Source organism: Brassica napus, chromosome C3 (assembly GCF_020379485.1).
Source record: "Brassica napus cultivar Da-Ae chromosome C3, Da-Ae, whole genome shotgun sequence".
NCBI lineage: Eukaryota > Viridiplantae > Streptophyta > Magnoliopsida > Brassicales > Brassicaceae > Brassica > Brassica napus.
In genome coordinates this window covers 9,236,113-9,781,496 of record NC_063446.1, presented here as the reverse complement: position 1 = coordinate 9,781,496, position 545,384 = coordinate 9,236,113, and the positions used below count along the sequence as shown (strand labels likewise).

Sequence of the window (545,384 nt, the reverse complement as noted above, 5' to 3'; positions counted from 1 at the left end):
TTGTGTATCTCAAGTTTGGGGGCGGTACCAAGATCTTTGATCATGTTTGCTTGATTGTGTTTCATTTGAGTCATGCATTGAACACCTATTTGCCATAAAAAAAAAAAAAAAAAAAAAAAAAAAAAAAAAGATTTTCATTTAGTTTGCATCATTTGACACCATTAGGAGAGTCTAGAGCATATAGGTTGCATTCACTTGCATTGGGAGCAATGATTTAAATGCCTTGTAAAGAACACTACGTTGCACCTGAGTAGCCATGCACCTCTCGAAAAGACTTGTATGTTTCGAGCCTTGAAAACTCTTCTTGAGACTTGTTGATTGTAGAAACTCAGTCTTTGAAGCCAGCTACAACCTTATTTGAACTGATGAACTTAATGCTTCTTGCTTAGGGGTCTCTTGTGTACTGAGTCATGGCTATACACACTTGAGTTGTCACATCTTTTATGCCATTCTTTTTGACAAACTCTAGTGGTAGACCACTCCCAAAACCTTTCCTTCCTTTTAAGCTTTCATTGTTTGATGAGTGAGGCCTTCTTCGGAAAGTTTTACATGTGCATAATGTTGAGAGTATCGGGAACAACAATGCTTGATCTTCATTTTTGCTGGATTGGACACTCTATTGTCTAGCTATAGGTGGGAGGGTGAGCGTTGTAATCATGATTTGGGAGAAATAAAAAGGATAGATTCTTGTGCTTAAGTGAATTGATTTATTGGGATAAGTAGAGAACCTCCAGCTCTAGTTTTGAAAAGTCTTGGCTCCCAACCTAAAAAAAAATAAAATAAAATAAATAAATAAATAAATAAATAAATAAAAAAAAAAAAAAAAAAAAAGGGGGCTAGCAAAGTTGTAGGAGCTGAGAGACATTTTGAGGTTGTGAAAAATCCTTATAGATTTCAAGGAAAAAGAGCTGATGTTTTTAGAATCTTTTGGTGAGAGGTGTGAGTTGGGTTTGACATTTGAGAGTGAATGTGTAACTTATATGTTTGGGAAAATGGTAGAACAATGGAGATTGAGCATTGTATGCATGAGTTGGTCCCTTTCTTAGATATATTATGTGCAATGTCAAGGCTACTTGTTTTGAGAGTAAACCACCTTAAAGATCATATGTTTTGAACCTCTTGAATCACTTGAATAAAAACCTTCCCTTACCCAACCAAATGACTTGGACCACCAACTGACCATTTGCAAGAATTCACTTGATATCTTATGCTTAATGAATGTGAGAGTTGGCAGATTCGAATGTGTGGATGCTTGATGATGAGTGTAGGGACAAAAGGAGTTGAGATAGGCCTAGAGAAGCTAGAGTGTAATAAGAGAGTGGGCTAATTGTGTTTGCTAGTGGTGTTTCTTTTGGCTATGAGCTCCCACCTTCAACCTCTCTCCCTATGAGTTCTAGAAAGTTCACTTGTGGACAAGTAAAGAACAAGTTTGGGGAGTTGATATCTTGCATATTTCTATTGTTTTATCCATTATCCATGTGCATTTTGATCATATAGATTAGGATTTAGCCATGTTTAGGTTGCATTTTGCATACATGAGTCCTTATCAGGTATTGGAGTACCACATGGAGTTCTTGGAGACACTTGGAGGCATTTGGAGCTCAAAATGAGTGTTTAGAGTGGTCATTGGGCGAGCAAGGCATGGGAGCGACCAGTCTGGAGCGACACCACCAAGTCGCTCTGATCACCCTACTGGAGCGACCTAACCAGAGCGACAGGGAGAAGTCGCTCGCGGTTTCATCACTCGGAGACGCGAGAACGAGCCCGGAGCGACCTCTCGGAGCGACACAGCGAGGTCGCTCCAGCTGAGAGCGACGTTATGGGAGCGACAGGGAGAAGTCGCGCGCGGTTTCATCACCCAGAGACGCGAGAACGAACCCGGAGCGACCTCTCGCAGCGACACAGTGAGGTCGCTCCCGAAGCCTAGAGCGACTTGTCGGAGCGACGGGCTGAGGTCGCTGCGCGTTTTATTTCTACTCGAACTTGTGATTTCTCAAGGGCCTTTTGGTCATTTCATTATGCACGTTTTTATTTTCTAAACCTATTTTTAATACTCTAGGAGCCACCAAGAGGGGGATCATCTTTGTTCTTAGAAAAACCACCAAAAACCTTGGAAAGTCATCTCTTTGAATCAATTGATCAGTTTATTATTGAGAATTCTGTGTTCTTATCTATTTCCTGTGTTTCTCTACATGATTAATCTGAAATCCAACATGGGTTTAAGAGGAATCATGGAGATTAGTGAGTAATCACCTTTTGAATTCATGGGTTAGGGAGATTAAGGGTGATTAGGTTAGTTCTAGGATGTTTTAGTGTAGATCATTCTTGTTCCTTGCTAGTAGAGTATTCCTAATGCATCTTCTGAGTTGGCCACTCAAAAGTTGATCAATAGGCATTTCCCACCCGAAAAGTGTTTGATGAAATGCCTGAGACAACTCTCCTAGGCTTTTAGTATACTTTGCCAAAGACATTTGTTGTTAAAGGTGCTAAGATAGCTAATAGACTTGTTAGTAATGATTGCTTTCATATTATTCAACCAAAGACATTTGATGTTTGAGATATGTTAGCAAATGAGCATTTATCTAGACATAGAGCTTGCTTAGAATTGTGTCTAGGCTTAAGGTTGATAGTTTGATTGATCATTTGCCATCCTTAGTTCGATACTTGATCACCCAAGGTCTAATCCCTATGCCCATGAGTTCTCTTTTCCCTTAGTCAAGAAGTATCATTCTGTTATTGCTTTAAAGTTTTAGTCATAGCTTAAAACCCATCTAAATCATTGGTTGCACTTAGATTAAGTGAGTACTTGCATTCTCAGTGCTTTGATATCCCTCAGAACTGGTTCGACAATCATTTATACTACAGCATTTGTCTTAGGAGCCTTGAAAACTCCTAACATCAAATACTAAAACACATTCGATTTTATAAACCCTAATTCGAAATCAAATTGATTGATTGAATGAATTAAAATTGAAACCCTAATCTAATGCTTTGAATCGAAATTGATTGTTTGAATGATTGTATGTTTGGATATAGTATGCTAGCCTTGATTAATTAAAACTGTATTGAATTTGATCACATCGAAATCAATTGCTAGGATTGATAATCTCATTCTTGAATTTGGTTGTTTGAATTGATAAAACAGATTGAATGATTTTCAAATTGAAGTCGTATTGATTGTTTGATCGAAACCCTAATGTCTTGAAATTAAAATTGAATACTATCTTGTTTGATTGATTAAAACCGAATGCTTGAATTGAAATAGAAATCGCTTGCTAGGTTAAATGATTTATGCATTCTCGTCTTGATAATGGTCCGGCTAGTATTGATAGTTTTCATACATTCTCGAATGAACACTAATTGTTGCATTGCTCGACTGTTTGATTGCAATTACACATTGAACTCTTAGAAAATCGTTTGCTAAGATTGAAAACGAATAACCATTGTATTGATTGCATTGAAACCGTTTGCTAAGATTGTAGCCGTGCGGCTTGTTTGCATCATGCATGCTTAATAGTATGAACTGATTGCATATAGAATCTGAATGCTAAGATTGAACATGTATGCATCATATACGAATGACCTATTTGCATCATACCTAGAATCCGGATTGCTTTAGCATATTGATTGCATTCGCTTGAACACTTTTAAATCTAAATTATGAAATGTCGAAAATCAACAGCTTGGATTTTGCTGCCCTAAGTCTCTCTGGAGATAATTACTTGCAATGGGCACTTGATGCTAAGATCATCTTAAAATCCAAGGGACTCGGTGAATGTATCACCGAGGGCAATAATGCAAGTGAGAAAGATAGATACAATGCGATATTAATTATACGCCATCATCTTATTGAGAGTCTCAAAGATCAGTATTTGACTATTGAGAATCCTCTAGACCTTTGGACAGAGTTGAAAACTAGATATGATCACCAGAGAACGGTGTTATTACCAAAGGCTATGTATGATTGGAGGAATCTCAGAATCCAGGACTTCAAGTCCGTGGACGAGTATAACTCGGCCCTGTTTAAAATAGTTTCAAAATTGAAACTATGTGGTGATGATATAACGGATAAGGATATGCTTGAGAAAACATTTTCCACCTTCCACACAAGCAATGTGTTGTTACAACAACAGTACCGTGAGAAGGGCTTCACAATTTATGCTAATCTGATCTCTTGTCTCTTGCTCGCTGAGCAGAACAATGAACTGTTGATGAGAAACAGTGAATTGAGACCTCCTGGAACAAACTCATTACCTGAGGCACATGTGGATCTTTCGGATCCACACAATGCTCGATCACAGACAGGCTATGTTTTCACACATGGTGGAACATCCATATCATGGCGTTCCATGAAGCAGACGATCGCGGCCACATCTTCAAACCATTCGGAGATCTTGGCTGTTCATGAGGCCAGCCGCGAGTTGTTCAGAACAGGGGGAGTAATACGTGTTGTACTCTTTTTCCTTCACCATGGTTTTGTCCCACTGGGTTTTCCTGGTAAGGTTTTAATGAGACAACATCTAAAGCGTATTAAAATCCATGTATGGTTATGACATCCAAGAGGGAGTGTTATAAATCATATTGTGGATGTCCATAACCGGCCCGGTTCATAACCGGCCCAATGCTAGAGAGAGAGATAGTCGACCGTGAGGAGAGAGAGGGAATCAGCATCTTGCCTTTTCTTTATTAAATTATGATTTATACTCTTTTCATATTTGTATTTACTTTCTTTAGTCTTTCCATTATTCTATGACGGTGTAATTCTCTATATATAAAGGGCTCCTTATGTTTATGAATAATACAGAAACATAGATTATATTCTCTAGTTTCACAACACGTTATCAGCAAGATAGAATCTAAATCCCTAAGCTAAAAAAAACCACCTAAAACCCTAACCCTAATCGGCGAACATCCTTACCGGCGAACCATTCTAATCCCGATCGTGAAACCTTACATCCCGATCCTTGTTTGCAATCTGTTCCCGATCATCTTCTGTTTTTGTTTTTTTTTTCACCTAAAGACTGGTGTCTTTCTTGTTGGTACTTAAAACATTTCCACGTTTGTGACTAAAGATACATTTTCTGATGTTAAAAAGGATAAACTCAATCCATTTTAATTGATTAAAAAAATGGGTATAAATAAGTTGATGTATAATGAGTTTTCTTCATCCAAATTATAACAAAATTATATACAAAATTTAAACAAGTTAAATATCTGAATCCAAACCATGGGTTTTAATTGATAAAAGAATTGGGTATAAATAAATTGATGGATAACGAGTTATCTAGAACCAAATCAACAAAAAAATTCTAATAAAAATATAAACCAAAGTTAACCAAGTTAAATATCTGAATCAATTATGTAGTAAACCAAGTCATCACTCTAAACTATATATAGAAAGTGACTTCAATTTCATAACTCACAAAGGACATCACAACTTTGAAATTGGAAGCCAAAGGGAAAACTCTTTAACTAATGGAGAAAAAAAACTAATTTTAATCAGAATGCACAAATTATGAATGAAACAAATATTTGGAGATTCATTGGCTGTATCAGAAACTAAAACAATGTTCTTGTTAATAGCTATCATCATGCTTTATTACTACACAGCAAATTCAACAGCTCTGCTTTCTTCATCTTTGAAATCCCTTTAAGACCCCTTGATTTTGCTATAGCTCTGAGTTCTATCAACTTCAGTGCACTCAAGTCTTCATTTTTCTCAGTTTCTTCCTCGGCATTGACAGACTCATCATCATCATTTGATAATTCACCTACAAGGACATCATGATCTTCATCCTCCTCATCGTAAAATGACTCTGGTTTTAGCTCTGGCTCTGATTCCAGAAGGGCAAGTCCTGGTTCATATTCAGGCTCAGGTTCTACTACTTGATCCTTTTTCTGAGTCCAAGTCACACTGTAACTTGACGTCTCATCAAAAATAGCCTCACTCGAGTAACTAGACTGAGGTTTATGTCTAGGTACAGGCGAATTGCGTCTGAAGCTTGAGGCAGGCCTGGTAAAACGTGTTGCATTATGATCCCTGTTTCGCAAATCAAAATTATTGGAACTGTGAACCTGTCTTTCAGCATCATCATCATCATCTCCTTGTAGCTGCTTTTCAGAATCAAAGTTGCTAACGTTCTTCTTGCTCTGTTCTCCTGAGTGCTTCCTCAGTAACTTAAGAAGAGAGTCCACAGTCTCAGTCTCTTTTCCTCCTTGCCCTTTAGAAGCTTCTTCAGTCTTCTTATCTTCTTTCTTAGCAGCAGCTCGAGCTCGGAGCTGAGCTTGGACTTTCCTGAAAAGATCCACTATCTCTTTCTCTCTTGGTCCAGGTGATGAAGTAGCCTGGAACTTCGGGGAACTGGACAGAGAGAACACAGGAACGTTCTTGGAAGACAGCATTTCCGAGTCTTCAAGACCACCACCACCGTCTAAACCGTCTCTATCTTCGTTCCGCCTGTTCCTATTACCTCTGAAACCATTCCTGTTATTTCTTGAGAAATCAGGATTGTTTCTCCTATGGCCAGAAGAACTTGCTCGGCACACAAATGAAATCATCTTAGGGGCATATCGTCCATTCTGGATGTGAACCAGACAGGAAGAGAAAGGTGATACAGCAAGTGTTCTTCTAGACACAACAGAGTTAGAGAAGCTCCTGCTGTCTGAAACTCCATAACCTGTGTTTACCAAAAGCCAACAATATACAAAGTAAGGAGAGTATAATCCATTATTTTTACAACAATAAACAAAGCAAACAAATGTAATGAACTAAAAGCAAAGCATTATTTGCAAAGGATCCCAACTTCTAGCATATATCATCAACACATTGATTCATCAGAGAACCATATAAAGAAACGCAATACTTCTTTACTTCTGAACTGAACTTGATAACAAATGCAATACCACACAGTCATTTCATCGAACAAGTGGTCGACATAAAAGAAAAAGCTTATCCAGAAACAAATTTTCAAATTTTAATTCCAAGAACAGAACTTTTCTCCAGAAAGATTCTAGGTCCAGTGAAATAAACATAAACCCACTTAGGAAACAAAACCATCGGAGAAAGACGAAGAAGAACAAATATATACTTACAACGCAACTTCCACAAAGAGAGAAGTATCTGAACATACCAGGAATGTAATTAGAAGTAAGCTGCAAAGTTCCTGATAAAAGCGCCATGAACAGAGAAAGAGAGAGGTTTAGCTTCTTCTTCTTCTTCTTCCTCTTGCATTTGCTTTTCTGAAATCTCTTCCTAATGTTTACAGCTCTTTTTAGTCTCATGGGCCTCTATTAGATATTATTTTCTAAATATGGGCCTTAAAATGAGGATTTAGCCCACATAAAAAAGTAGTTCATAGCTCTAGTATCCATTTGAAAATGTTCTTACTTTATTAATTAAACTCACTTTTTTTCTTGTCTTTTTCAATTGCATTTATGAAATATCCTAAAATGAATAAAACTGTCTAATTTATTACTTGTCTTTTCAGTTACATTAATGAAATATACTTAAATGAATTTAAACTTCTTATTTTATTGTTTGTCTTTTTCAGTTACCTTAATGAAATATCCTTAAATAAATTTGGACATAATGTCATTTAATCAACCAGAAAAACTCATGAGTTATCCTTACGTGAATAATTTTAATAATGGAGATTTTTAAAAACATTCATCATTAAAATGTTACCTAAAACATGAAGCACTAATATATAACATGCATCAATAAAACTAGAATTTGACTCACACAATTGTACGTATATTATTTTCAGTTGATTAAATTTTAAAAATAATTATTTATTCAAAAAATATTTAAGAATGGCTATGTTTTAAAAAAATTATATGGTATTATTTGCTCATAACTCATTTGTTTTTTGATAAATTGTTAGAAAGAAAATTTTAGCATAATATAATTCAGTTGTCATTTGCTAAATTTATGGTTTTTATTTATATTTTTTATTATTTAATTATAATATTTTCATTTTATATTTGAAAGATAAATGAATTTTCTTTCAAACAATATTTTTGTAAATGTATTTTTTTAAAAATAATCAATTAAAATTGTTATTATCATTGAATATCATTATTTTTTACATAATTTGAGTTTTCGTTTACATCAAAACTTATCATATTTTAGGATAATTTTAATTTAAAATGTAATTTTCATATTTTTCAAACAAATTCTAAAAATATTTTTAAAATATTTTGTTATAATTGTTAAAAAAATATTGAGTTGCATTTCAAATAAAAAGGTAAAGATATTTAAAATATTCTAATTAAAATATGTAAAATTTAATATAGTTTTAAGGAAATGGTCAAAATAAAAAAAAATTACACATAAAATAATCATGATTTTTGTTAAATGGGCGGATCATTATTTATATGATATCGCACACGAAAGAAAATATTTTGTTTTTAAAATTATCTAATTAACTCTATACTCTTTTTTTTATATTTTTTATATGATATCACACATTAGTAAAAAAATAGATAGTTTAAGATGCAAAAAAAAATTATTTACTTAATGAATATAATATGAACGAATATTATAAATACATCAGTTAATAAAATAAATAATTAAAAATTGAAAATTCATATCCGCGCTGGCACGCGGGCTAGGGTCTAGTAAACTTTATTTCCTCCTACATTGGTGGTTCTTCGGTTGTTGGCTTTGTTTATATAGAGCACAGAAACGTACTTTGGGTGTCGAGCTTCGTAGCAAGAGCTTGTGACCCAAGCGGGGACATTAAGATTTGGCTCGCAACATAGACTCTGATTTCTGGTCTACCGGTTGTATATTCAGCTAGGAATGATTCTGAGCTGACTATAGAAACCAATTATATGACTCTCTTAAGTCACTCTCTTTTTGGTTATCTTCAAGATTTTCTATTTGAGAAGTTTTTATTAATATAATATCAAATCTATTGATTTTTTTTGTGATTTTCAATTTTTTTGTGGCATTATGAACACCATTTCTCTTTGTTATATCAAAATGGTTTCATTACAATTTAGATATATACTAGTATTGAGCCCATGCTATGCATGGGAATATTTTTGATTATAAAAAAAATATTACCTTTTATGAATGTATTAAAACTATATTTTTTTTAGATTTAGAATGTACGAAGAATGATGATTAAATGATTAGATTAGATGATGAAGAATGTTAACTTATATTTGCATAGTCATTAAACTGAGGATATAATATATATATAGCAAAATTATAACAATTTACAACTATAGTAGGCAAAATACCTCTGTTGACAACATATTACTTCAATTTCTTCCACCTAGCACTGCCGATATGACATCTTCATGTTTCTTAGTAGCAAGTGGTAGCCTTTATTTTTCCATATATCCATGACGAACCAATTAATAAGAAGAAAAAACTCAGCAACATGGAAACTTTCCATTGATATTTGAAAGGAAAGTGATGAGATATTTACTTTAGTATTCACATGATCTGATTTTAAAATCTTTTTGTGGAGCCTCGTTGTCCTTTCATCTTCCTATGACTAATATAGTAAAATAACTTCAACCTGAATCATACAAAAAGAATAAGGTAATATTACTTTGAGAAGAAGATAAAATTCTGAAAATGTGATGAAGATATGAAAAGATTGAGAATAGGAGAAGAAAGGCCGATTGGGAAACAAAATATAGCCAACATAGTAGAAAATTAGTCAAATAAAATATAGAAGATGAATCGTTTGTTCCATGTACTTAGTGATCAGGAAAATTTAAAGATTTAAATTGTTACAGTTTTTTTAAATAGACATCGTGGAGTTCATTCAGTAACTATCTTTTTTATTTATGATTGTTTAGTTTTTTTTTAAAAAGTTTGGTCACATGTCGTATTTTGATTTGTCAAGTGACTTGTGGTTTAGTATATAAAGGATATATATTTATTTATATTTAAGTACATAATCAATATACTGATTTAACCGTTAAAAAGTTGAAAGAAAAAACAATTTTCAATAATTATATGGATTTCATCGTCCAATATAACCAATATATTAATTTAACCGTAAAAAATTGGAAAACCAATTTTCAATAATTATATGGATATGACTAAATCTACAATGAAAAAAAAAACTAAATCTTCTATTTTGACTTGCCGCCTGTTTTTCTTTTTTGACCTGACTTGCCGGCTGTTCTATGATGTAATTCATGGTTTCAGAAATGTATTTTGATATCAAATATACTGTATCAAAATGCAAATACTGAATGTATCAAAATGCAAATACTGAAAAGTTCATCTGGCAACATCAATCTTCTTTCCTTCAGATCATCTTGAATCTATAGTGGTTTCTTGAGAGGACGTTGTTTCATAACAAATATGATAATTTGTTCAAGCATTGGTTACGACAATAAAGCTATTTTTCCAATCTGTCGTAAAGAAATATGTAGTCCATAAAAGAAAAGAAAAATAGTTACAGAAAATATCAAAAGAGATCACAACTTGATTAGAATTATTGTTTGGGCGATTGGGTGAAGAATCGCCTTCTCCATAACAATTCAACTTAGATTTCAATGCCTTGAACTTTTACGTTGTGTGTAAAAGCAAAAATCTTTTTAATTCCCAATAATTAAACAACAGATGATTAATATTATTTTCCATAGAACGATACCAAGAAGCTGCACAGCTTGTCTTCGATAACAAGCAAGTCGCAACATATCACATATGTGCCACAAGTAACATATTGTTCTGGAACGTGAAATTTTCTGATTCATCATCATCATTGTATGGTTTATTCGTTAACTCATATCTCAAACAAATAACGCAATGTAAGCTTTGACACAACAAAAAAAAACAAGAAAGTGTCACTCTCTCTCTTTATTGTGCCTTGTGGTTTTTAGCCATCTCGTCCACGTCCAATTCTACTGCCAGGATTGGAGAATCTTGTCCCATCGCAGTGTGACTGTTTTCAAAGCATTTTAAGGGGTAAGTAAACAAACCAGAAAAGCTCTTTGTTAAGAGACAAGAAAGACTTAAGTCTCGTTGTCACCTGTTTCGAACGGGACCATGATCCACGGCTGTTCTCAGACAATATATAGCTCTTCCAACAATGTCTGCTGTTGAAACTGGACCAAATGTTCGACTATCATATGCTTCCTGTTCAAAGGCCACACACAGTGTGATCAAGTCAATATAGACTGTACTTTGGTGCTAGCTTTGGAGAAGAGGAAAGTGATGTAAGTACCTTAGGTTTGATATCCTTGTTTTCAGCAACTACCCAACACTGATCCTTATCGAGAACAAAAGGTTCCTCCTTTGCATCACCTGATACCATTTCGAATCCTTCTACAGCTGCTAATCTTCTAACCAGATACTTATCTGAATCGTTTGGGTCCTTTAAGACCACAGCATCTCCAACGAACAGATACCTAAAATGTAAAGAGTGCAATGATCCATAGTTCAGTGTCAAATTATGTAAACAGACAAATAAGAAACCTTTTGTACAAGTGACACTATAGGTTCTGTTGATATGAGATGAAGAGCCACTACGATTAAGGTGTAACAGATATAGAACACAAAAGAAAAGGTTTAAGGCTCTCGTATATGAACATATACCTGGTGTTAGCAATTGGTATCTTACGGACAAGAAGCGTGTTCTCGTGTGCTGCCATGGTTGGGGACATTTCTGGTCCTTTGCCCGAGTGTAAGTAGGTTATCTTCCCATGGAATAGATTCTTGAAGATGATTTGAATGAGTTCGCGGTCACTCAGTTTTTCTCTCCTATGACTCTGCAAATGTAACTTGACGAGTTAAAAACACTAATCAACTACATATGAAGCATATACTGTCTTGAGATTGTAAAGTTGTCGGCTTCAGACAAAAGAGGTAAACTTTGGTAACTGTGAGTTGGATCCAAATCAATATAGTTACATAAAAGGCATCCAAGAACCAAAAGTCTCTACCTTTTTCATTAAAAAAATCATGTGATTATGTCTTTGATTAATGAACATATTGATTCAATTAATCCGAATGCAGAGCTAAAGAAATGTTAATTCGTTTCTAAAACCAATTTCCCAGATTACAAAAATTGGAAGTGAAACGCAGAGAATGAGAGAGAGAGAGAGAGAGAGAGAGAGAGGAACCTTGAGACTGAGGGTGAGGGAGTATTCGAGCTTGTGTGCCATGTATCTGAACCATGTCGAGATTGAGGCCATCACCGACACTTGGTAAAATCAAAAGTGAAATGTAAAGGTTTTGAAAGATGGCTTCTCCGCCGTGTCGGTTTTCTCGGCCTCGTCGCCGCCGCAGTCGATAGGAGGAGGAAGAACAGCAATAACCCTACGAGGCTGTGACTGCCGTTTTCATAAAAAAAAAATAAAGTTTTTAGGATGCGTTGAAACGAAATCTGAACCCAAAATATTTTAAAGTATAATTGCAAAATGATCCCCCGGTTTTTTATTCTCTATTCCAGGTATTCTCACTATGTTTTACTAAATTGTTAATTAGTCCCTAGGAAGTACGATCTGTGTAAGACGGCCCATTAATAAAACCGGTTATAATCCCTCTAACGAATTTGTGTATCATCATTTAGTGCCATCATCTATGATATTTGATACTTGTCGCCTGTCAGGAAAAAAAAAAGAACAGAATTTCACTTAAACCGAAACCGATTTTGTTTCTAAACCAGTTTTCACCCCTAAATCAGAGATATCTTTTCTAGTTTTCTGAAACTAAAAACTCCCTCAACCGGGTTGATCAGAAAAGAAAACTCCCCTAAACCGGAATAAACAGAGTCGATTAAACAAATGACAACCTTTGTTTCATAATATGAAAAAAAAAAGTAAGCAACCGGGTCTTGACACTACTAGGTCTCCTACTAAGTCAGGAGGATTCAAACACTTTTAAGTTTTAATTACGGCCAATTAAAAATAAATTTATCTGAGTCCAGTTAAAATATAAACAAATTCTTTATGAAAAAGTTAGTTGGATTGAATGTGGTCGAATGGTAAGGCGATTTCGAAAAAAAAAGTGCTAAATATCTCAGATTCGAAACTTACTATTTAAATATTTAACTCTAGCGTATACTAACCAGAGTTACCTTGTCACCGGTGGACGGACGGACTTCCAAAAATTTAGTTTTACTTTTTGGTGTAAGTTAAAAAAAGTTGGTTGGATTCCAAATGTGAAAACATTAATTCAAACAACTAAAAGTCCTCTTAACGTCCAAAACCTAAATCATTTTTTGCATAATCTTATAGTTATCCCTCACATATAATTATTACAATCCAAGAAAAAAAACTAATAAAACTCAACAAGTCACTATGAAAGGTTTTTATGATTTGCATATTGGAATCCAATCGTGGAATGGAATCCCAACCTGCGTGCCACGTGCTGAGATAGAAAAAAAAAACAGATGTTTCACTATTTCCCTTATAATTTTTGTAAAAATAATTAATTGTCAACGCAGTCTCTGGGCCCAAAAAAAAAAACCAAACCGTGAGTTCCTGTGATAAAAGTTTTCGAGTTTTGGACATTGCTTGCTTTATTATAATATGACAAAATCTCTCAATCGAGTGAGAAAACAGAATTGGATTTGATCCCTTGTAGTTACGTAGCTTTGAGGTTAATGATCCGTCTCTCGCTCTCTTAAGATCCTATCCTAAACATTATTCTTCTCTGTGTTTAGTTTTCAGTTTCTGATTGATTCCAGGTTTTAGTGTTCTTCTCCTTCTTCACGTGGTTTCTTCTTTGTCGCGAATATCTCTTTTTAACACGTTTTAGGTTGCCAAGTTCACGAAGGTATGCTTCTCTCTCTCTCTCTCTATTTTTGCTCCAACCTTAACTCTTCCGTACATATACATGTTCAGTTCTTTTGCTAATTAATGGAAGACCTAGTTGATGATCGTTATGAAGCAATGAGCTGTGTTAGTTTTATGATCTAGATAACCTTGAGTTTACGTTTCCTGAATAAAAAAAAAGTAGTCCCTCTTGAGATTTTGTCACATGGTAACTTTGGTGTTGAACTTTCTATTTCTGGCTTTTACAATTTTCCGGTGATTAAATACATGTTTTCTGTTACTTCTTAGAGAGAGCAATAAAGGAAACATGTGGATACAGAGCGATAGCTTGTTTCTACAGTCACAAAGATTTTTCTGTTTTACAAGAAAGCTCCTGATAAAAAATAAAAATAAAGTAGTAGTCTCTCTTGAGCCTATGTCCACATGATCATTGACAAGTTTGAACTTTCTATTTCTGGTGATTAAAGACATGGTTTTGTTTACTTATTAGTGAAATATAGAAACATGTGGATACAGAAAGATAGCTTGTTTCTGTAGCCACAAAGATCTTTTGTTTAACAAGGAACAAAGCTTCTAAAATGCTCCTAGGATTTGGGGGTAATCGTTCCTTTACTGGAAACACCTATGCAGAGAAGGCTTTGCTTAGAAGTTGCATTCATTAGCCTTGTTCTCTTCTTCTGAGAATCTGAGATAATGGACAAAAGGAATCTTTTATAATTCTTACATATACATGCTTCTGTTGTCTTTCAAACCTGTTTCTCTAACTAAAGATTTGATGTGGTAAGATATTTTTTTCTTGTTATCTCTCTGAATTTTCTTTTCGTTGGAACTCTTTCCTGGAACAGAACGCAAACAAGAACGTTCTCGAATTGAGAGAACAATGAATTTTAAAGGTATACCATGGGTTGAAAACGTCTACCAAAGGTTTGAAGCAATGTGCATAGAGCTTGAAGATCTTATTGTCCAGGTAAAGTGCTCTATAATCGTATAAGCAATTGTATATCTTTTCTTTAACTCTTTGCTTTGCTTCTTGATGTGTTTTTTTTAGGACACAGCTAAATACGTTGAGAGCCAAGTTCAAACTGTTGGAAACTCTATGAAGCAATTCTATTCCGATGTGGTTCAAGATCTGCTTCCAGATGACTCCGTAGTTTCGGAAAAGCCATTACCTGTTTCTATGTTACATGAATACGCTCCTGTCTGTTCCTTCAAGAAGAAAAGAGAAAGCTTCAGCGGGAAAAACAGAGATGTGAAGCAAGAACAAGAGGTAACTGATGGGGAAAAGAGTGGATGTGAAATGAAATTGCGTGGTCTTGATGCAGACTCGACTAGTCCATCAACGGTTCATAATACTCGTCTCAGAAATGATGTTGGAACTGTAAAGTCAAGTGATTCTAATCGAGGTGAAGTAGCAAGACTCAACTCTAAAGAGGAGGATTCGATGCAAACTAGTTCGAGTTCTGTCCCAGGACAGCTTAGTGGAAGATCAGTTGAAGAAAGCTGTATCATTGTGGATAGGGACGAATGCGTTTTTTCTGACAGGAGGGAGAATGACAAACACAAACCTTACAAGGTTCTTCGTCTCTTTCACTCTCTTTTCTTTGTTTCTTATTTGCATTTATCACTATGCTGAAATTAAAACCCTTATGACAAACTGGTCCTACAGAAGATCCGAGACGCTATATTTTCAAGAATGAAGCAAAACAGAGAAAAAGAATACAAGCGACTTGCGCAACAATGCTACGCTGAAGATGTTGTAAATGGTAGAGAATGTGGTGACAATCCGGAACGGATTGAGGAAAACCAATCAGCAGAAGAATCTGAATGGGAGCTTCTATAAAATGTTAATGTTTACACATATAATATAAGTAATTAAGCACCATCTCTTTGTAAATAAAGAATGTACATACGCAAAACATAAGAAGCAACTTAAAAGCTTCCTCTGGTTACATAATGAATAAGGCTCTTATCTTTATAAGATTTTTATTTTCTGTGTATGATTTCAAGTACAAATGTTTGTAGGAGGGACTCTCTTTATAAATAAAGAATGTGTAAGCAAACATAAGAAGCATGAGCCTAAAAGCTTCCCCTGGTTACATAATCAGTAGGGCTCTCATCTATGTAAGGTGCTTTTAACTTTGTATGATTTCAAGTACACATGTTTTTGGGAGAAATTCTTTCCTATGGTGGTTGTGTAATAATTGTTTGCTTGTTTGGTCTATTTTACGTTTCCAATTTGTTCCATAAGAAGGACCACTCCACTTCATTCCCTAAAATTTCATTTTGATAATATTTTAATTGTAATCTAAAATGTTTGGGACAATCTCAGCCGTATATCTCCTCAAACAGGAAACTATAGTCACTTTCTCAAATTATTTTGTAAGAGTTCAGAATCCGGCAATCTCCTAAAAGTATCGTCAGCCTAGACTTGTTGTGCTAATTTATTATTTATTTACATTTTGGGTTTCTTGTTTTTTATAGGTTGGCAAGAAACAGAAGCAATATTTTTTAATATTTATGTAAACTAATAACTTGGCGGTTGAAGTAATTATTGAACTTGTTGATGAATGAATAATTGCTTTTTTGGGAGTTTCTTGTGTTAATCACAGCTTGCTAATGAAGGTATAATCATTAACACTTTGAATTAGTTTAGGTGAGTCATTATGGAATTGATGCTTACAAAAATAGGCATGTTTGTTCCTTTATTTCTACTTTAATTTGTATAACTAGTCAAAAATTGAAACAGTTTTTTTTTTGAATAAAGGCTTAAAATTGAAACAGTTAGTTCCAATGAATTACGTAAATCACCAGATAAACAAAGCTTAGTTATAAAGAAATAAATATGAAAAGTTGATTAAGTTTTGGAGTAAGTGGTGGTCGAGTTGGCAAAGCAGGGCACCCTAAAACCCATCATAACATGTGCAAATTGCAACTACATGTATACATCATCCTTGTCTTTTCATTTTCAACAACATGCATGTTCACCAATGGCTGCGCAGGGTAAATATATACCGTTAAATAGATTTAAAACGTTTAAGAAAATGCGGAACATGATTGATGTGAAATAACGAATCCCTCAATAATCAATATTAAACTAATCTTGTTTTTTGTTTTAGAAAAACTAAACTTTTTTCAACAACCGATACGGGTCTCTGTTAGTTAACCTTTCTCAATAAAGTTCTCATTAAAATTAAGATTATTAAAATTAAAATTATAAGAGCATCTCTCTAAAGTTTTAAATTATTTGAGTAATTTGTTATGCATTAGTGTTTTTATATTGTTGGTGTTCTTATTTTTATTACAATTATTACGTGTTTCTTATCAATTATGGTGTTCTTATTTTTATTATTTTAATTTTTTTCTTATTTTTGACTATTTTATACTTGTTTAATTTTGCTAAAAACTATTTTATACTTGCTAAATATATATTACTTTTCAGGCGTTAGTGTTTACTATTATTCTATTTAGATTTATTATTTTAACTATAATTTAATTTTTGTTAAACTATCGTCTGAGAAAACGCGATTTGGTTTAATTCTGTTTGTCATATGTTGACTACCGGCTTTACAAAAAGTCTGGTTCAGCTTCTATTGGTTGGATTTAATTTCAAGCGACCTTTATTATATCTTAAGCCTAATGATTGTCTACGACTGAAATATATATTTTTATGTACACAAAATTAAACAAGAAATGTAAATAAGAAAATAATTGTAGAGATAAATACTTTTATTTTATCTATATAAAGCTTGAATGTTGTTCAAAAAAAAAAAAAATCTATATAAAGCTTGAGGCTTGAAGAATAAGTTGCTCATTCTTTCTTGGCGACAGCAAAAGAGAATGGGACTCTGCTTCCAACCCATCTTAGCTTCTCTGTTTCTCATACTCCTCTCTTCACTCCCTGAGCTATTAGCACAATCTCAACAACATTTTTTGGGACAAAACAACACAAGCTTATTGGGAGAAGAGAGATCATGCAATTGGTTTAGAGGCAAATGGGTCTATGATTCTTCATATCCTCTCTATAGTCCTTTTTCTTGTCCCTTCATCAACCCTGAATTCAATTGCCAGAAAACGGGTCGACCAGACACTAACTATCAACACTTCCGATGGCAACCTTTCTCATGTTCTCTTCCCAGGTACAGCAGTTTCACATGTGTTAAAAGGCTAGCTTTTGTGTTTGCTTTTAAAATATAAAACTTCTTTTTGTTTTGTTTTATAAAATACTTTTGCAATATGTAACAACAAACGTTTACTGGTGTTTCACAATTGACAAATTAACAAGTTTTGTTTAAGAGGCAAAGAGTATGTATTCATTTGAAAAGCATAAAAAAAACTCATGTTGCATAAGATAAGTCTATCATGTCCCAAAAAGTTTCTTATGTGAAATTAGTAGTAGCTACAAAATATGTGTATAGTGAAAATTTTGTATTGTTTTGACCAAGTATAGTGAAAATTGATATTACTGAAAACTATAATATCTTGTATTTGCCTAAGCAAAATGTATTTTCAAAGTTTATACGACACTAGTTTATCTTCGTGTGAGAAATTAACAAATACATTAGTAATCGAATGAATTTACAGATTCGATGGGGTGAACTTTATGAGGAGAATGAGAGGGAAGAAGATAATGATGGTTGGTGACTCACTGAGTCTCAACATGTTTGAATCGTTGGCATGTTTGATTCATGCATCTCTTCCTAATGCTAAGTACTCTCTTAGTCGAAGCCAGCCTCTCACTTCACTCACTTTCCAGGTTTTGATTTATTTATTCGTTTTCTTATTCTCTTATTTTGTTGCCTGTTTTTTTCTCTTATGTTTCCTATTCACATCTCAATAACTTCACTTTAAAGTAAACGTTTTATTGAGCTACTGAAGATTCTTTGATATTTTTGGTCATTCTTTCTTTGATTTACAGAAGATCCCCTTAGCTTTATCATGTACACCTAACCTAACACCACTAGAAAGTAGAACCCTACTTATATTATTAATTTGTAGGAAAATAGTTGTTGATATACCCTACAAGAAAACATGGGGACTCTGATGGCCGAAATCGCCGGAAATTCGTCGGAATAGACCGGTTCCGACGAATTTCCGACGAACCTGTCCGTCGGTATTGTTTTGTCGGAAAAAAAAAATTCGTCGGAATTTCGTCAGAACTTCCGACGACTTTCTGACGAATACCGAGAAACGTCATTCTGACGAACTTCCGACGATATTACGATGCGGACACACGAGACCAGAGTTAATCGGAAAAACTATGTACCGACGGAGAACGTTCCTCGGACAATTCCGACGTAGTGGATTCCTCGGTGTATTCCGACGAACTTTGGGCGTCGGAATATACCGACGGACAATGGTCGTCGGAATATACCGACGGATATTTGTTCGTCGGTATATTCCGACGAAAATTGGTTCGTCGGTACATTCCAACGGATATTTGTCCGTCGGTATATTCCGACGACCATTGTCCGTCGGTATATACCAATTTTAAAAACGAATTAATTTTGCATTTTTATATATTTTTTATATTAATAAATTAAAAAAAATCAGAAATTTAAAACTAATAATATTATATAATTTAAATTCATACAAACCGAAATAGAAAAAAAACATTCAGAAAGTTTAAAATTTATACAAACCGAAATAGAAAAAAAAACATTCCGAAAGTTTTAAAAAGCCGAAAAAAACTAAGATGTACTCGAAGACATCAAACGATCTAGCTTCTGCATTATCTCGGTGTTGAACTTCTTCTGGGATGCTAACTCAACAAGGATAGTGGCATTCTCCGAACGGATAGTGGCATTCTCCGAAAGGATAGTGGTGTTCTGCTCCTCCAATGCCCCAATCCGTTCATCTTTGTCATGTAGCTCCTCGAGAATCATGGGATCGGCATACGGAGCTTGCGAAGAAGATGCCGGATACGAAGAAGCACGGCGGGCCAACCCAACTAAACGGCCTCCTTTCCTTTTAGGAACCGCCTACAAAAATATTTAAAGTAAGTAAATAAGGACAAATTAGTAATCGACATTATAAAAAAAAATATTAATAAAAAAAATTACCTTTTCAACCATCTCATTTATTTGCAATAGAGACAAATTGGTTGAAGCTCCCGTAGAGTCGCCGTCATCAGAGAGAAGCTGAGATTGAGATACTATTTCAGCTTCCACCAAATCAACGACACCTTTGATCATGGGGTCCTGAATTTGACCAGTCGTCTTGTTAGTGTGAGCCACCTTAATGAGTTTGAGACGATCAACAGGATTACCGTCATTTGCTTCGATCTAAAAAACCGCCATTATTAGCCAAGGAATATATAAAATATTTATTTAAAAAATATAAAGATAAATAATAATAAAAAACTTACAAGTTCATCCTCCTTAGTAGACATAGAGCAAGCGCCGAGGTTGTGCACATACATACCTTTCCCGCCACGATCGCTCTTCCGGTTCTTGGAGTTCCTAGAAGACGTCTATGCAGTTTCTTCCTTCTCTCAATGAGCTATCAACTGCTCCCACACCGTCCCGTTGATGAACCGTGGCCTCTTGTTCTTCTGCCAAACTGTCTTCCACGCGTTTATCTGCTTTGTATAAGAGTCCATGGCTTTTTCGTTGAATTTCTTACGGACTGTTTCCTTAAGATCGGAGTGCCAGTTGAACTCTTGCTACAAAACAAACACAATTTAATAAGTAAATATATTAAAAAAAATGTAAAAACTTTTAAAATAATGAAGAGTTACTATACCGCAAACTGACGAAACCACAACTCTCGTTCGTCGGAAGGGATCACACTCCACTTTGGATATCCAAAACGGAGCATGGAGTACATCATCTGTTTGATGCTCCGGCTAATACCATTTTTCGACTTGGTGAACCTTTAAAAAAAATACAAGTTAGCAAGTTAATTAAAGGAAAAAAATATAACGGTACAAATAAAAAAAATACTAACCAAGTGCTATGACCTTGTCGTGGGTTGGGTTGGAGAACCGGGAGATGCTCTCGACCTGGTTGTTGAACCAATAGATGAACCGGCATGACCCCCGGATCCTGTTGAGCAGCAGCGTGAGGGGCAGCGGGAGCTGGAGCGGGAATATATGCGGGACCAAGTCATGAGACGATCCCGATGCACGGGAACTGCTCACCGAACTACGTCGAAGACGGGCTGCGGGGCGGGGTTCATCCTCGGCCCTAAAAAAAAAATTAATACATCAAACATATTTTCAAATCATTTCTATTTTTAATGTTTTCATTTATATATCTACAAAAGGTTTTATAAACGTTTTAAAAAAAACTATTAAACTTTTTATTATACATAGTTTATTACTAGAAACTTATAAAAAATAATAAAAAAATTTAAATTTTTTTATTATACATGATTTATATATATATATATATATGTATACACAATTATAAAAAATTTATAAATGAAGAAAAATGTTGTTAAATATTTATAATTTTTTTAAAACCGTTTTATTATACATAGTTTATTAGTGGAAACTTATAAAAAATTATAAAAAATTTTAAAATTTTTATTCTACATGATTTATATATATATATATATATATGTGTGTATACAAAATTATAAAAAAATTATAAATATAGAAAAGTGTTGTTAAATATTTTAAAAAAAATTTAAAAACGTTTTATTATATATATTTCATTACTGGAAACTTGAAAAACGTTTTTAAAAATCAAAAAAACGTTTTAAAAAATCAAAAAACGTTTTTAAAAATCAAAAAACGTTTTTAAAAATAAAAAAATGTTCCAAAAAAAACTAAAACAACAATCCAAACAACAATCCTAACTTATATATCCTAAACTATCAATCAAACAACCTAAAATCCAAGATCTAACTTCCAAAACCCTAAACAATTGAGATTAAAGAAGGTTTGGGATGATTCTTACATGATTTAGGGTTTGGGGGAGGAATCGCCGGTGTAGAGGGAGGAATCGCCGGTGTAGAGAGAGGAATTTAGAGAGGGAGAGAGGCGGAGATAACGAAGAAGGAAGAAGGAGGGTTATTATATCTGAAGATTCCGACGGACACGGGTTCGTCGGTATTCCGTCGGTATAATTAAAATATACCAAATGCCGATTCGCGAAAATTTTCAAGCGGTTTGGTTCTCCCGGGCAAATTTAATTTCCGACGGAATGTGCCCGTCAGTATATTCCGACGGAATGTGTCCGTCAGTATATTCCGACGGAATTCCGACGACATAGTGTTTAGGATGTTGATTTCAAGTTTCTAAATACAAAATCCAAATCTTTGATAATATATATAGTATTTGCATAAAGATTTAACAATAAAAATGTTTTATAAAACGATTTTACACAAACTTTTTTTGTAGTGTAAGCTTATATGAATATGATTATATAAGTATATAATGTTAAGATGAGATGTTATGAAAACAATGATATGCATACATAAATATTTTAATGAGTTGTTATATTTGAACGGTTGCGATCTAATACTATACTAAACACTTATTATGTGTTATTTTCATAGTTTTGGCATCTAAATTTATAGATTTTTATGATTGAAATTTTTTAGAAACACACGTCGTAGGTAATTCGTCGGAAAATACCGATGACATTCCGACGAACTTGTCCAGTTCGTCGGAATGTCGTCGGTATATTCCGACGAATTACCGACGACCTTTCCAAATTTCAATGAAACCCAATGTCGTCGCTATGTCGTCGGTATATTGCGAGGGATTTCCGACGGATCAATAAAAAAAAAAAAAAAAAAACTAATCAGAATCTTCTGAATCTTCATCAAACTCCCCAACCTCGGCTTCTGGCTCTGAATGCATGACAGCATCATGTCCAAACACAGTCAAATTCTCAACAAGTTGAACATTTTCCAAATCTTCAACTGCCTGGGCGTTGCTGGTAGACTCTGGTTGCAATGGTTCATCATCATCAGAAGTTCCATCCACTCATCCTCTTGGGTTGATTTGCGTTACAGTAACCCATGGATCGTCTCTGTACGTCACCCGAGGGTAACTGATGTAGCACACCTATACATATCAATTATACAAGTATTAGTAAAATATATAACATTAATTAATTATATTGGTAAAAAATTATGAATAGATTGGCATACCTGATCAGCTTGCGAACCAAGAATGAGGGGATCATAATATTGAAGTTTCCGCCGCGAATGAACTGATGTAACACCAAACGCATCAATCTTCACTCCTCTATCAGGGGTGGTGTCATACCAATCACAATAGAATACTACACAATGCAATCCAACCATTCCAGGAAATTGGATTTCCAATATTTCTTTTATGTTGCCGTAGTAGACATCGTCACCAGAGGAAGATGAAACACCAGCATCATATGTTGTCTTAGAATGACCTTTCCTTGTGAATGCATATCCTCGCGTACAAAATTTAGGATATGATTTGACCACATAGTTTGGTCCCTGCACAAATTCGCGTATCTAATCATCGAACACAAGACCTCTGACCAAACCATCATTCACCTATAAATTAAAAACATATATGATTGAAAAGTTAATTAGTTTATATATATTAAATTTAAACTAATCATTGGCATAGGGTAATATGATATATGACTCACATAACTACGAAGCCACGCAGCAAATCCGTTATCTCTAAGTTGTCGAAGCTCATCTTCTGTTGCATGCCTGTGAGTCATACGCAACTCCGCCATATATACACTATATACAAAAATATTATCAATATGAAATAAATTTATTGAATATTAATCTAACAATAAATGAATAAATATTTTTACCTCTCATATTGTAGAACATCTTCACAGTTGGTGAGCAAATATGTTTGCAAATGAGCGTGCTCAGTGTCCGTAAGTCTCCGCTTCGTGAATTTTCCACTAAGTCGTCCTATTTCCTTGAACATGCTTGGGACAGTAACATGATATGTTGCTCTCTCCCCTCTATCATCATGCCGAGCAGGTCTTCGGTGTTTTGTATGCACTTCTGGTGGAAAATAATTTTCAGCAAAGATTGCAGTTTCTTCATTGATCACCTGTGCCACTATAGATCCTTCCACCCTGCTTTGATTTTTGACCATCTTCTTCAGATGATGCATATAACGCTCAAAAATATACATCCATCTGTACTGCACAGGACCACCAAGTTCCAATTCTCTTGCGAGATGAATAGCAAGATGTTCCATTACATCAAAGAATGATGGAGGAAATATCTTCTCAAGGTTGCACATGCTGACTGGTGCGTTTGTCTTCAAATTATTAATACCCTCTTCAGTCACTACTCTGCTGCATAAGTCGCGGAAGAAAACACTAATCCCTACATAGATAAAAGACATAATTTTCGTAAGTATTAAGTTTTTATAAGCATAATTGTTAAATATAAAAATAAATTAAATTGTAAAAATATAATATACCTGCAATTGCTTCATGAACATTACGTGGCAATAATGCTGAAAAAGCAAACGGAAGGAGGCGCTGCATAATTACATGACAATCATGACTCTTCAACCAGTAAACTTTCCTTCGCTTCTATCAACGCAGTTCCCCAAATTTGATGCATATCCGTCAGGAAATTTCACTTTATCTGTAATCCAATCAAAGAACTCTTCTTTTCTAGCACCATCCAGCCGATAAATGGGAAAAGGGGCCGTACCGTTCTCATCAACGTGAAGTTCAGAACGATCACAAATATCGACTAAATCCAACCTTGACTTCAAATTATCCTTCGTTTTACCTTGGATGTTAAGGACTGTGTTCATCAGATTATCGAAGAAGTTCCTCTCAATATGCATGACATCTAAATTATGCCGCAATAGATGACTCTCCCAATATGGCAGATCCCAGAAAATACTCTTTTTGTGCCAGTTATGTAGCTCTCCAACCGCATTGACTCGAATGTTTTCATGTCCACCTACATCTGGCGTCCTTTCTGCATCAAAATACCTAAACTGCTTCAACAAATCTTTCCCACTAACTTCCTCAGGTGGACCATCAAACACCTGCTTGTTCTTCGTAAACGAAGTCTTACTCCTGCGGTATGGATGATCAGGTGGTAGAAATCGTCTGTGACAGTCAAACCAACACGTTTTCCTTCCGTTCTTTAGTTGGAAAGCATCTGTGTCATCTTGACAATATGGACATGATAGCTTCCCATGTGTTGTCCATCCAGATAACATACCATATGCTGGAAAGTCACTTATTGTCCACATAAGTACTGCCCGCATCTGAAAGTTTTCTTTGCACGAAACATCGTATGTCTCAAAACCATGCGCCCATAGTTGTTGCAACTCATATATCAGTGGTTGAAGAAACACATCTAGTGATCTTTTAGGATGATTTGGCCCGGGGACGAGAATTGAGAGAAACAAAAACTCTCGTCACATGCACAAGCTCGGCCGTAAGTTGTACGGTGTCACAATAACTGGCCATAGAGAATACTGTCTTCCATGCTTTCCAAATGGGCTGAAACCATCAATAGATAATCCAAGATAAACATTTCTTCTCTCTTCCGCAAATTCTGGATATGTTGACTGGAAATGTTTCCAAGCCTTCGCATCTGAAGGATGTCTAATCTCACCATTTGTGGAATGCTCTGCATGCCATCTCATTGCTTTTGATGTGCGCTCACACTGATACAACCTCTTCAATCTTTCCGTCAAAGGCAAATACCACATTCTTTTGAATGGGATCGGAACTCTTCCCCTCGTCTCCTGATAACGAGGTTTCCCACAAAATTTGCATACATTCTGTGTCTCATCCGCTCTCCAGTAGATCATGCAGTTGTCAATACATACATCTATCACTTCATACGGTAGTTGAAGACCTGCAACAAGTTTCTGAACCTCGTAGTATGAACCCGGTGCAAGGTTATCCTCAGGTAGAATACCTTTGACAAAATCAGTAATCGCATCCATACATTCTTCAGCCAAATTATAGTTTGTCTTAATACCCATTAATCTAGTTGCAGATGATAAGACTGAATGACCATCTCTACAATTTTGATACAAAGGTTGTTTTCCTGCATCCAACATGTCAAAAAATCTCCTAGATTCGGGATTTGGTTCTTCCCCTCTATAATGATCATGTACCATCTGCTCAGTACCTACACCATAATCTATATCCGTTCTAGATTCTTCTAACCTAATATCAGGCTGAAGTTCACTAACAGGCTGAGGTTCGCTAGTGCTACCATATTCATAACCAGTTTCTCCATGAAGGTACCAAACTTTATAATTACGTGAAAACCCTTTCATATACAAATGAGTCCAAACATCAAATTCTTTTATAACCTTATTATTATTGCAAGAAGAGCAGGGACATCTTAACATACCACTTTTTGCATCCGGTTGCTGTTGAACAAGCCTCATGAATTCTCCAATCCCTTGAACGTATTCTTCCGTAAGCAAATTGGTGTTCAGATCCAAATGAGGTTTATCCATCCACGAACGATAATAAACTTCTGAAGACATGATTTTCACGAAATTGTTATGACTAAAGAGAATGAAGAGAGAATGAAGTGTGAATGAGTTGAATGAGGAGGGGTTGTATTTATAGGAAATTGCTTACGGCTCTCCGACGACTTTCCGACGAAATTCCGACGGATGTAAAGCAGTCCGTCGGAATTCCGTCGGTATTGTCCAATCTCAAACGGCTATACAACGGTCATATATATTTGTCGGCAACGGTCACATGGTTCGTCGGAAATTCGTCGGAAAATTCCGACAGAATTCCGACGAATTTACTGTTAATCGGAATGTCGTCGGAAATTCGTCGGAATATACCGACGAACTTCCGACGACTACAACGGTTACATTTTTTATCGGAATGTCGTCGGAAAATTCCGACGACCCTTGTTTCGTCGGAATTCCGTCGGAAATGGCCGACGAAATTCCGATGACTTCAATTTTTTGGATTTGGTCGGAAATTGGTCGGTAATTCGTCACAAATGTCCGACGACGTTGACCTCCGTCGGAACCTCCGTCGAACATAAACATTTGTTACATTTCTAAGTGAATTAATTGATGACAACAATGCATAGTTAATTTTTTAATAAAATTCTTGACTAAAGTCAATTATAGAATGGGTTATTTTGAATTCTCTCATCTGATATTTTAGGGAGGAGGTGTTTTTTAATACTGTGCAGAATATCTTATAATTGATTATATTAATCTAAATTATTCATTAATTTTTAGGTTAAAAACTTAAAACTGTACTTTTATGGAAATGTTCATCGATTGATCTTAAAACATCAATTCAGTACCAACGAAACACATGTAAGTAGTAAACCATATACCAACTTGACTAAACTTTTCTACAATTGATATATATTCCCAAAAAATATTAACTATCAGACGTTGATAGTTTGTTTTGTAAGACCAAATTATTGGGATAATTATTAAAATTGTCCACAAATGATTCTAGTGATTAAACTCCAATATGAAACCTGTAAATATTAATTTTCTTGACATTCAGTTATTTCCAGTCGTGCATGATATATGAGATGTCAAATGAGATCAGTTACATAACATATTAGTTTCCTTTAAGTTTGGGATTCGACAGACACTTGTCATGTAATACTAAAAAAATGGAAATAAAGAGATTAATTAATGACTTTATTCTATATATGTATGAGTCATAACTGAGACATATTTTACATTGATGTTGAAAAAGAGTTCCTGCAATGTCACCATCTGTAATATATCTTCTCAAATTCTTATCTTTTATTTTTAAGCTATTGGTTGCTTAAGATAATCCTGTATAGTATCATTATTAATTATTGCAAATTGTAAGGATAATATATTTGTGGCCAAGACAAGTATAGGTTACGAGAATTGAAATATGGACCATTCTGACATAAGTCGTACGTAGTTATTAACCAATCTTTAAAGAAACATCTAATGGATGTAGAAACCAAACACAAACGACAGATTGTTTCATTAAGACACCATGCACAATATGATTTTGATAACCACTTTAGGTCAACGTCTTCTTTCTTCATTGTCGTTTTCTAATCACAGTGTATAATAAATTAGTAAGTGGGCCTTCACGAATTTAATTAATTACTTTTACGCAATTGTTTTTTGGGATCTCTCCATATACATATCTACACGACTACACAGTAGCTAACAGTGACAAGTCTGTCTCCGTTGGGTCTGACTTCGATCTTTAGCTTCTTCATTAGGTTTACGTGTCTCTCTCTCTCTCTTTTACTTCAAGAAAATATAAGAATATACATGTTTTTTTTTTTTTGGTCAACAGAATATACATGTTTAAAAGTAATATTTCAGTTTTACATAATTTGATTGGTATTTCTTCACTTTTCAGTATCAATGTTAGGATACAAATATGAAGTTACGTTCTGTTTTTTTTTCTACGAATGCCTCGCTCAAATATTTGAATATATACGTATTTGACATGCTCTTGCAAGGTAGAAAACCCATGATAGCAGTGATTGTTTGGCTACCTAATTTAAATAAACCTATATTTAATTTAAATGATGGTACAGAAAGAGTTAAGATAACATACGTCTACATATTGGTCTTTACAAAGAAAATATGTATACATGTGGTCAATTTGTTTAAACTAATAACGGTTACATAAATTTGATCTTTGACATAGTGACATCTTTTAACAAGTAGATAAAATTAAGTGTCCAAGAATTCCGTATCTTTTTAACATAAACCAAATAGCTTCATTTGATGTTACAATACTAACAGTCTTGTTTTATCGCTAACTGATTAAATGAAAAATGGGCAGGATTATGGAGTGACAATTCTTCTGTACAGAACACAGTTTCTAGTAGATGTGGTTCAAGAAAAGGCAGGACGAGTGCTTGTACTTGACTCCATCAAACAAGCCAATGCTTGGCTTGGCATGGACGTTCTGATTTTCAACTCATGGCACTGGTGGACTCACACTGACGGAATCCAGCCGTACGTTCACATTACTTAAGCCTTTAAAACCTCTCTCTTTCTTTCTCTTTTGACAATATTCTTCAAGTGTTTTATAAAATGCTTGTTATAATTAGTTAAATGTACAATAATGGTTGGTAGGTGGGATTATATGAGGGAAGGAAACACCTTGTACAAAGACATGAACAGGCTTGTGGCTTTTTACAAAGGACTAAACACATGGGCTCGATGGATTAACGGTAACATTAACCCTTCACGCACTCAAGTCTTCTTTCAAGGTGTTTCTCCTGTTCACTACGAGTAAGTTTTCTTTTCTCTCTCCCTCCGTCTAAAACTAACGGTACCTTACAGAGATGAGATTCAAAATAATATAAGTGTTTTGCAATGATAGCTGATGACTTTTAAAGCATAAATTCAAAATACTAACTGTGTTTCAAAACAGTGGAAGGCAGTGGAACGAACCATTGAAGTCGTGCAAGGGCCAAACTCAGCCGTTCATGGGACAAAGATATCCAGGAGGATTGCCCTTAGGTTGGGTTGTGGTGAATAAAGTGTTGAGCCGAATCAAGAAACCTGTCCGTCTTCTTGATCTCACAACTCTCTCGGAGTATCGCAAAGACGCACACCCAAGTCTCTACAATGGTATCGCAAAGGGTCTAGACTGTAGCCATTGGTGTCTCCCTGGTCTCCCTGACACTTGGAACTTACTTCTCTACGCATCTCTTACTTCATAGTTCTCGGTCTACATATTGATTTTTATACAATTGAATAAATAATTTGTGGAGTTCTTGTGATTGTGATTCAGATTTTTATCTTTAAATGTAATTAATATTTATACTAATTACATTTTGGGCTTAATTTCTGCACATATTTGTTATATTTATTAATTTCATATCGAACCTATTATAACGTGTGTAATATACACTTAAAAAACTTTAACATAAGGCAAAACTTATGTGAAGAGCATGTATTAAGGACCAAAACTTCACGCATTAACTATCCAAACATTTTGAAAATCCAACAAATTTTACAAGGCCACAAAGAGGAAGAGGAGGACGTTTGGATCAGAAGAAAAGTGAAAATGGTGGGAGATATTGCTAAGAGATGGAAGCAACTGAGCGGCGATAGCAAATGGAAAGACTTACTTGATCCTCTTGACTTGGATCTACGCCGTTACATCCTCCACTACGGCGACATGGCTGAGGTCGGATACGTTACCTTTAATAGTGACCGTCGGTCCAAATATGTAGGAGATAGCTGCTACACCAAGGAGGAGCTTTTTGCTCGTACCGGCTACCTCAAAGCCAACCCTTTCAGGTAACCGATATATATCTACTTATAATATGCAGGGTGGGCTCAATGGTTCCAGTTCCCTTGGGAAAAAATATTTCAGAGCCCTATAGTTAGTTTTTAATTTATATGTTTTGAGCTTTTTGACTCAAGCATCTGTAAAAAAATACATTTCTATTTGATATTTCAACTTAAAATTAATAATGTCATGTTTTAATATTGTCCAAATATATACCAAACATGCTAATGTAAAGAATCAAGACCCCTAATATTACTAGATTTGGAGTGGATCCCAGGACGGTCGCACTATACGCCCTTCCTGCTAAGTCGGCCCTGATTATATGATATGGTTTCGGTTTGAGAAATTTTGGTTTAGTTTTTATCCGCCCCCCCCATATAAAACATGTGAGGAAATGCTATCGTCCAGGTACGAGGTGACTAAGTACATATATGGAACATCGTCGATAAGGTTACCGGAATGTTTCTTAATCAACTCATTGTCAAGGGAAGCATGGAACAAAGATTCTAACTGGTTAGGTTACACTGCGGTGGCTACAGACGAAGGCAAGGAGTTGTTAGGGAGAAGAGACATTGTTGTAGCATGGCGAGGGACAATGCAGTTGTACGAATGGGCTAACGATTTTGATTTCCCACTTGAATTAGCTACCTCGGTTTTCCCTAGTACTGACCCGAATGATCCAAATGACCCTCCTCGCATTGCCAATGGTTGGCTGTCTCTTTACACAACCTCTAATACACACTCACGTTTTGACAAGACCAGTGCACAAGAACAGGTGTCTCTCGAAAACATTTTCCCTTACTAACTTCACATTCAGACTTTGGGATTGCTGTGACTGGTTGGTGTCTGAAAATATTACTTCTCGTCCCACTGGCTTGTTTTTTTTTTGATTTTTAGGTTCAAGGAGAGCTCAAAAGGTTACTAGAATTGTACAAACATGAAGAAGTTAGTATCACCTTTACAGGCCATAGCTTGGGCGCAGTTCTATCTATTTTATCAGCCACAGACTTTCTCCATAACGAATGGCCTAAGACCACAACAAGTCTTGGAGACAGGCTTTCTTGTGTCACGGTTTTTGCTTTCGGCAGTCCCCGCATCGGTGACCTTAACTTCAGAAGACTGGTCGAGTCTCTAAAAAAACTCAACATCTTGAGAATAACAAATGTCCCGGATCTCATTCCGCATTACCCGGTGTTCAGGTTCAGAGATGTAGGGGAGGAGCTTGAGATCAACACGTTGAAATCAGAGTATCTGAAACGGTCTCTAAACTTGGCGCATTTCCATAACCTAGAGGCTTACTTGCACGGCGTGGCGGGGACACAACACAACCAAGCGGAGTTCAAGCTTGAGATTAACCGTGATATCGCGCTGGTCAACAAGGAATTAGATGCTCTTCAAGATAAGTACTTAGTGCCTAGTCATTGGTGGGTTGTTGAGAACAGAGGTATGGTTCAAGCGGATGATGGGACATGGATTCTTAATGGAGATATGGCAAAGAATGATCAAGAAGAAAAAAAGGACGAATGCGAATTACTATGAATATATCTATAATACATGTTTAATTAACATTCACGAAATCCTTTTGAAGCAGTAAAAGAACAAGAAAATGTTACGTATTCTCAAACAAATAACATCTGAAGCACCAAATCGAGAGAAGTTGATTATTTATGTACATGGAAAAAGAGGAAGAAGAAGATCAACAAGGTATCGTGGATGTGAATCACTCCATAACATGAATTGGAGCTTTGATCAACCCTAATACGATCTCTACTAGTATAGTTACGCACAAGCAACAAGGACATGCATTGTGTGGGTGAATAAATTACAACCCCATAGAGTCGTATTTATAACCTTCAAAGTTTTGGTGGGTGTTTATGAGTTTATTGAGGAGATTCAAAAATCCATGTCTCCACAAACACAATGTTGTGCAGCACAGCCTGAGTTAGAACAGTAGGTTCTAACAATAAACAAGCTTGTGCTAGTGAGTATCGTTGTTGTAGACTTGTGGGTTATTGTACGTTTACTAATTGGATAAACAATCATGTTGCCCTGGAAGCAACGTAAGCAAGGCCTATTTTATATTTTCAGATGCATTCAATTTAAAGAATGGCAAGTATCAGGCAGGCCCATTTTCTGAAAGAACGATAATTTCCAATATGCTTTCCCAAGAGTGAAACATACCTTCAACAATTATGTCATAAAACCTTAAGATTTCTAACAAGCGTTTCATTGTCCGGTTTTAAAATGCTGGCATAACAAAACAAATACATAATATTATGGTTTTTGGTTTGAAACTAGAGAATAGACATTAGTGCTGTTTTTGGCTTCAAAATTTTCACAAACTAGATCTTAGTTGCATTAGTTTGTACAAAAGCCATTTTGATTTGAATAAAATTAACATTCTTTCAAAAAAAAAAATCTATAATATTATGTAAGTAAATTTTGTATGTGTCGTTTGTTAATTTTTCAGGAATTTATTAGACAAATATCTTCAACAAAATAAAATTATTAGGATTAACTGTTATTATTAATATTCATATTCTAAATTTTCTTGTTTAATAATCTTTAAAACAAGATTTTGACCCGCGCTTTAGCGCGGGGTAATATTTTGGTAAAAACTTTATATAATCGTATTTTTCTTTATTGAAAATAGGTCTAAGCATAATATCCGTAACCCAAAATCCGTACCGAACTTAAACCAAAAAAACCCGATCCACACCAAATACGAAATGTAAGAAATCCCAGAATTGGTCTTGTGGGATGGTACATCATATATCTGAACCCGAAGTGTTATTAGCCGAATCCGAACGGGCAACCCGAAAAAACAAAACAAAAACATAAAAAATCCAAAAAACGATATGAAAGTCCAAATTAATCACAAATATAAATACTTAAAACATAAATATATACTTCAAATATTCAGTTCTATATTTATTATGAAATTATATCATAAATTAGTATTTAAATTTTCAATAAGTACCTTAAATATCTAATTCTATATAAATAAGTTTATTTCTTATGTTTTGCTTTAAAATTTTGGAATTAACTTCGGATATATCCGAACTGAACTAATATAACCTGAATTGAAACAATATCTGGTTACTTTATGGATTTTATGATGTGATACAAATTAGAAGCAAAACCAGTGTCTTATATCCAAACTCGATCTGTACTTATAAATTTACCAGAATGAGACATAGGATGTGATATAAGTTTGAACCAAAATTTCAAATACCCAACCTGTACCCAAGGCCCGAGCCTAACATAAAGTATGTTTTATGTTATTTGACAAATATTGTTTATGTTTGTTGGAACAACCCGTAAAACTACGCTCATAAAAAAATATCAATAATAACATGTTCCACCATATCATTAAATATTAATAACTATTATTATTCATTTTATCATATATATATATATATATATCTAATTTTAATACTCTATCTATAAGAATTATATTATTATGTATTTGGTCTGAGTTTTAAATAATTTGTTTCTTGCATTTGAATTAAAGTAAAATTGTATATATGAGTTAGTAGGCATATATAATTCTTTTTATATTAATAAATAAAATATAATTGATTATCTACTTAAAAGTAGTGTTAATATAAATTGAATTCGTTGTTTAAAAAACAATAGATTAATTATTTCGTTCCTTAATTTTAGGTTAGGGTATACATATATTTAATGATAATTAAATTAGATATAAGTAAAAATAATAGTAAAGCTAGTTAAATGTAATTGTCCAACCTAGATTATTTGTAAGTAGATAAAAAAATAGAACCCTAAATTAGTAGATTAGATTCTAAAATAAATAGAACTTATAGTATTGTTTTGATTATGTGAATATTTTTTAAAAAAACTTTCATTATCGACACTTTTATATCTTGAAAAAGGTGAAAGTATCTTACTAACAAAGTATAGATAAATAATTTGTAAAGATGTTTCGTGATGTTATATTCCTTTATGATATAAGTACAATTTAGTGTATATAAATATTTTTAAACATATTAATCATTCTCCGTAAACATAAGATCATTAGTATATATAGTATATCAATAAAGTTTAGAAAATAGCTCCCGATCTTGCATATTCCTAGATAAACAAGTGCAGTTTTGTGAATAGAAATATCTTTTCTACATATATCAATTGTAGTTACTATATTTAATTAGTATACTAATAAACTTCAGCAGATATAGAGTAGTTACTAACAAAAATATTGGAAATAAAAATAAGTCCAAAAATTAAGGGATGTTACATTCATCTTTAGTGAGATGTGAATAGGTCCAAAAGTTAATGACAACATTTTTAAGTAGATAAAAATTAGGACTATGTTTTAATAGATTAGATATAGAAAAAAATCAAATTACTCCAGAACACTGCATCCATACCCACCGAACTTCATCACTTAGAACCATCCCAAACTAATCCTTTTTCGATTTCTCCACCTTGACAATCTTGGTGCACAGTTTCTTTGACGATGAGGACATGTCAGGTAGATCACCATCTTTGCGTTTGGAGAACGGGGTTGAACAACTTTCAAAAGTTGTTTGACTGTTTGGATCCGACTTAGAAACCTAAAATAATGAAAGTGCACACAAATTCCATGTTAAGAAATAAAATATATACAAATAAATATTATAAAATTGATATATAAGCCATTAACCTCGCCACCAGAGATCATGGAGGATTCTCTGCTGACAACAGAATGTGATTCTGCTTTGAGAAGTTTATCTCCAGACCAGATTTCAGAGACCACAAATATATCAGAACCGTTGGTCACGTTATCATTTTCCAAAGCAACTCCAAAACAGAAAGATTGGCCAACTAATTCTTTGATTGGTCCTGGCAAAACTTCTGGATCTTCAATCTGGGTTAAGTAAATAATAAGAACATAGTTAGTCAAAGAAACAAAGTTTAGCAGAAACAATAAGTATGATATGTAAATCATATAATAATGTTAAGCATGGTTCGGCAGTACCTCATCATATGACCCATCCCATAGCTCAACAGATTTGCAGCCGATTATGGCCTGAGCTTCAGTATCCAGCAACATTAACTTGCATGTACCTGAGTCGTCTTGCACAACAATATGCAGTTTGTATCTGTACAACATAAAAACTCACATATTAGATTTAGTTGATTTTCCCGTAAAATATTATTCACAAATACATTCACAGAAATGAAACTCAATCCATGGGTAAACTTACTTTGGAGACACATTTGTGACATTACAACGGCAACGTTTACAATACCATAAAGGTTTATCTGCAACTGTCAAATTTGTTGAATCATCCCTAACAATTTGCTTGGCACGTTTGTTACACCTGTCATGACCAAAATAGAACCAGCCCCAATCTGTATCTATTGTTTCAATAGAAACAATGATTTTGCAGCTTTCAATCTGTACAAACATAATTAGTTCAAGATTAAAATAGGTAACGTAAATGGTTTAAAAATATATAAATGTAGAAATAGTTATACCTTCATGGCCACCAATATTTCTGAGATTGATTTGACATCAACTTCTTTCCAGTCCACGCCTTGATTGCCTTACTGTTTGAATTTTGATTGAAAAGAGTAATTGCAGTATCATTTTGTGGCAACCTAAGTCAAAACAATATAATTATTGGTCACGACTCAATGTTTTTCATATAAATATAGAAACATAGACTTACTTACATGCTTTTGAAAGTCAATGACTTCAGGCAAATCCGGATTGATCAGAACCAAGGATGCATCAAATGCGTTGGTAATTTGAACTTCTCCTATAAAGAAGAAAACAAATAGTATTATTAAGAGTATTTGAGAAGATAAATTCAATCCTTGAGAGTTTCATTTTCATTTTAAATTATTTGTATTACCTTGATAAAATCCGATCTTTGCAAATCTTATAACCAAAATCATATTTGGGTCATTTGCTTCTTGAACATGAGATTCAATTTGTTCTGCATATTTTCCCCACAGACAACATGCAATAGGCTCACCCCTAATACAGTTAAGGTGTTGAAAAAACATAAATATAACATAAATTAAAGATAAGCTACAGTGTACAAAAAACAAATTACTTGGTGTCACGTAGACGAAATTCAACTTTTTTCCTGTCTTTTTGCTTAACTTGAACAGTTTGAACGTCTTTAAGGCTCTCAACTTGACCGATTACTTCTGCAATTAGTCACGAAAGGAAAAAAATGTTGGTACCTTATACTTAAAACATCATTGCAATGTAAAATATAGATTGTAAGATAAACTTAACCGATCAAAAAGTGTGATTTAATACTCCCATTACCAACATCTTCAAAACTTGCAAAAGAGAAGAACATATCATCGCAATGGAAATCTGAATCCTTAATCTTACTGTCGCCTATAATAGACATCTTGTAAGCCTGGTTGGTTGGTCGGTATTGACCAGTTGCATTTGAGAGCGAAAAGTTTGTAATTAAACGCCATACTCCCAAAGGCAAATCACGTTCAACACGAAACATGTGATCATTCTTGCATGAGCAATGAATCTTAGTACCCTAAAAATAAGAAAAAAACTGATGTCGTTAATCTTATATATTAAATAAAACGATATAGTACATTAGAAATAGAAAATTTTAGTCACCGTTTCATCTCCTAAGATCAGTTAGAGAACGACCACCATAACTGGTATGTTGTTTCCAAGAATGAAGCAACTTAACCTGGATACACCAACCAGTTTTGTATGGTTTGACATTCTTGACCAAGGTTACGCTCTTGTTTGAAGACATTTCGAAGTGGTTTAGTTGTGAAAAACAGTCGATACTTGTTCAGTATATATAGTGGTTATTAGATTTTTTGGGTACCTAGATATTAGGTAACTAAATGATAAATATCTTTGTGAGTTAGATAATGAGATTTGTATGACGTGATTTGTATAACAAATATCAGATCTAATCATTTCAAAATGTATTACGTGATTTTATGATAGTTAGGGAAGAGAGATCTTAGGATGATTAACTAATGTTGTTTTACCTTATATAATCTAAAAAAAAATTTAAATATAATCATCTTAAAGGTTAGGATCTCAGAACATTTAATTATGCTTTAGTATATTCTGTAAAATGCGGTATTAGAAATTCAAATATATACAAAATGTTTTCACAAATAAAATAAATATTTTTATGAAATTTTTTTAACTTATATATACGAAAATATGTGTATATGTGTTTATAGGTTATGTATACGATTAATTGCACTGGGTTTTGGTCTAAGATAATGAGTTCAATCAATTGTGTTCTTCACAGATTTTTATTATGTTGTTGTGATGAACATGGTGGCTGGGTAGAGGATAAATATCTAAAATGATAATTTTTTGAACTTTCTTATGTTTTGCAATCTATCTTTTTGATGTTATGAGAAAAATTCTGTATGTCAATATGAATTTTCTTATGTTTTGTACTCTATCTCTTTGATGGTATGAAAAAAAATACTGTATGTCAATATGAATTTTCTTATGTTTTGTAATCTATCTATATGTTTTGTAATATGAATTTTTTTTTTTTTTTTTGTTAACCGTGGGGATCCGGCGACCGAGGTCAACCGACTAATCCCACGAAGCCCGCAACAGCCATGTAATTTCCTCCCCAGGAATTAGCAGGGAGGGCCCGGATGGCCAACGCGAGTCGAACCTGCAGGGAGCGTATTGGATTTTCTTCTTCAACTATCACTAGGCCAACCGCGTTGGTTTACATGTTGTACTTAATAATATAAAGATAAAAGAGATTCCACTACTTAGCCAAGAGTTTAAAACATCCGTGAATAAGATAAATGTAAATGTTTTTTTAAATGTTATGTTACCAAATGGTTATTAAATGAAAGGTTTAAAAAGTTTAATTTGATGGTCCTACTATGACTTTTGCCTAGTAGATAAAAATGGTACTTTTCTTTTAACAGAGAAGAGAAAGATTTTATTTTCTAAAATACAAAATATATTATTTTGATATATATGTTTAACATTCATTATATTTTTTATGTAAGCTGAAAGTTTGTTTATGTGTAAATATATATTAAGATTAGCTGGAAGTTTTGACAAATCTTTTTTTGTTTTGAGAAAAAAATGTGGCCGGTATTAAGAGAATTCGAACCCAGATTGTCTGCATCAAATTCTTTTCCTCCTAAATGAACCACTAGACTACGAAGACATTTTTGAAGTTTAGTAGTTCAAAAATCAACTTTTTAAATATATTCGATACATTCACCTTAAATTTTTGAACTTATAAACCCAGATTGTTACTTACCATTCTTGTCGTCATATATAGGTCATGAAGCATTAATATTCCAAGGTTTCAACGGGTGAGAAAGTAAGTTCCTCGACTGATATGAGAATGTCAAGTCGAGGATGTCTAGTCGAGAATATATATCATCAATTGATAAATAAGTACGTTTAAATGAAGTCAACATAATACATATATGCGCGCGTCGAGAATAATATTTTTGTTAGAGCATATGTCAATTTATTAAGTTCATAGTGTTTTACAATTTGAACCTCTCAAAATTTCCAACACTGTAGTTGATGTCGGCGAAACTCTATTTTTTAAGAGTGCACCAAACTGTTTCCGTAATGTAATAGTCTTGTTTATTATCGGTTACTTTATACAAATAGAAATACGTAGTTGATGACAGCATTTCTTATACGCAAACATTCATTCGTGAAACCTTAAAATATGTATTCACAAAATAAATTTCACATTAGCTAAAGGAATGTATCCAGTGTATCCAGTATGTAAAACTCAAATCTCGACATTATATAGTAGGATTAAAATAATGTAATACAAATAGTTGGCTACAAATAGTTGGCTACATGCTCTTATAAAGCCTTTTAAAGCATTTTCAGTCTCACTTTATATTTGTTTTTTTAAATAGAATTTGGGATAAAAAAAACCTCTACTGCACTTTATTTTCTACTACATAATGAAATAAAAGATATGTTTACTACATAAATAGAACATGCATTTTTTTGTTTGTTCGTTACTTTATTTTCTATTCCAAAATAGAGTAGAGTTTTGGAGCAAAGTCGTTCCCTATATAATTCTATTTTAGAAAAAAAAATATTTTACATTAGATATGCTATTAAATCAATGAATACATAATTTTCCGGCGTTTCTCTTGAATCATTAATATCACATATATCATTTGAGTAAGCTTACAAAATTTTCCTTACACTGGTTATAGCAGTTTTGTTAATATATTAATTTTTTTAAAATGAATAGTTTGACCATCAAATCATTAAAAGTATTATTTTGATCATACGCATTTCGAAGTGCTAATTAAAATCATTATTATTCTAAAACTTATCTACCTTTCGTTTTTCCCTATAAATGAAAAAGTAAAACTCAAACGAGAAAAGATCGGGGAACATTCTTTATAAGCCAATTGTAGTTACATAAAATGTAACTCATTGTAGACACAAGAAAACATACAGGGAAAAAAGTTTGATGTATTGTAAGGAGCTAGGTACAAGAATACTATTACCTTGATACAACAAAACTGAACGTAAGATTTATGAAGTTAAGAAGAGAAAAAAACATATAAGTAGTGATATCCAATGACTTGCATAGACCAGTCACAATTATTTGTGCTTGGATCTCCGTTAAAGTATCATTTCCGTAACGACCATTCAATGATGTTGCGGGTCCGGTCCTCCCGGTGAAACCCTGTCCGAATCCACTAAAAACCTCCTCTCGTTATAACCTTTGAACTTGGAGAGATCAAACCCGAGCTCACGTAGGAGAACCTGACTATCTATATTTCCCATGTTTGCGACGCGATCTGTCCGAAGGATTCGAGCCTGAGAGATTGGTGATGAAAATATGATTAGGAGCATGATAAGAGTTCGCTTAAGGATTAAATTCGCCATAACAGGTGATTAAGGAGAAGGAAGGTAGCTTGTGGGGTTTGTAAGAGATTGTGAAAGAGAAAGAGAAAGAGAAAGAGAAAGAGAAAGAGAAGAGAAAGAGAGAAATTGCAATGAGTTGAAGTTGAGACTTGAGAGAGAGTATGATGACTTGTTGCAATGAGATATTACTATTTATAGATAATGAGAGACACAAAATATGAGAACATGTTAAGGACTGAGTAGGTTGGGTCAGTGGAGAGAACACGATGGGATCCACAATAAAATGAAAGCCAAATCCGACTCAAAATTTTTGGATTATAAAACTCATGCACGCACACACAAAAGACACTAATTACGATAATTTTTTGGGTTATTGAGCTGATGTAACAATAAATGGAATGAGAATCTATATTTCAAGGGCCATTAGGAATTTACTTTACATGTACCGATATACGTATGGTTAACATAGAACTAATAAATGTACGACATACGGTTCACCAGGATAATATAAAAATGTCAACTAATCCAGATATTACAAGAAACTGCCGGTTTTGGACGGAGAACATTTCAGGATTAGAGCGTCGGAAAAAAAAATTAGTTGGGAATTCTTCAAAATATACAATTGCTAACTGGTAAACTTAGCAATTTTAAAATATACAATTGCTAACTGGTAAACTTAGCAATAAAAGCTTTTAAAATATAAAAATATACTTAAAAAATAAAAAAGTTTCTAATATATTATTACTAACTTGTAGAAAATTATAAAAAATAGTTTAATCATTTTTATACATAATAAGTTCTTTTTATAAAGTAAACATTTATATATAGTAAAACGTTTGGAAAAATAATTTTAAAATACTATAATTAATAGAAAATATACAAAATCATTATATTGAAAAACGTTTTTAAAATTTGATAAATAAAAAAATCGAAAATTAATAAATATTTACACTAACAATAAATATTCCTCGTAGAACTAACAAAATCAAACACAAGCAACAAAAATCTTAAACTACAATTCAATCTTAAATCTAAATTTGAAATCTCTAAAACTAACTTCCAAGTCACTTAAACCAACAACCTAACAAAGTTTCAGTCTACAAATCTCTATTAAAATGAAAATTTACATAATTTGGAATGATTTAAGGGGGAAAATAATTAGTCGGAAATTCTTCAAAAACACTTAAAATATTTTTTTTAAAAATATTGACGAATTCCGTTAATCGTCTGTGTAAGCATAAATAATATTACCTTAAAGTTTATAATTCAATCAAGTTACCCTTAGGTAATGCTATTTGGAAAACAAAAAAATTGAGTGTTTATTACGTTACATTTATCATATGACCCATTCTTCCAGAGTTAGAGCAGAGCATACAACGCCTAAGAATCATGTTCTCCGTTCTATGTTGCGTTTCAGAGACAGTTTGTTGTAAATGACGAGTACCCTCAACATACACTGTTTGGTTATCACGGCAAACAAGAAACCTAACTGCTTCTTGTTGATCACGACCTCGAGCAGAAGCAAGATGGTCTTCTTCTCTTACTATCGTGTTGTAGATTTCCTCACATATGCGTGGATATGAATATCTGAAATTGCTGATAAGTTCTCATAATAGAGACTATACGTTGAACAGCAAAAAGCCATGTAAAAGAGTTAAGAAACATTTATTCTGCCGGATCACGTCGTAAAAGAATACAAGTGACAAAATGTGGGAGGTGTTATTTTTCTTTTAGTTAACATGGCCGACAAATTATCTAAAACCCATTTGATATCTGCAGGACCGGCTTAATGCTATTATGGGCCCTGAGGCAAAAAAAAAAAATTTAATTTTTAAACTATTATTTTTCTTTAGAAAATCTAATAAATATATTTTTTTAAAAATACCAAAAGTATTTTCAAAAATAAATCTATGAAAATAAAAAAAATACTTTCATATAAAAACATTTGAACCCCTTTTCTTATTTTTAATATTAAAATACATATATATTTTTAAAAAAATCAGACTCTTATCTATTAAAAAATAGGGGGACAACGGATTGAGCCCGGTGCGGTTGCACCGCTCACCCCCTATATTAGCCGGCCCTGGATCTCTGTTCGTGTCCAACACATTATATGGTTGTTAAAAAAACATGTATATGGTGTTGTAACCTTTTATTTTCATGTTTCATCAATGTAATATAAGCTATGGACCTAAGGGGCAATTTGCTAAATAAAATATTTATTGAGTCCGACTCAGTTGGTGTACTGAATGAATTTCTAATAATGAAACTTTTCTGCCAACTAATTTTGGTGTTTCTATGCATTCTTGTAGTTTACTTATGGAAATATAAAAATGTTTTAGCTTCCTTTTACTAAAACGAAAAAATAAAAGTTAATTTGGAAGTAAAACAAATGATATACTATAATAATTGAAGGTCAAAAGGTCGACAAATATACGTATTGTCCGCATGGAATATTATGTCGAACCGACTTAGACCAGCTCCATCGGAAGGTTTAGGAAGAAGCTCTTAAGGAAAAAGGGGAAAAAATTAAATCAAAAATGCTATAATAACAGGGAACCGCTACTTAATTACGAGGAATTAGGATTGGTAAAAAAGCCATACGTGGCGGCTGCGTTTTGGTTTGTTCCTTTCATACGAAAGGGAAAAAAATTGTCTCTTCTTTTGCGGACGGGTCTCTCTCTTCTTCGATATAGTGGAAGTCCCTTCGGCGGTTTTCTCTCAATGACTTCGTTGATTCTGTCAGATCTCCAACGGAGATGAAGTTTGATCCGATCGGGTTACGATTATTGGTTTATTGAGAGATGGATGAAGAGGACGAACTTGGGGGTTGGGACAAGGATTTTCTCGACGTAGCCTTCAAAGCCGAAGAGATTCTTCTCTCTACTCAGGTACCTCCGCCTGCTCCACCGATTGTACCGCCTCCGGCTCCGGCGTCGGACAGTGTGGAGCTACATTCCACGGGACAACAACGGCATAAAACTCCAGTTCGTGATCCTTTCGCAAACTTCTCTTCTTAGAGAGTGCTCTCTCAAACAGCAGGCGGTTTCAGGGCAGACCAAGAAGCGAGGACTTACGAGATGCCCAAATTCTGAGGAGTAGGTATCAATTTATGTGCCCATGCGCTGGAGGTGCGGTAACGGATTACTCGGTGGCTTCTGTTAGACCAATCTCTCCGAGCTTTTCGACTTGTCGATATGATAGCGAGAAAGATCTCGAAATCGAGCGATTAAAGGTTACGAAGATATTGCTGCTTGTATTTATGTATATCTGGTTTTTCAGTTTTTGGTTTTCATTCTCATCATTTCGACAGTGGCTAAGTAGTGAACTGGGTTAGATCATAAAAGAAATATGTGAATGTAGATGTGCTTGCAGTAGCAAGTTTGAAGATTTCGAAGTCCTCTTGTACTGATTAAATATTTTTGCTGTTTTTTCTATATATTCATAATTTATGCATTGGCATAAGTCAGGCTTCAAGACCACTGGTGTTCAAGCAGATCTGGCAAGCCATTTTGATCTTACAAAGAAGCTGCTAGATATCTGGCGCACCTCAAGTTATCAATACCCAAGGAGAAATCAGATGTTGTTTTGTGTATCTCGTGTTCTCTTGGTCTGTGGTGGTCTGATGTTTCTTTTGCTCTCTTTGTTTTTATTGCAGGTGGAAGACAGTAAGTTGTTGTATTGTGTATCTCTTGTGAGTAGACAACTTGTGTGATATGTTTCATGTTTTCTTTATAAGTTGTACTGAACTTTCATGTTTTCTTTATAAGTTGTACCGAGCAATAAAAACAACAACAACACGAGAGAGAGTAATAGCAAATGCAAAGCTTCATGTTTTCTCAATAATTTGTTCTACTATCTAACATTGTTGCTTCTTTTTATTTTTCTCCAAAGCTTTAAGATTTTGTTTCTTCACATCTTTTTTCACATTTCTTTCCTAACATTTTCTAAATGGCATCTTCTTCTTCTAATAATTTCGAAGAAATGGATGAAAAATTTGACCAAATTTTCGATCAACAATATGATGAACATTCGAAATAGAGCTCGTGATAAAACAATACATCAACAATTGAAAGCTGATTTGGTTAAGAATATATGGTAAAAATTTGGAACAAATCAAGATTTCAACTAATCGGTTTTTTTTCGTTTACGATTTACATTTGTATTTTTAATATGCTTTTATGTCATTTTTATTTGAATTTTTATGTATGGTTTTTTTTCATGTTATGAAATCCAATAATTCAACTTACAAAAAAAAAATTAAGAATCTCAATGAAGTTCTCCCATTGGACGATGAAAAAATTAATTAGACTAGCAAAGATTCTAAATTCTTTCGAATCACAAAATTAACTAATAATTTATTCATTATAACCAATGGACTTGTTCTTATATTCACATGCTCAGTAGGTCGCAACAAAGTTTATCCACTTTCACTTTTATTCGGTTATAAACATTAATTATGTAACTGATAAAGATAAAGTAACGGCGACAAAAGTATGTGTGGATTATTTTAATGTAACACAACAGAATTATCCGAGAAGAATTATGTCAACAATCATAAAATAGTTTAAGATGGTGCTGGAGAAAAGCCAATATAGCTGCGTGACTAGATTACAAGTCAGTAAATTTGATACCCTTACATTCTATTTGACTATTCTCTTACAGCATTTACAAAGAGCTTTTTGAATTATTATTATTTTTTCAACTATTGAATGCTTCCAGTGAAGCTGTTGAAAAAGGAAAAAAAATACTACATGAATTGTTGATAGTTGAATTCTTTCAACTAGCGGAAAGATAAAAAATGAACTCCACAACACATATGTTTTACTTGATTATTGGCTATTGAAATAGCTGAATTTTTGTTTTACCCTTATTTTTTCATAGCCATTATTTTATACTAAATTAATTTATTTCTGCATGAAATATATAATCTTATATAGGATTTATCATATTGGATTTATAATATCCATTAGAAAATTACTGACTAAAATATATATTCACTATTCTCTAATTTTTTAATTTGCAGTAAATTCATGGTAATATACCACGTTTACAGAAATATGCAAATACTATTTTAATTGAGAACTGCAGGAGAACTTACATTTTTATGAGAGTGGGAATTATAGATATTTTTTTGGTGAATACAAAATTATTGTTTGGTGGGAAATGCTTTATAATGAAAAATGCAGAACTGATGCGGCGTGGGACAAAGGACAGCGAAAGGCGGAACTCGCATGGATCTTCACAAGGCTACAGAATCCAGCACAAGATCGAGGTCACACAACACAAGATTTCGTCAATTCCCCACTAATCGCGGAGGCACTAGCAGTCAGATCAAACCTCTGTATGGCGGCAACAATGAAGCTCTCAAAGCTCAGGGTTTGCTCCGACAGCTTAACGCTCATAGCAGCAATCAACAACAAACAACAGATGAAGGAAATTGTGGGTATCGTCAGAGATATTCAAGAAATCTCCTCTGAGTTTGATTTTATCGTTTTTTCTTATATTCCATGCAAGAACAATGAAAGAGTAGACTCTTTGGCTAAACATGCCTTTAGAGCTGTTTCTGTGTAATCCTCCACCTAGTGGGCCGACTTTGCCTTTTGGGCTTTAGTTTTAAGTATGTTTAGTGACAAAAAAAAGAAAAATGTTGAACATATTTTAATGGGAATATGTTAAGGACATTTTTGAATGTGATAAGAATAACTTTTAGTGTTTAAGAAAAGTAAAGCATATGCATGAAAGTGACAATGCCCCTTCAAAACTTTATTTGTCCTTCCAAAACCTAAGAAGGCACCTTAGAGCATCAGCAACGCTGATTCTTAACCAAAAATCCTTAAAATTAAATTATTATAATAATTTGTGGGGTTCAAATAATTTAAGAATCTGTGCCAATTTTGTCTCTTGCAATCTCTAGTTAAGGATCGTTTTACTGACAGACACATTACTGTGCGCGGATCCCCCACGATTGACTACTTTTTTTAAAAAAAAACTGAAAAAAAGATAATAAAATAATTAAAAAAACTTACTTGGGTTATCGAGCCATCAGTATTAGCGTTGCTGATGCTCTTAGTACTAGATTCCATTATTTAGTTTTAGTCAGCTTTTAACTTCTGATAAAAATAACTTAATTTTGTATATATGTTGTAATTTAAAATAGAATGCATGTATACTCTAAACAAAAAGTTTAGTGAGGTAATACAGTTTTTGATCCGTTTTTTTCTAGTTCGCAAAACTAGACCATATATATTATGAATTCAGGTGAAATTCAGATGAGTTATAAAGGTAGAAGAGAGAAAAAACGATGCAAATTTTCTTTGGTTTAGGTTTTTAGTTAACTATATGAATGAATAAGTGAAAATTTTACTTATAAAAGGCAGTTACAAATGTTATAGATATAAGATCCGATGTCAAATACCAGTAGAAATAGGAAAACATCAGCAAATCTATTTTAGAATTTTCAATTAAAACTCTGATGGAAAACACTTTAACTATACAGTGTTAACAAAAACTTCTCAAATATTTAAAATTTCTGAACTATATTTGTAATATAAACATCTCAATTTAAAATCTGCAACAAATTAATCTTCTATCAATATTCTTAATTTAATATTTACAAAATCTCCTATTTTAAGAATATTATATTTTGATTTGAAAAATACAGACCACAATTCACTTGGTAAATTATAAAACGATACACTCGCTTTTTCCAAACTTCGATGATTCAAACACGACATCATTCTTCCAATGAATTATAGTTTACGATTTTGATGATATAATATAAGAACTATATAGTTAATTTTAGTGTTAAATATTTAGTTGTGTACTAAAATGAATGTGAGATATTTTTATCACTGAGTGTTGGTCGATAGTTTTTTCTTACAATTTTAGGTTGAAGGTCTTTCTTGACATCAAAAGGTCATTCAATTTTAGGTTGAAGGTTTAAAGATGAATATATTAAGAACATTATATGTTAATCATCTATCAATATTCTTAATTTAATGTTTACAAACATCTCCTATTTTAAGAACATTATACTTTTATTTGAAAAATACAGACCACAATTCACTTGGTAAATGAACGCGCTTTTTCCAAACTTCGATGATTCAAACACGACATCATTTATCCAACGAGTTATAGTTTACAATTTTGATGATTAATATACTAGTAAGAAATATGTAGTTAATTTTGTTAACAAATCTTTTGTTGATAACTTTTAATGTTAAATAATTTGCTGGGTACTAAAATGAATGTGACGATATTTTTATTACTGTGTGTTGGCTGATATAGTTTTTTCTTACAATTTTAGTTTGAAGGTTTCTTTTTGACATCAAAAGGTCATGTCCTCACTCGAGAAAAGCCTTGGTACATATAAAATTTTAATCACAAGAACATAACTCTTATGTGACCCGGTTATTAAGATCGTAAACAACATAGTTAGATATACATAACTAAAAAGATACTTTACCGGCTAACCTACAACTGGTCTGTTTCTCAAAAAAAAAAAACCTACAACTGGTCTAATGTGGCGATCACAGCTGATCTCCGAAAACTTAAAATAGCTAGCCGTCTGTTAATGGGGACAAACCGCGGTTATCACCACATATATTATATAAATGTCAAGAGAATGGATGCATAATAAATTAAGAAGATACGTTACATCGTGCAATGACGGCGCCAAATATAGATACTTTACATAACATCTATCTCTATGCTCCAACCAATACAGGGATACTTTATGAATAGAGCCATAACTTTATTGATAGAGCGTTACACCAAAAAAAAAAACTTTATTGATAGAGCGAAATCAGATGGCGTTAAAACAAACGGTTAAACTCTCTTAAAGTGATGTTCATGTGACTCGAAGAATCATGATTCAGGGAGCAAAATCTAGTGGCCACGTGCGCCTTTCATGTTTTCTTTTCTTTTATTTTAACTTGTTGTCTTTTCGGCAGTGACGATCAAACCGGGACCCACACCGGCGATGTGTCTCCGCTTAATACATTAAGGTCTAGGAATAATTCAAATATTTACATTGTTATTTGATAAAACCATTGAGTTGTAATAGATAAGGCTGCACGAGTGATTAGACCGTTTAGCGATTTATTTAGAAAAGGAAAAAGAGAGTATGATGAATTTTAACTAACAGCTGTGTCAAGAACCTTAGAAGTTGTAAAAGGGTTTCTTATTTTGATTCCTCGTCAAGGCAATGCCTTATATACAAAGATATATGTTACACAAATATGGTAACCTAATGACGTTAACAATATACATCGACAAGGCCCATAGGACCCCCAATACCCCCTCTCAAGATGGAGTGTGTAGATTAAGCACACCCAACTTGGACTGAAAAACTTCAAACTCCTTGCGTCCAAGAGCTTTCGTTAATATATCAGCTAATTGTGTCTTTGTCGAAACATGTTTAGTAGCAATAATCCCACGAAGTATCTCATCACGGATAAAATGACAATCCATACCAACATGCTTTGTTCGTTTGTGACCAACCGGGTTCTTGGCAAGATTTATGGCTGAAAGACTGTCAGAGTGCAGAGTGATTGGTCCGTTGATCTTAATGCCCAAGCTCGGAAGAAGTTCGCGAAGCCAAAGTAACTCGCTCACTGTGTCAGCCATTGCGCGGTATTCAGCCTCCGCAGAAGACCTCGAAACAACGTCCTGCTTCTGCGTTTTCCATGAGATTGGAGAGTCACCTAGTTGAATAAACCATCCTGTCAATGAACGGCGTGAGAGAGGACATCCTCCCCAATCTGAATCACACCAAGCAGAGACTGTGAGCTCTGTACTTGCTTTGAGAAGAATCCCTTGCCCTGGACTGTTCTTGAGATACCGAACTACTCTGAGAGCTGCATCCCAATGAGGAGCTTTCGGATTGTTCATGAACTGAGATAACACATGGATAGCGTAGCTTAGTTCTGGTCTTGTTGTGGCAAGATAGATTAATCTACCCACTAAGCGACGATAGCGGAACGGATCAGTCATTGGTTCACCCTCATCACGTAGAAGTTTGTGATTTTGCTCGAGAGGAAACGAAACCGGCTTGGCTCCCATAAGGCCTGTTTCAGCAATGATATCCAAAGAATATTTTCTCTGACAGAGATACATACCAGCTGGGCTACGCGCAACTTCAATACCCAAGAAATATCGAAGAATACCTAAGTCTTTCATCCGAAAACATGAACACAGGTACTCCTTAAACTGATCAATCACTGGTTTTGAATTTCCAGTAATGATTAGGTCATCAACATAGACCAGGACATGTATACGATCAGTACCATGTTCATATATAAATAGCGAATAATCCTTGACATTCTTCTTAAACCCGTAGTCGACCAAGGCAGTTTCAAGTTTCGCAAACCAGCACCGAGGTGCTTGTTTTAAACCATATAACGATTTGCGAAGACGACATACTTTTGTCTTATCATCAGTACGGAAACCAGGAGGAAATTGCATATAGACTTCTTCATCAAGATCACCATGGAGAAAAGCGTTGTGTACATCCATTTGAAAAACCTCCCAATCAAGTGAGACAGCTTGTTGAAGAAAAGTTCTAACCGTGACCATTTTGGCAACCGGTGCAAACGTTTCAGTATAGTCAATACCTTCTGTTTGATGATTTCCGCATACTACAAGTCGCGCTTTATGTCTCTCTAGTGTGCCATCTGCGTTATACTTCAATCTAAACACCCAGCGACAGCTAAGAGCTTTCTTTCCTGGTGGTAAGGTCTCAACTGTCCATGTGTCTCTGTCTTCAAGAGCCACGATTTCATCTGTAACAGCATCTCGCCAATGCTCATCTTCAATTGCATCCTTATAATGAATAGGCTCAGCAGTAGAAGTGATTGCCAGAAGATAGTACTGATACTTATCAGAGAATTGAGCACTAGAGATGTAGTTATCAATCGGATATGGTGTTGATGAAGGAGGTGGCTGGTGGAGCAGTGTAGTAATGTAGTCCGCCAATTTTGTAGGTGGCTTTTTGTGTCTAAGTCCACGACCTAGAGCCGTTGGTTCAGCCGGTGCGTCCAAAGTTACAGATGTCTCAGAAGAAGTTACTGAATCTGCAGGAGTAGTGGACTCGTGCTCCACATTGTCATGATCAGTATTGTGGAGAACATTGTTGTCGTGATTACTCGTATCATCAGATATTTGTGTTGTGTCAGCAGAATCTGAGCTTGCAAGTAAAGGGACTGTAGGAATCATTTCTGTTACTGGAACTGAAGTTTCCTGATCATCGAGAATATCAAACTGAAACTGCTCAACTGGAACCACTGAAACCGGGAGAGAATCAGTCGAGGTTGAAGCAAGAGGGAATTCATTTTCACAGAAAATAACATCACGTGAGACAGAGATGATGCCAGTTTCAATATTATAAACACGCCAGCCCTTTTTACCAAAAGGATATCCAAGAAACACTGACTTGTTTGTCCTACTTACAAACTTATCTCCTCCAGTCTTTTGATTACGAACATAACAGAGGCACCCAAATACTTTGAGGTGTTGCATCGGAGGTGGCTTGTTATACAAAATCTCATAAGGCGTTTTGCCTTTTAGAACTGCAGTTGGTGTACGATTGATCAAGTAGCCAGCTGCTAAGGCACAATAGCTCCAAAACTCAACTGGAAGAGAGGCCTGAAACATCAAAGCACGGGCGACGTTAAGGAGATGCCGATGTTTCCGTTCAACTTTACCATTCTGCTGCGGAGTTCCCACGCATGAAGTCTCATGAATGATACCTTTTTCACTGAAGAATTCTCTTAAGCAAATGAACTCAGACCCATTGTCACTCCGCAATGTTTTAACCTGAGTCGCAAATTGTCTTTCAACCAAAGCAACAAAATCTTTGAGATGTTTTGGTGCATTCTGTTTCGATGGCAGTAAGTAAACCCAAACAGCTCGAGTAAAATCGTCTAGAATGGTGAGAAAATACTTTGATCCACAGATAGAAGTAGTTCTGTAAGGACCCCATAAATCACAATGGATTAATTCAAAAGGCATAGTTGTTTTATTACTGCTCAAAGGAAATGATTCTCTTGTCTGTTTTGCACGAATACAAACTTCACATGTCTTAGAATCAAAAACACCATTGCTTAAATCAGAAAACCGCAACATATCTAAAGCTTGAGAAGAAGGATGTCCCAGCCGACTGTGCCACAACTGCTGCGTAGGTGAAGCCGTTTTTGAAACTGCCGAAGCAACATCCATTCCTCTGAAAAAATATAGCCCATTCAGCTGCTCACCCGCTCCAATCAGCGTCTGTGTGATGCGATCCTGGATAACACAAAGTCGATCAGAAATCTGAAATATACATCTCTTTTCCCAAGTCAAGTGTGAGACTGAGATCAAATGGCAATGGAGACCATCCACAAAAAACACATTGTTAAGTGTAAGAGAAGATCCCAAAGAAACTTTTCCATGTTTATTTGAAGTTGTGTATCTCCCATCCGGAAGTTTGATCATCATAGGTGCCATATCACAGATCTCAGTGAGATACTCAATTCTACCCGTCATGTGATTTGAAGCACCCGTGTCTATTATCCATGAGTCAATGAGAGACATACCTGAATGATGTCCCTGCGATTGAGGTTTGCGGTCATTGAGCATGTGGACTAAGGTTTGCCACTGTTGATCGCTGAGACCACTGAACCCAATACGATCAGATGAAGTGATGAGCGAGTTAGCTGAAGCCTGAGAAGGTTCCATGGACGCATGAGTTGCTCGACCAGATTCTGTAGTTTTACCACGAGAAGGTGTGTTTCCAGATGATGAACTTGGGTAGGCATTAGGTTTGTTTCTTGTTCTTTCACCCCACCAAGCTGGATAACCAATTTTCTTGAAGCAATTCTCAGCCAAGTGACCATTTTTACCACACAGTGTGCATTTAAGTTGTCCACTGCGTGTATCTTGTTCTGAACGAGCCTTATTTGGCGTTTGAATGGCAAAACTAACACCACTCGCTCTGTCTTCATGTAGACGAGCCAATGATTTTGATTCCTCATCTTGAACCAGCACGTTGTAAGCTTCATCAAGAGACGGCAATGGAGTTCGTGACAGTAGTGATGATTTCACGGCTCCGTAAAGTGATTCATCAATTCCCATAAGAAATTGATGCAGTTTATCTTCTTCGCGCTCTCTAGCAATCTCTTCCATGGTCTTGGCTTGTTGATAGTCAGCCAAGCTTGTCCACAACTTTGTGAGTTTGCCAAAGTAGGTTTCAATAGGTGTCCCTTGTTGTCTACAAGTAGCCAGCTCTGTTTTAAGTCTTTGAACACGTTGTCCATTCTTCATTGCGAAACGCTTTTGAATTTGCGTCCACAAGTTAGAGGCGTCATCACTGTGAGACAGCGATGAACAAAGAGACTCGTCGATGGTGACTTTTATCCATGACACCACAAGAGCGTTGTTGGCACACCAATCTTCATAGTCTTCAGAATCTTCAGATGGTTTGAGTATAGATCCATCCACAAAACCAAACTTCTTTCTGGCTTTCAGAGCCAAGCGTATGCTTGCGGACCATTCATCGTAGTTGTGTCCACGCAAAGCAGGGCGTGAGATAACTGTTCCGGGATTGTCTGATGCCGTGAGATCATACGGAGATATGGTTCTCCGAGTTACTTCATGGCGAGACTTTGTTCCCGTTGTGGCAAAGGATTCTTCTGTAGAAACCATTGTTCAGGAGAAGTAGGGCTTAGAGTAGATCGAAACCAGAAAACCTAGATTTAGGTTTATTGCTCTGATACCATGTCAAGAACCTTAGAAGTTGTAAAAGGGTTTCTTATTTTGATTCCTCGTCAAGGCAATGCCTTATATACAAAGATATATGTTACACAAATATGGTAACCTAATGACGTTAACAATATACATCGACAAGGCCCATAGGACCCCCAATAAGCTGAAAGATTTATCTTGAAATTAGAGGATCAAAGTTGGGTTTTGTCACTCTGAATAAACGTATGGGTTGTCACTGAACATATCTTTTGGTCGAACACTGAACATATCTTTATATCAAGAATTTCTGGTTCTTCATCATTCGAATTAATGTGAATTTTGATCTGGGACTTCTACGTCATATTATATATAACTCCTAATTTTGTATATTGCTAAATTTAAAAAAAAATGAATTATATATTTAGATACTTGATAAAAAATAAAGTGATGGATTTACAGAATTACTAAATTTGAATTTTTATATACACCATTTACAAAGAATAATATCTTTACCTATTTTCTTGTCATTTTCTTATATTTAAGGAATTTTAATAACAATTTAGTTTTTATCAATTTCGAAAAAACATAAGTAACAAATATTACTTTTTAATAGTTCCAGTTAGAGTCATTAGTTGTAAGATTTGAAATTTTTTAAGAGTATTTATGTAGACTGTAGGCAGTAGGCTGATCTTGTGTAGGTTTGTTTCAACTATGAATGACTCTTTCAGTATCAGCTGATGACTTTGTACGTGGGGTCAAATAATCAAACTTGATATCCAGCAGTTTGTAGTAAAATGGTATATGCTCCATTGATCTAGCTATCTATATAGATAAGTACAAATTACTAATTAGGTCGTTAAATTAGTAGTTAAGACCGACCCTGGAATCTGGAGACACCATTAATATATATCATCAACTGATGACGCTAATTCTAACAAATCTTTTATACAAAACGAATTATAGCAAAATAAATGAAGATCTTATCTGATTCAGACTTTATCTTAAAGTTTAATTATCAAAAGTTTCAAACAAAATAAGCTACATGAATTTTCTTTACTTTGTTTGGTTTATCTTCGGATTACTAAAATCCATAATCTTTCAAACTTTAGTTCCATTTCAAATATTATATTTTGTGGCCAATGAACTAGTTTGGAGTTCGGAAATATACTCATACGTACACACATGAAACTACATCCTGTTTTTTGCTGAATCATTCCCAATCAATAGCTACACGAAATATTTATATTGAAAATAATATATTAATAAAATCTTAGATAAAATACACAACAGATTTAGTTTCATAAAATTGTATAGTTATGTTAAATATAATAGTTTGACATTTTTTTTGAACTGAATTGACATTGTTACAAACAATCTGAAAGCAATGTTAAACCTTATTCAAAATCGAAGTGACAATATCTCACACGTTCTCTAGTTTTGGCCCCTACAAACTCAAGAGACCAGATCAATCCAGAATGCAAATTGTGGGATATATTATTGAACCTGAACACTTAGGGAGCCACTTTTGGTCTATTCTTATTCATTGTCACGACTTTGAGCCGACAAAAGACAGACTTTCTAAAATATAGGTAACTCGATGCATGTCTTGATTTTTTTTTTTAATGTTGATAAGACACTGCGCAACACATACCAATGAGACCATGTCGCACTTTTTTGTAACTCTTGTTAAGAGAAGTCATTTGATGACACGGGGTTTCGAAAATGGCGTAAGAACCATTCATTATAAGCGTTTAATCTCCTTTATTGACACTATTGTCTGTTGACTGTTGTAAGTCGCAAACTTTATTATTTCGTTAGCTTATACCAAAGAAAATGAAAAAAAAAAATCTTTGTTTAGAATTTTTTTGATATTTTTATATAGATAATTTAAGGTTTTTTTTTTTTTTTTGGAAAAAGGGCTTTCTTATAATTAATTTTAAAGTTTAAATCTGTATATGTCACAAATACATCACAAATCACAAAAGTGTTGTCAATATGTTTTCGCAATAAATATATAGCACCGTTTGGAGAAAACAAATTTCAGTTGAACACCAACATTATACACATCATTTAAAAATAATATTTGATTTTGGGAAGGAAAATTTGCGATAACACAACTGCACCGGCGATCTCGACCAAAAAAAAAATACATGGGCCAAGTTACCATAGCCTATGGGCTCAAACAGACAGACCTTTAAAATGATGAATAATTCATAATTTACACGTAACATGCAGTTTTACAGAATAAAACACAAACTAGTTTAGCTCCGAGAGTTGATGACACTCTTAGCACATAACTGAGTTTCAAAATATCACTTAACACATTTTTGGCTAGAGGGGCATTTTGTACAGTACTTAATTGCCCTCTTAAGTGAGTGAGTAGAAAGAAGCTTTTAGTTATAAGATTAGTTATAATGTAAAGAGAATTTGGGGATATAGTTTCTTTGCCTTGTAGGCTGAAAGTGACTTTGAAGTAGTTTTGTAGAGTCCCAAAAATTACAAGGTTTTTTGTGTTCTAATGTGAACAATCAATCCATGGTTTATGCTCACAAATAAGGTATTTGAATTTTAGGAGGATGAAAGTAAGGGAAGTTAGCGCATTTGTCTGTGGGTGAATTTGTTCTTGGTTGTGTGATGAAATCACACACTTTTGTGATTTTGTATCACATGGTTTGTGATTCAAATGGTTAGGTGGGAGGGTAGCCAATAGCCAAGTGAAAGTGTTTGAGTAGAATGTAAAGTTTTTTAAATTGTTGTGGGAGTGAATACATATTTATGAACAAGAGTGGTAGTAGAGCTAGGGGTGTCAATCGGGCTGCCCGACCCGGCCTGGTCCAAAACCCACAAAACTCACTTGCTATTTAAGCATGACCTAATTCAGCCTTTGAAAATTTTGTGTTTATATTTCAAAGTCCGGTTCGACTCTAAAAGAGCTATAAAAATTTTGGATTTCTTTTTAAAAAATAAACTAAAATTGAATACATTAATTTTAAAATCAAAAATTAACTTAATTCTAACTTAAAATAATCGTCTATATGTTTATTAAATCCAAAACTAAAATAAATATCTTACCTAATAAACCAAATAAATAGTAACATCGAATAGAAATAAAGCAAAATCTTATCAGCTCTAAGCAGAAGAAACTATAACATCCAGATTAGTGATGTTATTCACTGACTTCCACATTGTTGTCGTTATCAAGAACTACATATAACCGTCGTCAAGAACTACATATAAAATATAAAATATAAAATATATTGATTTTAATGTATATATCAACATATGATAAATTGCATGAAAAGTCATAAGCTTAATAATTGGGGGTTGATGTGTCTTTACCTTGATCCTATAAAGGGTTATATACTAAAATGTGGATATGGAAATATGAGGTGTAGACATCAAAATTGTGGACATGTTAAGTTATGGATGGACGATAATAGAAAAGAACAACGCATGTATATGTTTAAGTGGACAACATGTGTCCATGTGAAGAAGTTATATGGATGAATGCGACGGGTTAAATTGCAAATCAGACAAGAACACATCGTCGTTACATTTATTACATCTTATCACAACGACTTTGCTTCTCCATCTTTCCTCTACTTTGCAGCTTTCATTACATTACATCTGTGTCACCTTATATATAACGTGAAAATCAAATAAATTAATTATCTAGTGACTAGATAATCAATAAACTCCGAATAGAAATGTTAGAATTAGTAGAGTAAAATAAATATTGTATTTTGTTGCCTTCGAGTTAATGAAGAATCACGTGAGTTCCCCACAGACATATATGTTTTCTGGAGCAAAGGAAAATTGGCATAGTTCTATTACAGGTACGTTTACCTTTCTCTAGTTTCTGGCCCTAATAAGTCTTTTTTTTTTTTTTGTTACGTATGTGAATTTTCATTAAATCAATAATGATGCAGAGAGATACATTCAGCTTGATGAATCAAAACCTATTGTATCTAAGTCGCTACTCAAAGCAAGTGTGTCTTAGGGAGCTACAAAAAAAAGCTAAAAAGAACTCACCAAGACAAACAAAGTTTCAATCGCAGCCATATGGATGTGATTAAAGCTTGGCTAACATTATGGTTCAATTGACAACCATTAAGTTAACAGCAGACCACAGCGAATAGATTGATGTCGGGACCTGCATCAAAACCGCACGAGTCCAAAGAGGTCACAGCCAGAGAACAGTCTGAGGGACCGCATACCGTCCCGAGGGCGACTCCAACCGTGGAACAGGCGAAGCAGGGTCGGCAAGTCCTGGTCCGGCCATTCCTAACCAGTGAAGTCCACTCCAGACACTGCTAGCTCAAGAAGACGGCAAGCTGCACTCCTGAGAATCCAAACCGATGAGGAGGAACCAGCAGATGAAACACAGGTGGAATACTGGCAGATGGAAGCAGAGGTTTATGCGGCTGAACTCCGGTCCCATCCCGCGAGCAGAGCACAAAAGGTAACCGGTTACAGAACATCAAGAGAGGCAGGGGACAGTGGCTATCAACCTTCTGAAACTTGAGAAGCGGAGGAACAAGAAGCTCCCATCAGCAGGTAGAAGAGGAGAAAAGACCCATCGAATGGAGTAGGGACATAGCAGAGCAACGGCACGAAAGCTCTGAGTCAACCCAAACCCCAGACAGTTCTAAAACCTAACTAGGCGCCATGGTGATTGTCGAAGAACCAAACCAGAAAGAAGTCCGCGACGATAAGCTTTGATATCGTCTTTTTAACTCAGAACGAGAGAGGGAAGTTCTTATCATTAGCAGCCGGAAGAGGAGCAAGGGGAGACAGACGAGGCAGCGACAAGAGAGGCGAAAGCAACGACGCTCAGCCACTCCGTCGGACCCTCCAAGAGAGAAACTGACCCAGATCCGCTTGAAATCAAACCCTAGATCTACCACCTAGACGGTGCCTCCTGCTCAGATCCGACTATCCACATCCTCGCCATCACTCCAGGGAGACCGAGGACACACTCAGTCACCGCTTTGATTTGCCGGTTCCGACCGCAAACCGACGAAGAACCAGAGAAGAAGAGCAAGGAGGATATGGAGAAATCGAGGCTAGAGAGGGGATGAAGCTGGACTCAGAAGCGATTGGGGTGGCGACAGACAGGTAGATACCCTCCGTCGGCCACCAGAACGAGAATCAGCGGTGGCTTTGTCGAGTAGAAGATGAACGGTGGGGAGAGAAAGAAAAGAGAGAATCCACTCTCACCTCTCTCTAACTTTCCAACTACGTTTTTAAGCCCTAATAAGTCATACTCTTGCCATAACTCAATATCTAACCATTTGGTGGATAGCTATATCTTGTTGTGTTATGGCTGGTTGTTGAATAGAAATATCCCTTTTCACTCGAAGTCTTTGTTTCCTAAATGTCGTGCCTGCATTATTAAGTTATAATTGAAATTTATATTTCTTGATGCACAGGTTTCGATGGGATATGGAACTATTACAGCTCATTCACTGATGGGGTTGGAAGCTCGTGGGACTCTCTTTGTGTCTCCGGGACTGGAAGTGAGAACCTTTCTAAATATGATAATATATATATATATATATATATACATGTTCTGTTCCTTTATTGGTGTAGTTATTCATAGTTAGAACATTTATGTGGTCTTTGCGCGTTTGATCCTTGCTAATGCTTCATCCTGTTCTGTTTCTTTGTATTTTAACAGTCATACGATGGCATGATTATCGGTGAGCACTCACGAGACACAGATCTTGATGTAAGTTGGTTAGACTCATCCTTCTTGCGCTTAAAAATGACAATACCATGGGCTCACTTGCCTTGCAAACTACAGGTTAACCCGGTTAAGGCCAAAGAGCTTACCAACATTCGCTCTGTTAACAAAGACGAGAATGTGAAGCTATCTCCACCTCGCCTCGTATGTACCTTTTTCTCTTTAGCTACTTTTCTCACAACATCGAAAGAGACAAGAAACCCGTTTTCTTGTTGACTAAAACTTCTTATCTTTCTTTTCTATTCAGATGACACTTGAGGAGGCTATAGGATACGTTGCCTCAGATGAACTTATTGAGGTACCATTGTTAATTAATCGCCAATCCTAAGTCCAGCTAACCACGAGGAACGTTTTATTTCTGCCTTCTTGTGATGTATTGTTATTGGTTTAAATGTCTTCAGGTTACTCCAAAGACGATTAGGTTGAGGAAGAGATGTCTAGACGTTACCAAGCGTAAATCACAGAGCAAACGAGCCAAAGAGTAACCTTCCACCGGTGCAGTTTTTAGTAAAAGTTGGTTTGGTTTCTGGCTCTCTTTCTTGTCACATTCTTACACAAAGAAAATTATTGAATATACACTATATACGAGGAATATTCAGATTACATAGATCCATAACTTATACGCAAGAAGATGCATTCTTCTGTGAGTGATTTACAAATCACTCAGTGAGAGTCAGTTAATGTGATTTTATTACACAATAAGTCAATTATTGAAGTAGTTTTGCTATGGTTGTTTACTTTGCTATCCCTAACGAAGCTTAACGTTTCTTTTTCTTTTTTAGTTTAATGTTTTTAAATTTTAAATTGTTTTTTAATTGGAAAGAGATAAGAACGACACTAAAGAATTTTCAACCACACCTTTTTATATTTTTTCTCATCTTTTGCACGTTTACCTAAAAATTGTGCTGAGAAAAGTTGAAAAATCACGCCGAAAAACTTAATTGATTTGACGACGGAGGCGGTGGAGCTAGATGGCATAACAGAGAAAGTATCTAGGCAAATATAGACTCGATGACTTCAATAACCACAAAATCCTTATCTCCTTCATCCTCCAAAGCGTAGTCTCAGATCTCGATCAACTAACCACAATCTGATTCCCAAAATTTCAATAAGAGAGTTGTTCATCCATGGTCAAAGTCACAGCTTATCTTCCTTCTCATATGAATCAACTCTTCATTTTGTTTTGTCTCCGCCATCGTCACTGCTCACTCATTAATGCTCTCCAATGGTCTGAGTTTGATTACCACTTCAAATTGTATTAAACCTCTTTGTCTAATACTCTTATTATTCTGTCACTGGAAAACTCTTTTACATCAAGTCTAATTACCGCTTTGAACTATACGGCACTGCGTGTCAAAGCGTTCGTCTTGTCAACGCCGCATGAATGTGTTGGGTATGTATAATTTAGATTTTTATTACTTATTCATAACAAAATTTTCATTTAAATAAACATTATATGCTCTTAGTTGCAGTGATGTGGTTTGTATTCTTAAATACAATATTAGTCATATGAACACATGTAGATATATGTAAGAAGTACACATTGTTGATGTGTACATGTGGATATCATATAGGAGGCGTACACGTGTACATAAAGAAACTCTATGTTCTTTGATTAAGCATCCATATTTATTTGTCCACATATACATGTGGTAGCATGTATGTGTGTATTGTATATTAAATATCTTTAAAATTAATACTTGATAATATCTAAAAGAATACAACTTAAATTAACAACTCAAATGTGATGTGTAACATTTCCGTTCACAACAAGTAGAAGAAACGTGAAGGAAAAATATGCTCAGAATTTAAACACAACTTTTCAAGACAGTGTGGAGAAGAAAGTGATCAAGTATTTTAATTTGGAACACTATAAAATGTTTGTTTCATTGTTATTATGCGTAGCAGTATTGTGTATACTAAAGATGTTTTATGTATTTATTTTTGTACATATGTATATTGTTTGCAGTTGTACATTTTGATATTGAGTATCTGTACATGTTGGCAAACATACATGTGGATAATGTACAAGCGTACATGTGGACAATTATATGTGTACACTAGAGTATTAAATCCACATGTACACTACGTACAATATTTGAATTAACGTTTATAAATGTAGATTTCAACACAATTTTATCATCCATTAGTAAAATTAATATTAAAAATGTCTTTTGAGTTGCTCTGATTTCTATTGGTGGCTGTAATAAATTAAGCTTCAACACTAACAATCTTGTATCATTATCTTTCTTGACAAAGATATTTATTGGAAAGACTTCAATAAGGCTACCAACAACAACACCAATATCGAGAACTTAAAAACTATTACAAACATCAAACTATTTTTATCAGAATAAAAAGGTAGGATTTTTTGGCGGAGACGCCGGACATCGGTAGCGGAGACGCCGGACATCGGTAGCGGAGACGGCATAGAAAAGTGGTAAAGACGTTGCAGGTCAGCTATTTCTTCTCCGTCGTCTTTTATATTGCTTCATCTACATCTTCACAAAACAAGCTTCTACAACAATGGCCGAAAAGAGAGAGAAAGAAAAGAGAAAAATAAAAGAGATAATGAGAAAAAAAAGTAAAAAATTTGTGTTATTTAGTTAAATATTAATTCGGTTTCAATTGAGTAAGTTTGGTTTTCATAGTACACAGGGGTAATATTGGGTTTGTATAGGTTGGGAAAAGTGAAAAGTGCGTTGGGAAAAAGAAAAAATGGGTGAATGGTAGAAACTGTCTTAAAGTGGTATTAGAAAGTATAAAACTAACCTTGAGCGTAATATTTCTTCTTCTTCTGTTAAATAACAAAAAAAAATTTCTTACGATAGTCTTTTTGGACCAGCGGATTTATGGTCATAAAGAGTTTTGTGGGTGAACTTGGGTAAATCTTACGACCCACACGTTTTATAGTAATGTCTTATTCTTTATACACAACGCGTTTAAGATATAACTATTCGTAAACAAAATCTGTGATAATTTAGAAGTTAAAAAAAAAAAGATTTGTGATTATATGGAGAAATATCCATGAAGGTAATAGAAAACCAAACACCATTAACATTAGAGTATAAGCAATAATAATGATGACAAAAAAAAATAATAAAAAAAAATTTACTAACAAATCTCAAAATAATTTTAACCAAAAAAAAATCTCAAAATAAAACCCTAAAATAACATAGTTTTAAGACAAAAAAAAAACTCTTAAAGAAAAACTAGGGTTTGTAGAAGAACGAATGAGAGCAAGCTTAACCCACTCCACACACAAGGGTCTGAGGCTGCATTGTGAGGAAGTGATGCAATTGTTGCAGCATCTACTGGAAGAACCACAAGAGGATCCTCCCAACGCGGTGAAGGCTTTGGTTTAGGATCAGGACTAGTAGGCATAGGTTTAGGATCAGGAAATGTAGGATTAGGTTTAGGATCAGGAATTGTAGGATTAGGTTCAGGGTTAGAATTAGAAGTAGAAGAGTTGTTTTGTTGAGTTGTGGCAGGATTCTGCAGAGAGGCAGGCGCCGTGACTAGGACCTCAAGCTTTTGACCACATTCACAGTGACCAGGCACACCGCATATGAAGTAATAGTGTCCGGTTCTGTTAAGCTTAACCGGTTCATACTCAGAGTGATATGTGGCCAGAGCTGAATTAGGGTTACACAACTCGTAATCTTTGAAGCTCACCTCCATCACGTTGTGGAGATCTTTGTTGTATTGAAAGATGAGGGAATCTCCAAGGTAGAAAGTCTTTGAAGAAGACCATGTCTTGTAATACTCAAGGCCCATCTTTGTCGTCCATCCGTTGGTGTCTCCAACCTCGTAAAAAGATGCAGAACGAGCTAATCCGATTAGTGACAATGTTACAATTAACAAAGTCATGATTGTGTTCTTCATGATTGATATTGTGATTCTTTATTTGCCGGGAGGTAGAAAACAATGAGAAAGAGATGGAACTACAAATAGATTTGTGTGTGTTTATATATAGTAGAACTTGATGGAGGCTTACCATACTTTATTCGTTTTAGGATTGCAATTTTAATATGTTTGATTAGTCCACGTCGGATATATGTTAGTGAAATTGTTTGTTTTTTCCTTTCTTGTTTTTATTTTCTATTTTTTTAGTTAAACTTTCTTTTTTCCTTCCTCATTCATTAGAGATTTTGATATAATTTGGTTTCCTAGTCGATGTATGAATTTCTTTAGAAACAACTTTCCAGATTTTATATTATATAATTAAAATTCTATTTTCGTATAAAATTATATATTCTTTGATCTTTTAGGACAGATGGTTTAAAATCTTTGTAATATTCATCTATTTAACCTTCATTACTTCTGTGAATTACTTCTTTAAACCGTCAATACATATGAAACTACAAAAACAGAAACTTTAAAAATACAAACAAAGTAAGTAAAAAAGGAAGAAGTTATTAATAACTTTGGAAAAAGCTTAAAAAGAAAAGAGAATTGAGATAATAACAATACTTTTTGTTTAGTCAATAAATATATACTCAGGTTTATCTTCTTATTTTAATTTATTTCTTTTTAAAATAATAATAGATGATGATGATGATCATCAGACATCAGATAATATCAAACAAAAATTATTATCATGCGTAATATCAAACCTATTCGTTAGCTAACATCCGTTCACGGTATGGCTACTGGTTTTACGGTTTGGGCACTCATGAAAGGCATATTGGTTTTGCATCAAACTCTTTAATCTTCATGGACTCTTTGGTTTTTACTCTCTTTGACTTTTGGTTTTTATTTTTATTTTTGCAGTTGAAAAATAAGCTACAGGTTCTCACAGTTGGCATTGGTGGTGTTGGTTTAGTCTCAGCTTATATTTCATGCAACACCAGAGATAACACTAATTAGGTTTGTCTTTCTCCTACAAAGGACATCAAAACCTCTCAAAATTAATAACTGTGAAGTCATCTGATCGCATTTATTTGTATCTGTGTTGGAACTTCTGTTAACAGTTTTGGTGCTGGCTTGATGGGTTCATTAGCTTACATGAGAATGTTTGGTAACACTGTAGATGCCATGGCAGATGGAGCCAGAGGAGTTATGAAGTACGTGTTACCTGTCTTTCTATTCTCATTCATTTCGGTTATCTATATTGAGAAGACTCACTCACATTTTTCTTTTCTTTCTTAGCTTGATTGATCTGATAGAGGTGCAGCTGGACAGCGACGGTTACTAGTCCTGGTTGTGTTGGTTATGATATTCATTAGGTGGAACACGTAAGCCTTTTCTCTCTTCCATTTTCATATCTTTTCATCACAACTAACTTGGTTTCATCAATAAGATTTACTTTCTGAATATGTTTGGCAGAATACTTGTTCCTCAGTATGAATTCATTGCACTTGGAGCTGATACCAATGTTGGTTGGGTTCTTTACTTACAAAGTTGCTACATTCTTTCAAGCTATAGAAGAAGACATCTCCATTTCTAAAAGCACCTACTTCAGTTTATATAACAAGTTTGTTTTGTTCTGTGTTAAGTCCAGCGGTTAGGTCAAAGTCAGTGTTGTAAGAAAATGTAACTAATAAACTCACATATAAACTCATTCATACACTGCAAACTACCAAGAGATAACTTAGAACACAGAAATCAAAATGCAGAAAAGAAAAGTACTTAGACAAAAGTGAAGCAACGCATAGAGAGTTTAACTGTAACTCTGAAACTTTCAGACCAAACCAGGTCCAATGTTGGTCTGAGCGTAATCTTCGTGAAGTCTTCCTTCGTAAACATAATCGAGCTTCTCACAAGTCATCTTAATCTCTTCAACATCTTTCTTGGAGCAAGTATCATCGGCAACAACAACGGTCGTCGTTTCGTTTTCTCTAGGTTTGTAGTTGGTGACAGCACGATGTCTCGAAACAACAATCTTTATGACCTTGTCGTCTCCGAAAGTAGTGCAAGAAATGACTTTGGCTTCCATTTTTTCTTTGAGTCTTTGTTTTAACTCTGCTTCTGACGCAGTCGGAAAACTTTAGGATTAGCAAACACTAAAACTAGAACGAATTCAAGTTCACAAGCGATGAATTTGAAGATAAAACTCTGGAAATCCACCAGATTCGATAAAAGCTCTCATTTAGAATAATAAGTTGTGTCTTACAAAAACTTAGAACCTCTCCTTATATAGAGAAGGATCTCAACTATAAAATAGGAAAAAACCAAAAGTGAAAACTAAAAAGAAAAACTCACAAAAATAGAAAATATCAAAAAGGAAAAACTAGTGAAAACTAAAAAGGAAAACTCACAAAAATAGAAAATATCAAAAAGGAAAAACCAGTAAATCCTTCCTACATCAGTCTCCTCCACCTCTGAAGAACTTGTCCCCAAATTCTCATCTACTTGATACTCATGAATGTCAGCTACGTTGAAGGTATTAGAAATGTTCATAGATTCTAGGAGAGCCACAACATAAACATTATCATTGATCTTCCGTAACACCTTGAATGGTCCATACTTGCGTTGTTGCAGCTTATTATACGTAACAACCGGGAACCTCTCTTTACGGAGGAATACCATCACATCGTCCCCTTCTTTGAAAATTTTAATCCTTCTAAGTATCAGCAGCAACCTTGTTCTTCTGCCCAATAGCCTCTAACTTAACTTTAACCGCTTCTTTAACAGTGAAAAATTTCTTCAGCCATAGCCTTAGCTGATGCACTGACCCCAGGAGCCTTAGGCAGTTTAACCAAATCAACTACATGCTTAGGGAGCAGACGTGTATACCAAAGAAAAAGGTGATTTCTCCGTCGCGGAATGCACATCACTGTTGTAAGCAAATTCCACTTGAGGCAAAGCCGAGTCCCACTGCTTTGGCTTATTACCACAAACACTTCTAATCATATTCCCTATAGTTCTGTTGGTTACCTCTGTCTGCCTATCAGTTTGTTGTGGGTGAGCTGTAGAACTCCTGTTTAGAACTGTCCCAAGCAGCTGGACAGCCACGGTTACTAGTCCCGGTTGTGTTGGTTATGATATTCAACAGATGGAATGCGTAAGCGCGATCTCTTGTGCATTATTATATCTTTTCACTACAACTAACTTGGTTCCATCAATCAGATTTACTTTTTGAATATGTTTGGCAGATTACTTGTCCCTGAGTATTGGATTCATGCACTTGAAGTTGAAACCAATGTTGGTTGGGTTCTTTACTTACAATATTGCTACATTCTTTCAAGCTATAGGAGAAGCCATCTCCGTTTCTACTCAAAAAACCGATGTCTAAAAGCACCAGTTTCAGTTTATATTAACAAGTTAGACTGTTGTGTGTTAAGAGGCCAGAGTGATTAGGTCAAAGTCAGTGTTGGAAGAAAATGTAACTAATAAACTCATATAAATTCATTCATACACTGCAAACCACCAAGAGATAACTTAGAACATAGAAAGCAAAAATGCAGAAAAGAAAAGTACTTAGACAAAAGTGAAGCAAAGCATAGAGAGTTTAACTGTAACTCTGAAACTTTCAGACCAAACCAGGTCCAATGTTGGTCTGAGCGTAATCTTCGTGAAGTCTTCCTTCGTAAACATAATCGAGCTTCTCACAAGTCTTCTTAATCTCTTCAACATCTTTCTTGGAGCAAGTATCATCGGCAACAACAACGGTCGTTTCGTTTTCTCCAGGTTTGTAGTTGGTGACTGCACGATGGCTCGAAACAACAATCTTTATGACCTTGTCTTCTCCAAAAGTAGTGCAAGAAATCACTTTGGCTTCCATTTTTGTTTTCTTTTGAATTTTTGTTTTACTCTGGTTCTGTGTAGAGCAAAGAGAAGAAGAGTGATGGATTACTTATATAGAGAAGAATCATGTAAATGTTTGTGGTGTAATCATGAAACGTACATGCTTGTAACTGAAAATGGACCCCAGATTTCATTTTTTGTATGGACAATAAAGTTGAATCTAAGAAACTTGCTTCATTTTGCATGACTCTCAGTAGTGTCCCCACTAGATAATAATATCACAAGAAATTAAACAACCCTAAATATATCCGAATTAATCAAGAACCAGGCATATAATGTTAAGGTAACGTGTCCTATAAGGTATGTAGTTATAGTTGCTCTATGTTTTGCTTGTTTGGGATATAACTCAGATTGAGGGATGATAGCTTATTTCTTTTCAAAAACTCCATTTAGATGGTAATTAATTTGTTTTAAGTTCTGACTTGTTATTGCTCTCTTATTATTATTCTGTTTATTATGAGGTGTTTGTCAGCCGCAGCATATGCATCACACTTAATAATTTCATCTTTGTTTTGAAGATAATGGATGGATGGATGAATGAAGTAAATACATATCAAAGAGCTCTTTATTTTTCCCAAATAAGAATAGCATTACATTTGCCCCAAAAAAAAAAAAGAATAGCATTACATATATCTATATTTTCTTGAAATAGACCAAAATGCTCTTTAATAACCAAAACACTGCCTGTGAGACCATGAATCACACAATAAACACTTCTTGGTATTGTCTACATTTGGTGCCTCTATCAAAACTGATCTGAAAATTTCTCTCATTAGAGCCTTGAAGCTCGCATGATCTTAAAAGTAAGCTGGGCTGCTTTTTGAGCTAAAAGTCCTTCGGCTCATATCCCACCACAGAGAAGTGGTGCTAACACAGTGTATACTCACAATCTAGCAAGCCTCTAAGTATCTCTTCACAATTTGGACGTTCTTGAGGCTCTGCCCAACAGTCTGCAGAAAAAAATATAGTGACATTTATTCAGACTGTAACAGTTGAATAGTATGAGAGAATAAACGAAAAAGATCAATCAGATGTTCAAGAAACTATGGAGTTTACAATATCGAACCTGCAATTAGTTTGCTCAGTGGACCATCAGGAATCTCAAGACGTGACCGTTCATGCGCAACAGCAAAAATAACCTAAGAAGTAAACTTTCAACAATCAATCCAGTTCACATACACTGAAAGAATGGTCATGTGTGAGAGCATAGAAGAATCAGGGCACAGCATATTGTACCTTCTCAGGTGGAACACCTTCCCATGGTTTACGTAAAGTAGAAAGCTCCCACATTATGACACCAAGACTAAAGATATCACATTTCTCCGTAAAAGGTTCCTGGCGAATGAGTTCTGGAGCCATCCACTCTGGTGTACCAGCAGATGAAGTGTCCTTCATGTTTTCATCAGTCATTATTCTCGAGAGCCCAAAATCACAGATCTTGACTGTCCAATGTTTGTCCACGAGACAGTTGGCACTTTTTAGATCACGGTGGACTACTTTCATCCGGTGAATGCACATCAGGCCCCTTAAGCATCCAAATCAAAAATACAAACCAGCATATGAATTACGCATATGTAGTTTGATATAGTATACTATCTAGGGAAATATGTATAAGATGTTCTTGTTTCTTATGTAGAGTGAAACAAATCAAGTATGTTCACTCCATTAAGATATAATAATTAAGACGGAACTAGTAACTAAAAAGAAATATGACATAATAAGTAGGTAATGGTGCACCCTAGTGTTCAGCTTTCTGCATGCCATTCTGCTAATCCACAGAGAATCACCAACCATGATCCACACTTTGAGCATCGAAGGCAGAGCAAATAGATTGGAGATTATAAGCAAGCTATGTACCTGCAGATGTCTCTTAGCATCCTGAGCCTTCTGTGCCAGCTAAGTTTCTTCTTTTGACCACTCATGTGGATCAAATAATACAAAGATCCCAGCTCCATGTATTCCGTAATCATGGATAAGCGCGGAGGTTTTGTGCAGGCACCCAGAAATAGAACAACTGCAAAAACATGGATCACAACTTGTCTGATAAAGGTGAACGAAGAAAATAATCTTAGACATGTCTCCCCAAATTATTTAATAAACATGAAACGAGAGATTGTGAGGAAAACAAAAATCACCATTTGGGTGGCGAACTCGGCTGAAGAGAGAACCACAGATGCCCGAGCAAACATGCAAAATAGTTAGTAGATGTATACAGGGATTGATACAACAATAACCAAGCAGCAATTGATAACAAGGTACCTGAGAATCGATATCTCATTGCAGAAATCTTCCATGTTTTCGACAGTAAGATCTTGCTCCAGAAACAATTTGATAGCAACATCTGTTCCGTTCCACACTCCACGAAAAACTTCACCAAAAAATCCTAGATGCAAAACATAAAACAATGCTCAAGTAATTGAAAATGAACTAAAAACTGCATTGTCCATATCAAAGATAAATTTAAAGCAGCTTACCAATCCCCACCCGAGTTCCAACAGTCAGCTCTGAGAAGTCAATGTCCCATTCTTGATAGGGTAACAAAGGCTGATTCTGCAATGTGGAAGACTCAACCACTTTATTCCACGTATCCTTCACGGCAAAATCTGAAGGCCCTCTTCGTCCGAATCCTTGACTCCTGTAAGCATGAGGGGATGATGGCAACGACATTGTCTTCTTCGAATTTAACACATCATCAAGATGGAGGCCAGACACCTGGAAAATGACAACCAAAGAAAGCACAAGAGTTTATAGAGGTACGAGCCACTAGATTCAACTTCTTAGTGCAATGACTTTCTCGAGAAAACTCAGAACGTATATACTGGTTAAACTATGGGAAGAGAACTGACACAACACAATAGTCACTCAAAGATCCCCAACTTACATTTTTATTGATACCTGAGCTGTTTTCATCCTCTCGGCCATGCAAGAGACGGTTTTGCTTTGATTTCTCATACATTTCTCGTACAGCGCTTCAAAAATTTGTAACAACAGAATCAATACACAAGAAAATGATAAAACCGCAGCTCACTCTTTCATGAGTTCTTTCTCATAATTCTCAGTACCAAATCACAAAGTTAGAAGAAGTGCCATGAAATGGTTTAAAAGCTTTTGTGACAGTGAGAGTGAAAATATAGTTTCAACATCACATTGGTACATCACTATCCTACAGACACCTAAGCATCTACGAGTTTGAAGATAACAGTTTTGCACTTTAGATGGCTCATTCCGTAATTACATGTGATATAATGACAGCTGTTAAGATAATCGAAGAGTTCCAAAATTACCTCATAACTTAGATTGACAGAACAAGTTCGAATAAAGAGACTTTAATATGCAAGCTGATAATTACACAAATGCTTGTAAAGGATGAAAGAAAAAAACAGTGCACACGGTTGAGAATACCAACCTTGCAATGTCATCCCCAATCTCTGGTGTCATCCTGAAACTTCGTCGTCTAGTTTTACGAATTTCTAATGTGGATGAACTGTTAGAAAGATAAACATATTTAAAATTTGTTTGCACAGCAATCAAATATACATATTGCTCTGGGCATCTCGTAATAGTAAGATCAGAATTCTGACAAACAATGCAAGAATAGTAAAGTATATTATCACTAAAATGGAGTGAAATTTACAAAGACAAAAATTAATACTCGAGTTAACATATAAGAGCAAATATGCAAAATCTAGCAAATATTAATCCTTGAGATCTATTTGAGCAATATCTGAATTATCCCTGAAGCAATATATGACGGTGTGGTTGAAGACCTTAAGCTTTTCATGGGTAGTTCCTTGGAAAGGCAACACTCTCTCTTAGGTACTAAATACATCTAAGTTATTACTTTCCTTTATCTTTCATTATTTATGAGAATAAGTTTAATGGTTTTGTTGGCTCTGCAAGAAATCCCAAATCTCTGAACATAAATTTCTAGAAAAGATAGAGTGTAGCCTTTCCAAGGAACCAATGAAAAGCTTAGGGTCTGCAACCACAGCCTCATACGTTGATTTTAACATATGTGAGCAAATTTGCAAAATCTAGCAAAGATTTGAATAAGGAACTAACTAATATTGGAAGTCCTGTCAAACATGCTGACTAGATGTATGGAAAAGGCTGACAGATTTTGGTATGCACTATTGTAAAATTGAGCTACCTTGAAGGAGATGCATCACCAGAGTAATCCCTAAACGAGTGCCTACCAGTACTCAACATAGATCGTCCACGTGATCGCATGGATGGGTGTTCTGGGCTGCAAATGTAACAGATTGCCGACTTTTATCAGTTAAGCATAAAGAAAGGCACACTTCAAATAACTCATACAGAATCGCCAAGCAAATTTTCTGAGATGCATCTTATCAAGAGATTTAAATATAAAAGCAGCAACAAGGAGAGAAACGGTAACTTTTACATTTTCCAACTCATTACTATATCAATGTAATGATCTGCGTATTTTATTTTCTGTTAACTATAATCTAAGCTAGAAAGAGCAGGGAAAAACCTCGAGCTAGCTGTTCTCTGTTCAGCAATCACTTTTCTGCGGCTACGTCTCCAGAACACAGTGGCAATATTTGGTTCACTATGTGAGGTGTTACTGAAGGAAAAAAACACATTTCTATCATAAATCTACCATTAAAGATACAACTTGTCAGAATATATGTCACAGGTACCTCAATTTTCTTTCAATAGCTGTAGCAGGTCTAAGCATCAAATTATGCAATGATGCATTTGGATATCCTTTTTCATCTTTTTCTGTACTGTAACATAGGAAACGGTTCATCACTCCCGGGAAGCATATAACAAGAGATGTGTCCAGAATGATCTGCCTATAAAATGGTTTAGCAAGAAAATCACGCAACGGAAAACTGACCTCTCAGGATCTCTTCTCTCGTATAAAGGACTATTTGGCTCCAAAGGCGAGTCACAAGAGTCGTTTTCGGCAGAATCACTCTCTCCCGAAGGTGTGATGTGTGACATGAAAATTGCCTTGGCTGATCGAGGCACCAGCTGACCAGGAAAACGGATTAGATCAACTAGTAGTTCAACGGAGTTCAGCACGACTATAACAGACATGTGTTTGTTAGAGTCCATGCAATCCACAGTCCCATCATTAGGCAGACCCTGCTCATATGAATCAAACGAGAAGGTTGATTTGTTAGAGCCAAATAGCACATAATTAGAGGAAACAAGAAAACTGAAACAGCAAGAAGTTGAGGCTCACCACCACCAGCCGACTCTCAAGTCCAACAGTGTCAGCTAAGACTTTGAACAAAATTGCCCGAGCTCGACAGCACCCACGCTTAATTTGGCCAAGCAACTGAGCACCATGGTTTTCAAACAAGAAGGCATTTTCCTCCAGAGCAAGCTTTGAAGGGCTTTCCAGTGTAGGACGCTTGTAAAAGTCAGACACCTGTTTAAAGAGAATGAATAAACGCCTGAGAACATGCAATGCAAACCTTTAACAAAGAGAGAAAAGTCATTTTCCTACCGTTCCAGCTATTTTCTTGATCACCGAAGCAGGATTTGAGCCGCTAACAAGTGTAGTGATCAACTGTTTTAGCATGGCGAGCTTCTTATCCTTCTGAAAATCGACAAGAATGACTTCAATTCTGACACCTTCCTCTCCCAAAGCATGTAGCTCATTCGGAGTAGGTAGTCTATTATATAGTTCCTTTACTCTCTTGTCCTGCACCAGAAAAAAAAAAATCACATTAGAAGCAGCATCTTCCTAAATAAGAAAAATAAACTGCTCACCGGAACAACCGAGTAGAAACCATTAGGAATGGGTTCACAAAGCATTCCAGTATCCCAAAGAAGCTGTGAAGCTCTTTGACCTGGAGAGACATCCTGCTCAACACTCCTAGGAGACTCCCTACTCAAACCATCACCTTGAGATTGAACAGAAAGTAACTTAACCCTTTCCGCAAGTTCTGAAGATAACGATTCATCTCGTCTCTCTTCCATCTTTCAGATAAGTCGTATCACTATTTTAACCATCTCTTTTACGCTATAAGAGGCTTTCTAAATCGATAACAACGTTCTGATTGGTGTAGAATCTGACCCATCTGCTCTTGTTTCTGCACTAGATAAGAACAATACATGTAACCTTGTAAGACATGTAAAATTAGCAGACAGCAAAATAACATGGGCTATAAGACAAAGGGTTTGTTTGCCCACCGGATTGGTATTAAAATGAGCAAACCAAGAAGACTATATTGTAAAGCAAGCAACTTTATAACATCAATACGTTATTACTCCACCATTGGCCCCACAATAATCAATATCATTAAAAAAAGATTCGAGAATCAAAACATAAGTAGCAAAAAACAAACAAACACAACGTTGGAAATAAAACTGAAGAATCAAAGCTAAATCATCTTAATTTGTAGCTCGTAATTACGAATGTCTGAAATCTAACAAGAGCACTAATGAAACCTCTCGTAATCTCCTAACCAATCAAATTGCAGATACCAAGAATAACGCATCCATCTATAGTAAACTTATTCCCGTATGAGTAACGGATTCAACAAAATCGAACACAAACCTAACTGAAATTGAAAGACCGATCAAAAATGCAATGGGATCGAGGAGAGAAATTGTAAAGAAACAAAACCAAAGAGAATGAGGAAAGGATAGAGGAGAATCGATTATACCGACGATGGCAATGAGGATACAGAGCATATCGGAGAGAGGGCTCGTCTGAGAGATGAATGAAGGAGAGAAGACGAAGAAGAGGCGAGATAGAGAGAGAGGGAGAGAGGTCAGGTCACGTGGGGAGGAGGGAGATAGTGAAGAAAGATGGAGGGAGAGGTCACGTGAGTTTTGGGAGAACGGATCGAAGATGGGACCCACTTTTAAAGAAATCCAGCTGGCGATGGGCTGTTGGGCCTCTACACTGTATCATACGATTCCAAGTCAATGGCCTGTGTGTCCCTATTGGACCCTACCTTTGTTTTTAATTTTATTCTTCGCAACTTCAACTTTCATTTATCAACTTTTATTGGATCTTAATAAGTTTTAAGCACAGAGACGATGATGCACGATCGAGTATCCGTCTAGGAACATTCACGAGTTAGGTACATTACCTAATCGTCCAACATTGTTTTTAAACCACCACGAGAACACATTATTCTACTGAAACTTCTTTTAAACCACAAAGTTAAAAAAGATCCGACCTAAAAGTTGAGACTTATACGAGACATCAATTCTGAACCAGGGACAGGGACCATCACATGATTTGAGTGAAATCCAAGAATCGACTATCTTCGCACTGAGGTGCTTGCTACCCGATGTCTTATTCACTGGATTCAAAGACGCGACTGAAAAGTGCAGGACGGAACCCTACTTTATTTACTCGTACGTTAATATACGAATGTATTACTCTGTCTATTTTGGTGAAAATGAAAAATTATTGTAGTTACGGAATGATTCATGAATATCAGGAACAAAATATTAAATGTTGAGAAGAAGTGGATTTAGCCTTTCAGAAAAATGCATAACATTCCTTTTTTTTTTGTCAGCTCATGACATTCTAAACACTATAAGTTTGAGATTTCTAAGATAAATGTAGAACATATGGTAGGTACTTGTGTATAACCAGAGTGAGAAACTGTCGGCAAATAAATGACGCACGTGAGAAATGGACTGCCTCTCTCGCTTTTTGAACACGTAAAAGGGGAGGGGGGATGACTGGCTTAAACCCGTTGTAAACATATAATCGTATGATAGGATTCCTATCTATCCTCACAACTCCTCACGAAACCACCCAAAAATATAAAAATCGTTTCATATATAATCCTCCAATCTTTTTTTTATCAATTCCAATTCGCCCTCTCTAATTAAAATTTTAAAATCAAGTTTAAATATTTAAAATGCGTTTGAGGAACAGTGATTGTCTAACTCACAAAAACTGATTGCTTTGATCCGATCCGGCCTGACCCTATTGACTTAAACAAAATCGAATTAGGGGAATTGTAAATAAGGGTTCTCGTGTTTCTCTTCTTCACAACACAAAGAGACACAAAGAACTAAAGAACGCAAAGAAAGAGACAGAGAAAAAAACGCTGATGTCATGTTACCACATTAACTATCTTTTTTTTGAAAAGCTTCATAAGTTTTGAAAATTTACAAGCATTTTCTGAATACTCATTAAATCTCTGTTTAGTTTTGAAAACACTTTATTTTTTTCAAAAAATAAAAAACTGTAGTATTCCTATTTTTATAATATAAACATGTTGCTAATAACGTCATCACCAGTTAATGGAACCAGGTAGGTTTATTTTTGTGCAAAAACAAATTATGGAGTAGTATAAGTTAGAAGTTGAATTATTATCTGATTCGAGTTTGGTCCCAAATCTGAGTTGAATTATTTCCTTTCTGGATTTCCACAATTCCACCTCTACTATATCAGGCTCATTTTTCCATTTCTTTGGTACAATCTCTTCCTATTTTGGCCTATTTATTGTCACAGCATTCAAATACTACCAGAAAATTAATGTGTGAAATTGATGATCAATGATATGTTTTGGTCCTTAATTAGTTCATGATGATCAGAACAACATAAACATGTAAATATTTCTCAAAATAGAATCGAATCAAGACTGGGCCTAAACAAAAAGGAAAGAAAGCCCATTCTCTCAAACGAAAAAAAGAAACATAATACTAGAAAGTAACCAACGGCCAAGATTACTCCAACACAAGACCCGATCTGATTGGCTAGCGCGACAGATCGCAGCAACCTCATTGGTCCACGTAGTTGTCGATGACATAAGTCTACGTTTCGTGGTCTTCCCAAAAAAAGCGCCTCCGGAGACTACCCCTATATAAAATGCTCCCAGCGAAGTAACTAAAATTAAAATTAAATAAAAAGAAGCGCAGAAGGAAAAAAAAGAGAGAGATCTAAAGAGAGCTCAAACACACAGACACACAAAGTACTCGCTATGGCTCGCTCGTTCGGAGCAAACGGCACCGTTGTGCTCGCGATCATCTTCTTCGGTGAGTGATCTCTCAGATCTCTACTTCTCGATCTGTTCTCTTAGATTTGAATATCATTTACAGTTTTGCGATCTGCGTTATCAGATCGATACTCCAATCACGATTTGCTCGATAATGATTCGTTTACTTGATAATGTTGTTTATGGTTTCGTTAATGTTTATTTGCGAGATTTGATGGATTACATTTTTGCGATCTTCAGATGTTAGATCGATACTCTAATGATCACGATCTAAAGATAATTTGTTCATAATGATTCGTTTGCTGTATAATGTGGTGTGAAAATTAGGTTACGGTTTGGGAGATTTGTGTGTTTTGATTATTGACTGATGGAATATATAAATACGTAATGTTTCAGGATGTTTATTTGCGTTTTCAACTGCTAAAGAAGAGGCAACCAAGTTGGGAACGGTGATAGGGATAGATCTTGGTACTACCTACTCTTGTGTTGGTGTTTACAAGAATGGTCATGTTGAGATCATTGCCAATGACCAAGGAAACCGTATCACTCCTTCGTGGGTTGGTTTCACTGACAATGAGAGGCTTATTGGTGAGGCTGCTAAGAATCAGGCGGCTGTTAATCCTGAGAGGACTGTTTTTGATGTCAAGAGATTGATCGGGCGAAAGTAAGTGCATTCTCTTTCTGGAAGTTTCTGTTTGTCTTGTTTTGCGTATTTGACTGTTTCTTTAATTCTTGCTTTGTTTTTTGTCATGGCAGATTCGCGGACAAAGAGGTTCAGAAGGATAGGAAGCTTGTTCCTTACCAGATTGTGGACAAGGATGGCAAGCCATACATTCAAGTCAAGATCAAGGATGGTGAGACTAAGGTTTTCTCTCCTGAGGAGGTCAGTGCCATGATCTTGACTAAGATGAAGGAGACTGCTGAAGCTTACCTTGGCAAGAAAATCAAGGACGCTGTTGTCACTGTTCCAGGTTAGCTTATTGTCAATTCCGCTTCATCATATGCTGTTTATATATACGGTTTTATTGATTCTTTATCTGGTATTGATTGTGTGCAGCTTACTTCAACGATGCCCAGAGGCAGGCTACAAAGGACGCTGGTGTTATTGCTGGTCTCAATGTTGCCAGAATCATCAACGAACCCACTGCTGCTGCTATTGCCTACGGTCTTGACAAGAAGGGTGGTGAGAAGAACATCCTTGTCTTTGACCTTGGTGGTGGTACCTTTGATGTCAGTGTTTTGACCATTGACAACGGAGTGTTCGAGGTTCTATCCACAAATGGTGACACTCACTTGGGAGGTAACTTATACTTGCATAACAAATTCATGTTCTGTATCATTACGATGATGTTGCTAACCCTCTTTTGTGTTTGTGATCTTCTTGCGCAGGTGAGGACTTTGACCACAGGATCATGGATTACTTTATCAAGTTGATCAAGAAGAAGCACCAAAAGGACATCAGCAAGGACAACAAGGCTCTTGGAAAGCTCCGCAGGGAATGTGAGAGGGCCAAGAGAGCTCTTAGTAGCCAGCACCAAGTCCGTGTTGAGATTGAGTCTCTCTTTGATGGTCTTGATTTCTCTGAGCCACTCACCAGAGCTCGTTTTGAGGAGCTTAACAACGACTTGTTCAGGAAGACCATGGGACCAGTGAAGAAGGCCATGGATGATGCTGGTCTACAGAAGAGTCAGATCGATGAGATTGTCCTTGTTGGTGGAAGTACCAGAATCCCAAAGGTTCAGCAGTTGTTGAAGGACTTCTTCGAAGGAAAAGAGCCCAACAAGGGTGTGAACCCCGACGAAGCTGTTGCTTACGGTGCGGCTGTCCAGGGTGGTATTCTTAGCGGAGAAGGTGGTGACGAGACCAAAGATATCCTTCTTCTTGACGTTGCACCACTCACTTTGGGTATTGAGACCGTGGGAGGAGTGATGACAAAACTTATCCCGAGAAACACAGTTATTCCAACCAAGAAGTCTCAGGTTTTCACGACATACCAAGACCAACAGACCACTGTCTCAATTCAGGTCTTTGAAGGTGAGCGAAGTCTCACCAAGGACTGCAGGCTGCTCGGGAACTTCGACCTTACCGGAATTCCACCAGCCCCAAGGTTTGTCTTCATCTTTGTTTGTTCATGATATGCAAATCTTGGACTAAGAATCATTAATATGAATAATCATAACACTCTTTTGTTTTGGCAGAGGAACACCTCAAATCGAGGTCACGTTTGAAGTGGACGCCAACGGTATCCTGAACGTGAAAGCAGAGGACAAGGCAAGTGGTAAATCAGAGAAGATCACAATCACAAACGAGAAGGGACGTCTGAGCCAAGAAGAGATTGACCGGATGGTGAAGGAGGCAGAGGAGTTTGCAGAGGAAGACAAGAAGGTGAAGGAGAGAATCGACGCCAGGAACAGCCTCGAGACATACGTGTACAACATGAAGAACCAAATAAACGACAAGGACAAGCTCGCGGACAAACTTGAGGGTGACGAGAAGGAGAAGATTGAAGCAGCGACCAAAGAAGCATTGGAGTGGCTTGACGAGAACCAAAACTCAGAGAAGGAAGAGTATGATGAGAAGTTGAAGGAAGTAGAGGCAGTGTGTAACCCAATCATCACGGCCGTTTATCAGAGGTCAGGTGGTGCACCAGGTGGTGCGGGTGGAGAAGGAGCGACCGAGGAGGAGGATGAGTCTCACGATGAACTCTAAATTGTCTAATGTTGTTTTTTTATTGTTAATTTGATTAGACAGACCTCTTGGTGAAGTTTTGAGGGATAAAGAAGAAGAGAACTCTTTTGTTTCCTTTTATATGTTTTATTTTTGGTTTTAGACCAAGTAGTATCCCTTAGTCCGTTTCATCTTATCCATTTTATCTTGATCCATTTCTTCAAGTCGTTGTACTTTAACTTTCAAATATCTTGGTAAACTGGTGTCTCTAACCAGTCGCAGTTTGTTTATCTCGGAGCTTGTAAAGCCGATATAAAAACAGTGCTCGATCGATAGAAAACAACCTCAAAATATAATAGTACTTAAAATATTTTGCATTACTGAGCTTCTATTCTTGACGATTTTGGGTTGCAGAATCGATGCTTCTCTGACAATTTATATTAATCATGGCTTAGATACTTGACAAGAAACTTCTAGATTAAGAGGTTGCTGCAAACTTACATGAAGTTTCAAGTTACTGCAAGTCTTTGTAATGATTCAATCGCCTTTTTCTATCTATTAGAAGAGGCCTATACAAGCTTCTGAATCCAAGATCAAAAGAAGATCCTCTGATTCAGTAACCAACAAGATCCCTCCTCCTTCTCCACCGGTTTCCAAATCTGATATTAAGTCAGGTCCTGTTAGGAATCCAGGAACTGCCCCTTTGCAATGGGAACATAAACTAGGAAAGCCTAAAGACGAAAGGAAACAGGATGTTCAAGCTTTTGTTGAGCTATACATATTGAGCCAAAGCTTCCTCCTGGGAGAGTTTGTAGAGAAACTGAAGCTAGAGCTAATCATGTGGAGGATGCAAAGAGCTATAGTACTCGGTATGATGATGATGATAGTGATGATACTTATTGTGATGCAGCTGAGATGCTTTCAAGATCTTAGTCTTTCTTCTTCAACTGTAGTAAGGTCAGTGGTCATGGGGTACTAGTAGAGCCGTTTGGTACCTTAACAAGAGATAGACAAACTCAGGATCTGATGATAGGGAGATTCTTGCCAGCAGCTAATGCCTTGACTTCAGAAACACTTCTTGCTAGGAAACCACCTAAACCAGAGGAACTGGGGAGGCGACAAAGAAGGTAGTGGTGGTAAAGGACAAAACTGAGCAAAATCCATATCGGTTTCATCATTCGCCCGGAAGATGGTGGCTTCTGGTTTTGAGCTTCATCCTTTCGTAAAATAGCTTAAAATTTTACAAGTGAATAGGCAAAAATTTATTGATGCTCCTACCAATCTTAGATTCTACTTATTTTGTTGTCCAAACAGTTGCTTATTTTACTGTAATTTCATTTATACTGTTAAAATTGAAACCAGTTTTGAAGATGGTTGTTATGATATAATGTTACAACTGACTTTGTATGCTGCTGCCCCTTCAGTTGTCCCACCTGCGAAAAAAATAATTTTGTCGAGAGGCGCTCTTTCTTGAATCTATATAGAAATGTTTAAAAGAGGACCAGTTATATCATGTCTTTGCAGATACCACTAGCTATTTTGAATTTATTTAGTCTAAAAGAGTTTTGTGTTTTGCAAATCGATTACATGATTATATGTATCTTGTTCACGCTACGATCATAATTGCTTAGAAAGAATCCAAAGGATGATGTGTGCCATCTTTCGATCAATCCAAAGCGTTTGGAGCATCTCACCATCAAGGATTCTACATTATACTCCGAAAGTAAGATTTTTTAAAGTATTCACGCTTATTAAGAATTCAATAAATGTTTATAATTTAATTTTTATTTTATTTTATTATACATTTTCCAATAACTTTTCACCAATGAAATTTAATCAATTCAAATATTTTCATTTAATGTTTCTTAAAAATATAAAAAAGTACCTTTAACATATAGAAAATCTATTTTTGTGGAATAAGTAAAAAATCTAAAACATCTTACTTTTGTTTTAAGTCAATGTACTTTGTTATCTTCTACAAATGTTTTCCGTGTTTTCAGTCAACTTCTTAGCCAGTCTCTTTACTTTGTTTCAACAAAACTTCATGTGCCTTCATCATTCTGCGTCATCCATGTCATTCCATTGGTAAGACTCAACACCACTACTCTTACCTTTAAGCTTCTTGATATATAGCATCTCCAAACCTTATCATAATACCACATTAACCATGATATGTCGTACTATTAAGTTTGGTCGGTGGTTTTATTGGATTTTTATACGTCTTGGAGAGGTTTGTACTCGATTTTATTCTTATTGAGTTTTTTTTAGTATAGTGGAGTCAAGTGTCTAAAACGAAGCTTATTCCATTTTAGGTGAAAACGCTTAAATGTTGAAGATAAGATTCAAGTTCTTATCAAATGTATCTAATGATTGTTTAGTTCCAATTGATGAACTGTATGCCCACAAAAAATGTGAAGAAGCAGATGTGGAACACAATAATTACTAGAAGGAGATGAAATGTTGGTGATCTAAATATGCAGGGGAAAATGAACTCATGATGATGCCATATTGGAAAGAACTAGAAGCAACATAATATAAAGAATTAGCTTTGATTTAATAGCCGATAAGATGAATATTTTTCTATTTTTAACTTATTGGGTTATGTTTGTAGTTTTAATTATTGAGCCTCGTGTGTTAATGTGGTAGATCCCAATAGCCTTGGAAATGGCAAAAACTAGAAAAAATGAATTGACATAGAGATTGTATGATGACATGTACATGGCTAGTACAGTTAAAGAATGTTATACCTCTTTCAAATTTTTTTTAAACACTTTGGTTTTCCAAGAGTATATAAATCTGATTTTGGAATTCCCATTTTCATTTCGTCATCTTCTATTATCAAAGAAGAATCAAAAATAGATCAAAAAATTATACTGTACATGAATTTTATCCCACATGAAATTCTGTTTAGATCCCGTTCCAATTTATTCTAAAGTGAGACCATGAAATAGCATACGAAAAAAGTATTACTACATGAACCATAAATCAAGAATATATCTCAGTAGGACTAGATAAGATGCGACATAAATTTTGCTCGCCTCTATTTAAAACAAATAGAGAAAACTTAAAAACAAAATATCAATAAATTCAACGAAAAATAATTATATAATTGTGTATAAAACATCAATAATTATAGGATTAAATCCTAGTTAGTGTACATATCTTCAGTTGGTTTAGTTCGTGAGGATGGACTCATGACATGTGAGCACGCATAAGCAATGAGGAAATCTGAAACTAGAGCTAATCATGTGGCAGATGCAAAGAGTTCTAGTACACATGATCTAATGATGGGAAGGTTCTTGCCAGCAGCTAAAGCCTTGACTTTAGATACGCCTCTTGTTAGGAAACCGACTAAACCAGAGGAACAGGCGAGGCAGATGACGAAGAATGTAGCGGCGGTAAAGGAGAAACAGAACAAAACTGAGCAAAATCCATATCGGTTTCGTCATTCGCCTGATCAACAGGAGGAAGACTGGAGCACGAGTGACATGATGGCTTCAGGGGTTTGTGGTTCATCCTCAGATTTGGTCGAGAAGCTCTTTTGGACCATTGAATCGGGTTCCATCTGTGAGATTGAAGGCACAGAGAGCTGTTTCTGTTCGTTGTATGCATTCTAAGTATCAAGATTCTTGTAGTGAGAACCAGAACAAGGCAAGTGTTTGCCACTCCTTCTCACCACTTTGTTAATAGTCACATTGATAGCTTATGTTCTGATCAAAGTTCGTTCTTTCTTTCTTTTTCTCCTTAGCAACCCATTGAAGCTGTGAATGAAGATAAGAGGAGGTTGAAACTAAATGGATCAGTTGCACAAGGTGAGTCATTGTCAGAATCTTCTGTTCCAGAAGGAAAGGAAAAAGTCGAAACTCTTGCAGCATCAGATATTCTCTTGCGCAGAAAAGCTTGGGATGAAAGGAGGACGTTTGATGCTGTTCTTGCCTTAGAGATTTGTTAAACCACCATGATAATGGATACTAGTAGTTCCATTTAGTGCTTCCAGTTTCGATTTCACGATGTATACTATGGTCATCGAACATGTAGCCAACATCTGTTTCTTAAAGGCACACACCGGTGGTCAAGTTTTCCAACTCCTGACCAACTTACTATGATATTGCAACGCACCGACGTTGTGGACAAGTCATAATCGATTGTTCTTCAAGCTGTATATCTGCTTCTAGAAGATGCTTAGGACAGTAGTTAATTTCGCAATCAGTGAGAAAAAATCAAAGGATAATGGTTATCTGTCATCCATCAGCAGATGTAATGCCAAGTTAAACAGAAAAAGGCGTTATAAGATGCTATATAAAACTAAAAATGGATCAATCATGTAGCATTCAAGAAGATATAACAAAGATCCGGAGGCAAAGGACATAGCTCTGCAAGGCTTATTGTAGTTTACAAAGTGACACAATTACGAAACTGAAAAAGGGTTACAAAAGGCAGGGAACGAAAAAAAGAAATCTGATATACAGATTAAGAAAAACCTTGTGATCCAGATTTGTTTTATTTCTGTGTTTATTAAAACTGATGGCCAAGCTCTTCTTGCATGTTCTCTAGATCCCATATGGCTATTTTGCCATCCAATCCTATAACAAACCCAATATACAAGCAAATGATTAGGATGATTCCATGAAGGAATATGTTAATTCTGAACTAGTGACTGACCTGAAGTGCTGAATCGCATTACTTTAGGACTCCCAGCTTTGCTAAGAGGAACAACGGAACTGCAAGTTTCAGGTAATTTTACAGGTCAATATCTCTATAGAGTAAAAGAGACAGACTGTGTCTTGAAAGTGATTTTGTAAAAGCAAAATTAGCTTAAGACACATTTTTTTTCTTACTTAATGCAGTTATCATGAACGCCCCCACGTGATTTAGAGGATTCAGAACCGTCGTTGGCTGTTGTAGCCTTTGACTGACCGTAGAACTTCGTAAATGCTTCCGAAAACTGTAAACATAATAACATAACGAAAATTAAGGAATAAGCTAAAAGCTTCACTCAGATTATATACTGTAAGGCTAAAAACACAGACATATTGCAAGAAATAGAACTTTGGTATGTACCTGCGAACTATAACTGGAACCTGAGGATACCGCTTTCTTCTCTCCGATGTATCTGACAAAACTCCTACAGACCAAAACCAAAAGCTCATAACAAAGCAATCATCGGTGAGTGGATCATTTCAGAAGTAGTTATCTGGCCCGTGATCTAAGCTTATAATAAGAGGATTCTGAGAGTTACACACCATATGCCAGTATCATCTGCAGCAAACACCATTGGGTTGGTGTCATAACCAACGCCTATCACCATTTTCTCCGAAATAAAGAGGACCTGAGATAGAAAGTTCCATACAATATATATCAGTTCAGGACACAACACAAGGAGAAGACCAGGTTCTCAAAATATAAAAGAAAGGTGGATGCTGACCCACATCACGAAGAGGCAAATCTCTAAACGCAACGCTTTGAGCTAAAGGAGAAGGACCGACGTCATCAACAAAGTAAATCATTGAGCTATGACCTATACAAGATCACACATACAGACAACAATTATGTAACCAAGATAAGTTCCATTGTATGATTTCAGTAGATTGCAATGGGCTAAGTGTTAAGGATATTCTGACCTACATAAGCCAAGGTGTTTCCACTTGGAGACCATTTCACACCAAAAGCCCAAGAGTATGAAAGATCAAGCTGTAGAATTTGCTGTTTCAACAACAGACACAGCCGAAAAAAAACCTCCCCAGTGTTAGATGAGAGGGTGGAGAGAAGGCATAAGCATTATTAGTATATTACAAAAACAAGGAAGCCTGCCAAAGAAAACAAACCTCCCCAAATTTAGATTCTGCTGGTGAGCCTGCTTTTGGATCCCTGTATCATCCCAGTCAGTGAAGACAAATAAGAAACTGGCCTACATTCTCAAAAATGGTTTTCAAGTAGATGTTCAAGTCATGAGCTTACTTTACGTCTACTCCTTTGATGAATGTTGAAAATACCCGACATTTTCCATCTGTAGATGTCGTTGCCAGAAGAATCTAATGCAAAAACAGACCATGAGTTAGAAGATTAGCTAGTCTGTGGAGATTATTATTCTATTCTAGCCACCATGTATGTACTCGATACAGTCGCCAGCCTAATTAATATTTTAGCTACTGAAGTACACGAGGTTGTGTTGATTGCACGCACATTATTAGGATGCCAAGCAACACTTGTGACTGAAGATTCATGCCGTTTCCGGATAAGTTTACTGACCCACCTGAGAACAGTAAAACCAAGCAATGTCAGGTACCAAAATGCCAAAACTTAACACGAATTAAAAAAATATAAATCGATTAATAATGAGAATATTAGAGAAAATCACCAGTTATTCTCTTGCTCATAATAGCATATGCAAACAGTTTTAGCACCACTTCCAACAGCAAACTTGTTCTCTAAAGGAAATTGAATAAAAAAAAAAATGGGAAAACAGATTAGAAGCTGCAGACATTTGTAGGGAAAAGTAGATTACATATTTTACCTAGACAAAGAATCTAAATAACTAGTAACTTTTGGATCTGATACATTTACCTTTTGGACTCCACTGGACACAAAGTGCAGCACGGTTTAGTCTAAGGATAACAAGAGTCGGTACCCACTCACCTCCTTCCAGGCTCCACACGTACCTTGAGGAATATCAAACACAGTTTTAACGAATAATGAGAACAGTGAACCCAGTTTCTCATACAAAGTTTCCTCTGAGGGAGGGATATAAAAGGTTGGGCAACTCACGAGTTCCTGTCATGGGAAACAGTGACGATTTTGTTGGACTTTGAGCTCCAATCTATTCCAGAAACAATTTGGTCATGCTGCAACAGATTCAAAACAAAACAAAAAAACTGATTGTAAGGGAGATTCAAGCTGTAAAGAGGAGCGCATGCTAGCTCATTAGTTTCAGAAAGGCTTCACCTTTTCGAGGACATGTAACCTCTCCCACTGGTCTTGTACTGATTTATAGATGTGAACTTCATTATTGTTAGGACAAAACGCAACCACTACAAGAAAAATAAAAGGAAACAACTTTTTACATAAATGGTTACAAAAGACATTGTAACAAGAGAGTGAGTGAGTTCATCTATTTAGAAAATCTCATCAACTACCAATCTTCGACTGCTATCTTTGTTTAAATTAAGCTACTAATAATATATATATATATATATGAAGCGATCTAAACAAAGATTCCTCCTTTGAACAAGAGGCACCGACAAAAGAAACAAAAGACAAGAGCATGTGTCAAGAAAATTACTGGAGTGATCAGGACTCCAAGCATGACAAGTGATTGACTCTGCGAACCGGTGAACATCCACCACTGCCATGATCTTTGTAAATCTCTAACCTTTGTGGACTCTCAAATCGATATCTCCAGATCGGCGATGCGATGCGATCCGATCCGATCAGGAGGTCGATGACACTCGCAGAGACGTGAATCGAAAGAGAGAATGCTGTTTTGTCTTTTGCGCTTAGGCCAAGTTTTAATGACCAAATCAATTTCAATTTCGGTTTGGTTTGATTAAATTTAGTTTTAACCGGAGTTGGTTTTGTTTGGTTCGTTTCGTTTGATTTGGGATTGGTTCGATAGAATAACAAATTGTAAACTTCTGCCGTCCTGCATTAGTTTTTTTTTTTTTTTTTTTTGCTAAAAGTTCTGCATTAGTTTATGTATGTTTAATCCTCAAAAGTCGATTCAATATAATGTGAAACTAGATCTAAAAAGCTATTCTACCAAACCAATTAACCAAACCAAGTCTTGCAACAACTAAAGTAGATTCACCTAACTTATTGGAATGACATGTTTGTTTCAACTTATAACTAAGCTTAATTATGACAGGGTGATTGTGGTCGAATGGTAAGGAGACGGGACTGAGACACCAATACGTTTCAGGTTCGATCCACCTGCTGCGCGAAACAAAGTCACAATTATCCTGGTCACCTAACACGTATATGGGCCTATGCTTTAGGGCCCATTTGAATACCCGGAGAAAGGGTCTATCCGTGGGCTGTACTTCCCCTTGGAGATTAGTTTGGGTCTGTCCATGGGCCTGGGATACCCCCAAATTAATCAAAAAAAAACTAAGTTTAATTATGTAAATTTTTTTATTTTACGTAAATTTTTTTTTTATGTAGAGCAGGTCATGGCATGTTCTTTGTTTGTTTATTTATGTTATATACATATATATATATATATATATATTATAAAATATGATGTTATTCGTTTGTTTATTTATGTCATATAAAAGTTTTATTATATGATTATGTTTGACTTATATTAAATAGTAATTTTGTTAGATTATTGTTAAAATAAAATAATTAGTAACATTAGAAAACATAAAAAATTAAAGGTGCTATTAATAATTTATGGTAAAGTGAATGATTGAATATACTTGAAATATCATTTTTACAAGAAAGAAGTGAAACAAACTAATCGAACAATTGTTGTATCATTTTCTATTAATTATGAAAAAAAAGTTTTGAAAATAGAAATAAAGCCAACCATTAAAAATGTCCTTAGAGTTTGATCCTCACATTCGTGCAAATATTTTTGATTTTATAAATGTATAACTTTGATATTATAGTGAATATTTTAATTATATGATTTATATTTAGTATGTGTAACTCTGTAATCATATTGTTTAGGTTTCTTATTCTACATTATTAATATAATATTTACTTTATACATAAATTATTTTGTTATTAATCTTTATTACACACTAAATATTTTTTTGGTACAATAAATTCATTATCTGAAATAATTAAATATAGAATCTCCTTCAATATATAATTTTTTCAATTTCTAAAGTTTGCATACTATACATTTTAAAATTTTATTTAGCTATACTGAAAATGATGTTTATGTAGGATATTTTTTTCTTCCATGTTGAATTTAAAATAAATACAAAGTAATTTACCAATTTAGTATATTGCGAATTTTATAAATAAATATATTGTTTTATTTATATAATTTAAAATACTACAAGATTATTGTAGACGGTAATATTATCTTCTAATATATTTTGTGTCTAAAATATTTTATTTTTGGAAAAAGAAAATTGGTCAAAATAAATTTTCTACAAAATGAATATTTGCTTAAATGCTATGAAATCTCGATTATGCAAATATTATAGATTACAATCATAAAGATGCATTCTGGATATTACAGAGATAAATTAATTATGGTAACAATGAAATCTCGATTATGCAAATATTATAAATACACTGTTTATTATAAAATAAAATAATAAAATGCATTTTATATTTGTGTCTGCTTCAGGAAGATTTTGGTTTGTATAATTTGACCGGACGCTTATTTGTGGGTTGAACCGGCCTGGCGTTTGTATCCGAATACTGCAAATTATGTTGCAAACACATATTAGTAAATAATTGCAAACTCATGATGTACATATAGTTAAATAAAACTTACATCATGAACAGCCACTCGGAGCAGTTTCACTTGGTGTCTAGCCACAGTCCTTACCTAAAAAAAATGCAAATAGTATAAACTAATAGATAGGATATAAATGGAAATAATAAGAGTCATAAGAATTAAGTTAACTACATTTTTAAGTCAAGCGAAGATATATTTTTTATGTTTATTTTTATAAATATTGCATACAGTTATTTTTTATCAAGTATAAGATTATTTGAAACTTTAATATTTTAGTGTTTTGTAAAATGGTAATATGTTAATCTTTCATTTTTGTATTTTATTTTTCTAAATATGTTAAATAGTGTTTGTAAGCTGAATTTTGAATTTGTTAACAAGACTTTAAATTTAGCTAAAAAGGATAAAAAGAACAAATTATCTTGTCAATAAGTTTAGTACTATAAACATATAATGTGGACAGTTATATGTTTGATGTTCATAATTTTTTACATATTTAAAATATGTTTTATTATAATGTTTGAATTTCAAGCAATATTTTTTATATTCGATCCAGAGTCACGGTTGAATCGGTAAATCCATATATACTCTGGTTTAGATTTAACGGAAAAAATCTGTTAATTAAAAATCTGATAAAAATTGGAAAAAATTCAAAAACTCCTTATTAACCTGCGATTTCATATTGATTGATCTGGTAAAAACATTTAAAAAATTATAATATTTTTTTAAAAAGTTGATTAATTTTTTCATATACTTTTTAACATTACATATTTATCTACTTTAAATTTTAAATTTAATTTCATAATAAATTTTATTTAATTATTTATTATCTTCACTTTTAGCCCAAATGTTACGTAAAGAAAATCTACTAAGTTCTACGAAGATATATGTAATTCTACAAAAAAAAAATTTAATCTATGTTCACACAGATTTAAATAAAAATAACTTATGTTGTCGATACGCAATCAATACTGCAATAATAGTCATTTTAGTACAGTGGATTATGTGATATTGTGTGTAAAGTAATAGTCACGTTTAAAACAATGATGAGAGTATAGTCCGTTGTTGCTAGCGACTTGGGTTCTTTTGTTGTATGTAACATGTTTTTTTTGCTAATTCGCATAGAATAACATGTTTCTAATGATTTGATTTAACATTAAAGTAAAACAAACCGGTTTAAATGACTACAACATTAACCGGAGGAATATTAAGTTCAATTGTTGTACGAAATCGGATCTATTTAGATGTTATACGCCCAAAAATGACATTAAAGAAAATTTTAGATAAAACTGGAAAAAATAAGAATGATCATGTTCTAATATTAATAACTAAATCTTGACCCGCAGGACCGTGCGGATTTTCATTAATGCTAAAATATTTTAGGTTATACAATCAAATATATCAATAAATTAATATAATTCGGTGTTATATATTGTCTAATTTAATAATAATATTTATGTGGCGTATAATATTATTACTACAAAATTTATAAAGTTTCCATTTTGTAACAAAATTTATTTTGAAAAAAAATTATTATGTAACAATATTAATTTACATAATTCTTATTTTATTTATAATTTGAAATATATGTGAAAATTAAATTATGTTGAACCTACATAATAGAGAACTTATATTGATTAATTAAATCAATTTAGTATAGATGTTTAAACAATAAACCGAATTGATTTTTTAGTAGACTAAAGTCTTATATATATGACATGAATAAATATCAAATGTTTTATCTATGAAAGAAAGTGTAAATTAATTGTATTACATGGTAAAAACATTTAAAGGTATGACTTTTAAGTGGTCTAAATTAAAAAAATCACCTATGAAATACGTCATAGTTTTTGTGCTAAATAGATAAGCTATTTTTATATTTAAATTAGAAATACATATGAATATTTTTTTTTAAAAGACATCTCTTAGAATATTTCTTAAATTTAATTTTGAAAATTAAATCAATTTTAAATTGTTATTATCATTAAAATATTATTCAAAGTATTTTATATAATTTTTTTTTATCATTAAAATATTATTAAAAGTATTTTATATAATTATTAAAAAAAATTCACAATCAAAACTAAAAAAAATTAGTTTCTAATTATACTTTGTGATAATTAAACTTTTAATTAACTAATATCAAAATTTATTTTGAAAAGAGATCTAAAATATATTTGAAAGATGTTGTTAGACATTTCTTTAAGATACTTATTAGTATTTTAAATAAAAATAAAGATATTGGAAGATATGACAATTAAGTTATGCAAGATTTAATAAATTTTCTATGGATGGTCAAAATATAAAAATCACACATGAAAGAAATCATGACTTCTGTTTTAATAGTATATATACACTAAGGGCGGGTAAATTTTTTGTTTTAATTTTTTTAACAAATTTAATTTTTATATTTGTGTTTTTTTAATCATATATCAATAATGTAACTGCATAAATTAATTACATGTAAATTAATTACATGAAGTAACGTGTTATATTCATCAATTAAAAGGTTGAAATTATTAAATAGCATAAAAATAGTTTGGGCTGAATTCAGTTCAAAACAAAAAAAATTGGACTCGATATTGATAAAAGGGGAAAACGTAACCAATTGTAAATGGTCCGAGAATTTTGGATAGGAGGTTACATATTGATTAATAAAGGTGGTTACAATTATAAAATATTTGATTTATTTGTTTAAGTTGGACACAACATGTATCAATTGGTCATGATGCTGTTTTAATAGTATTGATGATATAGTATTGTACCTTTTTGATGACGGTCCAAATAACATTTTGAGTACAAGGAGGAATGGTAAGTGATCCAATATATCTATAATATTTTCTGCTCCCAAACTTGATGTCCTTTGGATCAATCATTCCTATATTTACCTCCGCCTCATTGTGGTCGGTAATCGCACACAATTTATTTTCCAACTAACCAGAAAAAAAAACAAAAAAAAAAATTGGTTGGAAATAATTTTATTAGTCAAATGTTTAACTAATCACAGTTATGGATCGATTTATACCAAGCTGAGAAAAGAGTCTGGCCTTCCGATTTTGTAAAGCACTGTGACTACAGCCAAGCTTCCGTTTGCGCTTTCGTGAACCATATGCAGTTCCAGAGCAAATCTACCATATTAACGATAAACTTTTTAAAAATTACACCAAAAAAAAATCAATTTTAGAAAGTTTTCAAATGTCTTTTGTAAATTTGTTTTAAATTTTCCCCTAAAGATCGTGTGAGAGGCCTCTAGCTGTAAAACGTCATCACACCTCTAAGTTTAGCTTAAATCAAATAGTTGAAATTAAATAATTTTTATTTAAGTTTTCAAACCTTCTCCCATTGATAGTATGCTCAGAGGGAGAATGCCAATGAAGCTGATGGAGTTGATATTCAATGTTATTGATCTTGATACTACCTGGCCCTTCTTCAAATCTCACCTGTCACAAAAAAAAAAAAATTATATTATTATATATAAAAATTATGAAATTTAAAAATGAGGAACCAAATGTGTGGCCCGGCCCAGTGTTTTTATTTTTGGAGTAGGTAGTTGACTCGTCATATGGATCCAGGATAGGGATCAAATTCCACCATCTACGAAAATTGATGGTAAACAATAGCAAAAATACACGACTTTCTGCAGATCTTTGGGATTTGTCCGAGTTTTAGACAATATTTGTTTTAATAGGTTCTACAAAAAACGAGTGACCTACAAATGTGTAATAATACCATCATGTCATGGCCTCTATTTCTGAGAGTGGCATTGGCAGGTTTGTAGTCTCTAGTAAGCCTTCCAAGATGTGAAACAATTCTAACTCTTTTGTGCAAAAGATCAATTGGAGATTGCATCTCTCCCTTTCCGCACATTTTCCATTCCGGCTTCAGTTTCCCCCATTTCTCTGGCCCGTTCTCTTGATTCCGCTCGTAGCTAAATTCACTTTCATCCTCTACATATATCAATCCACCAATCTTGGTTAACAGTTTTCCAAATAGAAAAATAAACCAAGATCAAATGTATATAGCTTACCAACTTCTCTTTGTGCATTCGAATATGAAATTATGGTAGTGGTGATGGTGAGAAGTATGAATAATAAGCACGGGATTGATGATTTTTCCATCTTTGTTTTTCAGAGAGAGAAAAGAGAGATATTTCTGAGAGAGGTGAGTTGGTTTGGTTGTTTTTAATCTAAGATGCCAACTTGGATGCATAATATATAGTGGGTGAGATGATACGTGCATTAGGATTCTAATGATTCGAGCATGTGCAACGCCACAGTAGTCAAATTTTTTCCTCTTTAGTTTTTAAATGATTTTTGTTCCAATCGAGACGACATCTTTTGACCTTGCTGAAAACGTGTGTTCGTTTCTCTTTCACATTTTTTGTCTGTCCAACTAAACATCCCCTTTTATATAGGTTTGTCTTGTGTTCGTTTCTTTTTTATCATTTATTAAACATTTTTTGTCTGTCCAACTAAACATCCCCTTTTATATAGGTTTGTCTTGTGTTCGTTTCTCTTTTTTATCATTTATTCAATTTGTCAACATAATTTTCGTACGACCGATCGACCAAGTTAATGCATTTTCCCCTAGAACATTTCTGTAGATTTACAAAAAAAAATTCGAAATGTAGATTTGCAAAATACAGCAGGACAAAACATCAAAGAGGCACTCAGTGTTTAAGAAAAAACAATATTTGGAGTATCCTAGATTTATAGAAAAATTTAGACTAATCTTTTAAAATGAGGTATAGTACGGTTATACCCTCATCTAGATATGTAAATTGAACAAAACCATCATATTTGTTTAGAGATGTCCATAAATAATATAACTTAATTTCGCGAAATAGATGAATTGAATCTAAAATATGCTAAAGTTCCAATTTTGTAGGATCCCGGACCAACGTTCGGTTTTCATATTAGTTTTTTTATGTTATGGCTTACAATTCACAGACTTGTATGCATATTAGCAGATTTAAATATAAGTCATGATATATTTAGAAAGTGTATATATATATATATATATCATGATATAAATTATATTTTAGTTATGGGTTAGTTTGATTAAATACACCAAAACTTAAATCAGGGAGGTCATATGTCAACCAATGTGTACCTTTCAGTTATCATTAGTTTATTCGTGCCAACAGTTAGATCTGTTTATATTAAACAATTGGTATAGCATAATATTCTTTTTTTTGTTATTACATAATATCACTGACAGCGCATTACGCGGTCGTAGCAAATTTATATTAGAATGCGTGTTTCACTATGTTTGATTTGGTTGTTTGTACGCCAGAGAGAATATCATGGAAATTAAAACTACAAAATTCTAAATCTCTGAAGTTTTTTTTTATAATTGGCAGTGTCTGAAACGAGGTACAAAATTTCTTTTAAAGAAACTGGTATTAACAATAACCTGAAATATGGTCTCATTATCATATGGCCAAACAATAGTAACTTTGTTCATGTAAGAATCGAACCTTTACTAATAAGTTTATATTTTGTCTGAGATCCTTAACTTACCACCCTACCATAATACCATTGCTAAATTTAACTTCATATTGCAGAAATCTTATATTTCTAAAAAGAAAAATTGTTCCAAATTAAGAACAATCTTGATTTCTGCATCAATTTCTTAACTACTCAGGTGTTAAGTGTGCATCTTCGTAACTTATAACTAACAACACTTGTAAAAGATAATGTATGTATTTGATCATATGCATCAGTTTTCTTCAGATGACTGAGTGAACGAGATGAAATGAAAAGTTTATCTCGCCTTCTATACTTTGAATTTAGTTCGTATATTTAATATATTTCATATGTTATAATATTTCAATATATATTATACATTTCAATATAATACTCTCACGAAAGAAACTGCAGTTTTTAAGAGAAATTCTTGAGGGTGAAACTCTAAATTCACCGACCAATAGTGTTTGAGTATTTGATATTTGATATTTGATATTTTTTTTTTAAATGAAACAAAATTGAATTTCCAAATAAGATTATATTTTTAAAATAAAACAATAAAATACATAAAAATAGTTACAAAAAATAAATAAATAAATATTGTTAAACCGTTAGCAAAATACTAAATCCTATACCCTAAATCCTAAACTCCAAACCCTAAATTATAAAACTTAATTAAATCTTGGATAAACCGTAAACCATTGGAAAATTTTAAACCCTAAACCATACATTAAAAACTAAATCTTAATAACACTAAACTCTAAACCCTAAACCCTTGGATAAACCCTGAACCCTTGGATAAATCATAAACTCTAAATCAAAAATATTTAAAATTAAACCCTAGAGTTTATGATTTATCCAAGGGTTCAGAGTTTACCCAAGGGTTTAGGGTTTACCCAAGGGTTTAGTGATTAGGATTTAGGGTTTAATGTTATTAAAATTTAGTTTTTAATATATGATTTAGGGTTTAATATTTTCCAACGGTTTAGAGTTTATCTAAAGTTTAAGGTTTAACGTTTAGGGTTTAGGGTTTAGGATTTAGGGTATAGGGTTTAGTATTTTGCTGAAGATTTTACAATATTAATTTATTTATTTTTTGTAACTATTTTTATGTATTTTATTTTAAAAATATAATATAATTTGGATATTCAATTTTATTTCCTTTTTTAAAAGATATCAAATATCAAATACTCAAACACTATTGGTTGGTGAATTTAGAGATTCACCCTAGGGGGTGAATTTAGGTTCACCAACCAATAGTGTTTGAGTATTTGATATTTGATATCTTTTAAAAAAGGAAATAAAATTGAATATCCAAATTATATTATATTTTTAAAATAAAATACATAAAAATAGTTACAAAAAATAAATAAATTAATATTGTTAAACCGTTAGCAAAATACTAAATCATATACCCTAAATCCTAAACTCCAAACCCTAAATTATAAGCCTTAAATCTTGGATAAACCGTAAACCATTGGAAAATTTTAAACCCTAAATCATACATTAAAAAACTAAATCTTAATAACACTAAACCCTAAACCCTAATCACTAAACCCTTGGATAAACTCTAAACCCTTGGATAAACCCTGAACCCTTGGATAAATCATAAACTCTAAATCAAAAATATTTAAAATTAAACCCTAGAGTTTATGATTTATCCAAGGGTTTAGGGTTTAGTGATTAGGATTTAGGGTTTAATGTTATTAAAATTTAGTTTTTAATGTATGATTTAGGGTTTAATATTTTCCAACGGTGTAGAGTTTATCCAAAGATTAAGGTTTAGCGTTTAGGGTTTAGGGTTTAGGGTTTAGGATTTAGGGTATAGGGTTTAGTATTTTGCTGAAGATTTAATAATATTAATTTATATTTTTTGTAACTATTTTTATGTATTTTTATTATTTTATTTTAAAAATATAATATAATTTGGATATTCAATTTTATTTACTTTTTTAAAAGATATCAAATATCAAATACTCAAACACTGTGAACCTAGAGGTTCACCCTAGGGGTGAAACCCAAGAATTTCTCGGTTTTTAAAAGATGGTACAGTACTCTGTAAGAAAATAAGTAAAGAAAATTCGAACTTGTCCTCAGTAGTAGTATTTCAGTGTGAAATCAATATCAGTAAATTAAGTTTCAGTTATACAATGATGTGAGTTAGAGGATAATTCTCTAGCGAATGAAAAAGAAAACATAAAGCAACATAGATATGTCATCAGCATGGTCCGTATTAAGCCAAGCCGGATGAAACATTCATTTTAAGCTTCCAAATTTTTTGAAAATTTATATATATAAATAGACACGTAAATTTGTAATAAAAAAAATCTAGGTCCCTAAACTATAAAAATCCTTATTAGACTGTCTACAGTCCTTAAAAGCTCAAGGCCGCTCATCAGATTAATTCCTTGTGTGTTAGAGATGGGTTTTGGTCCTTTTCAAACCTCGATATATAATGATCTCGGCCCAACGATAAAAGAAAGTCAGTCGAGATGAAAAGGAAAACTAACAGAATCCCTTGTACAATGTTTTGGTTTGGTTGTTAGTACGCTCTAAAGTATACATCACAGAAAGGTATAAAATAAAAATTATCAAATTCTAAAACTCTGAAGATTTTGATTTCTAACATCAGCTAGACAAAGCATGCCCAAAGGAAGCACCAGCCATAGAACAAGAAGGTTTTGAGAGATCAACTCAACCAAGCTTTGCATGGATGAGGAAAGCTTCTGGAAAATGAAAAGCAGGAACCCTTGGTTAAGAAGGTGACAGAAACACAAAATATTAGCATTCTATAACTACTATGCGAAGGAACCGAAATTTAATCACTGCTCTTGTAGATGACTCAGGTGAAATACATCGAGGAGATCAGAGAGTAACTATAGTAGCAGATAAGTATTTTACAGAAAAAATTCAATCTCAGTGTAACTAAAGTAGCAGAGAAGTATTTAATAGAACAATGACAATGACGTATAGCTTCTTGGGGACTTTTAGCATTTCTCTAACGCTGGTTTAGTCTCTTCGATCTCGTCTCCTTGACTAGGCTCTGCGGTTGAGATGTTGCTGTTATGATCAACTGATTGGGTTCTACTGGTTTGGCTTTGGATATAAGACCACTTGTCTTGAAACAGATAGAGCAAGACAAAAGAGGAGAGTTGTGCCGTGAAGAGTATGGTCCAAAGTTTAGCACTTTTTGATGTCTTTTGAGTGTAAGCGTTTAAGCCTGTGTATATGTTTATTATCCCAAGAATAGCCACTGACGATCCCAATAACCAATGTCCTACAAACCAATTCCTTCTAGCTTTTCCTCCCCTGCAATGTATAGTACAATTCAATTACAGATGCAATATGAACTAGATATATTCAGTAGTTATTGTATCATAACATTTTACTGAGTCTAAGTCTTAAATAATTTGCATTTAGTATTCATATACACCACAAAACAAGCTTTAGCTCCAAAAACCACCATAAATTTAAAAAAAGAGCTATAATCACCACAAATAATAGGTTTAGTAACAGTTCATAAAAGCTCATATAGGAAATGTTGCTACATCATTTAGGACCACTTCTTAAAACAATAAAAATCTTTATAAATCTAAAATTTGTGAAGAACCTTAAATAGTAAAGTGAAATCTTTTAGAATTATCCATTATTTTTCACAAGATATGATTCAGAAGTACCTTGAAGGTCGGAGAAAGCCAAAAAGAGCTTGGAGCCATACAATGGCGTAAAGTCCAACTCCTAGCCGTTGGTGATGATTGTTGAAGGAATTATTGAAGTTTTTTATTGACATTACTGCACCTATCGTTACAATTATCACTGCAACCATCTGTTTGATCAATCAATCTCATTGTTAATTGCTCGCTTAATTTTCCAAGCAAACCATGATCTACTTGTTGATTACTAACAAGACAATAGTTAGAAGTGATTATTGTTGATTAACCATAGCCAAAATATGTTATTAACAAGGAAACTTCATTTTGTACTCATTTTCTTAAAACATTTTCTGAGTGAAAGTATCCAAAAAGAGAGAACGAATTAAAGGTTAAGAAGATATTGACGCTTTTGCTTGACATTCAAGTCTCCATGATTACCAGTGTGATTAACAATCTAGAACAACCCAAAAGGCCCTACTAATAACATAAAAAAAGTCGTTAACTGGATGCTATCTTTATTCTTTAGACGAGGAAAAAGGAAATAGGAAAGAGGAAAGAGGCATCTTTACTTTTACTCTCTATCCAGTATCCACCCATATTTTCACACCGACCATTGAATTTCATTTTCGGAGCATACAATGTTTTCAACATTCTTATGATTTAGCTGTAGAATTAAAATACTGATATTGTAGAAAAGAGCAAAAAAAGAAGAAGTGAAACCTGCCTGAGAAGTAACATGAAGAAAGAACAGCCGCCGAAAACAGATTGAAGGTTGACCTTTCATAGACATTAATCTGATGGAGATAATACCAATTGGCATCAAAACACCCATCGATGCCCAAAGCATAAAGCCATGTACTTTGATTTCGTACACAAGCTTTGGATTTAGTTTCTGTTTCAAAAACAATAAAAATTCAAATTAAGTTTTTTGTAAATTAATTAACAAGCACGCAGTTCATACATGGAATAAACAAAAGAAAATGATAGTAAAGATTTCTCAATTCTTTAATCGTTTTTATGCAAAAGAACATCGTTCATCTGTAAGTGATTAAATTATTTATAGGCCACAAGGGTTCTTCATGGTTTCATTTAAATCCATCGTGTGATGATAAATGAACTCATTATGTTATAAGTTTCATCAGTAACAAAGGAAATGCTTAAGCTTCAATGTAAAGAACTATAAGCTATGTAAATGAGATTGCGAGGAGTGAAATAAATTTATTATGATGTGTGTGAGAGATAGAGAGAGAGAAGTACATATTAACCTGGGATATGGGAGAAGTATCGAGGGGACTATTGACATCAATGGCCAAGCTTCTGGTATTTTCTTGGGAGGAGCATAGGGGAAGAGGAAGAAGAACAAGAAGGAGAGAGACGAAGAGTTGATGAGTCTCCATGATCTCATGTGGTTTGAAGAGGGAACATCAAAAACAGTTTAGGACATGAAGATAGCTAAATCATGAGTTTATTTCATATATATATACACACAAATATGTGTGTAAAGAAGGATGGAGATATGATACTTCATCCACTAGTTTCCTAGCAATAGAAGAAGAGAAAAGAAAAGTGGGGTTTTATAATCTGCTTTTAGAGTGTAAAGAAATGTGATCAAATTAAAGCGCGCAACTTTGTAATATAATATGGTTTTGCATGGAGGTTGATGGTATTTGTAGGTTTGGATGTAAATGGAGGAAAATCAAGTGGAGGAATGGGCAATAAAGTTACTCAGTTTTTGTTAAATTTACTGATTTGATTTAGAATTTAAAGGGAGCTTATTTTCGAAAGAATAAGCCAAGTTCGATTATCGTGATAAGTGTAAAAATTATGCTTAGGCATTCTTAACTAGTTAGATATTGACAATGATGTTTTACCAATAAAATCCAATAATGGAAATTTATTCGTTGTTTTTTAAGAAAAAGACTCAAGTGGGTCTCACTATTTATGAAGCATTACTTTGTGCTCTCTTTGACAAAAATTTAAAATTAAACCGAAATTCCTTAAGCTTAGATTCATCCAAAAGTATAATTTTATTGGACTTCTATGTTTTGTGGAAGAATGTCAGAGTTTGTAAGGGAAAGTGAGTCATGGCAGGTTGCACTCAAAGGCCACTAAAATATGTTACTGTCAACAAACATCATGATTTCACTATGGAAGGTATAAATCAAATACCACATGCAAAACTACTTCTCTTTCCAAACGTGAATGTTAAGAGCATCACAAATATTTATACAAATGATCATAAATGTAAAAAGTTGTTCAGCTGTTTGAATCAGTTTCTGTAGCATTTAAGTTTCTTAAAAAAAGTATCAAGTTTCCTGATACCATATTTTGTCTAGCTAGCGCATTTTAAGTGCGATTTGCTTAGTTCATGGCCCAATCCGTTTCGCTTAGGGAAATGAAAACATGTATGATTGACACGAATTAGCCATAAAAGTTATCAGAAACAAATGAGACAATTGACACAAAAGGAATAAAGGACCACTTCACGTTTTGTAGCTTTCCAAATTCGATTAACTCCAAATTGTAGCTTGTCTTGGTTTACATGTCTACTGCTCTTTTGTTTTGGTGCTTCCAGAGGCGGGCCTACAAATAGGGTGTCAGCTGACACATGTTAAAAATAACTAATAGCATTTTTATTGAAGATCTGATGGTTCATTTGGTTAACAATCTCATTATTTGAACCCCCTTTTCTCAGGTTCGCAGTACTTCAAGCGCATCTTCTCTTTTATTTTTCTCAACTATTGATATTGGGCTGAGGCCCAGATTTTCTGACACCCCTAATAATTTACCCTGGGTCTGCCACTGGGTGCTTCCAATACTTTTCTCGCCCCAATAATCTGTCTCTCGACCATCCCCGAATCAAAATCACAAGTTCATCTCACTCCTATGCAAATTACCACCTGCTAGTCACATTCAACCAATTTTTTCTACCGTTAGGAAAGTTGTAGTCAATTAATATCCACGGACCAGTCAGGTGTAAATTCGTTAAAACTTTAGTTCATGACCTTACTTTTATTAGTAAAAATATTTGAGACAAAAATAAATGTTATGCTTTATCTCAACAATTCTATTTGTTAGGATATCAATCCAACCGTACATAAAAAATGTTAGACAACTATTATCTAATATACAAATAATATATCTTTTATTAACATGAAGGAATGAGTCCTAAAAAAATCTATAAACGGTTGGATTTAGATTCAAAATGGATAATATAATATTAATGTAAAAAGTTAAATATTGGCTTAGGAACTTAATAAACGGTATAAAGATAAATTTTGAAAAACTTTGTGGAAGTCTCCTATGCTCAATGGTTTAAAACCTATACATCAGGTCAGGTCTGAGGTTTAATTTCTAAAAAATGCCATTTATCGTATACTATAAGATGCAAAACTTACCGGAAATTTCAGAATGTTCCATGTTTTGTCGTTCGTTATGGTCTTGCTGTCTATCCATCAAAGATGTCGTAAATTACATGCAAAATTTTCAGTCAATCCGAATGTCATAGAGAGGGAGTTACATTATGGAATGTTCTCTGTGAAATTACTCCCAATATCGTATATGTTGCTGATTATTTATTATTATTTATGATAGAAATTAAGATTATATGATGATGTATCCAAAGTTTAGAAAAAATGTAAATTTTGAAAATATAAAGTTTGAGAAAGGGGTGTGCCGTGAGGATAAAGTCATTTAGGAGATATTGTGATTAAGGGTATATATTGGTGTCTTATGATTAGAATCTTTTTTTTTTTGATAAAGCTTATGATTAGAATCTTTTTAATAATGTTTCAAAAGTTAGGTGAAAAACTATGTTGGTGAGTACAACAAAATGGATATCAGATTTTGCTGGAAGTTAAAAGCCTAAAATTTGTGTATTCTTTACTTTGAGAGGAAGATTATTGGAATATTAGTATAAGTTTTTTTATTGAAAGTTTGATAAATAAGATTAACTCTGATTAGAAAATGTCTTTTGAAAAAAGGTTCAACAGCAAATACGTGCGAGCTTTGTTTTCTAGGTCCAGAACAACATCATATATTAATAAGATGAATTGGACAGAGTGCACCGTACTCACAGACATTACTGCCAATAGTGGCATTCTCTTTTCAATGCTGGGCTTGACAAAACCATGTTCAAACCAAGTCCATTAATGTTAATGTTCAAGTTCTCCCTAGGGTCCAAATCCTTCAATAATCGTCTTCACTCGAGCTAGCTTCTCTCTCCCAACCTCTCTGCGTGTGTTGCTCTCCTTGTGATTTCTTTTGATGACCTTCTTGTTTTATAGGGAAAATGGAGTACAAGTGAGTGTAATCATATCAGCTTATGGGGATGAGTATATTATATTTTTTTTTATTTTATCTCGTCTACTTCCATGTTCAGGACAAGAAGAAATGAACCAGCTATCAAAGGAACTATTCTGTTTGACGAAAATAGCACAATCACTATCTCTCCTGTCAACTTCCAGTATGGGACTTGCTTCTTTCTTTTCTTTTTTTTTAATGAATATATTAAACCTTGTTATAAAAAAACTAGAATTTTATTGTATCGAGGAAATTTAAATAAGGGCAAAATTTTATACCCGTATGAGAAGATAACACTGATAATAAGAGAGGATGTGTTATTAGAAGGAGAAGGAATGGTGTGTCTATAAACGATCGAAACGATCGTTTATATAGAAGAGAAATTAACTGTGCAAATAGTGCAACGGGCCCCACATCTTTTATATTATCAACATATACGGCGTTTCTTTTTCTGACTTTTCACAACACTCCCCCTTGGGGACCGGTGTCACTATCCACTCTCGCTTAACGTCTTCGTTGCCTCGTTAAAAACCTTTCTAGGAAAACCCAATGGAAAAAACCATAGTAAGGTAAAAAGAGTACAACTACGTAAGCTCCCCCTCGAATGAGCAGTCATAAATCCTTCTGATGATGCATTCCAATGTTACGAACATGTTTTCTGAATATCGAAGTCGGAAGTGATTTTGTGAAGAGGTCAGCTGCATTGTCGCATGATTGGACATATCTTACTTCAATCTCTTTCTTCTTCACGAGCTCTTGAGTGTATGAGAAGAACTTCGGATGAATATGCTTCGTTCTATCACTTTTGATATATCCGTCCTTTGTTTGAGCAACACATGCTGCATTATCTTCATATAAAATAGTTGGCTCCGTATTTTCGCCAATCCCGCTGCTTGAACAGATGTGTCGGCTCATTGATCTCAGCCATACACATTCTCTACTTGCTTCATGGAGTGCAATGATCTCAGCATGATTTGAAGAAGTAGCCACGAGCGTTTGTTTCTGGGAACGCCAAGATATAGCAGTGCCTCCGATCGTAAAAACGTATCCTGTTTGCGATCGGGCTTTGTGTGGATCTGAAAGATATCCTGCATCTGCAAAACCAACCATTTGACCTTTTGAACTTTTAGGATAAAATAAGCCTAAATCAATGGTCCCTTGGAGGTAACGAAAAACATGTTTGATCCCATTCCAATGTCTTCGGGTTGGAGATGAGCTGAATCTTGCCAAAAGATTCACAGCAAATGATATATCAGGCCGTGTACAATTTGCAAGGTACATCAGCGCTCCAATTGCACTTAGATATGGTACTTCCGGACCAAGTATCTTTTCTTTCTCCTCAGGTGGTCGAAATGGATCACTTTCAATATTAAGTGACCTAACGACCATCGGGGTGCTAAGAGGAGTTGATTTATCCATGTTAAATCGTTTCAACACTCTTTTAGTGTATGTGGATTGATGCACAAATATACCATTTTGTGAATGTTCTATTTGTAGGCCAAGACAGTACTGTGTCTGTCCTAGATCTTTCATCTCAAATTCTCCTTTGAGATAGTCTGATGCCTTTTGTATTTCCTTTTGAGTTCCGATAATGTTAAGATCATCAACATATACCGCGATTATTACAAATCCGGATATTGTTTTCTTGATGAAAACACATGGACATATAGGATCATTCACATATCCTTCTTTTGTTAAATGTTCACTGAGACGATTGTACCACATACGTCCAGATTGTTTTAACCCATATAATGATCTTTGCAATTTTATTGCACATAACTCTTTAGGTTTGGAACTTAATGCTTCTGGCATTTTAAATCCATCAGGGATTTTCATGTAGATATCAGTATCTAATGATCCGTATAGATAAGCTGTAACAACATCCATGAGACGCATCTCTAGATTTTTATCAGCTGCTAGACTCATCAGGAATCTAAATGTAATGGCATCCATAACTGGAGAATACGTTTCTTCATAATCGATTCCAGGTCTTTGAGAAAAACCTTGAGCCACTAGACGAGCTTTGTATCTCGTAATCTCATTTTTCTCATTTCGCTTTCGAACGAAAACCCATTTGTACCCAACTGGTCTCACATCTGCAGGTGTGAGCACAATAGATCCAAATACTTTTCGTTTATTAAGCGAATCAAGTTCAGCTTGTATTGCATTTTTCCATTGTTCCCAATCATGTCTCTTTTGACATTCATAGACAGATTTTGGTTCTGGATCATCGATTTCTTCATTTATTTCACTTGACACAATATATGAGAAAGCATCATCAAGGTCATTTTGTTCATTTCTATTCCATATCCTTTTATTATGGATGTAATTAATAGAAATCTCATGATTATCTTTCGATTCATGATGCTCTGATTCATGATGCTCTGATTCATCAGAATCCTTATCATTTATTTCCTCCAAAATATTTTCTGCTATTTTGGGTGCATCATATATTTCAGCTTTCTTCTGTTTCCTAGGATTCTTATCCTTAGAACCAACAGGTCTACCACGCTTCAGGCGTGTTTTTGGCTCTCGTGTGTCATCCTCCTTTTCTTGTTCATTTGGCATTTTGATACGAGCAGGAGCATTTGCAGCTGGTATATGAGATTTAGTTACCGTCTTGGTATCTACAAATGCATCAGGTAGCTGGTTAGCTATACTCTGTAAATGCATAATTCGTCGAACTTCTAGTTCTGACTCTTTAGTGGGAGGATCAAGATATAACAATGATGGTACACTCCATTTTATATCACTTCCAACATTTTTGTTTTCTCCCCCTAGAACTGGGAATACATTTTCGTCAAAATGACAATCAGCAAAACGTGCTGTAAAGACGTCACCAGTCTGTGGTTCTAGGTATCTTATAATCGATGGAGAGTCACAACCAACATATATTCCCAACCTTCTTTGTGGTCCCATCTTTGTTCGTTGTGGTGGTGCTACAGGCACATATACTGCACAACCAAAGATTCTTAAATGGGAAATATTTGGTTCTCGACCAAACGCTAATTGTAGTGGGGAATACTTGTGGTATGCACTCGGTCTGATTCGAATGAGTGCTTCTGCATGCAAAATAGCATGTCCCCATACAGAGGTTGGAAGTTTTGATTTCATGATCAATGGTCTTGCAATCAGTTGCAGACGCTTAATTAACGATTCAGCCAAACCATTTTGCGTATGAACATGAGCCACAGAATGTTCAACTTCAATTCCCGTTACCATACAATAATCATTGAATGCTTGGGATGTGAATTCACCAGCGTTGTCTAATCTAACCTTTTTAATATTATAATCAGGGAACTGTGTCCGCAGTTTGATTATCTGAGTTAGAAATCTCGCAAATGCCATGTTTCGAGATGATAATAGACAAACGTGTGACCATCTACTGGATGCGTCAATTAATACCATAAAATAGTGGAATGGTCCACATGGTGGATGTATCGGTCCACATATATCACCTTGAATTCTTTCAAGGAACTTTGGTGATTCTTTATCGATTTTGGTTGGCGATGGTCTTACGATCAATTTTCCTAGAGAACATGCAACACATGTCATTTTATTCCCTTGAGAAATCTCCTGGATTTTCAGTGAATGACCATGTGAACTTTCTATGATTTTACGCATCATTGTAGTGCCTGGATGGCCAAGGCGATTATGCCATAATGTGAACTCTTCTGGGTTCTGTTTTACTAAAAGATTTGATTCGATCTCATCGATATAAGTATGATGTAACCCCGAAGGAAGTTCTGGAAACTTTTCCAATATGTGTTTTCTGCCACATTTCTCAGAAGTTACATACATGTATTTCTTTCCATCCTCAGTTGCAGACTGAGTATCATATCCGTGAAGATATATATCTTTAAAACTCAATAAATTCCTTTTAGAACTTGGAGAATATAGAGCATTATTTATGGAAAATTTTGTTCCATTCGGTAAAGTAAAATTTGCTTTACCAGTTCCTTCAATCACGTCTGCAGGACCTGATATTGTATTGACGACAATTCTTGTCGGTTTTATATCAGAGAAATATCTCTTTTGTCTCAGAATAGTGTGCGTTGTTCCACTATCTGGTATGCATATTTCACGAATCCGTTTCTTGGATTTTGCTTCATTACCATTCTGATCCATTTCTGAAATTGTCATAAATATTAATAAAAGAAAAACATAAAATTCATTCATATAAGGAAACACATAATTATACAATAAGATGACGTTAAAAACATCATTATTATTTTTTTTTTTAAAACATGAAATATAATAATTATACATGGTAATACTGAAAACTATTCAATACTCTTATCATAGGCATTTCGATTCTCTTCAGGAGTAATCTAGTCCAGCTCATTAGCGAAGTCGGAGGATTCAAGGTATGAGGTCCCTTCAACATTTTCCGTGAGGTTCACCTCTTTAGCCTTTCCTTTTATGGACTCTTGATATAACTTGCACAAATGTGGGGGAGTACGACAGGTACGGGACCAATGTCCTTTACATCCACATCTGTAACATACAGTCTCACTTTTCTTTGTGGTATCCTCTTCGGTTTCTTTTCCTTTAGGAGGTTGTTCAGATCTAACCCATTTGTTAGATCTAATACTTTTAGGATAGTAAGGCTTTCCACGTTTGTTGTTGAAACGCCGACCACGACCTCGGTTGGTCTGGTTTCTCCTTCCCGAATATTCTACCGCCGTAGCATTCACTTCGGGAAATGCCTTGGCTCCCGTAGGTCGGGAATTATGGTTTTTGATTAGTAACTCATCGTTCTTTTCAGCCAACATGAGTGTTACCATCAATTCAGAAAATTTGGTGTACCCACATTTTCTGTAAATTCGGGATAAGACGTTGTGTTCTTTGTGGAAAGTATTGTATGTCTTGTCAAGCATTTCTGCTTCGGTGACAGGGTTACCACAATATTTTAATTGTGCAACTATCCTTAAGATAGTGGAATTGTAATCTCTAACCCTTTGGAAATCCTGAAACCTGAGGGTTTTCCACTCTTCAAGAGCGTGAGGGAGATTGATTTCCTTTTGATTATCGAATCTGTCTTTCAAGGCTTGCCATAGTACGGCTGGGTCCTCAACGTCTCCATAGTCGTGAGTTAGATTCTCATCTAAGTGCTTCTTCAGGAAGATTATCGCTTCGGCTATATGCTCGGGTGGCGATTTGTTACCGACTTTTATCGCTTCGGTTATCTTTTTTATTACAAGATAGGGTTTCACATTTGTGACCCATCTGACATAGTTTTCGCCGGTTACTTTCAGAGCCGGGAACTGGAGTTTCTCGATGTTTGCCATTTGTATTTCTAAAACACAAAATAATAATTTTATTAGAACTTCATAATTTAAAAACCGTTTACATTAATCATACATGCAATTACAAAGAGAAGCGATGTAAAGAAAAGTAAACCGATATTCATCCTAAATTCTCTTGGAGTAAATTCTCCAACGGATAAACCATAAATAGAAACACAAATAAAAATGGCACATAAAAACAAAAGTGCGCGAATCATCTTTCTTGAAATAAAAAAATCGGAGGAGAGCGATTTGAAATTTTGAGAGAAGATGAAATGTTTTGGATGATGAAATGGAGTGAAAATGAGTTGTATTTATAGATGAAAATTACTGTTCATGACCGTTGGAGAAAGGGGAAATTTTTGAAAAAAAATTCTTTGTGACCGTTGGGGTTAAATCGAGTGCACTAAAAATCAGTCTGAAAATATCGTATTAAACAGTTAATCAAATCTATAAAATTTCATAAAAGTAAAAATTATAGCAATGAAATATTTATGTTATGACAACAAATCATGCGACGGCTCAGCCGATCAATGCAGAGTAGTAAATAAATTATACGGCGGCTCGGCCGACCAATTAATAACAAACACAATATAAGGCGGCTCGGCCGACCAATAAATAATAAACAGAATATAAGGCGGCTCGGCCGACCAATAAATAAATTAAATTAATAGTAAATAATATAGGCGGTATTCCGGCCATTATAACATGATATAAATAATAGTAGAGGCGGTATACCGACCATTATAACAGGGTATAAATGATACAAATAAATTTTACCGAATCGCAGAGTGATCGTGCTGATAACGTGTTATAAAAAAACTAGAATTTTATTGTATCGAGGAAATTTAAATAAGGGCAAAATTTTATACCCGTATGAGAAGATAACACTGATAATAAGAGAGGATGTGTTATTAGAAGGAGAAGGAATGGTGTGTCTATAAACGATCGAAACGATCGTTTATATAGAAGAGAAATTAACTGTGCAAATAGTGCAACGGGCCCCACATCTTTTATATTATCAACATATACGGCGTTTCTTTTTCTGACTTTTCACAACAAACCTGTTTCTTTTTTTTTTTCCTCAGGGGGCTTCCCAAATATAATGGTTGCTGTATCTGTATCCTTGTTTCTAGTGTCTTTTTTTTTTTTTTTTTGACTAAAAGGAGATAAATTAATGTAAGAGTTTTGAGTTTTTTTTTCTTCAACATGAAGTTTAGATATTAGTACACCACAGAAGAAAGATTACTTTCTGTGTGCTGGAGACTCCCGGTGCACCCAGAGCTTGGGTTACAACCTTACAGTAAGTCATCTCGTTTTTTATCTTTTGTCTTTGCTTACCATTCTCATCTAAGCCTTGTTTGGGCCTTGGAATATTCAGTGCGACGCAGCTAGTTCTAAAAGTACACAAAGAGGCTGTTGATTCTCTAAGCGGAAGTGGTTCTTCAACACTTGGTTCTGTTGCAGCTGCTAATGAAACGGCATTGGAATGTTCCAAAGAAATCCAAGCAGCGATGCAGGTCTCTCTGAGGAATGCATTGAATATATCTGCGATGAAACCCATCGACGGACCACTTGATGATTTGACTATAATGAAGGTAGCATACAGCATATCAACCACTGCACATGTTTACTTTATTGAGAGACACTTACATGTTACAGGAGACTCTTGCGTGTTAAAGATGAAGAGCTACAGAGTTTGGCGCGAGCACTTCGTTCTTGTGAATCAACGACAAAGGAGATAGCAGATAAGCTATCCGAGACGGCTGAAGCAGCTGTGGCGGCAGCATCTGCAGCTCATACAATGGATGAACAGAGGAAAATTGTCAGTATGGAGTTTGAGCGCTTGTCTAAAGACTCAGAGAGACAGCAAGAAGCAGCTAAATTGAAGGTAATTATGTATATGTATTGTTGTGTGTTGATTTGATTGTTGTATGACCCATGTAGCTAAAGGAATTGGAAGAGAAGACATATAGTCTGAGTAAGGAGAAAGATCAGTTGGTTAAGGAAAGAGACTCTGCTCTCCAAGAGGCACACATGTGGAGGTCTGAGCTTGCAAAAGCCAGGGAGCGTGTGGTCATACTTGAAGGAGCTGTTGTAAGAGCCGAAGAGAAAGCTAGGGTTGCAGAGGCAAGTGGTGAAGCAAAAGCAAAGGAAGCTTCTCAGAGAGAGGCAACTGCATGGACAGAGAAGCAAGAGCTTTTAGCTTATGTGAACATGTTGCAAACCCAGCTCCAGAGGTTATTAGCCTATTTGAATCTATCTCCCAATGAAACTCAAGTATATAGACTCATAATTCTCTTTTGTCTTTTGAATAAACAGACAGCAACTGGAGACGAAGCAAGTGTTTGAGGAGAAGACTGAATCTACCAATGGCGAAACACCTCTTCTTCCAATGACAAAAGAAACAGAAAAGGATGTGGATAAAGCATGTTTGAGTGTTTCAAGAACAGCCTCTATGCCGGGGGAGAATGTAGTTCATATGAGTGAAGATGAGGTGGTTGGAGAAAACAAATGGAATGATATTCAGGCAACAGAGGCAAGAGTTTCTGATGTAAGAGAAATATCTGAACGGGACAGAAGTAACAGCTTGGATATCACGGTAGTATCTCCTGAATCTGATGTTCCAAGGCAATGATCTGCCTCCGGAATCTTTTCATCATCAGCATTGATGAATAATTGGTACATTATTTATATACTCTTTTGATATTTTTCAAATGTTTGGAGAGGCAATTGTTCTAACAAACCAAAAAGAGTTTTCTTGTTTCTCAAGATTTGTCTATGTCTCATTTAACCTTAAGTTTGTGTCTGACAAACCAAAAAGAGCATAAAATACATTATTTGGGAGACTAATTTAGATTTTAAAACTCATTTCATATATTAATTCGAATTTGCTGATTTTTTTTTAGTTTCTCGAATTTCTTTTATATATCTGAAATCATCTGTTTATATATGTTTACAGGTTGGATCGGATACAGATACAGATTCAGATTTTTTTTGGTTCGGGTTCGGATCTCCGATTCTGATACAAGCCCTCATGCCTAGTTGTTTCTTTCATTATTCAACAACCTTTGATATTTTATAAAATAGAGTTTTTATTAGAACCAAAGACATTGACCTGAAAACAGACACCCACACAGTACACAAAGCCTCACACAAATCCCAAATCAACATGACAACAAGAAACAAACCACATCTCATAGTTTTTTTTCTTTCTAAACCGGCAATGCGTATTTCTCAGAAACTTCCTTCCAGGCAGCACGGTTACTAATCTTATCCCACCACGCGCTCACGTGCTTCCTATCTTTGATCATATAACCCTTCCCAATAGCACCCACGAGGTACTCAGTGAAGGGAAGGTGAGCCAAATCGGCTAGACTCACGAAATCTCCAGCCAAGTATTCGTTCTTTGAAAGCTGTGCGTCGTACACGTCAAGCACTTCACCAAGCTTCTCTTCACTCTCTTTTATAACTTTCTCATCAGCAGGAAAGCCCATGAGTGGTGCAAAGACAATGTTAAGCGTTAGTGCTAGTAGTGGTGGATGGTAGCTTGTTGCTTCCACGTCAAGCCATTGCTCTACTTGTCCTCTCTCTTCAATTGTCTTTCCTAACAAGTCAGGTCCTTGTGATCTGTATTTTTCTGCTATGTACCTCATGATGGCACGTGACTCTGCAAAGTATAGTGAAATTTCTTTAAACATTCACACAACACTGCACACATTCAACATTCACGAGCTAATCTCCTAATAACCTGTCAATCTACAGCGATCTAGTCAAAGGCCGGTCATGGGCTAGGCATAGCTAAATCAAACATTTGTATTGCCTCCCAAAATTTTAAAAACCTAATATGAATAGGTTTGTGACCTTTATATTTTGATTTTTTTATAGTAAAATCTATACTAAACTGTTTATAGTTTCCAAAATTTTAAGACCGGTTGATCATCAAGCTTCTCACAACCTCTTATAAGCTTGGTCTAATTCAAACTCCAGTAATATATATTCTTACTACATATGTATATATTCATAACTCAAGACCTCATTTCATAATTCAAGAACTCATTTCATTTCACTCGTGTGTTGATCAAGAGTATGATATCAAGAATCTGGAGAGAAAGGAGAAGAAATGTACCAAAGATTTTGTAGTCACCGTCAACGAGCACAGGGATCTTACCGAAAGGCTGCAATGATCAACAGAGAAGAACATATCAAGATCAATGCATATATTATAAAAAAAATATGATTGAACAAGAGAGAGAGAGAGAGATGAGGAACCTGAATGGCCATATACTCAGGCTGCCTCTGCTCTCCTTTCATGAGATCGACATTGACAGTCTCGAACTCTACTCCCTTTTCCACCAACGTCACTACAGCTCTCTTGGAAGAAGCGAATAAAGGCGCATAGATTGTCAACACCATCTTTTCTTTCCTTTTCTTTCTTCTTCTTCCCTATCAGTTATAATATCACTCTCTCAGGACATGATCTTATAGGGAAACCGGTTAGCTGCGTTTGCGGTCGTATTGTAAACGCAGTCGCACTTGTTTAGTATTACCCTTAAAAAAACAAGTGTAACTTGTTTAGTAGTATTAGACTATTAGTGTACGACACTTGTTTAGTACTAAACTCGTCGGTGGCGGCTCTGAGTCACACGTCGTTTTTGACTTTTCACTAAGAAACTTTCAATACGTCCCATCATAATTTTGAATAAATGGTCTTTTATTTTTGTCTTTAGTGTTATTTACTTTATTTCAATGCAAAAGGACCACTTGTTTATTAGATTAAGACTGGTGGGGGAACATGAGTATAATCCCAGTTTATTCTAATAAGATGCGATATTGATTCTCATTTTTAGAACCATAATGCAATGAAATAATGATCTGAGACTAAACAAAGCCATTTCCTGGCAGGTTAAAATTAGGTTGGTGGGGGCAAGAAAGTATCAACAAAACGTGATGAAATGAGTCAAATTGTTTTGTTAATAATATTTTGGCAGACTATGTTACTTTAAACAAAATTATTAGATGGATAAAACAAAAGTTAGTGATTAAAGTGTATTCATAATAGAGTTTTTTTGTGTGCACTCATAATAAAGTTTATACTTAATAATAATGCTTTATGTTGATCAATGCACCAATAAAGCCTGATGAACCTACCAAAGTAAAGGTTCTCTGAACGTCGCTGGTTTTATTTATGTGGGGCAATGTGAGTGGCCTACTCGTCAAAACTCAAATGACTCAAACTGGTACAAAATGCTTACGCAATGTTCCAAACGGTTGCATTTACCACTACAGGTCAAATGGTCTTTTTTCTAGAACTAGAGGTAAATGTTTATGAGAGTGAGTTCTAGAAAGAAATACAATGTGGGTGCAAAGTAAGTTAAATGGAAGAGATCTTCAAGTGGTTGGCTAAATTATAATAATAATCCATCGCATTATCAAGGTGACAAAGACAACTAATCTATGATGGATAGTAAGAAAAAGCAATGGAACATTTATGTATTGTGTAATGGGAAGATTTGAGGGACATCAGACGTCAGAAGAAGTGTAATGTTCTGTACTACTATCAGCTATGAATACTGATCTCTAGGATACCGTGTTGTCGAATTTGAAGGCGATAATGCGATCATCAACAGTAATCTCAATAAGGACAACAATCTTAACCTTCAACATTACATCAACACTACTAGATATTGAAGATCTATGTTCAATACTGTTAAATTTACACTATTGAGGCAAATATCAGTTTTAGGATTTATATATTATTATGTGAATAATTAACTTTACAATCTTTAGACCCATGTAAATATAATATAAATATAGCAGCCTCAAAACCGATTTAGATTTACTTAGAATACATACTTGCAGGCATACTTACTAACTAGGAGCCTAAAAATGCTGTTATATCACTATCTCAGTGGAGTATGTTCTGCAGTTTTCCGTCCAATCTTCCTTCAACATCTACACTATCAAATGTTGGAGATCCATGTACAGTTCGGTTAAATTTATACATAGGAAGAGGTATCGTAACCAATGTGCAGATATACTAGCTAGCAGCCTAGGAATGATGTTATACTATTCCTTCAACATTTTGAAAACCTTTATAATGATCCTTGATGGAAGCGTGATAATTAAGTTCCTCTAATTAAAAGCCTCACTCAACCATACAAAGAGATCCGAAACAGAGTAGAGGTAACATAATATAAGGGAGGCATACATTTCCACACTATTATTAAACCTCACATAAACACACAAACAATAACAACAACAAAGAACATCATGTTCTTAAGCCGGGAATGAATACTTCTCAAGAGTCTCCTTCCACGCAGGACGGCTGCTAATACTGTCCCACCACGCGCTCACGTGCTTCCTATCTTTGATCATGTAAGCCTTCCCGATCGGACCGACCAAGTAATCAGTAAACGGGAGGTGAGCCAAGTCAGCCAAGCTCACGAAGTCACCGGCCAAGTACTTGCTCTTTGAGAGATGTGCCTCGTATACATCGAGCACAGCTGAGAGCTTCTCTTCGCTCTCCTTGATCAGCTTCTCATCAGATGGGAATCCCATGACTGACGCGAACATTATGTGAAGTGTCAAGTTAAGTAGCGGTGGGTGGTAAGTGGTCGCCTCCACGTCTAGCCACTGCTCAACTTGTCCTCTTTCTTCCACGGTTTTCCCCAAAAGGTCAGGTCCCTGTGACCTGTACTTCTCAGCTACATACCTCATGACGGCACGTGACTCTGTCAAAATTAAAAAAAAAAAATCTATTTACATCACAGAAACATAAAAGAATAACAAGACACGAACACTTTGTTCAAAAAAAAACACAAGACAAGAACACAGAACTATGTTTGATCTGTAAGAAAAGTGAGATGTGTTGTGGTTTTCTTGAAAGAAGGCGTACCGAAGATTTTGTAGTCGCCGTCGACAACAGCAGGGACGGTACCGAAAGGCTGCATGGGAAGAAACAAAGAAGCTGGTGAGAATCTTGAAAAAGGGAAGAAAAAAAGAAACGGAGGGAGACCGAGGAAGGAAACCTGTAAGGCGAGATAAGCAGGCTGTTTGTGTTCTCCTTTCATGAGATCGACGGGGACGGTCTCGAAGGCGACGCCCTTCTCGATGAGCGTTACCAGAGCTCGCTTCGGTGAAGCAAAGTGAGGTCCGTACACCTTTAGCACCATCTTTCTGTTTCTCTCTCTCTCTCTCTCTGTTTATCTGTCTAAACCTGCGGTCACAGTTGGCTTGTTTAAGTGATGAATTTTAAGGTGCTCACGACGCCGTTTTATAGAGAGAGGGGATGCTAGACGGGTGGGAGAGAGATATTGCGACTCGTGGCGAAACGTGGCGTTGCGTTTCCGTTGCTTTCGTGGTGGAAAAAGGAATAAAAATATATTGAAAAATCAAAAATCAAAAAATAAAAATAAAAAGTTTTTTTTTTTTTAACCTGGAGTATCCCAGACCATGGATCGGCTCAGACTAATCTCCAAGAAGAGGTGTAGTCCACGGATAGATCCTTTCTCTGGGTATTCAAATGGGCCCTAAAGCATAGGTTCATATCCGTGTTAGGTGATCAGGATAATTGTGACTTAGTTTTACGAAGCAGGTGGATCGAACCTGAAACGTGTTGGCGTCTCAGTCCCGTCTCCTTACCACTCGACCACAATCAACCGTTTAAAAAAAAAAAAAAAAAAAAAACATTATTACTTTTAATTTTCTCTATAGAAATATTCAAAGATGCCTTTTAAATCTATTTTATCACAAATATCACATAAAGCTCAAAATGATCAAAATATTATTTTTATCCAAAAGATAAAAAACATGTATACCTTTATAATTAACTAACTTAAACTTTTAAGATTTAGATTTAAAGAAGATAGAATATAAGATTTTTAAAAATAATAATAATTTAGATTTTTAAAATATTTCAAAAACATTTTTTTGGATTCATTTCTTTTAAAAAACATAGGAAAAAATTTGAATTGGAAAAATTACGAAAATAAAATAAAATTACTATTTTATTATTTTCTATTTATTTGTTTTAATTGTATGTTTTTGGTTAAAAAACATTTTTATGAAAACAAAATAAAAATAAAAATATTTATTTTATTATTTTATATTTATATATCTACATAGTAAAATGATATTTTAATTCTTTAATGAAATGGTTTTAGTTGGTTTTTTATTATATGTTTTTTGGTTAAAAAACATATTTATGGTGTTTTGAGAGATTTGGCAATTTTCTATGTATGTATTTGATTATCTATATTTCAACATATTGTTTCTATACATTTTATATAATGACTCAGATATTCTACATCAACGGATTTGATTGGCCAGAAGTCCATATCTTTCATGTCAACCTAACCCATTTGTGGGTTCGAAACCCTTATGTAAGGTGGAGTTAGACAACTAATTATTTTTTGTTATTTCTATCTCATACATTAAATTAAACATATGTTCACAAAGGTCGAACAATGTGGATCCATTGGGCAAAGTCTAACGAAACATTGGCCTTAGGCCCCCAAAAATTTTGGAAAAAATTACATAGAAAAAAGTCCCTAAATTTTTTTTTTCAGGCCCCAAAATTTACCAAAAAAAATTTATAGCTGGAACTTTTTAAAAACCGCCTACAGCCCCATAAATCTCAGGACCGGCTAGTTATATATACTATATAGTTTTGAAATAGACGAAATACTATTTGCCGTTTATTCACATTAAAGGTTAAACCTATATAACAGTTGAATAAATTTTGTTGGTAGTGATTGTGCCCCAATGAAAATGGATGCGCCCCTGAATGTAAACAAAACTTAGATAAGAAAAACAACTAGTTGTATTGTTGATTATGTTTTTTTTTAAACCACAGTATAGTTGATTATGTATGATTTGTGTTTTAAAGGCAAAAGAAAAACAAAGGACGAAAGACAGAGAGGAGGAAACAAGGATGGGTGGTTTAAACTTTTAAGTAGGTAGGTGGAGCCAAAATAAAACGTGAGAGAATGAGCTCAACGGTTTTATTGAACCAGTGAACCACATGTCTCAATTGGTTTTTCTGGTAGGTGTTGTCTGACTTGACAAAATATTTGTAAGATCTCAAGTTTATGAATAAAAAATACTAAAATTTTAATAGCCATATGATTTACTCATTGTTAGATTTTATAATTAAACTTTATGTACATTGATATTCTTATAAGTTCAAAAGAAAACATTTCTGAATCTGCTATCTCTAATTAGCAAGGCGTATATGTAGTGATAGACTTTTAGAATTGTTAAAATTATTATTTTTTCAATATCTACTTCGCATTTAAAGTACGACAACTTTAAATTAAGATATATGAGGTTTAGTAGTTAACATAAATTTTTTTTTTTTTGAAATTATTAACAGTATTCTGCTTGAGAAAAAAATGTCCTTAGTAGAATTATCACAAACTTGTATTTAAAAAGGTGTCCATCAAAAGAACTTTTTGTTAGGATTTAACCGGTTTATGAATGTAAATTAGATTGATCAACAAGACATGTAATTTAGTGATCAGTGTTTATGTTGTCTTTGTTTCGCCAGCCATATTATCCAGATAAATATGTTGTGTCTTTCCGTTTAATACCTTCAATTATTGATGTGTATTTCGGTTTAATTATAAAGATCAAATTCATATTAAAGTTATGAATTCCAATATTAAAAAGATACCATGATAAATCAGTTTTGATATAAGTCATTCGAATTCGGGTGTATCTGTAACTCTCCTTTCTTACCTAATATTATTATTAGAAATATATATGATGAAGAGTTTTATGGAATATTTATGTAAAGACATATATGTATGATGATAGTTATTAAAAGTGTCTTTTAGTTGTATATGTTAGATAATATATAAGGGTCTTTTGGTTGTATATGTTAGATAATATATAAGGAGATATCCCATATAACGTGAGATATAAGACACTTTTCAGAAAATTCTATCACATAACAAATAGACATTTGCATAAGAATTTAGTTTTTTTTTTCTGTCAAAAGAAATCATCAAAGTAAAAGATTTTGATGAAATGATTCAATTTAAACATAATAAATGCATGGATCAAAGTTAGCAAATTTATTTCTGTATAAAATATTGTTAGGATTGAATTAAACTAAATTTAGATGGTCTTAAAATAGACTCATAATTAAAATCATTGGTATATTTTACAAGGGCTATTGATATATTGTGGTTTTATCTCATTTTAACAATCATTTCATCATATTTATGTTAGTTTAGATTGCGTTTAAGAGTATATATTGCATTTGCATATGCATTTGTGTGATTTCAGGTTACTGAGACTAAGGAGTTTGGAGCGGTTATATCGATTTTGGAGTAGATTAAACCATAAAGAGTTCAGAGAGCAGCTTGGATGAATATCTTAAAAATATCTTTTTAAAGTTCATATTTGGTCAAAACATAGGAAACTGATTTATTTTCCAATAGAAGTAGCCTCAAATAGATTGAGTATTTTAAGAGTTGTGGTCAAATTGGTTAACACATGTCAATTCTATTACAAAGAATGAATGACTGCATAGAGTTTCTTGCTAATGATGATTATATAGGGTGTTTAGTGGCTATTAGTACTTGAGAGTCACACATGGTTGATAGTAAATTAACCAATAGAAATTGATGTTAAGAACTTGATTAACATAAATGTTAGGATCATGGAAACAAGTTAGCTCGAATTAGTGATCCTAAACTTAAAGATTAACAACGATTGATTCTTTAAATATCATAGATTAGTATTTGATCATCTTAATCTATAACTTTGATCCCGTAATTTGTCTTTCTTTGATTTTAGTTGGTTTGACTTTTAGTTGACATTTGTTGATTCTTTGTTAACTTTTGTATTTTGATTAGATTAGATTCCAAAACTTTTTTTATTTGATCAGATTAAGAAATTGTGTATGTTTTTGATGTTATAGGTCTCTAGCTTTTTGTGGATTTCATCATAAAATATTACAATGTCATATAGTTAGATTGTGGTATTGTTTACGCATTAGTAATTGATGTGTTAATCAACTATCAATAACGGATCATAAATGTTTCTATCTTAATCAGCTATCAATAATTGATCATAAATGTTTCGATCTTTAAAGTAAAACTGCTATTGTAAAGACTAAAAGTGTTATTGTTATTTGTTCACCCTAAGAACTTATAGTAAATTAAGCAATTACAAATTTTATTTTTATCTAAATAAAATCTTATGAATGGTAAAGAGACAACAAAGTAAATAGCTATTAAAATATATTATGATCGCACTCGATATACTGTTAATATCGTCAGTCACTATCTGACTTAAATTAGGTCTTCATTGGTGAAACATTTCATGTTTTTATTATTTAACTAACTATTATTGAAAAATATATTTAGAAGATGTAAATGCTTGCTTGATATTATTTGTTACGTGCTTTCTAATGGAGTTTTTGATAGATCATTGCATATAAAGATATAAAACTTAAAGATAATTCATATAATTAATTTTTATTTAATAAATATAAAATTGTTTATATCCAAAAAATTAACCTTTTATATAAAACTAAAATTTACAATTTAAATTTTAAAAATAGTTTAATACTCCTTCCATTTCATAAAGAGTGTCATTTAGACATTTTTCACACATATTAAGAAAATGATAGAAATGCATTAATGTTTTCATTAATTACATTTGTTTAACTGATAGTATTTAAGATAAATAAATTTATTTTTTAGATAAATGCATTTTACAATTAGTATTCAGCTAAAAATAAGTATAGAATATATTAGAATTCTAAAATGATACTTTTTATGTAACAAAAAAATAAAATAAAATGACACTTTCAGAAACAAAGGAAGCATATAGCTAAATGCATTGCATTTTTTTTATCTCTTTTTCCTACATACACCAATCATCCATATTCTGACAAATCTCTATATATGCTTGTGTGATGGTTTCTTGCAGCTTATAACAAATGATAAGTTTGCAAGTGTGGACCACAGGGTTGGCACAACATATCAAATGAGCAAAAGTATATGGACCCATTAAAGAGCTTTTTTTGTCTAAACAAAACTCTGCCAAGTAGAGATACATCACCACAACCGAAATGGCAAGAGATTACTTGACTAGAGGACTTGATGTCGGTTTCTCCTTTGCTTTATTTCAGGATCTGAATAATAAATAATTTCTTTTCAATCAAAGAACTTCCCTCTCAACAGGATCAGCCTAAAGTAAGGATCAAAAGTAGAAGACGGAATATGTAGATAATGAACAATATAAGAATCTAAAATACCAATTACTTGAGAACCAAATCACTCAAGACTTGCAGAAAAATGACACTGCATATATTATCATGTGAGATAATAGAAAGCCAATACGAAACCCTGAACCACACTGCTATATAGATTCTTCTACGTATCATATACCACACGTTGTTCAAAAGGAAACGATTGACGTTGATTGCGCTGAATGATGCAGCTGTGACATAGCTGTGTCCCTCTCAGCCTCTTCCAGTACTTCAAGTTTTCTGCATAACAACAGGTTTATGCATCAATCATTGTGTATATTAGCCACACTGGTAAGGGAATGAGAAGAGTATACCTTGAAGGGATAAAACCTTGGCCACCTTCTTCTGAAAGTGCTTTCTCCAGTCTCTCCTCGAACGGTGTTGCGTGCCAACTCACCTTCTGGTCCTGCAACAAGAAAAGTAAACGAGTTTAGAATGTGAAGAAGGGTAGAGATTAAACAGGAGACTGGTACCTCTTTGTACTTGTTTGTAGAGTTTGGTATCCCATTACCATCCCACCATTTGGGTGAGATTTGTGATTGCTCTTTCTCATTCCAGTGAGCTGCAACCATTCCGATTATAGGCCTGTCCCTAGAGGTTATAGTAGATAAAGCCGTCATGTTATTGTTACTCTTCTCTTCACTCTGCTTCACCCAAGGAGAAACACTAGCCGAGCTGTCTTCCAACTTCCCACAAGTTACTGATAAGGGAGATTCAATTTCTGTCTTCACTTTGCAAGCCTGCACTCTTGTTGATTCCTTATTTGCAGGAAAGATGGTTCCATGAGTTTGAATCTCATCAGACAGCTTCAATGAGGTTAAATTATGCGAGGTTGCTAAGAGATTACTTTCTCCAGCCTTCTCAGGTATCTTTGGAGTGGTGTTCTTGGAATAACTAGAAGAGTAACATTGATCATAATCACATTCAAATCGCACCGACTTTATTTTTCCCATGATGTTGCCAGCTGTGAGTGGCACCTTGCTGTTTCTATCCACCCCATCCTTGAAAGCAGTACCAATGCTTCCTTGGCTTTCCTCACCAACATCACTAGTTCCAGTGGAGATCTTTGCACTGTTGTGGGAATCAGTTATGCAACTGATATTGAGAAAAGAAGAAAAAGAGTAAGTTCTCCGTAAGAATCATGTTAGGATACATATGCAGTCATGCCGGTTTTACTTTTCAAAAACGCTTTCAAGTAAAGAGTTTTTGTTAAGACAAAGTGACAGAGCACTTCACCTGCTAGGAGTTTGCTCTGAAACCTCTCCACAGGGTTCAGGTGCTTTCTCATCCAAGTGAAACACTGCATCAGAGTTACTGGAGATCCAAGAATCAAACTGGGAAGATGTGAATTGTTTTCCACGTTGAGGAGTTTCCAGGTTTTCGGATGCTTTCCTAATTTTAACCGGTGTGGGTGGTGTTGTGCCGCTAGCTTTAAGAAACTGAGCCTGTAACTCGAAGAAAGTTAGGTTCTCATTTTTGAAGGAACCAGCAATCAAATTCTATTGATATATGCAAATGCAAGAAAAAATAAAGGATTCTCGCCAAGGTGTATAAAGATATTCTGACTTCAGGAGAGTAAGACACAAGAAATTGCTTATAGTGTCCCAAGTAAAGATGAAAACATACTAATGCAAGTAAGCAATTGATACATAAGCTATATTCAATCTAAAATAACTGAGCACAACAAAATAGAGATTAAAAAAAGGAAACAAAGCCAAAGACTGTGAAAAGACAAGGCATTTCCTGATAGAAACAAAGCTATACATCACCTCAATAACAAAAAAAAAAAAAAAAACAATTTTCACTCCATAAAGCTCTGACATAGCAATCAAAATAGACAGGAGGGTGCCTAAACTCTCAGGGAAACACTAGAAAAAATAAAACATGGAAGCTTAACAGTGACTGGAGATCATATAACTCGTAAGGATGATATGATATTTAACAAAACCTTTGAAAATTAATATTAAAAACAGAGAAACCATGAACAGCCTCAGCAAGTTACATCAAGTATCACATAGCAAGTAACTTACCTTATTGTTGAGATCTTTGTCCGTATGAATACAAGGCGAAGGAGGTGCTTTCTCTAGTTAAAAAGAAACCAAAGTAAGAAACTTCTTTAGAAACAACAACAACAAATAAAACATCATCAAAAGAATAGATCCACCTTCTTCAGAGAGAAACAAATCTGACAAACGATTCTTCTTTGATTCATGACCTCTCTGTAATCATGAGGACATGTAATCGTGTGGTGGTCAAGAACAGTTACCATATACCAAAAGAAAAAGAAGAAGATATCCAGCTCAATTAGCCTAACGAGAGAATTACTTGAGAGACGGAATGGCCGGGGCTGTTAGTAGATTGGGCGGGTCTGGCACGGAAGCAAGGGAAGAGACAACCCATTGCTACTCGATAGAGACTGCTGCGCGCGCGAATGAATCAATGTAGGTGTCTTTCTTTCAATTATTAAGAGTGGTATTGATATCCAATTATAAATTTGAATTTTTATTGGTGGCAATTCAAAGAGGAACAGCGATGGAGGAACCTACAGAGATTTTCCCGAGAAAGAAAGAGAGGTGGTGGGTCTGAGTCTTCTTTTCTTTGTTTTTTTTTTTTTTCAAATTTGAATTATCCCAAACAATGTGCTTACGAGGGAAAGGAATCAATCAATCAGGTGTGTGTCTTGTGTGTGTGAGCTTCGATTTGAATATGGCACTTCAGATATTTATTAGCTTCGTACGTTTTTCACACTCGCTGGCGCGTGTGATGGACACGTGGATCGATTTATATATATAATTTGAAAATAATTTTATATCTTTACAAAAGTAGTAGAAATCTTTTTTTTTTTTTTAAGAAAAGAAAAAGGATATATTGTTCGGATTGTAATGGATGCAAAGTGAGCTGAGAATCTGAGATAGGAAGGGAACAGAGCTCAAGGAGTAAAACAACAGAAGAATGTGTGAAGAATAGAGTTTTGAGTGCAAAAATTCAGTCCAAAAAAAAGGAGAGAGAGTGACAAGATAAATTTTTTAACACGCTGCAACATCCTTCACTTGGCAGAGCCTTCACCTTCTCAAGAAAGAGGAAAAACGTACTTACTTCCAATTATATCAACTGTTCAACAGGCAACCAAATCCATACAATAAAGATTCTTTTCTCCATGGCTCAGAGTGATTTTTTATCCACCAACATGTTCCAAATTTGCATACACGTAGCTTCTATTTTACCCTAACTCCATGCATTCATATAACCAGCAATCAGACAGTTGTAAGTTCTAGCATTTTGGAAAAAGCTTTTGTTTGTACATTTTTTTTCCAAAGCTGCTTACACATTCTCTTTACCGATATTAGAATGTTAAAGGTCACAATGGTCAGAGCAGAGCACAATGCGTTTGCCTCCTGAAATCTCTAAAAACTGACTAGCACTCCTCAGCAAGCCCGTGGCGTTGTACATGTACGCACTCATCAAAGCATCGTAAACTGAAGTTGTCTGACTTCGCCTCATTGAAAAGAAAGACTGCAAAGCTTATGTACATGCCTCGACCTGCGATTTTGATTCCTTTTGCATACTCCTCTGATGTCAAAGGGATACAACACTCTTAACTGTCTTTCTCCTTTACTCTAAAACTTCAAATGACTCATGAACATAACATCAAAACCTAAAGTTAACAAACTTAATTCCTGGACCATTTGAATTTAACTTGACATTCTTTCAAGAAAAAAAAAATAATTCCTGGACCAACCTAATCTAGAAACAACCTTAATGTATATCATTTTGGCTTAACGCAATGATCTTAGGTTCTTACAGACCAAAATATTAGAGATATGGCAGATTGCAATATTCAATTTTTTTATTAAAAACACAGAAGATGAAGAGCCCATGTAAGGAAGCGAGAAGAGTTGATCCATAAGCTCGACGATCCCAGCTCCATTACGATAACTTCTAAACAACCACTGCCCTGCTTTCTGATCCATAACGCTATCAAACTCTTACTTGTTGTTGCCTATTGCTAAAACTCGTTTTTTTTTAAAATGTGACAGGATAAGTCACAAAAGCTTATTCATCATTGTCCTTTCCTAATTACGGTTTTCCTTTTAGTCTTGGCTTTATCTCTTTCCTTTTCCTAGTTAGCTTTTGATGTTAAGAGTTTTCAAGGCTCCTAAGACAAATGTTGTAGTATAAATGATTGTCGAACCAGTTCTGAGAGATATGAAAGCACCGAGAATGCAAGTACTCACTTAATCTAAATGCAACCAATGATTTAGATGAGTTTTAAGCTATGACTAAAACTAAAAAACAATAACAGAATGATATTTTCTTGACTAAAGGAAAGAAAACTCATGGGCATAGGGATTAGACCTTGGGTGATCAAGTTTCGAACTAAGGATGACAAATGATCAATCAAACTATCGACCTTAAGCCTAGACACAATTTTAAGCAAGCTCTATGTCTAGATGAATGCTCATTTGCTAACATATCTCAAACATCAAATGTCTTTGGTTGAATAATATGAAAGCAATCATTACTAACAAGTCTATTAACTATTTTAGCACCTTTAACAACAAATGTCTTTGGCAAAGTATACTAAAAGCCTAGGAGAATTGTCTCAGGCATTTCATCAAACACCTTTCGGGTGGGAAATGCCTATTGATCAACTTTTGAGTGGCCAACTCAGAAGATGCATTGGGAATACTCTACTAGCAAGGAACAAGAATGATCTACACTAAAACATCCTAGAACTAACCTAATCACCCTTAATCTCCCTAACCCATGAATTCAAAAGGTGATTACTCACTAATCTCCATGATTCCTCTTAAACCCATATTGGATTTCAGATTAATCATGTAGAGAAATAGATAAGAAATCAACAATAACACAAGAACATAACAATCAAAATCCAAGAGATGAACTTCTCAAGAGAGTTTTTGTGTATTTCTCCAATGATCAAAAGATAATCTGCCCTGGTGGCTTACAAAAGATGTTTAAAACATAGGTTTTTCCAAGTGCAAAACGTCCAAAATAAATTGTAAAAAGGTCCTCGAGAAATCATGATTTTCGGCAGCAAAATAACGCGGAGCGACTTGCAGGTGTCGCTCCGGAAGGTCGTTCCAGGGCCGATTTTTGGTGTCTCCGGGCGAGAGGTCCCGAGCGACTTTGGTGTGTCGCTCCAACGGGTCGCTCTGGATCGGGAGCGACCTTGGTAGGTCGCTCTGAGAGGTCGCTCCAGGGTCATCTAAGACTGTTCGGAGTAACGAGAACGCGAGCGACTTCATGGCGTCGCTTTAGGAAGGTCGCTCTTAGAAGTGGGACACAACGACTTCGTGATGTCGCTCTGGGCAAGTCGCTTCACGGGGTGAGTATGGCGAGCGACTTCACGGGGTCACTCCAGCTAGGTCGCTCTGAGAGGTGCTTTGGAGCGACCTCATGACGTCGCTGCGGAACCTCGCTCCCCTGCTCTGCTCGTCCAATGATCACATATTTCACCTCCTTTTAGCTCCAAATGCATCCAAATAGCCCCAAGAACTCCATGTGGCACTCCAACACCTGATAGAGACTCATGTATGCAAAATGTAACCTAAACATGGCTAAATCCTAGTCTATATGATCAAAATGCACATGGATGAATGGATAAGATAATGGAAATATGCAAGATATCAACTCCCCCAAACTTATTCTTTTACTTGTCCTCAAGTGAACTTTCTAGAACTCATAGGGAGAGAGGTTTGAAGGTGGGAGCTCATAGCCAAAAGAAACACACAAAGCACTCAAATCAACATTAAAATTCAGCATTAGTACACCCTCTCTTATTATACTCTAGCTTCTCTAGGCCTATCTGAACTCTTTTCATCCCTACACTCATCATCATGCATTCACACATGCAAATCAACCAACTCTCAAGTTCATTAAGCATAGCATCAAGTGAATTCTTGCAAATGGTCAATTGGTCCAAATCATTTGGTTGAGTAAGGGAAGACTTTTATTCAAGTGATTCAAGAGGTTCAAAACATATGATCTTTAAGGTGGTTTACTCTCGAAATAAGTAGACTTGACATTGCACATAATATATCTAAGAAAGGGATCAACTCATGCATACAATGCTCAATCTCCATTGTTCTACCATTTTCCCAAACATACAATTACACAATCATTCCCAAATGACAAACCCAACTCACATCTCTCACCAAAAGATCCTAAGAACATTAACTCCTTCTCTTTGAAATCTACAAGGGATTTTTCACAACCTCAAAACATTACTTAGCTCCTAACAACTTTGCTAGCCCCCTTTTTCTTTCTTTTTCTTTTCTTTTCATTTTTTTTTTTTTTTTTTTTAAGATGGGGGCCAAGACTTTTCATAACTTGAGCTAGAGGTTTTTCTACTTATCCCAATAAGACAATTCACTTAAACACAAAGAGTCATTTCTTTTCCTTTTTCATTGCTCCCAAATCATAATCACAACTCTCACCCCCCCACCTATAGCTAGACAATAGAGTGCCCAATCTAGCAAGAATGAAGATCAAGCATTGTCGTTCCCGATACTCTCAACATTATGCACATGTAAGACTTTCCGAAGAAGGTCTCACTCATCAAACAATGAAAGCTTAAAAGAAGGGAAAGGTTTTGGGAGTGGTCTACCACTAGAGTTTGTCAAAATAAGATTGACATAAAGGATGTGACAACTCAAGTGTGTATAGCCATGACTCAGTACACAAGGGACCATGAGCAAGAAGCATTAAGTTCGTTCAGTTCAAATAAGGTTGTAGTTGGCTTCAAAGACTGAGTTTCAGCAATCAACAAGTTTCAGGAAGAGTCTTCAAGGCTCGAAGCATACAAGTGTTTTTGAGAGGTGCAAAAGGTACTCAGGTGAAACGTAGTGTTCTTTACAAGGCATTTAAAATCATTGATTCCAATGCAATCTATAAGCTCTAGACTCTCCTAGAAATGCCAATGATGCAAACTAAATGAATTTTTTTTTTTTTTTTTTTTTTTTTTTATGCAAATATATATGTATAATGCAATGCATGAGACACAAAATCATCAAAGCAAACGTGATCAAATACTTGGTACCTCCCCCAAACTTAAATGACACAGTCTCTGTGTTGTCAAGGAGAGAGAGATACCCAAAAAGAGAAAACTAATATGCAAAATGGTATATACAAGGGAAAGTAGTGGGTTACCTTCTATGGAGAATGAGTAGAGGGAGATGCTCCCTCCTCGTCGTCCTCAGGTGGTAACTCTTCAAGGTGCTCATCAGTAAGAGTGCCCATCTCTTCAATGTAGAAGGCTTGCTCGAACACAGTTGGTTTCTTCATTTTCTCCTTGATGTCAAAGTGGAGAACATGCCCTTTACCCAAATGGAGATCAATCGTGCCCTCTTTCACCTTAACAATTGCTCCTGCTGTAGCTAAGAATGGCCTTCCAAGAATCAATGGGTCCTGAGCCTCCTCACCCATCTCAAGCACCACAAAATCTGTAGGTATCTCATATTTTCCAATCTTCACAGGTAGGTCCTCTAAGATGCCCACATGGTACTTCACTGAACGATCAGCTAACACCAGAGAGAGTTTACACTTCTTGTACTGAGTGAATCCAAGCTTCTTTGCAACAGACAAAGGCATCACGCTGACACTAGCTCCCAAATCGCAGAGACATTTCTCAAATATCATAGGTCCAAGAGCACAAGGTAGTGTGAAGCATCCTGGATCCTCTAACTTCTCTGGAACATCAAGCCTTTGGATGATGGCACTGCACTCATGGGTAAGAATCATCATGCTTTCCATTTCCTTTTTCTTTGCAGCTACAACATCTTTTAGGAACTTGTTGTATTGAGGAATCAACATGAAAGCATCGATGATGGGCATTGCAACCTGAGCTTCACTCATTTGTTTGTCAAACAAAGCCTTGTACTTCTCTAGCAGGTGCCTCTTGAATCTACCAGGGAATGGTAGTTTGGGTTCATAGGGAGGAGGAACAAAAGAATTCTCACTTGCTGGAGCAAGAACTTCACCATCTTTCACTGTTTTCTTCTCTTCCCCAACCTTTCCTTTACCCTTGGCTTCCACAATCTTCTCCAAGATTTCATCATTGATTTTCTCATCAACAATCACCACTTCATCATCTAAGTTGATGACCACCTCCTCACCTACTTTCTCAGCATCCTTTGGTGAGGGTTGTAGGAGGTAACTGCTTACCACTCCTGAGGGTGATAGCTTTGGCCTCCTTGGGGTTTTGGTCAGATTTTCCAGGTAGGGGATCCTTGCTGGCGAGTCTGGTGAGTGTTCATGGAAGCAAACTGATTCTCTAAATTCTTGACTGTAGAAGAAAGATGTGAGAACTTGTTGTTGAGCTCATTGTAGCTCCCATCAATCTTGGAATGAAGGTTCTTCAACTCATAACCAACATGCTTCTCACTTCTAGTCTGAGAATCCAAGATTTGTTTCAGGAGGGTGTCAGTGCTGCTCTCTTGAGGAGCAGAGGAACCAGATGAGGGGTTTTGCTGAGGTTGATAGTTGCCTTGCTGGTTGTTTCGAGGCGGATAACCACTCTGTTGGTTGTTGGGATAGGATTTCTGTTGGTAGTTGTTGTACTGAAAGTTGGGCTCTTTTTTGTACCAGCTACCATTGTTGTTGATGAAACACAGCTCTTCCTGACCTTCCAAACCTCAACCTCATGGACAACAGGTGGTGTCTCTTGGCTTGGGCTACCAACAAAGTGCAGCTGCTCTTGTGTGGCTTTATCAGCAAGGAGGATGTCTATCTTATCCTGTAGAGCTTTCAACTCCTTTCTCGTCTGCTTATCATCTGTTCGACTGTTTCTGTCGTGGTCTCCACTGTAGACTGCATCACTCTTTACCATGTTGTCAACCAGCTTCTCTGCATCTTCCTCAGTTCTCCCCAAGAAGAACCCATTGCTAGCTGTATCCAGTCTGGCCCTGTACTTAGGAAGAGCACCACGGTAGAATGTGCTCAGTAAGCTCTCCTTAGAGAAACCATGGTGTGGGCATTGAGCTTGGTAGCCCTTGAATCTCTCCCAGACTTCACTGAAGCCTTCCAAGTTCTTCTGTTGGAAACTGGAGATCTCATTTCTCAGCTTAGCAGTTCTTGAGGATGAGAAGAATTTCTCCAAGAATGCTCTCTTGTACTCATCCCAAGTAGTGATAGAGTCGCTGGGTAGAGACTTCTCCCACTGACGTGCCTTATCCCCCAAGGAGAAAGGGAATAACTTCAGCTTTAAGGCATCCTCTGACACACCATTGGTTTTTGACAACCCACAGTAGCTGTCGAACCTGTCCAAGTGATCGAATGGGTCCTCTAAAGCCAGGCCATGATATTTGTTGTTCTCGATCACGTTGAGGAGTCCTGACTTGACCTCAAAGTTGTTGGCTGCCACAGCCGGTGCTCGGATTCCTAGTCTATGACCAAGAATGTTGGGCCGGTCATAAGTACCAATGGGTCGAGCTGCCCGCGGTTGGTGTTCTGCCCCTTGCGGTGGATCTGCCATATCAATATCCAATCTCTGCAAGTGGGCTTGTTGTTGTTCTTCTCTTCTAGCTCTAGCACACTCCCTCTCGAAAGCTCTGATGTCTGCTACTATTGGAACTAGGTTTGATGGACCCCTGCTCCTCAAGTTCATACACCTGAAAGTTAAAGGTAGGTGAAGAAGAAGAATCAGTAACAAAAGAAAAAAAAATGACTTAGTCTCAAGTAAGTGACTAAATCTCAATGTTCAATCTACTCAGAATTTGGCAACGGCGCCAATTTGATGTTAGGAGTTTTCAAGGCTCCTAAGACAAATGTTGTAGTATAGTGATTGTCGAACCAGTTCTGAGAGATATGAAAGCACCGAGAATGCAAGTACTCACTTAATCTAAGTGCAACCAATGATTTAGATGAGTTTTAAGCTATGACTAAAACTAAAAAGCAATAACAGAATGATACTTTCTTGACTAAAGGAAAGATAACTCATGGGCATAGGGATTAGACCTTGGGTGATCAAGTTTCGAACTAAGGATGACAAATGATCAATCAAACTATCGACCTTAAGCCTAGACACAATTTTAAGCAAGCCCTATGTCTAGATGAATGCTCATTTGCTAACATATCTCAAACATCAAATGTCTTTGGTTGAATAATATGAAAGCAATCATTACTAACAAGTCTATTAACTATTTTAGCACCTTTAACAACAAATGTCTTTGGCAAAGTATACTAAAAGCCTACGAGAATTGTCTCAGGCATTTCATCAAACACCTTTCGGGTGGGAAATGCCTATTGATCAACTTTTGAGTGGCCAACTCAGAAGATGCATTGGGAATACTCTACTAGCAAGGAACAAGAATGATCTACACTAAAACATCCTAGAACTAACCTAATCACCCTTAATCTCCCTAACCCATGAATTCAAAAGGTGATTACTCACTAATCTCCATGATTCCTCTTAAACCCATATTGGATTTCAGATTAATCATGTAGAGAAATAGATAAGAAATCAACAATAACACAAGAACATAACAATCAAAATCCAAGAGATGAACTTCTCAAGAGAGTTTTTGTGTATTTCTCCAATGATCAAAAGATAATCTGCCCTGGTGGCTTACAAAAGATGTTTAAAACATAGGTTTTTCCAAGTGCAAAACGTCCAAAATAAATTGCAAAAAGGTCCTCGAGAAATCATGATTTTCGGCAGCAAAATAACGCGGAGCGACTTGCAGGTGTCGCTCCGGAAGGTCGTTCCAGGGCCGATTTTTGGTGTCTCCGGGCGAGAGGTCCCGAGCGACTTTGGTGTGTCGCTCCAACGGGTCGCTCTGGATCGGGAGCGACCTTGGTAGGTCGCTCTGAGAGGTCGCTCCAGGGTCATCTAAGACTGTTCGGAGTAACGAGAACGCGAGCGACTTCATGGCGTCGCTTTAGGAAGGTCGCTCTTAGAAGTGGGACACAACGACTTCGTGATGTCGCTCTGGGCAAGTCGCTTCACGGGGTGAGTATGGCGAGCGACTTCACGGGGTCACTCCAGTTAGGTCGCTCTGAGAGGTGCTTTGGAGCGACCTCATGACGTCGCTGCGGAACCTCGCTCCCCTGCTCTGCTCGTCCAATGATCACATATTTCACCTCCTTTTAGCTCCAAATGCATCCAAATAGCCCCAAGAACTCCATGTGGCACTCCAACACCTGATAGAGACTCATGTATGCAAAATGTAACCTAAACATGGTTAAATCCTAATCTATATGATCAAAATGCACATGGATGAATGGATAAGATAATGGAAATATGCAAGATATCAGGTTTAACCTTTCTTCTCTTTAGATTTCTTATATAACGTAGCCTTACTGCAGTTTGAAAAAACAATCAATATACAATCAATAAACTATTTTCATTTAAACTTCCTTATCTCTCAAGTTATCTTGCAAAGCTCATACAAGCTTGGCTTAAGAACACATTCATCTAAGAAGATCTTTCTTCCTTAACAATCTTCTTCTGCGGTTGTGTATCCCCATTCTTCGAATCCGCAAGAAAGATTTCTAGTTCGGGACTTATCTATCATGTTTCCCGTCTTAGTGGTATCAGAGCAATCGACTACCTCATGGCCAGTCAAGGAATCGAAACCTGTCAGGCTACCGCTCTAAACGAGATGAACAGGCAAATCGAGAATCTCCGTTTATTAAAAATTCAACAGACAGAGACAATTCGTAAAGAACTAGGAGGTCAAATCGCCGAGCTTATAAAGCGGTGATGGAGAAGTTCTTTGCTTTCAACCCACCACCAGCAAAGCAAGCAGAAAGAGGCATCACAGCAGCAGGCAGCCATCAACAAACAGACCCACCAGATCTTTTCCCCGGCCAACAAAACACAACAAAAACAACTCAAATCAATCCCGACCACCCCATGGTTGAAGAAAGCTTGATCGAATCTGATGAATTTGTACTTGAACCTTCAATGAAACAAGATATGTGGGAAGGGACAGAGAAGTATCTCAGTCATGGTCACATACCGATGTTAAACTTGAAACCTCAGGAGACTTTGGTGTTGTTTGTTCAACCAGCAAAAGCAACTATAAGCCCAAAGGTACTAACTTATGATCTTGATGTAACTTATGATCTTGATGAAGCTCTTGATGCAGTAGCAGTGGCAAGATGTTCAAAGCACACTAGAACGAAGATCCATGTTCATAAGGAGTTTGCATTGAATGCAACACAAAGGAAGCAGCTGATGTACGAAGTGTTTCATTTTCGGAGACCACCGGAGCTGTTATCTAAGAATATGGATTGTTGGTGCAAGTACTCATCATTCATCCTTGAGGCCAAGGATGTTCTGAAGGAGGGAGTATTGTGACAGGATAAGTCAAAAAAACTTATTCATCATTATCCTTTTCTAATTACGGTTTTCCTTTTAGTCTTGACTTTATCTCTTTCCTTTTCCTAGTTAGGTTTAGCCATTCTTCTCTTTGGATTTCTTATATAATGTAGCCTTATGGCAGTTTGAGAAAACAATCAATAAATTATTTTCCTTTAAACTTCCTTATCTCTCAAGTTATCTTGCAAAGTTCATACAAGCTTAGCTTACGAATACATTCATCTAAGAAGATCTTTCTTCCTTAACGATCTTCTTCTACGGTTGTGTATCCCCATTCTTCGAATCCGCAAGAAGGATTTCTAGTTCGGGACTTATCTATCACGTTTCCCGTCTCATAAAACCGAAACCCTTTGGATCAAATCAGTATGATGAGCAGGGAAGGTGGTCACACTGTTGAGTTTGTCGATAAATTGACCACTTAGGTTCGGCTTTGGAGCACAAAAAAAGCTTAGGATTAGTCTATCGATCTCTATTTTTTTCTTTCTAAAATATATTTTTAAATGAATCATTCTTTTTATAAATAATAATAAAAAAGATAAAATATATTTTAATGATTTGATCAAGCTAAAATTGTATAAACATTTTATTTGATCAATTCAAATATACATACTTTTAAAATTAAAATATTTATGAATTTTTATATGGTGTATAATTTAATTCAAATGATTTTATAATTTTATGATCATTTCTATTTTGTTATAACAAAAAATTTATACCACTATAACATTTTTATTGTAAAACTTTTAACAGTTTTGGTCATTTTATAGTTATTTTTAGAAATTAAATATAAAGTACACAAAAAATCTAAATATTATATGATTAGTGTGTTGTTTAATTTATTTTACTAATATCTTTTTTTAATAATAGATGATGCATAGATTGTGATCAAATCTTTTTTATAAATATCATTAATTTCATGTATATTTTAATTCACATTATGTAATTCCGTAACTTTTTTAAGGAAATAAGGTTGAATATTTTTGTAGATTTGTAATTAATTGTATGGTTAATTTACTGAAAAATATAATATATATTTAGATGACCAAATAATGAATGACATATATTGTAACTATTCTAATAATTTTAAACTTATTTTTCTAAGAACTCTTATACGATGCATCACCATTACTTATTAAAATGCTTCTCAACTAATATAATATATTAGAGATTATAGAAATGATTTTTTTCTAATGCATATATGAATAATATCTCTTTTTATCTTATAGAAAAACATAGAGATGAATTGAAAATATTCTAAAGATAGGAGCTGAGAATCTTCAGAAACCATAGAATTAGAACATGGGGTGGAGTTCTTAGCGGAATATAAGAAACCGTTTCTTAACCTTTAACTAAAAAAGCTAAGAACCGGCTCTTAAATAAGATATTTAAAAGCCGATTCTTAGTTTTTTTCGTTAAAGATTAAGAGACAGTTTCTTATATTCTGCTAAGAACCACACCCTAAGAACCTCCATTAATCATGCTCTTAGGATTTACCGTAGGAGAAGGCCAATGCTGATTGGGTTTCTCAGGCCATAGACATTAGCTAGCTAGTGGCTGAAAAATGGTAACTCCGGTTAAGTGTTCTTGATTTAACCATGCAAATTGTATTTACATTGGTTTATTATTCACAATTCTAACTACATTTCTATATATTTTCTTGCTAACTTTTTATAAATGTAATCAGGTTAGATGTAAAACCCGGAAACATTCATGATTCTAACTAATGTATTTTTCAAAGGATTGACATTAGCGAATTCTTTGCTAACAAAGTTGAATTAATCGAATTCTATGGAATATGCAGTTCAAAACTACCGCAGACGACGTCATAGATCAGAAACCTTGATCTTAATTGAAGAAGAAATTCTCAAACTAAGAAGAGTACAAGAGTTGGTAGCAGAGGCGGATGTGTGCTTATGGAGAGGGAAAGAAGACATATTCAAGCCTGTTGACAATACGACCAACAGTTCAGCGGCATAAAGGTGTGTGGTTCTCTGAAACAACGCCTAAATACTCAGTGATCAGTTGGATTGCAGTTGACAATAGGTTGGCTACCGGAGACCTTCTTTTAAAGTGGAACAATCAGGCAGATGCAACCTGAATTCTCTGTCAAGCTTCTCGTGAAACGTGGTACCATATTTATTTCAGTTGTCCTTACTCAGAGACAATATGGAAGAACCTTATGGTGAAAATCCTTGGACGACCGAACTACTCCAACAATTGGAACCACGTACTAGAGATGTTGACAGTGAACACTCTCAGCAGCACGAGGGAGTTTTTGTTTCGTTATGTGTTCCAGGCATTGGTACCCTCAATTTGGCATGAAAGGAATGGAAGGCGCCATGGCTAAGTTCATCACAACTCAAACTACATGATTAGCTTCATCAACAAACAAGTACACAACAGAATCAGTTAACTCAAAAGGAGGGGAAGGAAACATTTGGATCAAGCTATGATGGCTTGGTTTGCATCACGAGAGTAGAGATAAAGATTTTTATTTCATGCTATTTTTAAACCACGTTGGTTGAAAACTAGATCAAAGAACACATCCTCTGTAAAAAAAAGTTTTTTTTTATTTGAATAATTTAACATTCTTTCGAAAAAGAAGTTGAATTAACTAAATTGTCCACGTTATTGTACATAAATAAAAGGTGAAGGATTAATAGGTGAAGAATTAATTGGTGAATCTTTTTTCAACCAAAAAATGTTAAATGGAAAAACAAAGTTGTGTTCTGTTTTAACAAAAAAGTTGTAATGTTCTGCTCATTAGATTTCCATGTAGGTTGAATAATATCTTTCAAAAAGTATTATACAATTAAGAATACGTGCATGTGTCCTGATAAACTACGACCGTGGTTTGTTTCAGGCTTTTAGGTTTTCTTTTTATCCTTTTTATTTTAGAGTTTATGTTCACTACCAAAAAAAATGCAACTTGTGTAAAAATTCAGAAACTTGTGATTAATTTAGACCATCGTAAAACTTTGATGTCTTTCATAAGATATGCGACATCGTGATGAATAAAATCGTGATAATGATATCACAAATGTAAACTAAAAGGAAGGTTGTATTACTTATATTAATAAAATCATGACATTGATATCACCCATTCAAAACAATTACTTATCCAAACTAGATTGAATCTGTTACTTGCCCATTTGTTTTGTTCATTTTCTCTTTTACTGAAATTTTCAAATAACAAACCAGTATATGTTTGTAAGATGACCTGAGAAGAATCATTTTCTCTTTTGCAAACCAGTATACAGCCAGAGAAGAAAAAAGAAGAATCCCAGTAAGATCATATTTAATACAAAATTATTTTTAATATTTACTTGCATCATTTTATGATTAGAGTTTGAACTCCATCTTTTTTTTCTTTCAGATTTGAATTTATCAGAGGATCAAATTAAGAGCTTAGCTTTGGCGGAGATTGAATCACTCCTGCTTATCAACAGAAGCTCACTGGAATTTTTTAAAGGGATGCCACGTCCAGATGCTTATGCATATGATACTGATGTTAACACTTTGATCAGTGACGAGCTAAACTACAACCATGATGAGCAAAGAGAAAAACACAGAGAGCTATTAGCCAAGATAACAGATGAGCAAAAAGCTGTGTACCAAGAGATACTAGATGCAGTACATGGTCAAGATAAAGGTGGTCTTTTTTTCGTTTATGGCTTTGGAGGGACTGGAAAAACTTTTCTTTGGAACATCCTAGGTGCTGCAATTCGATCTTTAGGAGAAATAATATTGAACGTAGCATCCAGTGGAATTGCTTCATTTCTTTTACCAGGTGGCCGGACAGCTCATTCAAGATTTGGAATACCAATTAATGTTCACGATTTTACAACATGTAGCATGAAAAAGGGTTCAGATCAAGCAGAGTTGGTACAGCAAGCTAAGCTCATAATTTGGGATGAAGCTCCCATGATGAGCAAATACTGTTTTGAAACTGTGGATAGAAGCTTGCGTGACATAATGGGATGCGATGAGCCTTTTGGAGGTAAAGTTGTTGTTTTTGGAGGAGACTTTAGACAGATTCTACCGGTAGTAACAGATGGTGGCAGAGTAGAGACTGTTTTGGCTTCTTTGAATTCATCACATCTCTGGAAAAGCTGCAAGGTTCTAAGACTTACAAAAAACATGAGACTTATGGCAGGAATTACCAATAGTGAAGCTAAAGAACTTAAAGCTTTTTCTAAGTGGATTCTAGATATTGGTGATGGAAATATCAATCAACCAAACGATGGAGAGGTTGAGATTGATATTCCTGAAGATTTGCTAATAACTGAGTGCGAAAATCCTATAGAAACCATAGTGAAGGAAGTTTACGGAACATCATTTGCAGAGAAACGAGATCCCAATTTTTTCCAGGAAAGAGCAATATTGAGTCCACGAAATCAAGATGTTGACAGTACCAACGAGTATATGCTATCACAGTTATCAGGTACCATCTTAATTATTTAAATTTTAATTTTCATTGCTGGAATCAAGGCAAGTAGTCTTATGTACGCTGATTTATATTGCTAACAGGTGAAGAAAAAATCTATCTCAGTTCTGATGGTATTGATATATCAGACAAAGGCCCAAAAGATCCCATGGTTTATTCTCAAGAGTTTCTAAATAGCATCAAGATCTCTGGATTGCCAAACCACTGTTTGAAGTTAAAGGTTGGTGCAATAATTATGCTACTTAGGAACATTGATCCTCAAGGTGGTTTATGTAATGGTACAAGGCTGCAAATTACTCAGTTGGCTGATCATGTTATTGAGGCTAGAATTATAACGGGTCATAGGAATGACAAAGAAGGTGGTGAAAGGGTCTTAATACCAAGGATGTTTGTATCTCCACCAGAAACGAGATTCCCTTTCAGGATGCGCCGTAGACAATTCCCCGTTGCAGTTGCTTTCGCAATGACCATAAATAAGAGTCAAGGCCAAACATTAGAAAAGGTTGGTTCGTATCTTCCAAAACCAGTTTTTACTCATGGACAATTGTATGTTGCAGTTTCAAGAGTGAAGTCAAGATCAGGACTGAAAATTCTTATCACCGACAAACATGGAACACCTCAGAGAAAAACTATGAACGTGGTATACAAGGAAATCTTTCAAAACATTGACTAAGTTTCAGTTTTTTTTTTTTTTTTTTGCAAAACATATGGTCGAAGTTGTATTTTAGACTCGGAGAGTTTGATTCCATTGATGATTTGACTTCATATTAATGTTCTGTTTTGTTTTTTAGGCTACTGTTGTGGACCATGTCCTGATTTGAAAATTATTTTGGTTTAGAAAGTAAGAATGAGCAAAAAAAATTTATTATGTCAAATAACAAGAAAATACATCTAACAAAGATTCAGAATGAAACAACTAAAAACTCCCAGTGTTAAAAGTCTGCAGCAGCAAAATCAGAGCTAAAAACTATCCAAATTTATATTAATTCTCTGACATAATTCATAAATCATAATACTCAATTTATACTGAGCTCCTTCATATTTAGCTGCTTACAAACCTACAGCTACATAGCTACAAAATAAACAATACGAAAAAGCTTTTGTTTTTTTTTTAACATAGGAAAAAGCTTTTTCTATTTTGATAAAATGTGAATATATATACCAAAAAATGGAAAAGGGTAATGTTTTACAAATATTGTTGAAGCAGAAAGCTACATTTGGCTCAAAAATAAAATAAAAAACAGTATAGAACTATGATTTGAGAGGACCTTACGTAAACCACAGCGACAGCTGACCATTGCACTAGCGGTGAGGCAAATGAGCATGGAGGATGTCCCGTGGTGATCTATCTGAACATATAAACACTATATCTGTGTCCACAATTTCTGATTCAACCCTAAATACAATTATAATTACTTAAAAATCACTATATTATTTATATAAAACATGTATTTTATTCATTATTGTATAAATCTACTAAACCCGCGCATCAGCGCGGGCGAATCACCTAGTTTTATGTACGTATATAGTTTTTGACTAATGACTTTGAATTTACCAAAGTACTAAATAGTTATAAATATACTTATAGGCTTTTATATTATTATATATGAATATTCATGCTTCGAGTTGAACATGCATACTTAAGCTTGTGCTTTGAATTTTACTTTCTCCGTTACATTGGAAATTATAATCTTGAGTTTTGTAATATTTATTATCATTTTGGAATAGTATCAAAACATTGAAACATTATTGTTTAATTTTCTTAAATAATGCAATATGCATTTGCAAATTTACAGTATTATCTGATAATATATATTTGTCCTAGGAAAATAATTTGGGGATCCACCCAGGTGAAAAATCAAACATACAAGCAGATCATTGGATATTTGAGTAGAACGGGAGAAAATACAGTGTAGGGATATGTTTCATGAGAGTTTGGAGTTTTAAAGATAGTAAATGAGTTTCAGAGAATAATTTAAACACACAATAATTCAGTGTAATATAGTCCTCTCTTTTTTTTTGAAAAAGGAGTGTAATATAGTCTTCTCTTATCAAATAGGAGAAAAGTGGAGAAGTTTGACAATTCATTAGTTATTTTTCAATTGCAAAAGAGTTTTCTTTACGTTGAAAATATTTACCCTCATATTTTATGAATGTTGATTAAAGTTACCCGCATAAGTTTTCCAAAGAATTAATAGGTTATTTTGAGCTTGACGACTAGCCCATTCAACAAGAATTTCCAGAGAATAAGTCACATGAGCTATATCAATAACTGAAATCTCAAGGAGTTGACCAAATAAAAGTTTAGTTTTTAAATGGGTTAGTCAAAATTTTAAACCAAACTCATCAACAATTTTTCGTATATTTTTATAAATACAACATATACAAATTGCTCTTTTTTGTTAACAAATATAGATCATAAAAAAAATCTAAATCAATTCATTTATCCAAGTTGGTGGTGTAAAATGTACAAAATAGATAAGACAGTTGTATAGAGCAATTCATGCAAGTTTATCCGCCTTTTTATTACATGTGTATAGTGTATGAATGATTTCGAAGATGTTGAAATTTTTTTACATCTTTAAATTTCTCTAAAGTTAACTGAAAAAGCAGGATATTTTATTGGACACCAAACACTTATAGCAGTTATAATATGTTTCTATACTAGTTTTTAATTAATATATTTACTTTAATTTATAACATTATTATAGAAACTTTTAACATTTATATAAGATTAAAACAATTTTTTAAGTAACTCACTATGAAATAAAATGATTTATTTTAATTTTTTACTATTTGGTTTCTAAGTAATTTTTCTCATAATATTTATTTTCTATTCTTATGTGAATTAAATATTAATTTTAATTTTAATAAAAAATTATAAATATTAAAATATGATCGTTTGACTGATATATCATAGTCGTGTACGTTGATCATTAAATTTAAGATATTGATTTTATGTAATAAAATGTGAAAATTTATGTTGTTAAGTAAAAATCGTAAAATATATTTTAAAGATAAATTATCAAAATAAAAATAGACAGAAATCATATATTTCTATTGAAAATCAAATTTAGTTATAAGAAAAAAGAAGCTGGAATATATATTTTACGTATAGCTTTTGATATTATAACATGTCCTTATTCATGAATCTGCTTCCAAGTCTTGGTTGTAGAGAACGATTGTTTAAACTCATTCTCTCCATGTTGTCAAAGCCAACGATCTGAGTTGCTGCCATCTATCATTGTCTGCAGGTGATAGCCACCATATCGACCAACGTTTCACCGTCCAGAGGATAATGCTTCCACAATTAATCAGCATAACATCGAATGCCAAAAATACTTATGCTTGATTCACCCGCAATATCATCAATTTATCCAAACTTAGCCAATTGTCAAACCAAAATAGAGTAGATTTTCCATTACCAATCTCTACTTTAGTTTGCTGAATAGATAAATAAGATGCGCATCGTGATATTACGTGTATACGCACACCAATTAACCTAATGTGCACACTACCACAATCGAATGGTATGTCGATGTAACACTTTAGGATCGAATCCACAGAGACCAACTATTATACTTTATCTTTATGGGATCAATATCAAGTTAAAACAATATGGGGGTTTAAAGATTTGAGGGTTTCGTGAGAAACAAGTAACAAGATTAATTAAAGTATTCAGATAACTAAAATGCTAGCCTAGGGTGGTTTGATCGGGTGTTAAGCAAGTGTGAGCCAAACAATTATTCAAGTTAATTAAGAGCAAGTCTAGAACTCGGATCACTCAAGTAGAACAGTCCACTGTCGTGGTACTGCTCCCTATGCTGATCGATCTTGATACCTAAACTCTCGTTTGGATCAAGATGCGACAGCAAGCAATAGAGGTCAAGTCCGATATGTTCACAAAACACCCTAACATATACTTTCGCTGGTTAGGGATGCAACCTATAACACTTTTGATGAATAGATTAAACCTAGAATCAGGCACTAAGTGGTTAACTTGATGCAAGCCTTAAGAATAACAGTGAATGAAGACAATCGATTTATAACTTATTTATGTCAAGATCATGGATCTAACACCCTAACACCCTAGACTAAGCAAGCTGACTACTCAGCCATAGCTACAGAGAACACAGAGATAACAGATGAAGAAAACATGTTGAATCAATAAAATAAAAGAGATAGGGTTCAGGATTCTTCTCAAGAGTGTAGAAATCCTTCTCCCTTTACAATAAGCAAATCCAACAATGGAGTTTTCGGGTCTGGTTCCTCTCTGTAAACTAGCGTAGAATGATAAAGAGAAACAGAAAATATGATATATCAAAGCCACAAGCGGCTGGGAGAGAAAATATGGATAATTAGGGCAAATTCCGTAATGATTGTAGTTTCCTTAAAAATCTCTGCCGCTGGAACACTCACTCGGAACAGTCACTCGGGTTGCTCCGCTATCCGGAACAGTCATCAAGACTGTTCTGCGTGAAAACCACCAAATTGCATTGTTTTCTGCCTCTTTTGTTCCAGCTGGTCCATCTCCCATCCAATGCAAATCCAAACCTGTAATGACTCCAAAAGGACTAGAAAGACTCGATAAAGACTTGAAAAGCAATTTAAAAGCATATATACAAGATGTATAAAACACCATATATCAATTCCCCCAGACTTAGATCCTTGTTTGTCCCCAAACAATGTCAAGTATCAAGAACAGGGAGAAATGTTTGAAAGTGTGGGAACTCTCCTATTCTCAGCAACCATACTTTAACCACGAATCTCTGAACCATACAAGCAGTAAAACTAGGACAACACACCCTTACCGGAACCCCATTGACTGCTGTTCAAAAATCGGCTCCATACTCTTCATCTCAAACCTGAAAAAACAACACTATCGAGACAGAACTCCCTACATTCATTTAAGAGTAGCGTGAGCTTCTCATCACAGGCATCATTCAGGGTAGACGGTCTAGGTGTGGAACAGGCTATTTAATGGTGGAGTTAAAAGTGTTTAGGGGCTACCATTTCATTGAAGAGGAAGCATGATATCACACAAAATGACAAGAGAGGATAGATCCATTGATGTCCACAGCCTCTACTCGTTTTTGCTCTATCTGGTGCGACTGTTCTGATGACGGAACAGGCAACTGATTGTTCTGCGTTCCACTTTCTTTTTGGTACCCACTCCTTTGCTCGATCTTTCCAGTGGCTCATATTTCTTTGATCTCATCCCCTTCTCCATCACCTTATTTTGGTTTTTTTTTTTTTTTTTTTTTTGAAGACTGATATGGTGATGTGACAAAGAAGGAGGTCATACATGATGGTTCTGAGTGCCACTGGTGGTTCTGATTTTGCAACCATCCTGGTTCTCCACCCCTGCTCTTGCGCAGTTCAATTGTTCTGGAGCGGTTGCTCCCTTAATCTGCTTGTTCTCCTTTCTGCCATAATTTCTGGAGCAGTAACGAGTAGGAGGCTGCGTTGATCATTTCCTCTCCGACCTTTTTGCACATATCTGCACATATGACACTGAAAAACAAATGCATGAAGGTGGAATAAAGGCTAAGGTGCAGAGTGGGAACTAGCTAAAGATGAGCTAGCCACTCAGAATCAGCAAGATGGATAAAAAGGATAAGAAGTCCTGAGTGTGTTCTCGTTTCCCTGATCTAATGCCCATAACAAGAATTCCAGTCAAGATTAGGTTCAGGTAAGGTGGAGTTAAGTCTACCCAGTGTAACCTGATCGGCTGAGAACTTCTGGAGAATCAAGTGAGATATGTCAGGGTTTTCCAGGTCCACATGTGTGTCTTTCGCCACTGCTAAGGTCACTGAATAAGATAACTAAAGCACGAGGTGGTTAGTGATCAACACGGAATAAGGTCCTAATTCCCACAAATTTTTGACTGACTCAATAAAAACTGACTCAAATTGACCCAAAAGAAAAACAAAAGAAGGAAACGAGTTAGTAAACGACGAAAAAACATTTTTTTTTTTGGGTCGAGATACTTACCTGAGTGGAGCAGACGCTCCATGAAAATTCTGGATGTTCTGTCGTCAGATGGTCGCCTGGAACAACCGCTCTTTTCAGGGGGTAGGTTGTTCCGTTTCTGCAACCCAGAATTTTTGAAGTATCTCGAATTTTTATGCTTTTTGACCTGAAACTCAATAAACTAAAACGAAAATAAGCAACCAAAAAACAAAAGCAAGTTATATTTACACTTACCAGTGGGTTGCCTCCCACCAAGTGTTTGGTTTAAGTCACTAGCTTGACTTGGTGACAGGGATCAGTCGGGTTGATCATGAGGACTTGTTCCAAAACAAGCTCCACAATCAGACATGTTCAACTTCAGAACTCTGCTCAGTAACCCTTTCACAGCAGCTTCTCCTTCCTCTTTCAGCTCATGTGTGAGAATAGCTCTGACTTTAGAGAACGGTTTAGAGGTACCCTTGCACTTTACCTCATACTCAATGGAGTTCTCATCACACTTGAGAAGTATCAAAGTCATTGTAGGATCTCCCTTGACCCTTTTCTTCTGGACTTTCTGTTTCACCCTTGAATTCCCTCTGATTTTAGTAGGATCAGTGCATGGATCTTCATCAGATAACAACCTGCTCTCACCCTTATCATCATGCTCCTTCTCTGGAACAACCTTCAGCTTTTCTACATCAAACACTGAGATGCGAGAGGCGTGTGATGAGGAAGATCTGGTGGGTACAGCCTTGTAGAAAACTTTCTTGTTGATGTTGGAGAAGCAGACTCTCTTGTTGGGCATATCGATGGTTTCTCCAACAGTAGCCATGAATGTCCTTCCAAATATCAAAGGCATCTCATGATCCTTGTTCATCTCAACAACTTGAAACTCAGCAGGAACAATGCATTCCCCTACTTGAACATGAAGGCTACGGATGGTTCCATATGGGAATGCTCTGGAAGAGTTTGCAAAGGTCAGGGTCAGCTGAGAACGCTCAACATCAGCAATACCCAGATCGTCTACAATAGCCTTTGAGACGAGATTCACACAAGAACCAGAGTCACAAAGAGCATCCTTGAAGGTTGTTCCTGCGATGGAACATGGGAAAACAAACTTTCCAGGATCATCAACCTTAGGCAATACCTTCAGTGCTGGTGTAGACAGAGCTTTGGTATAGAGGACCTTGATCTCTTCTTGAGTCTCTCTACAGTTTCTAAAAAACTTGAGCAATGGACGAATCTGCAGAGCATCTTCGAATGCAAGTTCTTTAGGGAGCTTTCTCACCATCTTGTTAAAACCAATCAGCTGCTCTTCAGTAATGGGATCCATCAGATGTCTAGGTGGAATTGGATAGGGAACCTTAGGAACATAGACTCGAGATGGTGGAGTCTCAGCAGATTCGTCAGGAGCAGTTACTGCAGAGCTAGCAGGCTGCTCTGTGTTCTCTTCTGCGCCTAGAACAGTCTCAGTGAACGGCTGCTCTATTGCATTACAGTGCTCAGTCCTAGGATTTTTATTAGTTCTTCCAGGGAGCATCTCTTGTTGCCTCTTGACACTCTCAACCGTTTGAGCAAGCTGAACATCGATCTTTCTTATATGGATCGCAAGATTGTCATACTTGTTATTCAGCTCAGTGAACATGTTGCCCATCCTGGTGTCAATTTCTGTGGTTACCTGATTCAAACCTTGGCATGAACCTGCTGACCCTGCAACAGTTGTTGCATCATCATACCCAGACCCTTCAACTCATCTGGTTGACTGTTCTCAGTAGCTGGAACAACTTGTTGATTGCTCTGCGGTTGTCACTGGTTTTGGTTCTGAATCTGCCCGGACGTAGCTTGCTCCATGTTGAAGACGTGCCCAAGGTTGTTTTTCAGTAGCTGATCAACCTTGGCAGTCAGCTCATCTATCTTCTGGGTGTCAGAACTGTTTCCTTTCTTGGAGCAATCACTCTCCTCTTTCTTATTAGCTGAGCTAGCAGCCATGTTCTCAACCAGCTTAAACGCTCCATCAGTGGTTTGAGTCATGAAGTCTCCATTGCTCGCAGAGTTTAGAGCACCTGGGTATTTCCAGTCCACTGCATCATAGAAAATGTCTAGGAGGTAATCATCATCAAATCCATGGTGAGGAAATTCTCTGCGATAGTCATTGAAGCGCTCCCATGTGTCGCAGAAAGGCTCATCAGTGAGCTGTCTGAAGGCGGTGATCTTGTTCCTCAATGCAGCTATTCTCGCCTTAGAGTAGAAATGGCTGAGGAACGCTGATCGGACCTGTTCCCATGAAGTGAGAGAGCCGGTAGGGAGAGAGTTCAACCACTGTGCATCTTTTCCATCAAGAGAGAATGAGAATAACATGCACGTAATGTAGTCTGGTGGAACACCATTCACGCGAGTGAAACAACAGACTTTTTCGAAGCTCTCAATATGCTCCATTGGAATTTCTATAGAGAGACCAGAGAACACCTTTCTCTGTACTAGACCAATCAAAGCAGGCTTGATCTCGAAGTTCTGCCTGGTACAGAGTGGAGGAACAATGGCAGAGCGCGTAGTAGGGATGTTACACGGAAGGTTTCTCTGCCCGATTGGAACAGTCTGCGCCTGTTGTTCCTGCTGCGAGAGATCAGCCTGTTCAGCAGCATCCTGCTGAGCTTGGATGGTCTGCTGCATTTGTTGCATCTGCTGCTGCATGAGTGCCATAGCCGCAGTGAGATCATCCTGATTGGCGTGATCACCCATAGTGGTGTCAGTTTGCCTTGGCTGTTGATGATTTGTTCTTTCTAACCTTGCTAGCTCCTGGTTGGTAAATGTAACTAACTCTCCTTGTGCGTTTCTCCGAGTATGTCTACTGGTCATGCACCTGGAACATTAGCTGCAACAAAAAGGATAAGGCAAGTTAGAGGTCTTAGACTAAATAAATAACCGAAAAATAAAGGTAAAAAGATGGTCCCCGGCAACGGCGCCAAATTGATATTACGTGTATACGCACACCAATTAACCTAATGTGCACACTACAACAATCGAATGATATGTCGATGTAACACTTTAGGATCGAATCCACAGAGACCAACTATTACACTTTATCTTTATGGGATCAATATCAAGCTAAAACAATATGGGGGTTTAAAGATTTGAGGGTTTCGTGAGAAACAAGTAACAAGATTAATTAAAGTATTCAGATAACTAAAATGCTAGCCTAGGGTTGTTTGATCAGGTGTTAAGCAAGTGTGAGCCAAACAATTATTCAAGTTAATTAAGAGCAAGTCTAGAACTCGGATCACTCAAGTAGAACAGTCCACTGTCGTGGTACTGCTCCCTATGCTGATCGATCTTGATACCTAAACTCTCTTTTGGATCAAGATGCGACAGCAAGCAATAGATGTCAAGTCCGATATGTACCCTAACATCTACTTTCGCTGGTTAGGGATGCAATGCTCATTCAAGTTATGTCTAGCAACCTATAACACTTTTGATGAATAGATTAAACCTAGAATCAGGCACTAAGTGGTTAACTTGATGCAAGCCTTAAGAACAACAGTGAATGAAGACAATCGATTTATAACTTATTTATGTCAAGCTCACGGATCTAACACCCTAGACTAAGCAAGCTGACTACTCAGCCATAGCTACAGAGAACACAGAGATAACAGATGAAGAAAACATGCTGAATCAATAAAATAAAAGAGATAGGGTTCAGGATTCTTCTCAAGAGTGTAGAGATCCTTCTCCCTTTACAATAAGCAAATCCAACAATGGAGTTTTCGGGTCTGGTTTTTTCTCTGTAAACTAGCGTAGAATGATAAAGAGAAACAGAAAATATGATATATCAAAGCCACAGGCGGCTGAGAGAGAAAATAGGGATAATTAGGGCAAATTCCGTAATGATTGTAGTTTCCTTAAAAATCTCTGCCGCTGAAACACTCACTCGGAACAGTCACTCAGGTTGCTCCGCTATCCGGAACAGTCATCAAGATTGTTCTGCGTGAAAACCACCAAATTGCATTGTTTTCTGCCTCTTTTGTTCCAGCTGATCCATCTCCCATCCAATGCAAATCCAGACCTGTAATGACTCCAAAAGGACTAGAAAGACTCGATAAAGACTTGAAAACCAATTTAAAAGCATATATACAAGATGTATAAAACACCATATATCACATCGCCTTTTTAAATGTTGTTTTTGGTCAATGATTTGTGAAGAGTAGAGCGGCACATCAGCAGTTTTTGAGAAATACATATTCATGAATTGTAGTTATATAAGTTACAAAAAAAAAAAAAATGAATTGTAGTCATATGATTTTTTTCAGCTTTTTAGACCTTTTCAATGCATAATTCTACCCGATATCAATATGCTTGCATAAGGTGTTGAAATGACTTAAATAAGTATCTGCAAATGTGTGACAAGATTGGTTGCATCAGCTATATATGATACAAAAAAAAATCATTGAAGTAAAATCAATGCACGACGAGAATCATGAACGAAAACTCAATGATGACATCTTATATATTAAAATAGAAGTCACAACCTTGATTCATGTGTAATTTTTTAAAAATTGGATCTAATGGACCTATTCCTAGAAAATCATGTTACATTTAATATCTAATCTTATCATTTTAATTTTGGGCCTACAATAAATGTTTATTGGGCTATTAATAATTGGATTTAAACAATAGATGATCCATTGGACTTATAGATAATATAAATTAAATATATATAATTTAATGTTGTAATACTATACCTCTATATGCTAAATATTTAAATATTTGTCGATGTTAACTTTTAAAATTATAGAAAAAAAAATTTAAATAACAAAAATCATTTTATCTAACAATGATTAATCTTTATTACCTTAAACCAATGACAACAAATTTTAAACTATATAGTTTATTTTAAAAATTAAACAAAAACTAAATATTTAATTATTTACTCGATAATATAAATCTATGAAGCGAAAAGTTTAATTTTTTTAAAACTTTCTAAATTTGTGAAATGTTACAATATCTTTGAATATGACAATAAAACAATATTTTATTAATCTTTATATATATAGTTATGATTGTAATAATGAAATAATAACCGAAAATATATATATAGAAGAAGATACAAATACATGTGAAAGTTTGAAACAATATGAAAAAATATACAGTAAACTTATTATGTTTTAAAAATTTATAGACACATATATATTATAATAAATACCAATTTAGAATTGAAAACAAAATATTTATATAAAAATAAATGAAAACAAAAATCCGCGCGGTTGCGCGGATCGAAATCTAGTGTATGCTTAAAACAAAAGATGACATGTATTCCAGATTACTGGTTACATTAGATGCATATATGGAAACAAAAATAAGGAAGAAAAATCAGTGTAATAATAAAAATTACTTGAGACCAGGAAAATGTAGATGAATTGTTTTCGATAAGGTCTCATATTATTACCTGCTTCCTGATCAACAGGGTAGCAACATATGTCTTCACAAGTTGAAACCCATGTTCGAAATTGCGCTAGGCATAACGCGTGCGGTGAGGTACTGCCTAGCGCCGAATCGGTTAACCGGGGATTACGCGGAGATTAATCGGGGATTAATTATAAGGCTTTTATACGATTTCAAAGGATATATATTAAATTTGGGAACATATCACCGTGTTGAATTCTGGTCTAGTGGTTTACTTAGTCATTCATTGACTTGGGGTTCGCCAGTTCAAACTCACGTTAGTACGGTTTGGCCATTTTTTTCACTTTTAGGGTTAATAAGTAGAATGACCGAACAGCCCTCGTCTTCAACCTTTGTTATCTAAATCTGCAGCCGTTTTACGTTTTATTTTTTTGACGATTTCAAGGTTTTCTCTCCTTAATCTTTTAAGCTTTACTCAAAATACACCAGATCTCTAACATAGTATGCTATTTTGAAATTGAAATCTTCTAAATCGTGAACTTTTGACAAATCCCGAGTAATAGACCGAACATGGTCAACTCGCCACGGTTGATGGCCGTAACATGGGTTGAAACTAATTAAGGATCATACGGTGCTGTATTAAGGGGTCGACACTTGCCCCATGAAATTATCAAAACTTCATTTAATTTATTTATCATTTAATTTATTTGACCCACTAGCAAATATTTATCGGCCCCCTCTACTTCCAAATCATAATCACAGCGTTAAACTCGAGCTCAAAAACTATATCTACGTATCTTAACATGTTTACCAGAAAAAAAATATTTCTACGTATACAAAAATGCAATCAAAATTATAACTAATATTGTATGTCAGCTAAAATAATGGGCATGATAGTAGTGAACGTTCTAAAACATAAATCTCAAAAGTAGTTGTCTATTCTTTTATTTTACTAAGTATTTTTATAACTGAAAAATAGCATTTATATAATACTTGACCAAATTGAAAATACTAATTATATTAAAAAAATACAAGATATAATAACAAACTGATCATAGATTTTACGTTGAGTTTACGTTAATATAGTGATTCCAAATTGGCTGTGATTGTCTTCTTTGTTTACGTTAAACAATTATTATCTCAACGTAAACGAACATGCAACCAAATTATAATACTACATTATTATAAGTAAGCTAAAATGATGACGAGAAACGATGAGTTCCTACAACCCTATAAATTCTGAGGTGAAGAGAAGTTAAAAATCACCAACTAAACACTTAGTTACATGAGAGACCAAAATCCAACAAAAATGGAAATAATTTTAATGCTCTCTTTGTGCTTAACGACCCTCTTAGCCCTTCTCTTGCTCAAATCAATCCTTAAACGAACCGCCACCAAAGTGAACGTACCACCATCTCCATGGCGACTTCCCGTGATAGGAAACCTCCATCAGGTCGGACTCCACCCTCACCGTTCCCTCCAATCCCTCAGCTTCCGGTATGGACCACTCATGCTCCTTCATTTTGGCCGTGTCCCAGTACTCGTCGTCTCTTCTGGTGAAGTAGCTTATGAGGTTATGAAAACACACGATCTTAAATTTGCCAACCGCCCGAGATCAAAAGCTGTTCACAGGATTATGAATGGTGGGCGTGATGTAGTATTTGCTCCCTATGGAGAGTATTGGAGACAGATGAAGGTATTTTATCAACCCTTTCTAATTCTTCTTTAATTGTTTGTGTTTATTTATTATATTCATCAATTTATACCTTTTTCGTCTATAACTTACACCCCCGCACACACTACTAAGTTGAACCCGGATTATGAAATGGTTGTAAAATCATTGGCTAGGTTAAGCTCTGATCAACTAAATTTATTATCTAAAGTTATAGAATGATTAAAAAATATCATAAGTATTAGTGCATATATAAACCTATTATAAGAAAGAGACATGATGTATTTTTATGCCACGATATGTTTGAATTATTTACACAGTGTACTACCATATATTATCATCATTAACAGAGAATTATCATATCGATATATAAACATTTTGAACCATCAATACATATATGTCCAATTAATTATGTACAAAAAAACTGAAAAGACTGAAAAATTATGTATACTCTTCACAATTATATTATGATAATTCTAAATCTGCTTTTGGATGAAGAGTGTATGCATTCTGAATTTACTCACCAACAAAATGGTTGGGTCCTTTGAGAAAGTAAGAGAAGAAGAGGTAAATGCAATGATTGAGAAGCTGGAGAAAGCAAGTCGGTCTTCTTCATCAGAAAATCTGAGCGAGCTCTTTATTACTGTACCAAGTGATGTTACGAGTAGAGTTGCCCTTGGAAGAAAACATAGTGATGACGAAACTGCGAGGGATCTCAAGAATCGAGTGAGGCAGATCATGGAGCTGCTAGGCGAGTTTCCGATAGGGGAATATGTCCCATCCTTGGCATGGATAGATAGAATCCGTGGATTCAATGATAAAGTGGAGGAAGTGAGTCGCGGGTTTAGCGATCTTATGGACAAAGTGGTGCAAGAACATCTAGAAGCTGGTAAAAAGAAAGTGGATTTCGTCGATATATTGTTAGCAATCGAAGGAGAGATGAGTAATGGATTCCAGGTTCAAAGAAACGACATAAAATTTATAATTTTGGTAAGATCATTATAAACTAATATTTCATTAAAACATTAGTTTGAGCAGTGACATGTAACTTTCAAATCACTTCAATATCAGGATATGTTTATAGGAGGAACGTCAACAACTTCGACTCTACTAGAATGGACCATGACGGAACTGATTAGGCATCCCGAATGTATGAAGAAACTCCAAGACGAGATCCGGTCAAGTTCTATACCGAATAGTTCATACATAAAAGAAGAAAAAGTTGAGAAGATGAAATACTTAAAAGCCGTGATTAAAGAGGTGCTCAGGTTGCATCCTTCTCTTCCACTAATACTTCCTAGAGTTTTGAGTGAAGATGTTAAGTTAATGGAATATAACATAGCCGCAGGGACAGAGGTAAACCATCTTTACCAAATCAAATTATTATACGTAACTAATTAATCATTTATAATCTGAAAAGAAAATCTTTGGTAAACTAGCATTTGTTAACACATAACTTAACACATACATCTTAAGTCATTGTTCCAATAATGATATATATAGATAGTTTGGTCATATTTGATCAACAAGTCATGGTGATTTATAATGTAATTTCTTAGCATCCTAAACCTACATATATAGAGAACATGATTTTTGATAAAACTGTAATGGAGACATGTCCAGGTGATAATAAATGCTTGGGCAATCCAAAGAGATACTGCGATATGGGGACTAGAAGCAGAAGAATTTAAACCAGAAAGACACTTAGATTCACCTACTGATTATCGTGGAAAAGATTTAAACTACATTCCATTCGGATCAGGGAGAAGGATTTGTCCCGGGATAGGATTCGCTTTGGGTTTGGCAGAAGTGGCAGTGGCCAATCTTGTAGGCCGATTTGACTGGAGGGTAGGGTTTCGACCAAAGGGAGATCAATCTGATATAGCTGAAGCCGTTGGTATCGATGTTTGCCGCAAGTTCCCTCTGATTGCATTTCCATCTTCGGTTGTGTGAGATGCTCTTGATCAGCTAGTTATGTAATATTAATAAGAAGAGTTGTAATAGGAAAACAACTCTGTACTCACAAAAGCTATCCACAGTTATTATAAGTTGTTACTTTCTTCTGTTTTATAAACGTTATATTATAAGCTTTTTTTTTGTAAACTACATTTTGTATACATATTAATAAAGTTTATACAACTCTTAATATACCTTTTTAAGATTAAATTATTAGTCGAAACATTATACGAATTTTGCATTTAAATAGTATTAAGAAACATATCTATAACCGCGCTATTAGTAAAACAGAACATAAAGATACATTGAATGGTCTTGTTTGCGGTAAAAGCCTTTTTCCATGACATAATTTATTGAAATCAGGAGATACTCGTAAGGTAGTAACTATTAGAAAAAAAAAGAAAAAGAAATAATAAAAAAGAATGACAAAAATCTCCCAAATGAGATGTTTTTAGATATTCTTAAGAAATTTAGTTTGCCAGTAGTTTGTTTCTAAGTGGTTTAATGTTTAAAAATTAAAACATAATTCAACAATTCAATCATGTTACAAAATGAATATTTTGAGTTGAGCAGAACTCTTTTTGGGAACCTCTACCGATAAGGGTGCTCTTATGTTATATATAAAAATAGTTTGTGTTTATCCTTTTCATTTTTGACAAACTTTTTACCTAATATAAAAACTGTTTGACCAAAAATATTTAACCAGAATAAGGATTAAACAGAAATATGATGTGTTATATATATGATTGACTAAAACTAAAACGGTACTAATTAGTAAATCTGAATACATAACTTAGAAATAAAAGAATTTGTTACATAATTTTGTTGCAGTTTGTTACAAAAAAGTCTGTTTTGAATTTGTAGCAGTATGAACAACAAAAAAATCGTAATAGTTAAAAACTACTGACTCACGTTCAGTCACCATAAACAAAAACTATTCAATTTATCCAAGTTCGTAAAATTTTTGTGACAATACATTAGGTCACAATATTGTAACAGTTTGTAACAACTATCAATTTGGTCACAATATTGTCATTAATTATGACAAAAGTTGGCTACAATTTAAATAGTCACAATGTTTGTCACGAAACAACTACTTATCTGTGACATAAAAATGTCGTTACTATATCGTATCAATAATGTAACAGATCTGTGACCAAAATGATTAGTATCAAAATTTAATCACAATATCTTTATTTTCTCGTAGTGCTATTGACGAAGCGGAAACTTTATATAATAGAATTAGAGATCCGTTGATTCTGAGAATATTCAGAAAATTAGAATAATTACAAGGTTATTCGTTTAGTCTTAAAGTCCGCGAATAAACCAAGTTTTCTTAAATTCGTTGAGATCACCGATCTATCGAAAACAAGTAATAAAGAGAAAACTTTTAATTTTTATTAATTAATCAAAAACTGAATAAAGCATATATATATATATGAAAACATAAAAACTATGAAAACCCTAATCTTAATTAAAATAAAAAAAAACTAAAATAAAGATAATAAAAATAAATGGTAATTATCCTAATTCTACGCTGCATCAGCTATGCACCCAATAAACTCATTTCTTATATATACCTCACATTTGAATCATATATATTAATTTACTAAAATTTGCTGTAAGTGGTCCTACGAGTTAGAGAGGCGACAAAAAGGATGAGCAGAAGGAAGATAAGATTGTATTACACACACATATATATTTATATGTGTATATATATAATGACAGAAATCTTGTGTACACAATGTAATATTATTATTTCATGATTCATAAGTAATAGTCACCGATACATAATATTATTACTTAAATCTAGCTAAGTCTCTCAACACTCCAAAGTCAAAAATGTTGTTTATCTAATAAATACTAAACCTTGCTTGCGACATGGATAAATACAGGCACGATCTAGTGCTTCAGCAGCTCAGCTAAGCTTATATATATTTGTGTTGTGTGTGTTTCTAAGATAAGAAGCACAATTACTACTTATTTAACTGTCAGTGCGGAAGATCAAGCCGCCGGAGCCACGTCACTGTCGTCATCGTCATCGTCTCCGCCGTTCTCTTGGCCAACAATTTTTGAGTTATAAGGAATTGGCCGTGTGTGAGCTGACTCGTATAGCCTGCCTTTTGCTTTGTCGTGACTCATCACTGCCATTTTTAAGTAAGGATTTTGTGTGTTTCTTTTTTTTTTTGTAGCTCTTTAGTAATGGTTGCAGATAGAGAGCTTCCCTCAATTTATAGCACTTCTAGGTTTACCATGTGTTTCATCTTTCATATATTCTCAACTCTCAAGAATAATAAATCAACAGCGACACCGGGGCATTTTGTGGGGTTATATTTGAACGATTTAAAAACAAATATATTCACACGTGATTACGAGATTCTGGTAATGTCCAATCTAATTATTATTTGGAATTTTATATCAAGAAGGTAAGATCTACTAAACTATAAAAGTAATAATTTGTTAGATTGTTGTATCTATTCATTGACAGTTTTGCATTGACATGAAAACGTTTCACGGTTTACGGAAATATGATCTGACGGATCTAGAGAAAACTAGTGTAAAGTGATAAACAAATATATCAAAAAGATACAATATTATTGCATCATAGATTACCAATTATCTTACACATCTTTAATTACTTAGGATCCTGATGAAAATATGCACAACAGCTGTAAACATTTTTTGTTATTATTAACTGCAATGTGGTGAAATGCGGTTGGTGAACATTCAGAACCTTAGACGGACATAAATGTGTGTCTGTAGTCATAAACATATTTTGTGGACAAAATAAACCTAATGAAAATGCATAATCAAGGCACCAGCCGCACCACATTAAATTGATTATAAACATGTTTAGACACATAATCGAGAAGTGAAATATAAAAAATAAATATTATAGTGGAACTTTATGTTCTTTCCATCTCTCTGACATTTTTTTTTTGTTAATTTCTTAATTTGCCCTTTGTGAAAAGCTAAGAGAGGGCAAAGTGTGACATGGCCACGCTTATCACCACAGCTTTGTACAACGTGGCGCATGATGGCCCACACATGAGCCAACCTCATGGAAGTTGGTCGCAGCTCGCGTTTTTCACGTGGAGGGAACAGTTCATGCACACTCTTACGTTGCCTCGCCATGCGCCTTCTCGTACCTTTGTCTATGTATACAATATCTACATACATATGTGTGTCAAAACATATTATGACCTCATATCTACTCTCTGCATTATAGCTTTTGGGATAAAAGCATAAAACCCTAAAGCTCGTGTCATAGTCTTTCCACTCTATATGTTGGCTACTTTCATTGGAATAATTCATATGGAATATTGAGTCATAGTTATTCAATTAGAAATGGGTTCTTTTGTTTTATGTTTTCTTTATAACCAAAAACTTAGGATCTTTGATACGCAATCAATTTGTTCCAACCAAAGAAAGCATTGATAATATTTGCGGCGGGCCTACAAACATAAATCATATCTTTCTGTAGCACACCCTCTAGCCCGTTAAGCTAACCTCATTTGAGTATATTGACATTGAGCAAGTTAAAGTAAATCAACTAACATTAAAATTAGTAACTAAATGTTTTTCCATATATTCAAACTTCCCTTGTGAATCTAAAAGATAAAACACAATATTTTTTTTGTTTGAAAAGGTTGTAAACGCAAAATCAAAATATTTGGGGATAGAAAAATTCAGTTTGCCAACAGCATCCAAATGGTATTGGGTGAAATAGTGGTCTGTTTAAAAATTATAAACATATTTTTACCGACTGAAACATAACCTAGGGGGATTATTTTAAAGATGAGGAAGCTGAAAACGGGAAAAAAATATTTTATCATGTAACTTTGATACTAGTTAATCAACTCTTATCTTACTTGAACCAATTTATGGAAATCTGTATTGAGAATCTTTCAAGTAGAGTCTCTTACAAAATTTAATAGTAAAATCTCTCAAAATTTTGATTAGAATTTCTGTTTAAGAAATTTAATAGTTAATCCATGGCCGTGCTTGATACCAAATTGATCATGGTTTGGGGCCAACAAAAAATATTAATTTTGGGGGCAAAAAAAATTGAAGTTCTTCTCTAGTTTTAGTGATAAATGTTATCTATATTACTGATCAGGGGCTCTGGATTCGAATAACATGAAAACATTTTTTTTGATATTTTCATGTTTTATTCAAATTATGGGCCAATTTTTTATTTTTTTGCTTTTGAGCAAAAAATTATCAGGTCCGGCCCTGCATGAGTCTCTCAATATTTTGAAAAGACTCACTAATTAAATAGTAATAGTTTTGTGAGAATTTCTGGTGAAAGATTATTGAAGCATAAGGCCTAAGAAAAAGAAATAGCACCGCACTCACAGTTTTAAAGTATGTTACTAGATCTCGACTCGCGCAACCGCGCGAATTTTTGTTTTCATTTATTTTTATATAAACATTTTGTTTTCAATTCTAAATTGATATATATTATAATATATATGTGTCTATATATGTGTCTATCAATTTTTTAAATATAATAAATTTACGGTATATTTTTTTCATTGAATAGATTGTTTCAAATATTACAGATTAGTTTGAATTTATGTATAAATATTTATGAAAGATACGATTGCATGAGTCAAAAATAATTAGTGAGCCTATTTGTGAAATATATAACTGTCACGACTAAATTGATGAGAACACTAGAGAGTTTGTTCAAATTTGAGGTGTGTATCTTTTAATTTGGCTTAGAACTTAAATTGATGAAAACTCTAGAGAATTTGTTACAGTTCAAGTAGAATATTGATATTGTGGTTGCCTTTTTTTGTTAAATATGTGAACTTCATTAAAATATGAAGCTGGTTTATAACAAGTACAAAATTGTGGTATCTTTGTTCTTAGGTCACAACTCCCCCTAGAAAAGGAGAGACCAGAGTGGTGAACTAAGAAAACTGACATTGTGCCTCATATCGTGTTCTCCAATGCTTAAACTAGGTTTGGGTGTACGATTTTTGGTTCGATTCCGCTTCGATTTTCCGATTTTTTGGTTTCGGTCTTTCTGTTCCAAAGATATAAGAACCGCCACGCTTATTTGTAAAGATGGTTCGTTTTTTTTTTAAAATTCAGTTCCGATGCCTATGATATTTGTATTACTTGTTTTAATGAGCTTTATAACTTTTAGTGGGGTTGATAATTTTTAGATTCCAACTCCTTGGACGTGATCAGTCTTGGAGGTTTCTTCCACGCTATAGATGTTTTTATTATTATGGAGTAATCACCTCTTTTGAGAAGATGTATATGGTTTTTTTTTTAGCTCTTAAAGAAGAACAACACATGGGCACATCAAAGATAAAATGTTACTTTCTTTCGTTCTCTTTTATCCACCTCCTTGTGTATATATATGTTCATCGAGGATGTGATTTATTTCATGTAGTCTAGACATCAATAGGTAGGGTGAGATGACATGGACTGGCACACTACTGTCCTCACGATTTTACTAGTGATAGTTTGACGGTCTCCACTATGCGTAAATCCTGATGCAATGAAACAATACAGACTTAAGTTTTGGTCTCTTAAACCTTGTCCTTACCAAACATGAGTCCATGACATGGTACAAAACTTCATATATCTCCCTTTAACTCTCTCTTGTATTCGAAAGAAAATTTTTTTTCAAAGCCACTATTATTATTGCTTTTTTGATGACAGCGATGGCCAGGAACAAACTGGTACTATTACAGCATTCTTTATTACTTCTGTCTGTCTGCTTTAATCAGTGTGTCGTCGACATATATTAAACCATGTGTTACATCTGTTTCATTAGACCACTTACTCATCCTTACAAATCCAAACTGATTTTTTTTAATCTCTCTCCAGCTAGCACAATAGTGTCGTAATGTTCAATTGTTATACAGTTCAAATAACATATTATTATAGAAATAGACTCTATCGTGGAACATGCACTTTAGAAGGTAGAATCAGAATCAGAACATGCACTGAACACAACTTGTTAGCCACTGTGTTTGACTCTGTAAATGCCACAAGAGAATCAGATTAACCTTGAAAAGAGGTGTCAATGTATAGTCAAGAGACCAAATGAGACCAAATATTCAAATAAATCCCTAAGGAAATGTCAAAAGAACAGCAAACGCAATACATCTTTTGTTGCTCCAATCCAGACATAAAACAAGTGCAAAATATCAAAGTATCCCTCCCTTTCACACCAACCAAAATACAAACTAAACTTTGTATGAACAAAGAAAGAATCCAACAACGCAAAAACTCAAGACTCAGGTACAGGGGCCGGCGCTGGAGGTTTGAGAAGTGGCTGCAAAGCTTTCACAACGATACTCATATTCGGTCTAAACTCTGATTCATATTGCACACACAATGCCGCCACCGCTGCTAGCTGCATTGCCCACATTACAGATGGAAACTGAGTTTATTATCATCCAATTATTCAGATATATTTGAGATCCTTCGATAGTACCTTAGCTACTGATTTAGGAGGATACTCTCCTTTTAGCTTTGGATCAACACACTGCTTCACTTTGTCTTCACTTAGTCTCGGTGTAGCCTGAATAAATAAACGGCAAACTATTAACTTACAAGACAGGAGATTAAAACAGAGCAGGAAACAGGTTTGGGGAGAGGGCACAGATGATACACGTACCCAGGTTACAAGACTCTGTTGGCCACGTGGCATTGTGTGATCCACAGGTTTCCTCCCTGTCAAAAGCTCAAGAAGCACAACCCCAAAGCTATACACATCACTCTTCTGTGTCAACTGTCCAGTCATAGCATATCTGCAAACAGAAACACGCACGTCTTTAGCTGCTTCGTTCATATAGAACTTGTAAGGTTTTAAAAGAACGTTAATTACTCTGGAGCGTGATAGCCAAAGGTGCCCAAGACTCTTGTAGAGTGAAGACGAGCAGCATTATCAGGAGCTTGATTCGAGAGATTAAAATCAGCAACTTTCGCTTGATAGTCTTCAAAGAGAAGCACGTTGCTAGATCTCACGTCTCTGTGTATTACAGGAGGCTGAACCTTCTCGTGAAGGTATTCTAAACCCCTAGCCGCCTCAACGGCTATCTTCACCCTCGTTATCCAGTCGAGCGTTGGACCTGGCTGCGCGCCTTGAACTCCCTTCCTACCGTGTAGGACGTCGTGGAGTGATCCCATCGTTGCAAACTCGTAAGCAAGAACACGGAGGTTCTCATCGACGCAATAACCCACCAGCTGAATGAAGTTGTCATGCTTCAGTCTTGAAACCATTGAAACCTAAGGGAGAAGCAACCAAGATGATATAAAGACAAATCTTCCCTAAAGACAAAGGAGGAAGAGAGATTGAAACTAACCTGACTCAAGAACTCGGTGTTTGTTTCAGCTTCAGGGGCAACATCGAGTTTCTTCAAAGCAACAGCTTTACCATCACTAAGAGTAGCATAATACACCCTTCCATAAGATCCCTCACCAATGAGCGACTTTGATCCGAAATTGTCAGTCTTTTCTTCAACCTCTTCCACAGACAAGGGAGGAACTTCAATGGGGAGTGCTTCCTTGGGCGCCTCAGGCTTTGCAACAGCTTGTGGTCTTGTCTTATTTGCTGCATGTAATGTATTACAGTTAGAAACATACAAATATATTCATCAAATGTTTCAAGTTACCTCCAAAACAGTCAACTCCAAAGCCTAAAGCACTCTATATAGTGTGCAAAGCATAGCACAAGAATAATAACCATAAGGGGAAGTCACTAGTCTACAAAACATTACATACCATCAGGTTGCTGCCATTGAGTTTTCAGATGTTTCTCATCATTTGATATATCAGAATCTCCTGATCTATGCCCACCACAACAGATCCACCTGGGCATATTTGTTCTCTCTTCTTTCAAGTAAAGATCCTCACAGCTTTGAGTTCCTGAAACAGTTCAAACCCAACTAAATATTGTATGCATAAAACTATCTTCTTCTACTAAGCTCGCGATCACAATAAAGCTCAAGGCTTTCATCTCACAAGAAACTGGAATCAGGGTTCGCATAAAGATTGCAACTTTACTAAGCACAGAGTCTAAAACGAAGATCGAATCAGAAAATTGAAATCTAAGCGAGGAAAGCAAAGATGGGTTTGCTTGAAACGATCCAAGAAGTGGAAAATCGAGAGAAATGATTCCAGAAACAAAGGAAGATTCTTTCTTTACCGGTGAAAATCTCCAAAACGTGCTTAAGCTGAGACTTATGTTGATCTCTCTCTCTCTCTCTAGGGGGTGCTTCGTCTGCGTATGATTGGCTTCTGTGTAGGAGATGACAGAGAGGGTGAGTGGAGAAGGAGAAGACAGAGAGAGACAGATAGGCAATCTCTGGGGGCGGATATAAACCGGCCAAACCAAAAGGAAAGCCGACTTTTTTCTCCCTTTGCCTTTTTCTTCTTTAATTTATAAAAACAATATTTTTTCTATTCATTTCCACTATTATATATAATTGACCCCGATCACTCACTTTTTGTTGTGTGTTTAATTATTCAAGAAGTCATAACCTTTGAAGGAAAACATCCCTTAATTTTCAATTTATCTAAATAAGTATTTAACTTTGAATTCACAGGTATGCAACCTAACGTAATATATATAGAATCAGTTCAGAAAAAATTCTCTGTACCTAGTCATTCCTGATTATATTTTTTTTTTATCATGCATGATTAGTACTATAAGGTTTCACATCGTTTGTAGACTAGAATATATAAACCAGATTTTATTCTTAAATGTAAAGAATTATTTTATACTATTTTCAGAAGCTTTATTAGTGAAACTGATGATGTGTATACACGCTCACAATCACATTAGACTTCAGTCATGATGATATCTTTACAAATTGACATATACACTCAATCTTAAAAAAATATTTTTTTTTAACTTGTAAAATCACATTCAACATGGAAAGAAATCAATTCAGTATTTGGTTTATTCAGAAAACAGATTACGTTTTGAAAACTGTTGATGTATTTTTTTTTTTGTTTTCTATCAAGTAAACTCTCTTCCGAGAAATCTAATGAGAAGATGTTTTTTCGAATAGAAGAGTTTTTTTTTTTTTTGATGATTTTCTAATGCTTAATTAAATTAAAAAAATCACAAAACTGAAAGAATTGGGAAAAAAAAAACAGAGAAAAGACAAAATACTAAATTGGGTAATCCGAATGAAAGAAGGATCCTCAAACTATGGCACAGGGTGCATGGACGGAGAGAGACCATCTCATTGCCTTGATAATATTTTCAGTAAACTATGAAATTGATTAATTGAGAAGATGTATATTGAAACTCAGCTATGTCAGGTAAACCTGGCACACAAATCCATCCCCCTTCTTTATGGCCTTGTTATTAATGAGATATTCGAGTAAGAAACTAGAATAAAATTGACTGAGAAACATAATAATATGTTGGAAACTAAATTGATAAATGTTTGCTCACCTAGACTTTTTTTTTTAATATGTTATTTCCAGACTTTATTTAACGAACATAATTAATAACCATGATCAAATAATGTCTGCCTTGAAAGTACTGTACTATAGTTAGTTACTACCACAGAGACCAATAAAAATATAAAAAACTCTACCTTTTCTCCGTGAGCAATCGATGGAAAGCAATCTGCCTTCTTCACTCCTCCTGTGTTGGTGTTGTTGTTGCTGCTGAACGTCGAAAGAATGGAGGGAAGAGAAGAGGAGCAGGAAAAGCGCGACGATTCCAGATTCAATCAAACACTCGAGAACAACGTCCAAGGGTACTCCCATCATTCATTTCTTTACATCTGTTTTGAATTTTGGATTTTGTCTTATTTTGTTTCTGTTTCAGGTTTCTTAAAGGAAGGAGTGTTCCTGGCAAAGCATTGCTCACCAGGAGTCCCGATCCTCCAACATCATACCACCGGAGCTTCTCCGAGAACGACGCCGGGAGAAATGATCACTTGGAGAATCCCCTCGAGGTACATAAGAGCTCTGACTGACCTCTTTCTCTTATAAGAGGTAAATAGAAATTTCAATATTATGCCAGGAGGAGGTGGAAGATCACAGCTCGAGCCAGAAACATGATAATACGTATGCAGGGAAGCTGCGATCAAGCTCCAGTGGTAAAATGATGGTGCAACAAGTCCAGAACGTGAATATAGGTGTTAGGTCAAGCGATTACGGTAGAGTTATGAAGTTCAACAAAGTCCTCTCCGATACTACTGTCATTTTAGGTTCTCTTTCTCTCTCTCAACTTTGATAGTGAGAAGCCTATGTCAATGATACTCTTGTAAAGGACTAAGCTTTTCAAGCTTTTATCACTATGTGAATAATACACTTGCGAGACATGGCCTTTGTGTTTAAACTTTTCCATACATCTCTATGAAAGGCTCCATTTTTTTGGGTGCTCCTACCTGCAGAGAAACTGCTAGAGCTAGCGTGGAATGGTGTGCCTCACTATATGCGCCCTGATGTCTGGCGTCTTCTCTTGGTACATACTACGCCCTCTACCACTTCATCTTTAAGCTTACTACTACATACTATAACTTCTCATCATTATGACTTTTTATTCATTTATCCTTTTTATGTGCATTCTTCTTCTTTTATTTATGATGCAAATATCCTGTTACTTGTGTTCTTTTAACAATGTTAGTTACTAATACTGGTCATCATAAGATCTTCTGTAGATATCTGTTTAGCTTATTTCAGTCACTAGTCAGATAATTTATGTTATTACCTCTTCCTTTCAACATTATATTGCAACAATTTTGTTTGTTTTTTTGGTTAATTTTTTACTGTTTTAAGTTTAAATATAAACTGACAATAGGGATATGCACCACCTAATTCAGATAGGAGGGAGGCTGTCTTGAGAAGAAAACGTCTTGAATATCTTGAGTCTGTTGGCCAATTTTATGACCTTCCAGATTCCGAACGTTCTGATGATGAGATCAACATGCTCCGCCAGGTTTTTCTCTAACAGAACTTTCAAAAGTTGATTAAAAAAATATCTTAGTAAATGTATTCTTTGTCAGATTGCTGTTGACTGTCCAAGAAGTGTACCAGACGTCAGTTTCTTTCAGCAAGCACAGGTGCAGAAGTCATTGGAGCGTATTCTTTACACGTGGTGATTTGGAGAATTCAAGCTTTGATAATAGTTGTTCTTCACTCAACTTAACAATCAGATATGTTGAAAGCTAAACCTAAAACTTTAATTTGCTGAGTTTGTAGGGCCATTAGGCATCCAGCGAGTGGATATGTTCAGGGAATAAATGATCTTGTCACTCCTTTTCTTGTTATATTCTTGTCAGAATATCTAGAAGGTGGTGTAGAGAGTTGGTCAATGTCCGATCTATCTTTTGAAAGAATATCAGATGTGGAAGCGGATTGTTACTGGTGCTTGACAAAGCTACTTGACGGTATGCAAGATCATTACACGTTTGCTCAACCTGGAATCCAGAGACTTGTGTTCAAGCTCAAGGAATTAGTCAGGCGTATTGATGGTAAGGTTCCTGCTTGGCTTTATCTTATAGTTGTATGTCTTTGGTGATTTGATTATTTAAGGAGAGCAACTCTCTACAAATTCATGTTAACTCTAATGGGTCAATTCTCTCATCTTGTTTACCATGAAGTCTTGAATTAACGTTTTCTGCATTTCATGGAAATATGAAGTTCGTGTCTTATCAACGGTTGTGTTGAGTTTGGCTTAGAATAATCACGCTTCCTCTTATCTGCATTGATGTCATAGAGTGGTAATATGTAGTTTCTATAGTACAGCATTTGCTAGTGCATTGATTCATAATACCCACATTGCATGCAGTTAGGCCTGTTATATATTGTTTTAGGATGCAGTATTAACATTGTCTCAATTCACATTACGTTGTTTATGTACTAGAACCTGTTGCCAGACACATGGAAGAGCAAGGACTAGAGTTTCTTCAGTTTGCTTTCCGTTGGTATAACTGTCTTCTGATACGTGAGGTTAGACACCATTTTACCTCCTACTGATAATACGCCACCGCTTCTCGGACCCCGCATAGTCTTTTTTTTTTTTTTTGTTTGGTAATCAATTCTGACTAAATTTTTTGAGATTTCCAGATCCCGTACAGTATCATCAACCGTCTATGGGACACTTATCTTGCTGAAGGAGATGCATTACCGGACTTCCTAGTGTACATATATGCTAGCTTTCTCTTAACGGTAAGAAAAATTGAAAGGAAGAGTCTTCATGGTCAAGTTTGAAACTGTTTTTATTACCATGGGAAGAATTGAATTAAGATACAAGTTGGGTTTGTGAACAATGTCAGTGGTCAGATGAGCTGAAGAAGCTGGACTTTCAAGAGATGGTGATGTTCCTGCAACACCTTCCGACACATACATGGACAGACCAAGAGCTGGAGATGGTTTTGTCAAGAGCATTCATGTGGCACAGTATGTTTAACAGTTCCCCTAACCACTTGGCTAGCTGAGTGACTTTTTCCTCGATTATGATATGACTGTTCGTTCGTTCTTTGGTTATATTTTACTCCCAAAATGAGCTTTGGTATAAATGGTAAATGCTAACATTCTTTGTCGTGTTAATTGTGCCATTAGTTTATGTATGGTTTCTCACACGACACTTGTTTATTCTGTCACCAGGTTTTGTGTTTGTAATATCTGTAGCTTTTTTACTCAATCAGTCATTTGCATGGCTGTCTCTCTCACTCTATACATGCTAATCATGCCCTCTTTTGTAATAATACAAAGATAAGATAAGATAATAGAAATGAGATTAGATATGAGTTAAAATATTAGAAGTAATAATCAACCTGAAAATTCAAACAGAGAATGTGGACATAAGCAACGTTGTCAACAAAAATCTAACTAAAAAGATGATGATGGACTCTTATCTCTTGTCTTGGATTCCTAACTAAGGCATAAATAATTAATACAATGTTAAAGTCAACATCAATGAAATTTTGGTCGGTTATTTATTTATTTTTGAAAAGGAAAGAAGAATACTAATTTCGCTCGATTATTTGCATGTTTCATTATTAACTCTGTGGGATAATTGTTTATATTTACATTGGCAAGGAGGATGCCTAAAAACATCCTTGGGGAGGAACTTCTCTCTCTATTCTCTCTAACTTCTAACTTCTCGCCGCCGGTCACCACCTCCCTTTTGTTTTTTGTTTGTTCTTGTATAATAAATTCGATCTTGAAGATCGATCTAAATTTCCGGTAGCGGATATCATCTTCGCTTGGCGATCTTTTTGTGGTGTTTTAGTTTAGTTTCATCTTCCCTTCTCTTTTGATTTTCACCCTCTTTAAATCCCGTTTGATATTGAGGAGATGATGGTTTTACTCCGGTCATTCTCATGGCTAATATTTGAAAAGAATCCATCTTTGCTTTCTAAAATATTGGCATGTGCCTCTAAGGAAAGTATCTGATCAAATTTAGTCAGTGAATTTATTGATTTTGCTTGGGAATTTTCAGAAGACTCAGTAGAGTTGAAGTTTCTCATATAGAGAAGTGTTTCAACAAAGTCTCTTTCCGGGATTCTTATGAAGCTTTTCACTGCTGTTTACATCCGGAGGAAGTCTTGAAATCTTCTTAGTCTCGACGGTAGATAGGGGAAAGGGGAAGCAAGTGGATCAAACCGGAGGAATCTCACCATGGTTGGAGAGTAGTTTTTGCTTCTAGCCGGAGAAGAAGATCGGTGGGATCTCAAGCAAACCAAGCGACGGCTCATCCTTCAACCGATGCGTAGAGCGACACGTGGAAGAGCTTCCAGAGAGCTCGATTTGAACATGTGTTATTGATCTTATCTAATTTTGTTGGGCTTGGGTGGGTTTGTTGTGTGATTGGACTGTGTTCATAAAAGATCCACTTGTACTCGTGTTAGCCTAATGGCAAGGAACAGTGTTTGAACATTGGCAAGGAACAGTGTTTGAAGCAAATTATTAAGTACTTTTTAGGATATAATTTTTTTTTTTGTCACTTATTTTTCAGAGAGAAAATTAGGAAAAAGTTCAAAAGAGAAAAGATTAATGATGGATGTAATGATGATGAGTCATCACTTTATAAGACCAAAGCCTCATTACGGTAAAATGAAATAAATAAATAAAACACAATGAAGAAGGCAAAGTAAAGAAGTTGTTTTTGCTTTTCTTTTGGTTTGTGTGGTTCATTAATTCATTCATCTCTGAATCTTCTTCTTTTTTCTGCAAAGGAACGAACACTCTTCATCACCGCCATAATCTATTTTATCTCTCAGAAGAAGAATCCGACCGACGTGGTTCAATATCAAGCTCTCACCTTTTTTTGAAGTCGGAAAACAATGGTTTGAGTTTCCGGGGATGGTGAAATTCGCAGGTATCTTCACTTGTTTCTTCTCGTATTAGATATAATGAAGTGTTGAAATCACTTGTAATTTGAGCCTAGTAATTTCTTGTTTTGGGTATTGACTCTGCTTTTCATATGTCCGGACAGAACATAAATTTTTTAACCTTTTCGTCTTTTATGGTGGATCCGAATGCCTGTTAAGATGATCTATGTATGCTCTTGGATACAAAAAAACATAAGTATATGGTTGTTAGATGCCAAATATATTTGGTGGAAGATTTATAGAATCTCTTTTATGTTTTGGGGGCTTTGATTCTTCATGTTAAAGTAAGAATTTAGTTGGAATAGTATTCTGAATTAAAAAAAAACTTTTCATGATTAAGAGGCGCTTAGAGTGATGCGGTTGTCAAGATAATATATGAGCTTATTCAACTAAGGTACAAGATTCACCAAACACTCTAACTTCCTTTTTTCCGCTTCACTCAGAGTTACTAACTAATCTCTCCATTTCAAAAAGATCTTTGTTTAGAAAAAAAATTGTTTCAAAAAAATAATACTCCCTCCGTTCCTTAATAATAGACTTTCTAGAAAAAACGTTTGTTTCAGAAAGATGTATTTTTTGTGTTTTCTATGAAAAAATTGTAAACTTCAAGAAAATTAATTGTCTTTATTGAATTACTATTGGTTAAAAGTTATTGAAAATTGAAAATTACAGAAAACGATACATTTATTATGGTAGTTTAATGTGTTTTCTTAATATGTGTGAAAATACTAAAAAGTCTATCTTTTAGGAACGGAGGGAGTATGTTTTACATTGTCAATGCATAAATTAATTGCAAATTGTAAACTTCAAAAAACATAATGGTGTTTATAAAGATTTCATTGGTTAAAAGTTGTGGAGAACGGAAAATAATGTATTAGTAACTAAAATTTGATATGTTTTTGTAATAAGTGTGAAAAGACTAAAACATACATCTTTCTGAGAGAGTATTTTTTTGTTGGCGCTTCTTCTCAAGGTGTTTTTTTTGTTGTCAGTCTAGGTACCCTATTGTGCCATTGATGAAACTAAATAAATAACTTCTCTGGTAAAAGTTGTTTGTTAATCTTTTAACTTGCTTCTGTTATCAGGTTATTTGGTTCATGGCTTCTTGTTATTTATTATCTGGTTATCAAGCTTCCAAGATGTAGCTTCTCAGTATAAAGTTAATGACCACAGTAGCAAAACCACTACCTTTGAGTTAGCAAATCCACCTGGTACTGGAGTATCCGGCCCCATTCAAATATCACCTTCCGTCATCCCCAAATACGAATCCCCTCCTCTCCCTTGGACACCACCAATGTACCCTACTTTCCCTGATACATACCAACCAAAGCTAACCGGTAAATGCCCTGCAGACTTCCAAGCAATCTCAAGCGTTATAGATACAGCAGCCTCTGATTGCTCCCAGCCGTTCGCCGCACTCGTGGGAAACGTTATATGCTGTCCACAGTTCGTTAGCCTGCTTCATATTTTCCAAGGACAGCACAAGTCAGATAAGTTGGTTCTGCCTGATGCGGTTGCTGCAGATTGTTTTTCAGATATCGTTAGCATCCTCGTCAGCAAAAGAGCCAACATGACAATACCTGAGCTTTGTTCTGTAACGTATTCGAATCTTACTAGGGGTTCTTGTCCTGTGCAAGATGCGGCAGTGTTCGAGAAAGCTGTTAACGGTAGCAAATTACTTGACGCGTGTCGCACTGTTGACCCTCTTAAAGAGTGTTGCAAGCCGGTTTGCCAAGGTGCGATTATGGAAGCTGCGCTTGCTATCTCTTCAGGAGGATCAAACAACAACGTCAACGCGCTTAACGACTGCAAGAATGTGGTGTTTTCGTATATCTCCAGGAAGCTTCCTGCTGACAAAGCAAACACAGCGTTTAGAATATTATCGTCTTGCAAAGTCAACAAAGGTACTGAACTGTGTAGTCATCTATTACCTTGCTCATCTAGGAAATGGTTTTGACCATGGTTTAAAAAATCGGTCTAGGCGGCTCTAACTAGGTCTTGACCCAAATGATTTTCTTAAAATCCAACTTGTACAACTCAAATCGGTTTAAACAGTAATAAATTGGTTAAAATCGATTTAAATCTACTTAAATTAGTCTAAATATGTTAAATTAATCAATAATGTTAGTAAAAAACTACAAATCTACTAATTTGTCTAATAATTTGTTTTGTATATCTAATTTTGATAATTCATCAAAATAAATTTATAATTTAACTCAAAAATTATAATATCTTATTAAACGTAATTTATATATAAAATAAATTGATAATTCGTTAATGTTTCGGCCTGGCCTAGGCCTCGAATAATCTGCTTAGTTGCTAGTTCTCTACAAAAGGCCTAGTTACAGCCTACGGATTTCTTGAACATTGGTTCTGACTTTACATTGTGGAGTTTACAGTTTGCCCCTTGGAGTTTAAGGAGCCAACGGAAGTGGTCAAGGCTTGCCGTAATGCGGCTGCTCCAAGCCCTTCTTGCTGTACCTCCTTGAATTCATACATTTCTGGGATACGTAACCAAATGCTGATAACAAACAAGCAGGCCATAGTCTGCGCAACGGTCTTCGGTTCTATGTTAAGGAAAGGTGGTGTCATGACAAATGTCTACGAGCTTTGTAATGTCGATCTCAAAGATTTCAGTGTCCAAGGTAGTATACTCCAAAAGAAGTGTTATAGTCAGCTTCCTTTTATTCAAATCCTCCTGACATTGATCTCTCTTTTGGGCGATAAGCAGCATATGGAATGCAACAAGGTTGTCTTCTCAGAAGCTATCCTGCAGACTTGATATTTGACAACACAACAGGGTACAGTTTCACATGTGACCTGACGGATAATATTGCTGCGCCGTGGCCATCTTCATCGTCAGTGTCGTCTTTGTCTCTCTGTGCTCCTGGTAAACATTTCTATTTACCTGTTCTCTTCTGTGTAGATTGCAAAAAAAAAAAAAGGAGTTTTGTTTCGTCTGATTCAGTTTAGTTACAAATTTGCAGAGATGTCATTACCTGCCTTGCCAACATCGCAGCAGACCCATAAAAATCACGGTACGCATATCTCCTTGCTGTGTAATCTTTAGTCTTACAACATATTAAACGTATTAAACGTTAAATGCAATAGAACTCAAAAGACTGTAATTGCAGGGTTTCACGATGAGGCGTTTGGAGCGTTGCGTCTCATAATTATTTTGGTCTCTGTGGTGTATGGTGCTGCGAGACATCAAAATGAGATTTAGGAGGTTTTGGTTTTTTTTTGTAGTTAGTGAGGACTTTGGATAAAAACAGTGGCAAGCTCATTTTTTATTTTCTTCTGTATATGTTTTGTTGTTAACAGGGTAAGGGGTGATCAGTAATATATCTTCTTAGTCTCTCTCTCTCATGTATATCATTCTTCTTCTTCCCTTGTTTGTTCTTTCTACTTTTGCGTTTGATTTAAGGTTAATCATGTTTAGTGATCAAGGTAAATCAATAAACACAAGAGAAAAAGATGAAAAGAAGCTAAAAATTAAATCTTTGGCCAAAATGTGTTTGTGCTTGGAGAGAAAAACAACAAAATATGTTTGTGTTTAGAGAGAAAAACAAGATAAGATATAACTAGGGTTTACATTTATATACTCTTTTAAAATTAGGGTACAATCGCTAAACGCTAAAATCCCAGAAGCTGAACGCTATTTTTCTGCGTCCGCGTTTTGACCCAAAACGCGTTTGGCGTTTGGCCTTCTTCTTCATCTCTCCGTCTGCGTCTCGAGCTCGGGTTTCGTCTCCGCTTCACCGCAGCTGCTCGCCGTCATCTCTTCTCTGGCCGTGAAGGCATCTTGCGTCTCTTTCCGTCGTCTTCACCGTGCTCTGCTCCGTTCAAGTTGCGTCGTCATGCTTAATGGACCAAGGCAAGGCGTCGAGCAGTCCATATCGTCTCCATTGTTCGATTGAGGAGGTTCAGCATTGGCCTTCGGTCGATTTGTGCCCGTCGAACCAAGGACTAGGCCGAGAGTGACGAATCGAGTGGGTTAATGTTCTTGAGGTGGTCGTTGTGAGCTTTACGGACTGAAAGCTTCAAGCTTGGGTCGAGGAAGACGAAGCGAGCGAGCCACAGCTTCACACATAGCTCGATCGGTGCTCTCGATTGTTCAGTTATAAGCTTGGATCGAGCCAGAAGGATCGAGCAATCTGGGTTCTTCACATTTAAAGCTCTGCAACTCACGACAGAACAATGGCTAACTTCTGATATTTTGCATCTTTGGTCCCTAGGCTCTTCACATTTTACGTTTTGACCCCAAAACTTCTGTTTGTACAGATTAGTCCTTGAAATTGCCTCAGAACTCTAGTTTGTGCATTCCAGCCCCTGTTTATGCAATATGAACAAATGCAACACCTAATAACCACCTAAATGCAGTTCCTAAACACTAAAATGACCAAAATAAAGAGCTAAAAACATGTAAAAACACTATACATCAGCAACTTAGTTGATAGCGCTAGGCTTTTACTGTCCCAATGCTCTTGAAGGTTCTCCAAAGGTTTTCTCTCTGCATCTAACCTGAAATTTTGAAGTCATGAAAGTGAGAACCCATGATGAAGAATGTGGTTTTATGCAGATGATAGGAGATAGACTTTTTGAAAGAATGTAGGGAGGTTAAATGAGAATGCAGATTCTATTGTACGAGCTATACAGTAGACCAAAACCCTGCTTGTGAAGCTGGATCAATATGGAAACACATTGTTCTTTCTCCTTCCAGGTTCAACATTCAACAATACTCAATTCAGAATTCAAACAATGTCACCAAAAAACACCAAGGTGAGGAAGATAGGAGATGTTCTATGCATCATATGATTCACACATTAGTATATGAACCTCACCTCTTCTTAAGATAGACCAGTTCCTTGAAAGCATAATATGTTATTTGTACTTTCTCTAATGCGCAATGAAACAAGAACAGTTAGTGAAGCAAAACAAGAAATTGAATCTACTAAACACATTGATACAATGCTTTAGATTCACTCAAGAACACATATTCAGGCAGACATAGATGAAGACTAAACCGAACAAAACCACATCTCTGCAAGACATATCCTAGGAGTTTGGAACGAAGACACCATTCACATTTAGCGATTGTGTAAGAGATGTTTTAAGGTAATCAAATGCATCATATGATTCAGAGAAAGGTATGGAACCTCACCTTAACTTTGCCAAAGTTTCTTTTCTTAAGATAGACCAGCTCCTTCAAAGCATTATATATATATATATATATATGTTATCTGCACTTCTTTCATGAGCAATGAAACAAGAACAGACAAGAAACTGAATCTACTTAGCACACCAATACAATGTTTGAGATTCATTCGAAAACATGTTCAGGCAGACATAAATGAACACTAAACCTAACAAAACCGCATCTTTGCAAACATATCTTAGAAGTTTGGAATGAAGATTTAGCTATTGATTAAAAAGCATCATTTCAGACAAACCAAAGAATTACAAGAACAAGGTTTCAAGAAGAAACCAAAAAAAAAAAAAAAACTAAGGAAAGCAAGCCCCTTCAAGGATGATTCAATTATACAAGACTACCCTAAAGAAGCTAACCACCACCATATCCTAGAGAAGCTACTTCTTCACCTTCCTCGTTGAAGCCCTTTTCGCCGGAGACTTCACAGTCTTCGGCTTCACGCTCTTAACCGGAGCCACCTTCTTAGTCGCAGCCGCCGTTTTCTTAGCAGGAGCAGCTTTCTTCCCTGGAGACGTTCTACTCGAAGTCCTCGCCGCTTTCGTAGGTCTCTCCTTAGCCTTAGGCTTAACCGCAACAGCTTTGGTCTTTGACACAGCAGCAACAGTCTTTGTCTTTGTCTTTGCTTTAGGCTTAGCAGCCTTTGGCTTTGCAGCTGCAGCAGCAGGCTTCTTAGCTACTTTAGCTGCCGGTTTGGCTTTAACCGGTGCCTTCGCCGCAACTTTAGCCTTCGGTTTAGCTACAGCTGCTGGTTTCTTCTTAACCGCCGCCGGTTTAGGTGCGGATTTAGCAGAGGGTAGCTTGAAAGATCCTTTGACCTTAACCAACTTCTCAGCAGCGACGAGCCTCTTGAGGTTAACGAGCAGAAGCTTCCTGAAGGTAGGAGGAAGAGACTTCTCCTTCTCCTCGATGAACTTCTGAATCGCGTATTGACTAGATCCAGTCCTCTCCTTCAACGTCGTGATCGCATCTTTAATCATCTGCATCGATTCAAACAACAAAACGTCAAAAAAAGATTACGAATCTGAAATTGATTAAAGCTTAGATCGGATAAACGAATCTCTCGTACCTCTTCGTATTTAGGGTGAGATGGAGGAGAAGAAGAAGCTTTCTTCTTCGTAGCCTTCTTCTCTGCAGGCTTCTTCTTAGGTTTAACTTCCTTCGTCTTCTTCGCTTTAGCGCCCTTTGCCGTCACCGCCGCCTCTGCATCTCCTGAGGCTACGTTAGTGGGGATGTTCTCTGCCTCTGCCGACATTTTTTTCTCTAGGGAATTGAATGAAATGTGATGAGTCAGAGAAGATTCTGGTGAGGACGATGATAGTTTCGGACATGTTTTTATAGTCAGATGTGTAAAGAGACAGAGGTTTTTATTCTTTGCTCTGATTGGTTGAGACAATGAGTACGCGGATCGGTGTAGCATCTCAGGTTTAAATTTTAGCCGTTGGATCTAACCTTATCGACGGTGTAAAGGTAACGGTTGATAATAAAAGGATGAGGAAGTTAATGGATGTGGAAAGGTGTTTTGTTTTATGTTTGGTGTGCTTTTAGCCTCGATTGTTTTGATCATAACTTGAGTTATACTTGACGGAATTCAGTTTTTTTTTAATCAGTGCGTAGATAATTCTGTATTTTTTCTTTTGAGTATCTAAGCGTTTAAAATGGTTTATTATTGAGTGAGAAAATCTGTTCCGAAGCAAGGTTGGTCGAGACAATGGTTTGTTTTGATAGTATTGATGTGTATTTGTTTTTCTGGAGAATGCTTGGGGGAAGATTATCAGTGTTTGTATCCATTGGAAACTACACTAATCGAGGAGTGTAACGAATCGATATTTATTTAAATCCGATCATTTTTTGGTGGGAAGTCATGCTGTAGAATCCGACCATAGATGACCATCTTCTAGTGTATGTGCTGCCACACAACTTGTTTCATGTTTGATGTGTCTATCTTCAAAAGAGTCATAAGGCAAGTAACCAAATCTATGCATTGCTTCATTTTACATAAAACATCGTGTAATGATTCTAGATAAAATTTGTTATAAATGCTGATGATGTATGCAACTATGCTACTATGCATCCTTCTTCTAATAGCATACAACTTTTATTACCAATGGAATTATATGACATTCATTGGCAAACATAAATCTTTATCGTGAATACGAAATTCAAATCTTACATTGCTATATATTTTTTATCTAACGAATAGTAATATTATACATTTGGCATATTGATATCGATTTGAAACTTCCTGCGGTTACTTTTTAACGAGTTTTGTATTGCGAATGATTGTGTAACGTCCTAGATGGTATGAATGACGTTCTCATTAAATTTTTGGCGTAAATAAAGGTTTACAGATTTATAATCAGAATGATATTAGTAATTGTCATTTTTCATATCGATAATAGATATACATCCAGTATAAAACCCGTTTTTACATTCTACAAAGTTAATTTCCCTCATCATATAAAACTGGAGTCACCGTGATCAAATAAACTGGATCCAACTCACATATAGATCAAACTTTTTCTGGCTTTAAACCAATATTCAAATCAAAAACGAATAAATTGACCTAAAACTAAATTTCATCTACAAAAACAAAGAAGAAGAACGGGTCTATAAAGTTACGATCAATCTGATCATAGTTGAATTAATAATTTCCGATTTATTCCCGATTTACATATATTTTTTTATAAACGGATACTCCTAAGAAATAAATTCAATCAATATATACAATAGTAAGCCGCTAAGTAAGGCAAGAAACTTTAATCTCCCTTTGACATTCCACTAATCCATCATCATATTTATTAATTGCGTTCTAATGGCCTGCCCTCGGAAGGCAGTTACATTTTACGTTTACCAATGGAAAATAATGTTGGATTCAAGATACTCTTAAGCTTCTAAATTTATATTTTTAGAGTCTAAACTCCTATAACACCATTAACAAACATACAAATTGATAACAATGGACTTTTTCGTTGCGGATTTAGTAATGAGCTAGTGAATGGTCGACTCAAATGTTAATACTATATTTTCAATATATCGATCTACCGAAATGCTGAGGGAAGATCTCTCCCCAACCTTTCGATAACTATAAATCTTTAGTATATGATAACTTATTTTTTGGTATTATCTACATATGTTGAGAATCTTTTAATAAAGTTATAAACTATAACTTTTTGATTGTTTAGGATGCTTATCAGTTGTCACCACCCATTATAGATATTCACACATGCCATCCATTCAAAGTGCACACGCCAAAAACTTTAAAAGATCATTCATTATAAATTAATTACACAAATATATTAAAAGAAAAACATTCGTAATAAATATGTTCACACGTTGACACGTGACAGCTTCACAATTATTTAAAAATTAGAATGATAATGTAGTAGATTCACAATTATTTAAAAATTAATATATTCACACACTATTTTTTTTTTAACTTCAGCGTAGACAATTTAATATGTTCACACACTGGCTAAAATTCATGCATTTTTAACCTTTGTATTAGTGAATTTAAGTTATATCCGTGCAAAGTTAGATTTTTAGTTTAGCCAAATATTATTTTTTACAGAGTTTTCATATCAAACCAAAAATTAAAAACATAATTCATGTGCCGAGTGAAGATATCATATTATTTTCGATGCAACCTAACCCACTTTCACTCGATTGTATCGTGTTTTTATTATATTTACCAAGAATTTTCTTATAAGAAAGTGCATGTTCTTGGTTATAAACTACGTCAATTTTGCAATATGCCCAACAATATTGACGCAACACGACCCAACCATTTTTATTAATATTCTTAAAGTATGGTTCAATAATTATGTATGTAAAATAAGCCCAAAATATTTATTTTACATTTATTTTATTTTCCTTTGTATTAGCAGAAGAAAACAAGTTTGGATAAAATATCTGGATCCGAAGAACCGAACCGAACTTGATTTGAAAATAATATCAAACACAAACTAAAATTAATTAAGTGTTCAGATGGATCTAAAATTTTAATATCTGGATAATCAGACCTGAATCCTATCCAAACTGAAAAATACCGAAAATATCTAAATCACAATTATATACTTAAATATATTAATTATTTTTAATGTTATATCTATTAGATATTCAAAATATAAAAATATTTAAAAATTATCGAAGTAGTCACAAATAAATATCTAAAAATAACAAAAAAATCAAAATACTAAAAATTTATATTTGTTCTCCATCCAAATATTTAAGTATTTAGTCTTACATTATTCAAATTTTTATGTTCTATATTATTTTATTTTTGGATTTTGAGGACTTAAGTATATTTTCATTTTAAAAAAATACATAATTAAAATGGATACCTGAACTCGAATCCGAATTGAACCCGCAGTGATTTGAACCAAATTCAAACCAAATTCAACTGGAATTTGAAAATATCCGAATCAAAATTAAATTTCCAACATAAAAAATTCGAAATATGAGTAGATCAACTGAATCCGAAAAGATATCTGAATGTTCATCTCTAGAAAGAGTTATACGACAAATCCTTATTATAACAAAATAAATAATCTAATCATCTTTTTATGGGCGGTTCAATTCAGAAGGTATTATGTAATCAAATTAATATGGCGCTAAAATGCTAGTTTATCACCAAACTATATCTACTGTTGGGGTCTTAGGATCAAATGGAAGATAGCATGCGAGTCTTGACGCAACGCCGATTGTAGTTGTCCTTCAACAACTCTCTGCGCCAACATGAACCAAGGAAAATGATGATCTATAACAACAACTATCTAGGTTAAACAAGAGCCTATGACAATGATGGCCTACGCCAACGATTCTCCAAAGAAAGAGAAACTCGACTCAATAAATATGTATCGAGTGGCCAAAAAAAAATGAGAGAGAGCAATAGGTGCAAATTAACCATAACTTAGACGAGCATTAACGCTGATCCTTAGTAGAGTTTTAAGGTAAAAAAATGATTTAAATAAAAGGAAAATAAAATAAAACAGGAGTTATCGATCCTTAATTAGAGAGTTTGGTTACCGATTATAACTGGAGTTTTATACACACGTGTCCCCATTCTGTGTTATTTTTTATTTTTTAATTTTTCTTTCTTTCGTTCTTTCTTCCCTCCTCTCACTTCTTGTCTTCTCGTGTTCTCCGTCCAAAGAAAGTCGAAACCGACGATTGATCCAAACCCACCACCGATCTTCCACACAGATCCTCAACACCGATCCTCCATACTGATCCTCCGTCTCGCGTTCGTTTTCATCTTCTCCTCTTCTCCGTGACGGAGGAGGGATCGAAACCCATCACGAAGACGACGATTCTCCCGCTCTTCATGGCGTCTCCTCCGTCTTCTCCGTCTTCTCCGTCTTCTCCACCGATCGAAACCCATCACCAAGGATAACGCTTCTTTTGTTCCGTCACAAGAAGGTTCCAATCCCACCACAGACGACGTCTCTCTCTCTGTCCTGAAGGCGCCTCCTCCGTCGCTTCTCGTGTTCTCCGGCAGAAGAACGATGCAAACCCACCACGGACGACGACTGTCTCGGTCCTCACGGCGTCTCCTCCGACTCTCGGTCCTCACGGCTTCTCCTCCGACGAGTGTCTCGGTCCTCACTGAGATCACTACCCAAGTAATTAACTTTCTCACTTCATTCATCTTAATTAGTGTTATAAAGATTATTTAGCTAGCTTAAGGATCAAGTCTTGGCTATGTTTTTTAGCTTAGGCTCTGTATTTAAGTTTGTCTCATATCAGTGGTTAGCAATAACATAAGTGAGTGTGTTGAAGTTGGATCATGGTCTAAGTTCATTGTGTTTGCTCATTTTGACAGGGTTGAGGCGATGTGAACAGGTTTACACATCCAGTTCTTGCATTAACCAAACACAACTTGAGATTGTCGTTGAGGTTAGTGTGCAAAACTTGTCATTTTCTTCCTATTTGCTTATTTGCTTTCGCTGGGTAGTAGTTAGTTTAATCAATGGTTGTGATGAATGCTGGTTAGTGAAACTTCAAGTTGTGATGAATGTTTCTGATAGTTGTTAGCTTAATGAATGCTATTTTTTTAAATGCTTCTGATAGTTGTTAGCTTAATGAATGCTATTTTTTTAAATGCTTCTGATAGTTGTTAGCTTAATGAATGCTTGTTAGAGATAGGTAATAAATAAGTTAGATATGTGTCTGCTCAGCTTTACTCTTCTCAAAGAGTAAAGACAATGAAAAGAACCGTAACCCCATCCAACATCCTTCTCTTTATTTCTTCTTTCTCGCTTAACTCTTTTCATCTATAAAAGCAGGAATTATTTTTCTCTTCCTTTTCACCATCCGACATCCTTCTCTTTACTTCTTCTTTCTCATTTTTCTCTTTTCATCTATAAAACCGGGAATATTTTTTCTCTTCGTTCTCACTTGTTTGACATATTAATATGGATTCTACTAATCCATATAGTCATACCTCCAATTTCGTGGACCTTTTGAACTGTCAACAAGATTGTAACCTTCCTGAACCCTTTCCTTATGAATACGATTCACAAATCCCTGTGTTCAGTACTCAAGCAACTGAAACTTCAAGCTTTTGTGAAGAGTCTCGTTCAGAGCGCAAAGAAAGAAGAAAATGGACTCCCTCTGATGATCTAGTGCTCATTAGCGCCTGGTTAAACACCAGCAAGGATTCTGTCATCAGCAATGAGCAAAAATCAAGTACTTTCTGGGGTCGCATTGCCGCTTACTATGCAGCTAGTCCAAAGGTGGCAGGAGGTGATAAGCCAGAACCTCTTCAGTGTAAGAAAAGGTGGCAGAAGCTGAATGATCTTGTTTGTAAGTTCTGTGGATCATATGCGACAGCAACAAGACAGAAAACTAGTGGTCAGAGTGAGAGTGATGTTGTGAAACTGGCACACTCTATCTTTTTCAATGATCACAAGATTAAGTTTAACCTCCACCATGATTGGGAGGAGCTCCGCTATGACCAGAAATGGTGTGAGCATGCTACTAGTAAGGTTGGTGGAAGCACAAAGAAGAGAAAGTGCGACGATGGAGCAGAAACATCAAGCTCTCAAGCAACTATCAATCTAGATGAGGAACCGACCAAACGTCCAGCTGGGGTGAAGGCTTCGAAAGCAGCTTCTGCAAAGAAACCAGTAGTAGATAATGAGGTTGCGTTAAAGTTTCAGGCCATGTGCTCTATTAAAGAGAAAAAATTGGTCCTGAAAGAGAGAGTTTCGAAAATGACTCTGCTTAACAGCCTCATTTCAAAAACAGACCCACTTTCTGAAATAGAAGAAGCAGTAAAGACTAAGCTTCTTACAGAGATGCTGGGTAACTAGGTGTATGTGTCATGTTCTGTTCCTGTTCTTGTGTGATATGTTTAAATCGAGTGTGTGTGTCATGTTCTGTTCCTTTGTTCTGTGATATGTTTAAATCGAATGTATGTTCTGTTCCTGTTATATGTAATGTTTTCGAGTTTAAGTGTCATCTTTTGTGCCTTTCTTGTGTGAAGTTTTTGTTGTATGTTTATGTGATATGTATCTTATTGCCCTTCTTCCCGTGTGCAGAGAGAAAGAAGTCACGAGCTTTGTATGTGAGAGGACAAGACAAAAGAAGTCAGGAGACAGAGTTTTGTATGTTTGTATGCAAGTTGAAGTCACGAGCTTTGTATGTTTTGTATGTCCGTGTCACGCGTTTTGGTTGTTTCTGTCACGAGTTTTGTGCGTTTTGTGTCACGAGTGTATGGTTAACAAGTGTATGTGTCACGAGTGTTGGTTGTGTAACTCTTCTCTGCTGCTCTATATAAAGCATTGCAATGCATTTCATTATTTTCACTCTACTCTCATCATCACATTCCTTCCGTTCTTATCATAATCACGAACTCTCATCATCACATTTCTTCCGTTCTTATCATAATCACAAAAACGTTACACTCTACTCTCATCATCACATTTCATTGTTTTTTTATCTTGTCTTACATTGATCACCAAAAAAAATAAAGTTTTTCCTCATCCTTCAAGTTATAAAGTCTTCTCTTCGACCACAAATTTTTCACGTTCACAAAAAAAAGAAAAAAAAAATCTATGGCTTCTTCTTCACATAACACTTCTGAGGGAGTAGATGATTTTGATCAATATTTTGATCAATATTGCGATCAATATTGCGATCAATATTTTGATCAATATTTTGATCAAACGTTCGAGGATATGTGCATAAATCATGGTGATCAAGAAGATACAAGGAAAAAAAAGAAAAAAACGAGTCTACATCGAAAGAAATCGTGAAGAAGGCAATGTGCGTTTATGGAATGATTATTTCAGTGAAACTCCAACATATCCTCAAAATCTATTCCGACGACGATTTAGAATGAACAAGCCATTGTTCACGCGTATTGTTGATCGACTCTCCAATGAAGTTGAATTCTTTCGACAAAAGAATGATGCTCTCAGAAGGTCTAGTCTCTCTCCACTTCAAAAGTGTACAGCAGCCATTCGTGTCTTAGGATATGGTATTGTGGCTGATGCTGTTGACGAATACCTCCGACTCGGTGAAACTACTACTCGGTCATGTGTCGAACATTTTGTGGAAGGAATAATTTATTTATTCGGCGATGAGTACCTACGAAGACCAACATCGGCTGATCTTCAACGTCTACTTCAAGTTGGTGAGTTCCGTGGATTTCCTGGGATGATAGGAAGCATCGATTGTATGCATTGGGAGTGGAAGAATTGTCCCACCGCTTGGAAAGGGCAATATACACGTGGTTCGGGAAAACCCACAATTGTTTTAGAGGCGGTTGCTTCGTATGATCTATGGATATGGCATGCGTTTTTCGGACCTCCAGGTACATTAAATGATATCAATGTTCTTGAACGCTCACCTGTTTTTGATGACATAATAAAAGGTCAAGCTCCGCAATTCACTTTCTCTGGTAATGGAAGCGAGTATAATTTGGCTTACTATCTCACCGACGGTATTTATCCGAAATGGGCAACTTTTATCCAATCTATTCCAATGTCACAAGGGCCGAAAGCGGTTTTATTTGCTCAACATCAAGAAGCTGTCCGAAAAGATGTCGAGCGTGCTTTTGGAGTCTTGCAAGCTCGTTTTGCCATTGTTAAAAATCCCGCGCTTTTTTGGGATAAAGCCAAAATTGGGAAGATCATGAGAGCATGTATCATACTCCATAATATGATCGTCGAAGACGAGCGAGATGGATATACCCTAGTTAATGTTTCAGAGTTCCAAGCAGGAGAAGACACCGGAAGTTTACATGTCGATCTCGATTATTCTACATATATGCCTACAAATATCGCTAATATGTTAGGTGTTCGAACCAGAATTCGTGATAGACAAATGCATCAACAACTCAAAGCTGATTTGGTTGAACATTTATGGAGTAAATTTGGACATGACGAAGACAACAACTGAGTTCAGAATGTTTCTTTCAAATTATTCTCGTTTATTTTAGTAATCCTGTTTTTTTTAAAAAAAAAATTAAAATGTATGTTTAAAATGTTCTATTTTATTAAGTTTTATTTAATAAAAAAAAATTATCTTTCAAAAAAAAAATTAAGAATCCCTAACTAAGAAACTACCATTGGAACACAGATTTCTAATAGTTTCTTAGCTAAAGTTTTTAAGTAAAAAAAGTACAATCAATTAATTAAAAAAGCATTAAGAAACTCTCTTGCGGTTGTAGGGTTAAAATTGCTCTTACATCCACTACATCTACATGTTCATGAATCATAACCAATCAACGACCCACTCCACTTTTATTTTTTTTCTTGTTCAGTCCCGTTGCTATTGTCCTAAGACTCGTAACGCTTCAAGTAATCGAAATATGTGACCATTTTTTTTATCATTTTGTTAAGAAATAACTTATAATTTATAGTATCGAAAAATTTAAATAAGAGTAGAATTTGATACCCGTAGGAAGCATAACACTAGTATAAGGGAGAGAGTTTATTATAAGGAAGAAGAAGAAGATGTAATGGTTATTTGATTATAAACTCTTGTTCTTGTTTATGGTGTACAAAAGAGTGAGATGAGTGATGGTATTTATAGTGAACAACAATACATAAAATAACAAAGATGGTGCTTAATTTGGTAAATGAGTGGGTGATCATAGTGTTTGATGAGTAGATGATCATAGTGCTTGAGTTGGTAAAGGAGTGGATGATCATAGTGCTTGAGTTTGGTAAAGAAGTGGATGATCATTTCAATGCTTAATTTATAACACTCCCCCTTGATCATCCATCTTGTATTACGTGGTGCCTCATTAAAAACCTAGTCATGGAAAACCCAATGGGAAAAACCGTAGTAAAAGTAAAAAGAGTACAACTACGTAAGCTCCCCCTCAAATGAGTAGTCATAGAACCTTTAGAACAATGATAGATTTTCATCTCTCAAATTGTAACATTCTCTTTGGTTGTCTATCTTTTGTATGTTCTTTGTTGCCTCGTTAAAACCTTGTCATGGAAAAACCCAATGGGATAAAAAAAAAAACATGATAAGGAAAAAGAGTACAACCACACTTACTATCATATTTCTTTCCCTGGAAACAATATCTTCAGGATATGCATTCCAATCAACTCTCTTCAGAGAATTGAGCTTAAGAGAATAAACTCTTATTCATTTCTATTATGATATCTAGGGCCTTTAGACTTCTTGTCCATAATTCTCTTTTGACTTAGACAATAGTTTATTGGTCTATTTGGATTTCAAACCAAATTTCTTACATACAATCGTTTAGAGATTCGCCTCGTACATACGAATTATTCATTTGTAACTATAGAAGTTACTATTATGATTTTCTTTCTTTTCATATGAAATTACATCTTTCAGTAATGAAAAAGATTAATAATTTTCTCAAATAACACTCTTACGTATGGTATTTCAGGACCAAACATATACGAGCGTCTTAAATAAAATACTTTAAGGATCTTTATGATAACATCTCAGTTTTAGATCTCCAGTTTAGAATACATAAAAACAATATGGTATTGTCAAAAGTTTTCTTCCAAAACATAATTTTTCTATAACTCTTCAGGAGTTTTGATTATATTCAAATCATGATTCTATTGATTTATAATCTCTTGATAAATACAAATGGATACATTTGTTAACCTTATAATATTTCATATATCCCATAAAATAGTTTGTTTCAATTCGATCGAATATACAGAGTTCCCGGGAACATGATTTTGATATCATCAATCCTTCATGGATTATACTTTCAGGGATTAACATTTTTCAAGTGGATTGTTTTATTCAAGTTTTTCCTTTATTACCAGACTATAAGGAACTTGAAACTAGTTGCATCTACCATACGAAATTATGTCTCTTCACAATCAATTTCATATTGATCCTTCTTTGTGTGCAACGGTTCATTTACATCTCACTTGTTTCACACTTTTTAGTGTATGGACTACTGGTCCAAATACTTCTCTATTTCACAAGAAGTTTATATCTTTGTCTATTGCATCTTTCTGATTTGGCCAATCATTTCTTTGTGTACACTTTTCAATAGACTTTCTTTCATGATCCTCTTTCTCATTTATTATATCAACTGCTACTTTGCATGTATAATATCATCGACGTCAATTTTCTTATCGGTTCCATTTTGTTTCATACATGACATAACTTATTGAGATCTCTTCATTTGTCTCAGGTACCTGAATTTTCGTCAGTCATGTTTAATTTCTCTTCTGGAGATCATACAAAACTATATTGCCTCGTTTTGACCATTATCAATATATGCTCCTTTTCATTTACGAGGATTTATCTTGGGAACCAATCTGTCTACCACGCTGCAGGCGTGACTAGCAGTTTGATATTGTTCTTGTAGAACATTTATTTTTATTGGAGCATTTACAGCTGGTATATGTGACTTGATCACTATATTTATATGGGTCGTGTCTGGCAACTGCTTTAGTAAGTTTTGAAATGAATTATCTTTTGGACTTCTATTTCACATTGTGTTTAGCCCGAGGATCAATGATAATTCATTTCAACTTATTTTCTTTTCCAGCTGTTTATTTTCTCCCCCTTATGTTGGAAGTACTAACTCACTTTTAGAATTCATGTATAGCCTTACTTATATTTTTCGGGGATGGCTCTGGATTCTTAAGTGTCAATAGAGATTTATATCCAACATATATTTCCAACCTCATTTGAAAACACATCTTCATTTGAAGCTCTGTGGCGGAGCAACATCCAACATTCTTAGATGAAAATGATTGGTTTCTGATTCTATACCAATGATGGGGAGAACTAGTGAATATTTATTGGCTTGATGCGATCCAGTGTTGCTCAAAATGTTTAGCACTTATCTCAGTGAATGTGCTATAGTCGTTAAAGACTTTAAGAAGTGAATTCACCAATATTATAAAAATGCATAGTGGGTGATCAGTCCACTAACATCTTCGTTATTTATGCCAATATCTTATTTTGGCTGGTGAAAACCATATTACCCTTTTATCTTATGGGTAAGCAACATATGTCAAATCATTCGGAAGAATCTTCTGGTTCTTATATGACTATGCATATGACCTTTAAGTATATATTCGCATTATTAATGAACCAAAATGGTCTAACTGATTCATGCCAAATGTAAACTTCTAGTTTACTATACATTTATCTTCATTATACTAATCTTTGTGTAGTACAATATATAAGAGGCTGTAGATATTTTCTCTAAAATACTTATACTGCTTTGAGAATTATTTCTGATTGAAATGTATATATCATTTCGTTTGCTTATTGTCTCAACATAAGTGTCTCAAAATCTTACGGATTTACTTTGAGAAAAATTCATCAATCTTAGTTTTAGTGTAAACATAATCTTCTGGATGTTTGACTTATCATAAAAAGTGAGATTCTTTAACTCTTCCCCTCGAGAGTATAATACTACAGGTTTATCAATCTCGAATGTATCTCATTTTCTTAATCAACAACATATCCTACATGGGTTATGTATTTTTCGTAGATCCTTTTAACTTTTGATACTTATAAAAATACAATACCTTAAGAACTTTAAATTGCATTCTTAAGAACTTTAAATTAAATTTTTATGTGCAGTAATACTATGTATACTTCTGGAGCATCATATATATCCTCTTTTTAAGCATTCTATAAGTTTTTACTACCTTGTATTGTACACACAATAAATTTTCTTTCATCTTCAGATGAATTCATAATTTCTTTTCTTTATTACCATGTTTATTTTCTCAACTTTAAGTGAGAGTATGAGTTCTATAAAGAAACTCTTTGGACCTTGACCTCATTTATGCTCACGTCTAAAACCACTATTTATGAGTTTTTTAAATGTCATATTCTCTTCAGGAGAATGAATCATAATCAACTAGACGTGATTTATCAATAGATATTTTTCAATATATATGCATCATAAAACAATTTCTTGAAGAAATTTTACTTTTAAACTTAACATCCAACATAGTTGGTTTTATTTACCGACTTCAGGTCTTGTAATCTTTAAATGCAAAATACAAAATGAGCTTTAAGTAATCACTTCAGGTGATAATACCTTTTTTATATATATTATCTTCCAAAACTTATGGATCTTTTAGAGTCAAGCTTTAAACTTAAAATCCTCAATATAAATGGTAATAAAATCAAAATATTTCAAAAATATATAAATATGTATTAACAAAGGTGTCTTATTATATCAGAAAATAAATAAAACTTTCATAGTAATTATTATATAGACTATATTATTACTCTCATGCTTTTTAACAAAGTTTAACCTATCAATCAATTTAATGAACAAATTTATATCACTGCCAACTTCATGCAAATTGATTTATCTAATCAAGTTTGTTAAACTTGTATATAAAGCATAAAAATACTTATCTTATAAACAGAAGTATATCGGTGATGAAAGTTTCAGCTGTTCACGTTTCTGAATTGGCTGATAACTTGTACATATCTTTCCGAGAGAATACACAATCCTGAAAACTTTAAATTTTGCTCATATAAACATGGCCATTACATTAGTAAATATCAACATATAATCCAAATTCTTTTATGATATAAGACCAAAGACTAATCGACCACAAAACTAACCGATTACAAATAATTTCTTTTATGATGTTAGACCATGAATCATAAAGTATGTTTCCTTAATACCATTAAATCATGAAGCATATTAAAGTATAATAAGCAAAATTTAATTCATAAAATAACTATTATTCTTACATATAGACAAGCGTTGATATATATATATATATATATATATATCATCGTCTAAAATGACTATATATATATATATATATATATATATTTTTTTTTTTAGAATTTCGCAATTTTAAAATGAATCATTTATTATGAACTTCATAATTTAAAAACCGTTTACATTAATCATACAAGAAATTACAAGGAGAAGCGATGTAAAGAAAATTAAACCGATAATCATCTTAAATTCACTCGGAGTAAATTCTCCATCGAATAAACCATAAATAGAAACACAAATAAAAATGGCACATAAAAACAAAAGTGCGCGAATCATCTTTCTTGAAAAATCGGAGGAGAGCGATTTTGAAATTCTTGAGAGAAGATGAAATGTTTTGGATGATGAAATGAAGTGAAAATGAGTTGTATTTATAGATGAAAATTACTGTTCATGACCGTTGGAGAAAGGGGAAATTTTTGAAAAAAATTCTTTGTGACCGTTGGGGTTAAATCGAGTGCACCAAAAATTAGTCCGAAAATATCGTATTAAACGGTCAATCAAATCTATAAAATTTCATAAAAGTGAAAAATTATGACAATGAAATATTTATGTTATATGACAATAAATCATGCGACGGCTCAGCCGATCAATGTATAATATCAAATAAATTATACGGCGGCTCGGCCGACCAATTAATAATAAACAGAATATAAGGCGGCTCAGCCGACCAATAAATAATAAACAGGATATAAGGCGGCTCGGCCGACCAATAAATAAATTAAATTACTAGTAAATAATATAGGCGGTATTCCGGCCATTATAACATGATATAAATAATAGTAGAGGCGGTATACCGACCATTATAACAGGGTATAAATGATACAAATAAATTTTACCGAATCGCAGAGTGATCGTGCTGATAACGTGTTAAGAAATAACTTATAATTTATAGTATCGAGAAATTTAAATAAGAGTAGAATTTGATACCCGTAGGAAGCAAATAACACTAGTATAAGGGAGAGAGTTTATTATAAGGAAGAAGAAGAAGATGTAATGGTTATTTGATTATAAACTCTTGTTCTTGTTTATGGTGTACAAAAGAGTGAGATGAGTGATGGTATTTATAGTGAACAACAATACATAAAATAACAAAGATGGTGCTTAATTTGGTAAATGAGTGGGTGATCATAGTGTTTGATGAGTAGATGATCATAGTGCTTGAGTTGGTAAAGGAGTGGATGATCATAGTGCTTGAGTTTGGTAAAGAAGTGGATGATCATTTCAATGCTTAATTTATAACACATTTATCTTTGTTCCAAGACTGGTTCCTCCTAATTTAACACTATGGGTGGTTAATGAAGATCTGTTATTTGGCAGCTGATCAGCTGATGGATTCTCCAGATGATCTGGTGAATGTAGACACTGGGGATCAAGATTACTTTGGTCGTAAATAGTTTTAGATTACACGACAGGGTGCTTTCCTAAGTTGAAAATTGTGATCCCGATCATAAGTTCGGTGGTATTGGCATGATCCGGGATGATGTGGATTGGGTTTTCATAGTATTAAAGATGTCGAAAATTTCGAATGGAATCTAGGAATGTGGGTTCGGGTAGTTCAAAATTTTGGCCAGTTCCGTTCGACCAAAATTTTGCCAAATTGAACTGGTTTTTTTTTTGTTTGGTTCGGTATTCGGGTAATTTAATTAAAAATTTTGGTTAATTCGGTCATCTCGGTTCAAAATTCGGTTAGCAAACTTTTCTTCTTCTTTTTTGAAAAACTGAACTAACCAATTACTGAACTGAACTGAACCGAACAATTTTTTTATAAACCGGTCGAATTAAACCAAACTAATCGAAAATTATGGTTTGGTTTGGTTCAGCGAGTTCAGTTTAGTTCAAAACCGAATGCCTAGTAAAATCAATTGAAGAAAAAAGAATGGCTTTCCAGATGGGGTAATTCTTTTCCAACACATTTCATGTTTAATCTCTGGTCTCTTTTTTTTTATTCCTCATGATAATGTGTATGCAAATCTTCTCGCCAAAGGAGTTGATCATGAAATTTCATCTTTTCTCATGCGAGATCTATAATTCCTCATTGATTAGCTTCTAAGACCAACTTCTTGAAACCAGTCCAATAAAATATGGAGATTTACGGTAAAACAAATCTTCAGAACCTCTATGTCATCAAGAGGGTTAGAAATACACTCTTTTGCCTCGAAATTCTATTTGAGGTATCGAGTGGGTTTTGACCAAAAAAACAAAAAAAGGGTATCGAGTGGGTTTGGATAAGTTTGGGTCGAGTCTTCATTGTTTTCATTGTGTATTTGAGAGACCCAACAATGTGATATGATATGCATCTATCATGATTCATGAGATGTGTAATCTTGAAAGAACATTCCATTTTGTAACTTTAATCACCAGTAGTATATATATATTTCATCGAGGAAATCTTGAAGCAACAGCATTCCCATTTGTGGTGAGGAATGGGATTAGTTGACTTTGTAATACTATATTCCTCAAATGGAAGCTCGATAATGGAAACAAAACACTCAGATTTGTCTTGACTTGAGTTCTTTGTCAATGAACTGAGTTTTTTTCTTCTAAATTCATTTCATGCTTCATTCATAGATTTAACAACTTCATTCATTTATTTCTCAACTCACAGATTCTCAAAGAACCCAAGATTATTTATCCTCAATCATAATATCTAATATTTAAGTTTTCCTCCGAAGCTGTCTTAAAACTATTTTACTTAGTACTTCAAACTATTTTACACCAGCCATGTTATACCAAGAAAGCTAAACTGAGATAAAGAACAGAACTTCAAATCATTAAAGAGCAATACACTTGAGAAATAAAAGAGTTTGACAAGTCCCCTACATTTAAGTAACCCAAAACCAACAAATACAGTAACCTACTATCACAAAGCAAATCCATCCCAACAGAAGCACTGCTCCCATCATATATATCACACAGTATTGGAGCAAAACACACATGATAAAATGAAAGTTAAGTTGTCACGGTTTGAGATGGCAATTTGGGGTGGTTATGCTCAGCTTCATAAGTAACAATAAGCATTGCTGGATCTTCCAAACATCTCTCAACGTGCTTCCTCGCTGGACAACCTCTTATGCTACTGCATTTGTAGTATCCCCTGCACACACACACACACACATAAATTCTCAAAAATGACTCCTACTTTATACATAATACTGCCTCTAAGAGAGTGATCAAGCAAGAAGAGTTATATACCTGGGATAAGGAGAGCCCTTGATGGGTTTCTGACCATACTTTCGCCACGAATAATCATCAGGAGGGATATCTGCAACCTTGTTGCTTATAGCAGGCACTCTAATCGATCTCCTAATCCGATGTTTCCTGCCAGTTTCCAACTAGGCTTTAACGCACGAAGAAAGGGTAGTGCGAAATAAAATACCAAAAGAAAAAAAAAAACATGCAGCTGACCTCTTCTTAGAGCAGTGGCATCTGCTAGAGCTACCGCATTTAGCACTACCATGTTCATCAGCACCTCTCATGAGGCATTTTCTCTTAGAATACTGTGAACTCTGATCAGTTGAACTCGGAGCTCCCAACAAATGGAAGGAGGAGGAGTTGTTTACGCTACCGTCTATGCTAAGCGACGAAATAAAGGACCTAGTGGACGACATTGTTGGAGTACAGCTCGAGTTATCAAAGCTCAAACTCATCCCGCTGTTGCACTTTCTAAGCATCATCTCAGCTTGATGTCTCTGCTGCTGCTGCTGATGAGCCTGTAACCGTTCATGTAACTGCTGTTGTTGCTGCGGGTTAAGCTGGAGGAGAGGGGCTTTTGCATTGGAGTTCAAACCGAAAGACCGGGTCCCTAAAGTGAGAGAATCAGCAGGTCCCAAGCTCAAATCAGACCGGAGCACCACCGGTGCTTTCTGAGAGGATGGAGGTTCTGTTCTTTGGAGACAAGAATCAAGGAAGATGGTTTGAGACAAATGAATCAGAGGCCTCTTAGCTCTTCTAAACCTGGCATGACCCACACTGCTACTACTGCTGCTGTTGCTTAATAGATTCCCCACTCTCTTGAACCTAAACACAGCTTCTCTAGCTTCGGACAATAAACTCATGTCGTACAGATGATCTTGTTGATGGGGTCTGCTAGATATGAGGTTAAGAACTCTATGACAACTCTCCACAGCTGCTCTGTTGGTTCCTTCTATCTCCTCCATGTCTTAAAGTTACACAAGACCAAATAAAACCCTAATTTTTTTTTTTCCTCCGTTACAAGAGTCTCTAATCAAACCCTAGAAACCAAAAATGGGAAAGACCCAGATAGTAAAGTTTCCGTTTTTACACGATCCAATCTCAACAAGACCCCAAAAGAAGTTGCCTTTCTTAAGCTTGAAGACGAAAGCTTCTCAATTGAGAGAAGAAAACAGAGGACGAATTGAGAGGGAGGGAGAGAGAATGATGAGGGAGCAAAAAGCAAAACGGACCTTCCTTTAAGAAGAGAGGGCTGTGGATTAGTTGTCAAAGGCAAAAGATTCTTCCACCATCATATTAAAGAGAAGAGGGAGGTGTGAAGGAGAAGACTTTCTTGACTCTCTTCTCTCTCTCTCTCTAGGCAGAGCTTCTGCAATCACTCAACCAAAAAAATAAAAGTGAAATGCATTTCTCCGATTTTTTCTATATTGTGGTGGATAAATCATTTTTAAAGGAAAGGAAAATATAAAAAAGACAACTTTATTTTGGAAAAAAAAGCAAAGAAGGAAAAAGACAAGGAATCAGGTGGGTCCCATTCGAAGACCTTAAAGATTCGTTTTTAATTAATTAAGCTAGGGAGTCATTAAACTATCGCAAAGAAGCAATTATGCTTGTCTATAATCAAATTCGTGGCAGGAACTATATACTAAGCTTCTTTCATGATAATGATATCAAGGAAAACTTATGTAAGATCGTTTAATTCCAAGTTCTTGAGTTTACTTTTTTAACCAAATTAGTAAAAGTGGAACCAAAACTCGTTTTTTTTTTTCTCAGTTTCTAACGGTTACATTTTTACTACATATAAACGTGTCTTTCTAAAGGTGGTACATCGTTTAATTCCAAGTTTTGTTAAATAAATAAAAAAAAAATGGAACCAGAACTTTTTTTACAGTTTCTAACGCTTACTTTTCTTTTCTGTTCGACGGATTTTTAGTAGAAAATCAATCACTTTCTATGTGCATAGCGAGAAGTTAAATTCTAGATTAAAAGGCAAAAATATCTACTACATTTCAACACAACGAGTCCATTGCTAAAGGGTAACATTTTAGAATCCAAAGCATAGTTTTGGAATGACTGAATGCGTGGAATATACCCAATTAACGTCCAAATTAGCTGAATGTCCATAATTATGGATAATCCAAAAATGTGTAATTTTTTGACACTGTACGGACGAAAATACATTCATGCTTTATCGAAAACAAGTAACTCTAGATTTATTGCTAAATATTTACATAACAGGTAACAATCTACATATCAACTAACATATCAACTAATAATTTCAGTATCATCTAACAATCTATGTATCAAACAAATGTATCGACTAACAAATAATATATCAATTAATGAAACTATTAACAATTAATTAGTTATCTATCAAATAGCTCCAAAACTATTTGTAACAGCTAACACTTCATGTATCGATTAAGAATCCATTAAAATCTAAATAATAGCAGGTAAGTAATAAAATACCTACTAACGTATATATTATCTAAAAGTTGATTGTGAGTCGAAATTAGAAACATTGGAATTGGGGTGAGATAACAAGATTAGCATTATGGATGTCAAAAGAATCAGAATAAAAAAATAAAGATCTGTGTTGAATTAAAAGATGATTTGAAGAATCTATACGAGAGATAAAAAGATTAGAACACATAAAAAGGAAAAATGAAAGAGATAGAGATAAAGGTATTATAGTCATAAAAAATATTAAAAAGAAACAAAAATATATGACAAATTATATGAGCTTTTAGGTGCATTCTTACCAATTACTCTTTTGGAATTCCATTTTTATATGTTTATAATAAATAAATAAAAACTGAATTTGCAAATTCTTCAATAATTTTTTTTCTGGTTGACTTCTCAAAAAGTTCGCAAGTCATTCGGTTCACAATAGTTCCGTGTACATCTCATTGATAGTCCAAACAAGAAAACAACTATTCATAGAAATGTCAACATTATCCTATCTATCATACATTGAAATGTCCAAAAATAATTTTTTGAATATTCTTAGACAATTTTTTGAATATTTTTAGACAACAAAGTGTCTGTTTAAGTTCAACCACTCCTTAATTTTAAGATTACAAGATAAATTTATTGCTAAACTACACAACACATTGGACTGCCACTACAAGAAAACACAAATTTAACGACGGCCAAAATCGTCGTTATTTCCTCGGAAAAGAAGGCTTACGAGGAAATGGCGATGAAAGTCGTTTCGTCGTTATATGATTGCCGTAAGAGAAGATTCGTCGCCATTTCCTCGTTAATTAGCGAGGTTATATTTTCCTCGTAAAGAAGAATTAAGTTTTCGTCGTAAAGACCACGTGGGGTTTCCACGTAACGCGGTCGTTGTGCTTCCTCGTAAGAAACTCGTAAATGATTCGTCGTAAAAGACCCGCAAAAACCTCTAAATAAATTCGTCGTAATAAAAACGTAAGGAACACGAAAACAATTCGTCGTAATAGAATCGTAACTAAATCCACGTAAAATCCTCGTTAATTGTTCTTCGATATTTCGTCGTTAATTTTCCTCGTTAATACATCGGGAATTAGCGACGCAATTACTTTGTTTTCTATTTACTGAATTTATAAATAAAAATTATATTTATTTAATTTATTAATAAAATTTTAATTGAAATTAAATCGAATAGAAAATTTTTTTTTGGCCGAATTAAAATGAAATTATATAATATATAAATAAGTTTTGAATTTTAAAATACAATAAACAAAAAAAAAACTAATGCTGCATTGCCGCGTCGTAGAATTCCTCGCTCCTTCTCGAGAGATCTTCCTCGTTGACTTGCACGGATGTCTCGCCTGGAATGGGGTTTGTTGTCTCATGGTCCTGAACATGGCCTCCCATTCCGGATTTGTGGCCGCTATGACGTCCAAGAAGTTCTCGAGACCAGTCATACGAGCTGTGAACGACGATTTTGTCGAGGCCAACTCGTTTTGTGTCGACGACAGCTGATGTTGTGTCGTCTCCAACACGTCGCGCAGCTGAGAGACTTCATCATCCCGTCTCTGGCCATAAGAGGAAGTCGCTCTCGGAACATCGTTGACGGAACCAATCCCCAACACACGTCCCTTTATCTTGGGAGCGACCTTAAAAAACAATAAAATATATATTAAAATTTAAATTTTAAAGTAAAATGGAATTAATAAAAAATTTATATAAAATTTACCTCCTCGTAAATTCTATCCACTTCTATTGTGGATAAGACGACGGGTGATCCGTCGGCGGACTCCTGCGCCAGCTGGGTCTCACGCTCGTCAATACGAGCTGCCACATCATTGTAGATCTTCTCAGACTTCTCATCTACAAATGCGCCCGCCTTGTTCTTGTGGGTCCGATCGAAAAGTTCCATAAGAGTCGGTAAACGTCCCAACTCCTTGGCCTAAAAATAGTTAAGAAAGTTTTTATTATATATATATATATATATATTAAAAATCAAAAAGTTAAATATTTAAATTACGTACCATTTCCAAACGGACGCGGGCGTGTGGCTTTTGGCCCGTACTATGTTGCATCGCCCTGTGGCCGTGCTCATCTACCGAGTTACGGGAGGCGGAGCAAGACTGGGCGACTCTCATGGCATCAGGATCCCTCCAGTAACGGATGAGGCCATCCCACACGTCCGTGGTGATGGTTGTGGGTTTGCCCCGCTCATAGCCCTTCACGATCCAGTCACCCTTCCAGTTGGAGACCGTGTCCAACAAACGTTTCTTCGCCTTGTCGATAAACTCTTTCCGCACCTTCTCAGTGACCCCCATGGACCAATTAAATTTTTGCTGCAAAAAAAAAAATTAATAATTAGTTTAGAAAAATAAAATTTAAAAAAATATAAATCAGGAATAAATTGTAAAAACTTACAGCGTAAATCTTGAACCACGTCCTTCTGATGTAGATCGGAGTGGATTTCCAGTTGGGATGTGCCATGGAGAAGTAACCTTTAATCGTCTCGGTTACTTCTGTTGCAAGGCAGTTATCAACCCCAAACCTGGAAAAAAAAAACAAATTCAAAGTTTTAAATATTTATTAAAGTCACAAATGAATTTTAAAAAATAAATGTAACATACATACCAAAGTGTTCCTTCAGGTCGGTCGGGGTCTATGATCGGTAAGCCTTCTCTGCCTGGCAAACCGAGAATGTCCTCAACAGTGTACTGAGAGTAAGGACAACTCGCTGGCACCATCAAATCAGCATGAACCTGATGGGCGGGCATCTGAGGAGGCACATGAGGAGCTGGCATCGGAGGAGGAGCTACCGGAGGAGGCACATGAGGAACTGATGGCGATGCCGTAGAAGAAGGCGAGACTCTCTGAGAAGATTGAGTCTCGGGGACGGTCTCCTGCTGACCCGAAGAACCGGGAGCTGAAGAAGAACCGGGAAGTGAAGGCGGGTCTAACCGACTACCCGGTGGACCGAACATCTGCGAGTAGTGAGCACTACGCTGGTGTCTACGAATAGTCTGCAAAATTTAAATTTCTAAATTAAAGTCAAGAGTAAATAAAAAATTATGAACAGTATTAACTACGTAATTAATAAAATGAGGAAACCTAAATTTTGTAAACTAATTTCGTAAACTAAATTCCCTAAACTAACCACCTAATCTAAATTCCCTAAACTACTTAGAGAGGAAAGAGAGTTACCATGTTGAGAGGAAATGGAGAGGCTGTAGAGAGGAATTAGAGAGGAAATGAAGAGGGCTGCGGTTTCGCCTATATATAGGATTAGTGTTCGTCGACAATTCGTCGCAAAATAACGAGGAAAGACAGAGGCCCGTCTTTCGTTTTGTCGCAAGGCCCAAGCAAATTAACGAGGATATACAGAGGCCCGTCTTTTATTTAACGTCGTTCTTGCGATGATTTTTGTTTTATCATCGATTTTACGTGGGCCCGTCTTTCGTTTCGTCGCAAGGCCCAAGCAAATTAACGAGGATATACAGAGGCCCGTGTTTTATTTAACGTCGTTCTTGCGACGATTTTTGTTTTTATCATCGATTTTACGTGCAAATAGCGAGGCTTTTTTTGCTAACCCCTAAAATCTTAAACCCCAAACCTCAAACCCTATCTTTCTTATCTCCAAACCTCAAACCCTATCTTTCTTATATTTCTTATCTAATACTTCATATATTTCTAACCCTTTAACTTCAATATATATATTTTTTTGAATTTGAAAGGTTTAATACGTTGGAAAACAATTTTACAAATTTTGAATTTGACGTATCACACAACAAATCAAACACACGCTACAAATCATATATGAAAGGTTTAAAAACAAAAAAAAAAAGAGAAGAAGATATTTGAATACAAATGATGTAGATTTATGTGGGCTACACTTACGTATCTCGTCATATGTGTTTCCAATATCTTTCTTCTCTTTTTTTTTTAAGTTTATATAAAATTGAAAATTATTTTTTTTTAGTTTATATGAAGTAGGATGGGGAGTTTTAGGGTTTGCACATTTGGGGTTTAGGGATTTGGGTTTCATTTTAGTTTAGGGTTTATATTTACCGACGAATTAACGACGAAAAGTAAAATAAAAAAGCTAACCTCGCTCATTCCACGTAAGTTAACGAGGCTCTTACGACGTTTTGGTCTTACGTGGAATAAGCGAGGTCCGCTTTTTTAATTATAAATCGTCGCTTAGTCCACGTAAGTTACGAGGCTCTTACGACGTTTACTGTTACCGTGGAATATGCGAGGTAATGTATTATTAATCGTCGTAAAATTCCCGTGAGATAACGTGGAAAGTACGACGACTGTCTCTAAACCCCTAAAACGAAACCCCAAATCCCAAACCACATCTTCTTTATCTTCTACTTCATATATCAAACACTTCTATCCTTTAACCTCAAGCAATTCATTCTAATCCAAACCGAAAATTATAAAAACACAATTCCTTTACTTATAATTAATGTCGATATCTTATTTATAAATAAACTCCCATTATCTTTAATTATATATAATAAATCAAACTCATACAAATATGAAATACATTAATCGGATTCATCGACATTCTCGTCATCACTTGAAACATCATCATTTACATGAAACTCGTCTTCAACAGCTTCCTCCGTGGGATCTTCGGTAAGATCTTCATACTCGTGATTATGCGGATCAATGAGAAGGATGTCATCAATTTCTTGTTCAGGTTCATGAACTTCATTTATTTGTTCTTCTTGCAATGGTGGTTCTTCTCCTACGATGATTCGTCCTCGAGGTGTAACTTTGATCACGGCTAACCAATTTATACCCGACTCTCTCATCCGTGGGTATGGAAGGAAGCTAACTTGGTCTGCTTGTGAAGCTAAGATGAAGGGCTCGAATTTGTTGTACCTCCGGCCACCGTTGACATCTACTACACCGAATTTGTTCAACCGAACACCTCTATTGACGACGGGGTCGAACCATTCACACTTGAAGAGGACGCATTTTAGCTTCAATATCCCTGGGAATTCGACTTCAATAATCTCCGTCAAGATTCCGTAGAAATCTGTTTCTCCTTTCACACAAATTCCATAGTTACTGGTTGCCCGCTGTTTACCATACTCATATGTGTGAAAAGTATAGCCTCGTGTGAAATACATCTGTGATGTGGTGACCTTTACAAGTGGAGATTGAATTACTTCGTGTAACCACTTAGGATAATCTGCATCGTCGTCATAATCAACCTATTTAAAAATAAAAAGAACGTTGAAATACAAATCATTCATGTATGAAAATTTTAAAAGTATTTGATTAATACCTGATTCTTCAACCACTTAACAAAGTGTTGATCTTTTCTTTTGTCTACGTCACTTGTGGATATACCAGGAAATGTTTCTTTGACTTGTGAAACAAACATGCTGTAAATTCACATTTTACATGAATTAATCTCTCTCAATTATATAATGTATACTCAATTTAAGTTACCTTTCAAAATAACGCATCAATGGATCCTCGCAATTGAGTAGAATATAGGTGTGTGCACTATGAGCGTCTTCTTCACTCGACCACCAAACCTGTTTTGATTTCCCACCAAGTCGTCCAATCTGGCTAAAGATTTCTGGAACACCAACAACTGCATATGTGGGCGCAACGCCACCATCATCATATCTTCTTGGAGCTCTTCTTCGGGTACGTACTTTTGACGCAAAGTAGTACGATGTGAAGTGAGAAACTTCTTCTGTCAAACTTCCAGCAATTATAGAACCTTCAACTTTGGCGAGGTTCTTTGCTTTTCCCTTCAAATATTTCATGGCTCGCTCGTACTGATACATCCATCCGTAATGTACCGGTCCACGAAGCAATGCCTCATATGGGAGGTGGATAGCTAGATGCTCCATCACGTCAAAAAAGCCTGGAGGAAATATCTTCTCCAAGTTGCACAATAAGATAGGAATGTTCTCCTGAAGCTGTTCTACGACTTCTTCTTTAAGAGTGCGTGTGCTCAAATCCCTGAAAAATGCTCCAATGCCTATTCCAAAAACAATTAAACACATTGTTAGTCAAATACTATTATTGTAAACTAAACCAATTTAATATTATTGTCCTATTGTAAACTACCTGCAAGTGCTTCATGTACGTTTGTTGCAAGTAGCTCCGCAAATGCAAATGGCAGAAGTCGTTGCATAAAGACATGACAATCATGACTCTTCATCCCGGAGAACTTTTGACCCTTTTCAACACATCTTGAAAGATTTGAAACATACCCATCAGGGAACTTCACTTCTGATGCCACCCAATTGAACAAAACCGACTTTTTTTCTGAAGACAATCTAAAAATTGGAACGGGAACTTGGCCATTGCTTTTTATATGTAACTCACTTCTTGAGCAAATATCCGGCAAGTCCAACCTCGATTTTATGTTGTCTTTTGTCTTCCCTGGGACATTCAATATTGTATTCATGATGTTCTCAAAGAAATTCTTCTCTATATGCATCACATCAAGGTTGTGGCGCAGAAGAAGATCCTTCCAATATGGTAACTCCCAAAATATACTCTTCTTGTGCCAGTTGTGATGAACACCGTAAGAATCAGGCATATTACGAGGGACATGCCAATTACCACCCCAGCGAACTGTTTCGTTAGCTCCGTAGTAGTCGATTTGCGCTTCAATTTGTTCTCCAGTTAGATATGGAGGAGGAGTGTCTCTCACAACCTTTTTGTGCCTAAACAAATTCTTGTTTCTTCGGTACGGATGGCCAACTGGAAGAAATCGACGGTGACAATCGAACCAACTTGTCTTTCTACCATTCTTCAGTTGAAATGCATCTGTCGTTCCATTACAATATGGACAAGCTAATCTCCCATGTGTAGTCCATCCAGACAACATCCCATAGGCAGGAAAGTCACTTATGGTCCACAAAAGCATAGCTCGCATCGTAAAATTCTTCTTCGTTGAGCAGTCATACGTCCTCACCCCTGTTGACCACAAATCCTTCAACTCTTTTATCAGTGGTTGTAGGAAAACATCAAGTGACCTTTTTGGATGCTTCGGACCGGGTATTAATATGGTCAAGAATAAAAACTCCTGTTGCATGCACATCTCCGGTGGCAGGTTGTATGGCGTAAGAAAGACAGGCCACAATGAATATTGTCTCCCTGACATTCCAAATGGACTAAATCCATCTGTGCATAATCCGAGGTACACATTCCGGCTATTGCTAGCGAAATTCGGATGTACTTTGTTAAAATGTTTCCAGGCTCTTGCATCTGATGGATGAGTCATCTCACCATCCGTCTGAGTATGCTCGGCATGCCACCTCATCTTTCCAGCAGTCTGCTCCGATTGGTACAATCTTTTCAATCTATCTGTAATTGGTAGGTACCACATCCTTTGGTACGGTACCCTATTACGTCCCCTTCCTTGCGGCTTGAATCGTGGTTTCTTGCAGAATCGACATTCTTCCAACTTCTCATCATCTCCCCAGTAGATCATGCAGTTGTCGATGCAAACATCTATCATCTCCGAAGGCAACCCAAGACTATAAACCAGTTTCTGAATCTCATAATAAGAATCAGCAGACTCATTGTCTTCCGGCAAATACTCTTTAAATAAATCTGCCCATTCGTTCATGCAACTTTCAGGTAGATTGTGATCAGTTTTAATATTCATCATTCTAGCAGCCAATGACAATTTAGAGAGACCTTCTCTACAACCACTGTAAAGTGGTTGATTTGCCGCATCTAACATTTCATAAAACTTTTTTGAATCTATGTTAGGTTCTTCATCTTCATCATCATGAGCTACGAATGCATCAGTTACCATATCATGAACCCTATCATAATCTACCATCGGCTGATCCTCCTGATGGTAACTATGTGCATTATGCAATTGATGATCAACCGGTTCTTCTTGAAAGTTGCTATTACTACTACTAGCTTCATTCTGATCATAACTATAACCTTCTCCATGTTGAAACCAGATATAATAATTTGGCGTGAAACCTCTATTTACTAAATGCTTCCAAACATTTTCACGATTTGCCAACTTTGAATTGTTACATTTCCTACAAGGACAGAATATTTTACCGCTTTCTTGGGCGAGCGGTGTAGAATCTGCTTGATGCATAAAACGCTCCAACCCAGCAAGATATTCTTTCGTCACTCTCCCGTTAGCATCTCTATGCATATACATCCACCTCCGCAACTCGAAAATATTTCCCAAGCCCGACATTTTTTTCACGTTTTTTTTCTTGTTGGTGTGCTTAAAATTATGTTCAAACCTCCATATATATAGAAAATTTTTGAATCTGGTAGTTGAATTTTGCTAGGAATTTACGACGAAAAATTAGGTTGGTGGCAAAAAAAACGTGTTAAGTTGGTGGATTTCTCGTTCTTTCCTCGTAAGTTATTTCCTCGTAAAAATCATGCTAAAATTACGACGAATTTGCGACGAAACACATTTTTCTCGGAAAAACCACGTCAACTTACGACGATTCTACGAGGAAAAGCTTTACTCGGTATTTTACAAGGCCATTACGAGGAAACTTTATTTCCTCGCAATTTCATCGTTAAGTCATCGTAATTTCACGAGGAATAGTTTTCCTCGTTAAATTTCCTTGCTAAAACTGTGTTTTCTTGTAGTGTGCTCCTGCACTTCACTTCCTCCTCTCTCGGTCTACAAATGATTCAATGAAGAAGAACATTACATTTTAGTTTCTTCTGCAGAAGAGTCTTGAACTGTTCTTTTAGTTGTTGCATTCAGGGAGTTTCCGGGCATAAACTAGCACCATTACAAATTCCTTTGCAGAGGAACCTATAGTTGCAGCTACTCTTTCATGCTTAGATGTTGTTTCCAACCATAGCTCCACTAAGCTGCGAAGCTCCAACGTTGGGATTACGGCTTCTCCCATACATCTTATCTCTACCTGTTAAATAAAATAAACATAAACGAATGAACACAAGGGAGAGCTGATTTTAGATCAAATATTCAAGGATTTTAGCTCATCTAAACCGGTGTGACCCATTAGCCATGACCTCAAAAACGATTTGTTCACTGGCTCGTGATTCATACAAGTTTCAAATAATACACTAACAATTATAGACCTTACAATCAACATAGGAACTGACTCATATATGGAAGCAGGGCTTATCTTATTCCATGTCAGACCGAGTGTATACAAGCTAGAAACAGTAAGAGTAGCAACTGCATAAGAAAGGTTGAGTACCTCAGTTTCACTTTTGAGATCAAGCTTCCTCATGAGGTACTTTTGGATAAAAGAAACTGGAATATTGCCCTCCCTATCATCATATAATGAGACAGAAGATCAACACTGCTACAATATAATTCTTCTTCCAAACAGAAAATTAAACAATGCGAATCCAGAACTAGGTGTGAGATGTGTGGCCCAGAAAAATTATAAACGGCTCTACCGAGAAATGTACACCGATACAAAAGATGACATGAAACTCTCTGTAATACAAATGTGAAATTTAATCTGAAACCTTAGAAGCAAAAAGTAATATTTTGACTTATAAAAAACTAGAAAATACAACCTTCAAAAGAAAACTTACCTTATTCTCAAGTAGTTTGCTGGAATCTGAGGCAGTGATGTTTCTCCTTCCCTGAGACCAGCAGCTCTTGTCAACATACCAAGACACATAAAATGAAGAAAAAACTTGAACACCAGTAAAAAAAAACACTCGGATACAGAGCAAGAATCTTACTGATTATTTGAAGCCACAAGTGAGAACCAAACCGGACCATTTCTCCTCTCCTGTTTCGGGCTTGCTGCATCTTGTAGTGATGGAATTCTTGAATCACCAAAAGTGGATGACCTTTTACGGCGAGTCCTACGCGTTCTTTTAAGCTTAGCAGGTTCTGATGTTGTAGGATCACCATTCTTGCTGATCTCTTCCTCGAGTTTACATTTTCTTTTATGATCCTTTGTTTTGGTTTTGCTCCCATGAACATCATTGTGAGATGCATTACCATTCTCAGATTTTGGATCCAACCCTTGAGAGGTAGAAGACTTTGTTCCGTTTGCCACATCCACCAGAAAATTCAAAGGTTTCCAAAGATGTAATTTGGAATCCCAAGGTTCATCAACATCCTTGTTTCTTCGGTTAGAGAGGGACTGGTTAGCCTCTGCATAAGAAGACTGAAAAAAGTATATATAAATAAATGCATAGGGAAACTATCTGAAGATCATAAAGACACAAAGGGTACAGAGTACAATCACCTTCTTTACCTGCTTTTTATTCTGAGTATATTTTTGAAGTGTTTCAGGGGAGCTTGCGCTCTCTGTATGACCATCTCCAGATTCCTCTTCCTTCTTCACGGCTCTCTTAGTGAATGAGCCATTACCCCGAACATCTTTTCTCACGAGAGACTTTGATCGTTTCCCCGTTGTACCAGTTTGTGCTGAAAGCCTAGGTGTGTTTACCACCAGAGACGAGATAGACCTCTCTTTCCTCCTTGCAGGTAAGGTGATTGAGGACTCTCTTTTTCGTTTCAGTGGGAATATTTTAGCTCTGAGGTCTTGCAAAATGTGGTCGGGCCTAAACATTATATATGAACATAAGAGTGGCTCCTTAACGAATGCATGAGTTCACCACCAACTAAATGGTAGTCTAGTAAGAGGGAGAAAGTACTGTGGTTCTCAGCAAAAGCTAATCAATATATATTCAGGTTGTAACTGCTTCAAAATCAAAAGCTAATCAATATATATTCAGATAGTACTGTTAAAGTTATTTGTTTCATTAAAAAAAAAAAAAAGAGCAAAGAAGGCTTCCAACAGTTATATAATACAGAAAGAAGGGATCAGTGCTAAACCAAGAAGCATCATGAGAAAATTGGAAAATAAAGAGGAGGAGGAACCTTAGTTTGTCGAGAGGGGCACCCCCGAGGTCAATATCGCAAACGGGACAGCACTCTATCTCATCCTCTGTGATTTTCTCATAATATATGCATTTTCTACAAACTGCATTAAAAAAAAAAAAGATCTAATAACTATAGTAACTATCAAGTAAGAACAAAATGTTGTATATGAAATGCGACTAGTGGTTATAGACCAGAAGACCTAAGAAAAAGAGGCATCATACTAACCAAAACACACAATTAAATGGCGACACTGCTTGTTTGTGTCCCCCATAAACCAAAAACCTCAAATCAAACTTACAACATGCACCTACAATGAGCCCAGAACCAAACCATTGTTGACGAATAAAACAACACTCGCAGCAACCAAAATAAAAGGAAGATTCTTGGAGGCCAAAAGTAAACAGAGAGAGAGAGAGAATCAATCAAACAAGGAAGTAACTGAGAATAGGAAATAAAGCGAATTGAAGGAACGTAAACGGGGAAGTAAAAAGAACGAACGAACAGGTGTGAAGGCACTCGGAGATTGTCGCAGAGGGGACAAGTCATGCATGCATGCCACCACCACCCTCTCCCTCTTCACTCTACCCATCTTTTCGCCTTCCATTATTCGACGAATCGCACGTAACCGACCACCCAGGAATCGAATGCCCTCCCCAGATTTACGTTCAACTCAGTCTCTCTTCCGACATACAGTCAGTCAGACACATTCAAGTCTCAATCAAAAAAAGACCTGAAGAGAAACTACTATCCCCTATAGACGGAGGTTTCCTCCTTTTGTTTTTTTTTTTTTTTTTTTTTAATGGGCTTTCTCACATAACCTTTTTACTCTCTGTTTTGGCAACTCTGTGCGATTTTGCTTTTGTTTTTTACAGTTTATACACTAAAATGGTTTTAAAAATCGATGATCAGAGTAAAAATAAAATCAACTGACTGAAAAAAAATCAGAAATTAAATATAGAATTTAGTCTACACTTCATCTCTCGAGGAGGATGAAGAGTCTGGTCTTTCACTCTGAGCATGGAAATATATATCTTTTAGCCTTCATCAGTGTTCATATCTAACTCCTTATCCATTTTTTCATGTGAGGACGTTAATCAACAAAAACAAAACTTCTTTTGTTTCCTTGTAATTGTAAGCGTGTTTTCATGTGTACATGTTGTTTCAATATGTTTCATTTAGAAATCAGACCATGTCAGACTGAGTCAAAGACCAGATGGTTACATAACTTACGAGCATAATATACAAGAGCCTCATCGATAGAAGTCATGGACACTAGGAATAACAAATTACTTTTCTTGGACTAAGTTACATGAAATTTCAATAAAAATCAATTGACAATTGCGACTTGAGAATCCATTGGTCCATGTCTTTTATATCACTTTCGGTCTCATCTCCTTTGATGTGAGACTCCTAAAAAATTCTTTAATCCACGTTTAATTAAAGAACTCAAGACTCAAGAGGGATAGAATCTTTGGCAAATTGATGAAAAAGAAATGGCACGCAAGAGAAACCCATAGGAATTTATATTCCTTCAGGATCACTATTGAAGTAAGATTGAGAGAATCTCCCAAATAAAATCATATCTTGTTGTATAGTGACATGGTTCAAGAATTGGGTTTTTATTTCTGACACGATCCGATCCGGTCCATCATCACGAGTCTCCTGGTTCCCTTTTAGTGGCTGCGAAAAATACCGTCAATCCAAAGAAGAATATAAAGTATATATCTTTGCTTATTCGCTGCCACTTTGGGCTATTCAACACCCTTCCTCTGAGCATGATTCTTGAAACAAAATAATTACTATACTAAAAGGGAGATATAAGCTCTTCTTAAAATGTCCATATAGACACAAAAAATCGTCCAATCAGAGAGTCCGAAATTGCCACGTCATTTTATTTATTTTTTCGTAAAAAATGAAAAAACAATGCAAAGGAAATGATCGAACCCGGGTTAGTATGTCCGAAATTGCCACGTCATCTCATTTATTTTTTCGTAAAAAATGAAAAAACAATGCAAAAGAAATGATCAAACCCGGGTTAGTATGATATAAATATATAACACATACCACTAAGCCATTGAAACTTTCTTGGACACATATACAAGAATCACTAAATATGTAATCACAAATTCTTATGTACATTTACAATAATATAGATTCAACTTTCAAGACTCTGATACTTTGTTTTGTAAAAAAATATAAGTAAGTGACTAAGCTAATATATTCTTTGAAAGTGTGAGAACATTAACAAATATGAAAAATCATAGATTTTTTTTCGTGACAAAGTTAATAATACTATACTAAAAGGGAGATATAAACTATGCTATATGTCGATTTTTTACCTCCGGTTTGACTATCTGAACCGGTGGCCCCATAGGCTTCTAGTATTCTTACAAAGAAAAAGTCGAAGCTTGGTCCACAATATAAAATTCTAATTCTCTGGCAAAAAAAAGAAGACCTTGTAAATAAATATAAACATGTGCCATATTTTTTAGTCACTCTAAATGCTCATCTTGGTATCTAGGTGGAAAAAAGGGTACTGAACAAAAAAAAGGTGGAAAAAAGGGTAGGTGAATTTTGATTATGTGCAACTTTTGTGGGGCCCTCCTTACTTATACAGTTATACCAAATTAAAAAGAATAAACAAAAATATTGTTTTGGTTCACAGTAATTAAAGTCACTTTGATAAAAACTTGGGGAACCTTTTGGACGATCTTCTGTGATCTTTTATCTCTTTTTTTGGTCTCCACATTCTTTTCTTCCTCCTTTGTTTTGTTATAAATAGCATATGATTCAAGAAACTCGTCTCATGCAACACTGAGCACAAGACTGTAGTATTACAACAAAAACAAAAAACTCTTTTCTTCACCCAAAAGTGAGATTTATTTCATGGGCTTTCAGTTTTAAATATCTTTTAATCTATTAGGGGGAAACAAAGGTGGAGTTTGTTTCTTCTTCTCCAAGAAACAAGCCCTAGATTGATTGAAACTTCCTTCAAGAAACCATGGACAAAGTTGTGAGAATGTCTTCAGAGAAAGGAGTGGTTATATTCAGCAAGAGCTCGTGTTGCCTGTCCTATGCGGTCCAAGTCCTCTTCCAAGACCTAGGGGTTCACCCGACCGTCCATGAGATTGACAAAGACCCTGATTGTCGTGAGATCGAGAAAGCCCTCATGAGGCTCGGGTGTTCCACGCCGGTCCCAGCCATCTTTGTGGGAGGGAAGCTGGTGGGTTCGACCAATGAAGTCATGTCGATGCACCTAAGCGGTTCGCTCGTTCCGCTGGTTAAGCCATTTCAAGCTAGTCTATGTTAAAAAGGTGTTCTAACTTTCTAAACTATAAAGAGACAGTTCAATAAAAATCAACCAAAAATAATAAAATCGTATAGCTAGCTGATTCAACCTTTGTAATGTAGATTTATAAATATTGTGGGTTGTGGATTTATAAAGTTATTAAATAACTTTATGGTAATCTTTCAGGGGAATAATAGGATATTCCTTTTATTAATTAATATATAATAATAAAGGGTTATAAATAGCATTCGTAGCTAAAATGTCTAAGACCACCCCACAGAGAAGAGAATACAGAGTACATATATTTCTACAGATACAGAGTAATTACAGACAATGTTTGTCTTGTCTTGTTGTCTGAATCACTACAAGAACAGAATAACGGAGTGTTGTCGTTGTGTCTCACTTGAACTCCAAGACTTGTGGGTTTGGATGAGTGTTGGAAATATCTGATGAAGAAGACACTGAAGTGACATTAATAGGATATACCTCGGTTACTTCTTCAGTCTTCTCATCAAAGTAGACCACATCCTGCATCGTTAGCTGGTGGTATTCGACCACTCCTCTCAGGTAGAGATTTTCGCGTGTGTAAATCGAGTTCTCGTGAGCTAACCGAGCCTTCTCAGCCAGCAATGTCTCAAGTTGAAGTCGCACCTATATAAGATGAGAGACAAAAGACACAACCAAATATCAGAATATGCTAAAAAAGATTGTTCACCTTTGTAAAAAGAAAGAGTAAAAGAGATATTCATACAAGATCATCGTTATCAGTTTGGCTGTTTTCGCCGCTATGATCCTCCCTCAGAACCTTGTTTTCTTCTTCAAGCTGAGCGCATCGCTGCTTTGCAAAGGCCAGATCAGACTTTACCATCTTCAGCTCCCGGAGAAGAAGCTTTGCCTTGGCAGCCATGGCCATAGCAACCTGTTTTGACATAAAATCTATTAACTCTTTTCTGATTTCTAAACTCAATAACCAGTAAATGAAGATATCTTCGCTGCAGGCAGCCAATAAAAAAATGATACAGAGCAGGCACCTTACGTCGCGAGAAGCCTTGAGTTGAATCTCCAAATCCGCTTGTATCTCAGGGGGCTTCTGCTGGTTGGGCTTTTTCTTAATCTTCTTACGTGTTTCTTGAATGATCCCTGCAGTACGTGTCTCCACAGCAGTAATACCCTCCTAAAGAAAATTCACAAGAAACTCTCATTTAGTACAGTGAAAGAAGATTGCATATGTCTCTTACCAGAACCAGAAACGAACCTCAACAGCAGTACCAATGTAATTAAAGGAAGAAGTGATGGCATCTAAGCTTCTCTGTAAGGAAGGATTATCTGTTTTCCTAGCAGCTTCCTGCAACATGTTCTCAACTTTAATAAGAACACTATAATAAAATAAAAGGCTTTATGAATCATCTCAAAAACCACCTTAGTTCCTGAAGGCGTGTCAATTCTGGTGGTGGGACTTTGAGGAGGATCCTCATCATCTAAAAGAGCCTTAGCTTTACTAGCGAGACTACCCCAAAAGCTTCGTTTAGGTTCGTTTAAACTCTTCATAGACGTGTACTCATACGGCTTCCTCACCACCTCCTATTCAAATTGAAATAAAAAAAAAGATCTCGCATTTCGAATTCGAAGCAAAACATCAGAAAGAGACAAAAAGACGAAACCTTGGGGGGAGTGGGAACAGGAGGGGAAGAGTAGGCGGAGGAAAGAGAGGAGTCTCTGTGCGCTGAAGATGCTCTAATTGCCTTCGCGGCGAGGGACGACGCAGCAGAAGATGAAGATGAAGCCGAAGAAGAAGGAAACGACGAAGACGACGACATCCTTGCCTTATCTCGCGAATTTTAGATCAAATCTCAAATCTGAAATCCTCAATTCCTTTTGATTTTGGATCAGCCTCTCTCCATGGAATCAAAGTTTTCGATTTTGGGGGTCGATCTAGGGTTTTCCCTGTGAGAATCAAATTTGGTGTCCGTCAAACTCTAAACGCAACGGGTACGTATCCGGTTATTGAATTGGTTTTCAAATATTTATTAAACCGGTTTCCCCCCTTAAATAGACTTCATTTATATTCATCCGGTTTAGTGGACATGATTTGGTCCACTTGATTTTGTAGTCCATGTTTTGTTCTCCTGATCCAACCAGTAATTGCAACGACTGATTCATTAATGAAACTTGCATCCAAGGTACATCTTAATATATAGACCTCGACTCCTTTTTAAACTAAGCCTGTTCAGTCAGATGAATTGTAACGACGTATAGAACCAAAAAAACAACCTGATTCTTTTTTTTTCTCAAACCAGAAAAATTTGACCTGACTATATTGAGACTGACCTGAAATTTTGTAGACACAGCACAGATCTAGTTGCTCAAAAAAAAAAAAAACAGCATCAAAAAACATTTACGAGACTGCTTATCATGTCTGTCGATATATACTATCTGCAACGAATAATCGTCACTTAAAAATAATTGAACATTTCTTATAACAAAATCGTTTCTGATGCATGCTGCTAGTAGCATACACATGACATGACATGACCGTACAGAAAGATTGACATGCAGCACACACGAGTTCTAACTCTATGTTTGTGTGCATGTATTATTAGGCTTCTTGGCATTGTATCAAATGGCCTTTGCAACAACTAGTTTGGTTTCAAGGTCAAGCACTACTCTAGCAGTCTCCTTGTTATGTTCACCCCAAGCTTTTGTGTTTGATTTGTTTCTTTCTTGGTCAAATTCATCAAGCTAGTTTTTCTCGTAAGGATATATTCATACCGTTGACTCTATATATCCGAATACATGCAACCCTTCCCTAACCATATATAAGTATAACGGATAAGAGATAACACAGATGAAAGCGAGATGTTCTAAACTCCGTTGGCGTTACTTGACAAGACGAAATTAGTGACTAAGTGTGTGAACTGGAAGAAGCGAGATTAGGGATATTGACGTAGACATTGGGCTTTCTGACAAATAACCAACTTTGGCCAAAATTGTTCATTAGTGGTTTTCATTTTGTTTTCTATAGCCTCTGTTTCATGTCTCGTCGGTTAGGTCGATCGGGACCATTGCTCATTATTACACAGCACACAAAAGAAAGAAAAAGATGGTCTCCTAAATCTGAAATTGCATATCCATAACCAGATAAGAATATTATCTTCTGCTTCAGTTTTTTTTTTAATATCTTATTGGCTCTTCCGGCCAGCTCAGGTAGAAACGCATAATATTTAGTGTTACAGTGCAAACTTTTTTTCGAAAAGCTATCACATTGTTTTACTCAAGTTTGAAATGTTTAAATTTAAATAATAGTCGGATCGCTTATTATTTTTTTTTCCTAAAAATTAAATATCATATAAATGAAAGTTTAGATTTTACAAGAAAGAAAAATTCTATTTTTTGTTACACCTTGGCAAAAAAAGCTAAAAAACAAGGTAGCAACCCGAATGAAGATGAGCCCGACTAATTTCCACGTTCAACGCATCCACTTAGCCATAAGTTTGAGGAAGTACTTCCTCTCTCTTCTAGCAGTGATGGTGTTTCACACCTCTTTGTCAATGAATCTGAAGACTGTTTCCGGTGCACGGCAAGGTTGTTGTGCAAGACATTGTTTCTTTGTTTCCGGATCGCTTATTATTAGACTATCAGATAAACTGTCGAGACTAAAACTCAATCCCAAACTTCCCACACAACTGTGATTTTGATTTAGAAGAGGCTCAAATTCCGGAGAATGTTTTATCACATTCTCATGTCTCGCCTATCACTTTACCAAAACCATGCAGGCAACTTCATGATTTTACTACCTAATGAAACTTAAAATAAAACAGCAATCGTAAGATGTAACTATTATGGTAGAAAATGTTGATTGAAACTAGACGGCATTACAAAAAAATATCAGATGACAAAGAAAAAACTAGACGGCACTACAGGTCAGGGAGTTTGTACTTTTGTTAATAGATCATAGCAGCATCCTCTATGGTCCAACCCAAATCCTAATACACACATTTTTACTTTGAGTTTCGTTAGACTAATACAATTTACTCCACTTTCTTTTTTTCATCTTTTTCACCTCCTTTTTTCTTCCATACTAGTATATTAGTATATTACTCTTGAAAATACTAAGAGCACTTCCAACCTTAAAGATGCTAACTTGAAGTTCTTATTATAAAGTATTAATATTTTTAATTTAAATTAGTTATGTATTTAAATTTAAATTTTAAAAGCACAATTGACCAAATTGATTGATATACACATGCTTATCCGGTTCTTGCATGTGTTTGTTTTAGAACCTTTTCAATTTCTCTTTTTTTTTGTGTCAGAGAACTCCATTTTAAAACCATTGATGGAGGTGCTCAATCAGAGCCATAGTGTCTAAAAACGAGTGTCACCGGCAGAACATTATAGAGCAACTAGGCGATGTGGAGACGTTAGATATCTTAAAGGGGGTTATGGATACGTGTATTAGCATTATTGGAGGACAAAAGGGAAACTGGATTCTGAAGGATTATTTGTTGACGTAGAAAAGACATGCACAACGAGATTTAAGAAGGATCACCACCACGTATTGAACTAGGCCTACCCATGATATGTTCCTACTTTTCCTAACTTCTACTGGCTCTCACATCTCTAATTGTACATCCATTTCACTATTTTTAATATAATTTCTTTCTGTCAATTATTCACATGCTTAGCTTTTTATTTCATTTTAAATGTTTTTAATCATTTAATAGATTATATTAAACATCAGAAGTACACCAACCAACAAAATGATTCTGGAGCCAAAAGTGGACAAGGATCGAAATCCCTCGGAGAACATTTAAGAACCCCCAATAAACATGCTCTTAGAAATGAGCATACTCCTACCAAAACGTAACGATTAAGAGACAAACAAACCAAACCGTAGAAAACCCTAAAAAACAGAGATTAAGTAAAAGAATACTCAAACTTTCTACGAGATTTTATATATGCATTCAACATTGTCTTCCTTTAATTCAAATATTTTAGGCTTTTTACACGTGAACTCTTTTTATTATAGTTTTTACTTTCTCATTAACCCAGCCAAAAGAACGATTTTGTTTTTCATCTTTGGCCTATTCACTCTACAAATTGCTCTCAATAAACCAAATGAATGTTATTGAGTAATATGCTAGATGCCGATTAGATCTTATTTTAGGCATATAATATTGGTTATATAATATTGAATTTATATGATATAATTTTTTGAAAAAAACACTATGAGATGAAATTACATATCTTAAATAAAAATTATTATATATTTCACTATATTAATTTAAAATTCATGCAACGTACGAACAATACTTACTGATCTAATATTATTAGTATAGAGTATAGATTGGTGGTGAAAATTAATCTACTAAGCATGTTGTAGACAAATATAAAAATTTAATGATATGCTGATAACTTTCTAACAAACAATACAATAGATGTAAAATGTTATCGAGTCAACAACCCATTCGTATTATCAAGAGAATCCAATTAGTCTATTATCAACTGGTTGGAAAACGTACTTACGTTTATGAAAGGTAGAAACTCTCAGTTGCCTAAAACAGCAGCCAGTGCAAGTATATCCAAATAGGGAAAAGTTACAAGAAGCATGGTGAAAACGACGAAGAAGACCAACACAAAGATATGATTGATTTAACTAAAAGAGATAATACCGAAACAACACAACCAAACGACAAATTAAAACATTAGAAAAAGAAGAAAAAGGGGAGACCAACGTTAAATAATTTTCAATATATAGACACTCAACTATTATTGCTCCATCGTCTCTTTCACTACACATCCAATAAAAATGGCTACTGAAGGGAAAACCCCCATCAACATTAACACAATGTCTTCAACTCTTCAGAGAACAGGTCAATGGTACGATCCGGTCCAGTTTCATCTAAATATTATCCGGCTCGGTTCATCTCCCCCTAATCATATGAATTTCTGACTTGTATATGCGTTGTTAATTCAGGGTTTTCTCACAAGATATTCCGACAGATGTTGTAGTTGAAGTCGGAGAAGCTAATTTCTCTCTTCATAAGGTAACAAAAATTCGTTTGTATATATAAAAGAAGCAAATTCGTTTGTATAGATAAAAATTTTCTTTTTGTTTTGTCGTCTATAACTCATACAAACGAATTGAAAGTACTGAGCTATGAGTTTGTTATACGATATGAGACATTAGTACAAATTATTACTTTACAGGTACATGCCTAGGTCAAAAATGGTTAATAACAACATGAGTTTCTATTTATAATTTCCTTTTAATCTCATGTAGTTCATGCTAGTGGCGAAGAGCAACTACATAAGGAAGCTAATAATGGAATCCAAAGACAGTGACGTGACGAGAATAGATCTCTCGGATATCCCCGGAGGTGCTGAGATGTTCGAGAAAGCTGCTAAATTCTGTTACGGTGTTAGCTTTGAAATCACCGTCCAGAACGTGGCGGCTCTTCAATGCGCCGCTGAGTTTCTTCAGATGACTGACAAGTACTGCGACAACAACCTCGCTGGTCGGACACAAGACTTCCTTTCTCAGGTCGCTCTCTCTAGCCTCTCCGGAGCCATCGTGGTCCTCAAGTCTTGCGAGATACTCCTTCCTATTTCTCGTGATCTTGGTATTGTCCGCCGTTGTGTGGACGTTGTCGGTACTAAGGTTTTAACTCGTAATTCATTCTCATTTGCTTTCTAAGTGTTAAACTTAGATCCTGGTTTTGGTTAGTGTTTAGTAATGTTCAATAAAATCTTTATATTTAGGCGCTTTATAGAGGATTAACATTTAGGCGGACCTAGACACGCCGCCGCATAGACCGATCGATCTAAATTTTTTTGTTTTGTTTATGGCCGATTTGCTATCTAAAGAGTTTTTAAAAACATTGATGTTTAGGTTAAGTTTTATAATTCCAAGTTTTACATAGTAGTAACCAAAATACACGCCACTCTAGAATCCATTAACCATAAGGTTCTAAACTTAAGAAAATTGATATTAATAAAATTTTGTTATTGAATTAATTTTTATCTTAAAAAAAAAAGCTTAGGTTGCCACATGACATTATAATTTCTTAAAGAGTATTTTTTTCTGTAAATAGGCTTTCAATTTTAAAAAGGTACAAGAATTTCTCAAGAGTATCTTATAAGTTCTTTTTGAGAAACTCTTGTTCTCTCTACTAAATTTTTTTTTTCTCGATTACTTAGATACTCACTAAATATCTATGGATGAAAGTGCTCTTATGATTTACATTAATTACTACGTTGTAATTTTTATTCGCTTTCAATGTCAAAAGTGAATTAATTAACCGTGCTAGAGTTTACAATCATACATTAATTACTACGTTGTAATTTTTATTCGCTTTCAATGTCAAAAGTGAATTAATTAACCGTGCTAGAGTTTACAATCATTTTCGTATAAGCTATTTAGATTTGGTTTCGGTTCGGTTTGATTCGGTTCAACATATCTTTGTTCAGTTCCTTGAGTCTCACGTATCAATTATGCAAGATAGGTTTGCCTCCATTAGTTTTTGTAGTGCTTATTACATAAACTAATTTGTGTTATATTTTCATTATTTATTTATGTTTTGAAAAGGCTTGCGACGAGGCAATGTTACCGTGCCGATCACCACCGAACTGGTGGACAGAGGAGCTCTGTATCTTAAACATCAACTTCTTGGCCGACGTCTTAGCTTCCATGAAGCAGAAGGGCCTCAAGCCATCTTCCTTAGCCTCCGCAATCATCACCTACACCGAGAGATCCTTAAGAGACCTCGTCAGAGACCATTCCGGCAGAGGAGTCAAGTTTTCCGATCCCGAGAACAACGACTCCGAGGAGAGAACTCAACAGAGACATCTCGTGGAATCAATCGTCTCTCTCTTACCTTCAGACAAAGGACTTTTCCCGATCAACTTCCTCTGTTCTCTCCTCCGTTGCGCCGTCTTCTTGAACACTTCACTCGCATCCAAGAACGAAGTCGAGAAAAGAATCTCCGCCGTTCTTGAACACGTCACCGTCGATGATCTCTTGGTACCTTCTTTCACCTACGACGGCGAGAGACTATTAGATCTAGACAGCGTCAGAAGAATCATCTCTGCTTTCGTCGAAAAGGAGAAAAGCAAAAAAGGGTTATGTTCTGTCTCGCTACAAAGAGTTGCGAAGACCGTTGACTCCTACTTAGCAGAGATCGCTACTTGCTTGGAGCTCACGGTATCCAAGTTCAACGCGATAGCAAACCTAGTTCCCAAGTCCGCTAGAAAGTCAGAAGACGATCTTTATAGAGCGGTAGACATCTTCTTGAAAGCTCATCCGAGCCTAGGCGAGATCGAAAGAGAGAAAGTTTGTAGCTTAATGGATCCTCTCAAGCTTTCTTGCGATGCACGTCTTCATGCTTCGCAGAACAAGAGGTTACCAGTGAACATCGTTCTTCACGCTCTTTACTACGATCAGTTAAAGCTAAGAAGCGAGGTTGAAGACAAAGAAGGAACACCAGTTATAGTCCCTGAGGCTTTAGGGACACGTGATAGTTCGTTGGCTAAAGAGAACGAAGATTTGAGGAGTGAGCTGATGAAGATGAAGATGTATGTTTCGGATCTACAAAATAATGTTGCAGCAGGAGCTTCTTCTTCGAATGCACCGAGTAATAAGAAGAACAGCAAACATACTTTCTTCTCGTCTGTTTCGAAGAAGCTGGGGAAGTTGAATCCATTTAGACATGGGTCTAAGGATACTTCTAATATTGATGAGGATCTTGATGGTGTTGATATTACAAAGCCAAGAAGACGAAGATTCTCAATATCTTAAGGAAACGTTTGATCAGTAACTTTTGAGTTTTGTGTGTGTGTGTGTCTGTGTGTTTGTAAGTCAATTTGAAAGAGAGCTAGTTAGTAATCACTTTTTCTTTGTAAAGAGAAACTTTCATTATTATTTTGTTATAGTATTTTGTGAAATAAACTAAACATAAATCTTATACATGTTATTCTTTATCTTGCATTTTCATAAATAACATAATTTGAGGAATCATACAGAATAATCAATATGGATCACATGTCTTGATTGATGATTATCCTTAATATCTTTCACCGTCGACTTAGCTTGTAAATTTATTGGGTGTGATTGGTTGCACGATGGAGTAAAAAGGTGGAAAAAAAGTGAAAATGAGTTGAAAAGAAAATAATATCGCTGGCGCAAAACATTTTTCACTTCATTCAAGTTGAGTAAAACTTTACTCTACTTTATTCTCTTTCCATAGTAAACCAGCGAAAATGGTTGTTAGTATTTATTATCTTGATTGGCAGAAATGAGAGTAAATCAACTGAAAATGTTTTTCATCTTTTTCCTTTTATGCTACTTGTACCATACAGTCAGACTCATTAGGTTTCCAAGAGCATCTTCAATCCTAGTACAAAACCCACTCCAAACTCAATTTTACAGTAAAATCATTTTCAACTCCACTCTAAAATCCACTCCAAGATGGAGTTCCAAATATGGAGTAAACCAACTCATTACTCCAAAATAGAGTTGAACTTTTTTATTTATAAAATAGTCCTCTATATTTAAATATTTCGTTTTTAATAAAATATTATTATAAATAAATATATAAATATTATTTCACTATATATATTATAAAAATTACTGTTGATATTTCTTAATTATATAAATATCCATCTAGTGAACTATTTTATGCAACAAAATATATATAATATAAAACATAAAAGACCATACATATAAAAAATAAAAGATAAACACCATATAAAGGATATATAATATAAAACATAAAAGATCATACATACGAAAAATAGACTATTTTGCAAATAGTATAAATGAAAGATGATATTACTAATTTTTTAATAACATAAAACATAATATATTAAAAATATTCTATTTTGGAGTAGGAAATGGAGTAATACATTGGAGCAAAACTCAACTCCATTTTGGAGTTACTCTATTTTGGACTAGAAAATGGAGTAATACATTGGAGATGCTCTAAGTTTGTGGAAGGTTTGGTTTGATGTCATAGAAAATGGTTGTTAGTATTTATTATCTTGATTGGCAGAAATGAGAGTAAATCAACTGAAAATGTTTTTCATCTTTTTCCTTTTATGCTACTTGTACCATACAGTCAGACTCATTATGTTTCTAAGTTTGTTGAAGGTTTGGTTTGATGTCAGAACACATAAGTTTCATATCTCTCTGTCTCTCTCTCCTTCTCTAACTCGAATCACAAAGACGCCACATGCAAAATCATGGACGTTGCAGATCCGCCATTAATGCTCTGCATCTCATAAAACACAATGTCTCAATCATTTTCTTTTTTTCTAAAACAAAGAAGACTTCAAGAAATTAAAATAAGAAGGTGAGTAGCTCTAACGTGTAGAGAAAGCGTATTCACAATTTCAGAGCCGCGTATACAAATTTTCAAGATTCATCCTAGAAACTCTTTTTGATTATTTTAAATATTTTCTTTGGAGAACGTGAAACAAAGATGATTAGTTTTTTATTAGATTAATCATCTTCAATGCAGAAGATGATATAAATGGCTTTATGTTAAGACCATTCTTTGAGTATTTTTAGTCATAAGCTCTTTGTTCTTGATCTGTGTAAAGTAAGCTTTTATCCTCCTACACTTTTTTGTTTCTTCTTCTTTCTGTAATATACAGTTATATTATTAGTTTCATATAAATAAAGTGCGGCTAAATGCTGAAAATCTTTGGATTTCTTGAAAATTGTGGCAAGATGGGATGTTAAAGCTTCACGTGTCTTGTTTTGTCCCAACTGTTTCGATAAACTCAAGCAAATCTTCAATACCAGACAGTCAAGTCTTTTAACATTTTATTAGTTACATCGTTGACAATCTTGAATCATCTTGTAGGGGTTTCTAAGTTTCTCTACACCCCCTCAAAGTCATGGCCTCGTCGTCTGCGGTAAGAAACATCATGTTATCTTTGTCTTTGTGTTTGGTCTCTTGGTTTTAAGATTTACTTAATTATGTCTGACGTTCTCAGGCTCTTAGCAAGAAGCAGTTTAAGAAGTCTATGACCAAGAAATCACACTCATGGTGGTGGGACAGTCACAATTGTCCCAAGAACTCAAAGTGGCTTGCTCAGAATCTGGAGAGTATGTTGCCTCACTTACCATTAAGATATCTATCTCCACTTAATGTATTGAACTTGTTCTTGTTATGGTTTCTCAGAGATGGATGACCGTGTGAAACACATGTTAAAGTTGATTGAAGAAGACGCAGATTCTTTTGCCAAGAAAGCTCAAATGTATTACCAGAAGCGTCCCGAGTTAATCCACCTTGTGGAGGAGTTTTACCGCATGTATCGCGCTTTGGCTGAGCGTTATGATCAAGCTAGTGGTGAACTTCAGAAAATTCATCTCTCTGGGATACAGCCACAGGGCTCTCTTGAGAAATCATCTCCTGCTTCCCAAGAGAAATCGAGTCACCCTCATAAGGAAGAGGAAGACTCATCATCTCTGTCTGATTCTGATTCTAACTCTAAGTCGGTTCCTGATCATTCCTCTGTTAATGATGAAGATGGTGACGAGGCATTGATCCGTAGGATGGCTGATCTAGAAATTGAGCTTCAAGAAACTAAAGAGAAACTGATCCATCTACAGCAGGAATGTGTTAATGGTGACAACAACACTCTCCTTCAGAAAATTACCGTATATGAAGGAGAGCTTAAAGAAGCTAATATAAAGATTCGAATGCACGAAGAAGAGATCGCTAATCTGAAGACTGAGCTTAAGAGCTGCATTTCCTCTGAAGCAGAAACTCAACTAATTGGTGTTGAACAAGAGAGTCTTGATTTGGTTAAAGAGGAAACTAAAGATGCAGCGGCCACTCTTTTCTGCTCAACCACGTCTGGTGGTATTGTGTCTCTTTCTATTATTATCATTTTGTATTGTTTTAAAAAATATATATGAGATAGGCGATCGTTTCTTCTTTTTTTGAAGTCAATACGGTGGGTTGTTGCCAAATTGACTTCATTGACAATGAAATTCATCATGGATGTGTATGCGCCAAATGCTTGAGCTTGAACTGTGCTTCCCGTTTATTTTAACGTCCACTGCTGCTTCTTTTTGGCCCTGTTCGTTTGCTCACCGATCATCTGGGTGAAGATGCAAATCGAGGTTCGTTTTGTGCATTATAATGCTACATCCAGATGGATCACCTATCTGAATTTTTAAAAACTCATCTCAAATTCTCACCCAAATGAAGGTGAGTCTTGATGGTGCATCTGGATGCAGATGCATCTAATTCAGTCCAAAAAGAAAAATGACAAAAATGACCTTTTAAAATCAAAATATTATTTTTAAACCCGAAATTCTATTTTTTTTTTGCATTGACATTTTTCTGCTATAACCAAAAAAATGCATTTTCTCGCAAAAACTGAAAAACACATTTTTCCGCAAAAAAACCGCAAGATGCGTTTTTCCGCAAAAAAACGTAAAACACACATTTCCATAAAAACACATTTTTCGCCCAAACCAGTAAAACCACACTTTTCGACCAAAACCGAAAAATCGCATTTTTCCGTCAAAACAAAAAAAAACGCATTTTCCCGCCAAAACCCAACAAATGCATTTTCCCGCCAAACTCTAAAAAGCATTTTTCAGCCAAAAGCGCAAAAAGCATTTTCTCGTCAAAACCGGTAAAACACAATTTTCTCGTCAAAACCGGAGAAACGCCAAAACCGGAAAACACAATTTTCCCGCCAAAACCGGAAAAACGCATTTTCCCGCCAAAACCGGAAAACAGAATTTTTCCGCCAAAACCGGAAAAACGCATCCGCCAAAACTGGAAAACAGAATTTTCCCGCCAAAACCGGAAAAACGCATTTTCCGCCAAAACTGGAAAAACAGAATTTTCCCGCCAAAACTGGAAAAACGCACTTTCCCGCCAAAACCGGAAAAATGTATTTTCCCGCCAAAACCGTAAAAATGTATTTTTCCACCAAAACCGTAAAACGGAATTTTTCCGCCAAAACCGGAAAAACGCATTTTCTCGCCAAAACCGGAAAAAAGAATTTTCCCGCCAAAACCGGAAAAACGCATTTTCTCGCCAAACCCGGAAAACGCATTTTCACGCCAAAACCGGAAAAAACACATTTTCCCGCCAAAACCGAAAAAACGTAATTTTCCCGCCAAAATCGTAAAAATGTATTTTCCCACCAAAATCGGAAAAATGTATTTTCCCACCCAAAACCGGAAAAATGTATTTTCTCTTCGAAACCGCAAAAATGCTTTCCCGCTAAAATCGCGAAAATGTTTTTCCCGCCAAAATCGCGAAAAAATGCTTTTCCCGCCAAAATCCTGAAAAAAAAACTTTTCTCGTCAAAAACATTTTTCCCACCAAAACCGCAAAACACAATTTTCCTGTCCAAACCGCAAAACGTATTTTTCCGCCAAACCCATAAATACGTATTTTTCGGCCAAAACAACAAAAATGCATTTTTTTCGCCAAAAACACATTTTCCTCAAAAACCGCAAAAATATTTTCCGCCAAAACCGTAAAAATGCTATTTTTCCGCCGAAACGTAAAAAATTATATTTTAATCATTTTATTAACAAGTCCACCTGGATGTAGATGAAAGTTAAAAAATGAAAAGCAAACGAACATAGTTACATTCAGATGATTCATCTGGAAGCATGGACGAAATGAAGAAACGAACAACACCCAGATGGGACATCTGGATAAGACATCTAGATGGACCATCTGGATGCATCTTCCAGATGTACAAACGAACAGGGCCATTGACAAAATAATGTCTACTAAGCTATGACTCGTTATATTTATCCTGAATATAAAGTTTCAACCTTATTTCCCCAAGTATACTAGTTGTGTTAAACCCAGTTCAAAATCTTCAATTGTCAATAGTAAACGGAACAAACTAAAATTTGACCAACATAAAACCAAACCATACATAAAACCCAAACCAATATTACATTTTTTAATAAACCCGACATATTAGTCAATATTTTCTCAAAAAAGAGTAGTCAATTCTGTAGTAGGAATTGAATTATCCTCTTCGTTAGTCACTACGCGTTTGCATCATCAAAGTTTATGTTTTTAGATTATGACTATTTTTTAAAATTTGGTATCTTGAACTCATAAAAAGATTCATACTAATTCCCAAGGAGAAATGTAGCCCACATACAGCGCCGGCCCGGAGCACACACAACATAAGCGACAGATTGGGGCTCATGAGCTGTATAATTTTTTTTTCCACTATGTATTTCTTTTTTTTTATAATTTTCCCTATGTAAAGATATAATTTTATTTATTTTGGCTTAGGGTAATAGAAAAAATTCTCAATTTTTGGACCGCTCTTGCCCACATATAAACTTATTTTTTAGATATTCAAATAAATTGTATATGCAATGAGTTCATATCCGCCTGGTCACACGATAAAGTGTAAAAAATGCTTTTGGATTTAGGTTGTTTTGTAATCCAAAGTTTGTTTGCCATTATACCACTATAGCATAGTTGATTATGGCTATCTTTTATGGAATACTGTGTTGTATTGCATTATATCTGTAGAGCACATACATATAAAGATGAAAATCCTTAAGCAATTACAAGATGATACTGAAAGGATAATGATAGGAATAAATAGGATAAATAACATAATCAGAGGAATCATAGAGAATAATCAATATGGATCACATGTCTCCATTGATGATTATCCTTAGTATCTTTTTTTTTGTAAACTGCATTTATCCTTAATATCTTTCACCATCAACTTAGCTAGCTTGTATATTTATTGTGTTTCTAAGTTTGTTGAAGGTTTGGTTCGATGTCAGAAGAAATAAGTTTCATATCTCTATCTCTCTCTGTCTAACTCGAATCACAAAGACGCCACATGCAAAATCCTGGACGTTGCAGATCCGCCATTAATGTTCTCCCATATCATAACACTATTTCACAATCATTGAGTCTTTCTTTTTTCTAAAACAAAGAAGACTTTAAGAAAATTAAAATAAGCAGGTGAGATGCTGTGACGTGTAGAGAAAGCGTATTCACACTTTCAGAGCCGCGTATACGAATTTTTAAAATTCATGTGACCCTTATTGATATTACTTATAACATTTTATTTAGGGAAGGTGAGACAGAGATGATTAGTTTATGATTAGACTAATCAATCTTCAAGGCAGATGATATAAAAGGGCTTTACTAGGACTAGGGATGTTATAATGGATTTTGTTAGTGGGTTTTTAATGGGTTTTAAAAATAAATAAATGTTCATTTAGATCCATTTAGTTAAATGGGTTTTAAATATGTAGTTTTGTTAAGACCCATTTATTAAATGAGTTCTACTTAAAGTTAGTGGGGACTCTCTTAACCTATTTAACTTAATATAATTAATTAATTATTGTTTGTAGGAAAATGTGATTGTATAGTTTTGGCGAAAAATTCGATTTTACGATTTATGCGGAAAAATTCTGATTTTGTAGTTTTGGCAAAAAAAAAAATTGAATTTTATAGTTTTGATGGAAAACATATTTTCTGGTTTTGGCGGAAAATTCTGATTATGCGGTTTTGGCGAGAAAACTCGATTTTGTGGTTTTAGCGGGAAAACTCAATTTTTAGGGTTTTGGCAGGAAAACTCGATATTGCTTTTGGCAGGAAAACTCGATTTTACGGTTTTGGCGGGAAAACTCGATATTGCGTTTTGGCAGGAAAACTTGATTTTACGGTTTTGGCGGAAAAAACTCGATTTTACGGTTTTGGCGGGAAAACTTGATATTGCGTATTGGCGGGAAAACTCGATTTTACGGTTTTGGCGGAAAAACTCTATTTTTACGGTTTTGGCGGGAAAACTCTATTTTAACGGTTTTGGCGGGAAAACTCGATTTTTACGGTTTTGGCGGAAAAACTCGATTTTACGGTTTTGGCGGAAAAACTCGATATTGCGGTTTGGACGGGAAAACTCAATTTTACGGTTTTGGCGGGAAACTAGATTTTACGGTTTTGACGAGAAAACTCGACTTTGCAGTCTTAGCGAGAAAACTCGATTTTACGGTTTTGGCGGAAAAATCTGATTTTGCATTTTGGCGAGAAAACTCGATTTTACGGTTTTGGCGGGAAAACTCGGTTTTACGGTTTTGGCTGAAAAAATTGATTTTGCGGTTTTAGCGGAAAAAAAATATATCAAATTTTGCGGTTTTAGAAGAAAACTCGATTTTACGGTTTTACCAGAACGATTTGATTTGCGTTTATATAATAAAAATCAGTTAAATTTTTTTATTTTTTTCATTTAATATTTGTTTTTTTTTTAACGTCTGATTAATTATGCTATTACAACGATGAGAAATATTACATAGACAATTCTACAGCCGACAATTTTACTATCATATGAGAATGCACGTCTGACTGCATCGCTCTGAGTCATCCTATGAGATCCATGTTTGATGATACGCACTTGCACCATGCTGAAGACCTCTTATAACCATTTTTCTCCACGATCTGCATAATTTGCGTTTTCTAGGGTTTGAACTCCAGACCTCCTGGTGTAGAAGCATTAATGAACCCTTAGTCAAACCACTGCACTAAGGGGACTTCCACATTTAATATTTGTTAAAAAACCATAAAGTTAAAACAATTAAAAATTAAATCAACATAGTTTATACAAATTTTGTGAATCTAAATGGATACCCCTAATAGACCTATTTTTAAATGGGTTTAAACAGATATGAGTTTTAAATGGGGTAGGTTTTAAACGGGGTGGGTTTAAATGGGGTGGGTTTAGGGCATCTGCATCGCTAGAGACACTTAGGGGGATGTATTCAACTGAGAGTTTCAGGTGATTTGTATTAAAATGACAAATCCACTGTTATTGGAACATGAATTTTAAAAACTCATTTAAAATCCACTGTTATTGAATTTGACATTTCTTAAAGTACTCTGAAATCCACTGTTATTGAAAATATTTTAAGTTGTGGAGTTTTAAATTTTTCAGATGATTTTAGGGTGTTTGGGTATGATTTCTTAGTTAAAAAAATTAAAACTCAAATCTCATAGTTATAGGTGATATTCTAGAGTAGTTTAACAAAAATCACTTAGGGGGATGTATTCAATTTAACATTTGATGTAATTTGATTTTTAATGGGGTTTTAGATGATTTCAATAAGTTGCAGAGATTTAAGTGATTTTTGTTAAACTACTCTAGAATATCACCTATAACTATGAGATTTGAGTTTTAATTTTTTTAACTAAGAAATCATACCCAAACACCCTAAAATCATCTGAAAAATTTAAAACTCCACAACTTAAAATATTTTCAATAACAGTGGATTTCAGAGTACTTTAAGAAATGTCAAATTCAATAACAGTGGATTTTAAATGAGTTTTTAAAATTCATGTTCCAATAACAGTGGATTTGTCATTTTAATACAAATCACCTGAAACTCTCAGTTGAATACACCCCCTTAAATCTCTGCAACTTATTGAAATCATCTAAAACCCCATTAAAAATCAAATTACATCAAATGTTAAATTGAATACATCCCCCTTAAAGTCTCCTATTATTATTTTTTTTCTGATTAAAAAAAAATAAAAAATAAAAAGCGCAACCAATTGCGGAACGCCACGTGTCGGTGGAGCTCGTAAACAGTGCAATAAACACACAACACAGGTTTCTTATTGTGCCCCCCTTAGAGACGCGCATGAGACGTGCGATGAAGATGGCCTTATATAGAGCATTCTCAATCATAAACTCTTTGTTCTTCTGCATTTGTGTAAAGTAAGCTTTTATCCTTTGTACAACTTTTCGTCATTTTTATTTAAAAAAAAAAAAAACTTTTTGTCTCTTCTTCTTTCTTTAATATACGGTTATTATTAGTTTCATCGATTACTCTGGTATATAAAATGCTGGTAAAAGCTGAGAATCTTTGGATTTCTTGAAAATTGCGCAAATACCAAAATGGGTTGTTAAAGCTTCACGTGTCTCCTTTGCCGCATGCACAATCCTATCTTCTTCCTCTTATCTCATCTTATTTGTTTTGTCCCACTTGTTTCGATAAGCTCAAGCAAATCTTCAAGAGACACTCAAAGTCTTTTAACATTAACTGACAATCTTGAATCATCTTGTAGGGGTTTCTAAGATTCTCTACACTCCCTCAAAGTCATGGCCTCGTCTGCGGTGAGAAACCGTCATGTTATCTTGGTCCTTGTGTTTGGTCGCTTGGTCCTAAGATTTACTCACTTTTTCTGATTTTTTTTATTTTCAGACACTTAGCAAGAAGCAGTTTAAGAGGTCTACGACCAAGAAATCACACTCATGGTGGTGGGACAGTCACAATTGTCCCAAGAACTCAAAGTGGCTTGCAGAAAATCTAGAGAGTATGTTGCCTTACTTAAACATAATTAAGATCTCCTCCCACTTAATGTAAATCTTTAACTTGGTTCTTGTTATGGCTTCTCAGAGATGGATGACCGTGTGAAACACATGTTGAAGTTGATTGAAGAAGACGCAGACTCTTTTGCCAAGAAAGGTCAGATGTATTACCAGAAGCGTCCCGAGTTAATCCACCTTGTTGAGGAGTTTTACCGCATGTACCGCGCTTTGGCTGAGCGTTATGATCAAGCTAGTGGTGAACTTCAGAAAAACCAACAGTCACAGGGCTCTCTTGACCAATCATCTCCTACCTCGAGTCGCCGTCATAAGGAAGAGGAAGAGTCATCATCTTGGACAGATCCTGGTTCTGATTCTGATTCGAAGTCGGTTGATGATCATTCCTCTGCTAGTGATGAAGATGGTGACGAGGCATTGATCCGTAGGATGGCTGATCTAGAGCTTGAGCTTCAAGAAACGAAACAGAAGCTCCTTCTCCAGCAAGAAAATGTTAATGGTGACAACAACAACAACACCGATCTCCTTCAGAAAATTACTGTATATGAAGGAGAGCTTAGAGAAGCCAATGAAAAGATTCGGATGCAAGAAGGAGAGATTGCTAATCTGAAGGTTGAGATTCAGAGCTGCATGTCCTCTGGAGCAGAGGAGAAGCTCAAGTTGGCTCAAAACGACGCTGACACTCTCAGAAACAAGCTCAACGCAGAGAAGAAAGAAGTCTCGAAGTTGGTTGAGAGACTTGCAATGGTGAAAACTAGTTTACAGGACAGAGATAACGAGGTAAGGTCGCTGAAAACAGCAGTCTCTGACGCTGAAGAGAAGATATTCCCAGAGAAAGCACAGATCAAGGGAGAAATGTCAAAGCTCGTTGAAGAACGAAGGCAACTTGGAGAGCAATTAAGAGAGCTGGAATCACATATAAGGCTGATCATGGAAGAGAAAGCTGGAATAGAGGAAAAGCTTAAGGGAGAATCCGAGAAGATAAGTGTAATGAAAGATGAGAGTAATGTGCTAAGAGATGAGATTGGGAAGAGAGAAGAGAAGATAAAGGAAATGGAAAAGCATATGAAGGAGCTTCACATGGAACACGTGAGGCTAAGAAGACGGTCGAGTGAGCTTGCAGAAGAAGTTGAGAGGACGAGAGTGGCTGCATCAGAAGCGGCTGAGCAGAAAAGGGAGGCCATAAGACAATTGTGTATGTCTCTTGAGTATTACAAAGATGGGTATGATAGGCTTAGGAATGTTGTTACAGGACATAAGAGAGGAGTGGTCTTAGCATCATGAAGTTTGTGGCTAATTAAGTGTAGTGGACTTGAATGTTTTTCTTAAGGTTGAAGATGAATAATATATGTTTGATATAAGTAAATATTTATGCTAATTTTTTTTAATGAATATTAAATTATAATCATTATTAAAAAAAAAAAACAGTTTTGTACATCAAGTGCAGCTATATGCTGAAAACTCAACCATCAAACCATCAATCCGACAATCTAGTACCAAACCAAAGGATGAATAGACCAATACTTCTTACTGCTAATATTATTATCTTGCATCTCACAAGTCATGAGATTGATCAGTATTTTCTTTAACTTCACACAAACAAACATGTTTCAAGTTGTCTATTGTTAAAAGTTGAAACAGTTGTGTGCTTGTATAATTTTTTATTTCTCTTTTGAAGTATCTATATCTCCATCAAATATCTTTTTTTTTTATTATTATTCAGTATCTGTATTCATTTCTTTTTGTTCTCTCTTCTATACTTAACATTTGTTTGTTCTATGATCTTCCAAAGCAATGGTTGATATTACATTTTCACTAAATTATACATAGAGGACGCAAGATTTATATATAACTTATAAACACCTATTATACGTCATAACTATCTAAAGTTATAAAGAAACAATTCTAGCTATGAATTTGCCCGGTCTGCAATGTGTCGGTGGGTCCAAATAAGAAGGCATATTTTAAGGTACGTGGTTTGCAAACGAGATGGTCACAGATTTGGGGATAATGGTGGATTTGGTGAGAGGTAGGGCACACAACCATTTATCCATGGCTGTCTTTCGTGGTAGGTGTGTCTCTTTGTACTATCATTATTTATCCTATTAAATATATATACATTTTTCCTTATCCTAGCCACAAATATATTTAAAACTGGTTGAAGAGAAAATAAAATATAGAAGAGTGTATGAGATAAACGAACATTTGTTTTTGAAGTCAATACGGTGGGTTGTTGCTAAATTGACATTGACATTGACACTGAAAGATTTTCTTGGATGTGAATGCGCCAAATACTTGAGCCTGTTCTGTGCTTCGCGTTTATTTTAACAACCGCTACTACTTAGTAGTTAGTAATATGTTTTCTTAACGGCGTCAACTCTGACGGCGTCTCAAGACGTTCGTATTCAGACCACGATCAGTCACTGTTTCACGCTTTTTCTTTCCTTTTCTCGCCGTGACGGATTGAAAGTCTTCCTGTATCCTATGACTTTTTGTTCTTGTGTTTTTACAAGGCTTTTTATAACCAGTACAGGTTTAACGTTTTATATTGCTCTAAACCCATCTAAAATTATGACCTCTGAAGAATTTAATCTAAAATTACAAAAAACAATATATACTCGTTTTATTCTGATTTTTATTGTGATGATTATTGCAAGTTGCTCAACGGGTTTTAGAGTAAATCTTACTGAAGTGGTATCTATATTTTAACCAAAGAAAAGATATATTGTTATTTGCAATTTTTTTTATCGTATTGGCAATGAACGTGACAGTAGTCTGTTGTGATGTGAGAAAACACTTCGAATGTTAAAAAGATTAGAATTAGATCATTCTGGTATTAATGCATAGGCATAACTCAACCGAATTTTGGTATAAACTTCATCATTGATTTCTGTCGAGGTTGATATGTCAGATGATATTTTATAATGATTTAGAAGTATTCTTCAAAAAATTGTTTTGGATCTCTTGATGTGTTGTCTTTTGATAAATTTTATTGGATAAAAAAATTTTAGTAAAAAATATATTTGCATACTTAAACAAATCAACTGATAAAAATTACATTCTTAAAAACATTAATCCTATCCAACTCTACTATTTAGCTGATAATACAATAGTAGTATATACTAATCATATTTTAAAGTTTAAGTTGAAACATTTAGAGTTTTTATCAAGTTAAAATATTATTAATAATATACAATATACTTTTATATTTTAATAAAATTCTTTAAAGAAAATAAAGTGAAGACACTATTTTATTAGGTTTTTAGAACTTAGGTTAAAATATCTGTAAGTGATAGTATTTTTATTAGATTAAATTAATTTACAAATGATATATGATAGGTTTGTGTTAATATACTTTAAATTATAGTTAGCATTTTCAAGGATAAACTTAAAATAATAAAATTGATATAATAAATTAAATTAACTAATTAATATTTGATGTTCTTATTGAAATCAAAATTAATTAGAATATCTATATATAACTAATAGAATATTACTCAGATTTTTTTTGGTCAAACTCATATTTTTATTTAATTCTAAAATTAAGATACTGAGTAGATTTTTGTTTAATTATACATGATTTAGTCGGACTCTAATACTTTTAATAAAATAAAACTAATGTTACTTTCAATAAAAATGGCACGCAAATATAAAATAAACTAGGTGTTTTCTTGCACCATATGCAGTGATAAATTTTTAAAAATTTAAGTTATATTTAAAATTGAAATTTATTAATAATATATATTTTATTATTTTTGACCAATATTTAATATAAATATAATTTAATTAAGCATAAATTTAAGAGAAAATAATTTTCTTTATTAAAATTATATTTAAGAATATGTATGTATATAATTAAAATTATAATCTTAGTAATTTTTTTTATCTATTTATTTTGTTTATATATATTAAATCAACTTATATAAAATTACTAAAATATTCATATAAAATTGTATAGTTATCAAAATCTAAAACTAAACAACATTTATAAAATTTGTAGATATCTAAAAGAAACTAATGATATTACGATTATAAATTTATAATTTTTTAAGAAATTGTAAAAAAATTTGAAAATTTTAGTAATACAAATTGTATAATTAGGAAAATAAAATTAAATAGTATTTCAAAATTCATAATTTCATATTTGAAGATATTTATTTTAGTGATGATTTATGAGTTATTACCATATTTTAAAAAGTTTACCAAAAATATAAATTGATATTAAACGTAATGTATGAGTTATTACCATATTCTATAAAGTTTTCCAAAAATATATATTAACATTAAATGCAATTGTCTATGTCATATTTAACCATAAGTCATGTCATATTTCTTAAGTGCCATGTCATCTTTTTTTTAGCGAGAATGATTGTAGTGATGACACGTGTACAAATCACTTCGCAAATAATTTCTAGGGGGAATGGAAGCCCCCTTAGTCCAGTAGTTAGACTAAAAGTTCATTAATGTTTTTACACCAGAAGGTCCTTCTAGGGTTCAAATCTCAGAAAACGCAAATTATGCAGATTATGGAGAAAAATGGTTATAATAGATCTTCAGCATGGTGCAAAACGTATCATCTAACATGGATCTCATAGGGCGGCTCGGAGTAATACAGCCAGACGTGTATTCTCATATGGTGGTAAAATTGTCGGCTGTAGAAACGTCTATGTAATATTTGTCAGCACTGTAATAACATAATTAATCAGACGTTAAAAAAAAATAATGTCTAGAGAATTATATAATATGTTTCTAAATTAGTACGATAGATATAGGTCACCACCAAAGTTATCACCTAGACTATATTTGCGAAGTGATTTTGCCACGTATTCTTTCTACAATCAATTTCACAAAACAAATATGATATAGCTACTGAAATTGATGACATGTCTTATAGCTTAATATGACATGGACAATTGCATTTAATGTTAATTTATATTTTTGGTAAACTTTTAAAAGTATGGTAATAACTCATATATTACATTTAATGTCAATTTATATTTTTGAATTTTTTTTATAATATGGGAATAACTCATAAATCATCATTAAAATAAATATATTAAAATATGACATTATAAATTTCGAAATATAATATAATTATATATTTTTAAATTATACAATTTTATTACTAAAATTTTCAAAAATGTATACAATTTTTTTTAGAAAATTATAAAAATTTAATCTTAAAATCATTATTTTCTTATATATCTACAAATTTTATAAATATTGTTTAATTTTAATTTTTGGTAATTATGCAACTTTTACAATTTATTTAATATATTTAATTAAAATAAATAGATAGAAAAATATATCTAAGATTATAATTTCAAATATATACATGCATATTCTTAAATATAATTTTTATGTTTAATTAAATCAAATTTATATTAAAATATTGATACGAAAAAAAAAAATTACAATATTAATAAAATTTTATTTATATTTATCTGTTAAAAAATATTTTAAATTTTTTTACTACAGGAAGACACCTAGTTTATATTATATATTTTATGCTTTATCAAACTGCAAGAAACCTCTTGTTATTCATAAAAAGCCTTTAATTTAGAATAGTTACTAAAAATGATTATATTAGCGATTTCTTAACATTTCATTAGGACAAAGCTATCTTCAGTTTTTTTTTTTGTTGTTGTTGTAAAGCTTGATGAAAACAAGCTGCCTCACCTCCTACCTTCACCAAACCCTCTTCACTTTACGGTCGTTACCTACCAAGCCCACCACCACTCACTCACACACAGCCATCCCGTTAAACTTAACGCCGTTTAGTAATCCATCTTTCACCAACCCCACGCACCTAACGCCGTTATCTTGTTCTTTTGGCCGTTGGTCTCAATTCTCAAACCAACCAACCTCTTTTCTTCCCTCTTATAAAACCCTCTCTCACCACCATTGCTTCCTCAGCAGCTTCTCCTGCTTTCCACTCGCCGTGAAATCAATCTCAAACGTCCACGTGTCACTAATGGATCTTCTCTTGTTGGAGAAGTCTCTAATCGCCGTTTTCGCGGCGGTGGTTCTCGCCACCGTGATCTCCAAGCTCCGCGGCAAGAAACTGAAACTACCTCCCGGTCCTATACCGATACCAATCTTCGGAAACTGGCTCCAGGTCGGAGACGATCTCAACCACCGTAACCTCGTCGACTACGCCAAAAAGTTCGGAGACCTCTTCCTCCTCAGGATGGGACAGCGAAACCTAGTGGTCGTCTCATCGCCAAACCTAACCAAAGAAGTGCTCCACACGCAAGGCGTGGAGTTCGGATCTCGGACGAGAAACGTCGTCTTCGACATCTTCACGGGCAAGGGACAGGACATGGTGTTCACCGTCTACGGCGAGCACTGGAGGAAGATGAGAAGGATCATGACGGTTCCTTTCTTCACCAACAAGGTTGTGCAGCGGAACAGAGAAGGATGGGAGTTCGAAGCCGCGAGCGTGATCGATGACGTGAAGAAGAATCCAGACTCTGCGACCAAAGGGATCGTGTTGAGGAAACGCTTGCAGTTGATGATGTACAACAACATGTTCCGTATCATGTTTGATAGAAGGTTCGAGAGTGAAGGTGATCCTCTCTTCCTCAGGCTTAAAGCCTTGAACGGAGAGAGAAGCAGGTTGGCTCAGAGCTTCGAGTACAACTATGGAGATTTCATCCCTATCCTTAGGCCTTTCCTTAGAGGCTACTTGAAGATCTGTCAGGATGTGAAGGACAGAAGACTAGCTCTCTTGAAGAAGTACTTTGTTGACGAGAGGAAGTGAGTGAGTTTTGGTTTTTTATTATTATATTTTGATTCTTGATTTAGGGTTCTTGAAACTGATATTGAGAGGAACCACGCAGGCAAATCGCGAGTTCTAAGCCTACAGGAAGCGAAGGACTGAAATGCGCCATTGATCATATCGTTGAAGCACAACAGAAGGGAGAGATCAACGAGGACAACGTTCTTTACATCGTCGAGAACATCAATGTCGCTGGTAACTTACCTTTGCCCTGTTTTTGTTCCTTATAGCATACGTAACCAATCCTCTAGATATTTCTTGCTTGCATAGGAAACTATTGAGATTGCTATGTTTTGAAACTTTTGTTAGGGATAAGTATCACACATTAGAAATTCAACGGGACCTTAAATAATATATAAAGAGTTAGGGCTAATCTTATGTGTCACATCTAAAGGAGCTGGATAAGTACTTCTAATGGCTATATTTTTTTTTTTTTTTTTCTTGTAATGGCTACTAAGTTTGTTATTTGTGGTGAAACAGCTATTGAGACAACACTGTGGTCTATCGAGTGGGGAATCGCGGAGCTAGTGAACCATCCTGAGATCCAGAGCAAGCTAAGGAACGAGATCGACACGGTTCTTGGACCAGGAGTTCAAATCACAGAGCCTGAGCTACACAAGCTTCCCTACCTCCAAGCAGTGATCAAGGAGACGCTTCGACTAAGAATGGCTATACCTCTCCTTGTGCCACACATGAACCTCAACGACGCTAAGCTCGCTGGGTACGACATCCCAGCGGAAAGCAAGATCTTGGTCAATGCTTGGTGGCTAGCGAACAACCCCGAGAGCTGGAAGAAGCCTGAAGAGTTTAGACCCGAGAGGTTCTTTGAAGAAGAGGCGCATGTGGAAGCCAATGGTAATGACTTCAGGTATGTGCCGTTTGGTGTTGGACGTAGAAGCTGTCCTGGGATTATATTGGCGTTGCCCATTTTGGGAATCACGATTGGTAGGTTGGTACAGAACTTCGAGCTTCTTCCTCCTCCAGGACAGTCTAAAGTTGATACTTCTGAGAAAGGTGGACAGTTCAGCTTGCATATCCTTAACCACTCCACAATTGTAATGAAGCCAAGGTCCTTTTAAATAATTTATACAAAAAATAAAATAAAATAAAAGTAGTTTCTGCAAAATGATTTTTTTGTTATGTTGGATGATAACGATGTTTGTGAAATCTAGTGGATGTCTTGTGTAAAATGTCTTTAAAGGGTTGCAATAACTAGTGGTTCCCACTCTTTAAATGTCTTTAATAAAATATATTGGATGTGTTGTATCTTTCAAACCCATATGATTGTTGAACAATAATTTATTTAATTTGGAGGTTTGTTTTAGATTTAACTAACACTAGATTTTGACCCGTACATCCGTGCGGATAACCTTTAATTTTACAAATATATAATTTTCAAATGATAAATTGTATATATTAATTACTGTCATTTTCAAAAAAATATATAATATATAATTCTAAATATAAAAGTTTAACAATTTTATTTTTTTTTCTATAAATTATTACATAATTTATGAATTTTAATCTTTTTACATGATGAATCATATTTTAATCCTTTTAAATGATGAATAATATTTAATACTTTTACATGGTGAATGATATTCTTTTATTTATTGAAATGAAGGTCATTTTTAAAATATATTAATTTACCAATTTAATATAATTTTCATATTTAATTCATTTATTACTTTTATTTTAATATAATATAGACTATGTTTATAAAATTTATAAAATAGCACATAATTTGTTTTTTTATAATAAAATTTTAGTTAAAATTAATTTATAATAATATTATACTACTAATTACGAAATTAGCCAATGCATTAATTAAAAATATATTTAGTTTTTAAAAAAAAAAATTGTTTAGATTTTTTTAACAGATTTTTTTATTACTAAAACTAAAATTTAAATTTATAGTTAAAATTTATTTATTATTGGTATCCTTTTAATTATTTAGATTTCTTAGAACTATAATATATTTAATAAATTAATGTAAATAATCAAATAAGTGTAATTGAATATATGGATCTAGTATGACTATTTTATAGTAGATAAAATGGTATTTCTCGTTTAATATAGAAGACTAGATTTTAACCCATGCTTTGAAAGCACAGGATAATAATTCGGTGAAAACTTTATATAATAGCATTTTTCATAATATATGTAACCCGAAGTCTGAATCGAATCCAAACAAGAAAAATTTGATTTGTACATAGTCTAAAATGTAAGATGAGTCTCGTAGGAAGATAAAAACATATCCGAACCCGAAATGTTATAAGCCAAACCCAAAGAAGTGCACCGAAGAGGTGGCCACTGAGAAGATAATTATCGAGTCTATTTAAAAAAAAAGAATAGATAGTTATATTAAAATTTACATGAATATAATTTTATGAAGATAAGATAATTCATTTACATTACCTGTTCCATATTAATTTTATTTACACTTTAAAGCTTAATTATGGTACAAATTTATTTTTATTTTTTAATTAAATATACATCATTCAACCCGTGTCATACTTGATAAATATATTGAATTATTTTTAATATTCTAAATTTAAAATGTATATTAAATATGAAATGATTTATTAGTTTATATATCTTACTTTAATATTTTATTTTAAAATATGTTATAAAATTCATGTATATATGTTATTCTTTAATTTTATAATTTATAAAATAATAGTTAATAAATTGATTTAGTTACTTTTATTTATAAATTGTTGTAGGAATAAATATTATAGGAATGTTATTTCTTATCTATAAATAAAAAATGAATTAATATTATTTTTATAATTATAGTTAATATTAATTATGAATTTTATTATATAAAGTAAATACTAAGAAGAAATGTATATTTAAATTTTAAATAAAAGGTGAAAAGTTATTATTAAAACGAAATCTTAGAAAAGATACTTAAGAGTATCTTCTTAGATATCTTATTTTGAAAATATTAAAATATTTAGTTAGATATGATATATATTTAATAAAAACTGAATTAGTTGTAGAAGAAATAAGAGTGAATTGAGTCAAAATCCTAGAAGAAGTAATTAATTAAGAGAATACCTATGACACAAAATCTGTGACTTTCAAAATGATACAGTATAGTCAAAATGACAAAATTGTCCTTCTGTAGATAAGAGAGATTTATATTATGACCGGTGATAATAGAAACTAAAAGGGTTTAAAATTATTGGGGAAATAAATAATGATTAAACAGGTTAAACAAGTAGACAGTATAAACATTGTGGCGACTGTGATCCATTTAGGTAATTGCAGAGATCGCCAATATAGAGCGTAGAAAATTTGTTTTAATACGAAAAACAGGTTAAGAGTTCGAAAAAAATATTTTTGGTCTGAGATTTAAAAAAATATTTTTGGTCTGAGATTTAATATTGGACACCAAATACTTATATTAGCAACATAATAAAACTCACAATTCTGTTTCAATGCTAGTCTGACATATTAAAGACAAATTTAGGTAAATCTTACATATTAAGAAGGAATTAAGGTGTTACTTGAATACTTATAACAGGAACTGCACTCTAAATGTTTGGTTGAATAAATATTTTTTGTCAAATATATAGTTAACATGATTGATGACAACATAGGAACCAGAATTATAAGTAACCGGTTATATGAAATATTTAGCTGGGCATCTGAAATGATTTAGTTTATAAACTTTAGTGTGCTGAATTATTCCCATCCATGAATATGTGTAGGTATTAAAGATGTATGGCCATGTTATAATAAATAGAAAAAAAATCGTAAACTTGCCACCGTGCTGAATTATTTACTAGACTGCTAAACATAGTTGTAGCAATATAAAGTACAGACGAAAGTAATGAGAGCATAAATACAAATTCTGTTTAAATGCTAAACTGACATAATAAAGACGAGTTTATGCTAATCTAACATATTAAGAACGAATTAAGGTGGAACTGGACGTGCTAAAAATAAAGTTAGCATGTTTGATGACTAAGTTGCTTCTATAATTATAAGTAGCCGGTTATAAACAATGTTGTGACCGTATAAGAAAAGATTATAAAAGGGAACAATATAAACAATGTGGCAATTGTGATCCATTTACATAGATGCAGAACTCGATAAAGAAAGCATACAAATTTGTTTTTATGCGACCAATAGGTTAAGCGTTAAAAAAAAAAATTTTCGTCTGAGATTCAACATTGGACAACGAGTACTTATATTAGCAACATAATAAAACTAACTATTATGTTTAAATGCTAGTCTGACATATATAGTTAACATATTTAATGACGAAGTAGCAACCAGAGTTATAAGTATCCGGTTATATCTAAAATTTACATGCGTCTAAAGTTTTTTAGATTATAAACTTTGCGCAGATCACATAAGAAAAAAATATATAAGGAAAGACAGGTAGACAGTCTAAACAATGTGGTGATTGCGATCCATTTACAAAGATGAAGAAATAGATAAAGAACGCGTACAAATTTATTTTGATGCGAACAACAAGTTAAGAGTTGGAAAGATAGAAATTTCGTTTAAGAAATAATATTAGACTGATACTACTTATATTTGCTAAATAATCAAAGAGCTCATATAGAGGAAGCAAAACTACATGAATGTTGTATGACATCGTTATAGCAATAGAGTTTAAACAAAAAAGTATAATGCTAAACACATTATTGGGAATGTGGTGGGCACATGTCGTAGCTTGTAGGATGTTGTGAATGCCCCGTTTAAATCATGACGATTTCTTACAAAGCTACATTAATCGTTTAAGAGAAAATTACTCTGAATGACACATTGTTAGTTTCCAATTACACAATAAAACGCTTTCTGCTTTTGACACACATTTTCTAGATGTAATGCCATAATTGACCCTGAGCTTGCCTAACTAAATAGAGGAGAATCGTTTGGATAAAACGGTTGTGTTTTGAGATGTTTTTTAATCATTATAATTCTTATCTATAAATGAATGGCCAAGAAAATTTGAATATTTCTTTTATTTTACTATCTTTATCTACAAACGATATTCATTCATCGCTTTCTTTCTACTTTAATTTTTTTTGTTCTTATTTTCTTTTGGCTCTGTTTCAATATTCATTCATCGTCGTCTTCGCAACATCACCTTCGCTGTGAAACATCACCATCCTGTCACCACCATCGATGTCTCAACATCACTATGAAAGAGACTCAGTCTCGTGGAAACGGTGGAGGTTGTGGTGGAGGTGACAGTGGATGTCGCGGCGGAGGCGGCGATGTTCATGGTAAAGGCGGTGGTGGTGGAGGTCATGATGGAGGTGATGGTGGATATTGCAGTGGAGGTGGCAATGTTTATGGAGAAAGCGGTGGTGGAAAACGTGAAGTTGAATATAGTTGTGGATGTCCACCATCACCGTCTTTACCATAAGTTGTATGTCCATTCGTTTTCTGCCATAAGTTGTATGTCCTTTATCCACAAATTGTATGTCCATTCGTTCTCTGACCATAAGTTGTATGTCCTCTATCCATAAGTTGTATGTCCATTCGTTCTCTGACCATAAGTTGTATGTCCAACGTGAAAGTTTCTTAACTTATTTTAATGTTCATTTCATCACATACACCCATCCTATGTCCAAAAGTTGTATGTCCATTCGTTCTCTGACCATAAGTTTCTTATGTGCATCACATGCACTCAGCTCATGCACAATAGAAGACTCACATGTCTAAATGTCTACTAAACTTGTGTCTAAGACTCACATGTCTATTATTTTTTTTCGTCCATATTTTTCATATAATTTTTTCGTGTCCACGTTTCTTGCGTCCACATTTTTTCTATCCATAAATCTTCTATTGATTGTGCTCGATGATTTTCAGATTTACTTAACTTTTCTACTATATTTATATACATATAACATGTAAAAAGATAATTAAACAGATTTTAGTTTGTTTGTCCATAATTCTTGTTTCTACAACTCATTTGTACTTTACGTGTTCACAACTTATGAATCCATTCTTTTTTTTCTATCCACAATATAGATGTCCATATTTCATTTGTCCACAAATGCTTAATCCAAAAATCTGACGTTGATATGTGTTACATATTCAAATTGTTAAAATATATGTTAATGGATGTTAAAATGTAGAAGATAAAAAGCTTGAATTTGTTATGTCAAATTTATTTATTTATATACTTTAATATTTGAAAAATAATCAAATAAAGGAATGAGAGGTGAACTTATCAAAATAATAAAAATATATTAAGAAAAATACAAAAAATTGCAACTCATCGGTCAAACCATAAACTAAGTTACATTCATTTAGTCACTCAAACCAAAATTTAATATAAGTCTTAGCTCACCAGGGGTAGAAGAGTCCACAAATACTCTACATACCATAAAAAGTGCTCTCCAAGTGTAACCTGTCTCTGAATGCAAAACAAAAAACAAATGTGTCTTATAAGTTAACTCACTCTTGATATAATAGCCTATCAGTAACAATTTATATGTGTGGGTATGGATAGAAAGGAGTTTAGGCAGTTAGCGGTTCAGCATACACACTCTATTCGAGGGAACTTTGTGCAATTACGAGGAGGTCTGGGTTGCCCAATCGAAAGTCTGAGGTTGATTCGTGAGGACACATATGTAATGTAGAGAGTTTTGGGGTCTATTTGAGAAGAACCAAAAAGTTGAAGGGTCAACTGTGAAAATAATCGAAAATCCACCATTGTGGAACTCCCAAGCTTTTCAATCTGAAGATGGTCGCGACGGCGAGAGGCAACGACTCCGGAGCTTCGGGACAGGCTACCACGACTCGAGCTCAGCCACGAGGACGACTTGAAGCTGAGAGAGACAAGAGGAGAAGCTGGCAGATTGTAGACTCACGACTATGGAGGTTTCGGGGAAGGAGGCCATGATCGGATTGGAAGCTACGATGGCGAGATTGAGGTGATGACAAAAGGTTTCTGTTGATCGAAGAGCTTGGACCGGTGCTCTAATGGTGGAAAGGTCGCAGATCGAGTGTGGACAAGGTGAAGAAGAAGAAGTCGGAGCTCACCTCTTAGCGGGTCTGCAGCGATCAATGACAATGGTCACTGGACGTCGCTCGGAAAGACGCGAACTCACCAGCGGCTTGGCGGAGCGGCGCAAACAGGCCGCTGTGGAGAAGGCGAGCCAGTGGTTGGAGCCACTGGGTGGTACAAACTACAAAGGCGCTAGATACTTGATTTTAATTTAATTCTGGTTTAGTCCGGTTTGATCCTGGTTTAACTTAACAGAATCTGATGGAATGAAAGGGGGTGTTATTGGTTTATATATTTTGATTGATTTAGAAATCTATATAATATTTATAAATCCAAGTAAAATATGCAAATCCGGAGGTTTTTCCTCGGATTTGAGTCTTTGTATTTTTAACTAAAAAATCCAAACAAATTCATTCAAATCCATTATAAAATCAAATATATTAGTAAATCCGTACTATTGAATAACACTTGATTTGATACAGAATTTATGAATCATTAAACCAATAACACATGATTTTAATACAGATTTGAAAATCATAGAACCAATAACACTAGATTTTGTTCGGATTTTCAAATCCATTAAAATACAACAACCAATAACCCCTACTAAGAATGAAATTGAATCTCTTTAATATGAATGAAAGCAATGTGACATAACTGATAAATATATTAATTATTTTTAATATTACAATTTAAATATGTATGTTGAAATATGAAATGATTTATTAGTTTATATATCTTACTTTAATATTTTGTTTAAAAATATGTTATAAAATTCATGAATATATGTTATTCTTCAATTTTATATTTTATAGAAGAGTTAATAAATTCATTTAATTACTTTATATTTATAAATTATTGTAGTAATTTAATTATGAATATAAATTATGTATATATAAATATTATAGGAATGTTATTTCTTATTCTATAAATAAAAAATGAATTAGTATTCATTTTATAATTATACTTAATATTAATTATGAATTTTCTTACGTAAAATAAATATTAAGAAAAAAATGTATATTTACATTTTAAATAAAAATGTATTAAAAAATATTATCAAAGCGAAATCTTAGAAAAGATACTTAAGAATATCTTTTAAAAAATCTTATTTTGAAAATATTAAAATATTTTATTAGATATGGTACATATTTAATAATAATTAAATTAGTTGTAAGAGAAAAATATGAAGTTAAATAAATGTTATGGTACTATCTGTAAGCAGATACAAAGTGTTTCTGTTTTAATAGAAGTGATTCTCAAAGTTCTTTTCAAACGTGGAAAACATGGAGAAGATATTATATTAGTCGTTTACCTTTAGGAGACAAAGCGAACTTGAGTTACTTAGATTAAATAAATAATAACTCTCTTCGACCCAACAGATCCATCTTCGTTACCATTTGTTCCTCAGCATCAGCTTCTTCTGCTTTCATTATCTACTGAGAGTGAAGTGTAATGGACCTTCTCTTGTCGGAGAAACCTCTAATTGCCGTCTTCTTGGCGGTGGTTCTCGCCACAATGATCTCGAAGCTCCGCGGCAAGAAACTGAAGCTACCTCCTGGTCCTATACCGGTTCCGGTCTTCGGAAACTGGCTCCAAGTCGGAGATGATCTAAACCACCGTAACCTCGTAGACTACGCTAAGAAGTTCGGAGACCTTTTCCACTTACGGATGGGTCAACGAGACCTAGTTGTTATCTCTTCACCGGATCTAGCCAAGGAAGTGCTCCAAACACAAGGTGTAGAGTTTGGATCCAGATACAGAAACATCGTCTACGACATCTTCACTGGGAAAGGACAAGACATGGTGTTCACTGTCTACGGTGAGCACTGGAGGAAGATGCGACGTATCATGACGGTTCCCTTCTTCACCAACAAGGTGGTCCAGCAGAACCGGGAAGGATGGGAGTTCGAAGCTGCGAGCGTTGTGGAGGAAGTGAAGAAGAACCCTGACGCGGCCACGAAAGGGATCGTGGTGAGGAAGCGTTTGCAGTTGATGATGTACAACAACATGTTCCGTGTTATGTTCGGTAAAAGGTTCGAGAGTGAAGATGATCCTCTTCTCCTCCGGCTCAAGTTCTTGAACGGGGAGAGAAGCAGGTTGACTCAGAGCTTTGAGTATAACTATGGAGATTTCATTCCTATCCTTAGGCCGTTCCTTAGAGGCTATTTGAAGATCTGCCAAGATGTGAAAGAGAGAAGACTAGCGCTCTTCAAGAAGTACTTTGTAGACGAGAGGAAGTGAGTTTGTGGTCTCTTTAGATTATGTATTTCTATTTTGGGATCTTGAAATTGACATTTGAGGAAACCAAACAGGGAGATTGCGAGTGCTAAGCCTACGGGGAGCGTGAAATACGCCATTGATCACATCCTTGAAGCTGAAGAGAAGGGAGAAATCAATGCGGACAACGTTCTTTATATCGTCGAGAACATCAACGTAGCTGGTTAACTTCCTTACCCTTTATGCACTTTCACAGGTTCAGTGTAGTCAGGAGTTCGGATACCTATTCGCATACGGTTCGGTTTGGATTTTGGATTTTTTGGGGAAGAAGTTTAGCACCAGCAGTGGTTGAATGTGAATGGGTTTCTTAGAAAATAATAAATTAGTAGTAATTAATTATAAAATTATAATTTTTGTCTTTTTAATTTACACCACTAAAACATTGCCATATGTTAGAAACTTAATCATCATTGTTTCTTGAGTATCTTGGTAAAAAATAGATTCTCACCAAATATGTGTCTCTCCTATTTTTTTTTTTAGTTTTTTTATATTAATTTTATGGGAAAATACTTTTTGAGGTATTCCTACTGCGGATGGTTGAGTTCGGATCTAGTTCGAATCTTTGCAGTCTCCTTCAGTTTGAGGACATGTTTGTGTTATCAAAAAAAATTATAAAATCCAAAATTACTTACAAACTTAAAAAATCAAAAGAATTTTTTTATCTTTTCCTTTTTATTATCCTTGTAGCCTTGTAGGGTACGCAAATTGCATTGTCACTTGTCTCCCCTGAAAAAGACTTGAATCTTAATGGACATTTATACAGTTTTATGATGCTGATTTCTTGGGTAATATGTGCCGAAACAGCTATTGAGACAACACTATGGTCTATTGAATGGGGAATTGCGGAGCTAGTGAACCATCCTGAGATTCAGAGCAAGCTAAGAAACGAAATCGACACGGTTCTTGGACCAGGCGTGCAAGTCACAGAGCCTGGCCTTCACAAGCTTCCATACCTCCAAGCCGTGCTCAAGGAGACACTTCGTCTAAGAATGGGTGTACCACTCCTCGTACCACACATGAACCTCAAGGACGCTAAGCTCGCTGGCTATGACATCCCAGCAGAAAGCAAAATCTTGGTCAATGCCTGGTGGCTAGCGAACAACCCTGAGAGCTGGAAGAAACCTGAAGAGTTTAGGCCGGAGAGGTTTCTTGAAGAAGAGGCGCATGTGGAAGCAAACGGTAACGACTTCAGGTACTTGCCGTTTGGTGTTGGACGTAGAAGCTGTCCTGGGATTGTACTAGCATTGCCCATTTTGGGAATCACCATTGGTAGATTGGTACAGAACTTCGAGTTTTTCCTCCTCCGGGACAGTCTAAAGTGGATACCACTGAGATAGGTGGACAGTTCAGCTTGAAGATCCTTAACCACTCCACAATCGTTATGAAACCAAGGGCCGTCTGAAAATTGACCTTTTTGAAATGAATGGCATTATAACGATGTTTGTAAAATGTTTTGGATAAGCCACATTGTGTAAAATCTTTAAAAGGGTTCGTTCCACAATTTCAAGAATAAATGGTGCCGTTCATTGTTTTGAATGAAATGTTATTATCATTTGACAATGTGTTTGACCCACCGGTTTGGTCATCCGTTGTACTGGAGGAAGATAAAGACAGCCTTAGTTTGCTAGGTTAGCATCTAAATATTTCTGTTTTAGTTGTGTTTTATATGCTATAAATATACTGACACCTCTCACTATTTCACTGAGAGGTCTTTCTCGCGTTGAGTGCATGTATATGTTTTTCTTAAAAATTCGTGTGTTGGGATTTTTGGAAACATCTGTTTGTCTATTATTAGGACTATATAATAATAAAGCTAACACTTGAGTGTGAGATAGAATCAGGAGGAGAAAATACATGTAGAGACTCGTTCCAACAAATGATAATAGTGCTGGAAAGACACACCCTTCAACTTGTTTGTTTAAACAAGACATTGCTCCTTGGCTCTTTAAAAACTTAGGTAAGAAAAATTCATACCCATATCTTGTGTCTTTTATTTCAAGTTATCTCTAAATCTGAAATAAAGAAAATATATTATTCTTGGGGATAAGATCTAAGTTGTTTGTCCGCACAGCGTATGCCTTTGCACCTACTTTTACATGCCACCGTTTTTGTCATTTAGTCACATTACCCACGTTCTCCTCTGTATTATTTAAGATGCTTTTGTGGTTCTCTCTGTATTAAGCCCAAATACACATGAAACATGTTTTTACCAAATTTACATAGGCGTGTGTTGTGAAAACTTTGTATTTTTATAAGGTTCCTATAAAATCTATAATAATAAAAAGATATTTATCAGCCTTCTTTCCTAAACTCAGGAGAGGCTAACATATTTATTAGCATGACATATTTATGTTTTCACAATGCATATTAGTCTTAACAAAGTTAGTACTTTTCTTTAAAAATGTCACATACTTTTTAAATTATGTCAATGTCGCATAATGAGATTCCTTGATATAAGTACTATTATAGTTATACTTTAATTATTAAGAGAAAATAATACTGATGTATATTGCAAGCTGGGAACGTGAGTCCCAATTACAGCTGTGTGCGTGTATCAGGGCATTATTATAGCTTTTAGCAATTGGTTTTATTTCTTACATGCCGTCCTAAAAAGTCCTTGGATGTTACTTGCGATACCAATATCCGAGTAAGTAATATATATTGTTAATTTCTCAGTATACAGCAGAAAAATATTGCGGCCGTTTGTGTCTCATGTGCAAACATGTTTGGTACGAGATTGATACTTGCTACGTTGGCCAAGATCGCGTGATGACAACTATGTTTAGAAGAGGTTTCACATGGCCAAAACAGAAAACGTTCGCCTAATCATATCAAACTCGACAATTAATTAGTATATCTCTATTCTGTAATTCAAGCCAATCATTGAATTTGATCTATACGTTTGGATTTAATTGTAAAACAGTATTATTCATAGATCCCTCTCCTTTTTTAATCTGATTTGAATTACATTAGATTTATTGATGTGTTTGTTAGTATTCTCAAGTTTGTTTCTTTAGATCTTAATATAAAATTTTGAACAAAACCTTTTTTCAAAAAAACAGTATTTGTTATAAATTATGGAGTGGATTGCCATTAACCAGGTCATGTCCAAGACCGGTCCAATATCTAGAAGATGGAGAGACGGCCGAAGCCCTAGAAAGAGGAGAGAGAGAGCCGACTTCAGGAGAGAGAGAGAGCCGACTTCAGGAGAGAGAGACGGCCACAAAGCTTGGAGAAAATGAAACCCGTTCTTTTTTCCTAGTAGATGTAATCTTTTCATTATTATGTATTAGTAGTTTTCCTAATCCTATTGAGTTTAGGTTTTGGATACTTTCCATTTATCTACATCTTGTAATCCTTATATAAAGGAACCCACTTGATCATTAATATGAACAGAGAAATATTCAGTCTCTAAACTCTCTAATTACAACACATTATCAGTACGATAGCTTACAAAAACCCTAAGACAAAACATAACCTAAAATCCGTCACAAATAAACCCTAAACTAGGCGCAACTTAAAATCGACCTATCTCTCAAACCCTGAGGAACCAGACGACGAGCTACATATCATCTTGAAGCTCTGGACGAGACGAATCCATGAGCGCAAACCGTTCGTCGATCCGATCTCAGACGCGCCCTCACTCGCAGAAACAATACGCGGCACCGTCTTGGTCTTTTGGAACCCTAATCTGAACCAACAAGATTTTCTAGCCAAATTCAAATCCTGTGAAAGATAAGTTTATCATAACTTTATTGTCTGATGATATCTTGTTCAGATTATGGTGTTCATGTAATCTAATACTCCTTGTTTTTATTTCATGAGCTGAGTGGAGTTGGTGCAAAGATCTAATCCCGAAGAACCCTAACTTGTTCTTGCTTCCGTCCCAGCTTGCGACCCGATAAGGAGCCAGCTCGCGTCCGTGTGCAACTAGAGGTTCTGGAAACAAGAAATCGAATCTGGTTGTTTTGTAAAGATTGAAACCCTAAAATATAATCTCTAAGATGAAAGCCTAAGGACAAATAGATCAAACCCTAAATGAGTAAATCGGAGCTCGAATAAGTCCGATCCCCTAAACCATAATTCAAGATTGATCCATTGATCAATTAAAATCAAAGTCTTAATGATTTTGAATCTCAAATCAAACTCCCTTGATCTAAGATCAAGTTCTTCCATTAAACCCTAATTTGGAAAAACGGTTTTAATTATTTGATTTGAACCTTGATTGTTTGTTTGATCACCTTGAAAGATTGCTAGGATTGTTTAAATCGAATCTGAATATGGATTGCATTCATACTGTTTAAAAGAAATCGACCAGCATGTAGTTTATAAGATCTTGAAACCGTTTGCATTAAGTAGAACTACATGGCCGTGTGGCTTGATGATTGTTTCGCACCATGGTCGATTAAATTGCTTGATTTTCATAAATGCGTAAGACATGTTTGTGGCCGAGCTTGTTGATTATCTTGCGACCACATGATCACATTGTGAGACTTAATTTTGAATGATGATATGATTCAGATGTCGAAAATCTCAAACAGAGACTATGCAGCCCTTAATCTCTCCGGAGATAACTACTTGCAGTGGGCGCTAGATACAAAGATCAGTCTAAGGTCAAAGGGACTTGGTGATACTATCATCAAGGGCAACAATGAGACCGATAAGAATCGGTACATGGCTATAAGTATTATACGCCATCACCTCATTGAAGGTATAAAAGATCAGTACATCACGATGGAAAATCCACTAGAACTTTGGGATGCTTTACAGCATAGATATGATCACCAGAAAATGGTGTTACTTCCAAAGGCTAGAATTGATTGGAAGAATCTTAGATTCTTGGATTATAAGTCGGTGGATGAGTACAATTCAATCTTATTTAAGACGGTCTCGATGCTGAGACTTTATGGTGAAGTAGTAACCGAAGAAGAGTTACTTGAGAAGACTTACTCTACATTTCATTCATCGAATGTGATACTGCAACAGCAGTACAGAATGAAAGGCTTCACCACATATACTGATCTGATCTCGTGCCTACTTCTGGCCGAGACAAACAATGAGCTCCTGATGAAGAACAGTGAAGCTAGACCTGTTGGAACAACACCATTACCGGAAGCTAATGAGGTTGAAAAGAAAGAACCCAACGAGTGCAATTACGTCCAAAACAATAAGAGATCACACGGCAATGGCCGTGGTGGTTACAAGGGGCGTGGCAGTGACAATTGCTCAAACAGCCGAGACAACTACTCGACCGGCCGGAAAGGAAACCACAATAACTGTGGTCGTGGTTCCAATTATGGCCGTTGCCGAGGTAGTTATGGCAGTGGTCGAGGCGGCATATCCAAACCGTCTTACTCGACCAAATCCGTTTGTCACAGATGTGGAATGGGAAACCATTGGGCCAAGAACTGTAGAACCCCTAAGCACTTATGTGAGCTCTACCAAGAAAGTCTAAAGAACAAGAACCCGAAGGCTCACATGGTTCATGATTCTGGATATGAGGCCGATAATGATTCCGACATTGCTAAAGATGTCCAGATGAACTTTGAGACTTCTGATTGTCTCAAGGACTAAATTTTGATACGACTTGTCTTATTGCTTTATGATTTGCTTTAATGTTTCACGATTTTATATATATATATATATAATAAGAATTGATTTTGAATTCATTATCTTGTCTGATCTTACTTGAACATATAAATGATTTTAAAGAGTTGCCTAAAGGGCATAAAACCAAACAAGAAATCATGAATGGGTATAGTAAGCATAGTAAAGAAACTATGGCTAAGGCATTGCCTTAAAAGGCATTATACACACCCAAAAGAACATGTGACCCATTGAAGTTATAATGTATGGTTTCCAAGTTGAAACAATGGGTAAGGAAGGAAACAAGTTCCTTTAAATTTTAAGAAAAATAAAACGCCTAAGACCTTATAAGTGGTCGAGACTATACCTATGATCTCTACTGATTTAAAACTATACTACAGATCAGTATGATAAAGAGGCAAGAGATGTGGTAACCATATTGAGATAACACCACGAAATTTTACACTATATGGCATGATAGGATTAGCCATCCTAAAGTCTAAACTTAATGCAAAGATTGGAAAGGCACAAAATTATCCCGTAAAAGATCTCACGTTGTGAAACATGTACACAAAGGGAAACTCATTAGGCTTAATTGTCCCAAGCACCACGACCTTATAGTATGGTCATGAGGGGGGAGAGAGGATAAACCCATGATCAATACTACAAGTTCGTGTACCACTATGGTCTAAAGACCATGTTGTAAATGGCTCGGCCATAAAAGGCCATTCCTCGGCCGTAAGAGGCCATGTTTTAAAACGGCCAAACCATAAGGCCATTACTCGGCCAAAGAGACCATGTTATGAACAGCCGGCCGCAAGGGCCATAACCGGCCAGAAGGCCATTACCTATAAAGATTCGGCCATATAAGCCATTATCTATAAAACTAAGATTCTAAAGTCTATAAGCTTGGAGACATTATGTTTTACATGTATAGAATGATAATATGCATCAAGCCATATAAGTGAGCATAGATATTCCCATCTCAAATTATATACGGGTCATAAAACCAGACATACACCATCTTAAGAGATTTTGAATAAACCACCACATACATATATGTGCCGTCCAAGATGGAACCTCAGAAGAGGATTGTGAATATATAAGAATAAGATCTTCTCCACGAAATCAAAAGGACCGAGAGCCAAAACATGGGTAATTAAATAGTGGCGAGGTACGGATTCCATGAAACAAATGAATCCGAATATTAAAGGAGAAAGATTATAAGCTGGATAAAGAATGTTAAAAGTAAGAATGGTTTTAACCATCATTGTCTTGGCAAAGATCCTCGGACTAGAGATTATGATTTAAGACGTCCAAAGAAAGATTATATAAAGCTAGCTAATTGAGAAGCTAATCGAAATGCCAGACACTGACCCCAGAAATGACTAACCAGCTTAGCACCAAATGAATATCCTAAAAGAGACATAATCAAGTTGCTATAGAGTCTATACAAGATAGACCAAGTGTTCCATATGACAAAGGAATCTCGGATAGAAAAGAATGGTGCATAGAATACAAATCCGAGATTATAAGAGAAACCATACCAGACATTGAGAAAAAGCTGCGCATCTACACATCTAAGGTACCAAACCATGTAGTCTTGGGACGCCAAGCTACTGGGTAACAAAGGTCCTGGATAATGAAATCTCAAAGTGATCAGATCATGTCTGGAACATAATGGAACCACATGAAAGTGTCGACACACACACACACACACATTTGTATAAAGATACATAAAGTTATAGCACTTGAACATAAAAAGATAAGCGAGGATCATGAACCCACGAAAGAGTACTTATACAATCATAAAAGATCATAGAGATTAGTAAAGATGAAACGTGGACGTTCAAAGTATCTAAAAGAGAGATGGGTGTATTGGTCATATACATATACAGAAACGCCATCTGATAAACCAGTGAAAAAGATGGATCTTGTGAGATAAAGAAACCGTGAGAGAAGGCACATGATCACGAGGTCTAAGAGTGTTCATGTGTTCCTACTTAACAGCATTAGAATATAGCTTGTTACACAAGGTACTCACAGAAATCAAAGGAACATATTATAAGGATATAAACTCCTATGTGGTGGATGCTGCTACAGTTTTTCGAAATTGACAATGGTTTGGTCATAATAAAGAAATTAGATACAAATGATGTAGTAAGCAGCATATGGATCACTGGATAAAAGATGAAAGAATAGCTTCGTTCCTAAGCTGATTCATGGACTGAAACGTAAAGCAACTGGATATAGTATGTAAAAGAAATTGATCACGCATGATCATTGATCTTGGAGTTGTATAAAAGACAATCCAATACAGTCCATATATTTGAAATTCCTTGTGATTATACTAAACCTAAAAGAGGTTAGTAGACTGATACAAAACGTATTTGTAGGCGTCCGGTCCTTCGACTAAAGACGTCCAGCCCTTAAGCTAAAAGGTATCCGGCTTTCAGATAAAGGCGTCCGGCCCCTTCTGCTAAAAGGTGTCCGGCTCTTATCCTTAGATCACAGACTAGTAGAAAAGATCAACCATCAGGTTGCAATCCGACAATCAGATCCCTTAAGGATCTGGCATAGCAGAACGGTCTGCTGCTGTATAAACTCCACAAAAATTTTTTTCGTAAGGATAAGAGGAGATGTTTAATCTATCCTTACCTGTCGGATATAAAGTATTGTAGTCCATAAGCTCGTGAAAGCCGAAGTCCATGACCTAATAATGTATACTTAGCATGTGATATGATCCACAGCAACTGAGGTCATGAGACGCCATCATCATCATTAAGATAGGAATGCAAAGAATAATGAATACGACATTAGCTAAGGCAAAGAAATCGATGTCCACATACATGAGAGTGTTCGGCCACAGAGCCTTAATGAGAGATTATAAAACTCACAACAATGATCATTGATCTTGAACACTCATGAGACAAGTAGTGGACATGTATAGACGAGGTCTATGACCCAGACATGGATCAGCCAGATAGAGACATAGGTTCATGATAACCATGTCTAGTACATTGTCCATAAGTACTTATTTTGTCCGACCAAAGTAAAGAGTTAACAGTAGACGATCACGTCTAGACTATGGACACATGCAAACACGATTTGCAAAGGCCCAATAGTGATCCCCGAGAACAATATGGTTCACATTGTTTAGCACACATGCTTTATCGGGACACTTAATGTCAAAAGACATGAGAGACGACCTGAGAGGTCGAAGTGGTCTAGATACAACTTAGTAATGAACTTGTCCGATTACTCCCTTCCTACATATACAGGAAAGATCACGCACCAGATGCGTAGAATGTAGAAACCTACACTGAGGTTCACATCAGGGGGAGTAGTGCGTGTTGTACTTTTTTTCCTTCATCATGGTTTTGTCCCACTGGGTTTTCCTGATAAGGTTTTAATGAGGCAACATGAAGCGTACTACAAATCCTGTATGGTTATGGCATCCAATGGGGAGTGTTATAAATCATGGAGTGGATTGCCATTAACCAGACCCGGTCCAAGACCGACCCAATACCTAGAAGATGGAGAGACGGTCGAAGTCCTAGAAAGAGGAGAGAGAGAGCCGACTTCAGGAGAGAGAGAGAGAGCCGACTTCAGGAGAGAGAGACGGTCACAAAGCTTGAAGAAAAGGAAACCCTTTCCTTTTTCCTAGTAGATGTAATCCTTCCATTATTATGTATTAGTAGTTTTCCTAATCCTAGTAAGTTTAGGTTTTGAATACTTTCCATTTATCTACATCTTGTAATCCTTATATAAATGAACTCCCTTGATCATTAATATGAACAGAAAAATATTCAGTCTCTAAACTCTCTAATTACAACAGTATTATTCATAGTCTTTGCTGGTTGCTTTTTTTTGCTTTTTCTTATGATGATGGATTATTCGAATCTTCCTGTAATTTCAATAGTTTAGTGTTAATTTTGATTTTAATATGGCAACATACAAAAAGGTTATAATGAATTTTGATTTTATAATATGGAATCGTGTAATGTCGATCTAATCTAGTGGTGGTTCGGAGTTCGGACTATCCAAGTCCGTGTTTCATGAATTAATTGCGGACTACCACAATATAATAGATTTTTTAGCAAAAAAAAATATAATAGAAGGAAAATGGGCAAGTGGTCCTGGGGCGGGGTTGATGATTGATCTCTTTTGCATGGTAAAATGTATCAAGAAAAATCCATATATAAACAGAGAAGATTCAATATATAAATAATGAAAGGTAGGAAATAAATTACTTTTCTGAGGATACAGTGACATACTGTGTTTTATTCGAACCAAAATTAGAAGTTACTTTTTTACCAAAAAAAAAAAAAATTAGAAGTTACTCGGTTACAAGAAAAAAAATTAGAAGTTACTCCTCACTCAAAATATAAATAGATTAGAAGTTACTTGTTCCAACAGTAATCGTGACTCGTTGAATAGGTGTGAATGTGTGATACGAGGTGAAATGGAGTAAAAAGAGAGAAAACTGGGTGAAAAGGTAGTTCTTAGTTTGTGGAAAGCAGAAGCGACTATTCCACCCAAAATAGCGTAATTTATAAAATACATGTCGCCAGTTTAGTCAGATTTAGATTTGGTATTTTTTTTTGTCATCAATTTAGATTTGGTATCTGAATTTAACGAATAAATATTTTCTCTAAATTTCATGATACTTTTTTTTTGGGTGCAAATATTAAAATTCATACCATTTTTTGAGTTTTTACAATGTTGCAAAGCAACTTATTACAAGGAGAAGAAATAAAAGAGAGAAATAAAGATCATACAACGAGGTTAACTAAAAGGATCAACAAACCAAAAGTACAATTCGAGCAACAAATGTGCTTGAGAAGAGTCCCGGGGAAAAGAGAGTAGCTTGTCACGCAGAGAACGATCAACCAACTTGAAAAAGGCCGGAGGAGGAAGAAACACATTTCTAAAGATACGAGCATTACGCTCCCGCCACAAACCGTAGATTATCACCTGCAAAATCAGCTTGAAAATCACTTTAACCTGAGAGGAATAAGGATCTTGAAACTGTGAGGACATAAGCACTGCTGCTTGGAGATGAGCAGGAGGTGATGAGATAAAACGCCCACAGAACTTGTTCCATATCTGAACCGCGAACGGACAGTCAAAGAACAGATGGTTGTGGGATTCAAGACCATCAGCACAAAGAACACAAGAATCCGGCACTTGTAAACCCCAAGACAATATTCGATCTCTTGTTGGTAATCTAGCCAACATAGACAGCCATGTAATAAAGGAACAACGAGGAATTTCTTCCTTGAACCACACCACTTCAAACCAAGAAACAGTTGGAGAAGTAACTCGCAACCTGTCCCAAGTAACACGAGTTGAAAACTCATAAGTAAAACCACCAGATTGACCCCTCCAGCGGTAGGTATCAGAACCATTGGAAGGAGAAGGGACACTAGTGGTTGACAAGACAACCTGTAACGTGACCGCTTCTTCTGAACGGGCTGATGGAAAGAACCAGTTACCATTTACCACGGCCTCAGATACAGAAGCAGAGATAGGAATTTGGAGTTGACGGGTGCCTGATGAGCCAAACATAATGCTTAAAGGACCCAATTCTGTCCAGTAATCATACTAGAAGGATGCATATTGACCATCACCCACAGTACATCTAAGAAACTGGGGGTATGAGATTCTTGAACTGCAACATACCACGTATTGTAGGAGAAAAACGTTGAGAGTCTCGCACAAGCCAATAATTTTGATCACGAAACCGGTTATGGGACAGCCACGCAACCCATAAAGATCCGGAGTTAGAGAAGAAGTTCCACAGTCTCTTCAGTCTAAAAACCAAGTCATAATCTTCAAGCCACCTGAGGCCAAGACCACCCTCCATTTTCGGCCTACATATATCAGCCCAAGAAACTCGGGCTCCAACAGAGGAAGAAGTAGAATTCTTCCAAAGGAACGATGCACACAGGGAATCCACCTTTGCGTAGAACCGCTTAGGGAGGATGAATACCGAACTCCAAAAGTTCACCATACCATAGATGACAGAGTATATGAGCTTCACTTTCCCCGCAAAAGAGAGACATTTAACAGTCCATGAATGAAGCTTAGAAGTGATTCTCTCTAGAAAAGGTTGGAGAGTAGCCATGTTAATTTTTTTTGGGTCTAACGGAAGCCCCAAATACCTCGTTGGAAAGGTCCCTCTCCGAAAACTCGATAAATCAGCCATGACCGATGCTTGAATATCAGGATATCCTCCAAAAAAGATCTCAGACTTAGCATTATTCATATCCAAACCAGACCAAGATTTGAAGGTAGCCATAACTGATTTAATACCATTGATAGAAAACCGAGAGCCATCAGAGAAAACCAATAAATCATCCGCAAAAAGCAAGTGAGTAAGACGGGGAGTGGAACATAATGGATGCATCCGAAAGGAGTTATGTAGCTCAGCTCTGTCCAACAACCTAGAAAGGACTTCCATAACCATTATAAACAGGTAAGGAGAGATAGAGTCACCTTGCCTTAACCCTTTCTTTCCTTGGAAAAACCCAGCCAGCTCTCCATTTATAGCGACTGAAAACCTCGGGGAGGAGATACATTCTCTAACCCAAGTAGTAAACATCTGCGAAAAACCTTGAGCTTGGAGAAGCTTGATGATGAAGTCCCAACAAACGGTATCAAAAGCCTTTCGAATATCCACTTTCAGCATGCCACTCTTTAAACAAGTATTTTTGTTATAGTCCCTGATCAATTCCGAGGCTAGCAGAACGTTTTCACCTAAGCTCCTACCCTTCAAGAAAGCTGCTTGGTTTGGGCTAACACATTTCTTAAGGATCGGTTTCAGCCTATTAGCAATTATCTTAGAGATAACCTTGTAAACCACATTGCAGCAACTGATAGGCCTATAGTCACCAAGGGAGCATGCTTCTGGTTTTTAGGAATCAAAGCGATGGATGTTGTGTTCAAGTCTTTGAGCAATTTCCCATTCCTGAAGAATTCACCCACTGCAGCAACTACATCACTCCCCACAGTGTCCCAAGAGGCTCTAATGAACTCTACAGAATAACCATCAGGTCCTGGGCTCTTGTTTAGCGGCATAGAGAAAATGGTTCCCTTGATTTCGCACTCGAGAACATTTCTGCAGAGATAAGCTTTTTCCAAATCAGAACACCGGAAGGGAAGAAGATCCTGAATATCCGAGAGAGAGGCCAAAGACTCTGGCATATCAGTGGTTCCTAATATATTCTGAAAGTAAGCAGCTGAATGCTCCTTTAGACCTTCCGTAGTCGCAATAAACCTGTCGTCCTGATCCCTCAAGAAATGAATATGATTCCTAGTGGCATGCTGAGAAACGGTATGATGGTAAAATGTTGTATTACGGTCACCAACGTCCGCCCATCTCACTCTCGATTGTCTATAAAACTTATGTTCCGCATTAAGAAGGATATTGAGCTGAGCCCGCTGAACATGCTCCTCCCTTGCAGTTTCCTGATCTGGAGCAGTGAGGAGAGAACGTTGGAGATTGTCTACCACTGCAGACTGCTCCTTCACCCGACAAGAAATACCACTATAATGACGCTTATTTAAACATCGCAAGACCCCCTTAAGCAATTTTAAAGAACGGACCAGCTTGAACTGATTAGTCCCCACAATGTGATCAAACTGCCAACCTTCATTAACCAACTCCGAGTACTCAGGATGGTCAGTGACATGGTGGAAAAAATTAAACGGTTTACACACTCGACGAGTATGAGACGGGAGCCGAAATAAACAAGGAGCGTGATCAGATTGATCTGGATCCAAGAAATCAGCATAAGAATCTGGAAAAGAAGAAGCCCACTGCTGGTTAATAAACGCATGATCAATCTTAGTAGATATGGGGTTATCATCCTGATTGTTTCGCCATGTGAAAGGGAGACCCTTGGCTTGTGCCTCAAACAATTCTGCCTCCTTAAGAGATAGATTTGTATCCTCAATACCCGAAATATCCACTCTAGCCGAGAGATGGTTGGAATGATGCTCTGATCTCAGGGTCTGGTTGAAGTCCCCGAGCACTGCCCAAGGACAACGAGAAACCGGCGTTGTGGCGTGCAAATCGACTAACTCCGTCCAAAGAAAAACCCGATCCTCCAGTAAATTAAAACCGTAGACAAAAGATACAGTAATATTCAGATTTTCTGCTGGAACATGAATACCACAAGTAACTGATTGAGCTGAAGCCTGATAAATAAAAACAGAAACCGAGGATCCCAAACAATGACAATTCTGCCTAATTCGTGCTCTGCAAAATTTCCAAAAAATTTCCACCCCCGGGGAATAGCATTAGCCCTGGGACGGATCCGGATATCCGGGAAATTTAGGGTATCCGGATCCGTCGGATCCGTGGATTTAATATCCGGATCCGGATTCGTGGTTTCCGGATATCCGGGTTTCGGATATCCGTCTCGATATTCTATTATCCACGGATATCCGGATTCGGATCCGGATCCGTCAAAATAATTAAAAATAATTTTTTTAATAAAAAATATTATTTTTTTAATATAATACATAAATTAAATATTTATAAATATATTTATATATGTTTATAATATTGTAAAAACTAAAATATAATATAATAAAATTAATTCATGTATAAATATTAATATATCAAATATAAATATTAATAAAATTTAAAAATTTAATGTATTTTAAAAATACGGATCCGGACCTAAAAATTTAGATATCCGGATCCGGATTCGGTTTGCACGGATCCAAGATTTTACTATCCGGATTCGGATCCGGGCACCCCGGATATCCTATTTTCGGAGCGGATCCGGAGCGGATCTCGGATTGAATCCGGATCTCGGATAATAAGTCTCAGGCCTAAATAGCATGTACTATACGATCTTTATTAATCTCCAAAATGTGAGTTTCCAAAAAAGCTCCGAACAAGGGTTTATGGATATTAATCCAGTCCTTAGTCATAGTGTGGCGTCTATCGTTGTTAAGCCCTCTTACATTCCACGCAAAAAACATTACATTCCACGCAAAAAACATTATTAATTTCATGATACTTGAAGTCTAAATAGGGTTAAGATATAATGAAAGGCATGCAAAATATACGAATCATGTATTATGCAATACGAAATAACGAAAAGAAAGACGTGTATTCAATAAAAAAATACAGTATTTATCATCTATTGATGGTTTAATTATTTATTATTATTATTTTTCGTTATCAACTATTTAGAAATGTGTTGTTTTCATATTCTGGAAAAACTGGTTATGAAATAAAATTTATCACATAGATAAGGTGATGATTTGGAATGGTGGCGCACGGCGGAGGTTTTTAGGGTTTGGCGACGGATGGGAGAGACTAAAGAGAGAATAAGTTTTTCTCTCCTCTTTCTATGTTTCGGCTTTCTTCCCTAGTCCGAGATAAAATATCTTTTATATAGTTAAATCGGGGAGTTGCCAAAAAAATAGTTACGTCGGGGTTGGTTGGATACTATAGTTTTTGGTTATAAAGTATCCAAGTTTTGTTTGAATGCACTCAAAATATCCGAGTCAATCAAGATACCAAACAAACTATATAATCGTTCGGAAAATACAAATCTTGATCTTATAAAAAATTATGGTATTCAACAAAACAAAAAAGACCATAAAGGGAAGTCTTCTTGTGTGTGTATTCAACTGTCATGCATGGCTCTACTACCATTCATAATTTTCCCAAAAGTAAAAAAAGAAGCATAAACAAGTTTTTAGATCCCTTTTAAGCAAAAAAGTGATTTTATAACCCAATTCGACACAAAAACATATAATAAAATTACGTCATCATACGCATTAATCGTGAGTATAATAGGGAAACAAAAAATATCTTATTTTCCCAAATATTGGATTCATACAAATCCTTCTAATTCATATCCATAAATGTAAACAAAATCTTAACGAAAAATAAAAAAAGTCGATAAGTGAATTAAAAAGAAGGAAAAAAAAAACACAAAATAGTCTTTCACTTTCTTTCACATCTAATCTCTCTGTTTATTACTTTGGAGTTTGGTCTTAAGCGGCGCGTGCTCAAGCGTCGTGCATGCATTTTTTATGCGTTTCGTTTCCTCTCAAAATCTCTTTCTCCTCTTTCTCTTGCATGCTCTCTCTCTTCATCATCTCCTCCTCTCTCTCTCTCTCTCTCCGACCCATAATTTTAATTTTACATCGAAAAAATAAACGAAAAAACAAAACAAAAACACAAACCTCGTCGCCGTTACAGTCCCCTCCTCTCTCTCTCAATTCGCCGTCTTCTTCTTCTACTCCCCACCGTGAGTTTCACTCAACCTCCTCTGATATCTAACGCTGACTTAGATTGACCCACGTGGATATGCATGTTCGTGACTCCAATTCACGTCGATTCCACCTCCGATTCGTCTCTCCGGCGCCGTTAGGGTTTTAAGATTTTTCCGATTTCAATTTGCGAAAAATCCGGTGTGGGAAAGGTTGTGACTTTTGAGGATGTTTGAAGTCAAAACGGGGTCAAAGGTGTGCATGAACGCATCTTGTGGCTCGACCTCTACTGTTGAATGGAAGAAAGGCTGGCCTCTTCGATCTGGTTCTCTCGCTGATCTCTGCTTTCGTTGCGGGTATCTCTCTCTCTCTCATCTCATTGGGGACACAAAGTCTCGATCTTTTTACCTGTTTGTGTTCTTGTCTCTTTTGACTATTTGTTAAATTCTTATTGCTTATTCGTTTTACCAATCTTGACTCTTTTTGATCTATAAATAGGATACAGTTAATACACAGACATAAGTGATGATTGATTTTGCAATGATTGTGTGTTAATTTAATAGATCGGCTTACGAGACTTCTCTGTTCTGTGAAACATTCCATTTGGAGCAATCTGGTTGGAGGGATTGCTATTTATGCAACAAGGTTGGTTTTGTTTTTAATAACTCCCTCTTTTTTAAAATTTTTTTTTTTTTTTTTGTTAATTTTCTCTGTAATATTGGTTTGATTGAGATTCTGTAATGTGACAGAGACTTCATTGTGGATGCATTGCCTCTAAGCTCATGGTCGAGTTTATGGACTATGGTGGTGTTGGTTGTACTTCCTGTACTAACTGCCATCAACTCAATCTGGTGAGTTTTGGAATATTATTACAAGCTGTTGTTCTAATGGTTCTGTCTTAAACGATTCTCTTTTTCTTTTGCAGAATAAGAGAGGTGAGAATCCAGTTGTGTTTAGCAGATTGGCAATGAACAGCCAACATACAAATGGAGAAAGTGGAATTAGTAGTATAAGAAGCGAAGCTGATCTCTTTTCTCAGCCACTAGTCCCTGGGGATGATAAAAGAGAAGAGTTCATGGCTCAGCGTGGGTTTGCTAATTTTATGAAACCAGATAATAATAATGCTGGGGAAATGCATGAACCGTCATCAACACCTTCACAGCCATCTTTGAATATGGCTTTGGCAACACTTCCTTATAGCCCATCTTTTGCAACCCCTGTTGTTGATGGGAAGACACTCATGGGTGCTGCTTCTCAATCTCAGTCCCACATTGGCCAATGCTCTGCTTCTAGTATACTTCAAAAGCCTTCAAAATCTGTCCCTGGAACTCCTCCTGGGACTAGCAAATCTGCTCAGGCCCGGATCGGTAGGCCTCCAGTAGAAGGGCGTGGGAAAGGCCATTTGCTTCCTCGGTATTGGCCAAAATACACTGATAAAGAGCTTCAGCAGATCTCTGGAAAGTATCCTTTTTATAGTCTTTGCTCAACGTTTTACTTTTGACACAAAACTCCCATCTTTTTTTCCTTAACAGTTTTCTTTTAGTTTGAATTTGAACATTGTACCTCTTTTTGAGAAAACTCTTAGTGCAAGTGATGCCGGTCGCATTGGTCGTCTTGTTCTTCCAAAAGCATGTGCAGAGGTAACTTTTCACATTGTCCATTGAGATCTCTCTCTAAAGATCTAAAGACTGAAGAGTGGGGATGGTGTTGTGTAGGCTTATTTTCCTCCCATTAGTCAATCTGAAGGCATTCCTTTGAAGATTCAAGATGTGAGGGGTAAGGAGTGGACGTTCCAGTTCAGATTCTGGCCCAATAACAACAGTAGAATGTATGTCTTAGAAGGTGTCACTCCCTGCATACAGTCCATGATGCTACAAGCTGGTGATACAGGTACGAGCAACTTTATATAGAGACTCTGAGTACATTCTTGTTTTTTTCTTCTGCGTTCTCTCATTGTGTGGGGATTCTTCTTGGTCTTGTACAGTAACTTTCAGCCGGGTTGATCCTGGTGGAAAACTAATCATGGGTGCCAGGAAGGCAGCTTATACTGTAGACATGCAGGTTTGGGTTTCTACTAGCTAGTTTTGTTAGGATTGTGAGCACGCATTTAACATAGTATCAGAGCCCGAACACACCCTGCCCAACCGAACCCGAAATTGATTAGGCCCAATAGAGATCCGATTGATCTTGAACCGGTGTGGCAAATCTGACCCAAATCCTATATTAGGATGATTGTCGAGATTAATGGTCAAAAGAACCATCATGTTTCACTGGGACATGAGTAATATATAAAGTGTTAGGACCAATCCAGTTACGGTGGTTTTAAGTTGGAAGCCCTAGATATTGATAAACCCGAATTCAACAGAATGTGCTAGTTTTTTTCTTCTGCTTAATTCCATTCTTATCCAATCTTTATAAACAGGGGTGTGGTCTCACCAACGGTACTTCGAACGAGGACACATCATCCTCTGGTGTTACAGAGAACCCGACCTCTATAAATGCTTCCTCGTGTCCATCACAAACTCCTGAAGAACTGAAAGGTTTGCCTGAGCATTTGAGCTTGAAGAAGAGTGAGATGAATGGAGGGAGGATTTGCGATGATCCTTCACGTGTTAAAGACAAGAAGAGGACTCGAACCATTGGGGCCAAAAATAAGAGACTGCTTTTGCATAGTGAAGAGCTGAGAGTCACTTGGGAAGAAGCTCAGGAGTTGCTTCGTCCCTCTCCTAATGCAAAGCCCACCGTTGTCGTCGTCGAGGATCATGAGTTTGAAGAGTTTGACGTAAGTGGTAGATCGTGTGAGTAAGTTTTTTTACTTGACTGCCCTCAGCTAAGTCATGTTTCTTGTTTTTATGTTATGCACAGGAACCTCCTGTCTTTGGAAAGAGAACTATAATTACTTCAAGACCTTCAGGGTAAGTTTCTGCACTTGGTGCTTACCGTCAGCTTTTCAAGCCATTTTTCTAACGCTTATCTTTGTGAGCCAGTGAACAAGAAAGATGGGCATCGTGCGATGACTGCACTAAATGGAGAAGGTTACCTGTAGACGCTCTTCTCCCCGCAAAGTGGACATGTTCAGACAATGTTTGGGACGTGAGCAGGTGTTCGTGTTGTGCACCTGAGGAGAGTCTTAAAGATCTTGAGAATGTTCTTAGAGCCGGAAAAGGTATGATTTCTATTATACATTGGACTCTAGCTTGTTGCAAGCACTAACTGTCTTTTGTGTATATGTTTAGAGTACAAGAAGAGAAGAATCCAGGCGGCAAAAACTGAGGAAGAACCGTCAGGTCTGGATGCACTAGCGAGTGCGGCTAGTGCAGCAGTCTTGGGAGACGCTCTAGGAGGCGACTCAGAGGTTGCGACCACGACGAGACATCCAAGACACAGGGTTGGATGCTCTTGCATAGTGTGCATTCAGCCGCCGAGTGGGAAAGGTAGGCACAAGCCCACGTGTGGGTGTACGGTGTGCAGCACGGTGAAGAGAAGGTTCAAAACGTTGATGATGAGGAGGAAGAAGAAGCAGTTAGAGCGCGATGAAATAGCAGCAGCAGCAGAAGCATATGAGGAGCACAACAACAAGGAAGCGGCGGAACAGGGTGAGACTGATGAGAATAACGGAGAGAAGGAAGGGAGGATTGATCTGAACTGTGATCCTTATAACAGAGAAGACGTTGAAGCTGTGAAAGAGGAGAGTAAAAGAAGAGAATGTTCGGGGGTGGCTGATGATGTTTTAGGATTAACGGAGCTAGGAGGAGAGGCTGCAAGCTGTGAAGAGTTAAAAGCTGCTACCTAATATGAAGAAAACAAAAAAACTAAACTCATAGCTACCTTATCTTAATATGTTCTGTAATGAAGGACACCAAGAGGAGAAGAGTACAGTTTTGTGTTTGATTTTTTCATAGTTTTAGGCAGAAACAAGCTTTTGCATTTTTGTTTTTGGTTTTTATGGTCTTTGTTGAGTTTGGTGGTGGTGGGTTTTAGGCTGTCTCCATCGATCTAGGTTTTGCATGTGTTAAAATGGAGCTTTGGTGTTTGGTGATGAAACAGTTGAATTTGTTGTTGTGTTTCAACCTTACATGGAAAGCATTAGGTTTAAACTTTATTTTTCTTCTTATCTATATGCTGGCTGTTTTATCAGAACTTTTGTGTTCCCCCCAAGTTGTATCTTATGCCGTCTTTCCCTTTCCATGTCTTTGTATTAGCCAGCGGTTAAGCTAAACGTTAGCCCTTTGATCTTTCAATTAATTTATATGGCCCTGTTTGTTCATCAAAGCACCAGTGGTCTAGTGGTAGAAAAGTACCTTGCCACGGTACAGACCTGGGTTCGATTCCCGGCTGGTGTAGATTTGTCGTAGAGGAGCTGTGATGATATTGGCTTAGCCGATGGTTGGGTCCATCGTGTTCTTCTGATAACCTCAGATGTCATTGCCTGGTGACTGAGCTCTTACAATTTTTTAATCTGTTAAATTCGAATCCATTTTGAATTGGGGTTATAAATAACTGTACTGAAAGCACTTCTCTATTTAATTATTCTTCTTTCTTCATTTTCCAGTACACAGTTGTAAAATATATATTGGATTACCAAAACTGATTTATAGAAACCACTATAACAAAGCTGATTCTTATGGTTTTAGCTTACAGAAACCACTCTAACAAAGCTGGCATCTTTTGATCCATGAGCTATGTTAAATGGAATATCCATTGGTATAGATTTTTGTTTGCAGTTCCAGGAGCTGATATCATCCCTTGGACTGTTGTCTTGGAGATTTCTTCATAAACAGATTCAGGTTTGCACATCACTGATATAGTCTAAGTAGTACATTTGTCTTTTCTGCCGTTTCTTAGGTATATATAGCCTTGGTGATCTCTTTATTATGGTTTTGTTCAAAAAATAATTACCCACGGCCTCGTCTAACTAATAAGTTTGTCTGCTAATAGTTTATTTTGGTTTTACAATGGAATGGTTTAGCTAATTGATGACTTTCTTAATAGGATGGGTTATGTCTTGTTGTTGCTGGCTGTTATCACAAGTTGTGTCCACCAAATTGTATCATATGCCCCCTTCCCCTTTCTCATTCCCTTTTCTCTATCTTTTGCTCTTATTTTAACCAATTCACTTATAAATGTGGTCTTGTTTGTTCATCAAAGCACCATTGGTCTAGTGGTAGAATAGTACCCTGCCACGGTACAGACCCGAGTTCGATTCCCGTTTGGTGCATGATTCGTTGTAGTGGAGCTGTGATGATATTGGCTTTAGCGATGGATGGGTCCTTCGCATTCTTCTGATCAATTTCAGAAGTGATTGCCATGTGACTGAGCTCTTTATTTTTGCGTGTGTGCGCTAAGTAATTTATATGAAAGTTTTGAATCAAAAATTTGATCTAACGTAAGAAGTAGCTGTTCTCAAAGTATATGTAGTGCATTTGTGTGCTTTTAGTCAATGAGTGTGAGGTAGTGAGATAATACCTCATGAATTGAACTAAGATAAGCTATCGAGACTAAGAGGTAGTGTTGATTCTTGAAAACAAAGGTTGAGAGTTGAAGATTTTGTGACAGTTGCTCGTGTAGTGTTCGAATAGTCTTTTTTTTTTTTTTTTCATCTACTCATTTACTTTCTTTTGGGTGTAATAGTATTATCTCTATCGTCTCATGGAGAAAATGAATACGTCCGTGTTTAACAATTATACAGTGGGCTAATAAATATATATGATATACGTCGTTGAATTAAATGTATGTATACAAGATCGCTTCAAGGCTATTTATGTACGTCTATAATTTGAAGATTTTGTGAAAGTCAGCTACCCCGATAGTGTACAATCTGTCCTGTCATAACGTCTGTATAACCGTGCGGCTCAAGGTGTTTTGACATTGCGTGAAAATTAAATTAAATGCTTGATCCAACTGTTAAGATATTATTGGATTTTGTCTATCTTTTTTTTTTTTGCTTAGTGATAAGTTGATAACACATGCTGTGTATATTTAAAAGGAATTCAGAACATTTTATTTTTAGTTAAAATCAAAATTTTAACGACGATAGTCCTAATACAAGTCGAACAAAGGTAAAATTGTTTTCACCGTGTGGGTTAAGAAAATATTTCTATTGGGTTAAAAGTAAAAATTGTCCAAAAGCAATTACGTAAGATAATCGATCCAATGTTTAAGAATTGGATTGTGGGAACAAAGACAGATTTTGTTATTTTCCTTTTTGGTTTGGTGACTACATTATCTTTTGTTGTGAAAAAAAAAAAAAAAGGAAACTGAGACTTGCAGAAAAAGGAAATTGGGAGTTGTCGACGCGTTATCCGTATATGTATGTGTATATATTTGGTGTGACGCTTTCTGAACGAACAAACATTATTTGCTAATTCTCTCAGACTTCACTTCACTTCACTTAGGGTTTCTTTCTTCTAAGCTTTGAGAATCCATCTTCAATTGTTTGCGATGGCAGGACCAGATTTGTTCTTTGTAAAGCTTCTCGGCAAAGGTTCCTTTGGTTCGGTCAGTCTCTATCAAGGCGTACGCTACGACGGCGCTATGGTCTCCGTAGCCGTCAAAACCTCGGACAGCCAACACGCCGAGTCTCTATTCAGAGAGGTTCAAATCCTGTCTGAATTCAAAGGGTGTCCGAGAATTGTCCAGTGCTACGAGACGAGAGTGGAAGCAAGTCTGAACCGATTTAATGGTTGTGTGGAGTACAAGATTCCCTTGGAGTACGCTCCTGGTGGAAGCCTGATGAGTTTCATCAACAAATTCAAAGACAATAAGCTGCCTGATCCTTTGATCAGAGACTTTACTCGTATGCTTCTCCAAGGCTTAGCCACGATCCACGCACACGGTTACGTTCACTGCGACCTCAAACCAGAGAACGTCCTCGTTTTCCCTAGGTACGCCTACAAGAACGGCGCGTGGAGATCTTCGTTCGAGTTGAAAATTTCTGATTTTGGTTTGTCGAGAAGGGAAGGAGACAGTAGCTGGTGGGAACCTAATCATCCGTTCGCGGGAACATCGATCTACATGTCTCCGGACTCGGTTTCTTACGGAGAGACAGGGAAAGATCTCGACTTATGGTCGTTGGGGTGCTGTGTACTGGAGATGTACACTGGGGAGGGACCTTGGTGTCATAAGAACTATGAAGTGGATGATCTCATGAATGGCCAAGAGCCGCTGATTCCAAGCGACCTTCCTTTCGAAGCAAAACTCTTTATCATGACTTGCTTTGCGCCTAGGACAAAAGACGCGACAAGATTGTTGAAGCATATATTCGTGCGTGAAGACGACGGGAACAAGATCACACAGCCTTCTCCTGTGAGTGATAATATAAAGGCAAAATCAGCTCTGCAACTGGCGAACTTTGTTAGAAGGAATGTTTCTACAACCAAAACCATTCGTGTGCTTGCTGCTGCTCAAGTCATGCCTAGTAAGACCATCATGGCCTAGCTTTGCTCCTGTTCCACTACCTCATCTTCTTTAATCAGTAGTTCATCTCGTTTATTTTAATTGATTTAGTAGAGAATTATGTATATTGGCTTTTTGTCTATAAAACAATTTGATACTTCATCTTTTCTTCTTCTTATTATGCGATATATCTTTTCTCCTTTGACTAGTTGAATTGTATATATGTGTATGTGTACAAGTTCGCTGGAGATTGTTTATTTCTATAACTTTTATAACTTCCATGATTATCTGCAATATCGCTTTAAGTTTATCATATCTTTAACTTGGAGGTAACAGAACTTCACAAGTTGCAGGAGAATACTCAAGTCATCTATTTCTTTAACGAGATGTTGGCAGTATAATACAGATTAATATTCAACTACTAAGAAAAATAACTGGCTTACAATTTTTAAGCATTGATATAACAATTACCCAGAATTGGGGTGTTTGTCTTTAAAACAACACAAGATTACAGAACACCCTGAACAGGTAAACAAATTATATCAAGATAATCATCTAGGCATTGTATATGAGCTCCATTTATGCTTAACTACCCAAACAAGGTTTACAAACCTCGGTGATTCTGCCACATATTTATTCTTGCTAGGTCACTATCAAAACAATATCATGATCAACTCTGCTTGCCTGAGGAACAATCATTCTGTAAATAAGATCTGAAAACCCAAACTCTCTCTCTCTCTCCCTCCCATTATGTTTCCGTCTTGTGGATGTATAGAGATTGAGGATAAATAAGATCTCTGTAATCAAGTTATCAATCAGCACCAGTGGTCTAGTGGTAGAATAGTACCCTGCCACGGTACAGACCCGGGTTCGATTCCCGGCTGGTGCACAAAGAGCTGTGAAGAAATTGGCAATAGCGTTGGTTGGGTCCTTCGCATTCTTCTGCTTCACGTGATGAGATTTGCCGCACCTGAGCTCTTCTTTTGTTTATTTTTCAAACTTTTTCTTAACTAACTAACATTCTCTTCTCATTGTGTTTATCTTTGTATTCTAACTATGAACATTTTCTTCTAACATATAACAATCTCCCAGAGATTTTTTTTTTTTTTTTTTTTTTTTTTTTTGGTTCTAACACTTTCTTCAGCTCTGTCCTCTAACATATAACAATGTCTCAGATAATGGGTCCTCTAATTAGATTTTTTTTTTTTTTTTAATAACTCTGGTATCTGGGCAGTCACATTCCCAACTATCCCCGAAAGGGGTCCAGCGCCCCAACGGAAGGGATGTTAAAATCCTCTAATTAGATTTTAATATAATAGTTTTTTTATACAATAAACAAGACATGTTTACAAGACTGTTTTTTTTTTTTTTTTTAACACTGTTTACAAGACTGTTAAACAAACAAAAGTACCATTCTTTATCATGAAACAGTAACATGTCCCTTCGGCACAACAGCTTGGTCGTGGTAAATGGTGTCTGATACTTTGCTCGGTGGCCAATACCATGACAGGTCTTCCAACAATGTTCACTATTGGGAGTGGACCCTCTGCATACACAATCTCCAACAATTAAAAACTGATCACAAGAATGCACATGATACGTTTCGAGATTTACCAATACCAGTTATGAGAATGAAAGCTCTTGTTGCGATTGTCTCCGAGTACAAAGACATAACCTTTGGGAACAAACTACAGATGAGGAGAAAACATTATCCTATTACTTAATGAAGGATGAACATGTGGTAATAAGTACAATTTGCTCACCATTGGTTCCATTCCATTATGATATTGGCTCCAAGACAAACTCACGAACCTGCATTACCATATCCAGAGGTTAAAACAGCATCTTGATAAAAAAAGTTTTTAAGTCCATTTTCTGAAAAAACTTGTTGTCCAAGAAAGCCTCTATAAAAGTAAAATACCGACCCGAGGTGAACAAAGACTTCAATGGATGAGATGAGAATAGGATCAATCAACAAGTGGATTGGATTAAGGGGACTTACTTCAACCCAGTCACCTTCACTTGCAACTATCCTCTTTATGAAAACATCATTCAAGCAGTAACCATGTTCCTGCAATTCAAAAGATAACATCAAATAATTAATCAAGAATATAAGATACCACACAAAGGTTGAAGCAAAATCTTTGAAACTGTCACCTACCACTAAAATTGGAGGAGCCTTGAAGATTACTATATCTGAAACCTCTGGCTTCCTGAAAAAGTAGGAGACCTGGGCACACACACAGATTTAGACATAGCAAACTTTCAAACAAAAATCCATACTAAATAACTAACAGCTCAAGTTGCAGTCTAGCAAGTGGCCTATGGAAGTAGAACAACATTCACATCAGTGTAATCAAGTTTACTATAAAAATCTGTACATATTCAAAAACACTATAAGAGTAACTAACACACAACTAATACCTACAGAACAACCTACACCAATCAAGCTTAGCTATAACAATAACGTTCTAATAAACGTAAAGAGTCCTAAAGGTAACTATTACAGTCCTAAAGATGCCATCTTTATCATAGGAGCTTGCTCGGAAACAGTACCTTCTCCGCCATTACGCGATCACCGAAGATGTATATATATATATATTTTTTATTTTTTTTTTAATTTTTTTTTTGATAATCCAGGGGTTCCATTCTCCTGGGTCCGGTCAGGCAGCGGTTCACTTCACCCGGGAGAGCTGTACCTGGGTTGGATCGAACCCAATACAGCTTTGGTATAATACAGCTTTGGTATCCAGAAGAGGCAGGGTAGTTTCCACTTGGGGAGGGAATCGAACCCGGATGGTGGTTGCCACCACAGACCCGTCCTGCCACTTGGACTACCTCGTCCGGACATGTATATATTTTTTACCCGCACAGTTAGTTGGTTTTACTTTGAACCATCATGTTACACTTTGTGTAATCCAGTTTAATTGCAACAAAAAAAGTAGCGTCGAGCCGTCGATTCGATAAAAAAAAAAGTACTCATGCAAGTACATTTAGGTGTGAATCATGTTAGTGTTAGTTTGATTCTTTGACAATTTCTGTTTTCAAGTATTAATGTTTATTTTATAATGAGTTTTCTATTGAAATGCATAAAACTAATACTAAAAAGCTATGACTTTCGGTCATAGAAATTAATTTACGTTTAGCTAGCATTTTAGTATCAACTAGGTTACAATGAGAGATTAGAGCTAACACTAAAACTCAAGTAATGATGTTCTTTAAACAATAGTAGTACATCTTTTGGTCAAAGAAATAATTTAATGTTGACACTTAACAAGGACGGGGCTAAGTAAAATCTCAGTCACATGTTGAGATTTTTCTTCTTTTTTTATATATGCTAGGTGCATGGTCTCCGCGCAAGCGCAGGATCGGCTACATTATAGGTGTATTGTATAGTTTTGTTTACGGGATTTTATTGTTTTTTGTCTATAATGTGATTGATTGGACTTTGGATATTACATAGGTTGATGAGTTTGATATAAGAATGAACGACGAAGTCATATGTTGATATTTTTATATCTTATATGTTCAAAGTTGAGGGTGATGGAACTTGTTAGTGTTTACTTAGGTAGTTGTTTGTATATAAATCAAATAGTGCATGGAAAAAGATAATAAATTTGGATTTAAAATGTTAGGGTTTCAAAATAACTGGGTCTTGAATCTGTGGTTTAGTCTAATACTGAAAAAACTGTTAGGACTTCAACTCCTTTTTTTCTCTATGTCGGGAATGTGGGCACTAATTTCCCGATTCAAGTAGGTAAAATTGTTTCTTAGTTTGTGAGATTGAAAAGCGTAGATTGATTTTAAGCATGATTGATGAGAGGTTTACTTGCATCAGCTTCGTCTGCCGTGGGTGTTGAGTTTCGTCGGCGCCAGATGTTAGACATGCAAGAGAGAATATCTGAATATGTTAATTTCGTGTTTTGTTTTTTCTTCTCTCGTATTTTTTGGGTTCCACTCTTTGCTCAGGCTGTACAAAAGATGAAGTCTGGCTAGGTCGTCTCACTTCTTTGAAGTATTCCCTTGATTAACCTCCCACCAACATCTATCTTCTGATTCTGTCTTGAAGTCGAGGAGCTTCCAGAAAAATTAGCTTCCATCTGCTGTTCCGCTTGGAATGGAGAGTTCTGAAATGCCGCATAAAAAACATATTGGCAAATAACTAATGATTGTCAACAACTATCACTATACTAAATAGAAAATAAATCAAGGTTTTTTGTTCTGCACAAACTAAAATCTTACAACAGGGTTGTCACGGTCTTTTTTCAGGAGCAAGATCTTTTTCTTCCCAGAAACCATAGTCAATGCAATTCTTGGGAGAGAGCTATCCATGACAGAGGCTAAAGTTACGTAGATGAAAAAATAGATCAGAAACACAGTAGATTTTTTCAAATAAGGAAAATATGGGATAAGTTGTTGACTAATTACCAGTTTCAGTTGTTAGTATGTCATTCCACTTGAATTTGCCTGATTGTAATCTTGCTTGGAGCTGCCAAATATTTTATGTTTACCAATTTCTAGGTTTGTGTTCGCAATCACTTGCAGCACCTAGCAACCTCAAAACGATCGACTTTCACAATGGAATCTGCTTTCAAAGATGGCATGTAATGATTAGCATGTCCGACGGGAGTAAACCCATGAATCACGGAATCTGCAAATAGTATTATCCAACAAAGAATCAGGAAATAAATTAAAACAATTATGTTAAATAAGTGTGATAGATCGAAGATTAACTTACCTTTTCATCGAGGAAAAGAACCGTGATTCCCACAAACTCTCTGTCTTTCTTGAAATTTAGGGAATCCCAGAAGCGGAGGAAGCCAGAGGCTATGCTCTGACTACTAAGACCAAGACGGAGAGACTCGAAGGTTGAGTGACGGACGCCGGGACGCCGGTTTGACGAACTGGAGAGACAAAGAGAAACATTTTCTAGAAGATGGTTAAAGCTAAGAGGAATCGATGAGTTTTGTAGAGATGCAGATTGAATTCATCAAAGATGAGAATCATATATATATGGTTTACAGAGGGGCTACAAATCAGGAACATTTATGATCAAGCGATTTAAGATGGGGACATGAAGAGTTCACCGGTGAAAAAATAGATGACAAACATACACACGGCGCAACTCTGTAACTCAGACTTGTTTGAGACAATGATGAAAATAACTCATTAAACTACAACAGTTTACAATATCGAAAAACTATAATTGTTGCAAACTTAAGTTTTTTTTCATGTAACGTGATGAATCCCATTTAAAAATGAAATCCATAACACACTTGTAGGTCCGACCCTTAGAGGAAGCCGAAGAAGCAAGGGCTTCCGACCTTCATAAATATATATTAGGTTCGGCCATCAATGTACAAAGGTATCAGTTAGCTTAGTGGTATAAATGTTGGTGTTTATATCTCAATAACTCAGGTTCGAACCATAGGCTTGACACTTTTTTACACTTTTTAAAAATGGGGCCCACAAAACAACGACGTGGCGCGCTGAAGAGTGAGCAAAAACTGATCTATTATAATATAGATTTTTTTCATGTTGAGTTTTTTCTTTTGTGTAGGTGAGCCTAGCTAAGACGAACGAACCCATTATTTTCACTCATACATCGTTTTAATGGGTTTGGTACGTGAATTTATTTGTTTTTTTTTCTTTTGTTAACCGCGGGGATCCCAGGCGGTAAGTTCAGACTAATTCCCACGAGGCCTTCTATCCGGATACGCACGGTTATAGGTGAAAAGGTGTCCAAGGCGATTCGAACCCAGAACGGACACTCCAGCTGGAGTTCCATTACCACTAGATGAAGAGCTCTTGGTTATTTATTTGTTATTACATCATTTATAATCGTTGGACCACTTAAGATATACATTGTGGACCAAGTTAATCAATCAAACATCTACCATTCAGCAAAATTTGCATTTTTTGTCCAGTTCATATTTATTGATCTGGTTTTAAAATTTGTCATGACTCGTATAGAAAGCATACGTTAGAAATAAGATGTCCTTTTGTCACATAAAAAAAAGATGTCATTTTGTCTCGTCAAACTCTAAGAATTAATGTTTGTAAAAGTGACCTATGCTTGATGTTTTTAAAAAAAAAAAAATTCCAAGCTTTAAATTCTTCTGTATTTTTTATCAATTTAATTTTATTTTTAAAAATATATCTATATTATTATTCGAGAAGTCGGTTTTTTACACATTGCGCTCACGGTAATTTCAAAAAGTCAATTACTTTGATATCTTTAATGAATTAATACTATAATGTTATTGTCATTATCACTTTCTGTTTCCATTTTTATTAATAAAGTTTATTATCTTTCTATAAAACAAAAGGTAAACTATTTATTAGTATTTGTAACAAAATTGGTGTCGTGTTCACATTTACCCTCATGAATGGTCAAATACGTTGATATTATTAATAAATTAAAGTATTATGTAATTGTCACTATCAAAAATTTTATTTTATTTTTTATTTTTCTAAAACTAGCAAAAATAAAATATCTATAAATATTTCTAAAGATATTTGGGATTTTTTAATGAACCCTTCTTACTTTATGTTTTTCAAAAGCGTGTAATATACATATACTTGATTGATAAAATTAGTTTGAAAAATAATTAACTTTGAGGTTTTTTTAAATAATTATGGGTTTTTATTTTCAAAAAACTTTTGAATTAAAAATCTTTACTATTTTCTTTTCAAAATAAATTTACTAACTATTTAATTTTAGCATGGAAAATCAATATTTTCAACATCTTTATATTTTTCTTCTTCCAATGTTAGTCTAACAAAATACCAAATTATTTAGAAATTTTTGAAGTATAAACTTCTTTTAAAAAAAAGAGCCATAGTAAATGTAAAGAAGAAAATTATTCACAATTTAGCCTAACCAGAACTAAGAAAAACAGTTAGTTCAGTTTAGTGAAATTGATGAAAATTTAATATGTTTAATATATATTTTAACGATTAAATAATAAAAAGCCAGTGATGCAATTTAAAAACCATTGATGCAATTTAAAAACCATCATATTAAAAAAAACATTAAAATGGCTTCAAACTACAAAAACCTTAAAATAGATATTTTAATGCTTGAATAATAAAACAATCACTTTAGGTTGAATATATAATTTTATTCAAATCTAACACAAAAATACTTTTATAGTGGAAGATTAAAACCATGGAATAAAAAATCTATAAAACAGAGCTTGGAGATAAAAAAATAATATAAATTTTGGTGTCTTCAGATTTGATATAAAGTTTGGTGTTCTTACATTTGTTGCAGCCATTTGAAATTAAAAAAAAATATGTAGATTTTCTTTATATACGAGAAAATTTTCAATTAAGTTAAAAAATTGGATGTAAAAGTCTTCTTGAGAAACTTGCTAGTGCTTTACAATTTAGCAGATTTATGTTAGTACATTACAGTTTAATAAACTTCTGAAAAAGTCTGCTAATGCATAACTTCTCAGAAGACTTCTTAAAATATCGTATACCCATAAACCCAAAAGTAAAATAGTTTAACTAGATAATAATAAACACTTCATGAAACATAAAATGAACTTATAAAATGTTTAATATATACATAACTGAACACTTATATGTCATAATATAATATTAAAATAATAATTTTAAATTCTAAAATCTAACTCTAAAATACTACATTACTGAACATATGTTACAAGACCCTAACCAATGGACAATCATAACTTACTATCTATATTCACTTTTCTATAAGAAAAATAATTCAATTTATCAAATTTAAATTTACATGATTTAGAATTGTTTATATTTACATGATTTCAATTTATTTTTCATCAAAATATATTTTCCAAAATTTTAATATAAAATGCATGAGTAATTTTTGAGAAGTCTTTTCGAGATGAATAATATTCTCCATAAGTCTTCTCGTAAATGTCTTCTTTGTCTCAAGAAGACTTCATATGGTTATAACCATAAATACATGTTTTTTTGTTTGGTCATAAGAGAATAACAGTAATTTTATTACTATTTTAAGTTATTTTGCATATAATTGAATTTCAGTATATATTTGTATTCAAATTCAAATTTGTGGTTATTGGTAAATTGCCCTTTTGTTTTCATTTTTTAGTTTTTGTTTTAAAATTTTGTTTTTTAATTTTTGTTTTTTAATTTAGTACTAGATTTTAGTTTTAGGTTTTTTAATTTTAATTTTTCGTATTTTTAATTATTTTGATTTTTTCTAAAATTATTTAGTAATTTATTTATTTATTATCTGTCTACTATTTTAAAAAACTTTACTTATAAGTCATTTTTAAAAAAATTTAAATTACTAAACAATGTACTACAAATTGAATAAATAATAAAAAATATAAGATCAACATAATATGTAATTACATAATATAGTTATTTTTTAACAATTAATTTCATTTATTGATAATTATTTTAAGAAAATAATATAAATTATTTATAAGTCTAGTTATATATAAACCAATTGTAGATGTTCTTCTTTCTCACTGAACAACAATAATTGGTAAATTATATGTAAATTAATTTTATTATATTTTTAATAAGTATAATATTTTTAATGTACAAGTTTGGGAGAGTGAGCATGGATAAATATGAGAGAAATTGTTATTTAATATAAAAATTTGTAAAACAAAAAAACGAAAAAACAAACATTTTGGTTTTTGATTAGAATTAGGTAGTTACTACAAAAACAAAATTTTCTAAATTTTAGAAAATTTATTTCTCCAAAATCTTGATTGGATGAAAAAAATGATTTCTGAAAATAAAAACCGAAAATTATTCTAAAAACTAGAAACAATTAACACATAAATATGAGATATTACCACAAATACTACATTCATAGTACTACCTTTCATGTTTATACTAACCACTTTTACTTTCACTTTTAATGAAGAGTAAAAGATATTTGTATCCCTAGGTTTAACTAATCTAGACTTAGGGTTTAGAGTTGAGTGGTGGAGTATGGTTTTTAGAATGTGAAATTTAAGATTCTAATAAATTTATAAATAAATACTTAAAATTTTTAAAAAATAGTTTCAAACATAATTTTCGATTTTCAAAAAGAAATTTTGAAAAAAATAATTCGAAAAATATATTTAAAAAACAATTTATAAAAAATTTTAAATTTGAAAAAAAATATTTAAATTTTTTTAAAAATTATTTTATATATTTAAATAATTATTTATTATATATATAGAGAACAAGAGTATAAAAATCTTTTGTCGAAAAATGTATTTTTAAAAATATTATTTTAGTAGTGATAAAAATGAATAATGGTAACGGTATCAAAGAACTGTACACTGGGGAGGGGTGGGGTCTGTCTCTTTCCTCTTCTTACTTTTCTAAATACTTCCATCTACCTCTCTGTTTTCCCCTTCAGGGCTTGTCTCTATAACTATTGTCTACCTCTCCAAATTCCATATTTTAGTGTTCTAAATAATCTTTGTCTTCTTCGAGTTTTCAATACTTATGGATGATACCAACCGTCTTCGCCGCCTTCGAAGTCACAAGCATACCAAGTTCATTCGACATAACTCCGAAGGTCTCACTTTGATTTAGTTAATATTTAATGGTTCTTCCTTTGGGTCTTACTCATACACTCCCTTAAATTATTTTATATATTTGATTATTGGTTGAATATAACTAACTAAAATGCAGAAGTGACTAGTATCAAATGGGAGTTTATCAATATGACCGAACAAGAAGAAGATCTCATCTCTCGAATGTACAGACTTGTCGGTAATAGGTAACATTCTCTTCTTCTGTTTACATATTTATCTCGTTCCAGATAAATTCCTAAATTTGACCTAATTATCTATCTATATATATATATATATGTAATATGTAATATGTAATATTTAATATGTGTGTGTATGAATATGTGTGTGTATGAATATGTGTAACGTGAAAGCAATGGCGTCCACCAAATTATTTTTAAAGATACATATAATGTGCCGAGTTAATATTTATACAAACTTATATTAAATTTTAAACCTAGTTTGTCAAATGATTTTTTTTTTTTTAATTTTGGGAGTATCTCAGATCCATAGAACCATAGAGACTCAGACTAATATCCAAAAGAGTGGTGCGGTCTACCGATAGATTTTTAACCGTGTAGCCATACATATTTGGTGTCTTGGGGTTGCTTCGAATCTGGTCTCTCTGTAATCCGCTTAACCACCCCTATGCGGTTAGCTTGTCAAATGATTTGTCGTAATTAAAGGATAAGTAATCCTTTCTTAGTTTTTTGTTGTTAATTGAGTGTGTTTTTTTCTAGTTCTTTGAAATGGCCGCTCTCTGGTCTCTATAATTTTATCTCAGTAAAATACTATGTTGAACCATTTATTAATAACAAAACACATTTATGATTTTCTATATTTCATCTTTTTCTTTGTATTCTATCATGTACGTTTTTCAAACCAATTATTTTGTTTAAATAGTTGATATATTGACAATATATACAAAATTTTACCGGTTTAATGACATTACACTATATGTAGCAATTTTTATCAAAAAAATCTGATAAGAGTTTCCTTGTTCATTAAAACAGAGAAAAGTTTTACCACATTATTAGTAGCTTACATCTTTCTGTTTATTCTGGAGGAAAGTCTAGCTAGGATACCTCTAGCTAGTACATTACTACTATTTATCACTTCCAAAGATGTTTGGTTAGCTCATAAATGTTAATATTAATTATAAATAAACTGAGCATGTTCCCATTTTATAATAGTGCTGATTTGAAAACTTTAAACGGAACTTCAGGTATAACACTAGCTATTAGTCCAAATTTTAATAATGAAATAGAACTGATAATATATTTGACCTAAACTGAATAAAACCAGGTGGGATCTAATAGCAGGAAGAGTGGCAGGACGAAGAGCAAGTGAGATAGAAAGATATTGGATAATGAAAAATAATGACTATTTCTCAAAACAATAAAATCAACTCCATTCTCTAAAAATCTCCATGTTTTGTTTTCTTCTGTTTCTCCTCCTTTATTTCTGTTATTATGGGAAAATAAAAACTTATAGACAATAATTTATGTTATTGTGGACAGTAAAAGCTTCAATGTGTTTATCTTATCATCATATATTTACAAATCTTCAGCGACGGTCCTGGGAACCGCAAGAACGATCAAGTGTAAACATGAATTTTGAATATTACATCGGAATAAATTATACGCTGGAGTAAAATATACCTTGAATATTGAATAGTACAGAACTGAATGGAATAATATTTTAGCCATAAAAGTGGTCAGATGAGAGGAAAATATTATTTTCTGATGAATACAAATCTGTAATAAGATCTCTGCTGAAGTTCAAGGTTCAAGAATTAATGATTTCGATTTTTCGTTTCCATAATAATAATAAAAAAATTAGCGCAGAGATTAGTATTCGATCAACCAAAAAAAACAATTCGATCAACCACACTAGAAATTCTGAATAACCTTGCTCTTACAAATGTCTAATGAGAAAAAATTCAATGTAACTTTAGAGAACACAGTACAAGTAAATTCTATCTTCCCAAAAGTGAGCACTTCTAGATTAAATATTTATCAATTACGAAAGACGGCTTTGAATATTTGAATATACTGACACTCAGAAGATCATCGTAAAAACAGTAAATAGTCAAGGTTAAAAAAGTAGTAAAGAGTGAACAGTTTACGTGCTGTTTCAGGTCGTACGTAGGGGTCAGTTCCTCTGTTCTTCATACAGCTACAAAATTTAGCAGCTACCATAACGTATCTTTTTTTTGGAATGAAATATATATGATTCTTTATGGTTTCTCCACATGCAACTTTAGCCTTGAGCCCTTCACTAGGCATGATTAATACAGATCTTTCACGGAGAGTCTCTTACCTCTTACCGAATATAAGAAACTTCTCTTATATCTCTTATATTTAAGAGATATCTTTTAGCTTTTTTTAGTTAAAAACTAAGAAACGTTTCTTGTATTCGTTAAGAAACTCTCCACAAGAGACATGCATTAATCATGGTCTTACAATGAAGCAAAGTTTCTAGACAACGATCTTTTCTTCAAGAAATTGATGCGTCAGTTTCCTACAGTAACTTAATACATCATCACTGAGACAATTAATTGACCTGAAACATAGTCAGGTACAGTTTTCTTGTAAAAGAAATAGGAAAACTTAGCTTAAGAAAATAGAAGTTTTCTGTACTTCTCACGCATATATATGTACTGTAGAATGCCAACACTGATTTTTGTTTTAAAGGGTACAAGAAAACAAAAGCTTAGTTGGTGCCTTGGTGGATCACTGCATGTGGCCACTGGCTAGGCGCTACAACTTTGATTACGACCCAACATAACTCTATGACAGCGCAAAACTATAAGGACTTTATTCAATTCACACGAAGTAGAAAATAGGGGAAAACACGGAATGATATTGGAATAGTGAATCACCATAGTAGATACTAACTGGTTTTTTATGCATGTCTTTAACCTCAAAAAATGTGTGATAAGTATTCAAAGTAACTTATTATGTAATTTTTTTTTGACTGAACTTATTTGTAATTGCTATTCGAAAAACGTGTGTACACATTTTATGAGGTTAGAGCATGCGCATCAGGAGTTCAAAGGGAGGAGGTCGCACGTTTTACGAAAAAAATATATTAAAATAAATATAAATGAAGACTTTGGCTCGTCCCGCCTCTCCTGAGTGAACCCGGGTCGTGACTGTTCAGCGGGCCCCACGCCACGTGACGGTCCGCTATTGGTCACTTTATTTAATTTTTTTTTGTTTTTTAAATCAAACGAAAAAAAAATAATAATAAAAAATTAGTTTCTTGAACTCCGATGAACCGCTGTGCTCTTAAAGACATGCATATCACTTTATTTATCAAAAACTATCTCCTCACCCCCATTTTTTATCATATCTTTATTTGTTTATTAATTTATCAAACCACTTTCGCATCTTCGATCTTCTCTCATATTTACCTCTTATATCTCAATGTTACACTTCATAACATACCTTCCATCATAGAATAAAACTCGCATCTTTGTTCTTTTCTTTAAACTAAAACCCAAAAAATCAAATCAAAGAAGAAGTCAACAAACAACAAATCATGAAGGGAGAGATTAATATTGTTCTCACAAACAAGAGTGAAAGATTTGATGGTGCGGCCGGTCTAGTGTTATCAATGATTAAAATTGGTAACTTCTTTGGATTTTTTGAAAAGAGCTCATAACTGTAAAAAACGAAAAAAAAAAGCATTTATGATGTTCAATGAAATATATGAGAAAATTTTGGTCATCCATTATGTATTATTCATCGAAATATGTCCAAAATAACTTATTCATTATAAACGTATCTACCAATACTTGTACACTGATAGCTTCTCCATCAAGATCATGTCCACCAAAAATGCATCCACATAACACATTCACCAAACACCTTTCCATCTAGACCATATCAACACAAGAACGCTTCACATCAATCCTCCTAAATTTTCAAATCCCACCTACACTACATCGGTGTGAAATGAGATGGTTTATCTATGAAGTCGTGTTTATAAAGTTCGCTAAGATACATGATTGTCTGATATTCAATGCTTGTTTGTCGATGTTCAAGTCCTTACACTAAAAGTGTTGTAGATAATTGTCAAGGGTAGTTAGAGGGTTGAAATGTTTTTGACTTCATAGAAAGTGTGTCAAAAGCACGTGTGTGTTCTGCAGGTGTAATTTTCTGTGATGAAATTGAATTTCGAGTAAAGAAAGAAAAGTCACCAAAATGTATTAAGAGCAGTAGATAGCAACGAAAGAAAAGAAGATTCTTACAATCGTCAGAATCTGCATATTACCATTCTAAGAACACACACCAAACACTCACTCACTGATGGCTGGATCAGGCATCTTCAGTGGGAAACTGCTTCTCCACTTCTGCGACAGTCTTCTTTGCATCTTCAACTTCTGGACCTTCCTTCTCTTCCAATTTCGCCTGCAAAACTCAGTTTCTGTAAGAGACAACACAGAACATGAACTCCACGGTTCCTCTTATGTGTGTATTATTCATTGTTTGTCTTCAACAAGGGGACTTTCTCATGCGTGTGATTAATGGGATCACCACAGGACAAAAGACTAGTTCTGAATCATCAGTATTATTGCACCTGCTGTTTAAGATCGTAAGGGTCATGAGCTCCCTTGTCCTTCATGGCAGCAGTCTTAGCAGTTTCTCTCTCAACCTCTTTCTCATAGGAGTGAAGCTCTTTCACAACCTTTTTACAAGTTTTTTAGCAAAAAAAAAAAAAAAACCCTTTTTACAAGTTGATGTTTCTATCTTCAAACTCCTAATCGTTTCCGTTATCAGCTTCCTGCCCAGACAAGAGTAATTAGGGTTTATAACATCAGCAGCCAACGACGATTCCTATTACAGTTCCTTTAAACTCAATCTCGATATATGAGCCGTGCGTTACAAGTTGATTCAGTCGATCTCTTTACGTGGTTCCGTTCAATCATTTGAGATGAAGAAAACCATTTATAATGTACAAAAAAGAGGAAGAAGCATTTCGAAACGAACCAGACGACCTTCGCAGACGGAGCACGCGGCGGCGATGAACGAGGAATCGAAGAACAAACAAACAGCCACTACCTCTTTCCCTTTCCCCCTTTTTTCATTTAAACAATTTTGTTCATGTATTTTTCTTTCTATGCAAATACGATAGAAGTTTTTTTTAAACATAATATATGTTGCACAGTAAAAAATATTTATAAATTAATAATTTTAAAATTATATTATTTGTTATTTTATAAATTTATTAAGTTACTAATATGCATCTTTTGTACAACCTCTATGTAATTCCATTAAAATTTTACAAAAATACCTATAACATGCATCTTAATATATTTATTTCATCATAGTTGTTTGTCATGCTTCTTTTCTCCGGTGTGAAGAATAACCATTAACGAATATATTTTTTTCTTGACAACCGTTAACGAAAATGCTAGAGCATCATTTTATTGTTGAGACACTCAAACAAGTTTCTCATTATTTATCTAACTAATAAACATAAACTAAACCAATAAAAATTGACAACAATTAAACTAATGAGTTTTAAAATTGAGAGTCTCAACCAAAAACCGATTTTCACGCTCTTTTTCATTTATTTTATTTTTATAATAGTTGGGATACCTTAAGAAACTACTAAAGCATTTTACCAAAATAAAATAAAAAATACTAAGGGGGTCTTATTGAACTGAGGGTTTGAGAAAATTTTGGGATTCAACATTTAATGGAGTTTATATGGAATTTGGAGATTTTGAGAAGGATTTGGAAGTTTTTGGTAGGAATTTGAATGGGTGATTTTGGCAGAATTTTTTCTAAAAATTGGGGATTTGTAAGTTTTTAATAATTGAAGACAACATAAAACAAACAACTACCATAATCACGGAAGATCATTTCATCAGCTTCATCTCTGTTTGCAAAATTTCTATTTTTCTCCAAACCTAAATTTATCTCGTCTCCTCTCTTTTGACCATGCCACATGACATAAAAAACAAATCATACACCTTTTCCAGTCCCCATAAAAAGACTTTGCATGTCTGGAGGTTAGATATATTATTAATACTATTAATTATAGCATCGGGCAGTTTTGTTGGTGTAACTGTTGAAATATCGTAGAAGAAATTTTCTCTTCTCATCATAAATGATTTCGAAATTGTACTTCTCTAATTCATCACTCTCTATATCTCTTTCCTCTTACGAAACAAATCTCTAAGAATTAAAAACAGAGCATAACCCATGAATTTTTTTGGGGAAAATACGAATTGGGTTTTCTCAGAAATCAACCTAAACGGCAAAATCAGTCCAAGCATTCCCATGATAATCATAAGCCTATCGATGATATTTGTTATTCTCCATAGGCAGATCAAAAATGGTTTTTGCTATTCTCCAGAAACCAAAAAAAATTGGCCGAAAGTTAAATAAAGAAAAAGAAAAACCGGTCAATTGTTTTTCAAATACCATCTCACATGATAGAATTTGTGTTCACTAAATTTTAACTATAAACTATTTTCAAATAATTCCAAATATATTTTATTAGATGAAATCCTAATTTTCCAATAAGGGAGGATTTGATGGAATTTGTGTAAATGATAAGTCCAATAAGAAAATATTTTAGGTAACTTGTATAAACAACACTAGATCCAATAAGGTGAGATTTGGGCAAAAAACAAATCCGACCAAATCATCAATTTAATAGGCCTTTCTAATTCAGTTGTCCTAAGGGCAAATCCGATATTGGATATCTAAAGTTTTTTTAAGTTAAAAAAGTAATAAAAGGAAAAAAAGTGGAAAGAGGTAAAGAAAAAATTTACCTGGAGAGAGAAACTGAGAGATTTCCAGTCGACGGCGAGGCTCTCTGAGCCACCGTCAGTCCGGTTGTGGAGTTTTTTTTTTCGTTTTTAGCATATGGTTTTTGTTCGGGGTCTCTTGATCTACCTAGGTTTCGGCGTCGCACCTCTCTATGGTGGTCGTCCGACTTGTTTCTGGGAAGGGGTGGCTTTTTCAGCACCTTTTTCGCCGGCTTTGGGTACCGGGAGGCGGTGGCTCCTTCAGCATCGCCATCGTCGGCTTCTGCTTCCGGGAGGCGGTGGCTTCCGCAGCATCGTTGGCACCGGCGTTCGTTTTAGGGTTTTTTATTTCTCCTCATTTAGATCTACGAGTTTGAGCTTATTTGGTTTTCGCTTCTCGATCTGAATCTGTTGCCGTTTATATGTCGGAGATGATGAATCGATTGTAGGCTTTAATATCTGTTGGTAATTCGTAGATCCGTCTGTTTGGTTTGAAATTTATGTGTTTGTTGGATTCGAGTATCTCGCAGGTCTGGTTGAATGGTTGAGTTCCGGTTTCGACCTTGCTGTCGACGGTGGCCGTTGAGTCGTCGTGACGCGGTCGCTGGTACCGGATGAAGAAAGGAGGCGTGCGGCTTCGTGTGAAGAGCGACGCATAGCCTACTAGGGTTTCGGTTGGTTGTGTGGGCCTCGGGCCCAGTTTGTTTTACTTGGTTGTATGCCTCTGTTTTTGGGCTTCGGATTGTTGTAAGGCTTGGGCTTTGCCCATTTTGGATTTAATCCTATTAATAAACTTCAGTTGGAAAAAAAAAAAAATTACCTAACCTAAACAATTTTTTTAAAAAAATATTCGTTACTTAGATGTTGTTTTATGAGTTGCTTAACCTTTTTGTGGTTTAAATTTTATTTGTTAATTAAGTTATATTAAAATTAATAATTTTATGTTTTTTAGAGTAGGCACGTCGGTTTAATTCTATCAAAATTTCTCAAAATAAATACTAATATAAAAATCAAAAGTAAAAAAGAGACAATAAAAAAATAGAAAATCGATTGTGTGGGAAAAAAACTATTTTTCCTTGCTTTTTTGTCAATTCTACACGTGTCTTCGTAAGATCTTCATGACAAGGTTTAATAGATTTAATTTTAATTACAAAACTGTTATGTATAAAAGTATTAATAAATTAATGCTTAGAGATTCAATTTAAAGAACCTATCACTAATGATACTCTTAAGGGCAACCTCAACGGTTGAAACCCATTTTGAAGTTAAATTAAATAATAAAACTTTAATAAATCTAACCAATAATTAAAACACAAGTGGTTCTACAGTGTTCGTACCGGTCCTTAAATCACGTATCTTCAGAAACTATCTCTTCACTCTCACTTTTTTTTTTCAATTTTTTCAATATTTTAATGAGCAAAATGCTTGTGATAAGATATTTACCGTAAAAAATGCTTCAGCATTGCAGCGCCTCCGTCAGTGGACTTCTACATCTACTCACTCAATTTGTGGGTTCCACCATCCACATGATAGTCAGAGCATCTCCAACGGTGATTCTACCCATTAGAGTTCTTAAAATGCATATGTGTGTATATATATATTATATGTATATATGTAGCTATTGAGTCCACTACTTTTGTGAAGAACTCCCTCTAAAGGTTCTAAAAACATTATATGTATATATGTAGCTATGAAGTCCACTACTTCTGTGAAGAACCCCCTAAAAAAAGAACCTTTGGAGGGGGTTCTTCACAAAAGTAGTGGACTTCATAGCTACATATATACACATAATATATACATACACACATATGCATTTTAAGAACTCCAATGAGTAGAACCCCCGTTGGAGATGCTTTTAGTGTGTTAACTTTTGAAAACTTAAAAGATTTGTTTTTTTTTTAAGGATCCATCGACCGAGGTCAACCGACTAGTCCCACGAGGCCCACGGCACTCCACGTATTCTTGTGATTTAACGCTAGCTCAAATGGCCACACGGGGTTTCGAAGTCGGATCCGTATTGGGGCTGTTGCTCTCTCAAGACCACAAATCCACCACTTAAAAGATTTGTTTTCTAGTCTTGTAATTATTACATAATTTTTTTATTTTGTTTTGGCGGAACTCACATTTGTAAATTATATTCCGTTTATTTATAAAAAACGTGTTATTTATAGTTTATAAAAAGTAGAATCCGAAATTGTCAAAGTTGATATATAGACAAAAATAGTTTTTATGATACACATTAAGGAAGAGAAGAGAATCCCATTCTTACGACCAGTCTCGTGGGTGAAGTGAAATGAGCAACAAACATGGTTGCAATTCCACGTCTAGTACCCTATGTTATATTTGTTTTTCTAAAACACGTTTTGAGGAATGCTATGTGTCTTTCAGAATTTTAGCGTATATATTTTTATCAAATCTTATATGTTATCTTACTTATCTTATTTCATATTTAATTTTTGTTTCTGTAAAACATATAATATTTATTTGCCTGCATAAAATAAAAACATAGATAAAAGAAAAATATAAAATATAAGCTAGAGCGAAATATAAATAAGAGAAAATATAATATGTATAAAATTCTATAAAACACATTACATCCGGTCACAACTTGTTTTTAACAGAATCTTAAAATATTATATAAGACATAATATCTTATTTCACTTTCACAAGATTATTACAAGTTTACAACAACATTTGCTTGTGAAGCAGAGAACATTAAAACCCAAAGCAAAGTACATACGTGAGATTTAACTTTATCATCTCACTTAGACACTTATTATTTGACATTAACACCAACGTTGCCACGTTACATGAGTGTGCAAAGAGTTTTTTAGCAGCCAAGGTTAGGACCAGGGTCGACACCAAGCTGTCGACAGTAGTTTCTATAGTACCTAATCCTTGCATTGACGGCATCCGGATTCCCACGGTTACACTCCATTCCGTTGATGGCTCTAATGGTCGCTCCAAACCCTTGGTTCAGTACCGGTCTTACACTATTCATCCAAAACCAGAGACCTGTCCTGAAAGCCACAGTTGGGTTGCTACCCACTAGTTCTGGCTGGCCTAGGAGATTAAGGCCGAGACTCCTGCCGCATGGTCCGTAATTGTAGTTCCATGATAGTTGGATTGGTCCACGACCGTAGTAGCCTTTACCCGGTGAACATGGGTACTGCCTGTTGTTCTCGTCGCAGTAGTCTCGTGACGCTCCGTTTATTTCTTCTATATAGCAGAAGTCTACACGATATAGAGATGCAAATGAAACAAAGTGATTTATAACAATAATTTCAATCCACGATTGAGATAAAGTCAACCCTTCATTTTGAATATGAACGTTTAAATATATTATGTCTTAGTCCATTATTGTTTTTAACACTTAACGTGCTACTTGCTAGTATCATTTTATAATCATCATATGCAATGCAAACATTAAAAAAATATCGATCCGATCCTTAGGTTTTGAGAATGACTCACTCATTTTTAAGCTATAGTTTACTAAAAGTCAACATCAGTAATCATAACTAGAGTTGATGTAGAGACAAAAACAATTATTAAGAACATAGAAAAAAAGAAAGGAATCTTACGTCCGGTCTCGTGAGTGAAATGAGCAAACATGGTTGCAATTTCACGCCTAGTTACGGAATTAGCAAAGTTTGGGAATGTATTAGCAGCGTTGATGAAAGAGTTGCGGGTGTAGAATCTTTTCCCGGCACAGCCATTACCGGCCCGGTTGATAATGTTGTTGAAGAAACCTTGTGTCACAATGCTACCGACCGATCCACCACCAGAAGGGGTTCCACTGCCTCTACAAGGACCTGATCGGCACCCGGCACCGCAGTAAGCATCAGTGGTACCGCAATAACCGAACTGGCTGCAACAAAAGTTTGGGGCGCAACCGCAGTTCTGAGACTTGACGGTTTTGGAGTAGAAACCTAAGAGGCAGAGGAGAAAGACTAAAGAGATTTTTGTGAGAGCCATATTTTGTAATTGTGGATGGGAAGGAAGAGACTGAGATGTATACTATATATAGGGGAAAATGTTGGATAGTTTGGTCATTTGCTCTGGTATGCGCAAAAACAATTGATTCTCTCTCTAATAATACATATTTACGCAGTGTTCTAAAAAGTTGGTATAGCCGGTGCCTAGCTTAGTCGGCAAATCGGGTATGAGCAAAATGAATTTTTCAAATCTATTTTTAAAGTGTTCGAAAAATTGGCTTTGGTGTCCGTCTAAACAATAATCCTCTATAAAACGATTAATCACTGCCTAGCGATTTTTAGTACATTGGATTTAGGTATTCTAAAACGGGTTTGACTTTTAGTCTTGGTCTTTCCTAAAATTAATATTGTGGACTCCGTCCAACAATTCGATGAGAATTTACTCTTTCAAGCAACATAAATATGTTACAATAGTAATATTGTAGTATTATGCTCGTTGCTATGCGTAACGGGAGTATTTGACACAAATGCATTCTCAAACTTTACGCTGAGTCAAATATTGGCATACAAACTTCTTATTAGACTTGTTAATATTCATTTTTTTGGTTTTGCAATACTAGTTTGTTAGTTTGTTATTGTTGTTTGTTATTTTATTATAATATTACAAAGACTGCTTTATTTAATTTTAGTGTTATATAATTTTTATTTATTTTACTATAACTAACAGATTAAATAATGTATGAATGCTTAAAAATTCTGGATTTTCTTATGTTTGAAATTTTGTGAATTTTAACTTATTGCAAATATAAATATTCGTTTAGGATGAAGCGACTCATGAATATTGAAATTTTAGAGTATTTGTTCCATGTCCAGACCTATCTTAGCTAAAACTAAATAATACTCATTTTGTTTCATAAAAAAAAGTCATTTATACACCATTTCGTATTTCAAAACCCTATTTTTTTGAAAAACGAAATCTAAACCCTAAACCATCAATCCTAAACCCTATTTTTTTTTAAATATGAACCCTAAACCCTGAAACATCAACTCTAAACCCTAAACCCCGAAACATAACCTCTAAACCTTAAACCTTAAACCATAAACTCTAAACCCTAAAACATCAACCCTAAACCCTAAACCCTGAACTTCAACTTTAAACCCCTAAACCATCAACACTAAACCCTAAACCCTAAACCCTAAAAAGTAAACTCAAAACCCTAAACCCCAAAAAATTAACCCTAAACCCTAAAACATCAACTCTAAACCCTAAACCTTCAACTCTAAACCCTAAACTCTAAACCCTAAATCCTAAATCCTAAACCCAAAAACCGTAGAGTTGATGCTTTACGGTTTAGATTTGAATGTTTAGGGTTTTATTGTTTAGGGTTTACGTTTAGGGTGTATAGTTGATGTTTTAGGGTTTAGATTTGAAGGTTTAGGGTTTTAGGGTTTAGGGTTCGAATTTCAGAAAAATCTAGGGTTTAGGGTTTACGTTTAGGATTTAGAGTTGATGTTTTAGGGTTTAGATTTGAAGGTTTAGAGTTTAGGGTTTAGGGTTTAGAGTTGATGTTTCATAGTTTAGGGTTTAGAGTTGATGATTTAGGGTTTAAAGTTGATGTTTTAAGTTTAGATTTAGGGTTTAGGGTTTACGTTTAGGGTTTAGAGTTGATTTTTTAGGGTTTAGATTTGAAGGTTTAGGGTTTAGAGTTGATGTTTCGGGGTTTAGGATTTAGAGTTGATGTTTCATGGTTTATGGTTTAGAGTTGATGATTTAGGGTTTAGAGTTGATGTTTTAAGTTTAGATTAGTCAACCATATGTTTTTTTTAAAAAAGTTAATCGAAAGGTTATAAATGTCCTTTACCTTTCATTAAAAATGATTAGCGTAACATGAAAGGTGATATTTTAAAAAAGGTATTTTTGGTATTTTTCCAAAATTGATTGCCACCATCTAATTTCTTTTGCGTGCCACATTTGACGAGGCCCAAATTAGATGTGTATTATTAAAATTGTAATTGACTTTTCAATTTGTTTGGGTTAAAGTAAACTCAAATCAAGTAAGCGCAAAATACACGAATCACCTAGGAACGATCCAAGACACATCCTTAAAACATCTCAAAAGGAACTCTATAATTTCTATTCCAAAAAAAAAAAACTTCAAAATTTCTAATTTAGAATTTCGAAGAATAAAGTTTCATATTTGAAATTTCATCTTTTTATTTACACTTTAGTCTTTATAATTTTTATTCCAAATAAATTCAAATCAAGAAAGCGCAAAATACACGAATCACCTAGGAACGATCTAAGACACAACCTTAAAACATCTCAAAAAGAACTCTATAATTTCTATTCCAAAAAAAAAACTTCAAAATTTCAAATTTTGAATTTTGAGGAATAAAAATTCATATTTGAAATTTCATCTTTTTATTTTCACTTTAGTCTTTATAATTAATTACACATCACAGTTATATTTTTTAAGTATTTTCTTGTTTATCGTTTTAATCCTTATAATTTTTATATATCATAAATATTACAGATTTTTTTTATAAATTCAAGTTTCACACATAAAATTAAATAAATTATAAAATAATATCTATATTATTTTAAAACTAGAATTAGACAATGAGAATATTATAAAAGAAACTTAATAAAAAAATTAAAAAAGTACACGAAGTCATAATTATTACAAAAAATTAAATATTACAACAACAACTATAGTCCGGTAAATTTGCTCCGGAATTTTCAAAATCTTCAAAATATTGTCTAAACATATTTTGTGTAACCGAAGATGGAGCATTACGGAAATAATTTTATGAAGTAATGTAGTATTTTGCTTGTAGTTTAATATTTAATTATTTATTTCTATTTACAATTTTATATCTGTGTAAGGTTTTATTAATTAATATTATTGTAATATTTTATATATGTGCTAGTTATTTATAAATTTCTATGGATGTACGTGAATTGTGACAAATATAAAGATCATAGAGTAAAATATAAATACTTTTGAAGTTAAATTTGAAATTTTAGTTTACGAAAATAATACCTTAGAACTTCGAATATAGAATTTTGCAAACTCTAAAATAGAGAATCATTTATAAAAATGCTCTAAATGATCCTAATTAAAGGGAATCAAAACGTTCACATGCATTTAATTTTTTTTTTCTTTGGCTTCCATCGTAGAAAGAGACAAACTTAGAATGCAAACACATGTACATAGCATAGCAAGACGTTAAAGCATATGGCTTCTATTAGATTACGGTAGCCAGCAATTAGGGGTCTCAATTCGGATCGGTCCGATCCAAACCCGCTAATCCCGTAACCATTTAATCCAGCCTGATTTGGTCTGGAAATATTTTGGACTTAAGATTCAAAGCCCGGCCCAGTTCTAATAAGACTATAGGATTTTTCAGGTTTTTTAGACTTTTCGAAAATAATTTGTTATTGTCACTTTCATCGTTTTAATATATGTGAATTTTCATATAAAAAAAAACCGTTTCAATTTTTTGTCTAAAATATAAAGTGAGTTTAAACTTTTCTTCTTTACCAAAAATGTTTAATTTTTTGTATGCTTTAAAAACATATTATAAATAAACCAAATTTAATAAAATTTAAATAATCAAATATAAATTAAAACAAAATATATAAGAGAACAAAATTTATGATAAACATGGTCAAACGTTTCATACTTTGAATTTTGAAATTAAAAAACATATTGTACATAAAAGAAGAAAGTACATTTACAAAATTTAAAATGTGACATTTGTAATGATCAAACAATAAAGTGTATTAACAACTTTTATATTTATTTTATTAGAGTTTAGATAAAAAATATTAAAATAATATGTCAATACTGATAATGGTTTTGATTGTAGGAACGATGATATTTAACCTAAAGTATAAAATTTTGGTTTTTCGGGCAGGTCCTAGCTCAAACGGAATTAGGCCCGAAATATCTAATGTCCAGATGGATTTAGTCCGAAAAATCTAATTTTTTGGACCTATAAAATTAAATCTAAATCCGGTAATTTTTAGGGTTAGAGTGGATTTGAATTGCCGGCTTCGCTCTAATTGACATGTCTAGCAGCAATCCATTCCGTGTCGTCATTGGCCTAAGAGTAACAACGCATTTGACTCCTATTAATAATGCCCACGACCCCTACTACCCATTAATACCAAATCCTTATATTGATTCTTTCGCTTTTTACTTAGAGAAATTATTGGGTTCACCCCTAGATTCATCAACAAATAGTATTTAAGTATTTGATATTTAATATCTTTTTAAAAAAGAAATAAAATTAAATATCCAAATTAGATTATATTTTTAAAATAAAATAATAAAAATACATAAAATAGTTACAAAAAAAAATTAATATTGTTAAGTCTTCAGCAAAATACTAAAACCTATACCCTAAATACTAAACCCTAAACCCTAAACGTTAAACCTTAAACTTTGGATAAACTCTAAACCGTTGGAAAATCTTAAACCCTAAATCATTCATTAAAAACTAAATTTTAATAGCACTAAACCCTAAATCCTAATCACTAAACCCTAAACCCTTGGGCAAACTCTGAACCCTTGGATAAATCATAAACTCTAGGTTTTAATTTTAAATATTTTTGATTTAGAGTTTATGATTTATCCAAGGGTTCAGGGTTTATCCAAGGGTTTAGGGTTTAGTGATTAGGGTTTAGGGTTTAGTGTTATTAAGATTTAGTTTTTAATGTATGATTTACAGTTTAAAATTTTCAAATGGTTTACGGTTTATCCAAGATTTAAAGTTTATAATTTAGGATTTGGAGTTTAGGATTTAGGATATAGATTTAGTATTTTGCTAACGGTTTAACAATATTTTTTTTTATAACTATTTTTATGTATTTTTATTATTTTGTTTTAGAAATATAATCTTATTTGAAAATTCAATTTTGTTTCCTTTTTTAAAATATATCAAATATCAAATACTCAAACACTATTGGTCGGTGAATCTAGAGGTTCACCCTAGGGGTGAACCCAAGAATTTCTCTTTTATTTATTATAACTAGGAATCGATAGGGGTGTCAATTCGGGCTGGCCCGGCCCTGCCCGGCCCAAACCCGCTAAGCCCGTAAATATTTGAGCCCGGCCCGGCCCGGCCCGAAAATTATTTGGGCCTAGAATTCAAAGCCCGGCCCGGCCCTTATAGGGCTATAGGGCTTTTCGGGCTTTTGTGGACTTTTCAAAAAATAATTTGTCATTGCCACTTCCATCGTTTTAATACATGTGAATTTTCATTAAAAAAAAGAGTTTCATTTTTAAAAAATAAAAAATTTATAAAGTGAGTTTAAAATTTTCTTCTCTATCACAATTTTTTTATTTTTTCGTATGCTTTAAAAACATTTTATACACAAACCAAATTTAATAAGATTTAAATAATCAATTATCAATTAACACAAAAAATATAAGAGAACAAAATTTATGATAAACATGGTCAAACGTTTCATACTTTTTATTTTGAAAATAAAAACATGTTGTACATGAAAGAAGAAGGTACTTTTGTAAAATTTAAAATGTAACACTTGTAATGATGAAACAATAAAGTGCATTAACAACTTTTATATTTGCTTTATTAGAGTTTGGATAAAAATATTAAAATAATATATCAATACTAATAATAGTTTCGATTACAAGAAAAAAGGATAATATTTACGCTAAAATATAAATTTCGGGTTTTCGGACCGGCCCTAGCCCAAACGGGCTTAAGCCCAAAATACCCAAAGCCCAAATGGGCTTAGCCCGAAAGGCCCAATTTTTTTTTGGGCTTATAAAGCGAAGCCCAAGCCCGGTAATTTTTAGGACTGGGCGGGCTCGGACTACGGGCTTCGGCCCTAATTGACATGTCTAGGAATCGATCCCAAACTGAAGCACAAACTAATAAGTATGCTTGTAGGTCGATGATATATGCATATTATCGACATTTAGTGAATATACAAATGCAGAGAATAATTACTATTGCAGCAAATACATTCGAAGTTTCATTTGAAATCTACATGATCCTAAGTTGTTGTTGTGTTTTTAAATTAACAAGAATAGATCGCCGATTTCTTCATGAATTAGGAGACTTTTGGTGAGTTTTTTTTTGCTAAAAAAAACTTTTTGCGACTTTTGGTGAGTTTCATAATTCATAATATCATCTTTATTTTATTTTGAATCCTTATTAGTTCAAACGGATTTTACAGGACATAAGTTCATCGTTGACAGATCTTGTTAGCTATCAGTTTTTCGATCATTTCAATTTTCATCTAAGCTTTGGGTAAGTCTTATTTTTAGGTCAAGAGCTTTATCTGCATTTTTCCTTTAAAATAAACTTAATCATCGTAATTGTTGTAATTAGAGAGTTTAGAGTCTGAATATTTCTGTGTTATTATTAATGATCAAGAGGGTTCTTTTATATAAGAATTATAAGATGAAGATAAATGGAAAGTATCCAAAACCTAAACTCACTAGGATTAGGAAAACTACTAATACATAATAATAGAAAGATTACATCTATTAGGAAAAAGAAAGGGTTTCTTTTTCTCCAAGCTTTGTGACCGTCTCTCTCTCTCTCCTGAAGTCGGCTCTCTCTCTCCTCTCTATACGGCTTCGGCCGTCTCTCCATCTTCTAGGTATTGGGCCGGTCTCGGTCCGGGCCTGGTTAATGGCAATCCACTCCATGATTTATAACACTCCCCCTTGGATGCCATAACCATACATGATTTGTAGTACGCTTCATGTTGCCTCATTAAAACCTTATCAGGAAAACCCAGTGGGACAAAACCATGATGAAGGAAAAAGAGTACAACACGCACTACTCCCTCTGATGTGAACCTCACTGTAGGTTTCTACATTCTACGCATCTGGTGCGTGATATTTTCCTGTATGTATAGGATGGGAGTAATCGGCCAGTATCATTACTGAACCGTAATTAGACCACTTCGACTTCTTAGGTCGTTTTCTCATGTCCTTTGACATTGAGTGTCCCGGTAAAGCATTTGTGCTAAACAATGTGAACCATATTGTTCTCGGGGATCACTATTGGGTCTTTGCAAATCGTGTTTGCATATGTCCATAGTCTAGACGTGATCGTCTACTCTTAACTCTTTACTATGGTCGGATAAACCAAGTACTCATGGACAATGTACTAAACATGGTTATCATGAACGTATGTCTTGATCTGGCCAATCCATGTCTGGATCATAGACCTCGTCTATACATGTCCACTACTTGTCTCATGAGTGTTCAAGATCAATGATCATTGATGTGAGTTTATAATCTCTTATTATGGCTCTGCGGCCGAACACTCTCATTGATGTGGACATCTCATGACCTCAGTTGCTGTGGATCATATCACACCCAAAGTATATATTATTAGGTCATGGATTTTGGCTCTAACAAGCTTATGGACTACAATACATTTGTATCCGGTTGATCTTTTGTCTCTACTGGCCCGTGATCAAGAATAAGGGCCAGACGTCTTTTAGTCTTTAAAAGCCGGACGTGTCTAGTAGAAGAGCCAGACGTTCTTTGCTGAAGAGCCGGACGCCTTTAGACGGACAGAGTCGGACATCTTTAGTTTGAAGGGCCGGGGCCGGACGCTTTTGGTTGGACACCCACATAGATTTATTCTATGTCTACTAACCTCTTTTAGGTTTAGTATAATCACAAGAAATTTCAAATATATATGGACTGTATTGGATTGTCTTTTATACAACTCCAAGATCAATGATCATGCGTGATCAATTTCTTTTACATACTATATGCATCTGCTTTATGTTTCAGTCCATGAATCAGCTTAGGAACAAAGCTGTTCTTTCATCTTATCCAGTGATCCATATGCTGCTTACTACATCATTGTATCTAATTTCTTTCTTATGACCAGACCTTTGTCAATTTTGAAAATCTGTAGCAGCATCCACCACATAGGAGTTTATCTCCTTATAATATGTTCATTTGATCTCTGTGAGTACCTTGTGTAACAAGCTATAATCGAATGTTGTTAGTAGGAAAACATGAACACCTTTAGATCATGTACATCTCTCACGGTTTCTTTACTTCTCACAAGATCCATCTATTTCACTGGTTGATCAGATGGTGTTTCTGTATATGTATATGGCCAATACGCTCATCTCTCCTTTAGATACTTTGAACCTCTACGTTTTATCTTTTCTAATCTCTATGATCTTTTATGATTGTATGAGTACTCATTCGTGGGTTCATGATCCTCGCTTATCTCTTTATGTTCAAGTGCTATAACTTTATGTATCTTTATACAAATGTGTGTGTGTGTCGACACTTTCATGTGGTTCCATTATGTTCCAGACATGATCTGATCATTTTGAGATTTCATTATCCAGGACCTTTGTTACCTAGTAGCTTGGCGTCCCAAGACTCCATGGTTTGGTACCTTAGATGTGTAGCTGCGCAGCCTTTTCTCAATGTCTGGTATGGTTTCTCTTATAATCTCGGATCTGTATTCTATGCACCATTCTTTTCTATCCGAGATTCCTTTATCTTATTGAACACTTGGTCTATCTTGTATAGACTCTATAGCAACTTGATTATGTCTCTTCGAGGACATTCATTTGGTGCTAAGTTGGTTAGTCATTTCTCGGGTCAGTGTTTGGCATTTCGATTAGCTTCTTAATTAGCTAGCTTTATATAATCTTTCTTTGGACGTCTTAAATTATAATCTCTAGTCCTAGGATCTTTGCCAAGACAATAATAGTTAAAACCATTCTTATCATTCTTTTACTTTTTAATCTTTCTTTGTCCAGCTTATAATCTTTCTCCTTTAATATTGAATATCCGGATTCATTTGTTTCATGCAATCCGTACCTGGCCACTATTTTAATCACCCATGTTTTGGCTCACGGTCCTTTGAATTCGTGGAGAAGATCTTATTCTTATATATTCTCAATCCTCTTCTGAGGTTCCATCTTAGACGACACATGTATGTATGTGGTGGTTTATTCAAAATCTCTTAAGATGGTGTATGTCTGGTTTTATGACCCGTATATAATATGAGATGGAAATATCTATGCTCACTTATATGGCCTGATGCATATAATCATATTATCATTCTATACATGTAAAACATAATGTCTCCAAGCTTATTAATGGCTTACATGGCCGAACCTTTTATAGGTGATGGCCTCTTCAGCCGGTTATGGCCTTAACGGCCGAACCATGTCTCTCAAGGACTCTTCGGCCGAGTAATGGCCTCTTTGGTTTGGCCGTTTGTATCATGGCCTCTACGGCCGAGGAATGGTCCTTTATGGCTGAGTAATGACCGAGCCATATAACATGGTCTTAGACCATAGTGGTACACGAACTTGTAGTATTGATCATGGGTTTATCCTCTCTCCCCCTCATGACCATACTATAAGGTCATGGTGCTTGGGACAGTTAAGCCTAATGAGTTTCCCTTTGTGTACATGTTTCACAACGTGAGATCTTTTACGGGATAACTCTGTGTCTTTTCAATCTTTGCATCAAGTTTAGACTTTAGGATGGCTAATCCTATCATGCTATATAGTGTAAAATTTTGTGGGATATATCAATATAGTCACCACTTCTCTTGCTTCTTATCATACTGATCTTGTAGCATAGTTTTAAATCAGTAGAGATCATAGGTATAGTCTCGACCACTTATAAGGTCTTAGGCGTTTTTCTTTTTTCTTCTTAAAATCTAAAGGAACTTGTTTCCTTTCTTACCCATTGTCTCTACTTGGAAACCATACATTATAACTTCAATGGGTCACATGTTCTTTTGGGTGTGTATAATGCCTTTTAAGGCAATGCCTTAGCCATAGTTTCTTTACTATGCTTACTATACCCATTCATGATTTCTTACTTGGCTTTATGCCCTTTAGGCAACTCTTTATCAAATAAAACATTCATATGTTCAAGTAAGATCAGGCAAGATAATGAATTCAAAATCAATTCTATTAAATATATATAAAATCGTGAACCATCAAGTAGGTTAAAAGCAAATCACAAAACAAGGACTTTAAAATAAAATCATGTCGAGATCCTTTTAGTTAAATAGATAAGCCGGCCTGTCCATCTATTGCATTGGACACGGCTGCCTTGGATTCATCTTGATCCATTTCCTCAAGATATTTCATCTCACTGCTTTTCTTTAGTACCTTGTCATTCTCAATCACCGTTAGGCAAGAGATCAGGTCATTGTAAGTGGTAGAACCTCTTTCTATGTAGATATGTTTTGACAACAAATCTTCTGGATGGAATGTGGAGTATGTCTTGAATAGACAATCATTATCTGTTACCTCGTCTCCACATAATCTCAGTTTGGTACACGACCCTGGATAAGGCAAAGTGAAACTCGGCCACTGTCTCAAAGTCTTGGAATCTGAGACTCATCCATTCATGTCTGACCTTTGGTAATAATACCGTAGTGTATCTGGACTTTAATTATGTCCAAAAGTCACGAGGATTCTCAATATGTAGATACTGATTTCTTAGTTCCTTAGTGAGATGATGGCGCATTATTGTAATGGCTCTTAACTTTTCACTTCTAGTTGCATAATCACCCTGAATGATACTCCTTCCGAGTCCTCTTCATTTCAGGGTAACTGAAGTGTTCATTGTCCATTCTAGATAATTATCTCCAGAGAGATTTAGAATGGCATAAACCATGGGTTCAAATCTCGGCATCTGAAATCATATTATCAATCAATTCATTGATTTAGAATTCTTGCAACCAATTTAAATAATCAGTGCACATGATTTCATAAGTCTCTCTATAATGCTTCGGCCATACGGCTTTGCATTGTGATGCTTATACCTCACGGCCATTATAAGATACAACGATCTTAAGGATCGGATCATGATGCAATCCGGTTTATATAACCATTCGGATACTAAGCCACACGGTCACTTTGATATTCACTAGGCCACACGGCTTTTAATTAATCAAGGGCACAAGGCCGCAAGTATGAACAATGTATTAGGCCACACGGCCATATACAAAACGGGATCTAGATTCAATCCTATTTCTTAGTTGCATATCTATTAGGTTTTAGAATTAAATAATCTAGCAACCTAACTCTCATTCAATATGTAAATTCTTTAAATCAATCTTTCAAGCTTTAAGTAATGAGAGATTTAAGGTTTCAAGGCCTTTAGAAATATCAATCAAGATTAAGGGTTTCAAGGCCATTAGGAATTTTAAAATTCGAGATTAGGATTTTAGTTTAAACAAGATTCAGATTCAAGTTTTATAAACAATCCTAATCATAGCTCTAGGCGATCAATCAAATACTCAAGTTTCAAATCAAAATTAAAAACCGATTTTCCAAAATTAGGGAATTTCGAAAACTTTGATCTTTGATCAATGGGATTTGATTTGAGATTCAAAAACCTTTAAGGTTCTGATTTTAATTGATCAATGGATCAATCTCGTTTTTAAGTTTAGATCAAACTTATAGAGCTTCGATTTACTCATAGGGGATTGATCTATTTAACCTATGGCTTTTAGTTTTAGAGATTATCTTTTAGGGTGTCAATCTTTACAAAACAACCAGGTTTGATTCATGTTCTCAGATTAAGTTTGTACCTTTGTTTTGCAGGTCTGAACCGGACCACCAAAGATCAGAGACGAGCTGAGACGAACGGACGCGGAACGGCTCCTATCGGGTCGCGTTGTCGAGAGCTATCGCGAGCTTGTTTCTTCTCTCAGACGGTTGCATCTGGTCGGGGATTTGGTCTGAGCTGGACGCAAGCTGAGCTGAGGCTGAGGACGTTGATCACGGACAGGGAATGTCTGAAGCTGAGCTTGATCGGAGTTGAGCTTGATCGGAGTTTGCAAGCCGGAACGCAAGCAAGAACAATTTAGGATTCTTCCGGATTAGGGTTCCAAAAGATCAAGACGGCGCCGCATATTGTTTCTGCGAGTGTGGGCGCGTCTGAGATCGGATCGACGAACGGTTTTCGCTGATGGATTCGTCTCGTCAAGAACTTCAAGATGATATGTGGCTCGTCGTCTGGTTCCTCATGGTTTGAGAGATAGATAGATTTTAAGTTGCGCCTGGATTAGGGTTTATGTGTGACGGATTTTAAATTAGGTTTTGTCTCAGGGTTTTGGGAGTCTATCGTGCTGATAACGTGTTGTAATTAGAGAGTTTAGAGTCTGAATATTTCTGTGTTATTATTAATGATCAAGGAGGTTCTTTTATATAATGATTACAAGATGAAGATAAATGGAAAGTATCCAAAACCTAAACTCATTAGGATTAGGAAAACTACTAATACATAATAATGGAAAGATTACATCTACTAGGAAAAGGAAAGGGTTTCCTTTTCTCCAAGCTTTGTGGCCGTCTCTCTCTCCTAAAGTCAGTTCTCTCTCTCCTCTCTCTACGGCTTCGGCTGTCTGTCCATCTTCTAGGTATTGGACCGGTCTCGGTCTGAATCTGGTTAATGACAATCCACTCCATGATTTATAACAGTAATGATGTATTTTATTTCGAAGAAGACTTATATAAGCCCACTAACGATGGCAGTTTTGGTACGCAACCAAGACTTGCGCTCTATTCTATAAGTGAAAGTAATGATAATATCCGACTTTTATTTTGCAAAAAAAAGAGGAAAATATCCGACTTTTATAATACATAAAGAATGTGAGTGGAAAAAGTAGAGTAAATGAAAATAAGATAAAACGGTGAAAGTGAGTGGAAAAATGAAAATGGGAAAGAAAGTAAAGTAGACTAAACATATTTACTTTTGATTAAGTAGAAATAAACTTTTATGTGTATTTTACTCTCCTCTAACAGTAACAGGAGAAAATAGGAAAAAATGTTTTTACCTGATTGGAGAAATTTCAGCGTAAATGAAATTAATTGATTTTTTTCTTTTATTTATTATTTACTTTAGAAGTGACATACATTTATAACCAAAAAATTAAAAATTAAAAAACTAACCATGTAATATATTGGTGGAGAAATGATGTGACAATTTGTCACCAACTTGAACAATATTGTCATTCTCGCAACGTGAGAGAGATTATTCTATGCTTCTTAAATAGAATTTTACATAACATTACATTATTATTACATTATATATTAGAAAGAGAAAGAAAAATATAAAGAGCTAGAAAGAAGGTGAAAAATGGATAGAGAGAGGAGGGAGGAGGGAGGAGGAGAGAGATAGAGAGAGGGGAGAGGAGAAAATGACTATATAATTGAAGTTCTATTTTACTCTTCATAAATATAGCAGAATACAAGATGTAACATTACATAGAAAAAGTTTCAGAGAGAGAAAGTAGATCTACCTTTTGGTCCGGCGTACGGTCGGCGCGTGAGCGAGCTTGCCGTCGCCGGATCCCTCCGTTCTTCCGTTAAGATGCACTTCCACTGCTTCTCCTTCGCCTCCTTTCCCTGACCGCTTTGTCTGAGCTCTAGTCTAGTTCCCAACCGTCGTCGTCAACTCGGAGAGTGAACCGACATCAATGGTGGCTATGCGGCTGAAGTAACGACGCGGTCGTGTGGAGGGTTTTGGCGTGGTGAAGTCGGTGATGTGCCGCAGTCCACAGATCATTACATGGAACCAGCTCAGCATGGAGTTCAGGACGTTCTGAACCTTTCAACCGAGGTTCATGTTTTTCACCGTACCAGACTTGACTTGGATCATGCCAGACTTGAGAAAGATCATGCCAGACTTGAGAAAGATCATGCCAGACTTGACGTGGATCATGCCAGACTTAACGAGGATCCTGCCAGACTTGACTTGGATCATGCCAGACTTAACTTGGGTGGTGAAGAAACCGAAGACGGACATGCATTCTCATCCGGCGGACCATCCGGACAATCCCGCAAGCGTCTTTATCTTTACCCCGTGCATCCATCTGGTTCGGATGAACTTGGACATCTTGACTAGTCTTCTCCATTTTCCGTACCTTGACCAGATCTAGTCTTCTCCATTTTCCGTGCCTTGACCAGATCTAGTCTCCTCCATTTTCCGTGCCTTGACTAGATCTAGTCAAATTTGTATTTTCTATGCATTGTTTTCCCAAATTTTCTTTAATTGTCTTTGACTACAAAACACTATAAATATGTAGTCCCTTTGATGAATAAAATCAGTTCAGTTTTGGTTGTTTATTTTGTTTCTTCTCTGAGTGAGAGAGAGAGAGTTCTTTAGCTAGTTCATTGGTGTGAACCGGCTTGTAGATTTGGTGGTCAGCCAATTCATCTTTGTGTGTTGTTTGGTGGTTAGCCAACACATTCATTCTTTCTTTGGTGGTTAGCCTTAGATCGTGGGTATATCAAGAGTCATTCCGCATCTCTTGACGATCCTTTCAATCCATCTCAGTTCCAGAAGTGCCGTTTGCCTTCTCGAATCATATCCAACATCCAGCTAAAGTGATCCTCCCTATTTTAGGGTTCTTCAGTCGGCTTGTCAGATTAAGTTTCGATTCCGGGTGATGGAGGCTTATACAGCTCCGTCGCCGCCGGCCCTTGACTTTGGGAGGTGGGGGCTTCTTTAGCTCCGCCGTCGCCGGATTTTGACTCCGGGGGTGAAGGCTTTCATAGTCTTGCGTCGCCGGCTTTAGGTGTTTCAATCTTTTCGTGGGTTAGAGTTTGTTCCCGATTCTGGATCGGGTGTAGTTTTTGGTTCATGGTTCATGTGGTTCGCGGCTTTGATCTATTGGAGGAGATTTCGAATTGATCGATGAAGCTCTCCGAAGTGAAGACAAAGCGTGAATGAAGAGAGATGGTTTGTGGGTTTCAACTCTATGGGGAGGATGTTTGGGAGGCTTGGGATGAGATCTCGAAGATGATTCGATGGAGGTTCTTCGGTAATATGAGCTTCGATGAAACGAGGGTTTCGGTGGAGCTGCTCTAAAAGCGGTGATGGTCAGGTCGAGGCGGGAGGGACGAGATGGTGGAGATCTGAACACGTGTCCGGCCTCCTTGACGCGTGCGCCTGCAAGCAGTTGTTCAGCTTCTATCGGTTTGGGCCTCAGGCCCTTTTAGTTTATTATGTTGCCCTTCGGTTTTTGGGCTTTATGCTTAGTAGGGTTGGGCTTCGGTTTTGTAACTTTCGGGCTCCGGCCTGTTTAAATAAAATCTTGACGGCAAAAAAAAAAAGATGTAACATTACATATTAGAGAAAAAGAGAGAGGAAGAGAAATGTGGAGTGAAAGAGAGAGGAAGAGAAATGTATAAAAGAGGAAAGATGAGGAGAAAGCCCAAAGATAAAGATGAAGGAATAAAGAAAGAGAGAGAGGTTGTATAACTACATTTTTATTCTATGCTTAGTAAATATAATACAATACAACAATATCTTATTCTAGGATAACATATTAGATTTTATAAATATACGTTGGTTTTAAAAAATTCAAAAACATTTATTATATAAGAATATTTGAATAGGTAATTTTTAAACCGGTAAAGTAACTAAAATTGATAGGAGAAAGTGACGAAGAAGAGTTGCCCTGTTGGTCCAGGCCAGGGATCGATTCCCTTCTAGTGTCAAATTACTAGTTCCACATGTGGCCACGCGGATATGGGTCCATGCTTACGGCCCATTTGAATACCCGGGAGAGGATCCATCTGTGGGTTGTACCTCCCACCCGGGGGTTAGGTCTGTGTCTTTAATAGACCCGGATTTAACCCTTTTAGTTGCAAAAAAAAAAAAAAAAAAAAAAGTGACGAAGGAGAAAAAAGCAGTATTATATAAATACACATCTTTTTATCGTAGCAGTTAATATAAATAGTTAAATACACATCTTTTATGGTTAGTTTCTTAAATTATGTTGTTGTTATAGTCATTGAATCTATTTTCTCTTATAATATAGTCGTGCATATGAAAACCTTTAAAGTAATTAATGATTCTAAGTTTCAAAAACAAAATAATAACTAATGATTACATACAATTACATAAATATATTTATCTTTTGTAACTGTTCAGAGACAAATTTATACTTAAATCGTGTTTGACCATTAAAAAATATGTGATCTATGAAATAGTACTTTTTTGGTATCAAGTGAATATCGATACTAAATCACAAGTCTGAAGAGGAAATAAGAGCCCAAAAACGATAACGTGGAGAAGTTACAATTTTGTTACAAACGAGTAACTTTATCAAATAAGTGGGGTAACAGTGGAATGCTCTACGTTTAGCTATTGAAACAAAATGGAATTTTGTGGTACGGTGCCTATCAGATCCATTCCACTCAGAAAATTATAAGCGTATTAGATATACAAGTGAGCAAATATCTGTAATTTTTTTTAAGCTCTATTATCAATTTGATCAGATTCGGATATCCGTAACTCTATAAAACAAATTAAATATTAATATGTAATATCCATCAAATCACAAGCCGGAAAAAGACCCCAGAAACGATAACATGGAGAAATTACAGTTTTGTTACAAACGAGTAACTTTATCAAATAAGAGCATCTCCAATCCACCTATATATTTGATGAGAGAGTTACGTGTAAGGTTACTTTTTTTTGTTTCATTACATGCTTACACACTTTACACCTGAGGTGTACTTTGTGCGTTGCTTTAGTTTTTTCTTTTCTCATAATGCCCTTAATTCAGACGAGATGAGATTTATGATTAAGTTAAAAGGGAAAAAGTACATGAAACATTAGGATATGTTAGAAACCGTTAGATTAAAGTATTTTGAAAACAATCTGACGGCCCGTTTAAAACAAGTACGATTCTACTAAAAGCGATAACGTAGATCTAATAATTGTTTGATCTTATTTTCTCCTGGTTGGGGAGTAATGTGGTTGGAGGAATCATGGTCAAAGATAGAGTCATGGTCATCATTTTGTGGACATTACAAATGTTTTGGAGATTTGGCTGTTTAGCACTTAATGTGGTCTACACTAGAAGTAGGAAAAGATAATTTAAAGGTTACAGACGTGTGGTCAGGTTTGTATGAAATCAAGTTTGTATGAAAAGAGTGTGGTCAAGTGTGTGTGTTCAGTGGTCATGTTTGTGTGGTCAAAAACAGTCTATCGTATTGTGGTCAAGTGTGTGTGTTCAGTGGTCATGTTCGTGTGGTCAAAAACAGTCTATCGTAATCAGTTAGAGGCAGGAAGTGATGGATGCGGCTGTGTGAAGATCCACCGGTAACTAGACAACAGAAAATTTGGCCAATAAGGGTAGGTTGATTTAGGGTTTGTAAACAAATATCAAAGGAGTTGAAGAAAAAAAAATAAGTTGTGAAAGTTGAAACTTTTCATTGTCGATCGGCCGGGAGAGAGAGATGCAAAATTGTTTTTCTTCGTCTTGTCGTTTATGAATCACTAAACAAAGATAATTGAGATCTGAGAGTTGTAGAGTGTCCAGAGTTATAAAGACGGCCATTTCATTGAAATCCCGGCCATTAAAATCATTTACTACTTTTGATGAGTCCAAATAAATAAGAATTTAACTAAAATTGTGTTCTGGAGTGGGACGTTAACGTTGAAGTCGCCGACATGATGAAAATCTTGCAGTAGTGAAGAAGAAGAGTGGGGTAGAAGAAGATGAGTTTAGCAGCGATAATTTTTTAGATGTTAGTTTTTAGGTTTGCTTAGCCACAAGGGTATTTTAGATAAATTGCAAGAGAAAAGTACTCCACCAGCACAAAGTATGTGTAAATGTAAATGGAGAAGATAAAAGTATGTCTAAGTGTAATTTTTTCATATTTGATCCTATTTTATTTTATTTTTTTAAATAGAGATTGCTATTTTCACCTCTATATTTAGAGGAAGAAATAGCATTCCTCTATAATAGAGGCATACTTTTTTATTTACAAAATGATCCTTTAACTTTTTACTTAAACAATTATAACCAAAATAAATATTTTTTACTGAAAATTTACTGTTTATATAAATATATAATCATACTTTTTATTTACATGATAATTTCTATAAAAATATTCAGTGTAAATAATATCATAATTTTATGAATGTTACACTAAATTGGGTTGGTTTTCAATTTTCACAAATAAAAGGTACTATTTGTAAAATTAAAAAAAAATATATATCAAGAATATTCATTTTTAAAGGAAGAAATAGAGGAATACATTGGAGACAAACTCATCTCTATCATAGAGTTTTTCTATTTTATAGGAAAAAATAGGGAAATACATCGGAGATGGTATAAGCTTAGCTATCGAAACAAAGTGGAATTGTGTAGAACTGTGCCTATCGGATCCTTTCCACTCTTGTTTAGAAAATTATAAGGGTACTGGATATACAAGTGAGCACATATCTGTAAAATTTTATTAGATCAATTATCTGACTTGATCAAATTCGGATATTCATAACTTTATGAAAATAACTAAATATTAATATGCAATATCCATTAAAAATCAAATGATAAATATTTAAAATTTAAAATACATATATATGATCCACCACATATATACACAAATATATAGAATTATATATATAGTTAGTAACATAATGCCGATATTGGTAATTTATTAATTACAATTCTTTAAATATATAAGTTGGTACTTGCATATTTTTTCTTTACAATAGTTATTATTTACCTATACATTTTATAATATTTCTATTAACTAAGTTCAGTATTTACTTAGTACAGTTATAAAAATTTGCAAATTTTTATTTTTATGATAAATAATTTTGTTTTCACTTTAAATGAAAATTACATTTTAATGCCAAATATAGAGTTTTTTTAAAAAGGAATTGTTATTTATTTATTTTTATGAATCAGATATTCTGTCTAAAATACATACTTTACTGGATATCCGAATACTTTCAAAAAAATCGGATATCTGATGAGGACTTACCCTAGTATTAGATTGTATCTAGGTCTATACATAATATCTGGACCTAGAGAACCAAACATAAACCGATCGGAAAATTCAGTTTCGATCAGATTCAGGTCAAAAGATTAATCGAACAAAATGCTTATATATATCAGGGATCTGGTCGATTTGGGAAATAACCAAACAAACTATTGATTTAGAATCCTTTGATAGGGTGTGTCCGTTCTTAACCGCATACATTTTCATTTACAAAAATGTGAACGGGATAAATGATTTTATCATTTTTAATGTTTAAGCCTTGAGCATAAGATAATACCAAACTGAAATATCTGTTCTTTTGATCCACACAGCAATCTCAACGACATTCATTCCAAGTCTCCACATTAAAATGTTTTATAAAACATCTTAACCTTTTTAAGAAATTTGAAAACCCGAATATGAGTCTTACAAAAAAAACTTTAAAAAGAACATATCTCTGAAAGGGTTGGCACTACACCAAGAATTCTACTTTTGCATTCAAACGTACTTGTAAAAATGAGGGGTAAATAACTTAGACCACTCAGTGATGGCAGATCTTAGGGATACACAGACTCAATTCAAACCACACAGCATAATAAACACATATCATAAACTAATATCATCTAACATACATCAAACCGTACTCTCTAGACTCTCTAATTTACGCGTGGCACATACCCCATGCATTGTCCACGTTGTGGTCCTACGTCACTGTCAGCCAACCGCCCATCCATCCCATGAATATCCAGTCATTTATGCCTAGACCCGGCATTACACTCACTAATTTCATCACACACACGACTCATCTTTGCTATGGGCGCACTACCAACACTTGCCACCATCATTCGTTATTATCACAAAAACTATTAACTTTAAAGAACTTATCACATTCTAGATGTTTTTAGTCACATCAACACAATCAACAATCAATCAGAGAGCAACATTAACAAATAACTAATACCCCGAAGCATTACAGTATAAAGAAAAGAAGTCCAAAACTGGTGTTCACTTTTTTTGTCTAACTTGACGACACATAACCACATGTTTGCACTCCCACAACCAGCAAAAGATGAAAAAAAAGAATAAAAATCAAATCTGTCAAATCCTGTGACAAACTGTTGAAAGGAGAAAAGAGGAGAAGAAGATCGAAGGCTTGAAGCCTTACCTTACGGTTGTTGATGAATCTGACGACAAGCAGCGGATTTGAGGAAACAACGGTTTGGATTTCTCAGATGATGGCTAGGATTTTGAGATGGGGGTTAACGGCGATTGACGACGACGGGAAGACTGAATCCGGAAGTGGCTGACGGCAGAGGCGGTGGTGTGCCAGAGACAGAGCGACGGCAAAGGCTCGAGAGAGTTTTGCTGTGTGTTTACTTTGTGTTTTCAACACAAAGAAAACCCTATAATTTTAATCTATTCTAGATTTTCTGTAAATTTTAAGTATCCTCTAAGATTGGACTGAGGGTGTTACATTAACATTTGAATACTTATATGCTCACTAATCGAGAAAATTCACTAAACCGTATCGTATTCACATGTCTTTTGCTGCAATTTCATAAGCCAAACAGAGGTATGAAATGGGGTTTGCACAGTGGTCCTCTTTTTCTTCTTCCTTCTTCTTCACAAAGAAGAAAAATAAAGTAAACCTTAAAGATTAAATCTCATCTCTGTTTCATTCTTCTTTAGTTAAATCTCATTTTATGTGTCATTGGTCCTCTGCTCTCTATCTCCAGCGATCATGCGTTTCATATTCATTCCGTACTTGTTGTGTTTCAAACTGTTCATGTCTCTTCACTGTAGGCCTTTCTGGTTTTGTTGAAGCTTTTTTTACCGCCATATTTAACTTTGTAATTTCAAAATATTCAAAGGATATATCCTTAAATTCTAAGACAAGAATATGTCATAATCTTGAAGCAACTTTCTTGAGTACAGTAACTCTGATTATATGTCATAATCACAGAAAAAGACAAGAATATGCTTAGTGATCAATTCTGCCTTAAGTCTTATCAGTGCTCCCACGCTCTTATTAGTGATCATCTTTGAATTAAAACGACAAATATGATAACTATTTTTATTATTTGTTTCCATTAATTAGAAAGAAGTAAAGAAAATCTCCACAGTTCCATCTAACCTCTTAATGAACATCAACAACAACTAGAATTTTTACAAGACAGAATGATACTAATACTAAACGCTAACTTACATGATATTAAGAGGAGGGGTTTTTACTTTGTTTTTGCAAATTGACGCCAGATTTGCTCAAAAACGTGGATGATAAGATCATGATACTCCTTTGGATTCAAGGAAAGGTAACAAGCAAGAAGATCCTCCAAGTCTTTTGAATCTCTTATGTTGTTCTCTTCTATCATCTCCACCATCGATTCTCTGAAATCTTTCTTTGGATCAACGGAACGTTTCACCACTGCAAAACTCTCAAGAACAACTTGTTTGCTCTCTGATCTCGACGTGCTTCTACGCGTACCTGAGAGTTGAATTCTTGGTGAAGTTACTCTTCTGAGGTTTATTCCTGAAGACGATTTTCTTCCACTGGAAACTTGATTTTGGTATCTCTTCTCTGCTCTGCATTCATCATATTCTTTCTCTTTATTAATCTTCACAGAAAGATGGCCTCTTATCGGTCTCTTGATTAGGTTACTTGCGGGACAAGTTTTCTCTGTGGAATGAGACGCTTTGACCTTGTACTTGGTGAAAGCCTTATCCTTCCTGTCGATCTTGAAGTTGGAAGGATCAACGGATTCACCATCCTCCTTTCCGTAGAAACTAAATAAAAAATACTCAGGGGAGCTTTCAAGAGCTGGAAACAAGCTCTGAGTGGAACCTAGAGATGCAAAAGGAGGAGTGATTGGTTTAAGAGATGGCTTGTAAAGTGTCTTTCTCTTACTCATCCTTTTTGTGTAAAGAGAGTTTCTTGGTGAGTTACGGTGAGGACTGTTTGGTACTAAGCTGTTGGAAAAACGAAAGGTTGAAGAGTGATGAAGAAGAGGAGAATCTGAGGAGGGTTTCTTCTTATTACAAGTGTTTGAGGAACAAGAAGAAGGTTTGTGTTTGGGTTTAGACTGCTTAGTCATGTCTTTGAGCTTGTGCAGCCATGCATTTGGGATCATATCTGAAATTTTGAACTTGTAATTTCCCATTGAATCTCTCACTCTTCACAAGATTTCTTTCTTAAACTCTGTTTTGTTTCCTTATATAAAGAAAAACAGAAGGAAGCAGAATCTCTATGTGACAGGTAAAAAAGAAGCTAAGATTTTTACCAAAAAAAGAAGCTAAGATTGGAATGTATGGGACCCCTATTTCAGAAAAAAAAAAGCTTAAAGAATGACTTTTGTTTGAATCATCATCGCCAGCATCAGCATGAACTACTTGAGACATCACATTTTCATACGCTTTACTTCATTTAGGATTTATTTGAATAAAGTAATGTGGAATATTGCGGAATGGTTGATTCAGGACGGGTAAAATTGGATACAAAAATACAATTGATTTAATTTTTAATGCAAAATTATATTATAGAATAGAATAGAATAAAGAATATTCATCAGTCATCAATCAGTTGATTAGTTAGAAGAACTATGTAAATCTGAATTAACGGAGAGCATTTTTTATTTATTGATTGAACAATATAACTGAAAGGATAACTACTGAGTTATAAGAAAAGTAGCAAATGAACAAAAATTATCGATTAAAATTAGCTTTTGATTTATATATTTGTTCTGATCACATTAATTTGTTTTGATTTTAGTGATTACTATATTATATTTATTGTTTATACAAATTTATAATTTAATTTTACAAAAACAAAGATTAAAAGAAAAAATGTCTATGGAAACCAACGTTAGTGTTGCCCAAAAAACGTAACAAGTCCATTTATATATTTTGGAACAAAAATCAGTTTTAGGGATAATCCATTAAAAAGTTGTGTGTAAGTTATTATGACCAGATGGCAATGGCATAAAAGAAAGAGCAGCTTTCTTGTTCCTCTTCTAAATAAGCTTTAATATCGATACGCCTAACGCCTTTGTTCAAAAGAAAGAAGCCTTTCGACTAAAAACGTTCGCACCATTTGCAGCTTTAGTCCTAAATAATAAAAAAAATCAAAAGTATAATACAAACAAAAAAACATTTAGCTAAAACTCGTACAAATGTGAAATTGTGAATCTATCTTGGTTACTTAGTACACATAGTAATCATGAAATTGTATACTTTCATTTCGATGCTTCTTTAAATTTGGTAAAATCTAAATGGTTATCTTATGTACGTCTAAATAGTTTAGTATTGATCTTATGTCGAATTTTTATAATTATATTTTAGGTGCTACAAGTGTGCAAATGATGAGATTAGGATAATCAACGTTTTCCTTTTTTTCATTTGAATATCTTTGAATGTTTGAATAAAATAGGAGAAGCTTTTGAGTCGTAATGATGATTTTGAGAAACAATAGGTCCAGTATGTCCACTAACGCCGACCACTTCGAGGGACACCATTTTCTCTTTACATCATTCCCTTTCCAAATCAAAACTTTTGTCAACTATTTCTATTTCCTTTATAAATTGAATATATTCCATAGTTACATAAATATGCACAAGTGAATAGAGAGGCATGAATCTGAAACAACAACTGAATTAGACATATATATTGGTGGTGATTGCTTTAACAAGCCAGAATCTATGAAATGGATTCAACATCAAAAATATGTGCAACATATTTCTAGCTACGTAAAAAAATAATGCAAGATACAAAAATTATACCACAGAGATTAGCCAAAACTAGACAGACTTTTACCAATACTTCAACTAAACTGAGTTATTGGAATTTAACCGAAAATATTCAAATTTTGAATTCTCCAACATTTGCAACATAACCCGATTGCACATCTAGAGAAAATTGAATAAACTTCTAATATGAATGATCCCCAAGTTTTATGGCTATTGAAAAGTTCAGTTTTACATATAACATTCATATTCACAAACTTATGCATTTTCTCTAGATTTGCAATCGGATTATGGTCAACCTATAATCAATAAATGATCTTTACAAAAATTAAAGAACAACACAACAAAACCAATTTTATTTATTCTTGAGCCATGTTCACAAGAAAGAGCTCCACGAACCACATATATAATAAAACTTATTTATTCTCTTCTGTTTAAAAAAAAATGAATAAGGAAAAAAACCATTAACTAATATTTAACGTTTTAAATTTTTAACTTATAAACCGTTAGCATACTAACATACGTTATCTTCCGTCTATAATTTTAAATATTTTGGATGGAAAATAGTTATGAAATTATATCTAAGAGATTTTGTCATTAAAGACTTGTAAAATATTTTAGGAGTTTTACTTTACCATTGAAAAACTTTTTTAAAACTTCACCATCATGAATTTTACACTTAAAGACGTGAACCCCACGCAACACAAGCCAATCCTCTTAAAGTATATACACACCAAAACAAAACAAAAATCCTAAAGAGGATCACCACATCACAACAACAACAACAACAACAACGAAAATCTTCAAGACAATGAGAGTGAAAGCAAATTTGATTAACTTTAAATCAAAGCTATCAAATCATGCAACAGATTTGTCTCTCTCTTCCGCAGCACAAACAAAGACCATGAGATGAGCCAACCAAACTCCACAAGCTCCTCTTGAATGTGAACATAGATATAAAGCAAATGATCATTCACCATTCTGTTTTAGAAAGATAAACCTGTGATTTAATCACTGAATTCTTCATGTTCATTACGTACTAAATATTCCATGTATACACCTGAGAACCTAGTTCCTCTTCTGACAACCAAAGATCTTTGCTTTCGGATCCAAGGAACCTGCTAGCGATCCAAGAACCCATACTCACTTGGCCATTTTCGCAAAGATTCGATAAAACAAGGTTCTTGGATGCTTACCAAGCAAAACTAGTCCGCTCATATCCAAGTTCCCAAAGAAGGAAGCCTCCATAGACGGATGAACAAGTAAGAGATACTTCTGACCGCAGAATCTGGAAACGCTGTTAACGTGTCTAATGGATCATCGAAACTCATGAGTTTTATCACATCACACGGGTGACTCAAAATTCTACGAACAATATATGACTCAAAATAAACCTTCTTGTCTGAGTTCTTGGCGTATGTTACGTTTCCAAAGATAGTTTCCACTGCTTTCTCAAGATTCTAACCTGTTGCTTTCATCAGAGTGATTAATGGCTTGGCAAAGTCGTGAACCGACCTAGAAGCAGCTCTGAACGTGAACTCAAGCGAGGAAACACTCATAATCCTCTCTTCGAGTTTGCTATTCTCTGCAACCAAACAGTCTAGTTTCTTCTTTAGAGAGTGAATCTCACTCTCTTTTCCTTTTATTTGCGACTTGAGCTTCCCCAAATGCTCCTCGTCGGTTTCATCTCTCAAACGATACAGGCAAGAGTTTCTAAGGGTACGAAAAGAGGTTAAAGCTGACTTGCACAAGAGTTTCTATCTCCTTTTCTGTTCTGTCATAATATTTGTCTCCGCTCTCATGAAACAAAGTGCTTGTCCCAACTAATTTAATAATCTCTCTCTCTCTCTCTCTCCTCCCCCTTCCTCTCTTCCATCTCAAGCCGCAATTTGGCTCTGGTCTCTGTCTTGCTCCAGAACTCTAGATCTTCCCGGAGAGTGATAGATCTGGCAGGTAAGATTGGTTTCTGGTGTCTTGACGAGCCGGCGAGGGTTGAGATGTGAAAGGAGTCGGCTTTTAGGGTGAGGCTAGATCATTGTCTCGGCGGTTCGTGGCGCGTGAAGGGTTTTATCGGACTCTCCCCACTGTTCTTCATATTATTCTTTATCTGGTGTATCGTATGGAGTGGTTTGTCGGATCTTGGTGTCTTGATTCGTCCTTCGGTTTAGCCGGCTCTCAATAGAGACATCAGATAAAGAATAATATGAAGAACAGTGGAGAGAGTCCAATAAAACCCTTCACACGCCACGAACAGCCACATTTATTCTATTTTCCTAGTGGGCCATTTCGGCCCTTTAAAAATAGCTTGTGATTTTTGTAAAAAATAAATGTGTTAAAAAAAATATCTAATTCGTTTGATTTTCCAAACACTTATCTGTGGAACGCTGTTTTTTGTTAATTAAGAATTGAATTTATATACCATTCATGTAGTAATTCGTCCATATATATATATATATGTCTATGATCGAATACAATATTCATAATAAATCCAACTAAAGGAAGTTTTGTAAATCGTACTAGACTCCATGTATATCCTGATAGTAATTAGTTTGAATTCTTTCTTGATGATGAAGAAGACAAAGGAAGTAGTCCAAATACTGAAAGCACACAAGGCATGAATTCAACACACTCGTGCATCTCTTATCTCTTTCTCTTTCAACTTTTGGCTTCCCTCCATCTGCCATACTCCATCTTCACTTTTTCTCTCCTCGGACCTGTTTTATCAGTACCAATCGATTATATTTACATTTGTGTATATATATATATATATATATATATGTGTGTGTTATATAAGAGCGTATCTAAATCCCTTCTAAAAAGTTTGGTGAAATACATAAAAGATATCTTTTCAAGATTAAGTCTCGACAAATTATCTGGATCCAAAGTTCTAAACTGGATTTGATCCAAATTTTAAGATATCGAATCAAATTTGATCCGACATATCTGATGTACCTTTTTGTATAGGAAGAATGGATCCGAATTTTTCGGTCACTAAACCAATCCGAACCCAACAGATATTGAACCGAATATGATCAAAAAATTTATACTAGTCTATATGCATCAATTTCTCTAGATCTGAAATAGTCAATATCAAAAATATCATTCAAACTCGATTTGATACCCAAATACCTAATCTTACTTAAGATACTTCGGTTTGGGTTTTTAGCAGTTATACTAAAATTTTGATAATGATGAAACTCTAGATAATTATGGTAAATTTTAGCAAAAGGTTGACTACTGAATAATTAAAAAAAAATTGGACGATTTTAATATTGGTTGACTACATAATAATTAAAATTTGATACGGTAAAGTTAATAATTTGTGAATTAATTAATTACTGAAACTACTGGTATGATGCTTCAAATTTCAACAAAAAATGATGGTAATGTTTTGGAACTTTTAAAAGTTATATGGTAGAATTATTTACAATATGCAAAAATTGTTTATATTAATTTAATAAGTGGTAGATTTGTTTTTGTTTGGTCATAAGAAAATATTAGAAATGTCAGAAATTTTTTTATTCAAATGGTTTGATTGAATGTTCATTGATACTTTTACGAAGACCAGATTTTGAGTCTTACAAAAAATGACATGCATACTGACGGAGAATATGCATACATGATCTTTAACATAGTGCAAGTAAAATCGGTAAAAAAGATTTGTAGCCTGTTTTAAAAGAAGTTAAATGCCTAAGTGTCCCAAAAGAACGATCTTTTCGTAAATGGTTTTTGTCAGAAAAATGACAAGAGGGGGTTGGTGTGTGTATTAAACCTTGTTATAAAATAATTGAGAAGTGGTGTGTCAGGGATGGAGATACTTACCATGGCATGTGACCCTCTCCATATTTTCCTGTGGACGAATATTTTTGTATTCACTCTTCGTCCACTATTTTGGTGAGAAAATATTCTCTTACCATTCTGCGTATACCTTTTCTGCTCGTGTGTTGTTTTATGAACATGATCATTTTCGTCCAATCTTTTTTTAACACAAATGTGGTTTAAGTTGGAACATCATATCAACCCAAATTTGTGATGCAGGGGGTATTCGAACAAAAATGAGATTCTGAAAATTTTGTTCCCGATGTCATGTTTTACCAATATTGATTATACAAATATTTTTGAGGTGTTTGTGTTTGTGGGGATTTATGTTTCCAATTAAAAAAATGGTTGGACTAACAGAAAGATTTTATATTTAAATTTGATACCCGTAATAATATAAAAATGTAGAAAGAAAAATCAGCATTTAACACTTCTTTGTGATTGTGCTTTTATATACTAAAATTCTTCTAACCGCCATTTCACTTGTATTCATAATCGTTTTACAAACGCTAAAATTGATATTAACAAATATTATGATTGATTGACCTATAAAAAATATAGTATCTTTTTTTTAAAACACACAAAAGATAGTATTGAAACTACATAAACTTCATGAACTAGAGTACGTACAAAGAATACAAATTTATCTTGTCAATACATGGTAGGAAACTAGGAATGTCCGTGAGATCGTATCATACTTATTGCATTTAACAAACATTTATCCTCGTTAGCAGGAAATACATCGTAGAGATCATACCATTCCAAATTCTCCATTTTTAGTTGGAGGCTTTTGTTATTGCAATGATTATATGGTTGTTGTATAATACTACTAGATTGCAAGTACTGTCAAACGTATCTACCATGAAAAAGTTACTCATTGATATATTGTTTCACTCATGTTCAATGTCACAAGTTTACAAAAAAAAAAAAATGTTCAATGTCACAATTCATCAGGATTCATCAGTTTAAATTAATTATTTTGTCAACAGAATCGTTTATGTAACTAAGGAAAATAGCTGGTATCCCTAGTTCCATTATAAGACATCTTTTTAACATGCATGGACGAATTTGAAATTTGGTTTTGAAATTTGATAGTGATGGCAACAACATTATCATAAAACTATATTAGAGTACATGTATAATCTTCAACGCTAAAGTTCTATACTACAATATGCCGTTCCAACTGCAAATGTACCTTTTTAACTGATATTGGCCGGGAACTTTTATCCGAGATCTGGATTCGATCCGTGATCCGAAAATCCGGATATTCGGAGAGGCCAAATCCGGATCCGGATAATAAAATGTTGGATCTTTCAAAACCGAATCCGGATCCGGATATCTTGATTTTTTAGTCCGGATATCCGGATCCGTAAATTTTATTAATAACTATTTCAAAAATAGTAATATCTATATATAAAAACTAATTTTATTTAATACATTTTTATTTTTATAATAGTATATATAAATTTTATGTAAATTTTGTAATATTATACATAGAAATAATTAAAAATATTATATATTTTTTTTATTTTTAAATTATTGTTAATATTTTATATATATTAATATTATTTTTTATTTATTTTAAGGATCCAAATCCGGATCCGGATATCCGCCGGATATTATAATTTTTAGAAGGATATCCGACACCCAGATATCCGCGAACCCTGGTTCCGGATAATGATAGTAAAATTATGGATCCGCCGGATAAGGATCCGGATATTTTAAAATTGCCCAGATACCCGATCCGTCCCAGGCCTAGCACCTACTATTAAGAATCCTTAGTATATATATAACCTTTGCGTGATTTGATATGAATATATAATTATTGATAAAAACTTTTGATATAAATGTGTTAATGAGGAATGAACATGGAACCTTTCTTACACATTTGTTATAAATGTTCCTCTAATCATCTATTGACCCCTCGTAACAATGAACTGAAGATTATATATATAGTATTACTACTAATCACGTGAAATCACCTATTATTATATAACATGTGATGTGACACACACCACAAACGTCTAAAAACACATGCCATATTAAAAAGAACTTAAGAAAAAAGTATATATATACACATATATATAACAAATCGCTTGGACGATTGCTAAAGCAAATTCTGGAGAAAAGAAGGGTACAATGGCATTTGACCAACAAAAAAAAAAGGGTACAATGGCAGAGAGAATAGGGTGCACGAGAATCTAACTCCCAAACTTAGCAATGCTTAGGGCATCTGTATCGCGCGGTTGTTAGCGCGTCCTTAGCATAATAGGTAATTAATTTAAATCAATTTAAATCAATAATACAGAAAACGTTAGGTCACGTATGTTAATTAAGAAGTTTTAAGTTTGTGTCCTTAGCTGCACGTGTCACAGAGAGAGGGGAAGAGGTGTTCGGTGTTGGGAAAGTCTTCCATCTCTCTCGACGAAATCATTCGCATCGTCTCCCATCTCTGTCGACGGTTTCCCTCCACCGAGCTCTCGACCGCAGACTCCGTCGAACCCTCCGGCGATCTCTCCCATCTCTCCCATCTCTCCCATCTCTCTTTCGATCCCAATCTGTCGCCCTAAATCTCTCCAACGAAGCTCTCCAACCAATATTTTGGTCCTACCAATAATCTTTCTTTTTCTAATTGTCCTTAGCTAAATCTCTTAACATAACAAAAACAATAAATTAATCTAAGGACCAATTTTTTGGTCCTAGCAATGCGGATGCCCTTAGATGTTTATTGGTAAACCCCACTTAAGGGCCCTTAGTGATTTTTTTATTATTTAAGTGAAGTTAAGTTACTTTGTTAAGGGATCCTTAATGTTAGTGGTTTATTGGTAGTATCTTAATTAGGGATTCTTAAAAAAAAAAATTATTAAACATAATTTTATTTAAAAAAAACAAAGTTAAGCATATTATTTGATACATAAATTTTAAAATAAAATATTAAAACATTAAAACATTAAAACAAAATTACTAAATAAAGATAATAATTTGAAAGAGCCATCGAAACTTAGTTGTTGTCTTGATCACGTTCAAATTTTCTCCAAATATGTTCAACCAAATCACGTTTCAATTGTTGATGCGCTTGTTTATCACGAATTCTTGTTCGAACACCCATCTGATTGGCGATATTTGTAGGATACCTGTTGAATATGTGAGATCGACATGTGAACTTCCGTTGTCTTCTCCTTGTTGAAAACTGGAAAGATCAAATTGAGTGTGTTGATCTCGTTCATTTTCGACTATCATATTATGGAGTATTATACATGCTCTCATAATCTTCCCGATCTTGACTTTATCCCAACAAAGTGCTGGATTTTTAACAATGGCAAATCGAGCTTGCAAGACTCCGAAAGCACGCTCGACATCTTTTCTGACAGCTTCTTGACATTGAGCAAATAAAGCCGCTTTCGGGCCTTGTGGTAGTTGAATAGATTGGATAAAAGTTGCCCATTTCGGATAAATACCATCGGTGAGATAGTAAGCCAACGAATAAGGATTTCCGTTCACCGAGAAATTCACATGCGGAGCTTGACCATTGATTATGTCATCAAAAACAGGTGAGCGATCAAGAACATTGATATCATTTAACGTACCCGGAGGTCCAAAAAACGCATGCCATATCCAGAGATCATATGAAGCAACCGCCTCTAAAGCGATTATTGGTTTTCCAGAACCACGAGAATATTGGCCTTTCCAAGCGGTGGGACAATTCTTCCACTCCCAGTGCATACAGTCGATGCTTCCTATCATCCCGGGAAATCCACGTACCTCTCCAATATGAAGTAGATGCTGAAGATCATCCGGTGTTGGTCTTCTTAAGTACTCATAGCCGAACAAATTTATTATTGCTTCCACAAAATTTTCCACACATAACCGAGTAGTGGTTGCACCGAGCCTGAGGTATTCGTCGACCACATCAAGCGCAGAACCATATGCCAACACACGAATAGCTGCGGTACACTTTTGAAGTGCAGAGAGACCAAGCCTTCCGGTAACGTCTTGCTTTTGACGAAAGTATCGAACTTCATTGGAGAGGCGATCAACAATTCACATGAACAATGACTTGTTCATCCTAAATCGTCGTCGGAATAGAGTTTCAGGATATGTTGGAGTGTCACTGAAATAATCATTCCATAACCGGATATGGCCTTCTTCACGGCTTCTTTCAATAAATTCTCTTTTTTTTCTTGTCTTCCTTTCTTCTTCGTGATCAATGCCCAGATTCTCGAATGTTTGATCGAAATATTCATCAAAATATGAATCAAAATATTGATCAAACGTTTCATCAAATGAATCATCAAAATTGTTACGTGACGAAGTTGCCATGAAAGAGAATGGAGACTGAAAATATCTTTGTTTTTTGAAAAATGAAAGAGAATGTAGATTCAGAATATCTTTGTTTTAGATTCTTGTTTATAAAAGATTGACGAAAGAAATAGTTGAGAATTTATTTGTGATGAGCTTTCTCTCTTGTGTTTATGATGAGAAATGAGAGCAAGGAAAGAATAAAAAGGCACAAGTTAGACGTTTGGAGAGAAAAGATAGGCAATTTATAATAGATGTTTCTGATGCAAAATTATACAACTCCTGTCCATAAACTCGTGACAGAAAACAACAACACACTGCACTCAGTGACACTGCACTCTGATGCAAAATTATACAACTCCTGTCTAAGCGTGTTCCAGATTGAATCTCTTCTTGTGGTTATTGTAAAAAATTGTATGTGCAAGCTTCAAAACATCGTTCTCGTTCTGGCCGCTAGCTTTCTCCCTAGTAGCAGCTTCATAAGCACCACAGAACTTGCACACAAGTTCGTTTATCCTATGCCATCGCTGCTTGCAATGTTTAGCCTCCCTCTCTTCGCAGCCAGCAACCAGAGGACTTGCCGCAAAAAATGCGGCAATTCTTGTCCAAAAAGCTACAGATTTTTGCTCGTTACCAACCACAAGATCTTTGCTCGTGTTTAACCACGAGCTGATCAGGACAATATCATCATTTGGAGTCCATTTCCGACGTACACTTTTACCTGCAGCCGTGGCTCCATCAAAGTTTGAGGCTTCTGTTCCTGGACTATCTTCATAGTTACTAAACGAAACAGTATGTTGACTGTTATAAGGATCCATAACAGAAGGACACTAAAGAAAGAGAGGAAGTGGTAATAGATAGAAGAGAACAGAAGTTTTTTGAAGAAAGAGGAGAAACAAGTCGTATGAAGAAAGAGGAGAAAGTAATTTTTTTTATAGAGTATCGAATTAAAGCAAGCATTGATCACAGCCAAAGCTGTCCGAGTGGACTGTTATCTAACACAATAAACACACCATTCATTCCTATCTAACCATCACCTAATCTATTTATTACGTAAACATCAATATGCAAACAACAACCAAAGCAATTTATTACTTAACCTAACACTAACAGAGGATTAAATTTACTTAAAACCACCATCAAGGTACAATGCTTTATCAAACTTTAACAGAGGAAAGATTTGGGTGTTACCTGTATGAACAATCTATGGACCTTTGTCTGATGAACCAGTGTGAAGCCTCTTGATCAATTCCATATGTTAACAAAAAAATAACGAAACATATCAAAACTAAGAGCAGGTTTATACACTATCTATGACGATGAACAAAGACCAAAATATACCTAGTTATTAACCGGCACAATCTACCTCAGACAGCCTCTTCATCATTCCACCTAAAGATAAAACAGTGTGAAACAAATAAAAAAAATGACAGGAATGTGTTTATCAAATTGACGATGAAGAAGGAATGAATCTACCAGGATCATGCATCTTGATTAATCCACCTATAGACACAACAAAACAAAAAAGCAAAACAATTCAGAGGATTTATTTAAAAAGATTCTCGATGAAGAATCTAAGACATGCAAACTTCAGAGATTGAAACTTAAACATATATATTTGCAGTTATACCTTTCGATTCGTCTCAGCCGCAACAGTCACCGCTTTCCGTCGTCTCACAGAACAACCGATGGAGAGAGATGTCGCCGATTTGCTGCGACGAGAAGAACCTCCGAAGGAGAGAGATGTCGCCGATTTTCTTCGACGCGGAGACGCACCGCTAGAGCCGTCGCCGTTTTCTCGAGCAGAGACACCGAGATGAAGAGATTCGCCATTGAATCGCCTTTCGCGAGGAGAGAATACAAACATAAAAGAGAAAGGAGAAAATGAAAACACGGGTCTCGTGACCCCGAAACCGTGCGTGCTTTCGCGAGGTTAATTAAAGGATGCCCCTTCCTTAAATCTCTTTTTTTCTTTATTTTTAATCTCCCTTTAAGCTAACAAACCCACTTAAGCTACCCCAATAAACCTGCTCTTAGGTACCTTCCTTAATTACTTCTCTCTTCCTACACTCTTTCTCTCCTTTTATCTCTACACTCCCAAATTTAATTGCACATTTTTTAGTAAACGCCTCCTTGTTTGCTCATAATAGACTCATTTTCTTTTTAACTTCACTTTCTCAAACACCACTACTCCCTCTCCTTTTTTGAGAGAACCCAAATCATAGGAAACCAAAACACACTTATAAATCATTTTGATTAATCTTATATTTGTTTCCATTTTTATCTCTGATTTTGTAAACCCATCAAGTTTTTTTCATGACACTATACTGGGGGAGTCGTAACTGATCTCTGCTTCTTCATAAGTTGGGTGTTCAGAAAGTTTAGTAATCATGGGATCCCAGAGACCATCATCATCATCATCATCATCATCAATACCATCATCAGAAAAATCGAGAGCTAAATTCATTCTCTTTTATATATTCCTACTCTGCGTTGTCCTCTATGTGTTGACCACTTCCATACCCCCTTCCTCACTTTCTTCTCCATGTAAGCCCTCTTTCTTTTTCCGGTTAACCGAAGATATATTTATTTATATGTCTTGAATATCAAATAAATCAAACATAAATTTCTTATAATATTTGGTTCGTATGTAGCATTGAATCAGTACCGTGCAATCTATATATGTTATGTTTATTCTAAAATGCAGATTTTAGGAACTCTAATTCTGGGAAACTAGGGCACTTCTATGCACAGGTTCGTAAGATTTTTTACCCTCTACTTTCTTGCAGTCCTCCAACATGAAAAATATTAATTTTTAATGATGAGTCAATAATTAACTGAAGTGGTCAAATACTGTGTTTCATATATATATATATATATATATATATGTATATATATATATATCTAAGCATAACCAACCACATAAAGTCCAAAAAGCTTAGTATAATCTTCTCCTGATTCAAGTATCTTTGAAGGATAAGACTGACGTTGATTCATCATCATCAATGACATTTTAAATAAGCTTATAATGTGGGGGTCTCTAAAAGGACTTCACAACAAAAGAAGGGGGGTGGGGGGTGTTGCTAAAATACGCATGAACAGTCAGCGATTGTGACGGCATGTTGAGGCGGACTGAGCAGCAGAGATGACATGTACTCCTGGGAGGCGGACTGAGCAGCAGAGATGACATGTACTCCTGGGTGTTGCTAAAATACGCATGAACAGTCGGCGACTGTGACGGCATGTTGAGACGGACTGAGCAGCAGAGATGCCATGTACTCCTGAAAAGGATCTCAGCCGTTCGATTCGCTTCAGCACACGAGGACAAGTACAGTAATCGACTTTGGTCCGTTCACCACATATGGGTCCCTGCCTTGCGTTTGTCTGTGTTTCAATCACGACCGAGTATTAAATTGGTAATATTATCAGTTCACTCGCCCCCACGGCGCACGTTACCGTATGACAAGCTTCTTGGAACTTCTCAATCTCTCTGGCTTTGAATATTTTAATCCGTCCCGCACCTCAGTAACATAATAAAAATCTTTACATATATACCATATATTTATAAATTTTTATAACTGTTAGAACCGCATCGCAGTTGTACCGTTTGTCTCGCATTGCTCAATCCGCTGTTACCATTCGAAACCTCTATTTTTTTGGTAATGTGCGTAGCGTTTTTTCGGAGCGGTAATCACCGTTCTTATCTCACATCCCCAGCCCTATCTTCAAATTTTTTTCTTAGCTAAAATGCGCATTTAAACAAGCACACGCGCATTTGAGCTCAATCGTGTACATTTTTGCTAAAATGTGTACTTGAGTAACATAGTTCACTCGCTGTCTTGTAATAATGATAGCAACCGAAATTATTACTTCTTCCGTTTCGATTTAGTTGTCGTTGTAAGGAAAAATTTCAATTTTAAAATAAGTGTTATTTTAGAGTTTCAATGCAAAATTTATTAATAAAATTCTTCATTTTATTTTATTATTGGTTGAAATATAGTTTGGTGTATAGATAATTGTGTTTTTATTTTGGAAATATACAAAATCATATGTTTTTTTAATATGTGTGTATAAACCTAAAATGACAAATAAAATGAAACGGAGAGAGTATTTTTTAAAATATATATTTCATCGTAATAGTTTGGTTTACAGGAAAAACAAATACAATACAACCTATTCTTAATGGTAACTGTATCATTCAGGAGGAGGAAGGCAAGAGTACACTTGTGATAAAGAAGATGAGGAGGATCGGTGACTGGAGCAAAGAGGCGGAGCTACGGAGGATTTTAAGGGGATTGGGGTCATCTCCGCCACGGTGCACCTCCAAGTGTGAAGGATGCACGCCGTGCAAGCCTGTGCACGTCCCGGTGCCTTCGGGCACTCCTGTCACCGCTGAGTACTACCCTGAAGCTTGGAGATGCAAGTGCGGCAACAAGTTGTACATGCCATGATCTTTTATATACGATATATATACTCACATAATATACGTTATATATATATGATTTATATGCAGGTTCATGATCATATGTAATGTCTCTACTCAAATATTTATTATATATTAAACATGCTTCTAGGACAAACCCCAACGTGAAGCTTTGATGACTGATTGATGTTGATGATGCTCGTTTATAGGTCCGTATCTACGATGTTTTGGTAGCATATATATCTTCTTATCTTGTATAATATGCACATTAATTAGTACGTACATGTATGATTGTGGAGTTGTGTTAAAAATAATTAATGAGCATGACTAGCTATGAATTATTGTCTTGTTCGTAAGATGACTAAAAACCTATATTATTGCTCTCTTCAATGTATGGGCTTCCTAATGTCACATAGGTTTAGGCTCATAGTATATTGTCTAATATAATAAGCAAAAAGCCCAATAACCTTGCGTCCCTTAGCACATATATAAACCGATATCATGCATCCTAGTTTTTTTTCTGTTGGTTTGTCCAAAAAAAAAAAAAAGTTTTTTTTTTGTTGGCAACATCATGCATCCTAGTAAACTTGTATAAACTAAACAATCTATTCCCATAAGTCCTTACATTTTGTAATCATGTCAACTTATCACTCAGGTAAGTTATTCATATACAGTGACATGATATTCAAAAAAGAATATGCTAAGCAGCTATGAGGTATCCAAACTACTAAGACAACATGTTTTATACGGATACAGTTTATCTTCAAACAAAGCCATAAAATACTTTTCAAGCATTTCAAAGCGTGGTTATAACTGAATGATTCTTTTTCTTTTCCTGTTTAAATGTAAGAAGTAGGTCTAGGCATAAAATCCATAACCCGAAATCCGAACCGAACCCGAACCAAAAAACCCGATATGTATCCGGTCCAAAACGTAAAAATATCCGAATGGATCTTGTAAAGTGGTACAAAACATATCCGAATCCGAAGTGTTATTAACCAAACCCGAACGGGTAACCCGAAAAACCAAAAAATCTGAAAAATATCTGAAGAAACAGATCCGAATATCCAAAATAATATATAATATAATTATATGAAACATGAATATATACTTCAAATATTCAATTTCATATTTATTTTGATATGGTATCTAACAATAAGTATTTAAAATTTAAATAACTACCTTAAATACTTAATTATATATAAATAAGTATATATTTCTTATGTTTTGCTTTTAAGTTTTAGATTTTATTTCGGGTATATCCGAACCGATCCGATATAACCCGAATCCGAATGATATATAATTACTTTATGGGTTCTATGATGTGATACAAAACCGACCCGAACCCGATGTGTTATATCCGAATCCGCCCCGTACTTGCAAATTTACTAGAATGGAACCTAGGAGGTGTTATAAAAGAGAACCGAAATCCAATCCAACCCGAATGCCAACGGGTACCCGAATGCTCAGGCCTAGTAGGAAGCTTTTCATGTAAAACTTTAATAAACTCTTCGATGGAAGTTTTATTTTCCCAGAACGTATCCCGTGACATTTTGTACCCAAAACAAACGCGATATGTGAAAATAATACTTTCCATGTTCTATCTTAGACTACTTACAATGGCTAGTTGAATAAAAAGTTTCTAACTCTTAAATGTATTGCAGTGGTAAGTTGAAAAACAAAACATGCTTCGGTGGATTCATTCTTAGTTGAAAACATTCAACGGTGTTGAATTCATGAAAGTGGGGACCAAACAAACAAGTGTCATCAACTGATTGGATGGTGGTGAATAATATTTTTTGATTTAAAAATTTAATATATATATATAATGTTTTTTATTGGTTACAGATATTTTTGGTATTTTTTCACCCTAGGAGTATTATTTAACTCAACATTTTGATGATATAACAAGCTTTATATCTAATATTTATAATAAGCTTTATATCTAATATTTAATATAACATTCATTTTTTAAAACTCTATAATATTTGGATATCAAAAATACATATTCTATGAAAGAAATTTCAATGGTAATTATGCCCTCTTTCAAAAAAAAAAGCAATAGTAATTACTTTGATATTCACCCATATTTATTATTTGAAAAACTATAAAGTATTATTTATTTTTAAAAAGTTGTTTAGTTATAGTTATTTTAATTAAGTTATAATTTCTTATTTTTGTTATTATATAATTATTCAAAAAATTGATGGAGGTAAGTTGTTGAATCTTTTTAAACAATACCATTGTAAGTGTAAAATTTTTATGGATGTTGAATTAATAGGTGTAGAAAAGAGAAGATGAGGTAGATTGTTTTTTTTTTCTTTTTTTTTTTGACGTTAGATGAGGTGAATTGTTAAAAGGTGTAAATTAGGGTATTGAATATTTCCAACCAATGTACATAGTCTAATTACTAATAAAAATGTATGTTTTCTTGGTCCGTCGAAAACAATAATACTATATACATGTAGACGATAATCATAAAAATAATTAGTCTAATTGGTTAAATATAGATAAATAATTTAGTCTCTAATCAGATTATATAATAGATAAATAATTAGTCTCAGGTGAGATTAAATAATTATAATAGTAATACTAGCGTATCATCACCGATTTTCCAAAATCAACGGGATATGTGGAGGGAGCTGCCGGCCCATATCCTGAACCGTCCAGCTGGAAGCCGGTGTCAACTTATTCCACCGTTGAGATATTGCCACGTGCTATCATTTCCTATTGTAATAACACCTGACAGCATCCCATGCAATATTTTTTTTTTTTGAAATGAATTCACTAACCAAGTCGCTATCTTTTTTTTTTTTTTTTTTGCTAAATAACCAAGTCGCTATCTTCACAACCAAAATAATAAAAATCACATGAGATGAGGCACGCATATACAAAATATTCATTTATTGATCTATTTTTACCATATATACAAGCTTCTAAGAGCAAGTCCATTCGTTAGAGATTTTTATGGGCTCTAATGAATAAATTAGTAATTAATTTTGTGATCTGAAAAATTTAGAACCCTTGTTAGTTCAATTAAATTTTTCATGGTCCAATGGGAGAACCTCTTTGAGGTTCTTAAATATATATATATATTTTTAAAGTTAAATTATTAAATTTAAATTTAACAAAACTTATAAATTATTGGATTTCATAAAATTAAAACAAATATGACATAGAACATATTAAAAATAGAAATACAAATTTATAATTAAAATTTTTAAACAAACATGAAAGAAACAAAGTAAAACTTCCTATAGAATTTGACACAAAAACTAGACAAACACTAGGACACTAGAATCAAAATCCAGGTCAGGGTGAGAAGTGTTTTTGAGCATATTTACCTTAATGACCAGCTCAAAGCGTACAAGATCTGAATCTAACGTTGTGGGAGTGTAAAGCTGAAAAGCTGAGTGATATTGTCGAAGTTGGGATGCTGAACAACCAAATTCCACTGCGAGTAATTCATATTGTAGTTAAAGTTTGTGATTGTGACCTTCACACGCCAGTACTCTTTGTAGTTAGTTTTCACATGCCAATGAACTCTGATGGGACACATATGCTGTGTACATTGCAAGAGCGGCTGGAGGTTGTTCTTCCCACGGCTGTTGCGGGGTCTTGTGCCCAGGAGCTAATCACACCGCCTCGACAACAGTTTGATATATGTTGGTTGTATGGAGTTCCCGGTAACAAGTCAACGACGGTGGGGGTTTTCTTGCAGCAATGAGGTATGTTGCCTTTGAACTTAGAACAATCTCCTTGTTCTGTGGCTTGTGCACCAACCATACTCCATATTACTTCCTTTTTATACCAACTCCATCTTAGTTGCCAACCCGGAGCTTGAATGTGACGGTATTGTTGAAAATTGAAGATTGATACAACAGCCTGAAGATAGAAAAAAATATTATGAGTTGGTTAGTATGGCAACTATGAACACAAGAATTTGATTATATAATAAGTGGTATTGAAGGATGAAGTTATAAATATTTGTTACCACATAGCCATCAGCAGTCCATCTAATGATATCCCATTTTATGGTGATGTTTCCAGTTGGATCAAGTGCATCATAAGCTTCTGTGTATAAGATGATACAAAATAGGTGAGATCATAACCAAGAACAGAGCCAAATCTAGAAAGAACCCAAAAACAATTTTTTTTCTTATCAATTGGTTAAGTGAAACAGAAAAGATCAAAGCTTATGCATGCAACAAGTTGACCAACATCGTCATTACATGGAGATGGAGGTTCTAAATGTCAAATTCCTATTTATTAGAATCAAACACTAATTGTCTCAGAAAGCAAAGGAGCCAAAGGTCATAAGAGAGAAAACAGAGTATTGAGAGCCAAACCTGTTTGTGGTGAAGCTGGTCCAAGAAAGATGGGAGCTTTATACGTCCTAACAACATCCTCAATCATGTCAAGAAGATCAAAAGAAGACGAACCTCGATCATGTCGATGAAGCGGATGATGTTGGGGTGATTGATCTTCCTCGAGATGAAAATCTCCGACATCGCGATCTCCATGGCGATCTCCTTGATAGCAACCACGTTCCATCTACACCACCGAAAACGATCCCCACTCAATTTGTTGTCTCCATCGAAGAGAACAAAGAACGAAGACGAAGAGACAACGAAGAGGAAGAGAGAAAATGCAAAAAAAAAAAAAGTCAATAATAAAGTGACACATATAGGGTTTTTAACAACTCTACTTCCTCTTAATTAGGCAGCGGTTCTTTCTGATTTTAGCATTTTTGATTTATTTTTTTTGCTTTTTCACTTTGGAACCCCTCCTTGGAACCACCAATGGAGGTGGTCTAAATAGTTCCATAAGTTATGAGGTGTTGTTAGGTGAAAAAATCACGCGTAATGCAAATAAAAAGAAGTAGAAACCCTCGACAGTATAATGAGTGATGACAAAGACCACGTAATAATTTGTGTAATTGGTGGAATTTTATTAGTTCGAGGATAAGAACGAGATTTTTTATAAGATCTAAATAATTAAATATATACATCGGGATAAAATTACGCAGCTGGATGGAATACTCCATAATCTGGTCTCAGATTCTACGAGAGTGGGATGAGACATCTGACCGTTTCTATTTTACTCGTCTTAAAGACATGATTTTAGCTTCAGTTAAAACTCCTGTTTTAGGCATCATCTATATCTGCTTTTACCCTTTATTCGATTGAGAACTTACCCCTTTTTCTTAATTAATCATTTTAAGACAAATAACGAATATTCACGCGTTTCAGCTCCTCTTAAATACCTAAGCAACCGCTTTTAAAATTCTTATTCCCAGTTGAACAAAACTTAGGTTCACCCCATAGGGTAAACTTTTAAATTCACCTCTCATTCTAGAACCAATCAAATTGCCACGTAAATAATTAATTAAAAAATATTAAATTTATTTTAAAATAACTAAAAAAAATAATGCTAATTTTAACAACGCTGACACCGCCATCTAAACCGTAAACCCGAAATCTTAATTTTTTAACCCTAAACCGTAATTCTAAAACCCAAACTCTATACCCTAAACCCAAATCCTAAACCCTAAAACCAAATTGTATATTCTAAACCCAAATCCTAGACCCTAAACCCAAACAGTAAACCTTAAATCCAAACCTTATACCCTAAACCAAATCCTAGACCCTAAACCCAAACCGTATACCCTAAACCTAAATATTAGACTTAAAACCCAAACCGTAAACCCTAAACCCAAACCCAAACCCTAAACCTAGATGCTATAAGGTTTGAGTTTAGGGTCTAAGATTTGGGTTTATGGTTTGGGTTTAGGGTTTATGGTTTAGGGTTTATTGTTTGGGTTTAGGGTATACAATTTGAGTTTAGGGTATATAATTTGGGTTTAGGGTATAGGATTTGGGTATAGGGTTTAGGGTTTAGGGTTTGGGTTTAGGATTTAAGGTTTAGGGTTTAGAATTTAAAATTTAGGGTTTACCGTTTAAGTAACGGCGTCATCGGCATTAAAATTGGCGTTATTCTGTTTTTTAGTTATTTTTAAATAAGTTTAATATTTTTTAATTAATTATCTATATGGCAATTTGATTTGTCATAAAAAGAGAGGTGAATTTAAAGGTTCACCCTAGGTCTTGTTCTTCCCAGTTCCATACAAAGCAAACAAACAACAGCAAAAAAAAAAAAGACAAGTTAGCATACGTGTTCACAAGTTTATTCAGACCAATCATCTCTCAGACGACTTCTGGCTTCTAAACCTATGCCGGAGATCCAGATTGTCTCCGACAACAGCAACACCAATGCCTTGTTCGGAAAATACGAGCTGGGGAAGCTTCTCGGCTGCGGCGCATTCGCCAAAGTCTTCCACGCACGTGACCTCCGCACGGGCCAAAGCGTCGCCATCAAGATCCTCAACAAGAAGAAACTCCTACTCACAAACCCAGCCCTAGCCAACAACATCAAACGCGAGATCTCCATCATGCGACGTTTATCTCACCCCAACATCGTCAGGCTCCACGAGGTCATGGCCACGAAGACAAAGATCTTCTTCGCGATGGAGTTCGTCAAAGGAGGAGAGCTCTTCAACAAAATCTCCAAACACGGACGCCTCAGCGAAGATCTCAGCCGCAGATACTTCCAGCAGCTGATCTCCGCCGTCGGTTACTGCCACGCGCGCGGCGTTTACCACCGCGATCTCAAGCCGGAGAATCTCTTGATCGACGAGAACGGCAGCCTCAAGGTATCCGACTTCGGTCTCAGCGCGTTGACGGATCAGATCCGACCCGACGGGTTCCTACACACCTTGTGCGGCACGCCTGCTTACGTGGCGCCCGAGATTCTCTCCAAGAAGGGGTACGAAGGCGCGAAGGTCGACGTGTGGTCATGCGGTGTCGTATTGTTCGTTTTAGCCGCTGGTTATTTACCGTTTAATGATCCGAATATGATGAGCATGTACAAGAAGATTTATAAAGGAGAGTATCGTTGCCCTAAGTGGATGTCTCAAGATCTGAAACGGTTCATCTCTCGTCTTCTTGATATTAATCCCGAGACGAGGATCACTGTTGATGAGATTGTGAAGGATCCTTGGTTTGTTAAAGGAGGTTTTAAACCGATCAAGTTCCACGATGAGATTGATCTGAAAGGAGGAGGAGGAGGTGAGGTGGAGGGGGTGAAGAGTTTAAACGCTTTTGATCTCATTTCTTTCTCGTCGGGATTAGATCTCTCCGGTTTGTTTGCCGGTTGCAGCGAATCAGAGAGGTTTTTGTCGGAGAAGTTGGCGGAGGAGGTGGAGGAGTTCGCGAAGGAGGAGAATCTGAAGGTGAAGAAGGAAGAATATGGGTTTGAGATGGAAGGGCAAAACGGGAACTTCATGATTGAGATTTATATTTCGCGGCTGAACGATTTGCTCGCGGTGGTGGAGGCGAGGCGGAGAGGTGGCGACGCTGGTTGCTATAAGGAGATGTGGAATAACAGACTGAGGGTTAAGCTAACTAGCGTTTGCGATCAAACGCCAATCGCAACTATTTGAAATGATGTGCCTTCAAATCAAACGCCTAATCGCTGTGGTTGAATTGGCTGGATTGATTTGCGTTTTACTACGTTTTTAGAAGTATCACCCAGAAAAAGGGAAAAAAAAAACATATTGCATTCTTTTTTTTTTTTTTTTTTTGTCAACCATTTCGTTTTATTAAACGAAAACCCATTACAAGTAGACAAACCATTCCCTTACAAAATTGAAATTAAGCCCAATACGAAGCCCAAGCTAAAAAGATAATATTAACTTAATGCAAAACACGTGTAGCATTTGCAGGAGCTTCGAATTTTCTGGAAACGGTGAGATTGATCCATGGTTCGCCGGCTACATGTCGGTACCAAACCACCGGTCTGTCTCTCCGGAAAGTTTGTTCCACTTGCTTGCTTCTACAACTCTTGATCGTCGTCAATCCCTGGAAGTTCTTCTTCAATTTACTAGAGGTGAACTTTGAGAGAAGCTTCAAGGAGATAGCAACAAATCCTTGTCGGAACGTCTTTTATAGACTCCGCCTCATCTGAATCTGTGCTGAATCTCCCCACTGCTTCAACTATCATCTCTGTTCTTTACCAACAAGGAAACTTTGCTTGTGACACAGAGCAAAGATTGATTCCTATTTCAAAATAAAACAGAGTCCCTTGTTTTGCTTTTTGTTTTTTTTTTTTGTTTTTTTGGTCATTGAAGAGTAAGGGACAGCTCTTAATTAAAGGCTTTTCCTTTCTCTTTCTTCCTCGGTTCCCACCCTTTTTCCCTAAGGGATGCCTTAAGGGACTCCCAATACAGATGCCCTCGGGGGAGGGGGGGACATAAATTGCTGGTATAAGTTAGGAATGGTGACTAATGAAGGGAGAATGTGCTTAATGAGACTTTCTCTTCTTTAATCAAACGATAAGATTGAAATCCATGCTAATTCTCATAACTTGAAACACCATGTGAATAGTGCCATAAAGACCAATGCAAATTTTATATTTATTAATCAGATTTAAAAAAAAAATTGATACCAAGTGGTGGTGGTAATCTCATGGTAGTTTTTGGGCCATGGTGTAAACCTATTTGAATTTGATATTTGATATAAACTAAGTTACCACTGCTTGTCTAATTTGGGTGAGTTTGTCTAATTTGGGTGAGTTTCGGTCTAACTTGTTTACATAGTATTTTATAGTAATAGATTTTGTTTGGTGAATCCATACCGTAACACTAATTGCCTTTTTTTTATGGGACACTAGCTAATAGCCGATAGGATTTATAAAAAAATAATTTGGTCTTAGAGATCATGCTACTTGAAATCTGAGATAATGGGCCTTGACTGAATTGGGATAATGGGATTTTAGAACCGATCGTCTCGTCAACGGTCGAATTGGCGGTGAGAGGAGAGATGAGAGAGAAAAGGAGAGATCCAAATCGGAAAACCCTAGATCCCGTCGTTGACGATGATGAGCCGCGTGTCGTCACCGGAAAAGGGTTCTTCGCGTGCTACATATTGACCTCCCTTAGTCCTCGTCACAAGGGTCACACCTATATCGGGTACTCCTTCTACTTTCCTTTCCAAATCCTCGAAACAGAGGATCGTGTTCTGTTATGAATTCAACGATCTGGAACGGACTGATGCTTGTCTCCCTCTTTTCAAATCTGAATTTAGACTTCAAGATGTTGGTTTACTATTGAAGTTGGTTCAGTAACGGTCTGGTATTACAGGTTCACGGTTAACCCAAAGCGGAGAATAAGGCAGCACAATGGAGAGATACGGAGTGGTGCATATAGAACTAAGAAGAAACGTCCTTGGGAAATGGTCCTCTGTATCTTTGGTTTCCCTACCAACGTCTCTGCCCTTCAGGTCCTTTTCTTTGCCTTTGCGACTTTTAAAGATCTTATCTTCCATGTCCTCAAACTTTAAACTTTGAGATAAAAGTCACCTATTCCTGGCTAAAGCTCGTTGCTTTTGACTTCCATCTCTTCTCAAGTTGCTCGTGTTACCTCTTTACATAATCAATTTGAGATGGGTTATAGCTAGAATTTTTTTTTTTTTTTTTTTTTTTTGGTGTTAAGAAGTCATACTGTTGCAGTTTGAATGGGCTTGGCAGCATCCGAGAGAATCTCGTGCACTGAGAGAAGCTGCTGCTGCTTTTAAATCATTCTCTGGACTTGCACGCAAGATCAAGCTTGCTTACACAATGCTAACTCTTCCAGCTTGGAATAGGTAAAGAAAGATAAGCTTCTTGTTGTTGTTTATGCTGCTGTATCCGTTATAATTACCGACATAACTTATATCTCTCTCTCTCTGTGTCTTGGTGACCAGCTTGAACCTGACAGTCAACTATTTCTCATCAAAGTACGCACACCACGGCGGGCTTTCTCCAAGTTTGCCTCCTCACATGAAAGTCCAAGTTTGTGCTATGGATGATCTTCAATGTTTCACTAAAGGAGACAACGGGCCCGAAGATGAAGAGAGTTCTGATAGTAATGAAGAAGAGGATGATTATATCAGCAACCAAATCCAGCCTAGGAATCCAACTACAAGCTCATTGGATGGCTTTTATCCGGGTGAAAAAGTGAAAGAACCCGAGGCTGTACTTGATGACAGATTAGCAAATTTCACTGGTTTTGGGTTATTAGATGAGAGTGATGAAGATGAAGTATCAGGTAGCACTGTGGAGAAAGAACTTGAGACTGACAGAATAGCAAATTTCAATGGTTTTGGCTTAGAAGAGATTATTGATGATGAAGTATCACACATCACTATGGGGACAGATTGTTGGAGAAGAAGAAGCCTTATCACATCAAACACTGAAGTTGAAGTGATAGATCTGATGACTCCTTCACCGACCTGCAGAGTTGGATCCTCTATGAAGAGGCCAAGAATTTCTGAGTTTATAGATTTGACAAGGTCTCCTTGTTTCATAGAGTTGTAAGATAACATACATATATGTAAAGTTATAACATTTGGATGCACAATAAAAAGTGACAGTGAGAAACCCAACCTTTGTAATTAGTTTTTTCTTTACTCGAAAATGGAATATACTATTATTTATTTCTAAAATCTAAATCTATTTGAAAGCTCCACAAAACTAATGTAAACCAAGAATACGTAACATAAAAAAAAAGGTGAGTTTGCTGACAAAAAAGACGAGTTTAAATGGTTTGTAGGCAGGAAAAATCGTGTTATTTCGAAAGAGAGAATGTGTGCCGTTTACTTGAGACACAAACGGCGGGTAGTGCAACGACATTTGAATATTCCGATAACAAGAAATTTAGCCGGAAATAATTAATCATCACCGAATCAATTAACCGGTGGAAGAAGAAGAATGAACACGCCGATGTCGATGTTGAACCCGCGTGGGCGCGTGCTACCGTTTTCGGAGAAGGAGAGAACCGAAGAGGAGACCGAAACACTGGAATCGAGCCTCCTGCAGCTGATCGAAGACAACCGTCGATCGTCGCTACAGCTCCGGGAAAAGACAGAGAGATCGAGGAAAGAGGCGATCAGACACGCGGCGAGAACGGCGGATCTGCTGGTGAAGGCGGTGAACGGAGGAGTGGAGGAGTGTTTCGTCAACGAGAAACGGATCGAGGCGGAGATAAGATCTCTGGCGGTCACGGTGGCGCGGTTCGGCAAACAGACGGATCAGTGGCTCGCCGCCACTCACGCCGTTAATAGCGCCGTCAAGGTTTCTTTATCTCCCGTTTATGTCTTTTGATTGTTTGTTTGTGTGTTCATGGTGGATCTGTGTGTGTTTTGATAGGAGATTGGAGATTTTGAGAATTGGATGAAGACGATGGAGTTTGATTGCAAGAAAATAACTGCTGCAATTCGTAACATTCACGAAGATCACTAAGGTTCTGTCTGAGAGTAGTGGCGATTCAAGATCATGAACAATTTTTTTTCTGTCTGAATATGTTTATCTACTGTTTCTTAAAACAAGTTGTCTCAAAATTCAAAAATGTACAGAGATCATGTTGACATTTGCCTCCTTGAGCTCTTTTTTTGTTCAGTCTCCTTGTATTTGTTTTATGTATTCTTGCTTTCACTTTCTCTGCTTGCTGTTGAGGCAAACCTAAACTCGCTCGTTTAACCGTTCTACTCTAAGCTTTTGTCACTTGCCCATCTCCTAGAGAAGAGCATTTGAGATTTGGCATGCGGAGACTTCGATGGAAAGACGTCAATAACGGGGAGATTTGGGGGTAAAGTTGAGTGGTGTGTTCAAGTTCTCAATATTACAAGCAGTTTTTATCGACTGGTAACTCCGGATTCAAGAGAAACTATAAGGACATCTAGTTGATGTGTTTTACATCATTTGTTTTTGTGCAGATAGCCACAAAGATTCTTGGGCCCGGTTATGGTGTGCTAATGTTTGTGGTCGTATCCAAAATGAAAAGGAAGCTGGTACAAGTCTACTCCTGTTGTGTTTGATACAGTAGATCAGGAAAAACAAGCCACATAAGTCATTGCTTTAGCTCAACACTTCATTTGAGAAATATTTGCCCGAATCAATTCTTTTGGTCCTATGCAGGTGATCAGAGTTACATGGTTCCATGTATATTTCAAAATGTTCTGTCTAGTGAAGATATTTTAATATAAGTTTCTGCCTGATGAATCCATTTGATTGGAAGGGATATAGCAGCTCTGAAGCATCTAATGCTTTTGTCAATAAGTCATTTTTTACGCTTTTGCTCTCGGAAATATTGCGTCCAATACTCACATTTTGCAATAATTAATAGAAAATAAAAGTCAATAGATATTATGCAATATAAAAATAATTAATACAGAATAAAAGTCAATAGAATAAGTAGTAAATAATACTGTAACAAATATAACAAAATGATATTATGCAATATATGCTCTGTAAAACTTTGTAATTATCTTAAGTGAAATAACTTGCAGATTTCTGTAATTTCATTTTTTTTTTTAAAAATCCAGTAGCCATATAAAAGGGGACCCATTAAAAAAAACACAAACCCATAACAATCCATTTTAAAAAAAAAAATCCATTTAACAAGTTATAAAACCCTGGTCCTCTTTAGTAAAATAATAAGGAAATTAGAGTTTTGTAAATCAGATTTCGCACTGATATCGGTGCCGATAGTTGATCCATATATGAGTACACCACTTCCCCAAGACGTTATTATTGACATCTTAGCGCGTGTACCAAGATGCAACTATCCAAGACTCTCCCTCGTTTCCAAGCACTTCGGATCACTTATTGCATCGCCTAAGCTCTACGCTATACGATCATTGTTAAGATGCACGGAACACTGCCTCTATGTTGTCCTCCACAACAGAGAAACTGGCGGAGATCATCGTTGGTATATTCTCCGACAAAAAAACAAAGACAATCCCCGCTTGGTCCTTATCCCTTCGCTTCCCGTTGCGCAACTCGATGCAAGCTATGTCGCAATGGGCTCGAAGATATACGTGTTTGATAAGAGTAAGACTAAAGATGACACCAGGGCCGGTCTTGGACAAAGCCTAATGAAATATTGGCTTTAGGTCCCCAAAAATTTTGGAAAAAATTACATAGAAAAAAACCTCAAAATTTTATTTTTAAGTCTCCAAATTTACCAAAAAATATTTTTAGCTGAAATTTTTTAAAAACCATCTACGGCCCCCTAAATCTCAAGGTCTGCCCCAGTGTGACTACAAATGTGTTGAGCATCCACTGTAGATCTCACACGGTTCAACATCTCCCAAGCATTGATGTACACGTATATACTACACTCGGTGACGTCATCAACGGGAAAATCTACGTACTTGGATATCAGTATCGTAATACTAACTCGAAGAAGGTGATGGTGGTGTTGAATACAGAAACACAAACGTGGGAGCCTATGATGACAATGCCAGAGACGATGGTGTATTACACGTGGCCTTCTAGCTGTGTGATGATGGATGGTAAGATGTATTTGAGGTGTTCTAATAAAACCTTTGTTTATGACCCAAAGGAAAATAGATGGGAAACGGACGAGAAGCTGGATTTCTGGATGAATCCGTGCGTCGTTGCTGATGTTATGTACTGCTATGATTCTGATGGGAACGTGTTAATAATGTATGATCCAAAGCAAAGGCGCTGGGGAAAGGTGAGAGGTCTGGAAGAATTTTTGGCTGAGACGAAATCATGCTCAACATTTTCATGGACGGGCATAGTGGGTTACGGTGGAAAGCTAGCTTTGTTTTTTCCTAAAGAAGGAGTGACAAGAGAGATCTGGTGTGCGGAGATTTCACTGGAAAGACAAGAAGGAGAAGGGACTTGGGGTAAAGTTGAGTGGTGTCATCAGGTTATGGTTGCTCGAAACTTTGACGTTAACAAATGTGTTGCTGTTATGGTTTGATTCATCAACTCTCATGCTTGGATATTTTATTAGTCAAAAATGCTACATTTGGTTCTTTGTTTGAGTTTTTGTTTTGAATATTCGTTTTATGTAATTGATTCAGGAGAATTTTTATTATTCTTGTTTTATAGTTTCTGAAATCTTATTTCATTGCTATCCTGGAGAAAGTATTTAGTAATTTTGAGTCTTGCTGTTTAGTAGTAGGTCAGTCTAACTGAGGAAACATCTACTTGGCAAGGTGTGTTAATGTTTGTGATAGTATCCAAAATGAGCAAGACGGTCCAGTGCTTAAAGGAAGCAGGAAGCTAATTATTTGTTAAAGGTCAATCTCTAGGACTACTGTATCTGATAAAGTAGATCAGACAAAACCAAGTGTTAGATAACTGAAAGAAAAAAAAGTAGAAATATAACAAGGATGACAAGTTAGTTTAGAGGTCATGAGCATTTTTACATAAGTCTTTTTCTTGGAAGAGACCCTTGCGAAGAGTGGTCGGTTTAGACTCGTTCTTCGTACAAGTCCATGTCGTGTAACAAAGATGCCACACCACGGAATAGTTCTTGAATATTGAAAGCATTTGGAGACCTTTGCTGAGTTTGATGATCTCGTGAGTATCCCTCGTATGAGTAACTAGCTTGCCCTCATTGTTGTTGACAATGACATGGGGATATCCCAATTAGCACATGTCAAGATTTGGTGATAATCACAAGAATTGTGGTGAAAATACGATTTTAATGTTTGAAAAGTTCACAAGAATCGTTTTGCCTTTGGCTCCATCTAAAGTGCTGTTCTGGAGAGTGCCTAGATTGCCTTGAAAATTCCAGAGGAAAGAGATATATTTCAGAAGTGGAGAAGTTATACAGAATGGTGAATTTTCAAGAAATCAGTAGAGTTTTGGATTCTAAGAAATCTCCATGGAAAGAGTGGTTACAGCAATTTAGAGAGGCACACTATATATAACACGTTTTGGAACCTCTAAACATTTTGCATATACTAGAAAGTGATCTTTCTTTCTTTTCTAAATAAATACTAATTCTAGTAAGCTGTTATGAAACAAGTAAAAGTAAGTTGTCAGTCAAGTGTGTTGATACTTAAAACGTCACACAGCCTTGCTAGCGATTAGGACTGGAGGCATCCGTTAGGATTCGGATAGGGTATTTTTGATTTTCGGATTTACAATCCTAGATCATATTTTAGTATGGGTTAGGGAAGGACGTTAGGATATTCATTCGGGTTCAGTTTGGATCTATTCGTGTTTTAGGTTTTTGGTGTTAAAGATGTCAGTCCAATTTGGATGTTTATAAATTTTGGTTCGGATTCGATTCGGATCTTTGCGGGTTTGGTTTGGATTCGGCGTTTAAGTTATTTTTAAAATTTTGAATTCATATATATTTTAAGATTTTTAAAACCGAAAAAAAATATATATATATATTACATATAAATTTGAATGCTATATGCCAAAATAACTCAACCAAACATATAAATTGATTTGATTTGAATATTTGAATAGAGAATCAATAGATATTTCAAATATTTTTATGTTCATAGTATTGTTTACCTATTTTAGACATTTACTTTTGATTATTTGTATATATTTTCAAGTATTGGAAACAACTTCAAAATATTCTATATATTTTGGATATTTTTTATATAATAAATCTAACAATTATTAATATATTGAAGTAGCCTTAAAACTATTTTTAAAGACACAAACCAATAAGACATACAGTATTATCATTTCTTTTATTTTCTTTTTTAAGCCCATTTAACAGATTATATACTAAGGAAATTAGAGCATGATTAACGGTTTATTTTTTTTTTAATTTTTTTTTAGCTGAGTTTTTTTTTTTAAAATTAAAAACGAACCATTCGCGGACCGCCACGTTCGCCTCCTGTGGAAAAGAAGGAAGAGCTGAATTTTAATAAAAATGTGGGCCCCACCCCTTAATAGCCATGCTTGCCGTTAATTATGGTCTTAGAGTTTTGGAAATTAGATTTGAGCCAAAAAAAAAACTAGGGTTTTTGTGATTTACGCTCTGGTATTGGACGATATTTGATCCATGACTACACAACTTCCAGAAGACGTTATCATTGACATCTTAGCTCGTGTACCAAGATGTAACTATCCAAGACTTTCCCTCGTTTGCAAGCACTTCCGATCACTTATTGCATCGCCTATGCTCTTCGCTGTACGATCATTGTTGGGATGCACGGAACTCTGTCTCTATGTTCTCCTTCACAACAGAGAAACTGGCGGAGATCAACGTTGGTCTATTCTCCGCCAGAAAATCAAAGACAATTCCCGTTTGGTCCTTATCCCTTCGCTTCCTGTTGCGCAACGCTATGCCGCAGTGGGCTCGAAGATATACATGTTTGATAGCACTAAAGATGACAGTGTGACTACAAATGTGTTAAGCTTCGACTGTAGATCTCACACGGTGCAACCTCTCCCGAGCATTGTAAACGTGTATACTACAGTCGCTGACATCATCAATGGGAAAATCTACGGACTTGGATATCATAATACTAACTCGGAGAAGCCGATGGTGGTGTTAATTACAGAAACACAAACGTGGGAGCCTGTGATGACAATACCAGAGTCGGTGTATTACATGTGGCCTCCTAATTTTGTGATGATGGTTGGTAAGATGTATATGTTATGTCCTGGTGGCAGCTATGTTTATGACCCAAAGGAAAGTAGATGGGAAACGGACGAGAAGCTGAAATTCTGGGTGAAAGGGTGCGTCCTTGATGATGTGTTGTACTGATATGATTTTTGTTTGAACTCTTTAAGAACGTATGATCCAAAGCAAAGGCGCTGGGAGTGGTGGAAGGTGTGGAACAAGACGAAATCATGCTCACCAGTTTCATGGACTAAGATAGTGGGTTACGGTCGAAAGCTAGCTTTGTTTTTTTGTAAAGAAGAAGTGACAAGAGAGAGATGGGGTGCGGATATTTCACCGGAAAGACAAGAGATATGGTGTGCGGAGATTTCACTGGAAAGACAAGAAGGAGAAGGGATTTGGGGTAAAGTTGAGTGGTGTGATCAGGTTATGGTTGCTGGAAATTTTATCGGTAGCAAATGTATTGCTGTTATGGTTTGATTCATGAACTCTTCTGTTTGGATATTAAATCAGTTTGAAATGCTACATTTGGTTCTCTGTGTTCTGTTTTTGTTTTGAATATTTGTTTTATGTAACTGATTTAGGAGAATTTTTATTATTCTTTTGTTTATGGTTTCTAAAATCTTATTTGATTGCTACCCTGGAGAAAGATATTTAGAAAATTTGAGTCTTTCTGTTTAGTAGTAGGATCAGTCTAACTGAGGAAACATCTACTTTGGTAAGGTGTGTTAATGTTTGTGATGGTATCCAAAATGAGCAAGACGGTCCAGTGCTTAAGGAAGCTTGTTAACTTGTTCAAGGTCAATCTCTAGAACTATTGTATGTATCAGACAAAACCGAATATTATATAACTGAAAGAAAAAAGAAAGTAGAAGTTATATAACAAGGTGATAAGTTAGTTTAGAGGTCATGAGCATTTTTACATCATAGTCTTTCTCTTTGAAGAGATCCATGCGAAGAGTGGCCGGTTTTTTCGTACAACTCCATGTCGTGTAGCAAAGATACTACCACAGAATAGTTCTTGAATATCGAAAGCATTTGGAGACCTTTTCTGAGTTTGATGATTTCGTGAGTATCCCTAGGGGTGTCAAAGCTCAGCTCATTTTTTCACGAGCATGATCTCTATATTTTAGGATCATTTAATAAATGAGTTTAATGATTGAGCTTAAATTAGATCACGAGTTATATGAATGATCTTTAATGAACATGAGCTGGCTCTCATGTTATTCATTTTTATACTAAAAATTATATATAATATATATATATTATATATATGTTATATATTTGGATAACTTCTATTTTTATTATGTAAAAAAGATAATTTCTATATTTATCATATTTATCTTCTAAAACTAAAATGTAAAACATACATATAAGTTTGCACGTGATCTTGGTTGTTTTGTTTTATGACCCAACGACAATGATAAAATATTTTCTATCTCAGATTATTTATTTATACTTTGTTATTACTTTAACATAAAATATTTATAAATGTTTTATTTTAATTTTATAATTTAAACAGATGAAAACATTGAAGATGAATTTTCTCACGACTCTCATGAAGAATAGAGAGTTGGATCATTGGTTTTGCATTAATTTAATTTATATTAGGTGTTGTTTTTTTTTTTTTTTATGTGTTGGTTTTTATTTAGTATTTAGTATTTATGTTTTGGATATTTTAATATCTAAATTTTGAACAATATTATATAAGTTATTTTATCACTATTTTATTTTATTTTTATATTAGATCACGAGTTACCCCATTTAACTCATGATCTTGGTGATCTGAGTTTACATATTGAAACTCATTTATTAAATGAGCTGAGCGAGCTAGCTCATGAAATAGCCGAGCTTACCATGAGCTGAGATGAGTTGAGCGAGTTAGCTCATTTTGACACCCCTAAGTATCCCTCTGGCTTGCCCTCATTGTTGTTGAGAATGATATGGAAATATCCCAGTTAGACACATGTCAAGCTTTGGTGGTAATCACAAGAAATGTGGTTAATGTTTGAAAAGTTCACAAAAATCGTTTTGCCTTTGGCTCCATTTGAAGTACTGTGTTTGGAGAGTGCCTAGATTGCCTTGAAAATTCCAGAGGAAAGAGATCTATATTTCAGAAGTGGAGAAGTTATAAAGAATGGTGAATGTTTCAAGAAGTGAGTAGAGTTTTGGATTCTAAGAAATCTCCATAGAAATAGTGGGTAGAGCAATTTAGAGAGGCATACTATATATAATACGGTTTTTAGAACCTCTAAACATTTTGCAAATACTAAAGAGTGTAAATACCAATTCTAACAAGCTGTTAAGAAGCAGCCACTCTTCAAGAAGAAGATTTTTCACCAGTTAAAGAAGTACCTCTTTCACACTCTAAGCAAACTTTTTCACCATTAGTAGAGAATTCCTCGACTCCAGTTACCGAAACGATTATGGAGGAAACTCCATCCACAATGGTCATCACCGTGGTGAACAACCCAGAAGATGACGCCTTAATTGATCCACAACTTCCTATGTTCGATCGTTCGCAAGAAGTGTGAGCCCACAACTCACCTGAACACGACTAAGGGAGGGAGATCGATTAAACCAACTCAAAAAGTACAGGAAATAGGGTGGACACTTTTTAAGAGAAGAGGAAAGCATATCTCGAGAGGTCAGGATAACCGCAAATCCTAAAACGTGTGTTGGCTTTATTTCATTATCTAACTTAATGTGGTATTAAGCTTTTCTTGGATTGCAAATGTTGTAATACTCTATGGTTTCCTATGGTTTCCATCAAAATTGTAACAAACTATATAGCCTAAACGCTATATCAGTTACATTTATTTAAATGCATCAAATTAGATAAAAAAAAAAAAAAAAACAAGCTGTTAAGAAACAAGTAAAAGTAAAAAACATGGCAGTTTCTCTGAACACCATGTCGCTTTACACTATTTATTTAAAACGTCGCGTTGCTTAACTCTTCTCAAACGGCAAGCAGTCGAAAGAAGAAAATCGCCGGAGCTAGCTTTTTATCTGCGCTCCCAGTTCTAGAAACGACGCCACAGCTTCCCCTTCACATGGCAGCAGTCTCGTTTCTACGATACTCAGTTCCTTCGCGGGTCTTCTGGTACCCGACCCGACTCATCCGGGCCACACCCACTTTCGCACGATTCTCTTCCTCCGCCGCCTCTACTCCCTCCGAGAAATGGGAATCGTATCGGAAGAAGAAAGTCGTCATCCGAATTGGCTACGTGGGCACCGATTACAGAGGCCTACAGATTCAAAGAGACGACCCTTCTCTCAAAAGTAAGTTTCCCATTATAAAGTTTCAACCTTTATCCACAAACTCAGCTTAAACCCTAAGTTCTTGTACTAGTTCCGACAAAACATCAACATGTCTGATTAAGCGACCTTGTAATGTTAGCTATTGAAGGTGAACTTGAGGTTGCTATATACAAGGCTGGTGGGATTCTAGAGAGTAACTATGGTGATCTTCACAAGATTGGTTGGGCTAGAAGTAGCCGAACTGATAAAGGAGTAAGCTTTTTTTTTTTTTTTTTAAATCTCTGTTTCGTTTCAACATTTTGATGATAATCTTCAAATTGCATATGTGTGTGAGTGTAGGTTCATTCTCTGGCAACCACAATATCGCTGAAGATGGAGATACCTGAGACCGCGTGGAAGGATGATCCTCACGGCACTCTTCTTGCTAAATGCATTAGCAAACATCTTCCTGACAATATCAGAGTCTTCAGCGTTTTACCATCACAAAGGTGAGTTGGCAATGTGAGTTCTCTAATGCTTCATGAGTTTGGAGAAAGGATATATATTGAAAAGCTTTTGCATTTTGGTAGGAGATTTGATCCACGAAGGGAGTGTACACTTAGGATGTACTCTTACCTCCTTCCTGTTGATGTTATTGGGGTCAAGAACAGCTTTACTTCAGATGAGATTGACCATCACCTTTCAGATTTCAACGAGATTTTAAAACAGTTCGAGGTGAAGAGAGCTTTGCCATTGTTTCTTTTAGTTTCAGAGACTTTCTTTCTTCTTACTGTATTTGCTTCTGTTTTTTTCCTTTGTAGGGTGACTATCCTTTCCATAACTATACACAGCGGTCAAAGTACAGAAGGAAAGCACAGCAAAAGATAACACAAAGAAACGGACGCCCTCCAAAGAAACCAAAATCAATTCAAGCATCAGAGCTTACAGAGGAAAATAACAGAGAAAATGAAGAAGATAAAGTTGAAGGAGTTGAAGAAGTTGAAGAGGAAGCAGATGGTGAAGAATCTAATGAAGATGTTGCTGATTCTCAGGCCTACATTCGTGCAAAATGGCTACATGAGCCAGACGAAACGGATAAGCTGAGTGCAGCTCATTTCAGAAAAGTGTTTCGATGCAGTTGCGGACACCTGGAGAGTTCACTTGGCTTCGGCTTTGTTGAGATCTCCATATGGGGAGAATCATTCATGTTACATCAGATCCGGAAGATGATTGGAACAGCTGTGGCGGTGAAGAGAGAGCTGCTTCCAAGAGACATCATAAGACTATCTCTCAACAAGTTCACAAGAATCGTTTTGCCTCTTGCTCCATCTGAAGTACTGATCCTAAGAGGAAACAGCTTCGAAGTGCCTAAATCGCCTGGGAATTTCAGGAGGAGGCCGGAGATAAAAGCAATGGGGGAATCAGAAGAAGTGGAGAGACAAGTGGAGGAGTTTTACAGAGGGGTGATGGTTCCACAGGTGAGTAGGTTCTTGGATTCGGAGGAAGCTCCGTGGAAAGAGTGGCTTGAGCATTTGGAGAGGAACGATGGTATGATTGATGAGCAATTGGAAGAGGTGAGAAGAGGTTGGGAGGAGTGGAAGGCAAAGCCAAGGGTTATGACGAGGAAGACAGAAGGTGATAAAGAGTTTGGTTCTGTTTCAGCAGCTGTTCATCAAGCTATGCATTAGTCACATTTATATTTTAGACCAAAGTTATGTTGATGATTATTGTTTGATTCACATTGGCTCTCACTGTTTCAACACAATGTTAAACTGTTTTTTTTTTCGTTCTCTTGAGGTTGTTGTATCTGCACCCTTAGTTCGAACTTTGCTTGGGAGTAGTGTATTTTCTGGTAGTCGAAGCTCTGGCAGAAGGAGATTATGAACAAGAAATGTTCAAGTTTTGTTTTGTTTTTATTAGCATTTGTATTTGGTAAGATTTGATGCAACATATAATGAAATTGTTAAGAAAATTATGTATTAATTGTATTTTATATATTTTATTCATTATGATTTTCTGGATTGTATTTTGTTATTTTATAGATTAATAATTATAGTTTTCGTTTTGTTGATTTTAATAAAAAAATGTTTTTCGTTTCTAAGAGAAGAGTTTTTCATTGTTTATGTGTTACATCATGTCCTAGTCCGAGCAATAAAAGTTTGTATTTGGGTAAGGATTTTAAAACCATCTGAAATATTAAAATATTTTGTATAATAGTGATGGTTTATAAATGGTAACAAGTTTTTGTCAAAAAATGGGTAACAAGTTACACCCTCCATATTTTAAGCTTTCATTAACTTGAAAATATCACCATTAAACTTAAAGGGTCTTGTTTCAAATATTAAAAATGATTTCGTATCATTTGTCACAAAATGTGGCTACACATATCTGTTGAGTAGCTTTGGTGTATAATTAATCAAGGTTGTGTATCTAAATAAAGTAAGGACCACGCACCACAAATAGATGATCCGATGTGTATGCCATGCCTAATTTGGATTTTTTGGAGTTGTCCTAAAATTGGGAGATAGAGACCTATTCCCCTGGCGTCATACTTGACGTTACGCATGCGTCAGATTAGTCTTGTTTGTATCATTAAACTATAAATATCAATATCAATATCACAATCAATTAAGTAGGGAAGTAAGCAATGAGTAACTGTTGATGATGACTTGACCATGCACATGAAGACGCGTAACCTATTCACTGAATCTTTCTTATTAGCTTAATTTGTTTTGCCATGTTTCTCTCAATCACACTCTTCGTTTTGAAACTACTTTTTGACGAGGCAGCAAATCTTCGCTATAAATTGTCGTTTCAAAATCATTAAAATCGAATTATCGGAATTTATTGACTTTTCATACGATAAGTTCGAGAACATTTTCGAAGTACTTCCTTTCCGTCTTTTACTTTTGATTTTAGAAAATTTTCTTCCTATATATTAAAACAAAATTCACAACTTTGATTCATATGTGATTTTTTTAAAAAAATAGACCAAATAGATCTATCTCTAAAAACAATAGATCTATTTATAAAAAATCATGCTACATTTAATTTCTAATCTTATCATTTAAATTTTGGACCTACCAGAAATTTTTATTATACTATCAATAATTAGATTTAAACAATAGATGATCCATTGTATTTATCGATAATATGAATTAAATAGATATAATTTAATGTTGTAATACTATACATCTATATATTAAATATTTGTCGATGTTAACTATTAAAATTATAAAGAATTTTTTTAAATAACAAAAATTATATTATCTAACAATGATTAATCTTTACTATCTTACACCAATGAAAATAAATTTTAAACTATATAGTTTATTTTAAAAATTAAACAAAAACTAAATGTTTAATTATTTACTCGATAATATAAATCTATGAAGCGAAAAGTTTAATTTTTTAAGACTTTCTAAATTTGTGAAATGTTACAATATCTTTTAATATGACAATAAAACAATATTTTACTAATCTTTATATATATAGTTACGATTTTAACAATGAAATAATAATCCGAAAATATATATATAGAAGAAGATACAAATACATGTGAAAGTTTGAAATAATCTATTCAATGAAAAAATATACCGTAAACTTATTATGTTTTAAAAATTGATAGACACATATATATTATAATATATATCAATTTAGAATTGAAAACAAAATACTTATATAAAAATAAATGAAAACAAAAATCCGCGCGGTTGCGCGGATCGAAATCTATTCTTATATATTAAAACAGAAGTCACAACCTTGATTCATGTGTGATTTTTTTAAAAAATGAACCTAATGTACCTATTCCTAAGAAGTCATGTTACATTTAATCTATAATCTTATCATTTAAATTTTAGGCCAACCAGAAATTTTTATTGGACTATCAATAATTGGATTAAAAGAATAGATGATCCATTAGATTTATAGATAGCATAAATTAAATAGATATAATTTAATGCTGTAATACTATACCTCCTTATGTTAAATATTTAAATATTTGTCGATGTTAACTTTTAAAATTATAAAGATTTTTTGTAAAATAACAAAAATCATATTATCTAACAATGATTAATCTTTACTACCTTAAACCAATGAAACAAATTTTAAACTATATAGTTTATTTTAAAAATTAAACAAAAACTAAATGTTTAGTTATTTACTCGATAATATAAATTTATGAAGCGAAAATTTTAATTTTTTAAAAAACTTTCTTAATTTATGAAATGTTACAATATCTTTGAATATGACAATAAAACAATATTTTACTAATCTTTATATATATAGTTACAATTTTAATAATAAAATAATAATCCGAAAATATATATATATAGAAGAAGATACAAAAACATGTGAAAGTTTAAAACAATCTATTCAATGAAAAAAATATACTGTACACTTATTATGTTTTAAAAATTGATAGATAGATATATTATAATATATACCAATTTAGAATTGAAAACAAAATATTTATATAAAAATAAATGAAAACAAAAATCCGTGCGGTTGCGCGGATCGAGATCTAGTCTTATATATTAAAACAGAAGTCACAACCTTGATTTATGTGTGATTTTTTTTAAAATGGACCCAATGGACCTATTCATAAAAAATCATGTTACATTTAATCTCTAATCTTATCATTTAAATTTTGGACCTATCAGAAATTTTTAGTGGGCTATCAATAATTGGATTTAAACAATATATGATCCATTGGATTTATAGATAGTATAAATTAAATAGATGTAATTTAGTGTTGTAATATTGTACCTGCATATATTAAATATTTAAATATTTGTCGATGTTAACTTTTAAAGTTATAAAGATTTTTTTTTAAATAACAAAAATCATATTACCTAACAATGATTAATCTTTACTACTTTACACCAATGAAAACAAATTTTAAACTATATTTTTTATTTTAAAAATTAAACAAAAACTAAATGTTTAATTATTTACTCGATAATATAAATCTATGAAGCGAAAAATTTAATTTTTTAAAAACTTACTAAATTTGTGAAATGTTGCAATATTTTTGAATATGACAATAAACAATATTTTACTAATCTTTATATATATAGTTACGATTGTAATAACGAAATAATAATCCGAAAAAATATATATAGAAGAAGATACAAATACCTGTGAAAGTTTGAAACAAAATATTCAATGAAAAATATCCGTAAACTTATTATGTTTTAAAAATTGATACACACATATATATTATAATATATACCAATTTAGAATTGAAAACAAAATGTTTATATAAAAATAAATGAAAACAAAAATCCGCGCGGTTGCGCGGTTCGAGATATAGTTTATTTTAAAATAAAATGTGGTTCGCCCTCGCCCAGTTGGTCCAGTTTAACTAGGAGAGGATGTTATCAAAAAAAAAAAACTAGGAGAGGATTATATTAGAACAACTGTTTTGATTAATTAATTTCTAATTTATGTTAAAGATAAAACCAAAATATATGATTTCTATAAACTATAGTAAAAAATTCATGGTATTTCAAAACTTATTTAGTAGAGAATTGATTGGTTCGTGTTCATATATTTTAAGTTATGATTTTACAGATTTGAGATTTTAACACGTTCACTCGAGATGAGTTGATAGATACTAGATAGCTAGATAAGTTGTTATCAAACTGAACCATTATTTTGTTGTAATTTGTAAAAAAAATAAACTATTACTAGAAAGGGTTTATTTGCGTAGTAATCGATTTTGAAAGTAAGTTTAGTCGTACAATAATTCATTCATCGGGGTTTTAAATAAATGTAAAATATGGTACCATTTCTACCAAAATATAGAAGTAAAAACATATCAGATATTTTGCTATTAAAAAATTATATATGACTTCAGCAAATAAGTTAGAATAATTCGCATATATATTTCCGAATTCGAATTAGGGTTATAGCATGGTAACAGTAGTATACTTTAACAAAAAAAAAGGTAATAGTAGTACAAATCACCAACCTAAATGCTGCAAAACGAGTATCGTAATAACACATTAAAAATAAATTATTTCCACGTAAAAATTGTCATACATTTCAGTAATAGTGAATAAAATGCTTTAATGCATACAATAAATATAGGTATGAAGTTCAAATCTTAAATTCTGCATAGCCGTAAATCATGCATGTCTTCATCTCGACCATATATTAGTTTAGGTGGCCTTCTCGTGGTTGAATACGTTCCCGTCGTCTCTCTCTCACAAAATGTTTTAAATAACGTCTAGTAATCACATACGAATAAAAATATATGGACATAGAGTAATCCAAATAATCTGATTTAGGTGAGAGTAATTGATTAGTGTTGGGGTCCCATACAAAAAAATTTCACATCAGAATTAAAATGACTTGAATAACAGCCGCATGATCAAGATTCTTGGACCCACGTTCGAACCAGAGAACATCAACTACGCACCAACAGAATATTATGTTGGGATATATTAATTGGACTCACCCGAAAATTGCTAATGTCATATTTACCACTTATATTCAAGCAAAGTCGTTTTAAATTCTTCTGCGTTAATAAATGATCTTACACTAATCTAGCAAAACATTGAGTTTACTATCATACACCTTATAAAAAAGTGGATCTTAATAAAAACTTCGATCGTTACATCATTGTGTAATATCTCTATCTCTATCTATTTCTTACTGCACGTTACTATACAAAAAATTTACTTTCCCACCGTTGGTGTAACACAAAACGCATAACTGTACACACAAAAATTTCGTTTTGGAACCAAAAAAATTGATTCGTCTGATGAAGTGAAAGCTTGCGTGCATTTGTTGTGTTTCTTCTTCACGGCTTCTGCGAGTAGAACTTGCGATTCCGTAGATATAAAACGGCAGCAAGAACGGCGGCCACAGAACTGAGCATTGCCCAAAAGATCAAAGTGGTTTGAAAGCAGTACATCCCGTAACACTTTCCGTCAAAACGTCCGTCGAAGGCAGCTCCATCGCGGTAACCTTTAGCGGCAAATAAACCAAAAGCGAAAGAACCAATAGGAATGCTTCCGACAACAATGTTGTGGTTAACTCCAAAGTGTTTTGTCCCAAAAAGCTCTGCAGTCATTGTGACGGAGAGAGAAGTCAATGCTCCAGAGAAAACACCGATCATCGCCGTGCTGATATAGAGAACGACGTCCGAGTCAATGAGGAGAAGTAAAAACGAAGCAACCATCGCTACCAGTGAGACCGCCATAGAAACCGGGCATGATGGCATGTATTTGTTCCTGTAATAAATAAAAGAATAAAATTAGAATAAATTCCGAAAATTAGGGAAAATGATTATAAAATTCTGGTCGATTTGTCGAATGTTGTTCGATGAATTAGACCAAACACGTAGATGCAAGGAATGCAACGTCTGTGATAATTATACGTGCTAGGTCAACGTAGTTGTATTATTATGGAATAATTGATTATGTTTGAAATTAGTAATTCCCAAGGGTAAAAGGTAAAAAAGTAAGTAGATATTGACCTAGAGAGGAAGTAGTCGAGTAACGAAGGAAGCAAGCGGCCGAAAAACCCGAACGATGACGAGAGAGCGACCAAGGAACTGGTCGCGGCACAGCCACGAGACTCGGCGATCTGACCAAGATTGTTCATAAACACTAGCCCGACCGTTGGACCAAACAAATAAAGTCCAAAATATGTCCAAAAATCGAGTTTCTTCCATAGTTTTGTCCACTCGACCTCTTCTTTAACCCCAATTATCGCCTTCTCATCATCAAACTCCTCTTCCTCCTCCTTTTCATCTTCTTCAAAAGGAGCTTCAAAGTCGTACACCTTTTGTTGACTTCTCCTACAAGTCATAACCTCTTCGAGCCTAACTCCAAAAGGAATAGCGAGAGGAGCAAGGAGAAACAAAACTATGCCTACGAGTACTAAAACCGCGGGAGCCGGGAGAAGACTCGTAGCCACCGCGTAAATCCCCGTGGCTATAGTCACAGCGAACAGAAAGATAAAACCCATTTTAACGTCCCGAGACGAATACGACGTTGCTTTGGCTTCTCTCATCAGCATAGGAGCCGTCACGACACAACCGACCAAAGGAACTAGAGAGTTGAGCAAAAGATAACCTGAAGCGGCTTCACGTTGAGACGAGTAGAAGAACGCGTGGACTATGTCGGTGTATATTTTCCCGCTCAAACCTTGATAACTTGCCGTGATCCCCACGGCGACTTGACGGTTCACCGGAAAGCTTTTTATCGCGACGATGTAGCACGCCGTGTTGATCCAGCAGATACTGTTTCCGGCCAAGAAACTCAGCCCCCATATCTGATAAAACGATAACGTGAACATTTTTTTGACGATGGAGAGGTACTGAAGACCGTAGCCGGCGAACCCTAAAGAGCCTCCGGCGAGAAGGACCAGAGGGAGAGGAAGGTGAACGGCGGCGATACCGGAGATGAATCCCAGGACTTTTCCGGCGTCGGAGGCAAAAGAGAGGTAGTTGAGTTTAAACTGAGAGATTGAGAGAAACTCTTTGAGCTGTGAAGAGTAAGCAGGGAAGCTCAAGTTGGTGCCGTTGATAGATTGAAGCCAGAGAAGAGCGACGAGGCTAAACCACCGGAGAACGTTCGGAGACATGTTCCTTGAGAGAGTGCTTAAAGGCGGCTGGAAAAATAGAGATGGTGTATGGTTAGAAGATCACTAAGCTCGTTGAGGGGATTTCTATTTATAATTGATGGGGGGAATCAGGAATTTTGTATTTTTAATGGGGATTTAGTGTTGTAATAATGAGAAGGAAGGTGTGGTTAGTTTTGTAATCAAGAAAAATAAAGAAGAGAGGAAATTGGAGCTAGCTTAACTAATGCTGATGTTGCCTTTTAACGCTCTGTTTCAGTATCTACTAGCGTTTATGTACATTTTCTATTTATAATGAGCTAAGGTATATTGGTTCAATGATATGGTAGGAGTTTTGGTTTCTTACCAAATCTTCCCTTGTAAAAATGCTTTAAAGTCATGTACTGATGTATTCAACATTTGCAAAAACTATTCAAATCATTTTAAAATCTCCGTTTATTAGAAGATAAAGATTTCTTTTTAAAAAAATAAAAAATAATTTAAAATACTCTGAGTGATTATTTATAGTTAAAAATGAATGAATATAAGTACTTATATGGAACTTGAAAATTTATGGAAGGCAAATTTTTGTGAATCACTTTAGATTTTTAATCTCAATAAGAAATTCTAAGATTTGAATATAACCAAACAATCACTTTAGACTTCAATTTTATTTGCAGTTTCTTTCAGTCTAACAATCATCTATGGCTTAATAGTTTTGCTACACAACGAAAATAAAAATAAAATAACCATGAGAGTAATCAGAATCGTCTCCGTATATAAGGAAAAATGAATAGTCTTTTGAGAAAATAATCAAGATCTTGAAATAAAAGTAGGAGTAAACAACTTTTACAAGAATCAAAATATAGGTAAAAGAAATATCTAGTGAAAATGATGTTGAGTGTATGCATTGAAATATTATGTCCTCGTTTTCTATCTTTCATCTTGTTTTTATAAATCAAAATCACGTTTCATGTTTCCTCTTATTCCGCTTGATTTGGCATTTATTGGCATACTTTTACGGGTTTGGAGCACACTATTGTCCTTACGAACAAGTTATTAGTTCAGTCGGGATTGACGTATGGTGTGCGCGTGTGGGTGTGTCCATGTCATTCATTTAGCAGCTAAACTTCACTTTGTTCCTCTTTGCTCCGATTATGTCTTTTGTTTTGTTTATAGTGAATTTTTTTCTTAGATTCTCAGAATAAGGTGAGAATTCTGTGAGATTCCTCATTGTTTGTATTGTGTATATGAGATTCCTCATTGTTTCTTAGATTCTCAGAATAAGGTGAGAATTCTGTGAGATTCCTCATTGTTTGTATTGTGTATATGAGAATTCCTCATTGTTTGAATTGTGTCTATGTATTGTATCTACATGCTAGGTATTATCCACGTTCATTTTCAGCCATCTTTTGAAAAAAAAAAATAGCCAATTAGTCTCTCACTACATTACAAACAGCAAAAACAAACTTAGGGGGATGTATTCAATTTAACATTTGATGTGATTTGATTTTTAATGGGGTTTTAGATGATTTCAATAAATTGTAGAGATTTAATTGATTTTTGTTAAACTACTCTAGAATACCACCTAAAACTATGAGATTTGGGTTTTAATTTTTTTAACTAAGAAATCCTATCCAAACACCCTAAAATCACCTGAAAACTTTAAAACTCCACAACTTAAAATATTTTCAATAACAGTGGATTTCAGAGTACTATAAGAAATGTCAAATTTAATAACAGTGGATTTTAAATGAGTTTTTAAAATTCATGTTTCAATAACAGTGGATTTGTCATTTTAATACAAATCAGCTGAAACTCTCAGTTGAATACATCCCCCTTGGTCATGAATAAATGAAAGGATCAGAAAATAGGAGACTTAGAGAGATTACTAATTAGATAGAAAGCCTATCTAGGCAAAACATTAGGCGTGAGTGTTACTAGAGGAAATATATAATTAGATACGAATCTGATTTTTTTCACTAAACTACATGTTTAAATAGAACGCTTCTATCAAGCCGGCATCTAACAATTCATGTCATTAAGAGAGAAATTTACCTTTGTGTGAGACTTCGATCAATACCACAGTTTGATAACATAGTTAAAAGGATGGAAAATGGATTCCAGAAAGATGGTTGAAATTACATAAACCTCATTACGTAATTTACATTTCCCCTCAAGATGGAAATAAATATTCAAACTCTATATTGCACGTCAACAACTGTAACTCTGTTCCGAACATGAAGAAATGTTGGTTTTAAGAAAAAAAAAAAAATCATGAAGAAAAGTTAAACTTCTGCGTGACATCATAAACCAATCTCATTAGGTTTTAATTTTTTTTTGTATATTTATGTTATTATTTGTTAGTATAGCTGGAACTGCTTATGTTCAAGATAACATAAACATCAGTGAGCTTCGCGACCAAACAATCACGCAAACATCCATTACAAAATGCAGTATTCAACTCTTACAGAAGATATTGATACAGTATGAAACTTTAGTAATTTCTAAGAATTCAATGAATATCCGAGATACATTTAGTAGACATGCATAAAACTTCTAGTATCTAAACAATAGACTCATAATCCGCGTGTGTACAACCAAGTAAACTTGTTTCATCAAATACAATAAACAATCTTGAGGACAGTAAACAATCTCCAAACCAGGTATCACTTTCTTATCTCAGAAATATTTAACATGTCTAAAACACTACTAGTATATATATCTTCCATTTTGAGGTACTCAAGAAGTTCCTACACCTGATAGATTTCTAAAATTGTGAAATATCAAATATTATACTTCTTCCGTAAAAAAAAATGTTTTAAAAAAATACATTTTTTATTTTTTCAATGTATTATTTAATGAAAAACTGTAAGTTTAAAAAAATTTAATGGTGTTTATTGGATTTCTATTGGCTAAAAGTTATGGAACATTGTTATGCACAAAAAACAATGCATTTACAATCAAGTTTTAATGTGTTTTTTTAATATGTGCGGAAAATTTAAAATATGTGTAGTATATCTTTCATTTATGTTTTAACTTTTGACAGATATACTGTCAGTATTTTTTTCATATATGATTCATGCATACTATCGAATTTAAATACAGATAATGCAACGATGAGACTATGCAAACTAATGAACTCCTTCTGGTTTATTTTTCATTTTCATATATAATTAAAAACTCCAACTATACAAAATATATATTATAATAAAATAATACCAAAAATGCTTTCTAAATTCAACATTATTGGAAACACTTACAACAAAACACGTATTGTGAATATATTTGTAGGGAATAAATATGACTCTATAATTCAACGCCTAAGTTTCATCATTTATCTGTACTTTACACAATGGTAGGTTATATTCAACTACTATTTTATGAAAGTCTAAGCCATTAATTAGTATTGCCGCACAATTATTCAATTTCTTAGTATATAATAAAATTCACTAATTTACAATTAGCATATAAATATACATTAGAACTATATAATGTCCACAACTATTAAAATCGTGATTGGCCTATACTATCTTGCCTACTTTCATTCTCATTCACGTTTTATGATAAAAAGAAGAAATGCTAACTAATAAATAATGCCCTTGTTTCTCGGAAACGCCCACCATTGCAAAGGTTTAGGATCAAAACCGACTCGCCCGTCATTGACCTACTGTCTTGCCTGTTGTCACTTTGTCCTATGATTTCTACGTGGAATCTATGTAATATTAAGATAATGAAACTCTCATTGCAAGAAAGTAAACGAATAAAGTATGAAGGAAGTACGAGAAAGAATGTTAAAAGACAGCAAGAAGTTGTTCCTCGTTGGTTGATCGATCCAACTGTTCGTTCTTCATCAGATAAATTCCAAAAATTTCAGATCGACAACAACTCCAGTTGCCAGTTCGGCTTATCTTCAAGTTCAGCCCCTTGGAGACAATTTACACATTTTAATATCGTTAAACTAAAAGTTTGAAACTTTTTTTTTTTTTGAAACACAAACTTTCATTAACTTCAAATTCAACGACTATAAATCTAAGAGAGAATTAAACATCCTCTTGAAAAAAAGTCATAAACTACAATAGCAAATAGAACCAAGCATAATAAATCTTCATATGAAGTTTGTCACATCCCGGGCCCGAGCCCAATTTTTAGTGACAAGGTCCGTGATGATTTGGTCCATGTAGAGAAAACCCTAAGGTTTTCCCCTTCCTCTTCTATAAAAAGGAGGCAGCCCCTTAGGTTTTCTCCAGAGACTCAAAACCTAGCGAAGCCCTGCCCAGTTGGAGAGAGAGCAGCCGCCGGCCACCAAACCACCACCGGAGCCACCGCGAGTCACCGGAGCACCGCCGGCGACCGTGTAATCTCACCGGAGAGGAGATCTCGCCGTGTTTCGATCCCTCTCGTCGTTTTCTTGAGTCTTCTACTATTTTTCTTCTAGATCCAGCAACTGGTGAGGGTAAGGAAACCCTAATCACTCCCTTTAGATCTCTCATATCTCTTTCTTCTTCTTGATCTCTGATCTAGGGTTTGGGTGGAAACCAACTCTTTTTCTTGTAGATCTGGTTAGTAAGGATCCATAGAACTCAGATCTACATCAACTCTCATCTCATCTCGCAGATCTAGGCTAAGGTGAGGGCTTGTTGTAATCTCTATCTCCTTCTAATATTATCTCATCATGGTAGAAGTGTCTAGGTTGATCATTCATCCTTATTTGTTACTTTCTATAGATCTACTAATATAAATAACTATACATATGATATATATAAATATCTTGATGCTTGATGTGTGAAAAACATAGATCTATTGCTAAGGTTGTTAAAATATGGTTGAATGATGTTTGAGGATTGAATGTGATGATTGTATTGATTGGGGTTATTACTATAAGAGGATGATATCTTTATAATTGGGAGATGTAAATGAGTAAGAGAAAGGCTTTAAGGCCTATGTGTGCCGGTGTAACGTGGTGGAATGACATACATGTATGTCTCGGGCGTTACATCGTTTCTTGTTGGGTTATGTGGCAATCATTTGAGTTGGCATGATTCATCGCCGAAGCGGGCATGCGGCGTGCCTGTAAATGAAGTAACGTAGAAGCGTGATGTCGTGGAGACAACGTGGAAAGTATGAACATGGTGGCGGATCAAGCGAGAACCAATGTCGGTAACTTGATTGCGTGAAGGCGTGAGACAGCGTGATGTCGTGGAGACAACGCAAAATGAAAGTTCTCGCGCGACAACATGAGGAACGCGGGTACCGATTTAGGTGGCGTGGTCTCATTGTTGGCACCGCCGGGGTTTATCCTCGTTTCTTGTTGATTGCTTTCGATTTACTAAATGTTAAAGTTAGATGCTTATGCTATGTTGTGTGATGATTGTTGGTGATTGATTTCAGGGCTCCTGGAGCTTCCCTCACTGAGTATTTGTCGAAATACTCAGCCCTCCTTTCTTTTTCAGGTGAGTTCGAGGAAGTGCAGGAGTGATCGTCTCGGTGTGGTGCTGGTTTTCGGGTGTTTGATTTTCTTTAAGTTATTTTATTTTAAGACTTAGTGATTTGGTTTTAAGCGTTTCCTATTCGTTTTAGTACGTTTTTGTAAAACATTTGAATTCGATCCTTGGGAATGAGATTTGCATTGGCCTATTTAAGTATTTTTATTGGTGAAGGCAATGTGAATTCATGCCGTCTCGGTTAAGCGAGATATGGGTGTGACAAAGTTGACAACGAATTCAATACTAAGCTTGAATGCATTGATAAAGCTTCCACGACAAAGTCGGACAGCTGAGAAATAGTCACAAGTGACGTTGAGAGACAGTCCTCACCAACGAGTAAAACCGAAGTAGTCTCGATTGCACCTTCAGGCTCCGTACAGACCGCTCCACAAGGTAACAAACCGGTGAGTAAACTGAAACTAAAGCTCGGAAAATAATCCGAGAAATTTTCTCCATTCATAGAAAGGAGACATGGTAATAAATTACTCTCCATGACAGAGGAGGAAGTGAGAGTTGTGAGTCGACAACATGACCTTACTAGCTTTTGATGGCTCAGAGCTTGACGCCAGAGTGGATTCCCACCTACATCGGACGCCAGATTTACAAATAGATGGCTCAAAGCTGGACGCCGGAGTGGATTCCCACCTACATCGGACGCCAGATTTAAAAATAGTTGTGAGATAAGGTATGTTTGCGGTGGTTGATGGCATGGATCTTCAGGCGGAGGCCAGACATGGGGGATGGAAAGGATGGAGCGGGGAAAAGAGATGTCGCTGGAGGATGATTGTCTTCTCGACCTTTTAAAGAACAGATCTGGTCGTTGGAGTGGAGTCCCACCTTCGGTCGCCGGATTGACATAAACTGTTGAGAGTGGAACAGGTGAAGTGACTCTAGACCCGACTCTGGTGAAAAATTCAAACCATCCAACAAGACAACAAAAACTTCAAGAGTCCTTGGCTTGAGTATAGTTGAAACGAGGAGGTTGACGAAATGACACGCATAAGCCAACAAGGAGTGAGAGACCGAGAGAACCAGAAGGTTCTTCGAATCTACCAAAACGAGCTCAAGTGGAAAGAACGGCACGATGACAGTGAAGGTTTTGGATTGTGAAGAGGTGGCTCGATCCGGAGGATCCGGAGGCTCCAACGGAGGTCGAGAGTTCAGATCCATGAGCGAGGGGGCTCGCCGAGGAGGGTAGACAGTGAGTTTGAGCTGCAAGGGTTGCGTCGTCAGCGTTGGGAAAGGAGGCGCAATAACAACAAATGTAGCAGGCTCAAACTGGTCAGAAAAGGTTTTTCGCCGGTGAAGGGAAACACGGCGGCACTGAAGAGGAGGAGACTATGACATCAGAGAGTGGAGCTGTCACCGGGGAAAGCACCGGAGGGAAAGCTCATTCTGGAGATGCGGCTGTCTCGCTCTTCGTGCATGGGAGAGAAGATGAAGCTAGGGCGAACTGATAATTCCAAGTTGTCCGCGTTTATGTTTTGATTTTTAAAATTTTGAAACTGTAGTTATGAATTTATGACCCTACAAACTCTCTGAATAAGTAAAAGATGGGAGCACAACTCCACTAATTTCTAAAAAATTAATATTTTTGCTGAAAACAGTAAAATCCACGATAGCTTATTCCGTTTACATTACCATCAGTAATCAAGGACAAACATTGACTACACAAAAGTTACATAATCCATAACAAAATAGGTAAAGGTAGCGATGTTTCTCAAATATTTGACGCTAATAAATTATCGGCCCATTCAGCCCAGTATATTTCTTTTTAGTTTAGTGGCGGCAATGTCCGTTGTCCAAAAGCAACGTGAATATAAAGTTCAAAAGTCCGAATATTAAGCTGGTGTTGCCAGCTTTTTTTGTTTTGTCGACACAGGCCACAGGCCCGTCTAATAGCCCTTTAAACCCCTAGGGAAAAGCCTCACTTAGGAGGCATGGAGAAGTTGAACCGCTGATGCCAAGGTGCTTAAGGCACTCTCCTAACCACTAGACTAAGACCTTCTCAGTAGCTGGTACTGCCAGTCCAAGGGATGCTATTTGCGGTTTGGTAGGTAGCTTTGCAATTGTTGTAAAGAGTACTATTTTATGATTTTGACATTGTTTTTGTCAACGGGATATTATTTAATGTGTCAAAGCCCAAAAGAGACAAAGTCCAACAAGAAAGTAAACAAAATCATAAACAAAGAAAACAACTATGGACCATCAATCCAAAAGAGATAAAACTGTAATGGAAGTAATCATAACTTATCACCTTGTGTCTGATCGACAAACGATTCGAAGGCACACATCAAGCCAGAAACCACCGCTTCCTTTGGAAAAGGTCACGTCGGAGCTCCGCCATCAACAAAGACAGATCGGTGAAAAACCATCCAAATAAAGTAATCTTCACTGAAGGCATAAAGCAACCAGATCGTCGCTTCATAACGGATAAACCATTGTTTTAAATCGATCCAAATGAACTATGATCTTCCTGCTAAAACGAGCAATCATCTTTATAAATTAAAATTAGCTTGAAGATGTAACGACCTATGCGCAAGGATCGAGAGTCGATGAAAACGAGAAAAACTTAAATCAACGAGTAAATTTGTAGTTTTTAGTAAAATATATGATTTAGGCGAAAAATGCAATTTTAGAGTTTTGATGAAAATTATAATTTTATGAATTCCACGAGGTTGATACTCATTTTAAATGCAAAAAAAAAAACAAACATATACATATTTATTGATGGGTCAAATGTTCAAAGTTAATGGGTCAAAAGACCAAAAATGTCACCAACAGCGCGCTGGTATGAATTTTCAGTTTTTAATTATTTATTTTATTAAATGATGTATTTGTAATATTCTTTTATATTATATTCATTAAGTAAATATTTTTTTTTTTGCATCTTAAACTATCTATTTTTTTACGAATGTGTGATATCATATAAAAAATGAGTATAGAATTAATTAGATAATTTTAAAAACAGAAATTTTTCTTTCGTGTGCGATATCATATAAATAATGATCCGCCCAGTTAACAAAAATAATGATTATTTTATGTGTAATTTTTTATATTTTGACCATTTCCTTAAAACTATATTAAAGTTTACATATTTTAATTAGAATATTTTTAATATCTTTATTTTTTTATTTGAAATGCAACTCAATATTTTTTTAACAATTATAAAAAAATATTTAAAAACATTTTTAGAATTTGTTTTAAAAATATGAAAATTACATTTTAAATTAAAATTATCCTAAAATATGATAAGTTTTGATGTAACGAAAACTCAAATTATGTCAAAAATAATGATATTCAATGATAATAACAATTTTAATTGATTATTTTTTAAAAAATACATTTACAAAAATATTGTTTGAAAGAAAATTTATTTATCTTTCAAATATAAAATGAAAATATTATAATTAAATAATAAAAAATATAAATAAAAACCATAAATTTAGTAAATGACAACTGAGTTATATTATGCTAAAATTTTCTTTCTAACAATTTATCAAATGACAAAAGAGTTATGAGTAAATAATACCATATAATTTTTCAAAACATAGTCATTCTTAAATATTTTTTGAATAAATAATTATTTTTAAATTTAATCAACTAAAAATAATATTCGTACAATTGTATGAGTCAAATTCTACTTTTATTGATGCATGTTATATATTAGTGCTGCATGATTTAGGTAACATTTTAATGATGCACGTTTTTAAAAATCTCTATTATTAAAATTATGCACGTAAGGATAACTCATGAGTTTTCTTGATTGATTAAATGACATTATGTCCAAATTTATTTAAGGATATTTCATTAAGGTAACTGAAAAAGAAAAACAATAAAATAAGAAGTTTAAATTCATTTAAGCATATTTCATTAATTTAACTGAAAATATAAGTAATAAATTAGGCAGTTTTATTCGTTTTAGGATATTTCATAAATGCAACTGAAAAAAATAAGCAAAAAAATAGGGAGTTTAATTAATGAAGTAAGAACATTTTCAAATGAGTACTTCGCGCTTCATAACGGATACACCATTGTTTTAAATCGATCCAAATGAACTCTGATCTTCCTGCTAAAACGAGCAATCATCTTTATAGATTAAAAATAGCTTGAAGATGTAACGACCTATGCGCAAGGATCGAGAGTCGATGAAAAAGAGAAAAACTTAAATCAACGAGTAAATTTGTAGTTTTTAGTAAAATATATGATTTAGACGAAAAATGCAATTTTAGAGTTTTGACGAAAATTATAATTTTATGAATTCCACGAGGTTGATACTCATTTTAAATGCAAAAAAAAAAAACATATACATATTTATTGATGGGTCAAATGTTCAAAGTTAACGGGTCAAAAGACCAAAAATGTCACCAATTAATTCTCTCTCTAATAATAAGTATATAATTGTCCAATAAAAAAAAATCTGGGCCAACCCATTTTCAAAATTAAAATTTCTCGTGAACTTAGGCCGAAACGGGCTGGGATAAACGAGCGAGGCTGTTATTAGTTAAATAAAATTAAGCAACCAGCAGAACTTTGGTCGATGCTTTTCAACGACAATTTGTCGTGTTGACCAAACAACAATTTAGCGTTGAACATAAGCAGCCTTATTACTTGGTCTTGTAAAGACCTTCATCTTCCAACTGCTAGAATCCCTCAGACTATGTGTGAATGGCGGATCCAGAAACTCCCTACCACCCCGACCCCGAGGACCTCCGTCGAATCCCAGTCGATCTCTTCGCCTCCAAAAAGCTCCCCGGCCTCTCTCCCGGAGATCTAGGCTTCGCCGATTCCTCCGATCATCTCCGCTTCGTCCTCCGCAAATCTTCTTCCTCCCTCAGATTCCTCCTTGATCCCTCCGGGGTTCCCCTTCTCTCCATCTCCCGCCTCCACGTAAGCACTCTCCGATCTTATCCTTACTTGTTTAGCTCTTAAAAACATTGAGTCTCAACTTATCTCTGTGTGTTTTGGAATGTAGAATGGAATGTGGGAACTACACAAAGGAGATGTCGGGAAGCGTAAGGAGTTGGTCCTGACGGTGAAGCGGACTTCCAACAGATTCAGCAAGACAGAGTTAGATGTCTCTTTTGCGGGAGAATCTTCGTCGCAGCAGCATCTCGTCATCAAAGGTTGCCCCTTTCAGAAATCGTGTACCATTTACAGTCAAGACTCCATTGTTGCACAGGTAAAAACAAGAACTTGAATAGTTTTAGCTAAGACAAGAACATGTTATACTGTTTGGATCATGTGAGATGTAGTTTATGGCAAAGCATTGAGCCTAACGATTTGTATAGAAACACATTCAACATTTGTTAGGTTCATTTGAAGTCAGCACCATTTGGTATGTGTGTAGTAGATCTTCCACAGTTCTGATCAATGTTCCTTTTTTTTTTTTTTTTTGGTGGCAGACGAGTTTGATGTACAAGCTGAGGCAGATTTACGTAGGGAGGAGCAAGTTCCGGCTAACTATATTTCCCGGATCTATTGATCATTCTCTAGTAGTCGCCATGGTTGCCGTGTTTCTTCAAGGCAGAAATTGACAAATAGTAAATCCTCAAACTTGGTTTCTCATTGTAAAGGAGAAAATGCCTTTTAGTACATTGCATTCTGAATGCCTTTTAATTCAATTGGCTCTGAAGTGAAAATGTAAATACGATGAGCTTTACATGTTCTCATTTCTATTATCTGCCTTAACATTGTAGTCTCTTTGTTTTTTTCTCTTCCCTTTCGAACATACATGAGTACAAATTTTGGTAACAGGGGTAGATCTAAGAAAACTTTTAATCCTGGGTAAATATTTACGAGATTTGATTTATCTAAGAATATTTTCGTAGGTTTACACCCGTCCTACTGGCGGATGAACAAAATGAATTATATAAATACATTTACAAATTGTTTAGTTTACTTTCAACTCTAAAATAATAACCTTCTTTTTACTTTTTATAATAAATTTTACTAACTATTTACTTTTCATTTTTAAGATTATATATTTGGGTAACCTTTTTGAGAAAGGTATAATGTCTTAGAATTTTATCTAAACAAATTTTCATTCCAAATTTTGTTTTGGCAGCACCAAAATTCTTCATCTTAAATTTTATCTTAAATAACCCTTTCTGATATCTTTAATATCATTTGCAGTAATAAGAATATCATTAACATATAATAAAACTAAAAATATAAAATAATGGTCGTCAAGGAACTTAACATAAACACGAATACACTTTTGAATTTTTGATAACCGATCTTCAACATATATGAGTCAAAACATTTGTACCACTGCATAGGAGGAGTCTGTTTCAATCATAGAAAGACTTCTTCAATTACCCATACGATTCCAAGCTTTGACAAAACCTTCAAATTGCACCATATGTCTATTTTTTTTTTTTTAGCGCTGATTTATTATAATCTTACATAGACGATTCGACAATCGACAATACTAATTGTCTTATAAAAACCTACGCCTAACTGCATCACTTGAGCCTCCTATGAAGATCTACGTCTGACTAGATTTACTTACACCATGTTGAAGATCCCTTGTTAAATCTTTCTTTCGTAGTCTGCATAATTGTTTAATAAATCGCTCTCTCCGGGACTTGAAACATGGATCCCCTGTAATCTGCAATAAATTGCATAGTCTGAGATTCAAACCTCAGACTTGGGTGTAGAAGCCTTTAAACCTTAACCAGTAAGTAGGCTAAGGTGCTTCCATCCCCACATGTGTATCTAAACTTTCAAAAATAAACAAAAATAAAAATAAAGAAATAAAGAAATAATTAGGAAAGATATATATTGTAGAAATGGTGGAATATAATTTTTTGGTTAGTTAGTAAATTACAATGTGTTTGATGTATATACCCATGCAATTTCTCCTAAATAATATCCATACTCAATGAACGAATCTGTTTAATTTAGGCAAATCTTTTAAAACTTGGCAACAAATCGCACATTTTAATTCCGTAAAAACTTTTCATTTTCTTGTCATTTATCCGACTCCATCTATCAAACTTGTACGAAAGTTATCTTGTCAAAGAAATGGACTGTACCCTTTTAGTAAAGGGCATCATTAAAAGACCGGTTTTCTTAATTCATGATTTGACATTTTTTTATTTTTTTTATTTTTTTTATTTTTTATTTACACTTTTTGGCTAAGAAACGGCTCTTATATCTCTTATTTAAAAGACGGTTCTTAGCTTTTCTTAGTTAAACTAAGAAAAGCTAAGAACCGTCTACGAAAGTTATCTTGCCATTTATCCGACTCCATTTAACAAATCGCACGTTTTGTGTGTATATGAAAACAATAACAAAACTAAAAAAACAAAATTTTCTTACATTTCATTAAATGTTTGCGATGTCAGAGCATCTCCAACATCATTTCATATATTTTTTCAAAATGAAATGGAAAATTGAGTAATGAATAAAAAATAAAAATATTATTTAATTTATAGATTAATGTTTTTATTTTTTTTGTTCATTACTCCTTTGACCACTCTATTTTGGAGTTAATAGGGAGTTAGGTTGGAGATAATTTTAGTATCCAATTTATTATCTTGAATTGAAACTGATTTAATTTTGGGGTTTATTTAGTTATATACAAGGAGCTAACAAGAGCAAGACAAAGATGAACATGACAGGTGACAGCTCCGATCATCACACAAACAACACCCGGCAAATCAGTCTACACTGTCTCTTTCTACCTACCAAAGAAGAATCAACAAAACCCACCTTTGGCTGATGACCTCCATGTGCAGCCATGGAAACCAACCTACGTACGTAGCACTGAGGCAGTTCAGTGGGTACGTATGTGACAGATGCTAAAGCCAATAAAGAAGCTGCAACCCTGATATGGATAGCCTCAAGAACACTAAATGGAAATTCCACATTGAGCAGAGCAAAGGAAAGTCTCCGGAGTATTTGGTCGCCGGTTACAGCCCGCCGTTCCAGACCACGGCTAGAGTTAATGAGATTCTGGTTCCGTTTACCCTGGAATGAGGTTACGCCCTCACAATATGAATGCTATACGTATGTGGAATTGGATTAAGAGAGGTGGCTTTTTTTTTTTTTTGAGCAACAAGAGAGGTGGCTAAGAAGCGAGACTGTAACAGCTTCTGATTAAACTGGTTTAATTATTAAAAGTTTCTGGTTAGTATTTTCATTTTCTGGCTAACAAGAAGTTTAGCAAGGAACTAGAAAAAAGATGTAATTGAACCAAACGAAACTGTTCAAATCGAGACCGAAACAAGAATATCTGTTTATAAATCATTAACCAGAACGTACGCCCCTGCGGATGTTTAATTTAATCGAAGTGTTTAGTGGTTAATATTTGTAATAATATTTATAAAAATCAACAAAACAATTTTTATCATCATATTGTTTAATGGGCTTTGCAGAAACTTTTTATAGTTAAGTTGAGTGGTACAATTTGGTAAATATTAAGGAGAAATTAGGGTTAATTCTAATTTATATTTCAGTTTTAATAGATTAAGATGAGTATTGTTGTTCTTATAGAAATCCAATATGAAACCAATTTCAATGTAACTGGACCAAATAAACATAAATTTAAGAAGACTGCATCAAACTAAATAAAATTACAAATGATTTCTTTGGTTTTACTTTCCATATATAAATCCAAAAACCAACAAAAATATCAGAAGCGAAACCAACTACAAACTGGAATCCCACTCCAAATAATTATTTTTAACGTTATTATAGTTAATTTAGAAGAAATTATAGAATTATTTAATTCATGATAAAAAATGATAATTACGTTTTGTGGTAGTAAGGATGAGGTGGAATTCCACTCCATCTAAAATAAATAATATATAAGAAATTATAAATCAATATAATGTCATAATATTTTAAAAATTCACATTTTCAATTATTTGAATAATCAAATATATTAAACTTGTCTATAAATGATTTTTTAATTTGTGATACATTTTCAATCTAATCATATTTTTGATATTAACCTACCAAAAACATATTCATTAAAGAATATGTAAAGAAATTTTATAAAATTAATAAATTTGAAAATTCATTTACGATTTTTCGTTTTTTTCTCACGTTTAGAAAAATAAAAAAGAAGTGAAGAGGACGAAGACTTTCAGACTTGATGGTTATTACCGACGGTTTAATGATTTGGTTCAATGGACTCCGGTTTGATTAAGTTTACTGGTCTTAATCATTGAAAGACACCTTAACACGCGGTTTCACACTTGATGATCCGAGACGACCCAACCAAACAAGAATATCTCATTTGCATTGGTCAACTATTTATATAAATATTAAATAAAAATGATATTTTAGGCCAAGCTGAAAAAGACAAAATATGAAAGATAGAATATCCTTGCTCTATACGCCATCGTCGTCGTCTTCATCCTCTTCTCTTAGATCATCTCTCTGAAAAAAAAAAGATTTTGCTTTGTCTTTTCCTTTCTTTTTTTCTTTAGCAAACCCTTTTGTTCTTCAGAGCTTGAAACTTGTCTCCTTTTATTAGTACCATGTCGTCTACTTCGTTCACCGATCTCCTTGCTTCTTCCGGCGTTGACTTTTACGAAGAAGACGAAGACTTTCTTTGTGGGTTTTCCCCGGAGAGAACCGGGTCGGGTTTACCCAAGTTCAAGACGGCTCAGCCTCCTCCTCTTCCCATTTCTCAATCTTTCGCCTTCTCCGATTTACTTGACTCTCCTCTTCTTCTCAGCTCCTCTCATGTAAAGCTTTCATTTTTATTAACCATTTCAGCTATTTATTACAAAACTGAAAAAATAAACACGAACTCTTTGGTCTTAGACGTCTTAGTTATGTTCTGTCTTGTTACTTCTGTCTTTTTTTTTTTGCTTTTTTTTTTTGCTTAACCTGTTACTTATGTCTTCAAATTAAGTAATCTAATTTTTTCTCTGGCTTTTTGTTTGCTTACAGAGTTTAATATCTCCAACGACAGGAGCGTTTCCATTTCAAGGCTTCAATGGAACAAACAATCACTCAGATATTCCCTGGCAGCTACAACCGCAAACGCAACCGTCAAACGCTTCTTCTGTATGTGTTTCCCCTAAGCGTTTCTTATACATCTACACTTCCTTGTTACTGAATCAAACTTGTTTCCTTTTTTTACACAGGCTTTGCAAGAAACATATGCTGTTCAAGATCTCCCCAAGAAGAAGGATCCGGTTCCTCGTGAGTTTGCAGCACACAGTTTGGGATCAGATCGCCAGGTTAAGGTACCATCGTACATGGTGAGTAAGAACTCTAATGATGGTTATGGTTGGAGAAAATACGGACAGAAACAAGTGAAGAAGAGCAAAAACCCTAGGAGTTACTTCAAGTGCACGTATCCCAATTGTGTTTCCAAGAAGATCGTTGAGACAGCTTCTGATGGACAGATCACTGAGATCATCTACAAAGGAGGTCATAACCATCCCAAGCCTGAGTTCACCAAGAGACCATCAGGATCAGCATCGGCTAATGCGAGAAGAATGTTTAATCCTTCTTCTGTTGTTAGTGACACACATGATCAGTCAGAGAACTCGTCCATCTCATTTGACTACAGTGATCTGGAGCAGAAAAGCTTTAAATCGGAATATGGTGAGATAGATGAAGAGGAGGAACAACCTGAGATGAAGAGACTGTAAGTATTATTTTTAATAGTGGAAGCAAAATGTTTTTAAGATGGAAAAATGACATTTTTGAGTTTTTGTGGAACAGAAAAAGAGAAGGTGAAGATGAAGGAATGTCTATAGAAGTAAGCAGAGGAGTGAAAGAACCAAAAGTTGTTGTCCAAACAATAAGTGACATTGATGTTCTTGTAGATGGCTTTAGATGGAGGAAGTATGGTCAAAAAGTTGTCAAGGGGAATACTAATCCAAGGTTTTTACAAATCTTTAACTAAATTTCATCAATTTTCCTTAGGTGTTTTCATGTTTCTGATACTCTTTGTTATAATAGGAGCTACTACAAGTGCACATTCCAAGGTTGTGGAGTGAGGAAGCAAATAGAAAGATCTGCAGAAGATGAGAGGGCGGTTCTCACTACCTATGAAGGAAGACACAATCACGATATCCCAACCGCGCTACGCCGCTCATGAAAAAAAAACATTCTTGGGGACTTAGTCACTAGTTTTATATCATTTTAGGATTTGAAAAAAAAGAACTCTTACTATGGTTGTCTACTTGTCTTTTGTGCTCACTACTGTTTGTTTATTTGTTTGTAACACAGTCAGTACTTTGTGCTGTACAGAGTGGTGATTAGTAGTTTTTTTTTTTAATATCTTCTTGGGCATAGAGAACCTCAATATTCATGTGTGTGACAATACTTTAGAGTCCATTTTAATATCTTGTGTTTGAGTACATTTCACATTCAAGATTCAAAAGCAATAATAATGGTATGTAATCCATTGTGCATGTTATTTTCAGATTGTGTATTGTTTCCACCCCAATTTTTTTTTCTTTTTAAAATTAAATTCTAAATCCATAAAATATTACTGGAATTTAAAAGTGAAACCATGACCACAAATTTAGAACGGTGGAGATTATGCGCAAAGAACTTTAACCAAACAAAAAATAGGAAGAAACAATAAATAGAAACTACAAAGACAGGTCCATCTTCTCTTCTCTCAGATACCTTTCTCTGTATCTTCTTTCTTTGACCTCACAAAGTCAAGTAAAAAACAGAGTCCTCTGTTTTCTTCTCCATCTCCTTACATCCATATTCCACTCTCATTCTTAAAGCATTTTCCATTACATTTTCTCCTCAAAAAAATGAAAACATAACCTTCATAGTCTAACCCCAAGCCTACTCTCTATCTCTCTTTCTCTCTTCTTGCATTCTTTTTGTACAGATTAGAAAAGACCATGGATTTGTCGAGGTTAGGTTATGCAGAGATCAACTCATCGCAATTTGGGCCAGTGCACGGTCCATTCATGATGGAGCAGCTTGTATGCCAGAGGGAAAAAATGTTGACCTCAAAGGGACTTTTCATGAACAGTGACCCTCTCCAATACGCAGTGCCTCTTCTCATGATTCAAATGTCAGTCATCATTATCACCTCTAGGATTATCTTCGGTGTCCTTAAACCTTTAAAACAAGGAATGATCTCTGCTCAAGTCTTGGTATAATACCATTTCTTATATTATTACATTTTTAAATGTCTTTAATTGATTTGTTTTTTTCTTTCTATTAATTAAAACGTTATTGTGTATGGATAGGCTGGTGTTGTTCTTGGACCGTCTTTCTTAGGACGTAACATTGCTTACTTGGATACGTTCCTTCCTCCTGGAGGCAAGGTCATAATACAAACAATTTCAAACGTTGGTTTCATCATCCATCTCTTCATTCTTGGACTCAAAATCGATTGGACTATTATCAAAAAAGCCGGTTCCAAAGCGATATTAATCGGTGCTGCCTCTTACGCCTTCCCTTTCTCCCTCGGAAGCCTCACGGTTTTCTTCATTAACAGTACTATAGGACTTCCCAAACAGGTGGTTCACTGCGCAGCCACTGTAATCTCCTTGAGCTCCATGACATCATTCCCGGTTACAACCACGGTCTTAGAGGAGCTTAACATTCTCAACTCAGAGCTAGGACGGTTAGCCACCAACTGCTCAATAGTCTGCGAAGCTTGTGGCTGCTTGGTGGCTCTAGCGTTTAATCTCTACACGCGAGAGCGAACTATGAATGGCGTTTGGGGGATTGTCATGATCTCATGTCTTCTTGGGTCGATTGCTGGCATCTTTAGACCTTCGATCATATGGCTCACCCAGAGGAAAAGCAAATCTATGGATAACAAAGACGTTGTCCCGTTTTATCCAATACTCTTGATTTTGTCTATAGTTAGCATTGCCTCAGAGGTCTTTGGCGTCCACGCTGCGTTTGGAGCGTTTTGGCTAGGCGTTTCGCTCCCTGACGGTCCGCCTTTGGGCACAGAACTTGCTACGAAACTCGATATGATCGCCTCGAGTATGCTACTCCCGTGTTTCATCGCCATTAGTGGGTTAAATACTAACTTCTTTGAGATCACAGAGAGCCATGAGAACCATGTGTTAATGATTGAAGTCATTCTCTTGGTCACCTATGGCTGCAAGTTCCTTGGAACAGCAGCTGCGTCTGCTTATTGCAAAACGCCGATTGGAGACGCGCTTTGTTTGGGTTTCTTGATGTGTTGCCAAGGTATCATCGAAGTCTACACTACTCTTGTGTGGAAAGACGCTCAGGTACCAAATAAATTACTCCCTCCATTTTTAATAATTGACGTTTTAGATAATTTATTTTGTTCCACTAACATGACATTCAATTTTTAATCGAAATTTTATTACATATGTGACCATGTATATTATACCGTTTCTTTTATTATTGATTAGATTGTGGTTTAAATGGATAATTAATGACGTTTTGTTTAGAAAATGTAAAAAATAAATATTTTTTAATATAGATGCATCTTAAAACGTCTTCCAATAAAAGTGGCGGAAATAACACAGATGTTGGCTATTTTGGTAATTGATAGGATGTTTACTGTCATGAAAGTGTATTAGTCATTGATTAGTGTTTCATGCTCTAATTAAAATTTCTTTAATGTTAATGTAAGAATATATTTGTTTACAGGTTGTTGACACACAATGCTTTAATCTGATGATTATCACGATTTTGATCGTAACCGGGATCTCGCGGTTTCTCGTGGTGTACCTCTACGATCCATCTAAACGCTACAAAAGCAAAAGCAAACGAACGATCATCAATACGAGAGAACGCAATCTTCAGCTCCGTCTTCTTCTTTGCATCTACAATGTTGAAAATGTTCCTTCCATGGTGAATCTTTTAGAAGCTACTTACCCGACAAGGTTTAACCCAATATCATTCTTCACGTTGCACCTTGTCGAGCTTAAAGGCCGAGCTCATGCTGTCCTCACGCCGCACCACCAGATGAACAAACTTGATCCCAACACGGCTCAATCCACACACATTGTCAATGCATTCCAACGTTTTGAGCAAAAGTATCAGGTAAACTATACACACATGCATTTTTATGCAACTAAAGAAAAACAAATTAAAAACTTTGTTCTACTTGAAAAATATACATACTAAACATAGACCTTAATGCAAATACACACACAAATAAACAACTGAAAGTGTAAACGGAAAAGTCAAGTAAACATTGTGTTCGTTTTACATCAAATGTTTACGTTTAATTACAACTTACCAAAAAAATTGCGTTAAATACTTAAAAGTTAATTTGGAATATATTAAAAGAGTATACACAAACAAACAATTGAATGTGCAAATATAAACACCAAAAGTAAACGAGATGGTACATCTGCGTTTGGTGTTTACAATTACAACTAACAAACAAAAATATTTAAACCTTTTTGGTTTTAGAAAATATGCATAGTTAATATAAAGGTAAAGGTAAATAAAAAAACCACATAATCTAAATGGTCTTAATAGATAGAATATGAATTAGAAATAACACATTTATTTAACTTAAATCTATGATGCATCAGAGTACTCTCATGGCCCAACATTTCACAGCAGCCGCGCCTTTCTCGAGTATAAACAACGACGTATGTACATTGGGACTCGACAAGAAGGCGACGTTAATCGTACTTCCGTTCCACAAGCAGTACGCGATTGACGGGACGGTCGGACGCGTCCACGGGCCCATCAGGAACATAAACCTCAACGTGCTTGAAGCAGCACCTTGTTCCGTCGCGTTATTCATCGACAGAGGGGAATGCGAGGGACGTCGCTCCGTCTTGATGAGCAATACGTGGCAGAACGTGGCGGTGCTCTTCATCGGAGGCCGGGACGACGCGGAGGCGCTCGCGTTATGTATGAGAATGGCTGAAAAACCGGAGCTTAACGTGACGATGATACATTTCCGTCACAAGAGCTCCCTTCAGGACGAGGACTACAGCGCTATGGACGAGTACAATCTAATAAAGGATTTCAAGAGCCATGCAGCGAACAAAGGGAAAGTCCACTACGTAGAGGAGATAGTGAAAGATGGCGTGGAGACAACGCAAGTGATTAGCTCACTTGGAGAGGCTTATGACATGGTGTTAGTGGGTCGAGACCATGACCTAGAGTCTTCGGTCTTGTACGGACTTACTGACTGGAGCGAGTGTCCTGAGCTAGGTGTGATTGGAGATATGTTGACGTCGCCGGATTTTCATTTCTCGGTACTCGTTGTTCATCAGCAGCAAGGAGATGCTGATCTGGCCATTGACGATAGTTATAAATTGCCTGTCGAGCATCAAAAGGTTGGAGATACACGAATACAGCCACGCTTCTCTGCTGAAGAAGGTTTCACCACCATTGATCTCAGCAAAAATTAGAGTAACCAAGTGACTAAATCTTGATTTAGTTATATTTTTTAAATCAAAAGTTCATACCTATAGAGATATATTTCTTTTCTTGTTTTTCTTATATAAGAGGTGATGTATTTGGAATCTTAAGTTGAGCCTGAGGATAACGATACAAGACATGTCATGTGGTACTTCTAGATATTTTTTTCCTTTACTTTTTAGTTTGATGTTAATAAGAGATAAAAAAAGAAGTAACTTTTTTACCAGAAAAGAAATAACTATTTTTGGTAAATGACATGCATTGATGCATATATAATTTCTTTAGAAAATAGCTTGCCATGAATCCTCAAATATATAGTGTATACCCTATACACTGTTCAGAAATTTGCTAGGGGTTATCCTTACGTTCCGGTTGAACCTAGAGCCTAATGAAAAAATGGAGATTAATCCAAGATTAATCAATGATTAATTTTAGGTGTTATTTACTTTTCTAATAAAGTTATAATAATATGTAACTTTATATAAACAAAACAAAAGAAACGCGTTTGGTGTCGTAAAACAACATAATGCTCTTGATTTTATTTCACACACAAACACCATAAAAGTCATCTTCATATTAAGTTATTAACCATTGATTCTAGGCAAAACTCAATATTCGATCGCTTCCATCAGCTATTCTGTTTTCTTTTTTTTTGGCACCTTCAGCTATTCTGTTAAAAGGAAAATTCAAGACAATATATTCGGTATACACTTAGTATCATACTGAACCATTTAAAATTTACCACTTGGTCTAAAGCAGTTACCTAAATAAGTAGTCGGAATTGTTATTTCGAAAATAGCTTGCCATGAATCACAAATGAAAATTTTCTCAAATATCACATTCACAGTACTACTTTTCATGTTTATACTAACCACTTTTACTTTCACTTTTAATTAAAGGTAAAATACATTTATATCATTAGGGTTAATTAATCTAAACTTAAGGTTTAAAGTTGAGGGTGAGATAGGGTTTTTGGAATGTAAAATTTAGGATTCTAATAAATATATAAATAAATACTTAAAAATATAACGTTTTTTAAATAGTTTCTTTTTGATTTTCAAATAAAAATTTTGAAAAAAAAAATTCGAACTTTAAAAAATAAAAATAAATTATAAAAAAGTTCGAATTTGAAAAAGTATAATTCGAAAACATAAAAAAATATAGTTTTAATTTTTTATTTATTTATTTAAATAATGATATATATATATAAAGAACAAAGGTATAAAAGTCTTTTGTCACTTAATGAATAAAATATTTTTGAAAATATCTATTTAATGATAGTAAAGATGAAAAATGGTACCGCGAAAGTGGTAAACATGAAATTTTTCCCCCGCTCCTCCGCCTCAAAACATTAGGAACGGTCCCCTGATGTCATGCGGATTCAAGTTTTAATTAATACGAAACAAAACTAGCAATTTGTTTGTGAAAAACCCAGGACCTCGTAGTCCAGTGGTACTACTTCCTTGGGGAGGGGAGGTCGGCTGTTCGACTCGCGTGGAGGGGAAGGCGTGTCCAGGGCCCGTAAAAAGGTACAGACAAAGTCTGGTGCCGGGCCTAGGTGGTGGACCGCAAGGCCAACACCTGGTTAAATAAAAAAAAAAAAAAAAATTGTTTGTGAAAAGGGTGCTAGACATAAAAAAAATAACAAGAATAGTATTGAATTGTACTTTTAAAAATGGACTAGAGAGAAAGAGAAAAAAATGATGGTTATTTCGAAGATGGGACATAAAAGATGAGAATCCATGTGGAGTCAGCCGAACCAGATGCCCTAGCCAGCTTTCATTTTCTTCTTTTTTTCTTCTATGATTTGTTTCTTTCTTTTTTGGATTGTAGGTTATTTTGAATTTTTAGAAAGAAAATTGCATTGTATAACGTTCAAACAGTTAATAACACACTTGATAGTTAAAAAAAATTGACTGTGATATTTAATGTAATTTGTGATTTTTTTGGATTGTAGGTTGTATACTAAAACATCTTTTACATCCACCGGCTTAATTTTTTCAACTTGTGTTCTCTGTTATTTAACTCCCAAATTTTCTAAATCAATGAAATTGTTGAAAGATTTCTCCAAATCTGAAATCAAATCAATCACAAATTAAAACACAACATCTTCTTAATCTCCATTGCCGATATAACACTCTCCAACATCATCGATGATTTTCTTCTCCATACGGTCATTGTTGCTACCAATATGATTTTCATATTGATTATCACCATTGATGATTAATGATGTCTCATTGTCACCGTGTCTTTTATTTTTTATCACTTGAATGTATGTATCGCCAGCCTGAAAAAGAGAAGAAAGTGAAGAGATGGATTCACCAACTATACTATATTAAGTGAAAGGAAATTATAGTATAATATGTATTCTTTATTGCAACTAGTTATATAAGGTTACTATACTATTTCAAATATAGTCTTCTATTATTATTTTTAAATGGAACAATATGTTATGTTTTCAAATTTATAGTTCTCTTCTTTGCATTTTGTATGATTTTTTTTGTGATTTGAAATTTATTTTGTTCGAATGTTAGAATGTTGGATAAAGGTTAGGAGTCTAGTTCATGGACATCTTTTTCATCAACAAAAACTCTTATTTTTCACATACTATTTTACATTAGTGCTCAACTTTTTTTGTCACGAAAATTCATTTAAATTTAGAAAAAGATAAAACCCAGGAGGGGCAGGTCCAAGACTCTGGGTCCATTACACAATAGAGTTCGCAAGGGCACTCTTTGCCAAAGAGTCTGCTTCGGTGTGTTCTTGCGAGAAATATGAAAGAAAACGATAGAAACAAATACAGAGGAAATTCTCTGGATGTCGTTGATGATTCCCAGAATTTCTTTTCTCCGTGTCTTGTTGTTGATGGCTCCAATGAGTGTGGAGTTGTCGAGGTAGACCCTGAGGTTTTGAAACTCAAGAGTCGCTGCCTCGTAAAGGCTTGCCCTAACCGCTAGCGCCTCTGCAACTAGTGGGGAGTTGACGCAATCCGTTACTGTTGATCCATGTTTTGGACCTGAGTCTAGTGTTCCTTTGAAGATCCAAGCGATTCCTGCTTTGTTCCTTGATTTGTCCCAGGCTGCATCGGTGTTCCAGACAATCGCTTCTATATTCTGTTAATTTTTCTCCTGGGTCGTGAGGCTAACAGGTACTGGGAGAGTCTTCTTCTTCTGATCTTCTTCGATTTGTGATTGATTCCATTCCCTAGCCATTGCTAATCCTTTCGTTGCAATTTCCTCAGGTGATAGCGATCGATTTTCAAAGATCAGTGAGTTTCGGTCCTTCCAGATCACCCAGCAGATCCAAGGGAGGATTGGATGTTGGATCCCTGTCGGGGGGAGACAGATCGTTGTCTTAAAACGAGAGACCACTTTACCAAAGTCTTCTCCCGCAGCTATGTGAACTGCATTCTTGAGAGGTATGTTGTTCCACACTTGTTGAGAGAACGGGCATTCAAAGAAGCAGTGTAAGGCTGTTTCAGTTGATTTGCATCACGGGCAGTTTACTTCCACTCCCATTCCTCTTCTTTGCAGGTTTACTCCTAGGGGAAGTGCGTTTTGGATAATGGACCATAAGAAAGTCCTCAGCTTTGGTGAGTACTTCCCCGACCAAATATCCTTTATCCAATCAAAGCTTTGATCATCTGAATCTCTCCTTCTGTTTATTGCTTGTGAGGCCACGGTGTTGTACCCTGATTTAGTGGAGTAAACTCCAGAGGGAAGTGGCTGCCAGATAAAGATATCCTCTGCTCCTGATCTGCTTGGCTGGATGCACTGGATTTGTGACGCCAATTCAGGTATCAGTTTCTCAATCCTCTGTCTGTTCCATTTGAGTTCCGATGTCAACAGGTCTGAAACCCTTAGGTCTAGGTGTTCTTCTTTGATTGGGCCGTACTGTTTAGTGTCTTCACTAAGAGAGATCCAAGAGTCCTTCCAGAGTCGAGTTGTTTGCCCATTGCCAATGGCCTTACCAACATAATCTTTTAGAAGATCTCTGCCATGTAGTATTCCCCCCCCCCATCCATACATAAGTGCTCAACTAATGTAAACGAAATGGACTCTCTTATACTATTTATAAAGGATCCATACTATGTCTTATACATAAAAAAATAAAATATTACAATATATTGTATAAGTTATATTTGGAATTGAGGTTTAGTGATTAGGGTTTAAGATTTAATAAATACGGGTTGATGTTGGATTTAGTATTTAGGGGCTGGGGTGTGGTTGAAGTTCTATACTATTTTGGCAATATGGAATAGTACACTCAGAAACTTTCAAATGATGCGCTTATGTATTTCAGATTATACAAGTTCATGTCATTCCTTATCTGAGATGGCACCATCTGTTTTAACCATTTATATTTTGTCTACAATGCATATGTATGTGGTTAATAAGTATATGATGTGTGTGGCATTACATGAGGTGATAGCAAATTGTTGTCTTTCATTTTTGTTCATATCTACAACATCTGATACCATCTACTCTTTCTCTTTTTAACTGGTTACTTGCAAAAGATAAGACTATAACTCGATAAAATGAGTGTTAAATGTTAGTAAGTTAATTATGTCAAAATCAGTGTTATATTATTATTTTTTATTCAGAATTTTGTTATACAGCAAATTAAGCTTGATTAATTAAGAAAGAACATGATTAGTGAGAATTTCTCAAACATAAGTCTTTGAAAAACAAAATACATTATTTAATTAATTAGTAGGTGCTCATTAATTAAATAATAATAATAATTAAGTAATATTTATACTCATGTTGAATAATAATATATTCTGTATTTTAATTTCAGAGAATCATGCTCAAAAACCCTCAACTACTCATGTTCTTAACATATAGGTGTCTATCTTGAAATCTTATATTGTAGTCAGTATCAGTAAGTAAATACGTTCTCCCATCAATGTTGTCAAGAAAAAGTTATTTTTATAAATTCCCATTTTAATCAATGTAAATCTTGTGTCAAATCAAAATTCAAGTCCCCATCAAAAGCATAATCTCCCTTATCTTCTTTCTAATCTTTTTTTTTAGCATCTTATCTTCTTTCTAATCGAAAGTCAGATTCTAACACTACTGTTAGGCCTAACTATTGTCAATGCTTTTATTAGTTTCATTGCCCTTGGTGGAGTTGCACCATCAAAACCATATACATTTTCTAAACAGGCAGATCTTGAGATTTAAGAAGCTTTATATATTTTAAGGTAAATTATAATAATGTTTTAAAAAAATCTAGGAACAATACAACGTATATATTATTTCTATAAAATTTAAAGATTAAGTCAACATTTCATTGGGTTTTGCCCATGAATAATCCTCTCCATAGTTAAAATCTGCCAAAAATATTCCAAGAAAACACTAACAGAAAGGGTGCACAAAATCCAGAAGCAAGTTACTATTATTATTATTTCTCATTTATATATATCATTGAGGCCTTTATTAATTTGTCGATATACAGTAAATGTCTTAACATTTCTTTTGGGTTTGGACCAGTGTTGGGCTCGGGTTGAAATTTATGTTTGGGTTTGGTTGTTGAAACCCTTTCTTTTGGGACTGTTTTGTGTAACAAACTTTATCAATAAAATTTTAGATGGCAAAAAAAAAAAAAAAAAAAAGTCTTAACATTTCTTGCCCTTTATATGATTGAACATTTTGTATTATTTGAACCATATGTTTTAAATTTTCAGCTTTAAAACGGTCTTTCGGTTGGTCCACCTACGTGGCTACATCTACATGTGACAACCTGCATGATTGGTCCACTCTTTCTTTAAACCCTTATTAGCCGTCTTAAGTTCACATTATTAATCAAAATAACATGTATACTTAACCACCGAAACTCTAAAACAAAACCAATTGGTCTAAATACGTTGCATAACAGCTGAACATGCAGTTTAAAAAGCTGGTCAAGTTTATAATTGAAATAATTTGTCTCGTACTATGATTCAGTTTCAGTTTTCTTTAAATACCCACATTTTTTTTTTTTTTGAAAAATAAATTCCCACATCTTTCATTATTAGTTACATTAATCTATTCTATTAAAACAGTATGACCAGTTGATAAAGGTTGTGTCCAACTATTATTCTTTCTATTTAAAAGTTTTTTTATTATTATCTTTATTATCTATTCTATTAAAACAGCAGTATGACCAATCAATAAAAGTATGATCCAACTATTTTTTTTATTTAAAGAGTTATTATCTATTAAGTAAATAATATAACTGTAACCCACTAACCCCATATTTCTTTTTGTAAACGAACCCATTAATTCTATATTTTAGAATTAGTTTTGCGCTTTAAAGGTAACATGGTTTCTATTTACATTTGATCACAATTTATAAAACCCATTTTATTTTGTTAAATAGGATTACAAAGAGAAACACAATTACAAAGAAAAGTATAAATATGATTATAAAGAAAAATATAAATATGAAAATTAATGTTTTTTAAAAAATGTAAAACAAAAAATATACCCGCCCTTAAAAAGGCGGGTCATAATCTAGTTAACTATTAATCAGTTCGTCTCAACCCAAATAATTCTTCAGTAAATACTAAATTATTAATTTTTTTAACCCACACGCGATTTTACCATTCCTTTTACTACTTGATTCACGTTACAAAAGCCTCTGTTTTTTTTTTAGAAATTTCGTATGATAGTCATTTTTAAGTTTGTCATAAAAATAGCATTCAATTAAGAAAATGACCAAGATATGTTTTATTTAGACTTAAGGTTTAGATTTAAGGGGTGAAGTTTTGGGGATAAAGTTTCAAATTTAAAAAAAAAAATAAAAAAAAAATTAAAAATTTCAAAATAAAAATGAGTTATTTTGGTCATTTTTGTTAAAACTATTTGTGCCAAAAACTTAAAAAATGCTATTAGAGAGATTTGCCTTTTTTTTTTTTGAAAAAAAACCTCTGTTATGTATAAGGATTATATGATTTTGTCCTCTGCCACGAACGACTGAAGTTAGATCATCAATTTACATATAGATCTCATCCACATTAGTACATTACAAAGTTTTTGTTTTCAACTTCTTACCGAAACAAATTTCTTAAAAAATGAAAATATCCTCACCGGGGATGTTAATAAAATCCGATTTTCGGATTAAAAATTTAAGAAAAAAAAAGACAGAATTATTTTTTTTCTTAAAAAAAACACTAAAAATCCTCAAAGATGCTAGCAAGTTGAGGCTGCCACAGGGACCCCGACCGACTATGTCTCCGGCGGTGACGATTTTCTTTACCGGCCGGACAACATTTCTTCCACGACGACAACATAACATCTTCGAAATATTTCTCACACAACGTCAAATCAAGATCCTTACTAGTACTCACCATATGATGAATCTTGATGTCATTGGCGTTTTCAGGACTCTTTTTCCGACGTTGGGCTTCCTTTTTCTTCTTTGTCTTCTTCTTCTCCGGCAAGGAAGTATCAGGTATAAGAAAATAGATGCTTCCACGCTTAAGCTCAGATTCAGGAGATAAGATCAAGATCTTACGAACAACTCCTTGCGAACATGGTTTGCTTAAGACATGGTTAGGATTCGCCTGAAGGATCTCGCCTGCGGTCATCGTACGAGTTATCTCGTCAACATGGCCGTTGAGATGTACGATTCGGATCAAATCTAAAGCTCCACATGGAAGTACACAAGCTAAACAACACCGTAAACTGTTTCCCATATCTCATTGCTAACAAATCTCTAAAGTTTTCTTAACAGAGCAAAAAAAAGATTGGGAAGTTTAAATTTGTTCTTTGTTGTTCTATGTGTGTTGTCTTTGCGAGGAAGACCACGTTATATATATAAGAGAGCTTGACCAGACGTATACGGATGTTTTATTGACTAAAATGTCCTTACTATGGTATCTATTTTTATATCTATTATTCCACTATAGCGTTGAATCCCTACTTGTCAAATTGATGCATCATGTATCCATAGTGGCAGTGTCAGTGGCTTAGGGTGGAGTCTTAAAGATCAAATGGGCTTAGAATACTTCGGATTACGGGCGTGTAACAGGAGCCTCTTAGCTTTACATGCTGAGATGGAAGAGTTACTTTGGGCAACCTCATGTATGAAAGACAGAAGGATCACTTTGATACGGTTTGAGACGGACTGCTCGAACTTAGTGGATATGACTACAAACCCGATAGACTGGCCAGCATTCGCGACAGAGATCGAGGTGTTCCAGAGGTTACAAGATGATTTCGATGATGTGAGACTATCTCATATTCCTCGGAGTCGGAATGGCCGGGCAGACAGGTTAGCAAAAGATGCAAGAAACAGAGGTTATATTTTCTCCCATATAGATCAAACCCAGGCAGATGAAAATGCTCCTCGGAAGATCGGCTCGTCTGTTCTCCACTTGATCTAGGCTAGATGAATAGACGACCAAAAAAAAAATCGACCTATCCACTATATAACACAACTTTCATGTATAATCTTTTCACTACTAAAAACTACTATAATTTTATCATTTTATGAATAAGTGAAGGTGTTAAACCATATGATTATTTTCGAAACTTATCAGAAAGAAATACTGGCAATTTAGAATTATCCTTTTTTTTTTTGATAAATACTATCGGTTGATCTTGTCGGTTTCGGGAGAAACACATTTAGTGCTAAAGAGTGGACTGGTTATCATACTGTCTGATCCGAGTTTGGAATACCTTTCGACTAATGTCAAGGGGTGAACCGATCATTTATTACGATCCACCATGTAAATCACTTGTGTTGAAGCCCAAACCTAAACTGATCAAGTGATGATAATTTAGTTCCAAAGAAAAATCGAATCCAAAACTGATGTGAGTGCACATCAAGCCCCAAGAAATTGCAACTAAACTACCACCCACCATTTGATTAATTATCCATACCAAACTACCTACTAAATTATACTAAACATATATATGCTTTATCCAGTAATGAATTCATTACAAATAATTGTGGACCCTCAGCATCTTCAGACAATTTGAAATTATAATGTATAATTTATTTTAAAAAGACTGTTTACTTTTAACTTTTTATACGCAAAACGCTGTTACTCTATACTGTATAGATATATAAATACTTATATCGATAATAGACAAAGCCAATAAAAATGATAAGATATTTAAAACAGATTTAGCCGTACTAAATAGGATTTTTAACGTGAAAACGCATCAACTAAGTTTGTTTTGAGTAAAAACTTCCAAACTAAGTATTTAACGAAAAAACCCTCAAACTAACTTTATTTAATGAATTAAACCTTAGCAGGTCATAATTAACATTACTACCGGTAAATCTTTAGTTTGAGGGTTTCTACATTAAGCAAACATAGTTGAGGGGTTTTACCATTAAAAATCAAAAAAAGAAAAAATTCAAAATTTTATAATATTATCTAAAAATTAGTAACTTAAAATTTTAAAATTAGCACTTTTAATTCTTTTTTGTAAATATATGAGTTTGATGTGTTTTTAACATCAACATTATATATGTATAATTAAAAATGTAAAAACTCAGAAAATATAATAAAAATTATCTAAAGATTTATTATTACAATTTTATTAGAAAAGATATAATTTCTATTATATTTTCTTGTTTTTTACATTTTTAACCTTTTAGTAATTTTATTACATGTAAATATTTATTACATTTTTACTAGATAAGATATAATTTTTATTATTATTTTTTGTCTTTTACATTTTTAACATTTTAGTAATTTTATTACAGGTAAATCTTTAGATAATTTTTTTATTATATTTTCTGGGTTTTTTAATTTTAAATTTATACATATATGATGTTGATGTTCAAAGCATATCAAACTTATATATTTACAAAAAAAAATAAAAGTGTTAATTTTGAAAATTTCAGTTACTAATTATTTAGATAATATTATAAAAATTTTGATTTTTTTTTTCAATTTTGAATGGTAAAACCCTTCAACTATGTTTACTTAATGTAGAAACCCCTAAACTAAAGAGTTACCGGTAGTAACGGTAAATATGACCTGTTAGGGTTTAATTCATTAAATAAAGTTAGTTTGGGGGTTTTTTCGTTAAATACTTAGTTTGGGGGTTTTTACCTAAAACAAACTTAATTGAAGGGTTTTAACGTTAAAAATCCTACTAAATATATCAGATTATTTTGTAAATATTGAATACGAACCTATGTAACATATATACGTATCGAAACCTACGTATAACATCAAAAAGTTTTTCATGTTAGAAAAATATAAAGTTTCTGGTGAACTAATTCATGTATGGAAATATGTTGTAGAACAAGTAGACTCTATTACAAAAAAAAAAAGAACAAGTAGATTTTACTTAGAACAACTCCAACAGTAAAAATATCCAAATCAGGTTGTTAGCAATAAAAATATAAATATTTTGATAATTATTTATTATTTATTTATTTTTTGTATTAAAAGTTACTAAATTAAAAAAGATATCTTTATTCAAAGGTTTTAAACCGATTTTCTAAAGTTCGGCTGCAGAAAAAAATTTCTGACACATTTTCTTGTTATTTGATTTTTAATTTTTTTTTTAATCAGGCAGAATTCCATAGAAAACTTACCGTCGGACTTCTCCGTAATCAGCTAGTTTAGTATACAAATATATGTAACTGAAGTATACAAATATATTCTGATACATAAACATACATTTTAAAGGTTTACATATGTTTGGACTAACTAATATCTAATTAATGCGCTCTTCTTTTTTGGTTTAATGCGCTCTTTGCCAGCAAAAATAACTCAAAATCAGTTGTGGCTTCTGCGGTATCAACTATCAAGTATCATTGTTTAGACAATGTTTAGATTAATGTTGTACTGGTCTTCGTACGTATAAAACCTTGAATTTTTTTAGCTAAATAAACGATCATGACCGACGATCTCACGTTTAAAAAGATTTTAAAAGACAAGCTAATCCTTTAAAAGGCTTTCTATATATCTTCTGAAATGCATTTGTTTTTTTCTCTACAAGTAATATCATTTGCTATAATGAAAGATTTAAACGTTCATGTTTATGATTAAGTATTGAAAAATACTCTCTCCATTTTATAAAGATTGTTGTTTTGATATTTTTTCACATTGATTGAAAAATGATTGAAATACATTTATATTCTTATTAATTATACTTATTTATCAATAGTATCTGAGATAAATAAAATTATTTATAAAATTAATGTTTGCAATTAATATTAAATTTAAAATAAATATAATTTGATTTAGTTATAAAATAACACATTTATGTAATAAGATTATTTGTATTTAAATATAGTATAATTAAGATTTGATTCCATCATTGGTCAATGTAATTAGATAACTATACATAAACATTTTAAAAATAACATTAAAATATAGAAACAAGAAAAAACGGGAAGAGAGCTGCCCAAAACTGCAAAACAATATTTAGACTTTTGATGGTAATTTTCTTCTAATTGTCATTTATATTTTATAGACTAATTACTACTCCATAGAATATGGTATGATTAAATTGCGCCATTAGAAAAATAAAATATAATGATTTTATAGGTGAATTAACTGTTTTCTACTCCCTTTGTTTAAGAGAAATTTTTTGTTTCAAAATATTAATAGTTTTGACATTTCTAGGTAATTTTTATTTTTATTAGGTATAGTGTCACCAGTCAATTATATAAACTTATTTATTAGTGGTTCAACTATACCTAATTTATATATTATATGATATTTTCTAAAAAATAACAGTTTTCTTAATCTTTGTGCTTTTAGGTAAAAAAATAACTTTTCAACAACTGATAAAATGATGGATATGAGATTATTTATGAGAGAGAGAGTAAATTTGGAGTATTTATATGATATTGTTAGGTCTAAATATTACACTCCCGCCAAATTCGAAGATTAATGTTAACATTTTCACAAAGATTAAAAATAATAAATATTTGCATAAACATTTATAAAAAGGTTATTAAATTCACAAGAAGAAAAGTTTACAACTAATTTAATACTAGTAGTATACTACATAAACATCATTCAAGTCGAATTATTTGAAGAATCTATGAAAACAGTGCTTTGTCCTCATTTTCTAATTTTTAACAGTTATCAAGCTTTTTATCACATGTTTCATCTTGAAAAGACAAAAATGTAAGATGTGAACTACACCATGTATGGTATAGGAGTACGTTATATTCGTCAAATGATTAATGCCCAAAAAGAATGGAGTAAAAGGACGTATGAGGAAGCTTCATAACACGGAGGTTTCGGGCACCGACTCCGTACGAGCGGCGCCGAAATTGATTAATTAAGAAATTAGTTTTTTTTTTAGTTTACTTTCTACTATAAATGAATAAACCTCGTGCGTGCCACAAGATTCTTTTGGTCTTTACTTATGATTGAAACTTAATTAAGTATGAAACTAATTAAAAGGGTCAATTAATTGAAGAACGTGACCCAAGTCTGTCATTTGCCTCAACTGAACAATACAACCAACAAAGTAAATCACATAATTAATTATGAGGTTAAATAGTCTATGAAAAGGCTCAATGGAGTTAAGTCTAAGATCGTCAAGACAGAATTGAGATCGTTTTTTTTTCCTTTATTTTTGTACTTTTAGTTTTGTAGATTTGTAAACCAGTTTATGCGAGCAATCAATTTTTCAATCGGAATTATACTTTTTTTTCACGTAGGAATCAGTCGATTGTACAATATACTAATATACTGCATTATTTAAAACCAAACCTGCCGTATGTTGCCGTATGTTGAGGCAGCTGTATTTGTACTTATTGGACTAATCCTAACAAGAAAACCTGTTAGAGCATTGGAGTCCTTAGTAATTAATTTTTTTTTTTTTTTGAATAGTTAAGGACTCTAATCATAATTATGAGTCCAATGGTGTTATCCACTTTGGAGTTCTTAGATTTTTGTTTTTTGAATTGAATCTTAGAAATCATAAATTAATAATTTTGTAAAACGTTTAAATAATAAATTGTCATTTATTAAATGATTAAATGTAAACATACAAAATTAAACATCTTCATCATTACCAAATTTGTTCCAAATATTGTCAATCAAATCATTTTTTAATTGTTCATGTATACGCCTATCACGAACATGATTCCGTACTCCAGGCATATTACCGAGATTTGAAGGCATGTCGGTAGAATATGACATATCCACCTGTGAACTCCTACTCGAGTCTCCTTCTTCAAACGCAGATGTATCAAACTGAGTATAGCCATCCCGTTCAGTTTCTACTATCATATTGTGCAGTATGATACAAGTTCGCATAACCGTCCCTATTTGTCTCTTGTCCCACAAAATAGCCGGGTTTTTCACTATTGCAAATCGAGCTTGGAATACTCCAAAAGCACGTTCCACATCTTTTCTGGTTGCTTCTTGAACTTTAGCAAATAACTCGGCTTTAGGACCTTGAGGGAGTGAGATTGATTGGATAAATGTTGACCATTTCGGATATATGTCGTCAGTGAGGTAGTACGCCAAATCATACTGGTGTCTGTTGACCACGTACTGTACCCTTGGAGCTCGACCTTGTAAAATGTCATCAAAAACAGGAGACTGATCGAGGACGTTAATATCGTTTAAAGTACCTGGGGGACCAAAAAAAGCGTGCCATATCCAAAGATCTTGTGAAGCTACAGCCTCCAAGACAATGGTCGGCTTTCCTGATCCCCGTGTATATTGTCCTTTCCAAGCGGTTGGGCAATTTTTCCACTCCCAATGCATACAGTCGATGCTTCCTATCATCCCTGGAAAACCGCGTATCTCTCCAATATCGAGTAGTCGTTGAAGATCGTCTGGGGTGGGTCTTCGTAGATACTCAGCTCCAAACCACTGTATTACGCCTTCAGTGAAATTGCTTAAACACGAAAGTACTGTGCTTTCACCAAGTCGGAGATATTCGTCAACAGCGTCAGCCGCACAACCATAAGCAAGCATACGAAGAGCTGCCGTACACTTTTGTAGCGGAGATAGAACTAACCTTCCGATAGCATCCCTTATTTGTTGAAAGAATGGAATATTTTCAGATAGGCGATCGACAATACGCATGAATACTTCCTTGTTCATGCGGAAACGCCGTCTGAATAAATGAGCCGGAAATGTCGGATCATCACAGAAGTAGTCTTTCCATAGACGGTTATGGCCATCCTCGCGGTTTCGTTCGACGTATGCACGTTTGTTTTGTTTCTTTGTTTGGTTCTCCACAATGTTATTGTAGCTATCTTCAAAATATTCATCGATAGCCTCATCCAAAGCCGCATTTAATCTTCGATCGACTTCATCTGCCATCTATTTGTGTATATATTATACGCATAATAAAACTGTTATATTAAGAAATTAAATAAGTCCACTAACGAAAATTATTTATGATTAACAATCCTAGTTATCATAATAAAACTGATCTTAAAAAGATCTAGTACATGAATATATTATAACAAAAAACAAGTGGTAGAGAAATTTTTAAGCACAAAAAATGCTAATGGCTTATTTAATAATACGATTTAAACATTTCAAACAACATTTCAAAAAATGCGTAATGACTATCGAAGTGAAGATGGTGATTCTATTTCTTATCATTACAAACAGATAAAAGAAGGAGGATTATAATTTCTAACCTGAACCAATTATAGAAAGAGGATATTTGTTGACAGAATAATGAGTTACAGAGAGTCTTGGATTAAGGAAAATAAGATAATGATCAAACTGTTCTGAGAACAAGAAGAGAACAAGCAGAAGAACTGGTTTTCTTAACAAGATTTAAAAAAGCGTGAGTACAAGAAGAGACACTACAAACTGACTTATAAAGGCAACTTGGAAATACAAAGAAACAACGAAACAGACACCCGTGACTTGGTGCAGATGAAAATAGGAAAGCAAGACAGAAACAAATAACCCGTGACTTGGTTCAGATACAAAGCAACACATAAACTAAGAACCCGTGAATGAACAAGGAAGAGACACCATCCTTTGTCTTCATCTGGTACATGGTCTTCAGCTTTACCTGAAACAGAGAATAGGAGATGAGTTAGTAAAGTAAACACTAGTTCCAAACTTCTAATGCAAACATCACTAAAGCTAACAAACCATCAATCATGACAACATTTCAGACAAAAGTTTCATTTTGAGAGCTAATTCCATCTCAGAGAGAGGCTCGGGCTTTGCAAGCAAACTTTCTAGCAAACTTTGCTTGGAGATTTGTTTTTTCATCTCCAACAGTCCTTGTAGCTTCGCCAATTCTTCTTCTTCTTTTCCCGTTTTATGCCTCTTCCCCGCAGCCTTAGCAGCTTTAACCCCTATTGGTCTCTCTTCTGGCTCTGGAACTGGAGAATCCACTGGTTTCCGCTTGTCCTTGTCCTTCTCCAGATACATTGAGCACCATTTAACATCGTGCCTAAGCTCCCGCCAGGCATGTTACAAGTTGAACTTCATGTTCTGGTCACTGTAGAAGATATCCAACGCTTGCTTCATCACATCGTTCTCATTTTGCCCGCTTCTCTGCTCCCTCAGTGCCATGTCATAGCATCCAGCAAACTTACAGACCAAATCATTGATCCTAGCCCATCTTTGCTTGCATTGACCTAGTTCTCTTGGCACTGTCCCAACCAGGAGAGGACTGGAGTTGTAGTACTCGACAATCCCCATCCAGAAGGCACCAGCTTTTTGTTCATTACTAACTATTGAATCTATGCTGGTGTTGAGCCAAGCACCTATGAGGATTATATCCTCCTTCACAGACCACTTTCTCCTCTCTTTAACACTAGACTCTTCAGGACATTGGCTACTAAAGAAAGGAGTTTCTAATGAGTCAAGGTCGACTGATCCTTGACTCGCTAAGAGGTTAACAAAACTAGGGGACCTTGCCATTTAGGAGGAACTCTCAGTGATTCTCTACTAGAATCAGAGAGGATTAAATAAGGGATTCAACATTGAATCCTAGTAGAAAAATGTCAAATCAGAACAGCTAGAGACAATTAAATGCAATTTTACTTTGCAAGATGCAGTTACGGTAAATTTAATGGTGGTTTAGTGTGCATTTATAACTACCAAGTTGGAAAGTATAAACTGCAAAGTAAATGTTTTCAAAGCATAGGAATCAAATCCGTTTTCAAACTACAAAGTTACCGATAGTCCTATCCGTTTCAATTCTAACTGCTAATTTTAAACTAGAGAGTTAAAGAAGACATGTAACTTTAAACACTAACCTCAGAGGACTCTCTCAAGGTCAGACACACGCCTAAGCAACATCCTCACCTGGGCCTGAACAGACATCAGAGAAACAAAACAATAGGTTAGAATGACATACAAACAACTATCAAGTTTTGATTCTGTTAACATAGAAACTCACCTTTAGTTCGTCGCATTCTCTGAGAAGCTTCTCATGCTCGTGAACCCTTATTTTGAGCCTCTCCACCTCTTGTTGCACACCCATAACCCATGGCTACCTAAAATGCATCCCGTCATTCTGCCAAAGAAGAATAAACTTTGTCAAACAGCAATGGATCCAAAAAAAATATATTTCAAACAGCATTTGATCAAACAGCAAGAGACATAACACTTCAAACCTCGAAGTCTTTGCAGATGAAGTATCTTTTCCCTGGGAGGTAGTCATATGTATCCTCTTCATCTACGGATTCCTTCGTGATTTATCCACAGGGGCACAATTTGGGAATCCCTTGTTGCGCATCTGCAACGAAATGGAGCATGTCGTAGTGTGCTTTGCGTGCCTTCATATCTCGCAGTTCTTCCTCCATTTCACAACCTGCGAGAAGAAATTATTTTTAAGATTTACTGGATTGTAACCATTCAAAACAGATAACCTATTATAATCAAACTAGACGAATTTCATTCAAAAAACATGGAAGAAGAAATAATCAAACCCAAACGAAAACCCTTAATCAATTATCACCTCAATCCCGAACCTTTAATCGCGAAGAAAACACCAAACAAGTGAATCGAGAAGAAGAAAATAGCTAACCCAGACGAAAACCCTAATCCGATAAAATCCCCAATTCGATTAGAAACCCTAAATCTATTTAAACCCAACAATCGAACCCTAAAAACTGATGAAATAAACATGCATCCACTCCAGAAGGAAAGAAATTGAACAAAGAGCTCGGATTTACCTTCAACAAAGACGCTCTCTTATCGCCTCTTGTATCCCCTTTCTTATTGCGTCTCATGTTTTTTTTTTCAGTTGCTCGCGAAAGTGAATGATTTTTCTCACTCTTACGAAACACAACCCTTTTCCCGAGCCAATCCTGTAGTGCCAGCACATCAAGGATTTGGTCCTTAGTTCCCTTAATTAAGGACTCATTCTTAACTTGCCGATTTTTTTTAATATTATTATAATCCCTTTAGCTTAAGGATTTATGTTAAGGATTCACTTAACAGCCCGCGTTGCGGGTGGTCTTAGGGCATCTTTAACCCACTGACACGTGGCGGTCCGCGATTGATCTATTTTTTAATTTTTTTTTTATAAATCAGGAAAAAAAAATTAAAAAAAAAAAAAAATTTAAGCACTCATTATGGGTTGTTAGGTGCTCTTAGTACTCTAATCTCTGTGCTTATCATTTCTCTTTTTTTTGGTCGAATACTTATCATTTCTCTATAATGTAATGATTACACTGCTAGATAATACTAGTACAAATAAAACATACGTATAGTATAGCTATAATTTTTTTGTCAAACGGTTCATTGAATCAACGTCTGTTCTCCAGTTCCAGTTACAAACTTCCATTTTACATTTTGTTATGGCTTACGAATATGTCATTGTTATGAATCGATTAGGCTAGTTCTAATTGGTCCTTGTTTGTGATACTGCAGATTTATAAATGAAGAATCCAAAGCCGGATTGAATTTGGAGAATATGGATAATAATTTTTATGTAGTATGGGTATATTTATATTTCTCGTCTTGTAACAAATATAATAGTAATCAGACTTCTTACTAATATAAATAGTTGTATATTTTAAAAAAAAGAAAATAAAAAAAATAATTGTATACAATTAATATGAATGGACATGTTTAGAGTTTTTTAAAGACAAAATTCTAGGTTCAATACAAACACAATTTCTCTCATCTTTTTTCTACAATGCAAGCGATATGTAATGTCTATAGTATATGCAAGTATATTGCATGCATTTACGATAGTATACTATCCTATTTTATGGATCCGATATAATATGTTACAATCTCCTCAGCCGATTGTTTCACTGCTGCCACCGTCTTTTTCCCACTTCCATCGCCACCTCCTCACCTCCTCCCACCGTCTCTTCTTCTCCTCCACCTCATGTAACAACAACAACATCCCCTCTTCCGCTGCCGTTAGATACACCTTCTCCTCCTCCACAGATTGTGTCACTGTAGTGAGCTCATGCATCCATAAGTCGACACCTCATATCTTTCTTTTGACATTAGATCTCGACGAGAATTATAGATTGTTCCAAATATTTTCAGAAACCTTTTTACACTCTCCGCCCCTCCTGGCAATGCAACTTTTCCTGTGTGGAGTCTCTATCACCTCTGGTGGTATTATCTCCATCTTGGACAACCAGGTCATATCCACATTTCCTCTATCCAAAACGACTGATCTTACTCTACCAAAATGGAGTGAACCTTCAGAATTCAGATAGACATTGCTCATTAGGAGTTGCAAACATGTCACATTATATGATAGCCCACCAAAATCCAATTACATGGGAGATAGAGAGAGAGGTTCTTATAGCCCATTGCGGGTACGTTAAGGTTGACTAGTCTCTACCTTAGGCGTAATGTTGTATTTATCTTTTATGAAGAATTTACGGATAGGTTCACCAAGACCGGTTCCGCTTTTATTATCTTTCTCGGTTGAGAAGAGCATCCTACCACCATACCATGTGTACTTGGTGAATTTTATTCCCTACTGTAACTATCTCCCAAATTAACACGGGTCGACGAGCTATTTCCACACAATAATTATCATATATAACATCAGATCTCCACCAAAGTATGATCCCGTGCTATATCTCCACGAATTGATAGTTGCAAACTTATTTCTCTCCGAATCGATAGTTCAAAACTTAATTACCCATAGACGATAGTTTAAGTCGGTTTTTTGGTTCTAATCGGTGTAATCTTAACCAAATAATTTAAAATCAATTAAACCAAACAAAAATTCAATTTTTATATATTTTGTCAAAAAACAGACATTTTATCATCTTTTTCACAAACCTTTCGTCCCTACCAACACCATTACATTTGTAAACTCATAATCTCATAAACTCCAATTTATATCTTCATACGATAAGCAGAGCTTTAGCTAACTGATATTCCATGAATCATTTATTCTTGTCTTTGTCCTTCCTGATGCGAGACACTCTGAAAATTCTAACTTGGATTTTAAGAGGCTCTGTTTTTATGACGTACTAAAGTTATATCTTAATTTCTTTTGCATTTTTTATCAAAGAAACATCAAACTCATGTTCTTCTTCCAAATCATCATCATCTCCTTCTTCAAGGATATCCGCCCAATTTGAGAGGCCTAATTAAGTGCCTAGAAACCATGCGTTTTCGATTAGGCAGAGGAGAGATTGTGACACTTGGATTGTGGAGATGCTCAGATACAATGCGTGAAGGGTTAAAGGAAGAGAAACATTACATAAGGAGATAGAGAGCTTAAAGTTTAGGAAGAACAATGTCGGTGTTGTGAAACGTGTGAAGAAGATGATAAAATATGTTTATATATATATATATATATATATATATATATCAAATTTTTGTATATATATATATGTATATCAAATTTTTGTTGGGTTTAACTGATTTTAAAATTATTTAGTCAAGACTAAACCGATTAAAACAAAAAAATTGATTTAAACCATTGTCTTTGGGCCATTAAGTTTTGAACTATCGATTTGGAGAGAAATAAGTTTGCAACTTTCAATTCGGGGAGATATAGCATGGGATCATACTTCGGTGGAGATCTGGTGCTATGATAGTTATCGTGGGGAAATGGCTCTTTGGCCCAATTAACACCTTTAGTTTTGATATAGGGTCCGATTGGTAATGGCTGTAGCTTTAAAATTTTTGCTGTAGAAAAAAATATGTAAACTTTTTGTTGTGGCTTTAGATTCTAGTGCTGTAGAATCTTATGGAAATCACTAAAAAATTGCTTTGGATATTTGGCTCTGCAGAGCACTTGTACAGCTGTAGGTTATTTCAAGAGCTGTGGTTTCAAAAAAAAATTTTAAGCTTGATTGCTCTGAATTTGGTGCTGTAAAAATAAATAGGGCCGTGGACAGCACCTACGGTAACTACCAATAACCCCCGTAAGAAAACAAAACGGTTGGGTAGGTTTCGACACTCTCAACTTCCTCAATGTACAATCCTCGTTAACTCCGCTTTTAAGCCTTTCTTAAAAGAATGAGCTTACGGCTACTTCTCACTTTGCTTCACCGTACTATCCTACGCACGTACCTCTTATCATCCGCACGCTTTCCAGCGCCACCACCATGGCCACCTCCTCCTCCTCTTCCTTGCTCCTCCCTTCCGTATCTCTCAACAACCTCTCCTCCTATAGAAATGCCTCCTCCCTCGGATTCTCCGTCAAGAATCTCACCCGATCCAGGGTCTCCATAAGCGTCTCAGCTGCATCTCACACTGCTGTCAACGACTCTTTGTTCGCCGACTACAAACCCACCTCTGCTTTTCTATTTCCCGGTCAGGTAATTTCCATTAAACCGGAATCAGATTGAAAAAAAACTACCAAAGGCCCATTACTTTAGCATTCTACTATTACAAATTCTGAAAATTTTATTTATTCAAAGGATCCACATTTAGAGGTTAATTTGCTTTTAATCAGACAATGTATCTGGAAAGTTGTCGTGTAATGAATTTGCTAAAATATCTCAGGGAGCTCAAGCAGTAGGGATGGGCAAAGAAGCTCAGAGTGTTGCAGCAGCTGGAGAGTTGTATAACAAAGCTAACCATATCTTGGGGTATGTACGTTCCCTTTGCTTTAAACCTTCTTCATTTAGTGAAATTAATAATAAACCCATTTGGTGGCGGCTTTTTAGGTATGATCTTGTTGACGTATGTGTTAATGGACCTAAAGAGAAGCTTGATTCCACTGTCATAAGCCAGGTTCATCTTTCTTGTCACCTACTATATCTATCAGAACCGAATCCCTTTTTTATGTTGTTTAAGTTTATTGATTTCCCAATTTTTTCACAGCCTGCTATTTACGTCACAAGTTTAGCAGCTGTTGAATTGCTCCGTGTTCGTGAAGGCGGCGAAAAAATCATTAACTCGGTTGATGTTACTTGTGGTCTCAGTTTGGGAGAGTACACTGCTCTGGCCTTTGCTGGAGCCTTCAGGTTAGTTGATCTTACAACACTTTCTCTTGTCTATAATCTACTAAAGTAAGGACAATATACGTACATAATATGTGGGACTTGTGAGAAAAAATGAGAACTCTTCTTGAAAAGCGGTTTGTTAATAAACCACACAAGAGTGGCCGAGTGGTAAGGTGGGCTTGCAAATTAACCTACCATCTCAGATGTACCCGCTTGTGTGGCGAGACGGCATTGGTATCTAATTCCCATTGCGAACAATGGGTGTCTGGCGTGGGTAAGCTCCAGGGGATTAGTCAGTTGGGCCTAGGCCCGCTGGATACCCGGGTTATAAAAAATGGTTTGTTAATAGCTGAACCAATATCTCCTAAATTGAAAGATGGTGGTGATATTCCCCATATATTATTATTGTATGAAACACATGTTACTTTGTCATGTCTGCACCATTGCCTTACTTTTCTATTTTTAATTCTTAAGCTTTGAGGATGGGCTAAAGCTTGTAAAACTTAGAGGAGAAGCCATGCAGGTAAAGATTTTATAAACTTTATTTTTGCATATTGATTATGTCAAAGCTTAGGTTGGTGTTTTGTTTGGCTGAACAGCTGTTTGATCACTTAGTTTATAATTAAACTCCTTTTTTTAGGCGGCTGCGGATGCTGCTAAGAGTGCCATGGTTAGTATCATAGGGTTGGACTCAGAAAAAGTTCAGCAGCTATGTGATGCAGCAAATCAGGAAGTAGATGAAGCTGACAAAGTTCAGATTGCAAATTACTTATGTCCGGTAATATATTATATATATAGATCCTCCATGAAGTCATTTTTGCATTCTAGATTAGTAGAAAATCATTTGTTCAAATACAGGGTAACTACGCAGTATCTGGAGGTCTTAAGGGAATCGAAGTTGTTGAAGCCAAAGCTAAGTCATTCAAGGCTCGAATGACGGTATCTTCTCAGCTTTATCTTATGATGTGCCTGTCTTCGTTGAGGCTGAAAAGAAACATGATGGTTGTTGGGGTGTGTAGGTTCGGCTAGCTGTTGCGGGTGCTTTCCACACAAGTTTCATGGAACCAGCAGTGTCTAGATTAGAAGCTGCATTGGCGGAAACGGAGATCAGAAGTCCAAGGATCCCAGTGATCTCCAATGTGGATGCACAGCCTCATGCAGATCCAGACACAATCAAGAAGATACTTGCACGCCAGGTTAAAAAAAAATCAGTACTTCATTAGAGCTCTATGTATTACTTTAAAACAAAGACTGAAAAGGGTGTTGAAACCTGCCAGGTGACATCTCCAGTCCAATGGGAGACAACAGTAAAGACACTCTTATCCAAAGGACTCAAGAGCAGCTATGAATTGGGACCTGGAAAGGTATACTTTTCTTAGCTTCGTAATCTAAGTTATAGCTTGAAGTTTCTTGTTCTTCGTCTAAGTCGTGTGTGAGTGTGTGTTTTATGCATTTCAAACAACAGGTGATTGCAGGGATATTCAAGAGAGTAGATAAAAGTGCTAGCGTCGAAAACATCAGTGCTTGAGACTCTCTCTGCTGCTTTAGATGTTTGGAATTTGAAAGTTTTGTTATCGAATATTTATGTAACACTTAGCACGACGATATATGTTGTATCTTTGTTTAAAATTTCAGTTATTGAAAGTGAAAGGGCAACACTTCATTGATGACAAAATCTTAAGATTGTTTGTTTTTAAAACGATGGACCAACCATCGCTAAAGCCCAGTATCATCACTGCTGTACAACAGTTCATGCACAAGAACCCATATCTGTTTTGTGGCAGGATACTATTCTAGGACTAGACTAGACCACAGGTGGCCCGACGATAAAGTAGCTGACTTATTGTATTTATTGTCCATAAGCATTTTTGAATAAAAAATCTAAATAGCCAAAATTGGTAACATGTATATAACTAAAATAGATAGTTACCAACGTCGAATTGAACTAGTGGTAAAAAGGTCGCGGCTGTAACTACTACCACCTAGATTCAATTCACTCTGGGAAAAATTTATTTACAATTCTTAGATTCATAGCAAAGATGTGAAACCACCATAAAATAGATAGTTATGTATATTAAATTTATTATTCTATAATTATAATGATAATTTAGTTTAGTTTTTATTTCTAATGAATGTAAATCTATACTATTAAAACAAAAAGCTCTTTTTTGAGTTGTCCTTCTATTTTGTAAATACTTAGATCTTTTTTTAACATGTGATCTATTTATTTTTTTGAGATTTTTTTTATAATATTAATTTGTAATCAGTTAAATAATAAATTATATGACTATTCATTAAAGATGTCAACAGCTTTAATAAGTCTGAATAATTTTTTACTAAAAATAATAACTCAACCTAAAATCATGGAGAACATGACAACTAAGAAAAATCATTTTCCAAATACTAGTACAGATTTTAATAATCAAATAAATTTAATAACTTAGAAAAATTAAATAAGCCATGACATTTTATGTTTACAAATAAATATAAATCACTTTTTTTTATTTTTTATAAAAATATTTTTAATATTTTAGTATAATTATAAATCTAATTATTATATGTGTATATATAGCATGACAACTAAGCAAAATCACTTCTCAAATAATAGTATAGATTTTAATACTCAAATAAATTTAATAATTTAGAAAAAGTAAATAAGCCATGACATATTATGTTTAGAAACAAATATAAATATTTTTTTGTTATTTCTTATAAAACTATTTTTAATATTTTAGTATAATTATAAAGCTAATTATTATATGTGTATATACAATATCAATTATAAATTAATAATAAGAAAAAATATGTAGATAAACACAAAATAAATACATGGAATTGTCTTTTCTTTTTTCAACATGTGATCTTTTTATTTTTTGAGATCTTTTTTATAATATTAATTTGTAATCAGTTAAATAATAAATTATATGATTATTCATCAAAGATATCAACGACTTTAACAAGTCTAGATAAATTTTTTATTAAAAATAATAACTCAACCTAAAATCATAAAGAACATGACAACTACGCAAATTCATTTCTCAAATAATAGTATAGATAAATAGATAGATCAAAATACTTAAAAGTATTTGGAAATATACGGAAATTGTATGGCAATGTGTTATTAACTATTTTTAAACATGGATATACAATATTATGATATTACTAATATTTTTAAATATAGATTATTTATAGCAATAAGTGCATGCATCTTAATGTATATACATGTATTAAATAATGAGTACTTATATCTTTCAATAATTTGACTATGATTCTTTAATAATGTCTATCAATTAACTTCTAATATTTGTTACTATACATATGTGTATGTACAATTGGAAAAAAACAATCTCTAAATTTAATATATTTATACTATTTTAAAATTTAAAAGATACAGTTACTATAAATTATTTAAAAATTTTGGCTATAAAAACCGCATATATAGACTATTCATGTTGTGAGTAATAAAAAATAATCATTATCAATTTTATATTCCTAAAACGTTTAAATTCCGGATGACATCATCGAAACTTTACTTTGTTGCTCTTTTAATTATCCTTTCAGCTCTTGTTAGTAGTGTTCAATATCCATTCGTAAGTTTTCTTTTCCTCATAGTATTCTCTTTTTATTTTATAAAATCATTTGTATCTTATATATATACATTTAATGTTTTGGTGGCTAATTCAGGAATTATGGATGCTTCGTCGGATTGTGATTTCAGAGGACCTTGTAAGAAGAAAGAAGATTGTTATGATAGATGTGGAGTGAACAAACCACCTTTTAATAATGCTCTATGTGCACCTTTACAAGAAGTCAACACCCTGAACAGAGTAATTTTCACAAACTTGTGCGTAACCTTAAGAAGCATCCAACTTTATCTTGTCATCAAACAACGAGATGTACCTTAAGGTGAATGAAACGGGTTGATTGTTGGTATACAGAGTGTTCTGTACTCAAAGTAGAACACAGTATCTTCCAACAATGCATGAATTTTTTGCTGTAGCTAATCCTTCGTTGGGCATTAAAACTCTCTATCCCCTTGACATGGATTAGAGGCATGAACCTTTGCTGCAGCTTATACTCAAATGGGCATAACCGCTTTGAACACAGGACCAAGAGATCCTTGCCCGAGAATGGCTGTGAACTTTTGTGTTGCCTTTTGAATATCCCTAAAAAGAACTTTCAAGACTATAAGCTTCATTGGACATAACCGCACTCCATGTTTGGTAGACTATGAAATAATCTCATGATCAAAGGAAAAACCAGTCTGAACCCAGCACGATCATGTCTCCGTCTCCCTTATTTACTTCCAGTATGTTAAACTACTTAAAGAAGTATGATGCATGGCGAGGAATAGTACAATAACAAAGCAGTATAGATATACTTTTTACAGATGTAGATAGGTTTGAGCAAACCCTTCAGAGCACAGTTGGCAAGAACAGCCAAAATGATGCTCTTGTGGAGTAGTCGAAAAGATGATATAATATGGCACAACGAGAACGAATCAAGATCTCAGAGGCTGAACATGAAACAACCTAGCATTTCATTCTCAGGTTACACAAGGATAGAAAAATTCGAAGAAGCTTAAGTCAACAATCTCCAACATTGCCTATTTTGAGAACACCAAGTGGATGGAGGCCCACAGTAGATTCGGATGCGAGAAACTACGCGAAGAGCTTGCCTGAGGAACACTCATTCTCTCCTCACCGGAATCGCCATTTCCTGCAACAAACTCTCTCTCCCACTCTGTTTTCTTTTTAAAATTATCATATAATTTTTTTATATAAAACAAAATAAATAATAATTTATTTGTTGAAACATTTTATGTTTGATGTTTGTAGTAAAAATAAAAACCCCAAACAGAAATATAATGTATTAAATAAAATTATATTTGAAAAATATAATATTAAATAATTTAATTTGGTCACATACAAACATTTCAAGAATAAAACAATTTTAGACAAAAAAATAATAAAATTTGTAATAATTCATATAAAACTAATGTTTAGAATTAAGTATTAATATGATGTTGCATTTTTAATAAATAAACAAAAATAAGTGATTAATATAAGATTAGTACAATTTCATCAAAAACAAATTTCAACAAATTTAAAATTTTCAAAATAATATTATATACATAAAAATTGACATTAAATATATATATTTATAACTTATATATTTTAAATATTATTTTAAAAACAAACATATATATGTATATCCGCACGTATATGCGGGTTTAAATCTAGTATATATTTAAACACAGTCACACAAATTTCTTATAAATTATAATGAATTAGATAGTTTCATGCGTCATATACAGTTTTAAAATAATTATCTATACATAACATTCTGACTTTTAAGCAAAAAAATTTTTTTTTAATAATAACATTATAATTAATTTTGACAAAATAAATATATTTATATAAAAATTTGGTTAACTTTTATTCTAATTTAAAATAAAAATTGGGCAATAAATTTTAAAATTGGACATTTTCATTGTTTTGGAAATACTTCACTGATCATGGCCGTTCTAAAGATTTACCGGATTATTAAATCACTTATTTTAAGTTATATTTATTTTATGTTTTTATTTTAGTTTGGTATTTTTATTAGTTTACGCAAGTTTTATGTAAAATTATTAAATAATCTCTTATGGAATATCATATTTATTTATTTTCTATTTTTGAATATTATTTAAATATGAAATAAAAACATTCAATATTTAAAGGATCATTCTATAAATTAAAAAAGTTCAAATCCAAAATAGAGTAATTGTTCCATATGGAGTAATCTGAAGTATTCTATCCATTACTCCATTTTGAAATTAAAAATAGAGTGTGGTTGGAGCATATTTTATTTAAAAATGGTGTTTGGAGTAGAAAATGGAGTAGTTTTGGAGATGTCCTAAGGCATGATGTGGTGATTACATATAAACAATTATTAAAATTTAAATAAGTTTAGATAAATATAAAATTTTGGAATCTTAACCAATAGTCTTTATATGATGATTTATGAATGTAAATAATTTTTTAAAGATTTAATTATACATAAATTTGATTTTAATTAAAATTATCTTATTTAGTGGTTATTAAATAAAATTAAAATATTTTTTTGAATAAGATAAATATTTATAAAAAATTAAATTTTCCTAATTTAGGCTAGAAAATTTCTTATACTTTTAATTTTATTATTTTTAGTATGTTAACATAATTATGTATTTTGATTTAAACTTTTTGGTATGTAACCAAATTTATCTATTATCTTATTTTAAGAATCTTACCAAAACCAAAAAAAACATTGTTAAAAAAATTTTAGCTATTATTTTATTTTATGATTTTTACCAAAAAAAATTATCATTAAAAAATTGTACATGTCATAATATAATGGAAACATGTCATTTTCTCTAATCCATGTCATTTTGATAATGAATGTGTTGATGGTACATAACAAAAAAAAATTAGTCAGAAATAATATTTAGGGGATAACCTAATATATTTTTATTAGAAATTTTATTTTAACATTAATTAAATATAAGAAAATCTTCAAAAACTCACGATAAAATACAACAACATTGGCGACTGCTTCCTTTAGACTACTTAGACCACCCACAATGGGGGTGTTGAAACACTTTATCAATTGTTGAAAGTGATGCAATGAGGATGTTGAAGAAATGTTGTTATCTACGTGGTATATTCATCTGTTGTAAAGTTTCAACAGCTGAAAAAAATAAAATTGGGGTCCGCTTTGCCACTTGTCACAAAATGGTTGGCTATAACATTTGGAGCGTGCACGGAGTATCACGATTTTTTTTTTTTTTTTTAAATCTGGATAAGATTTAAATACTGTCTTCTGATTGGCTGTGCAGATTACTTTTGATTTTTTTTCTCACCCAATAATTCAAACGCAATTTTTATATAATAAAACTTTTTTGAAAAAAATAAAAATTATATCAAAATTCAAGATTTGTTTTCCTCTATAAATAGAGACCACTCTCACCTCATTTCGACATAGAAAAAAAAACATCATTTTTCATTATAATCAACTATTTTAGTATTTTAAACCTTCTTTTTTGTTAAATGGATGTCAATAATAATCCTTTTAACACTCAAAACTCTTCTAGTTTTCCCTTAAATTTCCAAAATCCCAACAATTATCAATTTCAGAACCAAACTTCCAACCAACCCTAAAATTTGCCAAATTATGGTTTTTCACCAAATTTCTTCATGCCATCATCTGTCCCGAATTATCCTCTAAATTATGGATCGATGATGCAATATTTTTCTCAAACACCTCATGTTTCTTCTACTCCAACGGGTGAGGAAAATGTTCTGAGAGCAGATGAATTTCCCGAATTTTCTACCCAAATAGCTCTTGGTAGCATGACCGGTGTTAGTAAACCCATTCCAGATGCAAATGCAGATGATTCAGCTCAAGCACGCCGTAGAAGCCCTAAGTGGACGACCGATCAAAATTTGGTCCTACTTAGTGGATGGATTAAATATGGAACAGACAGCATTGTTGGCAGAAACCAAAAAAGCGAAGCATACTGAAGTAAAATTTCTGAGTATTGTAATGAGCATTGCTCATTTGATCCTCCCCGTGATGGAGCTTCATGCCGAAATCATTTCAACTATATGAATAAAAAGTTGAGCAAATGGAGTGGCGCTTACGATAATGCTAGGCGTATGCAACAAAGTGGATGGTCGGAGAATGATGTATTGGCAAAAGCGCACGAATTATATTCAAGTGGTAAGAATGAACAATTCAATTTAATGTCGGAGTGGCTTGCTGTTCGTGATCAACCGCGCTATGGTAGTCAAGTAGGAGGAAATACTGGCTCGACAAGTAGTGGATCTAAAAGATCCCGAGAGAGTGATGCAAGTGATTCAAACTCCGTAGGATCAAACTCAGTAGGATCAAGTGCCCGTCCAATGGGGAGAGAGGCAACAAAAAAAAAAGGCAAAAAAGAAAGCAAAGGCGCAACTTTGAAAACAGTCAGCGAAGAGTGGAATGAATACAAACAAACCACAAAACCCCAAATTTGGAAAATTGTTATATCAATGCTCAAAAATTGTTATTTTTCGCAACAGTTGAATATGAATCTGTATTATACAACTTTTAGTCTACTTGCCAACATCCCATTAAAGAAATAGTTGATTGAGTATTCCTCCTGCAACAGTTCTGTTACCTCCAAGTTAAAGCTATGATAAACTTAAGTGTGATTACAGATAATCATGGAAGTTATACAATTTAAAGAAATAAACAATCTCCACGCGAACTTATACACATTCAATTCAACTATTCAAAGGAGAAATACTGATTAAAGAAGAAGTATTGGAACAGGAGCAAAGCTAGGCCATGATGGTCTTGTTAGGCATGACTTGAGCAGCAGCAAGCACACGAATGGTTTTGGTTGTAGAAACATTCCTTCTAACAAAGTTCGCCAGTTGCAGAGCTGATTTTGCCTTTATATTATCGCTCACAGGAGAAGGCTGTGTGATCTTGTTCCCGTCGTCTTCACGCACGAATATATGCTTCAACAATCTTGTCGCGTCTTTTGTCCTAGGCGCAAAGCAAGTCATGATAAAGAGTTTTGCTTCGAAAGGAAGGTCGCTTGGAATCAGCGGCTCTTGGCCATTCATGAGATCATCCACTTCATAGTTCTTATGACACCAAGGTCCCTCCCCAGTGTACATCTCCAGTACACAGCACCCCAACGACCATAAGTCGAGATCTTTCCCTGTCTCTCCGTAAGAAACCGAGTCCGGAGACATGTAGATCGATGTTCCCGCGAACGGATGATTAGGTTCCCACCAGCTACTGTCTCCTTCCCTTCTCGACAAGCCGAAATCAGAAATCTTCAACTCGAAAGAAGATCTCCACGCGCCGTTCTTGTAGGCGTAGCTAGGGAAAACAAGGATGTTCTCTGGTTTGAGGTCGCAGTGTACGTAACCGTGTGCGTGAATCGTGGCTAAGCCTTGGAGAAGCATACGAGTAAAGTCTCTGATCAAAGGATCAGGCAACTTATTGTCTTTGAATGTTTTGTTGAAACTCATCAGGCTTCCACCAGGAGCGTATTCCAAGGGAATCTTGTACTCCACGCAACCATTAAATTGGTTGAGACTTCCTTTCACACTGGTGTTGTAGCACTGGACGATTCTCGGACACCCTTTGAATTCAGACAGTATTTGTACCTCTCTGAAGAGAGACTCTGCATGTTGACTGTCGGAGGTCTTAACGGCAACGGAGACCATAGCGCCGTCGTAGCGAAGGCCTTGATAGAGACTGACGGAACCAAAGGAACCTTTGCCAAGAAGCTTAACAAAGAACAAATCTGGTCTTGCCATTGCAAACAGTTGAAGATGGATTCTCTAAGGTTAGAAGAAAGAAACCCTAACTGAAGTGAAATCTGAGAGAATTAGCAAATAATGTTTGGTTAGCGAGTCGCAACAAATATAGTATATACATATAAGGATAACCGCGTCGACAACTTCCAATTTCCTTTTTCTATTTCACAACAAAAAATAATGATGGAGTCACCAAGCAAAAAGGAAAGTAACAAAATCTGCCTTTGTTCCCACTTCCCACAATCTAATATATTCTAATCGTTGGATCAATCATTTTACGAATTTGCTTTTGGACAATTTTTTTCATTTTCTTACCCGCTCTAAAAAAATCTTAATCGTGAAAGCACCATAGCCTATTGGTTAAGGTTTAAAGGTTTTTACACCCAGGTTTAGGGTTCGAATCCCAGACTATGCAATTTATTGTAGATTACAGAAAATTCAAGTTTCAAATCCCGGAAATAGCGATTTATTAAACAATTAGGCAGACTACGGAAGAAAGGTTTACAAGAGATCTTCAATATGGTGTAAGTAAATTTGGTTAGACTTAGATCTTCATAGGACGACTCCAACTGATGCAGTTAGGCGTAGGTGTTCATAAGACAGGTAGTATTGTCGGTTGTCGAATCGCCTATGTAATTTTTCTCGTATCATAATTGTAAGATTATATAATAAATCAGCGTTATAAAAAAAAAATCTTAATCCGCACAGTGAAAACAATTTTCACTCTGTTGGACTTGTATTAGACTATTGTCGTTACAAAATTAGAATTTGACTAAAAATAAAATGTCTTAGTTTCCTTTTTTAAAAGTTGTGCTGTCACTTAAAAAAAGGGTTATTTTGTCACTAAACAAAATGGAAAATCCAGTGAGAGAAGACAGTAAAGACTAAAACGCTCTTATCCAGAGGACTTAAATAACATGAATAACTTGGGGTTCTTATAATATGGTTCTTAACGAAAATTAAAAGTTAAGAAACAGTTTCTTAACTTCCGCTAAAAACCTCACTTTAAGAACTTCGGGTTAATCATGGTTTAAGAACAGTTATGAACTGCGACCTGGAAAGGTATATTTTGTCTAGCCTCGTAATCTAAGTTATAACTTGATGTTTATTCTTCGTCTAATAGCGTCTCCAATGTACACCTCTATAATTTTTTCTAAGATAAAGATCTCTATTATAGAGGTGAAAATGCTCCAATGTATACCTTTATAATAGAGTTTATCTATTTTAGAAAAAAATATAGAGGAAAATTACTATATTTAGAGGTGAAAATAGCATATCTCTATATTTTCTCTTATAAATAGATGAACTCTATTATAGAGATATACATTTGAACATTTTCACATCTATAATAGAGTTTATCTATTTTAAGAAAAATATAGAGATAGAAATAGAGGTGGGATGGAAAAGGTTTGTGTGAGTGTGTTTTATGCATTTCAAACAAGTGATTGCAAGGATATTCAAAAGAGTAGATAAAAAAGCGCCAGCGTTGAAAATATCAGTGCTTGACACTATGTCTCTGGTGTTTTAAAAGTTTGGACCCAACCTTTTAAACAAAAAAGAAAGAGATCAGTCACGTGACAATCAAATCCGAGACTAATCAGAAGAAAGAGATCAGTCACGTGACAATCAAATATATATATATCTTTTACGTTTTATATTAAGTAAAACTTTTTAGTTATATGATTTTGTAATCATTTGTATCTTATCATAACAAAAATATTAAACCATGAATCACAAAAATTTGAATGCGAAACTTTTAACAGTTTTAGTAATTTATAGTCGTTTAAAAAAAATGAAATATAACATATAGAAAAATCTAAATTTTATTATATAGTTAATGTAGTTGTTTAATTTATTTTATTGATTTAATTTTAAACAAATATGGTAGAGTATACACTAATTTTAATCAAATATTTATTATTTAAATCATTAATTTTCATATATATACATTAGTTTTTATTTAAGGAATGAATGAAAGATATTAATAATAAATTTATGGTTGGTTTAAAAAATATCTTATTAAATATTTAGATGGACCAACATATTTCTCTAAGGATTCTAAAATTTATTGTGGTGATGACACATGAATATCTCATTAATGTTTCTTTTTAATATATATGAGATACTTTTTTTGGTTAGATCTTAATGTATATTCTTGTATAAAATAATGAATACTTACGTTTTTACTAATTTGACAATGAATGTAATTAATTGGTATTAACTTATAATGGTATGTAACTATACATAGGTGTATGTACAATCCAAAAACGCACCAAAACTTTAATTGAAGATACTTCTTTTAAAACGTCTTACAGTTAATATTTTCTTTTATAACGTCTTACAGTTACTATATATTATTTAAAATTTTGGCTATATAATAACCACAGAGATAGATAATTCATGTTGTGAGTAGTAAAATAATCATTATCCATTTTATATTGCTTAATTTTTAACTTTAGGATGGCATCATCAAAACTTTACTTTGTTGCTCTTTTAATCATTGCTTCAGTTTTCATTGTTGTTCAATCCACTCGTAAGTTTGATTTTTTTTCCTCTTAGTATTCTCTTAAAACCATTTGTATCTTACATATTAGTAAGAAACTTAAAATAATGACTTACCATGTATATATAATATATATTTACTTGTGGTGGTTTATTCAGGAATTAAGGATGCTTCGTCGGTTTGTGATTTCCGAGGACCTTGTAAGAAGAAAGAAAATTGTTATGATAGATGTGGAGTGAACAAACCACCATTTAATAATGCTATATGTGTACCTTTCGGACGCAGTCGTCAATGTTGTTGTATTTTGTCGTGAGATTTTGAGAATTTTCTTCAAGTTAATTAATGTCAAAAAACTTCAAATAAGATAATATATGTCCAGTTCAAAAAAAAAAAAAATATATGTCAAGTTATTCACTATAAAAGATCAGTGAATTGTGTTATATATATATAGTTAGCTACACCCTACAAAACTTACACTGTTAAATCCCTAAGTGATAAGATTTAAGAACATGATTATTGTGGAGTTCTTAGAGTAGGGTTCTTATCAGAATATAAGAACCCGTCTCTTAACTTTTAACTAAAAAAGTTAAAAACCGGCTTTTAAAACTCTTATTTAAGAACCGGTTCTTAGCCTTTTTAGTTAAAAGTTAAGAAACGAGTTTTTATATGCTGATAAGAACTCCACCCTAAAAATTCTCAATAATCATGATCTTACTAACTCCTCAACCCAAGGCTGAGTTTAACATAATTGAAACTGTACACATACACATTTAATTCAACTAGTAAAAGGAGAACATATTTATATGCATAATAAGAAGAAGAAAACATGCAGAAGCATAAGAGAAGCTCCATCGGGAGTTTTTAACTTGGGTTTCTAAACCAAAAAGCTAAAAAGATAAATAAAAAAAGAAATTAAATTTTAAAACTGGTTCTGTAAAGAGAGTTTTAAGAGACACTAAGAACCCATACGTGTCAACTAGATCAAGCAGAGGCTGGGTACATGCGTCGGTGACTACGGCATTGGAGTAGGAATCGGCGAAGGTGGAGTTTGGGTCTGCGGCGGTGGCGGTGACGGAAACCTAATTGCGATCCTGGTTCTGTTCATGCTCGTCCGTAACCGACATAGATCTAAACCAAGCGAATCTCAAAGGGACCATCGTCAAAGACCTCTCTCTCTTCTCTCGGATCTAACCATCTCCATCTCAACAACAACAGATTCTCCGGTCAGATCCCAGATTAACTTGTCACTTGGCTTAGAGAAAGAAGGGATCGGATCAACGCTTTCTATTTTGATTTTTCTGGAAATGGGTCATTGTTTCTCTTGATTGCTTTATCATTGATTGGTGAATATGAGAATGAGAGTATTTTGATTTGCGGTTGTGGTGTTTCCATTGTTGCAGGTGGAGGAGTTGATACAAGGGATTCACATACGGATAGATATCCAAAAATCATGAAGGGTGAACAAAAGTTTGTATGGGAATGGTAAGGAATAATATTCTTTAGAACTTTATTTGAGGTTTTACCATTGGAACCATTTTTTAGAGAGATTTTTAATTTAAAAAATTTCAAAATTTATGACTAAAATAATCCTTAAACCCCATCATAAGTTCCTACTGATGGAGGTGGTCGAAGTTCTCGAATAGTTTTAAAACAAAAAGTCAATATACATAATTCTCTACAAAATCAATAAAGAGAGCTTGATTCACAGATTAAAAAAGATGAGGTAGTGGAACAGGAGCAGAACTAGGCGATGATGGTCTTGTTGGGCATGAGTTGAGCAGCAGCAGGTACACGAATGCTTTGGGTTTTAGAAAAATTCCTTCTAACAAAGTTTTCCAGTTGAAGAGCTATTTTAGCCTTAATATTATCACTCACAGTCACAGGAGAAGGCTGTGTCCGCTCGTCTCCACGCATGCATATATATGCTTTAACAATCTTGTCGCGTCTGTTGTTCTCCGCCAAAAGCAAGTCATGATAAAGAGTTTTTCTTCCAAAGGAAGGTAACTCGGAATCAGTGGCTCTTGCCCCTTCTTGAGATCACTCACTTCATAGTTCTTATGCCACCAAGGTCCCTTCCCAGTACACAACACCCCAACGACCACAAGTCGAGATCTTTCCCTGTCTCTCCATAAGAAACCGAGTTCGGAGACATGTAGATCGATGTTCCGCAAACGGACGACTAGGTTCCCACCAGCTACTGTCTCCTCCCTTTTTCGACAACCCGAAATCCGAAATCTTCAACTCGAAATAAGGTCTGCACGTGCCGTTGTCGTTGGTTGATGTGGCTAGGGAAAACGAGGATGTTCTCCGGTTTGAGGTTGCAGTGAACGTAACCGTGTGCGTGGATAGTGGCTAAGCCTTGGAGAAGCATACGAGTAAAGTCTCTGATCAAAGGATCAGGCAGATTATTGTCTTTGAATTTGTTGATGAAACTCATCAGGAGTGTAACGCACGCTTTATGATTAAATCAAACTAGTTGTTCGACCAAAAAAAGGGGTTATGTTGTCACTAAACAAAATGGAAAATCCAATGGGAGACGACAGTAAAGACTAAAGACGCTCTTATCCAAAGGACTTAAGAGCAGTTATGAACTGGGACCTGGAAAGGTATATTTTGTCTAGCCTCGTAATCTAAAGTTATAACTTGATGTTTCTTCTTCATCTAAGTTGTGTGAGTGTGTTTTATGCATTTCAAAAATATTAGAACCATTTTGAAAGACCCTGACACGTCCGATTCCTCCATTACCTCCGAGCAAGAACCTTCCTCTTAGAAATATATACAAGGTAGGAGACTCGACAGAACAGAACAAAGAACAATTTCGACTAATAAGAGATATATCACTAGGAATACGAATAATAATGCTCAAGTTGTATTTTGATAGAAGTCAAGTATATTTCTGTCAAGAACGGAGGGTTACAAAGGAAAGCTATCTTGAATCTCCTAGGAGAAACAAGCCTAAGCCACAAGGCTCCAAACTAACCATCTAACTCTCTCAATAACAATTTCATCTATTTATACTACCTCCCGAGAGTAACTGCTTTCTCTTCTCTTTATTTTGCAGGTACAAGTTCCTTCTCACGTGATTGGATCATATCATATTTTTATTTGTTTAATACCCCTTATGAAATGGTCGATGTTAGCATTAGACGACCCCATTTCCTCAACCGCCCCTCGACATATCTCACTGAGGTCACAAGCTCTTCTTCTAATCTCCTTCCCGTCTTCACTCTCTCTATCCATTAACCTCTTCACTACTTCCTTGACCTCGTCTCTTCCTATCAAAACCTCCGCCTTCTTCCTCCTCTCGATCCTAATCCCAACCCTCCAATCCTCAACAATCATCTTCCCATTCAGAATCTGATCCCAAAACAACGGAAACGCCAGCATCGGCACCCCTGAATACATCCCTTCCAAAGTCGAGTTAAACCCGCAATGAGTCCAAAACCCACCTACAGCCACGTGGCACAGCACGCGAAGCTGGTCGCACCAGCTCACCACTACACCCGAGCTTCCTTCAAAGGCCTTATTCAGCTTCGACTCGCCCCCACGTGCCACCCAAAGGAACCGGACCCCGCTCGCCCTAACTCCTTCCACTATCTCATCCATCTGAGCTTCAGAAACCGAGAGAAAACTCCCCTGGGAAACGTATAGAACAGAGCTTTCCGGTTGCTCATCGAGCCACCGGATGTAATCCGGTTCGCTGCCGTCGGAGAGTTTCTCAAAGGGTATTAATGGGCCGGTAGCGTAAACCGGGATATCGAGCTTGGCGGTTAAGAAGTCTATGGCTTTACGTTCGAGCTCATAGGCGGTAGTGAAGAGAAGACACTTAGCTCTCCGGAGCTCGTCGAAACACAACTCACATTTCTTGAAGACTTGGTAGTCCTTGAATAACGGCGGTAGATCCCGGAGCTTCGTTGGAGGTAAACCGGGGATGTAGTCAACAATCTCCTCTTCTTTTGATTCTAAAGTTTCAATAATAATAATAATAAAAAAGATGCAATATAATAATAATAAAAAGATTCAATATAATCAGTTACAGTTGTAAAGGAGAGACTTTTTGTTGTCTGAAAGTGAAGCTAAGGGGTGGTTTCTACCTGATGGTTCGAACAGAGCATGTCCGTGACTTATGAGCAGGTCGGAGTGAAGGAAGAGGGAGAGAATCGTGGCGGACATGGTCCAGAGAGAAGCCACCGGAATATTCCTCCGTTCTCCGACACGCACCGCCCATAGGACGTAAGTGTCGGCGACGATCGCCGTCGGAGGCGGCGAGTCGAGGCGGTCAAGAAGCTGTTCGAACGGCTCCTCCAGCGTAGCGTGGACGGCGTTGACGAAGCCGATGAAGTCGTTGGCGCGGACGAGCTCGGAAGGGATGAGATTGGGGAGAGTAGCGAAGTGGATCCGGTCGGGTTTCGGGTCGGATCCGATGAGCCCGAGCCATTCTTCGGTGACCACGAATGTGACGGTGAGGTTGGGGTCGCGGAGGACGAGGCGTTTGCAGAGGTTCATCATCGGGTTGATGTGGCCTCTTCCGGGCCAAGGCATGGCCACCACGTGACGGAATCTGAGTAGGTGAGATTCAGTTGGATCCATAGGGTGAGAAGTGAGCGGTTATGGTGAGTGTGAGAGAGTCTTATATGCAACCTTGGGACAAAAAGAAACGTGGTCAAATGTTAAGTCTTTATCATTGCGAAGTTCGAATCGTCTTCTTCTTTCGGTGTGGGTGAGATTTGGACACGTGATAATGGACAAGAATGATCTTTCTTCATTATTACATGTCAACTAAATGGAGGTGGCGGTCCCACTTCTCGAAAGATTTGGAAAAGTACGAAAGCCAGCACCGCAATATTCGTTGTAACTATTTCAAGGCCTAACATTAGAGTAATGGGCCTCCATTTATACCCCGTTGTACTGAAAAGGCTCGGCGGCTCAGATAGATTTATGGACAATCTCTCGCATTACATTTTTTTTATAACGCCTTAATTTTATTAATATCAATTGAGGTTTAACAATGTATCAGAATCTCGAAACATACAACAAATACATTTTTAAATTGAACATGATAATAGAAAAGTAATAACACGATGCTTCCTAACTCACTTTGCAGGATAGACTGATTCGCTAACTTTTCTATCGTTGCTCTCGGCCTTATATAATCTTGTGTTCGACTATCATCCATTGTGATCCAACGCCTTTCATCACTTAATAGATCAGGAGGCACGATCCATCTGTTACATCGTTGTCCATTCCATACACTCCCGCTGCAGGAGATAACATTACTATTTTAAAATTTTTGTTACAAAATAATATTTAATAAAAAAAATAACTAAAATAATTTTTTTTTTAATTTTAAAATTTTTAATTTTTTTTTTTAAAAAGTGAAACCGTTTCTACAAAATTCCACCTCTTAATTTTATACCTATGTCTAGATTAATTAATCAAAGAATATAAATATATTTTTATCTTTTAATAAATTTTTTTTTTGTCATTTTCATTTTTGGAGGCTATTTTTGTGAAAATAAACTAAAAGAGATTATCATAGGAAATTTCTTTAAATTTATAGCTAATAATATGTTCTACATTGTTGATATATCGTATGCTGTTAGCAAACGTGTTAATATATCATATCATCTTGGTTTGAGAATTTAGAACTTTTAGTTATTACATGGACTAGCTAGGTATTTGACGTTTCACCTAATTGTTTCAGAAATATTTCTTATAACATGTAGTTTATGTTCTTTAAATATACTTTCAGTTTCTACGTTGTTTGATAACTGTAGTTTATCATGAAAAAAGCATTTGTATGTAAAAGGTTAAAAAAAAAAGCATTTGCATGTGATGGACGAAACATTTACACATGGTCGATTAATTATTCCTATGTATGTCATCTATAAAGTACATACACATATAAGTTCAGTTTTTTTTAATAAACCCAAAAGTTCAGTACACAATCTAGACCATTTTAAATGATCCATTATTTTTGAAAGAAAATAAAAAAAAAATGTGAGAAATGTGTTTTCAGTGGTTCAAGAGGAAATTTTGAATTTTAAGCTGTTTTATTTATAAAATGATTCTATGTAATTAATTAATATTATATCTAAAATTAAATATTTCCTGTTAATACTTAAATAAAAGGTTTCATTCTTTACTAAGACTACAATACATTCATAGATAAATTATATGTTTATTGGATTTTATATTTATTTATATAATGATATTTTAATTAAGATAAAATTATAATTTTTTTGCATCTTTTAGAAAATATAATAAAATTAAAATTTTATAACCCATGATTAAAATAATAATAATAATAATAATAATAATAACAGAATATACTTATAATATTTCATTTTGAAAAAAATAAAGATATATAATTATTGAAGATGCCACTAGACTCTATTTATATAAAAAAAAGATGCCACTAGACTAATTAATTAGCATTCTCATGTCATTCGTACAATATTCTATTTTGTTGCGCATCCTTCTGTCATAAGTACATTTGAAGAGCGAGTATGTGAAGCTATATATAATTTTGATTTCAACAGAAAGTTTGTTGAGGTCTGCATAAATTAATTAAGCGACAACAAGTCTGAAAGTATGTGTGTAAAGTTTAGTGTTATTATTAGTCCAAAAAAGCTTAGTGTTATTCTGTCATTGTAATCAAATCATTTATCTGGATTCTCTCTTCTGCTTTTTAATTAACTTAAGTTTGGTAGATTAAAGAAACTAGATAACACATGGCCAATATATATTTACATAAATTTTGTTTCTTTATAACCAAATTTGATGTTTTTGTTTTTTATAAATTTAGACATGCATAATTAACTAGATGTATACATGAGTGTAATGTACTATAATATACTAAAAGTTAAGAGAGTTTCAACAAACAGACAAATATAATTATTTTCCTTATTAAAAAATGTTACGTAAAGTTGAAGATATATTATTTATATCATCCCAATAATTTTATGATATGAATAAGACAGTTATAAGTTCTCTCGCTGTTGATCAAAAAAAAAAAAAAAAATTCTCTCGCTTGGAACGATCGTTAGAAACAAGTTAAGAGCATTAGAAAATGATATAATAATTTTTGTAAGAACATGATCGATTGTTTTTAGTCATAAGATTCTTTCCCTTGTCGACAGGCAATATTTTTGAATTTTTTTCGTCTACTGATCACATGAACACTAGCGATGGAGTCATGGAGATATCATAATCAAATTCAACGTCACCTCCTCCTCTTTTCTTTTTTTTTTTCCGTCAAAGTTGGTACGATTTATATATATGATTGGCATAAAACCAATAGAGTTTAATACACCTTACATAAACCTTTTCCTTGTTACCTCAGCAACCACCAAAAAACAGAGCACGGTTAATAACGCCAAAAAACAGAGCATCAAAGCAAGTACAGCAACCCCTGCAACTAATTACTCCAAACCACATCTCCAACTTAGCTTCCCTTCTTGCCAAAAGACAGCTCTTTAGAGGGCCCTGCTTTCATTAACAAAGAACTCAAACAGCCATGAAGGATGACCTGTAGCCACATATGAATTTACCAAGCCATACTTTATGACACTTTGAGCAATGAAAAAAGCCCCTCTATTTGCTTCTCTTGTAACAACCCTAAGCTTCCACTCCGGAATCCCAGCTAGTTCATTTCCCATTAGCGAAGCCTGAAATAGAAAGGATGGCCACGCCTGTGGACGTTCTACAGCTCCAAATAATTCTCCACACTCCCCAGCAAAGATTATTTTGTCCTGTCTTTGACTTCTCATACTCTCCAAAGCCCATAAAACCACCACTACCTTAGCCTCTTCTCTGCTCTTGATGCTAGAGAAAGCTCTTCTGCTGTGACAGAGGACCACTCCCCTATCGTTCCTTAGCACCCAGGCCCCCCCAGCTAAGCCTTTGCTTTTAGAAAACTCCACTCCAATATTGCACATAACCCAATCATGGTCCGGAGGAACCCATTTCCGGGGAGCTATGAAGTCATTAACCTTCTCAGCTTGAGACCATTCTTCTTCCACCATCTGAGCCATGAACCATTCTTTTGCCTCTTGTACCGCCTTTTGTACTAGCTCCATCGCAGACACACATCTTCCTTCAAACAGCATCTCATTCCTTCTTTTCCATAGATTCCAAAGGATCCAAGGCCACACTCTCCTATCTTCCTCTGTCAAATAGGTGATTTCCTTAAGGTTGAGCAAATAATGCATATTTGTAAACACTGATCCCTCATCGAACCCATCCTTTCGGTGAGGAATCGAGGATTCCGCCCAAACACGTCGAGCGAAACAGCATTCAAAAAGGAGATGGTTGATCGAGTCAGACTCGTCCCCACAGGTTTGGCATCTGTTATCTACTTTCATACCTCGGGCATTTAACAGGTCTGCAGTGGGAAGTGCAGAGGATAAAGATTTCCACAAGAACACTCTGATTTTAGGGAGAGTTTTAACCTTCCAGACTACCTCTTTGAGTCCATTAACCGAGGGCTCCATGAATGCCTCCGGTAGATTCCTTTTCGCTTTAGTAGTAGAGGCAAGCCAGTACGCCGATTTAACCGTGATCTGGCCACTTTTGTTAAACTTCCACGTGTAGTAATCTGCTCTCTCTACTACCGGTTGGTTACGCATGATAATCTCCACATCACCGGCAACAAACACTTCGTGAAGTCTGTTCAAGTTCCATCTCTTTGTCTGCATATCAATAAGTGAGTTCGCCCTCAAGTTTACATCAAAACTTTGATTCTTAATCCATGGCGCCCTTAAACCCTCCTCAGGATCCTCCACCCACTTACCTCCTCCTCTTTTCTAATTGAGTTTGATCAATTAAAAATTATATTTTCTTTTTAAGAAAAGGTCTAGTACAAAGGCAACAGTACAGGCGACTTTACGTTCTAACGTGTTGCCTATGATTAATCAAATGAGGTCGGTCGAATTAATATATATATATATAGTAAGTCAAACAAATTTTACAGGTTGAATCATGTAGATTTGTTTTTGTATAAAAAGTGGATTTCAACTTCACTTTATCGCAAGTAGGAACAAAATCTACATTTTTAGGATACATAAGAATATATATTCCGCAAAAGCAAACTTGCTTAAGATAACTTTATTAAAAATTATTAAGTATTTATAACCTATTGGTCTTGACCTAGTGGTAAAGGACTCACAGCTATGAGTATCGCCTTGGATTCGATTCCTCTTGGCCACCCGGGACGCTTTAAGTGGTAAGAAAACGCGGATCCTGCGGACCTCGTACTGATTAATCCTTGGGTCTAAAAAGCTTTTGGGATCTTATAAAAAAAAAAAAAAAAATTATTAAGTATTTATATTAACCCATGCAATTTTCTCATAGTTTGAAAGCGACAAAATTTTGAGTGGGTTTCTTTGGGAAAGAAGTGTAGTTGGTAAAGAAAAAAACTAGAAGACTTCAAAAGATTAAATTAGGTTTGGAATTAGATCTACAGTTTCATTGTTCAGACGATGCGAAAAGGAACAAAAGTAAGAAACAAAATTAAAAGAGAAATAAACAGATATCTACTTCTCAAAGCTTCTAACTACATCTCATCACCATCACATGCATGCATTTAAGCTTTTGACTTATATATTACTTTTCTTACACGAAACTTGTTCCCATAGTTTTCAAAAAAAGAAATTTTCTTTTTCAACATAGCCACGAAGCAAACTTGTCGAGCCTTCACTGAGTTTTCCAAACAACAAATATTAATTTTATAACAATGGCTTAAGTCAAGTCCAAAGAGATTCTTGCTTAAGAGGGTCTTGCATTTGCATCTGTATTATACTGCTTGGAGAAGCAAAATTAGAGTTCAATTGCCCAGAAGACATAGCATAGGCCAAGTTATAGTTGTTGTTGCAGTTATTGATGCTGTTATTGTTGCTGTGTAGCAAGTGAGCTTTGTCGTCTTGGTCTAGTTCAAATACTTCGTGATGAGATTGTAAAGCTGGCTCGTGTTGCATTTGGATGCAGAGAATCTCGGTTTGAGCCACTGCTAGTTGCATTTGAAGCTGGGTGACTTGATTTTGTAAGTAGGAGATTGCTCCTACGCAGCCATATACCGGATCTCTAACTCGTGCGTTTGCTTCGAAAACCAGACTATTCACCGCGTCAGCTCTTTGATGAACCGGTAGCTCCTGTGACAATTCATACCAACCATGTAACCATTTATTATATATATAAAGGAAGTTGCCATTAATTATTACTTCTTGTATATGTTCATATAATTTTTGGAAGCATAATTAAAAAGAGTATCAAAGTGAATTCTGGGAGTAAAATACGTTTATATTAGCAAAGTGTTTTAGATAGATATCAAGTGATCGTGTACATCTTTGAAAGCTTTGAACCGAACAAAATAAAACAAAATGGGAACGAAGTAGAACCTGCAACATTTTGCTGACGTTGCTTGCCCCGAAGACCTTATGAACAATGGCGAATTTATGAGGATCGTCAGGAGGGAAATAAGGTGCAAAGATACATTCCTTGGCACAGCGTCTTCGAAGAAGCTTACACGAAGCACATGGTGATGATCCTGGACCTCGCATGTCTACTTTGATCACGATCTCACCGTCTCGAAGTTTGAGGTTTTCTGGAAGTTTGAGAATATAGAAGGAAGAAAGCAAAGCTTAGAGTTGAAGGGAGAGAGTTTGAGAGGTGTGTATTTATAATAGGTTTTTGAAGGCTTTGTAGAGAACGAGCTAGGTTGGTGTTCACGTGTGTTCATTTAATCCTGACTAAACGTTTGAGGGGTGTGTATTTATAATAGGTTTTTGAAGGCTTATAAACTCGAACTAAGAAGATATATTCTTGACTTAATTATTATGAAAACAACGTCCATCCTTAGTTTTTTTTTGGTGTTTTTTACGACAAAGTCATATTGCTTTTCTTGAATCCAGTTAGCCATAAAATTTCACCAGTATTCTTCTGTATTTTTCTTAAATTAAAATTGTTGGGGTTTCCTTTAACAATTACTTTAATTTGTTAAATTGTTACTATTAAGCATTCTGTCTGAGTTGTTATAAACATTAGTTCACCTAATTCCATAACACTTATTTATTAGTATTATATTTCCAACTGTGTCCCAATACTCAAATACTGGTTGTTAAATTTGAGTTTATTATAAGTGTTCAACTCAAAACTAATTGATCACTAATTGATCATTTGATAATGAGAGAATTGACACTTACTTTTAATATTATATTTAACTATCGTTATGAAAATTTATTTTATTTAAATCTCATTATATTTATTTATGAACAATTGTAAAATTAATATCAAGTGATCCAACAATCGGGTGATTTTAATACCATGTAATGTTTAAGTTTATTATAAAGTTGCAATTTAAAACTAATTAGTATTACTTGGATTAAAATTTATTTTGCATATTATTTCATCATTATTAAATATTAATTGAAACTAATTTTAACTTTGAATATATAAAAGTTGGGTTTCAGCTAGCTCATTCATTTGCTCCCGTTGGCAACTGTGTGGTTATCCCGTTCTTTGTTTAATTGGAAATATATTTATACATCTAGCCGTAACATTTTGCTGATTCTTGAAGAGTCTGAATATTCTTTATATTATTTATCTTTGGGTAAAATCCTTTGTATTTTTCCTCTTAACATGTAAATAGATCCACAATTTGGACTATAAGAGGGGTATACAGACACATTACACGGTAATTATAAATGGCGACGTCTGCGATGACACCGCAGAGGCGCGTGATAGGTTGGCGTTCGAAGCAGTTTCTTTGACTCTTCTCTTTTTTCTTAAACACACGACAGTCGTATTACTACTCTAACATCTTATCTTTCTTTATTCATTAATATTTCCTAACATTATCTTCTTTATTCATTGTTTTTAGCCCTGTTCAGAATTACGCTACGCGTTAGTCGGACGGTGACCCTAGGCCTAGCGAGTTATCAAATAATCAGGGAGTAAGCGGGGCGTACTCGGCGCCTAGTTATAGTACATATATTAAGTAAGTGACAAATAAACATTAAGACTATGTAGTCTAGCGGTCAGTGTCGTTTTCTTACAAATTCATAGGGTCGCGAGTTCGAGTTGGTAACACTTTGTTTTGCATCATTTTTCTGATTTTAGTTTAATGAATGACAAAATACGATTTTACCTCCATCATCAACCTCTTATCTGCGTTTTCCAGATCTCAAAATCACTTGTTCTTCATTTTTTTTTTGCACGATTTCATAGTTTTCACAACAGATTCTTGTGAATTTCACCTAAATATAATAGATTCATGAGATAGACGCCGATTTAGCTCTTGAAATTTCGATTTTTCAAAGTTTTTTAGTTTCAGCGCCTAGAACCACCGATTACCTCCTCCTCGCCACGGTAGCCTTCCGATCACCATTTAATCGGGCGAGTAAACGGCCAGGCGGACGCGTTTTTGAACAGAGGTTTTTAGTATAAAATTTGTAAAAAAAATTATTAGCTTCTAGATGTCTCAATCTTCTCTCTTTTCTAAGTTATATAAATAAAACAGAGGAGGGTGAGATGGTTGGGTGCAAAGAAAGATATAAACGAGTAGCCACAGAGCAAATATTAATATGCATCATTTTAAATGGCGTTTAAGGTTTTTACACAGATTAAGAAAATACAAATTTTATGTAATGTATCTTGATTACATAAAAATATCATTAAATAAAAATAATTCAACCAATAAAAAATACAATATTTTGTAATTGGTTACAAATTTAAATGATATTAAATTTTATCTAGAATATTGAGAACATCACTTATTATGAAATAAAATAAAAATCCTTAAACATCACTTAAAGTGATATAGATGGAGTAGTAAATTTTTTTGGTATTCGTGATTTGTCCGTGTTTTAGAATATTTTTTTTTGTTTTGCTTCAAAAAAATACATATATCTAAAATATTTGCAGATATTTACGGATATCAATGAATATTAATGGGTATCTCATAAGTTTTATTCAACACAAGTAAATCTATAAAAAATGACACAACTTTATAAATATTTTCTTTTCTTCATTTAATATTTAACTAAAAATTTGTGAATTAAATTTATTTAATTGTATGTTAAAATAAGAACTATAAAAATTATATTAAAAAATATATTTTAATTTCATTTACATATATGTTGGAGCAGAACGGAAATCCGCCATTTAAAATATAATAGTATTTGTGATTTAATTCGTTTTTGAGGATATTGACTTTAAGTATTTTCTTTGCTCCGATAATCTACGGAAATTCAGATTTTTTTGGGATCGAATCAAAAAGATTAATAAATCAAATCAAATCTAACGAATAAAATGTCCAGTCCTTCCTGGATAAGTACATTATTTATTAGGTTTTGTAATATAATTAAGGGCTTTGACAATTTTATGTTTTATAAAGAGTATTATTTTGATATGTTTTGTAAATAAAAAATTGTTAATACCGTAAACATAATTGTGTTGGGTTTGGAATAGTTAAGAGACTAGAGATCAACTGAACAAAAATAAAAGAAATACTCAATGTTTATATTTTGTAAAAACAAGTTTTTAGAAATATTATAAAAACAAGTTAGAAGATCAAAAGTGAAAAGAACCAACAGTATGTTAGAAACATGACTCCATTTCCCTTGCATAATTCTTAACTAGAACTTTACCCGTATCTCCGCGCATGTGTTTGATTTAACTTGTGTTCAACGTAAACTCATAAACCACATGTTTTATAAAAAAAGTCTCATGTATATTTTTTATGTTTTGTAATTTACATATAGTGTAGAATATATTATTTTATAATAGATGTTTGATAATATTATTTTTTAATGTTTACATAATATTATATTAAAAATATATATAATTTGATACAATTTGATGTAATATAAAAAAAAAAGTTCTCTCCCTTTAATACATGTGATTTAGTTAATATTCACGCACTATTAATAATGGTCAATATATGAATATCGATTTGGTTAGATAAGCTTTGGAATTATAATTAAATTTAATTTATTTTAAATGCATTGACAGAATCCGTAAATAAAAAGAAATACAAAAAGGAAGAATTTAATTTATTGTAAATGCAATGACTAAATGTGTGAATAAAAAGAAGTTTAAAAATATTGTTATCTATGTTTCCAAACAATTATCAATTATATTGTTATCCATGTTTTCAAACAGTGCCAAAATGTATTTCAGTTTTAATAATATAAATAGATGTATGTAATTTTATCATCATTTATTTATGCAATATAAAAACTAAATAGGCTCACCTTCTATTGGTGTGACTGTATGGTCAATATAGAGTAAATATTTACTAACTTTAAAATTATTCTAAGTTCCACTCAAATATTACCAATCAGGTGAAACGTTGCTTTCTCGTCTTTACTCTAGTTACTGTGAGAAATATACACGCTTATATTTACTTTATAAGTTATGCTAGAGTAACACTAATTACTCCATTTTTCTTTTTTTTTCTCCGTTTCAATCATTTTATTTCCCTCTGTTTTGCACCTCTTTTTTTTAACTCCACTTTACTCTCACTAAACCAATCACACACTATATATGCCTGAAAGAATAAAACGAATGATCCCATATATAGAATTTCATGGTTTGAAAAAACGGTCATATGGCGGCCTATATTTGACTTTTTAACACAAGGAAAAATGAAAAAAAAAACACTTTGTAAGGCAATTTTATTAATTAATAAAAGAAAAGAAAAAATTTTGAGAGAGAGAGAGAGAGAGAGTAAGTGGGCAATGTTAGGATAATACACTATGAAAATTTACACCAAAAAAATACACTATGGAGACGAGAATGACGTGAAACGGAAATTAGGACCGAGACTCTTTTAGAAATGGCCTCCAACGTGAATGTTTGTTGCCATGAAAGACATTCACATCAAAATTCAACCAATCTCTCCTTTACACAACACTTCTCTTTATACTATTAATAATTAATTTAATAAACAGATTATGCGAATAATAATTTTGGGGAGGCCCGAGTTTTTATGGAAAGACACTGACTAAATTAAGTTAAAAAAAAAGACACTGACTAAATTAAGAACTTGGGATAATTATCATTTTTCTCCTCTATTTTTTAAGAAAAACAGGACAGAATCTCAGCGAAGCATCTTAACTTCTTAAGTCAGCGACTTCGATATAAAAAGCAACATTTGTTTTTATTGGATTACAGAGAGCCAAATATAAAAAATCATAAACTGCATCTATCGTGATAAAACTTGTCGTATTTAACTAAAACCGAAGTTAGACAACACCATGGTAAACGCATCAGTTATTATATATATATATATATATATATATATATCAGACTAATGTTTTGTCTTGGCACCGAAAAATGAAACTATTAATGTTTTATAGCACTAACGAATGAATGTAGTTTCACGATAGTAGTAAACAAGTTGTTTTACTTTTAACATTGGTTTGAAAACAAGAAAAATATTTTGCACGAAAATGATTGAAGCCCTTGTCGATTTAATAATAAAGTGATGTAAATGTAAAAAAGATACTCCATCTGTTTTGAAAAGGTTTATTTTAAAGTTTTTTTTTTGAAAAAGGGCATTATTTTAAAGTTTTCACACATATTAAAAGAAACATCTTAAATTTTGATTATAAATGCATTATTTTGTGATTAATTATTTTCCATAATTTTAAATAATCAAAATTCAATAAACATAAATAATTTCTCGGAGTTTGCAATTTACCATAATTAACTAATAAAAAGCATTGAAAATGTTTTAAAAAAATTTAAATTTTTTTTCTTCTAAAACATAGATTATTTTAAAACTGAAGGAGTAAGAATTTTAGAAAACAGAAATAATTCAAAGTTGTTTTTTCTAGAAGAAACAATTCAAATTTCAAAATATATGAGTGATGGATCATAGATATTGTAAAAACGTGTATTCAAATAGTTCTGACTAAGATCTTTTTCAAAAAAAGTTTTGATTATTTGGTAAACTTTGGCAAACGTTTGGAAAATACCCAAAATAACATTTCAATACTATTACATTTGATAATCACTTAAAATATATTTTTATATGATATGAACCTTTTATTTTACACAACACCACTGGATTTATCCGTTTTATTAGAGTTGTATTTTCTAAACTAAATTGTTGACAAAAATGTATTTATATTCTGTACTTCCGAGTTAAATTTCAATTTCGATGTTTAATTTCATTTCATTTCTAAAAGAACAAAATAGCTAATCATAATCATGTAGGTAGGCACAAATTATTTTGGGAAATTTCATTTAATATTTTATTTTGTTCCTAAAGTTTTTATAAACAAATTTAGCTGACCTTATTACCACAAAGGGCAAAGGGCTTAAATAACATTGTAAATAATATGGATGTGAAGTCTAAGCCCTTTATAAAAAAAAAAGGGATGTGAAGTTTAGAGGTGTGATTTAGTTCAAAAAAGTTGACCAAAAAAAAAGATTTAGTTCAAAATCCGGAACAAGACAGACATTGAACATCATTTTGAACAACCTAGTTAATAACCTAATTAACGTCCAAAAGTTGTTGATGTAGTTTCTTTACACTGTATTCAAAGACTTAACTTTTTGAATCCAAGAAGAACAAGAATTTGTGCATTTTTTCTTTGGTTTTCTAGCCATATATGACTTCTGTCTATCTACAATTCCACATACGAAAAACATAAAGATGTTCTTTTTCTCCCGATATTCAAATGGATCAAAAACAAGGATCTATATCCATTTAAAGTGTCACTACAAGAAAACAGCGGTATTCTGACGGATATTCCGACGGAAAATGAAATCCTCGGAATATCCCGAGGAATTTCCGAGGATATTCCGAGGAAACACAAAATTTGGTTTCCTCGGATATACCGACGGAATTCCGAGGAAATATCAATCCGTCGGAATATTCTTATGGAATACCGAGGAAAAATGTATTCCTCGGAAAAAACCGATGAATTCTGAGGATATATTATAGCCGTTGGAGAGCCGTTGGGAGATTTTAAAAATTCCGAAGAAATTCCGACGAACTAGCCGTTGGCGTCGGAATTCCGTCCGAATTTCCTCGGTCTGTCGGCAGGATTTCAACTATAAATACAAGCACCCCTCTTTCTCTTCATTCACTCCATATCTTCATCCTCCCTCTTACTCTCTTTACACACAAATTTGATTCATAAAAAACATGTCTTCTTCAAATTATTTTCGTTCTTGGATCGATCGACCTCATTTGGATTCGAACACGAGATTGCTTATGGAAGAATACCAACAAAGTATAACCGAATTCATGGGGTTAGTTCACCGACAACCGGAAGCAAAAACAGGTATGTTAAGATGTACTTGCTTTAATTGTAAAAAGAGAAAGGTTATTAAAGAGTGGGATGTTTGGACTCATCTATATTTGAGTGGGTTTACACGAAGTTACAAAATTTGGTATCATCATGGGGAAACTGATTATGAACATGGTAGTACTAGCGAACCTCAGCCAGCGGTTAGATTAGAAGAACCAATTAGAACGGATGTAGATTATGGTGTAGGTACTGAGCAGATAGTAAATGATCATTTTAGAGGGGAAGATTTACCCAATGCACAAGCTAGAAGATTTTATGATATGTTGGATGCTGGAAAGCAACCATTGTACGTAGGCCTGGAACTTTTATCCGAGATCCGGATTCGATCCGTGATCCGATCCGGATCCGATCCGAAAATCCGGATATCCGGAGAGGCCGAATCCGGATCCGGATAGTAAAATGTTGGATCCGTCAAAGCCGAATCCGGATCCGGATATCTTGATTTTTTAGTCCGGATATCCGGATCTGTAAATTTTATTAATAACTATTTCAAAAATAGTAATATCTATATATAAAAACTAATTTTATTTAATATATTTTCATTTTTATAATAGTATATATAAATTTTATGTAAATTTTGTAATATTATACATAGAAATAATAAAAAACATTATATATTTTTTTATTTTTAAATTATTGTTAATATTTTATATATATTAATATTATTTTTTATTTATTTTAAGGATCCAAATCCGGATCCGGATATCCGCCGGATATTATAATTTTTAGAAGGATATCCGACACCCGGATATCCGCGAACCCCGGATCCGGATAAGGATAGTAAAATTATGGATCCGCCGGATAAGGATCCGGATCCGGATATCTTAAAATTGCCCGGATACCCGATCCGTCCCAGGCCTAATTGTACGAAGGTTGCAGAGATGGTCATTCAGCTTTATCATCTGCTACAAGATTGATGGGCATTAAAACAGATTATAATTTGGCTGAAGACTGTGTGGATGCGATTGCTGGTTTTGTAAAAGGTATTCTACCCGATGGCTGAAGACTGTGTGAACTACACAATTCTAAACCTATTATACAACCAAATCACAATCCTAACCAATCACCCTAACAAAAATCTATCAAATCTACACAAAAACCTAACATGGGTGCTCAATCTATTGCCTCTCTAGGGGATCGCATGGTAAGTTCTTCCGCTTTTTCTTCAATTATTTAAGTTTTGAAATTTTATTTTTTGTGCATTTCTTCTAATTTCTAATGTTTCTTTAATTTATGTTTTTTTTCAAAGCGGAAGAAAATGATGGCGAGCCGGTTGATGATCTCGCCTTAATGAAGAGGGCGTATACCAACAAGAAGACCAGCCAGATTGATGACGGTCTTGTGAGGGAAGTGGTCACCCTGGTCCAAACTCAGGTGCAAGACGAAGTGTCTCAGCTTCAAACCGAGGATGACGATTCGACGGCTTCGACCAACTTGTCCCGTATTCGAATCAACGAAATCGTTGAATCCGTAAGTTCTTTTTTTTTAAAGTTCAATTCATTTATTTCTTGATTTAAGTTTGGCTATTTTCTATTTCAGTCGGTTCCAAAGAGGAAGGGACGTTTGGTCGATTTGGGTCGTCGCACCCGGTCGATTCCTCCTTCTTCTGCACCACCGCCCTTTGTTGATCCAGAAGTACTTACGGCTCAGTTGAAGGACAAAGATGATCACATATCATTGTTGGAGACCCAGATGGCGGCTCAACAGGCGGGCTATGAGGCACAGAGGAGGCTGAACCAGCAAATGATGGAGATGATGCAGAGGATGTACCCGAACGAGGTGTTCCCGAACGTGCAAGACCCGTAGTTTTTATTTTTTTCAAAAACTCGGAATGTTTTATTTTTATTTGTACAACTTTGAATATTATCTAATATGTTTTCTATTTTAATTTTAATTTTATATTATTGAATTTAAATTTCAAAAATTTTATTTTTAAAAAAAATTAATTTTTTTTGAAATTCCGAGGAAATGAACCCTCGGAAATTTCCGAGGAACATTTCCTCGGAATATACCGAGGGACTTCTTCCTCGGAATATACCGAGGGACTTATTCCTCGGAATTTTCCGAGGGCTCCGTTCCTGGAAATTCCCGATGAAAATTCCCGATGAAAATTCCGAGGAACATTTCGTCGGAACTTCCGAGAATTGGACCATCGGAAAATCCATCGAAATATCCCGAGGAAGTTCTCCCTCGGTATATTCCGAGGAGCTTTCCGACGAACTGCTGGTCCTTGGAGTTTCCTCGGAAATTCGTTTCCTCGGAATTCCGTCGGAAATTTTTCGAAGGATTTCCGAGGAAAAATGAATTTCCGAGGAGTTATTTCCCAGGACTTGTTTCGTCGGTATATCGTCGGAATAACGTTATTCCGACGTCATACCGACGATTTTTCCCTCGGTATGTCGCTGTTTTCTTGTAGTGTGTCCATATAACATGTGAGGTGGATCGAATCTGAAATATGTTGACATCCCAAACTTTTCTCTTTATCACTTGACCACATGTTCTATATATTTCTTTTTGTCACAAATTTTCTAAAATATGATTTTCAGTAAATCCCTTATATATTAAAAAAAACATTGTGATAAATGCATTCACATTATAATAGACACGTGACAGCTTTGATAATAAATATGCTAACGCGTTCACACTATATTCATAAATGTGTTCACACTATGTATTTTACGTTTTTTTTAATGTAAAACTCACATACATGATTCCAATAAAACTCTGATTTTTTCGGTTCGAATAAAAATAGATAAGGAATCAAAAGTCAAACTATATATATATTATTTTTATTGTTTACGGATAAAGTTGAGCAAAATATTCATAATGATTCGATTCGTTATCCGTTTTAAATTGAACCAAAGAATCTGGATATTCATAACTCTACAAAAGAATTCAAATACTAAAATACAATATCCAAAAAAGAAGTAAATCACAGATACCAATATTTTTAGGAACATATATCTAATTTGATCTGTTATATGCATATATATATACATATATGTAAAGAATTATATATATACGTTATATATGTTATACTTTATATCAGTTTTACAATATTTTTATGAATTAAATTTATTATATTAGGTACTAGAATTTAAAAAGTTAAATAATGTTTTATTTTTGTAATAAAATGTTATTATTAATTTTTTCAATTATTTTTAAAATTTTATTTTATTTACGGATCAAACCTGATATTCTTTAAAATTCTAACACATTTCGGATATCCGAGTTACCGAATATCTAGGTGGCTAAAGATTGAATCGACACGAATGCTTCCAAATACCCAGATATTCGATCTGTGTCCACTCCTATTTACGAATACAATTTTATTTTATTTATAAGAAAAAATGACTAACATCAAGGTCTTTTTTATTTTAAATTAATTTTAATTGTATCTTTTATGTATTATTTTGAACAAAATTTTTATTTAATATTAATTAACAATATCTTTATATATTTGTCAATTATTTTTATATACTTTTTACATACACATACATGTGCACCTTGATGTGAGCACCTTGTAACTAAGTATTCACCACAACTGAAGTATCTAATTTTTTTGAAAGTTGAAATATTTTTTCTTAATGCTTCTTTCACTACCGACCAAATTGTAGTGAAATGATTTGTCTTAATAATTTGTTTTTCTTAAACTATTATCTGTTTAGAAAATATAATATGAAATTATTAGTTCGACTATCTAAAATTCATAACATGAAAATAAATAAATAATATTATTTTTTTTGTTTTTACCGGAAAAAATAGAAAATCAAACATTTTAACCGAATAAACTAAAAATGAATATTAATTTAAAATAATAGTTTTATTTTAGAAAATTAAAAGCTTTAAAAAAAACTTAAAACCAAACCAATATCCAGATTAAACAAATTTAATGTATTTTTATTAAAAATAACGATACAGATTATTACCTAGTATTATAGGAATTGCAAAACCCAAAATACATTCCGAAACTTTTGAAATTAGAACGCGAGGAAACTATGATCAGAATTGAGCCGACGCCTACAAAATTTTATTTGGAAACTGGGTCATATTGCAAGATATATCTCTGATAAGTTTGGGCCCAAAATCATATTCATGTGAAAAACACACATGTGAGAAGTGACATTATATTTACATTTGGATATATGGGCCTAATTTAACCATTTGCGTTATTTCTGGTCCATTTGCACTTATTAGGTATAGTTTGTAGAGTTATAAGAAAAGATATTTATAAGACAAAATACAAAATTTATCTAAAAAAAATTGGAGTTTTGGACTAACCTGTAGTTGGAAAATTTCTACAAAAATCAGTTGTAACTTAAAAATAGTAATTTATAGGAGTAGATTATCTAGTTATTTTAAAAGAAAATGATAACATATTATTAAAGTTTTGCAACTTAAATAAGAAATTGTCCAATATTTCCACGTTTCCGGTTCACATTATATAAATAGAGTTGACCTAACTGAACCGAAATTGTGAACATCCCCCCATATTCGGTCAACCGTCAATGAAGAAGGAAGAAAAAAATACAAACCTTAACCCAGAAAACGACGTCGCTTAGACATTTCAAGATCCCACCCCTTTCCCATAATATTCCACCCCTCTCCAAAATAAAATCTTTGGCAATTTCGTTATTTCGGTAAAATCATTCAGATCTCATCTCTCTCTTCCTCAAAGGTACCTCTTCGTTTCCGAGGAATCAAACCTAGATTAGGGTTTAGCTATTTTCAGATTTGATTTCTTACGTTTTTCTGCAGGTGCTTCCACCACTTTATGCTTCACAAGCGATTCGTTGCTAACGAAAACACCGATCAAATTCAAACCATCACTTCCGATTCAGCACCGATCAAGAAACTCCGTTCCGATACCACCGATTCCGCGTCTGATAGCTCTTCGATTCCAGCTCCCGGCAGCAGTAGCGGCGATAGAGCCGTCGTCCACATGGCGTTTGGCAATTCGAACCGTCACGAGATCGATGAAGATCTCCACAGCAGGCAGCTCGCCGTCTACGGACGCGAGACCATGAGGCGTCTCTTCGCTTCCAACGTCCTCATCTCCGGGATGCACGGCCTCGGCGCTGAGATCGGTATGCCTTTTCTTTCTTTGATTAGGTTGTTAATCGTGAGATTAGGTTGATGTTGTTACTGACACTTTTTTTTGGGGGTTTGTTTGCAGCCAAGAATCTGATTCTTGCTGGTGTGAAGTCTGTGACGCTGCACGATGAGAGTGTGGTGGAGCTGTGGGACTTGTCTAGCAACTTCGTTTTCTCTGAGGGTGATATTGGCAAGAATAGGGCTGATGCTTCTGTAAACAAGTTGCAGGATCTTAACAATGCTGTGGCTGTCTCTAGCTTGACCTCAAGCTTGACGAAAGAGCAGCTCTCTGGTTTTGAGGTTGGTAGAGGAACTCGTTTTCCAGTCTCATTGGTTCTATCTGCTCTGAATCTTTTGTGTATGGACTGTTAGATAGAGAACTTGTGAGTTTTATTGAGTTACTAGAGTAGAATAGAGTTATAGAGGCATACCATTGGAGCAAATCCACCTCTATAATTGTGTTATTCTATTTTAGAGTAAAATATAGAGGAAAAAATAGCCTTGCATTGGAGATGGTCTTAGAACACATAGGAGTGGGAAATCGTTCCGTATCCCAAATGAATGTTACCATGTTGTTGTTTATACATATTGATGTGCAGCTTTCTACGGGTGGTTCTTGTTGGCTGGTTCCACGCTGATTCATCTACTTTCGTGTGAAACAGGTTGTTGTGTTCTCTGACATAAGCTTGGAAAAAGCAATCGAGTTTAATGACTACTGCCACAGCCATCAGCCTCCTATTGCTTTTGTTAAGGCTGATGTCAGGGGTCTTTTTGGCTCCGTCTTTTGTGATTTTGGGCCTGAATTTGCAGTTCTCGATGTTGATGGAGAGGAACCACATACGGGCATCATTGCCTCTATCTCTAATGAGAACCAGGCATTTATTTCTTGTGTTGACGATGAGAGGCTTGAATTTGAAGATGGCGACCTAGTCGTTTTCTCTGAAGTTGAGGGTATGACGGAACTGAATGATGGGAAACCAAGGAAGATAAAAAGTGCACGGCCATATTCATTCACACTCGAAGAGGACACCACTGGCTATGGAACATATGTGAAGGGTGGGATTGTCACTCAGGTGAAACAGCCGAAGTTGCTGAATTTCAAGCCATTGAGGGAAGCTCTTAAAGATCCAGGGGATTTTCTATTTGGTGATTTCGCCAAGTTTGACCGGCCTCCACTCCTTCATTTAGCATTCCAGGCACTTGATCGGTTTACATCTGAAGCTGGTAGATTTCCTGTTGCTGGCTCGGAAGAGGACGCTCAGCAGCTTATATCCATTGCCACATCCATCAACACTGGGCAGGGTGATTTAAAGGTGGACAATCTTGACCATAAGCTTCTACGACACTTCTCCTTTGGAGCCAAGGCTGTCCTCAATCCCATGGCTGCAATGTTCGGCGGTATTGTTGGACAGGAGGTTGTCAAAGCTTGCTCTGGAAAATTTCATCCCCTCTTTCAGGTAATATTTCTTTTCCATATACTTGGGGAACGCATTTTTATTGTTTTTATGCCATGCTAGGAACTGTGAATACAAGAAATAAAAACTAAAACTAAACAAATAATAAAAATTGAACAAAATCTTCCAAGCCAGAGTGTGAGCTTCCAGACTCTCACAAGCCTTCGTTCCTATATATTAAACCCCTAAGAAGCAGTTTTGGAAGTTTGAATAAAATAATTAGAAATCCTAATGTTAAAGGAACACTAATATCATTCCCCCTTTTCTAATGTTTATTTCGTAAGAAGATACACCTGTTTACCCTATTTTTGACACATGAATATTGTTTCTCCTTTCATAATGGGATCTGATGTTGATCTTCTTATTTTCTTTATCAGTTTTTCTACTTTGATTCAGTGGAGTCACTCCCTTCTGAACCTCTGGATTCCAGTGACGTTGCACCAAGGAACAGCCGGTATGATGCCCAAATATCTGTTTTTGGGGCTAAGTTCCAACAGAAACTAGAAGATGCTAAAGTTTTCACAGTAGGGTCCGGTGCACTTGGCTGCGAGTTTTTGAAAAATATGGCTCTTATGGGAGTTTCTTGTGGAAGCCAAGGGAAACTAACAGTGACAGATGATGATATAATCGAGAAGAGTAACCTCAGTCGCCAGTTTCTGTTCCGTGACTGGAACATTGGACAGGCTAAATCCACAGTTGCTGCTTCCGCTGCGGCAGCTATAAATCCCAAGTTCAACATCGAGGCCCTGCAAAACCGTGTTGGTGCTGAGACGGAAAATGTATTTGATGATGCCTTCTGGGAGAACTTAACTGTTGTCGTCAATGCACTGGATAATGTCAATGCGAGGCTCTATGTTGACTCTAGGTGCTTGTATTTCCAGAAGCCTCTCCTTGAGTCCGGGACTCTTGGTGCAAAGTGCAACACGCAGATGGTTATTCCACATCGAACTGAAAATTACGGTGCCTCTAGGGACCCACCAGAGAAACAGGCCCCCATGTGTACAGTGCACTCGTTTCCGCATAACATTGATCACTGTTTAACTTGGGCTCGCTCTGAGTTTGAGGGTCTGCTCGAGAAGACTCCCGCTGAAGTGAATGCATATCTCTCTAGCCCGGTTGAGTACACTAACTCAATGATGAGTGCTGGTGATGCTCAGGCAAGAGACACATTGGAGAGGATTGTTGAGTGCCTTGAAAAGGAGAAGTGTGAGGACTTCCAAGATTGCTTAACCTGGGCTCGACTCAGGTATTGACACTCTCTTAATTAGTACTATTCGTACTTTGGTTTAGAGTAGTCTAGTGGTAATGAGGGAAGGAAAGAGTGTTTGGTATCTTACTTAAGTGCTTCCATAGTTTATTTTTGTGCTTGCGGTAATCGGGAAATAAGTAGAAAATTAGAAATCAATTGTGAAGAACATTATCCTTGTGGAGTCGCATTAATGTGTGTTTATTTTGACAAGGTTTGAGGATTACTTTGTTAACCGTGTGAAGCAATTGATATACACATTTCCTGAAGATGCTGCGACAAGTACCGGAGCTCCATTTTGGTCTGCTCCAAAAAGATTCCCACGTCCGCTCCAGTACTCCTCTTCCGACCCAAGCCTCCTTAACTTCATTACGGCGACTGCTATTTTAAGAGCAGAGACATTTGGGATCCCTGTACCCGAGTGGACCAAAAGCCCAAAGGAAGCAGCTGAAGCTATCGACAGAGTGATAGTCCCAGACTTTGAGCCAAGGAAAGATGCAAAAATTGTAACTGATGAGAAAGCCACCACTCTAACCACTGCTTCGGTGGACGATGCTGCAGTCATCAACGACCTCATTGCTAAGCTTGAGCAGGGTCTGCTCGAGAAGACTCCCGCTGAAGTGAATGCATATCTCTCTAGCCCGGTTGAGTACACTAACTCAATGATGAGTGCTGGTGATGCTCAGGCAAGAGACACATTGGAGAGGATTGTTGAGTGCCTTGAAAAGGAGAAGTGTGAGGACTTCCAAGATTGCTTAACCTGGGCTCGACTCAGGTATTGACACTCTCTTAATTAGTACTATTCGTACTTTGGTTTAGAGTAGTCTAGTGGTAATGAGGGAAGGAAAGAGTGTTTGGTATCTTACTTAAGTGCTTCCATAGTTTATTTTTGTGCTTGCGGTAATCGGGAAATAAGTAGAAAATTAGAAATCAATTGTGAAGAACATTATCCTTGTGGAGTCGCATTAATGTGTGTTTATTTTGACAAGGTTTGAGGATTACTTTGTTAACCGTGTGAAGCAATTGATATACACATTTCCTGAAGATGCTGCGACAAGTACCGGAGCTCCATTTTGGTCTGCTCCAAAAAGATTCCCACGTCCGCTCCAGTACTCCTCTTCCGACCCAAGCCTCCTTAACTTCATTACGGCGACTGCTATTTTAAGAGCAGAGACATTTGGGATCCCTGTACCCGAGTGGACCAAAAGCCCAAAGGAAGCAGCTGAAGCTATCGACAGAGTGATAGTCCCAGACTTTGAGCCAAGGAAAGATGCAAAAATTGTAACTGATGAGAAAGCCACCACTCTAACCACTGCTTCGGTGGACGATGCTGCAGTCATCAACGACCTCATTGCTAAGCTTGAGCAGTGTAGGCATAACTTGTCTCCTGATTTTAGGATGAAACCAATTCAGTTCGAAAAGGTAAATATTCTCTCAATGATTTGACTCTCTGATCTAATTGTTATCGAATGTTAACATGTCAAAAATGTTCTTGGCCAATAATTCGTTTTAACCAATCTGATGTGTTTTGTAGGACGATGATACAAACTATCACATGGACGTGATAGCGGGTCTAGCCAACATGAGGGCGAGGAACTACAGCATACCTGAAGTAGACAAGCTGAAAGCAAAGTTCATTGCGGGGAGAATCATCCCAGCCATTGCGACCTCAACAGCCATGGCCACTGGTCTGGTCTGCCTCGAGCTGTACAAGGTTCTCGACGGAGGACACAAAGTGGAAGCCTACAGGAACACATTTGCCAACCTGGCGCTTCCGCTCTTCTCAATGGCCGAGCCGGTTCCGCCAAAGGTGGTGAAGCACCGCGACATGGCTTGGACCGTTTGGGACAGATGGGTGCTAAAAGGAAACCCGACACTGCGCGAGGTGTTGAAGTGGCTGGAGGAGAAAGGGCTTAGCGCGTACAGCATATCTTGTGGAAGCTGTCTTCTGTTCAACAGTATGTTCCCGAGGCACAAGGAGAGGATGGACAAGAAGGTAGTTGATCTCGCTAGGGATATAGCTAAAGTGGAGTTGCCTCCTTACCGCCACCATCTTGATGTAGTGGTGGCTTGTGAGGATGAAGATGACAATGACGTCGATATTCCTCTCGTCTCCATCTACTTCAGGTGAGAATTTATCGAAGAAGAAACTCTTTTTATGTGTGTTTGTGTCACTTTTCTGATGACTGATGTTTACTTGGGGATAGAGAGAGACCCAATCTACTTTATCATTTCAGTTATACTTCAGTTTCTGGTGTGGTTTTAACACACGTCAACCATGTTTCTTATCAAAACATATGTTCTCTTCCTTCTCCATACATATATCTATTGGATCCTAACAAATCCAAGATCGATATAGATTGCTTAACTCCTCCTGATTCACCTTCCTTCTAAAATGTTATCGTTCGGACACTGGGATTTTCAGTTTAGTTAATTCTTTTGTCAATCTAGCATTGAAGAAAACAAAGCACAAGTTAGTTTATATGAAGGAGAAATCAAACAACAACATCTAGAGCTTTCATAAAGACAAAATTCCCAGTCACGAGACGCTTGCGCCACTCAACTCTACCCCAAATCTCTCCTCCTTGGCGTGTCTCCAGCGATATCTCCTCACACCAAATTTCATTTCTTTTGGGATAAAACAAAACCAGTTTCCCACCATAACTCACAACGTGTGGCCACGTTGAACTTGTTGTCTCAGGCAACAATGCTTCCAAACCATTCACCACTCGCCAACGCCTCTGTTTTTGATCATATGCTCTTAACCCTCCTTCCTTATCATAAAATTCACATGAATTGTAAAAGTACAATACGTCATCAACCACACATGCGTTTTTCCACTTGTGGAGATTCATCATCTCGTCCGTTTCTCATTTACTCTCCTTTGGATCGTAAACAAGAGTCTTTGAAAGATTCCTCATATACATCTTATCAGCCATCACCGCACAACCGTCAGTTCCCTCCTCGTCTAGTCTTTATCATCCTAGGCTCCCACATTTGTGTTTCTGTATTGAACACCACCATCACCCTCTCCCAGCCATTATCATATCCAATTACGTAGATTCTCCCCTTGATGATGTCAGCCATTCTTGGAGACATGGGTACAGGCACATCAGGGAGGGGTTGAACAGTGTGAGATCCACAATCAATGCTTAATGTAATCATATGGTGTTTGTTACTCCGGCTAAACACATATACCCTCGATCCCATTGCTACATATCCCATTGCTGTTTGGCTTATATATGTAGGCATATCAGGAAGCGACCGGATAAGTACCAAGCGGTGTTCCCCGTTAGCTTTCGGGCAGAGAATATATAAATGCCTCCTAAAATCAGGTTCGTCTTCATTAACGAGGAAAACATATAGACAGTGCTCGTGCATCCCAACAAGGATCGTCTTGTGAATATCTCAGGCGATGTTACTATTGACTGGAAGTGCTTGCAAACTAGGGAAAGTATATTGGATAGTCGAATCTCGATACACGGGCTAATATGTCAACGATGACGTCATGGGGCAGTAACATAATCAGACACGATTGCTCCTCCTTTGCCATAATTTTTTTTGGAAGACATCTCTAGAAAGCACAACCAATCTAAGAGGAGAAGAGCATATAACACTAATAGATACAGGAAACCCTAGTTTACTTTTAGCTCCGATAGAATGGCTTGATAAGGCCACCATTATAGCTCTTTGCAAAAGAGGTTTGTGCATGATTTTAGTGTGTGGGCCCTACTTGTTTTTAAAAAAAGGGTCCCCAAAGTCGCGAGTGAAGGATCGGTTTTGGGCCAGTTTCTAGACTGCGGGCCCACCGACACATGGCGGTCCGTGATTGGTTCAATTTTTTTTTCAAGGACAAAAAAAAATCGAAAAAAACAAATTTTAAAGACTCCATATTGATATCATGCGATAATCATGCTCTAAGGTTTCCCTAATATTATAATGGACTGAGCATCTAACCCTAGATACCCATTATATATTTTTTATTGAGAGGGATACAGTACACTTAGAGTTGTCATACGGGTTGACCCGCGTCCACCTGGATAAACCCGTGGCGGTTCCGTCAGCGCATCAGACCGTGAGGGTTGGCCCGCGGCGGGTTGCGGCCAGAGAAGTCTTGTCCAAGCCCGCCCCGCCTAGTTTATTTTGTTTGCGGGTTGACCCGTGGGTTACCTACAAAGAGGAGAGAGACACGAGCTCAACTGCTAAAGACTCGTTTAAAATTGTGATAATGTCTCAACTCTCAAGACTCCTTTACAGACAACGAGACGTCTACTAATGATGTCTCAAAATACAATCTTTAATGTTTACAAGCAACACATTCTTGGACCATCATGTATAACAAAACGTTTACTAATAATAATGTCTGAAACACACATTAAACACAAGCAACAAAGTATATGTTTTGTCAATCAGTAAGAAGCGCACATGTTTATTCAATTCATAAGAAAGAAGCGCAAGTGTTTATTCTCCTTGTGGCTTCTGTTAAGAAAGAAGCAAAAACAGAACTGAAACCGAGTGATAGTTACCTTTCGACGGTTCTGGTGAGAATGTATTAAGTTTATGAAGCAAGCATACAGAAACAGACACAAATTTTGTAAGAGATTTAGAGACAAAGTATAAATTTCAACAACAGTTATCAAAAACGAGTATTAGCACTAGACAGATCACAAAATCAAACACACGTAATGAGAGTTTTCTCCAAAAATACACAAAGACTTTCTTTCGCCTGTTCTTTCATTTCCACCCCTTGTACAGATTCTTAAACTCCAAATATTTTTCTTTGAATCTCTTAAAAATACGCAAGCGTTGATGACGCGACAATTAACAGAACCCCATCAGAATTCTCCATTGGCCACTTTTTGCATATATCTTTCTCTCTCCATTGAAGAACATAACGTCTTCATCCCTTTTATCTACTCAAGAATGCACATGCAAGAGCTCACATAAAAAAAACAATGGAAGGCGATTTCAGATAGGAATCGATGAGAAACACTGAATGAAAGTCGATAGAAGAGAAGGGATGGTTCACTTTGCGCGGACAGCCCGCAAACCCGCAGACCCGGTACGGGTTCAATTTGCTCACCCGCAAACCGCATGGGTTGGACCCGCTCAACCCACAATTTTGATGGACACTATTTCGGTGTCCAGACCCGTCCCTTGATGGGCCTATATGGGCTGGACCCGCGGGTCACGGGTTAGCTTGACATCTCTAAGTACACTATAGACACACTTTTTGATAAAATATAACAAAAAAAAGCACTTTCTAACTTAGAAACACTTATTTACTTTTTTTTTTTAAAACCCTTTTTGCCTTTGAAATATTTATAAACTCAGTCACAATGACCTCTCTTTTTTTGCTTTATAATTTTCCTTTTATATTTTATCTTAAGATATAAACACATAAATTATAATAAAGATTTTTCTAATATAAGTGACTTACTTTCTAATTAACCAATTTCAACGATTTTCAACAAATTTGTTTTTATGGACGTGGATGCGTTTGCATGAACGCGAGTGTATATATCTTAGGAATGTGCCTGAGTGTTTTGGGTGGATGGATTTTTACGGGTGGATGTATTTATGTGGCCACTTTAGGTGAACGTAGTAGCATGTATGCAATTATAGTGGACGTCTATGAGTGGACATTTTTTAGGTTCACGTTTTTGCGTGGACGCTTGCCAGTGAACGCGAATCTATGCAATTTTTGGTAGATGCATTTGCTTAAAAGAGGTTCAACTAAGTTTGCGATGTGTTACTATATCCGAACTAAATCTGGAGAACCCGAAATCGAATTCGAATCCAACCTTAAGAATAGCCAAATGTGACTAAATTCCATATCCCCAAAACCCGAAATCTATGTAGTCTAGTGGTTACTTTCACTCCTCACTCACCTATTAACCATAGTTCAACACTTTTTTCACATAAAAAAAACCCGAAATCCTTCTAATTGAACCCTACGTACATCTTCAATTTATTTTGTTCTAATAATGCTTATTTATAATTTTGTTTTTATATATAAAATATATATATCATTTTACATTTATGAAATTTAATTATAAAACGTATTTTTTGGAACACTATTTTTGGAACACCATTATAAAACTTAATTTAACCACAAATTTATTATATTTATTGTCTTTGCTCCCATCTTCGCTGGGACAAACCATGGACAAGGACATGAACGGCTGGTCAAAGACTATCAGATAATCATGTCAGGGTCTGGAGAATAATGGCTAAATCATGAAGAGAAGAATATTTAGTCAATGAAACATTAAGAAACATGAAGTTTAGAGCTGGATGGGGCTGGGAGCCTGAGCTTAGCTACCTGGATCAACTGGAAGTCTGAGTTCAGTTAGATGGACCAGTTGTTAGGAAGCTCAAATCATATTGATGGGTTACAAGGCAGTTGAGGCAATTGGCAGGGTGAAGTGAGCTAGTGGCTGATCTAGGCGGTTACTAAGCTTGTGGCTGAGCTTGGACCGTTACCAAGTTGGGTGACAAGATTGAGTAGTGCCAAGTGTGCCGGTAAAATAGAATCTTGGTGGATTTCTAGATTGAAACTTATTACACTGGCTTTCCTGTTTCATTGGTATCCGAAACTGACTCTGATACAAAAATGTAACTTGAAAATAGGGTCCTGTCAAGAATCCACCGAGGATCAAAGACGAGGTGAACACATGTCAAAAGATGATCTAAAATGGAACAAATATCATCTCTAAGATGCTGAATTCATGTGAAGAAGATGATGATAAGCGATGAGGGTGGTGATAGAGAAGAAGACTTGATGAAGAAGATAAAGTTGTATTCTTGATCAATGAAAATCCCAAATGGGTAAAAGTTTAGATATAGTGTTTGCTTAAACAAAATAGCTAAACCGAAATTGATAAATAACACTACTAAACCATATTAACCAAACCGGATAGATAAAGGGTATTCCTATCACATTTTGTCATTGTAAACGTTGTGGATTCTCAAAGGCGACAAGAAAACTCATCTAGGCAATAAGGTGAAGCAGGACAAGGAAACTTTTATAAAAAAGAACCAAGCACAAGTTTATTATATGGAGAGGTGTGGTATCAGACAACAACATCTAGAGCTTTCATAAAGCATGATTGCGAAGTCACGAGATGACGGCAACACTCAACAGTACCCCAAATCTCCCCTCCTTTACGTGTTTCCAGCAAAATCTCCGCGCACCAAATTTCACAGTTTTCTTTAGGATAAAACAAAGCCAGTTTCCCATCGTAATTCACAGTCTGTGACCACTCTTTTCTTCTTCTCGTCTCGGGCAACAATGCTTCCAAACCTTTCACCACTTGCCAACAACTCTGCTTTCCATCATACGCCCTTAACTCTTTCTCATTACAATCTAAGTAGTACAACACGTCATCAACAACACACGCATTTTCCCACTTGTGTAGATTCAGCATCTCGTCCTTTTCCCATTTATTCTCCTTTGGATCGTAAACAAAGGTGTTAGCATAATCCCTCGTGTAAATCTTGTCAGCCATCACCACACAACCACACATAAAACCCTCCTTCATTACTGATATCATCCCAGGCTCCCACACTTGTGTTTTTGTATCGAACACCACCATCACCCTCTCCCACTCCTCCGAAGAAAAGCGACATCCAACTCCGTAGATTCTCCCCTCTATGATGCCAGCCACTATAAGATTCAGGTGTGTAGGCATACTAGGGAAGGGTTGCACGCTGTGAGATCCACAGCCAATGCTTAATGTCATCATTTCGTAATCGCTCTTCCGAGCAAACGCGTATATCCTCGACCCCGCTGCTACGAAGTTTAGATACATAGGCATAGCAGGAAGCGACGGGATCAAGACCAAAGAGGTATCGCCGTTGGTTTTGTTCTTGCGGAGAATATAAATACGCGTACGGTTCTGCAAACATAGAACAACATAGAGACAGTGCTCCGTGCGTCCCAACAAGGCTCGTCTTGTGAATATCTCTGGCGACGTTACTATTGACCGGAAGTGCTTGCAAACTAGGGAGAGTGTTGGATAGTCGAATCTCGACATACGGGCAAAGATGTCAACGATGGCGTCTTGGGGAAGTGACGTAATCAGAGACGGTGTTTGGGAGGAGTGCTCCTCCTTTGCCATAGTTTTGGAAGATCTCTAGAAAGAAGAACACAAAACCCTAATAAATAGAGAGAAAAAGGCCCAAAACCCTAGTATCCGTCTCGCTCGGGTAGTCCGGTTTAATAAGATTTATCCACTATTGTAATAGATTTAGCACCTAAACATATATATTTAATGCTACCTAGATCATTTTATATTAAATTAATATGGTTATATGTAATTCATATATAAATTAAGCTGATTTTATATAATTATATAATTTAAAATTATATATAATATAAATTTGATTTATATATTTAATTTAAATCATTAATTTTAGATAGTTTTTTTTTGTTCAGGTCGTTTAGTCACAAATCCTACCATTCCAATAATATACCTTTTTGCCAAGCGTAAGATAAGTGTTGAGGAGACCTTGATGGCAAGCCGGTCGATAAGTGCAGCCCAAGTATGGATTGATGTTGATTGCCACGCCTGTGAGGAAAACATAGTTGCATAGGCAACAGGCAACAGGCAGTTAAGATATTTAGTCCCTATACTGCAAGTCTAGCTGTTGTCACCAATGTATCATGATATGCAATCCGAAAAGTGAATGCATGTTTGGGAACACCTCCTTTGAACCAGACATAATACGTCCCGTCGTTTACAGGCTGAGGATGTCTGATTGTTTCCCAAGTGCGAGAGGTTGAGAAACCTTCAAGGTTCACATAGTTTACTTGCCATAACACGAGGTCTGAAGGAGAGTTGGGCCAAAACTAGATCATGGTATGAGTTTGAATAATGTCACAACCCGAGTGGGTTTTATTTTTGAAAAAGGAGTGGGATAAAGCATATAAGGCAGAGGAGATATTTTGGTTTCACAAAAGTCGAAATACATGTCTAAATAATTGTAAATATCATTAACTTGTAATGAAAGAGGTACAAGGAAACATTGCAAGAATGCTGACACCAATTTTGCTTGATGAAGCGAACTGTGTACATAAAACAAAGGCATTATGTAAATATACATATACTATTAAAATAGAAGTCACAACTTCTACTCATGTGTGATTTTTTTAAATGGATTTTCCCTAGGAAAATGGTTACACTATTTTTGGATTTACATAACTAAATCCTAACAATATATTAAACTTATCTTTTATTCACATATATAAAACAAATGTAAGACACAAACAGGGTCGGCCTGAATAGAAGCCCATCAAACATGTGTTTGGGGCCCAAAAAAAATATATATGTTTTAAGGGCCAATAATAAATAAAGAGATCGTGTAGCTCTACTAGTAATTTTACTCTCAGTGCGGAAATGGACTCGGGATCAAATCTCCCAACCGTTTTTTCATTATTTTCACTGTTTTTATGAAATAAAAGACCCAAAAATAATTTTTTGCTTGTGGCCAATATTTTTCAGGCCCGGCCCTGGACACAAATCTAATCAAACCATTTTAAAAAATAACATCCTTCTAACCAGACCATTTGTGTACATTTGACATATGTTAATCATATCTTTAGGAATATATATATGTTACCGGATAAAATACAAACATAGATCAAATCTAATGATTTCATTCTTATTTTACTAACATAACCTGACTTGCTTAGTTCATATTATCATAGGAAGATAATGATTATTGATTTATTATCATGTACCGTATTGTAACATCTTATTTTTGAATAAATAAATACTGTTTATGGTGTATGATATGCGCCTTTTAATGGTCATCATTGGTCCACTTTCTTCCTCTAGACAATGCAGTAATATTCAAATATCTATATACTATTATTTAAAATAAAAATTACAATTTCTTTTTATATGTGATATTTTATGATTATATCCAACCATACTTTGTATGTTGCTAACAGTGTTTTATTTATAGTAAACATCTCGACCCATATTTGAATTACTGCTCTTTAATTTTTTCTTTAAATTGTGTTAGCCTTATAGAAGTGATTGTTCTCTCTTTGTATTATATGATTTTTTGGAGGTACTAAACACATACATTTGGAGAAGATGAAGTTGGGTGTGTATTCAAAATAATCAAATATCAATTACGGGTATATTCATTTAACAGAAACAATATTGTTCAAAGGTTTAAAAAATTATAATGGTATAAACAGTCGTGATTGTAACAATTTTTGTAAAACAATCATGATAATATCAAGGAAAATTTATTCCAAAATATCAATCAAAAAGGAATATTATGCTTACCCACATCAATATTGGTCATAGATTTAAAAATCAAAAAATAAATAGGCCATTTTTATTTTTAGCACTATAATATTTACAATATGTTTAAAATATTGCCTAATAATGTTTTATCTTTTATGATTACTTATTTCTAATTAATCAAATATTACAAGTGTTATAACTAATATAAAATAAATTATGATCTATATAAAAATATCAAATCCAAAACTATGAAAATTTTGTCTTTATTAGCATATATGTATTAATATACAAAAATTATCCAAATTGTATACTTCATAAACAAATATACATGAAAATGGTAAATTATAAAAAAAAAACTCCAAATTCCAAATTATTTATTTAGACTTAGTTGTTTAAACATCAATAAGACATTTCATCAACTAATATAATTAAAAAAAAAATCAAAACATATGAATAACCATAACTGTGAAGTATAAAAAATAGTATACACTTAAAACTCATATTTTATGTAGCAAATTCACTGTGGCCTTCAATAATGCCTTTGTTTTATGTCAAGCTGAGAGCGTAGAGATGTATGATCCTCTTTTGATATTATAGGTGTGCAAGTAGGATAGGTGTAGGTGGGTTTCTTAATGAAAAAAACAATTGTATAATATATAGGCTAATAACGAAAATATAAATTAATGGTTTTTGGTTTTTAGAATGTTTTTTTTTTGCTGACAACGCTTTTAGAATGTTAATATCTGTTTTTCCTGGTCAAACAGAAACACTCTACTTCTCTCTTCTCTCGAGGGAGAGAAAATTCTCTCTTTTCTTCTTATCCATAAAAAATCATTCAGAGGGAAAATATGGATTTCAGAGGGAGTGTTCTTCGTCTTTTGCCGGAAGGAATCAACGGGACGGTTGATGAATTTCTTCATCGATTCACCGGATTCTCATCGGCTTATGACTCCCGGTTGTCGGGCTTCGACTCTGGAAACTGGTGGCTTGTTTAGCACCATGTTTGCCGGCACTATCACTAGCAAATCATCGTGGCTCTTTGATGATTTAGTCTAGTTCTTACCGGATTTATATTCGGTTTTGTTTGTTTTTTTCTTTTTTTTCTTTTGCTTTGGCCTCGATTCTCTGTTATTCAATTGTGTTACGTTTATCAATTAGATAGCTTTATCCTATTCCCGTTTTACGGGTTCTTCATCTTCAGGCTTATTTTTATCTTTAAAGATGATCTGGGCTGAATTAGATGGATTTAAGCTATCTCTGAAGTTATCATGTTCGTGATACAAGTGGATTTAAGCTTTGAGTTGATGGTTCGGTATGGCTCAACCGTTCTGGAATTGGTTATCCGATTTGCCTTGGTCCCTGTCGATTTCCGGTATCAGAAAATCATAGCGTCGGGTTTCAGGCCCGTGGAGGAAGGAGAAGGTCCTCTATGCCGTGTGTCTTTACTTTCGTAGCAGCCCTACACGTGGACATGATCTGGCTTGGACTTTGTCATTTTCTCCTTTTGGGTTTTTAAAGTTTGGGTTTTTCCTTATGTCTCTTTGTATATTTGTGTTTTCTTATAGCTCTTTGTGGGCTTTTAATAAAATGAGATGCCAAAAAAAAAAGAATGTTAATATCTAAAATATCTAATAACGTATAACACATTTTCTTATCGTTTCTACTATATGTTAGATGGTAAATAGTATGTTGGATATTAAACTATAAATTATACCAAAATATTAATACGAAGGTTATAAAATACTCTTATGTGAAATAGTAATATTTTTATGAACTTTAAAAGGTTACTTGCTTTTCAGACACCCCATATCAATGTGCAAACAATGAAATAAATTTAATATACCTTTCTATTTTGATGAATATTTCCTTTCTAAGATGCCCAAGGGAAATTGGTCTTAAGTTTTTAAAATACATATTAACAGCTAAATCGTATTAAAATTATTGTATAAAATAGTTTAAAATTAATAATATTAGAAAAATGGCGTGAAGTGTCTAAAGTATAAGCAAACATTAAACTTTCAACTATAACTTCCCGCATCAAGCACGGATAAAGTTTAGTTTATATAAAACTAGGGGTTGGCCGGCGCTACGCGCCGGGTTTGGGATTTTTTTCCTATTTCAAATTGGTATTATTGTGTTCTTTTATTTTGTTGTTAACTTATGAGTGAGTGTAGGCAGGGTTGTGTTTATTTTAAATATTGGATATTTTGCATGATGTTTGTATTTTAGTATTACGATAAGTACGGTGAGTTTGGCTTGTGACTTAAGTAATTCGCAGAGAGTTATTTAGAAACGTTATAAACAGTCATATTTCATTGCATTCGAACTAAATATATTTTTCTCCTGGAACATGGACAACATTCAAAGTTTTTTTTGCTTTGACTAACCTCCAAAAGAAAACCAAATTTCGCCTGCAAATATCACTTACCTCCAGCCTCTACCTACTTCTATCAGGTGCTTCTCGACAGAAAAATGAATAGAGTAAGTGATCTAATATCGAAGATGCTATAGTTGCACAGACCCTTGCGTTTTTTATTAAAATGTTTGTCATTGAAGTGAACATAAATCTTTAACGAACACCAAAAGCTGGATTCGTATGTAATGTTTTCCTTTAAAAATTTGGGAATTGTTGTATTCTATGTAGTATTTAGGACTGTATGTAGTTTTTTGTTGTTGTCGTGCTTGATTGCAATTTTCTCTCTGGAATAGAAAGGTTTTTGTTTTGTATCTTGAACTTAGTTTTACCTTTTACTCTACTGTAATTTGTTTGGTCAATGTTTGATGTGTCAAATTTCCGTTACTGTGTTAACTACAATGGAAGATGTATGAATTCGAAATGAATTTTGTATTATGTTTATGGGATCGTAAGCAAAGTTTTTGAAGCGGAGTTTGATATTTTTGGTTGGAAGAATATCTTTAACTTGTATGTTTTTTATTATAATTATTACACTTACAGAACTAAAATTATATGGCACTATCTCATTGCATGGGTTTATTTTTTCTTAATTTTGAAATTTTAATTTCTGCTTTATTTAAATTTAAAATTGGAACTAAAACCAAACAATAGTTTAAAATTGTACAACCACACAGATCTTTTATGTAAAACCAAATGGTAGGAAGTTTTATTTCAAGCTAATAGAGAAGGTGAATGGGTTGATATTAATAAAGTCTGGTGTTACGGGTGTTCTTAATCCAGAAGGTTGTTGAAGCCCATCATCATCGTGTAGAAATCGGTGAGTAAAAAGAAGTGGAAACACTTTGAGCAGACCGTGTTCGCCGTTCCGTCTCCAGGATGGCAGTTCAGCTCTGGCCACATTTTCAGAACCGAGCTCTTATATATATCCCTCATCTGAAGAATTGAACGTTCCAGAGCCCTCTTGAAATTTATCATTCAATCCTCAACCAACGAAATACCTTTCTCTTCCGGGAGGTCGTTGATGATTTTGATTCCTTTGTCTGTCTCGCCGATGGCCATGAAGAGAACACCAAAAATGTATCTTCCTTGTAGGTGACCACTCTTTGATGCTATGTGGATGTGATGTAGACCTAGGACTTGATTTTGAGATTGGAAGAATTGAATCATACCTTTTACAAAGTGAGCATCAATATTGTCTGCTTTAAGGCAGGCGTCCATTAATGATTCGTACTGATTGGATAGGAGTGGCTTCTTAACAAAAGGCGAGAGGTTGAGATCTTTGGCAACAGAGGGGTTGTCTGGACGGAAGCTTAGGCTTCTGCATGTCAAAACCGTATTGAAGTAGTCGACGGGGGAGTTTTGGCCTACTTTCGAAACTATTAGAAGACGCATGTCTTCAGGCATGGCCTCAAGGGTCTGCATGATACTTTGTTTCGGCTTGATGGAACTCATGAAAAAATCCTCTGTTTGTGTATTTTTGCTTTTGATGTTATTTTTTAGTTTTTTCGTTGCTTCTCTTTGTTTATATAGGGCCGATGATGGTGCTTCGTGTTTGTTTTCCTTAGAGAAAGTGGATTGATAGGTTTTGCAATTTTTTTTCGTATATTTATTGTAACCCATAATTGGACGGTTTAATTTTTTCCTCTGGATTTTCAACATTTATGTAATTGCGTTACATGTGTGTCAATGGCTCATTCGCAACGGCCAGAAAACTTTTTATTCTTAGATTGAAAGATATTTGTTATGAATATGAATGGTTAATATTTCTCATCCATTGTAAAAGTTTTTGTAAACCTAAGATATTTTTTTTATGATGTTGTTATGGTATAGAGTTTTCTATGTTTTAGTATTTCATTTTGGAAGTTCGTATTAATATTATTTTTTAGTCTTCGGATTTGTCATAGCTTGATGTGTGTGTTACGGCATTGATCACGGGTTTTAACAAAACGATGGGCCTTCCCGAAATCTCCAAAGGCCCAGACGAATCAGATAAAGCTTGCGACATCGTTTAAAGCAGGGTGACGTGTCAAAAAAAACCCCATCCTCCTTGCTGACGTGGACAGCCTGAAAAGGCAGATAATTCAACTTTATTTATAAAGATTTTGGCTAGAGAAGGATGTGGAATGAACTATTCCATTCATTTCATAACATTTTACAATTTAACTTAAGTAGAAATAATCATTTTATCAACTCTTCAATCATTTCAAAAAAAAAATTAACAAAGAAAAACATTTTTAAACATTATTCTACAATTTTGATAAGGAAGGAAACCAAAAAATATATTTCATTTTTTAGCCAATTCCATTCATTAATAATAAGTATATTTACACGTTAAAGTTCTGAAAACCCAACATCTAATCTCTGTTAAACACAAATGAAAACGAATTTAGATCTCTCTTCTTTCTCTACCACCCTGTACTGTACTAATCTTCTTCTTTCTTTCTGTTAAACCCTAAACATCTTTCTCTCTTCTAAACATAATAAACCATTCCAACTTCAAGCAGAGGAGTATGAGGAACATTAAGAACAACATTCGTTCCTCTGCAATTCGTGCTCATAAACGCAAACACAACATTCACCGCTAACTTCTTCAACACGGAAGAAGACTGCTTCGCCTTTGCGTAAGACTGTCCCAATATATACGCTGCTCCTGCCTCTTTCGCCTCCATTATCTCCAAAATCTCCTCCTTTCTTCTCCTCAGCTCAGACCCTTCTCCACCTCCCGGTTCGGTTTCAACAAACTCCACAATAGCTGACACTAACCGGCTCTCAAAATCATACACTTCCCTTGGAACATCTCTGTATCCATACCTAACCACACTTCTAAACATCCCATACTCCTTTGGCCCCACTCTGCTTATCACAAACCTCTCTTCTTCTCCAACGTACGGAACCTGAACCGACTTCACGCATACAAAGACAAGAATCCTGTGAAAGGCAGGCAGGTTCGTCACGAAGTGTCCGAACACAGCTGGAACTCCTGTCACTAGATTAGTATAGACCAAACCGATCCCTGGAACTCTCACCATCCCGATACTCGGTCCTAAAGCGATGATCCGGTCTATTGAGACCTTATTCTCAACGTCGAACTCATGTTTCTTTGTAGTTCCGTAGTTCCAAATGTACATTAACACCAAGAAAGATAAGGAGAGGAGAATAGGGATCCATCCTCCTTCAGGTATTTTGTAAACGCATGACGTGAAGTAGAGAAGCTCTATGGAACCGAAACAGAGCAAGAAAGCAAGAACTGTAATGGTTCTCTGTTTCCACACGATTGTCATTACTAATGTCATCAAACATGTGGTTACAAGCATCACGGATGTCACAGCAAGCCCTGCACAAACAATAGAGATTTATATATAAAAACGTTAATATGAAGTTTATAAAAACGTTTATATAAGTTTTTTAATTGGGTAATTTTATTCGAGGGGGCTTGTGTAATGGGATCCTTATTCCCGTTTTCAGGTTATTTATATAATATATAATTTAAAAAAAAAAGAAGTTTATGTTAATGATCATGATGTTTTACCGTATGCGTGACCGATCATGTTAGTGTCTCTTAACCCTACCGTGACCGCCAAGCAAAGGCACATTAACATCCAGTTTACTTCAGGGATGTAAATTTGTCCATGGATTTTGCTTGAAGTGTGAATGATCTTGACCCTAGGAAAGCAATCAAGCGCACAACATTGACTTATGATTGAAAACGTTGCGGATATGACAGCTTGGCTTCCAATCACAGCTGCGAATGTAGCTATGATGAACACTGGCCAGAACACAGGCTCTGAAACATAACTTGTGGGTTATCAACTAATTGACTATAATCACACACTAAACCGTTTGTTTTGTTGTTTACCGGGTATCGCCTTGTAGAAGCTTCTCTGGATGTCTTCGTGGTGTTTAGAGAGAAATGCAGCCTCACCCATGTATGCAAGAATCAAACATGGGTATACAAAGAACGAGAAAGCCACCTGAACTCACTTTGTGTTACTAAAAGAGGAAGCTTTTCATTTGAAACCATATCTTATAAAGTCAAGGGTCTTACCTTTATGGACAAGGAAGAGAAGTGACCTAAGTCAGCAAACATGGTCTCAACACCTAAGAAGAATAAACACAATAGAAGAATGAGGAAGATAATCTATGATGATGTTATAACAGTTGAACTAGATTCTAACATGCTTTTTAAAAATGCAGGAATATTTTTAACAAATTTTATTTATGTTTAGTTATTTTAGATAATATATAATTCTAGATGTAAAAGTTTAATAATTATGACAAAAATATTCAATTATTTAGAAAATGATACAATTTTACTATAGTAAAAACGAAATATAAATTTAGATTTAAAAAAAAAGATATTTTTTTTTTATGGAAATGCAATATTTTTTTTAAAAAAAAAAATTATTTTATTTTGAAAATATTCAAATATTTTTTGACAAAATTTAATATGACGAAATTATTTTTAATAAATATCTAAACAATATTTCTAATGGCACAAATCGTTATTTAAGGTAATTAAATGTTAGTTTCATATAAGATAAATGTGTTAATAAGATAAATAACTAAAATTTTTTACCAGTGATTGAAAGAACAACTCCTCCAAGTGAAACCCACCCTTCTATGCCAGTGCTTCTGAGGAACTTATACATGTAAACCGGTGAAAGGGCAGAGACTATACGAGGGTTCCATTTGATTGTATTGTAAACTCCAATGCTGCTGATTGAGAGAAGCCAAGCTGTGGAGATTGGTGCGAAAATGAAGGCGACTCTATGCGTACCATAACGCTGCACTGAGAATATCGCCACCAAGATGATACAAGAAATGATGACAACATAATCTGGAATCAAGAACAAAATAAACAAAACTAGACATTAGCTTTTGATATATGTTGTGAAAATAAGCTAAAAAGATTCAGACATACTCTCGTGAAGTTCAGGAATCTTGAGCTTGACTCCAGAAACAGCAGAAAGAACTGCAAGAAACAGAGTATTTAGAACTGATATTGAATCTAAAGAAGAAGACTCTGCCTTAAGGTTTCTACCTGAGATCGTTGGAGTGAGGACACTATCACCGATAGCCATACATGTCCCTAAAAGCACAAAGATCAACAAGCACTTTTGAGATTTTGGGTGTTTCTCAAAGAAAGATTTAACCGCTGTGCTCTGTCTAGCCTCTCCAGGGCTTCCCGTTGCATAAGTTGATAGTTTCTCATCCATTTCTTGATGATTTGGTAAAACGCTTAGCTTTGCATACCTGCATAGAAGCGAGTACAACGCAAAGGTCCCACCTTCAAAAAAAAAAAAAAAATCGGAGCACATAAGTAAACACTTCATATATTGGAAAAAAATAAAGGATTAGTTCTTGTTTTACCTTCTCCATTGTCATCAGCTGATAGAACAATGAAAACGTATTTGAAAAGAGCGATGAGTGTGAATGTCCAGAAGATGAAAGAGAACACTCCAAAGATCTCTTCATCGTCTTCGTGGAGGCTTAGTTTACCAGAGAAAGTTGTTTTGTAAACATAGAGAGGTGATATGCTGAGATCACCATAGATTACACCAAGGCTTTGGTAAGCCAAAGTGAGAACATTGGCACAGGAAACAGTCTTCAAATGCTGAAACATTTTAACAAAGATTGCTTAAAAGTTAGAACCTTCCTTTTTTATATTCACATGAAAGAGTTCTGTTCCATTAGGAGTTTTTTTTCATCTAAAGTCATCAATATATTTCCTGAAACATACCGACTTTTATTTCAAAATAAATTCTACATTTACATTCATATTTAGATATTTTTTAATTTCACAAGTTTTGTAACAAGGGCTTATCTAATTAAGCGTTCACGTCTTGATTTTATTATATTTTTGGTAATTACAAAGTCGATAAGGTTAACCAGAAGAACCTACCCCAGCCCTACTTGGGAAACAATCAAAATCATAAGAAAAAAAAAAACAGAGAAAACATGTAAAGCCCTTTGCTTTCACTTGTTCATCTTCCACATACGAAACCTAATCTCAACCACATGAATAGTTACATTAAATTCGCATTGTCCAGAAAATGAAAAATCCATAAGAAACCTTAAAAAAAAAAAAAACAGAACAGTTTTTGATGAATGAAGGAATCAAAACAGAGTAAAGACAGAACATGAAAAGCAGAGGACACTGAGAAACCCAACAAAAGAAAAAACTGACCTGTCGGGAAATTCCCTGTTCGATTACAGTGGGTGATTGGTTCATTGCCGTAAGGAAACTGATATTTTCAGTTTTAGTTTCTGAGGAGAAATTTGGAGAAACAGAGAGAATATAGTAATGTGAAGAGAGAGAAAAAGAAGCAAGCGAGTGAGGAAAGAGAGGGAAGAGTGGTGTGTTTTTGGTGCAAAGAAGAAACTTTGCAGGTTTTCATTTACTGCTTTGTTCTTTCTTCTTTTTTGTATTTTTGAAATAAATAAAAACATATTTTTGGTAGTTTCTTTTTAAACTTTAAATTATTATGTGTTGACAAACTTTATCTAAATAGTAATATCTAATAATGTCTTATGAATATTTTATTGAATGCTAGACAGAAAATAAATAAGTTTGTTTGGTAACTTACACCTGTTAATTATAACAGTTTTTTCTTTGGCTAATTTATTAGCTAGTTTTATGCATGAGGAAAATATTTACATGTTTTAAATTGATATAACTGTGAAAAGGTTATCAGCAATTTACTTTCTTGCCGACATGTGAACTCTTCTATTGGTTTTCGTATTCTGATTGTGTTTGAAGAGTTTGTTTGGGCGTGTTGTCGGAAAAGCTGTAGGTATTGCTGGATTGAAGTTTTGAGGGATGATCTAGCCAGCGGTTGCTGATGGCGATAATGATGAGGTCTCCAGCTTGTTCGACGATTCGAGCTGTGACATAAACACTTCATCCTTTGGCCATGTTTTTAGAATGGTTGTTTCATCTATCCACAATGTATCTATTTTTTTTGTTCGGTTTTGGTTTTTTGTTGTAGTTTTCTTAATTTGTAGCATTGTAGTTTGTTTTATTTTGTCTTCTTCGTATTATTTCTATATTTTTGTAGAAACAATTTAGTATAAAATTTAACAGTTACACTTCAAAAAATAAATAAAGTAAAAATAATCATGTGATAGTGGTTTAATGGTATGTGAGTTTTGGATTGGTAAGCAATCTATATTCGAATAGACCCCATTACATTTCATCAAATAACCACACATATATAGTTTCATTGCTTAGGATCATTTGAATATCCGAAAAGAAGGTTCATCCGTGGGTTATACCTTTTTTTAGAAATTAGTCTGAATCATTTTATAAATACGGAATACCCCAAATTAAAAAAGTAATAATAATAATGTGATTATAGTTTTGTAAAAAATAAAAATACATAAAAGCTTGAAATTTCCAATCAGATTCAAAAAAAAGATTGCTAACTACACGAACAATATACAACCACATGGTTACACATGTGGAAAAAATATTATATTAAACAATACATAAACTATATGTATTTCATGATAATAACAATAAAATTCTTGTTATATTGTTAAAACCATAAATATAATTTTGATATCAAAAAATTATGTCGGATTTGAAGTTTGTAACCCAATAAAATTATCTTTGAAAACCTAATCATAACACATACCATATAATCAAAAATAAAATAAACATACATAGATCAAGTATTCAAAATATAATCTTATACATAAAAATGAGAATATGTTAAAATATGTTAAGCATCATGAAAATAATCGGATTATAAGTCCAATATAGTTTTATGGCTTTTAGAATTATGTTGATGGTGTAACAAACATAACACATAATTATTCTTGGATATTGTCGTGTAATTTATATAGTTCATGTAGTTTTAATATATTATTTTATCTATATATAGTCATCTGATAGTACTGTTTGTATAGTTAATAATCATTTTCCTAAGAAATAATGATATAGCATAGGTTGCAAACAACTATTTTGAACAAGATGGCTAATTGTGGGCTGTAATCTTCGCTACTTAACCGTGATATTTATTCACAAATAAATGTCTTATTTATTTACTGCACAATTGTATAGAGGTCAACTATTATAAGTTATAACATAGATGATAACATAGTAATCAGTAAAATATCTAAATGTATTTTTTTTTCTTTTGTGAACCAAGGTAATTCAGGCCTTATAGACCGACTAATTCTTCTAGGGCAGGAGACAAGAACCGGTTATTTTATATATCTTTTAAAAGTCATCAAGCATATTTGAATTACGGATCTCTAACGTAGACATGGGGCGGACAGGGAAAAGTACCTATGGGGGTACGTGCCCCCATTTGTTTTTTTTTTATTTTCTTAACAATTAGCTTAATATTTTTACAAGTGCCCCCAATTTAAGAAATATGTATAGTGAGAAAATGTATGTGTGCCCCCAATTACATTTGATCCTAGATCCGCCCCTAAACATAAGTGTCTTAGATCCTTTTTAGTTGAGGCAGCTCGTCTTGAATATCTATATGTATTGTTCAGTCAACTTAAATGATGAATTCTTCAATTTTTATCCAAGTGAAGATGCAAATATAGGTTTTCAAATCTCGATTCTGTCATCAAAGAAAAGTCAGTATACTTCTACGAATGAGTAATTAGCTTATGGAAACAGAGGTAAGTTCATCCAAGAAAATAAATCTAACTTTTATCATTTAAAATAGTTATGCATCTTCTTCTTCTTTTTCAGAATATTCCTTGATTTAATACTTAAAAATAAATATTGTTAATTTTTTGCTAGTTGTTGTATTTACCTGTTGGTGTTTTTACGCATTATCATTTACAGTTTTTTAGTGAAAAATGGGTTAGGTTCAAATTGTATTATTAAGATATAAAAATAAAATTTCACATTGTTTGGTTTAATTTAGTTTCCGTTTTGGGATGGAATCAGTTTTATTGCAAACCATATCTAATTTGATAAAAGTATTTTAGATTATAAAAATTGGATTGGACGCTTCTATTATCTTATATCTACATAAAACTCAGGTCACAGTAGGTTTACGACAAGAAAAGTATTTTTAAATTGAATAGTCAATTGAGAAAATCAAATGGATATAGATTGGATCCTAGTCCAATTCGTTCACGTTCAGAGAGATAACTTATCTATCACTCATCTGCCATTCTTCAAGCAAACCAATAGTATATCATCTAAGTCTTAATAGTATATTTGAAACAGCAGTCAGTTGAATCTTACTTCTGAAATACCTTATTACAGTTCTTTTTGTTGATGGATCAATGCTTATGTTTATATTCAGTGATAAATTAGAATATGTTACTTTTGACGTTAAAACAAACAGAATATTTTTTGAACACTAGAATATTTGAATATGTTAATTGGAATTGATGTTTTTTTGAAAAAATAAAAAATAAAAATTAACTCTGTGCTTTTCTACCGTAATAGAATCGATGCCTCGAGTCGAGATACAACCATCTGGTGCACTAAAACTTGGGACCATTAAGATAAGAACCAAGCAAATTGAATATTACGTTATATATATATATATGTATATAAAAATTACACAGAAGTTGTCACTATTAATTAAAGATATCTTTGTCAATATTTTAATGGTGACACCAATAATTCTTTTTTTGGGTTCTTCATCCAGCTGCCAGTATATGTCTGATCAAAAAAAAATCTCTGAAAATATTTCATTGATTAGAAAGAAATATACATCAGCAAAATTAGCATATCAACAAAAGAATAATCAAGGCTAATGGAACATAACATTAAAACAAAGAACTAGCTAAAACAGAGGAGGATCTTATTGTCAAAAAGATAAGAGTGCCCAGAAGGATGGTTGAGAGCAACATAAGATTGCATTCGGTTTTGAGAAATCACATTTTGAACGATGAGATGAGCTTCTCCGTTAGCACTATGATGTTCGCATACAACCTTCCATTGATCCAATTTTTCCAAAAGGAGATTAAGCTCCACCACTTTGAAGCTAAAGGATGACCACGCTCTTGGTCTATTAATTGCACCCACTAAGGTTCTTCCCATCTAAGTCAAACCAAACCTTCAAAAGCTTATGACTAAATACTTTCAATATATAGTCCACACAAGAGAGATGAAATGAGCTTCATTTTTAGAACCCACGGACCTGAAAGCCCCTCGGCTATGCATAGACAAGTCAAGATATTATCGGCATCATGCCATTTTTTGCATACCACACGTCGGCAACAAAATATTTCCTGCATTGTTATTGTAAGCAAAAAAACCCAAAAAATAATAATTAAGAAAGCCCTTAAAAAAAACGTCGGCAACAAAATGTTTTCAAATAAACATATTTAAGCACAATAATTGCATCTTTTTGGTTAATAACGAGAATCTGTTGATAGTATGGTTGAATTAGAAAATAATCTTGCTTTTCTTCTTACATTTTCTCACCAAAATTCAACATGCACGCATAAAGTGTGTAAACTGTTTAGTATAAAATCTCACGCGAAGTTCGTGTGAAATTGGAAAGCAGACCTAACTGATCTATCTTAATTCTTGCAAATGCAGCTTGATTTTGAAGCTAAATCCTTTAACTTGTGGTTAACGTTGATTACCAAAAAAACATGTGGTTAACGTGTAAATTAACAACCCATTTAATGGTGAACCTAACTCAGCCATGTCGCTTTATAATTAGGTCAATATTAATTACAGAACTTCAATTAACTTGGTTCACTCACCTTTTGATTTTCCTTGTTCCACGACTCTTTTTTTGTTTTGTTTTGTTTTGTTCTTCATACAAGAAACTCAGATAGCACATTTTTAAAGAAGAGTTGAAAGGAAAATGAAAAAGCAAATTTGGTTTTTCTCAACCGAAGAACATTATAAGTCAAGTTTTGAATTATCATTAACATGTTTCTTATTATGGAATAGCCATACACATTCGGAGTTCGGTCATATGTATCATACACATGCGTGGGAACAAGAATATTCGTAGACAACTAATTTTAAAATTGTGACGTAAATGTCAAACTATTAGAAAAAAATCTTACGATATTTTTTATTGAAAGATGACGTTTCTTTTTTCTGGAGCATGAATATTCATATATCTACAGGACTCCTGTTGACAATTAAAAACTATCTTAGGCCGGGGTATTTTAATCGGATTTAGGTCTATGTATTATAGTGAGTATTTTTATTTATACCAATGGGTTACCGTTTAACTTTAGGACAATTTATTAAAAATAATCCAAAATTTGAGAAATGAAAATCTATACCTGAAATTCAATCAAAAGTAAAATTAATCTAAAATAATAGTGCAATTACAACTATTTTTATGACTAAAAATATATAAACACTTTTAAAATTATAGTCTTGAAAAATTTGCACGGGACAATGAAATCTTCTGAGAAGTCTAGTTATAAATCTAATTTATAATTACTTTATAAATTTTTGAAAAAAAAATATTGATTGGAAATAAATTGAAATCATGTAAATATAAACAATTCTAAATCATGTAAATTTAAAGTTAATAAGAATAAATAATTATGATACATATGAGTGAATATATATTGTAAGTCATTATTGTCCATTGGTTAGAGTTTGGTTACATATTCAAGTAATATTTATATTTTATAGCTATATTTTGGATTCTTAAATATTTTTTGAAATTAAAATTTTACATGTAAGTGTTAAATTTTGTGTATATTAAACACTTTACAAATTAATTTTATTTTAATAAAGAGATATTTCTTGTTATTTCAATTATTGGATTTTAGGCTCTAAGGATAAGAGACTTCGTAAAGAATTCTGCTAAGTTATTTTGTTTTCTATCCGTTTTGATTTTTTAAATTTCTTTGTTGTGAAGTCTGTTATTAAATATAGCAGAATTTAAAAATAATTGTAAATATAAAACAAGTAACGCGTATGAAAAAATTGCTACCTGGCTATATATTACTCGAAGACATTATTATTGCTATGAAAAGTAAATAATATTCATATATAGAAACATCCATGTTTTTGCTCATTATTATCTTCTATAATGTGCACAAATATTACTTTTAGAGTGATTCCTGTACTTTTATAGTAGAGTTAACAAAAAAATCACATTTTTCTAATAGTATTATTTAACAAATAATTCTCAAAAAACTCAATATACTTCTAAATAACTGACAAGTATTCACAAATAGCAAGTAACAGAACATGACATTATTTACAAGTAAATCATTAGCTTGAAATAACAAACGATTGTTTTTAACAAACAAAATACAAATCAAAATTTTGATGACTCGTTTAAAACAAGTCAAATATCAAATATAAGTAAAATAGCAAATATCAGGTCTGTGTGTGTGTCCATGTTAGATGGTTGGTCCATCTGACTTTGAAAGGTACTGGATTTGATACCCAGATGGCGATGTTTTAAAATAATTGAATTATTAATCTAGTTCCTAATAATGAATATACGAAATTTTGTTATTCAGCTAATAATTAATCAAGTTTCTGGAAGATTTTCTTTCGGGAAGATTGCACATAATGACTTTCACTATTAAAAAACTCGTTTCATAGCTAGAACATTTTTGATATATTTTGTACTTATATTCATGGCTGATTTACAACATGTTTTCTATATATTTTGAAAACTAACTTTTATAGCAAATTACTAACTAGTTTATTATTTCTTTTTCTAAATATATTGAGAAAATTTGATCAAAATGTAAACTAGTTTTCAGAATCATATATACCATCGGAAGTATGTCAGAATGTATATATAGTGTTACAAATTTAATTATAAATTTTCAAAAACTAATTAGTCTTTAATTCTATGGGAATAGAAAAACAGACAAGTCCCAAAGTTTTTTTTTTTTTGGCAAAGGACTTAAGTCCCAAAGTTACGATGATAAATAATGTTACAAATGTGTCACTAGATTTGTGAGAAACATTGCTAAGGCATCAGCAGTCTACCAATTATCAAACGCATAAAAGTATTCTAATGAACTTAAAAATGGCGAACAAAATGAACTCAACAAGATTTTTGATTGTGGCCTGAAACGATCAGCTTTTATGATACTCTTATTATATCACAAGATTTTGATTGTGGGTGATCGTACTGATCTAATATTAGTTTTACCAAGTTTGCAGAACTTTTCTTATCGATTTCCCTATTGAGTTTACACTTAGCTGCTGTAGTATTCACATCGCCGAGAAGGTAAATAAACAGTACTCTATGTTTTTTTTGTTTTTTGGTCAAATCAGTACTCTATGTTGGCAAAAGTGTGCGACTGATTCATGTTTGGCTGTACATTTTTTATTTTTTTTGAACTTAATTGGCTGTACATTTTTGCTTCGGTAGAAATCAGAAAGCAAGTGATAGTAAAAATTGTTCGTATCAAGTTGGTGTAAATTTTTGTGATTGATTGAAAAATTTATTTCTGTCGAGTTCACATCGCTGCTAGCCTGGTACAAACTCTCCAATAATTTAGAGGAACGTAAATGGACATATGCATGCACACGGTTGGGAATTATTTAAGAAAATGTAACTCAACAACCAAATCTTGTAAGTGTCTTGTCATTTGGTGGGGTCCATCCGTACCATCTCTTCAAATAAAACTCAAAGTACATGCATGTAAAAGTGGATCGGAATAATTGCACTCCCAAAACAAACAAAAGCTACTAGAAAATATATAAATGGGCAAAAATAAAAGAAGAGAAAGAAGAAAAAGTGAGATTGCGTCTGTAAAAAGTATAGTAGCCAGAAAAAAAAAAAGAAGAAAAAGTACATACGCGTCCCTTTGATAGATGTATTGTGTTGAAAGTTGTGTATGATGTTTCTATGAAGTTTCTAGGTTTGATACCCCTAATCAATAATCATTCAATATTCTCGGATCCGATAGACCTCATAGGAAGGTTCTCTGAACACTTAAACAACGAGTATAAGAAATAGAGTTCAATACAAAATATTAAATTACAAATAAGGTTTATTGTTTGGTTTCGTTTTAGACATTCGTATCTAATTATAATTTCTAGTCTTTGGTAGATTGATCAGGTTAAAAGGCCTACATGTGACAAATCAGCATCATCCATTAATGGGTTCCCAATTTTTGCGATCCAGTTGAGTAAAAGTCGGATTAAAGCCAATGCCACTATCACCCCAAGAATACCATCATGGGTCCGGTCCTGCAACTAATGTGACACATGACCAAACCTGAAACGTTATTTGTCCCATTGTAATAATTCACAATCTAGAGGGCTTATCCATACCATATCTAAGCCGGTCTTGTCGCTTCATTCCATTTTTACCATTTTACTGAGGAACCCCTAATACTTTTATTCTTTCTCAAATGATCATTATATTTGGCCAATTTCTAAACCCAAGGAACATTCCTATCCGGTCCATCCTGATCTGTTCGGATATCTAGGTCTTATCACAACCGTCTATCTCTAAACCCAATATTGATCGGATGATTCGGTTTTGAGGCTTCTGTAGAACTGCAATACGCTAATGTAATGTAACACGACTTGTTTAATGAAAAAAAAAAACACAATCCAATGCATACATATTGTAAAATCAAAACAAAGGGATATTCTTTCCACATAACGAATCCCAAAACAACCCCAGAATCTGTCATATGTAAATGTCACATGTGATACTCTTGTGACACTAACATATAGACTCAACACGACTCAGAAAGTGAACATGGTGACACTGACAGAACATGTATCAATTTCAAGAAAAAGAAAAGAAAGCCAAGTTATGCGATGGATTTAAAACATATCAGGCTGTAAATTAACTAGCCTCGTGTGTTCGTTGTATCTATGCATGCATCTTACGCAGAGGGCACAGACTCCTCGGTTTTCTTTTCTTCAACAGCTTTCTCTGCCTCTTCTGCTGATGCTACCTTCTCGACTGGTTTCTCTTCCTTCTTCTCCTCGGTGTCCTTCTCTTCCACTGTCAACTTCTCAAGAAGACCAGCAGTATCAGAAGCCTCTTTACTCTCTTCTTCAGAATCGGCAACTTCCTTGAACTTTTGCATAAATGCTTTGCAGTCTGATAACGGTATTGTAAACAAGACTTGGTTATTTATACAACGCAGAAAGATTTTCAAAAACACAAACAATAAATCACATGAAACAGTTTCCAATACTACACGTCTATAACACCAGCTCATTCCCAAGCTACACTGAGACAGCCAGTATAAATACTAGAGCTTTAGACTGCATTTTGTCTATGCAGATCATACACTTGAACCTACACAAATGTCCAGATACCTCTAGTTGGATTGCCACCTTTAAAAGGCTACCATTAAGTAAACAACCATGATACCCTTCAACATTTACTGATAAGTGCAAGGGAAAATAACTCAAAAACAAGTAAAAACTCTAAAAAGGGTGATACAATAAGCTTGTAGAACTGAACATCCAAAACATGTGACCATATGGAAATATCACCAAGTTCAAGATCCTCCAGTGACCTAAGCCATAAATTTACAGTATCTACACTCTAGACCCCGGAAAAAAAAGGATTAGTCATAGCTCATAAGGTCTAAGCTACTATAAGTATGCCACACATACACAAGAGAAAAATCCAGACTCACTCTCAACTGACGCAAAGTGGATATAAAAAAGGTTTAAGCTTTGAGGAACATCCAAAACATGTGGTCATACTGAGTTAAAGATCCTCCAATGAACTAAAGGTCTAAGCTTGGGGAACATTCAAAACATGTGATCATACTAAAATTCAATGATCCTCAAATGACCTACTAAATAAAGTAAGCTACAATGAGAACAGTGCTACCACAAGCAAGAATCAGATCCAAACATACACAAGAGACTGATTCGAACTCACTCTCAACTGAAGCAAAGCGGATACAGAAAAGCTCATCCTTCAACTCCCCATCGGAGAAATCACGAGCGTGCCACACACAAGACTTATCATTCCCAGCGTGTTCCTGAACACTCATCCCCGACGTAACTGCACACAAGGATAAGAATCAAAAAATTAGAATAATACAAACACAGATCCACCATTAAAAAAGATTCACGATCGGTACCGAGATGATTAGCACAGATCTTGAGAGTTTTGGACTGCCTCATAACGAGACGGATCTTCCCAGACTCCTTATGCTTCAAGAACTTGACAGTACCAGCTCCTCTCTCCTTCCACTGACTCCCATCTTTATCGAACCTATACAACTTCGATTTCCTAACAGATTCGCAAAAACAATAATCAACAACCACGATCAGATCTAGTAGGATTTAATTAGATCGAACCGATCTAGTAGGAGTAGAGTTTACAGATCGAGGATTGCATCTTCGTTTTCTTCGCCGGTGGTGACGGCGACTTCTTCGAGTTTGATGATGGGAGCGACCTGAGCGCCGGTGTCTTCGTCCTCGTTGGCTCCGGACTCTTCTTCGCGCTCCGGCTCGTTGCTGATGCTCGCCATCTTATCAGATCAAAGCTTTGCTGGTTGTTGTTGTTGGATACACACAGTGGGCGTAGGAGCTAGATTGGAGGAGAGAATGTTCCGGAGAGTTTCTGTTGACAGAAAATGATTATTTTTTTATAGGAGAGACGGCGCTTTGTTGGAAATGGATCATTGATTTAAATGGGCCTACGCCACGTTTATTCTAGAAACCTGGGTATGGACTGTATTGGGTCCATTTTTGTTTGGATATTTGAATTATGCAGTGCCCAAATTGAATGAATTTGATTAGGAGACATATGCGTTTTGGTTTTTCAAATCGGATTCGAGTTAGTTCTTAACTTCTTATCAAAGAAAGTTAAAGAAATCTGTAAGCGATTATTATGCATTTTATGTGTTCAAGATCAACTTTTTTTAGAACACTAGTTCTTATCGGATATGGTTTTCAGATAGAAACGTTTAGAACACATTCCATGGAATTTCCGATTGCTTGTGCTCAGGTTTCAGATCAGTTCCAATTTTTTTGTGCATATAAAATACTTGAAAATATCTGCGTATACATATTAGGTTCTTTTTCTTTGGGAAATTCTTTAAATTTATCTTGTTACAATTATTATTTTTACAACTAAATCATAAATAAAAATAATGAAAAACAATCATGAGTATACGGATTTTGTAATTGAATCTTTCAAACAATTTTTTTTAGATTTATATAGTTTAGTTGTTCTCAAAATAAATTCCGGTTTGGATATTCGGTCCGAACAAACACAAGCCTAAAGTTGACATTAGTTTCCCAATCGAATCCAGTTAAGAGAGACATCGACGATACAAACTTAAACCAGTATGCTAATGTCAAATATGACAACAAGAGCATCATCTGTCGAAAGATTCAGGTAGTCCAGTTTAAAACTAAGATATTATATTTCACGAAGATAGTGTTTTTAAAAAGGAAAAACAAAAGAAAAAGTCGCTAGGAAAGATGAAAATGACCAAAATGTTCCGAAACCCAAATTAAGAAGAAGAAAAAAACACATCCACATTCCCTCACAGATAGACCACCAAACCAGCCTGAGAAAAAGGATCCTTTTAAAAAGACTTTAATTCAGTAAAGTAAATAGCGAAACGTATCATTCCATAACGGTGACCTGTTCCCACTCTCCATCAACAGCCTCTTTCCACACCGTCATGTTGTTGTTCCCATCGGACACAGCCAACATGTTACCTGTCAACGACCACGATACCCGCCACACCGGGGTCATAAAGTCCTTCAGAACCTTACCTTCCCACTGCTCACCTTCTTTCCCCACTGTCCATATGATCACTTTCCCATCCTGTGAGCCACTGGCTATGGTGGACTTAGGGAGACCCAAGTTCGGTGCCCAAGCCACATCACGAACCCAATCAGTATGCTTCTGAAGAGCCGGAAAGCAATCCATCTTCCACGACCCATTTGAGAGCTTCCACACTTTCACAGTATTATCACACCCACCGGAAGCCAGCTTGTAAACCGGATCAAGCAATCCAGAGCTGACAAGAGCACCAGGCGCAGTGGCTGGTGCCCATGAGACAGAAGTGACTCCAACCGGATGCGCTTGGTCGATCTTCGTCGTGTCCCAACCACCATCAGCACGGCCTGTGAATACCGAAATGTTTCCGTCGGATGACCCACAAGCCAAGGACAGTCCGAGGTCATGAGGAGCCCAAGCGATGGAGTTGACCGAAGATTTATGGTCCGTGAAGACATGAGCTTGGGTCCACTGGTTTTGGCTGCCTTCTTTCCAGAGTATGACCTGACCGTCATAGGAGCATGAAGCAAGGAATGATCCAAACTTAGGGTGGGCCCACGCGACCTGCCAGACGGGACCACGGTGGCCGGTTAATGTAGCTAGGTGCTGGGATCCACCGTTGTTGCTGACGCCGGTTATCTTGATGGTGCAGTCAGATGAGGCAGTTGCAACTCTCTTTCCGTAGTAGTCCATCTGCACATCATGGACCATGTCCTCATGACCTGTTTCAATCTTCTGACCCGGCATGTTTCCGGAATGACTTTCTCTGCTTCTTAAAAGAAAACACAGCAAAACAGCTCGTAAAACACACAGTTCATGGAAGAAACAAGTACAAAACATCTTACTTCAAATAGTTGAAACAATGTACATCTCATACATGATACATACGTATAGGATACCAATTCACACCAGAAGCAAGATAAATTACAAAACTTTAAACACAAACGCATCTTCAACATGAAAAAAAGTCTATAAAATGAAGTGTTCTCCCAGGAAAACAATGAGGCATAAGCTAACATAAGCAACGCAATGCATATTGGTAATGAACAAAAAAAAAAACACTGTCGCATGTTTTCCAATGGCTTTCAATCTCAGTGAAGTATAATAACATCTTACACGTTGATGGTGTTCACATAACTACGTGTTCTCTAGACAGTTCGATGAGCAGCATATCTCATAAGCTAACACATGTAATCACGTTATTATATAAAATCAAGAAAGATCATATAATATATATTATGAATAGAATGAAGTTTCAGTCAGAGTCAGAGACCACTAACAATGTACCATTCAATCCTCAGAGATCAATTTCAACCTCAACTAAAAAATCACGATTGATCAACGTCGCAGGGGCCAATTACACAATACTGTAAAGGGGATTAACAATGAATCCGAGTAATAAATCCTAAGATCTAGAATCTAGCCGCAGATCGACTCGATTCAAACATAAAGATGTAAGCTAAGCTATCGAATCCAAAGCGGAATCAAATCAATTCAAATGTTGAGAGATAATTGTAGAAATGCGATTCAATTAGACGGATCACGAGGTCATAGTCACGATACAAAACAGATCAAACGAAGATTAATCACGCTGAGAAATCAATCACAGATTCGAACAGAAACCTAGCTTAGATTTACCGAGACTACACAGAAAATCGAGAAAACGAAATTCACAGAAATAGCTGAGGGAAGAGATAGCGTACCTGAAGGAGCGGTCGGTCGACTAAGAGACGCCGGAGTGTGAGTTGGAGAAGAAGATCAACCGAGAAGAAAACGCTAGGGGGAAAGCAATGGATAGTTTTTTGTTTTCTGTTTCTGAAGAAAAAGAAAAAAATAGATCTGGCGAAATAACAGAGTAATCTAAACCGTAGTCCAGACTCTAAACCGGGTGGTTCATATTAGAAAACCGGATAGAGAGTATATATATTTTATTGTAAAGCCGGTTTTATGAGTCTAACTATTTTCTTCTCGACCTTGTTTTTAGCCTTTTTTGGTTCTAGAGTTTGTATAAACCGATCTAAAAACTAATTACAGAGTAATCAAAACCGTGGCCAGATTAAAGCGGACGGTCAAATAGATAACCGGATGGAGATGAGAGTCAGCTCTCATGTGTTTTTTCTGAACCTTTTTGGCTATTTGTTCCTTTTTTTTAATCATCTGATTATAGATGAAATACAGAGCTAGCGGAACATACGAAGCCCCCGAATCAAAAGCCTAAAACAAGGCAACATAGAGTTTCATTTCCTTGTTTTTGTCTTTCCCAAAAGGTATCAAATCAAAAAAAATGTCAAAAAAAAAATGTACTGTACATTTTTAGTTAAAAAAATCTCCAGCTTATTCATCAGCCAAGCCTCTTTCAGATAACAAGATAGATGTGAGAGCAAGTGCTCGATCGAACCCCGAGACTAAGAAAAAAAACATTTGCCTCAGAATCTTGTCTGCTTGTATAATACTTATTTCATAGACAGCTTTAATCTCTTATTGTATGTTTAATACAGAGATACGGTTTATCGGAGAAACAACAATGCTTAGGAGACCAAGAAGTGTAAGGTTGTTAAAAGAAAGCTATTATATGTGCTTTTTTTTTTTTTATCTATTGTACGTCAAACTGTTGACATTTTATGGGCTATCTAGTTTATAATTTACGTACATTAGAAGTGTTTGATTCAATATTTAAAAGAGTAATTTTCAAAAAAATATTTAAAAGAGTAAGTTCAGCAGTATAATTCTAAACTTATGTAAATTAATGTTACTGTGTTTTGTAAACATATATCCAACTCGGTCAAAACATATATAGGATGCTGAGTTCAGTAAGAATTAGTATTCCTTGAAGTATAATATAAGACTTTAATACATGAAGATGTTTTGCTAAACTAATGCATGAAGATATTGATATATTTCAGTGATTTAAGTTCTAGAATGATATGACTCAGTGGCGGAGAAAATATTTATACCGGAGTCATAATTTAAATTAATTAAATTAAAATTTATTTAAAATACAGTTTATTAAGATCTAACAATACTAAAAGCAGGATATCAAACCCTCTAAGCGCGTCCACGTCGGATTGGAAATTCAGACCAATCATAGGAGCTTTAAATTGCCATGTCACACATATTTTTAGTCTTCACAGAAAAAGCGGAGTCATTTGTATAGGCTTAAAACAATTCGAGATAGCCCGTTTCAAGCCCATCTCTTCTAACCCTAATCTTCAACGCCATCAATGATCTTTCCGGCTCTTCCTCTTCGTCGGAATCGCTTCGCATCCCTGCCAATTGCCGTTACCACACATCCTCTGAATCATTCAGTATGTTCTTTATTCCTTTATTTATGGTTTCATTTCTCCTCCATTTGTTTCTCCTCTTATATAAAAGCTATCACCATGAAATCCACAAGAAGATAAAGCTATTGCCACAAAATCCACGAAAAGTCTCCCATGTCCAGGTATGAGCGTTTATACCAATGCTCTTCTTTTTTTATCTGTAAGAGGTGTTTTACTTATGTTGATGACATGCAAACTTTTTTCTGTTCTGCATTTGCGCTACTGAATATCAGAGCTTGCAAGGTGAGGATGATCTCAAAAAGTCTTTGATAGACGAATTATCTCCCTTTTGAGAGATCACTCATTTTTCTATTCCAATAGACTTTCGCGGCCTTCTTTTTCCCCAATTTGTGATAACTACCTAAAACTTTTCTTTTACAGCTTCAATTACATTTCATTATGTGGTGGAGGTTTGTTCAAAGGTTCGGAAGTTCTTCACAAAAAGAGCCATGATTGTCATATCTTTCTTCGTCTGTACATAGATTTGTTCATGCTTCTTGATTTGATTTCAAAAGTGAAACGTCTCTCATGAATTCTTTTTTTTTAACTGTAGCTCATTGTATCGAGATTCACATGATCAAAAGTATGAAGAAGGGAAGAAATGATCTCTCATCTGGTGATAACTTAACTTATAGAAAGAGGAACTTTTGAAATGTTTTTCAGTTCAGTCTATGTTATAATTGTTAGCTGTACAGATTGTTAGTTGCTTCACACTACCACTCCAACGGTTAAGTTAGAACCGGCAAGTAAAGAAAAAGCTGGTAAGCTTCATATCCAAATTTTTTTATGTTTAAGTTGTTCTGTTGCAATATAATAAAATTAACAATAGTTTGTATTTCCACTATATAATTTTGTCTACTTTGAAAGGAATATGGTCACCTAATTTTAATATCTTGGAAGACATATTACGGGGACTCTAAGCTATAAAATATGTAGTGCTGCATTACAAGGCGTGCTATTCTGGACGACTATTCTGAACTTGAGCTAACTCATTTAGACAAGTCCTGTTTTACTGATTCCAACACTGTATGATTATAAGTTCTTAAACTAACATGTTTCCTTTGATTCAAAAAATATCGTAGCTAATACTCTAGAAAATTTGCAGGAACAGTTATATTCAGATTTTGAGAGGTGCAAAAGAATACACATGAACAGAAACAATGATATAACATTGGGTGACAGAGTTGAGAAGCAGCAGAGAAAACAGAGCCGAGAGTCACCATTGGGTGGCCAAGTTATCTTGAGAAGAAAAGAAGAGAGGCTCAAGAGAGCCAAGTGAATGATCAACAAAATTTGGAGGAACAAAAATGAATAGATACTGACTAGGGAGATTCTCTTGCATCTTGCAAGGAGAATGATCTTAGTTTTGGTTTACTGATTTTACTCGCTTATAATCCTGAGTCGTGGAACTATATGGTTCATGAAGAATATATTCAAGAGAATCTTAGCGTTGGTGGTCATTATACTCTATAAGAACATGCATGTGAGAAACAAAGTGGATCAAATCAAAACCATAACTGAGGACTGAAAGAAAAGAGGGTGATGGAATCTGAGAGGAAAAAAAGTAATTGATACTTTGGACGCAATAAACTGATGTGTAGTGAAAATTACGTTGATTATCTATTTTTACTATAAATAAGGACATTTAGAATTTTTGAGGTGATCAAACTTCTCTCTTTTCAACTATCTCAATTGGTGGCAAATGAGTTTAAATACAGCATATTCAAATTCAAATGATATCATAACTTTCATACTGGTACGAAGAAATAAAATGATTCCAACTAAGATTTTTGTATATTACTCACTATATTAGTTTGGAAGTAGTGTTTACAAAAAAAAAGTAATGTTCGGAAGTCATACGGTCAAAAGTGTATAAAACAATATTTTCTATCTTGGAATTCAATAATCTTAAAGACAAAACAAAGTTTAAATCAATTATAAGCTAATAATTGTTGTATATAAAAGCCTAAATTATCTAAGATTAAGAGTACAAAGATTATAATTAAAGTTTAATTAACTTATATTCATCTTTTTCATCATATATGATTCCAATAATAAAACTATAACAAATAATGAGTTATTCTTTTTTTACTTTTACTTTATTATATTAACATAAAATTACAGCAAAATTTAATAGAATAGTAAAGTTACAACCAATTGTGAGCTCTTGCCATTCTAAATTTGTCAGACAAAAATACATTAAAATTTTAAATCTACTAATTTATGTTTTTGTAATTGGTAGAAATATATGTATAAAAGATATTAAAATATAAATAAACAAATCTCAATTTAATTAAATTTTATTTGAAAACCCGGGCACGTGAGTCATTAAATATAAGAAGAACTAAATTTGTTAAAATCTAAATACAACATACACATATTCACCAAATTTAAAGCAAAAAAAAACATATATACAAATATATTTATTTTCTAACTTTTCTCTTTCTCAGAAACTGATGAAAGTTGACAGTTATATATCTAACGTTCCCTAAATTCCAAACGGCCTTTCATAAATTGGAGAAGCATGAAATAGTTTAACACGTTGAAAAACTTGAAAGTTCTTTGTGTGATGCTTTTTGTCTGCCTTTTTTTTGGCAAAGATGTATAGGCCGAGCAATTAAAATTGAACAACAGAGCGATATGAAGTTTACAAATGGGTTGAAGACCAGGACTTGCACAAGATTAAGATATTGGAAACGTATTTGACAGCTTATGACCATGATTACTTTTACTGTCCAAAATGTATTTTTCTCTGTAACTGAAATTACTACTATATAGGAACATTATTTCAAAGGTGTGATAGAGATGACATGACAAAATTATGAACGAAGTTTTCACCATACACTAATAACCTTATGACTACATTTCGAGTAGAGTTAGGAAAAAAAATTATTCATATGGGATAAAAACGGTCAAGGATTAATGAAAACAAAACAAATTTTGTAGAGAAAAATTAATGTGTATATATACAAAAAGTAAAAATAATAACAAATAACTACTATAGAAACATAAATAATAAAATCTAACAAAAAATATATACATTTTGGAACAACCAAACATCTCTATTCAGGGAGCTGCAAAGCATAAGTAACCGGAAATATAAATTTATTGTGGTGACAAACATTATTTCAAAAATATACAAGGATAGAAACAAATACAAATTTAAATGTTAATACATATTGAATAATAGGCCACATGTTGTTTCTTGATCAGTGGATGTAATCGTTTAAGAGTAACCTTAATTTTGTACTCCCTCCGTTTCATATTAAGTGTCGTTTTAGAGAATTTTTTTCGTTACAAAATAAGTGTTGTTTTCGATTTTCAATGCAAATTTTTTTAATTTTATGCAAAATTTATTAATTTTATGCAAAATTTATTAATTTTATGCAAAATTTATTTTTCTATTGGTTGAAATATGGTTAGGTGTATAGGTAATAGTGCTTTTTTATAGGAAATGTACAAAATTAATTGTTTTCTTAATGTGTGCTGAAACCTAAAACGACACGTATAATGAAACAGAGGAAGTACTATATATATATATATATATATCAGTACATTAATCCAATAAAACAATTTGACAATTTAAAAGAGACAAATTAATCGAGATTACAACTACTACTAAATAGAAATCTCATTTTTCATAGGTAACAAAAAAAATTAACGAAATAAATTGGGAAGCGTGTTTTTATCTGTTTTTGTCTGATTTTATTCTATTTAAAGTGTTATGGAACTTATAAAGGATGCAAATAGTTGTACGACCATAGTAATTCATGTTCCATGTAATATGTTAAATAAAATGATGATGTTATAAAAAAGATTGATGAAATTTTATACTATTAGAAAAATAATTTGAGATGAAAATTAATGGAAACAATTTCACAAGTTTTCTGGAAAATTTATGTTTTAATAACGTTAACTCAGATTCAATACATGAGTTAGAGTTACACCTTCTATCTATCGCTCAGCTCAGAAGAAGTTAGAACACAATAATCGAGGAAACACTAACGAACAACTTCCAACATCATCCAAACTATTTTTTCTATTTTAAACTCAGTTTTGGTATTTTGGCAAACTAATGAAAAGAATCTAATTACAAAAATGCTAAAAATATACGAAACACTAAAACAACAAAAAAAAACCCATGTCTCCCCTCATATACTATATTTTACATAGTACATAGTTTATGTACATATGAAAATTCTGCAATATTCTATAATTAAATAACAAAACTAATTGTAAAATTTTAAAAGCGATTATCCGCGCGAAGCGCGGAAGACGATCTAGTTAATTTAAAAGTATTTGTAATATAAACTATTAAGCTGTTTTAATTTTTAGAAGAAATTGTATTTGAAACAAAAAGTACAGCATATTAAGGTATTTAAAAATTATTTGTTAAATAAAACTTTAAAACAAAAGTAGAAAATGACTAGATAAATTGCAAAACAACCGAAAGAAAAAAACAAGGAGAACGTAAACAAACAAAAAACATATAAGAAACCACTTGAAAAGCAATAAAAAACTGGTTTGACTTATATGTTCGGTTTAAAACCGGGATTTTAGACCGGTAAAGAAAAAGGTAAAAAGAGAAGACAAGAGGGTGCAGAGAGGGGAATCGAAGTTGGGATAAGTGGAGTCAAATGAAAGGAAGTAGACCAACTGAGCAACTGTGTGGGGTCAAATGAAAGGAAGTAGACCAACTGAGCAACTGTTATTCACGTGTCTAAGCTTAAACTTTTATTTTTTTCATATTTTACCGGGGTCAGCTGACCCCACTCCTCGTCATGTAGCTCCGCCCTTGATATGACTAATATTTTTTTATGTTTGGTGATGAGTTCTGAAGTTTTTGTTTACTACGGAATTTCTATAGCATAATGCGTTTAGTCAATTGTTTTTTTTTTTGCTCAAAGTAGTCAATTGTTAGTCTCATTTAATATTGTTTTTCTCTCTTTTTTTTGCATTCAAACACAACAAAAATCATATCTTATATTCTCAGAGATCTATAATGTAACTCTTAAATATCAATGAATTTGATCTCTTCTACGTTGCATTAGTTGATGTGCACTTGCAATATATTTCTTCCGTTCCTAAAATATCCATGTTTTAAAAAGAAAAAATATTTTTTAAAAATTACATTTTTCATATTTTCAATACATAAATTAAATGTAAATTGTAAACTTCAAAAAACATAATTGTATTTATTAAAATTCTATTGGTGAAAACTTGTATGAAATAGTTGATTATGGAAAATAATGTATTTGTAACTAAAATTTGATATGTTTTCTTAATAAGTGTAAAAATTCTAAAATATGGATTTTTTAGAAATGGAAAGAGTATTATATAGGTTAATACGTTGTCGTCGACTTCCACTGTTTACCCTGTTCTTGTTCATGGAAACGCACAAAACATTCGATTCGCCTTTGGGAAAGTCCCCATATAAGTGATTCCTCGCTGAATGATCTCGTTGGGGCCAACCTAAAAGTGCATTTTGTTTACTCCCTATAGCAGTCAAACATTTCATTCCTGAGTTCAGCAAAATCCAGCAAATTCAATGTTTTAATTGTTTGGCATTCCCGAAGACTTTTCCCAACTTGTATTATCATTGGACATTGGCTCTCTAATTACTATGGGTCAAACCTTCATTCAACTACTAAGCCTTCTCACGTTTACATGTTTCTTTTTGATATATGGATAACCTACAAAAGAGTCGTAAAAGGAAAAGGGTTGCTGGACTGCACTACCCTACCCACCTAGGTATTGGCTAAGTTGGCCAAGTATACATAATATGTAAATGTATTAAACATAAACTACGATACAAATATTATAAACTCGTAAAGAAATCAAATATTTAATATCCATGCAAAAATATATAATATTGGAATTTTAAGTACAATTATCCACTAAAAAGCAAAGAAAGTGTTGCACAAAAATAAAATAGAAAATGAAAAAAGGATATGCGATGAAGAGAGTGGAATACTCTAAAAGGTAGCGTATAATCTATGTTGATACCTTTCTCCAAATTGAAAACTTGTGGAGTTGTGGCAATCCAACATTGTCCACCACTTCATAGTCATATTCCATTTGCTCCTCCTTATTTCTTTGTTTATTGTCTGGTTTTTAAACATTGGTCAACGTTTATAGTTCACAGACTATGTGACCTAACTAGTTTATCTACACCACAACAAAATTAAAGAGAGGCAGGCAATTTCAGGTTGGCCCCCTAATCACTTACTTTAATAGGCCTAAGACCATCATTATCCCAGAAATCCCATTTGGGGTTTCTTAATTTTTTTTTTTCACTTTTTCGAATTTAGAAAGAAAAAAAAAATAAAAACGAACCAATCGCGGACCGTCATGTGTCAGTGGGGTCCGCAAACAGTATAAGAAACCCATAAAGACCGACTACTATTTGGTAGTTTTGGTAACCGGTTTCTTAAAAAAAAATGGATCATACGCGGGACCCACACGCTAAAAACCCCTCTAGTATCCTTGGATAAAGATACTCTAGCTACACTACTTGCATGGTCTTAAAGCATGTTTATTGGTAAAACCCTTAAGTGGTTCTTAAGTGGACTTTAGTGAATTTTTAACTATTAAAATTAAGATAAGAGATTTTGTTAAGAGACACTTAATAATATTGGTTTATTGGTAGTTTCTTAATAAAAGTTCTTAACAATAAAGATCATTGCACAAATTCTCAAATGTTTGATTCAAAAGTTTCATCAATTGAACCATCCAAATTGTGATGAGAAGAGGAAGCCATGCAAGATTTGTTTTAGATTCTTGTTTACAAAATATAAATTGTTTCAGATATGGAAACAGAAGGGAGAGAACATGAGATGAAAGATAGAGAGGATGGAGAGAAAACGTGAGATGAAAGATAGAGTGGATGAGTGTGTTTGTGATTTATCCTTGTGAAGTATATAACAAGTGACACATATAAAGATGAGTGTATTTCAGATATATAACAACAACAACAAATACATGACCTCGTGACACAAGACTACAACAACAGCAACATTTCTCGTGAATACATACAGACACAAGACTACAACACCTGACCTCTATCTCCTGAATACAAGACAGACACAGGACTACAAGACTACAACAACATCAAGACTACAAGACAACAACAACAGCTCTCGTGACCTCTCCAACAACAGCACAATGGTGAATACAAGACAGACACAAGACTACAACACTCTCTCACCTGATCGAAACACACACCTTTCACAAAGCTCCACTCTCGTGACCTCTCCAACCGCAGCACAATGGTCCACTCTCTGATGAATACAATACCTGCATTACAAGATCAGAAACAGTATGTCATGAACAAGATCAATTTATACAAACTTTGAACCTTTTTAAACAAACTTTGAACATTTTATACAAACTTTGAAACAAAGTACATTTTAAACAAACATTTTAGCATAACAGGAACAAGATCGACCCGGAACAAAAAGCTAAACAAAAAGTTTCATCCTTTCTTGATCGAACATGATGTTACACAAATACAAAACAGCACAAACAAGCAGCTCTTACCTTGCCTCTCGTTGTACACGGTCCTATACAGTGAGTAAAACTGCAGTTTTTTGAGAATAAGAATCCTTTGAACATCACATAAGCAGTGCACGCTTGCTCACCAGACCTTATAACAACAACACAACAGAGATTCATCATTCTGATTTCTCAATCAAGAAACCAAAAAAAAAATAATTGAAATTTCAATTCTAGATTGAAAATTTTGCATCAGGAACATCAAATCGTTGATTCGCACATCGTATTACTATAGATCTAGAGAAGAGATACGAGCTTACCTGTTGTTTGACCAAAGAGAAGCTTGAAACAGAGAGGAGATGATAGTGGAGAAGACGATGGAGGAGACATTGAATCGCCATTCGCAGGAGAGAAAGAAAAAAAGAAAAAAAGAATTCACGGTCGAGACGACACCGTTCCTCTTCCCCAGCAGTAATGTGACACGTGGCGGCTCAGACCCGTGTCTTCGCGCTCCTAATTAAGGGACGTCTCCTGCTTTAATCACATTTTTTCTTTTATTTTAATTCCTATTTATGCTAACAACCCCTCTTAAGAAACACCAATAAACCTTGCTCTTAGTTCGTCCTGAATATATAATAAAAATAATAATACTTGGTCAAGAAGCTACCACTACCAAAGCAAGATGGGATTTGTGTAAACGAGAGTTATCAACAAATAAGAGGCAACAGTTGAGAGTTAGGACGCTCATCACACCACGTAAAAGAGCTTTCAAGAAATAGATAGACCGATCCGAATCACATGCAATACCGAATAAAAAGTTAAGGCTGAGAATGAAAGAGATTTTTTTCGCAACTTCTTCTTATTATTATATTCATGATGATAACAAAAATATATAACCCGAATAATAATGCTGTAAAACTTGACATATATCTGAATATTCTCTACCACAAGTAACAGCAATAATTCACACGTCATCGCCGACGTCGATTCTTCATTTCCCGGCGGTCTAACGGACGTGTTCAATTCCGATTCTACCCTTGTTGAAACTAGATATTCCAATTGTGCCCCTGACTCTTCGAAAGCATTGGCTCTCACCTCAACCCAACCATTTGATTCCCATTTTACCCCTCCGCTCGTCGCTAGTTTACTCATCCTTGCCATGGCCGAAACCATAGGCTCAACTCTAGATACATCGCTCACTTCATCTTCTTCGAAATCCGAGTTGACCCAGTCCAATACGCAACGCGGAGACGACTCGGTGACAAACGAGTGATGATCTTGACACAGAAACGGATGCTCCAGAAGCTGATCGCAGTTCCATCTCTGACTCCGATCTCGTCTCAAGCATTTCTCCAAGAAATCGCGACCGAGCTCCGAAACTCCCGCCGGAATAAACGGCAGCTCGTTTGAATACCCGATTCGACTCAGCGAGTGGAATCCATTGTCTTCCCACGCAGGCTTTCCGGTGAGCATCTCGATGACGGTGCAACCGAGAGACCACACGTCACTCTCCGGTCCTTGATACTCTCCCCTGATCGTCTCCGGAGCCATCCAAAGCGGACTTCCACGCGGCGCAATCTCAGCCGTCGGTTTTTTAAATTCCATCGCCGATCCGAAGTCCGCCAGCTTAACGGAGCTTCCGCCGTTAACGACCAGAACGTTCTTCGACTTAACGTCGCAGTGAACGATTCCGTTAGAGTGAACGTGACCGAGAGCGGAGACGAGACACCATACGTAACGGCGGAGGAGAGTTTCGTCAACTACGATTCCACCGTTTGACACGTCACCTTCCGGTAAATATTCCAAATGGAGATTCCGAAACGACGTCGTTCCTTCTTTAGACACGTCATCCCCGAGGAACCTCACGATGTGTGGGTGAGACTTGAGAGAGCGGAGGATAGAGATTTCGTTCTCGAGGGACTCGGATTGAGAAGGAAGACACGTGGAGAGATCTACTGACTTAACGGCGAAAACTCCTCCGTCGATCTTACTCACGGCTTTGGTTACCGTTCCGAAGCATCCTCTTCCGATACAAGAACCTCGAATCCACGAAGCTGAAGAAGTGTTTGTGATGCTCTGTTTCTCCATGTGTTTTTGTTTGTTAACTAACTTTGGTGTGTAAAATTATGAAGTACACACGACGGTATATATACGTGTGTGGAAGTGTCAAATGTGAAGGACAAATAAAGTTGGGAGTTTTATTAATTTCCGACGTGGACGTTTCTTTTCTACTTGTCTTTCCGACATTTGAAATCGTAAAGTCATTTTAAGCCATTTTAAAATACAATAAAAAGTTTCCCACTTGGGAATTCAGAACAGATGTGATTCTGGAGAACTCTCGAATTATTGATTATAATATTAGACAAATGGATGGATGAAGTCAGTACGACACTTGGTGATGTTCCTGGGATGTTGTGTACTTTCCATATTATCCTTATCCATAATAAGATTCAAGTTGCGGTTTGATCAGGTCCGTTGATCCGTTACCTCTTAGACACTGTTATTTTATTTGAGTGTCATATATAGAAAAGGTAACATTTATCTTTGTAAAACACAACTTCATTTTAAATCATTTATTTTTTAAGAACCGAGGAAATATTATTTTGATTTAGTATTATTTCGGATTATGTAGATTTTATTTATTTTAGATCTGAATTCATTTTGAGTTCCAATATTACTAAGTTCATTTTAAATACTATATCAAGATAAATGCTCCATTTTTATGAAGTTTAATAGAATTTTATATGCTGAATATGTAGGATATTTTCATATTTATATGCAACCTTTAATTTTATTAAAAGCTGTTAGATTAGTGGTATTTTATAATCTATTTATAATTAGTCAAATAATTTTAATTTTAATTTTAATAATATTTTATATGAAAAGTACTTTTCTTAATAGCTGTGGATTGACCTAAAATTTCATATATTTTAGAACAATTGGAATGTACAATTAAGTGTTTAAATTATTTTGTTTATGTTTGAATATTTTCTAGTATTAATTTGTACCTTTAAATTTGATATTTCGAGTTTTATGGGTATTGATTGGGTACCCTTTGATAATTATCATATTCTTTTTTTGTGACAAGATAATTATCATGTTCAAGTATCATGTTTACTTTACAAATGTCAAACTTACAAAAATATTAAAATGGATAAGTCAACGGCTCTTGTTTTTAGGCTATATATATATTTATTTTTTTGAAAAAATATATTCCATCCGTTTCTGAAAAATAAAATTTATAGAGTATTTACGCATATTAAAAATATAATAGAAGTTTACAATTAAATTTATTGTTTATTTTACTATACGTTTTTCAATAATTATCGACCAATAATATTTAATCATTTCAAATATTTTCAATTAATATTTTTTAAAAATATACAACTTATCAACATTAACTATTAAAATACTTTAATATTCTATAAAATTTATTATTTTGGAACAAAAATAACTTTAAAATATTCTACTTTTGAAAATGGGGACTATTTCTCAACAAAGAAAAAGTTTGTTTACATTTACTGTTGAGGCCATTAAGGCCGTGTTCGTTTACGTGTCGCGCGACCTGCGACCTGCGATCTGCGACTTGCGACTAAAATTACGTTCGTTTACGTGTCGCGCGACCTACGACTTGCGACTTGCGACCTGCGACTAACCATGCGACCTGCGACTAAAACTATGTTCGTTTACGTGTCGCGCGACCTACGATCTGCGACCTGCAACCAGTCGCGCGATCAAAATTTTCTTAATTTCTAGTCGCTGTTTTTCCGGCGACTTGAATGGAAATCCGCGACTAGTCGCGCGATCAGTCGCGCGATATCAAAACGAACAACAACCTGCGACTTGCGATATGTGACCAATCGCAGGTCGCATGTTACGTGACAGCAAAACGAAGTCGCATGTCGCAGGTCGTGCGATAGGTAAACTAACATGGCCTGAGTGATGAGATCTCTCCGACGAATTATGGGAACGGCAAACTAACTAAACGTGTCGATTGATTTTAGGACATTTGTTTCCGTTGACTTTTGTTGATATGCATTACAGCTTCCTTTTCTTTTTTGTTAACTCGAGTTAATACACGATCAGACATGGAATATTCGGTAGTAATCTACCAATCAAGTACTCACTATTCTTAGAATCGTGATACTAAAGTATATCACGTAATAAGCCAATCATATACGTAGAACTTTTAGCCTATAATTACAAAATGACATCAATTATAATTTGTAAGCAATCAGAAAAGAAAAGAAAAACCTCAAAGAACTTTAAAATTTTCAATAAACCAATCAGTTCCCTTTACCAAACCGGACCAAATTGATTACCAATTTTATATAAAAAATTGCCCACTGGATTCCAGCTTAAAACCGAACCCAAACTGAATTAACTAAACATAGACTTTGCTTGATATGGTTACGTAGTCTGTCAAGCCCTATTGCCTAATACCAATACACATCTCGCCATCATAATTTTAAGTTGAGACACAACGCGCTCTATATACAATTAACTAGAGTAGTAAAATATGTTAAAAATAAGCAATTTTTTGAATTGTTAGCGCTTAATCATTGTCAACAATCAATGTAGACGAGAGTGTATAGGTACACTGCAAGTACGTTTAGCGACAGAGTTAGTTGTCCAACGAAGTTTGATCCGAGACATGAGAAAGAGAGGTTCATCACTTTAAACTTTAAAGCAGTATATTTTTGGTGGGTCTACTTTGTGAATCTAACGTGTCAAGAAGCTGTTGGTCCACGTTCTCCAACAGAGCACCAAAGACTCCAGTTGTCCGAACTCACTTATGTTTCTGCTCGAAGATTGCACCGTTGACGTGCCTCCACCACCGCATCTACTTTAAATAGCATATTTTTGTTGTTTCGTTAGGAAACAAAACATAGAAATTTACTCAACGTGATCCTTGAGGAAATGAAAATGAAAAATGCTATTTTAATAATGCTGACCAAGAAAAAAGATAATCAAGGATTTATTCAATATACTTATCAGTTACTAGCAAACTCATGGGTTGACAAAAAAAAAAGCAAGTTAATAAATAAGAAGTTCAAATACTTCTGCTGCTTCTATAGATTAGCCATCTATTATGCTATTTACATATTAAGAAAACGTCATTTTCTGAAAGAAAATCCGCCGCAACTATCGTATATAAAAGGGTAGATATATGGGGTATGTTGTTAAATAAGTTTATTTTGTTTGTTAGCTTCTGGGAGAGATCTGCCCTTCCGTGAACATGAAGTACTATATCAACGGTCCACCACTTGTAGGTTATCCTTTCGATTAGAGTTCAAAAATAAGATATCATTTTGAGATTTAATGGACCCATACCATATTACCAAGTTACAGATCGAGCAATCCACTTGGAAAACATATCAGACAATCCAAGTGCAAGTGCAACATGCCATTCGCTGGTACTAACTTTAATTTCACTTTAATGTTTCTTTTCTAATCGAAATCGACTCAGACATATGTATAAGATACTCGGAAAAGAGAAAAGTAATAAGGTCATGTATTTACTCGGAAAAGAGCAAAGTATATGAAAATAAAGTTAATATAGTCAGGAACTATTTGAAATTAAGTCGCGTGGTTCTAGAGACAATATGTTGATTTGCTTTAATAATTTCTTTAAATAAAATAATACTAGTATTTTTGGGTACTATAAGATGCATGGCAAAGAGCAAAACACAATAGAGCAAAACACAATAGAGACAGAAGTTGCTGTTTATGTTGATAAGTGTCGTGGGAGAAGAAGACAAAAACGAAGCAGAAAAAACTCTAAACCAAGGTGGCCGACAATACAACATGCTTATGTTATTGTAACTCCGGAGAAACCTCTAAAAACATCATCTTCGACTTTTTAATATAGGATCGGTTCAAGATCATGCACACTGATCCTCGTATCACAAGGATAACGATCCTATCGATCAGTAGTAAGAGGTGCAGTATCATGGGTATTTTACTCATAACAAAATTGTGGAATCTGGACGGTGGAAGCATTATAAGCGTAGTTGAGGAGGTATGGACCGTCACAATGTTATGTGAACTGCTATTGCAGTTTAATAAAGTTGAATGCAAAGTTTTATGTATTTATGCAAAGTTTAATATGATGATATATTTTTTAAAAAAATTGTAAGCAAAATTGTAAGGTTTTGACTGTAACTTCAAATGTCAAAAGTCCAATTAATGATCAGTGAAGACTGCACATTACTTCAAATTAATAATGGAAGCAGCCTAGTGATTCTAAAAGTGAATAAATCTTTCTTGATACAAAGTTTTAGGCAAATGCATTTTAGATTAAGACATTAAACTAATGCTTAGAATCAGATAATTCGAATTTCAAAAACAGGCTACTATAAAAAAAATGTATTTCTTCATGATTTGATTCACTAAAGTATATATTCAATGCTAAAATTGAGGGACCACAGGCAACGACACTGCTTCTAACGTCTAAAGAATGGTAAATGCCAACCAATGGCCAGCCGTAGGCGACGAACTTTGTCTTCGATATCGTGCATGCGAATGTGATTTATATATTATTATTGATGTTTTTCAAATGCTTAATTATTTTTAAGTTATGGTTTCGTTGAGAAGTATAATTCAGCAACTTTTTCTTTTCAAATGTCATTCGTCTTGTAAACAATGAGATGAGAACAACAAAATGATCAACAAACATTTAGTTTAGTTACATTGAATTGGTGGAACACATGATGTGTGTGTGGGACTGAACTGCTAAATTGGCGGAGACTTTGTTTGGTAAAGTAAAATAACAAACAATAAAAAGAGAAAAGCTTAACAACATGCCGTTTTGGAATCCATTAAGAAAACAAAGAAACAGCAACGTATTCTCCGCCTACAACACAAAAACATGAGTTTATATTTCACGTGTTGCTTTTTCGTTCTTACTTTGACCATTGTCTTCTTCCTCTTTTCACAAACACAATCCTTCTTTTCTTATTTTGTTCTCCTTATCCTTTTATCGACCTTCTTCGTGTCGGTAATCATTATCACCGCACAAATTTTAAATTTACTTTGAAATAAAGTTGAGTTTTCAATTTATGAAAATGTTTATGACAATCTCATAGTGTTGATTCAAAGTAACATAAGTGTCCATCATCGAAATGGTTGAAAGTCTAATGTGAATACGTAAAATGTGGACGATGTGATAACTACTACTACTAGACTAAAATGACCAACAAAAGACACAACCAAAAGTAGTAACGGTTCTCAGTTCAAGGGTTTTAATTCAACCGGTGGACGAATTAATTTAGAGGCTTAACAAAGCAATCAAAGACTACAAGAAACAGAGACTTGTTTTGGCGGTGGAGGATCTTGCTTTCGGTTGTTATAAGTCATACAAGTTTTTTGTCTTCTTAAGTAATAAAAACAAACGTTTGTGGATGATCTCATGTCGAAGCGTGAGAAACTAAACATTCTCTAATAGTGATATATTGGAAATGAGTTATTGGACAAAATATAATTAAGGTATATATACCAGAGCCCACCCCAAGTTCAAACAAAGAAAGCTTGAGCTTGTCTGCTTGTGCTTTCAATTCAAATAAATATTTAGAGGCCGTTGAATACTGCATTATTTTTATAGTCTAGTTGTGATGGTTTGTAAATGTGTTTAAATTGCTGAGGAGTCGCAGCTCTTTTCTTACCTCCCATATCCATTAATTTTGTTTGCTTCCGCGGCCTTCAAATACTTAGGCCGGCTCTAGACCTTTCATATTGATAAATTTGACATAAACCTTTTTTATGTTTGTTCCACATAATTTCTAATCTATTTTAACTCTTGTTGATATGAAATGCATCGAAAGTTAAGGGGTTAAATCCATGTCAACATTCAACAACATTGCTTGCATCTGTGTTCTATGTGATGTCAGCGTCCTAAACCTTTGCTCAGAAACATATCTTAGGTCAAAAAGACTCCCATGACATGTTCCAGAGTCCATAGGGTGAGGGAAGGTTCCAATTTATCCATGCAAACTGCTATTCGCATAGTAGGCTAGGAACTCGCATCAACCATCTGGCCGAGAGACGAACCAACGACCATTATGCCAAAAGACGGGCCACATGAAGACTTGGTCGGCCCAAATGGAAAGTTAACCAAAAATTTTACCCAACTAAACCTCCATAAGCCTCAAACTAGAACACAGTAACATACTAAGGTAAATGTGCTTATTTGTCATGAAACCGTGCACCAAAGCTTCAGGATGACCACATGGTCGACCATGAAGCCAATAGGAAGTAAATGGACCAAGAAGATGTTTTGATCATCAAGAACGTGGAAGAGCTTAAAGACTCGAGCCAAGAAAACTCTGAGGATGATACTACTACACCAAGGACTACTCACCAAATAAACCAGAACGCATCAAAACAGCCAAGCACCAACCTGGATCAAGATACATCTAAACTAGGTATTTTCAATTTAAACGATTTATGCAGATAAGATGGACCAACCTAGTAGTTCCTAACGATCATTCATCCCATCTGACACACCATAGTTTTAGGCCGCAAGATAGTTTATGTAAATTTTCTTCCTTTTTTCTTGTTTTTTCCCTTTTTGGTCTTAAACCACAAATGTTAGTTTTTTGTTTTCTTTTCTTTGCAAAAGTCTTGTTGTTTTGAGTTTTTTTTTTGTCTTGAATATACCTCTGTGAGCGTAATAATAAGGCTCTGTGTCGCTTTGTACAACACACTTTTACACTACATCAATAAAATAACAGAGTTCAACCTAAGGTCGTCTTGTTCTTGAGTTTTGGGACTTTGTTCTTTGGGTGAGATTCACCTAGAGTTAAATCTTGTGCAGTATCAAATATCCTTTCATCATTTTTGTGGTGTCATTCGATCCACTAGTAATCTCGTCAACCGTTCCAACAAAAAAAATGAGAGTCAACTTGTTAGATCTCATTCCACAAGTTTTGTCCAAAAAATCTTGTGTCCGTCTTTCATCCATCCAACTGCCACGAGAAAGAGCATAATAGCCAGCTCATGTGTTCCATTTCACTATTTTCAAAGGCTCACCACCGAGTCTTATTTCACAATGAATTTTATTTCTTAGGTGGTTTCATTAGTTTCAATGTCTAAAGGATTGAAAGTAGAGAGCACGAATGAATAAACAGATTCAACGACATTCTAACAACTAGACAAAATCAAAACACATATTACCTTTACATGGAAACTAGTTTGAGATACAAATACAACTGATAATCAAAATTAAACTACTTGTGATGAAATAATTGATTTCCTGTTTGGCCCAATGCTGGTGAAAATTGTTAGAAGTTGTTTACCCGAATAGCTTGGGTCCGTTCATTCTTTCTAAATTCTAAGGTAACCAAAGAGCAAATTAAGCTTTAAGACATCCCCAAAACACACGTCTACACCACAAATCATGTTCTAATTTTCAGATACGATGCACAACAAACTTAGCCACAAATCAGAACAAACATACTCAATGTTTTTCGTTCAAACTTTCGTATACGTTGCTATCATTCTTCTCTAACTATTCAGTCACGTCAAGGTGTACACACCTGAACTAATGCAACAAAGGTATAACTTGTATGCTCTTGCATTAAGTAACTATCCACCCCGTGTTTGGATTGTAACATAGACAAAATTCGTAGGATAATAATAATAAGGAACTGATAATTAGATTAAATTCGACCAAATGCTCGTTTCATACAACCACTTCTTCAAGTTAGAAAGAATGAAAAAATGAATTATATCAAAGTTAAATAAAGCTAAATGGACGCAAGCCCTCCAGATTTCTATCTAAAATATCTAAGGATCTCTCTTATATGAACTGGTCCAAAGGGATCAGCATCACACTAATATCATCCAATGAGCCTCGTGAAGCCGAAAGATCGACAAGCTTCTTACAGCCCAACAACAATGGCTTCTCCTCGGTTCCTAGGCAGAAGGGACGAGCAATGTCTACTGCTTCTTGGTTACTCACTTTGTCCCATAGACCGTCAGATGCCAAGATCAAGAACTCATGGTCCTGATCGATTCTCAACGTCTTTGTCTCTGGTTCGGCTATAACCCATTTCTTGAGATGAGCATCACCGATCCCTCTTGACACAGCCAAAGATCCTTCAATTCTCCATACACCTCGAAACGTATCAACGTATCCGCCCTGCACAAAAAAAAAATTGAATCTATTTTTAGAAACTATACTTTCTAAATTAAACGTTTTTTTTTTTTTTTTTAACACCAATTAAACGTTTGTGTAACTCTAAAACCAAGATTCTCACCGTGGTTTCAATTCTTGTGCGTTCATCATCCCTACACGGACGGTGGTCGGAAGAAAGAGCCTCCGCGACGCCTCCAACACTCATGACGGCGCGGCAATCGCCGGCATTGGAGACAACGATGTTCCCGTCGCTGAACATAGCCGTGACGCAGCAAGAACCGCCTTTAACGTCATTCTCGTTGAGAAACGCAGCGTCTGTGGTCAAGTAACCGCGTTTCACCGCGTTTGCGATCTCTGACTCGTCTCTCTTACCAGCTACTGCTTCTAAAACGTTCTTGTCTAAGTTCTTGGCCGCAAACTCAGCCGCTTTGGCTCCTCCGTGACCATCGTAAACACCGAAGATGGCATGTTTGCGATCTCCTCGGAGATTGGTAATAGCAGAGAAGCGATCCTCCATAGCTTCTCTCCTTCCTCTCTTGCAATAAACAGAATAAGCATCGCCTTCCCTCTCCACCTCTCTACCTTCCTCCCTCGGCGTCGCCGGAGCAACGAAACCGGTGGTACCGATCGGTATATCAAGCCTCGTGGGGCGTTTGCGTTTCAGAACCCCTCCGGGAGGAGATTGGCCGGTACACGACGCCGGAGAGAAACCGGTCGGAGGTTTCTGTAAACGGAGACGGAACGGCGAGTTGAGGGACGCCGCGGCGGCGGAAGGAGAGGAAGGTTTGAGATGAGAAAGAGTGAGAGAGATGGTTTCTTGCGGCGAAGAGAGGATGATAGAAGGTTTGCTGCAGAAAAGAGACGACGACGGAGAAAAAACCGGAGAATTGCAGACGGAACAAGACATCGTGTAAGAGAATTCTGAGTTCGAAGATTGATGTGTTTCTTTCTCTCTACCTTTGAGATACTTGTTTTAGGAGAGAAAAAAGAGGTTTTTAATATAAAGAGAGAGAGGGAGAGGGAAGGTAATGAATGTTGAAGACTTTCAAAGTGGTAATAATGGAGTCCGTGAGGGTAATACGGACATTTAAAAGTAAGTCAAAAACACGTCTAAAAGGAAAAAGGAAAAAGGAAAGAGGAAGAGAGTATTAAGGAAATAAACAAAAGAATTTGGGCATGTGGTGGTTTAACGTATCAGTGTTAAAGAAGTGTTTGATTGATGACTCTTCACGTTTTTTCAATTTATTCTTTTGTTTTTAATAATAAAAAACAGATTCTATGAACGTTGTCGGTCCGTTAGAGCTTACGAGTTGTATTTTGATGGGATTACTTTCTTTTGTTTCTTGGTGGTCCCAGTCGCAGCTTCTTAGCAAGTGACCGTTGTGTGGAGTCAAGTGACCTTCTTTCTTTCTTTGGTTTCATTTGATGACCTTTGTAAAATTATCTATCTCAATTCACTCGAGGTCTTCTAATTAGGATTAAAACTAACAAGTCTTCTAATGACATCAATAATAACGGCTACTTCTTTTTCCTTATAAAACGGTATCTGTGTATGGATTTATGTGCTGACTGCTGAAGATCAAACATTGGCATCCATAAGGATCAAATTATCTAATTCTCTACTAGCAACTTTTAAAACAATGCTTTAACAAGCTACTCATTTTGAGTACCCAATACATATTTTCTGTGTTTTTTTTCTAACACTGAAACTAATCCATTATTTAGTTTGAATCATGTATTGTCAAGGATCTCAATAAGCAAAAGTATGAGTAAAATTTATGATTCTATGCAACATATTTTTTTAGATATTCTCTTTTTTGTTCAGGAATTCCAACTACTATTACAGACTTGTGATGGGAATTCAGTGGGTTTTGCACTATAGTTTATAAATAGCACATATGTATAACATCATTATAAGCAAATTGCTGCGAATTGTACAGTCATTAGTTTGAGTATTTACATTAATAAGTAATGGTATGATTTTCTGTTGTGTTCAAATACTGTTTATGAAGAATTAGTCATATATTTTACCCTAGTTTTACGATTAGACTTGGTCATTAAGATCTAACCAGATAAAATGATTAATCAAGAAAAGAAGCTTCCCACTCCATAATTATTGTGGTCACTTGGTTCACTTTGAAGTCGTCTTCGAACGTCTTTTTAATAGTACTAGGGGTTATCTGTGTTTTGCGCATGAATTTTTTTTTATTGACCTTTATTTTTAGTTTAAGGGGTCAATTATATAATTGTGAACCATTATTTTTGTGTGACCTTTTCTCATATTTCATCTGTTTCAAAATGTTACATATTTTAGTTTTTTCGCACATTTTAATAAAACACATTAAATATGCTTATTTTTGTGATTATATTTTCTCATAGTTTTAAACCAATAAAAATCTAATAAGTATAATTAAATTTTTTTAAAATTTACAATTAGTTAATAAAAATTCCATTAAAAATGCAAAAAATATATTTTTTTGATACAAAATTTTTCTCTAAAATATGTAATTTTATGAAACGGAAGAAATATAAGACATAAGAATGTGTTTAAAAAAAGACATAAGAATATTGAGAGCCGAACCCGTTGCAGTTGAGTAAATTGCATAATGTTATAGTTGTGAATTTTAATGGTATAAATTTTATTTAGATGATTTATAATTTGTTTGATATTTTAAGATCATCCACTATTATGTGATTTTTGTCAGTTTCTTACAATCATATTCTGCTATTTAAAAAAAAATTGGATTCACTTGTTTTTAGTTTTAGTTTTCCACAATTATTTGGACACAATAATCTTACATCCCATTGCTAAATTGTGAGAACAAAACTTTCATCTATCTACAATAGTAGCAAGCGTCGCATTTGTTTCTGATGTTCTTACAGGTGGATGTTATTGTTACGTCATCGTGTAGTTGTTGTTTTTGTATTTCTATAAATTCTTAAATACCATGGTAGTATGATTACTCTAGTTTCATGAAATGACTTCCTGAAACGTTTCCAGCATCAGTCTCCTTTATTCTGCTTAATTTTCATCCATGCATGTCTAAATATACATTACCCATGTATTTCTAAATATACATTACCGATCTCTAAATATACATTACCCTTTGTTATTATGTGGAGATGTTGTAGTTCAATGCCTACTCCGTAATGTTGATACATCCATGGACTTGAGAACGGGCAGAAAGCACCACCACCTTTTGTTATAAGAGTATATTTTCCACAGAGGAATTTGGTGGTAAACATAAATACATCATTAATCCTAATCAAAACGACTAATTGTTATTGTCAAAAGATCAACTTAGAGTATCTCCAACCCATTGCTATTTTCACCTCTATAATAACATTTAGAGGTGAAATTACTCCAACCCACCTTTATTTCTTTCATCTATAAGACCATCTCCGACCCACCTCTATTTATATCTCTATATTTTCTCATAAAATAGAGAAACTCTATTATAGAGGTGAAAATGCTCCAATGTATGCATCTATAATAGAGTTCCTCTATTTATAGGGGAAAATATAGAGATATACTATTTTCACCTCTAAATATAGAGGCAAAAAGTAACTATCCTCTATATTTTCCTCTAAAATAGAGGAACTCTGTTATAGAAGCATACATTGAAGCATTTTCACCTCTATAATAGAAATCTTTATTTTAGAGGAAATTATAGAGGTGTACATTGGAAATGCTCTAATCTCTATTTTTTCTCTATTTATAGAAGAATAAATAATATTCTTCTAGTTTTACTCTACATTTAGAGATTGCTATTTTAAAAAAATACGCATATCTCACTTCTATTATAGAGTTCCTCTATTTTATAAGTGAAAATAGCAAAATACATTGGAAATGATTTACGAAGAAGTCTGCAACAAAAGAATATCTTTTTGTAAATGTGGATTATTTAAAGGGGTGGGTTGGACACATGAACAGTAATGTTAAGAAGTAAACCTATTGGGCCAAATGAGACCGACGCAGGCCCTTAGAAAACCCATGACGACCCTTACACTTAGGGGTGCCAATTGGTTGGGCCACCCATTCAAAACAAACATGGGTGGGTGATGGTCATACCCAAATAACTTATGGTCTAACTGGGATAAAGACCCACTTTGCCCATGGGCTAACTGGTCCAAACCAAGTGGGTGTTGGGCTGGTCCAAAACACTTAATTTCTAGGTTTAGACAATTTGGAGAAAACTGAAAATTCACGTTCTCTTCTTCTCTTCTCCCGTTCGACGATTCTCTTCTTCTCTTCCACCATTTCTCTTCTCCATTCCCATATTTTCGTAGCCGCGAGTCCTCCCTTACGTCTTCCTTATGAATCAGTAACCTAGCTCTGAAACTTCCTTTAGCTGTCTTCTTATGTGGTAAGTTTCGAACCATTCCTTTGTTTTCGATTGAAGTTTTCTCATCCAAATATATGTTTATTGAAACCTTTAAACTAAAACTCATTTTTGATTGAAGGTTTCTCTTACTTGTAGAGGAGTCATCTGCTTATAAGGAGGTTTAGCTCTGTCTCCATTTCTCCTCAGCGATTTCAGGTATGATTCTCAAGTTTTAGCTTTGATCCCGGGTTATGTGATGGTCATAACTTAATTTGATTGGTTAAGTTGTGAAGCTTGTGGGATTTTGTTTGAGTAGGTTGTAGAGGAAGAAACTGAGATCTTATTGTTACTTTCTTTGTCATCGGAAAAATTCATTTTAAGCTTAAAGGTTGACTCTTTAGCTGGTGAGGTATCCTTTTAGTTAGTTTCAATGACATTAAGTCTTCAGGAGAGTTCTTGTTTTTGTTTATCTCAAAGTCAACTCTGTGTGTGTGCCTGACATGTTTTTAGTGAACTTCTCACATGTTTCTTGATTCGGGAATCGATTCATCTCTATCACTTTGTTTTGGTGGCAATTAGATTTCCTGAAATTGGTAAGTGTTGGTTATAATCTATTCATATAATAAATTGCTTCAGAATCTTCATGAAATTATTATTTTTGGGTAGGTGATGAGTCTGTTGAGAAGACATAAGAGGAGAAAGAAGAAGAGGATAAAGAGAAGGAGAAAGAAGAAGAGAGTGGAGAGTCTATAGACTTGAATTGAGGTATGATTCTACACCTTACTCATTCAAGTAAAACTCGTATTTACTTGAAGTTCTAGTAGAAGTTGACTTGATATTCATTTCGTTCATTCACCTTGCTGAAGCTTACTGACAGTAATACTGTGTAGTTTTGATATATTGTTGGGTAGTTTTGCAAGAACATTGTGCTGGCAGGAGTCGGTAGTGTGACGTTAATGGATGATAGTTTACTGCTCATTATTGTTTGATCTTGTACTTTGCTTATTGATTAGTGTTGAAGAGTAACCACTAACCAACAAAGAGTTAGCCTTAGCTTCGAACTTTGCATATTGTTTGATCATGTACGTTGCTGTTCAGAGTCTAGAGACTATTACAAAAGCTCTGTTTTTGAAAGAATTGGTGTTAAGACTTTTTTTTTCCTTCTTGCAAGCTGAAGACACAAGTAGACAAGCAGGTTGAAGATTGCTATCACAATTGATTTTGTGATCCTTGTTATTGGCATGTCGCCAACAGATCATACAATATTTCTGTGAAAGAATCAATAAAAACAAATGTCTTTGAGACTATTTCAATTTCAGTCATATTTGAATTTTTATTGCTGGATTTAAAGAAATTCTATAACTTTTATTTGCTATAAGTATATAAGTTTATAAATTTATTTTACAAAAATTGATTATGAACAAAATTGAACTATTTGCAAAAAAAAAACAATAATGGGTGGGTCTTGGGTTATTTCCAGTGGGCATAGGCTAACTTGGGTATGAGTGCTATTGGGTATGAGTGTTATATGGGCATGGATATTCTTGGGTATGAGTGTTATATGGCCTAACTGGACACACCCATTTGGGTGTATGCCGCCCAATTGACAGCGCTAGTTACACTAGATAAATGCATATTAACTTCGAAGACAATAAATACAGAGAGGTCCACGTTTCTGTTGCAAATTGGGCAGTAAACATCCTCACCATGAAGCAAATACAAAGTCTTACCAGTAGCGAAGGACACAAACACTAACTCGCTACAATCTTCTCTCTCGACGAAGGTACAAAGATCCATAACTTTTGTCTTAAATAGATATCTTTTTTTATTTAATCTAAGCATAGTTATTACACAACCTCTCAGCCAGAGAGAGAATTAAGATGTACAACGTGCATCTTTATCAGGGAGTTAAGCTGACATAGGTTATTTTTTAATTATATGTTTTGAATTTCGATTAACCGCCGAGTAAAGGTGGTTAATTAAGCAGCGGAAAGTAAAACCTACATCGGTTATCTTTAGATTATGTTTCTTTTTTTGATTAACCGCCGAGTAAAGGTGGTTAATTAAGCAGCGGGAGAGTTACAGGAAGTTTGATGTTGGATATTTGTCCAGATGACATCTCTATATTATCAGCTTCGGCTCCCTCAAGTTTTTTCTTCTCAATCTGTAAAGATAATTTATAGCTCAAAAACATATTCACTTCCTCTTTTTGCCTTCTATGATTTATTAATACAAGAGAATATTTTTTTCCTACCAACCATCATATATATAGCAATCTGGATTTCAAAATTTAGTTATTTTTTCCTACCAACCATCAAATATATAGCAATCTGGATTTCAAAATTTAGTTTGTCTTGTTTCTGACTTTCAAGCTTCTAGGTCTTTCAAGTTTAAAGAACATGCATCTTTCTCCAAAGCAGGTATCAAGCTTTTCCAGTTTATAATCAACCTGGCTGAACTAGCTAGGAAAGCTATGGCTAGATACTTGAACCTACCAATCGTACCCAAGCCAACCTAAACCATATAACAACAAAAACCCCAATCGGTTCCATAAATCTCAAACCAAATTACCAAAACCCAATTATGTCCAACAACAGGGAATAGATTTTACTATATCAAAATTATATATCTATCAAAACCCAGCCTTCATTGGATATATAATTGGGGAAAACCTCAAAACCCCAAAGTATAAAAAGACTGAATCTTTTATATTTAAAGAACTATACCACTTCATAATTTTTAAGGTAAACAGTATCAAGGTTTATGAAATAGTTTTGAATTTACTTTTAGGTTTCAGGGTTGGGTTTTAAACTGTTGTGCTCATCTATAATAATTTTATTATTACTTTACTTAAAAATTTAGACTATTTTCATAAACGTTCCTATATGCACAACCGAATCGAGATTTTCCTCAACCAATACCAGACCAAAGAAATTTTGGTTTTCATTCAATAACATTCCCACCAAAATAGAATAAACATTGGCACACGAAAACAGAATAAACAAAATCTAATCAAAAACCAAAATGCTCTAATTAATCTCGAGATATTTTTTAAATTAAAAGTGCTTATATATATTATATATGTATATATCTGCAAGTAAGAGTGTGTGTATATATGTAAGAAGTGCTTATTAGCTTTTGCATATTTATAAAGAATGTAGCTTTTCGTTACCTGACTAGCCAAAACCTGGTTCTCTTCTTTCAGCAGATTCTCCTGTTTTTAAAAGGACAACATGTACATCAATTAATTTCAGATTTTGGTATCCAAAACATTTGCAACATCCCTAATAGACAAGATGCATTGTGAAGAAGTTTGATGTAGACTTGCGAGCTCATAAAGCACACTTAGAGAAACTAATACAACACACAAGTGTTTTTGAGGCTCTCAACACGAGAATATATCTATAAGTGCTATAAAATCACAAATCTAACCTTTTCTTTGAGACTTTCAACAAGCTTTAACATTAGTTCTGCCTGCAACAAATTAAATATAAGTGCACAATCGTTTTCGACAAACAAAGTAAACAAAGAGAACACATTATGGAGTCAATGTACCTTCTGAGCTCTAGTTACAGAGAGGGCAGTCTCAAGGTGATCTTCTAGCTCAACGAGGGAATCCACGCTTACATCGACAATTGATTCCACAAGCTTGCTGCATATATGCACAGATTGACAAGAAACCCTAATACATTTGTAATGAAAGGAGGAGAGCAAAAATAGTCTCAGTTAGTACTAACCTTTCCACAAGTTCTAGTAGCTCATGGTGTGAACTATAGTTCAGAGATTTTGACTGAAGATCCTGTTCACGGAGAAGGATAAAAGTGGCGGTAAAGGACCAGTGTATTTAAGAAATTTGATATGCAGGTGGACCAATAACCTCACACATGAACATTCGGCGAATAATAGTTCATCACAAACTCAAGTTTTAAGAAATTTGTTCTCAACATGTGTTTACATATGTTTATCGAAAACTACTCTTAAGGGAGCATCGATCGATAACCTCTTCCATGTTGAAAACAATATTTAAGAACTACAACTCGAAAATAGGAATGATACACGCAGTCGTTAAATGCCCGTGAGCCAATGCCCACAAAAGGTAAGTTGAAACATGACGCTGTGAGTTGGTTCTGACCAGTATATATGGAGCTCTCTAAGCCTTACTTATATCCTTAAATACTGCATGAGGAAATATTCAAAATGTTTGTATTACCAGGGTATTGAGATCATCAGCATGTTTTTTTCCATATCGATCAAGGATCTTCTCCAGTCTGGAGAAAAGATAAATAAAAATGTTAACTGAGATCAAAAGTCAAAACTACTTGTTAACCCTTGAAGACACCACTGGAATCTACCAAAACATTAAAAGATAAATGAAGCAAACGGTTAATTTTCGCACCCTAGAATTTGCTAACAATTCAGAAAAAATCGTATTAATCATGTTTAAGCAGCAGCACATTTGGATTTCCATTTCTTATTTTTAACATGCTCTGATCCTTTCTAAGAAATCTCAATAATAATAAAAAAGTCCTCTAAAATTACCAAGTATTTCAAGTTTAATTTTCCAATAGTTGTGTTAGGTTACATGTATTTATTTATATACTTGATAGACTGAAATGGCATTCTTTTGCCAAAGAAAAGTCATAATAACATTAATACCTGTACATGTTATCCATTAATCTATCAATTAATTCATTTGCAACGCTGGCTTTTGAGTCACTTAAATAAAAATTAACTAAGGTACATAAGAAACCTATACTCAAGTCAAATACACTTTGTTTTGCCTCTACACCCACAACTGTTTCTTTGCATTCGGGGTTGTGTTTCCATGTTATAATAATTTTCTTTGCATTCAGGGTTGTGTTTCCATGTTATAATAATTTGATACTATAACAGGAACGACGACTGAGGCTTAAATGAGAGTGTATATATATTACATAGAGGTAAAATAAAGTGTCCCAAGTGAAAGAACTTTGTTTTGATTCTCACTTGGTGCATATAGAAAAGTATTCCATAAAACGAAGACATACAAAATAAGGGGAAACTAATACTCCCTCCGTTTCATATTAAGTGTCTTTTTACAGAATTTTTTTCGTTACAAAATAAGTGTCGTTTTCGATTTTCAATGCAAAATTATTAATTTTATGTAAAATTTATTTTTCTATTGGTTGAAATATGGTTAGGTGTATAGGTAATAGTGTTTTTTTATAGGAAATGTACAAAATTAATTGTTTCCTTAATCCGTGTGCCGAAACCTAAAACGACACTTATAATGAAACAGAGAGAGTATTGCATTTTCTATTTATGAGGTTACAGACGTCTAACGCATTTGGAATTTTTTTACTAACGCAGTTAACAGTTTGTATTGATAGGTTCAGAGTTCCATTGTGAAATTAATCTCTTGCACTAACAACAAGGGTATCAATGTTCTAAAACCCTCTCTTTTTTTTTGCTCACACAAGTATTTACATTTTCATGTGCAAAACTAGGAGTTTGACTACTCCAAGGCTGAACCTAGCATTCAGTCTAAGGAGAACAAATCCTAGCAAAGTATGCATCGAGTGAGAATCAATGATCTTCACCAAACCACTAGTACGACTTGGTTATACTAGAGGGTGTTAGTACACACTTCATCGATTAATTTGACAATGTAGGATGGATCATACTGACTCTAGAGAGATATTAAAGGGGTTGGTATTTTTTAATGAAGACGAATGTTTTTTGTGGGGTTGTCGATTTCCAGGAGGAGCCAAAGAAACAGGGCGTGTGTTGCTGCACTTCCCAAGACAAAAGACCCAAGATTTCATATACCAAAGCGACAACGTTAATTTAATATATTTCAGAGAGAATAGGAACAAAGTGTTGATATATAATATCTCATAATATAGATGCACACAATGACAATGAAAATAAGAAAGATGAACGAATATCCAGTCACATTAATATGTAGCATATAAATGTATCACACTGCGAGGATGGGAAACTAAAAAGTAGAAACTTTTAGGATAGAAATTCCTTGAAACCAAACATCCACATTAATCTTAGTCCATAGATACACAAATCTAGAGTTGCTCAAAAAAAAAAAAAGATACACAATCTAGCAATAGCATACATTTTAAAAAAGTTAATGATCTATTTTACCATCAACTCCATACTATTTTTACAGCAAATCTCCCGGAAGTGCATTGCAATGTATAGGAATCCAAGAGAACAATGAATTAAAATTAGTCTAGAGTTAGACCAACTGATGCACATTACGTGCTGCACAAAGTATCAAATATACACACAACGATTGCCGATTAAAGAATCGAAGTCGATACTGCATCACATAAATAATATAGCATATGTGAGTTAATTAAGTACTAATTGTGAGGTTGAGTTTTCTTAAATAAAAAAATTCTACTCCATTATATATATACTAGTATTGTTCCTGTGCTGCGCACATGTATATTTTTGCTAACAAATAAGACTAAAAGTCTCATTTATATACAACTAAAACTACATTTATAAAATTTTGATGAGTATGCATAAAAAAATCATTAAACTTATCAGTTCTCTGATTAACCACAACATATAAAATGATGTTAGATTGGTTTTAAAAAATTACCTTGATCTTAATTAATTCACTAAATACAAATATTAGTTTTATACTTTTGTCTTACTTCTTTATGTCTTGTTCTTCATGTGTTTTTCCTAATTCTAAACTTGCAATCTATGGCTAATTTCTCTTATTACATTCATAGCCACTATATATCTTCGGTAGTATCTCAATGGTGTTTTCAATTTACATTTTGTTGTTAAATCTATTTTACAGTAGGAAAACAATTAGAACAGAAGCATTTTTACCTTTAATCAGAATATGTTCCTCATATCCTACCATGTCGCGTGTTCCATCATTCTCTTTTCTTCTTTTTAGCCAGATCTTATTTTGAATCTCTTTACACTGGTTGAATTACTCTCCACTAATTCAGAGCCATCATATCCACTATTTCTTGATAGAATCACTCGAGAATACAGTCTAATGGAACTCAGCACTAACTCTTAATGTTATATACAGCCCCAAGTTTGTATTATGGTATTGAAAATTAGAAAAGAAAGAGTGTAGGTTTTTCCTAATCTATTTTCTATTGATAGATTTTGTTTTCATTTGTTTTACTGAGTTTTAGAAATATATAGGAACATGGAAAAAAGCTAGTGGAGGAAGAGGGAGGTAGTGGGATACGTGCGATAGAGTTTTTTTTGTTGCATTTTATTTTTTTAATTAATTTTGTAAATGTGGATTACGTGGCAGAATTTGATTGGTGTAGCAACTTGCACGTGTGTCTGTGTGTGTTAAAAGCAAGAATCTGTTAGAAACCTTAAAATTCGGATAATCTTTAAGTAATACTTCATGGTAAAAAGGATAAAAAATTTGAAGATCTAAAATTATCTTTTAGTCAATAGCTGCATAATGTCGCATACATTCAAATCAAAACTCTTGATCTAGTATCCAGCATTAACCCCACATCAGTTTGAAGGATCTCTTCGCAGTGCATTGCATACAGATCTGAGAGAACCAATGATGGTAGTTACTATAAAAACAGACAGATTAATTAATTTTCTGATGCAAAATCCCTAAAGCCAATGAACTAAAAGATGGCTTGAAACATTACTAAAGAACACCAAGTATTCATCACAACGTATCGAGAAGATCTTGACGGACATGCAAAATTTTTAAGAAATAAAATAAAATCCATGCAGAAAAATAGAAAAAAATAACGAAGAAAATGAGAGAGAGGGAGATTGAGTAAGAAGCTTTAGCTCATCACAACATTGTTCTTCCTCAATTTTGGTTATATCATGCACTACAAGAAAACAGCGGTATTCTGACGGACATTCCGACGGAAAATGAAATCCTCGGAATATCCCGAGGAATTTTCGAGAAAATTCCGAGGAAACACAAAATTTGGTTTCCTCGGAATTTCCTCGGAATATACCGACGGAATTCCGAGGAAATATCAATCCGTCGGAATATTCCGAGGAAATTCCGAGGAAAAATGTGTTCCTCGGAAAAAACCGATGAATTCCGAGGAAATATTATAGCCGTTGGAGAGCCGTTGGGGGATTTTACAAAATTCCGAGGAAATTCCGACGAACTAGCCGTTGGCGTCGGAATTCCGTCGGAATTTCCTCGGTCTGTCGGCATGATTTAAACTATAAATACAAGCAGTCCTCTTCCTCTTCATTCACTCCATATTTTCATCCTCCCTCTTACTCTATTTACACACGAATTTGATTCATAAAAAATATGTCTTCTTCAAATTATTTTTGTTCTTGGATCGATCGACCTCATTTGGATCCGAACACGAGATTGCTTACGGAAGAATACCAACGAGGTATAACCGAATTCATGGGGTTAGTTCACCGACAACCGAAAGCAAAAACATGTATGTTAAGATGTCCTTGCTCTAATTGTGAAAATAGAAAGGTTATTAAAGAGTGGGATGTTTGGACTCATCTATATTTGAGTGGGTTTACACGAAGTTACAAAATTTGGTATCATCATGGGGAAACTGATTATGAACATGGTAGTACTAGCGAACCTCAGCCAGCGGTTAGATTAGAAGAACCAATTAGAACGGATGTAGATTATGGTGTAGGTACTGAGAAGATGGTAAATGATCATTTTAGAGGGGAAGATTTACCCAATGCACAAGCTAGTAGATTTTATGATATGTTGGATGCTGGAAAGCAACCATTGTACGAAGGTTGCAGAGATGGTCATTCAGCTTTATCATCTGCTACAAGATTGATGGGCATTAAAACAGATTATAATTTGGCTGAAGACTGTGTGGATGCGATTGCGATTGCTGATTTTGTAAAAGGTATTCTACCCGAGGATAATGTAGCTCCTGGTTCATACTACGAGGTTCAGAAACTCGTAGCTGGTCTTGGTTTATCGTATCAGGTAATAGATGTATGCAGCGACAACTGCATGATTTATTGGAGGGCGGATGAACATCGGGTTACATGCAAATTTTGTGGAAAGCCTCGTTATAAAGATACGAGTGGAAGAGTTACAGTGCCATATAAAAGGATGTGGTATTTACCTTTGACGGAAAGGTTGCAGAGGTTGTATCTGTCTGAACGCACAGCGCAACCAATGAGATGGCATGCGGAGCACTCAACAGATGGTGAGATCTGACATCCTTCAGATGCAAAAGCGTGGAAGCATTTCCAATCAAAGTATCCCGACTTTGCGTATGAGAGAAGAAATGTCTACCTTGGATTATGTACTGATGGTTTCAGTCCGTTTGGCAAGAGTGGAAGAGAGTATTCTCTATGGCCCGTCATTCTTACACCATACAACCTACCCCCAAACTTGTGCTTGCGACGAGAGTTTTTGTTTCTCCCGATTCTCGTTCCCGGACCAGAGCATCCTAAGAGATCACTTGATGTGTTTCTTCAGCCACTAATATATGAGTTGCAACAACTATGGGCTCAAGGTGCTGAAACATACGATGTTTCGTGTAAAAAAAACTTTCAAATGCGGGCAGTACTAATGTGGACAATAAGTGATTTTCCAGCATATGGTATGTTGTCTGGATGGACAACGCATGGAAGGCTATCATGTCCATATTGTCAAGATAACACTGATGCTTTCCAACTAAAAAACGGAAGGAAAACGTGTTGGTTTGACTGTCACAGGAGATTCCTACCACCTGATCATCCATATCGTAGGAGTAGGAATTTGTTTACGAAGAACAAGAGGGTGTTTGACAGTCCACCTCCGAAAATTTGTGGGAAAGATTTGAAGATACAACTAAGAGATTTTGGTGCAGAAAGGACGCCAGACGTCGGTGGACATGAGCGTTTTCCGGTAGATGCTGTTGGAGAACTACATAACTGACACAAAAAAATTATTTTCTGGGATCTACCATACTGGGAGGATCATCTGCCAAGGCATAATTTAGATGTCATGCATATTGAGAAGAACTTTTTTGACAATCTCATGAACACGATCCTTAATGTTCAAGGTAAAACAAAAGATAATTTGAAGTCAAGACTGGATTTAGTCGATATATGTGCTCGTTCAGAACTTCATGTTGATGAGAATGGTAGGGCTCCTTTTCCCATATACCGACTTGATGCAGAGGGAAAAGATGCGTTCTTTGATTGGATTTCAAACGATGTGGAATTTACAGACGGTTACGCATCAAATTTGCGAAACTGTATCGACAGAAAGGAAGGAAAGTTTACTGGCTTGAAAAGCCACGATTGCCATGTAATGATGCAGCGCCTCCTTCCGTTCGCCTTCAAGGAACTATTAGCACGAAATGTTCATGAAGCAATTGCAGGGATATGTGGTTTCTTCCGCGATTTATGCACGAGATTAGTGAATCTTGAAGGTATTGAAAATTTGAAGACTAACATAGCCGTGATTCAGTGCAACCTTGAGAAGATATTTCCTCCCTCATTTTTTGATGGTATGGAGCATCTTGTTATTCACCTGGCAAGAGAATTGGAACTTGGTGGTCATGTGCAGTATAGATGGATGTATCTGTATGAGCGGTATATGTTCCATTTGAAGAAGATGGTGAAAATTTTAAGTAGGGTGGAAGGTTCTATAGTCGCACAGATGATCAATGAAGAAACTTCAAACTTTGCCGAGTACTACTTTCCAGCAGAAGTTCATACCAAAAACAGAAGACCTGCTCGGCATGATGATAGAGGCGAACGGGCAACATATCATGTTACGGTTCCAGACATTTTCACCGACGTTGGACGACTTAGCGGAAAACCAAAGGACCGTCGACTTACTGAGCAGGAGCGCAGTCATTTGCAAACATATTTGCTCACCAACTGCGAAGACGTTCTTCAATATGAGAGGTAAATAAATTAGCTTACAAATTTTTATTTTAACAAGTTGAAATTTAAATCTTAATTAATTACATTATTGTCATCATATACAGGATTTTCATGGCAGAAAAGCGGTTCGAGTATAGATACGCCACAGAAGACGAACTAGAAGAAATGAAGCAGAGAAAATTTACTGGATGGATGTTTACTTATGTGAGTACTTTAAACAAATTAAAATATATTTTATCACATATTTATACTAATTCACATTTATTGATATAACATATATATATGTGATATTAATAGGTGTCTGCTGGTTTGGCCAGAGGTGAAACATTTGACGATTGGATACGTGAGATGGTCGTTGGACCAAACTTTGTTGTGAAGTCATATCCGAGATTTTGTACTCGAGGATATGCATTCACAACTCAGAAGAGGAGACGTTCGAGTACGACTTATGATGCTGGCGTTTGTTCTGCATCAGGAGATGATGTATACTACGGACACATACATGAGATTTTGGAAATCAAGTATTTGGGCATGGTTGGATTGCGCTGTACTGTTTTCTATTGTGATTGGCACAACAACACTCCAGATCGAGGTGTGAGAACAGATGCATTTGGTGTTACATCAGTAAATTCGAGGCGAAAGCTGCAATATTATGATCCTTTCATTCTTGCTTCTCAGGCCAATCAGGTAATTAAATGTTAATTATTCAGAATGATTCATCATCATGTGTATTAATTTATAATTTTACTAATAATTTTCTAAATGTTACAGGTTTGTTATATCAAGTATCCCCGGGTAAGGAACAGAGATGATCCATGGATTACTGTTACAAGACTCAACTCGAGAGGCCGAGTTCAAGGAAGTTCTAATCTGGAAGACCCACTACAACCAAGCACATCCGGCAACTTAAGTGCAGCAGAAGATTTAGCTGGAGTTGGCCTTGTAGTCGATTTAACCGACTTCGGAGAGGAAGCCGTCGTTCACGTAGAGGATGAACCAGTGATTGGAGAGTTTCACCAAGATCCAGATTCAGATTCATCTAGTGATGATGACTCGGAAACAGACTACCATTGTTTTTTTTTTTTTTAAGAAATACTGAGGAAATTCCGAGGAACACTTGATATACCCTCTTTCCTCGGAAAAGCCTCGGAATATTCCGACGGAATTCCGAGGAACACTTGATATTCTCGATCGATCGATGGGATAATCTAATCGATCGATCACATTGTTACGCTTTGGTCCATCTTAGTGATCGATCGATGCGTTTTCGGACATATATCCATCGATCGATCCGTTTATAAAAAAACTTACAAGATTTTCCGAGGACATTCCGAGGAACGCTTGAGATTCTCGATCGATCGATGGGATAATCTAATCGATCGATCACATTGTTACGCTTTGGTCCATCTTAGTGATCAATCGACTCGTTTTCGGACATATATCCATCGATCGATCCGTTTATAAAAAAACTTACAAGATTTTCCGAGGACATTCCAAGGAACGCTTGAGATTCTCGATCGATCGATGGGATAATCTAATCGATCGATCACATTGTTACGCTTTGGTCCATCTTAGTGATCGATCGATGCGTTTTTGGATATATATACATCGATCGATCCGTTTAATAAAAAACGTACGAGATTTTGTTCTCGATCGATCACATTGTTACCCCAAACCCTGTTTCCTCGGAAAAGCCTCGGAATATTCCGAGGAAATTCCGAGGAACACCTGATATACTCTATCGATCGATGGGCTTTTGTTCATATATCCATCAATCGACCCGTTTAAAAAAAATTGACGTATTGAAACCCCAAACACTAGCTCCTCGGAATTTCCTCGGAATATTCCGACGGAATTCCGAGGAAGAAAAGGGTTTCCTCGGAATTCCGAGGAATAATCCGAGGAAATTCCGAGGAAATAGGGTTTTTAAACCGAAAACAACGTTTTGCGGTTTGAATAACACCTATATAACCCTTATTAAGTATCTTACGTTCATTATGAAGTCAAAAATTTGTTCCTTACCGTATAATTAACACTTTTCCGATTGTATGAACGAAATCTCACAACATAAGAGAAACACTTATACCTTTTAATGAACGGTAAAGGGAATACTTTCAATTAGTTTTGAAATTTGTTATTTCATGGTTTATGCTCATCTATACAAAGAATCCTCAATGGTATGCATTACAATTGTATAAGAAATGAAATACGGCAAAAAAAAATGATGTTTTGAAACCCCAAACACTAGTTCCTCGGTATTTCCTCAAAATATTCCGAGGAAATTCCGACGGATAAGTTACTATCCGTCGGAATTTCCTCGGAATATTTTCATTTTACCGGGCAAATATTTCGCGAAAATTGAAATTAGAATTCCGACGGATAATATCCGTCGGACCCTAGGTTTTATAACCACGAGCCCCTTCTTCTTCCCCATTTCTCTCTTCTTCCTCTGCGCGACTCCTCTCTTCTCTCCGGCGATTTCCCCCTGAAATCCGACGATATCTCCGGCGATCTCCCCCATCTCTTACACAAATCATGTAAGGACCCTATCCCACTCTCTTAGGTTCTATTTGTTAGGTTTTTGTGTAGTTTTGATAGATTTTTGTTAGGGTGATTGGTTAGGATTGTGATTTGGTTGTATAATAGGTTTAGAATTGTGATTTGGTTGAATAATTTGTTTTGTTGAATTGATTTAAAATTTTTTTATAATTTTTTTATTTTTTTGTATTTATAAAATCGATTTTTGTATATAATATCGATTTTTGTATATTACAAAACGATTTTTCTATATAAATTCGATTTTTTGGATTTTACAAAATCTTTTTTGTATATAAATTCGATTTTTTGGATTTTACAAAACATTTTTAATATCTATAAAACTTTTTTTGTGATTAAAAACTATTATTTGGGATTTAAAAATATTTTTAATATATATATATATTATTAAAACTATTTTTTGTAATTATTAAACTATTTTTTATTTATTAAAACTATTTTTTGTTTATTAGAACTATTTTTATATATTTATTAAATATTTTTAATATCTATAAATTTTTTTTTGTGATTAAAAACTATTATTTGGGATTTAAAAAAAAATTAATTTATATATTTCTGTATTTATTAAATATTTTTTTTTAATTTACAGGTCTCATGATGATCAGACCCGGCCTCGACAGCGTCGTGGTCGTGGTGGTACGGGGAGCCAGTCTCGGGATTCCAGCCATTTTCAGGATTCCCCTTCGCCCCACAGCTCCAACCATACATCTCCCTCTGCTGCATCCGCTCCTGCTCCTCTCGCTCCCGCTGCTGCATCCGCTCCTGCTCCTCCGGGTCCTCCGGGAGTGATGAGTGTTGCGGAGTTGGTTCAACAGCCCGGTCGTGACCATATTCCGTATCTCACTCCGTATCCACATGGACGGGGTCAAACATGGTAATTAACCTTTTTTTTTTAAATTTGGATTCATTATTAACCGTTTGTTCTTTTTATTAGGTTCAGCCGATCCGGGAACGGAATCAGCGCATGGATCAACCGTATGATGTACTCGGCCCTCGACAGGGGACATCCGACTTTCACTCACTTCCCTACCGACAAGCAGGTTCTGTGGTTTCGTCAGTTTGCGGTAAGTATTCTAATTTTTTACTTATATTTTTAATCTTTAATATAAATTTTCTACTAATTGTGTTTTTTTTTCAGCAAGAGTTCAACTGGAATTCCGATGAGACGCTCTTTATCTATCACCACTTCGTCCATAAAGTTATGGACAACTATGGGAAGCAGATCCACAAGTGGAAGAAGAAGTGGGAAATCAATAAGATGTCCCTCGGTATATTCCGAACGTTTTTTTATAAACAGATCGATCGATGGATATATGTCCAAAAACGCATCGATCGATGAACTTCCGAGGAAATATCCCGACGAAGTTCTCCCTCGGTATATTCCGAGGAGATTTCCGACAAACTAGTGATCCTCGGAATTTCCTCGGAAATTTGTTTCCTCGGAATTCCGTCGGAAAATTCCGAGGGATGTCCGAGGAAAGAAGAAATTCCGAGGAATTATTTCCGAGGACTTGTTTCGTCGGTATGTCGTTGGAATAACGTTATTCCGACGAAATTCCGACGATTTTTTCTCTCAGTATCCTTGCTGTTTTCTTGTAGTGGTGTATTTCTCATGGCCATAGAGGAAACAATAACAAACACAACCGAAAAATCCATAAGAGATTCACCGGGTAAATCTAAGAGCAACTCCAACAATTAGAAACTATATAAGTTTCTAAAAGAAAAAAAATATTAGTGTTATAATGATTCAATCATGTTTTTTTAAATCAAGAAAAACATTAACTTTCTTTCACATGATGACATGTGTCTCTTGAAGATACTAAAAGTTCTTAAAAAACCTAAGTTAAGAACTTTTAGTCATTCTTCTCCTAATTTTTTTTTAAAAAAATATTTAGAACCTTTTCTAATACTCACCAATCACCATTGGAGTTGCTCTTAGAAGTGATATGAGGTTTTAAGCAGCAACCAAAAATTAATGTTTGGTGGCCCATCGTGGCGACAAGGTGATAATCGGCGTGGTTAGATGGCGAGGAAATTTATTCCTGAATAAACTGCGTACGTATTGAGAAAATTGGGGCATAACGGTAACATTAAACATTGAATGCAAGTTATGCAACACACTAACTACAGAATAAGTTTGCTAAGCAAATTTTGTTTAAAAGATTCGCAAACTTTATATTGATTCGCTGCCTCATCTAGGCGTATGCTTTACGTGATGCATACATAATTGTCCTTTTTTTTAATCGTCCATGTAGAACGCTTACACACAGTTTGCTCAACTTCCTCAGTTACTCTATGCATTTCAGCTTTTGGAATCAATTTGAAGTTTCATATTTTCATTTCCATTTTAAAATTAAAAAAAAAAATTTATTTTGAAATGCACTAATTGATCATATACTCAAAATGCACGAAAGCTTTATGAAAATAATTTTATGAAATAATATGATATTTTGCTCGTAGTTTAATATTTAATAATGTAATTTTATTTATAATTTTATATATAATTAGTGTAATATCTTTTAATTAAAATTTATGTAATATCTTTATATATGTGTTAGTTATTTATAAAAGTTTTCTAAATTTAATTAATTTTGACAAATATAAGAATCATATTATAAAATAAAAATAATTTAAAGTTAAATTTAAAGTTTTGATTTTGGAGAAAAACAACTTTAAACTTTAAATATAAAATTTTGCAAACTTCTAAATAGATAGTGTTTTTGGAGATACTCTTAGCATTTGATATGTATTAAGTTTTACTCTCCTGCTAACTTGTTATTGTAAAATTACTCCAAGGAAAAGGTTTGGTTATTGATTCCATCCGATATGTGAACCCACGTTTTGTTTACCTGGTTTGTATTAAAGGAAACAGTACCAAAACTTTTGGTTCTCGATGGTGATAATAAAACAGTTTTAGTAACACAGTGAAACACTACAAGAAAACAGCGGCATACTGAGGGAAAAAATCGTCGGTATGTCGTCGGAATAACGCTATTCCGACGACATACCGACGAAAAAAATCCTCGGAAATAATTCCTCGGAAATTCATCTTTCCTCGGAAATCCCTCTAAAATTTCCGACGGAATTCCGAGGAAATGAATTTCCTCGGAATATTCCGAGGACTTTTTTCGTCGGAAATTCCTCGGAATATTCCGAGGAATATGTCGTCGGAATATTCCGAGGGATACACTTCCTCGGAATATTTCCAAAATTCAAAAAAAAAAATTATAAATTTATTTTTTTAAATTGAAATTCAAAAATATAAAATTAAAATTGAAATAGAAAACATATTTAAAATACAAAAAATAATGAAATAGTTTTTATAAATACAAAATTAGTTTTAATAAATATAAATATTTTTATAAATATGAAATCATCTTTTTATAAATACAAAATAGTTTTTATCAATACAAAAAATAATAAAATAGTGTTTATAAATAAAAAAATGTTTTATAAATACAAAATTAGTTTTAATAAATATAAATATTTTTATAGATATGAAATCATCTTTTTATAAATACAAAATAGTATTTATAAATACAAAAAATAATAAAATAATGTTTATAAATCAAAAAATGTTTTATAAATACAAAATTAATTTTAAAATATGAAATCATCTTTTATAAATCCAAAAAACGAATTTATATACAAAGAACGTTTTGTATATTTAAAAATAGTTTTTATAAATACAAAAATAAAAAAATAGTGTTTATAAATCAAAAAAATGTTTTATAAATACAAAATTAGTTTTAATAAATATAAATATTTTTATAAATATGAAATCATCTTTTATAAATCCAAAAATCAAATTTATATACAAAAACGTTTTGTAAAATCGAATTTATATAAACGTTTTGTAAATACAAAAATAATAAACAATTTATAAAAAAAGTTCTAAATCAATTCAACACAACCAAATCACAATTCTAAACCTATTACACAACAAATCACAATCCTACCCAATCACCCTAACAAAAATCTATCAAAAAACTTCTAAAATCATCAAATCTACTTAAAAACCTAACAAATAGGACCTAAGAGAATGGGATAAGGTCCTTACATGATTTGTAAAGGAATGGAAAGGATTCGCCGGAGAGATCGTCGCGAGGGAAGGTGGAGAACGCCGGAAGGAGAGAGAGATCGCCGGAGAGGAAGAAGAGAGAAATGGGGAAGAAGAGAGAAATGGGGAAGAAGATGCGGTTCGAGTTTATAAAACCTTGGGTCTGACGGATATTTTCCGTCGGAATTCCCTCAGTATTTTCAATTTCAATTTTCGCGAAATATTTGGCGGCTTGTTTGCCCGGTTAAATGAAAATATTCCGAGGAAATTCCGACGGCCACTTAAATATCCGTCGGAATTTCCTCGGAATATTTTCATTAATTCGAGGAAAAAGAATATCATGTGCATGTATTTCTATTAATTTATATTGTTCCTCGGAATTTCCTCGGAATATTCCGAGAAAATACCGAGGAACTAGTGTTTGGGGTTTCAAAACATCAATTTTTTTTGCCGTATTTTATTTCTTATACAATTGTAATGCATACCATTGAGGATTCTTTGTATAGATGAGCATAAACCATGAAATAACAAATTTCAAAACGAATTGTAAGTATTCCCTTTACCGTTCATTAAAGTGTATAAGTGTTTCTCTTATGTTGTGGGGATTTCGTTCATACAATCGGAAAAGTGTTTATTATAGGGTAATGAACAAATTTTTGACTTCATAATGAACGTAAGACACTTAATAAGGGTTATATAGGTGTTATTCAAACCGCAAAACGTTGTTTTCGGTTTAAAAACCCTATTTCCTCGGAATTTCCTCGGAATATTCCGAGGAAATTCCGAGGAAACCCTTTTCTTCCTCAGAATTCCGTCGGAATATTCCGAGGAAATTCTGAGGAACTAGTGTTTGGGGTTTCAAAATCTCGAATGTTTTTTTATAAACGGATCGATCGATGTATTTATGTCCAAAAACGCATCGATCGATCACTAAGATGGACCAAAGCGTAACAATGTGATCGATCGATGAGATTATCCCATCGATCGATCAAGGATATCAAGTGTTCCTCGGAATTTCCTCGGAATATTCCGAGGAAATTCTGAGGAACTAGTGTTTGGGGTTTCAAAATCTCGAATGTTTTTTTATAAACGGATCGATCGATGTATTTATGTCTAAAAACGCATCGATCGATCACTAAGATGGACCAAAGCGTAACAATGTGATCGATCGATGAGATTATCCCATCGATCGATCAAGGATATCAAGTGTTCCTCGGAATTTCCTCGGAATATTCCGAGGAAATTCTGAGGAACTAGTGTTTGGGGTTTCAAAATCTCGAATGTTTTTTTATAAACGGATCGATCGATGTATTTATGTCCAAAAACGCATCGATCGATCACTAAGATGGACCAAAGCGTAACAATGTGATCGATCGATGAGATTATCCCATCGATCAATCAAGGATATCAAGTGTTCCTCGAAATTTCCTCGGAATATTCCGAGGAAATTTTGAGGAACTAGTGTTTGGGGTTTCAAAATCTCGAATGTTTTTTTATAAACGGATCGATCGATGTATTTATGTCCAAAAACGCATCGATCGATCACTAAGATGCACCAAAGCGTAACAAAGTGATCGATCGATGGGTATATGTCCAAAAACGCATCGATCGATCACTAGTTCGTCGGAATTTCCTCGGAATATTCCGACGGATTGATGTTTCCTCGGAATTCCATCGGTATATTCCGAGGAAATTCCTCGGGAAATTCCGAGGATTTCATTTTCCGTCGGAATGTCCGTCAGAATACCGATGTTTTCTTGTAGTGAAACCTCTGTAAATATAAGCAATAAGGAATATGAGTATAGTGTAATCCAACCAAGATTTAGGCGTTATGCCATAAGTGAAATTTTCATAGAATAACCGGTACGGAATAATGGTGATTAAATATTTTTTTTGGTACAAAATAAATATTTGATTAGAAGAATATAAAAATTGTTCGAACATTCACGCAACTCACATAAATTTTATTTTTGTTTGTTTGATTTGGTTTAGGTAATAATAATAGAAATACAAATTTTGTTTGAATTAAAAAATATGAAATAGTAAATATCTTTCTTAATAAAATATACTTTCAGAAATATATTTTTTTTGTAAATATTTTTATATTTTTGTCAAATGCAAAGTTATCTAAATTTATAAGGGTATTTATTATAAATCAAGTCTAAATTCTTTAAAAAAAATATATAATATAATACATGTAAAATAATATATATATATAATTATATTTAATTTAATAATCTTTTTTCCCTAGAAATATAGTAATTACTTTTTTAATCACACTATTTATACGCTAAAATAGAGTATCATTGAAATATAGTCCAACTCTATTATAAAATTACTATATTTTAAAGAAAAAAATAGAATGAACCATTGGAGATAGTATTAAGGCATCATCCATAGAGTATATCTGTAGAAAAGTGTCATACCATTATTATTATATTGATATTTAATAGTAACCTTTTATATTTTTTAATTTTAATCAAAAACTAAATTACGACCCTGTATTAAAAAATATTTTTTTAACAAAATGCAATTTACAAATTAATATGTTTTAGCATTTATTTTATTGTATTTGAAAAAATATTATTTTGTATTTATATTATATATATGAAATTATATATATATATATATATATATTACTTAATTTTGTTTTTCAATTATCTCAACCTTATTCGTTATGATTTTTTAATAAAACCTTTCCAAATTATTTAGATAATTATATGATATATATTTTGATATATTTTTAATTATACAACTTATTTTATGTCAAGTTATTGACTTTAATATTTTATTTATATACAATTTTTAATTTAATAAGAAATATTTTTAAATTTAAAGAATGCAATTTTTTATTTTTGAAAATATAAAAGAATTATTATTTTTTTTTAAAATATAGCTGTACTTATTTTCAAAATTTTCATTAATTATTTAAGTGTTTTAATCAATTATTTGATTTACTAAATAATTAAAAAAATATTAATAAAAAGTCATTAAAAAGGTAATATATAATTTTTTTATCACAAAATTAATTACTATGTTATTTGAAAACAAATTTATTAGTATGATGTTATTTTTCATAGTTATCTTTAACAAAGTTCTAATGTTTTTATTAATTACTAATAACATTAAAGATAATATAGTGTATGACCAAAAATTAGATTCAAATGAATGATTCTATTTTAATAAAATAGATTATCTACGAAACGACAAATGACATGTTGGTCTCTGTTCTTCTGTCATCTCTCATGCTTTTAAAAAAAAAATATTGTGGTTAAGAAATTCAAAGTTTTTCACACCACTGCTGGGTGCTCTTTAAGTAGTTGATTAATGACGATGTGTAGAGTTTTTATTTTACCTCAAAGAAAAGGTTTGGGTTGTGGATTTGATGTGATGTGCTCCCACGTTTTATTTATCTGGTTTATGTTTTTGAAATCCATCGATATAACTTATAAGTAGCAGCATGCATCGACTGTAGTGTTTAGCTGTCATCAAGACGTTTACCAATTACCACTCACGGAAGTGCTCAGAGATCTTTTGCTACTCTTTTTTTTTTGTTCAACGGATCTTTTGCTACCCAAAAAAAAAAAGAAAAAAAAAGCATAGCAACTTTTGCAATTTGAAAATGCACCCAAATTTTCTATTATTTACCAAAGAGCCTCAGAGAATTTTTTGGCTATTTATGAAGCATCCAAATTTTTTTCGTACCTAAATTTGTTGTTGTTCAAAATAACTTTGGAACACTCATATATTAACCATACAAGAGTCACCTTTGAACTATACATGAAAATATCATACATATCATGACATACCATGGCCTTGTAAGAAGGAGAATCATACGCAATGAAACGTAAACAAATTAAATTTAACAACTAACAACTCTATAAACATAAGTTCAAAAAAAAAAAAACCCTATAAACATAAAAAACATTATTTAAAGTTTAATATAAAACAACATTGTTTAAAACTTCAAAAATTATTCATAATTGAGTGTCAAGTGCAGTTGTGAAGACATAAAAACATCAATATTGACTAAATACCAAAAATAGATATTAAACTAAGTATTTTAGTTAATTATTCATGTAAAACATAATTATTTTAGGTATTTGATAATATCATAGTGTATTTTGGATACATATTAAAGATTGAGATCGAGTTTGGTATGAATTCCTTTTTTCGGATTTTGAAATTTTCGAGTTTTTTCGGATATTCATTCGGCTTCGGATTCGAATCTGGTAAAATTCATAACTCGAAATACCAGAGAACATGATTCATTCAATATTTATATTGGGTCCGGATCGGTTCAAATTTATTTCTAGTGGGTCGGGTTTGATTTGGATTTTTGGATTCAGTTTATTTGTATTTTCTATCTAAATTTGAAATATTTTCAATTATTGAACTGCCTAATACCTTCACTATTTACAAATGGTTTTGAAACTTATCGCCTATACTTGTTGTTCCATTCACACACACAAACAAAAGGCCCGGAATTTTTATTTTATTTTCTAACTGTACTTAACTTTTGATATTTACTATATTACCAGGAGGTTTCCCTATAATTTGTGCTATTCATAATAATGCACATAATTTTTTTCTATTGATTAGATACCCCATAACTTTTGCTAAAAGAAGTAATAACTGAAGTGTTCCATTTCCATATAGTTTCTATATACAATAATACCCCTACTCTAAAATTCATTTAACTCAGCTGCCTAGCCGGCGAGTATACATGAAGCGGCCAACCACTGTGGTGAATCAACATAATTGGCTATAATATTGGAGTCATGAAGAAATTTCATTTTTGTATTGATTTTTTGTTAAAAATCAATGTACTTTAGTTACATTTTTAGTGTGAAAGAGTTACGAAAAACTGTACAAAAAATTTCAGAGTTTGAGCCTAAGTTCAATTGGACGTAAGTCGCTCAGTTACCACTTAGACCAAAGAGGTTTTTTTTTGTATTAGCTACGCAAATAGCCAAATACCCTTATATAAATATAAAAAGTTGAAAAACTAATCCCGATTAATTTCTGATTTTTTGATAACTCACTGAATCTACTGCATGACTAGTGCGTTTCCGAACAAGAAGTAATACTCATGACTTGGTGTATTCACAAAAGATTTATAAACTTTTCACATTTACCGAGTCGTTACAACATTGTTACAGATACACTCGCTTTCACAACACCAACAAAAAAATAAAGGATGTCCTATAAAAAGGAAGAATCCAAAAAAAAGTATTATACAAAAACTGGAAATAAAAAATCTATGTATTAATAACTCCAAAGGGACACGTCGGCATCTCCGTCAAAGTCATAGTTATGTTCGAATCGTACCGACGGTGGCGGCAAAAGCATCCCTTCCGCCATGCTAGCCAACAAGGACGGCATCCCGAACATGGACTCCTCCTCGTCCATATAAAACCCATCGTTGTTTTCCTCCGCAAAAATAGCCTCCACGATCGTCTCCTCCACGTCCAGGCCATGATCCGTCGTCGTATCATTTATCTCAGCCTGAAAAGCCACCGCGGCTTCAGCAGCCGCCTTCTGGATATCCTTGGGGCATGTTGTCTCCGGGATACGGAGCCGCCAAGCCGAGTCGGCGAAATTGAGGCAGGCGGATTTGCCACGGAGGGCTATGGCGGCGACGTCGTGAGCACGAGCTGCGATCTCGGCGGTTAGGAAAGTACCGAGCCAAATCCTGGATTTCTTGTTTGGCTCTCTCACCTCGCACACCCACTTACCTGAGTGTCTCTGACGAACTCCTCTGTAAATTGGGTGACGCGTCTCCCGAAACTTCTTCCGACCCGCAGGTTTCTTCGGACAGCTCGCGGCCAGCGTCGGACAATACTCCCCGCTTAATGCAGGAGACTCGTACTCGGAGCCCATCATTTCAGAGAAGGCAGAAAATGAGGTCATTGTTAACTGGATAAGGTTAAGTATAGTAAGAGACTAGAAAGATCTCAGTTCTGATGGTTTGATAAATGTTTATTTTATCTTTCAGGTGGATTCTAAAGTTTGTAGTTCGATAAAAAAGTTGGGAGTGAGAGTTGGTGTTTATACTGGCCTCTGGAACTAGAGGCGGACAAACATGGAGTTTCTGGTTCCTCGAGTGACAAGTGGGTTTGTGTATGCGCTGTTTTTATTCACTAAGAATCTTACACGTATCCTACTGACCCACAAGAAATGACTTTTGACTCGTTATTAAGTAGTATAACTTTATTAGTTAAAAAAAAAAAAAAACTTTGTGCGAGTGTGTGGCTGTGTTTGTATTGTGTAGGACTAGGAACCGCTATGTAAACAAAAATGGGTATTTCTTTGTCAACCGTCTAGAAAATAATGGACATAAACGATCTGTAAAGAAGATATTTTTAGTGTTCTCTTTTTGTTTTTTTCCTTGATATTTTTAATGCTCTCCCTATGCCTTTTTTTGTCAATAATCCCCATGATTTTATTTTATTGACATTGAATATCCTATCTATGTGTTTTTTCTTGATACATTACAAATATACATAAGAATAAAAGAGTTTATTCTCAGTTACGGATCTAGAAATTCATTTAACTGGAAGCAAATTATTAAAATAATATATTATTTTAATAATATTTTTTATAAAAATAATATATACTATATAATATTTTTTGGACGAGATGTATTAAAATAATTATAAAATTTTAATTTATAGTATTAGAATATATTTAATCTTAGTATCATACAACACACATATATAATATTAAATCATTCACGCATTCACAGAGTGGAAAACAAGTGATTTTATTCTAAATTGAAAACAAAAGAGTTTTCTTTCAAAACATTTCTATCTATCTCTTTCTTTTTATGTTTTTTCAATGAAAAAAAGCTAGATGAAATATCTCCTTTGAATTTTCCCTAGTTCTTTTTATTTATTTTTCAATATACAATATAAAATCACTTATTTTCTATTCTCTTGATAGTAATTTGGAATAGGTAAAGAACAATTTGTAAAATACACAGTTATGAACTTATGATTAGTTCTGTTCAAATAAAAACATAGTATTCGATTGCGTTTCTCTTATCCCAATCAGATGGATCTTAAAGTACCAGAGTAGTATGGTATTATTTTTTTTTTTTTTTTTTTGGAGCAAACCAGAGTAGTATGGTATAATAATATAAGTTAATCTAAGATGAATTGAGCAAATAATGGACCACAGGATTAGACCGATTCAAAAGCAAATTAAACATCACTCTCGTTTGCTCAAATAAACATCACTCTCAACTCAAAAAAATATATATAAAATATCTGCAATCAAAATAATATCTATGAAAAAACTTGTGGTCTAAACCTAAATCACTTGGTGTGAGTATTTAAAGCCGGACGTTTGATCAAACTTACAAGATTTTCTATCTCCTATGCATTATTTACCAAGTGATTTTGACACATGTCATCACCACATTAATTTTGAAAGCAAAATAATAACATGACATATTAATAAATATGACATGGTTTGGACTAATTGTGACATGAACATTTAATGTTGTTTTATAATTTTGGTAAGTTTTTAGAACAAAGTAATAACTTATAAATCATCATTAATCCCCTATATATTAATTGAGAAGCATTTGAAAAATTAGAACCTTAATTTTGTATTAATTAAAAAAAACTCCAAATCCTAGATGGCACTCTAAATGCCTTCTAAATTTCATTTCAAAGAATTCTAAAGCATCTAATATAAAGTATAGTTTAATCTAATGGTGTCACATTATTTCATAATTATATAACACTAGAGAAATTATATTAACCTAAAATATAGGAAGTGTGTATTCTTTCCTTAAATAAAAGCTACGGAATTACCTAATATGATTTACATATATATGGCAATTAATGATTATGAATAATAAAGATTTGATAACAATTTATGCATCCTTCTTCATTTTTGTTTAAATTTATATTATTAAAAAAATTAAACAATCACATTAACCATATAATAAAAAAATTAGATTTTTTCTTATATGTTATATTTTGAATTTCTTAAAATGACTTTAAATTACAAAAATGAGGAAACCTTATATGTTATATATATATATATATTTAAAAGACTTTAAAATACAAAAATGAGGACACCTTATATGTTATATTTTTCTTATATGTTAGAATTTTCTTATATGTTATATTTTGAATTTTTTTAAAACGACTTTAAACTACAAAAATGTAAGTTTTCCTTAAATATACGACTAAAAACATTAAAATGACATGTATTAATTCGATGGTTGATTTGAAAGCTTTCAAAACCATTTGGAAGATAAAAGTCAAAATAATTTAACTGTGGAAACAATACTGTTCACTTTTTTCAAGAATGTGTTCGATGGAAAAAATAAGGTTTTTATGTCATATTTGTTTAATGTCCACTAGAGAACATTATATTAACTTAAAATATAAGAAGTGTGTATTCTTTCCTTAAATAAAAGCTACAGAATTACCTAATTTGATTTACATATATATGACAATTAATGATTATGAATAATAAAGATTTGATAACAATTTTTGCATCCTTCTTCATTTTTGTTTAATTTTATATTATTAAAAAAAATAAACAATCACATTAACCATATAATAAAAAATTTTGATTTTTTCTTATATGTTATATTTTGAAATTTTTAAAATGACTTTAAATTACAAAAATGAAGAAACCTTATATGTTCTTTTTTTTTAAACGACTTTAAAATACAAAAATGAGGACACCTTATGTGTTATATTTTTCTTATATGTTAGATTTTTTCTTATATGTTATATTTTGAATTTTTTAAAACGATTTTAAATTACAAAAATGTAAGTTTTCCTTAAGTATACTATTAAAAACATTAAAATGACATGTATCAGTTCGATGGTTGATTTGAAAGCTTTTAAAACCATAGGTAAGATAAAAGTCAAAATAATTCAACTGTGAAAACAATACTGTTCACTTTTTCAAGAATGTGTTCGAGGAAAAAAATAAGGTTTTTATGTCATAATTTGTTTAATGTCCACTAGAGAACATTATATTAACCTAAAATATAAGAAGTGTGTATTCTTTCCCTAAATAAAAGCTACGAAATTACCTAATATGATTTACATATATATGACAATTAATGATTATGAATAATAAAGATTTGATAACAATTTTTGCATCTTTTTTCATTTTTTTTAATTTTATATTATTAAAAAAATAAACAATCACATTAACCATATAATTAAAAAACTAGATTTTTTCTTATATGTTATATTTTGAATTTTTTTAAAATGACTTTAAATTACAAAAATAGAAAACCTTATATGTTATATATTTTTTTAAACGAATTTAAAATACAAAAATGAGGACACCTTATATGTTATATTTTTCTTATATGTTAGATTTTTTCTTATATGTTATATTTTGAATTTTTTAAAACGAATTTAAAATACAAAAATGTAAGTTTTCCTTCAGTATACGACTAAAAACATTAAAATGACATGTATCAATTCGATGGTTGATTTGAAAGCTTTCAAAACCATATGGAAGATAAAAGTCAAAATAATTCAACTGTGAAAACAATAATGTTCATTTTTTTAAAGAATGTGTTCGATAGAAAAAATAATGTTTTATGTCATAATTTGTTTAATGTCCGATCCGATCAACCCATGATGTATTAATTATAGTTTTGTTCCATTATTTTTAATAAAAATTGATCTGATCCATCGGAAAGAAATTATATAATAACAACAAAAACTATTTTATATATATAAATAAAATGATCAAATATATAAAAGAAACTATCGATAATATATACAAATAAATTTACCCTGCGCAAGGCGCATGTCTTATCCTAGTATAAGAATAAATAGTAAAGTTAGAAATATAATAATATATAATAATTTTCAAAAATATTATTTAATTTTATTTAAATAATTTTATAATTTTTATTACTAAAAAAAATCTTAAAAAAAATTATGCATTTTCAAAAAAAATAATTTTATAATCTTATTATGATTATTTCTTTTTAATATTGAAAATTTTTTAGAAATATTATTTAATTTTATGTTTTGTTAATTATACACAACAAAACTTTCCCTTGATTTTATAGATTTATTTAATATATATTAACCAAAATAAAAAATAATAATATTTACAAGATATATATATATATATATATAATTAAATATAAATTTAAATAAAAATATTTATTTTATCTTAATTTTTACATAGAATTAAAATATTGTACGCAAATAATAAAACCAAAAAATTAACAAAAATTTATTTATCAATATAATTTTAAAACTTTATTTCTGCAACATGGTGCAGGAAAACACCTAGTTCTTAGTAAAAATCCAAAAGGTAGTTTCTCTCGTTAGAATATATTCCTAAGTATGGACAATGAAAATAAGAACTTAACCAAACGAAAAACAAACATAAAAAACTGGATAATCATTTTTTCTGTAAACTAAACAGAAAACTGTGTCATATTTTATATTTTAAAATATCGAAAATTTGGAAGAATTGAATCAAACCGAATAGAATATCAAATGTTTAAATAGTATAAGATATCTTTATCAATAGATATCTAGAATTTCTTCTAATTAAATTAATAAAACTAATTAATAAGAGGGGATAATAAAAACATGGGAAATGGTGGGAATGCAACCATTAACATGAGAGTAATTGAGATCTTATTAAGGTAAGGTTAAGAATAGGTATGATTATAAGATTGGTTTACTAAGTAGTGAGATAATTATATAATATTTGAATGATACATATGTGAATTATATAAAATGAAGCAACATTATTGTGATTTACTATGTCATCTGTAGTCTAAACTAATTCACAGAAGTATTAACATACTGAAATGAATCAACATTATAATGAGCCAGTTTTAAGGCTCCTCAGCGCGGCACGTCAGCATTTTGTGGGTCCTACCTTTTAAAAAAGTGAAAAAATGTCAAGCCCATGGCTCGAACCCGGGTTATTGATATATAAACACCAACATTTATACCACTAATATATATTTATGAAGGTCGATTTAATAATGTCCCACAAATAAATAAAATGATTTACAAATCATGTTCTCTATTATTTGCTGATTGATTTGTGGGCTTATTTTTTAAACTCGCTAGCCCATCTATTACATCAGCTTATACATTTGATTAAAGCCTAAGCATATCTTAATAAACCATAAAAATGGCCCTAAAAAGTCTGCAAGTCGTCAGCTCTTCGTCTTCAAGTGAGACCTATGGTTTTCCCAATCATGCGCCTCCCCTCAAATACACAGACGCTTCTGTCTAAACTTCTCCAATCAAATCCATGGAACTCTTAGTCTCCCTCTATCTCTTCATCTCCCCCTTTTTACGCACACCATAAAAAAACGCTCATAACTGATACGAACGGCTTCGCTATATCTAGATCATGCTAGATCCAAGAGTCCAACCTCTCATATCTACGAGCACTGTATGACTGACGATGATGTGGCCCCTTTAGGGGTCTTATGAACTGAGATGATATAACCCAGTTTGTCTTGGTGGTCACCACGGTCAGTCCAAAAAATATTTAGGGATAGTCATCTATTTTTTCTCAAGAAACATGTTGATGCTAAACAATTTCTGCTGAATATAGTACTTTTATGCATATATTTAACAGAATAACATCATCTAATATAACACACACGTACAACTGTGTTTCAGACTGCCAGCAGCAACAAAACTCCAGACGTGGATTCTCAATCTATACTATCAGCAGCAACTGTTAGCTACACGGTTCATGTGCCCAGGAGAGCTGAAGAAGTTGATGAAGCAATGCTAAGCTTTGAAAACGAAGAAAAGAGGCACATGAGTGATTGTTTCAAGTCCATCAAACCGTCATCCCCACTTAGCTTATGTGTCAATGAAATAACCATTTTCATATGTTTATCCTACTTTCAACTTTGGTTATCTTTAATTATCTGCAAACTATCTCCCACCAGGAGAAGAGTTACTTGGTTTTTAAATAAAGGGGAACGTTGATGGGTCTTTGCATTTCGTGAAAATAAGCATGTCTTTTGCTTCATGCATGACAACATGTTCAGATAGTTGCATGGCATCGACGTTAAACAATGCAACAAAGAAACCAACTAAAATCCAATAGCCGACAAAACAAAACAAAAACCCTAGAAAAAGTGACACAAGCACACCATCATATGTTCCTCGGTGGGAATTAGGATGCAGACAACTAAATACAAAAAAATATATATGTATCAACTGGTCTTCGTTCACAAAGCGTCCTACACGTAATCAACAACAAACAACTGTCTCCCTACTAATTCCACCACTTCCGACCCTCTGCTTTGCCAAATAACTGCACTCACCAACACAAGTATAAGAACAACATAACTAACAACGCTAACACTAAGTAAAACTGAACAACAACAGCATACACAAATAACTCCGCGCTTGCGCGGGGCTCGACCTCTAGTTATGAAAATGGCAAAGATCATAGGTATCATGGATATTGGCCAAACATATGCCATTATGATTTAGATAGACAAAACATTAGATATACTCACTCATATGTGTTTCAAAGAACTTAATAAGCAACATGTGGTGTGATAAAGCTAACCAATATACGAAAACTGAACGCTTTATTCTATTTCTAGTTGAACTTGAAGTTTTCCTATGCTGAACAAGAGAAGAAAATTTGTGTTGAAGGTGAAAGCTAGATATCACCAGAAACCTGTGAATTAGAAGACGGTAACGGCTCCGGGTAAGCCGATGCGATAAGCTTCTCTTTTGTCAGTTGATCGGACCCGTTACTATACTTTATCACAAAAATGTGGAAGAAATTTAATTGATTTTTTACAACTAAAATTGGTTACAAATTTACTTAGTTCTATATAAAACCTACCTAATTTTTCTTCTATAAATTTGTTTCTTCACTTCTTCTTGGTTCTGAAAAAAGCATCGTGGATGTGATAGAACTTTTTTGTATTATGTTTCTACTTGTATGCGTGTGTGGCCAGAACATATAACTTAGTGGTCTGTGTTATTATCATCTACATATATCATTACTTCGATTTAATCCACATTATATACGTCGTTGACAAAAATTGTTTATATGTGGGTTTATTCAGTTCGAGGGAGTTTCATTTACAATAATAAAAACAGATTCTAGGAACGTTGTCGATCCGTTAGAGCTTAAGAGTTGTAATTTGATTGGATTACTTTCTTTTGTAGTTTTGTTTCTTGCTGGTCATAGTTTTTTTTTTTTTGAGAAAGATCTTGCTGGTCATAGTTGATAGCTGGATCTGAGATTTTGAGAATTATAAATAATATTTTTCAGAAATTTTAGTTAAAATTAATGAATAATTTGAAATCTATATTTATATATGTAACTTTAAAAAAAATTGAGAATCAAAGTTAATGTTTTACGTTGAACAAAAAAAAAGGTTATTACTAAGCTGTACTAGATCTGTCAGCTTCTTAGGGCATCCTTATCGGTAGGGATTTTTCACGGTTCTTAATTTTTTTTTTTCTGATTTAAAAAAAATAAAAATAATTCAATCACGGACCGCCACGCGTCAGTGGAGCCCGCAAACAGTACAATGACCAAATGAAAATGTCTCTTAATGAAGAAACTTGTCTCCTCGGTTTTACAATTTTTGTGGTCCCCCCCTTAAGATCCCACCGAAGATACACCATAATCGTGCTCTTAGCTAGTGACCGTCAGAGACTAAGAGAAGCCTTTTTTTAAAAAAAAAATCATTTTGAAACTGCATAAAGCATTTGCAATACAAATATAACGAGAATCAAATAAAATCTGTACGACCTAGCTACCCGATTACAATCGGAATATGTAAGTTTTACTGGATTATTCTTGTATGTGTTTAAACTTAGTTGATTTCTTATCTTATTTTAATGTCAACCAAGTGGTCATGGCCTAGTGGTAAAGGGTTCACAGCTGTGGGTACCGCCCTGGATTCGATTTCCTTTACCCACCCGAAGCGTCTTAAGTGGTAAGAAAATGCGGATCCTCTGTGTTTCGTAGTGATTAGTCCTTGGGCCTATAAAGCCTTAGGGATCACACTACGGTTATAAAAAAAAATCTTATATTAATGTCAACTAGATTTTGATACGCGCACCTGCGGGGTGTATTTTTTAAAAAATATAATGCAATTTGTTTTTTTATGTCACTATTTAAGATCGGGCAAAAAACTCGAATTCGAAGAACCGAACCGATCACAATCCGAATAAGTAGTACTAAATCAGAACCAAAATTGATAAAATATCTGAATTATTCAAAATTTTGGTATTTGAAGAACTGAAAGTTAATCTGATCCGAACCGAAGTATTTTAGGTATCCAAAATAGATTTATATACTTATATATATTAATTATTTTTAGATTTAATATATATATAAACATCCATAATATATATGATACTTTTAAGTTTGTTTAAATACTTGAAAATATATACAAATAATCAAACGTAAATATCTAAAATAGTTAAAATATACTCAAAACTCCAAAAATACTTAAATAATTATTAATTATCTATCCAAATATTTAAACCAAGCCAATTTATATGTTAAGTTAGGTACTCTGACATATGTTATTCATATTTTATTGTAATTTATTCTTTTGTTTATAGATTTTTAATAAAATTAAAGCATATAATAAATTTTAAATTCTTTAAAATACTTTGAATTGATTATCCAAATCCGAACTGAATCCTCAAAAATCTGAACCGAACACGAAATCCCAAACAAACCCGAAAACGGACCCGAACGCCCACCCCTAATCACTATTATATATCCTATATGTGTCATCATAGGTTACAAAATATGTGTTATCGTATAATTAATCATATTTTATACGTAACATCAAATAAGTAATCTTATAATTAATAATATTTTATACGTACAATCATATAAATAATCACATATATTATATTTTTAAATTTCAATTTGAAATATAAAAACCATAATTTAAGTTGGTGTTTGAAATTGAGCTTTGTATTGTATTTTTCTTATATATATTGAAAACATTTTTTATAATGGTTATTGAAAAATATGTTAGTAAAAATCAAATTTTGAATCTATGTATATTTTTGAATGAATTTTTGATATAAATTAATTTTAAATTATTATTTTGATTTGAATATGTATATCAAGTAACATAAGTTCATTACTTTTTAATATAATGTAATGGACTTCCAATGTTTTAAATAGCATAAGCCCATTTTAATATTTTTTTTCCTAACTTACTGTTATCCATGTTTCCAAACATCACTATTTTTTTAACTGCTATCTATGTTGTCAAACAAAAGTTTAAAGTACTTCTACTTTGATAAAATAGATATCAAGAAAATGGGTTTTTTTTCCGAGAAGTCTACCGTTTAATGTGAAAATAACATATTATTATCGTAGTCCAACCGCTAAACATATATCTTATGCATTCTTTTCAAAATCTTATGGTTTCTACATCATCTTTTAATTATATTCTTCTAAATCTTTTACTACCGTAATTTTTTCTAACACCACATCAACCTTATTCAGTTTGAGAAGCAAAAAGATAAAAGATGATTTTATTTCTAGAAATAGTATAACTAGTCCATTAGTTAAACAAATATTATTCATATAAAATATTATAGAAGACAAACTATTAACATATTTTGACACACTCAAACGAGGAAGGATTATACCAATATGTTTCATTATTTCTAGATCATCACTATCATTCGTACGCTGAAAACAAAAGCCAAAAATAACCATATTAGTTATAAAGGTATACTGGTTATACGCGATTTAGTTGTACCAATTATACTAGTTACACATGTTTTAGTAAAATTAATAGTATATTTGACGATGTAATAGAGTAATTTTTAAAGTTTATAGTTCTGTTTATATATATTTGATGATAAGCTCTAATTTTAGTAGTATATCTAAAAATTTAAAGTTTTAGACCACAATTAATATATTTATTTTCAAAATATTTTTCTTTATATTTTGATTCGGGTCCTATTCGACTGATCCACTTGATCATGCTATCAGACGGCTCTGCTAGTTATACTAGATTTAGTTGTATTAGTAATATTATGCGTTTTTGGTCATAAATTTTGTACGCCGAAGATGAAATTCGGTTCAAATTGAAAAAAATGATTGAGGATGATTATGAGTTGATTTTTTCGCTGAATTGTAAAAAAAATTTTAGTGAATCATAATTTTAAAGTATCATGAGATGAAGAAGATGAAAATAGGAAAAAAAAGATTTAAAGTTAAAAAATCTAAAAGGTATTTGGTTTGGTGGTAGACTATAAATAGCAAAAATTAATTTAACAATGTATCACATTTCTCAGGATTTCTCATTAATTTTTTTTTAAAAGTAAAATGTACAAAGAGTCTATTTTAGAATTTTATCAAGGGCTTATTTGCTATCTAACCAAACTTGGAAGTGAAATTAAGTAGACAACAATGATTCTGACATAATTAACAAACTAACATTTGTGTCACATATTAGCCGGTTATACCCTTTTCATCTGCAGGTACCCAGTTAACAAAGAAGAGAAGGGATGACTTCTACGAAGCAAGATATGGACAAAAATTAATGAGCACTATTCATCTGCGAAGCCACCCACGTTTTAATCTTAGTTACTGCATATGTATTTCGTACATGTGTTGGAGTTTATGGTGCCATTTTAGATGATGAACGACACAAGTTTGGGATCTCTGAAACTCCACTGACCGTGCCTAAAACAAACCAAGCAACCCAAAAAACTGAAATGCACAATCATGATCTGGAAGTTTTTAAATGTTCTATTCCATACCTATAGAGTAGTAGTATAGGACTACTTTGTCCCAAAACTATTATATTTGAGACTGGTGGAATAGAAGTTGACGATCATGAGCATAATATCCGACTGCTAAGTCCTTCCGGTGGACCGCATGACAAAGGGAAGACAATTTTTATCACCAAAATAGTATAGGTGATGGAACTGATGGTAACACAAACAACCCATAAGTAGTAAACATTACTCTCAATCCCTAAATACTAACCCTACACTCCAATCACTACACCCGACACAAATATAAAATTATAATATTTTAAATAAAATTAAAAGCTAAAATAATATATAATATTTTGTTATATATATATATTTGTGTGGATATGGTTAACGAAATGATATTTTGAGTTTGTAGATCAATTGTGTCGGTGTAGTTAACGCAACCAATATTCATATCAATGATACAACTTGAAAACATAATACATGCTTATTCACTATAAAATCACATTTTTACTCTACATTGATTAAATAGTATTCTATTTCATATAGCCAAAATATTATATGACTCAATTTCCAATCCCAACCCCTAAATACTAAAACTTTATCCCTATCCCAACCCCAACTCCTAATTACTAAAATCTAAACCCTAGCCACTAAATCCTAAACCCAAATATAAAGTATAATATATATTTAAAATAAAATCAAAATCTGAAATATATAATACTTTATAATATTTTGTTTTCTCATGTACAATATATAATACATAGTATGAACCCTTTATAAAATAGTATGGACCCTCTATTTCACCTCTTTTCTTTTGAAGACATGGTGATATATACTTACTGATCCACCATCATTATTCTTCACCACCATATAAAGTCGATGAGTCATCATCTCTTTTATGATACGGCCACATATTTATAGGTCCGCCGTCAAGCATTAATTCATGATGCCGCTTCTCCCATAACGTCATTCTCATACGACCCTCACTTTCGGAATCCGAGAAGCTTCTCCTTTTCGTCACTGGCCGAGCTTTCAAAAATGGTCTTCTTCTCAACAAAACGTCGCCATGGAAATCGATGGCGTCACAGTCTCCATCAACGAAACAATCCCCAGTCTCCATCAACGAAATAATCCCCCTTCTCCGATTTAACAAATAAAAACTTATCAAAGAGTGATGTGTGAAAACTGTGTGGCCGCGCTTTATTTTTTGCATTAACCAATTATTAATTTATTTAATTTTTGTTGCAGATTATACCGGTTGTGGAGAAGGGTACAAGTGTATTATTATATAAAATATATGGTGTATGTGTGGAAGTTAGGTCAATTTGTTAGATGGTGAATTATAATTTTATTTTGCATCATACAATGCAAATTCCCTTTTATTTATCAACCCACAAGCGCCATATCAGAATTTGATCCAACGCCACACCTTTATCGATTGAACTTGGCGCTCGGGAACTTTCTCGTCGCGACATTCTCTTAACTGGCTCAAGTTTGATCTCCTGTAAATCGTAAGATTTTTGACTTTTCCGATATATAGGATTCCTCTAGATTGGTTTTCGTTTTCTTTTTGTTTCTTGATTTTGTTGCTACGAACTCGTAGGGTTTGCGATGCTTGTGCTTTGCGATAGCTCTCTATATCTCTTAGATTCTTTTCAAGAAAGTTGATGGCTTCATAGATTAAGTATTAGATCTCCGAAAATTTGCAACTATAGAAGAATAGTGTTTCGGCTTTAACTGCTGCACGTAAGGTGTTCGACGATATTCCTCTGAGAAATTAAAAGCACTAGACCCACCCCATGTATAGGGAAGTGACATCATTTTTATTCTTGTGGGCTAAAGCTACTACATATTATTCAGGTCACTGTTTCAGTAGCCATGGCAAAGCATCACCCTGATCTGATCATGTGCCGGAAACAACCCGGCATTGCCATCGGACGACTGTGTGAGAAATGCGACGGGAAATGCGTGGTTTGTGATTCTTACGTGCGTCCCTGCACTCTGGTGCGTATTTGCGACGAATGCAACTACGGATCGTTCCAAGGCCGGTGTACTATATGCGGAGGGGTTGGGATCTCGGATGCTTACTATTGCAAAGAGTGTACGCAGCAGGAGAAAGACAGAGATGGTTGTCCCAAGATTGTCAACCTTGGGAGTGCCAAGACGGATCTCTTCTATGAACGTAAGAAGTATGGATTCAAGAAACGATGAAGATGTATTGGTTTTCCCGATTACTGCATCTCTTATGCTATGTTTGTTGCATAATAGTAAAACTAATATGTATTGGGTATTAAAAACCCATGCATTATGCTTTCTTTTTCTTGATAATCTAGACTTGAGCTGTCTTTATTGGACTTATCTTAGTGTCTAAATAGCCTCTTGCATTGTGCCTCGTGTTTGATTTCATCACACCACAATAGAAGTAGGTATGTTCTTGGACTCTAAATCATGTTTTGAATACGAAATCACTAAACTACATGTACCGCTCAAATACAATCATGTTAAAACATAGTAAATTTTTGTTTATCCAAACAGTGCGAGTTTAAATAAATAAAAGTGTTAGTAAATAATTGATACGACTGGTGTAACAAACAAGACTGTTTGGGGAATTGTTGTGATTACTTGATTAGCGGATGCAGTAGTGGTTGACCGATCATTTTCTTATATAAACTTGGGTCTGTTTTAAATGTAAATCGTGGGTCTATTTATTTGCAGTGGTTTAAAAAATGAAAGATCATCATATGAACCAATATGATTATGGGCTATCTCCTTTTCTAAACCCAGAAAATTTTACAAGATAGATGGGCCCAAAGCCTGTTAAGAATCGTATTTTATTATTTTAAAAATAGAAGCAAGAAAAGAAGAAAGATGAAACTTCTCCTTGAGCTGATACAGATCTTCGAGACAGAGACATATTCAAATGCTTCCAAAACTCAGGGAAAATTCCTAAATCAGAATCCATCACTTTGACCAAATACGAAGAAGAAGAAGAAAGATGTTCTTGATCAAGAACCTGAGACGAATCTCGCCGACAACATCCTCGGCCCTGATCGGCTTCCGAAACACCGGATCACCCCCTCTCTCCTCCCGTTTCTGCACCACTCTGAATCAACCCCAACAGGTCCAGTCTCCGGCTCCTAATGGATTGGATCGGAGTCGGTACGAAGGTTTGGCACCGACGAGAGAAGGAGAGAAACCGAGAGTGGTGGTTCTCGGGTCGGGCTGGGCGGGTTGTCGTTTGATGAAAGGGATCGATACGAGCATATACGACGTCGTTTGCGTTTCCCCTAGGAACCACATGGTCTTCACTCCTCTCCTCGCTTCTACGTGCGTCGGCACGCTCGAGTTCAGGTCCGTCGCTGAGCCTATCTCTCGTATCCAGCCTGCCATCTCGAGAGAGCCCGGCTCCTATTTCTTCCTCGCTAATTGCTCTCGCCTTGATGCTGATTCTCATGAGGTATTACTGTGGGAATCATCTGAATCTCAGCATTTGTAACTGAACCGGAAAAATCCGAATCGAACCGATCCATACCGAAATTGATTTTGTAGGGTTGTACTTGGGATATCCAAACAGGAAACCCCCAAAACACTGAACCTATATAATGTAAATACTCTTTTTTTTGGAACACCTACATAAATACTTTAAATATTCAATCTTATAAGTTATTTTGATCGATTTTGTAATAATATCAATCTATCCTGAACTTGTTTGGATCTTAGACAATGTTATAAAATTTACTAGAATCTGAAATATTATTAACCGAACATATATAAAATATTCGGAGGCTGAACCGGAAACCCTAACCGTAAAGCTCATTCACTTTTGGTGAAAATATCTTTGCACGCTTTCTTAAATGTTTGTCATTGGTGATAGGTTCACTGTGAGACTTTAACTGATGGCTTGAACACATTAAAGCCGTGGAAGTTCAAGATAGCTTACGACAAGCTCGTGGTAGCTTGCGGTGCAGAGGCCTCCACTTTTGGAATCCAGGGAGTTCTAGAAAACGCCATCTTCCTCCGTGAGGTTCACCATGCTCAGGAGATTCGCAGTAAGCTTCTTCTAAACCTCATGCTCTCTGATACTCCTGGTAAGTGATAAACAAATAATGTTATATTTCTCATGAAGAATCAAAATTATTAGCACAGAACACTTTGTTTTAAATTAGGAATATCGAAAGAGGAGAAACAGAGGCTGCTCCATTGCGTTGTGGTTGGAGGTGGACCAACTGGTGTAGAGTTCAGCGGTGAACTCAGTGACTTCATCATGAAAGATGTTCGTCAACGGTATGCTCATGTGAAGGACGATATTCATGTTACTTTGATAGAGGTTTGTTTTCAAGAAGCTGCTTCTTCAGGTTCCTCCTTATGTGTGTTTCATCACTTCACAATTGTCTCTGTTTTATCTGATTATTTACAGGCCAAGGATATACTTTCTTCATTCGATGATCGTCTCAGACGCTATGCTATCAAGCAGTTGAACAAAGTGAGTTCATTAATGGTTTTAAAAATCAATCTAGGCGGCAAATCGATCGTAGTCTAAACATTTTTTATTTTTTTTTTAAATCCGAAAACCATTTTTACTCGGTTTAAATTGATCTAAAATAGTTTAAATCTGTTAAATTAAATAATCATGTTAGTACAGATTCACAACTTGTCTATTTTTTTTTATTTTGTATCATCTAATTTTGATCATACATCAAAATAATTATATAATTAAATCCAAAACCTAAGTATCTTATATAAATATAAAATAAATAATAATTCACCTAATCACGAGTTTTCTACATTATACCGCCTAGCGATTTCTTGTGGTTAATTTATAACACATGAAATGTTTCTGTGCTCATTATTTTGCTGCATTCATATACATTATTAGTCTGGAGTGCGGTTTGTGCGTGGGATTGTGAAAGATGTGAAGCCGCAGAAGCTAATCCTTGACGATGGCACAGAAGTTCCCTACGGACTCTTAGTATGGTCCACTGGTGTAGGTCCTTCTCCTTTTGTTAGTTCTCTTGATCTTCCAAAAGCTCCTGGTGGAAGGTTAGCTCATCAACATCTCTACATTAGACCCTTTTTTTTTGGCTAAAAATGTTCCACAACGACTAGACTTATTGTATCTTTGTATCTCTGTATAGAATTGGTATTGACCAATGGATGCGTGTACCTTCTGTACAAGACGTGTTTGCCATTGGTGACTGCAGTGGATATCTTGAGACCACTGGAAAACCGACTCTTCCTGCTCTCGCTCAGGTAAACTCTGTAGATAGATAAGCTTCGTAATCGTTTATACCTTCTCATGTCTTGTTATACTACGTTACTGCTCAATTAAGGTAGCTGAGAGAGAAGGCAAATACTTGGCGAATCTACTAAATGAGATTGGGAAAGCCAATGGAGGACGAGCCAACAGTGCAAAGGAGATAGCACTTGGAGTTCCTTTTGTGTATAAGCACCTTGGAAGCATGGCAACAATCGGTAGATACAAAGCCCTAGTGGACCTCCGCGAGAGCAAGGTAACAAATATTTGACTATAATTCACCTCGTAAAACAATGTTGGGTTGAGAGAGATTACTTGGGCAGGACGCAAAAGGGATATCAATGACTGGTTTCGTGAGCTGGTTCATATGGAGATCCGCTTATCTGACTCGAGTCATCAGCTGGAGAAACCGCTTCTATGTTGCTATTAACTGGTTCACTACTTTCGTCTTTGGCCGTGACATTAGCCGTATCTGATATGTCCGAATCCACCAGTGTGTTCTGACCTCGGTTTACTTTACACGCAGTGTGTTTTGACCTCGGTTTATTTTACACGTCGTCGTTTTTTGTACAAAAGTACAATAACATAACCTTCTGAAGACTGAGAAGGTTTTAAATTGTCCTCTCTTTTTTTTTTGTGGTTACTAATAATATCTTTGGTTGTTGCGATTTCGTTTGAAGAAAAAAGAATAATTCAGGGTTAAATGTTTTTTTCAGGGTTAAACAATAAATATCTGGAAAATAATTATCAGTTATGGATTAGACAGATACCCTAAAGAGTTTATATTTAAAGTTTCTATTTTGATTGAATTAGAAAATATTATTTTATTTTTAATATGATATCTTAAACAATTTTTTGCATCAAAGGAGGATAGTTGGTGTTTTAATTTTTAATGTACAATCAAGTCGGTCTGCAAGGGAAGACATCCAAACGACCGCTTAGGACAGTATAATTTTAGAGGACATATTTTTATTTATTTATTTATATTAAGAACTTCGATAGTGTTTATATGTAAATATATTTATAATTCTTTTGTTAATAATAATATTTGTAAGAATTTTTACTCTTGTTTATAGAACTCTCACTAATAAATATATTGGATAAGTGTATTGATAAATAATGATTATTTTAAAATGTAAAATTTTGCATTAACAATGAAATATTGATGTGAAGTTAACTTGATAAAATTATGTTTACCAATTAGTACTTGACCAAATTGGTTTATCAAGTTTTAATGTGATTTATATCATATATATATGTATATGATATTAGATAAAACATAAATATATATATATATATATATATATATATTATTTGCAGAAAGTTAACCTAAAACGGAAGTGGATGACGATCATGATGACTATCCCACCATGCTTGTTGAGATAGTACCTCTTAAGATATTTGAATTTCAACTTGCCAAGTAGATGCTTTATTGACTGAAAATAACAATGTCAGTAGCTTAGAGTAGAGTATTAAAGATCAAATGGACATTGAATCATTCGGACTATCGGCCGCAGACGCTGAAATGGAAGGATTATTATGGCAGCGTCATGTGAGAGACATGAGGGGGTTTTTTGGTCTGATTTCAGACGGATTGCTCAAATCCAGTGGATATGACTACGGGATCGATGGACTGGCCGGTTTTCGCTTTGGATATTGATGCGTTCCGGAATTTACATGATGATTTTGAGAGCATGAGCATGTTTCACATTTCCAGGAGCAGAAATGTACGGACATGCTCATTACAAAAGAAGCTAGAATCAGAGGTGTTATATTCTTTTATATAAATTAGACACGGTCAGACGAAAGTGCTCTTTAGAAAAACATCCAGTCTAATCAAAACTTGGTATAGTGATATGAATTAGCTAACAAAAAAAAAAGATAAAATGATTTCTGATTTCAAACTTTCCGGTTTTGGTGAACCGGATTGTAGATTTATTTATTTATTTTAGTTGCATTTTTTTTTCCATAAATCTCTTTATTTTAATACCAAAAAAAATTCAACATATTTAATTTGAAAACTTTTTTCGAAAAATCTTAGGGCATCCAAAGATGTTAGATCAACACTATGTAAATTTACACGATTTATATTAGGTTTGTTTTGTAACTATTTCTCCTAATTTATAACCAATTGAATTTTAATAAACACAATTATATTTTTCAAAGTTTACAATTCATCATTAATTAATGCATTGAAAAAAGTATTTTAAAACAATTTTTTTCCTAAAACACGAATTTTTTTGGAATAGAAGGAATAATTGTCTTCATAAATATCTTTTTGCCTCATCGTTATAAAACTTTAAATATATAAATGGGAGAATATATCGTTTAGATTCGATACCAGAGGGGTTTGTCAATTATTTTCGAACGAAATGGTATTTTCTCTATTAACACAAACCACTATGTGAACTATATATACACGTGAAAAGGACATGAAAATGCGTATGTATTTAAATCAAGGCCCTTAAATCAACTGTTTTCTCTCAGCAAAAGTAAGAAAAAAAAAACGATTTCAAGACTCCAAACTCATGATGCTATTTGAGAAAAAAAATTACCTCTTGTTCATCTAGTTCGTGTTTTAAATGCATATATGTAAAAAAATGAAAGTGACCAAATGTGCCAGCAAAAGCAGGACTATGACTTTACCTGTCAGCTCTATTATTTAACCTTTGCTTATCTTTCCCCCAACCAACTAAGAAACCTTTGTCTACTTTTGTAGACATTTGCTCAAGAGTCAGTGTGAACTTATTAATTCAGGGAAGCAAACTCATTACTAAAAGCATCATTATCAGTGGATTTCTACGCCTGAGTTTTTAGACATTGCCTTATTAATATTTTAAAATAAAAGAATTTGTATAATCATTCTACAGCTGAGTTTATGAACATCAATAACAGTAGATTTCTACAGAGAAGTTTGAAATAATCTCGTATCAGTGACAAAATATGCCTAATGAATTTATGGTTTCTCAATATTTCTAAAGAGTTTCTCAGCAAAAAAAACGATTCTCATATTTTACTTTTATGATATTTTTAATTAAAAAAAACTCATGAAAAAATGCCAATAAAACAAGGGGCAATTCATTCTTATCTTATACAAAATTATGGGATTCATCTCATAACCGTGAGAAGATCAACAAAAAAAAAAATAAGAGTGCTAGAAAAAAAAAACAATACTGATGAGATCCACTAGCACTCTTATCTTTTTTTCTTGTTGATCTTCTCAAAGGTTATGAGATGAATCCCATAATTTTGTAGTTGACAAAAAAAAAAATCATTGTTCTTTTCTAAAATTAAAAATTTAACTGTATTTTCATCAATAGTTTTTAAAGAAATCTTTCACAATTTAAATTCAAAAATAAATGAAAAAGAGATGAGAGAGAAGTCTCTCATTTGAGACGTAGAAAAGTTTAAAAAATTGCATATGATTTGTTTTTATTATTGGGCAAGCTTTTTAATTGGGGAATTGCATCCTATGACCTTCAAAAAAATTATATTTAAGCCGCTAGCCAAAAGCCCTATTACACTTATATAGTGTGTATAATTTATGTATAATACCCATTTTCTCCTTACACTTAACCGGTGCAACCTGCAGTTAAAATAATACTAATAATTACATATGGAAGAAAAAGTTACGCGTGGTCATTGGATAATCACCTATTTCCCCAAAAAAACTTCTTCTTTGTAACTTTGGAGAAGGTGAAAAGTTCACCGAAGAGATTTGCGAGATTGCGATAGGGCAAAAGAAAACCGGAGATCCAGGCGTCGGTTCAGTTTACTCACCCAGCGTAAGAGGCTTCCGTTCTGGTGGACACTAGTCACTGATTCCGCGAGATCCCCCGGAGAGGTCTAACTAAGAGGCGAAGAGGTGAGGTCAGTCGGCAGTTTCTATTCCGGCGGCGAGAATATTTTACCAGATAATCAGTTTAGTTCGGTAAGTTTGGTTTCTACTATTCGGTTTCCTCAATATAAAATTGAATGTTTCACTGCTTCTTTCCCGGTCGCTTTATTGTCGAGTGACCACTTATTTTCTATGTTTTCTACCGCGATGGCAATACAACAATTATATACTTGTTCACCATTCTATTTGATGTTCGCTATTCCATTTGCAAGCTTCTATTTGATATTAGTCATGTTCCATTTTATATTTATTGCATTAGATTGCATGTTATTTGGTATGATTTTGATGTTATGTTTTATTCTACAAGTAACCTTTTCCCACATGGTATCTCTTTTCAGGATGTTATGGAAGAATTAGGCTTGCCGAGCAGAATGTTTGAAATGGGGTTTGAGCCAACTGGCAAAAAACGGATAAACAACTATTTCAACCTTCGTTGGATCGAGCTGATCAAGATGGCCCTAGACGACGACCATTTAGCGATGTTGAATGCATCGCAATTTAGAAGAGTTCTGCAGATGGGTGGCCATACATTCTCCGTTATGTTTGTTCACTACTTCCTCTCACGGCAGTTGGTAACGGTTAAAGAGTTCGAGTTGTGGTGGTTGTTTGCGGGGAAGCCATAAATTGTGTTCTATGCATATATAATAGAAATGTAAAATAATATGTATTGTTTTTATTCTATTCATGTTATGTAATGCGATATATTCTGTTACTATACTATTTTACTATGTTCCGTTCCATTTGATAATTAATAAAGAGTGTTATATTTTGTTTAGAAATATAGTTTGTAATTTTCTTAAGTTATAACTATTGTTTCATATTTTTGAAAATGTAAAAATTGTACTATGATCAATATTGTATAGTTTAATATTACATGATAAAACTTAATGTTATATAATATTATGTATTTTTTTAGATTTTGAAATTTGGGTTTATGGTTTATATTTGGGTTTAGGGTTTATATTTGGATTTAGGGTTTAGGGTTTAGAGTTTAGTGATTAGGATTTAGTATTTAAAAGGTAAGGGGGTATGGTTGGGACAACATTAGCTTATCCAATGTAATCATAGACATTTCATAATTTCACCAATATGTACTATACTAGGTATTTTGTTCCATTCTATTTGGTTTTAGGGTTTATATTTGGGTTTATGGTTTATATTTGGGTTTAGGGTTTATTGATTAGGATTCATGGTTTAGTAATTAGGATTTAAGGTTTAGTATTTAGGTTTTGCAGGTAGCTTTGAGATAGAGTTTATTATTTAGGGGTTAGGATATAGTTGATATCCTATAATATTTGGTTGATATGGAACAAGACACTCCGGTTTAACTGTGAGAAGTACATGGAATACACCATTTATTGTAAGAGCATTCTACGGAGTAATTACATAAGTGACGTGGATGGATTTTGTGTCATCATTTTCGACAGTGCACAATAATTGTTGACCATACCTCATTTCTTCAACGTCATTTAAGTGCCTTAGAGCATCTGCACCGCTAGCACCCCAAATGCCTTAGAGCATCTGCTTAATTTTTTTTTTTTGTCTGATTAAAAAATTAAAAATGAACCAATCACGGGCTGCCACGTGTCAGTGGGCCCCGCGAACAGTGGGAACAACCGACGCTTACTGCGCTTGTTTAAGCGCTGCTGCTTAATTTTTTTTTTTTTTTAAATGGTTAAACACCGGGGTAAGCACCCCGGTTAATGGTGGCCTTATTCACAGACTACTTGTATCAATAGAGGGTAGAACCGGACAAAAAGAAAGCTAAATATTATTGATTACATTATGTCAAAATCAATATCATTCACTTAATTTACCTTCAGATTTTAGCTATTTGGCAAATTAACCTTTTTTAATTTGCAATGCAATATTAATATTAAATTAGATCAATGTTATAAATGAAAATTTTTGGTTAGAGACGACACCAATGTTGATGTTCTAACACTGTTCTTAGTTACAAAATGTCTCCAGTAAAGCTATCAACTGCGGGTCATTTTGAAACGTTTGGTTGATTGAAGCAAGGTAGTAAAGTCTGAAACTTATTTGGTTGATCCAAACCGAAACCTGTTCTTCTGTAATGGGAATATGCGTCGTTGTAAGATATTCACGGTGATCATTTACAAGTTGACAGAAACAAAACTTTTTCCTAGGGAAATATTGATGAATCGAAAAAAGGAGAAAAACCTCAAACGAGATGTCACTGTTTAGGATCAAATAATTAATTGGATAATTAGAGATTTGTTAGAAAGTAGAGCCAATGCTTCTTTAGGAATAGAACCCAACGTGTTTTGTCGTTTACACGTGCACGTACAACATCCCATCTTTCTTTTTCTTGTCCAAAGCCATCACTCTTTTTTTCTGAACAACTCTTTGAATTGTTTAATTTACATCTAATTATCTTCAAAAATTGGCTTGATTAACCACATGAGATTGGTCTAATGGTATGTAGACTTCCGAGAGATCCGGGTTCGAATAAACTCCACGGCACTAAACCTATATAATCATAAGGATATGGAATTATTGTTTACAACCCATTTAAAATATGAAAGAAAATCAATCTGTGGATGCACCCCTCCTTAGAAAATTAATATGGACTCTTCGATAGTAGTCTCTTTGAAAAATATATACTCTGTTAGATATTAAACCATACATATGAATGGACGTTTGTGATGTTGAAGAGACGTGTATTCATGAAGTGATCGTGATCTTTAACCGTTCTTTTTCTTAATGGTTGTATCTTTAACTGTGCTTTGTATTGATAGATTAGCCACGTTTTTATTTAACGCACACATATTATGTCGAATATCAAGGGCTTTAATGTACGCCTTTTTTTCTTTAACATCTCGCGTAGTGCTCATTTTCAACTAATATTTCTATCCTGATATGTATAACGTATCGCTTCCTAATCCTATCTATGTAAATCGGGATATGGTTATACTCTACTCGTATATAACAATTAACAAGCAACATCTCTCATCTTCTAGCACTCTTTCTTTGTCATGGCAACAGAAACATAAATACTAATTAAAACAAAAATAGAAAATAGAAAATTTTCGTTTCATATCAGTTGGTCAATAAAGAAACTAGTACTGGTTACAATTATTGCCACTTAGAGCATCATTGATTCTCAAACAAAATATGGGTATTTAAATGTAATTTAAATAATTTATTAAGAATAATTTAAAATAAAAATTGAACCTATATGGAAAAGACAAGTATTTCATGGAGTTTTCATGAGTTTTTCAAAAATAATCATTTAAAAATCCTATCTTATTCTCTTTTTATTGTTTTTATTTTATTATGAGATATTTTCCTGAGGATCCTCTGTAATGAAAGTGTTCTAATAAATATGTACGCCAAAGATCCATTGATCCATGAAATTTCGGCTAGTGGCATGCAATCCAAAAAATATTCACATAACAAGTATTTTTCTTGGTAACAATATGAAGATTGGACTAGAAAACTGCATAAGACTACGAGTTTAGAAAATGCGTTTCGGGATGGATACACTAAATAACACCTGCAAAACAAAAGCAAGCAAATTTGATAATTGGACCATTTGTCATCTATTGGTTATGTAACTTATGTTGATTGGGACTCTGGGACTATGTAGTAGTCCACTTCTTTAACATGTTATCTTTCAGTTTTGGGGGACCACTAATCCATGTTAATGATTTTGTTACGAGAAGTATAGAAGCAATTCACTTATGACAAATTGACAATATCGGGTTTCGGAACTTCGGTTCCGCGCGAATCTCCTCCAAAACAATGAAAAAACTCAGTTTGTATGGACCTAGCTAGAAACGATGGTCTCTGGTGCTATGAATTCGAACTTCCTTTACATATGATCCTCTACAAGGTCTGAACCAAGCTACTCTACGGTCCATGACTGGCTTGCGCAACTTGAGTGTAGTCCAGGTTTTTTTTTTTTTTTTTTTTTGTCGTGGTGATGAGTCTATATGTGGTTGGAAGGTTCATGCAGTACAATAAATCTTTGTTTTAGCGAGCTGTATATGTGGTACACGAAAATACATCATTCTTACGACGTGTTCTATACCAACTACATTCCCTCAACACTTGTATTGGTTTGTTCGTCTGAATCAACAATTGTGCCTTTTAAATGATTTTTATGATTAGTTCAAAACCCAAAATACATAGTTAATTAACGGGGCAAAAATGTTAACGAATAGCTTAACTAATTATATTTTCCTTTATAACCCTACACATTAGAGATATTTCAGTGTAATATATACTAATATAAGATTTTTATTGTCATTTGCAAATTTATAACAGGCAGCATATTCCCGCGGGCCTACTCTTCATATTATTTTTGGTAAGTAGCGTAATGATAGATAGTTTTCTTAATTCTTTTTTTTTTTTTTTTTTTTTTTTTTTAGTTTTCTTAATTCTTGAACTTGGGTATCATCGTGGGTATCTACGAAATGATTCTTTCGACGTACTGCGTACACGATTTATAGATAAACACGTATAGACGTGTATAATAAGTCACAAGCTTATTCAGTAGTAGTTAGAGAAATATATGAGTTAACAGACTACTACTAGAACTTTTATAAATTAGTATTCGATAAATTAATATTTTGAATATTCAATTCAATAAATTAAATATTTTCAATAAATTAATAGTCAGTAAATTAACATTTATAAAAAATCATAAATTATATTGTCTCATTACAATTATAAATTAATAACTGATGTATAAAAATTAAAACATAACAAAATATTGTTATGTATGGTTTTTATTTAAAATGAAATTCATTTCGAACTTTTTCAACACTTCGAAGTATTTATAATTATTTATCAGATTATATTTAAAAACATTAACATTATGTGATTCATATTATATATATATATATATATGTCAAATAATTTAATAAACACTATGAAAGCTAAGTTTATAAAACTTAATTAATATATATATATATAATTCACAAAACTTAATTTAATAAACACTATGAAAGCTAAATATGATATTTTGATAAATTACTAATTTTATAAATTAAATATTATAGTTCATTAAGTATTTTGAATAATTATTGGATCTTTAAGTATTTTGGATAATTATTCAAAATTGACCCATTTTGTTTTTTGAAAAGTTTTTTAAAAAATTGAGTTTTTTTTCGATTTCCGTTATTTTGATCGATTTGGGTAAAAACTAAAATCTGAAATACCATAGAACAATAACCATTTGGATACTTATGTCGAATTCAAAATAGTTTGAATTCTCAGGTTCAGATTTTCATAACTTTTTCATCCGCCTCTAGAAGTAATATAATCTGAGACAAAATATAAATAGAAGAATTTATATATTTCAACCATATGGATATATGGTCGTGTGATACGGCGGGTACGAAAAAGTGTTAGGCATTATCGTTTTGAAACCTATCATTCATATTTGCTCATTTACGTTGTTAAAGGGCGTGGATATCTAATTTCCACGTAGAACAGCGGATTTATTTTTTTTGGTCAAAGAACAGCGGATTTATATGTCGCCTGAAAAACATGCTAAACAGTTCATTATGATTTGAGCATCCCCATTAGCTTGGGGTTCAAGTTTATAATTTTTTATTATAATTTTTTTTTTTTTTTTTGAAAAAAAAAAATCAATCGCGGACTGCCACGTATCATGGAACCCTTAAAATAGTGATGAACTCGCGGGACGCATGTTCACCGAAGAGAACTGGAAAGAAATAGGTTCATCACTGTACATTATTTTAATATTTTTTTTTTTTGGAATCTGTGTGAACCCACATTAGTCCTCGACCCAGGACATCCCCGGTCCATAAAAAATGTCTTATATATTTACTTCCGCGTACATATTTTTTCTAATTTAATTTCACTGAATAGAACGATGTAACAAAATAACAAACCCATTGCATTTAAAATTACAGCAAATTACCCTTTTTATTCTTTAAATATATAATTATTTAATAAAAAACAGTTTGAGTATCTCAATGTCTACAGACTACACATCCTCCTTCCCCTTTATATAAACAAACTTCACAGACCGCATAATACATCGAACCCTTTCTTCACCACATTCCAGTTCCCACACTTTCTTTTTTTGAATTATAGAGAGAGAATCTTCCTCCAAAACTCTCTCTCTCTCCCAGGATGGTTGTTGCTATGGACCAACGCACCAATGTGAACGGAGATGCCGGTGCCCAGAAGGAAGAAGGGTTTGATCCGAGCGCACAACCGCCGTTTAAGATCGGGGACATAAGGGCTGCGATTCCTAAGCATTGTTGGGTGAAAAGTCCTTTGAGATCTATGAGCTACGTAGCCAGAGACATTTGTGCCGTCGCTGCTTTGGCCATTGCCGCCGTGTATTTTGATAGCTGGTTCCTCTGGCCTCTCTATTGGGTCGCCCAAGGAACCCTTTTCTGGGCCATCTTCGTCCTCGGCCACGACTGGTAAAGTTTCTTCCATTTTGCATTGCATCGATTTATTGAATGCACGTTCTATGAGTATTGTCAGTTACTTTATAAATTGATTCTTTTGATGTTCATTTTTTGAAGATCTAAGATTTTTTTTTTTTAGATTTTCTTTTTAAATCATTGTTCCACCACCTTTCATCGGTCGTACGACTCGTTACAAAACCACATCTTTATTTTCTATAATTACGACTGCTTCCGCATTTTATGGATCTCTCAACTTATAATTAAAGTATAATATCAAGAATATCTATTATTTTTCTAAAACAAGAAAGATAATATTGTTTCTTTGTTATTTGGGTGTATTCCAATCTATTTCGAGATTTAGAAATGTGTCACGTCATTACCTTGTTGAAGCTTTTAAAACAAACATGGAAAGTTCAAATAAATAGTGCAATAAATGATATACTATATTTACGATGAATAATGATGTGAAATATAATTGAATAATGGCAGTGGACATGGGAGTTTCTCAGACATTCCTCTGCTGAATAGTGTGGTTGGCCATATTCTTCATTCCTTCATCCTCGTTCCTTACCATGGTTGGTAAGTCAACTTATTAACCCTTTTTATTATTATTATTAATTATTAAACTTTCATTTGTTATACTTTTTTTTGGTTTAAATGTTAAATGAATTACTTGGTGCAAGAATCTATTCATTGCTCGTTCTTTTTTTTTTGGCTAGAGCCAATTTTATAATTAAATAATGCATGTGAGAGTATGACTATATATGTGAGGTAGCTTTTCTTATTCTTGACGAAAAGCATCGAATCTTTAGCAACGAAGGAAAAAGGAATCAAAACTTTTATTAAATGCAATGGGCCTATATCTGGTCATTAGTATTTTGAATATAATTTATTTATAATTTATTTATATTTTTTTTTGAACAACAGCTAATTTATTTATAATTAAATATTCATTTTATAAATAATATTAAACCAATTATTAAAGGTTAGATATTTGAAGAATTATTCATGACTTTGTTTATTGGGAAATTACTCCTTTTATCTTTTATTCTTTTCTATTTCTCTATTTTTAATATTGAGAAACTGACTTCAAACCTCCAATAAAGATGGTCTCCTGTAGTAACATCATAAATTTTTGTTTGGTAAATGTAACATCATCTTCAAATATCTTTGAAAATAGACTTACATGCATTATTTTGCTGCGACATTATTGTAACTTATTCTTGGCAATAAAAATAATTTATTACTGGAAACTATTTTTGGTCAATTTATTACTAGTAACTTAAAACTTAAAAGAGTGAGATTGTTTGATCAAAAAGAAAAATAGAAAAAAAAAATAGAGTGAGATTGTTAGAATCTGCCATGAAAGCAACACTATATAGGTGATGATTGGTTCGACCGTGGCCGTAGAATTTTAGCTATAAAAGTTTAGTTGTAGATAAATTGGTTGTAGCTGTAAAGTTGTTACTGTTGATTATTTTTGCAGAGACTTTTGCTGTAGTTAAATTTGTTGTAGCTGTAAGCTATAGGCTGCAGATATTTTAAAATAAAATATGTAAAATATGTGATGTATATATAAAATAATTATTATTTTTATCACTTAAAATAATTTATATTAATATTTTTTAAAATTATCAAATTTACTGTTATTTAAAATGTGATATGTAAATAATATTTATATTATTTAAAATATTTCAATAATTTAAAAGCACCCAAAATTAGAGTAAAATATTTATAGATGTTTTTTTATTATGATTATCTCATTTATTTAATATTATAGATATTTTTTTTATTCTTACAGTTTCTACAGCTTATAAATGAAAGATGTAAGTTGTTTAACTAAAATACATAAGAAAAATGTTTGCTTTATTTTTTTTGATGTAGCTTTATTTTTAAAGCTAAAGCATGATTGGTAAAAATTAATAGAAATTTGATGTAGACTTTAATTTTGAAAAGTAAAACTAAAGCATGATTGGTAAAGTTTAATGATTTAGAAATAAATAAAGATAAAGTAAGTAGATAAAACCTAACCAATCACTTCTATAGACAATTTAATTTTTATGTAAACACATATTTAATAATTTGAAGCTGCAGGAGAATAAGTCATCGGACACACCACCAGAACCATGGCCATGTTGAAAACGACGAGTCTTGGGTTCCGGTAACATTTCCCTCTTTAATAATTTCTATTTTTCTTTGTCAAAATAATTTGTTTTTCGAAATTTGAGGCCAGAACGACCACTTGTCAGATTTGATTTCTAGCTGTAGTAAAAACAGTTTGCTAGTGTCACAGTTAACCGGTAATTGATTCTTTTTAGCGATTTATAGAAGTAACATTTTTGTAAAATAAAATATACATATACATAATAGTATGTGACAACGGACCACGCCTATTTGTATTGGTGAATCTTCTAATTACTTCCTCCGATTTATTTTAGTTACAGTTTTAGATTTATACACATAGATTACAAAAAGTAAAATATTTTGTCCATTTTTAAAATAAAAACATCACTCACTATATACCTAACAATATTTCAACCAATAGAAAATAAACTAGAAAATATTATTCATAATTTTTACACTGAAATTATAAAACGATATTTATTTTAAAACAAAATTTTAATTTACAACGACAATTAAATTGAAACGGAATAAGTTTATTATTACTTAATTAAAGAGTTTTTTTAAAAAAATGAAAGACATGTTTATGCGAAACTCATGTGAAAGTCTTTCAAATAAAATATTTTGGTATAAATTTTTCAAATTTTCTAAAAATAATAATTATAAATTAATATAATATATTTTGTGATAAAATCTCGTCAAAAACTCACTAATGCAAATGCTTTTATATTTGAGTTTCTTACTCCTCTAAATGCATTTACTTTTATACTATTATTATTTTCTTTCTCTAATTTGGTGTTTTCGTAATAGTTTGCCTGTGTTTTGAAAACTAACAAAAAATAATAAAAACAAAAGTTTATAAACACATAGCATGCAATGAATATATATATATCAATACATATCTAAGTACTATTTTTGCAAGTACTTAATCTTGATTACTAAAATTCATTTTAATTGTTCCTTTCAGTTACCAGAAAAGTTATACAAGAATTTACCCCACAGTACTCGGATGCTCAGATACACTGTCCCTCTGCCCATGCTCGCTTACCCGATCTATCTGGTATTTTTAATTCATAAAACTTACCACAATTCATTTTAGATTGTGTTTTAAAACAATATAAATTATTTTTTCTTTGGTTTTACTGCAGTGGTACAGAAGTCCTGGAAAAGAAGGGTCACATTTTAACCCATACAGTGGTTTATTTGCTCCAAGCGAGAGAAAGCTTATTGCAACTTCAACTACTTGCTGGTCCATAATGTTGGCCATTCTTATCTGTCTTTCCTTCCTCGTTGGTCCAGTCACAGTTCTCAAAGTATACGGTGTTCCTTACATCGTAAGTTTCTTAGTATATCATAAAGGGTATATATTTATTATACAATATATATACTATATGATTTGTTTTTGTCGTAAACTTTTGAAATTCAGATCTTTGTGATGTGGTTGGACGCTGTCACTTACTTGCATCACCATGGTCATGATGAGAAGTTGCCTTGGTACAGAGGCAAGGTAATTAAATTAACTACTAGGTGATTTTCCCGTGTTCATGCTCATGTACGGATATAAATATTTTTAAAGTAAATATGCTATAATAATTAATTATTATTTATAATTTTAAATTAGTTTATAATTTGTATGCATGATTTATATTAATAAAATTTATATTACTTTAATTATAAATATGATTTTATATATGTTATATCTAATCGGTTTTGTTGTTTTTACGGTCGATTTAGTTATCATTTGGGTAAATTGGATTGCATCTCAGAATTCAACTGTAATACTTTTTATTCTAACTATATTAAAATTTTGATTAATTTCTTATTTTCATTTAGGTGGTTGTTGTCTTAGAACTTTAAATATATTTTATAAAGATTATGTATAACTTAATATATATATTGTGCTTAAAATGAAATAAAAAATAAACTAAAGTGTCTGATTCTAAATTACATAAATTAATATAACGATAATATTCTGAAGTCTCATGCATATATATATATATATATATATATATATATATATATAAATTTTACAAAAGAACTAAATTGTAACAGTTGGTTAATATTTTATTTTCATTTTTAATATGTTTTGAGTTGTCACTCATGTTGTGAGTATATTCAGTAACATATATTCTTTCAAATTAAAAATGAAGTATAATTATTTTTATTATAATTAAGTCAAATCATATCAATTTTCTTTACCACTGAAATTTCTATGTATTTTCATAATATTTATCAAATTATATGTTGATGTGTTTTTTAAAAAAATATTAGATAAATAAAGCGATGATCAGTAGGAAGTTACATATATAGATACCTGATATATTTTTGGAAGCTCATGAACATATATCAATATTTACAATAATTAAAATATTTTATAAATTCTAAATAACTTTATGTATTTAATTTATTGAATGGAAACTGAAATTCATTTTAAATAATCTTAAAAATGAGAACATATTTGCTTTGTTATTTTGCTTATGGTTCCATTAAGTTCTACAAACATAAAAACATAACATTTAAAAACTGTGATTATTTTTTAAATTTAATTTTAATTTTTTAATAACTCTTAAAAATAAGCAGTGAACAAAAGTGAGATTGTATTTGAAATTAATATTATACAAGTAAAATATAATTTTTTAAGTTTATAAAAATTTTTTTTTTTATTATATGTATATGTTTTTTTGGAAATTTTTTAAAAAAAAAACTAAATAAAAAAATAAATAATAGTATTTTAAATGTAATATTTTTAATTCATTAAGTGTATTAGTGTAATCAACCATCGTGAGAGTTAACGTGAGAGCGATACATGGGAAACCGACTTCTCAAATAATATTATAGAGATTACGATGTTTCACAAAAAAATAATTATTAGTATTTGATTAATCTTAATTCTTGATGTTTTGTGATTAATTATAGGAATGGAGTTACTTACGTGGAGGATTAACAACTATTGATAGAGATTACGGAATTTTCAACAACATTCATCACGACATTGGAACTCACGTGATCCATCATCTTTTCCCACAAATCCCTCACTATCACTTGGTCGATGCTGTGAGTCATCTCACTCTCTCGCTACTTTCATCTAAACCATTTCATTAAAGGGTGATTAATTACTAATGTACTGATTTTAACAAATGGAATGTGGCAGACAAAAGCAGCTAAACATGCGTTGGGAAGATACTACAGAGAACCAAAGACGTCAGGAGCAATACCGATCCACTTGGTGGAGAGTTTGGTAGCAAGTATTAAGAAAGATCATTACGTCAGTGACACCGGTGACATTGTCTTCTACGAGACTGATCCAGATCTCTACGTTTATGCTTCTGTCAAATCGAAAATCAATTAAACTTTCTTCCCCCTTTTTGTTTAGCCCTATTATGAATAAACCAGTCTTTTTCACTTATTTATTGGTGTTTTTAAGTTAAAAATGTACTCGTGAAACTCTTCTTTAGTTATTAATCCATTTATACACTGAAAAACATACAATTTCAAAGGTTAAAAAGAAAAAGAAATTTTCTAGACTGACCCTAAAAAACCTTTTGTCAAAAATATAGTCTTCAAGGATTAAAATTACCTAAATATTTCATCTAAATATTTCAAATATAGTCTCCTAGAGCTAAAAAATAGTTTCAAAAAAAAAAATTCAAAAAAAATTCAAAAAAGTTTCATGCATCTATGCACATGTGTCCGTGTCTGTGCCATCGTTGTCCAAATGTAAGTTTGCACGATCAGTATTCGTGGCTTGAGCATCTATGGCATGCTCTCCAGTTCCCACATGATTTTAGAGAGTTATGCTTCATGTCACAGCGGGAGATCTAGAGTTTGCATGGGTTGATTGCGGGTTCAGAACCTTCGTCTAGTTCCCCTAGCTACGGTCAAGGCAGAATTTTCTCTTCGGAGTACCATGTACTCTGCTATTTTAGGATTTGAACCTCTGAGGTGAGTCTTGGATTGCATGTAGTGGTATTGTTGTTTGCCGTAGCTGAGTTCATCTCTTCAACTTACTTCTCCTAGGCTTCGAGATAAGCTTGGAAAATTGCTCATCTATTAATCTATGTCTTAGCAATGTACGTACAAGCGGTTTAAAATTTTAATAGTTTATTTTTTGGTCAACAATTTTAATGGTTTTTAATATGTATTTCTAATGGAAAAACTGATTAAAATGGTATTCCAAAAACTTCAATGAAATTATTCATTTCGTTAATAAAATATATTTTATATAAATTAGGGTTATGTACAGTATTGACTTAGTAATAACAATAATCAATTATAAGTCTATGCTAAATGTGATGATTTTTTTTTTGCTTAAAATGTAATGATGACGATGAAATTTTTTTGCAATATAAATAAAAAGTTAATACTTTGTAATCACAAATTTATCTTTAGAAAATTTATTGCATTGTAAATTAAAGCTTTAAATTGTTTTGTCTCTTCACAAAAAAATTACCAAAAAGTTTTAAGTAATCTTAAAAGAAAAGAAAAGTCTGTAACAAATATACAAAGTTGGATTATCTCAATATATTATTTAAGAAGTATTACGATATTTGAGCTATATCATGTGTCATCATTAGAATGCTTTTTAAATTCTCTAGAAAATAGATTGGTCCATCTAAACATATATTATATTTTTCACTAAACTAATCATACAATCAAATTAATAATCTACAATTAATATTTTCATTTTTTCCTTAGAAAAAAATTACGAAATTACCTAATGTGATTCATACATATATAAGACAAATAATGACTTACTAGGTGTTTTGCCCGCACTTGTAGGCTTAATAATTTTACAAACAATAGTATATAGATATATTATCAATTCAAAAAATCATTAGAAAAAATTATTTTCATATTTTTGAAATATTTAATAATTAATTAAATATTTTTTTTAAATATGATAAAGTTTTTTTAAAGTTTACCCGCACTATTTATTATTATATTGAAATTTTAAAAGAACTCACATATTATGAATATATTATTTAATATATGTATATAAATATTTTTGCTTGATTAAAATTTTATGATAAATTTTTTAATATTTTAGTTTCTTAAGATTTATAATATTAAAATATTTTTTTTAGATAAAAACATAATATATAAGAATTATCGTATTTAAAAAAAATATTTTAAGAATTTTATTATACTAATTTTTAAATAATTATCTAATATAACATATAATCTAATATTATTAATATCAGTTTTGTTTAATTTTATATTATTAAAATCAAGTAAACAATCAAATTAATCATATTAAAAAATTTAGATTTTTAGTATATATAATATTTTTAATTTTTGAAAACGACTGAAAATTACTAAAACTGTTAAAACCCACATTAAAAATATGTGATCACTGATTTAAATTTCTTGTTATAAGAAGATACAAATGATCATAAAACCATATGAGTGAAAATTTCATTTAATAGCCATTCAGATTATATATATGTATATTAAACTATATACCATATAAAATATATAAATCTTTTAGTTTCAATTGCATTGAAGAAGTATTGAAAACTTAAAATTTTAATTTCAAAATTTTAATTGAATTTTTAAAATCGATTAAAATTATTAAAACTATTAAAAATTAAACATTGAAATTTTGTCATTATTGGTTTTAAAATTTTGTTATAAATAGATATAAATCATTATAAACTAGATGAGTAAGAAGTCTGATTTAATAGAAAGTCATATTAAAAAATATATTATATATCTATGTTGATATTATTTAAATTTTATTATATATCACATAAAAGTGATAAAAGTGATTGTTTAACTTTATTTACCATTAGATGATTCTAGATAAATAAGAGTAATTTTTTTGCTTTATGTGTTTACGCCAATTTAAATATATACACAATAGTTAATGGTTTATTCAATTCTTTTTTATAATATATAAAACGTAAAATAAGTAATACTAATATATAAAAATAATTTGCATCTACAATGATTATGAAAGAAACTAGTAAATTAGATTATTGCGGTTTGACTTTCCTTTTCGAGGTATTAATAGTTGTTGCTTGGTAAGGAATGTCAAAAGTCAAAACTAATAGTCAGAGTCAAAAACATATCATCTCCAGTACAGTATATAATCAAAACATGATCTATATATTTAAAGAATATTTCAAATATATATATGAAAGGTTTTAGACTCTTCATATTCATAAGAAAAACTAAAACAATAAAGACAAAAAAATCAAAATGATATCAATAAGCAAATGTGATTTTTTGGCGTTCTTGTGTTTGGCGATTCTCTTGACTCTAAGTATGCAATATATGTTGATTATTTTGTTTCTATTTGTTATTATATTATATATCCCTTCATGTATGTAGTGTAACATATTATATAGGTTTCGGTTAAAGTATATACATTTGTTTGTTATAGGATAAGTCTTTGAGATCTTGAATTGTACAACAAAAAAATCATGTTCTTTAATAACTCCCTAGTTTCTATTTGAAAATATATGCTCAGATCTTGCGGAAGCTCAAGATAGGAGTAAGCTAATTCCTATAGGTCCTTGCGCACAGATTCCGAACTGCAGTCAGACATGCAAAAATTCAGGCTTTACTAAAGGCGGACAATGCATCAAATGGTATCCTAATTCTATTAAGTATACATGTGCGTGCTTTGTAAACGCTGCTACACCAGCTGTTTAAGATAATAACTCTTCAAATTTGAACTAAAAATATCTCAAATGACTACTTAAATAGAATATTGAAGAAATATGTTTAATGCAAATAAAAGTGCATTTCAATTTTAATTCTGTTCTCAATGTGGACTGTTATATGATCATATATATTCTGCATGAAATAAACCGAATTAATAAAGTTTAGAACTGTTGTCAAGTTTGCAATCATAAATTTTCAATTAATAACAACGAATTCAAGATATGAGTTATCTAGTTCACATAACTAACATGAGCCCCAAAAAGACATGAGCCACATATCTTATTGTTTTGGTTGTTCGATTCTACAAAAAGTGAAATTTATTTATTAACAATATAAACAATTTAAATGAAAATTTATGTGAAGTAATGTTTTATTAATAAAATACAGATTTCCAGAAAAAAAAAATATAAAGGTACTGCTAATCAATTTATAAACAATAATTATCTAAACATATTGATCTCCTTTATTGTTCTGCTCTTAACAATTCCAGAATTTGTTTGTTATCCTACTTTTCATAAAAAAACATCTTCACAATTAAAAAAGAAGTACTATTTTTATCCACCATAAAAAAGTCACAATAGGTCCATTTCATTAATAACATAATATAACATAATAATCAATAAAAATATAATAATAAATCAATTTTAACTATAAATTTGAATTTTATTTTTAGTTATAGCAAAATCTTTTGAGAAAAATCTAATAAAATCTTACTAAGCTTTTTAAATTTTTTTTAATTAATGATATAATTTAAATTAATATTAATTAAATTTTATTATAAAACAAAAAAGTTCTATGCTATTTTTTACAAATTTATAACTATAGTCTGTATTATATTAAAATAAAAGTATTATACAAAAACATATGAAAAAATTATATTAAACTGGTAAATTACTTATTTATATTTTTAGAAAAGCTTTCATATAAATAAATTATCATTTACCATTAAACGGTTTAAAATAAGTTAACTACATAATATTGTTATACCAAAATATAAGTTATTAACATATGTTGAAATTTTATTTCTACAGCTATATATTTTTCAAAAAAAAATCATATGTTGAAGAAGATTCTTAATTTGATTATTTCAAATTATATATTAATTGTAACAAACTGGAAAATGTAATAACAATTAGTAAAAGACATAAATATATCACTATATATTAATAAAATAATAAGAAACCTAAACAATAAGATTTAATAGTTATATAATACATAACACTAAAATATAAATCATATATTCAAAAATTGTATGATAATGTCAAAGTTTATAAAATGAAAATTATCCGCACGGATGCGGGTTAAATTCTAGTTATTTATCTTAATACTTGTATAATTAAAAATCAAACATTTGATGTCAACAAAAAAAAAAAAAAAAAAAAAAAAAGATTCCTTATATAACAAGGTCAATTATATAAATTTGGGGGCATCGTCAATGACTTCATTATATGATATGCCTGATTCCAAAATTTGAAGAAAAGTCTTTTCTATAAAATTCTTTTTATTTGTTCTAATGTGTTAAGTTTATGTTGGATTTGAACCAACCAATTCTAGTGATAAAATTATACTTGACAGCTAATCTTCCACTCTCAATATTTTATTAAAATTTTGGAAAAAAATAGAACTATGCATATTGTTTTAACTATCAAAAATAAAAGAAGTCTTTCGTGCCTCCAGACAAATTAATGTATTTTAACACCTACCTTGGAACATATATTTGCGATATTGCGAGACTAAAGTACAAAAGAGATTATGTAGTGACTGTAAGGTCAATAAACAAGTCTTTCGAAACTCAAACATAAATTAGTGCACCGACCGTCGCATGGAATTGACCCACATGCCAAGTGAACAGGCTTAGAAGATCCATTAGCCGGACATTAAAAATTTCTTAATCATATATATTAAGTCAGATGATACACAATTGAGAATCTCTCCACAGTTTTGTTCTCAAAAGGTGATCAAAGTGATCCAAGAAAGTGCGGGGACGATAGTTGATGGTAAAAATGGTAGTGAAACCTTTAATTGGCTCTCTCAATCAATGGGTGTGAGTGACTCTCTCAATCGATGGTGAACCAGAATTTCTAGAATCACACAACAATCCTAATCCAGTGATCAAGAGCAACAAATGAATAACTCAAATGTAACTAAAGACAAGATACATTCTTTGAAGAAGAAAACAATTTCTTTTATAAAACTTTTTGGTTGATTGAAAGTGCTTTCTACAAGGACGAGTGGACGACCATGAGCTAAGATAGACTCTGAAGATAAGATTGCTAAGACAAAATCAAAAAGAGATCAAAGAAAATAAAGGGAAAGAGCTGTTGGCCTTAAATGGTTTTCTTGGCCAAAAATAAGAAAGGTGATGATTATTTTGCGTCTTGAGAGTTTTGTGGAGAAAGCCTAGTGTCTTGGGACGACCATGTGAATTGGAAGTGTCTTCATAAGGCTGTGGTTGAAGTGATATAGCCATGTCTTCATAAGGCTGTGGTTGAAGTGATATAGCCATTAGTCATCAAATGGATTCCAGCCCAACCATTAGTCGGGAGACAACGAGAGGAACCAAATAAGAAGCCGGCCATACAATTTTCAAAAGGTTGCAGCATTATAAGCTGTAACCATGGAGGCAACAAATGATGGATATGTTCCATATCCAAAGTGTGCTGGACGAAGATGGTGAGTCTATGATCGGTCAATACTTAAACCGACATAGACCAAACTTAGTATATGTATTCAACCACATTATGGTTCCATATGTTTTCCCAAAATTTAGTAAAGTTCTGCTTTAAACATAATTGTTGAAACTTGCGTCATGCTACAACAGTGTACTGCTTATAAATTACAAAAGTTTGAAAAACTAGAGAGAAAGAGAAGAGAATAGAGAACGAGACGACGCAGACATACATCTTTCTGATTCTATCTACCAGTGAAACGGAGGGAACGTTTGCGGAAGAGGTACAGCCTCATTACCGGATCCATCAGAGACTGCACTCGCATTCTCAAACAATCCGGACCCATAAAAAACGGTCTCTTGGGACAAAGAAAGTGGTGGCTGTGGCTGAAGCAAATGAGAGGATGATGATGACAGAAGAGAGAGAGCGCAATCAGAGTCATGGATGCAACTCGTCATTCTCGAGCTGTCTTCTTCTTCTTGCAAGAAAGGGAACTGTTTCCCTCTGCTGTTTGGAGAAGAAGATATCGGGAACGTAATGCCTGTCCTTGCAGGACAGGAGCCAGCATAGCTCTGGTTCTGCCCGTAACTTGAACCATTGGGCATAGCTACGCTTACAAGACCGTTTCCCCAGCTCGGACTCACAACAGATGTAGTTGGAAACACGTGTGGAGAGCTAGAAAAATCCAGCAATTTGCTACCTGCAGTTAACAAGATGGTGCTTAGGGACTCTTAAGTCTATTGGATCCAAAAAAAACAATTTTTTTAAAAAGAAAAAAAAAAAGAAGAAAAGCAAAAACCTTGGAAGAAAGTTGCAGTACGATCGGTATGGTCGGGCTGAGGCTTCCGTCTTCTTCGATTGTGTCCATCAAGACGTTTCCTACAACTTTTCTTACCTTCATCAAACTCTTCCAAACCATGAAACCTATCTCAAAAACAAAATGGACCATGAGCTAAAATTTTTTTTTGGAATTAATTTCTTTAAATAAAATATATATTTTTTTAAAAAAAGGCTTTAATCTAGGGTAAAATAACAAAAAAAAAAAAAAAAAACTGTAGTGGAGTATGTGCAAATGCACCCTCAGCAATATATACACAGATGTTAACATTATCCAACATATGAATACAATCAGTTTTTACCTGCTGCATTGTTGACAAAACCTCTGTTTATTGCCATTGATTGTAACCACAGGAGTTTTAGAATGGACATCACAGACCTTATGTCTTTTATGATACTCTCTACAGTTACTAAAATCAGAATCACATCCATCAACCAGACAAATCGGGATCTGGTTGTTCCCTCTTGTCCTCTTGGAGCTTCTTGAAGCCTCAGAGGCGCTCTCTTTCAACTTACTAAGACTTATCACTTTCTCTGTCTTACCATAAGCAGAGAAGGAGGAAGAAGAGGAGTTTACGATGTTTCTTCCAAGTTTCAGATCAAATGGGAAATCTTCTTTTGGCTGCAATCTTCTTGGTGATGAGGATGACCTACCGAACGAGATCGATGCATCGACTGGGGTTAAATCCGGTACAGATTCTTGGTCGAATTCAGAGAAATAACCGGAGCTGAGTTTGAAGTTCCAATCCATTTAAAGTTTTTTTCCTTCTCCTTCTTCACTCACTAAAAGAAGACATACATAGAAACAAAAATATCAAGATTTATCCTTTTGGTTTTGTTAATCTAAATCGACAGGTTTAAGAAAAGGATATAATAAATTCAACTTTCAAACATGAAAATTTTAACTCGATTAATCTTGAATTTTGAAGGAAAAAGGAAGAAATTTCCTTTTTAAATTAAAAAATCCCAAAAATGGTCAAACTTATTGTACTGAAAAAACAAATGGGAAGTGCAGATATATAGAACTAGAACAGATCCCATGTAATGGGAAGAAAGCAAAACAAAAGAAAAATAAAACAAATATATAAACTTGCAGTTTTGAGTTTCACTTCATCTTAAAACCCCTCTCTCTTTTTTTTTATGTCACTCACTTGAAAGCAAGAATTTAATGCAATAAAGAGACAGAGATTAAAGAAAAATGAAACATGTTATTATAAAACAAGAAAAGCTTGGTATTTGAAGGTTGAGAAATCTTACCAAATCCATGCACCTACCAGTGGTCAGTAGAAGAAACTCAAAAAAGAGAAGAGCGAAATATACAAAAAAATTGGCAAGTGAGAAAGAGAGTTGATGGGTTTAGCGAGAGAAAGTGGAGACAACAAGAGTGGCTGCTGCTGCAATAATGCATAAGAGAAGGTGAAGAAAAAATCTATAAAAAAAAATCTAAAAGAAAAAAATAATCTATTACTAAGTTTAAAAATGAAGCTTACTTTAATTGTTTATTTGCTTTCCTAATATAGGAATTGTTATTTGACCAAAAAAATAATAATATAGGAATTGTTGATATCCTTCTTTAGAGGGAGAGAGAGAGAGAGGAAGCGAGTGGAGGAAAGGGACAGCTGTTATTGTTGGTTGTTCTTTTGCTAACTTTTGCGTTTTTATAATAAAAAAATTCTTTATTAGTTTGCTTACGAAATTTTTAATTTTGTCACAAGTTAGTTATTTTTTTTTGTCAACCACAAGTTAGTTATTATTTTTAAAATTTATCCTTAAATGATAATTATTTTCTTAAATACTTCAAAACTTTTGACAAAAAATAAATAAACTCTTTTAAATTATTTATAAATGTTTAAGGATAGTTTATAAAACATTTATAGAAATTTATAAACCTAATTTCATCCCTAAAAACGACTAAATCTTAAGCAATAATTACTACACCATAAATTCAAATGTTAAAATATTTTTATTAAATATAAATTTTAAAAATGATAGACAACTTAATGTATATAACCAATTTTTCTTTATCGATTTGTTTGCCATCCAACAAGTCTGAATTTATGATAATTAAATGATATGATATGAAAAATACATAGCATCATTAGTTAAATTTTTTTATATTTTATATGAAAAAAAATTAAACATGTAACTCATTAGTTTATGTTAGTAGTTTTGGTATCTAATTTAGACCTGATATGTTGTTGACAAAAACAAATTATACTAAAATTTTAATATCCCTGAAAATAGTATAGAATTTAATGTCTATGATTAAACAATAATTTTTCTTCATGGAATTGGAATTTGAAAATTTTAAGCTGACATTTACATTTTTCAAAACTGAAAATCACCCAAACATAAGTTAGAGATAATAAAGCACAACCTTTTTGAAAAGTCATAAGATTGTCGTTAGCCCGAATTTCACTTGGTGTGAACAGTAATTTAATTATACCCAACTAATTCTGTTAACGTCATTATATCCAACTAAAATTATAATTAATCTAAACGTAGAATGTATAAAGCATCTGATTATCCAAAATTTTACTCTGTTTTTTAACTTTAAGATATTTCAAGTTCATGTAGATGTTCAAACTAATCTCTAAACGAATGGTGTGGTCCACGAATGGACTTTCACTTCTGCTATTCAAATGGACCATAAGATAAATTTATATTTGTATCGTCAAAAGTAAAGTGTAGTGGAATGCCTTCAACTCTATGTTGATTGGCAATTCCAAAGTCCGCCTACCACTGGACCACTATTTTATGGTTAAAAATTTATTTTGTTCCCAGTAACTATCAAGATCTTTATTTTAATTTGTTATAGTACATAGCAATCGTTTGCAATATATATAGCATCTATCAAATTTTAATAGCTTTCAAACATGGTCACCTTGTTTCTTTGAAAATAAGAATAAGACAGACAAGTTTCTAATATGTTCTTGTAAATAACAAAAAGTTGGAAAGTAATAAATAAGAGGTTCTTTAACAAAAAAAATAAAAAAAAATAAGAGGTAAATATGATGCTTATTTGCTTACGGCAAAACATAGCATGTGAACGTCGTGGTTCGCA

General features: G+C 34.4%; 74 protein-coding genes, 1 long non-coding RNA gene, 5 other non-coding genes and 8 pseudogenes across 93 annotated transcripts; 44 read left to right on the top strand and 44 right to left on the bottom strand.

Annotated features, from left to right (window-relative positions):
* Window positions 1-5,473: 5,473 nt before the first annotated feature.
* On the bottom strand, window positions 5,474-7,313 carry LOC106387838 (rho-N domain-containing protein 1, chloroplastic). Its single transcript, XM_013827762.3, has 2 exons — window positions 7,131-7,313; window positions 5,474-6,677 (listed from the first exon to the last, which is right to left on the bottom strand). Exons 1-2 carry the CDS (start codon window positions 7,279-7,281, stop codon window positions 5,590-5,592), a joined length of 1,239 nt encoding a protein of 412 aa, XP_013683216.2. The 5' UTR covers window positions 7,282-7,313; the 3' UTR covers window positions 5,474-5,589.
* Window positions 7,314-10,697: 3,384 nt separating this feature from the next.
* On the bottom strand, window positions 10,698-12,358 carry LOC106387843 (mitochondrial inner membrane protease subunit 1). Its single transcript, XM_013827770.3, has 5 exons — window positions 12,097-12,358; window positions 11,570-11,742; window positions 11,199-11,382; window positions 11,004-11,110; window positions 10,698-10,916 (listed from the first exon to the last, which is right to left on the bottom strand). Exons 1-5 carry the CDS (start codon window positions 12,166-12,168, stop codon window positions 10,832-10,834), a joined length of 621 nt encoding a protein of 206 aa, XP_013683224.1. The 5' UTR covers window positions 12,169-12,358; the 3' UTR covers window positions 10,698-10,831.
* Window positions 12,359-13,451: 1,093 nt separating this feature from the next.
* LOC106387841 lies at window positions 13,452-15,752 on the top strand. 2 transcript variants are annotated; one of them, XM_013827767.3, is made up of 5 exons: window positions 13,452-13,576; window positions 13,665-13,753; window positions 14,598-14,719; window positions 14,801-15,325; window positions 15,419-15,752. In XM_013827767.3, the coding sequence occupies exons 3-5, from the start codon at window positions 14,633-14,635 to the stop codon at window positions 15,590-15,592; spliced, it is 786 nt and encodes a 261-aa protein (XP_013683221.1). In that variant the 5' UTR covers window positions 13,452-13,576; window positions 13,665-13,753; window positions 14,598-14,632; the 3' UTR covers window positions 15,593-15,752. The 2 variants fall into 2 exon arrangements, with proteins under 2 accessions (XP_013683221.1, XP_013683222.1); XM_013827768.3 differs by lacking the exon at window positions 13,452-13,576 and having other exon boundaries at window positions 13,588-13,753.
* A 1,778-nt stretch (window positions 15,753-17,530) lies between these two features.
* Window positions 17,531-29,507, top strand: LOC106387839 (protein trichome birefringence-like 40). The gene is made up of 5 exons (XM_013827763.3): window positions 17,531-17,888; window positions 18,334-18,505; window positions 28,485-28,660; window positions 28,781-28,939; window positions 29,082-29,507. The coding sequence occupies exons 1-5, from the start codon at window positions 17,590-17,592 to the stop codon at window positions 29,371-29,373; spliced, it is 1,098 nt and encodes a 365-aa protein (XP_013683217.2). The 5' UTR covers window positions 17,531-17,589; the 3' UTR covers window positions 29,374-29,507.
* On the top strand, window positions 29,486-33,829 carry LOC106443455 (phospholipase A1-IIbeta). Its single transcript, XM_013885014.3, has 3 exons — window positions 29,486-29,956; window positions 30,357-30,723; window positions 30,846-33,829. The coding sequence occupies exons 1-3, from the start codon at window positions 29,721-29,723 to the stop codon at window positions 31,485-31,487; spliced, it is 1,245 nt and encodes a 414-aa protein (XP_013740468.1). The 5' UTR covers window positions 29,486-29,720; the 3' UTR covers window positions 31,488-33,829.
* A 543-nt stretch (window positions 33,830-34,372) lies between these two features.
* LOC106383827 lies at window positions 34,373-36,325 on the bottom strand. Its single transcript, XM_013823883.2, has 8 exons — window positions 36,238-36,325; window positions 36,017-36,113; window positions 35,813-35,937; window positions 35,631-35,716; window positions 35,159-35,352; window positions 34,930-35,053; window positions 34,615-34,818; window positions 34,373-34,525 (listed from the first exon to the last, which is right to left on the bottom strand). Exons 1-8 carry the CDS (start codon window positions 36,323-36,325, stop codon window positions 34,373-34,375), a joined length of 1,071 nt encoding a protein of 356 aa, XP_013679337.1.
* A 2,992-nt stretch (window positions 36,326-39,317) lies between these two features.
* LOC106443456 (CLAVATA3/ESR (CLE)-related protein 6) lies at window positions 39,318-40,517 on the bottom strand. Its single transcript, XM_013885015.3, has one exon. It carries the CDS (start codon window positions 39,826-39,828, stop codon window positions 39,589-39,591), a length of 240 nt encoding a protein of 79 aa, XP_013740469.1. The 5' UTR covers window positions 39,829-40,517; the 3' UTR covers window positions 39,318-39,588.
* Window positions 40,518-54,843: 14,326 nt separating this feature from the next.
* Window positions 54,844-59,009, top strand: LOC106385337 (50S ribosomal subunit assembly factor BipA-like). Its single transcript, XM_013825270.3, has 5 exons — window positions 54,844-58,049; window positions 58,211-58,261; window positions 58,337-58,420; window positions 58,524-58,574; window positions 58,678-59,009. Exons 1-5 carry the CDS (start codon window positions 57,969-57,971, stop codon window positions 58,759-58,761), a joined length of 351 nt encoding a protein of 116 aa, XP_013680724.1. The 5' UTR covers window positions 54,844-57,968; the 3' UTR covers window positions 58,762-59,009.
* A 2,468-nt stretch (window positions 59,010-61,477) lies between these two features.
* Window positions 61,478-62,146, bottom strand: LOC106388973 (cucumber peeling cupredoxin-like). Its single transcript, XM_013829151.2, has one exon. It carries the CDS (start codon window positions 62,144-62,146, stop codon window positions 61,478-61,480), a length of 669 nt encoding a protein of 222 aa, XP_013684605.2.
* Window positions 62,147-63,860: 1,714 nt separating this feature from the next.
* LOC106387359 (oxysterol-binding protein-related protein 1B-like) lies at window positions 63,861-64,811 on the bottom strand. The gene has a single exon (XM_013827199.3). It carries the CDS (start codon window positions 64,212-64,214, stop codon window positions 63,960-63,962), a length of 255 nt encoding a protein of 84 aa, XP_013682653.2. The 5' UTR covers window positions 64,215-64,811; the 3' UTR covers window positions 63,861-63,959.
* A 793-nt stretch (window positions 64,812-65,604) lies between these two features.
* Window positions 65,605-66,054, bottom strand: LOC106386862 (oxysterol-binding protein-related protein 1B-like). The gene has a single exon (XM_013826676.3). The coding sequence runs from the start codon at window positions 66,000-66,002 to the stop codon at window positions 65,751-65,753; it is 252 nt and encodes an 83-aa protein (XP_013682130.2). The 5' UTR covers window positions 66,003-66,054; the 3' UTR covers window positions 65,605-65,750.
* A 518-nt stretch (window positions 66,055-66,572) lies between these two features.
* Window positions 66,573-72,830, bottom strand: LOC106387845 (serine/threonine-protein kinase EDR1-like). Of its 2 annotated transcripts, none has more exons than XM_013827774.3 (17): window positions 72,673-72,830; window positions 71,774-72,101; window positions 71,508-71,705; window positions 71,241-71,429; window positions 70,890-71,140; window positions 70,690-70,776; window positions 70,521-70,613; window positions 70,176-70,271; window positions 69,432-69,509; window positions 68,907-68,994; window positions 68,500-68,737; window positions 68,285-68,408; window positions 68,161-68,180; window positions 67,883-68,039; window positions 67,262-67,550; window positions 67,092-67,164; window positions 66,573-66,975 (listed from the first exon to the last, which is right to left on the bottom strand). In XM_013827774.3, exons 2-17 carry the CDS (start codon window positions 71,981-71,983, stop codon window positions 66,893-66,895), a joined length of 2,274 nt encoding a protein of 757 aa, XP_013683228.1. In that variant the 5' UTR covers window positions 71,984-72,101; window positions 72,673-72,830; the 3' UTR covers window positions 66,573-66,892. The 2 variants fall into 2 exon arrangements, with proteins under 2 accessions (XP_013683228.1, XP_013683227.1); XM_013827773.3 differs by having other exon boundaries at window positions 71,774-72,096; window positions 72,673-72,821.
* A 1,985-nt stretch (window positions 72,831-74,815) lies between these two features.
* Window positions 74,816-77,855, top strand: LOC106437759 (heat shock 70 kDa protein BIP2-like). The gene is made up of 6 exons (XM_048752416.1): window positions 74,816-75,013; window positions 75,370-75,637; window positions 75,730-75,944; window positions 76,031-76,273; window positions 76,363-77,080; window positions 77,172-77,855. The coding sequence occupies exons 1-6, from the start codon at window positions 74,959-74,961 to the stop codon at window positions 77,680-77,682; spliced, it is 2,010 nt and encodes a 669-aa protein (XP_048608373.1). The 5' UTR covers window positions 74,816-74,958; the 3' UTR covers window positions 77,683-77,855.
* A 286-nt stretch (window positions 77,856-78,141) lies between these two features.
* On the top strand, window positions 78,142-78,771 carry LOC111203588 (annotated as a pseudogene).
* Window positions 78,772-81,921: 3,150 nt separating this feature from the next.
* Window positions 81,922-85,140, bottom strand: LOC106387847 (actin-related protein 2/3 complex subunit 1A-like). The gene is made up of 15 exons (XM_013827775.3): window positions 84,920-85,140; window positions 84,583-84,668; window positions 84,406-84,482; window positions 84,205-84,299; window positions 83,999-84,068; window positions 83,824-83,893; window positions 83,599-83,672; window positions 83,466-83,508; window positions 83,262-83,343; window positions 83,070-83,158; window positions 82,884-82,969; window positions 82,702-82,765; window positions 82,479-82,585; window positions 82,303-82,361; window positions 81,922-82,223 (listed from the first exon to the last, which is right to left on the bottom strand). The coding sequence occupies exons 1-15, from the start codon at window positions 84,987-84,989 to the stop codon at window positions 82,156-82,158; spliced, it is 1,140 nt and encodes a 379-aa protein (XP_013683229.1). The 5' UTR covers window positions 84,990-85,140; the 3' UTR covers window positions 81,922-82,155.
* A 1,612-nt stretch (window positions 85,141-86,752) lies between these two features.
* LOC106385338 (alpha carbonic anhydrase 2) lies at window positions 86,753-91,303 on the bottom strand. Its single transcript, XM_013825272.3, has 7 exons — window positions 91,080-91,303; window positions 90,782-90,999; window positions 90,386-90,492; window positions 90,078-90,180; window positions 89,818-89,985; window positions 87,092-87,145; window positions 86,753-87,015 (listed from the first exon to the last, which is right to left on the bottom strand). Exons 1-7 carry the CDS (start codon window positions 91,168-91,170, stop codon window positions 86,938-86,940), a joined length of 819 nt encoding a protein of 272 aa, XP_013680726.1. The 5' UTR covers window positions 91,171-91,303; the 3' UTR covers window positions 86,753-86,937.
* Window positions 91,304-95,328: 4,025 nt separating this feature from the next.
* Window positions 95,329-97,975, bottom strand: LOC106385339 (cytochrome b561 domain-containing protein At2g30890). Its single transcript, XM_013825273.3, has 4 exons — window positions 97,439-97,975; window positions 96,898-97,065; window positions 96,198-96,346; window positions 95,329-95,829 (listed from the first exon to the last, which is right to left on the bottom strand). Exons 1-4 carry the CDS (start codon window positions 97,568-97,570, stop codon window positions 95,508-95,510), a joined length of 771 nt encoding a protein of 256 aa, XP_013680727.2. The 5' UTR covers window positions 97,571-97,975; the 3' UTR covers window positions 95,329-95,507.
* A 6,831-nt stretch (window positions 97,976-104,806) lies between these two features.
* Window positions 104,807-105,766, bottom strand: LOC125584241. Its single transcript, XM_048752414.1, has one exon. The coding sequence runs from the start codon at window positions 105,764-105,766 to the stop codon at window positions 104,807-104,809; it is 960 nt and encodes a 319-aa protein (XP_048608371.1).
* Window positions 105,767-106,484: 718 nt separating this feature from the next.
* On the top strand, window positions 106,485-108,872 carry LOC106387852. The gene is made up of 5 exons (XM_022698979.2): window positions 106,485-107,066; window positions 107,145-107,361; window positions 107,426-108,003; window positions 108,086-108,445; window positions 108,726-108,872. The coding sequence occupies exons 3-4, from the start codon at window positions 107,801-107,803 to the stop codon at window positions 108,399-108,401; spliced, it is 519 nt and encodes a 172-aa protein (XP_022554700.1). The 5' UTR covers window positions 106,485-107,066; window positions 107,145-107,361; window positions 107,426-107,800; the 3' UTR covers window positions 108,402-108,445; window positions 108,726-108,872.
* Window positions 108,821-110,335, bottom strand: LOC106387853 (glutathione S-transferase F10-like). Its single transcript, XM_048752415.1, has 3 exons — window positions 110,036-110,335; window positions 109,893-109,941; window positions 108,821-109,433 (listed from the first exon to the last, which is right to left on the bottom strand). Exons 1-3 carry the CDS (start codon window positions 110,177-110,179, stop codon window positions 108,979-108,981), a joined length of 648 nt encoding a protein of 215 aa, XP_048608372.1. The 5' UTR covers window positions 110,180-110,335; the 3' UTR covers window positions 108,821-108,978.
* A 1,541-nt stretch (window positions 110,336-111,876) lies between these two features.
* Window positions 111,877-113,073, bottom strand: LOC106387849 (glutathione S-transferase F9). The gene is made up of 3 exons (XM_013827777.3): window positions 112,795-113,073; window positions 112,662-112,710; window positions 111,877-112,497 (listed from the first exon to the last, which is right to left on the bottom strand). The coding sequence occupies exons 1-3, from the start codon at window positions 112,936-112,938 to the stop codon at window positions 112,043-112,045; spliced, it is 648 nt and encodes a 215-aa protein (XP_013683231.1). The 5' UTR covers window positions 112,939-113,073; the 3' UTR covers window positions 111,877-112,042.
* Window positions 113,074-117,911: 4,838 nt separating this feature from the next.
* On the bottom strand, window positions 117,912-120,654 carry LOC106387854 (protein JASON). Its single transcript, XM_013827784.3, has 7 exons — window positions 120,357-120,654; window positions 120,196-120,250; window positions 120,062-120,114; window positions 119,268-119,476; window positions 118,505-119,126; window positions 118,346-118,437; window positions 117,912-118,271 (listed from the first exon to the last, which is right to left on the bottom strand). The coding sequence occupies exons 1-7, from the start codon at window positions 120,429-120,431 to the stop codon at window positions 118,181-118,183; spliced, it is 1,197 nt and encodes a 398-aa protein (XP_013683238.1). The 5' UTR covers window positions 120,432-120,654; the 3' UTR covers window positions 117,912-118,180.
* A 6,358-nt stretch (window positions 120,655-127,012) lies between these two features.
* Window positions 127,013-127,119, top strand: LOC125584638. Its single transcript, XR_007321549.1, has one exon. It is a non-coding gene; the product is annotated as a small nucleolar RNA R71 (small nucleolar RNA).
* Window positions 127,120-132,720: 5,601 nt separating this feature from the next.
* LOC125582913 (ATP-dependent DNA helicase PIF1-like) lies at window positions 132,721-135,497 on the top strand. Its single transcript, XM_048749368.1, has 2 exons — window positions 132,721-134,821; window positions 134,908-135,497. Exons 1-2 carry the CDS (start codon window positions 133,852-133,854, stop codon window positions 135,495-135,497), a joined length of 1,560 nt encoding a protein of 519 aa, XP_048605325.1. The 5' UTR covers window positions 132,721-133,851.
* Window positions 135,498-142,895: 7,398 nt separating this feature from the next.
* LOC125584817 lies at window positions 142,896-143,002 on the top strand. Its single transcript, XR_007321724.1, has one exon. It is a non-coding gene; the product is annotated as a small nucleolar RNA R71 (small nucleolar RNA).
* Window positions 143,003-146,272: 3,270 nt separating this feature from the next.
* On the top strand, window positions 146,273-151,803 carry LOC106403189 (indoleacetaldoxime dehydratase). Its single transcript, XM_013844031.3, has 4 exons — window positions 146,273-147,869; window positions 148,344-148,835; window positions 148,917-149,201; window positions 149,469-151,803. The coding sequence occupies exons 1-4, from the start codon at window positions 147,459-147,461 to the stop codon at window positions 149,796-149,798; spliced, it is 1,518 nt and encodes a 505-aa protein (XP_013699485.2). The 5' UTR covers window positions 146,273-147,458; the 3' UTR covers window positions 149,799-151,803.
* On the bottom strand, window positions 151,535-152,035 carry LOC106402815. Its single transcript, XM_013843611.3, has one exon. The coding sequence runs from the start codon at window positions 151,950-151,952 to the stop codon at window positions 151,806-151,808; it is 147 nt and encodes a 48-aa protein (XP_013699065.1). The 5' UTR covers window positions 151,953-152,035; the 3' UTR covers window positions 151,535-151,805.
* A 3,836-nt stretch (window positions 152,036-155,871) lies between these two features.
* On the bottom strand, window positions 155,872-158,219 carry LOC106387859 (PTI1-like tyrosine-protein kinase 2). The gene is made up of 7 exons (XM_013827789.3): window positions 157,978-158,219; window positions 157,554-157,697; window positions 157,136-157,383; window positions 156,658-157,058; window positions 156,448-156,580; window positions 156,265-156,351; window positions 155,872-156,183 (listed from the first exon to the last, which is right to left on the bottom strand). Exons 2-7 carry the CDS (start codon window positions 157,648-157,650, stop codon window positions 156,058-156,060), a joined length of 1,092 nt encoding a protein of 363 aa, XP_013683243.1. The 5' UTR covers window positions 157,651-157,697; window positions 157,978-158,219; the 3' UTR covers window positions 155,872-156,057.
* A 233-nt stretch (window positions 158,220-158,452) lies between these two features.
* LOC106385994 (GTPase-activating protein GYP1-like) lies at window positions 158,453-163,679 on the top strand. Its single transcript, XM_013825894.3, has 10 exons — window positions 158,453-159,547; window positions 159,619-159,748; window positions 159,817-160,003; window positions 160,190-160,260; window positions 160,597-160,734; window positions 160,802-160,893; window positions 160,998-161,269; window positions 161,662-161,747; window positions 161,865-161,966; window positions 162,074-163,679. The coding sequence occupies exons 1-10, from the start codon at window positions 159,471-159,473 to the stop codon at window positions 162,233-162,235; spliced, it is 1,317 nt and encodes a 438-aa protein (XP_013681348.1). The 5' UTR covers window positions 158,453-159,470; the 3' UTR covers window positions 162,236-163,679.
* Window positions 162,804-167,583, top strand: LOC106387860 (uncharacterized GPI-anchored protein At1g61900-like). 2 transcript variants are annotated; one of them, XM_022698978.2, is made up of 7 exons: window positions 162,804-164,121; window positions 164,475-164,528; window positions 165,220-166,038; window positions 166,534-166,779; window positions 166,866-167,024; window positions 167,122-167,172; window positions 167,269-167,583. In XM_022698978.2, the coding sequence occupies exons 3-7, from the start codon at window positions 165,429-165,431 to the stop codon at window positions 167,358-167,360; spliced, it is 1,158 nt and encodes a 385-aa protein (XP_022554699.1). In that variant the 5' UTR covers window positions 162,804-164,121; window positions 164,475-164,528; window positions 165,220-165,428; the 3' UTR covers window positions 167,361-167,583. The 2 variants fall into 2 exon arrangements, with proteins under 2 accessions (XP_022554699.1, XP_013683244.1); XM_013827790.3 differs by lacking the exon at window positions 164,475-164,528.
* An 86-nt stretch (window positions 167,584-167,669) lies between these two features.
* LOC106406187 (histone H1.2-like) lies at window positions 167,670-170,673 on the bottom strand. Its single transcript, XM_013846808.3, has 2 exons — window positions 170,413-170,673; window positions 167,670-170,323 (listed from the first exon to the last, which is right to left on the bottom strand). Exons 1-2 carry the CDS (start codon window positions 170,596-170,598, stop codon window positions 169,724-169,726), a joined length of 786 nt encoding a protein of 261 aa, XP_013702262.2. The 5' UTR covers window positions 170,599-170,673; the 3' UTR covers window positions 167,670-169,723.
* A 2,807-nt stretch (window positions 170,674-173,480) lies between these two features.
* LOC111202966 (putative nuclease HARBI1) lies at window positions 173,481-179,189 on the top strand. The gene is made up of 2 exons (XM_022696308.2): window positions 173,481-175,241; window positions 176,888-179,189. Exon 2 carries the CDS (start codon window positions 177,540-177,542, stop codon window positions 178,749-178,751), a length of 1,212 nt encoding a protein of 403 aa, XP_022552029.1. The 5' UTR covers window positions 173,481-175,241; window positions 176,888-177,539; the 3' UTR covers window positions 178,752-179,189.
* Window positions 175,760-176,659, top strand: LOC111203122 (glutathione S-transferase T3-like). The gene has a single exon (XM_022696578.1). The coding sequence runs from the start codon at window positions 175,760-175,762 to the stop codon at window positions 176,657-176,659; it is 900 nt and encodes a 299-aa protein (XP_022552299.1).
* Window positions 179,190-186,341: 7,152 nt separating the features above from the next.
* Window positions 186,342-188,186, bottom strand: LOC106387862 (probable WRKY transcription factor 21). The gene is made up of 3 exons (XM_013827793.3): window positions 186,979-188,186; window positions 186,766-186,891; window positions 186,342-186,667 (listed from the first exon to the last, which is right to left on the bottom strand). The coding sequence occupies exons 1-3, from the start codon at window positions 187,728-187,730 to the stop codon at window positions 186,523-186,525; spliced, it is 1,023 nt and encodes a 340-aa protein (XP_013683247.1). The 5' UTR covers window positions 187,731-188,186; the 3' UTR covers window positions 186,342-186,522.
* A 9,746-nt stretch (window positions 188,187-197,932) lies between these two features.
* LOC106385702 lies at window positions 197,933-200,681 on the bottom strand (annotated as a pseudogene).
* Window positions 200,682-202,870: 2,189 nt separating this feature from the next.
* Window positions 202,871-203,613, top strand: LOC106387864 (monothiol glutaredoxin-S9-like). The gene has a single exon (XM_013827795.3). It carries the CDS (start codon window positions 203,079-203,081, stop codon window positions 203,385-203,387), a length of 309 nt encoding a protein of 102 aa, XP_013683249.2. The 5' UTR covers window positions 202,871-203,078; the 3' UTR covers window positions 203,388-203,613.
* On the bottom strand, window positions 203,558-205,383 carry LOC106437582. The gene is made up of 6 exons (XM_013878487.3): window positions 205,028-205,383; window positions 204,786-204,947; window positions 204,622-204,711; window positions 204,403-204,540; window positions 204,118-204,285; window positions 203,558-204,017 (listed from the first exon to the last, which is right to left on the bottom strand). Exons 1-6 carry the CDS (start codon window positions 205,181-205,183, stop codon window positions 203,766-203,768), a joined length of 966 nt encoding a protein of 321 aa, XP_013733941.2. The 5' UTR covers window positions 205,184-205,383; the 3' UTR covers window positions 203,558-203,765.
* A 3,640-nt stretch (window positions 205,384-209,023) lies between these two features.
* Window positions 209,024-212,340, top strand: LOC106388080 (root phototropism protein 2-like). The gene is made up of 4 exons (XM_013828059.3): window positions 209,024-209,243; window positions 209,341-209,410; window positions 209,647-210,024; window positions 210,952-212,340. The coding sequence occupies exons 1-4, from the start codon at window positions 209,173-209,175 to the stop codon at window positions 212,158-212,160; spliced, it is 1,728 nt and encodes a 575-aa protein (XP_013683513.1). The 5' UTR covers window positions 209,024-209,172; the 3' UTR covers window positions 212,161-212,340.
* Window positions 212,341-213,472: 1,132 nt separating this feature from the next.
* Window positions 213,473-215,444, top strand: LOC106387867 (protein NETWORKED 4B). 5 transcript variants are annotated; one of them, XM_048752413.1, is made up of 5 exons: window positions 213,475-213,712; window positions 214,229-214,280; window positions 214,362-214,473; window positions 214,550-215,233; window positions 215,320-215,444. In XM_048752413.1, the coding sequence occupies exons 2-5, from the start codon at window positions 214,263-214,265 to the stop codon at window positions 215,424-215,426; spliced, it is 921 nt and encodes a 306-aa protein (XP_048608370.1). In that variant the 5' UTR covers window positions 213,475-213,712; window positions 214,229-214,262; the 3' UTR covers window positions 215,427-215,444. The 5 variants fall into 5 exon arrangements, with proteins under 5 accessions (XP_022554697.2, XP_048608370.1, XP_048608369.1 ...); XM_048752411.1 differs by lacking the exon at window positions 213,475-213,712 and adding an exon at window positions 213,720-213,961; XM_022698976.2 differs by having other exon boundaries at window positions 213,473-213,712; window positions 214,550-215,420.
* Window positions 215,445-221,092: 5,648 nt separating this feature from the next.
* Window positions 221,093-223,109, top strand: LOC111198052 (protein NETWORKED 4B). The gene is made up of 3 exons (XM_013827800.3): window positions 221,093-221,507; window positions 221,596-221,707; window positions 221,791-223,109. Exons 1-3 carry the CDS (start codon window positions 221,493-221,495, stop codon window positions 222,999-223,001), a joined length of 1,338 nt encoding a protein of 445 aa, XP_013683254.1. The 5' UTR covers window positions 221,093-221,492; the 3' UTR covers window positions 223,002-223,109.
* A 4,458-nt stretch (window positions 223,110-227,567) lies between these two features.
* Window positions 227,568-229,766, top strand: LOC106387868 (trans-cinnamate 4-monooxygenase). Its single transcript, XM_013827801.3, has 3 exons — window positions 227,568-228,476; window positions 228,560-228,693; window positions 228,979-229,766. The coding sequence occupies exons 1-3, from the start codon at window positions 227,692-227,694 to the stop codon at window positions 229,575-229,577; spliced, it is 1,518 nt and encodes a 505-aa protein (XP_013683255.1). The 5' UTR covers window positions 227,568-227,691; the 3' UTR covers window positions 229,578-229,766.
* Window positions 229,767-234,677: 4,911 nt separating this feature from the next.
* Window positions 234,678-236,255, bottom strand: LOC125584240. Its single transcript, XR_007321220.1, has 2 exons — window positions 235,516-236,255; window positions 234,678-234,886 (listed from the first exon to the last, which is right to left on the bottom strand). It is a non-coding gene; the product is annotated as an uncharacterized LOC125584240 (long non-coding RNA).
* A 552-nt stretch (window positions 236,256-236,807) lies between these two features.
* LOC106387869 (trans-cinnamate 4-monooxygenase) lies at window positions 236,808-239,312 on the top strand. Its single transcript, XM_013827802.3, has 3 exons — window positions 236,808-237,720; window positions 237,796-237,923; window positions 238,565-239,312. Exons 1-3 carry the CDS (start codon window positions 236,936-236,938, stop codon window positions 239,095-239,097), a joined length of 1,446 nt encoding a protein of 481 aa, XP_013683256.2. The 5' UTR covers window positions 236,808-236,935; the 3' UTR covers window positions 239,098-239,312.
* Window positions 239,313-242,551: 3,239 nt separating this feature from the next.
* On the top strand, window positions 242,552-243,334 carry LOC125582912. Its single transcript, XM_048749367.1, has 2 exons — window positions 242,552-243,071; window positions 243,207-243,334. Exons 1-2 carry the CDS (start codon window positions 242,552-242,554, stop codon window positions 243,332-243,334), a joined length of 648 nt encoding a protein of 215 aa, XP_048605324.1.
* A 4,800-nt stretch (window positions 243,335-248,134) lies between these two features.
* On the bottom strand, window positions 248,135-248,917 carry LOC125582911. Its single transcript, XM_048749366.1, has one exon. The coding sequence runs from the start codon at window positions 248,915-248,917 to the stop codon at window positions 248,135-248,137; it is 783 nt and encodes a 260-aa protein (XP_048605323.1).
* A 4,450-nt stretch (window positions 248,918-253,367) lies between these two features.
* LOC106387871 (B3 domain-containing transcription repressor VAL1) lies at window positions 253,368-257,693 on the top strand. The gene is made up of 11 exons (XM_013827805.3): window positions 253,368-253,947; window positions 254,155-254,236; window positions 254,341-254,442; window positions 254,517-255,052; window positions 255,135-255,231; window positions 255,307-255,481; window positions 255,576-255,652; window positions 256,014-256,373; window positions 256,457-256,506; window positions 256,579-256,757; window positions 256,828-257,693. The coding sequence occupies exons 1-11, from the start codon at window positions 253,820-253,822 to the stop codon at window positions 257,382-257,384; spliced, it is 2,343 nt and encodes a 780-aa protein (XP_013683259.2). The 5' UTR covers window positions 253,368-253,819; the 3' UTR covers window positions 257,385-257,693.
* Window positions 257,694-258,824: 1,131 nt separating this feature from the next.
* LOC125584961 lies at window positions 258,825-258,912 on the top strand. Its single transcript, XR_007321854.1, has one exon. It is a non-coding gene; the product is annotated as a small nucleolar RNA snoR114 (small nucleolar RNA).
* A 973-nt stretch (window positions 258,913-259,885) lies between these two features.
* On the top strand, window positions 259,886-261,265 carry LOC106383830 (mitogen-activated protein kinase kinase kinase 20-like). The gene has a single exon (XM_013823885.3). It carries the CDS (start codon window positions 260,033-260,035, stop codon window positions 261,026-261,028), a length of 996 nt encoding a protein of 331 aa, XP_013679339.1. The 5' UTR covers window positions 259,886-260,032; the 3' UTR covers window positions 261,029-261,265.
* Window positions 261,266-261,804: 539 nt separating this feature from the next.
* TRNAG-GCC lies at window positions 261,805-261,875 on the top strand. Its single transcript has one exon. It is a non-coding gene; the product is annotated as a tRNA-Gly (tRNA).
* Window positions 261,876-261,879: 4 nt separating this feature from the next.
* On the top strand, window positions 261,880-261,964 carry LOC125584960. Its single transcript, XR_007321853.1, has one exon. It is a non-coding gene; the product is annotated as a small nucleolar RNA snoR114 (small nucleolar RNA).
* An 8,327-nt stretch (window positions 261,965-270,291) lies between these two features.
* On the top strand, window positions 270,292-272,073 carry LOC106385344 (MYB-like transcription factor TCL1). Its single transcript, XM_013825276.3, has 3 exons — window positions 270,292-270,527; window positions 270,644-270,731; window positions 271,828-272,073. Exons 1-3 carry the CDS (start codon window positions 270,455-270,457, stop codon window positions 271,922-271,924), a joined length of 258 nt encoding a protein of 85 aa, XP_013680730.1. The 5' UTR covers window positions 270,292-270,454; the 3' UTR covers window positions 271,925-272,073.
* A 7,769-nt stretch (window positions 272,074-279,842) lies between these two features.
* LOC106385345 (endochitinase At2g43590) lies at window positions 279,843-281,298 on the bottom strand. The gene is made up of 2 exons (XM_013825277.3): window positions 280,873-281,298; window positions 279,843-280,525 (listed from the first exon to the last, which is right to left on the bottom strand). Exons 1-2 carry the CDS (start codon window positions 281,264-281,266, stop codon window positions 280,122-280,124), a joined length of 798 nt encoding a protein of 265 aa, XP_013680731.1. The 5' UTR covers window positions 281,267-281,298; the 3' UTR covers window positions 279,843-280,121.
* Window positions 281,299-302,066: 20,768 nt separating this feature from the next.
* On the bottom strand, window positions 302,067-303,261 carry LOC106385400 (transcription repressor OFP2). The gene has a single exon (XM_013825323.3). The coding sequence runs from the start codon at window positions 303,175-303,177 to the stop codon at window positions 302,248-302,250; it is 930 nt and encodes a 309-aa protein (XP_013680777.1). The 5' UTR covers window positions 303,178-303,261; the 3' UTR covers window positions 302,067-302,247.
* Window positions 303,262-305,385: 2,124 nt separating this feature from the next.
* LOC106387872 lies at window positions 305,386-311,801 on the bottom strand (annotated as a pseudogene).
* A 1,437-nt stretch (window positions 311,802-313,238) lies between these two features.
* LOC106383831 (glutathione S-transferase T3-like) lies at window positions 313,239-314,706 on the bottom strand. The gene is made up of 2 exons (XM_022697476.2): window positions 314,602-314,706; window positions 313,239-313,703 (listed from the first exon to the last, which is right to left on the bottom strand). The coding sequence occupies exons 1-2, from the start codon at window positions 314,704-314,706 to the stop codon at window positions 313,239-313,241; spliced, it is 570 nt and encodes a 189-aa protein (XP_022553197.2).
* On the top strand, window positions 314,549-317,634 carry LOC106387877 (EPIDERMAL PATTERNING FACTOR-like protein 6). Its single transcript, XM_013827811.3, has 3 exons — window positions 314,549-315,420; window positions 315,581-315,627; window positions 317,076-317,634. Exons 1-3 carry the CDS (start codon window positions 315,264-315,266, stop codon window positions 317,322-317,324), a joined length of 453 nt encoding a protein of 150 aa, XP_013683265.1. The 5' UTR covers window positions 314,549-315,263; the 3' UTR covers window positions 317,325-317,634.
* Window positions 317,635-323,370: 5,736 nt separating this feature from the next.
* On the top strand, window positions 323,371-324,918 carry LOC106387875 (CBL-interacting serine/threonine-protein kinase 11-like). The gene has a single exon (XM_048752410.1). The coding sequence runs from the start codon at window positions 323,529-323,531 to the stop codon at window positions 324,795-324,797; it is 1,269 nt and encodes a 422-aa protein (XP_048608367.1). The 5' UTR covers window positions 323,371-323,528; the 3' UTR covers window positions 324,798-324,918.
* Window positions 324,919-325,847: 929 nt separating this feature from the next.
* LOC106387876 lies at window positions 325,848-327,828 on the top strand. The gene is made up of 4 exons (XM_013827809.3): window positions 325,848-326,324; window positions 326,496-326,634; window positions 326,864-326,997; window positions 327,097-327,828. Exons 1-4 carry the CDS (start codon window positions 326,176-326,178, stop codon window positions 327,707-327,709), a joined length of 1,035 nt encoding a protein of 344 aa, XP_013683263.1. The 5' UTR covers window positions 325,848-326,175; the 3' UTR covers window positions 327,710-327,828.
* Window positions 327,829-328,017: 189 nt separating this feature from the next.
* Window positions 328,018-328,830, top strand: LOC106387878 (biogenesis of lysosome-related organelles complex 1 subunit 1). Its single transcript, XM_013827812.3, has 2 exons — window positions 328,018-328,465; window positions 328,541-328,830. Exons 1-2 carry the CDS (start codon window positions 328,103-328,105, stop codon window positions 328,631-328,633), a joined length of 456 nt encoding a protein of 151 aa, XP_013683266.1. The 5' UTR covers window positions 328,018-328,102; the 3' UTR covers window positions 328,634-328,830.
* Window positions 328,831-329,818: 988 nt separating this feature from the next.
* LOC125584239 (F-box/kelch-repeat protein At4g38940-like) lies at window positions 329,819-331,169 on the top strand. The gene is made up of 2 exons (XM_048752409.1): window positions 329,819-330,239; window positions 330,425-331,169. The coding sequence occupies exons 1-2, from the start codon at window positions 329,893-329,895 to the stop codon at window positions 331,122-331,124; spliced, it is 1,047 nt and encodes a 348-aa protein (XP_048608366.1). The 5' UTR covers window positions 329,819-329,892; the 3' UTR covers window positions 331,125-331,169.
* A 2,013-nt stretch (window positions 331,170-333,182) lies between these two features.
* On the top strand, window positions 333,183-334,226 carry LOC106385901 (annotated as a pseudogene).
* A 2,535-nt stretch (window positions 334,227-336,761) lies between these two features.
* On the top strand, window positions 336,762-338,777 carry LOC106387879 (putative tRNA pseudouridine synthase). Its single transcript, XM_048752408.1, has 5 exons — window positions 336,762-337,028; window positions 337,147-337,259; window positions 337,347-337,495; window positions 337,577-337,721; window positions 337,808-338,777. The coding sequence occupies exons 1-5, from the start codon at window positions 336,800-336,802 to the stop codon at window positions 338,672-338,674; spliced, it is 1,503 nt and encodes a 500-aa protein (XP_048608365.1). The 5' UTR covers window positions 336,762-336,799; the 3' UTR covers window positions 338,675-338,777.
* A 3,754-nt stretch (window positions 338,778-342,531) lies between these two features.
* LOC106385402 (protein NUCLEAR FUSION DEFECTIVE 4-like) lies at window positions 342,532-347,375 on the bottom strand. Its single transcript, XM_013825324.3, has 2 exons — window positions 344,473-347,375; window positions 342,532-344,227 (listed from the first exon to the last, which is right to left on the bottom strand). The coding sequence occupies exons 1-2, from the start codon at window positions 345,582-345,584 to the stop codon at window positions 343,795-343,797; spliced, it is 1,545 nt and encodes a 514-aa protein (XP_013680778.1). The 5' UTR covers window positions 345,585-347,375; the 3' UTR covers window positions 342,532-343,794.
* An 8,205-nt stretch (window positions 347,376-355,580) lies between these two features.
* Window positions 355,581-356,777, top strand: LOC106387880 (protein LURP-one-related 7). The gene is made up of 3 exons (XM_013827815.3): window positions 355,581-355,936; window positions 356,022-356,228; window positions 356,452-356,777. The coding sequence occupies exons 1-3, from the start codon at window positions 355,715-355,717 to the stop codon at window positions 356,581-356,583; spliced, it is 561 nt and encodes a 186-aa protein (XP_013683269.1). The 5' UTR covers window positions 355,581-355,714; the 3' UTR covers window positions 356,584-356,777.
* A 3,547-nt stretch (window positions 356,778-360,324) lies between these two features.
* LOC106387881 (probable WRKY transcription factor 25) lies at window positions 360,325-362,384 on the top strand. Its single transcript, XM_013827816.3, has 5 exons — window positions 360,325-360,750; window positions 360,959-361,075; window positions 361,156-361,664; window positions 361,742-361,903; window positions 361,982-362,384. Exons 1-5 carry the CDS (start codon window positions 360,541-360,543, stop codon window positions 362,118-362,120), a joined length of 1,137 nt encoding a protein of 378 aa, XP_013683270.1. The 5' UTR covers window positions 360,325-360,540; the 3' UTR covers window positions 362,121-362,384.
* Window positions 362,385-362,616: 232 nt separating this feature from the next.
* Window positions 362,617-366,534, top strand: LOC106387882 (cation/H(+) symporter 13-like). The gene is made up of 4 exons (XM_013827817.3): window positions 362,617-363,144; window positions 363,241-364,245; window positions 364,634-365,029; window positions 365,530-366,534. The coding sequence occupies exons 1-4, from the start codon at window positions 362,887-362,889 to the stop codon at window positions 366,361-366,363; spliced, it is 2,493 nt and encodes an 830-aa protein (XP_013683271.1). The 5' UTR covers window positions 362,617-362,886; the 3' UTR covers window positions 366,364-366,534.
* A 6,673-nt stretch (window positions 366,535-373,207) lies between these two features.
* Window positions 373,208-374,898, bottom strand: LOC106386677. Its single transcript, XM_013826492.3, has one exon. The coding sequence runs from the start codon at window positions 374,052-374,054 to the stop codon at window positions 373,530-373,532; it is 525 nt and encodes a 174-aa protein (XP_013681946.1). The 5' UTR covers window positions 374,055-374,898; the 3' UTR covers window positions 373,208-373,529.
* A 3,840-nt stretch (window positions 374,899-378,738) lies between these two features.
* Window positions 378,739-380,630, bottom strand: LOC125582910. The gene is made up of 3 exons (XM_048749364.1): window positions 380,069-380,630; window positions 379,434-379,930; window positions 378,739-378,795 (listed from the first exon to the last, which is right to left on the bottom strand). The coding sequence occupies exons 1-3, from the start codon at window positions 380,628-380,630 to the stop codon at window positions 378,739-378,741; spliced, it is 1,116 nt and encodes a 371-aa protein (XP_048605321.1).
* A 6,096-nt stretch (window positions 380,631-386,726) lies between these two features.
* On the top strand, window positions 386,727-389,340 carry LOC106387884 (annotated as a pseudogene). Its single transcript, XR_001277751.3, has 10 exons — window positions 386,727-387,043; window positions 387,231-387,316; window positions 387,395-387,461; window positions 387,552-387,694; window positions 388,148-388,196; window positions 388,314-388,451; window positions 388,532-388,612; window positions 388,693-388,869; window positions 388,951-389,037; window positions 389,139-389,340. The product of XR_001277751.3 is annotated as a malonyl CoA-acyl carrier protein transacylase-like (transcript).
* A 5,611-nt stretch (window positions 389,341-394,951) lies between these two features.
* LOC106383837 (mitogen-activated protein kinase kinase kinase 20-like) lies at window positions 394,952-398,625 on the bottom strand. The gene has a single exon (XM_048752406.1). The coding sequence runs from the start codon at window positions 397,015-397,017 to the stop codon at window positions 396,022-396,024; it is 996 nt and encodes a 331-aa protein (XP_048608363.1). The 5' UTR covers window positions 397,018-398,625; the 3' UTR covers window positions 394,952-396,021.
* Window positions 398,626-399,067: 442 nt separating this feature from the next.
* Window positions 399,068-402,385, top strand: LOC111203930 (putative defensin-like protein 271). Of its 2 annotated transcripts, XM_048752407.1 has the most exons (5): window positions 399,068-399,550; window positions 399,679-400,743; window positions 400,921-401,002; window positions 401,229-401,307; window positions 401,398-402,385. In XM_048752407.1, the coding sequence occupies exons 1-2, from the start codon at window positions 399,478-399,480 to the stop codon at window positions 399,831-399,833; spliced, it is 228 nt and encodes a 75-aa protein (XP_048608364.1). In that variant the 5' UTR covers window positions 399,068-399,477; the 3' UTR covers window positions 399,834-400,743; window positions 400,921-401,002; window positions 401,229-401,307; window positions 401,398-402,385. The 2 variants fall into 2 exon arrangements, with proteins under 2 accessions (XP_048608364.1, XP_022553804.1); XM_022698083.2 differs by having other exon boundaries at window positions 399,679-401,002.
* LOC106387885 (UDP-glycosyltransferase 87A2) lies at window positions 402,377-404,260 on the bottom strand. The gene is made up of 2 exons (XM_013827819.3): window positions 403,615-404,260; window positions 402,377-403,482 (listed from the first exon to the last, which is right to left on the bottom strand). The coding sequence occupies exons 1-2, from the start codon at window positions 404,108-404,110 to the stop codon at window positions 402,614-402,616; spliced, it is 1,365 nt and encodes a 454-aa protein (XP_013683273.2). The 5' UTR covers window positions 404,111-404,260; the 3' UTR covers window positions 402,377-402,613.
* Window positions 404,261-409,088: 4,828 nt separating this feature from the next.
* On the bottom strand, window positions 409,089-411,801 carry LOC106385910 (annotated as a pseudogene).
* A 9,522-nt stretch (window positions 411,802-421,323) lies between these two features.
* On the top strand, window positions 421,324-426,946 carry LOC111204400 (ubiquitin-activating enzyme E1 1-like). Of its 2 annotated transcripts, none has more exons than XM_048752405.1 (8): window positions 421,324-421,522; window positions 421,603-421,931; window positions 422,021-422,238; window positions 422,601-423,395; window positions 423,770-424,538; window positions 425,314-425,413; window positions 425,628-426,060; window positions 426,173-426,946. In XM_048752405.1, exons 2-8 carry the CDS (start codon window positions 421,619-421,621, stop codon window positions 426,767-426,769), a joined length of 3,225 nt encoding a protein of 1,074 aa, XP_048608362.1. In that variant the 5' UTR covers window positions 421,324-421,522; window positions 421,603-421,618; the 3' UTR covers window positions 426,770-426,946. The 2 variants fall into 2 exon arrangements, with proteins under 2 accessions (XP_048608362.1, XP_048608361.1); XM_048752404.1 differs by having other exon boundaries at window positions 421,325-421,522; window positions 423,770-424,638; window positions 424,853-425,413.
* A 187-nt stretch (window positions 426,947-427,133) lies between these two features.
* LOC111203587 lies at window positions 427,134-428,164 on the bottom strand (annotated as a pseudogene).
* A 2,205-nt stretch (window positions 428,165-430,369) lies between these two features.
* LOC106387076 (F-box/kelch-repeat protein At4g38940-like) lies at window positions 430,370-439,350 on the bottom strand. The gene has a single exon (XM_048752403.1). The coding sequence runs from the start codon at window positions 432,759-432,761 to the stop codon at window positions 431,715-431,717; it is 1,047 nt and encodes a 348-aa protein (XP_048608360.1). The 5' UTR covers window positions 432,762-439,350; the 3' UTR covers window positions 430,370-431,714.
* LOC106452066 (F-box protein At2g35280-like) lies at window positions 438,295-438,741 on the bottom strand. The gene has a single exon (XM_013894083.2). The coding sequence runs from the start codon at window positions 438,739-438,741 to the stop codon at window positions 438,295-438,297; it is 447 nt and encodes a 148-aa protein (XP_013749537.2).
* A 227-nt stretch (window positions 439,351-439,577) lies between the features above and the next one.
* LOC111204399 (potassium transporter 1-like) lies at window positions 439,578-443,720 on the bottom strand. Its single transcript, XM_022698972.2, has 9 exons — window positions 443,507-443,720; window positions 442,690-442,933; window positions 442,361-442,606; window positions 442,241-442,291; window positions 441,896-442,156; window positions 441,365-441,417; window positions 441,176-441,290; window positions 440,849-441,103; window positions 439,578-440,653 (listed from the first exon to the last, which is right to left on the bottom strand). The coding sequence occupies exons 1-9, from the start codon at window positions 443,549-443,551 to the stop codon at window positions 439,791-439,793; spliced, it is 2,133 nt and encodes a 710-aa protein (XP_022554693.1). The 5' UTR covers window positions 443,552-443,720; the 3' UTR covers window positions 439,578-439,790.
* Window positions 443,721-451,811: 8,091 nt separating this feature from the next.
* On the bottom strand, window positions 451,812-453,841 carry LOC111204398 (ran-binding protein 1 homolog b). The gene is made up of 4 exons (XM_022698971.2): window positions 453,569-453,841; window positions 453,325-453,476; window positions 453,120-453,245; window positions 451,812-452,321 (listed from the first exon to the last, which is right to left on the bottom strand). Exons 1-4 carry the CDS (start codon window positions 453,715-453,717, stop codon window positions 452,101-452,103), a joined length of 648 nt encoding a protein of 215 aa, XP_022554692.1. The 5' UTR covers window positions 453,718-453,841; the 3' UTR covers window positions 451,812-452,100.
* A 749-nt stretch (window positions 453,842-454,590) lies between these two features.
* LOC106387889 (protein transport protein SEC13 homolog B) lies at window positions 454,591-456,884 on the bottom strand. 3 transcript variants are annotated; one of them, XM_013827824.3, is made up of 2 exons: window positions 456,686-456,884; window positions 454,591-455,754 (listed from the first exon to the last, which is right to left on the bottom strand). In XM_013827824.3, the coding sequence occupies exon 2, from the start codon at window positions 455,727-455,729 to the stop codon at window positions 454,824-454,826; it is 906 nt and encodes a 301-aa protein (XP_013683278.2). In that variant the 5' UTR covers window positions 455,730-455,754; window positions 456,686-456,884; the 3' UTR covers window positions 454,591-454,823. The 3 variants fall into 3 exon arrangements, with proteins under 3 accessions (XP_013683278.2, XP_013683279.2, XP_013683280.2); XM_013827825.2 differs by having other exon boundaries at window positions 454,591-455,751; window positions 456,686-456,836; XM_013827826.2 differs by having other exon boundaries at window positions 454,591-455,748; window positions 456,686-456,834.
* Window positions 456,885-465,237: 8,353 nt separating this feature from the next.
* LOC106421704 lies at window positions 465,238-467,994 on the bottom strand (annotated as a pseudogene).
* Window positions 467,995-475,433: 7,439 nt separating this feature from the next.
* LOC111204397 (probable protein phosphatase 2C 25) lies at window positions 475,434-476,985 on the bottom strand. Its single transcript, XM_048752402.1, has 2 exons — window positions 476,056-476,985; window positions 475,434-475,937 (listed from the first exon to the last, which is right to left on the bottom strand). Exons 1-2 carry the CDS (start codon window positions 476,839-476,841, stop codon window positions 475,596-475,598), a joined length of 1,128 nt encoding a protein of 375 aa, XP_048608359.1. The 5' UTR covers window positions 476,842-476,985; the 3' UTR covers window positions 475,434-475,595.
* Window positions 476,986-480,597: 3,612 nt separating this feature from the next.
* Window positions 480,598-484,932, bottom strand: LOC111203586 (MADS-box protein FLOWERING LOCUS C-like). The gene is made up of 7 exons (XM_022697471.2): window positions 484,916-484,932; window positions 484,470-484,527; window positions 483,997-484,058; window positions 483,815-483,911; window positions 483,692-483,733; window positions 483,432-483,473; window positions 480,598-482,423 (listed from the first exon to the last, which is right to left on the bottom strand). Exons 1-7 carry the CDS (start codon window positions 484,930-484,932, stop codon window positions 482,319-482,321), a joined length of 423 nt encoding a protein of 140 aa, XP_022553192.2. The 3' UTR covers window positions 480,598-482,318.
* Window positions 484,933-502,821: 17,889 nt separating this feature from the next.
* Window positions 502,822-503,923, bottom strand: LOC106388078 (dehydration-responsive element-binding protein 1B-like). The gene has a single exon (XM_013828057.3). The coding sequence runs from the start codon at window positions 503,631-503,633 to the stop codon at window positions 502,989-502,991; it is 645 nt and encodes a 214-aa protein (XP_013683511.1). The 5' UTR covers window positions 503,634-503,923; the 3' UTR covers window positions 502,822-502,988.
* An 11,445-nt stretch (window positions 503,924-515,368) lies between these two features.
* On the top strand, window positions 515,369-516,845 carry LOC106385393 (PHD finger-like domain-containing protein 5A). Its single transcript, XM_013825317.3, has 2 exons — window positions 515,369-515,964; window positions 516,314-516,845. The coding sequence occupies exon 2, from the start codon at window positions 516,332-516,334 to the stop codon at window positions 516,662-516,664; it is 333 nt and encodes a 110-aa protein (XP_013680771.1). The 5' UTR covers window positions 515,369-515,964; window positions 516,314-516,331; the 3' UTR covers window positions 516,665-516,845.
* A 357-nt stretch (window positions 516,846-517,202) lies between these two features.
* LOC106388079 (internal alternative NAD(P)H-ubiquinone oxidoreductase A2, mitochondrial) lies at window positions 517,203-520,375 on the top strand. Its single transcript, XM_013828058.3, has 8 exons — window positions 517,203-517,910; window positions 518,328-518,541; window positions 518,620-518,780; window positions 518,871-518,936; window positions 519,330-519,493; window positions 519,589-519,703; window positions 519,784-519,963; window positions 520,031-520,375. Exons 1-8 carry the CDS (start codon window positions 517,449-517,451, stop codon window positions 520,181-520,183), a joined length of 1,515 nt encoding a protein of 504 aa, XP_013683512.1. The 5' UTR covers window positions 517,203-517,448; the 3' UTR covers window positions 520,184-520,375.
* A 9,112-nt stretch (window positions 520,376-529,487) lies between these two features.
* Window positions 529,488-535,551, top strand: LOC125584238 (acyl-lipid omega-3 desaturase (cytochrome b5), endoplasmic reticulum-like). Of its 2 annotated transcripts, none has more exons than XM_048752400.1 (8): window positions 529,488-530,036; window positions 530,514-530,603; window positions 532,113-532,185; window positions 533,113-533,205; window positions 533,294-533,479; window positions 533,572-533,652; window positions 535,062-535,199; window positions 535,297-535,551. In XM_048752400.1, exons 1-8 carry the CDS (start codon window positions 529,738-529,740, stop codon window positions 535,492-535,494), a joined length of 1,158 nt encoding a protein of 385 aa, XP_048608357.1. In that variant the 5' UTR covers window positions 529,488-529,737; the 3' UTR covers window positions 535,495-535,551. The 2 variants fall into 2 exon arrangements, with proteins under 2 accessions (XP_048608357.1, XP_048608358.1); XM_048752401.1 differs by having other exon boundaries at window positions 529,496-530,036; window positions 532,119-532,185.
* A 6,028-nt stretch (window positions 535,552-541,579) lies between these two features.
* On the bottom strand, window positions 541,580-543,813 carry LOC106387513 (squamosa promoter-binding-like protein 13A). Its single transcript, XM_013827376.3, has 4 exons — window positions 543,578-543,813; window positions 542,623-543,103; window positions 542,283-542,407; window positions 541,580-542,183 (listed from the first exon to the last, which is right to left on the bottom strand). The coding sequence occupies exons 2-4, from the start codon at window positions 543,069-543,071 to the stop codon at window positions 541,732-541,734; spliced, it is 1,026 nt and encodes a 341-aa protein (XP_013682830.2). The 5' UTR covers window positions 543,072-543,103; window positions 543,578-543,813; the 3' UTR covers window positions 541,580-541,731.
* Window positions 543,814-545,384: the final 1,571 nt, after the last annotated feature.

Coding starts and splice junctions, on each gene's coding strand:
- LOC111203122 (XM_022696578.1), top strand. CDS start 175,760: ATGGATTCTACTAATCCATATAGTCATACCTCCAATTTCGTGGACCTT.
- LOC106383827 (XM_013823883.2), bottom strand. CDS start 36,325: ATGTCTATTATAGGCGACAGTAAGATTAAGGATTCAGATTTCCATTGC. Junction 35,717..35,812: donor AAAGATCGGATTTTATCAAG/GTAATACAAATA, acceptor TCTTCTTTATAG/GAGAAGTTCAAATTACCAAC. Junction 35,054..35,158: donor GTCACAAATGTGTCTCCAAA/GTAAGTTTACCC, acceptor TATGTTGTACAG/ATACAAACTGCATATTGTTG.
- LOC106437759 (XM_048752416.1), top strand. CDS start 74,959: ATGGCTCGCTCGTTCGGAGCAAACGGCACCGTTGTGCTCGCGATCATC. Junction 76,274..76,362: donor TGGTGACACTCACTTGGGAG/GTAACTTATACT, acceptor CTTCTTGCGCAG/GTGAGGACTTTGACCACAGG. Junction 77,081..77,171: donor GGAATTCCACCAGCCCCAAG/GTTTGTCTTCAT, acceptor TTGTTTTGGCAG/AGGAACACCTCAAATCGAGG.
- LOC106443455 (XM_013885014.3), top strand. CDS start 29,721: ATGGTGGGAGATATTGCTAAGAGATGGAAGCAACTGAGCGGCGATAGC. Junction 29,957..30,356: donor CTCAAAGCCAACCCTTTCAG/GTAACCGATATA, acceptor GCTATCGTCCAG/GTACGAGGTGACTAAGTACA. Junction 30,724..30,845: donor AGACCAGTGCACAAGAACAG/GTGTCTCTCGAA, acceptor TTTGATTTTTAG/GTTCAAGGAGAGCTCAAAAG.
- LOC106387860 (XM_013827790.3), top strand. Junction 166,780..166,865: donor CAAAGATTTCAGTGTCCAAG/GTAGTATACTCC, acceptor GGCGATAAGCAG/CATATGGAATGCAACAAGGT. Junction 167,173..167,268: donor GCAGACCCATAAAAATCACG/GTACGCATATCT, acceptor CTGTAATTGCAG/GGTTTCACGATGAGGCGTTT.
- LOC106443456 (XM_013885015.3), bottom strand. CDS start 39,828: ATGGCGAATTTAATCCTTAAGCGAACTCTTATCATGCTCCTAATCATA.
- LOC106387852 (XM_022698979.2), top strand. CDS start 107,801: ATGTGGAGGTCTGAGCTTGCAAAAGCCAGGGAGCGTGTGGTCATACTT. Junction 108,004..108,085: donor TTGCAAACCCAGCTCCAGAG/GTTATTAGCCTA, acceptor TTGAATAAACAG/ACAGCAACTGGAGACGAAGC.
- LOC106388079 (XM_013828058.3), top strand. CDS start 517,449: ATGTTCTTGATCAAGAACCTGAGACGAATCTCGCCGACAACATCCTCG. Junction 517,911..518,327: donor TTGATGCTGATTCTCATGAG/GTATTACTGTGG, acceptor CATTGGTGATAG/GTTCACTGTGAGACTTTAAC. Junction 519,964..520,030: donor TGGACCTCCGCGAGAGCAAG/GTAACAAATATT, acceptor TTACTTGGGCAG/GACGCAAAAGGGATATCAAT.
- LOC106383830 (XM_013823885.3), top strand. CDS start 260,033: ATGGCAGGACCAGATTTGTTCTTTGTAAAGCTTCTCGGCAAAGGTTCC.
- LOC106387878 (XM_013827812.3), top strand. CDS start 328,103: ATGAACACGCCGATGTCGATGTTGAACCCGCGTGGGCGCGTGCTACCG. Junction 328,466..328,540: donor CCGTTAATAGCGCCGTCAAG/GTTTCTTTATCT, acceptor GTGTTTTGATAG/GAGATTGGAGATTTTGAGAA.
- LOC106387854 (XM_013827784.3), bottom strand. CDS start 120,431: ATGGGTTGTCTCTTCCCTTGCTTCCGTGCCAGACCCGCCCAATCTACT. Junction 120,115..120,195: donor TTTGTTTCTCTCTGAAGAAG/GTGGATCTATTC, acceptor CTTTTTAACTAG/AGAAAGCACCTCCTTCGCCT. Junction 118,272..118,345: donor CAAGGTTTTATCCCTTCAAG/GTATACTCTTCT, acceptor GTTGTTATGCAG/AAAACTTGAAGTACTGGAAG.
- LOC106388080 (XM_013828059.3), top strand. CDS start 209,173: ATGGCTACTGAAGGGAAAACCCCCATCAACATTAACACAATGTCTTCA. Junction 209,244..209,340: donor CTTCAGAGAACAGGTCAATG/GTACGATCCGGT, acceptor TTGTTAATTCAG/GGTTTTCTCACAAGATATTC. Junction 210,025..210,951: donor TGGACGTTGTCGGTACTAAG/GTTTTAACTCGT, acceptor TGTTTTGAAAAG/GCTTGCGACGAGGCAATGTT.
- LOC106406187 (XM_013846808.3), bottom strand. CDS start 170,598: ATGTCGGCAGAGGCAGAGAACATCCCCACTAACGTAGCCTCAGGAGAT. Junction 170,324..170,412: donor CTCACCCTAAATACGAAGAG/GTACGAGAGATT, acceptor GAATCGATGCAG/ATGATTAAAGATGCGATCAC.
- LOC106387880 (XM_013827815.3), top strand. CDS start 355,715: ATGGCGGATCCAGAAACTCCCTACCACCCCGACCCCGAGGACCTCCGT. Junction 355,937..356,021: donor TCTCCATCTCCCGCCTCCAC/GTAAGCACTCTC, acceptor TTTGGAATGTAG/AATGGAATGTGGGAACTACA. Junction 356,229..356,451: donor AAGACTCCATTGTTGCACAG/GTAAAAACAAGA, acceptor TTTTGGTGGCAG/ACGAGTTTGATGTACAAGCT.
- LOC106387889 (XM_013827824.3), bottom strand. CDS start 455,729: ATGCCGGGTCAGAAGATTGAAACAGGTCATGAGGACATGGTCCATGAT.
- LOC111203930 (XM_048752407.1), top strand. CDS start 399,478: ATGGCATCATCAAAACTTTACTTTGTTGCTCTTTTAATCATTGCTTCA. Junction 399,551..399,678: donor CATTGTTGTTCAATCCACTC/GTAAGTTTGATT, acceptor TGGTTTATTCAG/GAATTAAGGATGCTTCGTCG.
- LOC106387867 (XM_048752413.1), top strand. Junction 214,474..214,549: donor GCTTGCTCAGAATCTGGAGA/GTATGTTGCCTC, acceptor ATGGTTTCTCAG/AGATGGATGACCGTGTGAAA. Junction 215,234..215,319: donor CTGCTCAACCACGTCTGGTG/GTATTGTGTCTC, acceptor CTTTTTTTGAAG/TCAATACGGTGGGTTGTTGC.
- LOC106386677 (XM_013826492.3), bottom strand. CDS start 374,054: ATGGGAAACAGTTTACGGTGTTGTTTAGCTTGTGTACTTCCATGTGGA.
- LOC106385338 (XM_013825272.3), bottom strand. CDS start 91,170: ATGGAAAAATCATCAATCCCGTGCTTATTATTCATACTTCTCACCATC. Junction 91,000..91,079: donor GAATGCACAAAGAGAAGTTG/GTAAGCTATATA, acceptor TGATATATGTAG/AGGATGAAAGTGAATTTAGC. Junction 87,016..87,091: donor TCCGAGTGGCTGTTCATGAT/GTAAGTTTTATT, acceptor CATAATTTGCAG/TATTCGGATACAAACGCCAG.
- LOC106385393 (XM_013825317.3), top strand. CDS start 516,332: ATGGCAAAGCATCACCCTGATCTGATCATGTGCCGGAAACAACCCGGC.
- LOC106452066 (XM_013894083.2), bottom strand. CDS start 438,741: ATGCAGACCCTTGAGGCCATGCCTGAAGACATGCGTCTTCTAATAGTT.
- LOC111204398 (XM_022698971.2), bottom strand. CDS start 453,717: ATGGCGAGCATCAGCAACGAGCCGGAGCGCGAAGAAGAGTCCGGAGCC. Junction 453,477..453,568: donor GAAGATGCAATCCTCGATCT/GTAAACTCTACT, acceptor CGAATCTGTTAG/GAAATCGAAGTTGTATAGGT. Junction 452,322..453,119: donor CCGCTTTGCTTCAGTTGAGA/GTGAGTTCGAAT, acceptor TACCGTTATCAG/ACTGCAAAGCATTTATGCAA.
- LOC106383831 (XM_022697476.2), bottom strand. CDS start 314,706: ATGGCGAATCTCTTCATCTCGGTGTCTCTGCTCGAGAAAACGGCGACG. Junction 313,704..314,601: donor GACATCTCTCTCCTTCGGAG/GTTCTTCTCGTC, acceptor CTCTTTCTTTAG/TGTCCTTCTGTTATGGATCC.
- LOC106385400 (XM_013825323.3), bottom strand. CDS start 303,177: ATGGGAAATTACAAGTTCAAAATTTCAGATATGATCCCAAATGCATGG.
- LOC125584238 (XM_048752400.1), top strand. CDS start 529,738: ATGGTTGTTGCTATGGACCAACGCACCAATGTGAACGGAGATGCCGGT. Junction 533,206..533,293: donor TCGCTTACCCGATCTATCTG/GTATTTTTAATT, acceptor GTTTTACTGCAG/TGGTACAGAAGTCCTGGAAA. Junction 535,200..535,296: donor ACTATCACTTGGTCGATGCT/GTGAGTCATCTC, acceptor GGAATGTGGCAG/ACAAAAGCAGCTAAACATGC.
- LOC106437582 (XM_013878487.3), bottom strand. CDS start 205,183: ATGTCGTCGTCTTCGTCGTTTCCTTCTTCTTCGGCTTCATCTTCATCT. Junction 204,948..205,027: donor CTGTTCCCACTCCCCCCAAG/GTTTCGTCTTTT, acceptor CAATTTGAATAG/GAGGTGGTGAGGAAGCCGTA. Junction 204,541..204,621: donor ACATTGGTACTGCTGTTGAG/GTTCGTTTCTGG, acceptor AATTTTCTTTAG/GAGGGTATTACTGCTGTGGA.
- LOC125582913 (XM_048749368.1), top strand. CDS start 133,852: ATGCCACGTCCAGATGCTTATGCATATGATACTGATGTTAACACTTTG. Junction 134,822..134,907: donor TATGCTATCACAGTTATCAG/GTACCATCTTAA, acceptor TATTGCTAACAG/GTGAAGAAAAAATCTATCTC.
- LOC106386862 (XM_013826676.3), bottom strand. CDS start 66,002: ATGGAAGCCAAAGTGATTTCTTGCACTACTTTTGGAGAAGACAAGGTC.
- LOC106387859 (XM_013827789.3), bottom strand. CDS start 157,650: ATGCCCAGGTGGATCTGTTGTGGTGGGCATAGATCAGGAGATTCTGAT. Junction 157,384..157,553: donor TCAATGGCAGCAACCTGATG/GTATGTAATGTT, acceptor CATTACATGCAG/CAAATAAGACAAGACCACAA. Junction 156,184..156,264: donor CTCCTAAATCAGTAGCTAAG/GTACTATCGAAG, acceptor TGGGCAATGCAG/CTAGCAGCGGTGGCGGCATT.
- LOC106385337 (XM_013825270.3), top strand. CDS start 57,969: ATGGGATATGGAACTATTACAGCTCATTCACTGATGGGGTTGGAAGCT. Junction 58,262..58,336: donor CACGAGACACAGATCTTGAT/GTAAGTTGGTTA, acceptor TGCAAACTACAG/GTTAACCCGGTTAAGGCCAA. Junction 58,575..58,677: donor CCTCAGATGAACTTATTGAG/GTACCATTGTTA, acceptor AAATGTCTTCAG/GTTACTCCAAAGACGATTAG.
- LOC111202966 (XM_022696308.2), top strand. CDS start 177,540: ATGGTGATCAAGAAGATACAAGGAAAAAAAAGAAAAAAACGAGTCTAC.
- LOC106403189 (XM_013844031.3), top strand. CDS start 147,459: ATGAGAGACCAAAATCCAACAAAAATGGAAATAATTTTAATGCTCTCT. Junction 148,836..148,916: donor ACATAAAATTTATAATTTTG/GTAAGATCATTA, acceptor CTTCAATATCAG/GATATGTTTATAGGAGGAAC. Junction 149,202..149,468: donor ACATAGCCGCAGGGACAGAG/GTAAACCATCTT, acceptor AGACATGTCCAG/GTGATAATAAATGCTTGGGC.
- LOC106387869 (XM_013827802.3), top strand. CDS start 236,936: ATGGACCTTCTCTTGTCGGAGAAACCTCTAATTGCCGTCTTCTTGGCG. Junction 237,721..237,795: donor TACTTTGTAGACGAGAGGAA/GTGAGTTTGTGG, acceptor GAAACCAAACAG/GGAGATTGCGAGTGCTAAGC. Junction 237,924..238,564: donor CGAGAACATCAACGTAGCTG/GTTAACTTCCTT, acceptor GTGCCGAAACAG/CTATTGAGACAACACTATGG.
- LOC106387841 (XM_013827767.3), top strand. CDS start 14,633: ATGAATTTTAAAGGTATACCATGGGTTGAAAACGTCTACCAAAGGTTT. Junction 14,720..14,800: donor TTGAAGATCTTATTGTCCAG/GTAAAGTGCTCT, acceptor TGTTTTTTTTAG/GACACAGCTAAATACGTTGA. Junction 15,326..15,418: donor ACAAACACAAACCTTACAAG/GTTCTTCGTCTC, acceptor CTGGTCCTACAG/AAGATCCGAGACGCTATATT.
- LOC125582911 (XM_048749366.1), bottom strand. CDS start 248,917: ATGTTTGGCTCATCAGGCACCCGTCAACTCCAAATTCCTATCTCTGCT.
- LOC106387868 (XM_013827801.3), top strand. CDS start 227,692: ATGGATCTTCTCTTGTTGGAGAAGTCTCTAATCGCCGTTTTCGCGGCG. Junction 228,477..228,559: donor TACTTTGTTGACGAGAGGAA/GTGAGTGAGTTT, acceptor GGAACCACGCAG/GCAAATCGCGAGTTCTAAGC. Junction 228,694..228,978: donor CGAGAACATCAATGTCGCTG/GTAACTTACCTT, acceptor GTGGTGAAACAG/CTATTGAGACAACACTGTGG.
- LOC106383837 (XM_048752406.1), bottom strand. CDS start 397,017: ATGGCAAGACCAGATTTGTTCTTTGTTAAGCTTCTTGGCAAAGGTTCC.
- LOC106385994 (XM_013825894.3), top strand. CDS start 159,471: ATGGAGGGAAGAGAAGAGGAGCAGGAAAAGCGCGACGATTCCAGATTC. Junction 159,749..159,816: donor ACTTGGAGAATCCCCTCGAG/GTACATAAGAGC, acceptor ATATTATGCCAG/GAGGAGGTGGAAGATCACAG. Junction 161,748..161,864: donor ACTGTCTTCTGATACGTGAG/GTTAGACACCAT, acceptor TGAGATTTCCAG/ATCCCGTACAGTATCATCAA.
- LOC125584239 (XM_048752409.1), top strand. CDS start 329,893: ATGAGTACACCACTTCCCCAAGACGTTATTATTGACATCTTAGCGCGT. Junction 330,240..330,424: donor AAGAGTAAGACTAAAGATGA/CACCAGGGCCGG, acceptor CAAGGTCTGCCC/CAGTGTGACTACAAATGTGT.
- LOC106387839 (XM_013827763.3), top strand. CDS start 17,590: ATGGGACTCTGCTTCCAACCCATCTTAGCTTCTCTGTTTCTCATACTC. Junction 18,506..28,484: donor TCACTTCACTCACTTTCCAG/GTTTTGATTTAT, acceptor AAAAATGGGCAG/GATTATGGAGTGACAATTCT. Junction 28,940..29,081: donor GTTTCTCCTGTTCACTACGA/GTAAGTTTTCTT, acceptor GTTTCAAAACAG/TGGAAGGCAGTGGAACGAAC.
- LOC106387513 (XM_013827376.3), bottom strand. CDS start 543,071: ATGGATTGGAACTTCAAACTCAGCTCCGGTTATTTCTCTGAATTCGAC. Junction 542,408..542,622: donor TTTTGTCAACAATGCAGCAG/GTAAAAACTGAT, acceptor TTTTTGAGATAG/GTTTCATGGTTTGGAAGAGT. Junction 542,184..542,282: donor TACTGCAACTTTCTTCCAAG/GTTTTTGCTTTT, acceptor TGTTAACTGCAG/GTAGCAAATTGCTGGATTTT.
- LOC106385345 (XM_013825277.3), bottom strand. CDS start 281,266: ATGGCTCTCACAAAAATCTCTTTAGTCTTTCTCCTCTGCCTCTTAGGT. Junction 280,526..280,872: donor TTTCACTCACGAGACCGGAC/GTAAGATTCCTT, acceptor TATATCGTGTAG/ACTTCTGCTATATAGAAGAA.
- LOC125582910 (XM_048749364.1), bottom strand. CDS start 380,630: ATGGCAGATGAAGTCGATCGAAGATTAAATGCGGCTTTGGATGAGGCT. Junction 379,931..380,068: donor GATGATAGGAAGCATCGACT/GTATGCATTGGG, acceptor TTGGTCCCCCAG/GTACTTTAAACGATATTAAC. Junction 378,796..379,433: donor TGCCTGGAGTACGGAATCAT/GTTCGTGATAGG, acceptor TGTATTGTTCAG/TTGAGGCAAATGACAGACTT.
- LOC106387877 (XM_013827811.3), top strand. CDS start 315,264: ATGGGATCCCAGAGACCATCATCATCATCATCATCATCATCAATACCA. Junction 315,421..315,580: donor TTCCTCACTTTCTTCTCCAT/GTAAGCCCTCTT, acceptor TCTAAAATGCAG/ATTTTAGGAACTCTAATTCT. Junction 315,628..317,075: donor TAGGGCACTTCTATGCACAG/GTTCGTAAGATT, acceptor TGTATCATTCAG/GAGGAGGAAGGCAAGAGTAC.
- LOC106387876 (XM_013827809.3), top strand. CDS start 326,176: ATGAGAGAGAAAAGGAGAGATCCAAATCGGAAAACCCTAGATCCCGTC. Junction 326,325..326,495: donor AAGGGTCACACCTATATCGG/GTACTCCTTCTA, acceptor CTGGTATTACAG/GTTCACGGTTAACCCAAAGC. Junction 326,635..326,863: donor CCAACGTCTCTGCCCTTCAG/GTCCTTTTCTTT, acceptor ATACTGTTGCAG/TTTGAATGGGCTTGGCAGCA.
- LOC125584241 (XM_048752414.1), bottom strand. CDS start 105,766: ATGGCAAACATCGAGAAACTCCAGTTCCCGGCTCTGAAAGTAACCGGC.
- LOC106387076 (XM_048752403.1), bottom strand. CDS start 432,761: ATGGCAAAGGAGGAGCACTCCTCCCAAACACCGTCTCTGATTACGTCA.
- LOC106388078 (XM_013828057.3), bottom strand. CDS start 503,633: ATGACCTCATTTTCTGCCTTCTCTGAAATGATGGGCTCCGAGTACGAG.
- LOC106402815 (XM_013843611.3), bottom strand. CDS start 151,952: ATGGCAGTGATGAGTCACGACAAAGCAAAAGGCAGGCTATACGAGTCA.
- LOC106387847 (XM_013827775.3), bottom strand. CDS start 84,989: ATGGCAGTGGTGGATGTTCACCGGTTCGCAGAGTCAATCACTTGTCAT. Junction 83,894..83,998: donor TATGAGCAAGAGAATAACTG/GTGATTTTCTCT, acceptor TACTGTTCTCAG/GTGGGTCAGTAAACTTATCC. Junction 83,673..83,823: donor TTGCTTGGCATCCTAATAAT/GTGCGTGCAATC, acceptor TTTTTGCATTAG/ATTCTTCTGGCAACGACATC.
- LOC111204397 (XM_048752402.1), bottom strand. CDS start 476,841: ATGTCTTGTTCCGTCTGCAATTCTCCGGTTTTTTCTCCGTCGTCGTCT. Junction 475,938..476,055: donor GCACAAGAATTGAAACCACG/GTGAGAATCTTG, acceptor TTTTTTGTGCAG/GGCGGATACGTTGATACGTT.
- LOC106385402 (XM_013825324.3), bottom strand. CDS start 345,584: ATGTCTCCGAACGTTCTCCGGTGGTTTAGCCTCGTCGCTCTTCTCTGG. Junction 344,228..344,472: donor CTCGACTACTTCCTCTCTAG/GTCAATATCTAC, acceptor TATTTATTACAG/GAACAAATACATGCCATCAT.
- LOC106387853 (XM_048752415.1), bottom strand. CDS start 110,179: ATGGTGTTGACAATCTATGCGCCTTTATTCGCTTCTTCCAAGAGAGCT. Junction 109,942..110,035: donor CTGAGTATATGGCCATTCAG/GTTCCTCATCTC, acceptor TGATCATTGCAG/CCTTTCGGTAAGATCCCTGT. Junction 109,434..109,892: donor CGGTGACTACAAAATCTTTG/GTACATTTCTTC, acceptor TATACTTTGCAG/AGTCACGTGCCATCATGAGG.
- LOC111198052 (XM_013827800.3), top strand. Junction 221,708..221,790: donor GCTTGCAGAAAATCTAGAGA/GTATGTTGCCTT, acceptor ATGGCTTCTCAG/AGATGGATGACCGTGTGAAA.
- LOC106387849 (XM_013827777.3), bottom strand. CDS start 112,938: ATGGTGCTAAAGGTGTACGGACCTCACTTTGCTTCACCGAAGCGAGCT. Junction 112,711..112,794: donor CTGCTTATCTCGCCTTACAG/GTTTCCTTCCTC, acceptor CTTCCCATGCAG/CCTTTCGGTACCGTCCCTGC. Junction 112,498..112,661: donor CGGCGACTACAAAATCTTCG/GTACGCCTTCTT, acceptor TAATTTTGACAG/AGTCACGTGCCGTCATGAGG.
- LOC106385339 (XM_013825273.3), bottom strand. CDS start 97,570: ATGGAGACTCATCAACTCTTCGTCTCTCTCCTTCTTGTTCTTCTTCCT. Junction 97,066..97,438: donor ATACTTCTCCCATATCCCAG/GTTAATATGTAC, acceptor TTTTTGAAACAG/AAACTAAATCCAAAGCTTGT. Junction 95,830..96,197: donor GGCTTTCTCCGACCTTCAAG/GTACTTCTGAAT, acceptor TATACATTGCAG/GGGAGGAAAAGCTAGAAGGA.
- LOC106387879 (XM_048752408.1), top strand. CDS start 336,800: ATGGCAGCAGTCTCGTTTCTACGATACTCAGTTCCTTCGCGGGTCTTC. Junction 337,496..337,576: donor AGCGTTTTACCATCACAAAG/GTGAGTTGGCAA, acceptor GCATTTTGGTAG/GAGATTTGATCCACGAAGGG. Junction 337,722..337,807: donor AGATTTTAAAACAGTTCGAG/GTGAAGAGAGCT, acceptor TTTCCTTTGTAG/GGTGACTATCCTTTCCATAA.
- LOC106387882 (XM_013827817.3), top strand. CDS start 362,887: ATGGATTTGTCGAGGTTAGGTTATGCAGAGATCAACTCATCGCAATTT. Junction 363,145..363,240: donor TGATCTCTGCTCAAGTCTTG/GTATAATACCAT, acceptor GTGTATGGATAG/GCTGGTGTTGTTCTTGGACC. Junction 364,246..364,633: donor TTGTGTGGAAAGACGCTCAG/GTACCAAATAAA, acceptor ATTTGTTTACAG/GTTGTTGACACACAATGCTT.
- LOC111203586 (XM_022697471.2), bottom strand. Junction 484,059..484,469: donor CTGATGATCTCAATACCCTG/GTAATACAAACA, acceptor CTCCGTGAACAG/GATCTTCAGTCAAAATCTCT. Junction 483,734..483,814: donor CTGTAACTAGAGCTCAGAAG/GTACATTGACTC, acceptor AATTTGTTGCAG/GCAGAACTAATGTTAAAGCT.
- LOC106385344 (XM_013825276.3), top strand. CDS start 270,455: ATGGATGATACCAACCGTCTTCGCCGCCTTCGAAGTCACAAGCATACC. Junction 270,528..270,643: donor CATTCGACATAACTCCGAAG/GTCTCACTTTGA, acceptor ACTAAAATGCAG/AAGTGACTAGTATCAAATGG. Junction 270,732..271,827: donor TACAGACTTGTCGGTAATAG/GTAACATTCTCT, acceptor GAATAAAACCAG/GTGGGATCTAATAGCAGGAA.
- LOC125582912 (XM_048749367.1), top strand. CDS start 242,552: ATGGTGTTACTTCCAAAGGCTAGAATTGATTGGAAGAATCTTAGATTC. Junction 243,072..243,206: donor CAATTATGGCCGTTGCCGAG/GTAGTTATGGCA, acceptor AGCTCTACCAAG/AAAGTCTAAAGAACAAGAAC.
- LOC106387864 (XM_013827795.3), top strand. CDS start 203,079: ATGGACAAAGTTGTGAGAATGTCTTCAGAGAAAGGAGTGGTTATATTC.
- LOC106388973 (XM_013829151.2), bottom strand. CDS start 62,146: ATGACTTTGTTAATTGTAACATTGTCACTAATCGGATTAGCTCGTTCT.
- LOC111204399 (XM_022698972.2), bottom strand. CDS start 443,551: ATGAACCAATCACCCACTGTAATCGAACAGGGAATTTCCCGACAG. Junction 441,291..441,364: donor TCTCTTCCTTGTCCATAAAG/GTAAGACCCTTG, acceptor AAGTGAGTTCAG/GTGGCTTTCTCGTTCTTTGT. Junction 441,104..441,175: donor CTTCTACAAGGCGATACCCG/GTAAACAACAAA, acceptor GTTATGTTTCAG/AGCCTGTGTTCTGGCCAGTG.
- LOC106387838 (XM_013827762.3), bottom strand. CDS start 7,281: ATGAGACTAAAAAGAGCTGTAAACATTAGGAAGAGATTTCAGAAAAGC. Junction 6,678..7,130: donor TACTTCTAATTACATTCCTG/GTATGTTCAGAT, acceptor TGGTAAACACAG/GTTATGGAGTTTCAGACAGC.
- LOC106387862 (XM_013827793.3), bottom strand. CDS start 187,730: ATGGAGGAGATAGAAGGAACCAACAGAGCAGCTGTGGAGAGTTGTCAT. Junction 186,892..186,978: donor TGCCACTGCTCTAAGAAGAG/GTCAGCTGCATG, acceptor GGAAACTGGCAG/GAAACATCGGATTAGGAGAT. Junction 186,668..186,765: donor AAGGGCTCTCCTTATCCCAG/GTATATAACTCT, acceptor GTGTGTGTGCAG/GGGATACTACAAATGCAGTA.
- LOC106387871 (XM_013827805.3), top strand. CDS start 253,820: ATGTTTGAAGTCAAAACGGGGTCAAAGGTGTGCATGAACGCATCTTGT. Junction 254,443..254,516: donor ACTGCCATCAACTCAATCTG/GTGAGTTTTGGA, acceptor TTTCTTTTGCAG/AATAAGAGAGGTGAGAATCC. Junction 255,053..255,134: donor CTTCAGCAGATCTCTGGAAA/GTATCCTTTTTA, acceptor GTTTTCTTTTAG/TTTGAATTTGAACATTGTAC.
- LOC106387359 (XM_013827199.3), bottom strand. CDS start 64,214: ATGGAAGCCAAAGTCATTTCTTGCACTACTTTCGGAGACGACAAGGTC.
- LOC106387875 (XM_048752410.1), top strand. CDS start 323,529: ATGCCGGAGATCCAGATTGTCTCCGACAACAGCAACACCAATGCCTTG.
- LOC106387845 (XM_013827774.3), bottom strand. CDS start 71,983: ATGGAAGAGAGACGAGATGAATCGTTATCTTCAGAACTTGCGGAAAGG. Junction 68,738..68,906: donor GCTCAGGTATCAATAAAAAT/GTAAGTTGGGGA, acceptor GTCATTTTCCAG/GTGTCTGGCCTCCATCTTGA. Junction 68,040..68,160: donor CCGAGTTCGCCACCCAAATG/GTGATTTTTGTT, acceptor ATGTTTTTGCAG/TTGTTCTATTTCTGGGTGCC.
- LOC111204400 (XM_048752404.1), top strand. CDS start 421,619: ATGCTTCACAAGCGATTCGTTGCTAACGAAAACACCGATCAAATTCAA. Junction 422,239..422,600: donor AGCAGCTCTCTGGTTTTGAG/GTTGGTAGAGGA, acceptor CGTGTGAAACAG/GTTGTTGTGTTCTCTGACAT. Junction 423,396..423,769: donor AATTTCATCCCCTCTTTCAG/GTAATATTTCTT, acceptor TTTCTTTATCAG/TTTTTCTACTTTGATTCAGT.
- LOC106387885 (XM_013827819.3), bottom strand. CDS start 404,110: ATGGATCCAACTGAATCTCACCTACTCAGATTCCGTCACGTGGTGGCC. Junction 403,483..403,614: donor TGCTCTGTTCGAACCATCAG/GTAGAAACCACC, acceptor TTGAAACTTTAG/AATCAAAAGAAGAGGAGATT.
- LOC106387843 (XM_013827770.3), bottom strand. CDS start 12,168: ATGGCCTCAATCTCGACATGGTTCAGATACATGGCACACAAGCTCGAA. Junction 11,743..12,096: donor CCCTCACCCTCAGTCTCAAG/GTTCCTCTCTCT, acceptor TTACATTTGCAG/AGTCATAGGAGAGAAAAACT. Junction 11,383..11,569: donor ATACCAATTGCTAACACCAG/GTATATGTTCAT, acceptor TTTACATTTTAG/GTATCTGTTCGTTGGAGATG.
- LOC106387881 (XM_013827816.3), top strand. CDS start 360,541: ATGTCGTCTACTTCGTTCACCGATCTCCTTGCTTCTTCCGGCGTTGAC. Junction 360,751..360,958: donor TTCTTCTCAGCTCCTCTCAT/GTAAAGCTTTCA, acceptor GTTTGCTTACAG/AGTTTAATATCTCCAACGAC. Junction 361,665..361,741: donor CAACCTGAGATGAAGAGACT/GTAAGTATTATT, acceptor TTTGTGGAACAG/AAAAAGAGAAGGTGAAGATG.